This window comes from Camelina sativa, chromosome 1, assembly GCF_030686135.1.
Source record: "Camelina sativa cultivar CO46 ecotype springtype chromosome 1, ASM3068613v1".
In the NCBI taxonomy this organism is placed as follows: domain Eukaryota; kingdom Viridiplantae; phylum Streptophyta; class Magnoliopsida; order Brassicales; family Brassicaceae; genus Camelina; species Camelina sativa.
The window spans coordinates 1,348,660-1,791,966 of record NC_141880.1 but is presented as its reverse complement, the minus strand read 5'-3'; the positions used below and the strand labels follow the sequence as shown (position 1 = coordinate 1,791,966).

Here is a 443,307-nt window from a genome sequence, read left to right as displayed (position 1 = left end):
TAGATTTAATATATTACATATCTAAATTGAACAAGTCTTCTAACATTTAAGTCCTCGATAAAATTCTTTCGCGGTGTGTTCCAAGGTCACATGTGGATCACGTCTATATAGCCTCTTCTAAATCATTAGCTATTTAATGATCCATAAGAGGAGGCATTTCCTTTTTTAGCACATCACAGTTGTTTTTTTTTTTTAATTTCACGAATATAATAACGCTGATATGTTTTGGACTGACAGTACTCTATACAAATGATTCGCTTATGGCAAGTTTTCTATATATTTTTTTTAATAAGAATGAGTTTACATTGAAAGGTTTTTTTTACATTCATGGTTCTTATAATTGGTGCTGTGGACACATTCGTTATTAAAAATATATTTCTATTACTGTTTAGTGTAGTGATGCAATATCTAAAACGTAATCTCAATCTGCATATCACATATTTATGAGAGAGATTAAAGTGTAGCTGATCCAAATTTGTTAATTACAAATTATTAAAATATTACGTATTAGGATACTAATATGACAACTATTCAACGTGATAAACCCTGAATAATTATAATACGAAAATATACAGGCCCTAATAACACCTAGTACCGGTACTAATAAGTAAACGTAAGAATCAAATGTCAACGTAAGAATGGTGACCACCCGACCACGAAGAACTTTATTGGTACTAAAAGTAAACGTAAGAATCAAAATGTAAGACAAAAAAAATCAGTTGATCAAAAGAAGACAAAAAAAACAAATAAGAATAAAAATATGGCCACGAATTTGTCGCGGTGTTTGATCATGTCAATAGATTCAATACTTTAGCAGCTGCTTCACGCGTTTCTTTCTTATTTAAATTTAACTTAAGTGGATCCATGTTACATATTTGGCAGCTTAACGTTTTTTCTAATCATAATGTGTAAAGCGAAAGATTATATATTAATAGACAAAACCGTGATAACACATTAGTCGTTATACAATCAAACTACCTAAATTCCAAAAACATTCGAAATGGAGCCTGTTAGGTCCTGGTTCTTATCTTTTTAAAAATTTTAAGCATTGACTTTGAGGAAAACCTTTTACCAAAGAACGTAACATGCCCATTCCAATTGATCACTAATGAACTTGTTAAATTTATATATAGAGCCTCGTTTAACAAACAAGAAAGTTTAGTTATATTTAAAAATATACGGCATGTATTTGCAACTTTCAACTTTGCATGTAGATATTTGTTACTTATACAAAGAAAAAACATTGTACGTAGAATTACATCATCATTGCTTGAATCTCTTCCAAGGTTCTGCCTTTGGTTTCAGGAACAAGTTTTGCTATGAAGATAATAGCTAATACACATACCCCACCATACACATAGAATGCACCTGAAAACAATTAAATATATGGTCAACACTGTTAACTTGTTGTTCGTTTACCTTTGTTATGTAACTAAAAGAATTTTTTTTTTTTTTTTTTTAAATGTAATACCATGAAGGCTCCAAAGCATGAGAAAGTTGAACGTGAAGGAGACAAACCATGAACTTAGCCAATTTACCACAGTGACAAGTCCTCCAGCAGTTCCTTTGAGATTTATTGGAAATATCTGCATTTTTTTTTTATAAAGTATAAGGTTAATGACAAGAATATTTATCGAATGTGGAATGTGAACATTCTATATATTGTTTAAAAATTACCTCAGACATTATAACCCATGGGATTGCACCCATTCCAATCGAGAATGAACCGATATAAACCTGAAAATTGAATTTCTTAATCAAACAAGGACTAAACCGGATGTTAAAACCAATAATTGGGTTCATTGCTTACCAAGACACCGCTAACTGCAAGGGCCGGGATGAGATCAAGTGCTAAACCATGGGCCTGATTAATGAACATTAAAACCAAAATCAATCTGGTTATATAATCTATACGTCCTTATTTCCTAACCTCAAACGACTCTACATAAGCTTAATATTTTGATTGAACCGACGACCTTCAAAAGAAATGAATTTCCGATGAGCAAACATCCAATCAACATCCCAACAGCTGATGCCTGCAATGTACAACCGACATTGTCAGACCGGACAATCTAAACCGGTATTTTGCGGTTTATTGGAAACCCAAGCTAAGTAAGAACCATACCAAAAGAAGTGGCCTTCTTCCAAGCCTATCAATTAGCAGTGTTGCACCGAGTGCTGTTAAAACAACTTGTTCGATGGAGTACAAAATGCTTCCAAGAGTTGGGGATGCTCCTGGTATTGCCAAAACCGGAACATAACAAAGTAAATATAACACCACTTGGTCTAGAAATAAAGCTAGTGTTAGTGTTCAACTTTTTGCTAGATATTGTTCGAATTATAACCTGCTGATACGAATATTTGTTGTGCGTAAAATATAACACCATTTCTTCCGACGCACTGCTGGAAAACCATCAAACCAACTCCCACCTGATACAATACACAACCATTAGACTAAACCAAATATAACAGAGAAACATAATTACCGTCGGTTATTGGAATTAGAGATTCTTACAATCACAAATCGAATATTCTTTTTGTCAATAAGGTCCCATAGTGTGGTTTTTGGGAGGTGGGCAAGAGTCGCCAAGTACTCCTATAAACCGGAATCCAAAAATTAGATATGTCACGTGACGTACCAAAACCGGTTTCGTATTTCGGTTTTCTGGTTTAATTGAGTTGTACCTTGATATCCTCGGCTTCTCTTGTGATATTGGCGTGAGGACCCCTAAGTTTCTGCAACGCAATTTTAAAATCGTTGTGGCGGCCAACCATTTCCTTTAAACACGAAACGCGTCCGAGTTGCGTCGGGTTAGTTTCCAACCAGAGGTTCTAAAACCGAAATTGATATATGGAGCTTTAATCTTACCAGCCATCTAGGTGATTCAGGGATGAACCAAGTCCCACAGAATAGAACCACGCACGGTGCGACGCCTGAAATTGGTTAATTAAACCTGGTTTTGTTATAACCAATTGAAAATTTACTACCAACTTAGATACACAGTTACTAAACCAATACCAAATGTCTCCGGTTAAGCTACCGCACAGAAAAATTTACCGGTTAATGCAAGTGTTCTCCAGCTTACGACAGCGCCTATGAGGAACATAGAAGCCAATCCGATTACAAGAAAGAGCTGCAAAATTAACCATCTTAATCAAAAACATATATTTTCTAATATAGATCTGTTTTATTTATTAAAATAATCGAAACAGCTCTAGTACTATTATGATTTTCCACCACAAATAAACCTTTTTTTTTTCACAAGCTTGAAATTCTAATATACACCAAACATTTGCTATGACTATGTTGTAACCATCATACATTTCTATGGGATCATATAAAATCACCTGGTTAAGCGTCGCTAATGCTCCTCGTAAATTTCTCGGACTGATTTCGGCGATGAAAACCGGTACCTACACAAAAATAAGTGCAAATGTGAGTTTCATGACAAAAAGGCATAATAATATGGTTTTTTTTATCCATAAGGGGATATAGCTTTGTAACATGTCATATATACCACATAGGAAAGGGTACCACAACCATAACCCGTGAGAAATCTTCCAAAATCCAAAGGTACGTCACCCTAACACATCGAAATAATAAAACAACGATATCGAATCGTTAATTTTCAATATTATTTTAAGTTTTTCTTTTTAAGACAAACAGTGAAGAAAATTTTAGCACATAGAAACAAAAAAACCTTGGCGACGTAAATAATAAGCCAACCGATGGCAGAGATCACTGAAGCCAACCTCATGGCCTGTCTCGAAAAACCATGTGAACCAAAAGCTATATTAATATATTATGTTTTAGTTAGAAAATATGGTTGTGACTGAAATATTACAAAATGCAACATGTGACAAAATGATTATTGTATGCTTAAGGAGATAAGACAAATTTGTTTAGCCAAGTTATACCCCTTTGCGACCAATGAAATCGGAGATCTTCCCCGATGTAATGGCGCCGAGCACTGCTCCCACATTCAATATCGATCGAAAACTGAAAACTAGATTAGCCAAAACACACTAAACAAAAATTTGAGAAATATACATACTATATCGAAACACATCTATAAAATGTAGAAGACATAATTAATATACTTAGAAACCTGGGAATATGATAAATCAAGCTCTTCCATAATCCCAAACTGGGTCGGAGCGGAATACCCCACCTATTAAAACAAAAACACACACACACACACACAAAGATTGTCCCGTATCAACAAGAATTTAATCGATATTCATAATTTTCTTATTTTACTTTGTAAGGGGATTAATTGAAAAAAGGTTAAAAGTGAGAGATAGAGTAAAAAAAAATCTTACGCATGTTCCAAACTCGAAGGAACCACAGACGGCAATGAATGTGCTTAGATAAACCATCCACGACGCTTCTTCTGAGACGTCGGATTCTTTCTCCGGTAGCAGCAACGGCTCAGATTTTCCGTTCATTTTCTCCATGTCGTCGTCTTTTCTTCTCGTCATTTTCTTGGCAATTCCCCTTTTTCAAATCAACCGCAACGAATACTTATCAATTTTTATTTGTACGTAGATATCAGATGTGTGACAACTTTTTCGCTATGTGAATCTGTTCAAGAAAAAAAAAGGAAAAACAGAATTTGGATAACTTACCGGAGGAGATGGAGAAGGCACCGTGTTTTTAGATCTCAAAAACTCTTGATTTGTTTTGAGTTTATTGATATATGTCTATATATATATATCTCTGTAAACCAACAACGTATATGTATATATATGTTAGAGCATAAACGATAGCTAGGCTGGCTTAGTTAAAACTTAAAACCCATGCATGATGATTTTGGACGAATTAGACAATTTGAACTAATTTATTCTAGATACTACTATAAAAGTCCAATGCATTAGCAATTAGAAATTGTTGAGTGACTCAATTTGAAAGTATTAAGTAAGATAATTCCAAAGTAGTAATTACCAGCATCTATATAATCTACTGAATTTACATATTGCACGGTAATATATATTATTTTTACAATTGATATTCAATAATATTTTTTTTTCACAGGATATTCACAAATGATACAATGTACATCATGCAGTGTTTGACTAGGTTGGTAATATGCATGGTTTGTTATTATTGTTTTTTTCTTTTTTTTGGTGATGGTTTATGACACGCACAGTGACGTGTAATTGACTCAAAGATTTGATCCGGTACGACACGTCGACACTTGTTTTCCGCGGATCCGATGCTCGTTGGTTTCCCCCCCCCCCCCCCCCAACGCGAGATATATCTAAGCTGTGATGGATAGATATAGTATCCAGATAAGCTCTACAAATTAATTATCAATCACATAGATTTTAGTATCTTGTAAATGTTGGGATAAGCTTGAAAAAAAAAAGATAGCTTGAGTAATAAGTTGTTCTTACCCTTAAGCAAAAAGGATTAGGACTAGCATGTGTTAGAAGTTATCTAAACACATATTTTCTATTAAGATTAGGACTAGTCTTCTTATATATAGAGTTGCTAAAAGTGTGGTATACCTATAAGTTTGAGAGACTAAGTTTGAGAGATTGTGAGAGGTTAAAGGTTTTGAGTTATTTTCCTTTTGCTAATAAGAGAGTAATTCTTAAACACAATCTAGAGTTCTTAATCTTTCATACTAAGCTTTTATTTGGTATCAGAGCAATTAGGTTACTATGAGTGAATTAGCCGAAACCGTAAACAAATCGAAGGAGAACGTATGATCCTCCATACAATGCCCGATGCTAACCTCAATCAACTACACGGTGTGGGCAATGAGAATGAACGTTGCACTCCAAGTCCACAAAGTCTGGGAAGCTATTGTTCCTGGAACGCAAGAAACAGAGAAGAACGACTTGGCTAGAGCACTGCTATTCCAATCTATATCGGAGTCGATGATCCTGCAAGTCGGTGAGCAAGAAACTGCAAAAGGTGTATGGGATTCAATCAAAGCCAGAAACCATGGAGCTGAAAGAGTAAAAGAAGCTAAGCTACAAACTCTCATGGCTGAGTTTGATAGGTTGAAGATGAAGGAAACAGACACGATTGACAATTTTGTTGGCAAACTCTCGGAGATATCTACAAAGTCAGCATCTTTGGGTGAAATCATTGAAGAAACAAAGATTGTTAAGAAATTTTTGAAGAGCTTACCAAGAAAGAAGTACATACACATTATTGCAGCCCTTGAACAAGTACTTGACCTAAAGACAACAACGTTTGAAGACATTGTTGGGAGACTGAAGACCTACGAAGAGCGAATCACTGATGAGGAAGATGCACAAGACAACCAAAATAAGCTGATGTATGCTAATTCTAATTCTGATTCACAGTCCTATGAAGTCTCTTATGACGGTGGCAGAGGTAGAGGTTCAAATCGTGGCAGAGGTAGAGGACGAGGATGCTTTGGCTACCAACAGAGCTACCAACAGAGGGACAAGTCAAAGATTACCTGCTACCGATGTGACAAAGTTGGACACTACGCATCAAGCTGTCCGGATCGTCTACTCAAACTGATCAAGGCACAAGAAAACCTTGAGAAAGAAGATGATAACACTCAAGAGGCTGAATCCCTTATGATGCATGAAGTGGTGTATCTTAATGAAAAGAATGTAAAACCAAAAGAGCTTGAAGACAGTTCAGACAAAGTATGGTACCTAGACAATGGAGCTAGCAACCATATAAATGGAAATCACACTTGGTTTTGCAAACTCGACCCTATGGTTACAGGAAAAGTTCGCTTTGGTGATGACTCACGCATAGATATTAAAGGGAAGGGGTCGATTCTGTTCATTACAAAAGGTGGTGAACGTAAGGTGCTTGCAGATGTCTACTATATACCTGATCTTAAAAGCAATATTATCAGCTTAGGACAAGCCACTGAATCAGGCTGTGATGTTAGAATGAGAGAAGACTATCTTACTTTGCATGATCGAGATGGGAACTTACTGGTAAGAGCAAGTCGTTCAAGAAACAGACTATATAAGGTGAAACTGGAGGTTGACAACATAAGATGTTTGCAACTTACGGCTGCAAGTGATGCAGACCTATGGCATGCTCGATTGGGACATATTAGTCTTGAGACTATAAAAACAATGGTGACAAAAGACCTAGTTATTGGAATATCAAGTGTTCCTAAGGAGAAAGGAACATGTACGTCTTGTCTACTTGGAAAACAAACCAGGCAAGTTTTCCCAAAAGCAACTAGTTACCAAGCATCGCAAGTTCCAGAACTTATTCATGGCGATCTCTGTGGACCAATCACGTCATCCACTGCTGCATATAAAATATATATCTTTGTGTTGATCGATGATCACTCTCGCTACATGTGGTCGATTTTGTTAAAAGAAAAGAGTAAAGCGCTTGAGAAATTTAAAGGGTTTAAGGCAATAGTAGAACAAGAATCTAGAACTAAGATCAAGACATTCCGAACAGACAGAGGAGGGGAGTTCATGTCTCAGGAATTTCAAAATTTTTGTGAGAAAGAAGGCATAAAAAGGCATATGACAGCACCGTACACACCTCAACAGAACGGAGTTGTCGAGAGAAGGAACAGAACTCTATTAGAGATGACTCGAAGTTTTTTGAAGCATATGAGCATGCCTAATTATTTGTGGGGAGAGGCAGTAAGGCATGCGACTTATATTATAAACAGAGTGGGAACGAGAAGTCTGAACAATATGACACCATATGAAGGTTTTAAGAACAAGAAACCGAATGTGGATCATCTACGGGTGTTTGGATGTGTCGCCTATGCTAAAATCGAGTCACCACATTTGAAAAAACTTGATGATAGGTCGAAGATGCTCTTGTATCTAGGGACATAACCCGGTTCGAAGGCATATCAACTTCTTGATCCATCTAATCGAAAGGTGATAGTGAGCAGGGATGTGGTGTTCGACGAATACAAGAGTTGGAAGTGAAATTCTGAAGATCAGTCTACTGATTCAGGGACGTTTACTATTGTTTTTGGTGTGTTTGGAAATAATGGAGTTAGTAGAGATGAAGTTACTAACGAAACAGAGGAGAACAAAGAAAATAATGGAGAGTGTGACGTTAACGGAGAGGAGACCGATAACGAACCAGAACTTGAAGAAGAGAATAGTGATGGAGAGCAAGAACAAGTGCAGCAGCCACTCGTTGTGAGACAATCAGAAAGACAGGTTAAGAAACCTAGCTACTTAAATGATAATGTGTTGTTAGCTGATTTGGAAGGAGAAAATCTTTTGTTAGCAGCTAATAAAGAACCCTGGGATTTTAAAGAAGCAAGTGAGTTAAAAGCTTGGAGAGATGCTTGTGATGAAGAAATCAGTTCGATAATCAAAAACAAGACTTGGAGCTTGGTTGATCTACCTCTTGGAGCAAAGGCAATCAGTTTAAAATGGGTGTTTAAACTGAAACGCAATTTGGATGATAGAATCAACAAATATAAAGCAAGAATGGTTGCAAAAGGATATGTCCAGAGACATGGAATAGACTTTGATGAGGTTTTTGCTCCTGTAGCTTGGATTGAAACAATTCGTTTCATTATTTCTTTGGCAGCTTCGAGTGGTTGGGAATTGCATCACTTAGACGTAAAGACTGCATTTCTTCATGGAGATTTGAAAGAAGATGTTTATGTTACTCAGTCGGAGGGTTTTGTTGTCAAAGACAGTGAAGAGAAGGTTTACAAGCTGAATAAGGCGCTCTATGGACTTAAACAAGCACCTCGTGCTTGGAACATAAAGCTAAACAACATTCTTGGAGAGCTCAAATTCGAGAGGTGTACTAAAGAACCATTTGTGTACAAGAAACGAGATAAGGAGCATATTCTCATAGTGGCTATTTATGTTGATGATTTGCTTGTGACAGGTTCTAGTTTGGATTTGATACTAGACTTTAAGAGAGGGATGGCAAGGAGATTCGAGATGAGTGATTTGGGAAAACTCACTTATTATTTAGGGATTGAAGTGTGTCAAGGTGAGGATGGGATTGTTCTGAAACAAGAAAGATATGCAAAGAATATCTTAGAAGAAACTGGTATGAGTGAGTGTAACCCTATCATTGTACCAATGGAACATGGTCTGCAACTGTCCAAAACACAAGATCCAAGGCGGGTTGACGAACGTCTTTACAGGAGAAACATCGGTTGCCTCAGATACTTACTCCATACTCGACCAGACCTCTCTTATGATGTAGGAATTCTGAGTTGATATTTGCAAGAGCCTAGAGAATCACATGGAGCTGCACTAAAACAGATTCTAAGGTAACTTTGAGGAACAACTGATTACGGACTGCAATTTAAGCGAGGAGCTCAAACAGGTTTGGTCGGATACAGTGACAGCAGTCATAGTGTTGATATGGATGATGGTAGAAGTACGGCTGGCCACATTTTTTACTTCAATGAGTGTCCAATCACGTGGTGTTCACAGAAACAACAGGTGGTGGCGATGTCTTCGTGTGAAGCTGAATTTATGACTGCAACTGAGGCTGCTAAACAAGCTATTTGGCTCCAAGATCTATTTGCTGAACTTGTTGATAAGGCATGTGATAGAGTGACAATTCGAGTTGATAACAAATCCACAATAACACTCACTAAAAATCACGTTTTCGATGGCCGTAGCAAGCATATTCATCGGAAATATCACTTCATAAGGGAGTGTGTTGAGAACGGTCAAGTTGAAGTGTTACATGTTCCTGGGGTCGAAGAGAAGGCTGACATTTTAACCAAAGCACTAGACAAGAACAAGTTCAAAGGTATGAGGAGTCACATTGGAGTTCACAGTTTGTCTAAAAAGGATTTCAAGCTTAGAAGGGAGATTGTTGGGATAAGCTTGAAGAAAGAGAAGATAGCTTGAGTAATAAGACCCTTAAACAAAAGGGATTAGGACTAGCATGTGTTAGGAGTTATCTAAACACATATTTTCTATTAAGATTAGGACTAGTCTCCTTATATATAGAGTTGCCAAAGGTGTGGATAAGTTTGAAAGACTAAGTTTGAGAGATTGTGAAAGGGTAAAGGTTTTGAGTTATTTTTCTTTTGCGTAATTCTTAAACACAATCTAGAGTTCTTAATCTTTCATACTAAGCTTTTAGTGAAATGGTCAAAGAATGGGTCTATAAATTCAAACCTCCTCAAAACTGTAACCATCGTTATAGAAAGTTAACGTAGGGTATTTGATTTGATAGAACAGAACAGTACGTCAGTACCTAACAAGATATCCATAATGATCGATGTCCCCCATCTAACACATCAATTAAGTATTGAACAATCATTTCAATTATTCATTTCCATCATATAATTGTGATGACAACTTTAACAATCTAAAACTTAACTAAGATAATATACCCCTTGAAATACTAGGAATCAAGAAAAAAAAGAAACCTATCAATATCTCAGAAACAAATAAAAAAATCATATATTAATTGGGTTCAAAGCCATAAAGTCAATGCAGGTTTTAATGCAGGCTTTCTGCATCATATATATACACACACAAAAATTATTCATATTTACAAGAAAGAAACTACAAAACAAGTAATCTTTTGTTACTTGACAAAAACAGAATAGCTATTATTTCATCATCTTCACTTTTTTTTTTTTTTTTCACTAGAACATTTTCATCATCTTCACAATATATACTTTTTTTTATGGACTAAGTATCTTCACAATATATACAAGAATGTAAAATACTTAGATAGATTTACTTGGGTTTCCTTTAGTTTTACTTTTAGCTAATAACTATAAATATTTTACAAAATCCCTTGATCAACCAGAAAAGAAACTAAGAATCTTTTTCATCTTAAAAAACTCTAAATTCGGATATCACTTAGGAATTAGGATAACCAGACGACATACAAAGCGAGTTCTACGGACCCTTTTCGCAATAAATGAAGCTAAGAGATTCAATCCAGAGAGAGAAAATCAAAAGGTATTGCTATATATAGGATTTTAGTCATATTAGAGTCTAATTAATAGCTTAACAAACAAAAAAACTAGTAGATCTACCATTGGTCAACGAAAAAAAACAATTAAATTAGTAATCAAATTTTTAAACACAAAGACAAAACCTTTTCTTTCGGGTGTCTCGAGACGAACACCAAAATTCAAAACCTCTTTCTATTTTTCTTTTTGGAAACAAACTTCTTTCTATTTCTTTGCCATGTTCCTCTGTCTTTGCCTCTTTGGTTTTTTTAGGTTTATGAGAAAATCTTAAAAGTTTCAAAGAAAATAAAACTCTGTCATGGCGGTAGACCAAAGCAAAGAAGCTTCTCCCTTGTGTTGTGCTCTTCCAATGTAATCAATCAAAGCACTTACTGTATTTTCCTACGTTTTCTTTTTATGTTTGTTCTCATATTTGATTAAGTTCTCTCTGTAGACATGATATGAAGGTCTGAAAGTTTGGAATTTTATCTATTGTTCTGCTACTTTTTCAATGAAACTTCATAAATGTTAAAGCATATTAAAAAACTTTCCCAACTATTTTCTGTCACTTCCCTGGATAATTTACTTATTGTTCTTCTATTCTGAATCTTCGGAGGCAGGTACAACTCTAAATATTCAAGTTATGTCACTGAAGAAGATTACAACGACGTGAACCATACGACAAAACACAAAAGAACCAACGCTTTTCTCATGAATTCTGCTTCAGCTCACGGTAACATCCAGCTCCTCTGTTTCATACTCTGTTCTCCTTGTTCTCTATCTTCTTATACATTGCTTGTAGATCACGAAAACCCATCTTCTTCCAACGTTTGCTCTCTATTCCCCTCTCAGATCTAAGATGTCTAGAGGTAGAGAAAGAAAAGCAAGACCCTAAATCACCGAGAGGAGCCCTCGAAGCCTGCTTAACCCGATGCTCAATCTCTTCCTCCTCATCTTCCTCTGACGATCCTCCTCCTCAAAACAGAGAAGCTAGCGATAGCAACAACACAGACGCAGATGCAGATGCAGACGCAAACGTACGGTGCATTAATCACAGAGCATCTTCTAACTGGGGAAAGTTCTTCAAGCTATGGAAACGCAGATCCATGAAACGCCTCTCTTCCTTTCCTCCTTTGAGCGGCGCTGCCACATCTATCTCCAAGCGCAACAAAAGCGCAGATCCACATATCGATGGTTTGATCCTTCACGACATCTACGATTTCCAATCATCTCTTCACAACTTCTCAATCTCTGACATCGAAATCGCAACTGACTATTTCAATCCCGGTATCTGAGTTATATATACATACTCTCTTTTAATTTTTTACTTAAAAGGACTGTTTGGGTGCTTCTCTATGACAGCGATTAAAAAAAAGATACTTTTACTGTATGTTTACAGAAAACATTATCGGAAGAGGTGGTTACGCGGAGGTGTACCAAGGAATTTTACCGGAAGGGAAGCTAATCGCTGTGAAACGTTTGACCAAAGGCACACCGGAAGAGCAAACAGCCGAGTTTTTGTCGGAACTTGGGATAATAGCTCATGTTGATCATCCTAACACTGCCAAATTCATCGGTTGTTGCATCGAGGGTGGAATGCATCTCGTTTTCAGGCTATCTCCTCTTGGAAGCCTAGGCTCTCTCCTCCATGGTTCGTATGTTCACCCCTAAACTTAACGGATAGATTGGACTTTTAAACTTATCAGTTCTAAACGTATCTCAGGACCATCAAAAGATAAGCTGACTTGGAGCAGACGTTACAAGGTGGCGTTAGGAACAGCAGATGGACTAATGTATCTTCATGAGAGTTGTCAAAGACGAATCATTCATCGAGACATCAAAGCCGATAACATTCTTCTCACCGAAGATTTTCAACCGCAGATTTGTGATTTTGGGTTAGCCAAATGGCTTCCCAAGCAATTGACGCACCATAACGTTTCCAAATTCGAGGGAACATTCGGGTAACTATTTGAAACTTTTAGGTTTTAGCAAAACATTTATAGGTTTTGTTTTGTGGTTCAATGGTTTCGACAATGTTTTAGGTACTTTGCACCAGAATATTTCATGCATGGAATTGTGGACGAGAAGACTGATGTTTTTGCCTTTGGAGTTCTCCTCCTGGAGCTCATAACCGGTCATCCTGCTCTTGACGAGTCTCAGCAGAGCCTAGTCTTATGGGTGAGTATGAAGACCGGTTTGAAATTTGAGACTAAACCGGACCGGTTCACTGTCAATTGGACATTCCTTTTTATCAGTCTGGTACGAGTTATATATGTTTCATTTTCTCTTTATATGGTCACAGGCTAAGCCATTGCTAGACAAAAAAGCGATAAGAGAACTGGTGGATCCATCGCTTGGAGATGAGTATAACCGAGAAGAGCTAATCCGGTTAACTTCCACGGCTTCTTTATGCATCGAGCAGTCTTCTCTTTTACGACCCAGGATGAGCCAGGTACAATATAAATCCGTCCTCATTTAGGTTCTGAAGTTTACTTGTCCTTTTTGTGATTTACCATCTACCGGTTAAGTCCGGTTTAAACGTTATGTAGATGCTGGACAATTGAATCTGGTTTGATCGGTTATATTATTTTTGACATGTGTATTCAGGTTGTGGAGTTATTACTAGGTCAAGAAGGTGTCGTGATGACTCCAAGAGAAGCCAAGAGAAAGATGATGCAACGAACGTATTCTGAAGAATCGTTAGATAGTGTAGAATATAACTCAACAAAGCACTTGAGAGATCTTGATCGCATTCGTGAGATTGCTTTAGCTTCTTAAAATTCAACAAGAATACTTAATAATACTATTCTTGGTTTTTTTTTTAATCATTAGAGAATGTAAATTATGAAAAACTTACAAAAAAAAAAAAAAAAACTAGAAACGATTATTAAAAAACTAAAATCATATGGTTTTTTGATTACGATTGAACCGAAACGATTAATATCACGTGGGATTCACGTGCAAGTTTACGAAAAATATCTAGAATCAGAGGAGGAGACCGATGATGATTGATGTGATGATAAGATAACTTACCTTAAAATCTGGGCCATGAATTTTGAAATTTGCAAACTTACCCCCAAAAGAAAAGAAAAAAACGTTTCGTCTCTCTCGAAACGAGTCTGAGTCTGAGTCTGACCATCGAAATCCCCAAAACCCTAATCTCCGCCACCACTTTCGAGAATCCGCAAAAACCAATGGCTAGGAAGAAAGCGTCGCGTAACAGTAACGAAACCGCTACTAATGATAACCAGAAAGCACCCGAGACTGACAAGAAAGCCACGGCGCTCAGTCGTCAGTCTTCCATGGAAGAACACGATTCTTCCGAGGAGAGGTTCCAGAACTTGAAGTCTCTCAACGAGATGCTTCTCAAACAGGCTATGGAGAAGAGAAATCAGATCGATTCGCTTGTTCACGCCAAGGACGAGTTGGAGACCGAGTTGGCTCGTTTCGCGTCGGAGAAAACGGGTTTGCGTGGCGAGTTGGATCAGGTGAGTGATGAGAATATCGGGTTGAAGATTGAGTTGGGTTTGGTTGTTGATTTTGTTGAGAGCCGGTTTAGAGAGATGGGTATTGGAGTTGAGAGGTTGATGAGGGATGGAGAGAGCGAGATTAGGGTTTTGAAAGGGGAAAGAAATGAGCTTATGGGTAAGGTTGAGATGGAGAAGGAAGAGGTTAGGAAGGTCTGTGGTGAGAGGGACTTAATCAAGAACCGGTTTGATTCACAGCGCGAGGAAGCGAATCGGTTGAAGGAGTGTGTGGTTCGGTCTGAGGAGAAAGAATCTGATTTGGAGACTGTGATTGGGAAATTGAAATCTGAAAACGAGAAGTTGGTGAAGGAGAGGGAGATGAGAGAAGTGTTGATCGAAGTGGTAAACAAGGACAAGATTGGTTTGAAGAAGACAATTGAGGATGGGAAGAAGGAGATTGATGGATTGAAGAGTGAGATTAAAGCGCTATTGAGTGAAAAGAATGAGATGGAGAGTGTAAAGACTGAACAAAAGGGGAAAATTGAGGAGTTGGAGAAAAAGTTAGACAAGTTAAACGAGACTGTGCAGAGGTTCACAAAGGAAGAGAGGGTTTTGAAGGATCTAGTTATCAGGTTGGAGAAGAATCTTGATGAGTCTATGGAGAAAGAGAGAAGAATGATTGTGGAAATTGATGCATTAGGGAAAGAGAAGACTGTCAAGGAATCTGAGCTTGAGAGGTTAGTGCAGGAGAAGAATTCAGTAGAGAAACAGATGGAGATGGTCAATATGCAGTCATCTGATAAGGAGAAGTTGATTGATCAATTGTCTAGGGAGAAGATTGAGCTTGAGGAGCGTGTTTTTAGTCGGGAGGCAAAGCTTGATGAGCTGAATCAAAAGGCTGATGAGCTAACGCATGCTGTTGCTGTGCTGCAAAAGCTATGTGATGATCAAACCAAAATTAACGATAAGCTTACCTGCAAAGTTGGTCAGCTAAGCGATGCCATTGTGGAAGTTGAGCTCAAGAGAGAAGAAGCTGACAAGGCACTTGATGAGGAGAAGAGACATGGAGAGGATCTTAAGGCAGAGGTTTTAAAATCAGACAAGATGATTGAAACAACTTGTGAAGAGCTTGGGAAAATTAAGATTGAGCACGAGAGGTTGTGTACAGCTAAGAATGATTTGGAGAGTCAGTCTGAATCATTGAAAACCGAAAAGGCTATACTTGAAAAGGAGCTTGTACAGCTCAAAAAAGCTTTGGATGCTCTGAAAGCAAAACTAGAATCCGCTGGAATGGATGCAAAACGCAGCTTGGTGATGGTAAAGAGTGCTGCATCTATGCTGTCTCAATTAGAGAACCAAGAAGATAGATTGATTAGCGAGCAACAGAAGCGAGAAAATGGAACAGAGTCATATGCTGTGGAGCTAGAGTCGATAGAGAAAGCATTCAGAAACAAAGAGGACATAATTGAGGAAATGAAGAAAGAAGCTGAGATCATGAAGCAATCAACGGAAGAGGCACACAAGAAGCAGAACTTCTGGACTCTCGTTTCCTCAGTAACTACAGTTTTTGCTGCTGCATCTTTTGCCTATGCCGCTAGGACTCGTTAAACTCTCTCAGTATGGTTTTGCCACTTAACCACTATCATGACATTTATCTCGTTTTCGAGTTTAATCTGAGTATCATATGAGGTTTTTTACGCGTACCTTGCAAATAATGTTGTTTAGGTCTCAGCAACTATAATATGGAATATAATATTTTTCCCTCAGATATATATATTTGTGCATCTATTGATTTTATTTATATCTTTTTTTGGACTTGTTTCCTCAAGCTTTAGCTGTTTCTCATCATTGCACAAAAGATTCCTCACATGTAGAAAAAAGAATCCTTCTATAGTTTGTTGGCTTTTTGAAACACAGGATTATCTTTTGTTTTTTTCGTTGTTGAATGAACAATAACATTAGAGTTGAAATAAACGAAGGGTTAGTAAAACATTCACTCGTATTTAACAGCATTTTATACATGCAATGCTTCTTTTTGTAAAAACCATAGAGTACAACGATAAAGAGGAGCAACAAATACAATACAATACAAACCCTACATTTACCAAAATCACTACAATTTTTATATATAAACATTACATTCTTGAAGTATATATAGTTACTTACCAGTTACCACTCCCATGCTGAGAAATCAGCTTTTAGTTATAAGATAAAAAAAGGCTAAAGACTAAAAGCTAAAAAGCCAAACATTACAGACGAAAAGAAAAAGGAGAAAATATAGTACTTGTGCTCTGTTCCTTTTGAAGCCTTCAGAACGCTTCGCTGTTCTTCTACAAAGCTTCAACGTTTCATAATCCAGCGTTTTAAAACAGTCACAAACCTCCCACACACTTAGATACTAAACACTAAAACAAAACTAACCGAGCGAGCATCTCACCTGTTTGTTAGTTTGAAAGACTTCTTGGCTCTGTTAAAATAGCCCTCCTTTCTTTATCCCCGCGTTAACATCATTCTGCGTTTACAAACGCAGAAATCTCATCCATAACATTATGGAAATGATTGTTATTAGGTAAGAGGTAAAACCCAATAGTAGCGTTCTCTAAATGCATAAGCTGAACCTCTTGACCGGCTTTCCTAAGTCCTTCCGCGTAAGCCAACTGCCAATCTCGAATCAAATCCAAACCCGCGACAACCACAAGACTCTTTGGAAAACTCACTCCTTGTAAGCTTTTCCCTCTCGGGCTAAACGGGTTACACGCTGGATGCTCTCTATCTTCTCCCTCTGGTAGAAAAGCTTTCCAATACCAATCACGGTCTCTAACCGTCACAAAGTATTTCCCATCCAATCTTTTCTCAGACTCAGTTCTCTCATTCCCACCAAACATAGGATTCAAAAGAATGTTCCCCAAAACATCGATTCCAGACTCACCCGCTCTCAAAGCCACGTTATGAGCTATGTTACCTCCTGAGCTATCACCCGCCAAGAAAACATGAACCTTTGAGTCTTTCTTGGATTTAAGCCAAGATCTCGAGTTAACCCAATTAAGAGCAATCCAACCATCATCATAAGCACAAGGGTAAGGATTCTCCGGTGCACGTCGGTAATTCACAGATACAACAACACATTTGCATACACCAACAAGCCTGCGACAAAGAGTATCATAGATTGCACTGCTTGCAGAAGAATGAGCAAAGCTACCTCCATGAAAGAAGAGTATGACAGGGACAACTTCGCCATCAACGGGCCTCTCTAGATCAAGAACACTAGGAGGTCGCTCTTGATCTGCATAAGCTGGTCTGTAGACTCTGCTTAGAAGGTTGGTCCTGCGATCGATCAGGACATCGAATGAGAAAACACCATCAACTGGATAGGCGTTTGCAGTGACTTTACGGTCTAGATACTCAGCTAAGTGCCGGTTAAAAGTTCCATCGGGGCGACGCAGGATATTGTAAGCTACTTTAAAGTTGGATATTAGAACCCATGTATTGAGAGGAACCACTGTCTGCATCACACAAAATTTGGCAGATCATAAGAATCAGATTACTTAAGTCTTAAATCATAGAAATTCCAACCACAGAAAACACCAACAACAAGAGAGACCAATGAAAGGGCTTAATCTTATATCATACAGAAACCACAAAAGAGAGTGTTTTGTACTCGATTGAAGCATCAAAAGAGAGTCTTTATCAAACTATTTGATCTTAACCACTAGACAGTATAAACCAAATCGAACAAAGGGTCAGTTTGAAATTAAGGGTGAAATCGGATAACAGAGTCTTGAATAAACAAACACTAAGATTCAGAATCAAACAGAAGAAGACAGAAAAGGCAAAAAGCACAGAGATTATGTAAAGACCTCTTAAACAAAACAGACGACACGTTTGACGTTTCATCGAATTGAAGACCTAATAAAGCTTTCAAATTTTAGTTTCTTTTGAAAAGAACTGATTTAACCCAAATCAAAAAAACAAAAAGAAGGCAAAAGCCAGAGAGGCCATGGAAGAACCAAAATTAAACAAGGAAATCGAAAGAGACCCATGTCAAAATCAGCAACCCAAAAGACATATATAGAGACTTAAAAACAAAAGAAAGCCAAACTTACTCTGCTCTCAATAAGATTCACTTCATTGCTCGCAGCCATTGAAGGAAAGTTCCCTTTTTTTATTTCTTGTTGAAAACCTAAAACCCAGATCGAATCCGCAAAAGTAAGGACGAGAAGCGGAAAAGATCGTATCTTTTTTTGTGTGATTTGTGAATTTTGTTTTTAAGTTTCTGTAAATGGGGGAAAACAAACACTCCTGCTTCTAAGAAAAAAAATCATATTTATCATATTTATATTACGCCAACGCCAAGAGGTGGAGGATAAGGAATATCTCTGCGTATTTTAGCACAGAGAAGAGTGTGTAGCATGTAACGTGCGCGCAGACGCGCAGACGCGTCGACGCATGAGTAGGGGGAGGAGGGTGATTAATCCAAAACTATATACTATTTATCTCGAAGTGTCACTAACACAAAAGAGAGAATATGTTCTTAGGATAAGAATTGGTATATTCTTCATATCATATCATATATTACTACATCATCATCATTCATCAAAAGACAATGCGTTATTCCTCTTTTTTTAAGCATAGATCTCACAGCTTTTGTATAATGCATTAGTTCATGTTTAGTAGTAGTAGTTAATTGAGAACGAGTTGTACTGAATAGTGTAGGCTTACCCTTTTTCTTAATTAGATCATGTCATGTATACTTGTATAGTGTCAATTTTATTCGTGGAATAATTTTTTTTTTTTTTTTTTTTTTTTTACCTATGGCCCAGCCGGAAGAAAGCATTTAATAATTTTTGTAGAGTGTATGTCATTGTTGTTGATAAACTCTTGTCCAAATAACGACAAGAATATTAAGCTTAAATATCTAATTATGGCAACTAAAATTAAATCAGGACGTCGCCGTCCTGTAGTCATCACTGACTGATTCCGGTAATCTCTTCTCGGGTGAGCTATCTAGTCTCTCCTCTTTGACTTGATGGATTCTGTTGCCACTGATTCTCGTCAGAGCTCCGTCGCTTTGAACTCTCCTCTCGCGACGCAAGATGTAACTCAAACCTTGCATTACTCTTCTCCGCCTCTGACAGCTCCTGTCTCTACTCCTTTTGTTCCCACTATTGGAGCATGGGCAAAACCACCTAAGATCATCTCAGAAGTTGTGCCTTACCGTCACGAAACTCTAATTCCAATAGAAAGAGGCAAATCTGATCCAGCTTTAGACATCCTTCCTCCAGCGATTAAAGAGGATGGACAACTATGATTTCCATGGGCAGCAAAGATGGACCCTTCCATCCGAAATCTCCATCAAACAACAACGCCAACTTACATGGAAGATGGCACCCCCAAGGTACACATTCCAAATCATGTCTTGTTGAGAGGGCTTGAGAATCAACAAGAATATGTGATAGGTCAGTTTAATCGTTGCCTTACACCATCTGGAGGTCTCATCAATGTAGTGGCTAATAGAATTTGGGGGAAAAAGTGTAAAAGTTTTTCACGAAAACTTGGGGAATCCTCTTATTTGTTTCATATTCCAGATGCACCAACTAAAGCCTGGGTTTTACAGTGTGGTGTATGGCACATTGATGATTGCATCATGTTCGTTGCTCCATGGACTTCTGCTGACACATTAGCTCTGCCAGAGATCACATCTGTGCCGGTCTGGGTTACACTAAAAAAAATCCCTAGTCATCATTACTCGCACTGGGGAATCAGTTGGATAGCTTCAGGTTTAGGTGAACCTATGGCTACTGATAAACCAAGGTTGGATCCGTCTCTAATGTGAGTGGCTAAGCTCATGGTTGAAGTTGAGCTAGAAAAAGGATTTCCAGATAGAGTTGTTGTCGAGGACAAAAGAGGCAATGTCTCTATAGTGGATGTGGAGTATTCTCGGCTTCCATCAAAATGTAGTAAATGTGGGTTTGTAGGCCACAAAGAAACTAGATGTCTTCTCCTCTCTCAAGCAGCTGCTGCAGGTTATGTTTCTGCCTGCACTTATGTCTCCCCTACTCACTCAGTTGAAGCTGCACTTGGTGAGACTACAGTCCGCACACCCTCACCAGCCTTTGTGGCTGGGCATACTACTACTACAGTTGAAGCTACTACCATCACCACTGCCTTATGCAACCCCATTCCCATCAACACTGAAGTTGTATTGTCATCTTCTCCAATGGTACCTGTCCCATTTTCAACACCTTGTTCAAGTTCTTTGCAAAATGAGTTTGTGCAGGAAAATATCGTAGGAAGTAATCAACTTGCTGACTTCGATATTGGAGATTATGGTTATGAGATAGGTGATGAATCCTCTCAACGTACCCGAGGAGGAAAGACAATCAAACCTACCCAGAAACTCCAAGATCAATGGATTACGGTCAAAGGACGAGGCAAGCGTGGTCGTGGTGGCCGTGGTGGTCGAAGATGATCGATTCATAAAATAGCTAGAGGATTAACTTTCCAGTTCCCACTAGTTCTATCTTTCTCCTTTTAGAATATGCTTTATTGTATAATCTCCCATTGCTTTACTTTCAAAAACTATATGATCTACAAATCATATCTCTGTATTACTTTTTATGCATTTTAATTGAAAGCCTTTTAACAAAAAAAACTAAAATTAAATCAGCCTCTTTATTAAAAAGGGTAAGTCTTGTACTAACTGCCAAAAAAAAACATATGACTATTTTTAGTAATAATACCGATAGCTTTTACTTTTTTTTTTAAACTCAATTATTTATGTCCTATATGGGCTACATACACATAAAAATATCTTAATGGGAAATACTATTCATAGTTAAGAGTTACTATGTATGTTGATTCTGTAATTTCCGTTAATTATATTATTCCACTGAGAATCTGAATGGTAACTGCGGTCGAGGCAGTATACGGACTAGACCGCTATGTTTTAAGCGTGGACAGCGAACCGCTGCGGTCCAACTCTATTTTTAAAGAAAAATGGTCTATAGTTAGTCTGCTGCAGTTTTGTTTCTGTTTTCTGTAGACCACATTACTACGGATTATATATAATAAATGGATAAATAAAAAACGGTCTAATTTGTAGATAGATTTGTCCGCTATAACCATTCACACCCTCCAAGAAGTGTGTCGAGCTAATCAATAAGGTATATAATTATGCGAGAGTCCTTAATAAACATGTATATGAAACAAGTATATATGTTTTTTTTTTAAAAATATGAAGACTAAAGAACAATTTGACGATGATTGAATTGAAAAGTGGTTAATTAAGATTGGTTGCTGGAATGGCTACCAGGTGCTTTTCAACGTGTTTTTTTTTTTGGTGTGTATATCTTTAAAATTATGTTAATGAGTGTCACAATCTCGGTCGTGAAATTTCCTCTAGAAAGTATATATTGTCGGTAAAACGTTTATGGAAAATAAAAGTAATATGCATGTCGGTAAAACGTTTAGGAAAGTTTTAAAGCAGTGTCGGTAATCTTTTTATACAGTACCTAAGATTGATTATGTTGAGAATTACAAATATACTCAACTATAGGTAGAACGTAAATATATAATCAAATTTAATGCTGAAGAACATATATGGCGCGGATTCCATTGAACGTAGATTGATTCAAAAAAACTTTTTACTCAACTATACAATATGGGTACTTCGAGGAGACTTCTAAGTTCTAACATGCTTCTTGATCGATATTAATTTTACTTGGGAGATCTCTATGTAACATTTTTTTTTGGGGGGGTAAAATCTCTCTATATAACATATACTTGAAATTTTGTGTTTTAATTGCATGTAAGGGCGGGCATACACACGTTAAATATTAATTGTATATGCACTATAATCACAATTGTATAAAATTACGTAACGTACCAAGCAAACCTATACAAATAAGGTATGTATATGGAAAATGTTAACAAAATAAAAAAGATAGGGAAGAGGCGTGTGGTTTGTAAAAAGGTGCATAGCAAAAACAATATAAGAAAATAAGATTTGGAAGCATTAGAGTTTGGCGGTCAACATCTATGGAGAACAGCTTGGTTTGTTTTTTTTTTTTTTTGTTGTTGTTGTAAAGTTTAATATATGAAATAATAAATTTTAAAAAAATAGTGTTTGTTGTCCTATTAAGGGATTCAAAATGATCACACCTCAGCTGTCGCAATCTTTCTTTAATATTCTTTGTAATTTTGCTATAACCTTTTTTTATCTCTTCTTTCCCATCCCCTCAATTTTTGTTTTTATTCATTTAGCACAAAAACTATTAACTTCTTTAATAATTAATGAACTTTTGTTTTTTATAGCTCAAGTACATAACCCGAGTAGATGGATCATGGTCTGTTATTACACTTTTATTAATTACGTCGACGACTATCTTTCTTTCGTTCATCATGAACCATGTATTTATAATTATTCTCTTGTTTATATTTGTGCATAGCAGAGACTGCAATAACGCATATATATTGGAGTAAATTAAATTCACCAGAATAATCAATTAACCATACAATTTAATCCCAGCTGAAAACAAGAGTGACACTCTCTCATATGTATATTCTTGACCTAATAAAATATATTTCCAGATTTTTCAAATTTTAATATATAGTGGGCCTACTATATATGTTTAATGGGCTTATCTTTCTCGTCTGATAGACAGAGACACACATGTGAAAAAAGGAAATAATAGAGATTTGTTCAAAAGAAAATAATAGAGAAAAAAGTAATCAAACGGTTGAAAATAATTTGATCCAACGGGCTTTGACTCTTCTTTGTGTATGTATGTTTTTTACTCGAATCGTATATGCAAAACTTTTCTGAGTCTCCCTCCAATTTTTTCTATTTTTTCAGTCGAATCATCTCTCTCTCTCTCTCTCTCTCTCTCTCTCTCTCTCTCTCTCTCTCTCTCTCTCTTTGCCTTCTTTCTCAAATTTGATGTGTCTAACGGGTAATAAATAAAAATAAAGAAGCAAACTTTCTACAGTCTTCTACCTCCTATAGCCCAAAATCTCCAATCTTCACAGCATCTAAAAGGAGGCGAATTCGTAATGGAATCGGAAAAGTCACAACCTTTACCCAGAGACACTCCGGCGCCGGTACAAACTGCAGAACAATCTCGAGAAAGGTGTAATTTTTCGTTTTGTTCTGGAAGCTTCCCGGTTACATGGATCTCTCTCTGATCGGTTTAATTTTGGTTTTCATGACCAATTTTTTGGTTTTTGAAAAATTCTTAGGGTTTCTGCTTATGATCTTATGGTAGTGGATGGTGATTTAGAGGGCTTAGATCAAGAAAAGGAGGAAGCTTTATCACTAGCCATTGAAGTAGAGGTATCTGTAAGGGAACAGATTCTAGAGCTGGAGAAGAAGGAAGAGCAAGTGAATCTGGTTGAAGAAGATAGAGCGAGGAAGGTTGAGGCTTCCATCATTGAGCCAGCGAGTGCATTGGTGGAGAAAGAAAATGAATCTGATCTAACAGAGTGAAATCAGAAAAAGGTAATGGCAACACATAGAAAAGCTCTAAATTCTAACCTTTCAGGTTAATAAACTAGAACTATATTTTTTTTGAACACGAGATGATACTTTAACCACTAATTTTAGTATTTTACTAATGTATATGATATATATAATTTCTTTACAAGATGAATGTTTCCCACTTCTAGCGGTAATTTTTTCATTTACCAAAACAATCCCTTTCCATTGCAATCAATCAGCGGTCAAAGATTATTTAATGATTCTCATCTTCTGACAAACGAAATCGAACGGCTAAAAAAAATCATCAGAAACTCTGCTGATTTCAGTAATCCAACGGTCAAAAATTATTTAATCCAACGGTTAACAATTATATGAGTAATCTAACGGTTAAATAATTTAATCCAACGGCTGTAAACACAAAAGGAAGTACTTATTTGTCCGGAAACGTGTATGCAAAAACTTTTGTGATCCTCCCTCCATTTTCTTCTATTTTCACTCATCTTTCTCTCTTCTTTTCAAATTGTGTTTTCAAATTTGCTCTCTGTCTAACTGGAGAAAGGAAAAAAAAAGCAAACTTTCTCAGTATACTTCTTCCTAGAGCTCAAAAAGCTCCAATCTTTACAGCAACTAAAACGAGGCAAAATCATAATGGAACCGGAAAATTCACAACCTTTCGGAAGAGACACGCCGGAGCAGGATCCGGCGCCGGCACCAACTGAAGATGAACCTCGAAAAAGGTTTTTTTTTTTTCCCTTCTTTCTCTGAATGTCACAAATCGTTTGTTGTTCATGAAAGATTGTATTTTTATTTGTTCGTTTCTTTTGATTTTTGAATGCTTAGGGTTGCTGCATATGACCTAATGTCAGTGGAGGGTGATTTAGAGGGGGTTGATAAAAAAAAGGAGGAGATGCATAAAATCCTAGACCAGATTCGCGAGAAAGCTTCATCAGTTCTTGATTCATCGCTACGGTCGGAAGAAATCGACAAGCCGTTTGATTTGCTAAAGCAACGAGCCATGGAATTGGATTTGAAGGAGGAGTCTGTAAGGAAACAGATTCTGGATCTGGAGAGGATGAGAAAGGAAGCTGAGCTGATGGAAGCATCTCTTAAGGAACTTGAATCGAGGGAGAATGAGCTCAGGTTGCTTAATGATACCATCAGAGAGAAATCAGCTGAACTAGAGAAGAAAGAAGAGATTTTTGAACTGAGAAAGCAGGAAGAAGCCATAGAGGTTGATGTGAAGAGGAAGTTTCTTGAGTTAAAGGAAAAGGAACTTGAAGAAAGAGAGAAAGAGATTGAATTGAAACAGAGAGAAGTTGAAGAACTATCAATGCAAGCAGGGACTCGGAAGAGACGTAGGCTAGAATCTGGGCCTCCACTGTTGGCAACGAATGATAGAGATGCTGAGGCTCTTGGACAACACAAGCATAATGATGAAGACATGGAAAAAGATTCGGCTTCTACATTCTCTCCTGTACAAATAAGTGAAGGACATGAAAAAGATATTGAAGAAGTTGTTGTCTCCATTGATGACAGTGATGAGGAACATGAGCCATTATTGTGTGTTCATTCAGAGTTTGCAGATTTCAGCAAGACGATGAGATCTTTCAAGGCTGGTCAAGTATGGGCTCTATACGATGGTATAGATTCTATGCCTAGGTTGTATGGTCGAATCAAGAAAATTAATAAACGTGGGACGAGTCTTCAGTTGACATGGTTTGAACATAAAGATGAGGATTCTGTTCCTGCTGCTTGCGGGAGGTTCAAAGTAGGGATCACAGAAACTATAAGCCAGTTGACCTTTTCTCATGTGATGAATCCCATCATACATAGCAGACACTTCATCGCTGTGATTCCAAGGAAAGGAGAAACGTGGGCTCTTTTCAGAGACTGGAGCAAAAGCTGGAACAATAACCCGGAACAGCACAGGCCTCCTTATAAGTTCGACTTTGTGGAAGTTCTGGTCAACTTTGACGATTGTCTAGGCGTTGGAGTGGCCTATTTAGGAAAAGTTGAGGGATTTGTATCGGTCTATGAACAAGCTGGGCAGCATGGAGTCGTCTCACTCATGATCGCACCAGAGGAAATGCAAAGATTCTCCCACAGGGTGCCATCACTTAAGTTAAATGGAAAGGAGAGAGAGGGAGTTCCTGCTGGTTCTTTTGAGCTAGACCCTGCTGCTATCAAGAGTGTTCCACTCACGAGTGATTGCTCTAGCAGTGAGGAAGAAGAAGAGACAGAAAGTCAGAGCGAGGACGAGGATTGTGGTAAAACTGGTGAGGTTGAAGATCAAGATGGGTTAAGAAAAGATTTCCCCATTGTCTTAGATTGAGGGTGGTCTATATTTGTGAGTCTGATGGTCTTAGTTCTTCTAAGATGTAGTATTTTATTTCTCAGATGATGGCTTCTTGTTGCAGAATGGTACTGTAATCCTTTTGTGATCTGTTTGGACATGCCTTTGTCTCTTGAATGGTAATTTCAGGTTGTACCTTTTTTTTATTTGCAGTATTATTGTTAACATTTTTATATCAAACTACTGGCAAACAAAGTGGTAACAACTTTTAAAATATGAAAAAGAATTTGTCTTTGGTTACAAACAAAATAATTTCTCAAATCATTTGGCTACTATATAAACAATACGTGAATCTCTCTGACCATAGACACAAAAATAAAAGTAATTGATACAGAACAATCTTTCTAATTCACAACCTTTTGTAGAGACTCTTTGCTTTTGTTCACCAAAACAGTATCTAAACCTCCTTTAACTCTTGATCCAATCCTTAGAGAATGGAGAACAATGGCGTATCAAGAAAAGTGAAATACACTCAGCAAAAACTTCAACCGGCTTTATGTTTTGAACCGTCTAAACCCGAACCAGATCTCGTAGTGATTGAACAGCAAGCTATCATGTGTTTGTTTCCCAAGATACTCAAGTCCTAAACTTGCTAGCTTCTGGGCACACTTGTCTCCTCCTAACCGCGAACAAAACTTAACGTTATGTGAAACAAAGATTCTCCCATCGTAAGGCTTTAATTTCTCTACTAGTCTTTCGAGTCCAGTCCACACAAGTTTATCAGGCATGTGGAGAAAGACAGCACTTGCATATATCAGATCATAGGTTGTATCTGAACCAAACTTGCTGAATTCCATATCATCGCCTCTTACTATAAGAGGTCGTTTATGTAGAAGACCTTGAGATGGAAGCTCATATCTTAAAGCAGCCATTAGCGAAAGCTCATCCTTTTCAAGGCAGTGAAAATGTTGGGGACTAAGATAGCGGATAAAATGCAAACCCACACGCAACGTGCCACATCCGATTTCTAAAACACGGGAGTTTGGTTTAAGTTTAGCTGATTCAGCCAAGAACTCAAATACATCACGACCACCTGCCCATGGTTCACCGTAGTTGCTGTGATGCTGCTCAACTAGTAACTCACCAGGGCATGGAAGAGCTGTATGGTTGTTTGCTTCATCTCCTTCGTAATGAGATATACCCTTGTACCTGAATTTCAAAGAGAGTGAAATCAGAAAAAAGTAATGCCTCCTAGTTTTACAAAGACGGTGACTATTAAGAACCATCGAAGAGCATACATACACTCTGTTTAAACAAATCTATACATCACAAAATCCATAGCTAAATCTCTAAACAGCACTCAGATCCATTGGCTCTCACTAGAAGATGTCCAATGTAAGTTTTGTTCTTCAATTTCCAATATAGATATGGATTCAAAAACTAAAACTTTTTCACTTTCCAATTACTTAAAAGAGGAGGCAATGAAGACATAAAAGCTACTAAATTCACATACATAACATATATCAAATAAAAATTCCATCTTTTTATATACCGATTTGTACAGAAGGAATTGGCAAATAACCAAACTTGAACCACTTAGCTAAGCTAAGCTAAACTTTCGAACAAGAAAAGGAGCCTGTAGGGATGATTACTGATTCAGATCTGCGAGTTGTTGATCCCTAGTGCGAGGATTAATCCCTTTCCGAAGCTCATTCTTCTGCATATGCAAACCGTTGGATCTAATCAGATCTCCAACCCACTTAATATCATCTTGCGTCGGCGATATCCTCACATCAACGCCGACGGGAGCTTCAACGGCTTCGTTAAGAGGGGAATGTATAGAAGGAGGACAGGAGCAAGACGAGAGTGAAGAAGAGAGGAGGAAGAAGGCAATAGCTGCGAACGAAACGGAGAGTATAAGTACAGGCATGGAGACAAAGATTCCTTTCTGCATCGCCGGAGACGATGAAGAATAGGAGAGAAACGCCATTGAAGAAGAAGGAGAAGAAGAGAGGGATCCCCACAAACCGACTCTGCTTTAGGAAACTAGTAGTGGAAACGAGTTCGTTTAACCAATAATAGTAATGTCGTAAACTTAGTTTTTTTTTTTCTTTTTCTTATATATATTTTGTGATTCAGATCCTGATTATAATATAATACTAATTAGGTTTTACAGCTGTAAAGCTTTTTAGGATTTAATCCTAAATCAAGATGCTAATTGCAGGACACTTTTTTTTGTTGTTGTTTGGTAAGAATATATATATTAAGAAAATTTGTCAAATAAGTTTTCTTGTACAGTTTTGTTTATGTTTTACTTATGTTTTTAAAAAAACTGTCAATGTTTTACCCGTTTTAAAAGGTGTTGATCCCTCGAAGCCTTTGACTTATGTTTTTTAAGTGCGACAATACATGTCAAAGAAAAAAAAAACAAGTGAGACAATGGATTCCTAATGCATTGCATTTATTAGTATTTACTAATTTAATTACTTTTTTTTTTACATTGCATTTGAAAAAAAAAACAGTAAAGTGTATGTTTACTAATGCGTTTTTTTTTTGTTATTGCTTTAGAATCCATTGCATAATTTGTTTTTTTTTTCTTTTTTCTAGTTATGATTTCTAATAGGTAACATTTGTCGTAGAAGGAACAAGATTTGGGGTTTGGATATAGATGATTATGAGTAGTAGTATGAATTAGAAGAATATAAACACAAAACAAGGTGAATGAGCGAGCATGCGTTGTTTGTTTCAATTCAAAAGGATCTGAAAGTATAGATTTTTGAAGAGCATATAAGTGATATCTTTACGCATTGAATGCTTAGATTTGTTGTAAGCAATTAATGATTGTATTACTGTATACCAGTTTATATTGTGCCACACATACCATGTTATTGACCTCACTTGATCTTTTACAATTCGTAATGTAAAGATATTTTGATTGGACTTTACAAAACTTGTTATATTATGTTCGAGTGCTCTCTTTGGTGGTCGATCACTAGCGGTTTTATAAGATTACAAAATTACCCCAATATATATATATATTTTTTTTATTGTGGTCAAAAACTGAAATAAACTTTAGCAAGTCATCCAACCAATAAGAAAATAACATATATATTAATGTTTATCCATTCCCAAAAAAGTTAAATAAATAAATTTCGATATACTTAAACGCTATGGGCTGATTTTACCAAGTCTCGAGTTTGTGTTGTGTTTAAAAAAAAAAAAAAAGTTTTTATAATTTTCGTTCGTTCTTCACTTCTTCTTCTTCTTCCAATTCTCTCCAAAACGCAATCACGCCCTTCCTTCTTCTTCTTCCTTTTATTGACTCTTTTAATTAATTGTTTTTTTTTTTTCTAATACTTTTTCCAAATTTGTGCTAAAGTTTCTGAGATCAATCCGATTCCCAAATCTCTCGTTATATTCACTCCCCCCGCGCTAAAGATCGATTCTAGGGTTTGTATCTTCCTTTCCAAAAAACTCTGTGTCTGTGTGTTTTTGGGTTGCTTAATCACGTTGTTACAATCATCGTTTACATCTGAAGTTCGGATTAAGGTATGTTTATAATTTCGCTTACGACTGATTCCACCTTTTTTGTTGTCTCCCTCTTCTTTAGATATTTTTGTTCTCTCCTCTTAGAAATTGAGCAAATAGTTTTAGATCAAAAGTGGTGAGTCTTAGTAGTGATGATTTTGTAATCTGTCTCTTGTACATCGGAATTGTGTGTAGCCTCCTATTGATTTTGATCTCCTCCTTTGATGATGAGTCAATTGAGGATTTTTTGGGAGCTTAGATGAGGATAACTCTTCCCGATTCAGATTACTCACTCTACTACCAGCAATATATGTGTGTTGGTCTTGTTTCGTTTTGGATGATGATGATAACTAGTCTGTTCTATTTAGAGGAGGTTGTTTTGTCCCTTACTTTTTGTGGTTCTCCTTTCAGGATCATTTGAAATGCACCGGGTTGGAAGTGCCGGCAGTAATGGCGGTTCTGTTCGCACTCGCAAAGAGAAGAAGCTTACTTACGTATTAAATGATGCCAACGACACAAAGGTCAGGTTGTTTTACACCAATTTTGTTTGTTGTGTTACTCTTTCTTTGCTTTTTTTTTTATTATTATTATTTTTATTTTCTAGTTCCTTCATAATTCTTTTTAACCAGAAATTAGTTGAATTAGTTTGAAGTGAAATCTCCTTCTCAACTCAATCCTGATGATGTTCTTCTTATGTTTTGTGCATCCTGCAGCATTGTGCTGGCATTAATTGCTTGAATGTGTTGAAGTCGTCTGTTTCTCATGATCAAAGTTACCTCTTCACTGGAAGTCGTGATGGTACACTCAAGAGATGGGCATTTGATGACGATGCTACCTTTTGCTCTGCTACGTTTGAGTCTCATGTTGACTGGGTATATAGTTTTCCTGTCACTGAAATTTAACTGTATAGGGATGATCAGTAGTCATTAGGATCCTGTGTTTCCTGAGATGAATCCTGTTCCATTGTGCATCTAATTATGTTAAACCCCCCCCATGTTTACTGTTCAGGTGAACGACGCTGCTCTGGCTGGTGAAAGCACTCTTGTTTCTTGCTCTTCAGACACTACGGTCAAGGTTTGTGAATTTGTTTCTTGTTCTCGTTATACTTTGTTTTGTTTTTGTATTACCATATTGGTTTCTTAATGCGGCTTAATAATCTGTATCTAGACATGGGACGGCTTATCAGCAGGAGTCTGTACGAGGACTCTCCGACAGCATTCTGACTATGTCACTTGTTTGGCAGTTGCGGCAAAAAATGTAATTTGTCATTCTTCATGCTTGTTTTCTTTATAGTTCCACCTGAAAAAAAAAATTCTTGGTATGGTGGTGCAAGTTTTGTAGGATATATGTGCTTTCTCATTGTCACATTCTGATCCTATCTTGATGTCGCAACTTTTAGAGTAATGTTGTTGCATCTGGTGGCCTTGGTGGGGAAGTTTTTATATGGGATATCGAAGCTGCTTTGTCACCAGTTACGAAACCTAACGACGCTAATGAAGATAGTTCTTCTTCAAATGGTGCAAATGGTCCTGTTACAAGTTTAAGAACTGTTGGTTCAAGCAACAATATCTCTGTGCAGTCATCTCCATCTCATGGGTACACGCCAACAATTGCCAAAGGCCATAAGGAGTCCGTGTATGCTTTGGCGATGAATGATACCGGGATGGTGCTCGTCTCTGGTGGAACAGAGAAGGTATTCATACAATCCAGGTTGCATAGAATATACCTGGGAACAAGAACCGATAAATCTTTTTGGGTTTTTGATTTTTGAATACTACTCAGTTCTTTCTTTTTATTGCAGGTTTTACGTGTCTGGGACCCGAGAACCGGCTCAAAGAGTATGAAGCTGAGGGGGCATACAGATAATGTCAGAGCGCTGCTTCTGGACTCAACTGGCAGGTAAAGTTTTTTTGTTTTTGTTTTTGCCAGCAATGGTTTATTTTGTTCCTATTATTTTCTCTGACTGACTGAGTTTCCTCGTGTTTCTCACCTTGAGACTGCAGGTTTTGCTTGTCTGGATCCTCTGATTCTATGATAAGGTCTGTATTTCTTAATTAGTTCGTAACTATGATACCCAGTGGATGAGGTTATAGTGATTATTTCAGTTCTAACTGGTTCTAAATTTTTTTCTAGACTATGGGATCTTGGTCAGCAGAGATGTCTTCATACCTATGCCGTGCATACAGATTCAGTTTGGGCGCTTGCATGCACTCCATCATTTAGTCATGTTTATAGCGGTGGAAGAGACCAATGTGTGAGTAGAAACCGCACTTGCTTCTTTCTTTGGTTCCCTTCCATGTATAACTTCCCTTTTCAATTTCATTTATGTTTTATGTTTTATGTTTCCGTCAGTTATACTTGACAGACTTGGCAACAAGGGAGAGTGTTTTGCTGTGCACTAAGGACCATCCAATTCAGCAATTAGCTTTGCAAGATGATAGTATATGGGTTGCAACTACAGACTCCTCTGTAGAGAGATGGCCTGCCGAAGTACAGAGTCCTCAAAAGGTCTTTCAACGAGGTGGCTCTTTTTTGGCTGGGAATTTGTCTTTTAATAGGGCGAGGGTGTCTTTGGAAGGACTAAATCCAGTAAGCAAAAACAAATTCGTTCCTGTAAATTCTTCTGTTTACCCTTTGTTAATTCAGTGTGGTTAATTTTTCGCTTGTCTGCAGGCCCCTGCCTACAAGGAGCCGTCAATAACTGTTCCAGGAACTCACCCGATTGTGCAACATGAGATTTTGAATAATAAAAGGCAAATTGTAACCAAGGTAAATTAGATTTCTCTGAATGCTCTGGGAAGAGACCGCCATTGATAGTTTTGAAGAGGGGTCAATAATATGTATTTGGTTTTTCTTTTGCAGGACGCAGCTGGCTCAGTGAAACTATGGGATATCACTAGGGGTGTTGTGGTACAGGACTATGGAAAGGTAACTGCGGAAACTACACATCTTTTTCTAGTTCATGATATTTGATATATGTATCTGCTGCTGCAATTCTGATATATCATTTACATATAGCTCCAAATGCAAATGGAGATGTACTAAGTCAAAAAAAAATATATCTGTCTCCATCTTTGCAGATTTCATTTGAAGAGAAGAAAGAAGAACTGTTTGAGATGGTAAGTCTCTTGATTATTTTCAAAGGTTGTGTTTTTTATCGTTAGTGAGATTAGCATATTTGTTTACCTTAATGATGCTCATATTTCTTTTATAGGTAAGCATTCCATCATGGTTTACTGTGGATACACGACGTGGATGCTTATCTGTACATTTGGAGACTTCACAATGCTTCTCAGCTGAGATGTATTCAGCAGACCTTAAAGTTTCTGGGCGACCTGAAGATGATAAGGTCAATTAAATGCCTGCTTTTAGTTATGTTGAAGCTAATCAGTTTTGTTGCATATAATTAATGGATTCCTTTTACGAGAAGTGAATCTTTGGACTTTTGTTTGCTCTATCCTAGTCAATTTAAACCTATTATTGTCATTGGATTATGTGACTTGTAGATTAATCTAGCTCGTGAAACACTGAAAGGCCTGCTGGGTCACTGGCTGGCAAAGAAGAAGCACAAACCAAAACCCCAAGTTCTTGCTTCTGGAGATACTTTATCTGTAAAAGATACCAAAAAAAATATAAGTGCATCAAAAACTGAAGACAGTAGTGCTGCAAGTGATCCGGTGTATCCTCCGTTCGAGTTTTCTTCTGTCTCCCCTCCTTCCATCATAACCGAGGGTTCTCAAGGAGGACCATGGAGGAAGAAGATAACCGAGTTTACTGGAACTGAAGATGAGAAGGACTTCCCATTGTGGTGCTTGGACGCTGTCTTGAACAATCGTCTTCCACCTAGAGAAAATACAAAGTATTCGGCACTACCTTGTTCTCTAATCAAAAAAATAGTTGGACTTTTAGCATTTTCATCACATATATTTTTACATTTTTATATAAATAGATAAAACATCTTCCATAAAATCTCTGACTTTGAAAGTTCTTCAAATTTCCAGATTAAGCTTCTTCCTACATCCATGTGAAGGTTCAACTGTGCAAGTGGTTACACTAGGGAAACTTAGTGCACCCCGGATCTTAAGAGTTCACAAGGTACATTTATGCATTTATCTGTAAGTTGAAATTGTAGTTTTGCTTGCCATCTCTGTTATTCAGTGGCTTCGTACATGTCTATGTAGGTTACCAATTACGTTGTGGAAAAGATGGTCCTTGACAATCCGTTGGATAGTCTAGCTATAGATGCAGCAAGTGTTTCAGGAGGACAACCTCAGCCACTGTTTGCAGGAAATGGATTACTACAGTCTGGTTTAAAGCCGTGGCAGAAACTTAGACCTTCCATCGAAATCTTATGCAATAACCAGGTAAGTCAGACTTCAAGAGATTCAATTATTGCTCAACTTCTGATCATTTAGAGTGTTGTTCTTTTTCACGGGTCTCAATTAATTGTTTGGAGTATGAGGCTGAACAAGCTGCTTTTCTGTGACTATTTCAGGTCTTATCTCCAGATATGAGTTTAGCAACTGTACGGACATATATATGGAAAAAAAATGAAGATCTAATTCTCAACTACAGAGTGGCTATAGCTAGATAACTTTTGAGGTAAACTATTAGAAAAGGGTGAAAACTTATGAAAATGCTTGATGTTGGTGTGTTTGTTAAGATGAATTTGTGGAGCACTAATCTCAGGCTCCATCGGACTTGATGTTTTTTTACTTGGGAAGGTGATTTCATATTAGGTATTTCCATCAGAAAGAAAATTAGAGATACTGAGTTGGTAGATTTTTCATGTTGAGCTTTATACCCAACTCTCGATACCAAAGCCTTTGTAGATTGCTCTTTTCCATCTGAAACAATGATAGGACCATATAAGTTTATATTGATCGTAGCCTTGAAAATTGAATATCACGATATCCTTTATTGCTCTACAGATTTGGGATCTGTCTGGTGGTGCATTTAATCTCATGGAAGTCTATAGCTTTTCATTGCTTGTTCCTCGAAAAGCATAAATGTTGGTTTATCTTGGCCTAGTGTTTACTCAGCTTCATGCTGGAGAATAATACTGTTCTTTGGAGCTCGGATACATGAGAAGTGGGCACCAATAAAGGTCCAAGATTTTAGATGAGATGGTGTCGAAAGCTTTACTGAACTTGTACATTAGGTTTGAGCTTTGGAAAACAAAAACTATTTTTGATTGTTTCCTCAAATAATAAGAAACCAATGTTGTATACATTAGGAGCTCTCTCTGTTGTTATCTCTGCTGGCTACAACAGAGAGCGGACTAGCCTGAAATCAAAATGTAATTTGGTTCTAATTTTGGGGGAAAGACGTCCTATTTACCTCTCAAAACTAATATATCGTACCGAATGTCCCTGAAACTTTGACCTCCTAATAGAACCCCTTCCATCTTATATCCTCTTTCTATTTCCCCCTGAATTAATACTTCTATGTCTATTTCCCCAATTAAATTAACCTTCTCAGCTATTTCCCCATCGACGTCGATTAACACGGTTTACTGTTTTAGTTAACCGACAGACAATTTTTATTAACCAAAATAACCAAATTAAACCATTTTTCACCAATTGACAACCCGATTACAACCCGATTAGATCACTTAACCTAAAAAACCCAAAAATCCCCAAATCGTTTTTTCCCTTTCCATCGACGAACCCTAGATTCCTAAATTGATTCTTCTTTCTTCGAATCGTTTTGTTATCTCTTGCTCTTGGCTCTTGGGATGGCGTTAGTCCCCGTTGTTAATCCACCTATTGGAGTGGAGTTCGACGAGGAAGGCGAGGATCGAGATGAATTTCACATCGATAAGCTTGCGACAGATTTTACAGAAACGGAGGAATCGATTCGTCATAACGTGTATCCAGAGAGTGACGACGAGTCTGAGGGTAATGGTCGTGGTGGTGCCGCGCGTGGGGGGACACCGATCGTTCGTGGCGATGGTATAATGTATAAAGGGCAGAGATTCTACAATGGAATCGCGTTTAAGGAGTGTGTGACTGACTATGCACTGGCAACATGTTGTAATCTGAAGCAATACAGGTACGATAGAGATAGAATCGGGTTTAGGTGTGTTGGTGCTAAGGGAAAATGTCAATGGAAAGTTTATGTTGCGTCTCTTCATAATGAGTCGATGTGGAGGATTACGAAGTACACGAACACCCATGTTTGTGTGCCTAATGGAGAATGTGAGATGTTTAAGGTCCCAGTCATAGCTAGGTTATTTCTTGATAAGATTAGAGAAGAACCAGATTATTACATGCCTTTAAAGATGGAACAGACCATAATGGAGAAGTGGAAGATATCAGCTACGAGAGGTCAATGTCAAGCTGCTAGGAGAAAAGCATTGGCATGGATAGCGAGTGAATATGACACTCAATTTGAACGTCTTCGAGACTATGGAGCGGAGATATTGGAAGCAAATCAAGGGTCTGTGGTAGAGATTGATACGGTGAAGAATGACGCTGGTCATGATGTGTTTAAGCGATTCTATGTCTGCTTTGATGTTCTTAGGAAAACATGGAAAAAAACCTGCAGGCCACTAATTGGGGTTGATGGTTGCTTCTTAAAGGAAAAGATTAAGGGTCAGTTGTTGGTGGCTTTAGGAAGAGATGCAAACAATCCTATCTACCCAATAGCATGGAGTGTTGTTCAGGTTGAGAACACAGATAATTGGAGCTGGTTTGTGAATAGGCTGAAGATAGACTTGGAGTTAGGTGATGGAGATGGTTACATTATGGTTTCTGATCGCCAAAAGGTATTTTTTTTTGTTATGTTTTATGCTTTGTGTGATTTGGATCAGTTTCTAATGAATTTAACTTTGTTTCAGGGATTGATTAAGGCTGTTGAGTTAGAATTACCAAAGATTGAGCATCGTAAATGTGTTAGGCACATTTATGGTAACCTAAAGAAGACTCATCCAAACAAGAAGCAATTGAAGAAACTGCTTTGGGATCTAGCTTGGAGCTACAACACTAGAGATTACGAAGAGAGATTGGAGAGGATTCACGCATATGATAGCAAGGTCTATGAAGATGTCATGAAGACTAAACCAAAGACATGGTGTAGGGCATTCCACAAGATTGGCAGCTATTGTGAGGATGTTGAAAACAACTCAGTGGAGTCTTTCAACAATACAATCAACAAGGCGAGAGAGAAACCATTTGTGGCTATGTTGGAGACTGTTAGAAGGCTTGCCATGGTTCGAATTGCTAAACGGTCTGCTATTTCTTATTCACATGAAGGTTAGTAAGACTACACTCTTATTCTTATTCATTTATATGTTTTATTCTTATTCATTTATATGTACTCTATATGGTCGGATGTGGCAGGATTATGCACTCCTTATGTGACCCGTTTCCTTGCTGATGAGCATAAGGCAGCTTCTACATGCTTTGTATCTCCCAGCACAAATGGAGCGTATGAAGTTTACTTGGGATACGACAAACACCGAGTTTGTTTAAATGCCAGAACTTGTACCTGCATTAAGTTTCAGATTTGTGGAATCCCATGCGAACATGCTTACGGACTGATGATCAAGAAGACATTGGTAGCTGAAGACTATGTGTGTGAATGGTTCAGAACTGCTAAGTGGAGACAGAACTACACAGACGGGCTTGTTCCACAAAGAGGTCCACGCTTTTGGCCTTCCACTGGGGGCGAGAATGTGTATCCACCTCCAAAGCCGGACGATGAAAAGATCGACAAGAAGAGGAAGAAAGGTGTTAATGAGTCACCTACCAAGAAGCAACCAAAGCAAAATAAAAGAATCATGCATTGTGGGATTTGTGGTGCAGCTGATCATAACTGTAGGTACCACCAGAAGAAGAAGAATAAGAAGAATACAACACAAGTGGAATCTTCTCAAGGTTGTCTCACTCAAGAGAAGTAATGTGGGATGGAGGATTAGCATAAGTAGGACTGTTTTTTTTTTTGGTTTTATGACCTGTTTCAGAACATATCTTGTTCTGTCTTAGTGTGGTCAAGTCCAATCTTTTGAACCTTATTATTAACTATGGTCGGATGTACTCTTCCCTTTTGAACATGAATGTATTTTGAAACAAGATAACATCATCTCTTAAAAACATTTTGTCTAATACAAAACAAATATAGAAAACAACATACAATGTCATCATATTAGCTTAACTAGACCAAATATGATCATACAACCTAATACTAAAACAATTATCATCCTATTCATCCTAAATTTAAATTCAGCTTTTACATCTTCAATCCTCTCAAATATCTCTTTCTCAAGCTCCATTTGCATCTTCTTCTCAACTTTCATTGTCTCTGATATGAACTCTTTCATTGCCTCCACCTCATCCAACAAAGCCTCATCGACCCACTTGAAAACATGATTGTCATTCATAAGCTACACCATGGACAATTCATTTGGTTATCGTTTAGAACCTTATCAATATTCATAAGCCAAATAATAAGTTCTACTTCGTATTACCTTATTTCTAGTTGCATACACACAACGAAAGTATCGTCGATTTGGGTTATGGTCGGATTTTGACATTTTGGCCACAATTGCTTCTCCACACCAGCACCTCTTAGGTACACCAACAACTCTTCCTCTTTCGCGGACATTTGTCGACCTGCTCGAAGACCCAGAAATATTACTCATGATTTTGAGAGAAAGAGACAGAAATTTGGATCTTTTCAATTTAGATTTTTAGGGTTCTTAGTGGAGTAAGAATTTGGGGGTTTTCGTTTTAAAAGAAAGAAGAAGAAGTAGTCGGGTCGGGTTCTAAATGTTACCCGGTTATAAATTGCTTCCATACCGGTTTAAGATGGATTTCTATCGGGTTTACTAACAAAACCGTGTAAACCCAGGCGGATGGGGAAATAGACATAGAAGTATTAATTCGGGGAGAAATAGAAAGAGAATATAAGATGGAAGAGGTTCTATTAGGAGGTCAAAGTTCCAGGGACATTCGGTACGATATGGTAGTTTTGAGGGGTAAATAGGACGTTCTTTCCAATTTTGGGAGGCTTTTATTTTTAGCCTAGTTAACAGAACCAGAGTTGAACAAAAAACACAGTTCCATTAATGATCAATCTAGGGTAAAAGTAAAATCGATGTTGAACGGACCAAATCTTGGGAAAACACAAACCGCGTCATATTCTTACTCCGAAATAACATCACTTTTTTCTTGACACATGAACATAAACATACTCTCTGTCTATGCCTATGGCAGTAAGTTTTTTCACAAGAGGAGAAATCAAGTCCTATGGTCTAGTCACTTCGAATAGAAGCTTTAACGGTTATACAAAATTGAGTAGAATAATACTGTTCGGTGGCTTCTTTGATGATGTCTTCAGCTTTCAACTTTCTATGGTGTTACCATCAGCTTCCGTTATCTCACGTTCTTTCTCATGCTCCGCTGCAATTACAAGATGAAAATGCATATGTTAGTTCCATAATTAAAAACACAAACATATCACTCTATTTTGGAAGTGATAAACACAAACATAATCATGAACCGTAGACTAATGAAAGGTCTTATTAATCTATCCTTCATCAAAAACTTAAAATTGCTTAATCAAGCTTCCACAGATGATATCAAGAATATAGAAACAGTTGCCACTTACCCATGAGTTTATACATTGCTTTCTGAGTCCGCCTTTCGAGCTTATCAAGCTTCTTCTGCACATCTCTTCGAAGGTCCCAGTTAGGCTTCTTTGGAGCAATGTTGACAAATGGGTCCTGCAAAAGACAAATTCCGTTTTAAGCTTAGGAGGCACGAGTCAAGCAAAAAAAAAAAAAATCCAAACACAAGAGGCCTATTGTGGTCAGTCACACACCTCTTTCTTCTCCACAGCAGGTGGAAGTGCAACTATCGGATCTTCGAATTGAGGTAGCTCTGGTGGAGCAACTTTACCATCCTGAAGCTCCTTAGCTTGAGGAACATAATTTCTAAATTTCATGGCTGGACCACTGTCAAAATCAAGCGCAATATAAGCACAAAAAAAAGAAGTATTTTAGCACGAATAAATCAAGCAACAAAAACAATCACCAAGGCTAAGTATAAACAAGAATGCAATCTGTAATGGCAAAACTGTTTGGTAATGGATTAGGCATTAAACACCATTATCGACTAGAGAATCAAATCCAAAGTCCTAGGGAAAGCTCCTAATTTGCATTAGTCAACAACACACAACAAGAAACAGATTGATTCCTCCTCTAAAGGCAAATTGTTCTTCGAAATAAGACTGTCGATAGAAAACATATATATGCAAAGAACAAAAAGCATAAGCACACTTACTCTTCTTCGACTGCTTCATCTTCTCCGTCTTCCTTGGTATCAGACAGTTCCTGAGCTGCCCTTAGAGCTCTAAGTGCCTCTTTACGAGCAGCAGCTTTTTGTTCAATCGATTCATCTTCACTCGCCATAACTTCCTGCAAAATTAGGTTTCTCGATGTAAAACATCAAACATATTAAAAGAACTCAAACCCTGCGAGCCTTCTTAAAACACTAAATCACACAACTCACTGAGTTTAACCCTAAACAACACGCGACGAAATCGTGATTTTTTTTTTTTTTGAAAATCAGGATCTACGGAACCTAATCAGATGAAGTTTTAGCAAAATCAGAGCTACATAATGAAGTAAAATTAAAAAAAGCTCTCTATCCAGAAAAATCAACGAGAAAAATTGAAACCGTACCTTGAAGCTGCTTCGAGCTCTACAAAAATCTCCAGACAAAAAATCTAACACACAAAGAGAGAAGCTAAAGGGATTCAAAAACTAACAAGGAGAAAGAAAGAAAGAGAGAACAGTAAGACGGTGCGTTTCTTAAAATTAATATAAACGGGCCTGGTTAAATGATTCAGTCAGGCCCATTATCTGAAAACTATAAAACCATCGGTGGGCCGCCTAAAACTAAAACCCTAGGTTTTTGCAAGTTACCCCTTTTTATATAGCTCATAAAACGCGGCGTTCTGGGAAAGGCCCGAGTCTGTCTTTAACAGCTATAATAGTACCCTCTTAAAACCCTAAGTGACTGTCCCGTCTCCGTCTTCTTCTTCTTCTTCTTCTTCCTCTCTTTCACAGCAGCAGCTGCAGCTTTGAGTAACTCAGGTATTGATTGAATCTCTCTCTCTCTCTTTCCTTCACCATGAATGCTTCTTCAATATTCGACCTTTTTCCCTATTTGGTGAAGATTTTGGAGTTTTGAATACGTATACAGAGTTACTCTGGCTTTTATGGTTTTGTTTATCTCTGTCTCTTTTTCTGTATCTTCTTATGTGTAAACCAATATCAGGAATAGGGTTTATAGTGAATGGCGATTCTTGTTAGATTCTGATATCAAAACGTTAACTTTTTACATATCTTCTTCACTGTTCTGATTCAAGTGTTTGTCTTAATTTTTCTATTGGGATACAGACTTGAGAGTTTTGTGAAGATGATCATACTAGTTGAGACACCGGCGGGTTTTGCCCTCTTTAAAGTGAAAGATGAAGGAAAGCTCGCTAATATCGAGGTGAGTTGTCTTTGTTATTTTCTAGTCTCCTAGCTCAACCTTGGCTTCTCTATTTTAGTTGCTCTTTTTATGTCATCAATTTCAACTTTTTTTTTTTTACATTTTATCTGCAGGATTTAGCTAAAGAGTTTGAGACTCCAGACTCAGCACGAAAGGTGAATTTTTTTTTTTTTTTTCTTTATGCATTATTTACATGCCGAGTGTCTGGTATTTGTGTTTCTCATTAAATTTTGTTGATGTACCAGATTGTTAAGCTAAAGGCTTTCGACAAGTTCGACAACACATCTGAAGCTCTTGAAGCAGTTGTTAAATTGCATGAGGGAACTCCAAGCAAAGGTCTGCGCAAGTTTTTGAAAGCTAATTGTGAAGGTGAAACCTTGGCTGTGGCGGATTCAAAGCTTGGAAATGTCATCAAGGAGAAACTGGTGTGTAATTTTCACTAGAGTTTTCCCATTAGTACACTCTTATTCCTGTTTGGCCTGTGTTTGTTTCTTATGAAAGTTCTTTATTCAATACTAGAAAATCGACTGTGTTCACAACAATGCTGTGATGGAGCTTCTCCGGGGTGTTAGAAGTCAGTTTACAGAGCTCTTATCTGGTTTGGGTGATCAAGACATGGCTCCTATGAGATTGGGGTTGTCTCACAGCCTTGCTAGATACAAGCTGAAGTTTAGTTCTGACAAGGTATTTCTACTCCTCACAAATTATATTGGTGACATGTAAAATATATGAATTTGTAAATGGATTGAAGATAAAAATTATGTGTTTGTATTTGCTTCTCTTGCATCTCTTAACCGTTTAGTTTTTGTCAGGTGGACACCATGATTATCCAAGCTATCGGTTTGCTTGATGATCTTGACAAAGAACTAAACACGTATGCGATGAGGGTTAGAGAATGGTACGGATGGCATTTTCCCGAGCTTGCTAAGATCATATCAGACAATATCCTATACGCCAAATCTGTTAAATTGATGGGCAACCGGATTAATGCTGCTAAGCTTGACTTCTCTGAGGTAAGTTTCATATTGTATACTGTGTAATAGAATTCCATTAACCAAAAACGCCCTGATTAATGATACCATATTCTCCTGTTTCTGGTTTCATTGCAGATCCTATCTGAGGAAATTGAGGCAGATCTGAAGGAAGCAGCTGTGATATCCATGGGAACAGAAGTCAGTGACCTTGACTTGCTGCACATCCGGGAACTCTGTGACCAGGTTCTTTCTCTGTCTGAGTACAGAGCTCAGCTATACGATTACCTGAAGAGCAGAATGAACACTGTTGCTCCCAATCTGACTGCCCTGGTTGGAGAACTAGTTGGTGCTCGTCTAATTTCTCATGGAGGTAGTTTATTGAACCTTTCCAAGCAACCTGGAAGTACCGTTCAGATACTTGGAGCTGAAAAAGCTCTCTTTAGAGCTCTTAAGACAAAACATGCCACACCCAAGTACGGTTTGATCTACCACGCGTCAGTTGTTGGTCAAGCTGCACCAAAGCACAAGGGAAAGATCTCGCGGTCATTAGCTGCTAAAGCTGCTCTTGCTATTAGGTTTGATGCACTTGGTGATGGCCAAGATAACACTATGGGACTTGAAAACCGAGCTAAGGTAACAATCTTCAATGGCTTTCCTATAGTTGGCATCTCTCTGAACAATCTTTACTCGTAATTTTCTTCTTCATAACTGATGATGTTTCTGGTTCGTGTTTAATAGCTTGAAGCAAGGTTGAGAAATCTGGAAGGAAAAGATTTAGGTCGTCTGTCTGGTTCAGCTAAAGGCAAACCTAAGATTGAAGTGTATGACAAGGATAAGAAGAAGGGATCCGGTGGTCTTATCACTCCTGCTAAGGTCGAGATCATTGTCTCTTTGTTTGTTTCTACTTTTTCTAATTTTGGACTTGTGTTAGAGAGAGAGTTCTGTTGCAGTTGAGTTTCATATCTATTTGCTTGTTCTTGGGTTTAAATCTTAACTGTTTGTTATGTGCAGACTTACAACGCTGCTGCAGATTCTCTTCTTGGGCAAACACCAGCTAAATCTGAGGACGGTGAGGAGTCATCGAAGAAGAAAGATAAGAAAAAGAAGAAGAAGGTCGAAGAAGAAGAGGAAGCAGAGAAGGAGGAACCATCAAAGAAAAAGAAGAAGAAGAAGGTGGAAGAAGAAGAGGAAGCAGAAAAGGAGGAACCATCAAAGAAAAAGAAGAAGAAGAAAGCTGAAGCAGAAACTGAAGCCGTAGAGGTTGCAAAGGAGGAGAAGAAGAATAAGAAGAAGAGAAAGCATGAGGAAGAGGAAACAACTGAAACGCCAGCCAAGAAGAAAGATAAGAAAGAGAAGAAAAAGAAGAACAAGGACTGAGGGAGAGTAACAGATTTTGAGAGATCTGAGTGTAAGATTAGTGTTTTTTTTTTTGTGGAATTTGCATGCCTTATTATTATCTAGAGGAATAGCTGTTAAGGTGTTTACTTATTTGCCTGAAATTATCATTTTGAATGATGAATTCATATTTAAATCCTTTACCCTCAGACTTTATATTATGTTCTCTAATCTCCTTAGATGATTAATTTTGGAACTCTTTTTTTTTTTTAATTCATATGTACAATATTATTCTTCTTCCAGCATGTTTTTATCTATTAATTCATCATATCTGGAACAGGAAATAATGTATTCCGATAAAATCAACTAGTAGTATTTGCTACTAAACGTGTCTGTAGATCCGCCATATAAAATACTGAGATTTGATTTATAGATTTACAGCCGGAGTATCTCTTTTTCACGATCGTATTTTTCGTTGTTGACTATGATGTATAATGCATGTTTATCTTCGATATTGTCTGGCACAGTTTTTTAAAATAACCCAAAAATTGATGAGGTCATTAGAATTAGTAAAATTGTCTTGGCATAATGATGATTGTAGTTTACAATGCTTGGAATGAATAACATACAAAGCTTTTAGTCACAAAAAGAGAAAAGAAATAAAAAAGAAGAAGAGAGAAAATGGTTTATATTCTCATAAAGGACAGAAGTAATCACTAATACCTTAGCCTTTGTTCCTTGTTTGGTTTACAAACTGAGTCTTGATAAAGGAGCTTCTTTGATTGGAGAGATGAAGAAAACTCTCATTATGTATCATAATTGTTACATTTTTATTTTTATTTTCTTCCAATTTTCTATTCTAAGTTTCTAACAAAAAGAAATCATAGTGTTATATTTTTAATGATACAATTCCAAAATTAGGTGGATACATTACCAAATATTCTTCTTCTTCACTTAAGTTAGGAAATAATGTTTGACCAATAGATCAAAATTCTTCTTTGTGATCCTTGTCATTGACAAAAACCCACTTCTTTAGCACCACCACACACCATTAGACCTTCGTCAAAAAAATGAGTTTTCCTCTAATAGCCGTTTCATATCCGAAATTAACCGTTATTAGTGACAAAAAATCATTTTTAATAGTCACATATATTATAACGCAATTATGAAAGGAAATGATTTCGAAATATATGTATTAGTCATTAAATATATGATTAGATGACTAGTTTGAAATCTGAAAAGAGAATAAACAAAAAAAACTTGTAATAAGAAAATGTTGAAGTTTTGTGTTATAAGTTGGTGGGGGCAAAACCGCAGAAGAGTAGAGTAACTTTGAGCCTTTTTGACCTCTGTGTGTTGCGTCCAAACAAAAACAATTACACATCATTATAATAATAAACAGCCAACAGATTTTCGTCTGTTTCCATATTTATTCCTTTTTTTTGTCTGATTCAAAAAAAAAAAAAAGAGAGTTTTTTGAAGTAAATTTTAATTCGAAGCAGTTCAACCAATCCTTCTTCTTCTTCTAGAGGAATTTTTTACCCCAAAGTTGGTCTCTTTCTTTCATAATTAATGGTGGTAAGTAAAGTAATACTAGTATGTATTGGTCTACAAAACTCTGTAGCTATGTATGTATCCACCCTTGCCTTTTTTTTTTCCAAAGCCCTAATTGGTTTTTAAAAATCTTTTTCTTTTTAGCTTTAAAGGTTTCATTTTTAAATCTTCTGGACTCCATCCATTTTTCCCTTTTCCTTTTTGTCTTCTTTATTTTTTTTTTGTTTGCCTCTCTCTTTGTTGAATTTTTGAAATCCCTCATTTTCATTCCTATTTTTTTGTTCAATTTTGTTGTCTCTTCTCCTGAGTTTTGAGTCAGCTTTGGTGTGTCTGTGTATGTCTCTAAAATTTTAAACAAGTTTTTTTTTTTTTCTCAGATCTTTACCTTTCCTTTGACTTGTCTGACTCTCACAGCCTGACATCCCTCTTTCTCTCAGAACTAGGGTTTAATTTTGTTTCTCTGTTTCTTACTTTTTTGAGGTTCTCCCTGCAGCTGTTTCACTCTGTTCAAGTCTCAGATTTGACCAGCTGGGTCGAGAATTTCGCGTCTCCTCGATCTTAAAGTAAGTGAATTTTCACCAACCCCCCCCCCCCCCCCCCCCCCCCTTGTTTTTATTTCCTTTTTCAAAGTTTCCTGTTTTAGTCAAATCTGATCTTCGATGTGATACTTTTCCTGGGTTTCGAGTTGTAAACCAATTTTGAATTTTCCATCTATGTGTGTGTTTGTTGCAGTTAAAGTTGATTTCAAAGAGACAGACTTTTTTGATTGTGTCAAAGAGATCTCTTTTTGGAAACATGTTGAGCAGATGAAGGTTAGTTTGATGAGATGGGTTGTGTATTGGGTCGACCCGGATCATCAGGATCAGTTTCTGGGTCTAGAGACGAAGTTAGTACTAGGATTGAGTCCAAACGGCAACAAGTTAACAATGTGTCTGTGACCAAAACCGAGGCAACAGAGAGCACTAGTGCTGCTGTTGTTGTTGCTTCTGCTTCTAATGGTGAGAAGGTTAGGAATCATCACGAAGCTGTTGTGGATCAGAAGGAAGAGAATGGCTTTGTTGTGACAGAGGCCAAAGAGAGGAAATCTAAAGGGGAAAGGAAAAGGTCTAAGCCTGACCCGAGACGAAGCAACCCGCCAAAGAATTTGCTCGGTGAGCAAGTTGCAGCTGGATGGCCATCATGGTTGTCTGAAGTCTGTGGAGAAGCTCTAAGCGGATGGCTTCCACGAAAAGCGGATTCTTTTGAGAAGATTGAGAAGGTGAGAGAGCATAATCTGTTTTCGTTCTTGTTCCTTGCAATGACTTTGTGTAATTGAAGTTTGTTGTTTATGTATGTGTGTGTGTAGATTGGATCAGGAACGTATAGTAATGTGTACAAGGCGAAAGATTTGTTGACAGGAAACATTGTGGCGTTAAAGAAAGTGCGTTGTGATGTTAATGAACGCGAGAGCTTGAGATTTATGGCTAGGGAGATTCTGATTTTGAGGAGATTGGATCATCCCAATGTCATTAAACTGGAAGGTTTGGTTACTTCGAGGATGTCGAGTAGTTTATACTTGGTTTTCCGTTATATGCATCACGATTTAGCTGGTCTTGCTGCAAGTCCTGACATTAAATTCACCGAGCAACAGGTTATTATTTCCTTAGTGAAATAGATTTCAGTCACAACGCAGAGTTGAAGGCAAATCCTAACCGTGGTAATAATGTCTATGTTTTCAGGTTAAATGCTATATGAAGCAACTACTCTCGGGGCTCGAGCATTGCCATAGCCGAGGAGTTCTTCACCGTGATATTAAAGGATCAAACCTTCTCATAGATGACGGAGGAGTTCTTAGAATAGGCGATTTCGGGCTTGCAACGTTTTTTGATGCGAGTAAGAGGCAACAGATGACAAATCGGGTTGTTACTTTATGGTACAGAGCACCAGAGCTTCTTCATGGTGTTATTGAGTACAGTGTCGGTATTGATTTATGGAGCGCTGGTTGCATTTTAGCTGAGTTATTAGCTGGTAGACCGATTATGCCAGGTCGTAACGAGGTTAGCTCTCAAGTTATGATTTTATTTTCAAGGTTGAGAAAAATGTTTTGAGTTATTCATATGAAATGATGAATTGGGATAATGTTCACGCGGCAGGTTGAGCAGTTGCATAGGATATATAAGTTATGTGGATCGCCTTCGGAAGAGTACTGGAAGAAGATTAGGCTCCCTTCTACTCATAAGCATGCTCATCACAAGCCTTTACCACAATATAAGAGAAAATTAAGAGAGGTTTACAAAGATTTCTCTCCTGAGGCGCTTTCTCTACTTGATAAGCTTCTATCGCTCGATCCAGCTGAGCGCCAGACAGCTCCAGAAGCGTTGATGAGTGATGTAAGTTTTTTGCAAAGAAATGTTAGAAACTTTGAAATAGTAAGATTACAGAAATGAGAGTGGTGGAAGTAGTTTTAGGAATGAAAAATGCTTTTAACTTTTCAATCTTAGGCGTTTGACTTGATAGTAGGGGTTAAGGACTTCCATGGCTGATTTGTTCTTGTTGTACAGTTCTTCACGACGGAGCCATTGGCATGTCAACCTTCTGATCTCCCGAAATATCCTCCAACTAAAGAGATTGATGCCAAGAGACGAGATGAAGAGTATCGGAGGTAAAGTTTTATATTTCAGTTTGTGTATTCCGTTATTTGGGAATCCAGTATAGATAGGTTTGGTAAGGTCTCAGTTTTAATAGAATATGGCTTGGTTTGGTTATGGTTGCTTGAGAGGTGTATTCATGTCCGCAGACAAAGAGAAGCCCGTAAGGCTCAAGGAGAGAGCGGAAGAAGAATGAGACCCCGAGAACGAGCCCCAAGAGCAATGCCAGCTCCTGAAGCCAACGCTGAGAATCAATCTAACATTGATGTAAGAATTCAAACAAAAAGAAACTGAATCATTTTTTGAGTTCCATGTCTGAATTTTTTTTAACTTCTTCTCTTGACAACAGAGGATGCGTTTGATAACGCACGCGAATGCAAAGAGCAAAAGCGAGAAGTTTCCTCCACCACATCAAGACGGGTCGCTTGGTTTTCAGGTGGGATCTTCACGGCGGCTGGATCCATCAGAGATACCGTATAGCACAAACTCATTCACTTCATCTTACTCCAAAGAACCATTCCAGTCTTGGTCAGGCCCTTTGGCTCCCATTGGAGGAGCATCTGACTCAACGACACGGAGGAGAAACGATATCAACAAGGAGAGAAGAGTGGCTTCTAAGGTTAAAGGCAAAAGAATCGTTGTTTGAGAGATTTTTATTCGTCAGAAAATTTCAAAAGTTTCCTTTTTTTTTTTTTTTGATAGAGAGATACTTCCCAATTTTTCCTTTTTTGGTGGGTTATATGTTTTTTATTTGGTTGATTTTTGTATTGTACAAGAAAATTGACAAAAAAACAAAAAAAAAAACACCACTGAAATGAGGGAAATTATTATTACATTCTATGATATTTTATGTAAATTATGTAACTTTATGCTGTTTTGACTTCATCTTTATTTATTTTATATATATCATACAAAGAAAAATCGAAGTCCTTAGTTGGAATGTTGGATGATGAAGAAAGGAATCTTCAGAGACGTTTTTGCATAAAGTTTTGTTACAAAAGTAAAAATTCGGATCAGTGGAGATAATTTTAACACACCTAATAAGCATTGTTTTTGTATCTTTGCTTTTTAAATCACAAATATTTATATTTAGGATATACACTTACGTCATTATTGTAAGAGTTGACGTTATAGAATAATAGTCTTTGCAATTAAATAAAAATATAGATTTTGGTATAATAAAAACCTATAAATACAATAAAAATCGTAGGTTTCGTGTAAAAAACCCTCAAAACCAAAACCCCAAAATCAGACGTCTCTCTCTCTCTCTCTCTCTGATTCTGCAGAAAGAAAGTGTTGTTTGGAATCTCTCTCTCTCTCTCTCTCTCTCTCTCTCTACTTTTGGTTATATTCGTCGGAAGTAATAATAATGGAGGACGTCAGCTCCACGGCGAGTAATGTGGCCCGGGCGATCCTCGCCGTCCTCGATTATAGCTCCACGTCCGACACTCGCAAATCGGCTGTCAAATTCCTTGAATCTGTAATTCTTTCTTTTTTTTTTTTTTTTTTACTTCTTTTGATCGATTTGCGTATTTGTGTTTCGTTTATGAATATGATGTAGCTGCTGCGCTAGTGGAGTAATAATGGGGTTTACCAGTGAGTGATCGAGCTTTTTTTAAGGATTTATTACTTTGGGGGAAACATAAATATATAATAAAAATTCGAACTTTATTAAGAAGTTAGATGATTGGTTGGTCACCTCAGATTATGTTAATATATACTGCAAACGATTTTTGTTGGTGCGGATTTTGATATTTTGCAATTATATACATGTGAAAGGATTTGTTTTGATTTGATTAATCTCTGCGGTCTTTGGAAAATACATTTGCAGATAAAATCTGGAGATGTAAGGGTTTTGGCAAATACTTCTTTTCATCTTGTGAAGAAGGAGTGGTCTCCTGAAATTCGTCTGCATGCTTTTAAGATGCTTCAGGTTTGTTATGCAAAAGATGTCTTGCTTTCTGATTTTTATATATTTTTCTCTCATACTTAAAAAAACTGCCCTTGCTGAATGAAACTGGACGGGATTTTGAACTCATCGATTTTAGAGTCAAGTTGCTTTGTGGTACGGATCCAATTCCAAAAATTATTTTGTTTAGTTTCTAAATAGTTAGGGAGGTCAGTTGACAAGAACTAGAAAAGCTTGAGACTCCTGTCGAGAGAATTTGAATGGCTAGTCAAATTTGGAGACTTTCATACCCCAAATACATAACATATCCCTGTTCTGCTATTTTAATTGAACCTCAATTCGTTGCTATATCTCAGCGCAGTCTGTTGTGTTGTGTGCTATCTGATTGTCATAATTTAGCTTCTTTGGATAGCATAGAAACCTTATTGTGAAGCTATCTTTCCTTTTCAGCATCTGGTCAGACTACGATGGGACGAATTAAGTCCTCCGGAGTGCAGGGATCTTGTTAATGTTTCTGTTGAACTAATGTCAGAGGTTGCTAATGCATGCGAGAATTGGCCTCTTAAGAGTCAGTCAGCTGCCCTTGTAGCTGAGGTACGAGTTCAAATTGCTCTGCGTTTTCACTTGCTGTCATCATTAGTGCTTGTTTCCGTTCACTTTCTCAGATTAATATCTTTATCTTATTGCAGATAGTTAGAAGACAAGGACCTGATCTTTGGCAAGAGATATTTACATTATTGACTTCCTTGTCTGCTCAGGGCCCCGTGCAAGTAAAATGCTCTTCCATTTATTCACTTTAACGATTTTTTTTTTATAGAGCAATTAAGAAAAGCATACCCATTCTCAAACGATAGGCTGAATTGGTCTTGATGACGCTGAGATGGCTTCCTGAAGATATTACAATTCACAATGACGACTTGGAAGGTATTTATGAGTAAAATATACTTTCTTTTTGTATTAGTCTGTCCGCAGGGTGAAGCTTATTCTAATCTTGAAGTTTAGATTAAACGAAATATAATCGGTTATGGAAAGACACATATGCCAACATATGTTAGTTTTGTAATTCTGTATACCTTAAACTTTTCAGTCTAGTTATACTCAATCTGGTGAACTCTGGTTTCACCATTATGGTTTAGCTCAGACATTTTAAAGAAAGTACCTCTTGAATTATCATCCTTCTCATTTCTTTCCAGCTCCATCCTCCTTTCTAAGTTCTGTTTTGGACATCTCTTCAGGTGACAGGCGTAGGCTATTGTTGCGGGGACTTGCTCAATCTTTGCCTGAGATTTTGCCTTTATTGTATAATGTATGCCGCCGATTTATTCCTGCTCCTCTCAGTATAGTTATTTGCTGCCACGGTGATTTGCTGAATGTATTAAAATGCAGCTTCTTGAGAGACACTTTGGAGCTGCAATAAGTGAAGCTGGTAGGCAACACGTTGACCTGGCAAAACAGCATGCAAATGTGGTTATAGCTTGCTTGAATGCCATCGTTGCATATGCTGATTGGGCTCCTGTTCCAGACCTTGCCAAATATGGATTTCTTAGTGGGTACGGATTCATTAACACCCTTGCGGAGATTGTTATATTGATATCAGCCATGCATTTTTTCTTTACTGATGAAGTGCTCGCAAACTCATAATAGGTGCAGCTTCTTACTTTCTTCTCCCGACTTCCGTCTTCATGCTTGTGAGATTTTCAAACTAGTCTGCTCTAGGTATGCAACTGGGCTGTTTTATCTGATGTACTTACGTGAGCACACATAGACATCTTTGAAATTTTCTAGCTTTTCTTATCTGCAGAAAAAGACCCAGTGATGCTTCTACCGCAGAGTTCGATTCTGCAATTAGCAATTTGTTTCAGATCCTGACGAACGTCTCCAGAGAATTTTTATTCAGATCCTCTTCAAGTTCTAGCGATTTAGATGAAAATGATTATGATTTTGCAAAATGCATGTGTGAAAGTATGGCCTCTTCAGGCTCAACTAACTTGCAATGCATCTCTTCTGATGGTGGTGTAATGGCTGTTTACCTTGAGCAGGTATTGTTAATGTCTTATTTTTGTTACTTAACTGGATGTTTTCAGTGTAGAGGCTGAAGTTAGTAATTGCTGCAATGGCAAACTGAAAGAGGATAAGTTTGATTTTTGAACAGTCAAATTTTTACCGTTTTAAGCTGGCCATTTGAAAATTTGAGCTTAGATTCTCGTTCTTGAGTGAGCCGAGTCCAATTGTTTACTAACTGTAGAATCCTTGCTGGTATAGTTTGATTGTCTCGGCCATTTATAACTTAAAAAATCCTTCTATATATGTTAGCAAATAATATTTTGCATTATTAGATTTTATTTTCCACAAATAATCATGTTGTGAATATGTTGCCTTAATCGTTTTTCTTTTTGTATAGATGCTTGGCTTCTTCCAACACTTCAAGTTAGGCCTTCACTTCGAGGCACTTCTCTTTTGGCTGGTATGTCGTAAATCCAAGCTACTTCTTTGGGAAATTTCAGAGACAAACATATTTGTTGCTAACTTCAGCATCTTTTCCTTTTGAGTTTTTAGTCATTGATGCGGGATTTACTTCCAAAGCCCAAGGCTGCGACTTATCCAACTGGTGAGGGATCATCAACTGGCGGTGTGGTTAGTTCAAGCCAGGTTGATAGTGAAAAGAAAAAAGACTTTTTAGTCTTATTAATGATGATATCTCTAGCAGTCTACTGGATGTATCTTTCCAGCGGATGTCCAAGAAAGAAAATGTTCCTCCTGGTGTTACTGTTTCGATTGGGCCCCTGGAACTCTGGAGTGATGAATTTGAAGGGAAGGGAGGATTTGGCCCGTACCGATCAAAGCTGGTATATCCCTGAACCAAATGCATTGGGTCTTACTTTCCAGACAAACACTTACCTAAAAATTTCTTTTTTTCGTGCAGCTAGAATTGATCAAGCATACTGCTTCTCACAAGCCTCTCGTCGCCAGTACCAAAGTATCCGAAAGGGTGATTACATTCATTAAGCACCTATTGGCTTCTCCAGCACCCCTTCAGGTTTTCTCTCGACTCTCGAGTACTTTAAGCTGTTGACTTCCCTTGAAAAACATGCACCATTAGAATATCTACTATATGGAGGCTTCTTTGATGATCTAGTTCATATTTAAGCTAATGATACAAACATTCCCAGGATGTAGCAGTGGTGGACAGCCAGCAATTAGCACTTGATTGTATTGTGGCAACGATTTTTGATGGATCAAATGAGTTTGCTGGGGGAAGTTTTGAAGTTCATTATGCATTACGTGGAATATACGAGGGTATATTGCAGCATATTCAAATTTCCAAGGTTTTGGTTACTGCGAGGATTTGAAGTTCATTATACTTGGTTTTCCGTTATATGCATCATGATTTAGCTGGTCTTGCTGCAAGTCCTGACATCAAATTCACCGAGCAACAGGTCATATAACCCTTGGTGAAATAGATTTCAGTCACAACACAGAGTTGGAGGCAAATCCTAACCGTGGTAATAATGTCTATGTTTTCAGGTCAAATGCTATATGAAGCAACTACTCTCGGGGGCTCGAGCATTGCCATAGCCGAGGAGTTCTTCACCGTGATATTAAAGGATCAAACCTTCTTATAGATGATGGAGGAGTTCTTAGAATAGGCGATTTCGGGCTTGCAACGTTTTTTGATGCGAGTAAGAGGCAACAGATGACGAATCGGGTTGTTACTTTATGTTACAGAGCACCAGAGCTTCTTCTTCATGGTGTTATTGAGTACAGTGTTGGTATTGATTTATGGAGCGCCGGTTGCATTTTAGCTGAGTAATTAGCTGGTAGACCGATTATGCCAGGTCGTAATGAGGTTAGCTCTCAAGTTATGATTTTCTTTTCAAGGTTGAGAAATGTTTGAGTTATTCCTAAGAAATGATGAATCGGTATAATGTTCACGCGGCAGGTTGAGCAGTTGCATAGGATATATAAGTTATGTGGATCACCTTCGGAAGAGTACTGGAAGAAGATTAGGCTCCCATCTACTCATAAGCATGCTCATCACAAGCCTTTACCGCAGTATAAGAGAAAATTAAGAGAGGTTTACAAAGATTTTCTCTCCTGAGGCGCTTTCTCTACTCGATACGCTTATATCGCTCGATCCAGCTCCAGATGCGTTGATGAGTGATGTAAGTTTTTTGCAGTTAAATGTTTGAAGCTTTAAAATAGTAAGATTACAGAAATGAGAGTGGTGTAAGTAGTTGGGATTTATGAATGGAAAAATGCTTGAAACTTTTGAATCTTAGGCGTGTGACTTGAATCTTGATAGTGTTAAAAAACTTCCATGGCTGATTTATTTTTGTCGTGCAGTTCTTCACGACGGAGCCATTGGCATGTCAACCTTCTGATCTCCCGAAATATCCTCCAAGTAAAGAGATTGATGCCAAGAGACGAGACGAGGTAAAGCATTGTGTTTCAGTTTGTGTATTCCGTTATTTGGGATTCTAGTTTTAGACCCCAACTAGAATTGAATCTAGTATAGATATAGGGTTTGGTAACTTCTCAGTTTCAATAGAATATGTATTGGTTTTGGTTATGGTTGCTTGAGAGGTGTATTCATGTGCGCAGACAAAGAGAAGCCCGTAAGGCTCAAGGAGAGAGCGGAAGAAGAAATGAGACCCCGAAATAGTAGAAGAAATAAACGACAGGATTAATCGTATGACCGAAAAAAAGAATCAGGTACTATAGAGTATTTTGTTAGATTCCAAACTTTTTTAAAAAGATTTCTTCTTGAAGAGAGAACCAAAAAAAAAAAAAAGCAAACTCGATTTGTGCAGTGACAGCCCCTTTTTTTACACTCATAACTCCATTACATACCAACCAAACCGGCTCGGTCTTTTTAGTTTTTATAATTAAGCTGTGTCCCCTCTCTCTCATGTTTCAGATGCTTTGGCAAGCCTATGAAGGAACCCGCAAAGAAGGATGAACCCGCGACTGCTTCAAAGTGTTTGTGGCAAGTTTAGCTTGTTTTTATGCTTTTTTTTCTTTTCTTTCTCAATTGTTGTCAACCTGCTTACCTCTGATTCCCTCCCATGTGTTCCAAAATAACATAAGAAGATTTGTGTTTGCTATGTTTTATGAAAAGATCATCTAATGTTACAAGCCATATAATAAATTATTGTCCCGTTTGACGTTCAAAGTGTGGTTGGATACTCGGACCGTTTTGGCATAGTTGAACACCAAAGTATGTTTTTTTTTTACAATGATGATCCCAACATAAAATTTAAATGCTTTTCTTTTATCCTTTTTGGTATTTTTGAGAATTCACATCCTAAGCAATAATCTTCCATACATGTATTATACTCCCTGCAATACACATTGTTAATAAAACCAATGAGTTCCTAATCTTATTCCGTCACTCTAATAATCAGTGTAAGCAAAAAAAAAATCTCTACTTATAGTGCTTACCAGTTCAGAGACAAGAACTGTGAACAACGCACAAATCCTTCATCACATAAATAAATCCAATAGGCCTTATGAGTCTGGAGTTAGAGTGTATCACTCTTCCGTGTTCAATTTATAATCCTGCAAACCCCCCCCCCCCCCCCCCCCCCCCCCCCCCCCCCCCCCCCCCCAAAACCATGAAAAGCACTAAGATGGGCTTTTATTCATTCTAAAATGGTAAAGCCGAACACGTATTTTTCCGACAAGTCAAAACAATTTTTTTTTATTTACATCAAAGAGATCAGAGTCAGACAAATCTAAAACTCATTTGTTACCACCAGTATCATAAATAACATAGCCAAATTGTATATTTAGACTAACAGTCGTAAGTTTGACCTTTAATTCTGCTTAAAACCTGTGTATAGACCAAGTTTTTGAGGAAAAATTTCTGAAAAAAATAACTTTGGTAACAAAATCATGAATTCATGATTGTCATTTAAATGTGTGTGAAGTGTGAGTCACTAGTGAAGCTGATCAGAAATTCTGAGTGACAAGCACTAATAATCATTGTCTCTACCAAAGTACCAAGCGACCATAACCATCGCAAATAACATTTACATAAAACCTTCAATTACTAAAAAAAAAAAAAAAAAAAAAAGCCAATATTTTTGGGATTATATGTTTTAGTCTAAGTGGGATTATAAGTTTTAGTCTAAGTCAATAATATATCATTTCTTATGTGGGATTATATGTTTCGTTTCAATACCACGTTCCAAAGCACCTTGTATGACTCATAACATAGCTCCCCTGTCTTCACTAGTAAGGCCAAAGTAATTGGAATGCAAACTCTAGAGATGGCATAGGCTCCTCTCCGGCACCACTGTATGACTTTTTGTTACCGTAGGAGGATGCTTCCCCGATGCAACTCAAAGCAAAACTGGCAAACCTGTTCTGAGTTTTGGTAGCCACAGCTTCAAAAATGCCCTCTAACCTAAGGGATTGATAAATAGCATACTCCATATGCCGGAATAACCGCTGGCTACCCATGGTTAGAATCCCATCGTATATATAACCAAACGGGTTTTGTGGAGTCACCGAATTATATGACGGTTACAACCCCATCATACACATAGACAATCAATTTGGCTTAGACATCACTTTGCATCATAAGTTCATAACACATGATACGTATCAAAAACATAGTGAACTATTTATGTACCATAATTACTTATTTATGCCATGTCCATATCCAATGATAAGAAATGTGACATACATGTTAATATATTTAGTACACAGTCTATATGCTTGTTAGATATGTTTAGAAATTAATCATATCTCTTAACGAGTGCTTTGTATCGATATTACAAATTAAGTGCATTCAGTCATATGTGTGAGTTACATATGACTAATCGTTGCTCAACTTCGTTTCATAACTGATATGAGAGGAAGAAGGAAACGAGGTGGTCTTATCTGTATTTGTGGTTTTGTGTCTAAAAGTATTTTTCATGTATTGGTCTCGTTACGTTTTTCTTAATCTTGAATAAAATATACAAAGCCTTGAGGTTGTATTTGTGGTTTGCGTATGTATAGTATATACAAAAGGCGTTGACGAAATAAATGTATATATATATACTTTTAGATAACAAATGTTATTCTAGTGTAACTAGAGATCTTGTGATATTCATTATGATATCAATGCTAACAAATCGATATCTCAATCGTAAATCTTTAGATCTACTACTTTGACCCCTATGTATACCCCATATTTTCTATTAGTGGGCGGGGTGATGGATTGGATTGGAAACACAATTCTCAACCTCTCACTTGACACCATATAAAAATAATGAAAGTAAAAAAAGAAATTGTGTTTCCAATCATATATAGCTCTCCTCATTTCGATATTACTTCCATAGTAAATTAACATGTACAATACACATCATCCAATTGGTTGGATACTAATTGTCACACAATTTAGTCGATCACTTGAAAAGCGCAATCAAAAGCCAAACGCTAGCTTTCTACAAAGTCCTTCATCATATCAGAATAATAAAACATGCATGCCACTCAACGAAGTTAACATCATATCCTAATCCTCCCAAACAATCTTTGAGACCTATATTGTGAAACTATGATGAACAACTTATAACTATCTCACTTTGGGAAGCATTAGAATGCGCCTATAGCTTGAGAAGTTTGCCTAAGATATTAATTGGGAACTATGACGAACAACTTATAACCATCTCATACGTAGCTATTAATTGGGATAAAGTGACCTCTATACGTTTAGGAAAATGACCTCTACATAGATCGTTGAATAAAAAGAAATTTGCTAAATTGGACCCATTCCAAGTTCCAAAACCCGCGAAATTAAAAGGAAATCAAACCGGCGGTAATTATAAGAACCAGAAATCAAACCGGCGGTTATTAGAAATAAATTGAACCAGAAAACGAAAAGCGACGACATGGAGACCGGCTGTCAATAAAATCACATTAAGCTTGACCTTGGGCCTAAAAGCCCATCTATGCTAAAGTGAAACGACAGCGTTTTCCAAACTAGGCTACAGGTTTCTCTTTTTGCGGGAAAGAGCTCTAAAAAAATTCTCAGCAAATTTTTGTCATCGCCGTCGTCGGTAATAATCGCTGGTTACGTTGCCGGAGATGAAGGAACTCAAATTGGAGAAAGCTCGATTGATAAGCTTAGTTACACAGCTACCATAAACGTCGCAAATAACCTCTACATAAAACCTTCAATTACTAAAAACAAAAAGCCAATATTTTTGGTCCATAGAACAATTCTATGTGCAAAAGAGAGATGATGATGAATCTATCCCTTACACACGCTTGCTTTGGTTCCTACTAGTAGCCTTAAGACATATATATAGAAACATTAGGATCTAGTTCAAGTAGGGTTTAACCTCAGGTTTAGGAACCTGAAGATTCACACTTGAACTTTGAGCAGAAGCCGGATTAAGAGAACGTTGTGCAGAAACCGGATTAGGAGAAGCAGCTTGTGGATTTAATGAGGAGGTGGCATGCTCTACATAGCAACGAACTTGAGGAGCTGCATTTTCTCTTTCAATCATGAGCTTGGCGATGAGGTCTCCTGGGAGGTTGATTTCAAGCTTATAATCTGCCACAAGTTCTAGTATAGCTCTCAATCTTCCAGCATCTTTGTCTTTAGCCTAAAGGAAGAACCAAACATAGAGTGACTATCTCTAAATAAGTTAACTAATCAGTTACAAGATCAGGGAAGTGAACATAAGAGTTTTGAACCTGAGAGGATTCAGCTGGTCTACTCTCCAGGGCAGACCGTCTTAGATTGATGATCTCTTTCCTTAAGAGATGGGAGGGTGACAACTCTCCATTAAGCTTAAACAGACATATAAGCCGGACTGCAGGAATATATTGGTTTTTCTTGATGAGCTCTTTAACAAACTCTGCAAAAGAGAAAGAGTTAAATGTTAGTTTATAAGTCTTATGTATGAGATATCAAAAAATGGTTCTGAAGATCTGATGGCTACAAAACTAACTTCGGATTTCAGTATTGAGACTCAGAGACTTGAAGAGTCTTGGAGCCTGTTCGTAATGAGCAATAGACGAAGCAAGTAAAGCAGCTTCTTCTTCATTGATCAAATTCTTTAATCCATATGCCACAATGAACAGAAGAAAGGCCAGGACCTCGAGAGATGATTTTTGAGCTTCGATAGCTATCATCCCTTTCCACAGTGTTGCAACTTGTGTGGCTTTGTTCTGCAGTTGAGGATCATCTGGTCGTTGAATTTTTGTGAGCTCCTCAAACGAAAGAATCAAAATCCGAAGCACTGCATCTTGAAAACCCAATTCTACATTAAGATGGTCCTGCAATTCTACCAGAACAAATTCTGCTGGATTAGGTAAATCTCGAAGAACACTGGACACTTCATGGCGTGAAAGAGTAGCTGCTGGGATTTCATGATGTGTGAGAGCATACTCATTAACCGGTGCAGTTTCTGCTGCAGCTGCCTGCTTCTCTTTCTTAACAAGAACAGTGCTCATATTTCTCAGCCGTTTCTTACTCAACTCAAGTTCTCTTTGAATTTCCTCCAACTCTTTAGATTTCATGTCAAGCTGTTCGCCTGAGATCGTTATCAGACTGTTCAATGATTGGACCCTCTTTTCATTGACCTCAATCTCAAATTTGAAATGGTTGTTAGATTCTACAACACATTCCAACTCCATCTCTTTAGCAACAAACTCTTCAGATAGTCCCTGGATTAACTGCCAGATAGAATCACGCTGATTACGCAAGACAACAAGCTCATTAGTATGTTTCTCAATCAGCTTTATGATTTCCTCCAATTCTTCAGATTTCGAGTCAATAGCTGATAGCTTGTTGTTCAATGTATGTATCATCGTTTCTTTCCGCTCAAGGACAGAAATGGATTGCTTGATAGATTTTCTCACATATCCCAACTTCTTCTTGGCAGAAAACAACTCCACTGACCGAATCTTAAGCAGTTTCCGTCGTGACACTAGTTGCGCATCTACGGTTGCAAGCTGTTTTCCCGATCCTTCAATCTTGTCAAGAGTCAGTCCCAAAACTCTCTTCTTTCTATCCGTCTCCTCTTCCATTTCTCGCGTTAGTTGAATGTGTTTCTTTTTCTCGGACTCTATCTGATTCTTGAGCAGATCAAGTTCCTTTTCTTTACCTTTAACCTCCTTCCTAAACCTTTCAGATCTTACATTCAAATCAGTAGCTTCAGCCTCTGCTGCTTTAATCTCTTTAGCCCTTGCTTCCATTTCAGAGGAGCTTCTGCAGATAGTCTCCAAAATCTCCTTGTGTGTCTTCTCCTTGGCAACAAGCTCTTCAGATAGTACTTGGATAAGCTGCTTTACAGTATCATGTTGATTCTTGAGCAGATCAAGTTCCTTTTCTTTACCTGTAACCTCCTTCCTAAACCATTCAGATCTTACATTCAAATCAGTTGCTTCAGCCTCTGCTGCTCTAATCTTTTTAGCCCTTACTTCCATTTCAGAGGAGCTTCTGCAGATAGTCTCCAAAATCTCCTTGTGTGTCTTCTCCTTGGCAACAAGCTCTTCGGATAGTGCTTGGATAAGCTGCTTTATAGTATCATGCTGATTCTGCAACACAGCAAGCTCATCGGTCTGTTTCTCAATCAACTTTTGCCTTTCCTCCACTTCTTGGGATTTCGAGTCAATCCTTTTACTACAATCCGTTATGATATTGTTTAGCAACTGTATCTTGTTTTCTTTCAGCTGAAGGTCAGAATTGGAAAGCTCGATGGATTCCCTCAAACATCCCAACTTCTTCTCTGTAGAAACTAGCTCCATTGACCGAGTGGCAAGCCGTCTCTGTTGCGAATCTAGTTGCTCATCTACGCTCGCAAGCTGCTTGCTAGATTCTTCAATCTTGTCAAGAATCAAAGACAAATATTCTGCCTTTCTAGCTGTCTCTTCTTTCACTTCTCTCTTACGGTCTTCAATATTAAGAACCTCATTGCAAAGCCTCACATGCTCAGACTTGACCTGTTTCAACTGTTTACTCCTTACCTCAATCTCTCCCTGAATCCTTGCCGATGAGTTCTGTTTCTCACTCAGCTGATTCCTCTTTGACCTTAGTTCTTCAGTGCACTCTTCCACCAATTTCTTCAAATCACCAGCTTTAGACTTTTCTGCTTCAAAAGATTGACTCTTTTTGTCAAGGTCTAAGCTCGAAATCTGCAGCTGCTTCTCCTTAAACTCTAGTTCTCCAGACCTCCTGTTGATATTGTCTTCAACAGTCTCAAAATGCTTACGCAAACCCTTCAATCGACGGGAGTAGGCTATGATTTCAGAAGCATCAGCTTTAAGTTTCTCAACTGATTTGTGGAGATACTGTCTCTTTGACTCAGTGAGTTCTTCTTCATAACTAGACTTCTCCATAGCAACAAACCCAAACAAGTTTATGAAATTTCAGTCTTCAAAAATCTCCAAAACCTGAAAAAAAAAAAAAGGAGATGAGAGAATCTTAGATCTAAGCAAAAAAAGTATCCAGGAAATGCATACATTGTTGATAAATCGAACACAGGTGATAAAAAATGAAAGCTTTTGTTAGTAGCTCCGAGAGGACGAACAGAGGAAAAATTCCCAAAGCTAAGGTGAAGAGAAACCCTAACCCCTAATTAAGTAACGAACAAATCTTTGCCTATGTATAATAGAAAACAACAAGATCAAACTGAAGTCAGATTACAAAAACCCATGAAACGATCAAAGAACAACAACAACAACAAAAAAAACCCTAACTTTTCATTAAATCAAAGTGGAGCAAAAACTCAATTAGAGGGAAAAGAGAGTTTCTGAAGAGATAAACGCAGGCTTTAGCGAGAATCAAAGTGCTCACCTAAGCTCTCGATCTCTTGGTATCTGAATTTTTGTTTTAGGTTCTGCAGGAGGAGGGAGGAGGGAGGAGATGACGAGTTGACGACAGAGTTAAATGGCCTGACTGATGTTGTAGCCGTTGCGATTAGAAATCTCCTGACTGATCGTTCAGATTGAATGAAGAACAGCCGTTGGATTAAGACTTGATGGGCTTATTACTTTTTGGATCTAATATTTTTCATTTTATACATAGATAAGAAATCTCTTATAAATAAATTTCCATTTTTAATGCTAAACACTACAATATTTATTAAAAAGGAAAAAATACCATTAATATATTGTGGCATTTTTTGTATACTTTTTTATATACGATTCATGGTTTAATTGTTTAAAATCACTTGGTATATTATTATATTATATAGAATAGAGAAACTAATACTTGTTCAATATTAAGTATTATAAAATTGCATCCCTAATTGTAATCGGTATAATCAATTTTAAAGAAACTGGAACTATTTAAAACCAATTGCATTCCACGACCATGTAATATAAAGAATAAATATATTTTCATTTTTAATGCCAAATACACAACAATGTTCATTAAAAAAAGGTAAAAAAAAACCATTAACTATTGTGGCATTTTTGTACGATTCATGGTATAATTGTTCAAAACTCTTGGTATATTATAGAATATAAACTATTGTGGTCTTGAGCTATTTCTTTTTTTCTTCTGTTGCACAAAAAGAAACTTCAAACTTAAACCGGTAGCGTTGATTGAGGATAAACCGGTAGCTTCAAACTACATAATGTAAAGCAGAGCAAAAACGAAATAATAATAAAATGCAACTAGAAATTTTGCTCCTTGGAGAGTAATCAGAATCTTGAACTAGTAGTGGCGATTGACTTGTTGGCCTGGCGGATTTTCAATGACGTCGTCACTGATTTTCCTTTGTAGTTGTGCTGATTCACGCTTCTCGTAATCCAGTTCCGCTTTAATCCGGGCCAGGTCAAGTTTTCTTCTGTCATAGGTTTCTTTAACCTCCCTTTGCGTGGCCTCTTCGTCGAGGATTCTATCCTCTACCCATCTTACATTATTATTAACAGTGTTGAGTCTTTCTTGTTGCATGTCCATTTTTCGGTTTGTAGATGCTACCTGTTCCTTTATCGATTCCAACTTAATCTTTTGTTCCTCAACCTGCTTCCTTAAACCTATGAGATCAAGTAGACCAGAGGTTTTTGGCAGCTGCTTAGAGTCCTCCTCCTCTAATTTCATAGTGAGAGTTTCCTTGAGACGTTGCTGATGATGAAGTTCTGCAATCTTTGTCTGCAAGTTTTGAATTTCATGTATTCTTAGAACCATCGTTTCGAGCTCTTGCCTTCTCTGTTGCCGTTGCGTTTCCTTCGTCTCTAAATCTTGAAGTCTCTCAAGTAAGGCGTCTTGAACTGTCTTGAACTCATGTGGAAGATGTTTCTGTTTTTCAGAACCAGCTATGATTTCAGCCGCTTGCCTTCTAGCGGCCTCAATAGATTGACGGATCGTTTGGTTTCTCAAAACCGAGAGAAAGTCTTTGTTATCTGCCATGACCTTCATGATGTCACTGGACTCAGGCTTCACCACATGCGTTTTCTTTTTAATATCTGCATGCATAAATCCCTCGTGTTGCTTAAGCGTGTACTCATCTATACGCTTTTCCAATTCATCCTTCCTTTTTTGGAGCTGAGTGTAATCCTCCTCTGCCTTGTGCTTCATCCTCTTGTCTCCTTTAGTCCTCTCAGCAGCATCAAAGCCATCAACCTCAGAGACATTTTGACGAGTTCCTCCACGCTTCCTCTCTGCCTTTTGGTTGAACTACTAGGTTCGTCACCTTTGCTGCACGCAACGTAAGATTTCTGGCAAACGGTACAGTGCATAATTACTCTGTTCATACATTCTCTCGAGTATGTATGTCCATGGCCACAGTTCACGCAACGCGTCAATAACGTGCGTACAATATCACCAGCCCTCATTTTCGCCCTCGCAGCCTCTTCTCTGTTAAATACCATTGTCGCTCGCTCTTATCAGGACCTCCCTTTCCCGGATCAGCTAACTAAGTCTCCACAAAACAAACAAATAAGCCAAAGGAACCAATAGCTCATATATAGTCCCTACACAACGCAAAATCCAGAGTACTATTGTGATTAACCTAATTTTAAAACGTTAAGAGTAAGCAAAACTCTACCTATATAGCGCTGCTAATAAACATTAAAGAGACAAGAAATTGAAACTAAAGCAGAGAGCAATTAAACAAGACTCTCTGAACACTCAACCTAATTGTAAATTATAATTCTGATATCAGAACTCAAAATACCTTACACAGGGAGTCAGATTCGTAAGGAGATTAAAAAAAAAAACCTAAACTGAATGAAACGAAGAGGAGAGGAAATGAAAAGATTATGAATATCTATATATATAAAGTTAACTTTGCTCACTTCTCTTTCCTCCACATCAGCATCCACCTAATCAATTTTTTTGCATAAAAAATATTATTTTTAATATCCATTCATTGCATATTTATTATTTATAATTAATAATAGTAAAAAATAAATATAAAACGAATTAACTAAATTTAATTAAATTTTAAAATAGTATAAACAATAATATAATTTTTTAGTAAATAATAAAAATAATAACTATCTAAAATGAATTAAGTAAAATAAATGAAAATTTTAAAATAGTAAAAATAATACTACAAATTTGTTTTAGTAAAGATGTTATTATTAAAATTATAACCAAAAAATTAGTATATTCCAAAATTTAGAATGGATTAATGAGTTTTAGAATGTAAGTAAGATTTTAATGCATGGTGGAGTAAAAAAACAAGTTATGTATTTGTATTTATAAAAATATAAACATGAAAAGAAAATTGAAGTAAAATATTAGTTTCTAAAAAACATATATCATAAAGATTTATTATTAAATTTTACTTATATGACAGAAAAAATAATTACTTAATTTAACTTAACTTAAAAATTTTGATCTAAAACAAAGATATTGTAAAGGGCGCACTTTTTTTTTGGAAAAACTATGAAAAAAATATTTGAAAAAATAATCTATCTAAAAAAACAAAATCAATGGTGAGGAAATATAGAAAAAATGATATGTAAGCCGTCACAAAAAGTGGCATGTGATTTGTATAGCATATCCCATAAGGTATATTATCAACTAAAGCTACAGTTTTATAACATGATATAAAACATATATAACAAATATAACATATATATATTATCAAATGCTTTTAACCCAAAACATTGGTAAAAACAACGTACAATAACATATGAGATTATGTTTCTTTATATTATCATTTAAAGTACACTATGTTTCTTTTTTGAGAAGACGAAGATGGGGTTGCATCACAAAATTAACATATGCAAATAACATATGAGATTTTAGAAAAATATGTAACTTGGATTAGTGAATAGATATTCATTGTAGGGTTTAAACGTTTCATCATTTAAGCATTTTGACTTAGTCGAAAATTATATTATGGCAGATGATGCATTTGGACAACTTCATTGTAGCGACATAACACTAAAACTGTTCAAAACTTTGTATATTTGCATTTAATATAGAATATTGATATGTTTAAATGGTCTCTATAATAAAGTCACCGATCGACATTGACGTTAAAACTTTTAAAATTATGTTTTCATGAGATATGAATATGGAAGAACTCTTTAAAGATAAAAGGTAAGAAGATTGTCGACAAAATTATTGCGACACTAGACAATATATGTTATATATAGATTATCAAAATAAGTACGACATTTATATAGATTTATCTTTTAATCTTCAAATTATATTATATTTAATGATTTTTATTGATAAAAAATTTAACTATAATCCCAGTAAAATTGCAAATAGTCAAATAGATATAACCAATATAACAAAGAAATATTATCTTCAAAAATATATATATTGTATATCACTGGGTAAAGTAAGTTTAATATTTACATAGATTTATACTCAAAGTTGGAATGATTATATTTGAGCTCAACAATTTTTATTGATAAAAAATATTTTAAATTAAAATCTCGAGCATGCACGGGTACAAATTCTAGTAATATATAAATAAAACCTTTCTTCTTTTTCATAATCTGAATTAAATAGTTTTCCTAATTGTACACCTTTTGGTTAATTAAATAGTTTTCTGTATCTCGTTTATTTCTCCTTTTCACCGTGACCGCCGGATTAACCCGACGTATCTGCTGTTAATAAAGTTGGCTAGATGGGCTTATTAACGAGAGATATGCTTGTTGAGCTTTCATTTGATCATTACTTTAAAAAAATCCCGTTTTTCGTTTTTTTTTTTTTTGAGATCTCAATAAAAAAAAATTTACATTAAAAAGGAAAAAAAATGATAACCAACATGAAACCTTTAACACTGTTTCTTACCAAAAGGCCAATGTGTCTCAAAAAAACAAAAAACCGCAAAGGTTTCTTTAGTTACATCAGGTCCGAAGAATCTACCTTCCTTGAAAGTATAAAGCCGACGGACGAACTCCTGCTAGATGCAGAATCAAGCCTTGACCCGAATCACGAAAGAGCCTGTGAAAGCACATGAGAGAAGGTTACTTACCAACCCGTAGCAACTTAAAATGATGACAGGTAACACAGGTTTATGATATATATGACTCGACCTACATACCAAATTTTAAGCAAATATTTTTACCCACTTTTTAATCTTTCTTCCTCTCCGATGTGTGATTTTGAAAATACTGAAGACAGATCATTTGAAAGACGATAAAGGCAACCTTTATAGTATATACTACTTACATGTGGGAAGGCTTGATATGTCTGCAGAGACAGCACAAGGTATCCCCAAGTTGGAGAGGACACCTCTTATGATCCCGCATGGGAAATACAGGTACATGCTCACCGCTTGTGCTGCTTTGCTTTCCCCTGGAGTCGACGGATCTTCGGTTTCTTTCTCAGATGAAGAGTCAATTGAGACACGAGACAACCACCGGAACTTGTTGTCTTGCAATACAAAAGTACCCTGAAGTAACAAACATTTGTGATAAACACACACAAAAAAACATTGGTGAGAAATTCCAATTTTTTTAAAGGAAATCTTACCCGGTGATTTGTCTTTAAATTATCAATCTGCTTCTTGAAGACCTCAGACCAGAAGTCTTTGCAGATAAACTTGATTGCCTCTAAATGGTCACTGAACCTTGGTCTTTCCATAGTGTACCTAATGACATTAAAAAGGATGGAGTTATGCACAATACAATAATATGCAGTATCTATCTTCCACCATACAACATTGCAACAAAAGCTGCTTCCACAGGCTAAAATCATTCTTTTGATACATGTCAACGGAATACTATTTTCTTACTGATATAATCAAATCTTCTGAGAGTCATATTTCTTAGGTAACATAAATAGTTTTCTCACCAAAAACATTGCATTAGAGCAATGAGAAACTAAACTGAGTCTATTATTTCAATTCAGTAAAACATGCACTCCGAATTCATGACAGTTGATCTCAGATTCAAATTTGTTGAGCAATGGCAATACTCAGAGCCAACCATTGATAAGTATAACACCTAAAATCCAAGAAACAAGAAGAACCAGTTGAAGTTCCAAATTTTTCTTAATAATTCCTAGGTCAGTACTAAATTCATCTCCAAAAGATTTGACAATTGCTCAACACTAAAACCCAAATTAAATATAAAACTCAGATCAAACTCTCAAACATTCTTGGCTAATTAGACTCGAGATATATGACAAATCCAATATCAGAGAATCAACGCTAATGATATAAAACTTCGCCATCATCCCTCAGATCTACAGCTAATACTAACATTCCATACACCTCCCGAGAAAAAATCTCACTGATAGATGAAGAATCAGATCGAAAGAAGAAAACAAACCTCTCGGAGAGCTGGTGGCCGACTTGATAACCAATGGCTTCGATCCTCCTCGCGGCGAGTTCCGGCTTGTTAGCGTAGAATCTACCACTGTACATAGCCACCATCTCCATCAACATAGTGTCTACACAGCTCTCCGCTACTTCTCTCCCCATTCTCTCAAGACTCTTTCCGTCTCTCTCTCTCTCTCTCTCTCTCGACGACACGACCGGTTTTGGAATTGGGATGATGATGATACGATACGAAAGCTCCCCCCCCCCCCCCCCCCCCGATCTATTGACTTGTAGAATATCACATGTAAGTCCTTAACAGTTTCTGTTGTTTCCGATCTTGTGACTTAAGTTTTGAATGTGTTATATATAACCCTGAATCTCTCATTTTAAACCGAGATCATATTGGTTCATTTTTTCGTTCTCATATCCGGTTACACAATTATTCATGGTCATTCGAATTTAAATTCATTTGATTTTATTTATAATATGGTTATAAATCATTTTAAAAACTTTTTTAATGTATTAATTGAGTAATGTATGTCATTTTCTTGTAATTCGAATAAAAAATATGCATCAAAAAGTTAAATTTTTTATGAACTTTATTTATTATATAGTGATTCAAAATAATTAAAAACAAAATCAAACAGAAATGAAAGGAGAAACACATGATGATTAGCGTGCATTTATCTATATTTAACATTTTTAAGTACATTTTGTGTACTTTTGGTTATACTTATTTATAAAAAAATTTGTAAAATTAATCCCTAAAAATTGCAAAAAAACAACAACAAATAATTTAATGTTCTAACTACAATTACAATATTCTCATCAAATCTTCGACTTATCAATATATTAACTACACTTGCAGATCTTATAGGAAAAGAAAACATGATATACTTCAGTAACTACACTCACACTCATGATTAGTGGTGTATTATATTACTAGCATATATTATAACTACATCCAAAATTGTAATATTTTCAAGTTATTGTATACTTGATCACCAAGATTATCTCTGCACATTCACACAAAAAAACCCTACGATCTCTTTAATGTTTAGACACTATAAATACTTTTATAAATACTTACTTTCTTACTTTTTGTTTATATCACATATATTTCTTACTTTTTGTTTATATCACATATATTTCTTACTTTTTGTTTATACATTACTTATGTTTTGCTTATCTTCTTCTTAATAATTTTGTTTTTAAACTTAATTCATATATTAATAATTATAATGTATTGACAGAGTTGTAATCAAATATAAATTATCTAAAAATTAAATTCAGTCAAAAATAATCATTTTAAATCTGTTCTATTATTTTAACTAGTCAAAGATACAACAAGTTAATTTTTATAATAGAGGATTATATACAAAAAGATACAATTTAGGGTTCTACCTCAAATTATCTATACTAGTATTTTTGCTTTGAAGAAAGAAAAAGGAAACTAATGCTGTGCAACTAGCTCATCTAGCTCAGGGTATATAACAACAGAGAAGAACTTGTAGTACAAGTTCATGCAAAAGCCACTTTTACCATAATGGTAAAAGTGGATAACAGCACAACGTCTAATGAGGAATTACGCGTGAATTTGAATACTAATGTTGTGTAAACAAGAGAGCAGAAAAGAGTAATATAAGGAATTAGCGTGAAGCAGTTGTTTAGTTTATGTAAAGAAGACATTTCTAATGTAGATATCATCTACAATGACAAAATCTAAACAAGAGACCTTCTAGAATACTAATGTTGTTTAATAGAATACTAATGTTGTGTAGATTATGTAAAAAAAAAAAAATATATCCTAATGTAGATATCATCTACATTCTACAATGGCAAAATATCTAAACAGAGACCTTCAGTAGAATACTTACTGTGGTAGCCAAAATCGAAGCATCGTTTACTAGATTGCAGGGATAGGAATGATGACTAGATTGCAGGGCAGCCTCAGTAATCCTTGAGTTCCCGATGCTCAGCCTCCTTCTTCAACTCCTCCTTCCTTGAATGTAGAAGGGCAGCCCCAGTAAGAGCAAGAGATCCAACTGCCAGGCCTAGATTTTTTTTGGCTTGAGGAGCATTGTACACCTTGCTGGCCATGCCTAAAACCAGAGCCACACAGTTTTGTGCTCTGGTGACGGTATTTGCAACCGCGGGGTTGACCGAGGGATAGGCTTCCCGGCAGCATCCATGGCCTTGATAATCGGACCCGCTGAAGCTTTGACGCTCCTCTTGACGCACCCCTTTTTCAGGAGATCAAGGGGAGCATCAGGTAAGTCAGAAAAGCTTATCTGGCTTATCTGATCTTTACCTCCTTCGTCTCCTTCTCCTTTCATGATGTTTCAGAATACAACGATGATGTGTAGAAATTAGTTTTGCTTTGAAGAAAGATGCTGTGTAACTAGCTAGCTCATCTAGGGTATATAAAAGCAAAGAGAACTTGCAGTACAAGTTCATGCAAGTATGCAACAACCACTTTTACCATAATGGTAAAAGTGGGATAACAACACAACTCATTAGGTGTTGTTTGATGAGGAATTACGCGTGAATTTGAATACTAATGTTGTGTAAACGAGAGAGCAGAAAAGACTAATATGAGGAATTAGCGTGAAGCAGTTGTTTAGTTTATGTAAAGAAGACATTCCTAATGTAGATATCATCTACAATGACAAAATCTAAAAAGAGACCTTCGATAGAATACTAATGTTGTATAACATAACAGATCCATTCTTTACATCTCAATTGAATTATTAATGATTTTTTTTTAAGATTAAAAAAAAAGCTTAATAATATTCCGCCACATCTTAAGTATCTTAACCAAATTAAGTTTTTAATGAATTTAATTTATAGATAAATTATATTTGATTACGAATTCTGTCAATACATTATAATTATAAACATATGAATTAAGTTTAAAAACAAAACTATTAAGAAGAAGATAAGCAAAACATAAACAATATATAAACAAAAAGTAAGAAATAAATGTGAAAAAAATCATAAGTTTAATTTGAGACACTAATATCTTTTTATGAGTTCTCACATTTACCAATCCCATTCTCGCTTATTCCGTTGGATTTTGTTTTGTCTCGTTTCATATTTCTAGAAACCTGAGAGCGTTTTTTTTGAAAGAAATGAAAACTAAGTAAAGAAATGGAAAGAAATGTTGACAGAACTCGAGTCTTTAAGTTTGTAACATTTGGTACAGTATTAGAGGGTCTCATCCATCGGTTGTTACATACAACATTGTTCTTTTGGGAATTTGTAAAGCTCATAGGATCGAGGACGCCATCGATGTTTTGGAATCAATTGTGGGAAATGGATGTAGGCCTAACGAAAGTAATTATCTTGTGCTTAATGAAGGCACTGGATTTACTGGATAGAGAGCAGAAGCAATGGAGTTAGCAAACGATATGGTTCATGGAAATGGGGAAAATTAAGTTTTATTCTTGGTACTGTTGTGTGTAAAGAGGGGAAATGGGGAAAAGATAGGAACAAGGAGAGCACTAATCAGAAGGAAAGCTCAAGATGAGAAGGGTTGGATTCATGGTCAAGCCCTTTCCTTGATTTTTGCCAGAGCTGTGACTCTATGTTCAGCTTCCTCAGCTCCATTAGCCCTCTTTCAACTGCACCCGTTAAATTTACCCAAATTCATATTTATGTTTGCTTTTATTTGCATACATCTCAATGTCAGTGAGAGTGAGTAAAGAATACTGTACCATCAACAGCATCTTGTGACGTGGCAGATCGAGTCCCTTGGTTTATCCAATACTGGAGACGCTCCTCCGCTAGATCAGATTCAATATCATGGTTCTTAGCTCTTCTCCAGAAATATGAAAGCCATGCCTGTATCCAAAGCCACAATGAGATGGTCACACTTACACCTAACGTTACCTGATAATTGTGATGTGATTTTCTTTACCTGTTTAAAACTCACATCTTCAACTTCTTCGTCGCTTAACTCTGATTGGGACAACCAAAATGCATAAAGAACGTTCGAGGGAAAAAAATCAGGGTTTTATCATATAATGACATGACCTTGCTTAGGGTCTGATCACAATAGTGCTTCGTGTGATAATGATCAATAACAAAAACATCATGTTGTAGAAATTATTGACTTACCAAAGGCTTCAAATTGACCATCCATTGGCAGTTTCACTTCGTCTATGAATATTGGAAAATAAAATATGGATTAGGAAAAGGTTAATAGTATATGTTCAAGGAAACATCAAGCAGATGCATATACAAGTTAAGTATCGTTTCAACGTAGATCTTTGGTCATCATCACCTGAAACAAAAAACTTTGATGATGAGCTCCGTCTATTTTGAGCCATGACAAACGCAACGGCTTCCTGAACCTTTTAAGACAGAGCAACGGATGATACTTAAAACCCTCTTGAATAACCATCTAACTACAGACCTTTGCTTCTAAAAAATGGATAGAGGCGACAAGAAAAGTTCTCATGTTATGTTAAGTTTTCTCACCTTTAGTGAAGCCAGCTCCCGCAAACCTTTCTCAACCCAAATCATGCTTTCGACATTTCCTTCCCCAGAAGTTTCTTGCAGATTTTCTAATGATTTTTCTCTTTCGCCTTTAGTGTTGTTAGCTGCTTGGTGGGGAAATCAGAGGGTAAGAACGAGCGAGGTCAGAATAATACTAAACATCTACCGTTAAATTTCTGCACCAAGATGAAAGAATTACATTGTGAAACTCCATCCCTTGCTCTTTTTCCTGCCGACAGAACAATCTCTAAAGGAAGAGGTGCAAATGATGACCAGTATTCATGCTTTGCTCCTGCAATATCCGCTTGAATGCCTGCCACAACATTTCGCCCAACTTTAGCCCATTATGTACAATATTTAGAGAAATTTACAGTAATATCAGTGTAAAGATCTGTTTTATAGACTATAATATGTGTAAGAAGTCAAGGTAGTACCATGTCTAACGCATAAGCCCCAATAACGTGAAAGCCAACACCTCTTCAGAACAACCTCTTCCTAAGATAAAGAGCTATAGATGAGAAGATATCGACATGAAAAGACACTAAATGGAAACAAAATGTATAAACCTTAAACAGTAGCGTACCATTTCCTCCTGAGTCAATATCAATCTCTTGGTCACGGTCTTAAGAGAATTAAGCTCTGATACAACTTCATGAAGCTGCTCTAAAGAAGATGCTGCCTCATCCCTAGCGATCTAAATCCAAACCAAGATCTAAAACGTTAGTACAGATGCCAGTAAGAACAACAAAATACCTAAACTTGAAGTACCTCAGCTTCTGTGTGAAGAGCCGAAACATCTTCCCTCCTTCCTCCATGATTTTGTGATGCCACTCTCAAAGCAGCCTGAAAAGAAATGGTTTTGTGGATTATGTTACTTTTGATTGTCAAGATCTAAACTAATATCACAACGCATAATGAGTCAGCTGTCAAAACCATCTACACTGAAAAAATTCCTTTGCATATACAAAAATGGAGAAATAAGTTGTATTAAGAAATGCAGAAGCAAGTTACTGAATTCACGTTTGGACACTTCATTTGCTGATAATGATGGTAGGCAGACATAATTATTAGAACTTTATAATTTAAAAATAATGTATGGGATCATGTAGAAACTTGATCGGACACTAACCTCTCTCTGTTGTAGAGCTGCCTCCTTTCTGAAGTAAGAAACACATTCACAGAATTAGAAAATTTGCATATGTCAACTAAAAGTTGCACATAAACTGAAGCTTGCCTGCTTAAAAGACGTGCGTCCATAGTAACACCTTCTCCAAGGATTTCAACCTAATAAAAAGCAGCTTTGAGTTTACAGATGTAGTTAAAGTTCCAGAAAAGAAACACAGACTAATGATACAAACAGTTCGTAAGAAGGGACTTCTATGCTATTCTGAGGCATGAACCATCTGCTTACCTGTTTCTCAAGTTGCTTAGCTCTTGCATCTGCTTCGTCACACTTATCTTCTGCAAGTCGAAGCTGGGGATGCATAAATTAGGATGGGATGCAAACTATAGTAAAATGTACAGGTATTATCTAACTTCACAAAGAATCTGCTAGACTGATACACATAAGATATGGTTTTTCCCTGAGATTAGCAACATCCACGACAAAATTTAGATAGAGAATTCTCAAATTCGCCAATGTAATTTCAGGAGAGATGTCATCAAACGAAGTAACTAATGCCTACTGACACAAACTGTGAAAATTTACTGCCATCACCTTTTCTAACAAACTTTCATTTTCTTCTTGTAGCATATCAACCTGAAATGAAAACGAAAAATCTTGGAATCAAAAGCGTAAAGTGTAAGGAAAGCTCTAACCACAAAAATCTACAAAAGGAAAAGGCATGAGTTAGAGACAAAATAACCAGGAACTCAGAAATCGAAAATATAGACTGAACTAGTTAATGCGTTTCATGAAAATATATTATCAGCTCCTGAAGAAAGCAAACCTCATCTTGCAAAGCTGAAGTAGAACGTTGGCTGCCTAACTCTCTTAAGTTGCCAGAGCTTCCCAAATCCATGGAAAACCTGCTAATGGACAGAAACCACTGAACTAAGATCACACTTTAAATACATGAGTAGGTGAATGTGTATGAAGTGGGCAGATGTGAACAATGATGACTAAATGAGCATCCTCTAACATATCCAGCACTTAGTTTGAATATGCTAGTTACCTTTTGTCTTTTCGAAGATTGGTTGGCGTGTCGGATTGAAACGCAGGAGTCACTGGTTTAAGTGATATAGGCACCGAAGATGGCATTAAAGGAACTGTCCGTATTGGACGACCACTAAAAGATGAAAGAGCTGATGGAGGTTGATCCAGAGCACTGAGAGACTGGGATGATTTGTTAGAGACTACAGAACGAGCGGATGCAGATTGCTCCACTTGGTTGGTTGTCTGAGATGGATGACTCGTCAATGTTGAAATAGCTGAAGGTTCTGTAGAATCCTCGTATGATGTGGATCGGCTACTTGAAGTTGGAAGTCCGGTCTGAGGTTGTTCCTTAGTACGAATTGACTAATGGAAAATAGACAAAGTTTCAGAAGACGTAAAAGCAACAAAACAAAACTGATGCTAACAGTAAAGAATGAGTTACAAACTTTGAGGCATGAAACATCTAATGCTGATGCAGATAGTCCAAAACGGTTAACTACACACTCTTCTTTCCTGGTTAATGCCATAATGCTTATAAACACAAATGAAATGGTGATACTATTACAATCTTCAAAACACCAATAAACAGTGTTCTAGAGCTATCATGTCTTAAAATATCAAACTGGTTCTTGATTGACAAAATATCATTTTTTAGTGATAACTAGTTCATGATTCACTATTAGAGGTTACATTATCGAGACTAAATTTACCAAAGGAGTGCGAGGTCTCATTGAACGTCCACCTGCAAGTCCTATGCTTGGCATGCCACTAGTATACGACTCATCAAAATCAGCATCACCGTCTCCATTGGCTGGTGACTTAGCTAATGCTTGTGAATGCCTCAATGGAGGGGTTTTTGTCTGTAGTACACAGTGATAGGTCAAGTTTAACTAGCAAGAACACACTCGAAAAATAGTATGAAAAAAGCAAGAGATTTCAGAAATTTCCCTGCTAGCAACATGACTCACAAATTCTTTAAATCGATAATGTCTAACAAAGTAAATACCAGAGGAGAACGTGACCGTGCTGCCCTTCCACCAGCAAGTCCTACACTTGGAATGCCACTTGTATAAACATATGGAGTCTCATCATCTTCGTTATCGTCATCTGCTGGCTGATGAACTGGCATCACCGGACGCCCTTGTGGCTGGCTTTTGTTCTGTGCTTTCCAAATTATTTAATCTAGACGTTAAACTTATGTTGAAATTTTGAGAAACATGAACAAAACCTACAGTCAGCAAGTTTTCAAGAATCGGAACAATACCATAGAAGACTGTGGCCGCATTGCCCTCCCACTTCCAAGCCCAATACTTGGCCTACCAATTGTATAATCTACTGAAACAACATCATCATCATCATCGTCGTCATTCTTATTATCTTCATTAGCTGGTGGCGTCCGTCTCGGGGGTGCAATTTTAGTCTGCACGAAAAAAGGGTATTAGCATAATAAGGAAGTTGAAGCCAAGAAACATTTGGCAAGCAAAAAGAAGTTAAAACAACCATCACAGGAGACTGAGGTCTCATTGCTCTTCCACTAGAAAGTCCAATACTTGGTCTGGTGCTGGATACATCCACTGAAAAGTCATCATCATCATTATCATCATCAGCTAACTGTGGAGTTGCCCTCTGAGGACGCCTTGCAATAGGGTTCCTTACCTGTCATTCAAGAAAAACAGTATCACATAAAATCCCTAGAAAGAGACAAATTGAGAAATTAGCAAAGCTACCACATAGATGATTTGAAATTACCACTGGAGAGCGAGAAGGATGAGATCTTCCAGCAGCGAGTCCAATGCTGCCTGTACCGGAGGAGGAAGCATTATAGTCAAAGGAAAGATCGTCATCACTGTCTTCGTCGTCCCCTGTTTGATTTGACATGACAGCCGCAAGTCTCTGAGCAGCAGCTTTTGTCTGAGCTTTCTTAGCACTCGAAGCATTGGATCCAGAACGTGTATGAAGATGCATCAAAGGAGACGTCATCATAGGCGAAGATGGTGTTCCTGGTTCCGTACTCTTATTCCTAACGTGAACAGGTCTCGCGTTTCTCATCGTCGTCATCTACAAAAATTAACGAAATCAATCATCACATTCACATTCACATCGGTTGATTGAGAACTCAAAATTACACCAAAGTTACCAAATTTATCTCTGTTCCTAAAAACCCATCTCGAAATTTTGGAAATCACAGCAAAGTGAAATCCAGAAAAATCGAAAAGCAACACAAAAAAAAAGAAGCTCAAACGCGTGAACCAAACAGAAATTATTAGATTCAACGGAAATGTCTAAGAAAGTTTCAATCCAGAAATCGAAGAACAAATTCGCCATTTATGGCACCGAATTTTTCTCTCAAAAAAAAAAACGATCCGGTCGTTTAGCCAGAATTGGCGAGTGCCTTTCAACGGTCCGATTCACACAATGACACACAAAAAAAACAAAAAAAAGCTTTCGTCTTCTTCATTCTTATTCTTGTTTATTTATACTTTCCTCCCTAATATTTTAATATATTTCTCAATAGTACCTTAACTTCTTAATTTACACCTTCCACTCATATATTGTATTGTAATTACCCATAGTACCCTGAAACTTTTGTGTTTGCTTCCTCAGTGTTTTGATTTGGTCACCAGAGAGAAGAAATATACGAGATCATACGAATTCTGCTGTATCGTGAACATCAAATCTCAATTTTTCTGGAATTAGGGATTTAAATTCTACTCCTTTGAGGTGGCTCTACTTGGGTTTCTGATTCGTTCGATTTGAGGAAAATGCGAGTTCTCGGCGAGATTGCGGAGTCACCTTACCTGGTTTCACGGCTAAGCCCTAATTCGACGGCCACCGAGGGGTTTATCGGCGGATGGGTTGGGAAGTGTCATGGCTTTTTGCACAACACGGTTCTGATATTAGCATCTATTCTATTCGTGGCTTACTTAGCGTATGAGGCGAAGAAGAGCTTGTCGAAGTTGTCGAATCGGAGATCGTATATTATGATCGCCTATTACGGTTGTCTCTGGCTTGTTAGCTTGCTCAATCTTGCTTGGTGTTGCCTTCAGGTTTGTTAAGTTTTTTGGTTTTTTTTTTTTTTTTTTTTTATTGCGTGTAAAAAGATGAGAACTTAGATTGAAGAAGAAAAGCTTTTAGAGTGTTTTAGGCTTAGTAAAGGTATAAACTTTGCGATCCTTTCAACATTGTTGTTCCTCTACACTGGTTATTAGAAAGCTTCTGTGTTTGTGTAAGCTGCCTAAAACGAATTGTCTTACCTTCTTGATCATTTGCTTACTCCAGATTTTGTTTTTGTTTTACTTTTTTCATGTGTTTAGGCATGGGAATGCACTCCTGGGAAAGAAGTGATTTGGAATCTATTAACTTTGTTCACAACTTCTGGAATGTTGTTTCTGGAAGTAAGCTTGGTAGCCTTTCTCTTCCAAGGAAACTATGCAAGCGGTGCTGAAGCATTAACACGAACTTTCCTCATCTCAGGGCTTGTTATAGGTCTTGATTTGCTTCTCAAGGTATCATTGTGTTCATAACTGTTAGATATCTACTGATATACTTTCTGAAAGATAGATCGAAAAACCTTCATGGAGGTATATTGGTATTGATGTAGGCCTGAACTTAGCTCTGCAAAAATTTCATACTACAGCGCAAACTTATACTGTCTAGTTACAATATTACACCATCAGTTTAGTCATTAAGGGTTTTCATTCGTCATTTCAGGCAATTTATCTCTTTGGATTTGGGGTACCATTGTTTATCGACAACAATGAACGTATACAAAAGCTCAAATGGGGCTTATGGGTCATCCACAAGCTCTTGCTAGCAGGCATTTATGGGATGATATTCTTCATGTACAACTCGAAGTGGAGAGAGAGACTACCCGGTAAATACATCGACCCCTCCCATCTTCCTTATGGTTGCATAAGCCAATAGTTTTTCAACGGGTTCTGTTACTCATCCCATGTGTTTTTTATATTCTGTTTTGACAGCAAGACCTGCGTTCTACAAGTACATAAGTGTCATGCTCGCCTTAAATGGTCTCTCCCTATTTGCATGTGCTCTTACGGCAAACGGTGCTCATTTTGGATTATGGTAAACCCTTTAAACAAAATCCTCACAGTCAAAAGAGTAAAATCAGTTAGTCAGATTTCGCTTGTTTCTAACACTAGAAAACAAAAATTGAATGCTTGCACTTGCAGGTTGTATGGGATCACAAGTGTTTGTTACCACGCCTTCTATCTTCCTCTTTTGTATGTTACTTTTCTTGCAGACTTTTTCCAGGTAAATCCCTCATCTTAACATCTCTCTCTCTCTCTACATAATAAAATAAATATCTATGTACCCACAAACATTCAATAAATAACCACCTTCATCACTATAGCACCAGCACCTTCTTTATCACTTTATAGAACCATCACCATCACCTTCTTTATCACTATAGCACCATCACCTTCTTTATCATTATAGCATCATCATAATACCATGTCCATCACTATCACCAAAACACACCCCTTTAGGTAGGTGTGTTATAGCTGGATCAGGATTTGGTGCTGAATTTCAATTGGCTTTGCTGCAGGAGGAAGATCTGAATTTGGAGAATGTCTACTATTCAGAGATGAAAGATGCTGGATTCTTCGACGCCGATTGGGAATAATAAGTAAGACCCCTGCCTGAGGAGATCTTCTGAATCTGTAGATACAAGGTGAATAGGAAAACTAAAAAATCAAGCTACTGTCACTTCCTTGTTGGACCTACTCTTGACTTGTATGTTAATATACGAAGACTATGGAGACTCCCCTGTACATTGTGATATAAAATACTTCCGTCTCTCGTATATAGTCGTATGCATTTGCATCATGATTCGCATTGGGCATTTGGATTTTGGAAAGAGAGAAAGAAAGATTTATTGTAAATGATATTCGTTGGGATACCAAAAGTTTAAGGTGACATCAGTGGATACAGGGATTAACCCATTAGGACAAAGATAGACTCCATTGACACATTAATTAAAAATGACAGAAAGATAAAACATAATGAAAACAAACCCAAAGCCTTCTTTTTTTTGTCGTTTACTTTTTTTTTTTTTTGTTATGTAGCAGCTTGTAAAAATACTAAATTACTTCTTTTCTTGCATGAGCTCTTCAATGAGTTCAGCAGCTTGCTCCACTGTTGCAATCTTCTGTGCTTTCTCTTCCGCCATTTGGATGTTAAACTCTTCCTCTAAACCCATCACTATCTCAACCTGCAAAAAAAAAAAAAACACTCAGTTAATCAAGAATTAAGAGGTATTAATTACAAGCTCTGTCTGTTTAAAGATTGTTTAATACCGTGTCGAGAGAATCTGCTCCAAGCTCAGCAAATTTGGTAGCGGCAGTGACTTTTTGATCTGCTGCAAGTGATAGTTGCTTCTTGACAATCTCAGACACTTTGTCTATGGTCTCTTGTTTCGCCTACAAAAAACAAATAAGTAAGTTACCAAGTCTTGTATTTAAACAAACTCGAAAATGCAATCAAACATACTCGAAAATGCAATCAAACTCAAAAACCAAATTCTTTAACTGACTGAATGGTATGCACAAACAACCAAAACCAAAAAGCAGACATTCTTTTCCACAATCATAATTCCAATTCACTGTAGATCTAAGATTACCAAACCAAAATAAAATCTCACGACATCATTGATTTTTAAATTCCAAGTGGTCCACCAAGATCACAAACTATTCAGACGAAATAAATAATCAGACAATAATAATAATAAAGAATCATTCTTTACTATAACCAAGATCTTCCATGCTCCACATAATTAACATGCGTCAAGGGTTTTATACGATAACAACAACAAAAAACATATGAATCAGAGGCAAAAAAAAAAATGATCAAATTAAAGCGATCTCCAAGGCAAAGCATATCAAATTGTAAAATGGAGAAGAAGGGTTTGATTACCAGACAAGTAGTTTGCATGGAGACAGAAGCGCTGAATTGAGTCGCCATTGTTTCGTTAATCACGAGAGATCTGTCGAGAGAGAGATAGAGCGATGGGGGGGGAGAGAGGGCGGAGTGTACAAAGAGCGTGAACTCCTCTGGTAGTTGCTTTCATTTATAAGCTTCCTACACCCACCACGACGTCGTTCACAACAATCACATGGGCCTGCTTCTTTCTTTGACTCAGCCCATTTGGCATGTCCTCGTGCCCAATTAACCGGTTTATTACTACTTCGGTTCTCCAAATTTCGAAGACTAATTAAATCACTCTTACATTACATTCTAACGAAACCGGTCCTAACCAAAATATACCACTCGGCTTCCAACCCCATCGGTAAACGTCAACACATACGCAAACTATGTAGTTTGACCAACAAAACTGAACAAACCGAACTATGTAGTTTGACCAACAAAATTGAACCAAACCGTAACAAACCATCACATACGAATCGTGAGATTAAAGCAATCTCAATCAAGTTCCATCCAAGTTCTGACCAACAACAACAAACCCCAGGAGGCATCAGTCAAAAACTTAAACACAGAAAGTGAAGTTTTTTCGTTAAACAAAACAAAGACTAAAAGTAATATTCTACACGATCCCCACACGTCTCTCAAAATGTAAGAAGCTTCTTCAATTAATAAATTTACATAAGAAATATAAAGGAATTTAAAGAACCAAAAAATCCTTTACATCAACCACTACCAGTGAACATAAGGAGGCAGACGAAGAAGTTATTGGCTTTTTCTAATTAAGTTTATGTAATCTTTCCCCTCATGGTTTGCTGAGATCATGGGTGCTTCTCTCAGTCGGAGAACCAGGGACAAAGGGAACGAAACCGCGACCACCAAACACAGGACGCATGAAGGCATCATCAAACTGTCTCCAGTAGTGATGGACAGTGCGTGTGGGACGCATGAGGAACCCGCGAAGACTGTCTGGTCGTGGCACGTCATGGTGGCTCCCAGGTAACTCAAATGAATCTTGCTGTTCGCCATCGAGGAGTGGGATTTGGATTGACTTTGGAGTGTTATCGTCGGATAACATACTGGTGGTCGCTTTTTGATGTGGCATTAGGTATCTAATCAGCGGTTTGGTCAGCATACCAAACACCTGAAACCCGTGGAAACAAATATACATGTCAGATGTCCGGTAATCGTATCAGATAAACTAAAACAGGATTTGGTGCAAATGATCCCGAATATATATAAGGGAATTGGTTTTGGTTTTCTGTATACAGAAAGGCAAATTTTTTTTAGCCATATTAAGATTTGGTTCGGTTTCTGGACTGGTTTATCTTTAGAGAAACTGCATCCAGTATTCCAAACCTGAGTGGGAGATATCTTACCATGGTGCTAAAAAGACAAACGGTTATAGTACTGGTAATCATGATTGCATTCCCCCGCAGTTCCGTGTGCCCTGATCTTGTAAACTGCATTAGAGAGTACAGAGATATAAATGTAACGAGGTTACGATATCTGTTAGATATTCATCAATCACCATGTGGTGTTTGCTATCCATTAAGCTTTCAGTTTACCTTATTATAGGCAAGAGCCATAGATACAGCACCTCTCATTAGACCAGCCCACCAGATCACAACCTACACAATAGGTGAGAGAAGACAAATAAGCATCAACATTCCTCAGAAACTTTGAACACAATAGGCAAAGTAGATTATTCTTACTTGCTGCTTGATGTCAATTTTCTCACTCTGATTCTTCTTGGACAAGTTTGATAAGAAGGAAAGAGGAAAAACAAAAGCTGCTCTTCCAAGCATGACCAGACCCATTAGAATTGAGCTCACTGCAACTGATGTCCCCGGGCTGTCCAAAACCAAACAAGTAAACATTTGGTGATTATGCAAATATTCAATGAACAAAAAGAGAATTTATGTTTCTACTGCGTGTCCATACCTATCACTCACGAATCTCCATTTCTCTATGTCCAATGCATCCATTCCAACGTAAAGGAAAATAAAAGTCTCAGCAAGGAACGACAAAGTAGCAAAGGCATGCCTGTATCATCGTGTATATGCATAGAAGGTAAGTAAGTACTGAAGATGGAAAATGTTTGAAACCCTGTTTGTCTTCAAGCAAAGATGGAGAAAATGTAGATTATATTACTTGGTAGTTATTCTTGAGCTCTCGGTTACATTGTGCCAGGTGTAATGGGACATCACAATCCCACAGAAAAATACAGTGAGAATACCACTCAAGGTGAATAGCTGCAACCCAAACAAAATAACATCAATAACGTGTTGTCAAGATAAAACTAAGTGTCTCTATGCCTAAATTATGGAAGTGATATAAGGATTCCAGGAATCTAACCTCAGCAAGCATGTATGAAAGATATGCCATAAGCATCATGAGGGCAACTTCTCGATCAGTCGAATGCCTAAGATATATACCCAATTTAGACCACATCACAGAACAGGCTTATGCACATACAGTATGAAGCTAAAGCGAATTATCTACCTTCCAAAATATAGCTTCTTGATGACATAAGCACTTATCAGACCAGTCTGCACAACGATGAACAACAAAGAGTTTGTAGTTGTAGATGGTGTTAAGTGGTAGCCAGGAGAAAGAGCAGTAGAGAGAAGAAAATGGACTTACTGCAACACCAAGCAAGGTGCTCAAGATAAACAGATAGAAGAAGTTCCCAAGAAATTTAAAAGCCGCTTCATGGTTAAGGTGGGTGAGGTCAAAGCTCTGAATTGCATTGAAGAGCACAACAGATGTGGCATCGTTCACAACGCCCTCTCCAAATACAAGACTGTAAAGCAGAGGTGTCTCATCTTGATTGAGAACCTGTATCACAAAGGAACATGTTTAATACACTTTGATTCTGGGCCTCTAGGTACTTCTGAAATTTGGCTAATCACATTACCTGTAGTGTGCATACAGAGTCGGTTGCAGCAAATATGGCACCAATTGCTGATCAATAAACACAAAATAAATCGAGTCTTCAGGAACAGATATCAATAGAGTATAGCAATAAAATAAAAGGAAAACTAGTTAACGCATTACCGAGAAAATCACCCAAGTCAAAGGTCCCAATGTCTAACTTCTTAAAGAACTGAATTGCACCTGTTTCAAACACCACAAGAATATTAAGTATCCACAATTACTAATCCGAAATAAGCTTTTAACAGGGCCAAGTTACAGGGAGTGAGAAGAAAGATACCTAGAGATATTATGGTGCAGGAAACTACAGTCCCAATGGCGCCAAAAGCCATAATAGTTACAAAATTTCGGAAAAATTGCTTCTTTTTTACTTGAAACCTATATACAACGACAAAGAAATAATAACTGTGGGTCAGAGAAAGATCTGAAAACATAGTGCGAAAGAAAAAATCTCAACATGTCTGCAATTACGACAAGGACATGGCAGGACCCTTCTATTTACAGGTAGATAAAATCAAACTAAAATTGATGATAAACATTATAGCCACGTCCTATTCTGCAGTCACAATCACATACACTTCCAAAGCAGGTGTATGGAAGCATATTCATAGAATCAGCAATAATGCATATCTTTAAGAGAATGATTTAATGTAACGTTTCTCAGTAAGATTTCTGAACATAAACGGATATTTCTTTGTTTCTACTCTATTGTACAAAATACCCAACCAAAACTATTAGTACAAGAAAAGATCTGTCAAATGGAGAACTAAGACCAAAAACTATGAACCTGTCATCGAAAGCAAGAAACAAATGATCAGTCTAGGTGTAGAAACTTACCCTGCATTGAATATAATGGGTGGCAAAAGATATATAAAGAAAAGATCTTCACTGAAAACCAACAAATGTGAGTTTTTCCCTCTACTAATCAACAAAATGACGACACCAGTACAAAGCCCCTGCAGCCAAATTGTTTGAAAAAGTCAATAAAGATGAATCATTGATATGACAATATCGTAAGAAATTTATAATAATCAATAACATTCTACGCCTAAGGATGGGACGGATAAAGTGAACTTACAATCAATAAAGCAGTAATGGATTCGTTCATCCATCGATTCTCCTCCAAAAGATGCCCAATCACGATACAGGCACATAGAAGGGCGACAAAGAGATTAAGTGAAACAACGGAGGCGTGATCAGAGGTTGACACCGATAACAGTTTAGAAGATGTAACAGAATCGAAAAGAGAAACCAACATTGCCATCTTCCTGAACCACTTTCTTTTTAACTCTTTCAAAAATTTATATCTTGAGAAAGCAAATTATTAATAATCTCTCATCTTTCCGGACCCTCCATTTCAACAGTTCCCTGTATTACTAACTATTATTAAACACCAAACAAAATCTCAGAATCAGCAACCGCACAAGGATCTCACAATGAAAGCAAAATCTGAAACTGTTTAAGTAGAAGAAAAGCAACGAATCTAGAATCGCAAAACTTATGAATGAAAAACATCAGAAACCCTAACTTGTGAGAGCCATGCGAATCAAAAAAAAAAAAAAAAAAAAAAAAAAAAAATAGGTCTAATAACTTAATCACCACTATTGTTTTCTCAAGCAATCAAAAACACAACCTTAACCCATAAAAATATAAAAATACAAAGAGGGTGAAATCCGAATGGCAAACCTGAAGCGCTTCCAAGGAATTAGGATATTTGTGATTTGCAGCAGCGAAAGACACAAACAATACGAGAGAAGGACGATAGATAGATACAGAGGAAGATCAAAAACAAAAAATGCAAAGCTACGAAGCTAAACCCGAGATTCCGCTAAACGTTCGTTCCTGCAAAAAAGCACAAACGGAGATGCGATTGGAAAAGAAACGAATTAACACCCGAAGAGAAAGCTAAAAGGATTTTTGATTTCGCCCGGAGAAACAACAATTTCACAGCGAGACTGAGGGAACAGAAGAAGAAACACGTGTAGGGTGGGTGATTGCGTTGAGAGAGAGAGGTGAAAAGAGGATTCGTAACGCAAACGTAAAATAACTATAAAGAAAAAAAAAAAGAAGGAAATAAAAAATTAAACGATTTGGCGGCTTTATAGCCGTTATTTTGATTCGCTAGATCATTCTGGACGCTAGATTTTTATCTGAGTTACTGTGGACCTCGTCGTAGACAAGTAAATCTCCTGAATTTTTAATTTACAATAGATGATATTTTTGTTTTTTTTTCTCTCATATATTTTTAATAGCAACAAACACTTTAATAGCAACAAACACTTTTACTCTTTTTTCTTGTGTGTTTTTAGTTGGAAAACAATATTTTTTTGGATCCCATAGGAAGGAAGATGCTGCTATTTTAGCCTAAGCAGAACGTAGATGATAATCATTTTACTTATTGTAGTAATCAAAAAAAAATTATAGAAGAAAAAAAGATCAATATTTTAGCCTTTGTTTGTGGGGGTCTGAACCTAGAAGGTGACAAAAGTTCATGGATCTTGTGTTCAACGGAGATCTCATGAATTTTGTTATGATACCAATGCGTTGTCACCATTTCTTGTGTGATTCATTTCTTCTTTTTTTTTTTTTTTTCGTAGTTACCGGTTTCCATTGTTTCTCTAGATTTCTTTAATTTCGTCATTTTCAAAAGCACAGTATGATTTTCGATATTAGTCCACGATCGAAGAGGAAGACGTACTACTACACTACACAACATTCCTAAGAACCATGATAGTGACAATATGAAACTTGGCATTTTTATTAACTATACGTGTAGTTTGTTAATATGTACTAAAAAGGTCTCTAACTATATTATTATTCTGCCGACAACAGTTTTTTACAAAATTAAACATTTATTTCATTTTCAAAGCTAAAACATTTATACTGAAACCATGATTGATGATCCGATATCTCTTGAGACTAATATACAAATACAACGGTTTTACTTCAATACTACTATAATCGGCATATAAGATCTAATTAAGGCGCTCCCCGTCGTTAAACAAGTATTAATTGTAGAGAAAGCATACAAAGGTACAAAAATAGTCTGTGAACCTACTATTTTATTTGACAATAAACTTCCTTTACTCATATATGACGTATGAAAGCTCTTTTTGGAATAGTATATAGATTGTCCTCGTCCGCGTGTGTACTTAAGAACATAAGACAAAAGGCACCTAACGTTAGAGGAGTGGCAACATCCACAACAGATGAGGAGCCATTGGATTTGATTCAAATCATTTGAAGCTGCTATGATAGGTGTGTTAGTGTCTAATAATTTAAAGACTGTATGTCGTCTATCCGTTGTTTGTTGATAGATCCAACAAGTTGTATCAAGCAAACCGCAAATAAAGCTATCTCAAAGAAGAGTTTAGAGAGTCATCAAACATGAGATTGTCCCTGCTGTTTCGTTTTCAAATTTAACCGGATCTTACTTACGAGAGCATGCGAATAATCTAGAGTCACTAAACCGGAAATTCTAAAATCCGGTTTACTTGTTCACGCCTCGGATTTTATCAGGCCGGTTTCTTTCATTTTTCAATTACACCCACCAAACCGAACCGGATTTTAGAATTTCCGGTTTAGTAAAATTGCGTAAGCCGACACGCAGTTCAGCTCTATTACTTGGATTCGGCACGCAGTCCAACATATATATATATATATATATATATATATATATCTTAGTCCGTGTCTGGCCCTCATAGAGGAAACAGCGACTCGAAAAAATGTCAGGTATGGTCGCGACGTTGCCGTCGCCATCGTCAGCGCCGAGATCCGCCTCTGAATTCTTCTCGGATCCTTATGATTCCCATCCTCTATGGTTCAAACCTTCCCTCTTCCTTTCCCCTGGCTTCGACTCCGAGTCCTACATCTCAGAGCTCCGCACATTCGTTCCCTTTGACACTCTCCAATCCCAGCTCCGGTCACACCTAGCATCCCTTAACCGCGAACTTGTTGACCTAATCAATCGAGACTACGCAGATTTCGTTAATTTGAGCACTAAGCTCGTGGATATCGATGCCGCTGTTATCCGCATGCGCGCTCCTCTCCTTGAGCTCCGTGAGAAGATCACTAGGTTTCGTGGATCTGTGGAGGCCGCGCTTTTCGCTCTTAGGAATGCATTGCATCAACGTTCCGATGCTGCTGCTTCCAGGGAGGTTCTGGAATTGTTGCTCAATACTTTTCATGTGGTCTCCAAGGTATCTCATGATTTTTAGTTTCTGAATCTTCTAATTCTCCACTGGGCAAGTGATTGATCTATGCGTGATTGATCCTTAATTGTAAAATGTAGGTTGAAAAGCTTATGAAAGTTCTACCAACTACTCCTTGTGATTGGCAAAACGAGGATGCTAATTCCTTGGTAAGGGGTTCTATGAGTGATGAAATCCCCACGCAGCAAGATGGAACAACCATGAGAGAAACCCAGAGCATGCTTTTGGAAAGAATCGCTAGTGAAATGAATCGCCTCAAGTTCTATATGGCTCATGCACAGGTCTTCATCATGCATTTACTCTTTAATCGTTAGTGTAGTTGTTAGCCCTCAGAAGATAGTAGAAAGTCTTACAACTGATGCTTACTATCTTGTTCTGTTATGTCAGTACAGAACCTGCCTTTCGTTGAGAACATGGAGAAGAGTATTCAGAGCGCTAGTGTGTTATTGGATGCTAGCCTGGGTCATTGCTTCATTGATGGGCTAAACAACAGGGACACAAGCGTCCTTTACAACTGCCTACGTGCATATGCTGCCATTGATAACACCAAGAATGCAGAAGAAATTTTTCGTACAACCATTGTGGCTCCGTTAATACATAAAATTATTTCACATGAGACATCAGCGGATGCTACTGGAATTTCTGGAGATGAACTTGAAAACGATTACAAACAGATCAAGCAGTTTATTGCAAAGGACTGTAAAATGCTGCTAGAAATATCTTCAACGGGTAATACACTCAAATCTCTGTGTGATCATATTTTTTGTAGATTTTTTCGTTAATCATAATTGGACATTTGTTTCCTTCTGATTCTTGTCATTTTATATTTCACTCATTGTACTCTTTTCGTGGTTTCTTGCTGTTAAAACAGACAAATCGGGTTTGCATGTCTTTAACTTCTTGGCAAATTCAATCCTGAAAGAAGTTCTTTTGGCAATCCAGAAAGTCAAACCAGGAGCATTTTCTCCTGGAAGGCCTACCGAGTTCTTGAAGAATTACAAGGCAAGCTTGGATTTCTTGGCATATCTTGAAGGTGGAGTAACTGATCTACACTATTCTCTGAGCTTGGTGGTGAAATTTTTTTAAAGTTAATTTTCAGAGTAGTCATACCATATACTTTTCGTGAAGGTTATTGTCCGTCGAGGTCTGCTGTAACCAAGTTTCGAGCTGAATCTATATGTATTGAATTCATGAAGCAATGGAATGTGGGAGTGTACTTTTCACTGAGGTACTTGAGAATTATAATAACTGGCTGTTGGCTTACCATTATATTACGGGCTTCTCAGATCTCTAACTCGAAAATACATAATTTCAGGTTTCAGGAGATAGCTGGAGGCTTGGATTCTGCTCTTACTTCTTCTTCTCTTGTTTTCATTCAAGATTCTGACTCAGATAAACCGAGTTCGCCCAACTTAATGCTCAGACAGAGCGTTACTCTTTTGGAGAGCTTGCGATCATGCTGGAAAGAAGATGTTCTCGTTTTCTCTGCTGCTGATAAATTTCTTCGCTTGACCTTGCAGCTTCTCTCGAGGTTTGTGAAATTTATCTTTAATATTATCATCTCTCACTATTTTTGTTTCAGTGCTCATTTTGATTATGTGTTAATAACATGTAGATATTGTAATTGGGTGTCATCTGTGGTGAATACTTGAAAGAGTAATGCCAGCCCGAGTCCTGGAGGTGAATGGGCATTTTTAGCCACTGCAGAAGACTTTATATATGTAAGTCACTTTTTATGTGGATTGTTTCTCAGTTCCACTTACTTCGGACTTTTTTTGGGATTTCTGCAATTTTGTAAGGTGCTGTTATGTTCTGTAGGAGTTTAGTAACTGGTTTCAATTTTATTTTGTTGTGAACTTTTGTTTTTAAATAGAGTGAAAAAATTGCTGTGTTAACCAAGTAAACTCGAACTATCTGATTTTCACACACATACATGAACTCTGGTTATATAGATCATATGGTTGATCGTTTGATATTATCGGAATATTTACATGTTACCTCCCTTGTAGGTTTTACATGATGTACATTGTCTAGTCTCAGAAGTTCGTGGCAATTATGCTGGACATATATCACCACCAGTTATCTTCATGCTCATCTGAAGTTCTGGATGTGGTTAGGAGGAGCATGTTACAGGGTGGAGAATCATTAGAGAACGTCCTACCTTTAGTTACCAAGACAATAATTGAAGTCATTGTTGATAAATCTGTTGAGGTAAGGCCATGGAGAAAACAAAAAGGCCACTTGTTTAATTTATGCACTTCAAGATTTGTTTTGACTGCCTTAAGGAGCATCTGTAGAACAGTGTTGAGTACAATTTGCTTTATAGTTGAATAGGTTATAGTTATTATCCTACTATCTGTTCATATTCAAGTCCGTAGTGGTAAATGGTTTCTTCTTTCCTATAGAACCTAAGGCAGCTGCGGGGGATAACCGCAACATTTATGATGCCTAATAAACCACTGCCTGTCAGGCACTCACCGTACGTCATTGGACTATTGCGTCCACTAAAGGTATTCATTTAGCTTTGGGGTTGCGGTTTGAAGTTCAAAGTTGCTTGACTGATGAGTTCTGAAGTGTGGATTATTGCATTATTTTGTATTGATAGGCCTTTTTGGAGGGAGATAAGGCTAGAAATTACTTGACCCACGAAACAAGGGAGGAGTTATTGCTTGGCACTGTCACTGAAATTTCCAGGCGTTATTATGAATTAGCTGCTGAACTTGTTAGCGAGGTAAGTATTTTCGTTATAAACACTTTCTAAGTATAATAAACAAGTGAGTGAGACCCTAGCTTTTATAACTGAGATTTATCTCTATTATAAATCAAGATAGAAAACACATCTAATGTTCTCATCATTTTTCAATATGCAAGAAAAAAGAAGATTTGTTGATGAAAAAGTAAACAAATCTTATAGATTTTAACAACAGGAGTTGAATAGACAAATAACCCTAGTAGCTATAACCAAAACCAGAGTTTTTATTGCTGAAAATCGTATTCAAATTCTTATTATACTATAAAGATGTAGATTTGGTTGGATTATGTGTAGTAAAAGGTGGTAAAAATATGTTGCAGGCGAGAAAAAGAGAGACAGTGCTTCAGAAACACAGACAAAATGCACAGAAACGAGCAGGTGCAGCATCAAGTTTATCTGACCAGAATGTATCTGAAACAGACAAGATGTGTATGCAATTGTTCCTTGATCTTCAGGTAACCCTCCTCATGATGTTTCATTGCGTTCTCTGGAAATAGTAGTTTTAGAAAGAAGTACAATCATTAGTTAAAATATCTTACCAGGAGTATGGCCGAAACATTTCTGCACTGGGGTTAAATCCAGCAGATATCCCGCCTTATTGTTCCCTCTGGCAATGCGTCGCACCTGCGGATAGGCAAAACACAATTAGTGTTTGAGCGCGCACTGTATTTTCAGACAACATGGCGGTATCATAACTTATAATAAAAACTAGTGTATTTTCTTTCGCAATGCATAATTGGTGGCTAAAATTAGAGCAGTGAATGTCATTTGCACATGTAAATTGTCGGCAGCATGTACCCATGAGATCCTCTGATTTTAGAATCTGATTTCATTTTATGACAAAGACCGCGTTAAGAGGTTATAGTAGAGAGCTGACAAAAGTACCAAAGATATTTCGATGTTCTTTCAATTACTTTATTTGACAATAAAATCCTACTTTTCTTTTTTTTTTGAAATCACGAATTCACCGGTTGTAAGAATCGATATCACAAAATCTTTGAATCGTATTATATTATCTCTTCCGTGTTGTATCGTATTATCTCTTTTTACCTACGAATTTTATCAAGTAAAGGTAATATAACCTAAGGACATAAACCTGCTTCTCTAATCTCTATTGTTGTCACATCTCAAATAAACTCTATTTATATTCTCTACAACTCTCCAATCCATTGTAAGAACTCCTATGGCTTCATCTCACAGAACACTCGCTCCAATTGTTTCTGGAGCGCTTGCGGGTAGGCGCGATCTTGCTGAATGCAAAAAAAAACGAGGAAGAAAGTAAAGTTTTAAACTCTGTTGGAAAAGAGAGATCATAAATGTGAAGCGAACCTGGCTTACCCGTGACATTTGTTATAAGATTCAGATTCTTTTGAGCAGCAAGTGCTTTTAAGTTATTCCCAGTACCTAACAACAACAAGCTCCTCATAAGCTGCTTTTGTTCTTTGGGACTGGAAGTTTTGGCTGCAGCTTCTTCAAAAGCATGCAAGTCGTTTGGAGAGAGACAAGGGAGCGAAAGCAAAACCTGATAAATACCAGAATAAACATGATCAAAACTCAAAAGCCAAGGTAAATGAAGTATCATACAGCAGGCAAAAAGACTCAACCATGAATGCTTATGGTTTAGACTCACCTGGCGAGGAGCTGGGTCTCTGTCAGAGAGATAGATAAATATTTCACGGCATATATTAACTAAATCAGGGCTGTTAATGGCATTGGACTCCATGCTTAAGCCGCGGATGACTGCTGTGAACAAATCTTTTGAAACAAATTCTCGTAGCTCCACGTTATTTGTTAGTATAGCTAAAAGAAGAACAACACCACAAAAACAGCAGACTTTGGTGGTCGCTTCTCCATCTGTCCAGGTAAAGGCTTCTAAACAGATCTGCAGTGCTGGTAGAGCTACACTTTTGTGATTCAGGAGGAACCTACAATCCAATTCATTTTTTCCCGTTATTTTGTATTTTATCAAAACAACTTTTACTCTGAAGTATATAGAGGGTAGTATACTTACCCCACCATAGAGTTGGATCTGAACGCAAGCAAATCTGTGAGAGTAGACATATCCACACGACCAACACGGCCTGAATTTTCCAAAACCGGAAGTCTTTTGTTTAGTCCAGGAGATGCCATTGTTGAAAACAGAGTTGCAATTTCCCGAGTTAAATCTCTTAACAGTTTTTCTTCCATCACTTCAAGTTTCATGTCTGATCCACTTTGTACGCCAAACAAGTCCGGAACCTTTGCTCTCCCCTCGTGCAGAAGACCGGCCCAAGATGAGCTGAGAGCTTGCTGACAGTGGATAAACAATGGGTTCAGAAGCATTCCTAGCCATGAATCCCACATATCCGCGGGACAAGATTTGACTATATAGATTATAAAGGTATGAATAAACAGCCGAATGTGTCTGAATTCCATCGACTGCAAATTTTCCATGAGTGCCATCGCAACATAGTTAGCATCTAAGCATTTAAAGAATGTCTCTCCAATGGTTGTTGATAGGCCCAACACGTTGTATCTAAATGTGTAAACAAACACTGATGAGTTATAAATGAGAGAAATATCAATTGCTCTATGTAAGGCTTGCTCAAAGGAGGATACTACAAACTCACCCACTCTCTCGGATACCTTTCAACCAGTTTCGTATATCAGATTCACTTGCCTCGGCTTTTCCTTCTTTAGTTCCATCGAACGACCCATCAGCATAAACCGATACGCCTTTTGAAAATTTAGGAATTGCTTCACCAGGGAGACTGCATCGCTCAGCATCAGTCATTGTCATTGCTGCCCTAAGTTCTCCAGGTAATGTTTGAATTACAGAGGGTGACCAAAGGGAATGAAGAGCACGGAGTAGCTGTAGATATAAAGAGGAATGTTGTCATGTTATTCTTGCAAAAACAAAAAGCATACCAATATAGAGCTTCATGACTTATTAAACTAAGCAAGTCCACATTTTCAGGGCATACTTTTAAGAGGGGTGGCAACATCCAAGAAAGATGAGGAGCCATAGGATGTGAAGCTGGAGTTGTCTCAGAGGTCTTGTTCAAGTCCGTAGTGGTAAATGGTTTCTTCTTTCCTATAGAACCTAAGGCAGCTGCGGGGGATAACCGCAACATTTATGATGCCTAATAAACCACTGCCTGTCAGGCACTCACCGTACGTCATTGGACTATTGCGTCCACTAAAGGTATTCATTTAGCTTTGGGGTTGCGGTTTGAAGTTCAAAGTTGCTTGACTGATGAGTTCTGAAGTGTGGATTATTGCATTATTTTGTATTGATAGGCCTTTTTGGAGGGAGATAAGGCTAGAAATTACTTGACCCACGAAACAAGGGAGGAGTTATTGCTTGGCACTGTCACTGAAATTTCCAGGCGTTATTATGAATTAGCTGCTGAACTTGTTAGCGAGGTAAGTATTTTCGTTATAAACACTTTCTAAGTATAATAAACAAGTGAGTGAGACCCTAGCTTTTATAACTGAGATTTATCTCTATTATAAATCAAGATAGAAAACACATCTAATGTTCTCATCATTTTTCAATATGCAAGAAAAAAGAAGATTTGTTGATGAAAAAGTAAACAAATCTTATAGATTTTAACAACAGGAGTTGAATAGACAAATAACCCTAGTAGCTATAACCAAAACCAGAGTTTTTATTGCTGAAAATCGTATTCAAATTCTTATTATACTATAAAGATGTAGATTTGGTTGGATTATGTGTAGTAAAAGGTGGTAAAAATATGTTGCAGGCGAGAAAAAGAGAGACAGTGCTTCAGAAACACAGACAAAATGCACAGAAACGAGCAGGTGCAGCATCAAGTTTATCTGACCAGAATGTATCTGAAACAGACAAGATGTGTATGCAATTGTTCCTTGATCTTCAGGTAACCCTCCTCATGATGTTTCATTGCGTTCTCTGGAAATAGTAGTTTTAGAAAGAAGTACAATCATTAGTTAAAATATCTTACCAGGAGTATGGCCGAAACATTTCTGCACTGGGGTTAAATCCAGCAGATATCCCGCCTTATTGTTCCCTCTGGCAATGCGTCGCACCTGCGGATAGGCAAAACACAATTAGTGTTTGAGCGCGCACTGTATTTTCAGACAACATGGCGGTATCATAACTTATAATAAAAACTAGTGTATTTTCTTTCGCAATGCATAATTGGTGGCTAAAATTAGAGCAGTGAATGTCATTTGCACATGTAAATTGTCGGCAGCATGTACCCATGAGATCCTCTGATTTTAGAATCTGATTTCATTTTATGACAAAGACCGCGTTAAGAGGTTATAGTAGAGAGCTGACAAAAGTACCAAAGATATTTCGATGTTCTTTCAATTACTTTATTTGACAATAAAATCCTACTTTTCTTTTTTTTTTGAAATCACGAATTCACCGGTTGTAAGAATCGATATCACAAAATCTTTGAATCGTATTATATTATCTCTTCCGTGTTGTATCGTATTATCTCTTTTTACCTACGAATTTTATCAAGTAAAGGTAATATAACCTAAGGACATAAACCTGCTTCTCTAATCTCTATTGTTGTCACATCTCAAATAAACTCTATTTATATTCTCTACAACTCTCCAATCCATTGTAAGAACTCCTATGGCTTCATCTCACAGAACACTCGCTCCAATTGTTTCTGGAGCGCTTGCGGGTAGGCGCGATCTTGCTGAATGCAAAAAAAAACGAGGAAGAAAGTAAAGTTTTAAACTCTGTTGGAAAAGAGAGATCATAAATGTGAAGCGAACCTGGCTTACCCGTGACATTTGTTATAAGATTCAGATTCTTTTGAGCAGCAAGTGCTTTTAAGTTATTCCCAGTACCTAACAACAACAAGCTCCTCATAAGCTGCTTTTGTTCTTTGGGACTGGAAGTTTTGGCTGCAGCTTCTTCAAAAGCATGCAAGTCGTTTGGAGAGAGACAAGGGAGCGAAAGCAAAACCTGATAAATACCAGAATAAACATGATCAAAACTCAAAAGCCAAGGTAAATGAAGTATCATACAGCAGGCAAAAAGACTCAACCATGAATGCTTATGGTTTAGACTCACCTGGCGAGGAGCTGGGTCTCTGTCAGAGAGATAGATAAATATTTCACGGCATATATTAACTAAATCAGGGCTGTTAATGGCATTGGACTCCATGCTTAAGCCGCGGATGACTGCTGTGAACAAATCTTTTGAAACAAATTCTCGTAGCTCCACGTTATTTGTTAGTATAGCTAAAAGAAGAACAACACCACAAAAACAGCAGACTTTGGTGGTCGCTTCTCCATCTGTCCAGGTAAAGGCTTCTAAACAGATCTGCAGTGCTGGTAGAGCTACACTTTTGTGATTCAGGAGGAACCTACAATCCAATTCATTTTTTCCCGTTATTTTGTATTTTATCAAAACAACTTTTACTCTGAAGTATATAGAGGGTAGTATACTTACCCCACCATAGAGTTGGATCTGAACGCAAGCAAATCTGTGAGAGTAGACATATCCACACGACCAACACGGCCTGAATTTTCCAAAACCGGAAGTCTTTTGTTTAGTCCAGGAGATGCCATTGTTGAAAACAGAGTTGCAATTTCCCGAGTTAAATCTCTTAACAGTTTTTCTTCCATCACTTCAAGTTTCATGTCTGATCCACTTTGTACGCCAAACAAGTCCGGAACCTTTGCTCTCCCCTCGTGCAGAAGACCGGCCCAAGATGAGCTGAGAGCTTGCTGACAGTGGATAAACAATGGGTTCAGAAGCATTCCTAGCCATGAATCCCACATATCCGCGGGACAAGATTTGACTATATAGATTATAAAGGTATGAATAAACAGCCGAATGTGTCTGAATTCCATCGACTGCAAATTTTCCATGAGTGCCATCGCAACATAGTTAGCATCTAAGCATTTAAAGAATGTCTCTCCAATGGTTGTTGATAGGCCCAACACGTTGTATCTAAATGTGTAAACAAACACTGATGAGTTATAAATGAGAGAAATATCAATTGCTCTATGTAAGGCTTGCTCAAAGGAGGATACTACAAACTCACCCACTCTCTCGGATACCTTTCAACCAGTTTCGTATATCAGATTCACTTGCCTCGGCTTTTCCTTCTTTAGTTCCATCGAACGACCCATCAGCATAAACCGATACGCCTTTTGAAAATTTAGGAATTGCTTCACCAGGGAGACTGCATCGCTCAGCATCAGTCATTGTCATTGCTGCCCTAAGTTCTCCAGGTAATGTTTGAATTACAGAGGGTGACCAAAGGGAATGAAGAGCACGGAGTAGCTGTAGATATAAAGAGGAATGTTGTCATGTTATTCTTGCAAAAACAAAAAGCATACCAATATAGAGCTTCATGACTTATTAAACTAAGCAAGTCCACATTTTCAGGGCATACTTTTAAGAGGGGTGGCAACATCCAAGAAAGATGAGGAGCCATAGGATGTGAAGCTGGAGTTGTCTCAGAGGTCTTGTTCAAGTCCGTAGTGGTAAATGGTTTCTTCTTTCCTATAGAACCTAAGGCAGCTGCGGGGGATAACCGCAACATTTATGATGCCTAATAAACCACTGCCTGTCAGGCACTCACCGTACGTCATTGGACTATTGCGTCCACTAAAGGTATTCATTTAGCTTTGGGGTTGCGGTTTGAAGTTCAAAGTTGCTTGACTGATGAGTTCTGAAGTGTGGATTATTGCATTATTTTGTATTGATAGGCCTTTTTGGAGGGAGATAAGGCTAGAAATTACTTGACCCACGAAACAAGGGAGGAGTTATTGCTTGGCACTGTCACTGAAATTTCCAGGCGTTATTATGAATTAGCTGCTGAACTTGTTAGCGAGGTAAGTATTTTCGTTATAAACACTTTCTAAGTATAATAAACAAGTGAGTGAGACCCTAGCTTTTATAACTGAGATTTATCTCTATTATAAATCAAGATAGAAAACACATCTAATGTTCTCATCATTTTTCAATATGCAAGAAAAAAGAAGATTTGTTGATGAAAAAGTAAACAAATCTTATAGATTTTAACAACAGGAGTTGAATAGACAAATAACCCTAGTAGCTATAACCAAAACCAGAGTTTTTATTGCTGAAAATCGTATTCAAATTCTTATTATACTATAAAGATGTAGATTTGGTTGGATTATGTGTAGTAAAAGGTGGTAAAAATATGTTGCAGGCGAGAAAAAGAGAGACAGTGCTTCAGAAACACAGACAAAATGCACAGAAACGAGCAGGTGCAGCATCAAGTTTATCTGACCAGAATGTATCTGAAACAGACAAGATGTGTATGCAATTGTTCCTTGATCTTCAGGTAACCCTCCTCATGATGTTTCATTGCGTTCTCTGGAAATAGTAGTTTTAGAAAGAAGTACAATCATTAGTTAAAATATCTTACCAGGAGTATGGCCGAAACATTTCTGCACTGGGGTTAAATCCAGCAGATATCCCGCCTTATTGTTCCCTCTGGCAATGCGTCGCACCTGCGGATAGGCAAAACACAATTAGTGTTTGAGCGCGCACTGTATTTTCAGACAACATGGCGGTATCATAACTTATAATAAAAACTAGTGTATTTTCTTTCGCAATGCATAATTGGTGGCTAAAATTAGAGCAGTGAATGTCATTTGCACATGTAAATTGTCGGCAGCATGTACCCATGAGATCCTCTGATTTTAGAATCTGATTTCATTTTATGACAAAGACCGCGTTAAGAGGTTATAGTAGAGAGCTGACAAAAGTACCAAAGATATTTCGATGTTCTTTCAATTACTTTATTTGACAATAAAATCCTACTTTTCTTTTTTTTTTGAAATCACGAATTCACCGGTTGTAAGAATCGATATCACAAAATCTTTGAATCGTATTATATTATCTCTTCCGTGTTGTATCGTATTATCTCTTTTTACCTACGAATTTTATCAAGTAAAGGTAATATAACCTAAGGACATAAACCTGCTTCTCTAATCTCTATTGTTGTCACATCTCAAATAAACTCTATTTATATTCTCTACAACTCTCCAATCCATTGTAAGAACTCCTATGGCTTCATCTCACAGAACACTCGCTCCAATTGTTTCTGGAGCGCTTGCGGGTAGGCGCGATCTTGCTGAATGCAAAAAAAAAACGAGGAAGAAAGTAAAGTTTTAAACTCTGTTGGAAAAGAGAGATCATAAATGTGAAGCGAACCTGGCTTACCCGTGACATTTGTTATAAGATTCAGATTCTTTTGAGCAGCAAGTGCTTTTAAGTTATTCCCAGTACCTAACAACAACAAGCTCCTCATAAGCTGCTTTTGTTCTTTGGGACTGGAAGTTTTGGCTGCAGCTTCTTCAAAAGCATGCAAGTCGTTTGGAGAGAGACAAGGGAGCGAAAGCAAAACCTGATAAATACCAGAATAAACATGATCAAAACTCAAAAGCCAAGGTAAATGAAGTATCATACAGCAGGCAAAAAGACTCAACCATGAATGCTTATGGTTTAGACTCACCTGGCGAGGAGCTGGGTCTCTGTCAGAGAGATAGATAAATATTTCACGGCATATATTAACTAAATCAGGGCTGTTAATGGCATTGGACTCCATGCTTAAGCCGCGGATGACTGCTGTGAACAAATCTTTTGAAACAAATTCTCGTAGCTCCACGTTATTTGTTAGTATAGCTAAAAGAAGAACAACACCACAAAAACAGCAGACTTTGGTGGTCGCTTCTCCATCTGTCCAGGTAAAGGCTTCTAAACAGATCTGCAGTGCTGGTAGAGCTACACTTTTGTGATTCAGGAGGAACCTACAATCCAATTCATTTTTTCCCGTTATTTTGTATTTTATCAAAACAACTTTTACTCTGAAGTATATAGAGGGTAGTATACTTACCCCACCATAGAGTTGGATCTGAACGCAAGCAAATCTGTGAGAGTAGACATATCCACACGACCAACACGGCCTGAATTTTCCAAAACCGGAAGTCTTTTGTTTAGTCCAGGAGATGCCATTGTTGAAAACAGAGTTGCAATTTCCCGAGTTAAATCTCTTAACAGTTTTTCTTCCATCACTTCAAGTTTCATGTCTGATCCACTTTGTACGCCAAACAAGTCCGGAACCTTTGCTCTCCCCTCGTGCAGAAGACCGGCCCAAGATGAGCTGAGAGCTTGCTGACAGTGGATAAACAATGGGTTCAGAAGCATTCCTAGCCATGAATCCCACATATCCGCGGGACAAGATTTGACTATATAGATTATAAAGGTATGAATAAACAGCCGAATGTGTCTGAATTCCATCGACTGCAAATTTTCCATGAGTGCCATCGCAACATAGTTAGCATCTAAGCATTTAAAGAATGTCTCTCCAATGGTTGTTGATAGGCCCAACACGTTGTATCTAAATGTGTAAACAAACACTGATGAGTTATAAATGAGAGAAATATCAATTGCTCTATGTAAGGCTTGCTCAAAGGAGGATACTACAAACTCACCCACTCTCTCGGATACCTTTCAACCAGTTTCGTATATCAGATTCACTTGCCTCGGCTTTTCCTTCTTTAGTTCCATCGAACGACCCATCAGCATAAACCGATACGCCTTTTGAAAATTTAGGAATTGCTTCACCAGGGAGACTGCATCGCTCAGCATCAGTCATTGTCATTGCTGCCCTAAGTTCTCCAGGTAATGTTTGAATTACAGAGGGTGACCAAAGGGAATGAAGAGCACGGAGTAGCTGTAGATATAAAGAGGAATGTTGTCATGTTATTCTTGCAAAAACAAAAAGCATACCAATATAGAGCTTCATGACTTATTAAACTAAGCAAGTCCACATTTTCAGGGCATACTTTTAAGAGGGGTGGCAACATCCAAGAAAGATGAGGAGCCATAGGATGTGAAGCTGGAGTTGTCTCAGAGGTCTTGTTCAAATTGCTTTTTCTGTATCCACTTCTCTTGAGTGCTTTCTCAAAGAATGTAACAGTGTGGAATATAGACCACATGAATGATGTGTTGGAGCATAAGCGAACAAGACCCATTGGGTCTGATAGATAATTGTTCTGCCACTCTGGTTGGATCCACTGTTGACTCAATGGTTCCAATAACCAAGCAAGAACTTCTTGCTGCTGTTGAGCTCTGCGCCAGGTTTAGATTATATCTAAGAACATGACTAATCCGAAGCTGGATATATGCAATCAATTATACTTCAGTTTGAATCAAATATTACCCTGCTGAGGAAGCCATAATAAGAAATGCTTCACCCAGAATGTTATGCTCCCCACGGAGTAAAGTTCCTTCTTTTTCCAAATACCCCATTGTATCAGCAATACCCTGCGCAAAATTATGTCTGTAAAGATGACGACTTTTTTTGTGCTATAGAGGCACTCAAGTAAATGCAAAAGAAGAATTCTGCCACAAAAATGATACCCAAGGTTCACAGGAAAATGTTAATAAGTTTCTAGTTAACCAAAGATGTTCCAACAAGAAGGAAAATATAAACCAATGAAATAATGATGCAGACCAACCAATAGCTGGTGCCCTGTTGCTCTAGTTTTAACAAGATAAAGTAACCAGACACCTTTGATTAGACTATTAGAACCAATTTAAAGAATTTTGTCTTCGTGTACGACAATAAGAAAAAAGTGTGTGGTGGTATATATCCATGAATCACACCATCACCAGCTTAACAAATCATAAACTTATGCAAACAATTTTCCAGCGTTTACTTATCTGAATTCCTAACTGTAATTAGTGACAGATCAAAGCTACCTTCATGTGAGGCAAAACACTTTTTTCTGCGGCTTTGGCTATTCTAATGAAAGATGTACAAATCTGCAATCTTGCAGCTCGAGATATACTAGTAGCTGGATCCTGCCAAAGAAACAGGCGTCAGATAACTCATCCACACCTTGACTTCTGCACTGTCAAAATTTTGAAAAGGTTATTTATATGTATAAGCGCATGTATACAATAACAATAAACCTTCACAACGTGTGGAAGAGAGGTGAGAAGCTCAAACAGTTTATTGATGACACTTCCAACTGCATCTGGAAAATACTTGAGAAAAGGACCCATTGCATCCAGATAGTGCACGTGCACTATCATAAGCTCTGGTTCATTCCATTTTAAAGAGAGAAGCTGCTGAAGCAATCCTGGCCCATCAAACAGCACAATACCGAGTGTTAAAAAAGCCCAGACATAGTAAACAAAACCTTGGGAATTTGAATATGCTGCAGTATACCCTCATATATTCCACGTAATGCATAATGAACTTCAGAACTTCCCCCAGCAAACTCATTTGATCCATCAAAAATCGTTGCCACAATACAATCAAGTGCTAAGTCCTGGGTGTCCATCACTGCTACATCCTGGGAATGTTTGTATCATGAGCTTAAATATGAACTAGATCATCAAAGAGCCTCCATATAGTAGATATCTAATGGTGCATGTTTGTCAAGCGAAGTCAACAGCTTAAAGAACTCGAGAGTCGAGAGAAAACCTGAAGGGGTGCTGGAGAAGCCAATAGGTGCTTAATGAGTGTAATCACCCTTTCAGATATTTTGGTACTGGCGACGAGAGGCTTGTGAGAAGCAGTATGCTTGATCAATTCTAGCTGCACGAAAGAAAGAAGTTTCTAGGTAAGTGTTTGTCTGGAAAGTAAGACCCAATGCATTTGGTTCAGGAATATACCAGCTTTGATCGGTACGGGCCAAATTCTCCCTTCCCTTCAAATTCATCACTCCAGAGTTCCAGGGGCCCAATCGAAACAGTAACACCAGGAGGAACATTTTCTTTCTTGGACATCCGCTGGAAAGATACATCCAGTAGACTGCTAGAGATATCATCATTAATAAGACTTAAAGTCTTTTTCTTTTCACTATCAACCTGGCTTGAACTAACCACACCGCCAGTTGATGATCCCTCACCACTTGGATAAGTCGCAGCCTTGGGCTTTGGAAGTAAATCCCGCATCAATGACTAAAACTCAAAAGGAAAAGACGCTGAAATTAACAACAAGCCTTTGAAATTTCCCAAAGAAGAAGGTTGGATTTACGACATACCAGCCAAAAGAGAAGTGCCTCGAAGTGAAGGCCTAACTTGAAGTGTTGGAAGAAGCCAAGCATCTATACAAATAAAAACGAATAAGGCAACATATTCAAAATAAAATCTAATAATGCAAAATATTATTGCTAACATATATAGAAGGATTTTTAAGTTATTATTGGCCGAGATCAATCAAACTATATCAGCAAGGATACGACACTTATTAAACAATTGGACTCGGCTCACTCAAGAACGAGAATCTAATCTCAAATTTTCAAAATGACCAGCTCAACGATAAAAATTTGACTGTTCAAAATCAAACTTATCCTGTTTCAGTTTGCCATTGCAGCGATTACTAACTTCAGGATCTTCACTGAAAACATCCAGTTAAGTAACAAAAATAAGACATTAACAATACCTGCTGAAGGTAAAGAGCCATAACACCACCATCAGAAGAGATGCATTGCAAGTTCGTTGAGCCTAAAGAGGCCATACTTTCACACATGCATTTTGCAAAATCATAATCACTTTCATCTAAATCGCTAGAACTTGAAGAGGATCTGAATAAGAATTCTCTGGAAACGTTCGTCAGGATCTGAAACAAATTGCTAATTGCAGAATCGAACTCTGCGGTAGAAGCATCACTGGGTCTTTTTCTGCAGATAAGAAAAGCTAGAAAATTTCAAAGATGTCTATGTGTGCTCACGTAAGTACATCAGATAAAACAGCCCAGTTGCATACCTAGAGCAGACTAGTTTGAAAATCTCACAAGCATGAAGACGGAAGTCGGGAGAAGAAAGTAAGAAGCTGCACCTATTATGAGTTTGCGAGCACTTCATCAGTAAAGAAAAAATGCATGGCTGATATCAATATAACAATCTCCGCAAGGGTGTTAATGAATCCGTACCCACTAAGAAATCCATATTTGGCAAGGTCTGGAACAGGAGCCCAATCAGCATATGCAACGATGGCATTCAAGCAAGCTATAACCACATTTGCATGCTGTTTTGCCAGGTCAACGTGTTGCCTACCAGCTTCACTTATTGCAGCTCCAAAGTGTCTCTCAAGAAGCTGCATTTTAATACATTCAGCAAATCACCGTGGCAGCAAATAACTATACTGAGAGGAGCAGGAATAAATCGGCGGCATACATTATACAATAAAGGCAAAATCTCAGGCAAAGATTGAGCAAGTCCCCGCAACAATAGCCTACGCCTGTCACCTGAAGAGATGTCCAAAACAGAACTTAGAAAGGAGGATGGAGCTGGAAAGAAATGAGAAGGATGATAATTCAAGAGGTACTTTCTTTAAAATGTCTGAGCTAAACCATAATGGTGAAACCAGAGTTCACCAGATTGAGTATAACTAGACTGAAAAGTTTAAGGTATACAGAATTACAAAACTAACATATGTTGGCATATGTGTCTTTCCATAACCGATTATATTTCGTTTAATCTAAACTTCAAGATTAGAATAAGCTTCACCCTGCGGACAGACTAATACAAAAAGAAAGTATATTTTACTCATAAATACCTTCCAAGTCGTCATTGTGAATTGTAATATCTTCAGGAAGCCATCTCAGCGTCATCAAGACCAATTCAGCCTATCGTTTGAGAATGGGTATGCTTTTCTTAATTGCTCTATAAAAAAAAAATCGTTAAAGTGAATAAATGGAAGAGCATTTTACTTGCACGGGGCCCTGAGCAGACAAGGAAGTCAATAATGTAAATATCTCTTGCCAAAGATCAGGTCCTTGTCTTCTAACTATCTGCAATAAGATAAAGATATTAATCTGAGAAAGTGAACGGAAACAAGCACTAATGATGACAGCAAGTGAAAACGCAGAGCAATTTGAACTCGTACCTCAGCTACAAGGGCAGCTGACTGACTCTTAAGAGGCCAATTCTCGCATGCATTAGCAACCTCTGACATTAGTTCAACAGAAACATTAACAAGATCCCTGCACTCCGGAGGACTTAATTCGTCCCATCGTAGTCTGACCAGATGCTGAAAAGGAAAGATAGCTTCACAATAAGGTTTCTATGCTATCCAAAGAAGCTAAATTATGACAATCAGATAGCACACAACACAACAGACTGCGCTGAGATATAGCAACGAATTGAGGTTCAATTAAAATAGCAGAACAGGGATATGTTATGTATTTGGGGTATGAAAGTCTCCAAATTTGACTAGCCATTCAAATTCTCTCGACAGGAGTCTCAAGCTTTTCTAGTTCTTGTCAACTGACCTCCCTAACTATTTAGAAACTAAACAAAATAATTTTTGGAATTGGATCCGTACCACAAAGCAACTTGACTCTAAAATCGATGAGTTCAAAATCCCGTCCAGTTTCATTCAGCAAGGGCAGTTTTTTTAAGTATGAGAGAAAAATATATAAAAATCAGAAAGCAAGACATCTTTTGCATAACAAACCTGAAGCATCTTAAAAGCATGCAGACGAATTTCAGGAGACCACTCCTTCTTCACAAGATGAAAAGAAGTATTTGCCAAAACCCTTACATCTCCAGATTTTATCTGCAAATGTATTTTCCAAAGACCGCAGAGATTAATCAAATCAAAACAAATCCTTTCACATGTATATAATTGCAAAATATCAAAATCCGCACCAACAAAAATCGTTTGCAGTATATATTAACATAATCTGAGGTGACCAACCAATCATCTAACTTCTTAATAAAGTTCGAATTTTTATTATATATTTATGTTTCCCCCAAAGTAATAAATCCTTAAAAAAAGCTTGATCACTCACTGGTAAACCCCATTATTACTCCACTAGCGCAGCAGCTACATCATATTCATAAACGAAACACAAATACGCAAATCGAAAAAACACATAAAATATTACACATGACATCCTATGTCAGTCTGCCATGATAACGGTCTTGAGAAATAAAATCTTAAATTTCTCCTCCATCCTCCTTTCAAGATCATCAATGTAGAGCTGCTTCTGCTTCCATTCCTGCAAAACACCGCAGGCATGCATGGTCACAGTGATATAATCTATTAATAACTATATTCTTGTCGGATTTCAGACGAGAGGCAAGTGCTTGCTTACTCACCTGTTCCATTTTCTCACGCTCTCCTCCTGAATACCCAAATACAAGAGCAGCTGTGGAAGCGAGATGAGGGTGACTTTTCTTTGATAGAAGAATGAAAAGAAAAAAGAAATTGAAATGTTTCTTTGTAAAACTCTCAGCATACCAAGACCAGTTCCGCAAGTCGCTCCAACAACAATATCAAGAAGATGACCCCTCATAACCGCGGCAAATAGCTCCCTATTAGTATTCCCTACAAAACAAAGCCTCTCTCAGAATCTATATATCATTATATTGTTAATTTCATTCTATAGATTTGTGTGGAAAAGAAAAAAAAAAAAAAAAAAAAAGAGATACCAAGGGGATCACGAGTACGCAAGGAAGAAAAATCGCGGGACTGGCGATACCCAAGTGATTTCCCTCGGCGAAAATACTGCAAATTTTTTATTTATTTTTGAGTTAGGGGGAAGATCTTCTTAATCATGGATCGATCGAACAACAACAAAAACGAAATAAAGCACTCAATTTTCCATTTACCTGGGCTATGACGACGACGGGTCTCATCATGATCGCAACAGAAATAATTAGGGTTTCTTGCTGCTAATTTCCAATCCCTTAGTCCTCGATCTTCTTCTTCTTCGACCTCCTTTTTTTCTTTCTTCTTGTTAACAAAAAGGAATCTCATCATACTCGTCGGGTTCTCTCTGTCTCCGAGAGGATGAAAAAAACGGCAGAGTTTTGTCATATCGGTTTAACCACTCAGAGGGGGTGTTCTGACTCTGGGCCGTAATTTTGGGCCTTGCTCCGACTTGTCCCAATCATTTCCAACGGGGGTTCCAAGTTTAAAATGTCCAAAAAAAAAAATGCTAAATTACAATGGATTCGGGTCTAATTTTTGGATCTTTTTTAGAAATATTTTGAACCACAAGTTTGGTCCGCATTTCTCTCTCTTCTTTCATCGTCTCTCTCTCGGACGACGGCGATTGCGACTTGCGAGATAGCAAAACCCTAGCTGAACCGAACGCTTGTGTTGTACGGAACCACCAAAGAAGTTTTCTTTATCTCTCCCATTATTCTTCATATCATTATTCAGACTTCTCTCGCTCTTCATTTTCCTGCTACAGTAAGGTAATTTCTTTGCCTGTTCTAGGGTCTTTTTGTTCACCTTTGTGCTTTTCTTGGTCTTTTTATTTTGGGACTTGAACAATTAGTGCTTTTGTTTAACGTCTCTGTGGTGGATTTTGTTTAGAATGTTGTATGATGTATCTGGACACTAAGAGTTCTATCAAGTTCCTGCTATTTTTCGTTTTTTTTTTTTTTGAGTTCTGTTTCAATGTTGTGTTTGTTTTGTTTTGTTGTGACATTGATTGGTTTGCAGGAGGGAAACTATGGTTGAAGATGACTTGGGTTTTGGTGGTTTGGAGAGACAGAAACTCCGAAAATCTATGGAGAAAATCAAAGCTGATGCTTCCGAAGTAATAACATGCGTCCGTCAATTGAAAGGCTTACTCGACCATTTTGGCATGGTTGAAGGCAACATTGAGAAGAGGTCCCGGGAGCTAGATCTAAAGGAGAAGGAGCTGCAAAGTTTGAGCTCAGACCTTGAGAAAAAGATTCAAACTTTTGAAGAAGAAAAGTCCAAAGCTGGTGATTTGAAGAAACTAGCGGAAGAGTGTACTCAAGAACTGAGGTTGAAGAGGAATGACCTGACAGTAAAGCTGGATTCATTGACCAGGGTTCAGAGTGTGCTTGAGTTAAAGGATAAACAATTGGGACAGCTTATGGCTGAGCTTAAGAGGCGTTGCAATGAGGCTCGTAGTGTTCAAGAGCGTAAGAAAGAAATGGAAGCGGAAACAGAAAGAAAGAAGAAAGAGTTGACGCTGATTGTTAACCAGATTGAGGAATCTGGCAAACTGCTTGAGAAGAGGTCTAGGGAAGTAGAGTTGATGGAGAAAGACATTGAAGAGAAAGGAAAAGAACTTGATTTGGTCAAGAGTCAAGTCAACTCATGGGAAGAGAAACTCCTTCAGCTTAGGACAAATGATGATTGTACAACAGAAGTAAGTCCAAGGAAAGAGCAAGCGGATTCACCGGACAACACTCCTGTGGAAGTGGAGCTGAAGAAGAAACAGTTGGGACAGACGAAAACGGTGCTTGTGAAGCATACTGGTGTAGAGGAGGACAACAACAATCTTGGTAAGCGTTCTTGTATTTGCACTTGTTCGTTATTGATAAAAAAGTATACACTTATTAGTGGTATAATATGCTTATTATTGGAAGTTTCAGGCTTAACTCCGGGGGTCAATGTTGTTGTTATGTCATCATCTGATGTGAAGTCGTCCACCGATGAGACCAAGCATCCTCAAGTCTTGTACACATACCAGAGGAAAGAAGCAATGAAAGACGCCTGAGGAAACTGAAGAGAGAAGCTTTACACTCAAGAAGGAGAGATTATTAATTAAGTGAGCTTCTGTTTTGGCGGTTAACTCTAGAAAAAATAGTAAGTACGAGTGAGTAACCCGTAGTTAGAGTGTGAGAATTGAGAGAACTAAACAAATTTTGTATGTATCTATGAGGAGGCAATGGTATAACTCCTAATGTTATGGTCTCTTTCGGTTGTTCTCTATGGTTCGAACCTTTGATTGATTCCACCCAAATATGACGTTCCTATGTACACATTTCGTCAGTTTGATCATGTATGATGCACATACAGTATTTTGACATGAGGAACTAAATAAAAAAGCAAAGTTTCTGAGTATATTAAATAAATTCGTATGTAAGTCAGAAATTAAAAAAGGAAAGTAAAATTTAAACACGAAATTAGTCCGTTCTTAGCTATATCTTCATTACAGAAATGGAATAATTAGTCATTTTATAATAAAAGAATAGCTATATCTTCGTCGTGGATAAAAGCTTTTCTATTACCCAGAAAAATATTTTTTTAACAAAAAAGAGAAATAAAAATATTTTCCCCTCCTCCTAATATTTCACTTCCCTCTTGGTTTTTATTTTTAATAATTTGGTTCTCAATTATGCTCTCTGTGAGTCCATTCAAATTTTAGGGTTAAAAAATAATTTTGCTCTAATCGATTCTCGAAGTAGATTCGTCTCCTCCTACACTTGGTGCTTCTTCTGGTTATCTTGACAGGCTTCTGAGAAATTCTCCGTGATTCTCTCAGGTTTAGTTTCTTCTTCTTCTTCGCATGGTGTGTGTTTTCCTATATTCCCGTTGCTTGCCTCGTTCTGATCGGAACTTGCACATGCATTCACATTCGCTATCTGCTTTCGATTCCCTAAAGATGTATCCTATTGTCTCTAGCGATTTTACTGTTTGGATCATAAGAGTTTGATTTTTGTCTTTCTAATCGCCCGTTCGATTTCTCGGTTCTTTTTTTTTTTTGTAATTAGGTCTGAGCTCTTTCTATTAATTGCATTTCCCATGTAAACGATTTTTTTTAAGTATTAGATTTGATTTTCGATTACTGTGTGTGTGTGTGTGTGTGCTTTTTCACTGCTGCTAGGTTTTATGAAACTCATCTTAGTGCTTTTCATGGTTTTGGGGGGGTTTGCAGGATTATAAATTGAACACGGAAGAGGTGATATACTCTTAACTCCAGACTCATAAGGCCTATTGGATTTATTTATGTGATGAAGGATTTGTCCGTTGTTCACAGTTCTTGTCTCTGAACTGGTAAGCACTATAAATAGAGTTTTTTTTAGCTTACACTGATTTTTGTAGAGTGACGGAATAAGATTAGGAACTGATTGGTTTTATTAACAATGTGTATTGCAGGGAGTATTGAGTTATAGCTTCCCTGACTGTGCTGTGTTTCATAGACTTAGCTAAGCTGACTGGGGAGATTTGATTTTACGAGGTTTATTGTTGCAATGGAATGCAATAAAGAAGATGCTGCGGAAGCAAAACAAATTGCAGAGGAAAAGATGGAGGCTGGTGATTTTGTTGGAGCTCATAAATTTGTTACCAGGGCTCAAAGACTCTTCCCTAATCTCGAAAACTTACTGCAGATGATAACCATATGTGATGTGCATTCTGCTGCAATTAATAAAATCAAAGGGCTTGACAACTGGTATGGTATCCTTCAGGTTCAGCCTTTGGTGGCTGATGCCGATTCAATCAAGAAGCAATACAGAAAGCTTGTCCTGCTTCTCCATCCAGACAAAAACAAGTTTCCTGGTGCAGAGGCTGCTTTCAAGTTGGTTGGAGAAGCACACAGAGTGCTTTCTGATCAGAAGAAACGCTCTCAGTACGATGTCAGATACAGTTCCCATTCAAGTTTAGCTAACAAGCATGCAAATGCAAACTCGGGTCGCCACTGTGCTGCTACAAACAATGCTGCCGATAATATTGTAAGTGTTCACACATTCTGGACGAGTTGCAGGCACTGTGGCCGTTGGTATAAATACTTGAAAGAATATATGGACACAGTTATGCACTGTTCCAATTGCCGGAACGTTTTCGTTGCCCGCAGCATAAGGTGTGATGGAGTGTCACCTGGTAGTTCAACTGCTGGTAAAAAAGATTTTCAGTATCAAGGGATGTACAGTACATATCGGCAGAATGCTTCTACTGAAGCAGAATCAGCAAGTGCAGCAGCTGAGATGGATAAGAATGGAACAGTTGAAGGGAAGCTCAACAAGAAGAATCAAGTTAATCAGGAAAAAGGTGCTGATGACAGGGAACTCAAGAAAGATGAGGGTTGTACCGATAATAACACTGAAGGAAGAAGACCCCAGAATGGTGAGACAGGTAGTATGAAAGATTCTGCTGAAATACCTAAAGCTGATGTATTGAAGCCGCAACATCAAGTAAAAGAACCAGATACTACTGCAGGAAAGTCAATACCTGATAGATCAGCTCCGAAGAAGACTAGGGCATACAAAAGGAGTAGAAAAGCGGTTGAGGAATCCTCTAAGAGTTTTGAGGTGGATAGCTCTGATGCTGCTGAGGCTAAAACAGATACAAAGGGGGGAAGCGATGGTGATTTTGTCAACCCTCCAAGTAAAAAGACAAAACCAGGTTGTGAATTTGTGTCTGAGTTTAATATGAAGCAAACGGCTGAGGATAATAAGTCAACTGAACAGGCTGATTCTGGAGTCTCTTCCGCATCTTCACATGCTAATAAAGGAAATGAAGACATCTTGTCATCCAAAAATAAAGTTAGTGAACGCTGTAATGGTAATGGAGAAGATGCAGCCTTGTCGAGCAAGATTGATAGAGTTCAAAATGGATACAAAGCTAATGAAATCCCTAATACACGTGATATACCTGATCCGGAGTTAAATGTGTTTGATGTTGAACGGAATACAGAAAATTTTGCTGTCAATCAAGTGTGGTCTACAACTGATTCTAGAGATGGTATGCCTAGGAAATATGTTCGGGTAGAGAATGTGTTGAATGCCGAGTTCAAGCTGCGGATTACCTATCTTGAGCCTGTATGTGATGAGAATGATGATTGTATTCCAGTTGCTTGTGGTAAGTTTAAAAATGGGAAAACAGAGGAAGTTGAGAACCGCTCAATCTTTTCAGGTCAAATGCATCACTTGCTTTGCAACCAGACTGTTTCCATCTATCCTAGGAAAGGAGAAATATGGGCCATTTTCAGAGAATGGAACGAGGAATGGAACACTAGTCTAGAAAAGCATAAATTACCATACAAGTATGACTTTGTGGAAATTGTGAGTGATTTTCACAATGTTAACGGTGTTGGAGTGGCCTACCTGGGTAAACTAAAAAGTTCTCGTCCGCTGTTTCACAGGGAGACAAAGTATGGAATTCAACAGATTCAATTTTTTCCGGAAGCTGTGCTTAGATTTTCTCACAAAGTACCAGCAATCAAAATGACCAGAAAAGAGAAAGAGTGTGTTCCAGCTAACGCATATGAATTGGATCCTGCTGCATTACCAAAATATATACTTCAGGTTGATGCAGTTGATATGGAAATGGATAGTGAGATCCTGAAAGGTAAAGCTGACAGCCCTTATCCCGAAGCTCCCAAGGTTGGAGCGAAGGTCAAGCTAGTTCCAGAGACCGCACCATCCCCAAGGAAACGTCGAAAATCTGATTATGATAATTGCGTTTGCTGTGATCTTGGGGAAGTCAAACGCGGAACAAACAGAAGCCATGATATTTCTTCTTGTGAAGTTGATGAAAAGAACACACCAAACAAGTCCAGAAAGAATGGTGAGGCCACAGATGGCTTCAAACTTCGAAAGTCTACTCGTCTTCAAACGATTCCAAGCCAACAAGGAGATGGGAAGAAAAGTCATAAACAAGGCAACAAAATGAATAACTCAAAGAAAAGTGATAAGGATCTTGTGACAGATTCTTTGGGAGTTGATGGAAAGAACACACCAAACAAGTGCAGAAAGAATGGTGAGGCCACAGATGTCTTTAAACTGCGAAAATCTCCTCGTCTTCAAACAATTCCAAGCCAACAAGGAGATGAGAAGAAAAGTGCTAAACAAGGCAGGAAGAAAACTGATAAGGGTCTTGGGACAGATTCTTTGGGAGTTGATGAAAAGAACACACCAAACGAGTCCAGAAAGAATGGTGAGGCCACAGATCTTTTCGAACTTCGAAAATCTCCTCGTCTACAAACAAACTCAAACCAACAAGGAGATGAGAAGAAAAGTGCTAAACAGGGCAGGAAGATGAATAACCCAAAGAAAACTGATAGGGGTCTTATGACAGATTCTTTGGGAGTCAGAAAATCTCCCAATGGCATTCACCAATCAGCAGAAAGTCAGGAAGGAGAGAGCTCGAAGAAACAAGGACCCAATGGTGAAACACCGTCTCTGTCCAAGCTGAGTGATTTGCCATCTCAGGTGGATGGTTCTACTAATGAGTTCCCTAATAAAACTCCTGTGTCACCAAATTGCAAAACACCTCGAAGAAATGCCTTTGACTTCAAGAACCTGAGATCCGAAGACAGATTCGGAGTTAATCAGGTATGGGCTATTTATAGCAATGACAAGGGAATCCCCTCAGAGTATGTGAAGATAACGAAAGTTGAAACCAAGCCTAAGTTCGTATTACGTGGAACCCCGACGGAGCTGTATCAACCATCTACGGAACCCGTAACCCGCCCTGTCTCTTGTGGGGAATTTAAGTTGAAAAAGGGAAGACCTAAAATCTTTCCTTGTGCCAGCTTCTCACATCAGGTCAAACCCTTCGACAGTAGAAACAGGTGCATAGTCAAAGTATACCCAAGGAAAGGTGAGATATGGGCTCTATATAAGAACTCTGATAGCACTGAAGAACATGACATTGTAGAAGTGGTGGAAGATAACTGTGATGGGGAGATCGTAAAGGTGGTGGCTTTGACAGCTAAAGGCTCTAGTTCTCTATACACAACTCAGAGGAAAGAAGGGGCGGGTGCGGATTGTATAGACATTCCAAAGGCAGAAATGAGTAGATTTTCTCATCAGATTCCGGCTGTCAAAACAAGGCTAGTTAAAGGAGGATACTGGGAGCTTGACCCGATAGCAATTCCAACTCGCACCATGGTCTTCGACTGAGCACAGTTCCAAGCATGCCTTCGATTTCTATCTTCAGAGATTGTGTAGATATGGTTACTGCCAGATTAGTAGTATCTAATGGGTAGCTTTGAGTTTGGTATTTTGTCAAGAAAATTATCATATTATTTTCTTTGGCGATGGCTTATGGAGTTGTAAGTGAAGAACAGACAGTGTCTGTGTTATTTTTTCTGTGCGGCGGAGAATTATAAGTTTAAGGTTCAGTTCATCGCAAATGGCATCTAAAGTCTAAACGCAGCATTTAGAGACATCCGTTTAAATTCAACGTCTTGAGCTTTTAGCAGCTGCGGTTGGAAGTACATACAAGTCTGCAACATTAAACATAAAATCTTGGTACCTAACAAAATCCCTACCTTTCTTTCTCAACTCATGACTATATGTATTTGCTAAAACTGAGTAGCTTTTGAATTTCCACAATCAGATTTATTAGCCTTTTACCGTACGTGTCAAATCATGTATAAGAATGATAAGGGTAACATGTAAAAAAATTCTAAATTGCATTGAAGACCAAATCATCAAAACCAGTCAGTCAGTGAGTCACTAACTAAAAGAATTAAAAAACAAAACTAAAAAAACTACCAAAAGTATACAAAAAGACTTACTATTCCAGTTTCGGTTTTGATTTTATGGAAGAAGATGGTCTTGATGATAAAGGGAAAACGATCTCAGAAACGTTTTGGAAACTTCCTCTATCATACAAATTCCGTTTTGTTATAGCTTCGGCTTTGGCCTCTCCTGCTTCATGAGTAGAGGATCTCCCACAGAGCCCAAAGCATTTGCTTTCCGCTAATGGCTTCTTCGGTTCAAATGACACTCCTGCCTTTAGAGCAGCAGTGCTCGCCTTTGCTTCACTGAGCTTCTTCTTCAAGACTAAATATTCTCTCCACTTAAATGTCTATCAGAAAGCATACAAACCCCAAATAAATCTGTTAGTTAGCGGGAGAGACAAATATGAATATGATTTGCTTTGCAGATGCGGAAAAAGTTAAAACCTCATTAGTTGTTGTGTTGGTTAAGCAGAGTTTTGCGTGGTAAGCGAAGAAGCCAGCAAGGAGGAGAGAAACAATGCCGAGAAACACCATTAGGAGAATCTGGGTGTTGTATGTACCAACTAGCCACTGTTTCAAATACATTGGAAATTTTGATATGTTACAGTATTAAACACACATGAGCGAATTTGTTAGTTAGGTTTACTCACCTGTAAAACACGAGGAGCTAAGCTACGGAAAGATTTATCTACACCGTAATAGACTGCAGAAAAGAGAAAGAAAGACTAGATTAGGAATCCAAAGGGATAACAAGATCGAAACCAATTTAAGAAGATATGATTATTAACACAACAAGGGCATGTTTGATGTGTACCAGTTAAAATATGTACAACACGAAGATCTTTTACTCGCCCAGCAAGGATAAACCCAATGGCTACTGTTCCGTACAAGCAAAGAAGGAAATGCCTACAAAGCACTAAAGAACCATTTAACATGAAACAAAATAAATGATGAGGTCACAACACCGTCTGGGAATCATCCAAGTATAATGGCAAGATATCCTAGAATGAAAGCTCACCAAAAGAGGAAAGCCATGAAATATTTGGTATTCCTTTCGCCTATACAATTATTCTGAAACCGATACAAAAATGTTCACGTCAAACAATATCTTGGTATGAGATGTAAAAGATGAAACAGCGCGAAGAGGATAAGTACAAACCATCCACCCACAATGATGGTCAAACCGAGCCACACAGCGGTTGCAGATGCTGCAATGCTTGGATCTAGCAGGCCTAAATAAGGAAAATATAAGTATATCAGTTTTAACATAACGCAACTATGCTCTTTAGTAAGTTAACTACAGGATTTGAGTGCACTTACTTTGGGATTTTACAGGTGGAACAATCTTTCTCCGAGTAAATGATATCATCATAGGGGTAAGCAGAAATATACCGTGCAACATTCTCAGCGTTCACAGTACCTGGATCAGAAAAGCTTGTCAACAAGAAAAGTATGACACCAATTATAACAGCCAGAAAGCTCGTGTACCTACAAAAATCAAATACAAGGTTTTAAGGATATAGAGTGGGATTATGCATAATAAACTCAGGACTTGACATTATAAGAAACGCAGTCCTTACTTGTGAACATCGCCAACATAATATCCAGGTATATAGATGAATGAAGACTTTGCAGTTAAGAAGTATGTTGATCCGATAATGGCTATATATATCACCTACACATCGGAGTAGAAAAATGCTTTCTTGTGAATCTGATATTGCAGAAGATTATATAAAACAGTAAATCAAACTCAATATATTCACCACCAAACAAAGTAGTTCTCAGAGTCATGTGTTAATCTCACAAGTAAGCACTTAGATACCTCTAATGATAATAATATATCCTCCCATATCTTCATAACATGAAGTATCAATCATTAAAACGAATCTCCCAATCCCCAATTAGTCCGATCACTAACTCTAGAAACCAAAACCAAGAACAAGAAAGATGCAGAGCTTTGGTTGTTGTAATTGATCACAATACCGAATAAAGATTTCTCACCTGCAGTATAGGATTAGGACGCTCACAGCAGAAGTACTCCACAGACATAATCATATCCGTACCCTTGGAACCAAACACAAATCCGACGAATCTCCTGCAAAACCCAAACACAGAGCCAATGATCAGAGAGAGGAACCCTAATTGAGGCAAAGATAAAACGGCTAACACGCGATGCGATGGAAGAACTGATGAGATGCGAACAAGGAAGGAAGTAGAGGGAGTACAGGAAGTAATCGTAGGCGCCGAAAGTGATGAAGTAATGAATCCATTGAAAAGGTGTGCCTTTGAAGATTGGCCATTGACCACAGAGGAAGGAGATGACCACCGTTAGCGTCGCCATCCCATGACACACCAGAAGCCACTGTACCGCCATTCTCGTCGTCCTCCTCTCCGATCGTGGAATCGTGCAAAGTTCACTTTTTTTTTTTTTACTTCTTTTTTTTGTTTTCTTCTCCTTCTGCTTAAACCCAATTTTACTGTAGTTCCTTTCTCTGCCTCCTCGGGGGAAAAAAAAAACTATTTGGCCAACTCTATATGTAGCTTCAGAATTTAGGGGTTTGATTTGCAAATTTGGGAAAAGGGTTAATAAAAATATAAAATTAGGAAGGATATTATATGTTTTAATTTAATCATACAAGTTTACTAAACAAGTTGAGTCTTGAACCCCAATCAAAACAAAACAAGAAGTTAAAAGAACTTTGAAATGGTTTTCAAGTCTTCATCCACATCCCATCACAGCACAATTATACACAAGAACTCTCCAATGGAGTTGCATTCATTCCCTTCATACATTTATATGATATGATCATGTAATTTGCAGTAAGGATCAAAAGCTGCTTAAGAATCTGATACATTCATTAGCAATGAAACTGTGAAAACAGCCATGACAAAAGGAAGCATTCTACCTGATATTTATTTATATAGATGAAGTAGAGTGAACACATATCAGACTTATGATACCAAGACTATATCCTAATCTTTTCTTCTTCAACCTTAGTAGCTTTAAGATAAGCTCGGGGAATAGCAGCAGGGTCTAGCTCAAAATATCCAGCTGGGACTCCTTCTTCCTCATCTCCAATCAGTTTATAAGACGGGACTCTATGAGAAAATCTAAGCATTTCATCTGATCCTATCATGATTTGGACAATTCCATGTTGCGCAGCAAGTTTATAGACTGATGTGAATCCCTCCACTCTCCCTAGGTAAGCCACTCCAATGCCTTGTTCACTGTCAAATTCTGACAGGACTTCCACAAAGTCGTATTTGTAAGGAGGCTTGTGCTGCTCCCTGTGACTGTTCCAAGCCTTGGTCCAATCTGTGAAAAGAGCCCATGTCTCGCCTTCTCTCGGGATTATAGTGACGTTTTTGCCACGTGTGATGTGATTCATCTTATGAGAAAACATAAGGAGGCTTTTGTTCTCAGTTTTCCCATATTTGAATCTCCCACAAGCAACGGGAATCAGCTCCTCGTGTTCTGTGGTTTGCACTGACTCGAGCCATCTCACCCGTAAAGTCATATCTTTCAAAATTCTCCTGATCTGAGCATAGTATTGAGGCATATCATCTATAGGATCATAGAGAGCCCATATTTGATCCACGGCGAAAGAGCTCATCTCGTTGTTAAAATCGTTAAAGTCTGGATCAGGACAAGTGAATGGCTCAGGATCCTCATCATCAGTTTCATCTATGCAGACAATTTCATAAGCCTCTCTTCTCTTTGCTTCACTTGTATGCTCAGATTCAGGTGCAGATGCAGGAGCAGAACTTCTCTTTACATGTAGCACACTCTTCTTCTCTTCACTAGCATGGTAGAGTTCTGTAATGCTTTTATGTTTTTTGCCAGGGGGGATCAGAGACTCAGAATCTCTACCCTTGTTTGCTGATACAGATTCAACCCTAGATCTCTTACAAGTCTCAGCATTTGTTGATCTTTCTTCAACTTCTCTCTGTTTCAATTCCAGCTTTTTCTCCCTTTCTTCAAGTTTCTTCTCCTTTAACTCAAGAAACAGTTGAAAGTCAACTTCTTTCTTCTCCAGCGCATTCGATTTCTCGCTAATGGTTTCATCAAGAAACCTAAGCTCATTCTCCCTTGCGTCAAACTCTCTCATCAGCTCTCCATGTTTCTCCTTCAACTCTCTCATGACATTATCTCCCAGGAACTGTTTCATATCACATTCATTTTCTTTCTCCTCCAAAGCACTTGATCGCTCAGAGATTGAAGCCTCAGCCAGTTCAACCTGGATCTCTCTCTCTTCAACCAGCTTCACTCGCTCTTCCCTCCTCTTCAGCTCCACAAACCGCTCCGTAAACAATTTCTCCTTCAACTCCACTTCCTTTTCATATTCCTCCCGCTGAAGTGAAAACTCAGAAGTGGTCTCACGGATCTTACTGCTCAAACGTTTTGCTAAATCCAGAGCTGTAGCAACCTTTTTAAAATTTTCAACCCTAAGTTTTACTCCCATAAGGAAAACGAAGGAAAGAGAAATCAACAATCGATCAAACAAAAATAAAAACACAATGAAGAACATTTTCAGTTACAGAGAGTTAGAAGAAACGAACCAAGTCTCAGGTTCTCCATTTGGCGACGGAATTGAGTTCTGCTCCGACGTATCTCGTGGTGGTGGTGAAGAATCTGCAGGTTCCATGGATCGAAAGCTTTGTTTTTTTTTCTCAAAGCTTTTGTTTATTTTCTTAGAAAAGTGAAAGCTTTTGATCTCAAAGAAAAAGATTTGATTTTTTTGTTTGAGATTTGGTATTGAGAAAGCTTTTTGATTCTGTTTTTGTAAACAAAGGAGAGAAAAGAAGAGAAGAGAGAAAGAGACAAATCTTACCTGAATTGGGAGGGAAAAAGAAACCACGCACACACACTACTCAAAGCATTCTTATTTCGTGACTCAAACATTAAACTTTGTTTTCATCTCAGACCGTTAGATCAAATTCAATAGGTCTCAGCCGCTGAATTATGAATTTAAGATTGCTTTTCAAGTTTGACCGTCGACTTTATTATTCACTATGATAGTATTTACTTTAAGGTGCAACAAATCAATATTATTATTTTGGAACAAGACAATATTTGCCATGTTTGGATTATTGAATAATTTAGGAAAACTGATTATTGAAAACAACCTTACAAAGAAACCATTTCCACTATCCTTCTACTTCAATATCTCACCCAAAATTCATCTTTTTTCTCTCTCTGAAAGAAACATAAATAGCACATGAAGCCAAGAAAGAATGAAAAAGAAAGCTAGTAGATTTGTAGCTTAAAGGTAAAAAGAACTCCAACAGTGATCATCAAATTCGATCTTTGGATGTTTCGATCAACTTCTGTGTTCTTCAATCCTTTCCGCAACATCTTCAAGGAAGAAGAAGAAAAAAAAAGAAGATAAATAAATCAAAAGGAAAAACTAGATGATGAATTTACATAGAGGTGCAGATTTGATTAACAGTCTTGAGTGCATTTCACGAAAAAAAGGAAAGCTCTTCAAAGTTGTTTACCTTTTATATCTCTTCTTGGAACCACAGGGACAAAGTGCATTCCGGCTGATCTGCCCACTTTTGGCTAAGTTTGATCTCGCCAGATCCAGCGGTGTTGACCCCATCATTTTTTGCAGCTTCCAATAGACAAATATAACAATTTAGTGTCATCATAACTAGCTTAGTGGATGCAGCAGCACAAAGGAAAACAGTCAAACCAACAGGTAACAATCTATCTATATGTAAACAGAAATCTTAACAATGCAAACACTAGTGCAGGATGACTCCTGTTTCTAACCACCGAACATCAAATCAAACCAGTAATCCAAATCAACCAAGCTACAAAACCAGTTCTTGTTATAACAGAGGCCTGTTCCTGAGCCGAGAATCAGTTAGGTGTAGAAACTTAAAGTTTGTTTTGAAGATGGTCAAAACGATGAGAGCGTGAATGCCCAAATCCCATAAGCTCTAAATACTATTTTCTAAGTCTAAGAAATGAGAAACGTGACCAAACCAGCCATGCAACTTGCCCCATAGAAAGGAGCTTATAGAGCTAAGAAGCAGAAGAATAATACCTCTCCCATGTTCTTTGGTAATGGTTTGCCTCCTTCTTTCAACTCTGCCATCTTCTTGTGAGCTTGCCTGGCCCAAGTAAACTTGGCCAGCGTATTCTCCACATCCGTTATCGTGCACTTGCAATGTTTAGCAGCATCTTGTTTCTGACTCGCTTTGAGATTCTACACATCAAGAAACCTAGTGCTACAGTCAAGACATTAATCAACAGAGTTCTTCTTGTTCTCACTGATTTAGCAAACTACTAGCAAGTCATGTGAATATGATGGAAACGGATGGTTAATACATAGCTAACACTCTAGTAGTATGCTAAGAAAGAAACCAACCTCTCCTGTAGCATCAAGAGCTCCAAGATACCTAATAACAGCTTCTTGTTTCTCAAAAGCCTCTGCAAATGTGGCCTCGCTGCTTCTACCCACAATGTACTGTTTAAATTTTCCTAACCTTCTAGCATTCTTCAATTCATCAGCAAATCCTAAATTGCAACCAAAGATGAAACCTTTGATGAGTATAAACCATTCCATCCACCAAAAAAATTCTCATTTCTCAATCACACGCATCATACACAGACGCATCATCCCATGTAAGACTTACGGAGAAGAGTGAAAGCTTCAACGGGTAGATTTGATTCTTCCACAGGAGTGTCCTTGTTTCCGGTGAAAACGCCTTTGATAGAGTCCATCCATCCATGAAGCGGCGCCGTGGAGGTAATTGATCGGTGCTGCGACGGAATTAAAGAACCGCCGGTGAAGCGAGAGATCGAATGAGCAGAAGAGGATAAAGAAGAAATTGGTTCAGGTCTTAACCTGAGCATATAGGACTTGAAATTTCTTAAAGACCACATTTTTTTGGAAACCAATTTCTGAACAAATTAGGGTTTCTTTTCTCAGGTGTAGAAGAAGATGAAGTATAAGAATGGATCTCGCTGTTCTTCACTTCACCGTGTCGGAATGTAAAACCCTGAACCCGAAACGCAGCGTTTTAATGGTCGGAGATTAAAACTTTTAAAATCACCCAATATTATTCATTAAAATCTCACGAAATCAAAAAATTTTCCTTTTTAATTTTTTCTTTTAAAAAAAAACTCAACTAAAACAAATTATCAAAATCAAATATTTCCTGACTTCCGGTATTTTTTAACAAATCAAAATCAAATATTTGTAACAAAACTATCAAAGCCGAAGTAATAGTGTCTACGTCAATATAATTAACTAGTAGTATAATACTACTCTCTATACATCTTGTATTAATATTCACCGAAGCATAATATAGTAGTATTCCTTCAGAGTCAAAGTTTCCACCAACCAAAGAAAAACATGGAGATTGATCTCTCAGGAGTCAACCTCAGGCCGTTCGAACTAAAGGACGCTCATGATTTCCTTAGATGGGCCGGAGATGATCGAGTGACCGGAAATCTCCGTTGGCCGGCTTTCACATCGGAGGAGGAAGCTTTGGTCTTTTTTCGAGACGTATGTGTGCCACATCCATGGCGACGTTCCATATGTATCGATGACCGTTCGATCGGGTTCATCTCTATCTTCCCTGAGACCGGTGATGATAGGTACGTACTGTACATGACTATATTTTTAGCATATGTTGGTAATGTTAGGATGATGATTCATATAAAATATATGTTCAACAGTAAATATTTTATTTATGTTTTGTAAATTTTTTATTTTCAAGATTCAAAGCGCATATTGGGTATGGATTATGTCATGAGTATTGGGGAAAGGGGATAACAACAAGGGCAGTGTCAGTTGCGGTATCACAAGTGTTCAATGACTTGCCTCACGTTTTGAGGCTTCAAGCTTTTGTTCAAACTCAAAACAAAGCATCCCAAAGAGTTGTTGAGAAGATTGGTTTTCAAAGAGAGGGTCTGCTCAGGAGTTACACTTTTCTTCTTTTTTTTTTTTTTTTTTTTTTGAACAACTGGAGTTACACTTTTCTCAAAGGTAAAATATATGATGTGTTTGTCTATAGTCTCTTGTCCTCTGATCTTCTTCCTCTTCCACAATCCGCAAGCCAAATTGTCTAGCGTTAATATGGGTTTGTGAAATGATAATTGACAAGAAAAATAAAATACATGAATAACCATTGGTTTATAAGAATTTACTACAGTTATCATATAGACTTTTACACATTTAGATATGAGAAGAAAACACAGGAGAGAGTCCACTTGAGAGGCTAAGATTGAGAGGATCAGGCATCAACTGAAATCCTTCAACCCGAAACCTTGGTAATGTTTTAACAAACCGAACCGCGAGTGAGAGGTAGCATATAAGCCCTTAGTGAATTGGCAAATTCTCTGCTTCATGTCTGATCGATTCAAACAATGAAGTCGATAAGTAACGTTCCCCGCCGCTGGGAAGAACCACCTGAAAACCGGACAATAACCGATACATCTTCTTTTAACTTCCAGTCTGATTTCTTGTTAAGGAAAGCCGGTTTATGGCTAGCAAGTTATGACTGTTTTGTTTACTTACAACAATGAGTTTCCCAGCGTTTTCTGGCCGCTTTGCCACCTTTATCGCAGCTGCTGCAGCAGCTCCGGAAGATATTCCCACCTGCCAGACAATAACATTTATCAGAAATGTTCTTCTACTAGTAATCCTTCTTTCAGGGCAACACAAAGTTGTTGAACCGGTTGGATTGGAGATTCTACCAGTAATCCTTCTTTCAGGGCAAGAAGTTTGGCTGTTTCAATTGCTTCAACACTTGTCACCTGAAAAAATGAATTGGAGATCACAACATCTCAGTTTGATTTCTCTGACATCTCATCGCGTTTACAAAGACAAAACAGATAAAACCTCAGCTACATTACTTGAATGACTTCATCAAGAACGTTGAAATCCAAATTGTCTGGGATGAGTCCAGCCCCAATTCCTTGGATCAAATGTGGACCTAGAAACCGGGAACCAGTATCCGTGTTTTATGTTCATGCATGAAGACACTCCACGAATGATGTTTACTTAGGGTATTTTATGTTTATACTCAAGATCAAGATTTTAAAAGCTTAAATGAAAGCAAGAGATAAACAAACTCACCCGGTTTGCCTCCACTGATTACTGGACTTTCTGCAGGTTCCACCCCGTAAACCTGTTGATATATACGTGAAGTGCTTGAAAGTAAAAAACTATAACTAATATAAGTTTCTCCTGAGATATGGTTGGACTTTAAATATAACTTCTACCTTAAAGTCTTTATTCTTCTCCTTGAGGAATCTTCCTGATCCGGAAAGCGTTCCTCCAGTCCCAACACCAGCCACCAATATATCTACTTTCCCTGCAGAGTCTCTCCATATCTCTGGACCCGTGGTTCGATAATGAGTCTGCAGAAAAACCAAATTTTGATTGATAAATAAAGATAAAGAGAGGATAAAGCAAACATATAATGTGAAAGGAGAGTCCATACTTCCGGATTTGAAGGATTTTTGAATTGTTGCAGTATGAACCCATCTGGAGTTTTGCTTAATATCTCTTCAGCTTTGTCGATGATTCCTTGGACGCCTTTACTAGGATCTGTAAGGTGAACCTCTGCACCTAATGATAAAAGAATGATTTTTCTTTCAAGGCTCATGGTTGCAGGCATTGTGAGCACCACTTTGTAACCTTTAGCTGCCCCGATGAAGGCTAAGCCAATCCCGGTGTTACCAGAAGTTGCCTCAATCAATGTGCTCTGAGTTTACAAAAAAACACCACCAGGATTTCAGTTTCAGTTCCATTCTAATGTGGAAAAAGGAGAAGTATGATATATTTCAATCTATACCTTCCCGGGAGTAATCATTCCCTTGTCTTCTGCATCTTTAATCATACCATAAGCAATTCTAGCAAGCGGAAGAACATTGAAAAGAACCAAAGAGGTTTCTCAGAACAAAGATTTCTTGGAGCAAACAAGAGAGATAGAGAGAGAGAGAGAGAGATAGAGAGAGAGAGAGAGAGAGAGAGAGAGAGAGAGAGAGAAAGAGAGGGTTCTTGTAAGAATACCGTTCTTTGACACTAGAGCAAGGCTCCATCATCTCAAGCTTAGCTGCAATAGGAGCAACGCAACCATCTACAATGTTGTTCAGATATACCATTGGGGTGTCACCTATCAACTATTAAACAAAGAAAACACACACACTAAGAAAAACTTGAGCAAAGGAACTAAAACTTCTTTATTGCAGTACAGAAAGCAAAAAGATTATGAATTACTTGAGTCGCATCATCCTTGATCGAACACCGGTCCTCCTCCATGCTTAGGGTCTTTGAAAGTCCACCAAAATGAAATTTCTCAGTTTTGGTTGCTGAAGATGATGGATCACAAGAAAATGAAAAAATTCAAGACACAATCTGATGCACGCAATGCCCCTAGTTCTACTACATAGGCTCTATTACAATTTGACAAGCAACACATTGTTATCTTTTAGATATTATAAACCGAAGAGTGTTTTGAAAATGCGTATCCGTAGAGTGAAACTGAAACCAAGACCATGACTTAGAGAGAACAAACAAATTCGGAAAGAAGAAATCATGAGAGTACAAAACTACTAACTTCGAGTTTTCGACAGTGAGCGGAAGTTGAGTTGTTCTTGAGCTGAAATCGAACCTGCAGTATTCAATTATGAAAATTTTGGAGACGAAACAAAAGATCAGTGGAAAAGATACAAAGCCGGAAACTTTATCAGCTTACCAAGTACGAGACAAGATCCAATCGAAGAAGAAGAAGAAGAAGAAGAAGAAAGGGAGGGATTCGAAAAGAACTATTCACTGGGATAAGTCCCAATTTTGTAAGGTGCATATTACACAATACACACCATCGCCATAACACCACCCATATCATACGAGACCAAACTCGTGTGGATAATTCTTTTTTAATTTTTATTTTTTAATTGGTTGAGTAATCAAATCTAGAAAATTGCTTCTTAAATTCATAACAAACGACACCTAACATCCGCCTCTTCACTCTTCACGTGGAGAAGTTCCTGGGTTTTCTTCTTGAATCTCAATATTATTTCTACAATTTTATAACTTTAATCTTGAAATATTTTTCTGATCCACGACGCTAGCAACAGAAATCCACTTCTTGCCATAAACCGCTTTCATGTTTTGACAAAACACGTTGTCCTAAAGGATTTTTAGTCAGAACATAATACACTTAAAGAAAACAAAACAGCATCCGATCTAGAAATAAACCAAAGTGAAATAAACATGTCATGTTATTACACAAAGAGTAATACACAATTTATAAATTAAAATTATTACTTTTTTTTTTCTCCTTTAGAGAGGAAAATAGCTAGAAGTCTGTTTGTTATTGAACAAATGATTCTACGAAAAAAACTATAAATGTAATACAAAGGTTATACACAAACCCCTCCCCCCTATTATGATTCATCCCTATTGACAAATAATTTAAAGATAATTAAAAAAAAAAATGATGAAAAAAAAACCTAGAGAAAGAAGATCACAATAATAATACCTTAGCAATTTATAACTTAAGAAAAGATTCAAATCTCATACTATACTCACCCACACACCAGAAGGTTAACTAAGATATATCAACCTACTGGTTATTTCTTTGTCTTATTCTTCTCTTGCTCTTCTTCATCATCATACTCATACACCACTCGGCATCGTCTTTAACTCGTTCAATGTCGTTCTAATCTGCTCTTGAACCAACTCTAATCTCCTCGAATACACTTCAAGCTCCAGAATCTGTTGTTTCCTCCACCGCTCATCCGCCACAGCCTTGTTTCCTCCTCCTTCTACACCAAAACCGAAATTGAGCGGCCGTGTAAACATGGGACTTAACGAGCCAAAGCCACCACCACCACTACTCGGAAACCCTCCTCCCATTGCAGCCATCATCACACTAGTAGTCCCATTCATCAACTCCTTGATCACAGGAGAGACACAGTTCTTCACAGTCTCTTCGATCAAACCCCCGAGGTTTCCTCCCATACTAATAGCAGCTGCGGTTTCGTTGAGGTTAACATTGCTACCTGCGTTTGGTATTTGCCCGTCAAAAGGAGCGATGATGGGTTTGTTGTCTTCCTCAATCTTCCCGATTCTTGATCGTGATCGTTTTCTCGATCCACTACTACTACTCATCGTCAGTTTCTTCTCGACTCCGTTTTCAGAATCGAGCTCAGGATTAGAACTAGGGCTGTTAAAGGTCGAGTAGTTACCATTGGTGTTATGATGGTTACTGGTTTCATCAAAATCCATGACATTGTTGTCTTCAAACCCTATGATTTTCCCAGTTTGGTTCCAAATTTTCCTAGAAATCTCGAAAGTGGACTGATCATGAGGGCTCTTGAAGAATACCTCTTTACCAGAGCTGATCTTGCTCATCACATTCCTGTACTTCTTCTTCAGTCTACGAAGCTTCTCAACCAGCTGGTTCTTGTTGAATTCAAGCTGAAGTTTCGACTTTATCTGCTCGTAAAACGGCGCCGTGTCAGGCGGATGGGAGCTGCTGCCTCGGTGCGTCGTCATGTAATCGAGGAAACCACGGAGAAGCTCGATCTCGTCTTCGTCCGTCCAGAGCCTCTGGAAAAGGCGTCTGGAATCATCGATCGGAGGTCTCTGATGGACGATCTCAGTCATACGGTGCCATTTAGGATCGGAATCAACGGGAATTACGGAGACAGGAACGGCGGATCCAGCCGGAAGAGCAACGGTCACGGCGCCTGTAGAGGAATTCGTCGTCGGGGTCCCGGAAACAACAGCAGTAGCCGAGATCGTAGAAACCATGGCGAGTGACGACGTAGACGGAGAATTGAGTTCTTCCTCTTCGGGATCGTCGTCTTCGGCTTCGGCTTCGTTCGTTTCCGGGATAACCACGTCTACGTCGTCGTTTTCACGGAGATCCTCGTCAGTATCGGACTCTCCTCCATCTCCTACACCTCCTTCCTCCAGATCGGGTGATTCGAGAGAGAAAACAGCGTCGCGGTGATCCGATGTCATCTCCACCGGAACAATTCGAGGAAAACAGATCTGAGTGGTTCAGCTCCGATGAGAGTAAAGATCAAGTGCCCAGATCCAGATGGAGACCGAGATGAAGAGGTGTGTGTGTGTGTTCACGAGGATTGGTACGCTTGTGATTGGGTGGTAGGGGCATGAGATTCGTCGACCCAACCAGGGCTACTTTTGGTATTTCAAACAACCTAACGTTTAAGACGAGGCAAAGTGGTCACCCACTCCTTTCACGCACGCGCTTCCTTATTTGCGGATTGGTTGAGCCGTGACGTCTTTCTCGGTCCCAACCCGAGTCCTCATCCACTCGCTCGCACAAACTCAAAAATTGTAAGCTAAACAAATTAGCGTTTCCCAAACGCGGTTTTTTCGTAAAGCGTCGTCTTTGCTTTATTACTTTAACGAGGACGCTAAAGTAACAAACGTGAAATTTACGACAAGCCAGCTAATTTACCCTCTGAGCTGATCAAGTTTGTAACTTTTACATAAAAGAATGATTTCAGATTATACATGTGGTACATGTTCATATAGCGTGATGTAGAAAACTATAATTATTGTTCATATATCAGAAAAATAATGGAGTAAGGGATAACACTTTTGTTATTTTGAATAATGATATCCTTTATTGTGCTCTAAGTTGTATAAGATTATCATGTGAGCAAATCAAATTCAACAACGGCCAGAGACTCAAGATGGTGTAAACAGACCAGAGAGAGTTTGAATAAGATGTATTGAACAATCATATGTTTCACTAAAACTCAAAACAAAAGTTGACAGAAACAAAATAAACCGAAAGACGTCTAGTTGGAGAAACGATCTAACAGCAGACAAATACCATAAAAAGGTGACATTGCAGATCAACAACCCACAAGATAAAGATTCTGTCTTGAGGATCTCACTTCTTCTTGGGATCACCAGCCTTTGTCTGCAAGACATTGAACAAAAACGATTCTTAAGGCTTCAACCACAATTTTTGAAAAAGGGAAAGCAAGAGAGTAAACATTTAGAAACCAGTAGACTCACCTTCTTAACACCACGGATCTTCTTGGCCCTGTTCTTCCTTTCCTTCATTTGTTTCCTTGATCTCTCAATCTTAGTGTCAAGTCCATTCTGCCAAACACAACGGCCACCATTTTAAGTATATAAGAATGTAAAGAACCCAAGTGCAATACGATAGATTCCAAAACACAGCACATAGCTAACAATCTACAGACAAAACTCTAATGATGAAGACTGAAGAGTACTGATGGTAATCAATAATAGGGAGAGTTAGGACTTTTCTAAACACAGGTTATTGTAGGCAGCAGCAATATATCATGGAAACAAGAGTGGAGAAAGCATTTACCCTGATTAGTCTGTATTTGGGTTCGAACTTCTTGGCACTCTCAACAGAGTCATAGATCAAACCAAAGCCGGATGATTTACCACCTCCAAAGTGGGTTCTGAATTTGAAAACAAAGATTGCATTTGGGTCCTTGACCTCGTACATCCTTGCTAGCTTCTCCTTCAGCTCAGCCTTTAAAGTAGAATTAAAGCCAATTAACCCGTTGAAACCTCTCACAGACTAGCTAGTCTAATATACAAAGAACTCAAAATAAATGGAAGTAATAAGACAATTGAGATTAAAGAACAAACCTTTGAAACATTGGCTCTTCCGGGGTGAAGAACATCAATAACCTACAATCCACAAATCCACCATAATCTTAGTAATTCACCCAGATTCTATAATGCAATTATACAAAATGAACAGAGACTACATGAGTTACAAGGCCAATATACGAGAATTACACAAACTAGTTAATCAAATTCAAAAAAAAAAAACGTGTGCTTCACTCTCTTCCCACTTCCCCGTTATCAAATTTATATCAGGTTCGGCTTAAAATCTGAAAACCTGAACTAAAATGTCAAACCCACATCCTGAGAAGAACCTAACCAATCCCTATTCGGATCTAATTACATGTAGCCACCGCTAAAACCCCAAACGCATAAGAAATACATTGATGCTAATAGAGAAATAGATTAAGGAGTTAAAAGAAAAATGGAACTCACGAACTGCTTCCTGGAGAGAAGTCTGTTGGTCATGAACTTCCTTGTTCGGATGGTGACGGCCTTTTCCGACATTGTTGCGATTTCTCAAGGATCTCTAAGTGAGAAGATCTCAGGCAAGCTTTTGAGTGTTCGTCCGTCCGCTCGGGTGAAAAGAAAGAGACGCGCAGAGCAAGTCGGAGCTTTTTATATACTTCATGGTTCTTAGGGTTTCTTTCTCTCTTCTCTTTCTATGGGCCTGAATTCTTTTAGTTGGGCTTATTAAATAGAAAATGGCCTTTTTGAGTTTCAGGTTTGATTCATACACCTTTTTTTTTACACGTGAAAAATAGTAAGTAAACGGAGCCCACTGGGCCTGAATAACTATGTATCTTGTATATCCAAAAGTTTTGGACCAAAACTGATCTATAATCTATATATGTTGTTTAATTCAGCACGATATTTAAGGATTTAGCGATTTGAGTTAGAAACTAGCTAGTGATCTCAACTTATGTTTAGGTGGGTTCATCTAGTCACTTTTGACACTTCTTAAAGTTGTTTTTGTTTTGTTTGTTTTAAAATGTACAATTTATTTTATCATTTTTGTTTTTTTTGTTAACGGTGTTACTTGACTATCTAATAATGAGATGAGAGTCTGCTGGACTAATGCACAGAAAGGTTTTGAAACTATTGGGAAAAAAGAGTGATTATTTAAAGATTATAAGAAAGTAACAAATCATTTCGTTGATCTTGTTAGCCACACAGCCACGAGTGTGTGTTTAAATGAAATGAGGCTAGTTGGCTTCCACCGCAAAGGATCATTTCAAGGTTGTACACGATTTCACGTAGATATAAGATCGACAATAATATACTATATGATATATGAGGACAAATTAAATAAGACCATAAACGGAATTATTAGTTGCTGGTGGTGATCATGACCATCTTGCATTATATACATAATAATGGACCTTGTTTATATAAAAGTATAATATGAGAAAAGATTGAGGGGAATTAGGTTTAAGGACCGACAAGAAAATGAATGGAGGAAGATATATGAGAAGAATGGTTGGCACTGAATTGGAATTGAGTTGGGTACGAAAAGAGTACGTTGATCTGTACATTCAATGCCCACATGCATGTCTTCAATAAACGACCATTTTTAGGATTTTGCTTTGTAAGACTATTACATATATACTGTACTCCTGCATATGTATACAAAGATCAATTATTACCTTACTATTATCTTCCTTTTTAATGGGTCACCCTAATTCAATTCTTCATATGTATGTCCCTAGTCCCTACCATTTCTCATTATCTTTTTTATTCGTTTAGTTCCATTGAATTTTCTTGACGCGTATAACATAAATTTTCGAGTTTTGAATTTGTGACAAAGGTATATATCATCATCATTTTCATTTTTAAAATCGTTATTAATTTTATTGTCGTAAAGGTTTTTTTTTATTGTTCCAGCAAAACAATCACGTACAGTGAGATCAGATCACCGTACATTTCATAAAAGATTTGATCATCTTTACTTATCTAGATTTTCTATATATATATCTGGATCTGATCTGAGCTTCGGACTTTATAGGCTCACCACATCAAAAGTCACACGTGATTGTTATTTCTATTTTGCAGTTTTGTGTGTAATTTAGTATTTACAAAAAAATGGGTTGATAATTATATTTTATTTTGTCATAAAGCTTGAGATAACACTTAAAAAGTTTAAAAAAACAGGCGCAGCAGTACTTCTTAATATGGCGAATCGATTTTCTAGTGTGTAGGTATTGACAAAAGAAAAAAAAAAGTCCTATTGAAAAGGTCCAAGCATTTCTATAATAATCATATAGTAACGACAAACCAAACCATGTTATATAATATATATTTATTAAAGGAATTTGATGGGAAAATAAGTGAAATGAATACAAATGCATGTGGATGAACCCAAATTTCTAGTAGATTGGTCGGCAGTGGAACATGGGCGTTGTGCTGCTTGTGGGGTTTACACTTATTAATTTACTCTTTTGTCCTCTTTCCTTTTTTTTTCTTCCTCCTTTTAATTTCATTTTACAATTACATAAATCCAGTTTTATTTAGAAAATTCTTGACGGAAATCTTTTTTTATTTGTTGTTCTTTTTAAATGCAAATTGAGTAATTTTATTGTCCGGAGTTATATGCACAAAACTGATTTGCTTACTTTTCACATCGCTCAATAATTTGCTTTCATTATTGTTTCTCATCCCACAAGCATTTATTTGGGACCGTGGAGGCTCGGAAATGAAAACAAATGCATTCCAATAAAACTTGCTAGTACTTGCTAGCATAGTTTATGTTAATGCTGAAAAGATTTTAAAACAAGTTGCTAGAAACGAAACGAAATTTCCAAAGTAATTATTCTTTTATTGCACCTTGAAGTTTTCACATACGTAGTAGATTTCTGATCAGTAGATCGAAGGGTATTCATTATTGTACAAACAACCCCAAAAGAATTTGAAGTGGATGGATCTCTTTTAAGTGTATACTTGTGTGTTGTTACAATGTAAAAAGACTTATAATAGCAAACAATATATATGTATACATGAAGAAAACACTACGTAATAATCAAGAATCAATGGCATCAACAGGAAGTGAAGTTGTCCTTTTAAGACACTTTGGTACCAATCTTCCTCCATACATCTGTTGTTCTTTCACCTTATCTCCTTCCATCCGAACCCAAAGGAAAAATCTCCGATTCTTCTCCGGATTCCGGCCACCGGGTTTGTAATTGCTCATCTTGAATATCTCTGAGTTCAATCTGGCATTTGGCTTTAAGCCATCTCAAATCTTGTTGGACCTGATTTTCGGTTTTCTCGTATACCTCCTCGTCGCAGTATTTAGATGGTATAAACGAGAAGGATCCAGAATGGTTTATTATTCCGTTACCTGCCTCGCAAGAAAACGTGTTTTCAGGGTTTTCATATACCTCTTCTTCCTCTTCTTCTTCTTCTTCTTCAGAGTGGTTTTGCCCTGAGTCTATTGAGCTTAGCTCACGGCTTTCCTGCTGTTGCTGCAGCTTCCATAGCTCTCTAAGACGCACCTCGGTTTCTCTGATCGTGATCTCTTCAAACCGGCCATGAGTCTCTCCGCACCCATTTCTGCAACATTGTATCACATTCGCACCAGGATTGGTCCTCAAGAAATCCATCACCGACCCCATTGAGGTGCGGTTCGACACGCAGTTGTTGCAAATGCTTGCAGCATTTGCTGCCGCTGCAGCCGCAAGACATTCTTCGAATTCAGGGCCCGGTCTCCACCTGGGCACAAGAGAAGATATCTCACCATCAATCATATTGGCGATCTTTGTGACTCCGTGATCATCCATATCTAGTTCCGCTACCATCTCTGTTGCAACGCTCAATGCCGTGTCTGTCTCGATGTCAAATGGGAAGTAAATGTTTCGGACACGTCCTGCAACAAATAATGTATATTTAGACTTTGGAACTTACAAATATCACATTTCCACACTCTTGTTCATAGGTTATGAAACAAAGAAAGGACAAGAGAATATTTTACCTTCTTTGTCGGCGATCCTAAGACGCAAGAATAAGCCACCATCATCTCTTCTCTTCCCTTTGATGGTTATATCAACATTACCAGATGTCTTGTCATCTTCTTGATCATCATTGTTTCGACATTCAAAGAGTTCGATTCCGTGAGTCTCCTCTGCCTCAGCTGGATTATATGCCCACCCGTTCTGATACTCGTTGGGGCTACTATAACCATTTGAGTACTGACGATTCAAAGAGCTACTATTTGAAGGGTAGTTGTAGTAGTCAGGAAGATGATGCGGCTGCCTAACAAGTGGCCCGACCGAATCATCCATATCAACCGATCTCATATCAAATTCACCATCGTCTACTCGAAGAAAAGGGTCATCTAGTAATTCACGAGCAGAGACTCTGAGGGATACGGTGGCCAAGCATTTCTCGATAAAACATTTAACTTCAGGGTCTTTCACCTTGTATAATGCATCCGGTTTCTTGCCCTGAAACCGAACTTTTTAGCCATTTGAAACATAAAGAGATGAAGCTTTTTTTTTTTTTTTAATCTGTGTGTGTTTAGTAATCGGAGAGTCTCACCGACATAACTTTCTTGTAGATCTGAGCAGGGTGAGTACATTCGCTGTACGGGTAATCAAACGTGACCATTTCCAAAATGCACATACCGAACGAGTATATATCTACCAGTTCGTTATACGCTTCTTCGTAAACTTCAGGTGCCATGAACTCAGGAGTCCCTAACAAAAGATCAAAACTTTCCACAATTAGAGACCAAGAAACTCAGCAGAAACAGCATATTGGAATTGATTGGGAATTGCATGTACCAACGCAGTGAGCAGCATGGGACTTTCTTAAAATGGCAGCGAGGCCGAGATCTCCAATCTTGACCTCTCCTTGATTCCCGTTAACGAAAATGTTGTCACATTTGAGATCCCTGTGGATCACAGGAGGATCATGGCTGTGAAGATAATGTAAGCCTCTCAAGATCTGCCTACACCAATGCTTCATCGCTCTTATGTTTACTCTCTTATGCCTGAGTCTATACCTGGAATATCCATAATCATGTAAGATGCCAAAGATAAAAACTAATAATACCAAAGAGAAGGAACAAGTTTCTTCTTTGTTGTAAGAGAAATCTTACTGTCTCAAGGTGCCAGAAGTGAACAATTCAGTAACAAAATTGATGTTTCGATTGGCTGTATCCACCCAGGAAGTGTAGAATTTCATAATGTTCTTGTGTTTTAGAGTCTTGAGGAGATGAATCTCGCAGTAAAGCCTCTCAAGATCCTCAGGGCTCTGTAGGAAATCGTAAAGCTTCACTTGGTTCCATGCTACTTCTATCCCTTCGTATTCATCAAATGCTCTGTAACTACAAAATCAATAAGAAAGAAAGAAAGACAAAAGTTTAATGTTGTGTATGATCAAAGAATCTGAATTGGGTTTATAAGTCAAAGCAATAATAATAAAGAGATCCAAAAAAAAAGCAAAGTCGTTGTTGTTGGAAACTTTCTGTAGTGGGAAATTAATTTACCAAAGTAGAAGTGATTCAAGTAGACAGACCAAAAAAAAACTCAACCTTTATTTTTTCCTCTTTTAAAGGATTCATAAGATTCAATCATGAATCAAACACTCACAGAAAAATCTGAGATTTTCGATGGATCACAAATGAGTTTTGATTGTAAAAACAAAAAGTCTCAAACTTTATGAAGAAAGAACAACAGATTAGAGTTGAATCATCATTACCAGATCCAGGAAAAAAAAGCATTAGCAGAAAAGAAGAGAAGTAAGTGATATTTGTTAGATTCTTACACAGTCTTTGAAGCTCCTTTACCCAGAACTTCATTATACTGCAACAACCAAGAATGATTGAAGTCAATGAAAGATCAAACAAAATAATTGAGATTTTGATCATGAGAAGATTGATTAGATTGGGATAGGAAATATTACTCTTCCATATCTTCCAGTAGGATCAACTTCAACAAACTCAGAGTAATCTGGTTCAAGATAACTCAGATTGTTCATCTCTTTTTCTTTCTCTCTCAATTAGGAACAAAATAAAAATAAAATCCCCAAAAGGAAAATAAGAATAAATATATAATAGATCTACCAATAAAAAAAACTTCTCTCTTCTTTTTTTTTTTTTAAATATGGGTGGGTTTAGGTTTCTTCTTATAGCAATTTCTTCATAATCATCTCTTTAGTTTTCTCCTGACAAAAGGAGTTGAACAGAGAGATGTAATATACTCCATGAACAGTTTCTGTATTTACTCTCATTATTACATTACATATTTAATACTCTACAGAGAGAGAGAGAGAGAGAGAGAGAGAGCGATACGGATAGGAGAGAGAAGGAAGGAAGGATTTGAGCTTTAGAAAGTTAGAAGCTTTCTTGAACAGTTCAATGGAAGTTCTTTTTTTTTTTTGGGTTGGGTTATTATTACATTACAGGGGGGAGAGATACTGGCACCTCGTGAGAGAAGACAGAGACGGTGTGCGTTTCTTGAGGGAACGGTGGTCCAAAATTATTAAAGAAATCAAATTCTTGATTTTTTTTTCTTTTTTTTGTGTGTCAATTTTTATACAACTCTAAAAATATACGGATTTATATACTTTATACGGTAACTATATATAAATACATATTACACTTTTCTTTTTTTTTTTGTGTTTGTAACTGATAAATTAATGGGATTATGGTTACTACTTTATAGAACATTTTTAAAAACTAGTTCATTAAAGAAAATTAGGTAACAACCCGCACTAATGTGCGGAATAAATTAATTTAAATAAAATTATTATGAATAAAACTATAATAATTGAATTAATATCCGTTTGTGTCAAATGTAATATGTAATAAAAGTATTTTTAATTGAAATTTTTATTTCTTTCGTGTTAAAATACGTCTCACCAGTGGAATTTTTGAATATGAAAAAAAATTTATGTAGTCGAAATTTTTTTAATAAAATATTATTATTTATGACAACATGTCTTTTATGCAATTTATTGAAATAAGACAAATGGCTAAATAAAAAATATATTTATAAAATTTTGTAAATTTTAAGAAGTGTAATATGTCTTTATATAAAATGTAAAGATATGAGTACTATTAAGTTCAAATTTGTATTTTAATTTGCTGACTTTTTTGTTACATTCATTTTTTTTTTAGTGTTTAAGAAAAGATTTTGATATATTATTTGATGAATAACTATTTTTACTAATAAAATTAGATGTTACATTTTAAAAAAAAATTAAAATACACATTAACAAAATATAATACAAATGAAAAAAAAGAAAAATTTAACAAAATTTATTATTATTATTTTGGTTAAACATATAATAGCATGTATTGTAAATAATATTACCAATACAAAATTAATTAATTAAAGTACTTTCCTATTAATATATAAGGGATACAAAGTTATTTATTGGAAATTAATTAACAAAATTGTTCGGTGGAATAATAATAATACTAGTAAAGTTAATGATACATTCATTGATTGCTCATGGCGCTTATTGGAATATTTGAAATTATGGTTTTAACTAATTTTAATATTCACATGTGAGAGAACAGAACTTGCTAAATTGCTACTATTGCTTTACAGCTTTACCTTTTTTTTTGTGGGTTAATAGTATATATTTTTTGGTTAGTAGGAGTACAGAGACGCTTGCAATTTGCAAACAGTAATAAATCCATCAGCCGACGGAATTATTTTGTATAAAAATGTTTTCACCAAACGACGTGTCATTTTTTTTGTTCGCCACCAATTAAAGTGTAATTAAAATTACTGTTTAGAACCATAATGTTATAAAGATTTATGTCGCTATTATAACTTTAATCAAAAAAGCTAAATCTATAAAAAGAATTAGTGACGGCTTGGCGCATCTCTGGATATGAGACCGTCTCTCAGCCACCTTTAGGAAATAGAACGGTGGTCTCGTACGTATCTTGGGGGATGATCGACTGTTCCAAACGTTTATTCCATTGTGCGGATGGCAATTTTGTATATGCAAAAATATGGTTATATGTCAACATTTCAACTATTCTTATTTTAGTATTTTGAAATGATCTTTGTTTGTATGGTTACGTTACGTTCATTGGTGGGGAATGGTATCCCAAATGCACTACGCATTTGACCATATTTTAGATAAAGCGAATTTTGAATATTTATTTGAGCTGCCATGCTTTTTTGTTTGGTGTTGATTTTTGAACCTTTTTAATTTTAAATGAGAATACATAAATAAATGAACTCATGTTCTATGTATGTTATTTAGGTATTCACTCACTTTACATGATTTCTTATGTAATTTTTTCACATTTTAAATCTTTAATGAACAATTTTCTTTTAAGTGCATACAAAATAAATGACAAAAAAAAGTTTATTATAAGTTTTGTTTTATTGAACTTACCGCATTTCTTAGATTTCTAACATACATGCGTAAAAATTCGTAAAAAGTTACATTCAAAATATGATGAATTATTTTAACATATTATCTAGAAAATAATGTCATCCATTTATTCGGTTTCATGATGCGCTATTTTCTTGTAATTAACTTTAACCAAAACTTTTATTAGACTTTCATATAATAAACAAAAATTCATTACCTAATAGATAAACGCCCCAATTACAATAGCTATACCCCTATGCAACTAATATATCTTAACGACTAGTCTACTTCCACCATCAAACAACAATGCTATATAACTAACAAACGTTTTTTTTTTTTTTTTCTGGTTACAAATAACTAGCTAATGTTAAACCACATATATTGGAAATAAAAACACTCAAATCAAAATCTAAAAATGGATTGGAGACAGCGAGACCATACATTAGCATGTCGACTGGATGTTCCAACGGAGGCAACAAAGGCTAGTTTGGCCACGTGTTGAGCTGCTCGTGTTATCTTGACCATACATCATTTCATTTACACGACAATTCAACCAATTTTACAAATCATATATAGTACAACTGCAAAAGAATTCATCATGTGCAATGTGACTTTACTCGCGATTTCTTATTTTTTTTATTTTTTAAAATTAAATGATAAATTTTCTGAACTAACTACAAATTATATTTATAACTAAACATACAATAATTAATCAAAAACTTTTCACAAAGAAAAATATAGTCAATATTTTTTTTTCTACATAATTATGATGCATATAATTTGTAGTGAATCACAATCATATCACTCATCTGAACATAAATGATTTCTATGGATATCAGGTTGTGGAATATGAATGTATCCTCAGAACAATATTTCGTGCGTGTGTACTGTGATTAAACTATAAAATAGTATTGGATAATTACTCCTCGATATACCCTTCCACCATTAGACTACATAACCTTTGATGAATGTTTCCACCATTAGACTACTTATCGCTGCAAAAAAGGTCACTATATAAATATTTGATAAAAATCCTAATAATTTATGTGAAATAAAAAGATTGATGGGCCCCCAATCTAATATTAGATGAAGAACACACATGTGCATGTGGGTGAATACAAAGACATGCACGATCATCATAGTCTTTTAAATGAGGAAAAAAAAGCAAATAAGACTTGGTTGTGATAATGAATCAAACCAACCACAAATCTTATCCATTTGGCCTTTTCCTTGTACACACCATTAAACTTTATCATAAAGTTTTTGTTTGATTGGTATCAATATTCTTTCTATGCAAGTAACTGCGAATATCAAATTTTATTCAACAGTAAATTATCTGTTTAGACACCTAAAATAGTTAAACGTACCTAACTTTAGAAATATTGGTAATACACTGACACAATACGTAAAGGAATAACTAAATTAGGGATATATTTTAATTTAATTATTTAAATCGGACCTTGTTTGACTACTTTGCTGTAGATTCCGTGGTTACCCGTACGGATTCAGTAAGGTAATCCCAAAAGCAATCAGAAGTTCACAAACACCTAACCTCAATTAATTACTTACTAGTAAAACAAAATTTAGTTTTTTTTTTAATAGTACTAGTATTTGTGAAGATACTGACAATATTTGCATCGTTGTCACTTAACGAATATTATTAAACTAATTATGCATAATATGGATCCAACTATGTTTGTAATCTGTCAAAAATAATTAAAGATTAGCTGACAAAAACATAAATAATGGTGATTACTAGTATTATTGATTGGAAAGGCTTGGACATAATTAGTAGGTGGCGCGCGAGCGATATATTTATCGATTGATGATATAAAAGCACATCAATTCAATATTTATTAAAAATAATTAGCATTTGATTAATAATCAATACAAATTACGATCGATTTTATATTTTTATTGGTTGCGGATGTAATTTATTTATTTCTTGGATTTCTTATTAGTTTTGCCATTTTGCGTCGTTTCTTCCTCTGTAAACAAAAAAAGTAAAACTCAAAAACTTCACATACAAAATATATAAATGTCCAATCTAAATAGTCAAAGTCTCTCAAGTGTAGAAATATCCAATACATCTAGAAGCCTGGACTCAGTTTAAAGTTTGTCGATTTCATTGTCATTTAAAAATCTTGTAAATTATATGAAATAAACTGAGAAAGGAATACACTCAACTCAATCGGATCATTGGTCAAGAAAAGAAGTAAAGAACCTTGGAACAACGAAACTATAAAGTCAGAGAAGTATAAATAATAGATCGAATCCAAACATGATTAGTTAGTTTTACGTTTTATTCGGTTAGGCTTCAGGCAACGGTTTGATTTGTCCGGATAAATTGGGCCTAGTAAGCCCAGTTAAAATTACATACTTTTTTGGTAATTGGAAAATGTTTTTTTTTTTTTTGTCATTTGGGTATTGTGGTTACAGTATGTCATATTAGAAGAGGAAAATGCAAGAAAAGAAAAACATTGTGGATGCTAAAAGAAAGTTTAAGGACACTGATGGATACAGTAACAATCCTTTAAACTAGGGATAGAAGTGCACATGCCGGTAGCCATGAGCCAGCCATGCGTGTTATCCTTAATACATCGTTTAGCGCAATCTTCGTCGTTGCATGGTTTCATCGGCAATGAGTATCCACACCATTTTCCTGTTGGTTCTGGTACTACTGGTATCTTAAATCCATCCCCTCTTTTCATCTCTGCAAAAATTTTTTTTTTTTCATATTAAATCGAAAAAACCAACTTACCCATCAAATAAACTTATACAAGATAAAAATTATAACTTCTTGAATATTGATTTTTATAAGTGTGACATAAAAATATATACGAATTAATAATACATGTAAAATTGCATGTCGTCGACTATATACGTATATAGCGAGAGGATTATTTACCAGCGGAGAAGAAGACTAGCACAAGAAGAAACGCTACGAAAAATCTCTTCATTTTTTTTTTCTGTATGTTGTTTTTTCTCTGTAAATAATTTTTCACAATCTTTTTTTTTTGGGGGTTCTATTGATGATGTTGATTGAAAAACACAACGATGACTTTATATTACACATGATTTAACGTATGTTCGTTCTAACAATAGAAGGTTGAGTTGAGTTACCAAACCAAAAAGATTAAGGGGGTTATTGATTTAAGAGTTAAATAGACTCTTAAAATTTGGTGTTATTAGTTGTGGATTTGTAAAAGGTTATCTAAAATTTTCATAAATTTAGTGTTATTGGATTAAGAGTGTTATGAAGTCATTAAAAGTTTTATTTGTTCTCATCAAAACCGTCGAAAAAATCGGTCAAAGTCCACAACTTCTCGCCTACGAGCGTGATCCAACTACGGCTAAGACCCAATTCCGTCCACTGCTTAAGCGTTACGCAAAGAAAAAGGGCCAAGACAAACCAGCCTCTGCACCCGCACCCGCACCCGCCACTGCCACCAACCCAGCGGAAACTTGTCCAGCGGGAGGTGACACTTTTAGAGGTTTCGGGTATGCTGCACCACCGACGGCAATGCAGATGCCGGCCTTCACGTTGCCGCCAAGGATGGGACCGCCGGCATGGTTAGCACCAGGTGAGAAACCCAGGTTGATGGTAAAGTACGAGGAGCCGACGGTAGCGACCTGCTCCTTATCCCTATAATTACTACGAAAATATTGGTTTTCCACCATCCGACTCTCTTTGGAACATTTTGAGCGATGATAACCCTCAACCTTGCACCATCATGTGACTAGCTAGGGTTTAACCCCTGAACACTTTTAAGTTTTATATGGTTTTGACTGCTTTTTTTCTTAACTACTTACGTGCGGCAATGCCTTTTTTTCTTTGTTCGATTATCTTACTACGAACTCTTTACAAAGTTTTTTTCTGTGTGTTTTAACTGCAAAAAACCTAAAACATTATCATGGGAAATTTAATGCAAGTTTGGTGAGTTATATTGACTTATGTACTATAAGTATTGGTAGACATTATATGGACCATGGCCAATTCTTAGTGATTAGACTCTTCAACCACTGGAGGGAAAAGAGTTAATGGTGAATATTTGTCCAATCGCTTCAAGGGCAGAGACATTCCAGCTCTCGACATGCCTCACAATCTTGTACAAAAACCAGTGTCTGGATTAGTCCATATGTTTTCAACTGACGAACTACGAAAATAATCTTATAATCGAAAAGAGCGGAAAGTTTCTCTGTCTCTTCGTACTTTGAAGTCTCTATCCAGATCATAGACCGTTTTCCCGTTTATTGATATCAATGGTCTCCATGGAAGTTTCAGGTAAGTCCTGAACACAGTTCAAGATTAAAAAAGCAGTAAGATGGCAAACAAGTTTCCCCAATGTGTATAAAAAGTTCATCAGAATACCTTAGCTTCCATGTCGCTAGTATATAGTTTCTTTGAGACGACTCACTCTGTAATTAAAGGGAACAAATACACTCTTGAGTTCATAAAACATCTAGGACTAGGATCTAACAAAAGGTTATATACCTTCTCCATATGTTGCAGTTCAATGGACGCATCTTCGAGGAAGGGAACCAGTAATCTCAAGTTGCGTTCATACAACTCTGTACCTGCAAAAGATATTTACTTTATTCTCACATCACAAAATTTAAGATCTGATAGCTGATCTACAAGCTTGACAAACACAAAAAAAAAAAACTAGAGAGCATGAAGATCAGATTCTTAAACACTAACTGAAACTACAGAGACTGAAAATGTAATTCCTCACCCTGGAAGCTGATAGTGGGATCCTCGAAGATGCAATCATCAGAGTAAATAGCAGAAGTAAAGATACCTGTTTCCAGTTTGACAAATGTGCAACAAAGCTTAGTTTGTGAAATGGACAAGCTTCATGAGTTTAGCTTATGTTGAGATTATATACCCGTGACGAAATAGGCAGTTCCATAATCTGATCTCAAAATCCCCATCACATCGTCAACATCTCGAGCAACAATCTCAGACTTTGATCTGTAGCCATTAAATCAAACTTGAAGAGACCAATCATACGAACAGAGGGGGTGAAATAAGAAACCCTAATTGAAAGCTTCTGGGAGTTACATATCCTTATCTGCAAGGTTGGATGACGAAGAGGAAGCGACTGAGAATAGCCGGAGAAATTCAGAGACTCCACCAACGGCCCACTTCAAGACAGCCGGCGCTTTCTTCTCCGGCGAACCAGAGAAGCATCGTGATCGATGACGACCAATCCTCTGCATAAAACTCGATAATCCAAGAATTGATACAGAACAAACAACAAACATAACAATAAGCCAGGGATTCGCAAATCGCCATAGATTGACTCACTCTCAAGGTCGATGACGACGAGCTGATAGATATCTGGCAAGCTACTCCCGCCATATTTCACCTAGCCGAGTGAGAGAGAGTACAATTGTCGTCGCCGGCTATTCTCAACACCGCCGCATATTTTTTTTTATTAAAATATTTTGTGGATTTTAGAAATTGTACCCCAGAATTTATAAAATAAAAATAAATGTACCCTAAACTTTGATTATTGATTTAGAGTACCTCATCTGAGGGTCTTTTTCTATTAAAATAACTTATAAGGGTGAAATTATAACTTATGTCTCTTTTTTTTTTTGGTCAAAACTTATGTCTCTTTTTTTTTTTCGAATTTCCCGTTTGAAGGATAATCTTGAAAAAATCTTCTAGTCACTCTCTCTATCACACTCTGGTTATGGTTTCCAAGTTCTGCAAAGATGGCCGGAGCTACTATTGCTACTTCCATCGCCGCTTTACCGTTGAAAATCATCGCCGGAGCTGATGACTTTGGAGCGAGCCTCAAGGACGCGATGGTATCTCACCTCCGTTCTCTCGGCATAGACGTGGAGGATACCGGCGTTTCTTCGTACTACTCCGCCGGATCTGAAGTCGGTCGCCGCGTATCCGCTTCATCGTCCTCCGGAGTTCGCGGTTTGGTCTGCTGCGGCACCGGCGTCGGAGTCGCGATGTTCGCCAACAAGTTCCCGGGAGTTTATGCCGCCACGTGTCTCTCTGTCGAAGACGCCGTGAACGCTCGATCGATCAGCAATTGCAACGTCCTCGCACTCTCCGGCATTAAAACATCGCCGGAAACCGCCGTGGAAATCTTCGACGCTTGGATCAAAACACCGTTCAAATCCCCGTGTCCTGCATCAGGATCCGAGCCGTGGAGCTCAGAGATCTCTTCTTTCCTCGACAATTCTCTCTCCGAGATGGCTCACATCGGAAAACCAACCGTCGGTGACTCAACAATCAAAAAGGTCTATGAAACAACCGCGTCTTGCGCGATTTGTTGCTTGGCCAAGAACAGAGAGTTCACTCCAGTGGACATCATGCCTGGAGGCTCGATGAAGATCGTGAGGGAGACGCCTACGTCGGCGATTGTAAGGTTCAAAGCGGGGAGTGTAGAACCAGCGCATCACCACACATTCGGCCATGACCTTGTAGTCATCAAGGGGAAGAAGACTGTGTGGAATCTAACCAAGAAGGAGAGAGCTGATCTCGTTGACGGCGATTACTTATTCACTCCGGCAGGTGATGTTCACCGAGTCAAGTATCATGAAGACACCGAATTCTTCATCACTTGGGATGGCCATTGGGACATTTCCCTTGACGAAGACCTCGAAACTGCATAGAAAGCCATCGAAGAAGAACCTTAAAAGGTGAATCTTTGTCTCTGTTGTTGTGTTCTTCAATGTGTAACCTTTGTGTTCTCTCTTGTTTCGAATGTTGTAACTTTGTAAGAATGTTTGATTTCAAAAGATTTGAGTCATAATACAAATGCTTCTCTTATGAACACTATATAAAGAAGGGTTTCTACATATGCTTTCTTCTTCATGTACCCCCACAGTCTCTCAAGTCTTTCATCAATTAGCCATGGGAACTAGTTTCAAACGTTTTCCATCATTAGACGAAACTTAGCTCATCAGGAACAGCAGTTGCAGAAGAAGAAAGCTTCTTGTTTAGCTCTGCTAGTTCTTCACCTGCGTCACAGATGTATGACGAGGCTTGTCTTCCTGATAATGTCGCTCCTTCCATGCTATCTATGTAGTCCTGCAACAAGTTCAGTAGCAAAATTCTCATTGATACCTTTCTTTGCATTTGTGACTATAGTAGATCTGCCTGAACTATTACAGTACTTGTGAAGTGTAAAAGTTACCTGCTTTGTGTATGAACCAGCAAGGAAGAAATTCTTTATGGGCGTCTTCTGATCGGGTCTGAATGGATCTTTTCCGGGTGCTTCACGGTACAGAGACTGAGCGATTTTTACAACCGATGACCAAGTGACTTCTAGGCTCCGTGACGATGGAAATAACTCAGTGACCTGAACAAAAATTTGAGAATCACAGACACCAACCTGACAAAACATATCTCGAGTTTGGAGAATTTAACCATGTTCTTTACCTGCATCGCTACTTTCTCTATGATCTTGTCGTTCGACATTCGCATGTACGGATCTCCCGGTGTTAGAACGCACCTACGAAACAGAATTCAGTTTTCAAGACACTGAGAGATCTGCACAGGCTATTTTGTAGATAAAAAAAAAAGATAGAGGTTATTCTTTCTTACTGAAGCAAAGTGCCTTGTCCTTCGATGTAGTAATCTGCAGGTGAAGCAAGTGCAAGATCCGCAAAGCACGAGAAATCAGCATCAGGAGTGTAGAGAAGGTTATCTATACCAACAGCTCGTTTCAACTGCCTATAATTTTCAGAAACAACAGAACGAAGACTTAAAAATCCACACGAAAATCATCCATCATCATCATTAACTCACAACCTATGATTCTAGGAAGCAAACCTGGCAAGTTCAATGTCTTGTAGCTCTGTGACCCAACCATTGTATCTGAGCTGTACAGTAACAACAGGTACTCCCTCGAGTTCATATATATCGTTGAAAAACCGAGATTCCCTCCATTCTTTTGGAAGTAACCTTTTGATTCCCGGCACATCACATGCTGCAACATACACATCAGCTTTCACAACCTTCTTGTTCGTAGCCTAAAAGACAAACAAATCAAAGTTTTAAGCTTTTCCTCTACCCAAAAGCAACAAAATTTCAGAACGTATTATATGGCATTTTTGCAGTCCACTAAAATCCTATGCCTAGAGCTAAATTTTACCTTAGAAATTGCTAGTCCAGTGACATAAGTTTCTCCATCTGATGATTTATCATAAAGTATTTCCCTGCAACCCCACCGGAGATGGATTCTGTTTGAAGGCAAGGTTATAAATACCTGATCAGCCAATGAGATAAAAGAAAATACAATAATCAGTTATCGTTAGATAATAGGAGCCACGAACCTGCCACCTCTATCTGTGATATATTGTTTGATAGGACCACTCAAGTAAACATCAGGCGAGCCCTTGAGCATACGCAACAAAGAAGCTTCTGTTTTGGTGGCGAATAATGAGAATATGGTAAGCATGCATCGTGCACTCATGTTATCGCAGTCTATGAAACCGAGTGCGTAAGCAACAGGATCCCACATTCTTTGGATACTTGCCCGTGTCCCACCTTTTGACATGAACCAATCCGAGAAACTTATCTGCAAAAAGTATCTCAGAAAATTTCAGAGAGCACAAATAGTGGTAGAAATGAGAAGAAAGAGGTTTCCTATCATTTTACACTGTCAAGATTGCGAATGTCTCTCATTGCTCCATCAGGGTTAACAAGAGCTTTGACAACCGGGCTTAATGCAAGGGCCAGTGAATTCCTTAGTTTATCATAGGGCTGTTCAGTCAAAAGAAGAAGCGGTTGATAAGCTCTATATTGGTACATAAAAATAAGAAATTACTAATCTTTTGCTACAAGATTCGAGAAAACTGTTGCATTGACATGAATCCATGGATTCAGATGTCTACAGAGAAATCAGTTTAAAAGTTTAACTTATACCTTGAGTTGATTTGTGACCAAAAATGCGCGAATACCATGAATTGGAGCTCCAACAGGAAACCGGAAATCAAGCTCTACAAAATTTATATGCACATCTCAGTACGATAAAATCACAGAGTCAATCATAAGAAGAGAGTAGTGAACTGAACCGTACCTCCAATTGTGCCGTCTTTGTTTATAAATGTGTGAGTATGGTCTTTGACAAGAAGGTTTTTTTCAGCACCCACCTACATTACAAAAAAACCTTACATGAGAATGAGTTTAAACCATCAAGCAAACTCGAGGGGAAGCTTTGTTAAACCAAAACCTTTTTCATCAAGCGGAAGAGATTGTTGTAGCATCCAAAGAAAACATGAAGTCCCATTTCGATATGGTTCCCACGTCTATCTACAAAAGAACCAACTTTGCCACCAATGAATGTCCTAGAATCATATATATCCACCTGAAACAATAACAAAGATTACTCCTTTATGTAAACAAATCAAAGGTAAACAGCTAAAAGCAGCGGAGTAAACACCTCATGGCCCTGATCCAAAAGCTCTACAGCAGTTGACATGCCTGCAAGTCCAGCTCCTATGATAGCTACTTTCAGCTTTGGTCCCTTGTACTGTACAGGCTCTGGAGGAAATAGCCCTTTTGGAGCTGCATTTTATATCCAGTCCATTAAAACAGTAAAAGAAGATTAAAAATTACAACATGCCAGAACGTCATCATGAGAAGAAACTTTTCCTATCAACATGAAACATCAAATAAAAACTTGACTTTCAGTGAGTTTTCAGATGTCACTTGATTCCTCAACTAATACTACACTGATTATATCAACAGAGGAGGATCTTTGGACAGACTGTAAAAGTCTTGACCTAACCTTAAGAGTTCAGAGTTCAGAATTCAGAATTTAATCTTATATGCCGAGAATTGAGACCTCATCATCTTCAAAATTTGGGTTGTTCCTGGCATAAAGCTAAGCCCTCTAATCCCAAATACATGTCAATTTCTCAAAATTTCCCATAAGAAATCCGAAGGAATCAGCCTAGTGCAGAGGAGACAGTAAAGATTCAATTTTTTTTTTTTGTGTTTGTTTGTTTAGTTTGGATAATTACCGTTAACACTCATGTCGGAAACATCGGCGTCGAGTGAAGAACAAACATGAAGAAATCTCCGAGACTTCAAAGGAGGAACAGAGAGAAACCCAGTAACTGGAGTTGCAGCGAAAACGATAGAAGAAGCCATGGCCAATCAACTCAGATAAGAGCAAACTGATTTATCGCTCTGTTGTGTGTTTGTTTATTCACAAGAAGAACAAAAAAAGAAAAGAAAAAAAGGACAATTTTTGTTTATTATTTCCTTAAACGAAAAAGGAAGAACGAAGAAGTAACCTACCACTCATGAGTACTAATATGAGAGCGATGACGATACTTGAAACTTGTTTGTGATGATGTATGTTGCTTTCTCTCCGCATAAACTCTGTGGTGGTGTAACACTAACAACCACTGTGTTTTAGTGGGCTTAACTTTTTTTTTTTTTTTTTTATGTTATACTATGATCAAATTTATATCGAAATAAAAAGCCAATCCTAAAACTCAAAATCAAATATTTATTTGATTAAAAAGCTTTAGCGAGCCTAAATGCATTTAGAACAAAAAAAGACGATGATGATTATGTTTTAGTTTAAACTGAAACGAAAAATTTTATCAACAATCCCTATATCAACATGAGAGACATAGCCACATAGGGATTGTTTGGTTATTTTACTTATTAGCCGCCTAAAGAGGTTAGGTAGGACTTGGGAGTGTGTCTGCTAACTACAATCTCGGCTAACTTAATACATCATGGGCTAGTCTATTAAAAGGCTGAGGCCCAACAAAAAATTTTTGGGCAACATGTCAACTTAATTTCTTTTTGGGTTTGTTACAGATTTTTTACATTTTTGAAAGAACAAAATAAATACAACTTATATAAGTTATAACAGTGAAAGGTAGCCCTGGGCATTCGGGTTCGGATCGGATATTTCGGATTTTCGGGTATTTTGATAAAGGGGTTCCAGACCCATTCGGGTATTTTTAGTATACGGGTCGGGTTCGGGTAAACACCCATCGAGTTTGGATCGGGTTCGTGTACCCGAATTCAATCCGAAATTAAGTAAACCAAACTCAATTTCATTCAATAATCAGGAATTAGTGGGTTGATGAAAGTTGTACATATTAATATATAAATACTAGAGGTTTTAGAATTAATCAAAGATATTAAAGTGGCAAAATGGTTAGAATGCACGATTAAAATGCTTTAGGTCATAGGTTCAAATCTCACTAATTACTATTTTTGCACTATATTTATACATGTTTAGGTTAATTCGGGTACCCGGTCGGGTTCGGGTACCCGATCTCAATAAATCCTAGATCCATTGAAGTATTTTAAAATTTCGGATATGGATTCGGGTTGGGTTTTTTGGATCGAGTTCGGGTTCGGATATTTTGTCCAGACCTAGTGAAAGGAACACCAAAATGAAATATTATTGTTTGGCATATCAATCTATTTTGTAGTTTTTCGCTTCTTCTTCCATTTAGTTTTGTATCCTTTACCATAGTCCAAAACATAAAGATCTTAAGAAATATTGACCCCATAAAATATCCAAAAATTTGTCTAAGTAAACGATATCTCTTTCATGAGAAAAGAAACAAACAAATTCAAAGTAGGTAGAGAGACGGATAATTTAATTTTTAAAATCGATAAAAAAAAATAATAATAACAGCAAAAACGATAATATTAATAACGAAAATGAAACTACAATAATAATAAAAAAAAAAAAATCAGATGGCAAGAAAATAAATGTTAAACTGGGGCCTAGCTTATACAGGCTGGTCCAAATCTAAAATCGAAACGTAATGGAAGTTAATTAATTATTCGAAGACTTTTTCCGCAGCAGCAGCATTGCCACATAAACTAAAACAAAAGGAGCAAATCATATATCCGAAGACAAAAAAAACAATAATGAACAGTTAATGATTAAATTGGTAAATGCATGCCTATTATTTGGTAAGTACTCTCTTCTTTTAACCATTTACTAGATTTTAATCCGCGGTACACCACGTGCATATAATTTTTATTATTATTTATGTTTATATTGTATTTTTTTTATAAATATTTGATGTTTTGCAAATAGAAGAATAACTAATTTTTTAGACCGTTTGTTTAGCTAAATATTTATATTCATTTTTAACCCATAATATATTTCATGAATACTTGTTTGTTATATGTAGTTTGTTTTGTTTAGTGTGAGACTTTATTTTGATTTTTAATTCTTATAACAAAAAAAATAAGGGATCTAAATACATAATAAGTCATTTATACGCTATGATTAAGTCACATTATTCCTAATGATTTAATTATTTTACACAATCTTAGTTAAATTAACTTAATTTTATATGTCAAATATTCTATTATTAATATGTTGACAAATAATAAAATGAGGATTTAACCCGTGTTAGTACAAATTTAATGATAGCTTGTTAATTCCAACATGTTGTCTTTATAACCCATATATTATATAGTATTTAGAACTTTTTTAATTTTACATATTCATAATATTTTAAAATTTTATTAAGTCTATATATATTAATTATAATATTTAAATAAATGTGAATCGAAATTCTCCTTACGTTAAGAATCAAAATTCATAGGTTTTTTAAAACAAAATAGGAATCAAATTATTATTTTCTTGGTTTGCAAAAGATTCATATATAGAATATTTTTAATACACAATAAAAGTTGTAGTTAAATATATCATATTTTGTATTTCCATATTAATTTTGCTGTAATTTTTTAGTCAAAATAGAATGTAAAATATTTAGGAAATAAAATCTGAAATAATGTTATTTTTAGAAACTTTTAAAGGGTTAATGTTGTAAATAAAAATTTAAATAAACAAAACTAAAAGAGCATAACACAAAATGTCCTTAATATAGATTTCTTCATCACCCACCTATTTATTAGTTGACAATCGAATGAAAAAAAAGTCATATGGATTGATTGATTATCGTACTAAAAAATTCATATTCTCGAACCACCTACTACCCTAAAATTAAAAACCATCAGCGTGAAAAAGCCCAGGAGAGTAGATAACACAACAGTATGGGCTCAGTCCTGGCCATATTAAATGCATGCCTGCTTGGCATGGACTACCACACATGTTAACCATTTCTTCCAGGCTTGCACTTGCATCTATACCCCAAAATTTATTTATTATCTATCCCACTATAATAAGAATAATAACGAGACCAAATTTAAAACAATTCAAAAAATTTAAATTTAACTTCAAGCACAAAAAAAAAGAAAGAAAGAATTCTAAACCAAAGGTTGATGATGTTGTAATTAATAAATTGAGATAAGTGTTTGTTTCTGACCCAAAAAAAAAAAATGAGTAGATAAGTATATTTTTTTTTGTCTGAAATTTATTCTTTACTGTCGTTTTCAATGGAATTAAATTCGTATTTGGTACATTGCCACACAAAAATAATCGGGTAATTAATTTAACGTTTTGAAAAAAGGAAAAAAAATGTCGCAGACAGTGAAAACAAACAAAGTCTCCTTTTTGTCTGTATATGTCTTTGTTTTGACTACTAACTTACACATTCTCCTATTTTGGCGAATTCGCCTTCCTTCTCCTCCTCCTTCTTCTTCTTCTTCTTCTTCTTCTTCTTCTTCTTCTTCTTCTTCTTTCATTCATTTATTTTTCTGATTTTATCCCTCCCGAAGTCTTAGGCTTTTCTTTTTTAACTTCACTATTCTCTCCTTGGATTTGATGGAAACTGGATCGATTTGATAAAACCCAGATCAAATCTTAGCTGACATTTTCCAAATTTCAATGCTTTTTTTTTTTTTGGGAGATTGGGTTTCTCTTTCTTTTTGATGATGTAAAACTCATCACTTTCAGGTCAATTCTATAAGCACCTTAATTTTTTTTTTTTTTAATACTAATCTGAAGTTAAATTCGCTGCCTTTTAAATTGCTCATTGTTCCGTAGTTTAAGAACACAAAGTGTTTGTTGAAATTCCTGAGAGAGAGAGAGGATTGTGAATTCTGTAATAAAATGAGAGATTTTCCATCTTGCTCTGGTGAAAATGGCGTTCAGATTGCGGATTCTTCTTCCTCTTCAAGCGCCGGAAGAAACGCTCAGAATCTTGTCATTTGTATCTACCGTTGCCGCATCGGAGGTAGGACTTGCCTGATCACTGTCTCATGGACTAAGAATCTCATGGGTCAGTGTCTTACCGTGGGAGTTGATGATTCTTGCAACCGAAGTCTTTGTAAAGTTGAGATTAAGCCCTGGCTCTTCACCAAACGGAAAGGGTCCAAGAATCTAGAGGCCTATTCCTGTAATATTGATGTCTTTTGGGATCTCTCCTCCGCTAAATTCGGATCCAGCCCTGAACCTTTAGGTGGTTTCTATGTTGGCGTTGTTGTGGACAAAGAAATGGCTCTTCTTCTTGGTGATATGAGGAAAGAAGCTTTCAAGAAGACGAATGCTGCACCTTCTTCTTCTTCATCATTAGGTGCTGTGTTTATTGCTAAGAAAGAGCATGTTTTTGGCAAGAGGACGTTCGCAACGAAAGCTCAGTTTTCAGATGATGGCAAAACACATGATCTTGTGATCGAATGTGACACTAGTATGAGTGATCCTTGCCTCATTGTTCGTGTCGATGGGAAGATTTTGATGCAGGTGAATCGGCTTCATTGGAAGTTCCGTGGCAATGATACGATTATTGTCAATAGGATCTCTGTGGAGGTTCTTTGGGATGTCCACAGTTGGTTCTTTGGGTTGCCATCAATGGCAGGAAATGCTGTATTTATGTTCAGGACTACTCAACCAGTTGAAAAGTCATGGTCTTTCACACAGGTACCCGTGAGCTCGAAATCTCAAAGTTTTGGCTTTTCATTGATTCTGTACGCTTGGAAGAACGAGTAGTGGAGAAGAGTTTTGGGAGTTCTTTTCTTTCACTTGAGAGTGCTAACTAAAGGTTATAAAAGGAACTGTTGATTCTTGTCAATCTATGGGTTTCAATTATATATTCCTGTATAATGTTGGAACCGGATCAGTCAAGAAGAACTCTTATTCTTCGTATATATCAGTTTCATATGTCAAAGTTACTACATGAGACTTGTAAAGACACTTGTTCAAAGCCTATTGCTTTGGTCTTGTATCAAGAAAACAACTGTCTAGATACTCTGTTTTTGTTCTCCAGGTGCATACTGTTCAATTGTTCCTCACTAGAATGGATTATGGATATATAGTTTAACTACATTACGGGTTCCCTTGGCTTATGGTCTTTCTTCTATTATGATTTTCCGCTGCTCGTTTGTGGACAAAACAGATTACAATAGGCTGAGCTGAATTTAGTAGTTAGTTACCCTTAAGATGATTATCAAACATGTGCTTTGCATCCTTCTAGCAACATACAGTAGATTATTCATGCTTCAACATTTTAATAAGCATGTGCATCCTCTTTGGAGAGATATTTCATGTCTTTGTTTCTCCCCATACCTTCTCAGACTGGAACTTTGTTATTATCCAACAGCTCTTTGCAGGTACAAAGAGTAATTTATCAAGGAATCTAGAGAGACATGGGTTTGTACGTGAAGATTCTTGAATTGTGAATGAGTAAGTCATGGTTGTTTAAGTTTTCACGTTTCAATTATTTTCCTTGGTTTTGGCCTATTCTCTAGCCGTCTAGGACTGCCTGAAGTTTTCACATTAGAATGGCATTATTTTGTTATATATGGTGTTGTAACTTGTTAGAGTTTTCCACTTAAATTCAAACAAAAGTCGTGGTAGTTGCTCCTGTTCCTAAGAAAATTTGTCTGTAAACTGACTGTTTGGATAGGCCAATAATGTTTTTTTAAAAAACTTCTCCTTGAAGCCTGTTGTTGTAAGTAACATCAACCCGTGACATGAAGTGGTTTTGCAAAGTTTATTATGATTTCAAAAAGTGTACAACTTAGCACTCTTGCTTGAAAGAACATCAAAGTTCTCTTGGATTGTCAAGTCAGAGAAAAATCTTTTAGAGCAAGCCAAGGTAACTTTATACGTCAATTCAAACTTTTAGATTTGGATATCTCAATGGATGGTGGTGGGGGGACCTGAACACAAAACTGTGTGCAGTTTTATGAAGAATGTCTGAAACAGCTTGCGGTTTGTTTGATCTATCCTTCTACTTCTCTCCTTTTTTTGGCTGAGGGAATCTTGAAAAGGTAAATAAGAAAGGGGAAGGAAGACATACATATTAGATGGGACCTTTACAATGCTTCCTATGGCTACAACAAAAATTTATTTTGGGTCTATATGGAATCATCACATGTTTGCCTTTCTGTCTGGTTCTGTAAATAATAATGCCAATGACAATACAGTAGGCATCAGTCTCCTAGACCATGCCACCTCGACCCTACCTCCAACGTACCTTACCGGAACCCAGTTCGGACCAATCTTAAAATCAGGCCTACAAGGGCCCAATGGGCCCAATTATTTACGCTCCGTCTTCTCTATTTAGTTCGCCGCTGTTAAACTCTTCCAGATTTTCCATGAACCATCATGATTTTTCACAAGATTTTTATCAATGGAATCCCTTTTAAGGTTTGGATGCTCGTCACTGTTGAAAGACGTACATATATGTTGTTTTTAATCATTGTAGAGAGAGAGAGAGAGAGAGAGGTTATTTGATTCAAAGTGCTGGGCTTTTTGAATTGGTCTCAGGGTTGGCTGAACGCAGAAAGCCTTCACAATGCCTTCCTTCAACAAGAGCCGCATTGTTATGGTATCTGAAAAAATGATTCCCCTGCCTGCACACCAAGAAACAAGGTTCATTTTTCTTCTTCCACATATTCAACTTTGCGCTGTTTATGTGTTACTACTGGGTTCTTCATATTTTGAGGATCTAATGGGTTGCAGGTGCAAGAGGTTGTGAAAAATGATGGGGGTTGAGCTATGTGAGGATTGGATTCTTCACCAACATTGTAAGGTAAAATGACCCTGAATCCATCCACGTCTTCTTTACTGACATTTTCAATTTAAGTTCCATAGCTGATTTTTAGTATTTTGAGATGTCGACCAAATGGAGCCACCTATGATCTGATATTGGGAATACTTGCTTTACTTTTGCGCAAATTTATTGTGATTCTTCCCATGTCTGTGACTAGCACCGGGAACTAAACAAGAAATTTCTTTTTGAGAGATAGAAAAGAGTTTCTTCCTTTGATGATCTCATTCACAAGAAAGATGGTACATAGCCCAACTGTTTTCAGTAGCCTCCGATTACTCTTAGGTGTTTCAAGAACTACCTTGTTTATGTGTTAGGTTTATCTATTCGTTTCCTCTCAGAGGATCTCTGGATGTTTAGTTGCAGAACCAATTAAGGAAGCATTCAAGCTTATAGCTCCTCCTGATGATGAAAGACTGTTAAAGAAAGAGACCTCCTCCTCGCCTTCAACCTCCATTCAGTTTGGAAACATACAGAGAGGTATCAAAAAGATGTCGAGCTTCAGATGATAGATTAGACAATGGAGCAATTGTATGTGAAGAAGAAGCTAAACCAGCTATCTGTGGAATTAGAGCGATTTGGGTTCTCACCTTCTAACAGAAGAAAAGGCATAGCCACACAGTTACTTGATACCACGAGGTAAAGAACTCGAGCCAACCTCCTGAAAACTATTCTCATTTGTTAATATTCTTACATTATGGTGACATTTTTTGTTTGTTTTGTATGAAAAAACGCAGGGAAAGCTTTTGCAACAATGGGTGCACGCTGGAGAAATCCCAGTTTGCATTTTCACAACCAAGCTCCATGGGAAGATCTTTTGGGTTTAGTTATTTTGGAAATTCTTCATTCTTAGTTTATTACAAAGCTCCATAGGAAGATGATCTTCAGAGCCATACTTTTTTTGTGTCTGCCACCTAACCTTCTACGTATTATTAATATATTATCAAGTTGGTAAATTGGCTCATAACAAACAAGAAGAGCAACACATTCTTTTAGTTTTAGAGAAGGTTTAGAAAACCATATACCTGTGATCTGTTTAGAAGACCTCATACCTGTGATAAAAAGACTGAAGACTTAACAATAACTTTGTCCAATCAAACCAACGTGTTATGTTCCCGGTCTTAGTCACAGAGACTGATGATTATTTAAATCCGTGGGTAACTAGAGAACTAATCCAACCAAAGTGTTATGTTTCTCAGTCGTAGAGACTGGTGAATTTTTTTAAGCTGTGGGTAAAAGAGATTGTTTTTTTTTTCCCAATCTAAGTCACACAGACTGATGATTCTTTTAAGTTGTGGGTAAAAGGGATTGATTGAAGCCGTGCATGGGTACTAAAACCACTCCAAAGTGTTATGCATCTTTGTTAAAGACTGAAACAACAAACCAAACATGAGCCATGTCTAGAGAGTTCAAGTCGTGGGTACCATAAGGGATCAATGTTCGAATCGGTCTCAAACTAGTGTTTAAAGTCGTGGGTGCCATCTTCCTTCCACCAAAAAGAAACCTATCCTTTGTTTTTCCCAATCTAGTCTTTGTCTAAAGACAGAAACAACAAACCGACCAAGACCCATGTCTAAATATTTCAAGCCGTGGGTAACAGGGATCAATGTTCTAAAAGACTGAACATCCAACCAAAGTGTTAAGCCATGGGTACTAAAACCCAATCCATGTTATGTTTCTTAATCTCAGTCACAAAGACTGCTGATTTTTGTAAAGTTGTGGGTAAAAGTGTTATATTTTCTCCAGATCTCAACTCATAAAGACTTTTGGTTTTTATAAAGCTAAGGGTAAAGTGTTGCGTTTTCGAACATCCAACCAAAGTGTTCTGCTTTGTCTAACAGACTTTAACATCCAACCAAAAGTATTAGTCGTTGTATTAGAACAAATCCAACGGAAGTGTTATGTTTCCGAATCACAATCACAAAGACTGATAGATTTTTCAAAGCTGTGGGTAAAATCGAGTCACAAAGACTGATAGATTTTTCAAAGCTGTGGGTAAAATCAAGTCACAAAGACTGATGATCTTTTCAAAGTAGTGGTACTAAAACCAATCCAACCAAAGTGTTATGTTTCCCAATCACAATCACAAAGACTGATCATATTTTACCAATAACAGTCACAAAGACTGGTGATATTTATAAACTGTGGGTAAAAAGATTGTTTTCTCCCCTATTAGTCACAAAGACTGATGATTTTTTCAAGCCATGGGTAAAGGGATTGTTTTTCTCAATCTAAGTCACATAGACTGCTAAATTTTTCAAGCCATGGGTAAAGCACAGTCACAAAGACTGCTGATCTTTTAAGCTGTGGGTAAAGTGTTATGTTTTCTCCCAATCTCAAGTCACACAGACTTTTGATTTTTTTTTAACAAGCCTTCGATAAAAGTGTTTCAATCTCAGTCACAAAGACTGCTGATTTGTGAGCTGTGGGTAAAAGTTTTGTGTTTTCTCTCAATCTCAAGTCACAAAGACTTTTGATTTTGTTTAGAAGCCTTGGGTAAAAGTGTTTCAATCTCAGTCACGGAGACTGAAGATGATTTTTTAAGAAGCTTTGGGTAAAAGTGTTCCAATCTCAGTCACAGAGACTGATGATATTTTAAATCTATGGGTAAAGGGAAATGTTTTTTTCCAGTCACAGTCACAACGACCGGTGATTTTTATAAATTGTGGGTAAAAAGATAGTTTTCTCACCTATCAGTCACAAAGACATGATTTTTTCCAAGCCATGGATAAAATGATTGTTTTTCTCAATCTCAGTCACATAGACTGCTGAATTTTTCAGGCCATGGGTAAAGAGATCACAGTCACAAAGACAAATGATTTTTTAAAGTCATGGGTACCAAAACTAATCAACCCAACGCCTTTCTACGTCTTTGTCTAAAAGACTTAACATCCATCCAGCCAAATTATTAGTCGTTATGTTACAGTCACAAAGACTGATGATTTTTCAAAGCCTGGGTAAGTCGCAAAGACTGCTGATTTTCTCTTAAAAGCTGCGGGTAAGTGTTGTTTTTTCTCCCAAATCTCAAGTCACAAAGACTTTCGATTTTTTTATAAGCCTGAGGTAAAAGTGTTTCAATCTTAGTCACAGAGACTAATGATATTTGTTACGCTGTAGGTAAAAGAGAGTTCCAATCTCAGTCACAAATACCGCTAATGTGGGTAAAAGTGTTATGTTTTCTCTCATTCTCAAGTCACAAAGACTTTTGATTTTTTAGTAAGCCTTGGGTAAAAGTGTTTCAATCTCAGTCACAAAGACTGATGATTTTTTCAAGCCATGTGTAAAGGAATTGTTTTTATCAATCTCATTCACATAGACTTGCTGAATTTTTCAAGCCATGGGTAAAAAGAGATCACAGTCACAAAGACTGATGATCTTTTAAAGCCGTGGGTACCAAAACCAATCCAACCAAAGTGTAATGTTTCTGAATCACAATCACAAAGACTGCTGATTTTTGTAAAGATGTGGGTAAAAGTGTTTTGTTTTCTCCCAATCTCAAGTCACAAAGACTTTTGATTTTGTTTATAAGCCTTGGGTAAAAGTGTTTCAATCTCAGTCATAGAGACTGAAGGTGTTTTTTTTAGAATCCTTGGGTAAAAGTGTTACAATCGCAGTCATAGAGACTTATATGAAGTCGTGGGTACCAACACCAATCCAACCGAAGTGTTATGTTTCTCCCAGGCCGGCTCTGTGAAATTTGTGGTCCAATACAAAACAATTACTTTTTAATGGATTTTATAGATGAAAAAATAAAACTGAAACTAAATCTTAAAATTTTGGAAAATAGCCTATTTTTGCAATAAAAAAGTAGATAAATTTAAAATTTGAAGCCAAATCTATAACTTTCATAAAATTGAGACCTATTTTTGCAGTAAAAATATTTTTTAAGGCCTATTTTTGCAGTAAAAATATTTTTTGAGGCCTATTTTTGTTACTAAAAATCTCAAAAAATATGAAGGCCCAACACCCATGTGTCATAAGAATTGGTGAAAGACCGGGCCTGGTTTCCCCAATCACAGCCACAAAGACTAATGATTATGTTAAGCTGTGGGTAAAAGAGAGTCCCAATCAATCTCAGTCACAAAGACTGCTGATTTTTGTAAAGATATGGGTAAAAGTGTTGTGTTTTCTCCCGATCCCAAGTCACAAAGACTTTTGATTGTTTTATAAGTCTTGGGTAAAAGTAGTCACAAAGACTTATGATTGTTTGATAAACCCTTGGGTAAAAGTGTTTCCATCTCAAGTCACAAAGACTTTTGATTTTGTTTTTAAGCCTTAGGTAAAAATGTTTCAATCTCAGTCACATAGACTTGCGATTTTCCCAATCATAGTCACAAAGACTGATGATTTTTAAAAGCCAAAGCCGTGGGTAACTTGATCTTAAACCTGTAAACTGAAACCCAATCCCAAGTATAATAGTCTGTTGAGATAGTTCTATTAAGCCGTGGGTATAGAGATTGGTTTTGCAGCATAAGCCTTGGGTAAAAGTGTTTCAATCTCAAGTCACAAAGACCTATGATTGTTTTATAAGCCTTGGGTAAAAGTGATTCAATCTCAAGTCACAAAAACTTTTGATTGTTTTATAAGCCTTGGGTAAAAGTGATTCAATCTCAGTCACATAGACTTATGATTGTTTGATAAGCCCTTGGGTAAAAGTGTTTCAATCTCAAGTCACAAAGACTTTTGATTGTATTATAAGCCTGGGGTAAAAGTGATTCAATCTCAAGTCACATAGACTTAAGTGTTTCAATATCAAGTCACATAGACTTAAGTGTTTCAATCTCAAGTCACAAAGACTTTTGATTGTTTTATAAGTCTTGGGTAAAAGTGTTCCAATCAATCTCAGTCACAGAGACTTGCGATTTTCCCAATCATAGTCACAAAGACGTGGGTAACTTGATCTCAGACCTGTAAAGTGAAACCCAATCCCAAGTATAATAGTCTGTCGAGATAATTCTATTAAGCCGTGGGTATATGAGATTGGTTTTGCAGCCTCTGGTCTAAACTCGAAAGGACAATGTCCCCAAAAGAGAATCTGACAAAACATCATTAGTTTGAGTGTTTGCCTTGTGATCGCATCTCTCTTGGGTTTTAAACAAAAACAAAACAAAACAAAATTCACGAAAACCGAAACCAAATAAACAAAATCAAGAAACGAACTTTGATATTCACAGAAACCCAGATTCGTTTGGTAACGAAACGAAAACCCCAAAGAAAACAAAAACAAAAACGACTGGGTAATGAAATCAAGAAACCCTAAAAAAAAGAACTTTTGAATTTTAGGGTTTGCCTTATGATCGATCTCTCTCTTGGGTACTAAAGAAAAACAAAACCAATTAAAAAAAAAAAACGAAAACCAAAACCAAATAAACAAAATCAAGTAACGAACTTGATATTTACAGAAACCTTGAAACCCAGATTCGTTTGGGTTTCGCAAATATCAAATCCGATTGAAAACGAAACGAAAACCCAAAGAAAACAAAACAAAAACGACTGGTAATGAAATCAAGAAACCCTAAAAAAAAGTTGAAAAGAATTGGGGGTCATTGTAAGAAATCTCCCAATTTCTACAAACCCTAGCCTAAACAGAGAAAGAAGAAGGAAAACTAAAAATTCTAAGATCAAAATTATGACTCTCTCTCTCTGAGTCTCGCTTCCTCCCCCTATTTATAAACAAACAACACTTCTTTATGTCGGTGATAAGAGCCGATGCGCGTTTTCCTTTTCTGTTTTTCTAGTTTCCTTTTTTCTTTTTAAACATCAGCAACTTTACTTTTTCTTTTTGTTGTTGTTGTTTATCAAGTAGTTTCTTATCAGGCCTACGAAGGCCTAATGGGCCCAATCATTCACGAGTCTATTTTAATCAGACGGCTTTTCACATTACTGTTTCCCGCTTTCCCGCTCCTCCTCCACCATAGAAATCTCCACCGTCTTTCTTCTTCTTCTTCAGTAACCGATCCACTCTCTTCTATTAGGGCTTCGTTGCTTTGCGTAGAGGCGAAGCTGGAGTACGACCCAAAGAGAATAAACCTTCAACGCCGGAGATGGACACTCCTGATAAGAACCGCATCCCCGCCGTTTCCTTCCTCAACTTTGAGGTCTTCTCGAAATCCTTACTTTCTAATTATGATGTTCTGCTCCTACTTTTTTTTTTTTTCCCTCTGCGTTTATGAATGTTTCCCGAGAGAGAAATTAAAATTGCATCTAAATGTTTCTTTCTAATTTTGTGATCGTCTTCGTTGCCTTGTTTTTTTTTTCCAGCAGTTGGAATCGATTAGGGTTCTTTTGGGCTACTAGATTAGTATCTTTCCAATTCAATTTGGGGTCACTGGATTTAATTTTTCAATTGATTGTTTGGGTATATGAATCACACTTGTGGAATTTGAGATTCAATGAGCTAAGACTCTCTCTTTGATTAATCTGCAGGATTCTCCAGTTTTTCAATATATTAATGACCTCTCGCCCATAGAGCCATTAAAGCCAGCACGCCCAGAGAATATCTCGCACTCATTGGCATTCACATCTCCGTCTTCTCTATTTAGTTCGCCGCTGTTAAGCTCTTCCAGATTTTCCATGAAAAGGTAACTTGGATTGATTAGGAGAAAAGAAGATTTGTTGTTTTGTGTGTTTATTATGAATATGCTGACATTATTGGTACTTGCTTCTTTAGGCATAGTTCTCAAGATTTATCTAGTCCAGTAGTTCTCATTGGTGAGACTGTCAAAAACTCTCCAGATGCTCTGGAAGCTGTTAAGATAACTGGTCTGAGTGAGGAGCAGTTGCCAAATGTTTCTGAATCCAAGCCATTTCACGAGCAGATCTGCTTAGCAATTGAGTTGGCGAATTCATTGAAACACGGACGGGATGGAGTTGATGTTCAAATGGCTTCTTCTGATGACGAACCAATGGATGCTGATATTGAAATAGGAAGAAGTGGTGGATCGAGAGAGCTGTCTGATGAGTTATGTATACAGTCTAATGATCCAGCTGACTTTGATGCTGATTCAGAAGTGGTACTTCAAACTGAAGAAATGGAAGCCCACAGTGTGTTTGGTACAGAAAAAAGCATGTTTGATGTTGCTGGTATCCAGAACAGTGAGCAGCAGATTCCGAAGATCACTGCTCCTATATTTGATTCTTTTGCTTCTGAGCCCCAGCAGTTTTCTATCTGTTGTAATAACTCAGCAAATGTAGTTGATCCTGGATGTTCTTACAGTGTACAAGTTGCAGCTGGAGCTCCAGACATTACTCTCAGCAGTTCCCCCAAGGTAGCAACTATTGATTCAACTATTGTCCTCATGGTTACTCGATACTCATTAGTCATGTGTATGCATTGTGCTGATTCAGCTGTGGGCTTTAGACATGTGTTAAGTTGATATTTTATGTTCGTTGTACAAATTTAATCCTTACATCTACTTCAAACAAGACACTGAACTCTTGATGTGTTTTTGGAACTTAGACTTCAGGTGGTCTGTCAGTTATATAATTTGTTTCCCTATTGCAAGTAGAATTATCTACATCTGCTAGCTTATGAATGATTTAAACTTAAAAAAGAACTTAGCTAATAACTTTAAATTGACTCTTGCAGCAACGAAGTGTCCGCAGGCGCTGCTTGACTTTTGATGTGGGAGGATCTCACAAAAGGATACCTTTGCGTGATTCTACTAACGATCTATCTCTTGATTTGACCTCTATCAACAAAGCTCCTAGTCCACAAGAGTGTTCAGACACCAGCAAACAAGATACTGATGGGATTCTACCCCTAGCACTAACGATTGGCCTGCACTTGAATGGTCTCGTGAACCCCTCAGTCTCAGGTGACCGAAATAAAAAAAGTTTCAAAGATGGTCGGTTTTTCCCTCTTGGTCCTACAACATTTCATCATAATATTGAAGATGAATATTCAACCCCTGTCTCAACAAAAAGAGATTTAGTATACAGTGATATCAAATTCATGGAGAGTCCTGAGAGATCACTGGAAGGAAAATGTTTTGACCAACACATGGCAACAGAATATAGGTGGGAAAATATTCCGATGTTCCTAATCTTTTTCCAGCTATCAGGTAGGTATATCGCTATGAATACTAAACTTATACTTAAATTACTGATTAATGCAGGCAATTGTTTCAAGGACTTGACGAACTTGGCAGCTGTAAGCGCTGTAACTGTAGGAAATCCAAATGCTTGAAGCTGTAAGTGCTTTCCTTATCACCATTCCCTGGGCACATTTTCAGATGCCAAAATCGTGTGTTTTCATGTTTTTTTTTCTTTTCTTTAAATGAGATGATTAGGTCTGTATTCCTACTTTTTCTGAAAGCCATCGAGAGTCGCTTTCACTACATATTCAATTTTTAAGTGAATTAGATGATGTATGAAGTCTGTTGCAGATGTTGTTCTGTCTTGCTGAAACTGCAGCATTGGCAGCTTTTGTGTTCTAGAACCCTTATTCCATAGTTCATACCTTTTTCTTGTCCAAAAAGCCTCGGGCCTTTTCTGAAACCTAGCTTAAGTTGTTAAATACACTGAATCTCAAGTGCAGAACATAAACACCAATTCATTGTTAACTACATATTCATATTGCTATACAGGTACTGCGATTGTTTTTCTGCTGGTCTATACTGTGTTGAACCTTGTTCATGTCAAGATTGTTTCAATAAGCCCATTCACGAAGACCTAGTTATGAAAACTCGTGAAGTGATTGAAGCTCGCAATCCATTAGCTTTTGCTCCAAAAGTGGTCTCGACTTCTAATTCTGCTATAAATTTATGGGTAAGACATATCATCAGATCAACAATGAGTTCAAATACACATAATAAAGGAGAAACATAGACTCTACGGACTTGTCTTGATTTGCTTATTAAAGTATGGCTGCAACTAGATAGTACTGAGATTGTATTTTTGTATCTTGTAGGACGAGAACAGCAAGACTCCTGCTTCAGCAAGACATACCAGAGGATGCAATTGCAAGAAATCAGGCTGCTTAAAGAAATATTGTGAATGCTTTATGGTAACTTTGGTTTCACTTGTCTAGCTTTGTTGTTCACACTTATATTTCGAATTAATGTCATTCTTCTGAACCATTGGCTGTTACGATGACTTTATCAAGATGGGCGTTGGATGCTCCTCGAACTGCAGATGCATGGGATGCAAGAATAATTTTGATCACACAAACGGTAAGCTTATAATTATTTATTGCCCTTTCGTTCTAGTATAAGATATATCTTAGATTGTTTACATTATTCTCAGAGAAATGTGCGGGAGAATCTGATGCGGTTACAATCAATGATGAAGTTAAAGATAATGATTATCATGGCGGTGCTTCAAGGTATCTTTAGTACTCTACGTTGCAATGTTTTAATCCCATGGTGAAAGTTTATACTGACCTCTCAACATTAACAGTTCCGGGTTCTCATTCTCAGCCAAAACGAAGATACCTCAAAGAGAGAGAGAAGGAACCGCGTTTTGCTCCCAAGTTCTGTAGCATTCCGTTCCTTAGCATCACTGTAAAAACTCTCTGAATACTGACTTCTCAGAGTTCAGAAACACCAAGTGAAGAACCAGGAGACTGTACCGCCAACGAGTCAATCATTCAAAATCACTGTATGAAAGCTGTGTCGTGGGTTTCGTTTGGTCTCACTTTCATATGTTTTTTCCAAGTCTGGTAGGTATATATATAAATATAATCTGTATGGAAGATTTTTGCTTAGGATGTGAATGTGCGTGTGTCTGTTTTGATCTGTTCTTTAATTATGTAGTGCTTGTGTTTCACTGAAGAAAGTTTTGTAATCTCCTTCCTCTGTTCTTATTTTGTTCTCTCTCATGGTTGCTAATTCATTCTCTCAAACAAAATTCTGATGAAGATAGAAGAATATATTTTTTGTATGAAAATTGAAGTTCAAACTGTGTTAAAAGTATTTTTAAAACAATATACCACTGGGGGGTTGTAAATGAGACATATTTATCGAAGATTATGTAAAATTTTGTTTCATCGAAGGTTTCAAATTCAGAGAAAAAGGTGATTAATAAATTATCAAAAAGCTCGCAAGTTTACACAAAAGTCATCAAATACAGCAAAAAAAACTGAGGGAACAAAAGAGTGAACAAAGGCATTAAAAAGCTAAAGTTTAGAAGAAAAAGAGATCTCTCAATTTTAACATTTTCTCAAAAACCATTCTTAAGCTCCGATGATTTCAGTAGGTTCCTCAACAGCCATCTCTTCAGCAGGCCTATCTACCTTAACACCAACATCTTCTGCTGTGTAGTCTCCGTGAACCTATAAAACACAAGCATCCAATTAATATAAATAATTCTATGTAAATGAATCATAACATAGCAAATGCGAGTTCATCTACACTCACATCCATGAGCTTGCCAAGGTCGAATTTGGGTGCCTTGAGGATCTTGACTTTACGGATGTAAACGTTCTGAAGAGGGTAGATGCTCTGAGTTGCCTTCTCAATCTCCCTGCCAATAGCTTCGGGAATGAACTTAGCAACAAGATCCTTAAGGTCACATGAGGAAGCCTCCTTAACCATAATTTCACTCATCTTCCTGCGAATCTGAGGAATGCACAAAAAGACTCATCAATAAAAGGAAGTATCTTAGCTCAAAGATTGCAGAAATAAGATTCAGCAAAGAGACTTGACAACATTTAACATTCAATCCTTAGAGAAAGAGAGAGAGAGAACGACAGTTTTAGATAATAGCTGGATGAATACCTGACGGATTTGGCTGGATTGAGCATAGCAAGTCCTCTTGACCTGGTTAGCACGTCTCTTGGTGAAGGCGATGCAGAAAAGCCTGAGAGTGTAGCCATCGGTGGTTTTAACATCAACATGAGCCTCAATCAAAGTCTGCCACTTTTTAACCAATGACCTAAGTTTGTCAGTGGTGAAGTCCATGCCCTACAGGTGAAACAGCAAAAACTGTCAAGATCCCATCAAATAAGAGGAAATGAAACCAGAACAGCAAAATGTTGGGAAACAATGTTTGTCCTTACCCAGAACTGGCACAAAACGTTCCTGCCTTGGACATCTTCAGCTCTAAGACGGATCTTCCTGTAAGCATTATCTTCATCACCTTGAAGATCAGCTAGGGAAACCTCAAAAACTCTGTGCTTCAATCCTTCGGAGGCAATCTGGGAGGGTTTAGAACAAAAGTCGCATAACGAGGTTAGATAGATACAAGGATCATCAGTCACAAAGCCAGCACATACCATACAATACAACATAAAGCTATATAAGAAATGGTAAAATAAGCTATAACAATCAATCCAAAACACCATAAAGAATTGCCCTAGGTGATTCATATCGATTCAGTTGATTCTAAGAAGAGTCTTAACAGCCAAGTCATTCAAAGGAGATTTGAAAAGAGAGACCGAAACATTACTTTGGTACCCTGAGTTCTGGAAACAAGTGTCTTTCCAACATTTCTACTGGTGAACATTGAAGGAGCCTTAACATCATACCAATCCTTCTTGGAGAAAGGGTCAACACTGCATCATTCATTTTCACAACAAGAATGAAAACAACCCATCAATAAACAGATTCAACAGCTCAATACTTGAACATCGAGAGAGTCTATCAATACGTCCACATTGTAAAGAAGATAAAATTAAATTAAAGAATTTTAGAATACTTACAGCTTCTTCTTTCCTCCCTTCCTACCCTTGGAGATTCTCTTGTTTTTCCTACAAAGCAAGTACAGGAACACTCATAGTTAGGTGGTGCTGAGATTTACAGATCAGATAGTAGAAACGAGGAGTAATCTCAAGGGAAAATTACCCGACGGCCATGGCTGCGGAAGATAGGTCTCGACGACGAACTGAGAAGAATCAAAAAACACAGATAAAAAACCTAAAAATGCTTCTACGGCGCTTCTTCAATTTAAAGTCATCTTCTAGGGTTTGAGTTTGACACTCATATGTTTTGGGCCTTAAATTGACCCATTAATGGGCTACGCCTCACAAAGAATGGCCCAATCGGGTGTTTAATCTTTATCTTTAACTCGATCTGTGAATGAAAGAAAGCACATGCGGTGGTAAAAAAGTAAAAATCTTGAACTTACAAAGTGAAAGAAAAAAAAAACAATTCCATACATGAATTTAGGAGAGTGACGTTTCGTAATTCATGAATTTAATGATTAAAAATTATAGTTATTTTTCCCAACAGACATTTTGCATTACTGAAATCTCACGAAGTTATTTGCCAATCTTCTCTCGTTCGGATTGAATTTTGTTTAATTTATTATTGGCTATTTGATTAAACTCATTAGTAAACCTTATCAGTGATTCAGTAATAACCGAGAGCGAATATGAATAAAAATTATAAGCGGAAAAGAGAACGAGTGAACAAAGTCTTAAGCTTTAAAACCAAAACACCAAAAAATTGTCTCAACCCTTGTCGTTTAAACTAAGAGATTTTCAAGCTTCTCAAGGCAGAAGAGAGGAGGTTGAGCTTGGCCGGAGCTTTTTGCTTGTACTCTCTCTCCAATGCAGTTGCAGCTAGAGACTGAAGCTCTGGTGCAGCCATGTCCTTGTCCTCTTTGTTCCTTCCTTTTGAGACCTGTGCAATCGCTGATCCACACTGTTTTCAGAAAGATGTATCAGTCATTAGGTCACAGCAAACAAAGTGGATTAAACCGGTATGAGGAAGAAAGAAGGTCTTACCAAGCATATTCCGAGAAGGGCTCTTGTGCTTTTACCACCTGTCAAGTCTATGGTTGCTGCATAGTACTTTCTTGCTGCGATGAGGTTTTCTAGTCCACCAATTGTGTAGAGAACCTGATTTTGGGGATTGCACGCATAATGAGAATTACGTTAGTTAGACAAGTTCATACATGATCAAAGCTGTACTATAGAGTTCTGTAACAATAAAAACTTAGAAACTTTTGGATTGCAGTGCTAATAATGCTCAAAGTTCCACAAAATAGTTCGCTCTTCTATTGCTGTTACTAACTTCCAGTGTCAGATATAAGCGACGACAAATTGATTATAAGATGCATACTACATACAATGTCTTAATCAGAGCAGGTCATATATGACATTTTGAGGCTCTTTGGTGATAGCCATAAGAGTATAGACAAAGGAACAATTTGACTTCTTTTAACAAAGCAAAAAAAAAAAATGGGACTTACATCGGCATATGCTAGATGGTACAGTGGAAGAGTAGGCTGTGTTAGTATGAGCTCCTCGTAGCAGAAAGCTGCTTGTTTGTACCTGTTATAGATTATCAATTAGCTGGGTTAATTGTTGCATGGTGAATTATAAGTAAAAAAGTCTAGTACAGAGGATAGAGAAGCACACATTTGCAAGGAAACATAAATTTCTGCAAGTTCTCTCCAGGCATCATGATCAGCCATGAATCTACATAAAGAAAGACAAGCAGATACAGTTGATCAGCTGTAGTATGTTATTCCTGATATACTTATATTAGTCCAGCTAGGGGTTAGTAGTACTCACACTTCAAGATATTTGTTCAGATGTTCAATAGCTAAGGAAGGTTTGCCCTGTGCCTTGGCCATAGCCACCTTTCTTTTGTGTATTACCTAGACATCGAGTTTTACTTACAACAATTATCATTTGGACGTAGCTTGTAGGTGGTTCCATGAAAGCAAAAAAAGTTAAAAGCTTACTTGATCAAGTGGATTATCCTCCAAAAGGCTCGTATACGCTTTTTCAGCCTCCTCCCACATTCCCTTTGCTTCTAGCAACAATGCCTCCAGCTTGCCTGAAATATATTACCAAGATTGGGATATGAGCAAATGATGGAGTCCAACAAGATTGAAGACTTGCTCAGTTTGTCAAGGGTTGATATTGACTTACCAACACGTTTGCTATCCGGAAATTTCTTCTTCAGAACCTTGATGCAATTCTGCAAAAACACAAATTTAGACTTTTTTGAGAATTCTAAATTCTAAAAAAGAGGTTTAAACCTAAGAAATAGCATAACACATACAGCCTAAGATAACCGATGCAAGTTTGTCAACGAAGCCTGATCTCAAAATAGGTAATAGGATCATATAGTTCTCAAAGTACCAATGGAAAGCGTAAAGAAAATTCACCTGTGCAACATTAAGAGATTGACAGTCCATAGCTGCAATAGCTACCTGCTCATACAGGGTCCATTCTGTATAAATAAAAGAAGACACTTTGCCCTTTAGTTTTCTAAAACAAACAATTTACAAGCTGCTCTTTTATTGCGGTATCAACAATTTCTCTAAAGTTAAACACCTACTAGCCAAGTCAACAAAAACAAATTGAACCAGATTGGCAGAGATTCATCTAATGGCTTTTTCTGAAACTAAAGTCTTTGCTAAGTTTCTGAACCCGTATCAGCTACACAACATGTTTAACCTCACAAGTAAGGATGAAACAGTGAACAAACCAATCTAAGGACACCAGATTTCGAATTAAGCAGATATAAAAAAAGTAAATAAGGTAACCGTAGGAAACGGAAGCAGAACCATAAAGATCAACTAATGATTAAAATTGAATTATGAACTAATTTCGTTTAGCTGAAACTCATGATTTGCAGCAATTGGGTGTGAGCACGATTCATGAAATCAACAAACACACTCTAAACAAACTAGCAAAACCCAAGGAATTCAGAATCAAACAGACCATCTGGACCAAGAGCAGATCGCTTCCCCGAATCGTTCAAGATCGAGAGACCATGCTTGAGCACAATCTCTGATCGGCGAACCTTGAGCTTACGAACGAGTGACAGATACTCCCAAACACCTCCTCCTCCATTCTCAACTCGATTCTCGAGTTGGTTTAACTGCGTCTCCTCCGTTTTCGTCACCATCTTGCTCTGTGCCTTGTGAATTTTGTGGATCTGTAATCTGTTGTTTTTAGTGGGAAGCTCGCTCGATCAGGAAAGTCGCTTTTCTCTACAAAGACGACATTGACATGAACCGGTTCGGTTTAATAGACGTACCGATCTAATTTAGAGCATATTCGAATCCGAGTATCAGATTCATCGGTACCGGTTCTGGTTTAAACATTAACCGGCTCAAGTCAATGGAGAATGAAACGGTGCGTTTAGAAAGCATTCGATTTTCAATTGTCTTCTTTTGGTCCTTGCGGGGAACATAGGCATTGAAATTAAACAGAACTGTGTCGTCTTGTTTGCGTTTGCCGTCTCTGCTTAAACCCTACTCGAGCTTTCACTGGACAACGACAATGGCGACGACAGCTAAAAACGTTGAAGGTATGAAAACAGTAGATGAAGCTGACGTGGGCATCTCCTGTTTCATCTCCCAGCTCCCTGGCTTCCGCGGAATCCTCAAACAAAGGTCGTGATATCATTATTTGTTGTTTCTTACAGATTAACATTCTTCTTCCATATAGCTAGAGGATGAGATTAAGATTTTGTAAGCTTGTCAAATAGAGCTTAGTGATTCTATAATTTCTATGAACTGTGTGATTCTTGATTAGAAGAGTTTTAATGTTGATTAATGAATTATTTTTGATGTGGTTGGTACTTTATTTACATTACGGTTAACAAACGGATCCAAAGGAAGCTCCTTTTGTGATAAATGAAACTCTTTGGTATATGTTGGGTTTTGAATTTTGATGCATGTACTGATTGTTTCCTTTATTTTTGTGTGGGTGAAGTTCATAGATTTATTGGATACAAAAATGAATTATTTGTTTTGGATTTGTGTTTCGTAGATACGCAGACTTTATTGTTAATGAAGTGGATATCCATGGCAATGTGGTTCATTTGACATCCTTAGACTTGCCTCCTGAGATGGTTTGTCTCTTGACTCATTTCAATTCACCTGTTGTATGAATGCTATGTTTTTGTTTCGATTTTTATCTTTTAGTTTGTTTGTGCCAATTTCGTTGTTGTTTGTTGTTCAGGATGTGAAGGAGGAAGAAAAAACCAAAAGTTCTGATAGTGAACCCCAAAACTATACTTCTGCAATTGAGTCATTCAAATCGATTTCCAATGCCACTGATGCAGAGCGTTTGGAAACATTGATTAACCAAGTCACCTCAGGAAGTGAAGATGAAATCTCACCTGTTGTTCTGGATCCAAGTTCTGACAAATCCAAGAGAACGGTATTGGTTTTGATCACAGAGTTACATATCTTGTTATCAACATTATCTTTTGACTTCTTACTATATATTTTTTTTTCTTATACTACTAACCAGGCTATCCACAACTTTGTTAAAGAGCATTTCAAGTTCCTTGTGACTGACACTGTCGATGGTCCTGATTCTACTTCAAAATGCATCCGTGTGCGAGTGAATTCAGGAGCCCATAACAACAGAGGTAATAGATCAAAAAAACGGAAGGAAAGAGGCGATAAACCTTTTGATAGCAGAGGTTCAGAGCATTGGCCAGAGCATGTTGGCAAGTTTCTCAGGTAATAATTATAAATCAACTTCTATCTGACATAAAATTTACTATGTATTGGGACTAGTATATTAGTCTATCTTCCAAAATGTATAACCTGAATTGGATATCCTACTTGAGAGATGTAGCCTGGTGTCTTAAAGTTACTGATTCACTAACGAACTAGTGCATTTTATGCACCATATAGTCTCTGCAGTACCTTTATTTGATCGTTACGATTGAAACTGCAACACATGTTTCACTTGATTTATTATTGGTTTAAGTTTATAGGTTCCATCTTTACAAGGAGAACAAAGATACACAAGAGGCCTTGGGATTGATTGGAAAGATGCTAGGCGTTCAGGTGTTTCCCATCTTCTTCCGTATATAAAAGGGCTGTTTTATCTCAAGCCATTGTACTTTCCTTGCTAAGCTGTGTCGGTTTTGAATTTTACAGCCAAAGTCCTTTGGATTCTCTGGAACAAAAGATAAGCGGTCTGTTTCAACTCAGTGTGTAAGTTATTTCTACCATTTTTCTTGGTAAGATGAGTTTATTATTTACAATGCATAATAAGAGAATGTTTGGGCATCTAGGTAACTGTGTTCAAACAGCAAGCTAGTAAATTGGCTGCGCTGAACAAGAGATTGTTTGGGATCAAAGTTGGTGACTTCTGGTAAGCCAACATATTCTTGAATGTTATCATTTTGACTTTATTGTTGTGGTCATAAACTCATAATGTTAATGATGACTTTTCAGCCGTGTCAAAGAGGGCCTTCTCCTTGGACAGCTCATGGGAAACAGATTTACCATCACGTTAAGGTGAGAATGTAACTGGTCATTGTAAAAAGAAACTCTATGATCGTCGATTAACTTCCAAATTTTCTTATTCAAGAACATTTTGATTATATTTCGGTGAGAAGGGATGGAAAGATCTTCTTGTGCATGGAATATCTTTATAGTATAAATTTTCATATTTTTCAGAGGAGTGGTTGCTGATTCTGAAGAAACTATAAAAAAGTCTGCAGAGTCCTTGGGGAAAGATGGCTTTATCAACTATTTTGGCTTGCAGGTACCATTCTCCTGTCAAGTTGTAATCGACTTGCACTTTTGCATTGTAGTATCGAGTTCTGCTTCTCGAAAAAAGTCACTTAAGTCTTCTTCTTTTTTTATCAAAGTTAGTTAAATCTTATTAAAAATTAATATTTTCTTATCAATTTTGTATCTGTGTGACAGCGTTTTGGAAGTGGTTCAGTACCAACCCACCATGTTGGAGCTGCACTATTGAAAGGAGAATGGAAAGATGCCGTAGACATGATTCTTAATCCAAGAGAAACTGATATCCTTTAACATGACCTAGTCTCAGCTACAATTGCTAATCCCTCTCAAAATCATATTGTGACTCTACGAAATTAGGAACACAGCAATGCATGGTTTTCTTGACTTCAAGCTTTTTTCTACAAAGGCATGTAGTAAATGATGCCCGGGAATATTACAAAGAAACTGGCGACATTGACGGGACTTTAAGGCAACTACCTCGATACCTCGTTGCTGAAAGAGCCATAGTAAGTATCCAGCTACTCATGTATGGGTTTTTACGTTCATAGGTTTCCATGATAATCAGTTTTAATCTTGAGTGTTTTGAAACAGCTGCAGTGTCTGAAGAAATGTCCTGGTAACTACCTGCAGGCTCTGAAAGGCATTCCCAGAACTTTGAGAATGATGTAAGCGCTTGGTTCTTTATATAGCTTAAGTTCTTCCCGAACAGTTTGCCTCTTGCGACTGAGATATGACATATGCCAAGCAGTTTTTTTTATCTTACTGTATATGTGATTCTTATCATGCAGGTACGTACATAGTTACCAAAGCTACTTATGGAACAATGCAGCAAGTCTGCGCGTCAAAAAATATGGTACATCAGATTTTTTTTTCTTTACAAATCTTGGGCCGTTCTGTATGCAAATCGATGTCAGTTTACTGCTCACTCCTTGGCTTTTTTGTGGTCTGGCAGGGACTACCCAAGTTGTGTTGGGGGACTTGGTAAGTACAAAGGTAGATGCTGCAACAAAAATGGTTGATAGTTTGACATCTGAGCACAAGGAAAACAACGAAGAGACATTGGATTGTGACCAGGTAGATGATACTGCTATTGTAGATCTTCCAGCTGAAAGGAGTGACCTTGTTAAGGTTAGTTTCTATTTCGAACTTCTTCTTATTAGGCCGTTCGTAGTTGATATTTTTTGCTCTTCAGATTATGATGAGCTAATGGAACTTCGGGACTGAAATTTGATTCATGAGATTTCTGCATTGTCTTTTTCCATGTTATAGATACTTTGATGCATTTACATTCTCATTGGTATTTTGCTAGTGCTAGCATTATTCATGTATAATGCTTTCTTTTGTATCTTCAGGTTGTAAGTATTGAGGATTTGGAAGCTGGAACTTTCTCAACCAGTGACATTGTCCTCCCTCTACCTGGGTAAGTTGCTGGCAGAATTCTCCAATACAAGTAGTTTTAACATTGTACTATTGAAACCTAACTTTCTCTTTGCTTCAACAGTTCAAGAGTCATTTACCCTTCCAATGACATTGCGGAAATTTATCATGATTTGGCAAAGAAGGTTTGTTAAAACAATATTCAAGCATTCCCTGATTGTTCTCGAAGTATTGAACTCACTTATTCGCAGTGTATTCTTTCTAAAAATATCTCTCATGAATCTATAAATTTGCTTACAATTTTCAGGACGGTATCAGCCTAAGTGACAGCATTCACGGTGTAAAGTAAATTCCCTTATGCTCTTTTTCTTGTAGATCCTAATGCTGGTAACTCTGCAGCACCCCGAGCATCTACCTTATTCTACTAATAAAAGTATTGTTTCAGGGAATTCTCGATAACTAGCATGACTGGTGGATATAGACGTGTATTCCAGAAACCAATAGACTTTGAATGGTACGCAGTGTATAGTTAGAACGTTTTCCAGTTTTGATATCAGACACTCTATGAGACGAGACTAATTTTGCGGGTAATTGCTGCAGGGAGTTACTCAGTTACACTGACAGCAATAAACCATTGGCCGAGACAGATCTGGACAGGATAACCATGACAGTGGAGAAAGTTGGATCTGCTGAAGAAGTTGAAGATGAATCAATGAATTCTGATTCTAATCCTCCTGAAACCGATTTGAAAGACCAGACAGAGAGAAAAGAGGATGAAAAAGTAACTGGAAATCCAAATTCTGAGCAGACACAGATGGCGCTTAAAATGGCACTCACTCTTCCATCATCCTGTTATGCCACAATGGCAATCAGAGAACTGTTAAAGACGTCAACTTCTGTAAGTACTCAAACTGCTATATCTCGGAAATTGCTGAATTCACTTGAATTTGGTACTTTTAAGTTTACAAATTAAAGTTAAAACATATTTCTTAACATCTGAATACTGTTCTTTTGGGGGATTTAATGGCAGGTTGCATATCACAAGACACTTAACTAGTGATTAACATCCGCTCCTCGTGGCTTGCACACAATGCGTATAATAAAAGGCATTTGCTCTACAGTTTTACTGGTTATACTACTCTGTTTCAGTTGCTTTGAGGTCTTACTATTCAGGATTCTATATTGTCTGCTTTAAACATCTGTACATTCATGTATTTGTGCTGAAGTTCAGGAAATAATTTTAAGCATCAAGACGGAAGTTCTAATTTAGTAACCGGCCAAGTCTTTTCTTGAATTTCAATGTATCAGATACAAAGGGTCAGCTACTCATTTAAGAACACAGCCTAAGTAGTTAACTTTGAAACAATTTTCTTGACATCTGGTTGGAAAAACTGTTAAAAGTGGAAAATTTTCACATCACAACAGGTTAGAATTAGAAATCACCCGTTTTTCAATCTTCTAGCTTATTAGTAGTAGATTCCTTGAAGCTCTTGGACAACCAAATTGCTGTTTCTCTGGGTGAGACTTTGCCTGGACCAAAGGGCCTCAACAAGACATTGAGCTCATCGTACCTCTCATCTTGAAGCAACCTTGCACTGAATTCAAGCAATCCCTCCAATGCCTCAGCCCGTTGCTGATAAGAACTAGGATCAAATCGTTGTCTCCTTACACCTGACGAACCCCTGCTTGATGCTCCAGCAGTTGCATTCTGATCAGATGATTCACTCCTGTTTTCCAGATACGCATCTTCATACACTGCCTTCATAATCGCCCCTTCTCTGTTTTGGCCTGGTTCAAGTGTAAATTTGTCTTTTGTGATTGAGCAGTCTAGTGGTGGCTCTGGAGGTGGACTGTAGGAACCTTTAGACGATGCTTTCTTCTTCTTCCCACGCACAACCGGAACAAAAGGCTCTTCCTCATATGACGCTAGTGGAAACTCAATCTTGTCAATTCTTGGTGCATTCATTGACACGTCAGGAGAATTAATCTGGTGGAGAAAACTGGTTTTCGAAATGTACAGAGAGTCTTTGATTTCTTTTGCAGGTTTTCTTGAGTTAGGCATGGAGGCTCTGCGAATCAAAGCGGCTGGTTTTCGGTTTGTACGCTGTGATGAAACAGGAAGCTGCAACATATAGAGACCACCGTTCTTTTACTCTGATAAAACAATCAATAAAACCAGTAAAGAAAAGCATTTTGGATGGATCACTTACTTGACCACGGTCAGCCCTAGGCTGTCTCGATCTCACAGGTGAGGCTGAAGCTCTCACTGGAACACACCTAGAACTCTTAGAAACTTCTGAAGTTCTATGAACACCCGTTCCTTCACCACTTTCATCTGTAGACAAATCCACTTGCTTTGCACGGTTCAGATATGCGGGTACAGGTTTTTTTATGGACGACATAGAATCTTCCTGGTTACCCCTAAACCTGCTTGGACCAAAGCTATGGCTTTTTCCAGCAGGGCGCCTTCTCTGCTCGGGAAAACTGTTTCTCCTGGTGGATTCAGATTCTGGCCGTTGCGCAGGCACTACATTACTTGCTGGATCATTCACCTTCAAATGAATCTTCTGGATATACGGCTGAAGCAACGGTTGTCTGAGAAGCTCAGCAGCCTACACAGAAGAAGAGCAATGATGTTTACTGGTCAAGTTTGTTCAGTTTCAAGTTATGAACATATACCAAAGGACAGAATCAGATGACATACGCTTGGTCGGAGTTCTGGATTTTTCCGGAGCATACTCTTAACCAGACCTCGGCTGAAGAAAGCAGCACGCAAAATGAGTAAATTCTAATAGATCTCACATTTAGACAAATAAGATAGTAGACTTACAAGGCAGCAGAATATTGCGCCGGAAGTGGAGGAACGATTGATCTGTTTATCCTGTTTATTAGTCCTTGCATGTCCTGCAACCATTTGAAACGCCAGGAATCATTAGGAACTTCTCATGAACGAAACCCGGAGGAACATAAATCTAACTTTTAGAGCTTACAAAAGCTTTGAATGCAGGTTTCATAGCCGTCATCTCATACATACAACATCCTGAAGGAAAGAAGATAGAGGTTCAGAATATATTCTTTCATTATCTTAAGCTAAAGGTTAACAATCTCAGCCATGAATGAGAAACTTGCCAAGCGACCAAATATCAGACTTGGACCCATAGGGTATATCAGCTAGAAGCTCGGGGCACATGTAGCTTGGTGTTCCAACCACCTAGTTTTTCAAGAAGGGTAGCGATTAAACCTGAGTTCAAAGACATATGTGAAATACTGAAGGAAGCTATACTCACTGAAGACGCGAGGTCATCTGATGTTAAGACCTTAGCAAGTCCGAAATCGCCTGCAGAGATAGCCGATTTGTTACATTTTAGTCTGATTAGGAAAATGATATAATGTGACATTAATGTGTAGCAACTCACCAAGGCGTATGTCTTGATCCTTTGTCAAGAATATGTTCGAACACTGGATGGATCAAAATAAGTTAGTTCTGTATCAGTATGGAGATTTGTCAATATATTGTGTTGGTCTCCTGAGACAATCATAACCAACCTTGACATCGCGATGAAGAATGTGATTGGCATGCAAGTATTCAAGAGCCAATAAGAGCTGAACAAGCCATTTGCAGAGTTTCTGATAAAACAAGAAAAAAAAGTTTCAAGAGATTCAGAATTTTGAGTATCAAATCGTCAGAGTTTTATCAAACAAGTCTAGCACAAACCTCTTCGGAGAAGTGTACGCCGTTGGTTTTTTTTATCGCGTCCGCCCTGTAAGGAAGAAGAAACAAGAGCAGCAGAAAAGTCAGTTGGTATATCAGAGAGCCTCTTCTCTAGGCAAACAGGGGAACACTGCTGAGAAGGAATAAGCTTACATGTCTCCTCCTTTGCAATATCCTATGATAATGCACACATAGCACCCCTGATAGCACACATCCATAGACAATAGAACTGGTTATATTTTGAAATTCTTAGTTCACGAAATGAAAAGATATGTGATAAATGATACCTTTTCAACCCAAGAATCTTTATATTCCACGATAAAGGGGTTATGTATCTTTGAAATCAACTCCATCTACAAGGAGATCACAGGATATTGTTACTCTACAGAACAAAGGTCAACAGCCATAGCTCAAGAATACTGTATATTCGATTACAGCATATCTGAAAAGACTATCAACATCAAACAAAGGTCATTGTCATACAGAGATTCATCTAAATGTTTAGATAACAAGACAACCTCTTGATGAGCAGATCTTCTTGTCCTACCAGTCTGGCGAGCAAGCCGGATTTTCTTCAAAACATACCTTTAGACAGCAAAACAGATGACAAGGAAATTCAAATGCCGGAAACAATCATTACTCAGAGAATCCTGTTTAGAGGTGAAGGTACTCACAGTTTCTTCTCATTTTTATGTCTCACAAGAAGAGCTGACCCGAAGGAACCTTTTCCAATTTGCTCAAGAACCTCGTAATTCTCCATTGACAAACTCTGAGAATCACCTCCTATTGTCTTAATGTCGTCGACTCTAGAATCTGAAATCCAAACGAAGACACAAAACACATTGTATTGTTAATCTATCCTTTAACAATCATGGTACCTTTCTGGACATTATAACTAAACAATCAAATAGAATGAGCAAAAAAAAGTAGTCAATAAAACGGAAAAAAAGTTAAAACTTTATTTCTTCGATTCTTCTAAAAGTTTTGTCACTAACCAAAACCCAAAACCCACCAACCTTAAAATTCAATTAGCCACCATAAACGGATTACTATTTTCAGGAATTTTTGAAAATAAAAAGGTAATCCAGTTCGTAAAAAATCGAATCTTTCGTCTTAAAACATGCAAGATTTGAGTTTTTTTTTTACATGTACCGGTGTTGTGAAAGATGAAATCTTTTATGAGATAATCTGGGGAAAAAAAACTACAGATTTCATTAGCTCGCATTCACAGAAATGAACAGCCCATCAAAATTGAGCCAGTCGATAACCCAACATTTTTGCTAAATAAACAAGAAACCGTTACTTTGGGTTCGAAACTTAAACAAGGAAAGAGGTAAATAGAGAGAGAGAGAGAGAGAGAGAGAGAACAAACCTAAAATGGCGTCGTTGTGAGATTCAATCGGCAGATTTAAAAGATGAAAACGAAGAAGAAGAAGAAGAAGAAGTTGAGAGAGGAGGAGACAGTTTCCGCATTTCCTGAAGGAAACTACAGAACGGCACCGTTTCCGAAGAAGAAGCAACGGTAGTGAAGAAGAGGCATTGGAAGGAAACGAAGAAGAAGAAGATGAAGAAATTGGTTCGCCATTGTATGTATGTATGTATGAGAGACCTCTCTCTCTCTCAGCGGAAAACGACAGATTTTGCTCAATGGGAAATAAGACTTTGTATTTTTCCTTATATATATATATATATATATTAAAAAAAATTGAGACAACAATATACTTTATTATATATTTAATCTTATTCTAATTATTTAATATCTGATTTTTACCCTTTTGTCTGAATGATGTGACTTTACATTATTTTATAAAACTATTAAAACATAAAATCGAATTTTTTAGAAAGAAGCATAAAATGACAAATTCGTCTTGGGATAATTTATATTAATTTTTGTAGTTCGTGCACTACGAATTATTAAATACTATTTGAGCAATAACTGAATAGGTCGCGTTACCCAAAATTTTTGTTTTGAAAATCGTTTAAATCCGGCAACAATTTTTCATATAGCACCACATCCACCCAATTTTTAAATATCAATTTTTGTCATCCCAATTTATAAGTTTCAGTCTAGTACCTTCCAAATATAAAGTTCGAAACTTCTGTCCACACATTACGCTAAAATTATAGTTTATCATTGGTTTACGCGGTTTATAACACAAAACCAATTAGAAACCAAAAACCGAATACAGTAAACCGAATTGAGACCCGATTTCACAATCCGAAATATATATCCAGTGTGAAGAATCCCTAAATTAAAAAATTTAGAACCTTAGTTTTAATTTTACTCTCTTCATCGATATTTTAGATTTCTATTTTCAACAGCTAAGCTTGGATATGAGCAATTCATCTGAAGCTACGAGTGCAACATCCAATGTCCAACAGAGAAGAAGAGTTGTGGGTGTACCGAAGACGTGTTGGTGTGGAGCTAGTATCGTGGCTTTAATTTCAAAATCCGCTGCCAATCCATACCGTCGTTAATATCGGTGTGGTTATGCTGCATCACATAAGGTAATGTGTTTGATTTTTGGATTGTTTTGGACAAATTTCACTCTAATTCCCTGTGCTGTATAGCTCATTGATGATAACCACAATTTCAAGTGGGTTGACGAAGCATTGTCGGATGAGATTGAGAGATTGGCTGTCAGAACGGTTGTACTTGAACAAACGGTGTCCCAGATTACAACAGAGACTATGGATCACCAGAAGATTGTTTTTGAGAAGATGCAAATGAAGCTAGAGAAAGAGATTTTTGAGAAGGTAGAAGAAGAACTGTTGGAAACCAAATCAAGTATGAAGAAAATAATGATTGTTGTAATTGTAGGTTGTATGATCATGATTGGTTTGAGCAAACTGATAGTTTGATTGGCTTGTAGTTGTTGGGTTTGTTATGTATTGTGTTGTTGTTGTTAGTTTTATGTTGTTCTTGTTGTGTCCTCTTTGTTGTATAATGAGAAAGGAGATACCAAAATAACAAAAAACAGAGACATTGGCACAAATGGTTCAAAACCAATACATAAGCCGAATTAAACATCCTAAAAATGCATCCATGGTTCAAAACCAATACATAAGCCGAGTTACACATCCTAAAACAGAGACCATTACATTAATTATCCTAATCAGATGGGAAAACAAAAACCCGACCATCTAACACTTCCTAATCCTTCATCCTTGCTAGATCATCCTTGAGACGGTTCCACTTGAGTGCCTTGAGCAAGTTCAAATGTCTAAGACACAAGATGAAGCAAAATAAAGGTCAGTTTCACATACTATTTAACACAAGGTAGATTGAAAACTTCACTCACTAACCTGTTTAGAAGACTTCTTCTTCGAGTGAAACCTAGAATTGTGACCAGCTTCACCACACATACCACAATGCATTATCCTTTTCAACTTTTTAGGTGCTTTTTTCGAAAGAGACTCATTTGGTCCTTTTTTCCTCTTTTTGTCCTTCTTACTCTCCTTTTCTTTCTTCCTCCCAAGTTGCGGTGGTGATGGTGGTCTATGCACATTAGGGAGGTTGGTAGATGACGAATAAGCAGGTCCTCTTTGTGGAACAAGGCCTTTTGTGTAGTTCCTCCTCCACATAGGTGTCCGAAACCAAAAACACACATAGTCTTCAACCTCAAACTTCCTATCAATAATGACTCCATAAGCATGCTCACAAGGAATGCCACAGATTTATCATTTTTGACAAGTGCAAGTCCTCTCAGTCAAGTTTACCCTGATGAGAAATTCCACTAAGTGTAGCTTCGTAACCGTCGTTTGTTCTCCTTCTTATCTGACATTCAGAACCTTTTTCAAATTCTTTGGCAAGGAACTTAGACACAAATGGCGTGCATCTCCCATTGTGATCATGAGACTCGGCAGATCTCCTGGCAATCCTGACCATCGCAAGTCTCCTTATGGTCTCAAGCATTGGCACAAATGCTTTGTCCCTGGCTTTCAAAATGGAGTTGTTGAATGACTCGACTGAGTTATTCTCAACATCTTCACAGAAGTTTCCTTGCTTGTAGAACGCCCTGCACCAAGTTCTTGGTTTCGACTTTACAGCATCACGCCAGACAATCTCACTGTAGTTTTTAAGCTTGATCATGTTTGCTTCAGAATCCTTCTCATTGTAGCTCCATGCAATATCCCAGACATACGTCTTCATCTCTTTATCTTTCCCATGGTTTCTCTTCAAGTTGCCATAAATGTGTCGGACACACATTCTATGCTCAACTTTTAGTAGCTCTAACTCAACAGCTCGGATAAGTCCATGAAAAAAAAGCAAGGGGTTAATAACTGAATAAATACAACACATTACCAATGAACCCAAAATCAGAATGTTTATTACCTTTTGGCGATCAGAGACTATGATATAACCATCACCATCCATTAGTCCCAAATCAGCCTTAATCTTCCTCACAAACCACAACCAATTTACTATGTTTTCTACTTGTACACACCCCCATGTTATTGGGTAGATAGCATTGTCTGGTGATAGTACAAAGTCCCATCTACTTTTCTCATGTTGTTCCGCTTTCTCTCCCGACGAGCTTCATCATCTTCATCACTTGAACTGTCCGGATACTCATCATGAACGATCGATGGTTCGTCAATAAACTCTGTTACGGCTTTCTCAATCTTAAATGCGTCTCGCTCCCTTGGATCTTCATTGTCAGGTTCATCGTCTTGGATCGGCTCACCTTCTCCTCCTTCCTCTGGCGGAACAGACCCAGTAGCCTCGTCATGAACGACTATCGCATTCGTCTCCAGCTCATTCGAATCCATGGAAATTGAGATTTTCGTTTCTAGGGTTCTTTGATTTGGGGATTTGGGGATTTTTATGTTTTGGGGATTTTAGGATAAATGGGTATTGTTTAACGGGTTGAATCAGGTTGATTTGGGTTAATCAGGTTTAATTTTGTTGGCATGCGGTTAATGTATTTTCCGGAACAGTAAACCAATGATAAACCACGATTTTAGCATAATGTGTGGACAGAAGTTTCGAACTTTAAATTTGGGGGGATACTCGACTGAAACTTACAAATTGGGGGGACAGAGATCTACGTTTAAAAACTGGGTGGATGTGGTGCTATATGAAAGTTTCTGGGGGGATACAGATTGTTTTTCCATTCTTTTACTATATAGACTAATTTTACTCTATCTGTCTCATAAAGATTGATGTTTTTGGATATTTTTTTGTCCCACAAAAATTGATTTTTTATAAACTGTATGAAGTAATCATTAAAATATTTAAAATTTGAATTGTTATTGGTTTAAAATTAAATAATATATCTTTAGTCAAAGAAAAATATATATTTAATCTCAATAATCATTGTTTTCTTAAAATATGTAAAAACTTCTAAACATCAATTTTTGAGAGAGAGAGGGAGAGTAGCTTTTGGTTACCACAATAAGTTGGATTGTTTTGTTTGTCTTGAACTTTTTTTACATTAAATAAATTAAACTAGAATTAAAGATAAGTTATAGCATTTCTTTATGCAAAAAAAAAAAAAGTATATAAGCAACAATACGTCTTCATCGTTGAGCCTCTTTGTTTATGAGACCAAGTTTTCTTTAAATTTATAAAATAGAACTAATACACAATTTGTAATTCCTTGTTTCTTCTTGCTTGGTTTGAAGAAAAGAAAAACAGTGATTATATAGGTTAATGTATATCAACAACAACAACAAAAAAAAGGTATAATAGTTAATGCTTAAGATGATCTAAGTTAGATCCCACTCATCGACATCAAACACCGTAAGCATTGTGACTAAAACATGTATTCTTTATGGATCGTTTATGAATTTTCTAAACTGTCATACTCATGGACACATAATTTTTCGGCACTGTCCAACTCACGGTTAAGTCTTATCGATTTAAATAATTACGGAAAAAGAACAATACTTATCCATCTAATCCACTCATGTGTCATGAGTCATGTCATTTCATTGAGATTAAGTAGGTGTATATTAACAAATTACAGGCATGTAGTTTGTGTGAATAGCGTTGTCCAATATTTTTAAATACTAATTATAAGTTAATTCAGATCTTATGTATTTCATATCCTTCTTCATTTACAATGCAGAATAGTTCAACCAGATGAAATCTGAAATAGACATAACTTTCTTTCTTTTTTCGGTGTAAGTAATTAATAGACTGTGTTACTGTTGTAAGTAATAGACCATAGTCCATAGATACATCAACATTTAACATAGTGGAACCCAACAACGTATTGAAAGATTTAGGCTGAGAAAAATGATAAATAACAAATGTAATTGACTAATACATATCTTTGCATATTCATATGCACAATATAAAATCGCTAAACAAATACTATTTTTATTGTTATTTCTATCTATCTTTATTTCGTTATAATTTTGCGTCTTACTTCACACCCACTTATTATACCATCGCCTTCTCCATGAAACTATTTATTTTAGACCTTTAGTAGTTTAGGGCAAAGGCAAACCGCGTGAGCTTATTAAAAACCATAGTAACCACGTCAACGTGAAATCTATTTTGTTCTTGTTCTTTTTAAAAGGTCGGCCACCCAATTTACAGAGATGTTCAATCCTGTATATATATATATATGTAACTCAGAAATATGGAATCAAATTGCAGGGATGTTCATTGTTCGATCCAATCAATTGTAGCTATATCCTCGTCTTGTCTTTTCACCATGGAAAATATATATAGAATTATATGAATTGGACGATTTGAAAATACATACTTTTTTTTTTTTGGCAAACTTTGAAAAGACATACTTTAAGAACATATAAATAACAGTATTATAGTCGAGAGAGGACAATACAATCACTAAAAAATTTAAAAAACTATTGTTCCGGTTCAGCTGATTGATTCCAATTATTGGGATGAAATAAATGTATTTTATAATCCGGTTAAGCTGGCTAAAAATAGCTCTTCAAACAAAGTAATCTAGTCCACGTAAGATAAAGAGAGTCCATAAACTAAAAAGCCCAATATTAAAAATTTAAAACCCAAAAGCTTCGAAAAATATAAAAGTTTTGAACTCAAAATTTTTCGGATTGTCCCCAAAGTTATTTCCTTTTCCTGCTCTTGACGCGGAAGTTATAAACCCTCACGTTTCATCCTTAAACCCTAAGCCTAAGTCCAAGAAACGGAGAAGCTTTCTCTGGTTGGTAATGGCGGATCTGATGAACCCTAGCACCGGCGGGCAACAACAACAGAAGTACCGTCAGTACAATCCGTACCACGAACAAATCAATCTTCCGTACCGTCAGATCTACGAACTCCCAACTTCGCCTGAGTTTCTCTTCGAAGAAGAAGCTACAAAAAAACGCTTAACATGGGGTGAGAACCTCACGTTCTTCACCGGGTGTGGTTATGTCACCGGATCGGTTCTCGGAGCCGCCAAAGGTGCAATTGATGGGATCCGAGGCGCCGAAAGGGGCGAATCCCTAAAGATCCGAGCTAATCGTATTCTGAACTCCGGTGGACTCGTTGGAAGACGCGGCGGGAATTGCTTAGGATCTCTAGGGTTGATATTCGCAGCTATGGAGAGCGGTGTTACGCATCTGAGAGACGGAGACGACGGTTCGTTGACTACTGTGATCGCTGGTTTAGCCACTGGTGTCTTGTACAGAGCTGCCCGTGGGCCTAGATCCGCTGTGGTTGCCGGAGTTGTCGGCGGAGTAACGGCTTTTGCGGCGGTTGCTGGGAGAAGCACCGTCAAGCGATTCGTACCAATCTGATGATTTGCCTCAATCTCTCAAAGGTTAGGGTTTAAGAATTAGTTTAATGAAGAGGCTTTTTAGGCATTTATTAAGTGAGTGAATCATTGCTACTCTATTTAGGGTTTATGAATTATTATCCTCTGTATAAAAAAAAAGTTGACATTTTTATTTATTGATCTAATTGCCCAAATCCGATTCATTATTGATCTTGTTGAATGCAAATCGAAATTGAAATGATCTCACATAAACTCAATTGGTAATTTTACAAAGGAGAAAACTTTAAAGATTGAACTTTTTTGGAACCTCACTCACTTGTTCATAACTTCAACACCATTCTTACCGGCGATAATGACAGAAGTAGCCATACCAAGGAACAGACCATGCTCCACCACTCCTTGAAACTTGCCGATCTCTTTCGCCGCAGCGAATCCATCCTTTAAAGGATTCTTAAAATACAAATCAATAATGTAATTACTGTTATCAGTCACATAAGGCTTCCCATCTCCATCAACTCTAAGCTTAGCATCACATCCAAACTCCTTAAACAGTTCCTGCAACCTAATCAAGTTAAAGTTCCAGCAGAACTGAACCACTTCAACAGGCATGGCTAACCCACTTCCACCGAGTCCTTCAACGAGTTTTGTATCATCAGCCACAACGATAAACTTCTCAGCCACAGCTTCAACCATTTTCTCACGGAGTAAAGCACCTCCACGGCCTTTGACCAAATCAAGATTCGGATCTACCTCGTCAGCTCCGTCAATAGCGAGATCGATCCTCGGATGCGTATCTAACGCAACGAGTGGAATCCCTAACGCTCGTGCTTGTTCCTCTGTTCGTTTCGACGTTGGGATACCGACGATATCGTAGAGCTCACCGGAAGAGAGAAGTTTCCCGATCTGATCAACGGCGAATGCTGCGGTGGATCCAGTTCCAAGACCTAGAACCATCCCTGGTTTAATTGCTTCCACAGCTTTCTCCGCCGCGAGCTTTTTCAAATCGTCTTGTGAAAGCGCAACAGACTGAGCCTTGACGGAGAATGAAACAGAGGTTCTAGGAGAAGAGCCAGTGCGGAGGGCAATAGAAGGAGTGCGTAGCGTAAGGTGAGATGAGGAAACGAAGGATAAGGAAGCCATTGGAGTCAGAGAGGATTGAGAATGGTTGGAGAAAAAAAAACAAAGGTTGGGTTTTTGACTTTTGAGTGGAAGAGAAGGTTATAAAAAGTTTTGTACTAGTTGGTTTGAGGGTATAACTGGAATATTACTTTTAAGGTTGTTGTTGTTTTTGGGTTGGTGAACTGAAGATAATAACCTGCTGAACCAATCAGAGTGTTTATCATACGGCGTCGTTTTTGGGTTTCTTCGAGTACAGAGTTATATAAAAAGTCCTTTTTCTTGTGTTGCGTGGAGAGTCTAATTATTTTCTTCCACTTTCTCTCGATCTTGAGATTTCTTTGAAAAGAAGAAAAAAAAAAGAAGAACTCACGATGTCCGCCGAATCAGCTAGCCAAATTCCTAAGGGACAGGTGAGTATATACCAAGATTTCTTATGGGGTTTTCGAAAAAGGAATTCAATATTTGGGTAAAAAGAATATATTTAGGGTTCTTATCTGTGGTTTCTATGAATTTGGATTGTTTCGAATCTTGGCTCGAAGTTTTTAGATTTAATAATTCTTTCAAGTTTTGGTTGCTGTGTTTGTTTTTCAGGTTGATCTGCTAGATTTTATTGACTGGTCTGGTGTTGAATGTCTGAACCAAAGCTCTAGTCACTCTTTGCCCAATGCTCTCAAACAGGTTATTCTCCTTATGTTCTTATAGTTCTCCCCCTAGATGAATATAGTTCTCTGTCTGTATACAAGTTTGTGTTTTGTCTGAGTTCTTGTATCTGCTTGTGTTTATTATATCTACAGATACTTGTTTAATAGTTCATGTATTAATTGTTATCTAGTATTAATTTTATGAGATTAGGTATATAGATGATTGAGTTCAAACTTGGATTTTTATGAAGGGATATATTATTGCGTGCCAGCCTAATATAAATCTATAGCTTTTGAATTTATGAATAACTGATTCCTGTTGGTGTTTTAATGACCCGAGAATGAATGATTTTACATTGGTTGTTCGTGTAGGGATATAGAGAAGATGAAGGTTTGAACTTAGAGAGTGATGCTGATGAGCAGCTTTTGATCTATATTCCTTTTAATCAAGTTATCAAACTACATTCCTTTGCTATCAAAGGCCCTGAAGAGGAAGGTAAAATCGATGTTCTATATTCAAAGCATATGTAGATGTTCATTATTTTTAGTCTTGCCTGACAAGGGTACAACTACAAGTACTTCTGGTTGCTGAACTGGAGATGGGAATTAGATTTCTGGGGATGTTTCTTGCTAGTCGGTAAGGTTTAACTTTCTTTTACTCTAATTTTTCTTCAGGTCCTAAAACTGTAAAGTTCTTCTCAAACAAAGAGCACATGTGCTTCAGGTAATGTGAATCGTTTCTAATTCGTATCTAACGATATGATTATCTCCGTATAAGCTCAGACTCTCATGGGGTCTATTAAAACTATACAGCAATGTCAATGATTTTCCTCCAAGCGACACTGCTGAACTAACTGAAGAAAACCTTAAGGTAATATATTTCTGATATTTAAACTCTTTATTCATTTGGTGACATGTTCTGGTGATGTATCTGTTTTGACTGACACCTCTGTTCAAATCCATTTACAGGGAAAACCGGTTGTCCTTAAATATGTTAAGTTTCAGAATGTTCGTAGGTAAGGTTTTGACTTTTTACTGTGCTCTGTGTATATATAATAATGCTACTAAGCGAAATCACAGATTGTTTTAAACCTTATAATGTATTTGATTCAAGCTTGACGATCTTCATTGAAGACAACCAATCGGGTTCTGAGGTCACAAAGGTTCAGAAGATTGCTCTCTATGGTTCAACGTAAGTCTCTAAAATCTTTTTTTGTCCAAGTTTGTTTTAAATATTACCTGCCTCCAGAGTATATTGGTCTTAGCTGTTCATATTTCTGGTATTTTTTTAAGTTGCAAAGTATTGGTCATTTACATCATTATGTACAAATTAACAGGGTGGAGACGACTGATATGAAGGGATTGAAAAAGATTGAAGATCACTGAGCAAACAACAAAAGTGGTTTGATCATATGATCACATATCAATTTGATTTCTAGTGTTCTATTGTGGGGTTCTATCTTTTTCAATTGCTTTTTTCCTAAGTTTTTAAATTAAAATAGACCAGAACTTGCGATTGCCTATTTGCAGAGGAGTGCAAAACGAATGATAAGTTCAATAAACAATTTGAAAATTCCTCTTGCAAATTATAAACAGTTTCGTAGGATTCCTCCACAATAGTAAAATTCGATAGATGATATAACTGGGCATCAAATCTTAACAAATAGTGGATAGGGATAAAATCGTGCTACTAGTCCTATCTTTCCACTTTAATCTCTGCACGACCACCTTTTCGACCGTATAACCTCGTACGTGACCAAAAAAAAAAAAAAAAATCTCAGTCAATCTCCTCATGAACTTTCTCACACCTTGCCAAAATCTTTGTTTATTCTCATAAATGAAAAGATAGTACGTCTGTACTCCTTCCGTAACACATTCATCAGCATTCCACGTCTTTGAAATGATGTCGTATTGTCATCCAGCTCCCGTTTATCTTCGTACGGATAGTAAAAGAAACAATTCTTTGACGTCTCGATGTAGACCAAGAGCCGCTCCAATGTTTCTAGTTTTTCTTTTAAACAACAATTCGCCCAAAAAATAGTGCTTAACGATGTGAGGCCCAAATGACCCAATTCTTTTGTTTTAGCCTTTTGGGCTATATCGTTTTTACCCTTTTTTTTTGTTTTGGCCTTTTGGGCCTTCCAAACCCTAGCAATTTGACTTGAGTGAAACACACTATTTAGGGTCCTGCGGAGTAGAGAGAAAGAATGACAATACAAACGATGGCGGCGAACGGAGGAGCTACGGCGGCTGGTCAGCTCTCTGAGAAAGAAGCTGATATTCAGATGATGTTATCAGCCGATGTTCACCTTGGTACCAAAAACTGCAATTATCAGATGGATCGTTATGTCTTCAATAGACGCAACGACGGTAACACTCTCATCTTTCTCCCAAACTTCATTGTGCACATAATTGTATATATAGACGCAAAACGTTTCCACGTTCTTGTATTCTGTATTGATCTCGTAGCTTTCGACTTGATTGTTTCTCCCATTTTCCATAGTTTTTGGGTTTTTAAATTGAGAAACCAATCTCACCTACACCTTTGCTTGGATTAGACGTTAAGCTTCTGTATTCATCGAGTTTTGTTTATGAAGTTTTGATTTTTTTTTATTGCTTTAGGTATTTACATTATCAACCTAGGAAAGACACGGGATAAGCTTCAGATGGCTGCTAGGGTTATTGTAGCAATTGAAAACCCAAAAGACATCATTGTTCAATCAGCTAGGCCTTATGGGCAAAGAGCTGTCTTGAAGTTTGCTCAGTATACTGGTGCTACTGCTATTGCTGGAAGACACACTCCTGGTACCTTCACTAACCAGATGCAGACTTCTTTCAGTGAGCCAAGGTTTGTTGATTCTCACCGACCCAAGAACCGACCATCAGGTAAAATTGATTTGTTTATAACGTCTCTTTTTTTAACCAAGTTTGGAGGTTTAGGTTTTGCTAATGCTGTTTTGTTTTTGTTTTGCCAGCCAATTAAGGAAGGTGCTTTGGGAAACATTCCAACCATTGCCTTCTGTGACACGGATTCTCCAATGGGGTTCGTAGACATTGGTATTCCTGCTAACAACAAGGGAAAACACAGCATTGGTTGCTTGTTCTGGCTTTTGGCTCGTATGGTTCTCCAAATGCGTGGAACCATTCGTCCAGCTCAGAAATGGGATGTCATGGTAAAGTCGAGTATCCATATCTTTTTAGGATTCTCTTATTATGATTTAGCTCTACTCCAACAACACCTAACAAGATCTTGACTTGTTTATGTTGGTGTAGGTGGATCTGTTTTTCTACAGGGAGCCTGAAGAAGTAAAGGAAGAAGGGGATGAAGAAGCTGCACCACAGATTGATTTTGGGTTGCCTGCTCCAGAGTATGGAATGGTTGGTGGAGACCAATGGACCACTGCCCAAATCCCTGACGGCGCATGGCCTGGTGAAGCCCAACAGCCGATTTCAGCTGCGCCTGCAGTTGGTTGTTAGTTTCTTCAAACACATGTTGCTGGTTGGGAGTGGAAGTAATTCTTGACAGTTTAGCTCAAACTCGATATAGACATGATTTTTGGTTCTTAGTGAGATTTGGAGAGGATTAGGATTTAGGACCACATTGGCTTCTGTTTTACTTTTCTTGCTTCTTTGTCTCTTGAGAAATAGAGACCATTAGTATATTTGGTGCATTTTTGCCAAGTTATTTTACTTCAGTTATTTCATTGTATTGAACTATTGATGATGAATCTTCTATTTTAAAAGTTATTTTTTTCATCTCTCTCAAAAAAAAAAAAATGTGAATGTATTAATCTCCGGACTCCGAACAATGAATTAAAATGTAAAATCGTGTATTACTAAAAAACAAGATAGATTTCAGTACATTTATATTTTATAGTGAGGTCTAATGTCGTCACATTAAATTAGCCCCAATCAATGTAATGTGCTGTGTTTTCCAACAGTGGTTTTCTCCTTTTCTTACTGTTGTCAATGGTCGGCCGTTAACATTACCACCGATTGCGACATTTTAACTTATCAGTCAAAGCTTAAACCGGAAACCAATTTCACAATTATTTCCTTTTTTTCCGGTTTTACGCTTTAGTCTTTACAAAATGGCCTTCTTCCTATGATGATGCCAAAGTCGAAGGGATGGAATGAATCGAAGGTTCGTGACTGAGTCTTGTCTAAATTGTGATATGATCTAATCTTAATTTTGATATGTTTGTCTTTTATTATTTCTTATATATATATATATATGATAATTCACTAATATATTTTCTGTCGAAAAATATTTAGATTAGCTAGCTTTTTTTTTTTTTTTTTTTTTTTTTGGACAGAGAAAAAATATTTAGATTAGCTAGCTATTAACTATTTTCTCTTGAAAAAATTAAACAAATGATCTATAACAACGGTCACTGTTTCACAGCATTAAGTGTAACTCATTTAAAGACTTAAACATCAAGAATGTAACTAGACTTAAACATCAAGAATGTAACTCATTTAAAGAATGATAATCAGCTTTAACAAAAATAATACTATACCAGAAATCAAATATTCAGGCCATAAAAAGTTTCGATCAAATCCCATAATCAAAAAATAATGAGTATAGGTTAGTTAATCATTCACTTTTCTCGAAGATATCAAATTACTTAACATTGTTTAATGACTTGCATGTGATTGGGTAATAGAGGCTTGGTTGGCTAAGCAACCAACGACATAGATATATAACACTATAATAACCAAAAGGTGGAATATAATAAAAGATTTAACTTTGTTAGCCGAAAGTGAAACGGTATCTAAGTATGCGTGTATGAACTCATCCATTAATTACTTAACTGTGTTCCAAATTTTCTAACCAAAAAAAAATTAAATAAACTATGCTTTTCATCATCACACTTTTGCAGTCTTACAGTTCATGGTTCACATGCTAACACCATCCTTAAAGATTAAACTACTATAATTGTCGTATATGATGATGCGAAGTTGCGAACTATATAAATGACTGTACAAGTGAGCACTTTAGAGGGTTATTGCACTTTATAGAGAGTTATTATAAATAATTTTCTTCTGGAGAGACTAATTAAGATCAAAACACTTATGGCTATAAAGAAACCATAATGCAATATTTTTTTTGTCTTTTTTTTTTGTCTCTCTTCTCTAGTACAGAACGGTTGACAATTCGAACTATGTTGCGCACTGATGAATCTTTGACATATTTGGTTCAGAACATTCATGATAACTTCATTAAACGTTGTGACAATTTGCGAGTGATTAATTACTAATATCACTGACAGTTTGTGATATAGTACAATAGATCATCAACTTATGTTCATGTAATGCAAACAATGACGATCCTCTTGTTGCATACGCATTTAAAATAACAATGTTTGGTTCTTCGATGAGGTTTGCATGTGACTGGTAACTTAAGAGATCCGTGTTAGTTAGCTTGGTGCATGAATATAACCTTGGATGAAAAATAATAAATCTTGTGTCTAATATTATCACCTTCTAAGTATATAGTATTAGAGAATGGTGTTGTATCTGTCAGCATGCGTTGTCTTTAGGCGTGACAATATTCAATTTGCATCTTCTTTTATCCGTAATTAATAACGGGACCACAACAAGTTCATGTTCTCACTTTTGCAACTCCCCAAATGCTTTCTTTGTTTAAACATACAAAATACTTACTAAATCGTTATCAAAATGTAAATATTATTTGATCTTTTCACTTTTCAATTCAAAATTCAAACTAAAGTTCTCTATCTATTTTTACTAAATGCAATATTAATAAGATAGAAATTCTACAATGTTATTGGGATAAATCTATATAGTATATATTATTGGTATGTTAAATTTTTCCCCCATGGGTGAGATAGTGAAATTACATCTATAATGAAATGGGAAAAGATGAGTATAATACAAAAAGTAGATGAAAAATGGTTGTATTGGTTAATAACCTACCATATGTAATATGGAATCATGACCAATTAGGCTTTCTCTTTTTCCTTGATTCATATTTGTATATTTATATGGAAAATAAAATTATAGTCACCTGTATCTTAATAATTTTGCCTTACTATTGTGAGGAACTGAAAGTGTTAATGAAAGAGCTTAAAATTGACATAAATAATTAAGACCGACTAGTAAACATAACTACGGTTTAAGAAACGTATTATGTATAAGAATAATGTTCAAATAATGATTTGATCAGTCACAGATCACACTCATAGGCGTCTTTCTGCATACTACTATATATACCCTCCTTCTCTCTCTCTCTCTATCTCACTACTCACACGAGAAACAAGAAACTAACACAACACACACAAATCCAAGAATACTCACTCGTATCCAAGTATACTCACTCGTATACAGCACACACACAAATCCAAGTATACTCACTCGTATATATGTATGTATATATACCATGCACCAGTAGCAGTTAAGCTGCCAGCATGATCTTGTCTTCCTCTCTTAAGTTTCACATATCTAATTAAGTAGATTAGGATTTTCTATATTTCTTGTTCTTATATAAGATTATATGATCATAGCTTAGAGAGAGAGAGAGACTAGGTCATGCTGGTAGCTTCACCTGCTAATGATTGTAGCATGAAGAAGAAGAAGAAGAAGAAGAAGAAGAAGAAGAAGAAGAGGATATACATACTTATATATACTCCTTGACCTTGTAATCCGTCTGACTCAGAAAGAGGGTCTCATGAAAGCGGTATAGAGATTAATTTAGCAGGTAACCTTTATATCTAGAAATATATTTTCCTCAGAAATTTATATATGACGACATTAATTAGATACAAAATGGAGAGTCTCTCTAGTTCAAACGCCGCCGTATCTGCAAAAGTATCTTAAGCCCAAAGTCGAATGTCATCTTATTACAAACGCCGCCGTTTTGTGTCAACGTAATGTCTTTTGAGACATTGACAAATGTCACTGAAGTACGAAAGTACAAAATTGGATTTTGGGACTCTCTCTTATCCTCAGGAAAAAATATTTAAAAGGATTGCATTGGAGAGATTGCAAAAACGAGTGGTGGGTGTTCCTCCTCTCTGCTCTGTTTTTTTCCCCACTTCTCTCTTCAAAAAATCTTAACTTTTCGCATTATCTCTGCCGTTTTGCGTCTCGATTCTTTTTGTCTGAATTCCCCAATTCACTCTCTGTTTTTTGCCCACAACACAACAGTATCCATCTATCTTTCCATGAAAAATCGAGACTTTTATCTAGAAGATGACTCCATTCTCCTCTGAACTCGTTGGTTTCACCATCCCTTTCTACTCCAAAACTCAGAAACACTGTTCAAATTCTTCTCGCGGACTGCTACTACTATCTCACAATCGAACCTCCCTCTTAAGCTTCTCAAACTCTAACCCTAACCACGACAATGTTCATAAATCCTTTTCATCTTCAGGGGCGAGAAATCTTCAAGCCGCCACAACACAAGACGCAACAGTTCCCACAGAACGAAGACAACAACAACAACAAACCCATTCACATTCTCCCGGGTTTAGAGACACCCAGATGCTCAAAATCTTCCATCGATCATGCCGTTCAGGGAACTACATCGAGTCTCTGCACTTACTCGAGAGCATGGTACGTAAAGGTTACAATCCCGATGTGATACTCTGCACTAAGCTCATTAAAGGGTTCTTCACTCTAAGAAACATCCCAAAAGCTGTTAGGGTTATGGAGATTCTCGAGAAATTCGGACAGCCTGATGTTTTTGCTTACAACGCGTTGATTAATGGGTTTTGTAAGATGAATCGAATCGATGATGCTACCAGAGTTCTTGATAGGATGAGAAGCAAAGGTTTTTCGCCAGATACTGTCACTTACAACATAATGATTGGTAGTTTGTGTAGTAGAGGCAAACTTGTTCTTGCTCTGAAGGTTTTGGATCAGCTGTTAAGTGATAACTGTCAACCTACTGTGATTACTTACACGATATTGATCGAAGCAACGATGCTCGAAGGCGGAGTTGATGAAGCGTTGAAGCTTTTGGATGAGATGTTGTCTAGAGGGTTAAAACCGGATATGTTTACTTACAACACAATCATTAGAGGAATGTGTAAAGAAGGGATGGTGGATCGTGCGTTTGAGATGGTTCGGAATCTTGAATTGAGAGGTTGTGAGCCTGATGTGATCTCTTATAACATATTGCTTCGAGCTCTTCTGAATCAAGGGAAATGGGAAGAAGGAGAGAAGCTTATGACTAAGATGTTTTCGGAGAAGTGTGATCCTAATGTTGTGACTTATAGCATTTTGATTACTACTCTATGTCGCGATGGAAAGATCGAAGAAGCGTTGAATCTGCTTAAGCTTATGAAGGAGAAAGGGTTAAGCCCTGATGCTTATAGCTACGATCCTTTGATCGCTGCGTTTTGTAGAGAAGGTAGGTTAGATTTAGCTATTGAGTTCTTGGAAACTATGATCTCGGACGGGTGTTTACCGGACATAGTTAACTACAACACGGTTTTAGCTACATTGTGCAAGAACGGGAAAGCTGATCAAGCGTTGGAGATTTTCGGGAAGCTAGGAGAAGTCGGCTGCTCACCGAACTCGAGCTCTTACAACACCATGTTCAGCGCGTTATGGAGCAGCGGAGATAAGATCAGGGCGTTACATATGATATCAGAGATGGTAACTCACGGGATTGATCCCGATGAGATCACATACAACTCGATGATCTCGTGTCTATGCAGAGAAGGGATGGTGGATGAAGCTTATGATTTATTGGTTGATATGAGGAGCTGTGAGTTTCATCCATCGGTTGTTACATACAACATTGTGCTTTTGGGATTCTGTAAAGCTCATAGGATCGTGGACGCCATCGATGTTTTGGAATCAATGGTGGGAAATGGATGTAGGCCAAACGAAAGTACATATACTGTGCTCATTGAAGGCATTGGATTTGCTGGATATAGAGCAGAAGCAATGGAGTTAGCTAATGATCTTGTTCGTATCGATGCCATTTCTGACTACTCGTTCAAGAGATTGCATAGGACTTTCCCTTTACTTAATGTTTTACAGAGATCTTCTCAGTCATTTGGTCATTAATAAGTGAACATGTTATGTTATTGTTTTTGATAATGTCTGTGATGAATCAGAAGCAGACATAACCTATTAATTTAGTATTGTGTAACTTGTAAGCGATTTATTCTGTAAAAATAAAAAAAAATAAAACTACACTTGAAATGTTCGTTAGACCATATAAGCTGTAATGTGAAGTAGCTTTGTTTGTTCCCCAGCTCTACTATGTTGGGTCGTCGGGTAATTCGATTGTTTGCCACAGAGACTGGGAGCAAGAAGACATGGGATCCTGTTCAATGCCTTCAGTTCAATCACCCATCTCTTGTTCTGCTCGAGAATTGCAATTCCAGGAATCAGTTCAAGCAGGTTTTGGCACAGATCATGCGTTTCAATCTCATCGGCGATACGTTTCCAATGAGCCGTCTTATCTTGTTCTCGGCTATCACATATCCAGAGAACATCGACTTCGCGAAGCTTCTGTTTCTTAATTTCACTCCAAACCCCAATGTTTTTGTTTGCAACACAATGATCTCTGCTGTTTCGAGCTCCAAAAAGGAATGCTTTGGTCTGTATGGTTCTATGATTAGGCACCGTGTTTCTCCGGACAGGCAAACGTTTCTCTACCTCATGAAAGCTTCGAGCTTTCTGTCGGAAGTGAAGCAGATCCATTGCCATATCATTGTTTCTGGGTGTTTGTCTCTTGGGAATAATTACCTGTGGAATTATCTGGTTAAGTTATACATGGAGTTGGGGAGTTTTGGTTTTGCAGAGAAGGTGTTTGATATAATGCCTGAGCCAGATGTCTGCTCTTTTACCGTTATGATTGTTTGTTATGCCAAGAAGGGTTTTAGTTTAGAGGCTCTGGAACTTTATTATAAGATGGTTGGTGATGGTATTGAACCTGATGACCACGCAGTGTTGGGGCTTCTTGTTTGTTCTGGTCATTTATCAGATATTAGGCTTGGGAAGGGAGTTCATGGTTGGATTGAGAGGAGGAGACCATGTCATTCATCTAATTTGATTCTGAGCAATGCTCTTTTAGACATGTATTTCAAATGCAAAGAACCTGGTCTTGCAAAAAGAGCTTTTGATGCGATGATGAAGAAAGACATGCGTTCTTGGAACACCATGGTTGGTGGGTTTGTTAGGCTTGGAGACATGAAAGCTGCTCAGGCTGTTTTTGATCAGATGCCCAAAAGGGATCTTGTTTCTTGGAATACTCTGCTTTTTGGTTACTCGAAGAAGGGATACGACCAAAGAGCCGTTAGAGGATTGTTCTATGAAATGATGGTTGCAGAGAAGGTCAAACCAGACCGTGTCAGTATGGTTAGTTTGATAAGTGGTGCAGCAAACAATGGAGATCTGAGCCATGGAAGATGGGTGCATGGTTTATTGATCCGTCTGCAACTGAAAGGTGATGCCTTTCTGAGTTCTGCTCTGATAGATATGTACTGCAAATGTGGTATCATTAAGCGGGCTTTCATGGTTTTCAAGACAGCTACCGAAAAAGATGTCGCCCTATGGACATCAATGATTACTGGGTTAGCCTTCCATGGAAATGGCCAACAAGCTCTGCAATTATTCGAAAGAATGCAAGAAGAAGGCGTGATGCCAAACAAAGTCACTCTGCTCGCTGTCCTAACAGCTTGCAGTCATAGTGGACTCGTGGAGGAAGGGCTACACGTTTTCAACCACATGAAGGAGAAATTCGGCTTTGACCCTGAAACTGAACATTACGGAAGCCTTGTGGATCTGTTGTGTAGGGCAGGGAGAGTAGAGGAAGCTAAAGCCTTAATGCTACAGAAGATGCCAATGAAACCAACTCAGTCAATGTGGGGGTCAATCTTAAGCACTTGTCGGGGAGGTGAAGACATTGAAACCGCAGAGATGGCTTTAACAGAATTGCTTAAGTTGGAACCTGAAAAAGAAGGCGGATACGTTTTGTTGTCAAATTTATATGCAACCGTTGGACGATGGGGATATTCAGACAAGACAAGAGAAGCAATGGAGAGTCGCGGAGTAAAGAAGAGTGCAGGATATAGTAGTGTAGTTGGAGTAGGGGGAATTCATAGCTTTGTGGCTGCAGAGAAACAAAACCATCCAAGGTGGTTGGAGATAAAAGGAATATTGCAGCATCTGCATGATGAAATGAAGTCAAAAAATTGGATCTCTTGGACTTGTTGGTAAAGTAGATCAATTAGCCATCTAAGCATCTGAGAGAGCATGCATCATAGAGGATATTTCTGACTAAAGCGTGATTTCGCAGATGAAAGCTCCGACGAGAACAAACGCCGGTGCTGGTTGGCTTACTGTGGGTGGAAAAAAAAATCATCCTCCTTAAAAGAGATATCGCTTCATTTGGATCAGCCTTATCATCAGTCAATTCACAGACAGTGCTGACAACAATATCCATAAAAAAGTTCTGTATTTGAAGATGAAGTTAGCGAAGGAAAAGTGGTAAACTCAAGAAGCCGTATCTAATGTTACTATATTATCACATACTTAACTGTCAATGTGAAGTTTTCTGAACTTAAGATCGTTATTAATTGTGAACCTGGCTAATGTTTTGTTCTTTTGTAAATCAATAATTTCTCTCTTTTGTCTTTGATTGGTAACACATTGAGACAAAACCTCTTTATACTGGAAAATTCAAAGGCTACAACATGTTTCTAAGTTCCAATAGAAGAAAAAACCAAAAACAAGTCAGCATATTACGTATGTACAGATTAAGATATAAAAATTTCCCAAAACTGACAAGAATTTTACTCCTCTATATGGTAAATTCCTTTTGAAGAGTGTTGTTATTGTTACCATCTCTGAGAACTTGAAGACATAGATGCAATGTTCTCTGGACACTATCTGCAATCAACTTGAGTTTTCCTTGTGTCAAATCTCCTGCAGCTGAACCATTGACTTCCACTGTACGACTCACTCTCTGTTTACATTTCTCCCAGTCATCAACTCGTTGCCAACAAGCTCGCCCTCCATGACTTCCCTCCATTCCAAGAAGCGTCAAGCTAGAGTTTTCGCCAAATGTGTATCTTAACCTAACCGATACACAGTACGGTAACCACGCTGCTCCTCCAGCTGCGTTTATATGGGGTATCAGCGCAGGATCAAGAACGACGGTCAACGCAAAGTCAACCGTGTTGTGTGGCCGGTCATAATGGATATTGCTTTTAGCTGCACAATTGTTGTCTAAATCTGTACCGGAATGATTCTCTAGACATAGCTCGATTCGAGGCCTCTGTGCAGGTGCAATCTCTCCAGCTTGTTGTGATTGGGATAATCCTTTTTTCCAAGCTATAAGTTTCAGAAACTCTCTTAAGACCGATATGGGTAATGTGAGCAGTGTTATAAAAGAGGCAACTCTTGAAGCATCGTAAGGTTCTGATGCAACACGGCGACTGAAATAGTCACAGATTTCTCCAATCTCTGACTGGGTTAACTCCTCTTGAGCAGCAGCAGAAGAACCGTTTTGCTGCTGTTGTTGCTGCTGGTGATGGAATCGCCTTACGCTAAGGACTTGAAGAAGAAGCTGAACTCTATGGACACTCACAGCAAATACATACCCACTACAACAAAAAAAAGGACCATGGTTAAGCATAATCTGACTAATGTATAATAATCACACGTTTGATTTGCTCAAGTTTCTTGGTTTGGCTTACCCAACAAAAAAGCGCAAGGCTGGTTGTTCTTGGTCTAAATTCAAGAGAGCGCCTTCGTTATCCTTCAAGATTGAACCTAAGATCTCTCTTAAGAGATCTGGTAACTGAGCAAATAGCCACAGTACTCCAAGATATTTAAGGATACCACGCAAAACCTTTTTAAGAGCCACAAGAGGAACCCACCCTCCGCCATAGCCACCATCATCACCTAAACCAATAATCGCTGTGTTTAATTCGCCTCTTACATGTGCTGGCACAGCAGTGCCTGGTGTTCTACGCACAGGCAATCCTGAGCCAACCACTAAAGATCCTGAAGCAACACTAGCTACACGATTCATCGCCGCTCTTGACATTGCACTAGAGGGGGAAAAGTTAACTCTGTTCCCACCGTTAACAGTTGGGTTTGCACTGTTGGGATTTGCTGCTCCTTGGCTACTCGTCAAATTCGGTTCTAAACCGTTTAATTCTTGAGCAACATGTTCCATGATGAAAGGTCTGAATTGGGGACATGGCAAGGAGCCTCCAATAGATGCACCACCCTTGGGTGGAGTTGCTGGTTGCAACCAGACTTGATCTCCAGCAAAGCATCTCATGTCCACTGCAAAACGTTTGCGGTATATGATTCTTATCCAATAGGGTCCACGGAGGACTACAGAGACATCAATGGGCAAGAGTGAGCTTGGAACGATTCCAGGTCCACTTCTCCCTGCAGCTGCTAGCATTGCAACTCCATGGAAACTACCACCGAGTGGGCTTGCAGCAGAAGGCGCAACAGTATTTCCTGAAATTGTAGAGGCAGACTGGCCAACAGCATTAGGTGCTGCTAGAGTTGAAGGAGTTTGTTGTATCTGATTTGATTGTCTTGAAGACGCTGTAGCGGGTACAACAGGCATGCCAGTGGTAGTACTAGCTCTGGCAGGGCGAGTAGCGGCAGCTAATGCATGCAAAGGCCCAGCAGTAAGGCGAATGCAGTCCAATAGAGATTCTACCTCCGCTCCATTTATGAAATCCTCCAAGAACTGTACAAGAATAACTCATAATGAGAAAAGGTAAACCAGTCAGAATATATATATCCCCTGAAAAGAGTAACTTTTAAGTTAAACAACTCACCTTCGTATGCGGCCAGAGTTGGTCAGGGGATACATGCATGGTGCATCCATCTTTACCTGATTCCCACTCGACAACAAAGCGCGCCAAAACGCCTGAACCAAAGCTAAACCACAGGCTTGTTAATCCCACTGCCTCAATCTTGAAGGCTCTCCATCTATCAACTGGCTCACCACTGCCTTTCCCTCCAGCCGGCCCTTTAATAGCAGGAATACCAGCGCATTCTTCTGTTTTTTCATCTGCCTTTATACCAAGTAGTTTCCGCATACCAAGAGAAAACATTCTAGCATTTGAAAGCCTCTGTATGTCCGCCACAAGCTTCTTTATACTATCGGCTTCTACAGATTGATAGCTCAGAACAACACCTTCAGGGTCATAACGGATATGGGAATCAACATCAGATGAGTTCGCAATGTGAACTTCACCTCCCCACGGTGTGGTTTTACTTCCCTTCTGAAGTTCCCAGAGATCCCTGAAATGTTGGTCATTTATTTTCACATCCCAACACATGCTTCCAGGTCTACCAAGCTGCAAGCATATATGTTGCCAAGAATCATTTTTAGCAAATGGAAGACGGAACCATATATCTGAAAATGCATCTCTAAGTCCCACTTCCTCAACATATTGAATATCCAATGCGTCCATCTGACTTGTTAGTTTGGCATGCTTTAGGGATAGCGAAGAATGCCTGACAACATGAAGAAGAGCATAGACAAAAACGCTTGAAGGTGCATTCCCCTTGTTTGCTTCAGCTATAAGATTCCCATAGCTGCATCCAATAGTTTTTGTTGAAGTTGTCATGGCAGTGGATAAGGTCTGTGATGTAGGGCTCCAACTCTTCACTAATTCACTCTGTGATTCGGAGATTTTTATTCTCTTATTGGGAGTAGCTACACCTTGCACTCCCAGGAGTGATGGGATCAATCTTAGCAAATCTGAAACTGAACGTTTCCGGGACTTCTGGCCTTTTCTCGACAAAGGACTATCAGACGAAGTTGCAAGATCAGCAGTTTGAGCTGCAAATAACATAAATTAGGAATTCCGATATTATGAAAGTTCTATGAAAGGAAAAATAGGCTATGGAAAAGGTTCTTACATACGGGAAGAGGTGACAATGAAGATTCAGTGACCAGTCTAGAGCCTGAATCATAGACTCCATTCCCAGCAGATAGGGAAGGAGACTGTATCATGGATAACTCCTGCTCAGATTTGGAGATGGCTGTCTTCTTGATAGCTGAACCTTTCCCAGGGGGAGATGATAGCATATTAAAAGACCCAGATTGTAAGGGACCCTGCAGATTATACAAGGAATCTGAATGATAGCTAGTCAACATTGGATCTTTTCCAGGGCCGTTAACAACAGAGAAATTCTTGGGAACTGAGCCATGCCCATCACTTGAGACCAGAGACGTTGTCCCTTTCTGAAGTCCAAAGACGTCATCTACAATGCTAGAGAAACTCAACTGGCTTCCACTCATTTCTGTCAAAGCCTCGTCAACCAATCCAGGGTGACGGTGTCCAGATGCTTGATTTATAGCCTCAGTATCTGAGAATGAAGATACAAATTTAACCACATCGGATGTAATCAAGTTAAGATCATCTTCGAGAATCCGTATCTGCCCAATATCAATCTTCTTAACTCGCAATATATTGCTCGGATCATTGAAAGACTGAGGTTGTCCTGAACCAACCATCTGAGTTTCCACTAATTTGAACAATGGTGTGAAGTCCTTCTCGAGCTCCATGAGCAGGTGAGAGCTTTCACAGTCGGGGAATCCCAAAGTAAGAATGCTTGACCCATCCAAGAGGCTTTTAGGAACTTTGCTTGTACCAAAACCATGTTCATATACCTGCATTAAACAAGAAGGTCAATACTCACAATTCCAAAAGTGAACTTAAAACAACAAGCTGAGGCAAAAATATTACTACCTCAAGACCCAAAAATTTGCCAATGGCAGCAAAAAAATGCAAAATGCTTTTGCTTCTCATGTTGATGAAGGCGTCAACTGCACTTATACTTCCTTGATTTAACGCATCTTCAAATTCTTCCAAGATGGAGGGGGTCAATATACTCTTGGATGACTGAAGAAGAAACCGGCCAGACCTGCAATCATTAGTATATAATCAGGAAGGCCAGGCTAAAATAAGAGATTTCTCAATATAAAAATGTAAATAACATACCTTATATTTATCCCCAGTGTGAAAAATGATGATCCATAGGCTCGGACACGTAAGACCTCTGGCTCTACTTGTTCTTTAGAATCTACCACGGTACCTCCCTAAAAGGAGGAGAAAATTCAATAAAAATTTAAGATCGTCAATAGTAAGAGATATATGGCCTGAGCTAAAAGAAGCTAGGCCATAGAACATGTGCATTGTAGAAAATTCGCTACTTTTGACAACTGAAATTGTGCAAAAAGAATATAGCTTATCAAACCTAAGTTCCACCATCGCTGAATAAACTTGCAATTAAAGCTTAATGTCATGTTCTCTAGCATGAAACAATGGCAAACTTAGTAAGGGATTTGTCTGAACACAGTGGTAAGCGAACAAGGTATGCATCAGAAAACAGAAATCTGGCTATTGACATTCAAGAGAACTTAGTGTCCAACTAGTGTTAAAGTACCTCTAACCTGGGCTTAAACTGAATTTTCAAAAACCCAAATATCCAAAATTAAGCTAAACTCAACTCTTTTTTACCTCAATACCAGGCTCATCCAGGAGCGCCTGAAGAATGACATCACTAGGAGCTCGGCAAATTCTAGCATTCCTCAAAAGCTCTTTTTGAATTTCAAGAAGACGGGTATATCTATTACAGCATATCGCTTTAAGCAGAAGCATCTCCACGTCAATGCAACTCTGATCGAGGGAAAACTTGGCTTCCTTTCTAGTAAGTGGGTCAATTACAAATGTGTTGTGGGAACACTTAATCTGGAGATCTGACCCTGGTTCAATTTTAATGAATGAACCAGAATTTTTTTCAGAGTCGGACCAGTACATAAGTTTCACTCCTGGCGTTCGAAGACTAACAGAATCTGCCTCTCCTTCTTGGTTCGCTGGTGTGGTGCCGGTATCCGAAATTAAGTCGAATCGAATTGCATCTTTCCATCTCCCCTGAAGAAGAGCTCGGACCTGCCTTATGACTGTGTCCATGACAATGGCAACGCACAGCTCATGGAGCACCGTGTATAATATTGTGAATGGATTTTCTGCCACGGACATTCGACGCTCTAAATCATCTCCAAGTATATGCCGTCTTGTCACTTCGAGTTTAATGGGGCCACTTCTTTCACCAACAAGCAGATCCAAATGCAATATCCTCCACATGGATAGGTACCCACGGTAACCAAGAGTAACAAGAACCTTAAATTCCCCGTCGACGGATAAGGTAACTGTACCTTTAGAAATTTTCACCTCTGTTATTTCTTTTGGAAGTGTGATTTCAAGAAGTTTGGAACGGACAAGTACCTCCAGCTTTCTTAGAGCTGGTTTCTGTTGATGCTCATCCAAAGAGCTCTGCATTCCCACATCGTCTAGACACTTTGGCAAGCGCTGATACGAACCTGTCAGCAAAATCTCAGCAGCAGAGGGAACATCATAGACAGGGGCGCGAGCTTGCTGTAGACCTTCATGCATGAAAAACAGTGAATCCGCAGCTTGTGTGAAGCACATATCATGAGCGGATAATGTGCTCTCAAGGTCTTGAAAGTAATTTATAAGAGGAACCTGCAGCCAAGGAGGTGAAGCCAAAAGTGAATAAGCGGCTAAACAAAATTTCGAGTACTTACTTACTCTGTAACAATCGTAAGCACAAGCAAGCATCGATAATCAAGAAAATCTTAAAACTTAAAAAAATGTAACGTTGAACTTAAAGTAGCTGCCTTATAATTTCACGGAGCACTAGACCCCAAATTTTCTTATAATATGAACAATTAACAAAAACGCGTGATAAACCTACTTGGAATGTGAAGTTCCATGGAACTTTGTCTCTAACTAGCACAAAATCTACTAAACAGTAGAGACTACATAAATTTTTAAAGACTAGTCGACGATTTTCCAACCAGACGCACCAACCTAACAGTATGCCAAACAGTCTACTGATGGTGTATATGGAGAAAGTGAACTAAACCAAGGGTAAAGTTCTTAGCTTTTATGCACTCCGTAAGCAAGCAGCTAGAAAACTAAACTAACACTAGAAGTAAGAAACGCTGCAACTTTATGGAAAAACATTGGCTCAATCAATATGCCAGAGTTATTAAAAAGGATAAATTCAAACAATTTCAATGAGACACACAAACGCCAAAGAGTGGCATGAATGGGATTGCCCGTTCATTGCCAATCCATCACTTGTAGAGAAAAAAAATCCCAGTGAACTAATTTCAAAACTATACTAATGGGAAAAGGTGTTCAAAACTCTAAGATCTTAAACAATAACCCTAATCTTGCAACATATCAGATATGCCAATCCAAGAAAGGTTCCAACTTTTCACTTGGGGCAAAAAAAAGAAAAAGGATTGGGAGAAAGGGAAAGAAACCTGTTTACACCACTTGGCGAGAGCATTGAGGCGGAGCATACGTTGCTGAGTCTTAACGACATACTTGAGGAGGCTAAACTTCTTATCAGTATCAGAAAGCTCCGTCGTCTTAGACTTATCCACAAGTTCCTGAAGAGAAAGGTACGAGTCCCCCGCGGCTCCACTAAAAAGAGCGGAGAAATCCACCGTCTCTTGCCCTGACTCCGCCATCGCGGACATTGAAACAAAATCCCCACCGCCCGATTCAGAAACCTGGGAGATCCACAATTCGATTAAAAATTAGGGTTTTTTTTTTCTTTGGTTCTCTCCTCCGGCTTCCACCCCACCCACGACAACCCAATACGCGCACAAAGCTTCTCTCTTTCCAGCAATTCGGATTTGATTCGGACAAGAGAGAAAGAGAGAAAAGGGTTTAAAAATTGAAAAGGCGGAGGGTGGTCTCAGGGAAGAGATGAAGGCAACGTTGAACGGACGATGAAAGAATGAAAAATCTTTTTTTTTTTTTTGTGGTGGGTCTCTCTTTTATCCACGTAAGCAGTAAGTCACTATAATAACTGTACATAGTTATTTATTTTTTACCATCATAATCATTTGAAAAGTTAATTAAGTAGTACTAGTATAAGTTTATCATCAATGCATATTACTCTAGTACGATGATAAATGGTTGATGTAGTTGTTGATATTGGCCGTGATCGGTAAAAAGGCTAAACATTTTTTCGTAAACAAATCCCAAGAAGCACTTTTTATCTTATCTAACTCATGCTTAGGAAACTGTAAAAATGTACGAAAATCTCAATTTTGTTACACAAAATAAACATCCAATTTTTCAATTTGTAGAACCAACTTGAGACTTTGGTATGAGGCTTCTAATCGTTATTTTTTTCCCCACGAAACAATAGTAACAGACTATCTAGTAGAAGGGTTTTGTGAAGTTTGAATGGGTAGCAAGGCCTTCTCACTTGTCCAACTGATTTATATTATGTTGGGCAGCAACTAGAATGTTTTATGTATATTCTTCGATTCCAATGCCAAGAAAGGCCTAGCCATGTATTCTAAAAGTTGTCTATAAAAGATTTTGACAAACTTGTCTATAATTTTTTGTGTATTTTAAATTTTATTAGTTTATGAATTATGATGTTTAATTGCAAATTAATGGTGTTAGAAAATAACTTTAATAGAAAAATGTTTTTCACTTCCTAGTAGTATTGGAAAAATATGACACCTAATCTATTGCTATATTATACTTATCAAGTTCATATATGTAGAAGTAAAGTTTTAGTATTACACTATTACTCTGACCACATGCAATATGCATAACTAAAAAAGCTTTTGACTACTTTGTCCAAAAAAGGACTACTTATAAAAGAATTCTATAGGTCCATTTTCTACCAGTCAATTCAACATCCTATCGTAATCTCCTTTCAAGTAAATAAAAAAATAAAAATGAAGACAAAATCGTAGTTTTGAATAGACCAAATTATACATTCCTTTCATATTTATTTTAACAAATATACACACGTAGGTTTATGCTAATATTCGTAGCATGTGTGTTCCTAAGCAACATGAACATGAAGGTTGAAAAAATAATTGGGTTATTAGCTAGGTATCCAGGAATGGGACATGATATCCCTTGTGATCCTCATCGGATCATCCTACGCACGAACACCCGGTGAATCCTTACACACGGGGATGTATAATATCACACAGATGTCGTCGCGGTGGTGGCGGTCCACCTTCACCTGTTTCTAGGAAGATGTTAATATAATTAGGTCTATTTATATTAACCAGTTCCCATGAATAAATCCATGGTTTTGCTTGTGTTTCACTTTAAGCCGTGCATCAGTGCATGTTTATCCCATCGTGTATGTATTGCAGCATTACATATACTGATAATACAATATTATAGACAACCGATGAAATGTTTATCATTCAGTTTTATTCGATTAATTGCTTAGCTGAATTAAAACAAAAACTAACACCAGCATTTTGTTAGTATTAATTAAAAAATATATATATAAACTAATACTCAACCAAAAACCAGAGTGAATATATTAATTAAAGTTAAAGATAGTGAATCACAACTAATCTCTTGCACTATGGGTAAAGAATTAATATTCTCAATCTTTCGACAAGAAACAAAATTTTGGTAGTAGTATGTCCAAACCAAACCATCGTATCCATATGGATGAGGATGTGAGATGGTTATAATAACCAGATGCGATGCGAACGTTCAGGTACAACATGTCCGGGTTTAAGAAATCTTCTGAACTATTTTTGAAAAAATATTAGTAGTATTTAACAATTCTGATGTCAGAGATCAAACGGCGAATTATAAGTTTTGCAAAAGTTACTTTTGATGTATCTGACAGATATGAATGTTTGTAGTTAATACTCTTTCAGTTTTATTGGAAAAATAAATGTGAGAAAAATTGGAAGAGGTGTGTGTAGTTTGCAAGGACACGGTAAGGTTGGGGAAGACGTTGACATCGTTAAGACGATCAGAGGCACATTTGACTCTATCCATATATTCATGCATTTAATTTAATACTTTGTCGAAGGGTTGCACTGCGCACGTGTGAACCTGTGATGTTATTGGACAGTGAAACACAAGACATGGATTTTTCACTGGACCCAGCCCACACGAGGAGGGTGCATGTATACATCTCTCTATCGCTGCTTATATAGGGGTTGGTGTTTTCAGGCCCAGGTGGACCCATTTATCTCCTCGTCCTCACGTTGGCATGTGACTTTTTTATACGAGAAGGGGTATGTATTATAAACAGTTACGATTTTCGCGATGATCAATATAACAAAAACACCGTAATTAGCAATTTAAATTATAAACTTATTGGCATGTAGATTAAGATGAAGTCGTTGTCAATTTGGCCTTCATTATTTTTAGAATAGATTCTTCCATCGTAATCATGCATGGACACGATGATGATGTTTAGCAATAAATGATGTTGACGATCATTATGCTATATATGTTATTCTACTTTGTTATGTTTTAATAAATTTCCAATGAGCAATTTAATTATCTATTGACGCTAATATTATTATGCTCCTTCGCGAAAATGCTAGTAGCCTTGTAAATGGGGTTGACGACATGGGCATGACATGTCCCGCCATACCCGCATGGTTGACCATTTACGAGAAAAAAAAAAAATTGTGTAATACAGTATCATTAAAACTCGCCAGTCTTTTGCCTTCTATATGATTTTAAGGCTTTTTCTCATTTACGTAATCGCGTTTGATCGAAAAGAGGACTTTTTTTTCTTTCTTAACACCCTGATTGACATGTTGATATAATGAAACAGAAACTGAATTTTATATATATATATATATATATATATTTTCAATATGTAAAAACTTGTGTGCTCGAAATATTGTATATATAGATACCCCTCAATCCTCATATCATACCGCACTAACAGATCATTATCGAATAATGATCATGATTGCGCGTGACAAAATGATGAGAAAGTAATTAGACTGTTTAATAGCTAATCTTCAAAACTACGAAAAGTATTTAGATTATTTTACAGTGGTTATGACTTATGAGGATCTGATGTCTTTTATTTCTCTCAGCCAATAAGATTCCTTTAGTTCTATGATTTTCATTCAAAAAATTACCACGTCAACTGTACTTAACCACTGTTGAATAGTTTCATGTTTTGGCCTTTCCCACCGAAGATTTAATCCATTAATAGACATAATAGTATAATACTAAGAATTAGTTAGCATTAAATAAACCCTTTCTTTTTTTTTTCAATCAAGACATTTGCATTAGGTTAAGTGATTCCCAACGTTATACTATTTCCAGCCTAATCATATCGATCGGAAGGAATGTTTCCTAATCACATTTATAATAGAAATAACTAATCATGTTTAATTTAATTATTCATAATTTATTGAATAACATAACCCCTAATTTTATATTGACTTCAATAATCCATAAACTTAAGTAGAGCCGAGACAGATGCACATGGGAAGTAGAGTACGAAAACGCTATGGCAGACCAGGACTTTTAGTTTATCTAAAACTTCAAAAATTTGATTTATTTTCTATTATTATTGTTTTTTGTCGGCTCGGCAATTTATATAATTATGAGAAATTAAGAAAATAGTCTTATAGAAAGGAAAAAAAAAAAAGGGGGGGGGGGGGGGGGGGGGGTGAGCAATAGCATTGGCATTGTGAACGGCGGACCCTATAGGAAGAAGGACAACGAATCCATGGAATCAAAACACATGTTTGAAGCTGACAACTTTCGATTTCTTTCCCATCGATGGGTCCTTTATTGTCTTAGCTGTCATTTTTATTCCCGTTTTTATTATAGACCATATTATCACGTCCACGAGTAAATTAAAATATTTTCCGACAAAACACTCTTTTGTTAATATTGATATTAGTTTTCTTCTTCTTTTTTTTTTTTCTTTTTCTTTCTTTGGTATATCAATAAAATTTTCTGTTTTGTTGTAAGAATTCATATGTATATATACATTTCTACTAGTAATGGTTTATTAATTAAATGAAATTAAACATAATTGGTAATTTAAAATTGGAAACAGAAAGGAGAAAATGTGCCAAGTTGGCCTTTGCCCACTGGCTTGGTCGCAATTATTCCCAGGGAAACAAATGACGCCATTCATGACATCATCTCCTCCCGACAACACTCTTTACGGTCCAACCAATCCCAGCATCCACCTGGCACCATCACGTCCGTTCAAATAAACCATCCTCTCAATGATGAGTTTTGATGGAGTATAATTTTATTTTTATACCCACACACGATCCAATATTTAGCCCTTTGTTTCTAGTTTCTCTCTACACATCTCACACCCCCTCTTTCTCTCTCTCTCTTCTAACTTTTTTTTTTATATATCAAAAGAACCCTAGAAGCCGAAGAATCTCTTACTCGTTGTCGGATTACCAGATTTGTTACTCGTTTGATAATCATTATCAAAGAAATATGATTAATTTTGAGGCAACGGAGCTGAGGTTAGGGCTGCCGGGTGGTAGTCACGGAGGAGAAATGTCCGTAAAAAATAATGGGAAAAGAGGATTTTCTGAGACCGTTGATCTCAAACTTAATCTTTCATCGACTGTTTCTGAAGCTTATTTAGAGAATATGAAGGAGAAGGTCGTGAAACCACCAGCAAAGTAAGAAACTTATTATATTCCAATCTCTATTTCAATTTTCAACTGATATTTTTGCTTCTAGCTAGATTCGGAAAAATTAGATTATACACATACTAGAACGGTCATGATTTAGAGATGGATGCGCTTTAACACGATTAACTAGCTAGGTTAGGGGACCCTCGGAATATTTAGGCAAATGATTCTCGTAAGATCTTTGATTTATATCATTGCTTTATTTTGGTTTTGCTCCATGTTTTGAATAGTTTTACAAATAGTATTTTTTGCTGATTAACAAAATATCCTTGCATACAAGTTAGGTTGAGTGTTCTGTTTGATTTTTTTTCTTTGTTTTTGTTTGGTCGGGAAGAATTAAGAAAAATACAAAACATAAGGAATCTTACTTTATCTACCAAAAAGATTTAAATAGTTTTTTGGACAGCTACAGCCACCTAACATCCGACACGTGTGAAACAACTAGTATAGATCATATACAAACATTTTCACAAAGGAAACTTATTAATTATTGAGAATATAAAAATAATATTAAATAAATCATTACGGAATTTCAGGACACAAGTTGTGGGATGGCCACCGGTACGATCTTTCCGCAAGAACGTCATGTCCGGCCAAAAACCGATCACCGGAGATGCCGTTGAAGGAAACGATAAGACTTCCGGCAGCAGTGGAGCCACCTCATCCGCCTCCGCATGTGCTGCTGCGGCTTACGTGAAGGTTAGCATGGACGGCGCACCGTACCTGAGAAAAATCGACCTGAAACTCTACAAAACTTACCAAGATCTCTCCAACGCCTTGAGCAAGATGTTCAGCTCTTTTACCATAGGTAAACAAAAAAGAAGTCAATATATAATTATACATCTACTAATTCTTTTTATAATATATATGTCAATTAAATTTTATTTTAAAAAAATCTTCAGGCAACTATGGACCACAAGGAATGAAAGATTTTATGAACGAGAGTAAATTGATCGATCTTCTAAACGGATCAGATTATGTTCCAACTTATGAAGATAAAGATGGTGACTGGATGCTCGTAGGAGACGTACCATGGGAGTGAGTATTCTTTTATTTTTTATTTTTTATAATATCTTTCAATTACATTAGTTTTTACATCTTTAATTATACGTGAATTATATATAGTGCAAATGTTTATTTACGTTTCGTTTGGATTCTTTTTTAGGATGTTTGTTGATTCATGCAAACGTATACGAATAATGAAGGGATCAGAAGCAATCGGACTTGGTTAGTATTTTTTTTTAATCTAAAATTGATTTGTGTAGTACTATTATTACTATATAAGTTTTTATGGATTTAGTTTGTAATTATTTGCTCATACAAAAATTTCTACCAATATTATATTGCAGCTCCAAGGGCATTAGAAAAGTGCAAGAACAGAAGCTGAGAGTTCTTGACGACATTTCTTGTTCTTACTCAAAAAAAAAAAGGAAAGAAAGACCGGTTCGATCGGTTGGATATCTCAAACCGAGAAAAGCCAAACCGGCTCGAAACTACTGTTCCGAGCAGGGAGTTTGCGTATGATATTAATAAGTTATAATAATATTGATGTATTACATTTTTTTTTTAAATCGTTTTTGTTATATGTATTATATGTATGCATATAAATATGTATGTTTTGTTAGGTTGCATCCATTTTCGTTTAAAACAGTTTTTGTTTTTACGCATTAATCGTGTTGTCTATATGGTCAGTGTCCGTAAGGCATCTTTAATGTGTTACTTTGACGTGTCAAAATTACTATTCACGTTTACACTTCTCATAAATTACTTGTTTTGTTATGCATTTGTAAACTCATTTTTTCATTTACAACCATCTTAAAATTATACTATTGTTAATTTTTTATATTAGTAAATAGTAACATTTCAATAAGTTGACTAAAATGCCATGAAAGGTTAAGTAGTCGTAAGAACCAGCAACAAATTGAAGTTGAATAGTATTTTCGTATCAATAGAACTTGATCAGGACCAACAATGAACATTTGACAGATACACACAAAGAACCCAAAATTCAATTTACTTGTTTTACAAAATTAGTTACAATTAACGTTTTTTGGTTGAAACTGAAAACATATATGAGAAACTTCAATATAGATCAAGGTAATGTCTAATGTGGGTGGTGGAAAGGGCAAGAGCATGTGGATAGTGTAGAGTTGCTGGGGGACAATACTTTAATGTATTCTAAATAAATTAATAACGTCTTCTTTAATATGTATGCTCCATTATTGATGCTTTACGCTGTCATCGACATCCATCGCCTCAACAAACAATGGAACGATGATAGTGCTTTATTAATTACATCTTTATTTAACTAATTTTTTGATAAAATTTGATCAACTCACCAATTGGTTGTAAAAGATGTTAAAAAAATGGCTGCTTACGAACAAATACGCTGGTACGAATTAACAAAAGAAAGTGAAAGATTCAAGAAGTGTTCTAAGATGAAGATCCACTTAGCTAGTCAAATAGACGAAATCAAGTTTCTCAATAAAAGTGAGTTGTTGATTTTAGCGAGGAAATGCTGGCGAAGTTTGGGCAAACAAAAAATCATAAAATTTTGAGAGCTCATATGAATCAAGCACCGTCACTTGGCCTTGATTCGAAAGATAAAGTAGGCTATGTCAAATTATGAATTACATAGATATAGAAAAACAAAGTTGAATTGAATTATATTATAGGTCATATGTAATTGAAATTAATCTTTCATATATGGGCAGAATGATAGTTAGAATTTTAAATCATTGCGAGAAAAGGGGGATCGGCAAAGATGTGGGCTATATCTGATATGGCCTACGTACGTACGTAACGTACAAACTCTTCCACAGTTCCACTCGTCGTCTTTCTTATTCGCTGGTTTATCCTTGTCAGTTGTAACCAATTCGAAACGGACTTGATATGGGCTCAGTTTCGTCTAACCAGCCCGTCTGGCCCATTAAGCTCACAAACAAACAACTCAAGTTGACTGAAGTCAACATTCAGAGGCCTCTCGCTAGGTGTCAAAGTGGAAAATTCATCTGTTGTATTGTCACCAAAACAATTATTACTAGGAGTTGTATGGAACCATTGTTTCCTTACGCACCACCACCATAGAAGACATTTTACGCTGCTAAGCGAATTAAAAAAACTTAAAATAATCCAAAATTGACAAAATCAATGGATCTATCATGTAGACTTTGATTAGTCAAATGAACGAATCAATACGATATTTATTGTCAATGAGAGCGACTCTTATCTACCAAAGGTCCGTCCAAGGCTGCTATTTTCTTCTACAAACAAAAACATTCACAATTAGCCGCCTCTCTTCATTAGTCATCATCTGTTTCTTGATGCACGAGTATACACACAATGCTCCCTTGTTTTAAACCGTCCGATTAGATAACATTGACCAGTTAAGCTCCCGTTTAAAGAATATCGACGGTTCTTAGACACTCATATGATCATATCCATCACGCCATCTTAATTACTCGTAAAAGAGTACTATGCCATGGATTTTTTTCCAAATATTATTTCACTTCTTAGTTTAATTGTCTTTTCCAATGATTAAAAAAGTTTACGAATTTCCAAATTACTTTAATTTCAAAGGAGATTGAAACCACTTACAATTTTAAAACTTTAACAACATAGGTAATATATACAGAGTTTCCAACAAATTAAAAATTAAATATCCAAGTAGTATTATATAGTATATATTTAACGTCTGTAATTAAATCAATTGGGTAAAATCACAAGAAAAAACATTACTATTATATATATTCATATGTATATATATATATATATATAGACACATGCATTAGAATTAGACCACCAAGAATACAAAAACCTACCGATCATGAATATCAGACTTTGCATAACCATCATACTTTTATCATACACCGCGGCCACGGTGGCCGGACAACAATGCGGCCGTCAAGCTGGTGGTCGTACTTGTCCCGGTAACATCTGCTGCAGCCAGTACGGGTATTGCGGCACCACGCCAGAGTATTGTTCTCCGGCTAATAACTGCCAGAGCAATTGTGGGGGTAGCGGACCTAGCGGTTCAGGTGAGAGCGCGAAGAACGTACGCGCCACTTACCATATTTACAATCCGGCGCAGAACAATTGGGATCTGAGAGCCGTGAGTGCTTACTGCTCCACGTGGGATGCTGATAAGCCGTACTCGTGGCGGAGCAAGTATGGCTGGACTGCCTTCTGCGGACCGGCTGGACCTCGTGGTCAAGCTTCTTGCGGCAAGTGCTTAAGGGTAAGTTAATTATCTTTTTTTTCTAAATTTATCTTTATATATAACATGATCCAACCAAATCTGCTTTTAATCCAAGTTAACTGAAAATAGGCACCTAAAATATTATTTCCAAATCCTTTTTATACCTAAAATAAGTATGATTTTGACAGATTATTTTAATATTAGGATCAAAGTTAACAGATCAATTAGTATTTTTTTTTTTTTTTTTTTTACATTCAGATCTTGTTATTAGTATGTTTTTTTTACATGCAAATTCAGAAAAATCCAGTAAGAACCTGATGAAATATTATAGAGATTTTAAAAGATACTATTATAATGTACATCAACTTTAATATCGTACTTTAGCTTGCTATATATATATATATATATATATAGCCGATAAATATAGACTATATAGTGATTAACAGCGGTGTGTATAAATGAATACAGGTGAGAAACACAAGAACAAATGCTGCAGTAACGGTGAGAATAGTGGACCAATGTAGCAATGGAGGATTGGATTTGGATGTTGCAATGTTCAATCAAATAGACACCGATCGTAATGGCTATCAGCAAGGCCATCTCATTGTTGACTACCAGTTTGTTAACTGTGGGGATTAATGAACTCATTGGGCAGCCTGATTCTAATTAAAAACATCTGTATTCCGAGGTTATATCGGTCTATACATACAATAAAAGACTTGTGTGTTAAGGATATGTTTCGCATAAATAATTAAGGAACTTATTATATGAAGATCGATACTTCTTCGGCAGTACTTATTATTACATATTAATTAATTAAATCCAAAAACTATAGATAAAAGAATACTAATGGATAAAAAAAAAAGAATACTAATGGATAAGGTGACTACACATATCGAATTTCTAGGATCAAAATGACATGAGATCAGATATACAAGATGTAAATATGTAATGTCATAGACCGGGGAATAACGTTCTACGTACAATTATTAATATACGAACGGTGGTCTTGGCAAGACGTGCACGTTTTGATTAGAAAATGGCAAGTTGGTAACTTTGTCTTGTCTTTCTTCTGTCTCTAGGTATTTTTATTGATTAGATAACATAAATACTTGTGATAAAACTAATAACAAAAAGAAATGTCTATAACTGAAAAAGGTTGGCAAAAAAGTAATTTTTTTTTGAAAATACACATTTCTTCACTAGAATTAAGTATTTCCTTATACAAGTGTTAAAACTATATTACTTAATAAAAATTAATTAATAATGTCAAACATACGAATCAAAACGATGGAATAAACATCAAACTCGGTTATTTTCTATTATATTAAAATTTTTAACATTCAAATTTATTTTATTAATCCAATAATTTATAACCATTTTTTTTTGTCAACCACTGGGCTACAACAGACCCACCCATTAGCCTAATCCATACATCCATAGTGATCATGACTCGATATCTGGTGTGATGATGCCTTGTGCATTAAGAACTTACCATTGACCACTACATTAAAGTCACTTCACTTAATTATAACCCTATTTAATAAATAGTAATTTTTGTATTAATTTATTTATTAGAATATTATATATATATAGTAGTTGAGTTAAATTTTTCATTTTTTTTGTTGTCGAATTAAAATTAAAATATTTAAGTATTTAGATTAAATTACTTGAAAAAGATTAACCAAAAGCTATACATGGATGTCCAAAAAATTATTGTAGAAATTATAATGTCCTAGATATGATAGCGAGGAGAGAAAGCCTCTTATTGTAGACGGCCATATAGCCAATTAATGTCTAAGAAGAAGGCCAATTAAGCTACACTGTTGCAGATTTAGATTTTTATTTTCTTACTACGTCAAGCAAAATTATATTTTTCCATAACCCAAAATATAATGGTACTAGAAACGTCTACAAAGAATAGTAATAACATTGAATATTCAAATCAAAGCCAAAGAGTTATAAACAACGGTCAAAACTTTTTATTAGGCTAAACTAGTCAAATCATAGTATATATTGTCTATAAATAGAGTTTCATCATTTCTTTAATTAAAGAAACATTAAAATAACTGAGAAAAAGAATGTCAAGAATTAGCATATGTGTGTTTGTGTTGCTATGTGCCTTTGGGGCCAAAGCAGCCGCTCAATCCGCTCCTAGCGTAAGAGCAACTTACCATTTCTACAATCCTGCACAAAACAACTGGGATCTTTACCGAGTAAGTGCGTATTGCTCAACGTGGGATGGGAACCAACCGCTTGAGTGGCGTCAGAGGTACGGCTGGACTGCTTTCTGTGGTCCAGTTGGACCGACCGGTCGTGACTCTTGCGGTAAATGCTTAAGAGTAAGTCACTAATTTTATCTCTTTCAAAAATCACGTATTGAAGCAAACGTCGTTATCATGTATATAAAATAGTGGGCATGTGTCATACATATCCTATTCCGTTTAATGCTTCTTAGCGTCTTAAACGTAATATTATTAATAACCAAAAACAATACACAGGTAACGAATACTGCGACAAGAGCGCAAGCAACGGTGAGAATCGTTGATCAGTGTAGTAACGGCGGTTTGGACTTAGACGACGGCGTTTTCAAGCAGCTTGATACTGATGGTCAGGGATACGCTCGTGGGCACTTGATTGTCAGTTACGAGTTTGTCAACTGCTGAAGATCTTCATCTATTGATCTTCTGTTCATATATATAGCACATATATATCTCCTTATTATATATATGCTAATAAGATGAAAATAAATGCTACCATGTCTTATCTTTCATAACAAAAAGAAAATAATGTATGTGAAAATTATAGTTGTTAAGGAATAAAGTGATAATTGGGTTTTAATATAACGGTTAATCCATGCAAATATTTGCATCCGTATGCTACATACCGGCGACAGCAAGGAAGTAATCATTCACTGATCCAAAAATTCCAAATACTTAAAAATTGGGACCCCGTAGGCTCGTACGATGCCATAACCCCTAAAGACTAAAGAGACATAACATCTAAACATCTGTCCCCTCTAATAAATGATCAATCTTATTTCCTCTTAAAGCTTCCAATTTCCACCACAAAGCTTGAAAAGCAGCCATAGACATCCCAATGATCCCTTGCATCTTCCTCACACAAATAACTAAATATTTTCAAACCAAGAATATTTGAGCGAGCAAGAAATTAAAAATCCAAAAACCACAAATCTCAAGATAAAAAAAAAAGAAAAGCAAAATCCAACATATATACAACACAACTTTAGCAAGGTAACAAGGTTATGGAGAGGTGAAGAAAATGCTAAATTCGTATAGAACAAAAAGTTTAGCCCATCGGAACCTCATAACTTCACTGAGACTTTATATGATGGGGGCGGTCACAATCATAGGTAACTCATTGATGATGTTTGGCGTGAATGATTTGAAGAGTTTGCCTTTGAACGTTTGTCATATGCTTGATTTAAATACCATGAACTAGGATGAGAAACAAACCATGTAAGTCACCATCTGTCTGTCTTCTTTCATAGTTAATTGTTATGTCTAACTAACTGGTGTAAAAATTTTGCAGTGGTTCACCACCATCTCCAAGATCTTTTCATGTTGTTGCTTCTTACAAGGACATAAAGATTTTATATATATGGTGGCTTGTTTACCGTAGACATACTTGATGGCTATGGTGGACTTTGTCAGCAATACAATTGTTAATATACAACAAAGTAATGACAATTATATATAAAATGTAGATACAATTGTTAATATATTTATTGAGAAATTATTTAAATTATTCGTTTACATGATTGTGAGAAAGACTCTTGATAATTAAAAAATTTCAATGCACTTTAAATTTTGTAGTATATTTGTGAAGTAGTAATAAACTAATTTTATACTCCCTTCTTGAAACTAATGTTTTGCAATAAAAACAACTTAAATATATACATCTAGTTTCTAAAAAAAAAAGTGTACCAACTTGGTTCATTTTGTCTCAAAATGTATTTACTAATGTTTTTATCAAAAATAATAGATGATCGTTTATACTTCAGTGATAAAAATAGTTTGCACACTTCATTTTGTTTGATATAACTGTTGAAGAAAAAATTATATTAATTTTTTGAAGATTATATCAATAAGAAAAGATTCAAGTTAATGAAGATTATATTAAATGAATTAGTACTAAGAACAACTTATTTTATCATATATAAATTCATAATAATATTAGGATTCATAATATTATTTCGGAATTAATATGTTTTTAATTTCTTAAATTAATAGGATTTTGTTGTTGAGAAAAAAAAACCTGATAAAAAGGTTCCTTTTTGTAAAAGGGAAAAAAAATATCTTGTTTAATAATCTTTTTAGGTTGGGAGAAAAATAACTCATCTACTCGTAAAACTATTTAATATCTAAATTGTTGCTAATTTTAAACGTGCGGCTTAACTGTTCTTTACGTTCATCGCAGAACTATTAACGATGTTAAGATCTAACCACACGTGTTTGTATAGATATATACAACATCTTTTTGCTATAATTTCGATAAATTGACATGGTCTAGTGGTCTTATTTGAATTAATTAATAGCCCTCTGATGCCGGTTCGATCTCTCCCCCTTGCATTTTTTTTTTTTTAACTGCCAAATCCCATATATTAAGTTATCGGAGATGACTTTCTTCGTTAGAGAGCCAATTAGGTTCCGACGAGCTTACATGGAAAAAACAGAAACTTCGTGCTCTTGCACATTTTGCAAGTTTATCGGCACGTATATTATCTTCTCGAGGAATATATCTAATACTAAAGTTAGCAAATCTATCTCTGAAATAAATAAAATTCTGATGAAAAGGTCGACCAATCTTCAATATTAGACATCATCGTTAGGAGATCTAAGCAATCCGTAGCAAAGAGAGCTTTATCTAAGTTCAAGGCCAAAAGGCACTTCATAGCCCAAACAAGGGTGTCTAGCTCTGCATGTAAGGGAGATAGGCTTCTACGCGAACCTTTAAGCCCCATTTGCAAGAATCTAGCACCGAAAGAAGCAATCCAGCCGTGTCCACTCCTATCCACCTCTGCATGCCAAGATCCGTCTATAAAACATACAAGGCAATCTTATGGGATTTGGGTCGATATGCCTGCTTCTACTAACTCTGATGGTATGTCTCTATTGTTCGCTCTTCTCCATACTTCTTCTTCTTGGATGGCTTTCTCCAGAGTATCTTGCGGAGACTCGGATATACTTTCAAAAACTTTCTTGTTTCTTGCCTTCCAAATGTACCACATCATCCAAGGGAACGTCCTCAAGTTTTGATCAATTGCACCAAAGTCTCTACCGCGCCGATATAGAAAATCGAGGTTGCTATATAGGGAAGATGAAGGGAACACCATAGGATGGGAAGATATTGTCGATAAGGCCCATACTTGACGTGCTGGGGGGACATTCAAATAGTATATGATTTATAGTTTCCTCCTCCCCTCCACATCTAGGACAATCTTTAACTCTACCAATATGGCGATAATGCAGGCGTTGACATGTAGCCAAGCACCCAGTCACACATTGCCACACGAAATGTTTAAGCTTTTGTGATGTTTTTAACTTCCATGCTTGCGCCTTGAGTGTTGTAACACTTGGCTCCTGAAAAGGGAGGTCGCAAACAGGGCGAGAGATAGCTCTCGCGGCTTTGTACCCAGACTTAACGGTATAATTCCCAGACTTTGTCAAGGTCCAAGAATAACCATCCCTCGAGGCATTTAAGCTCGGTTTGATTCCCAAAATAAGGGTAATTTCTTTCGGGGGGAAAAGTTCCCGAAGACGTTCCAGCTTCCACTTTTTTGTATTGTAGTCGATAAAAGTGTTAACACATATCAAGGGATTTCTCTCAATATTTAATCCTTGTGGCGGCCGCACAGGAGTATCTGGGATCCACGGTTCAGTCCAGATGCACTTGTTGAACCCCGAACTTATGGTCTTGCGGATTCCGTACGAGAGAACATGTTTTGCCGCCAACATGCTTCTCCAACCATATGAGGGTCGATTGGATACTTGTATCTCTAATGGACTACAATATCGAAAGTATCTCCCTTTGAGAACTTTACTAAGGAGGGAATCTGGATATCTCAGCAACCTCCATAGCTGCTTTGCCAAAAGAGCAAGATTAAATTCTTCTAGTGTTCGGAAACCTAGCCCACCTTCAGAAAGTTGAGTACACATCTTCTCCCATGAGATCGAGTGTAGACCTCTATTATCTGCTCTATTGCTCCACCAAAAATCAGCAATCGCACTAGTTAGTTTTGAACAGATAGCTTTTGGTAAGAGAAAACACGACATTACATATGTCGGAATTGCTTGTGCCACTGATTTTATCAGGACTTCCTTGCCTCCCTTGGATAGGGATTTTGAGGTCCATAAGTTCACCCTCTTATGGAGTCTGTCCCTTACAAATGCAAAGATTTGTGCTTTTGACCCATGAATCTTCTCAGGGAGACCCAAGTATGTACCCATGCCTCCTTCTTGTGATATTCCAACAATAGATTTGATCTCTTGTCGTATATGGGACGAGACCTCGGTTCCAAACATGATGGAAGATTTAGAGAAGTTGATTTCTTGTCCGGACGCCTCGCCATAAAAGCGGATTATATCGATAATTTCTTTGCATGGCTGAGGATCAACTTTACAAAAGAATAAACTATCGTCTGCAAAAAGTAAGTGGGAAACCTGTGGGCTTGCGTTCGAGATACGTAAACCCTGAATGTTCTCCTCTCTTTCGGCATTCCTAATTTGAGCGATTAAGGCCTCTGTGGAAAGTATAAATAGATACGGGGAGATCGGGTCCCCTTGACGAATCCCACGTGTTGGCCTAATCCGACCCTTGGGCTCCCCATTGATCAAAATGCGGTAGGAGACGGAAGTAATGCATTGCATTATCCAACCCACCCATTTTTGATCAAATCCCATTTTTTTCATCAAAGCTCGTAGGAAATTCCACTCCACCCTATCATAAGCTTTACTCATGTCCGTCTTAATTGCCATGAATTTCTTACGGTTGGCCTTGTTAGAACGGAGAGCATGGAAGTTTTCTTGGGCGATGAGGATATTATCTGTGATTAATCTGCCTGCTACCAAGGCAGATTGGGTTTCGGATATAAGTTCCGGTAAAAACCTCTTGAAACATAAGCTCAAAATTTTTGAGATCACCTTATAGCTCACATTACACAAGCTAATAGGGCGGAATTTTGACATTTCACGGGGTCGTTTTCCTTTCGGGATTAAACATATATTTGTTTCATTTAGCTTGCCATCAAAGATTCCAGAGCTAAAGAAAATTTTCACCATTTTAGTGAGTTCACCTTTTATTGTTTCCTAAAATTTTTGAAAGAACAAAGCAGTCATCCCATTTGGACATGTAGCCTTTCCCGGGTTCAGGGAGAACAATGCTCATTTGACTTCCTCTTCTGATATTTCTTTTGTAAGATGCTCGTTCATAGCAGGTGTGACCAAAGTAGGAACATCCTTAATGGCCATTGTAGGATTGCTCGCATTCGAGGATGAAAAAAGCTTGTTGAAGTAATCCACCGTAACTTTTTCTATTCCTTCTTCTGTATCAACCCATACTCCAATCTGATTAAGAATGTCAATGATCTTGTTCCTTGCCCTCCTTTGTTTTGTGGAAGCGTGGAAGAATTTTGTATTTTTATCTCCTTCTGCAAGCCACAGTTCTCTGCTTTTTTGGTGACACTATACTTCCTCTTCCCTATAGGCCTCACAGAGCTGCCATTTTAGATTGAGCAGAGTTTCCTTCGATGCTTGATCATCTTCATAGGTCTCATCAATCTTTACTTGGAGCTCTTTAATCAATTTTTCTGAGTTTGTTTGATTATTGTTCTTCCAAATGGAGATAGCTCGTTTGCAATTGTGGATTTTTTTCATGATTGATCGTTCGACGGAAAAATCTTCATCTCCCCATCCATCTAACACTGCCTCTTTAAGGCCTGGCTTATCAATCCACCTCTTATCAAACATAAACCTTCTCAAAAACTTTTTTGGACGTGTTAGTATTGATGCGAGGAGAGGACGATGGTTTGAACCCCACATCTTCAAGTACTCCACATTAATGTGGGAAAAGATATTGTGCCACTCTTCGTTTCCCATGGCTCTATCCAAGCGACACCGAATCTTACCATTTGACTGTTGACCAATCCATGAAAATTGATTTCCTTGAAAAGGAAAGTCGATTAACCCACATGAATCAATCATAGCACGAAAAGGTAGAAATGAGGCTTCTGATCTTTTTTTCCCTCCCCTCTTCTCATGATTCCCTGTTATTTCATTGAAATCTCCTATAATAAACCATGCTTCGGGTCGAGTGACTCCAATACGCATTAATCGTTCCCACACATATTCACGATTTGCAGGGACAGGATAACCGTAGATAAAAGTCATAAAAACTCGGTTTCCATTAATGATGTCTATTAAACGATCATCTAACAACAAAAACTTAACCGGATAGTCTTTTGAATAGAGAAGAGCTAAACCTCCACTAGTGCCATCAGGCTCAACAGTTTGGAGATTGTCAAATCCTAAATCAACTTGCAAGGTTTGCAGAAATGTCTTTTCATTCTTGGTCTCAGATAAAAACATAAAACCTGGAGAGTACATGCGGCACATCTCTCACAGTCGACGAGAAGTCTTTTTAGCTCTCGCCCCTTAACAATTCCATGCCAAAGTTCTCATAAATTAGTTCCGGAAAGAGATTGATACCCCATTGTACTAATGTTGTGTTGAGTAATTTTTAATTCTGAGAGTATATAATTCTCGGAACGAGGGATGGAAACTGATATTCTATGATTTCTCAGTTTTAACAAATCGAATTTATTGTCTTCACAATTCAGTGAAAAATGTTTTCTCTCATGATATGAGGACATTGGTAACTTGCATAACACCATCAAAAAGAAGTGTGACACGTATGGTGGCATTGGTAAACATTCCATGTAGGAAGATTGTTTAAATGAACTCTCTTTAAAAGAGGAAATTAGAACAATTAGGTGCATAGCATTGGGCCTTGGGGACATGTTCTCTAATGGGCCATCAAAATTCCACGAAACAGCCTTTGCATCAAAGGCCCACCAAGAAGTCTCGTGTTGACCTAGATACGTCATAATCGGAGCACAGCGATGACGGCTACTAGCTTCCAGGGAGAAAGAGATTCTCGGTTAACAGCATAATCAGCCTGAAAAGGTACTCCGACCACCGGATCTTGAGAACCCACTGTCAGATCTTGAACGCCGACCACAGACAGCCACAGCCCAAGAGATTTCTTCAGAGACTTTGAACGTCGAGCTTTCTTCACAATTGTGGAAATGGTTATGTAAAAAAACACGCCAGAAAAAGCTAAGCCGGCGGAGGGGGAAAAGAAACTGAAGCTTCTGCCTTGATTGAGGTATCTTAGTGCTCATTGCAGGAAGAGGAGCTGGGAGTAAGGCTTGAGAAGAGTTAAACCAAGCTTGCAATGAACTTTGCATGAAGCTAGAAATTATAAGTGAGACTCTGCATTTTGCAGGAAAAATCTCCCAAGAGAAGTGAAACTTGGGAAAGAGAAACTGGGATAAAGAGAGGTGTTTGAAGATGATGAATATTCATCAGGCCTAGGAGAAGAAAAACTCAGCTTCGAGATCCAGATTCAAAAAATTGAACTGGGTAGAACTTCGGGAGACGTGCCTGAGAGCATCACGAGTTCAATCTTTCACAAGAAAGATAAATCTACAATTGTGTGTAAGTTACTAAGAATAAAATTATAAATGACTACAGTATATATAAACCGGGTAATTTGAAATGGTATACGAATGATGATGATGATGATATAAACTGTTGTCCAATAATTTATAGCTGATCTTTTCACTCCAATCAAATCGCGCATTAAGTTTCCGGTTAGGGTTCACAATAACAAAAAAAATCCGACCACAAACAAAACTTGGTTCCTAAAAAACATTTCAGTACATTAAGCAAGTGCATATGAGGGAGAACAAGATAAGAAGCAGATCAAAACTTCATACAGATACTAAATGGAGCCATCTCTAGAATAGATCTTATGATTTCGCCTTTACCTCATCCTTCCCATGAAACTTCCTTCCTGCATCTACAGCTTCTCTGTAGAAGAAAAGAGAGGTAACAAACATCATTTATCTTGAAACACGATAAGGAAACAAAAACATCATAAGGGTTTCTCACGAACCTGAAAGCATCAACGAGCTCCTTGCTTTCAGGGCTAAGCAATACTCCCTCGTAAAAAGCATTGGCTGCCTCCTCAAACCGCTGGGGATTCATGAGAAGATTGGTGAATCATACAGTTTCAATGATTAACGATCAAATCTATTTAGTGGAAATAGATGGATCTTACCTCTAGCAAACGCAGAGCAGCGCCTTCTCTGAAACAAGCTTTAGGCCAATCGGGTTTTAGTTCTCTGCAGGCTTTGGCATCGGATAAGGCATGCTCAGCTTGTCCTAACCGCAACCAGCAGAGGCTTCGGTTTGAGTATAAGGTATGATCCGTTGGGTCAAAATCAATTGCCTATGTTCAAACAAAAATGCAACAAAATCACATATATGCCTAAATTAAGAATCTTGTTCTGATTTTTAGAAGAAGTTTTAGAGTTGAATACTTGTGTGTAAGCGTCAATAGCCATCTGGAAATCTTTTCTGTGAAAGGCGTCTTGTCCTCTTGCTTTTGCTTCTGCAGCTTTCGCCTTTGCTTCTGGGGAGACCTGTGGAAGTTTATAAATGATAATCTTCTTCAAGTACTCAAAAAAACTCAATGTAAGAGAAATGCATATCAATCAAAGTATGAAGTACCTCAGGAAGATCTCTCTTGATCCCAGTCTCTCCGGATTTCGCCTTGTTTGCGTTTTCCTCTTGTTCCTGAATATGTTTTAAGTTGTTTCAGACAAGATGTATCAAAGTAGTTGAGAGTGAAAACCAGGAGAGATGTAATATCCATACTTTGTTTGCTTTCATGTGAGCGAGGATTCCATCTACTGTCCAGTCCGAAACAGATTCGAGTTTTGTTGTCAACGGGAAGAGGATCTCAACAACCTTTCTGTTGTCTCTAGCAGCCGCAACTTCTATTGGCTTGTTGCCTTCCTGAGAGTTTACGGTAAAATCAGCAAAGTTAGACAAGAATTGTTTCATATCGGATCAAATGAGCAATTTGCTAATGAACTGATTTCCAAGTTGGTTTTACCTCGTCTTTCTGATTTGGATCAGCCCCAGCTTTAAGTAAACAGTTGATTAGCTCAAGGTTTCCAATATCAGCCGCAATGTGCAATGGAGTTGCACCACCAGCAAAAACGTTAGCTTTGGCACCTGCCTGTAGAAACGAAAAGAACATTATTGTGTTAGCTCGGATTTAAGATGCTTGGAAACTGAACCAACGCAATACAAGAGATTAAGAAGATGTCATTCATACCTTGACCAACAACTCTAAGCATGCTAGAGAACCAGCAGCCACTGCAGATAACAACGGAGTGATATCATCTTCAGTCTCAGCATTAGGCTGCAGAATCACCAAACGAAGAAAATTTTTTTAAGGTTTATTGGAAAGTACGGTTCCAGATGGATCATTATATAGAGATAAGAAAAAAGTTTACATTGGCATTGTGTTGTAACAGGACTTCCACAGCATCTTTTTGGTCGTGGCCAGCAGCCCAGATTAATGGCGTGCCAGATTCACTTTCAGAATCAACAGGAACACCTCTGGAGAGCAATTCCTTTAGCAACTCGATTTCTCCTAATAAATGTATAGAGAAGACATAATAAGTAAAACAGAACACTGCATGACTGGAAAAATTTGAAATCAAATTAGTAACAGAGAAACTGATAACCAACCAGTCCCAGCCGCATGATGCAATGCTGTGGCTCCTAGTTCACTTGCTATATTAGGGTCAGCTCTGTGCTCTAAAAGATACTTTGCCGTTCCAATCTGTCCTTGTCTTGCAGCATGAACAAGCGCAGTATCCCCTGCAAAAACCATAACAATCTCACAGATCAAGTTTCAAATTAATGAGTTTGGGAATAAAAAGCAAAGTGTAAAAATACAAAGAAACACACAAACCAGCTTCATCTTTGGCATCAGCATTGAGTTTCAGCTCTTCTAAAAGATAGCTACATATATCAGTTTGCCCTTCTCTTGCAGCAAAGTGAAGCGCCCCACGTTTGTTTGCGTCTTTAATACTCTCCACAGTTTTTGTCAAGTCTTTTCCTTCATCAAGCTCCTTAGCAACCTCTGCTTGGAGAAGTGATATTAGTAGACAAAAACAAATATTGAGAAAAAAAAAAAAAAAAGGAACTCACTCTTGAGGAATTCAAGGTTCCCTGTACAAGCTGCATTCAGGAATTGCTGAACTTTCTCCCTCGCTGGAGTAAGAATTCAAAGAAGAAACAAATTAGAGATTCAAACTAGCTAGAAAACTTAGACTCTCCCAGCAAGTGTTCAACTTCAATTCTTATCTACTTTGATTGAAACTAATACAAAACGGAAGAAAAAAACAAACTTGTCCATCAGATCAATTCAACTAAAGAAAACTAAGAGAACCCATCAAGGAATCTAGAATTGAAACGCATTGAAAGACAGAGAGATCGATACATCGTTCATTCGAAACATATAGTATAGCAGGAAGAGAGCAAACCTGCAAGAGCAGTAGAAGCATCAGGAGCCATAGCAGATACTAAGCCCTAACTTATGTGTCTCGGATAAGTTAATGAAACTTGGAAGTAGGTTTTTGGATATCTCTCCAGTTAGTTTGGTTCGTCGATACCGGAGTTTGTGTCTGATTATCAGAAATCTGAAGAAAGCTCGGAGTCAGAGAGGCTTCTAGGTTTTAAGAAGATTCGAGAGAGGAGGTGCTTTTTTTTAATCATTTTATAGTTTTGAAATTTACACCCTCAGATATTTAACTATTACGAAACACACCCTATAATTTATTTACTTTAAACATACACCCGACTTCTCAATTCTTACATCATAGACGCAAATTTGCTCATCTAGGTCTTTAGAGTTAAGATCAACAAAACAAAAAAACAAAAGAGAAATTGTTAGACAAATCGACTATCTAAAAAAGTTACATTTTATTTATCCAATTCAAGATCATATTGTAATCTTTGACAAATAAAACAAGATCATATTGTAATCTTTGACAAATAAAACAAGATCATAGTGTAATCGTTTTTTTTTTGTATACAGCTTATGAACAAGAGGTTTTTTTCGTTCTCATCTTGTGTTCCCTTTACAGAGTATATACAAAGCCATAATCTTCTTTTTCTTTTTTTTTTGTTTTTCTTTCAAAATTTTCTATTTTGAGGATCCTAATTATAAAGGATTTATGTTTCCTATCTCTCAAAAGAAAATATTGAAGCTTACAATCACATATACACTCATCAATAAGACTGCATAACAGAGCATGCTACTGCTTGTGCCCAGTGTCTCAATCTCTGCTTCATTTGTTGAGGATCATCCCCTACCAAGAAATAAAAAACCCGACAAAACATCAAATTAAAACTCATGCTTTTAAGCATTGTAAGAGTGACATTAATTCTTTTAATCTTTAATTACCTGGGCATAAGATCTTTAATGAATCTGAATCAGTTTTTTTGGGACTACACGGTATACTGTTCGAAAAGGTTGATGCAGATACGCTGCTGCTACGGCTGCTGCTAGGTGAAGGGAGAGGTGAGACCTGACGATTCACTGCAAAGTAAAGATCAAGAGCTGGTAATGTATTGCATAGCTTTTGTCCTGCTTCTTCATTGAAACCGAAACCTAGCTCAATCGACCCCTTTAGCTCGTTTAAATCCTCATCCGTTAGTTTCATTTGTACACTAAGATTATCTGAAATGCCTTTATGAAGCAGCTTCTTTTCTTGAATCATTATCATCTGACGTCTTCTTCTTTCCCAAGCAACGTCTCTTGGTGTTTCACACATAGAGAGCTGCTTTGATAACCGTTGTTTTGGTTTCTGTGAGGCCACCGGTGTTGTTGTTGTTGTTGTTGTTGTTTTGACCTCTGGAGACGTTGATCGTAAGATTGGCAATGTAAGGCCTTCTCTTCTTCTCACCATTTCTTTTTTGGTTTTCACTCGTTGTGTATATAAAGCAGAATGATCGGAAGCTAATGTGTTACGAAGAGGTGGCTTGTAAATGAAGATTAAGGGTTCTTCTTTTTGGTTTTGTTACCTCTTTTAAGAAGAGTTTATCAAAGCTAAGGGCTTTCAATCTTGTAAATTTTTTATGTATGTCCTTTGTCTGATGGCCGCGTGCGAACATTACGCGGCCAACAAAGAGGTTATAATGGGTCGGGTTGATCAGATATGTTCTTTATGCTCTTCTCTAGTAGGATTTTGCCCAACCCGACCAGATAACAGTTTTGGAAGACTCGAGGTGCTTTAATGGAGTATAGCAAAATAATTTCAACCATTGATCTATGCAATGGATATAGAGGTCAAAAAAGCTATTTTCCTCCATTGTTTAAATTTGATCATTGACTCATCCAGATCTTTCGGGGACTTTCTTTGTTTACATCCTTGACCATTCTAAGAAAAGAGTTTCGAAATTTATCCTAGTATTAGCTCGATCAAATCAAAAAAATTCAAATGTTTGTAACAATATGGTTTGAGGAGAGTTTCTATATTTAGATTAGATAAATTCATGTTGTAGTAAAAGGAAAAAACACGTCTTTTATTTTCTTTTAACAACAATATGCTAAACATAGCTTGTTCGAGTAATCCTCTCTACCATGAATTTTTTCTAACTACTTCTGTTTCTCTTCCAGAAAAAACAACGGAGATTGAGAAGAAAGAAAAAAACAGTAACCTCATTGTAGAGAAAACAAACTAAACAAAATAGAAAGAAAAGAAAAGAAAAGCCTACCTCAAGATTCTTGTCTTGCCTACTTTTTTGCTTCTTGTTGATCCATCGCAAGTCTTATTTTGAGTTTCCATGGTTAGGTTATAGAGAAAATAAGATAAAGAGCTTCCAATTTGATTTCTAGGCATTAAAGTGATCACCCTCTTGATCTTCGTTCTTGCGATTTTTCCTTGAGCCAGAGAGTTTATACCCGTTGATGTGTCAGCCATGAACGGGAAAACTCGAGTTCTCTTTTTCCTCTTGCCTCTCACGCTTCTCCTGATATCTCCAACTAGATGTAACGGTCAGGATTTCGCGCTGGGCTGCGGGGCATCAGAAGCTTCGACTGACCCAGACAAGAAAAAATGGGAACCAGATACAAAGTTTCTAAAGACAGGAAACTCAGTTCACGCAACAGCTACATATCAAGACCCTTCACTTCTCTCAACAGTTCCTTATATGACAGCCAGAATCTTTACAGCTCCAGCAACTTATGAAATCCCGGTTAAAGGAGACCAAAGACATTTGCTCCGGTTACATTTCTACCCATCAACGTACACCGGTCTCAACATTTCAAACTCGTATTTTGCTGTGGCTGCTAACGATGTTGTCCTGTTGAGCAATTTCAGCGCTGAGATTACGTGTCAAGCTTTGACACAAGCTTATCTGGTTAAAGAATATTCTCTTGCACCCACCGCGAAAGATGTTTTGAGCATCACGTTTACCCCATCAGACAAGCATAAAGACACATTCGCCTTTATAAACGGTATCGAGGTGATTCAAATGCCAGAACTGTTTGATACGGCGGTTCTTGTTGGTTTCGCAGATCAGACAGTTGATGCCAAGACATCAAATCTTCAGTCAATGTTTAGGCTTAATGTTGGTGGTCAAGACATCCCTGGAAGCCAAGACTCTGGTGGGTTAACAAGAACTTGGTACAACGATGCACCTTACATCTTTAGTGCGGGTCTTGGTGTTACACTTCAAGCAAGCACCAATTTTAGGATCAATTACCAGAAAATGCCGGTGTCTGTAGCTCCAGCTGATGTATATAAAACAGCAAGATCTCAAGGCCCGAACGGAGATATCAACCTCAAATCCAATCTTACATGGATGTTCCAGATTGATAAAAACTTCACTTACATCTTTAGACTTCATTTCTGTGAATTCCAGCTTTCCAAGATCAACCAAAAAGCTTTCAACATTTACATCAATAACAGAACAGCGCAAGCAGATACCACTCCTGCAGATATAATAGGATGGACTGGAGAAAAAGGAGTCCCTACTTACAAAGACTATGCAATATATGTTGATGGTAACAACGGAGGTGAAGAGATTACACTTCAGATGACTCCATCAACGTTTGGTCAACCGGAATATTACGATTCACAGCTTAACGGGTTAGAGATTTTCAAGATGGACACCATGAAAAATCTTGCGGGTCCAAACCCACAGCCGTCGCCTATGCAAGCTGAGGCAGAGGTTAAAAAAGAATTCAAAAGCGGAAAGACAACTGCTTTCATCATTGGCTCGGCAGGAGGAGTTGCAGCGGTTTTACTTTGTGCTTTGTGTTTCACGGTATACCAAAAGAAACGGAGATATCAAGGAGGCGATTCTCACACATCAAGCTGGCTTCCTATATATGGAAACTCTACCACATCAGGAACCAAATCAACCATCTCAGGGAAGAGCAACAATGGAAGTCACTTATCCAATCTCGCAGCAGGTTTATGCCGTAGATTCTCCTTGCCTGAAATCAAACACGGAACTCAAAACTTTGATGATTCCAACGTCATTGGAGTTGGAGGTTTTGGTAAAGTCTACAAAGGAGTTATAGACGGCACAACAAAAGTGGCAATCAAAAGATCAAACCCAAACTCAGAACAAGGACTCAACGAGTTCGAGACAGAAATAGAACTTCTCTCAAGACTAAGACACAAACACTTAGTCTCCTTGATAGGATACTGCGACGATGGAGGAGAAATGTGTCTAATATATGATTACATGGCACTTGGAACACTTCGTGAACATCTATACAACACAAAGAAACCACAGTTAACTTGGAAACGAAGGCTAGAGATAGCAATTGGAGCAGCTAGAGGATTACATTACCTTCACACAGGAGCAAAGTACACGATCATACACAGAGACGTGAAAACAACTAACATCCTTGTAGATGAGAACTGGGTGGCTAAAGTTTCAGACTTTGGGTTATCAAAAACAGGACCTAACATGAACGGAGGACATGTAACAACCGTCGTCAAAGGGAGTTTTGGATATTTAGATCCTGAATATTTCAGAAGACAGCAACTGACCGAGAAGTCAGATGTTTACTCATTCGGAGTTGTTCTGTTTGAAGTCTTGTGCGCAAGACCAGCGCTGAACCCAAATCTGCCAAAGGAACAAGTGAGTCTCGGAGATTGGGCAATGAACTGCAAACGTAGAGGAACATTAGATGATATAATCGATCCGAATCTGAAAGGGAAGATCAATTCGGAGTGTTTGAAGAAATTTGCAGACACGGCGGAGAAGTGTCTCTCAGACAGTGGGTTAGAACGGCCGACGATGGGAGATGTTTTGTGGAATCTTGAATTCGCACTTCAGCTTCAAGAAACTGCCGACGGGACTCGTCGGACTCCGAATCGTGGAGGAAGCTCCGAGGATGTCGGCGGTGGAGGAGGCATGGCGGCGGTTAACGTTGCCGGCAGAGACGACGTGAGTGATGATCTTTCTTCGGAAGATAGCAGTGGAATCTTCTCTCAGATTGTAAATCCTAAAGGGCGATAAGGTAATTTTGCAATATTTACATTTTCATTCTCCTAATTTTTTTAGTGTTAAAAATCTTAATTTTTTTTTTCTCTCTAATTGGCAGGATTAAAGAAAAGAAAAGGAATTTGGATTAAAAACTTGGAGATGATTTTACTTTTGAGTGATATGTTTACAAATAATTAATCGAAACATGTTTTAAGATAATATCCCCTTTTGTGATATTACATGTAATCACAATTATATTTGTATTTACAATTCCTAGTTAGAATTCCTTATTTTTTTTGTCCAATGTGAACTGTTTTACAATTTTGCCCTTATCTAAAAAAGGAAATTAAAAATCCACAATAAAAAGCGATATTAACCCTAAACTAAAACTACGATTTCAGTTTTAAGTTTTTTACTCTGTTTCTCCCACAAACCACACCACACCTTTGCGAATCTCAAGTTCTCAACCTCCTTCCTCTCATCGCCGTCTTATAGCCGCCGGTCATATATAATATATTCGCCGCCGTAGGTCTTCTCTCCGTTGGCCATTGTGGGTAAGTTCATCTCTCTCTTGTTCGTTTCTGGGTATAGAAATCAGTGGCTCTCTCGATTTAGATATAATCTTTCTCTGTTACTACAGATCAAAGACTGTGTGTAAATCTAGCAAAGTCTGCATCTTTCGTCTTTGTTTCCTTTTTTTTTTTTTTAACTTGATTGTACTTTTTCATAGGTTGAAGAAGAAGAAGAAGAAGAAGAAGAGCAATCACAGGCAATTGTGTCTGAAGAGAGCGTTTAAGGTGAAGAGAGCTCCTATTACTCGGAGTGAAGGTCTAAGGTGAGGGAATTGTGTCCGAGTGAAAGCAATGGCTTACGGTGGTCCGTCAATGAATCCACCGGCTATGATGACTGGCGCTGTTCCCGGGTCTGGTAATCTGAAGCAAGTGAAATTGGAGAGAGAAAGCGAGCTCAGGATCGAAGTCTCTGAGGAGCCTCTCAGACTCCGCTTGGTCAACGGGACCGCTGAGATTTTCGGCTCTGAACTGCCTCCTGAAATCTGGCGTACGTTCCCTCCTCGCCTCAAATTTGCGGTATGTTTTTTTTTTTTTTTCCTACCTATAAATACAATCCCTTGGTTCTCTGAGCGTTTGCAAGGCATTATGCTTATGGCTAATAGATACAATGAGGCTTGTTGTTGGTAACATATTTGGTTTTGGGTTTTGGTTGTTAGAAAATAACGAGCCTTTCTTGATTTGGTTTAAGTTGTGGTTATCTTTCTTGAAAGGTACTTCCTTTGCCAGTGAACTTTGATTAATAAAAATTTAAGTGGGTTGTATAAAGATTGATGATAAATGTTCACTGGCAAAGGATGTACCTTTCTTTCTGTTTTATTTATTTTCTTGTGCTACTGATTTTATGTAAAGCTAAAGATCATAGCTCTGAAACACTGTGCTTACCGTTGTGCCTTTTGATTATTTTTAGGTTTTCACGTGGTATGGAGCGACAATTGAGATGGATGGTGTCACGGAAACTGACTATACAGCAGATGAGGTAGGCTTTACTTGTTCATTCCCACATTTCCTTTATAGATATTTTAGAGAGCAAAATATAACAACTAACAATGTCTTCGTTTCTAGACACCGATGGTCAGCTACATTAATGTGCACGCAGTACTAGATGCTAGGAGACGTTTTGCCAAAGCTTCCACATCCAATGAACCAGAATCTTCTCAGGTACTTTTCCTCGATAATCATGTGATTGTATTCCAATATTGGCAAAGTTTTAAACACTTGGTTTTAAGAATTCACTTAATGCAGGGACCTAGGGTTATTGTAGTAGGGCCTGTCGATTCTGGGAAGAGCACATTGACAAAGATGCTTCTTAGTTGGGCAGCTAAACAAGGATGGAAACCTACATTTGTTGACCTTGATGTTGGCCAAGGGTCAATTACAATACCGGGATCGATTGCTGCTACCCCTATTGAAATGCCACTGGATCCAGTTGAAGGGTTTACTCTTGATATGGCCCTCGTATACTACTACGGCCACATCACACCTAGGTAAGTGATTTTCAAATTTCTCTTCCCCATCATATCATATGTTCTTTCACTCAATGAGTAATTTTAAAACTTTATATGGTGGCTTCCTCAGTGTCAACATTGAATTGTACAAAACTCTGGTGAAAGAGCTTGCTCAAGTTCTGGAGAGACAGTTTGTTGGAAACCCTGAATCTCGAGCTGCTGGAATGGTGATCAACACAATGGGATGGATCGAAGGTCCGGGTTATGAGGTAAAAAATTAGCGTATTTTCTAGTAAAGTTAGCTCCTTTTTTAGTGGATTTTTCGTTGTGCTAACGTCTGTTAAAAATTTGTATTTTGCGTTGTTTTTGCAGCTGCTTCTACATGCAATAGACACATTCAACGCCTCGGTTGTACTAGTATTGGGTCAGGAAAAACTCTTCAGTAGGCTTAAAGACTTCCTTAGTAGAAGTAAGAGTAATGTTGACGTCGTGAAACTTCACAAGTCTGGTGGAGTTGTAGCTAGGGCCAGAGAATTCCGTCAAAGTTCTAGGACTTCTAGGATTCAGGTAAATATTTTCAGTCTCAAATCTTTTAATATCTAATTTTCATGTCTTTGGAAGTGAAACTCATAAACTAGAAAACTTAATTTTCCAGGAGTATTTTTACGGTCTATCGAAAGAACTCTCTCCGTATGCCAATACATCGAGTTTTAGTGATCTGCAAGTGTTCCGAATTGGTGGTGGACCACAAGCTCCAATGTCAGCTCTGCCAATAGGGTCTGACCGGGTTTCAAGTCCGTTGAGGGTGACGCCTATAAATATTGATAACCGGGATCTGCTGCATTCTGTTCTGGCTGTCTCATACGCTGAAGAACCAGACCAGATTGTCTCAAGGTAATCTCTCTAACCGTTCTTGCTGTTTCCAAAATCAAAAGCTTTTGTTTCTGTTTTTGGTCTTTGCGCTTTTGATGTTTCTTTCTCTCTTTGTATCTGATATGGTTTTGTGTTTGATGATGCAGCAATGTTTCTGGGTTTGTGTATGTGACGGAAGTTGATATACCGAGGAAGAAGATAACGTATTTAGCACCATCGCCAGGGACATTACCTAGCAAGTTCTTGATCGCTGGATCTTTGTCATGGCTTGAGTCAACGAAATGATTTAGTTAGGGAAGAGAGAGAGATGCATGTTTTGTGCCTGGAGAATGATGCAGCAGCTCAATTATGTAACTTAAAAATTACAAGTAGCCAGTCCGTTTTGTCCTATACAAACCGCACAAGGTTTTCTTACAGTTCTGAGTTTAAAAGATGATTGCTGTGGATTAGATTTGTTTGTCTTTTTGTAATTTGTTTCTTTTTTAAAATGATTGAAATAATGTTATTAATTCTCAACTGCGTTAGTTCTATTTTCCGGTTAAGCATAAGTAGTGGTGTTTTTATGGACTAGAAGAAGAAAAGAAAAAGAAAGTGTGTTGCTGCCATCAAGTCTTTATGTATATGCATGAATCCCTTTACAATTTACTCACTCGTAGTGGCAACATATTAATTTTAAAATTTATTTACAATTCATGGTATACAATACAAGTAGTAAAAAACTACACTACAACTTCATTGTGAGTTGCAAATTTGTGGATGATTGAAGTTTCCAATCCGACCTGGCCTGCTCAGACCCGTCCCCGACTCGCTCTGAGTCGACCGGATACTATATGCATGTTAGAGAGATTGTTGTACCCAAAAAAAATCTCCTAAAATCACATTTCTTCTTTTCGGTTCTCGTGCCTGAGAATTCCTCCACCTAGACGGCAGTAGCTGCAGTTGAAGGACGTGTACCTCTAACCAGCAAGGTATTGAGCTAGTTTGTTTTACCTCATTCATATTGTTTATAGAACATAAAATTTTATTGTCAATGAAGTGGTTTTGATCTTTTTTTCCTTACATAAAGGGATCAACTTTAGTGGTGCGTTCACCGTTTGGTGAAAACATACTTGTTGGGTATGGTGGAATTTGTCAGCATATACATGATTGTAAAAAAAACTCTTGATAATTTTTCAATGCACTTTAAATTTTGTAGTATATTTGTGAAGTAGTAATAAACTAATTTTATACTCCCTTATTGAAACTAATGTTTTGTAATAAAAACAACTTAAATATATACATATAGTTTTTTATATTTTGTACGAACTTTTTTCTTTTTGTCAAAGTGTATTTTATTACTGTTTTTCTCGAAATAATAGATGATCATTTATACTTCAGTGATAAAAATAGCCTGCACACTTTATTTTGTTTGATATAAGTGTTGATTTGAAGATTATATTAATAAGAAAAGATTCAGGTAAATGAAGATTATATTAAATGAATTCAAGTACTAAGAACAACTTATTTTTATCATATATAAATTAATAATAGTATTAGGATTCATAATATTATAATTTCAGAATTAATAGAAATTAATAGAATTTTGTTGTTGAGATAATGAAGATATTAATTAAGATAAATTAAAAATCCAAAAACCACAGATCTCAACATAAATTAGAAAAAAAAAGGTCGAAATCCAACATATATACAACAGAAATTTGAAATTAAAATTAAGCCGCCAAATCCATAATATAGTTTATAAAGATATACAATATAAGAAAAAGTTGGTTACCTCGAGACTCGAGTGAGAACGATAATTTCTTCGTAGAGGCCTAGAGCGAACAACATTAATACTCCATACTGTTTTAAAACGATTCACATGTATTTCATATATATATCGTATATAGTCTGTAATGATCATGCATGGTTTTGCTTCTAGCTAGCTAGTAATCTCCCATGTCAGTTTGTGAATTTTAAAATCCATACATTACAATAATTTTCCTTGCATGTTTAGGCATTAATATGAATTTGATGATAACTAGCTATATAAAATGTGACACGCTCGGGCGTTCAAAAAACTTATTTTTTTTGTTAGTAATCATGTGTATTCACCCTACTAGATTTTAAACCCCTAACCGTTATACGTTGACACGCAACTATATTTTTCCTGATCTAACCGAAAAAAAAAAAAAAAGAAGCTACGTATTTTTTTGTGTGCAAAATATAAGCTACGTATAAGAATAGTATATTGGATGAGTTGATCCAAGTAAGAATCGGATCCGAAGAATGTTAGATGTTTTTGTCTACCCAAGTGGCAGGCATTATTAAATATTTTTTTAACCTAAATTGTGCTTTTCCTTAAAGAGGTGAGATTATTAAATCTGTTTTATGATTCTCCTAGGAATACAAAAGGGTTTAAGATAGAAAAAAAAAAACAATGAATTTTAAAGGTTTAACATGTTACGTATTATGTTTCTCTTGATAGTAAAGTAAACTTATTTGTTTAAAAACCACGATAGGCGTTGAGTTGAAAATGTAAAAAGAAAACATAAAAATAGCTATATCGGTATTTAAACTGTAGATATGCTATAAGATGCTGTATTCTATAATAAGCACACTGTTGTGTTGTATTATAAACCTAAGACATTAAATACAGAAAATCCTAATCATTTGAGTGACTATTTATTAGCTACAGAAAGAAAAGATCCACTTATTATCATTGTCAATATGTAAAAAGATCATAAACTAAAACACAGAAAGGAAAATATCATACAACAACAACAACAACAACAACAACAACATACAAACCAAAAAAAAAACAGAGAAAAAAAAGTAGAGAGAGAGCTATTCTGGTCAACATACGTGAATTCGTGATGCAACATGCTAGAGAGAGAGACGACCAGAGGAAATAGAAATAGGTATACGTGTCGAGATCTGTACCGTTACCTTTTTCTAATTTACAATCTCGACGAGAGACACAATGGGTCCTACAATGGACGTTTTTCTCCATTTTATGGGAATCGAGAAATAGTTGAAAATAAATTAAATAATACTATAAAATACATATACACTTTTAAAAAATAAATACAAAATCAATTTTACCATATATACACATAGCACCTATGGAATATATACCTTTCTTTTTTGATTAAAAAAAAAAGAAAAGAAAAGAAATATACATGCATAGTCGAAGAATTTTTGTGGTCAATGTCAAAATTTTCATTAAAATGAAAAAAGCGCAGGTGTGAACTCTATTCCATTCTATCAGCAGCGATTACTTTTAAAAAAAAGTACTAGTTTAGTTATTTATTAATTACAGATCTTGCTTTCACATATGGGAATTTGGGTGAAAATATCATTTTGTACAAATTTTTTTTTATAAATGCCAATATTATAATTTTTTTTTGTAAAATGCCAATTTTAATGTTTAGATATAAAAAAATGACAAAAATATCCTTTTATTAAAAGAGATGAAGATCGAGGCGAAATCATAAGGACAATATTAATAATAATGAGACACACATTAATAGCATAGAGGGAAAACAACCATATTAGTAACATATTTAGTCCACGAACACTTCAGCAATGGGAATTGAAACGTCTTCCAAACTGTTCGACGGATAACAACCATGTTAGTAACATATTTAGTGTTTTTTTTACAATAATAGACGAATGCATATTATGTTGTAAGAAATGGTCTACCAAAGAGTGGACATCTGCCTAGGCTGATGGATCTGGTCAATCAAGGCCATATTATTGTCAGTGAGAATGCCATTAACATAACTGCAGTGACGAGATATTAAGTTGTTGGTTGTAAGTGATAGGCATAAAAATTTTGAATGACAATTGTCACAATAAAGAATGGATGACCAAACTGATATGAGCATGTGAATGACAGACATATATGGTAGTGGTGGACATGGTTTTGATGGACATGTACCATGCCTATTTAATTTGGTCCACTCACAAGACAGAAAGAAATAACATGGTGGACATACCTTGACTGTTGTAACTGGTCCACCTGATGTAGGACAGGTCTTGTGCATGTGTCGTCATAAGACCTGCAATAGGGACATACATGTCAATGGTGGACAACTATTGTATGTTGAATCTGGTCCACTAAAACGAACAAGTGACATAATTAGAGTGGACATACCTTGACTGTTGAAACTGGTCCGTCGGAGGCAGAACATTCTCAATTCCTGCGTCGTCATCAGACTTGCATTGGGGACATACCAATGGAGAAAATATACATTGCTTGTTGTATATGTTCCAATAAAATAATAAGTAACATAAAAAGGGTGGACAAACCTTGATGGGTGGAACATGTCCACTGTGGCTGGTGTAACCTCCCCAATGTGTACATCGTCATCACATGTAATTGAGAATAATTGTCTTATGTCACAAATGGACTAAACAACTCACAGAATAATGAATTTAGTCAACCGAAGACAGAACTGCATGAGTTAAAGGTGGACAATAACCTTAGATATGGGTTGTGGTCAATCGTATCAGAACACCTGCAAGGTGGACAACTTGATTTGTTAGAAAACAACAACAACACATAAAAGATAAAGGATATGTAAAAAAGGTAGACAAGATTCTATGTTTTGGGATCTGATCCATAGGACGAGCTTTGTTAGAAATGGGTATAAAGCAAATCATAACACCAAACAAAATCACAAAAAACGAACGAAAGAAGAAGATTCGGTGGACAAGTACGTGGTTTTTTTATATGGTCTATCTCCTGAGATGACATGCATGGTGGACAAGTAGATATGTTAGACATGAAAAGGAATTAGAAACATTGGTACAATATAGTCGATTTTATATGAGGAAACGAAAATAAAAAGTAGACGAGAACCTCTTGTGGTGGATCTGGTCCTCCGCCTCCTCTAACCTGTACAATGGCCAACAAATACAAAAGCGACAGCCAGAAGTGGTCTACCCTAATATAACAAAATGAAGCAAATTGGGTGGACAAGAAATTGGATCTACTAATTGGTCTATCAGATCTGTTTCCCTGTTTCGTGGAAAAACTTATTTTGTTAGAAACGTACAAAAATTTCAAACACAGAACAAGCTTCAATTTGTTAATAGACAGCTGTCAAACTACAAACAAACAAAGAAAACTGATTTACCTAGGAGAGGTGGTGGCGGCCATTTTCGATTGAAAAAGATGATAAGACGATAGAGAAGAAGAATTGAAGATTTTTGAGGAGAGAGATCAAACGAAATAGTTTTGCGGTTTACGAAGCCATTAATTGATATTTTTATTAATTTTTTAATTAATTTTTTTTTAAATTTTAGAAAGATAGATAAAGAGTACAATCGTCTTTTTGGAGAGGGTATGTGACAAACGGAAAAAGAAGATATTGAAAATATTAAGAGTGGTAAGATAGACAAATTCAAATATATCCGAATATCAGAAAAAAATATATTTTTTAATATTTATATAATCAGATTTTTATTGGTTTGCACGAAAATTAGTAGGTATAAAGTAGGTCCACTAGTATAGAGAGAGAGTCTCTCCTCTGAAACTGCGACGACCACAACATCTCTCTCTGTTCTGTAGTGTTCCATATTTTTTTTTTTTTTGTGTTTGGTTTTTTTTTTTAATTAACTATATTACTTTAGCTAGACATTTAAAATTGGAATTGGTCTCCTTGAGAATGTGAATAAAATTAAGAAGAAAAAGGAAATATTTTTTAAAAATTTGGTGGGGGAATTTTAAGTAAACAAAAAAAAAGCAAAAGTCTCAACTCTTCCCCACCCACAAAGTGGAGCAAAGCAAAAGTCATAACCTTTGACACTTTTTTTTTTTTTTTTTTTTTTTTGTGTGTTATCTCACCTCACCCCATCTCTCTATCTCTTTCTTGCAAATAAACAAACAGGACAAATCTTTCTTTCCCTTTAGTTTATCCTCAATAAAAATTCTCTCTTGCTTATGTTTGATCTCAACTGTATCTTCTTCAGAGCGTATTCAAAAAGATCTCATTTTTCTTTCTTACTAAAAAAAAAAAAAAATCTCTGCCCTTTTATTTGGTCATGTGAGCTAATATTATTTTCTGGGTGTTGAAAAAGATCTAATCTTTTCTGTGAGTTTCGTTTTTTTACTTATTAGCAACTCTTTTTTTGGAAGTAAATTGGAGAAGTAACTCATGGTGTTTGGTCTCTTTCTAGGTTTCTTTGGGATTGAGTTCTGGATTTTTCACGCTCCTTGGATTTGATCTAAGTTAGCTTTATTTAATGTGTCTGTAAACCCCTCTTTTTCTTGTCTTATTATTATATATCTGGTTTAGCTTTCCTGGAATTTAGATTTTGAGATCTTTCCTTTGTTATAGGTTGCAAGGGTTTTTTTCGTATGATTCCCTTGGTTTAGGAGAGATTTGGGTGTTTAAGTAAGTGATTGAGTTTGTGAATTAGGTTTTTTTTTGGTTGTTTCTCTGATCTGGAGTTTGAGTAGAAGAAACAAAAGATATGGAGGAAGTTGAAGCTGCTAACAAGTCAGCTATAGAAAGCTGTCATGGAGTGTTAAATCTCCTGTCTCAACAAGCCGGCAGTGATCCCAAATCCTTAGTGGCTGAAACAGGAGAAGCGGTTTCCAAGTTCAAGAGAGTAGCTTCTCTGTTAAGCAGAGGGTTAGGTCATGGCAAGTTCAGGAGTATCAACAAGTTTAGGTCATCTTTTCCTCAACACATCTTCTTGGAGAGCCCCATTTGCTGTGCTGCTAACGATGTTACTGGTGATTACACTCAAGTTCTTGCACCAGAGCCTCTTCAAATGGTTCCTGCTTCTGCTGTTTACGATGGAATTGACCCAAAACACCATATGGGTCATCCTCTTCCATTAATCCACAACATGTGTGTTGACAAGTCGTTTCTGGAGTTAAAGCAGCCGCCGCCTTTTCGTGCTCCTTATCAGTTAATCCACAACCACCAGCAGATAGCTTACTCTAGGAGCAATTGCGGTGTTAACCTCAAGTTTGATGGGTCTGGTAGTAGCTGCTACACTCCTAGCGTATCGAACGGATCAAGATCGTTTGTATCATCTCTTAGTATGGATGCTAGTGTAGCCGATTACGATAGGAAGTCGTTCCATTTGACTGGACTATCCCGCGGGTCTGACCATATATCGCAGCATTCCCGGAAGATGTGCTCTGGTAGTATGAAATGCGGAAGTCGAAGCAAATGTCATTGTTCCAAGAAAAGGTTTGTCATTTTCTCTGTGGACCTTTTCATATTGTTTTGGTATCTCTTTGTAAAATGTTTGATCTTTTTTACAGGAAAATGAGGGTAAAACGATCAATCAAGGTCCCTGCAATCAGTAACAAGATTGCTGATATACCTCCGGATGAGTATTCATGGAGGAAATATGGGCAGAAACCGATTAAGGGGTCACCGCATCCACGGTACATATACATCTTTTGGTGCAAACTTCCTTATAAATTTATGTCCGTTTTGTTATACACTCTTGCTTTTTTTTGTTCGGGTTGCAGAGGATACTATAAATGCAGCAGTGTGAGAGGTTGTCCAGCAAGGAAGCATGTGGAGCGATGTATCGATGAAACTTCAATGTTAATTGTAACTTACGAAGGTGAGCATAACCATTCCAGAATATTGTCTTCACAATCAGCTCACACCTGACGAAAACAGAGTCTATGCGTGTCCTTTTTGTTTTTGTTTTTGGCGTCTACTCTTGGATTTGAAGAAGAATGAATTAGATTCAAGAAACCGTTATTTGTAGCTCTGATTTGTAATTGTATATTCCACTTTGACATGAGTTATAAGAGCACTTGTGAACTCGGATTCTGTGGCAGTACCAAGAAACATGGACAATTCGGTTTCAACCGAGCTTTTTCCTAGATATATCATATATGTGTATGCATGCCACAATATATATATATAAGGTTTATAGCATCTTAGATCAATCGTGGTTAATACCCCACACCAACAAGAAAGTCTGAAGTAAGAGATTACTCCATCTTAAATAAAACTCCATCAAAATGAGATAACAACACTGGAAAACAGGAAAAGCATGCAGATGTTAAAGATCCAACTAGCCCAACAACACAAATAAGAAAATCAAAGCTTGTCAGGCAGCTCCACAAACACATAACAACTATTGTCTGAGATCTTAAATTAAATGAAAGGCGATACCAAATGATTTAACTCAGATTTAACAGAAGAGAAACATAGGACTCTCTACATAATCCAAATAAACTTTGAAAGAAGAAAAGTTATCTCCAAGTCCTTCAACCACAACTTTTTTGGCGAAGTTTCTTTTGGGATCAAAACTGATCAAATGGACCGGGTTAATGGGACTGAGGGGTGCAAATATAAGCTCGCCGGTACTAAGTGTACCCCTGAGCTCGAAGGAAACCTTCCCAGCTAATTCTAGCCAAGAAGGATAAAGAAACGCGACAAAAGATCTATACCATTTTGTTTCGCTGCAGGCATCTTTCAGAACCCACAGTGGAAGTAGTGTATTGTTAACCTCCCTGGCTGCTAAAGCTAGCTTTCCGTTGTAGTTCACTAGGTTTTGGAACCCACCGCCAGCTGGTGGCTTAATGACATTAAACTCTTCAGATATCAGATCAAAGGATATAAAAAATCTTTCACTTCTGATCCAAGCATGATAATAAACAACCCCATTTATGCATATCCCTCGAGTATCAGGAAAGGGAAGATGAGGATGCTACATTCGATACTTCTCCATTCTTGATTAGCTCCTAGAGTGAAAACTTGGTGCTCCTGGGACACATATCCTGACCAACGCCTTAGAGGACCACCTAGTCCTAGTACTACCGTCATGCACAACACTTTGTAAACATCATTCACGGGATCATATCCAAAAAAGGAGAATATATCTCTTCTCCTAGTCCTAGATTTGATTCTTGGTAAAGGTAAGAACTGTCCCGTGCTAGGATTCCCAATCATCACTTTATTACCATCATATTGACAGCAGATCAAGCCGCGGACGGGTGTTGAAAATTCATACGACAAAGGAGTCGGATGACGCATACTTATGTTTTTTACCTTGTGATGATCAGAAGATGGATCTTGCTGGGATAAGAATAGTTGCTGCATGTTCATGGACTGACAGAAGAGTGAGAAAAGAAGACGCGGGCGAGTCGGATCAGATCGTCGAGTCATCAGCAGCTGGTACGAATTGGTAAAATCTTGGCTGCGGACTATGGATGACCAGAGTTTTGAAACGCAGATGAACCTGGCTATTGATCTTGCTGGAACTCTCACGAGTATCTCTACTATCAGTTCACGAGGTATAAAAGGTAACGGATGGGTTTCATCTTGTTTCTGTGAACGTTTTCGATTCTTCTCCGCCGTCTCTTTCCTCGTCCTGACTCTTCCCATGGCGTGCGTTTCTCACTTCCTCTTCACCTTTTCCTTCTTTTTTTTTACTCCTAAACCCTTAATAATATATCTCGCCGCCGACGATATAAATTAAAGAAAAGAAGTAACAAAAGCGAAACCCTAATATCTTTACCGATTTGTTAAGAGGTTTGCAAATTAATAAATCCCTAACATTTTCAAGAAATTACTTTTCAAGGCCATTCCAATTTATCCCTTGGTGTTTAGTATTTTGAGATTTGCAAGGTGAACCTGATGGAACAGAGTACAACAATGCCTGTTCTTTTTGCGTCTACTCTTCAGATTATAATAACAATGACTATTAAGTTCAAGAAACCGCTCTTTTTAGCTCTGATTTATCATTTGTCTATTCCACTTTGACATGACTTAGGGATTCACATGGGATATGTTGAATAGGTAAAAAACTCTGTGGGCTTATCCGAATCAGAAAAGGTTAACATATACATTATACGTGACATTATTTATGAAGTCAAAGCTCCAAAAGAAAAAAAACAAATGATCATAAAGAATCCATGCTCTACTAGCCAACACAAAACTCTTATTCCTCTTTAAATTAATTTGAATGAAAAAAAATATAGAAAAAGAAATGTGAATCAAATAAGAAAATCAAACGTCCTTGTCAGTCAGCTCCACGCAAAACTACTATTGTCTTCCGAGATCTTAAATATGAAAGGCAACGTACCAAATGATTAACTTACATTCGATAGGACCATAGGGCTGTCTACATGATCCAAATAGACTTCGAGATTAGGAAATTTATCTCCAAGTCCTTCAACCAATACTTTCTTGGCATTGTTTTCCTTAAGATCGAGACTGATCAAATACAACGGGTTCCGGCAAGGCTGCGGTGAAAATATAAGCTCGCCGGTACTAAGTGTACCCCTGAAGTTTAAATAACGACCCCCAACAACTAAATCTGTCCAAGAAGGAACTACGAGTGAAACTTTTGGCCATTCTTGTTTGCTAGCATCTTCCAGAACCCACAGGTCAAATTTACCATTTGGGTACTGACACGACAAAGCTATCTTACCATTGTACTTCACTAGGGGTACTCGGATATCCACCTCAGGTAACTTAATGACATTAAACTCTTCAGATGTCAGATCAAAGCTTATCAAAGATCCTTCACTTCTGATCCAAGCAGAATAATAAACAACCCCATTTATGCATATCTCTCTAGTATTACGAGGAGGAAGATGAGGATGCTTACATACGATACTTCTCCATCGTTGTTTAGGTCCTAGAGTGAAAACTTGATGCTCCTCGGACACAACTTGCGATTCACGTATTTGGCTGCCTTGTAGTACCGTCATGCACAAGATTTTGTATACATCATTTACCGGATCATATCCGAAAAAGGAGAATAAACCCCTTCTCGTAGATCTGACCCTTGGTAAGAGGTTAAGAACTGTCCCGTGCTAGGGTTTCCAATCATCACTTTAGTATCAATTTGACGGCAGATCAAGCCGCGGACGGGTGGAGAAAAGCCATACAAATTACGCCGATCCGGAGTTATGTTTAACCTATGGTGATCAGAAGATGGATCTTCTTGGGAACAAGATTGTATGAACTGTTCATTCGTGTAGTAAGCGAAGACAATGAAAAGGAGACGCGGCCGAGTCGATGATCGATTCAGGTACGACTTGATAAAATCTTTGAAACGAAGATGAGCCTGGCTATGGATCTGGCCGGAAGTTTAAAGAGAATCTCTACAATCAGATCCAGAGGAAGAATCGTTAACGGATCTAATCTATCGCTTTCTTCCAATTCTCGTTTCTTTGAACATTTCCTCCTGACCCTTTTCATGGCGTTTCTCGCTTCCTGTCTCTCCCTTGTTTCCTTCTTTTCTACTCTCAATCTTAATCCTAATGTATTTTACCTATTTTAGGGATTTGCAAATATATATCCCTTGTATATATATACAAATGTGGTGATCTTAGTTTAAAATTTTGACTGAAAAATCATAATCATAATCATAATTAAGTTTTGTCACAAAGACATTTTTGCACTAAAGACTGTCGTGCAATGGAAAATACACTACTATTCCTATTGCATTTTGCAATATATTAACTTTAATAACTACGCAGATTAAGCTGGTTCTTGTTATATATTTCAACCAACAAAGAAGTTTGAAAATGTTGAAGTCCTGTAAGTGCATGGAAACTGAAATCGCTGTGTACCTTAGCTAAACGTCTCTGTATCAATATGATGTTTGCTTCTTTGTCAAGTAACAGTACATTAGTTTATTCACAGAAGTTGATATACATTTTAATCTTTCTCTCCCACCGATGTTAAACCACGGGACTGCTTGATATTATGGCCATGAATAGGACTTATAACCAACCAATCATGCAAACCGATTACACTCTTCCGGAGTAGCATCACCATTTCTGCAGGAGATCCCCATTATATAAGGTTATGGCATGTTAGATCGATCTCAGTCGTTTAAACCACCAACAAGTGGATAATGGATACTAATTAGGTGAAAGCCTGTGGGCTTATCTGAATCAATCGAAGAAAACATTACACACAACATTATTTAAGATCAAAGATCAAACTAGCAAACCCAAAAGACTTTGTCCTCTTCAAAGAAAAATCAAAATTTCTGAGCCCTCAACACAAAATGAAAGGCATGCATGATGCATCACCAAATGATTTATCTTACATGTGACAGAAACATAGGACTGTCTACATGATCCAAATGGACTTCGCGATAAGTAGAGTCATCTCCAACTCCTTCAACCACAACTTTTTTGGCGGTGTTATCGTTAAGATTGAAGCTGATCAAATAGACCAGGTTCATGGGATTGAACCTGAGCGGTGCAAATAAATTCGCCGGTACTAAGGACTAAGTGTACCCTTGAACACGAAATCATTATTCCCAACTAAATCTGTCCAAGAAGGAATCAGGAGAGAAACTTCTGACCATATTCCTTGGCTTGCATCTTCCAGAACCCATATGTCAAGTTTACTGCTAAACATAAACGGCTTCGTTAAAGCAATCTTTCCGTTGTGGTTCACTAGGCAGTCGGTATATTGAGGTAGCTTAATGAAACTAAAGTCTTCAGAACTCAGATCGAAGCGTACTAAATATATATTGCATATCCGATCCAAGCAACATAATGCACAACCCCGTTTATGCATATCCCTCTAGTATAAGGAGGAGGAAGATGGGACCGCTTACATTTGATCTTTCTCCATTTTTGTTTAGGTCCTAGAGTGAAGACTTGATGCTCCTGGGACACATATCGTGATCCACGGCTTTGACGACCACGTAGTACCGTCATGCACAAGACTTTGTATACATCATTCACCGGATCATATCCGAAAAAGGAGAATAGACCTCTTCTATGTGTTTTCACTCTAGGTAAATGTAAGAACTGGCCCGTGCTAGGATTTCCAATTATCACTTTAGTATCACATAGACGGCAAATCAAGCCGCGGACTGGTGGAGAAAAGCCATGCAAATGATTGTTATGGGAAGTTACGTAAACTCTCTGATGATGATCAGAAGATGGATCTTGCTGGGAGAAGGATTGTAAGAACTGCTCCCCCTGCATGTAGTGATGATTGTAGTAGACTGAGAATAGAAGACGCGGCCGAGTCGAAGATCGAATCAGGTACAACTTGGTAAAATCTTGGCTGCGGATTATCGAAAACCATTCTTTTGAAACGATGACGAACCTAGCTATTGATCTGGCCGGAATGTTCAGAAGTATCTGTACTATCAGATCCTGAGGTATAAAAGGAAACGAATGGGTTTCATCGTGTTTCTTTGAACGTTTTCGACTGTCCCCGACCGTCTCTTTCGTCCTGACCCTTTTCATCGCGCGTTTCTCAATTCGTCTTCCCTGTTTCGCTATTAAATCTTAAGCCCTAATTATATAATATCTTCGCCGACAATTAAAAACAAATACGAAACCCTAATTATGATAATATGTTTATCGATTTTTCAAGGATTTGCAAATAAAACCCTATCTTTTTACGGCCATTCTAATTTATCCCGTGTGCATTCGCTAGTCACTATTCAGGACTGTACATTTAAGGTTGTGTTTATGACAATAAAACTAAACTTGGATCGGCGTATCAATAATTAATTAAGTTTAGTACATAGCAATTGCATTCGCATAATCCGCAAGCATACAGAACCATTAACCAAAGACTAGAATATGTCTCTCAATTCGAGTAATAAGGAAGATTCTTAAACTACTACTATCCTAGAAATGAAAAGAGAAGTTGGGGCAACACCGAAAGAACTAGCTAGTTGTCAACAACTTAACGTACCTTTGGCAGAACCATATGACTTTCTACATGATCGAAAAAGACTCGGATAACAGCAGAGTCATCCCCAATTCCTTCAATCACAACTTTTCTGGCATCTTTTTCCTTGGGATCGTAACAGATAAAAAAGAACGGGTTAGGGGATGGGATCGGTGCAAGTATAGTCTCACCGGTAGCAAGTATACCGCAGAACATGACCTTTTGATCATTCCCATATATATCTTTAATAGAAGGGATCACGGCAGCAAATTTTGACCATTCTTCTTTGGTTGCATCTTCAAGAACCCATAGGTCCATTGGACCGCTGTATCCATGACACACTATAGCTATCTTTCCACTGTGGTTCACCAAATTACCAAACTGTTGTAGTATATAATCCTCAGGTAGCTTACTGACATTAAAGTCCTCAGATCTAAGATCGAAGCTTACTAGAGATTTTTCATCGTTGAGAGAAGCTAGATAATACACAACCCCATTCCTGCATATCCCTGGAGATCCAGAATGATGACGATGGATAAACTTACATTCGAGCATTCTCCATTTTTGTTTAGGTCCTACCGTTAAAACCTGATGCTCCTCTGTCATAGGCTCCTCATAGAAAGGATCTTCCCACTTGAAGCTTTGTGATCCACGTTTAGTGATCACCGTCATGCACAACACTTTGTATAGATCATTAACTGGTTCGTATCCAAAAACAGAGAATATGTTCTTTCTGTTCGTTTTAACCCTAGGCAAAGATACAAACTGACCAGTACTAGGGTTTCCAATGATCGCTTTAGTACCGTTTCGACCAAAGATGAAACCGCCGATGGGTGGATTAAAACAGTACCGTAGATCCGAATTGAGAGTGTAACTGACCCTACTATGATCAGAAGACGGGTCCTCCTGAGAGCAGGAGTGAAAGAAGTGCTTCTGCGTGTTGCGACGGTAGACAGCGAAAAGAAGACGCGGCTGTGACGAAGATCGAGTCTGGTACAAGTCGGTGAAGTCTTTGCCGCGGATGATCGATGACCAGTGGTTCGAAACGAAACCTAGCCTTGCTATGGATTCCGGCAGCAGTTTCATGAGAATCTCTACTTTAAGTTCCAGAGGAATGATGGAACACGGGTCGTGTTCTTCATCTCTTTGTTCTTCTGTATTCTTACACTTCCTTCCCCTTTTCTTCATGATGGCTCGCTTTTTTCAATTCCTCTCTCACTATTTCGTCTTTTCAAACTCTGAAAACCCTAGTCCCTAGGCCTACCTTACTCAGGGCGATACCAATTCCTGAGTAAACCGTTTTATGAATTTGCAAGTCAAACCTTCTATTTTACAAACTTAACAGAAAGGTACTCTTTTATTTTTCTGCTGTAATGGAAATCCTTATGACAACACCAAAGAGTAAAAAAAGACTGTCATACTGATACAATTGAATACACTTTCGCTATTTCCATTGATTGTAGAGCCTAAACAAAACTTTCAGCTGCTTCTTTTGATATTTTCATAGAGCATATCAAATCGGTCATGGTTTAGCCCACCAGAGAAGAAGGCTGAAGAATGCAAGTGGAATGCTAAAGACACTGTAAGCTTTTCCGAGACTTCTTTGCATCAATGTCTCTTGCTTCTTGGTTAAGTGAAAGTAGACTTATGTATTCACAGAAGTTGATATGCATTAGCTTCTTCTTTTTCTCCAACTGATGTTAGACCAGGAAACTGTCCAATATCATGACCAGCAAGAGGACTTAACCTATCATGTAAACCGATTGCAAATTCTTCAGGACTAGCATCACCATTCTGCAAGAATTCCGCAATCTGCAGGGGAAAGAAGAGGAGTAAAATAACAAAACATATTTGGTATCTTTTCTCTGGAATCCGCAAATTAAGACAAGAACACAGATTTTTGTTTTGTTTTAAGACGAGTCAAGGGAAGCTTCTTACATGGTTTCCTAAAGCTGCACCGCTTAAAGCCGCGGATTCTAAGTTAGAACCTAGAAGCCAGTCGCCGCATATACCAGCACGGCCTTGTGGATCAAATATACATGGAACTGCAGGAGTGTTCTTCGGCAGAGCTGCTCCCCTGTATATATAAAATATTGAATCACACCACAAATCTTCAAACATTTTAGCACTGTTAAGACAAGTTTCACTTACCATAGCTGGAGACGCGTATAAACCGGTTTAGGAAGGGAGCCTTCAGGCAAGCCCAATGCCATTTCAACACCTTGAAGCATACCAGTTCTAACTTTGTCTGCCGTGACCGTCGGGATGTTTTCCTATGAGGAAGAGAGGAAGGTAAACAATTTGATTGATTTCTGCAGTTTTGACAATTTTTTTATAGCTTTGAAGAAACTAACCTGAGGAACTTTATTCTGTTTCCCATATGCAGCAGTACTGAAAAAAGTCCAACAATGTGGAGATCGGCCATTCTCAAGCTTTGCAGAGTTATTTCCCATCCAAGACAAAGATTCTACTCCTTTCACAAACGCTCCCTCGAAGTTCACTGTAGGAAGAGGATCATCAAACGCTGCTAATAGTGCCCATATTGAACTGAGGTCCAGTTTCTAAAACAAAAGAAAAAAAAGAGGATTGTATCAAAAGAGGCCATATGACTTAAAAGTTTCTGTCCCGCTAGATATTTTCTACCTTCATCTGTTTTGCAACTAAGGGCAAGCCTGATGCTGAAAGCAAGCGATTCGCACATTTACCTGAACAAAAAAGGTGAACCATTTGTATAATAAGAAAACATAACAAAGCATCTGAAGCTATTAAGAGAGAAACTGATACGCTTTCTTACCATTATGAGCAATGACTATGACATCAAACTGACCACGAGGTGTTCCATTCTCACTTAAATGCCACATCCCATTAAGTGGTTCCAACTTACTTATCCAACAAGGCCTCACCAAATCCACCATTTGACTCTGCAACCAATCAACCATTATTACTTACTTTCATCTCATACAAATCTTAAAAAGACTCAATTTTTTTTCTGAAGAGAGATAACACATCTTACCTGTAAAAGCAACGAATCAGCAAGAGATCGCATACCATTAGCAGCAATATATCTCGGAGGTGATGATGAAGGAAACTGTGAGAAGCTACCTCCGATTTCAAGCTCTCCCACAGCACCTTTCCACTCTCGAACAAGTCCTTTCTCTAACCAACCATCAACCAATCGAACAAAACGAGAATCATTTGCAGTGAAGAATTGAGCAGCGTGATCGAAAACTAGTCCCTGTGGTTCAATAATCCTTGTTCCAAGCCTTCCTCCTAAACCATGTATCCCCTACATAAGTGACATAAACAAAACACACAATTTGAACTCCTAAAGCTTGGATTTTGAAGTGAAATTACAACAGCAAAAACACTTAAAAACCAAAATTTTCACAGTACCCATAATACCAAACGTCAATTCAGATTAGAAAGTATCCAAAAGGAACCAAATTGACGAACGAACCGTATCGAAAACAGTGGACTGGACGCCACGAGCTTCCAGGTTCAATGCGCAGACCAAACCCGCCATTCCACCGCCGATAATCGCCACGTGGGGATCATCGGAGATCCGTGCGGTGAAATTAACTTGTTCTTGTAAGAAGGATTTCTTGAGGATCGACCTTCTAGAAGTTCCATACTTGGAGGAGGATTGACGCCGTTTCTGAAAATTAGGGTTTCTGCTGCTTGGGTTCGATTTCCCAGTGTTCTTCTGGGAATCGCATGTTGTTGTGATCTTTCTTGTGGTGGTTGATAAGTCAGGGCTCCTGGGTTTAGCTAGGGTTTTGAGTCTCAGAGGTTGAAGAAACGAAGAAGACAGAGGAAATAAAGAAGTGGCCATGGTTTAATTTTGGAGGGAGGCTAAGATTTAATCCCTTGACTTATCTGTTGTGTTATCCATTTTTAAAATATTTCGGAGCCCTAAATTACTGTTTTACCCTCTCTTTGTACTTTATTTTAGATTTTAGATGTTCACTTATGATATGATTAATAAGAGTTTTAAGACCAAAAAAAGACACAAATGAGGGTCTAAACAAGTATTTTCTAATTAATCAGAAAAGGTAATACTAAAATATGCATTCAGATATTCAAATTAGAGTAAATTTAATTGATACTATTAATCACGCGGTTCTTTATAATTCGGTGAATAAATCAAGAATTCACATAGAGACAGAAACAGAAAGAAACACGAACGCCCAATAATGGATTTAAAGAAAGCATCTTTGGTTTTTTACTTTCTTATCTTTCTCCATCTGCAACGCCGCGTTGCTCATGCGATCTCTGCATCTTCAACAACTCTAGCCTCCGCTGATCCAAACCATGACAATCCCCCGGTTCAAGAAGTCGAATCGAAGCCGGAAGGTGATGTGATCTCCCGGAATTTAACGGAATTAGCCGTCGTTGTTAAGAAGGGAGGCGGAGGAGGAGGTGGAGGCGGAGGCAGAGGTGGAGGCGGCTTCAGCGGAGGAGGACGAGGTATTGGCGGAGGATCACGCGGAAATGGCGGTGGCGATCGAGTGATTCCTGGTAGAGGAGGAGGAATACGTCCGATTCCGATTTATGGCGCCGGATCGCACCACGGTGGTCATCGTTCAAGGGGCGGCCGGGAAACTGCTAGCGGTTGGTTAGGTTTATCGATTTTAGCCGGTTTGGTTTTGGTTTTCTAGAGTTTCTTTATTTGATTTTGCCGGTTTAGGTTAATTGTTTGATACCGGTTTTGCTTCCCACTGGTTTGCTACTTTGCTCTCTGGATATATCAGAAGAAGGTTGTTGTTAGGTTATGATTCTCTTCTTTACCAACTTCAATCTTACTAATCTAACAATTAATCAACAACTAGATAATACTTCGGTAAATAATCTTAGCTACTAAAATTTAAATCCAACAACACTAAAAAATATACAAATTTCAACATTAGGATTTAGGAGTTCCTTCAACAAAGTTAAAACTGAGAAAGACAAGTTACATTGTGAACCAAACATATACCGGAAATAACCGGAAAACAAAGAGTCTTTGTTTTGATTTTAAATTTTTTCTCCGGTAAGATCAAAGTTAGTTTGAGTAAAAAACACAGACCAACACAAAGCACCACCCGTTCATCATATCTTTTCAAGCCTCACAAGCTTCTTCAGCGCACTCGTTCACTGGTTTCAATCCAACTTTGCCTTTGCCAGATCTGAATCGAGGGCTTTCGTGGGCAGCATCGGCGTTCATGCTCTTGTGATCGTCTTTGTTCTGAACTGTTCCGGTGCTGTGTCGGTTCCGGTTAGAGACTGTCTTCAGAACCTCTTCACGGGAAGATGAGGTGATTGCGTCGCTGAAGCTTTTTCTCCGAGAAAGGATCAGTTTTGGCGACTTGGGACGCGTCAGAGGTTGCTAGAAAGAAACATAACATAAGTTATATACAAGAACAATGCTAGTGACTCTGAAGAAAAAGAGAGTTTTATTATAGTTCGAAACATACCTTCTTGAGCTCAGGTTTTGCAGGAGGCGCTTCGTAGTAGAAGTTGGGGACGGGTTTAGCCTTGAACTTTAGATTCTTTCTAAGCTGTTTCAGTGCCGCTTCTTGTTCTTCCTGCAAACCGTTAAGATCAGTGAAGCTTCACAACCAGTAAAAACAAAACTGCATCTACCAGAAATGTGTACATTACCTTTTGCCTTTGTTCAAGCTCATTCCTTGCGGCTTCAAGCGCTTGGTTTTTCTCCTCGAGCTTTTGGTAATACTAAACCACACAGACCAAACCAAAGAAATTCAATCAGTAAACAGAACAGAGTGGAAGGAATACTAATTGAGAGTGCCCATTTTAGGGCTTATTTGATCTAAAACTGAGTTGAGGGAGCAGAAAGGTTGAATATTTTTACTAACCTCCTTGCGCTTCTCAGCACGTTGAGCACTTCTAAACGTTGGAGCACTTCCATAAGTCACTGACTTACCCATCCTCATTGAAGTTGCCACACTTAGTAAATATCATTAAGGTAACGTTATCGTGGTTTTCTTAAGCATCGGATACATACATAAGTAATATTAAATGATATAAAAGTAGGTAAAGGATACGAAGAAGCGATGGAGCAATTGTCATCATCATCGATATGCTTCTTCATCTCGGGTTGCAATGGCTTCCTCACCGCGAGAAGAGAAGCATCCTGCTGCAAAAAACATAAAGAAATAGGAAATTTTTTCGCTTTAGGCCTCGATCATTTACACATCTCCTAGTCCTATCATCTACAATGCATTTATAATTCCAAGTTTTTTCAAAACCGATGTTATATATTACCTTTGAAACTTTTGCATTTCCAGTACGGGTTTTAGGCGATTTTTGAGCTACAATTCTCTCAGCAGATGCGACAATAGGTGAATTTTCAGAAAGAGACTTCTCCTCTGTGCATTCTTTGACTTCAAATTCCTCCTCAGGCTCTTCTGCAGCTATCTTAGGAGCAACATGAACTCTAGCGCTTAAAACGTCAGCGTTTCTGTCCATAAGCACCTCAACAACTTCTCTTCCCATTCCACTGCACATATCAACCACCAATGATTCAATTCAATTTGTAAGATCTCAGGTTTTTTCTACACCTTCAACTTTCTCTCTCTCTCTCTCTAGTCTCTACCCTAGCAACAACAAAATCTCATCTTTATTATGAAGTTTGCAACTTTTTTTTTTTTTAATATAATCTGACATTGCAAAGTTAGATTGTAATTAACAGAGATTGGTTCAAAGTTATGACATTGCGGAAACTGTAGAGAGAAAGTCATAGGAAGAAGAATTCAAAAGTAAAACCAACACGCATAGACAACAACCCAGATGAAGAAAGAGTCAAAATTTCAAAAAAATGTAAAATTTGAAAAACCTAGATGGGAAATAATGAGGGGAAAGCAACAGATAAAACAAGAATGTGAGGAAGAAGAGTGTACCCAAAAACAGAAGATAAAATTGATTCGAAAAAAAAATGCAAAAATAAAAGTGTTTGTATCAACTTACACAAATCTTGTAGGAGGAGGATTAGAGGAAGAAGGATTCTTGTGCACCACCACCTCTGTCTCCCTCTCTCCGATGGCCCGTGAGAATTCTTTGCAGACAAAATAGAAATGAATGTCTTTTTTATCCACAACAAAGTTCTCTCTCTCTCTCTCAAGAAAAAATAAATGGATTTTTTTTTTCCTTTTGTTTTTCTTTGAGGGCGGTGACTATTTTGGATTTGTGTTTGATTTGTTTAAGCTGTTGAGTATTTATTGGGACTTAATTATCATTTTTTCGAATATATTTTTGGGCAAACGTCATTTTTTTCAAATCTAATAATTTTTTTTTCTTCTTAAAAAAGAAACAGTTTACTTTAATTTTTGGAATTTCTTGGCGCTTTTACCGCATGCTTCTTCAAAAACAAAAATAGATACACCCTAAAGATGTAAACATTGAAAACGTACGACTTCGTAGGAAATGTAAATCTTGTTTGATTTTATAAAATGTGGCTATTAGTTTTTGAGTTAAATTTATTTTCTTAAAAAATAACGGTAATCATTTGTTAAGCAGTGGAAGTAGTAGTATCTTATAAGGAAATTAAAACTCATAAATAATCATGGCGGATTTTAAAGTCACAAGACGGATGCCAATGTGACCATTACCTTTTCATTTAATAAAAACCATAAATACCAATGTGACTTGTTGTTGTAGTAACTTATTTAATAACGCACCTCTCCACTAACGTGATACCAGTAATAGAAATGCTTCATACCTTTTTCGAGTTCAAACCTCAAGAGTAATATTTGTACTTTCCCTCGCTACTTTGTTTAAATTTTTTGCAGCTTTGTTAAGTTATAATTATATTATAAGCTTATGAACGCCTAGACTAGAGTCATAGTGATGTGACTCCGGACTACGGACGTGAACCACGGACGTACGGACGGAGCAAACCCAGCGGAACGATTCGGAAGTACGACTCGGTTGGGCCGTGAACGAATGGAATCGGCGGATGGAGCGATGTACGGAAGGAAACGGCACCAAGGAACGACAAGAACGGATGGAGAGAGATTCGCGAGGAGATGCTCGACTCGTTTGGCTCTCGGATAGATGGGGATAGACGTGGAATGAGGTAGCGACACACAAGGGATGGATCTCCTTGCGATACAGCCAAACTAGTAGCTAACGAACCCGGTTCGTGCAACTTCTAGGGTTTCGTTTCAATCACTGAAAACGAGAGAGAAAGATAACTTCTTGTTCTTTATTCTTGATAGTCTACCTTTACATGATAAGGTCTAGGCCCTTTATATAGGGTGGCTTATATAAGGGGACTCTCAAAACCCTAAACACGTGAGTAAAACTAAAACGCAGCGTCCAGGAAATAGTTTTAAAAGACAACGGTCATAAGCGAAATTAAACTAAGGATAGAATGGACATGTGGCCGAAGTGGTCCTTGGTCATGGCCATGCACTAGGGATCATAGCCTCATTAAAACCCCCTTGGTAAATCCATTGGGAAAAACCCAAGGTGGGAAAAAGAGTACTAATTCCCCTAATGACTTGGAGGTCTTCACCCTTGGGTGATGGTGAAGACCATTAGAAGAGCCTCGGTCGGCTGTCTGTTGGGTCCGTGATCAAGCGTCTCTTGTTCTTGAACGAAAGCTTGGGCAAAAGTGAGGCACTTCTTCCTTGCGGTCCTAGCTGCGGTCCGGCTCCTTGTTGTAGCTCCGGGCATCAGGTTCGATGCTTGGGTTGAGGGCCGTCTAGTTCCGGACGCAGTCGCATCCTTGGTTCCTTGCGCGCTCCAGTCCTCGTCCGTGTCCGTATGCTGGCCATTGTCCCGGGTTCCATCACATAGTCTCGTAGAAGACCCCATGTCGCAAACAAATTTACTAAGATAACATTCGTTTGTGTGCCTTTTTCATTGTTAAAACGTCAAAACTCTAATAATCACACACACATTGTTTTTTCAAACTAAATAACACAACAAACTTACAAAATACTATACAATTTTGTCAACACACAAGGAATTTAGTAATAGTTATTTCTAAAAAGTCAAAACATTCTTTAAATTCAAAAATTAATAAGTATTGGGATATGAAAAACCGGAGATCGACCGAGATCGACGGTCGAGATGACAAACCCAATAATATGTAAATTATGAAGATCGAGAAGAATCTAGAATATATAGTTTAGGAATATTTACATTTATTTAAATATATTATTTACATTTACATTATCTTAGTTTAGGAAATCTCTTATATATATAAGAGAACATAAGTTGTAATATTATAATTATAAGAGTCTAATACAATTCTTCCTTTAATATTTTATGTATCTATTATGATATCAGAGCAGTCGATCCTATAGATCTCTATTTCTTTAAGTTAGGATTTTGTTTGCTTCCGTTCCTATTTCTCTTTTATTTGATTTTTTATCAATAAAAAAAAAACTTTCAGTTTCGTCTCTCTAAAAGAGAGGCTCTCTTTTCTTGACCTACCTCCATCGTTTTACTTTAACGTTGTATACTTCTACTTGCAATTTCAGTATTTTTATTACTTTGAAAAAGAAAAAAAAAAAGAGGAAGCTAAACTAGAAATACATTAATGTAAAAAAAAATAAAAAAGTGAAAAATACATTAATTGCTAGGCTAGAAACATCCGATTCCGACAGAACACAATAAACACCTTTGATGTTTAATTTGAAATTTAGAACAAAACACATACAGATTTGAATAAAACGTACAAGGACGGACCCACGTCTGCAACTGGAACAAACATAGGACCCACGTCGCAACTCAAACATCAGAGCAAATCTTCGTTCTTCCTTTTGGCGGCAAAATTCTTTAACCAGGAAAAAGCCAAATCGGTCGGTTGGTCCAACAAATTTAACAATTGGTCCCCAGAATCAAAGATATTATTATTATTATTTGCCTACCAAAATCATTCAACGAAATGGGTTGATATTTGAAACTATTAATATACACAAGGGGAGAGATAACAAAATATTATAGTATATGATTTGAATTTGATGATAGCCCGTACCCGTATCTGTATTATAGTATCAAATTAAGAAACTGACCCTTTTGAAATAAAGTGAATCACCATTTAAAATAATAATAATAGACTTTATCGTCGCCCAAGGTCTATTCTTCAACATTGACATTATTATCTAATTAAAGCCGTTCATTTAAAAAAATCTCTCTATTTATTCGATTCATAACGCATATTAAATGATTACTATATCAACATTTATATTATCCATCAAATTGTAAAAGTCAGTATCTTTTATAGGTACATATTATGATTTCGCAAAAACACAATAAATTGAGGTCCCGAATATATTGATTAATAGTAAAATAGATATTAATTGAAACTAAGGCCCTATAAGCTACCTCAGGCCCAATTAGATTGATAAAAGACGCACAAACATCGGGGGTAATCTGGTCATTTACAATACTCGAAGCGAGGTGAACCAGTCCGTTATTCGCTCTCTTACTCGGTCAACAAACCGCTTGAAGACGAACACGTGTCGCGCTTTCGTTGGCTTTACGACTGCTATATAAATGCCGTTAAGCCTCACAACGGTTCTCTGATTTACCCGAGAACAAAACAACACCAATCCCAGAAACGATCACACAACGTTTCACGCGAGAGATCAGATAGAGAGAGAGAGAGAGATACAGAGAAGTTAGCGAAGAGGATTTTGAAAGAAGAGAGTGATCGATCGAAGATGGCGATGGAAGTAGCAACACCGGCTCCGGCACCTATCCCATCAGAGAGGAACATCGTTTTAACTCCGGCCACAACTGTTGAATCTCACAAGAAGAACAGGATCCAGGTCTCCAACACCAAGAAGCCTCTCTTCTTCTACGTTAACCTCGCCAAGGTAATCATCGTAACCCTAACTTCTCCATCAGATCTATACTTTTCAAGATCAGATCCGTATTGATCCTGAATCGATCTTTAACGATTGGATCTAGATCGCAGAATCCGCTATTTATGTGATTAGCATTGCGTTTGATTTTTTTTTTCTCCGTCGTATGTTACAGAGGTACATTCAGCAATACAACGAGGTTGAGCTTTCTGCACTTGGAATGGGTAAAAGACTCTTACTGTAACCTAATCTTTGTATATGATATGTGTGTTCAGATCGGTTGGATTATGATCTTATCTTTTCGTGTATATAGCAATCACCACTGTGGTAACAATTTCTGAGATTTTGAAGAACAATGGAATGGCTACAGAGAAGAGTGAGTTAAAACTCTCTTTCTTGCCATCAATCATTGTGTAAACCGTTATCTTTCGTTTTAATTCAAGAATCTGTTTTTGTATTCTGTTAAACAACAGAGGTGTTAACATCCACTGTGGAAATGAAAGATGAGACCAAAGGAAGGATGGTTCAGAAGGCCAAGGCAAGTGCTATTTTATAATGATATATGAGCTTTTATTAATTGCGATCCATATACTCACTTCTGTATATGTGTTGCAGATTGAGATAGTGTTGGGCAAATCAGACAAGTTTGACTCATTGGTGCCACCAGTGACCAACGGTAAAACCCCGGAGGAGATAGCTAATGCAGAGACGCAGGCGGATGAGAAAGCGCAAGAAGTTGCCGCCGCCACTGAGGTCTAATATGGAAGCGGTTGTGAGGGATACCACAGAAGAAGGAAACGATTTCTCTTATACACTATTTTTTGCTGCTTTTGTTTCTTGTGTGACATATCGAACATAATACTCTAGTTATGAATGATAGTAATTGTTTGTTTAGCAAGATATAGTAATCTTCACTCTCTGTTTCCGTTTAGCATCTTGAACAATATGCATATCAATATGTTACTATGATTTTTTTCCCAACTTCCGAAATTACATATTTTCCATACAATTTTTGCAGAAATAGCACAAAATGAAAAATTCAATTGAGGAAAACTAAATACATGCGAAGCAGTAAACACCAACACGTGTGGCAATAAAGAAATTAATTCTAGTTATTAACAGTTAAACTCTTAAATACGATTAAATTAAAATCTTCAATGAAGTGACCACCTCCTAATTAATAAATGTTACAGCTGGTTAAGGGGAGATTATATGTAAAGATTTATTAATAATTATCAAGCCAAATGAGGTTAGTTCAATTAAATGATGAAGGAAAAAAATTTCTTTATAACGAAAAAGGCGAAACAATGATATATTAAAAAAAAATTAAACCGATATAAATTGGACCAATACAAAATTTAAATACAGTACACTAATACAAAATTTAAATAAATAAAAACTTATTTATAAACATACGCAAGGCCCATACAAATTGGACTTACTACAATATAAATGCGGCCTAACTTGTGTCGCGAACCGTTTATAAAACGAGAAGCTGATAAAAATAGAAGGACTAAAGTGGAATTAATAAAAGTAAAGTGCAGTAGTTCTCGATCTCAACTTTAAGATAATATCCACCCGCCTCCATTGTTACCGGAATCTCTCTCTTTCTCCGCCGAACCCCCTTCGAATCGAGTGTTCGTTAATCTCTCTACTAGCGTTTGAAGGTTCCATCGGTACCACGTAAGTTCGCTATGTTTACTTTAAACCTAATTTCAAGCTTTTAGGCTATGCTTTTTAATTGCCAATTCTAGGGTTCCTCGCCGAGTTTGTATATATTTGCTCTGTTAATCTAGGGTTTCTATTAACTTGTTGTAGTCGGGCCATCAAAAATTTCGAGTTTCCGAAATACTCCGGTCGAAATTTAGAGGGTTCCGTTTGTATCTGTGCGTTGCTCTCGTTTGTGCTAAAAGTAATCTTGTTTAGTCCTATGAACTTTATTGGGTTTAGTTGTATCTTGTATTATGATATACTCACTCTAGTTTCTTCAACTCCTTGATTCTTGCTATTGCAAAATAAGCTTAGCTTAAGTTGACACCTTTTATATGAAGCTGATAGTAGATGTATTATACTTACTATGTTAACTTTTTGAATTAGCATGTTCTTGGCGAAGCTGGTGATGCATTGTTTTAAATTCTGGCCGTATTTTTCTTCCCAACACTTGCTTAGTAGTTTGTCTACGTTTAGGAGGAAGTGAAATCTCTCCAGTGAACTTTTATTGTTTGTATATGTCTACCATGACTTATGTGTATGTTTGTTTTTATTTCAGAGCTACAGTCATGGCTGAAGCTGAAGATCAGCAAAATTTTATTGCACATAATGGAGATCAGGTACCAGATGAAGGGTTAGACGAGGTGCATAATGGGATTCCTTACCAAGTTCATGATGAGACACTTGATCACCAACAATACCAGGTTCAAGATCCGACTCTTGATCCTCCACCGTACGTGGTACAAGATCAGACTCTTGAACCCCAGCAGTACGAGGTTCAAGATCAGTTAGAGTTTCAAGGATACCATGTGCAGGACCTGGCTCATGAAGAAGTCCAAGATCAGCCGCAAGATGACCTACAATACCAGCCACAAGATCAGCCGCAGGATGACCTACAATACCAGCCACAAGATCAGGAGCAGTATCAGTTGCAAGACGAGGCTCATGATCATGCCCAGTATCAGGTGGAAGGTGTGGCACAAGATCACGATGGTAATGATGTGCAAGATAAAGTAGAAGATGAAGAAGGAATCCCTGAGCATCTTGAGCCTCTACAGCAATCAGAGCCTGATGAAGGGGCAACAGTTGGAGGTGAGGAGAAGAGGTGGCCGGGATGGCCCGGAGAGACGGTGTTCCGCATGCTGGTTCCTGCACAGAAAGTGGGTAGCATCATTGGTCGCAAAGGTGATGTCATTAAGAAAATAGTTGAAGAGACAAGGGCTCGAATAAAGATTCTTGATGGTCCTCCAGGCACAACCGAAAGAGCTGTGAGTCTCTAATCCTTTACTCCTTGCCTTTACATTTCATGCTATATTGAGTTGCAGCTATTAGTCAAATAATGCTCTTGAACCAAAACTAAAATAAATCCTAATGACAAGAAAACTAATATAGTAGAATATCTACATTTTTTGGCTATATAAGTCACTGATCTAAAGTTTTCAGGCTCTAGCTTTTGTTAAAAATGTATAAGGCCATTAACTTTTAGGTTAAAGTCAACCCTTTTGCATATTCTCCCCTTGACCTCAATAAATATATAAGTAAACAGATAGGAAACTGCACAGCCCATCAACTCAAAGAAGTTATGACCAATTCATGTCGGAAAGTGTTCTAGTTTGAGCTGAGTGATATGATCCTGAGCTGCTAAAAAAGTGTTGAAGAATATAGTGCACCAAGCGAAACCACCTTAGTTAGTAAATTAAGCTTATGTCGCGTGTAGTAACCAGCAGGCCTGCTTATCTCCTTCAAGTGAAAGGAGGAAGTTAATCGTCGAAGTTGATAAGATGTGAGTAGGGTTCCCCTTTATTGCTGTGACCACCATGAATCTGTGCAGGTTTTATCTTGCAAGTTTTATGGCAACATTTCAATCATCGATAAGGTCTCAAATACGAAGAACCAAAGCCAGATGGCAAGGATTCAGCCTTGAGCACTACAAAGTGCTGATAAGTTTATCGAATAGGCAAGATTCTTCTTGTATAAACCTCAGTGCTATGAAGCTCTGCATTCTTTCTGGTAACTTCAGTACCTGGATGATTGATGTCTTGTTGCAGACTTTCTGCAGCATGCAAGGACCTGCTTAACCGGATGTAACAATATGTGGACGATGAGTTATGGTTTAGGCAACAATTAAGTAAAGAGAAATTTTAAGATTGCATGAAAAAGGGTCTAGGAAGAGCTTTTTTTTTAAGTCTAGTAGATTGGTAATGGCTGCTATTGCATCTTAAAAAGGCGATAACCTAATCACCATGGGTAAAAACTTTAAAAGTTCATAACAGGAAATAAACATCTAACTGGTCAAAGTGCATTTAAGTCGGTACATCTTTGGGATTTTTTTTAAGATTTGAGAATATGGCACCAAAATAATAATTGGTATAGAAACTAAGATCGCTGTTTGTGAAATGTTTTAGTTCTTTTGGTAATGTTGTCTACTTGTTTCCTCTTTGTCGGCAGGTTATGGTTTCTGGTAAAGAAGAGCCCGAATCATCTCTACCACCTTCGATGGATGGCCTTCTTAGAGTCCACATGCGGATAGTTGATGGTTTGGATGGTGAAGCTTCTCAGGCCCCTCCGGCTTCAAAGGTGTCAACAAGATTACTAGTCCCAGCATCTCAGGCTGGAAGTTTGATTGGAAAACAGGGAGCAACAGTTAAAGCTATTCAAGAAGCATCCGGTTGTATAGTCCGAGTTCTTGGATCAGGTTCCTTCTCTTCACGATTTACATGCTGAAAAAATTCTCTCTTGCTTTGTGTTTTTTGGTTTCGTTTACGCTATGGACTATTCCTTATTTTTCCCTTATATGTAGAGATAAAGGCAACTGGTAATTTTATATTGTATCTTCAGAATAATTTCAACTTTTTGTTTTGGTGTGTGTTTCATTTATTCCTCATCCATTGGTTTTCTAACTGAAATTTATTATGGCGGATTTGTGTAGAGGATTTGCCTGTTTTTGCTCTTCAAGACGATAGGGTTGTTGAAGTTGCTGGGGAACCAACCAGTGTTCATAAAGCCTTGGAACTGATTGCATCACATCTCAGAAAGTTCTTGGTTGATCGTAGCATCATCCCATTCTTTGAAAATCAGGTTATCTTTTGTTCCGTTGGATCATTGGCAATTTTTCTCATTTGTCTCTATAAACTCGTCTCTCAACTCTGCTTTTTTAAACAGATGCAAAAGCCAACTCGCCAAATGGATCATATGCCACCACCACACCAGGCATGGGGTCCTTCTCAAGGTCACCCCCCAAGTGGTGGCGGAGGAGGCTATGGTCACAACCCACCTCCATACATGCAACCACCTCCTAGACATGATAGTTACTATCCTCCTCCTGAGATGCGTCAACCTCCAATGGAGAAACAGCCGCACCAAGGTATATCTGCATATGGGAGAGAGCCTTCTATGAATGTGCACGTATCGTCGGCCCCACCTATGGTCGCTCAGGTATTCATCCAATCGCTGTAATTGGTGAAGTTGATTTCTTAGAAGTTAACTGTTCAATCTTCTGCAATGTATGTATGTAAGTAAATCATATGAAATCTGACGGGTGTGGGGATTTGTTTGTTTTTACAGCAAATTACACAGCAAATGCAGATTCCACTGTCTTACGCAGATGCTGTAATTGGGACATCAGGTTCAAACATAAGCTACACTAGGCGTCTTAGTGGAGCAACAGTAACCATTCAGGAAACCAGGGGAGTACCTGGTGAAATGACCGTTGAGGTTAGCGGAACTGGCTCACAAGTCCAAACTGCTATGCAGCTTATTCAGGTACCCATAGATTCTCACACCAGATTTCTTAACCATAGTCACCTTTAAAACCTCTTATCTTGCAAAAAGGAGACAGAAGCTGGTGTTTTTTGACGATGAAATCTGACTGTCGAATGTGGTTTATGACAGAACTTCATGGCTGAAGCTGGAGCGCCGGCACCAGCACAGCCTCAAACCGTAGCACCAGAGCAGCAAGGCTACAACCCATACGCAACACATGGCTCAGTCTACGCAGCGGCTCCAACAAACCCGCCTGGAGGATACGCTACGGATTACAGCTCAGGAGGCTACGGTTACTGATGAAAGATTTTTAAGTTTCTTTAGGATGTTTTTACTACTTGCAAGCAAAAGAGTGAGAACGCTAGATGCCTAATCGAGTATATGTTGTTATTAGCGAGCACTCGGGGTTCTTGAATCAATCAATCCATATTGTCTTTATAAATTTTAACTACTAAGCTGTCTTTGGTCAAACGTTTTCATTAATCACTACCTCATTCATAAATCTCTCTTTTTTTTTAAAGGAAATGTTTCTCTTAAAAGAGAGTTCTATCATCTTAATTGCATTTTCATATGATGTTAGAGGTAATATCATTTGATATGAAACGATATCAAGGATGAGAAAAATAAAAACTGAGGTTCACAAACGTGGACGTAGGGGCGAAGTCAACTAACCCAAACAGATATGAAACGACTTCTACTAAACCAAACAATACCAGAAGACTTGTGGATATGGCAGAAGTCTGAATCTGCTCCTCCTTTCTCTCCTAGAAATCCTCTTCACTTGTAGATTTTGGTAAGTTTATTTGAATCAAGATTCTACATAACTTTCGTGTAACATTCTATGGTCACTAGATAAGATATTCAGATATATATTCTTGATACTTTTACGTACTGTGTTTGGTTGCAGAAGCATGGACTGGATATTGATTAATGCTGCAGCGAAAGGGGACATCCATCTCCTTAATGCTGCAATATTTAACCAATCACAAGTCGAAAAGAGAACGCCACAGAACAACAACGTTCTTCATATTGCAGCTAAGCATCAGAGGTTGGCTTTCGCGGCAGCCATACTTAAACTCTTCCCATCACTCCTCCTTACAGAAAATAACAATGGAGACACACCTCTACACGTGGCAGCTAGTGTCGGTTCCTTTGAAGTTTCGAAACTTCTTGTCAACTCAGCCAATCAAGTAACTTCAGATGTCGAAAGCAATGGAGTAACCGACACACGGAAGCAGCTATTGAGGAGTACTAACAAGCAAAACGATACAGCCTTAAATGTTGCATTGAAGAAGGGACATATCGATGTTGCTAAGTTCTTTGTCGAAGAAGACACAAGATTTCTATGTATGGCCAATAGCAACATAGTATCTCCTTTGTACTTGGCTATTGAAAGAGGGCTTTTCGACTTTGCTGATCATATTTTGGAAGTATCTCATTTGGTCTCCTGTAAAGGTCCTAAAGGCATGAATGCCTTGCACGCTGCTGTGGACTCCGACAGTGTCAGAACTGGTAATATTCAACTTGGTAATGAGTGGATTGGTCATACTATATATATCTTAAGTTGCAACTCACTTTTCAATTTTGGATTCCTAAATTTTTAGTTTTGGTTAGGTTTCTTGAGAAAATTGATGGAGAAAAGACCAGAAATGATCAAAGCAGTTGATGTTATCGGATGGACATCTCTTCGTTATTCGGTATGGCTAGGAAAAACCGAAATAACTCGACTTTTGCTTCAACAAGATAGCTCAGCTGCTTATATATCTGATAAGGAAGGACAATGTCCGCTTCATCTTGCGGCGTCTACTGGTCAAATTGATGCATATAAAGAGCTTGTTCGCACCTGCCCTTACGTTTGGGAACTAGTTGATTGTAAAGGCAGAACATCTCTTCACTCTGCAGTCATATCAGGACAAAGAGGAATCGTTCACTGTATCCTAGAGAAGATGCCTGAGATTTCACTTCATCTGTTGAACGAAAGCGATGTAGATGGAAACACACCTCTCCATCTATCGGTTATTTACAGATGCTACTCCATATTGCTGCTTCTCTTACGTAACAAGCGGGTAGATAAATATGTTATGAACCGTAATCACTTCACAGCTGCAGAACTCTTTTTACTCTCACAAGCAAGAGGTACATAGATCAAGGTTTGGTTTGTTCATAGTCCATAAAAAAAGAATCCTCCTAATTGATGTATGAACATAGAGTCTAGTTACGTCTGTCTCTGTTAGGAGTTGCGCCCGAAACAAAGCTGAAATAGTAACTCACCGCAACACTAGCTGAATAATGAAGATGCTCACAGATTTTTAAGGATTGGTTTTTTCTACTCTTAACAGATGTGTCTTAATTATGGTGTTTCCAGATAAGTTTCACTGCAAAGATACTACAAACAACCGTCTCAGCAACAGAACATAGAGACAAAGAAGAAGCAAGAGAAGGCAGATCGTGAAGTAAGCAGTGCAGAAAATGATGGTGCAATGTATGAGGTTCATCTTCTAGTCGCAGTTCTTGTTGCAACCGTAGCGTTTGCTGCAGCATTCCAGTTACCTGGCGGTTACAAACATGATGGTACACCTGTACTGATGGACGAACCAGGTTTCAAATGTTTCTTGGTATTCGACACAATCGCCTTCTGCTTCTCTGTCACCACAGTCTATTTCTTGTTCTACGCTTCGAGAGACGGGTTTCGTGCCCGCTCTCGATTCCTCTACATGTCTGCTCTGTTAATGGTTGTGTCGCTAATCGCCATGGCGTCTGCCTTCGTATCAGGAATGTATCTGATTTTGTCCAAATCGAGAGGATTAGCCATCATACCTTTCTTAGTAGCTGGCTTCTTCATCTTGCATGGTTTCATTTACTGGTTTCTTGATCCACGAGGCAGCTACGTTCTTGGCCTCGAACGACCTCGCCGATTTTTTAGGAAGCTAGCCTATGGGAATTCAGTGTTTCATAGTTTGGTAAATAAATGAGTTTGTGTGTGTGTGTTGGGGGGGGGGGGGGGGGGGGGAAGGGGGATGACTACGTTTTTTTAGTATACTGAACAGATCGTTTATACCCTTGTGGTTTTTGCATCTTTTCCATTAACTCTCACTCGAGTTTGCGGTAATGTTCCTGTCAGAGAAGTCCACACAAATCAGATATACGAATTCATTTAGGATATTAACCTTATCCTAAAAAAAGCAACGACACTTACAAAGATACAGAGACCAAGCTGTCGTTGCAAATCAAATCGGTTGAGCACAAGTGGTTCTGAAATGTCAGGGATGTATCTAATTTTGTCCAAGTCGAGAGAATTAGCCATCGTACCTTTCTTGATGGCTGGACTCTTCATCTTGCACGGTTTCATCTACTGGTTCCTTGATCCACGCGGCAGCTACGTCCTTGGCCTCGGACGACCTCCCCAGTTTTCCAGGAAATTAGTCTTTGGGAACTCATTGTTTCATATTTTGGTAGAAGACTGATTTTTATTTGAATTGTAATGAAGAAAACACTAGAATTACATAACACTTCGTACCGTGTGATAATAATAATAATCGAGTTCTTTTTTGGTTCAACAAAGCTACATAGAGTACAAAGTAAATGAAAGTACAATCTGACCTCAGGAATTACAGGAAAATAAGAGAGTTTATGCGTAACATTATGCTCAAGCTAAGCATATTAAGTAAGTAAAAAAGGATTCAACAAACAGGCAATGCTCTTCATGTGTTTGTTTCCATCCATCGCCTGAAATCTTGAAATTTCAAAGATTGAAATTTTTACAGTACATAGAACAGAGTGACTCCTGCAGTTTTCGCCTCTGTTCCGATAACTTGCTCAGTCTGCAGTATAGTTCCTGTCCCAAGATAAATCAACAGACAAATCAGATCTGTGAATTCGATTCGGAGGACAGTAACATTATCCTAAAACAGCTAAGAAACTTACAGGTAAGAGATACAGAGTTCGTTGCATATCAAATGGGTGCAGCACAAGTGGTTCTGAAATGTCCGGTCTGGTTACACCGGCTACAATGCACAACCCGCTTCACTCGTCCTCTATCTTCAGCTCGAACACGTCTTTTCCTCGGCCTACCAGGCGGTCTCAGAGACTTTGGAGGATTTATAATAACCTCAAGAGCAGCTTTATTCACGCTTAGATCTCCTTCAGAAAGCTCTCTCCAAAGACTTTTATCTGGAATCGGATGAATCGTCTGAGAATAAGTCTTCCTATAAGTAGCCACAGTGAAACAGCTCTCAGTGAACCTATGAACATTCTGTCTACAAGAAAGAAGAGCCGCGACAGCGTGTGCACAAGGTAAACCGTATAACTGCCAACCCCGACACAGACAACACCGGTTCCTAATATCCACAATGTTGTTTCCTTCATGAGAAATAACTTCAAACTCAGCTTCATTGGCTCGAAGCACCTGATAGGTTCTTGCAAGCTCAAGAGCCTCAGCGACACGCCGCTCAGCTGTTGGGACGAGTATTGAAGTCCACTGCATACTGGTTTCACGCCTTTCGTTAAACCAAGTCATTAGTTGTCTCCTGATGCATTCCATCATCTGAATGATTGGAAGTCCAGATGCTTCAGCGATCCATGAGTTTAAGGATTCAACTATATTTGCGGTTAAATGTCCAAACCTTTGTCCTTCAAAATACGCAGTAGCCCATAACCGAGGAGGGATCCGACGGATCCAGTAAGCTGCATCTTGAGAAACCTCTTCAATTTCGAGTATTTTGGCTTCAAACTCGATCACCGTTAAAGCTTGAGCAGCTTCCCACAGATAATTCACTAACATAGTGTTGTTAAACTCCTTCCGGAAGCTTTCACTCAAATGGCGCATACAAAAACCGTGAAACGCAGTAGGAAAATTCTGTTCAACGCCTTCCACTATTCCCTTTTGTCTATCAGACAAAATCGTGAGTCTTGGCATATTCTCAGTATTGGTTTCAAGAAGATTATGAAGCTCACACAAAAACCACATCCAGTTCTCGTCATTCTCTTCATCTACAATCCCAAACGCCAACGGAAACAAAGCACCATCTCCATCAAATCCAGTAGCGAGAAGCAAAGTACCTAAATACTTGCTCTTCAAATATGTCCTGTCCAACCCAAGAAGTGGTCGACAAGCATTTAGAAACCCATAAATTGAAGCTTGAAACGATATGAAGAGACGCTGAAAGCAATTATCAGCTGGACTTCCATAGACCGAAGCAATGCTTCCCGGATTCGTTCTTTTAACCTGCTCGCAGTATTGAGGAAGTAAGCGATACCCTTCTTCAAAAGATCCACGCATAGTTGCCATGATTCTTTCTTTACCACGCCAAGCTTGTTTGTACGACAAAGTGATTCCGTGAACACGATGTATCTCTTCAAGAATCTCTTTAGGTTTACAATTCGGATTCTCACGAAGCCGTTGCTCAACCGAGGTAGCAACCCACTGAACTGAAGCTTGTTGGTGTCCCAAATGATTTATTCCTCCACAGCTATGGCTTTCATGTATCGTCCTGATAGTGAAAGTTGGAACCCCAGGGAGCTTTGCAGCGTGAACTCTCCATGGACATCCTTCACTCGAACACTTAGCTGTGAAACGAGTTTTGTCAGATTTTATTGTCTGCATTTCGAAATGAAGAGCGATCGCCATATCCCTCAACGCTCTACGGCAACTTTTCACATCTGGAAACTCTTGTCCAACAGTAAGTTGGTAAGTCATGTCAGCAGTAAGAGCTCGGGCTTGAACCGGAGTGCTAACCATAACCATATCACCATGATGATCAATTTCAAGTTCATGACTTGAGTCAACGGCTAGTTCAAGATTGTCATCTAGTTCATGGTTTTCCCCAACCACCAACTGGTTATTATTATCAGACAATGAAAAGTCATGATGGTTTTGCGTGGAAAGAACCAGGTCGGGATCAACATCGTCGTGTCCAGGCTTTTGATCAACCGAGATTTCATTCTCGTTCATATAGTCGTGATGATGTTGATGATGATGATGATCCTCTCCATCCTGATCTTCGCCATTTCCTAAGCCTAGCTCATGATCATCATGAGGGTGTCCTAAATCAATTTCATGATCATGATGACCATGTCCTAAATCCATATTGTGACCTTGCCCTAACTCCACATCATGGTTTTGACCAAGCCCTAGACTGTGGTTGTTGTGACCAAGCACCAAAGATTGACCTTGACCAATACCACCGATATTACGATTCTGTCCAAGCATTAAATCACGATTCGCCATTGCTGAAGCAAATCTCTTTTTTAAACAAACACACTGCTTCAAAACAACCCAACTCGTCTAAAAAAAGAAACTAATTCTCTCGCTCTATAAGTACCTGTATTAACAAAACGCTCTATCAGTACAATTAAACACGAGAACATATATATACCAACTCAAAAAGACGTAAGAAGAATGATGCAACCGAAGTAAAAACAAAAAAAAGGTCCAGAAAAGGCAAAAGATATTGAAAGCGACTAGTGACCGCAAGTTATGATTCAGATTTCCACGATAGAGACCAAAGTATCAATATGAAGTGAAATGTAACAAACATAAACATTTAAAGACTTACAGAGAGAAAACGGAAATGGTCATCATATAGCTTAATTGTCTGCATCCTCAACGAAAAAAGACAGTAACTTACTCTTCTTCAGACAGATCGGAAGATGGGAGCTACAAAAAGCAGAGTTAATAAAAAAAAAAAAAAAAACTAACGTGAGTGAACAAAATATTGACAGAGACGAGTAAAAGTAGGCAAAAAAAGACACGACTTTTACGTTGTCCAAATCTCAAAATCGACACTATTCAAATTCAATCTCTCTATAGTAAGCACAAATTCGAAATTCGACAAAGTTGTGTAAGTCAAAAACGAGATCTTTAATCAGCTAAAATGAATTTTACTCAAAGATCTGAGCTCATCAGAAGAAAAAGAAAAAAAAAAAAAAACACAACCAGGAAGAGAAAGAAATACAAAAATAAAAAAATCGAAACTTTAGCTACAAAACTAGAGAACTCACTTGAATCAGATTCTGGGTATCAACCAATAACAGCGAGAAAGACCTAAACCAAGGCCACGGATCCGAAATCTAGGGATACGAGGAAGAAACTGGAGGAAGGAGCCGTTAGAGAAGTGATTTTGGCGGGTAAAAAAAAAAGAGAATCGAGGGAAGAAATCGGGGAAGGAGGAGGGGCAAACACGGAGAAGAAGATTGAGAAAGGGTCGGATTGGGAATTTACAGAAGGGGCAGAAGCGGCAGAGACTTTTTAGGTTTCCTCCTCGACTCTGCTTGATGATGCCTTATTTACACGTTGCCTTCTTCTTCCTTCGAGGCCTTTTTTGTCTTTTTCGTTTTTTATCTGTCTCTCGTTGCCCTTCCCGTTTCCTACTATTTACGGACTTGCCCCCCTCCCCTCCTACATAGATTTTATAAGTCCAACACTTGTACACTACTTAGCAATTGGAGTTTTATAAGTTAAGCACAAAGAAGGCCCAACTCACTCAGAAAACCTATTTATTGATTTTGGATTTCACTATACCTCCAAAAATGACTATTTCTATTTAATTTTGTTAGATATGTTTATAAATAAATTAACATTTCTATTTAGATTTCTGATTTTAAATTTAATATTTTTTATTTTATTTTTAGTCTAATAGATCTTGTTATATGTAATAAAAGTATGCATATAAATCATTTTCGAATTTGTTTTTTTTTTATATAATAAATGTAAAAAGCTAAGAAAAATGCAAGTAGCAAAAGTATGGTTCAATTCATCCTTGGTTTCTGAGTGCTTCTATTCGAACATGCTTGGGAGAGGTCTCACGGCCATGAACGCATCCACCATCTGGTTAATACAAAATTGATGAGTCAGTACAAATGTTATTTGAATCTTGATGGTTGATGAGACCAACTAATTTTAGCACATCTTTTACCTCATCGGTAACAGCAGCTCGAGACCTGCGGTGTCTCTCCACCATTTCTGTCAACACTTCAGTAAGTCTCTTTTTCACTTCACCCGTTAGCATTCTTCCTTCTCCATACTCCTGTAACAGTACAATCAATGTGTTTTTACTTTTTTCAGAGAAATCCACAATACACACATTTTTCCTTCTCTCTAATGATCTGGATAACAAGCTATCCACAAGTGTAATAATGTAATTACCTTTTTTATGTGTTCTAGTTCGGAATCATCTTCGAGGAAGAAACTCAGATACTTGACGGGTATGTCTACCTGTAAAAGGAACAAGGGAGATTATACCCCAAAAAAGACAAGTATAGCAGAGTCGTTTCCTAGTCAATTAGTTTTTGGCAAGTCCTTCAATATTCCCGTCTGAGTTAGGGTTTAGTTTTTGTAGGGTTGATAGTACTCTTGAGGAACACAATCATAAACAAAGTGAAGCTTCATCCTTAATTTTTTTAACTGGATATGACCTTGTAAGGAACACATTTGAGAGGTGCCACTACCTAATACAGATAAGGGAAGAGGAGGAAACAAGAATTTGGTACCTCAAGATTTGCTCCAAGTTCTCTGTGCTTCTCGACGGAGTCTTGCCCACCACTAAACGCATATCTGTTTATCTGCATATGGAACCACACCAAGTTTAGATACTGGAAGCAATTATCTGATTTCATTATTAGGACTGGTATTTAATGTTCTGTAACGTCTCTAAGATGCCGTTACACCAGCAAAGTGGCTAGTTTTCTCAAAAGATAAAACGAGTGGAAGGACTTGAGTAGCAACCAATCTAGACAATGAATGAGGCTAAAAGATGGGAAGAAGAAAACAAATAATAGAATTTACCTTGTTTTTAATGTCTTTCGCGGTATCAGTCACATAGATAGCAGAATTTGGATCACTAGCAGACATTTTTCCATTCTCTCCCTGCGTAAAGTGATATAAGACATTTAGTTGTGGGAAGCAAGAAAGTGTAATGTGCTTAAGAAAGAACTTGCCTGTAGAGCAGGAAAAAATGACGACTCAATCAGGGCAGGCTTGCTATAGCCTAACCGGGGTGCAACATCACGAGTCATTCTAAAATAAGGATCCTGAACAAAACCAAACGCAAAGATTGGTTATATATACAAATGTGATACATGGAAAACATAGAAGAGACTGATAATGGATGGAAGTATGCTTAGGCTCGCAGTTACAGACATTTTTACACCATTTGAGAACTTATTTATCTTCAAACAAGCAATCCGGTTAATATAAAAAGTTAGACAGCACACCTGGTCAATAGCACAAGGAATCAAGCAGCGGAGATTGTCCTTGCCAGGGAACAGATGCGGGAAAGAGCTAGGGAAAGATGGCACTGCCTGTAAATAAATATGGAAAACAACTATCCAATTTAAATATGACAGTATATATGCATTGGAATACATTACATATACTCACACCAACAAAAAAATCATACCTGCACAGGAGGGAAACTCAGTTTCCCGATATGATCTTCACCAGAAAAGCCAAAGATTCCCATAGCCTAACAAAGAATGAGATATACAAATGAAAATCACGAACACAAAGCAGCTAGCCGCATTTTGAATTTTGAAATTCAAGGAGATCGAAAGTAAAGTCACCTTATTAAGTGTGACGCACTTGGAAACCTTCACCATATTTTTATAGAAAGCGCTACACACAAAGTTTTTGCAACTCATTAAAGCCAGAGAAAATGTGATATATAAATCAAAATCAAGACCTAGATAGGGCAAGAGCAATGCTAGTTTTTTTCCAGAGATTCGAATGTGACTTACCCACCAACATAGTCAAAGTCAGAGAAAATGAACGTCTTTGTTACGTCAAATCCACAAGCTATGATATCTTTCGCATTTTCTCTGGCAAGTCTTTGACTTTCCTCCACCGATAAGTTCTTCCACATGCATTTTTCATCATCCGTGAGTTGTATAACAAGGGGAACCTTGAAAGCTTCTTGCAAGTATCTGTAATGACAATCAAAATCATCAAAACCATCCTCTCATTGATCACACTACCATATAAATAGCTCCAAGATCTCTCACTTACTTGGTAAACATGAAAGGAATCAAATGCCCTAAATGCAAAGCTTCTGATGAAGGCCCTCTTCCAGTGTAGAGATAAAACTTGTCTCCTTTCTCATAGGCGTCCAAAATCTCATTGAAATCCCTATAAACCCTCACACAATGAAACCATCAATAACAAGACTTTCTACACAATTCATAAATAAATAAGTGAATTTCGAACCGATGGGCGAAGAAGACACCACGGCGGAGGAACACGTGTGGTTGACGAGAAGTAAGTCTCTGAACACGATCAATCAACGACTCGTCAAGCCTCTGGCAACCAAATTTGTCAATAAGCTTGTCGTAATCGATCTTTCCACCGTCTTTTGCGGATACTTCCCATGGATTCACCACCTGCTCCGAAGATTCAGACTCTCTCTCATCCTTCTTATCCACCTCCATCGCAACAAAAAAAACTAGAAGAGAGAAAGAAGTTCAGATTCGATGGATCCAAAATTCTTAATGCAACTCATCTTTTGATTAATAAACAAGAGCTGAAGGACATTGAAGTAGTACCTATGGATTATCCGGTGATAAGACGGCCGTGGAGATGCGGCGGCGGTTTTGCGACTGGGAGAGTTAGTAGTGGGCGAAGAAGGAAACGACTCAACGAGGTTTAAATCATATGTATATTACTGTTTAGGATCAGAGTCCTTTTGTTTTTGTCAATTGTGCTCTCAAGTTTTAGATATGACAAATACCCCCTAATCTCCAGGCCAAATTTTAATATTTTATTGTCAATTGCACCTTTATTTTGAAAAGTAATAAATAACCTCCTGTACAAAACAAAACTCAAAATATTTATAAAAAATTGACAACTATATCACTAATCAAAAACTCTAACGCCATGATTTCATTTTTTCATTACAAGTTCATTCATTGTTCTTGAATAATCTTTCCACATAGTCTATAAATAAGATGTTATCCTATCATAGATTTTTCAAGCATAAATCCAATAGCTGATTGAAGTAGCCAATAAGATAGGTGTTAGCATATTCGCATAAAGGGGTGCTTCTTCCTTAGTCAATACAAGACTTGAAGATGCATTTAAAAATCTGTAAAGGCCGAAGAGTATATATGAAGTCAACTAGTGTGGTAGCTACAGGAGTATTAAAGAGTAACATGTGTTGCTTTTATAATCTGTTTTCTTTTTTTCTTCTTTTATTTGGTTAGTTGCTTGTTGAGGAAGCCAGTGAATAGGTGTGTCGTATTTGTGGCCAAACCAGGATTGAGGAAGCCTAGTATTTGTGATTGAGAAATGTGGAATGGAACCGGTATTGATTAGTGAGATTAAAAAGCCATTGGTTGAATACGACTTTTTGACAAGGGGAAGTTGAAAAAGGAGTACAATCTCTTTTTTGCAACACCCTCATTGACTTTATCGTGCTTCTTCTTTGTTTATCATTCAAATCCTAAATTTGAAGATGATGAATCCTAAAATGTCACGCAGCATGCATACTAAAACAGTAAAACCAATACACACAGTACCAATAACCAAATTTATAATCTAGTAAAGGTATACATTTAAGAAATATTCTGACGTGTGCTAAATGACTAAAGAAAACTCAAAAGGTGATCGTTCGTTTACCTCTGAGAAAAATTAAAATTTTTCTGTTTCCTCGAAAGGCAAAAAAAAAAACAAATAAAAAAGGGAGAAAACGAAGAGATCCTTTTATTAATAATTAATAAGATATATATACAAGTCAAAAAAAAACACGGAAGTCAAATCTAAATCTAACGGTTGAGATTCTATCTCATCATCTTCCTTTTAAATAAAATAAAAACCCTAAAAGAAAAAGAAAAATTTGGAAAAAGGAAAAAAAGAAATAAAAAATCCCTAATTCTCTCTCTCTCTCTAAGAATTTTTATTTTGTTTGTTTTCTCTTTCTAAAAAGGAATGGAACCTAACGAAAGCCACCATCATCACCACCAACAACAACAACAGCAGCAGCAGCACCATCAACATCACCATCTCCATCAACAGCAACTGCAGCAACAACGACTCAGTTCTCCTTACTTCCACCACCAACTACAGCTCCACCACCATCCAACCACCGTAGCAACCACTGCTTCTACCGGAAACGCGGTTCCATCTTCCAACAATGGGCTTTTCCCGCCGCAGCCACAGCCGCTACATCCTAATGATGTTTCTTCCTCAATTTCGGTTTACCCTCATTCAGTTCCGTCCTCCGCTGTGACGGCACCGATGGAGCCGTTAAAGAGGAAGAGAGGTCGACCGAGGAAGTATGTGACGCCTGAACAAGCCCTAGCGGCTAAGAAAATGGCGTCTTCTGCGAGCAGTTCCTCTGCTAAAGAGAGGAGAGAGCGAGCTGCTCTTGCCGGAGGTACGGCATCGTCCAATTCCGGCTCATCCAAGAAACCTCTGCTTGGTTCTGTCGGTGGGTTCACTCAAAAGCCCTTTTCTTTGTTTTCAATCGAATTGAGATGAAAAGTGTCCAACTTTGTAGTCAATTTCTTAAATTTTTGATACTTTTAGCTTGCAAAATTCGTAGGTATGATTTGAGACGTAATTGCCTTGAATTAGTATTTACGTAACTCTGTAAAATTCATCTTTTAAAAGTTTACATCTTGAATTTCATATCAGAGCACAAACCTTTTTAACACTTCAGGTGAGGGTGTGGATTTGTATAGTTTTATCAATTTTGTTGAATTTGTTTATCTAGTCGATGGCCTTCTGTTTCTTTTCAGATAGCATTAAGTAATCTTATCAAGTGATCCTTCTGTGATATTCTGGAATTTGTGTTATACTCTGAGCTTCACAAGAAGTTACTTTGGTGCAGGGAAAACTGGGCAAAGCTTTACTCCGCATATCGTTAATATAGCTCCTGGTGAGGTATGTTATCTTCTTGTACACTCAAGATCCTTACATGTCTATGATTAAGAACTTGAAAATATAAGAACACCTTTCTTATTAGATTTAGAAAACTCTCTCAAAAACTAAATCTCTCTTTCTCTCAAGTCTTATGGAACACCTCTCCATAGGCTCCTTTATTTATAGGTTTTAACTTTTCCTAAACCTATTAGAATTAACATATTACAACTTATTGATAATAGGAACTTTTCCTTTTTCTTAATCTATCTCTTTTGGCAACTTCCTAGGAGATAGCTTCTTCCTCAAGTTGGAATTATCCAACAACATGTTATAGATTTTGTTGGTGTATATCTAGCCTTCATTCAAATCTAATGTTGAAGTGATTCTACTAGAAGCCCGTCTATGATAATATATACTATTTTCCTCATTGATTCTAATGCAAATTGGAGAGTAATCTTCACGCTTTTAAATTTTCTTTGGGTGAATTTGACAGGATGTGGCTCAGAAGATTATGCTTTTCGCAAACCAAAGCAAGCATGAACTATGCGTTCTTTCTGCATCAGGCACCATCTCTAATGTATCCTTGCGCCAACCGGCTACATCAGGAGGCAACGTATCATATGAGGTGATTTTCTCTTGCCGTAAATTTGAAGTACTCAGTCTCGCTTCTTTGTTGTTTCTTCACAGAGACGAGATGAAGTCGGCATGCTGATAAAGCTAAAATGATTTCAGTTCAGATACTTTCTTTTAAGCTTGCATTATCATTGTTAGTCTTGCTTCAGAATTCCCAACTACTTTTTTCAGGGTCAGTATGAGATTCTCTCACTATCCGGATCATATATCCGGACAGAACAAGGTGGTAAAACCGGTGGCCTTAGCGCTTCTTTATCTGGTTCAGATGGTCAGATCGTCGGTGGAGCGGTTGGGAACCAGTTCACAGCTGCTGGCCCGGTTCAGGTACAATTCCATGTATCATTATTGCAACTTTGCAGTCTCTATGTGTTAATGTTTCCAACCATCATTCAAAATTGACCATTGCCTAGTATAAGTAGGACTTCGATTGATCGCTTTAGATCTGTGCAAATGCAGGTGATTCTTGGTACGTTTCAGCTTGATAGACAGAAGGATGCTGTCGGGAGTGGTGGGAAAGGGGATGGCGGAAATCGGTTAACTTCTCCCGCTAGCACTGGACCGATGCTTGACATGGGTTTCCGTCCTGGTATGGAACCTACGGGAAGAAATCCAATGCGGGGACACGATGAGCATCATCATCATCATCAAACTGGTTTAGGTGGATCTCATCATTTGATGATGCAGGCGCCGCAGGGAATGCACATGACACACATCCGTTCTGAATGGGGCAGAGGAGGCCACAGCGGTCATGATGGTAGAGGCGGTGGCGGGTATGACTTATCAGGTAAAAAAAACTTAAAACTTTCTTAGAAGATGTTTGTCATCTCCATCAAAGGTCAAACCTTTAAATTGAAACAACAACAAATCACAATTGCAATGGAGATGGTTATAATACTAAAGTACTGCTAGAGTAGAGATCAAGCTTTTCTCCTTTGGGCTATGAGTATGACTTGAAACCCTTATGGATGTAATCTATTTGCAGGAAGGTTAGGACATGAGTCATCGGAGAATGGAGATTATGAGCAGCAAATACCTGATTAGCACTGAGCTTCCAGAGACTACGACTGTAGGGTTTAGATCCAAAGTAGAAACCGAAGGCAAAAGCAAAGAATCTGAACTGATAGAAGACTTATAAGACAGAAACTTGTCTTTAATGGTTTTCATCAGAGATAAGTTGAGAGATGGTGCTTTTGTTCTTCTTGGTTCGGTGTAATTTATAAACTCCACATCCCCATTTTTCTTTCAGTAACGATTCTGGTTCTCTTTTCACATCATTCCTTTTTCTTTTCCTATATATATATCTCTTTTTTTGGTTTTTTTTCTTCTTTTGTTAGTAAAAAAGGAAATGCTCTTTTATGAATACACATACATTTTGTTTCCACTTTTGTTTAATAATTCATAACCTATAAACGGTTCGTCCTAGATCTATTTGGACAATAACAATAACTAATTTGGTGTGTAACCTTACTTGGCAAATTAAATTTATTTTCTTTAATATTGATCAAACTGTTACCACTGTAAAGCTCTTTAGTACTTTTTTTTTTTTTTTTTCATGGCTCACACAAGTGTGATAATTACATTTGTCAACTTGTATTTTGTTTCTTTACGAGTCGATATATTGTTAAAGTCAAAAAATTTACTGTTAAAAATTATACTAGCTTTTATGGCCAATTTAATTGAAAAATTAAGCAACTCTGCGGAAATTGCTTAAGCTAAAAGTTTGCTGCTTTTGTCTTATAATAAAACTTTGAATAATGTTGACTCAAGTCTGAAATCTCCCGGAAAAGATCTGCCAACCCACCGGACCGCAACTTGGTTTCTTCTCTTTTTTTGTTTCCTCAATCGGTTCTGTTTTTCTCCTCTTCTGTACAAAACAAAAGATTTCAGATTGACTCGATTTCGTTGATCAAAATCATGTTTCATTAAGACGGGTCTTCCTTATTTCTCCTTCTAGATTCGAAAGGTGTGTTCTTTTCTTTTTAATTCTATTGGCTTCAATCTTGGTTTTATTTCTCTGATTACCCCTCCTCTGTAAATTTTAACGGAAAAGAAAAAAAAAAATCTCAAGTCGGTTTCTTTTGTCACTACGAGTATCGAGGAACATAGATCTTGATGCGTTTTCTTCTTCTGGGTATGCGTGTTTGGAGTTGTTTAATCCCATTGGTGTCTACACGTTGTGGAAATCTATGAATACGAAGTCGGTTATTATCAATTGGTTCATTTGGATCTCAACAACTTGTTTAGAGAGCATAAAGGCTGTGAGGGCTGGAGATTCGATTAGGGTTTAGTGAGAGATTGGATCAAAAGATGTTAAGATCTTTAGGTCTTGGATTGCTTTTGTTTGCTCTTCTTGCTCTTGTTTCTGGTGATAACGATTACGTGAGCTGTAACTGTGATGACGAAGGTTTCTTGAGTGTCCACACCATCCTAGAATGTCAAAGAGTGAGTGATCTCTTGATCGCCATTGCGTATTTCTCAATACCACTCGAGCTTCTCTACTTCATTAGCTTCTCCAACGTTCCTTTCAAATGGGTTCTTGTTCAGTTCATTGCCTTTATCGTCCTCTGTGGGATGACTCATTTGCTTAACGCTTGGACGTATTACGGACCGCATTCTTTCCAGCTCATGTTATGGCTCACCATCTTCAAATTCCTCACGGCGCTTGTCTCTTGCGCCACGGCCATCACGCTCTTGACTTTGATCCCGTTGTTGTTGAAATGGAAAGTGAGAGAGCTTTACTTGAAGCAGAATGTGTTGGAACTTAACGAAGAGGTTGGACTGATGAAGAAACAAAAGGAAATGAGTGTGCAGGTGAGAATGCTTACTCGTGAAATCAGGAAATCGCTAGATAAGCATATGATCCTGCGGACTACTCTCGTCGAGCTATCCAAGATTCTTGATCTACAGAACTCTGCTGTTTGGATGCCTAACGAGAACAGAACCGAGATGCATTTGACTCATGAGCTAAGGGCGAATCCCATGAGGAGTTTCAGGGTTATCCCGATTAATGATCCTGATGTTGTTCAGGTTAGGGAGACTAAAGTTGTGACCATTCTGAGGAAAAAATCTGTTCTTGCAGTTGAGAGTAGTGGTTGCGGGGGTTCGGAAGAGTTTGGTCCGGTTGCTGCAGTTCGTATGCCAATGCTTCACGGATTGAATTTTAAAGGAGGAACTCCCGAGTTTGTTGATACTCCTTATGCTATAATGGTTTTGGTACTTCCGAGTGCGAATTCACGGGTTTGGACTGATAAAGAGATTGAAATAGCTGAAGTTGTTGCTGATCAAGTAGCGGTTGCTATCTCTCATGCATCGGTTCTTGAAGAATCACAGTTAATGAGAGAAAAACTCGGTATTCAAAACCGAGCTTTGCTTCGAGCTAAACAGAACGCGATGATGGCTAGTCAAGCAAGGAACACTTGCCAGAAAGTGATGAGTCATGGAATGAGGAGACCAATGCACACTATCCTCGGTCTCCTCTCCATGTTTCAGTCAGAAAGTATGAGTCTTGACCAGAAGATCATTGTTGATGCGCTCATGAAAACAAGCACTGTTCTCTCGGCTCTTATCAATGACGTGATTGACATCTCGCCTAAAGATAACGGGAAATCTGCATTAGAGGTAAAACGGTTTCAGCTACATTCTTTGATAAGAGAAGCCGCTTGCGTCGCGAAATGCTTGAGCGTTTACAAAGGCTACGGTTTTGAGATGGATGTTCAAACGCGTTTGCCTAATTTAGTTGTGGGAGATGAGAAGAGAACATTTCAGCTTGTGATGTACATGCTTGGTTATATCTTGGATATGACTGATGGAGGCAAAACCGTTACATTCAGGGTTATCTCTGAAGGTACTGGTAGTAGTCAGGACAAGAGCAAAAGAGAGACTGGAATGTGGAAGTCGCATATGTCGGATGATTCGCTCGGTGTGAAATTTGAAGTTGAGATTAATGAGATTCAGAATCCTCCATTGGATGGTTCGGCTATGGCGATGAGGCATATTCCGAACAGAAGGTACCATAGCAATGGCATTAAGGAAGGCTTGAGCTTAGGCATGTGTAGAAAACTTGCACAGGTTAGTGATCTCATCAAATCTCTGTGTTCTGCTGTTCTTTTTGGTTTATCTCAATGAGAAAATTTGTATATTAGAGAGATTTTAATTACAGTCTGTGTATGTGATTTTTGAAATTTGTCTGCAGATGATGCAAGGAAACATATGGATATCACCTAAATCACATGGACAAACACAGAGTATGCAACTAGTTTTGCGGTTTCAGACAAGACCTTCGATTAGGAGATCAATCTTAGCAGGAAATGCTACTGAGCTTCAACATCCGAATTCAAATTCTATTCTTCGTGGTCTGAGAATCACTCTAGCAGACGATGACGATGTGAACAGAACTGTAACCAAGAGACTTCTTGAGAAACTCGGATGTGAAGTGACTGCTGTCTCGTCTGGTTTTGAGTGTTTGAGTGCCTTGTCAAATGTGGAAATGTCGTATAGAGTTATAATTTTGGATCTGCAGATGCCGGAGATGGATGGTTTCGAAGTAGCAATAAAGATAAGGAAGTTTTGTGGACATCATTGGCCATTGATTATAGCTTTGACTGCAAGTGCTGAAGATCATGTTAGGGAAAGATGTTTGCAAATGGGGATGAATGGTATGATTCAGAAGCCGGTTCTTTTGCATGTTATGGCTTCTGAGCTTAGACGAGCTTTGCAGAGCGCAAGCGAGTGAAGCCTAGCTCAGAGAAGAAAGCAGAAACCAAGAATCAAGAATCTTGAAATGAATCAAGAATTCGAGAATCAGAAATTTGATGAAATCAAGAAATGAAGAAGAAAGCAGAGTGAGGATTCGTTGAAGATCTGACGCGTAGGGGACCTCTTTGGGGAAGTGTTTTTTTTGTTGTTGTTGTCTCGTTTCTACGGTGATGAGAATTGAGTCAGTTCTCTTTTTAGCCTAGTATTGGAGATCGGTTGGTTCGAAACTATTTATGACTTCGCATTTTAAGCGGAAAAATAACATAGTTTTATTAGATTTAATAATAATTAATTTATAGTTTAGTCAGTAATTCTCTTCAAACAAAAAAACACTTTAGTCCTCAGTAATTCTTTATTTTTTAAAAAAAAAATTGTACAAGATCTTTTCCAGCTCGCTGTTAAATTGATAATATGTTGTCAAAATTCATCGTTTTTATTCCTCTACTGCTTTAACTTTTTAATCCTTGTTAATTGGAATGTTTCAAGCATTCCACACTACAAAGATACTGGACCTTATTTTATCAACGAAATATAAATAAATCTTTCATATATTAAATTGAATTTAATAACTCTTCAACTTTAGTCAATGTAAATTGATAGTAATTCTTTATTGACAAATTATTAGTTTGGAGTTTTAGACTCAGTTCTTGGACCAGACCACCACAACAAGCGTTTGATTATTAAATGTTAACTAAGTACCGTATATTTTGTATTTCTTTTTCTTATACGAATACCGAAGTTAGTGTTATTTAATGCTTTGTGTAGGCTTAAACACAAACATCACGTAACGCTATAAATTAGTATATTATTTCGACATATGTGATGTTCGATTTTTTTTTAAATGTATAATAAGGACTGGATGATATAAACAAATACGCAACTACAAAAAATTTCCACATTCCAACTTAGTTAAGAGTTAAGACATTCAGTTTTCGTTTCTTACAAATAATTGACCAAAAAAAAAATCGGAAAAAGAAAAATCTATGTTAGTTGATAAAACATCATTCATGTACGTTGTAATAAATTAATGTTAAAAGAAAAATAAAAAAACGGCATATGTTGTATATAGACAGTAAAAGACATAAGTTATCATTATTATTATTATCTTTTTTTTTTAACATCAGAGATAAGTTATTTATCTCTATTCTCGACCATGTTATTCTGTACTCGAATACAAAGAAAAGAAAAAATATAATTCTCATTTTCTGTTGGTATACTATAAGTATTAATATACTAAATGCATATATAAACGCATCATCAATGTGTTGTCCAAAAAAAAAAAACGCATCATCAATGAATGTTATTTTAAGTGAGGACCATCTCTACTATATATTTATGTTTGATGAGTACCTCGGCGTCCTAATTTTAAAAAATCTTTTTATTTTATAGTTTTTTAGGACCCCTAAGCAATGCTTTATCTTGTGGTCTTTGTTATGCTTTTAATAATGCTCGTTTATGGATTCCTTTTCAAAGTATTATTTGTTAATTGCTCTAGTTTTAGACTTTTTCTAATTAATTATTCTTGTCTTTTGAGTGCGGTTTAGGGCTTCCTTTTCAATAAAATATCACAAGGAACATATGATTTAATTTTTAGGGGCCGGGTCATTGTATATATCACAAGGAACACTTTTTCCGAATTTCTATAGAATTTTTAAATTACTAACAAATTAAACATTAGAATCAGGTTTGCTCATTTGATAAATATATAGATACTATGTAAATTAAGTTAACTTCATAATTTGGAACAAAGTGCTGACTTTGTTGTTGGATATGGCTCTATGCCTAAAAAACAACTTATATATGTACTTTTTGTCACACCTAATTGATATAAAAAAAAATAGTTAATTTTCGCATAGATAGAACATAATTAACGATCCCTATATACTACTTAATTATAAGAAATTAAATTCAGAAGGTGAGTATAGTATTTTGTGTTGTTTACTCTGCTTGACTAGTTGGGTATATATGATCTAAATTAAAAAAGTGATTTTTGAATTATATATTTACATTCATACAGGATACTAATATGAATAATGCAAAATTTAAAAGCACTTCTCTAATCATGTTTAGTATTATGCATATCTGCCCGAGAAAGTACGGATATGAATAAATAATTAACAAGTCCATTAGGGTTTGCGTTTTGCAAGAGGAACCCATGTGGTACCATGTGAATAGGTACTCCTCTATTCTCATACCTTTGTTTATGATTTTTGATTAAAAGATGGTCAAGAAAGCCTAGAAAATTGTTAAAATGACGACACTTATAAGCTGACAATTACAAGAGGTATCTTATTATATAGAACACTTGTATTAAGAAATAAATTTGGTATATTAATTGCATTAATGGACTCGCAGTACTATGCCATGAAAACATGTACATATATCTATATAACAAATAAGTTTTGCAGTCGATTGATTTAGTTATTTTAGTTGAAGCTGACTACCGCTTCTTTGTATATATTTGACCGTTGCAGAATGCAGATCATTCACAAAACCATTATAAATCCAATATTGTTAGGTTTCAGTCCAAACGATTTGATTTTCCAAAAGACACATGCATCTATAGGCAAAATATTTTATTTTCATTTCAAATAGATATATAACTTAAATAAATTAGGGTAACTTAATTACTAGTTATAGATATTTTTGTTGTATACACATCATCTCTTTCGACTAGTGCATATTCTAATGAAGATATATAGTGTCACTTAATAGTGTGTTAAAGGAATATATTAATCTGAAAGTTTGCATGCAATCCTATTCTCTAAGAAAATAGTGGAGCTGATGCTCTTCGTAAATGATATTTTATGTATGTTATGACAAATAAATCACTCCCATAATGTATTAGATAAATTGTTTGTATAAATGTGGATTCGAACCAACGTACGTATAACTTCCTGGAATCGGAGTGACTTCATCTTTCTTGTTCTTTCTAAAGGATATATATGTTAATGTACATTGCTTAAACAATGTTTCTCTTAATCGAGTTGGAATCCGATTGTCTTGTTCATATATGTATATATGGGGTTTGTTTACACGTATTAATTTATTGTATAATTTATAGCAAAATACAACCAATATATGATTAATGAGGCTAGGTGTGTGTGTGTCTGTGTGTGTGTGTGAGGCCTGTAATTCCCAATCCAATAAATGCATGCACACATACATATATGTATATTTATATTCTTAATATATTAGAAAAAATATCTTATAATTAATCAGGGAAATTAAAGAAGTTAGACCAAGCACTTAGAGTTTATCATTTACAAATTATATACTATATTAATGCTAATCATACATATCAAAAATTGGTCAACCCCAAGGTGCTCAATTAAATTTAATGAGGATCAATCATACACATATATCTATATATGCACACATAACTTCATTATATAAAATGGAGCATCAAACAAAGAGAAAACTTTTTAATAAGAGAACATAAAAACACAAGTAAGAAGTGAAATTTAGCAAATAAAAATCATAGTCAAGAGAGAACATAATATAATGTACGCACTCACACTATATAGCTCACTAGTAGCAACTGACTGGTTTTCATCATCATCATAAAAAAACATCGTTATAATTCTTATTGTAAACTTCTGTAAAATAAAAAGCCATTTCAACGTACGTTAAAATCCTGACCTAGCTTGAGCCCAACCATATGCTTCTTGGCCGCTCATCTGTCCACCTCCGCCACTGCCGCCACCATTAGAAACCAGATTTCCAGGCATATTATACACTGGAAGACCTTGGTTAGCGTCGCCTCCACCACCACCGCTGCTCAGCGGCGAACCTCCGCCTCCCAGCTGCCCTGGAACCACTCCTCCGCTGCCTCCACCGCCGCCTCTCTCTGCTGCCTCTTCCTCCTCCAAAGGCAATCTCTCGTAAGTAGCGTTAGAGAACGTGGCCGCGATCAGCATCACTGGACCAGCCGCCATCAATGGGCCAACCACGCTTCCTCCAACGACCTGACCTTGACCACCGGCTAAGTAAATTGTTAAACCGGTGGAACCAGGTGGAGCCGGTCCTGGCAAGAAAGAACCGGTCAAAGAAAGAATCTCAAACCTCCCTTGCAAAGCCAAAACCGCCGCACCACCAGGAGCTGCGGCAACCGTAGCCGTCGATGGTTGACGGAGGGTGACGTTAGCCACAGTGCCGTTTCCGCTTAAGATGCAGATACCACGTTGACGCCGCCTGGCGAAAGTAGCTAGGGTTTCGATGACGTCAGTCCCACTAGCGATCTCCATGACATGGCTCTTCAGAGCATTCGGGGAATCGCGCGTGACGAAGATCGGTGGCTTTGGTTTGTTCTTAGAACCAGCAGGGCGTCCACGTGGACGGCGCGTGGGGGCTTCTACGGCTCCTTCACGTGGCTCGTGGTCGTCTCCACTCAAGTTGTCTCTATCGTCGTCGTTGTTGTTGTCGACTTCTTGGTGATGATGATGGTTGTTATGACCTGAGTCCATGGCCATGTTCATGGAGATGTGGAGATCTGGTTTCTTTAACTGAGAGGAACCAGGCGGTGTCGTTTCGAGGCCGGAGAGGCTCACTTGTCCTGTCCACCATGGATTCGCCATTAAAGCCCTAGGGAGGTTAAATTCTGAGTATATATTTCAAGAAGTGGAAACCTAAGAAATAAGTGATTTTAGATCAGGAGAAGATGAAGAAAAAACGAGAAACCTACAAGAGGTGATAATATTTTTCAGATCTTGATTTCTTAACACTTTTACAAGTTTTTGTGTTGTGAGAAACACAAGACAAACTGACGAAAGGTTAATTAAAAGAACACGACAAAGAATGATACTAAGCAAGAAAAAGAAAATATGTAATGTAAGCTAACTTATAAAATAAGTAGAAGCATTGTAATAAGTATATCTTATACATATATAAATACGTATATACGAATAGGCGTCTATAAAAAAATAATATACAGTAAATAAAACAAATCCCACAACTCAAGGCTTGAGAGAGTGACATAAATATATTTAATTAAGAAAGAAAAAAAGTCGTATTATGCATTGTACGTTTTCTTGGGAAATTTTTAATGACATTGTTTTACAAGATGATTTTGTCATTTGAGATAAATTTTGTTAATTGGCATTTTAAACAGTATTTTAATAATTGGTTAAGATAATTTTCTTTAAACCTGTCATTTTGTATTTTGTCTTTTTTATGTTAGCGTTATAATTGATGTGTGGGGTCGAGCGCCGAGGTTGAAACTAATGGGGCGCATGATCGTTTTCCCATTACACTTATTTTATTTCGAAAGTTGAATCATAAGGTTTTATCGAATATAAAACTTCTGTATAAAATAATATCTATGTAGTGTTCATTGGATCGAAATATATTTAAATCGAATCTACAACAGCATATATAATTGGATACTTGAAGGAAATGACTTCTATTGAAAACTTCACACTGTGTATGTGGACGTTTCCAAGTATAAAACTTACCAACAAAAAATTATATACCTTAAAATTTGAAAATACATACAAAAACGTTATAACAAATGATTTTCGGTTTCCAGATCCTTTTCAAACTTCACGATTTAATACCATATATAGTTTTCCCTTTGAATATAAGAATTTGTTCTCCATATTTGATTATGTAAGTCTTCTAAAACTTCTTATAAAAACAAAAACACAATTTAAACTGAGTTTACACTGCTTACACAAATAGGTATGACTTTTTAATGTTAAAACTCATTTCAGGTTAAGAATAATATATTTGGTGGGAATAATGTAGACTATATGCATACACGCATGCATCGTAAGAAACTTAACTAGGAGATTATGTATTGATGGATCAAAGCATACTTATTAAAAGTTACGACTTACTAGTTGTAGCAAAAATATGTTTTTCTAATTAATGTATCTATATCTCAGTGACTCCTCTCAACATGGCAAAATTAACCAATACTATATATATATTTGCAGCCACCTCAGTAATCAGTATCATATTATTATTATCCATAATCCATTTGTCTAAGGGAAAGGCTAATCTATCGCCTTCTATTGGAACTTAGATATGCATACATACATGCACATATTGTTTTTTCTTTTACATATATTGTTGTATATATGTATATATTAATATATTCGAAATTTTATTATGTCCAAAGTAAAACTAAATTATCAAAATTTTACAAGTCGTTTAATTTAGTCTTTTCTAGTACTATTCTTTTTTTTCCAACTCAACAACTCTCAACTAAAACATTATTTATGTATAAATATAGCTAAAACATTATTTGTTAATTAATTAAATCGAGGTAGACAAAAAAGCCAAAGGGTGGTTGAACTCCTCGGGACTCCATAAAACACATACAATAATGAAACAAAAAGAATTAATAGTGTAAAACTAAATAAACTGTATTACTGTATACACTGATTGTATGATTTGTTTCGTGTTCTTTACTATTATTTCTTCTATCCCTAATAGTTTGATGTTTAAGATTTTTCACACATTAAGACAATAGAGTATATGATTAATTTATTATTTACTTTTTTCTTTATGCTTTTTATTTTTTATTTTTGGTTATCTCATACATATGTGATAATTTTTTTTTTTGACATTTTCTCTACTTTTCTTTCCACCTTTTTAGTATTACAAATATTTAAAATATCAATCTTTTAGAGACAAGAAAAATTATCTAAAACATCAATTTAGGAGGGATAGAGGGAATATTATAAACTTTAACAAGTCTTATCTCTGTTATCATTAATAAACTTGTAAAATTAGAGGTACTTTAGTTAACACTTGTGGCACTAGTTGATGATTTGAAAGCTAATATCATATGAGTCGTTGAAGGTATGGAATTCAATGGTAAGAGACTACAAAATAAATCTGAATATGGAACAAAAAATAAAACAAAAAAAATTACTTTCATCATCGCAATTCCCCCCACACATCACAGAGTCACAATATCGTTAATGGGTTACGTAAAACTAATTGGGCCGAGAATATTTCATAGAAGGCCCAAAAGGCGAACACAAGTCAGTTTAGGCTCCTCCTCCTGTCTTTGTCTCCGTCGACGAACCAGAGAGAGAGAGATGGCGGACAATTTATTCTCCGGGCTGCCACCTCCTTCTTCCGCTCAGCAGCAAGAGCTACCAATTTCTCCAAAACCAGATGAGTCGAAGAATGAAACTTCCTCTTCAGCTCCGACTCTGGTTCTCAAGAGTGCCCTGAAGCGATCGAAGCCACATGAATCTGCTGCACCCAATGTTTCAGGTTAGCTTTATTTAAACTGAATTTGATTCGTTTTTGCTCTTTGATTTTGGCGTCTCTTCTTGTTTCCTGCTTTGAACTCACTTCTTCAGCTTTCTTGAAATCTCTGTTTCACATTGATGATTAGGGGCTGTGAACCTTTTTTTTTTAAAACCCTAATTTAGTGCTCTATTTTTTTTAAGTCTATCTCTTACTGATCTGATTTAGTGCTCAAATGTCACAGCTCCTCCTGTTCTCAAAAGCGCACTTAAGCGATCAAAACCAGCAGTATCTACGCCGGAACCAGAACCGGAAGGTAGTGTTTTAGCTACTTGAACTTATACGCTTCACAAGTTAGAATAAGAATGTAACCATCAACTTGTAATAAATCTTTAATATACTTGGTGCAGCCCCTAAAAAGCGTCTACAGTTCAAGACATCAACTGATGCATCAGAGGAACAAGTGATAGAAGCGATGCAGAAGATAACATCTCACATCAAGAACCCTTCCAAATTCTCCAAAGCCTCAAAGCTTGCGATACGGCTGATCCAAGCTGGAAGTGTGAAGCCAGAAACAAGCAGCTACTTCATTGCCATACTTGAAGCTGCCATGTCGTCTAAAACTCCTTGTACAGATCGATTGGTTCGAGCAGACTTTCATGCATTGTTCACAGCAGCACAAGATGTTGTCGAGGTAAACAAATAAAATTCGTGGTTGAAGATATTGAACTAAATCGTTTTAGCATGTGTATAAGGGGCAGATTTTTATGAAAGTTCTTATCTTTTGTTTTCAATTAGTGCCTTGATAAAAGCCAGAAGAATCTGTTGACCGTATGGACATACAAAGCAGTTGTGGCTAATGACCTCTTCACTGATGACAGCTTTGTGGTAAGAACTTCGTGTACCTTAGTCTCTGACTTTTACCAATATTTTGGACTGTGTTTTGCTTCACTGATTGCCTCCGTCACTGTGTTATGACATGTGATACGGATATTATGGTCTTTATAGTTGTCCTCTGAGGTTGTCATAATGTCTCATTTTTGTTTTTTCGTTTAGTTTTCCAAGACTGCTACTCGAATAAAGGAGACTATATCTGATCTTCCAGTTGCAACTGAGGATGATGATGTGGAAGAAGCAGCTATTCTTGAAGATGCGGCGTTGAAGGACAACGGAGATGGCCAGACAACACAGGATGTGGCTGAAGCTGGAGATAATGAAAATGTCGAGTCTGATCCCTTTGGGCTCGATGCCTTGATTCCCAGTTCCGAAAAGAAAAATTGTAAAACAAAGATAAGGAAAACAAATGAAGATGCAGATGCCGACGAGAACAAGAGGTTTCTCAGGTCAAAAAGAGAAGCTTTGATTACATGCTTGGAGATTGCTGCACGCCGTTACAAAGTTCCATGGTAAGAACGCTTCCATGATTCACATGATCCATTAAATTGAATACATAGCATTGAACTTGTTCTATGTCAGAACTGCGAAATTGAGGAATGATTGGATTTATTTTCAGGTGCCAAACTGTTATAGACATATTGGTGAAACATGCCTCTGAGAACGTATCAAGGTTCACATCACATCAGAGACAAGCAGTGGAGAAACTCTGGGCTTCTGTTCGTGAGCAACATCTCCGTAGGAAGCAAGGCAAATCTGTCACAGGAAAACTCGACGTGACAGCTTTTGAAGCGCTTCAGGATAAATACGCCAATGAGAAAATGAGCATCCGGAGCTCAGTTGGAGCCAGCGGTGAACGCCGTGCACAGCAATGGCTCGGTTAATAAAAAATTTACCAAAACAAAAAGTCTGATTGGTAGGATCTTTTACACTACGACAGGAACTAGAAATAGAGAAAATCTTGCTCTGTTTTCTGATTGTGTCTTAGAACAAAAAGTTTCCAACTTTATCCAAAAATTTTACATGATTATATAACTCAGTAATCTATTACAGGATATATGGGTATTGATTCTGTATATCAGTCCCAGTTTTCATGACTCGTCTGCCAATCATCGTCATCTTCTCTTGGCGGCCTCACCACCAACAAAACCATCCCTAAACTCTTCTTCACATCTCTCGCCTTCAGCTCTGATCCTTTCTCTAGCTTCAGTCCGTTCTCAGCTACCACGAGGTAATACCCGTCATCAGCCTCCACCGTGTTCCTCTCCCTATCGGTGACAACCAGTAAAGGCTCCTCTTTTCCGTCCCAAGGCAAAACTTTTCTATCATCCCTGAAAGAAACCGCTACACCGCCTTTCCCAATGGCTGCCACTGGGTTCCAAGCAGGAAGCACAACCCATCTTCTCCATCCTTTCTCCGCCTCAACCACCTTGAAATCTCCTCCGGCTATGATCTCCATTGGAGCTTCAAGAATCTTCTTTTCCCCTTCCGATGCTTTACAAACGGGCAAAACTATCACCGAGCTCGCTCCTGCTACTTCTCCAAACTTGAGCCTCACCACCGGAACCCGAACAGCTATGACTTCCTCTTTCTTCTCCTTCTCCTTATCTTCATCCTTCTCTCCGTAAAGATCCTTGTTTAACTTGTTCTTGGCCTTTTCGGATTGTGCAACATCCAATGCTTGTAGAAGCATTGAGGTCCTCTGTTCCGATGGGTTCTTGTTCTCTCTGCTCTGCCTGTAATACAAGAAGGCGAGACAATCTCCTGGTAAATTGTAATCAAAATCCAACCATCCAACGTCTCCGCGTCGGCTAGGGTAATCCTTAATGGCTCGCGCCAAATCTTGCGCGCCTTTGGAATCAATATTGCGATCGATGATGAACGTGGCCGCCGCAACACGCTGCGTATTGCTGAGGAGACGGATCTCGTAGAGAAGCTCTGCACCGCCGGTGTCGAACGCGGCAATGAGCTCCGGCTCATGGAGAGATTGAAGAATCGAGTCACGAACTTTAGCGCCGACGATAAGACGGTTCTGTTCGATGCTTGTGATACCTGTGAGCTCTTCGATGTTGGGAGGAGTTAAGCCATCGGAGTAGAGGGAAGAGATGAGTGGTGCGTATTCGAACCAGAGAGCTAATCGACCGGAGAGGATTTCGATTTTACCGGCGGAATCGAGTGAACGGAATTGAGGTGGAATCGGAGATGACGGTGGTCGGAATGGTTGGTAAAGCTGTCGCTTTGCCGGAGGGTTTTTGGGAATCATGTTGGCTGAGCCTTTTCTGGGTATCATTGAAGCGGTTACGGTAAAGGAAACCGTACGTGGTAATGGAGTAACGGGTCGGGTATTCGAGTTAGTGAATAATCCATGAGTAGTGGATTGTGTGAAAGGCGAGGATGAGATTGAGGATTTGAGACAAAACATGGTAAGGTGAGTTGAGTTGAGTTGAGAGGTGTTGCAGAGTGTGAAGACGAAGATGGTGGTAACGTAGTCTTATCTCGAACGATTGTGACTAAACCAACCGGTTTGGAAACGGATCTAAACCGAATTGGGATAAATCGTATATTCCTTTTGAACCAAGAAAAAGATATTTCTCCTAGTCGAACCAAGATAAATATCTCTCTTTTCTATTTTTTTTATTTATAAAGATCTATCTTTTTTAATTACCAGTTTTTATTTTACTAGTTCAGAGAAATTGTTACACACATCTAATATTAATGATGCGACTCGATTAGCATGGTGACAGTCGGATATGGATGATGTAATGTATATTTGGTTCTTTTGATTAGAAAGAAATAGAATAAGATAATTATATTATGTTTTTTTTATTGTATTTGTGGTTCATCATGGCAAATCAAAAGAGAGAAAACAAAAAACATAAGATTGGTTTTTATGATCAGTGCAACAACATTTGTTTGCAAAAATATGAGAAGTAGCACATTGTCAGAATACAAACCATCCTTTTTACAATCTGCCCCATATTTATCATTTCGATACGTTGTTGAACAAACAGTTTTGCACATATCATCGATTCTTTGTGTTGATTTGATCTCACATCGATGGCTCATCTCTCCTTACTAGCTAACACTAATTAAAGTAAATATGTCATGAATCTTAACTACACCCTATGCATTCTTTTTTAAACGATTTCAAAACTTTTATATGAATGTGAAAGATATATAAAAGTACGCATCAGAGTTTGAGTGTTGATTAACCATAACCATAAGCCAATTGCTTCATATATTACAATATAAGCATATTCTCTTAATTATTTCCTCCATAACATTTACGAACAAGAAGAAACTTGTATAGATCAGTCACTCTATTAGAATCGAGCATACATAGATATACATTGTCTTACTCTTAATTTACTCTAATTAACCGTAATCATATTGAAACCACATAGCTGCAAATAATTAATTGCTTTTGTCGTCTCCTATTTAAGTTGATCATCATCCATGGATGACTTATTATTTTCATATGTGACAATGATTATTGTGTAATTGTGTTTAAGTCCCAATCCCACTATGGTTAGAGTATTTGTTCTTAAAATATGTATATCAAACACACAATATCTTTTCCATAACAGAGAGTAAGAATTTTTTTTGATTTCTTAAAAACCATCTTAGTAACTAGGAAAATAATTAGAAAATAAAATGAAGTTAAACCAAGAATATATCTAAATAAAGTTTATGATTTTTTTCTATATAATTTCTGTTAAAAAAAACTTGTGCATTTTGATAGATGGATAGACTGATATAGAGTGTATGCTTGGTATTTTTTATTAGAAAGACATAAGATAAGATGATTATATTATATTTTTATTGCATTTTTGGTTCATGGCAAATCAAAAAAAAAAACACATATCAATGCTAATTGCAAAGACATAGATCGGTTTTTTATCACTTGGTGCAACAACATTTGTTTACGAAAGGACCAGAAGTAGCACATTGTCCGGATGCAAACCCAGCCTTCCTACAGTCTGCCCCACATTTACCATTTCCGTACGTTGGTGAACAAGTAGTCTTGCACATATCATCGATTCTCTCTGTTGGTTTGATCTCTGCATATCCACAAATTCACCACAAATGCATGAATATCATTTACAATCATATATAGATTTATAGATATATCAATGTTCTTGCTTTCAAATGATGAAACCAATATTAGCAAACAATAACATATAGATAAAAATGTTACCAGAAGCCAAGACGTTGTAACTCGACAAAGAAGCTGCAAATACTATCAAGAGTAAAAAGATCAATGAAGTCTTTGTGATGCCCATTTCTTGCTTGTAGTTTACTGTATATATCAAGTTATCAACTATAATGTAGTATAATATTGGATAAATTTATTGTGGTTTTCTAGATTGTAAGTGCAAGCTCTATAAATAGAGTATTTAGGATTTTGTGGTTCAAAAAAAAGTTTACCATTCTTTTTAGTTACCATTGATGCATCTTTAATAGATGCTAATAATATATTTTTGACTAAAAATTATTTCTTAACATTGGTGGCTCTTCTACATATACTAAACAATATTTTTCGTGACTAAAAGATATTTTTGTTTTTATGACTATTCTTACATACATAACTTTTTTTTTTCATTTGTATAAAAACAAAGGTTGACCTCTAACCAAAAAAAAAAAAAGTTGACTGGATCCTAGAATAAAATCCTATATTAATTTTGTTGAATTATCTGAGAATCATCTACAAGTCTAGAGAATGTTTTGAGCTCCATTTTAAACCTTTACATTAAAATTAAGAATTTTCACCCTGTATGAATTTGTTCACCAAGTTTTATTAGACTGGTTTTTACTTTTTAAACCAACCTCCTAAAACTCCCTTTTGTTCAGAACGAACATTTAGGTTTTTGTGATTGTGAAAAAGAGGTTTACGATTTTGTGATTGTGAAAAAGAGGTTTAGGATTCTTTTTTCTTTTTTTTACTATTGATGGATCTTCTATATATATATATATATATATATATTAATATATATTTTTTAGTAAAAATAATAAAATACTTGACTTAACATTATTGGATCCTATACTATATTTGTGTTATTTTAGTTATTATTTATTATTTATTTTTTTGGCAACATATGTTGGTCATTTATATTAAACACTTTAATATAATTTAGAAAAATTATAATTATTTGTCATAATTAGATCAATTTATACAACATGATCTAACACAACTGTTACTAATTAAAAATTGTCGACAAAAAAAAAAGGTTACTAATTAACACAACCTTTCTCATTTATTTAGCTGAAAACGGGACGGAAGTTCGACACCAAGCCCAATCAATATAAAGTGTGTTCTAATATGCCCAACCAAAATATCTCTTTTACCATCTATCTTTTCGGATTCCGATTTCGACCCAACAACTGACACAAACCATAATCTCAAAATCATTTTTATTCCGAATCGTAATTACAAAATGCTTATTAACTGTATTAAGCAACTTTCTCTAGTGCCAAAACCGTAGGATTGTTATAAAAAAAAAAAAAAACTAGTCGATACGAATCGAGCATATACACACAAAACACTTCTCTATAGTACTACCACCACTCTACTAATCATAAATCGCGTAATGAGCTTTCAATTCAACTAATTGCTTTGGAGGTTTCCAACGTTCATCACCCATGGATGACCTGCATGCAATTTTCATTTAATACACAAAATGAAATCAATTTGAAATTTGAAAAAACAGAGCATGAAACAGAGAGAGAGAGACCAAACTTACGAAGAGCATCGTCGGCAGAAAATCTTCGGGAAACATCGCGACAGATCATCTTCCTCAACAGATCCTTCGCTTCGCCTGACACTGATCCAAATTTCTTCGGCGGAAACCTCAAATTCCTTCTCAGTATCGATTCAAAGATCTCCTCCGCCGTCTCGCCGTTGAACGGCGGTTCTCCAGCTAGCATTATGTAGATCACCACACCGGCGCTCCATATATCAACCTTCTCGTCATACTTCCTCCCCATCACAACCTCCGGCGCCACGTAATACGGTGTTCCCACGACTCCTTCCGCCGTCTCTCCGCCTAACCACACCGCTGATCCGAAATCGCAGAGCTTAACTCCGCCGGTTGCGAGATCGACCAAGACGTTGTCAGGTTTCACATCACGATGAACGACGCCGCACCGGTGACAATGAGCGAGCGCGCGGAGGATCTGTTTCGCGTACGAGGCGGATTCCGAGCCGATAACCTTCCCCCGGCGGAGATCAGCCGATCGTAGATCGTCATCGGCGGATCGACGAGTTCCATGACGATCGCAAGAGAATCGTCTGTTTCGAAGAGATCGAAGATCCTGACGACGTTCGGATGCGGCGGTAATATCGCCATGATCCTCGGCTCCGTTTCAATACACTCGCGATCTAGCGCGTCGACGAGGACGCGCTTGTCGATGGTTTTGCATGCGTAGAACTCTTTAGTCGCCGGTGAGAAACAGCGACTGATGGTTCCGAATCGACCTCGGCCGATCTCGTCGCAAAGCTGGTAGTTATTTTCAAATTCGAATTCTCCGGTCATCGGAATATTCTCCCTTTTTTTCTAGTTAGAGTATTCTCTCACAAGAATCAGAGAGGTTGCTTTATTTTATATAGAGGATTTTAGAATCAGAATACTAAAATAAAAAGAATGAGAGAGAATATTCCGTTTGAGGAAGTTAAATAGTATTCTGTTTCAAATAGTCAAGCTTCCTGAAGCAAAGCCACTCGATTATCTAACGGCGGCGTTAGATTTCTCCACGTGTTCTACTGCCGTTGAAGTTATTCGGTTTTAGCAAATTATTAGTACTAAATGTCTGTTTAATGTGCAATTACATATCACCTGCACTAAATGGTACTGTAATATGTAATCATATTATAAAAAAAATTATAGTTCAACGATTTCATGATAGCATATTTATAAGTACAAATGCAGAAAAAAAAAACATGCTCGACATGTCCTTATTGTAAAGATGCCTTATTATCCACCACAAACGATGTATATAATTAATTATAAACGTTGGTCGTAGTATGATTGATGTGAATATATATATATATATATTTATTATAAGAGACCTTAAGTAGTTTTCAAATGACATTTACGATAAACTCTACAATATTCACATGTCTGTCCATTAAAGTATGTGCATGTGGCATGCTTTATAAGTTTATACTATTATTTAATCCGCGGTATACCGCAGATAATATTTTTAGTTTTAAAAATTAAAAATTTATATTGTATTTATTTGTTATTTTATTATTATTTTATTGATTTAAAAAATACTCACTCTGTCTCTAAAAGATTGATGTTTAGAAATTTTTACGCATTTTAAGAAAATAATGATTACTGAGTTTAAATATATTTTTTCTTTCACTACAGAGATATTATTTAATTTTAAACCAATAACAATTCAAAATTTTAAATATTTTCAATGATTATTTCTTGAAGTTTACAAAACATCAATCTTTGTAGGACAAAAAAATATCCCAAAATATCAACCTTTATGAGACAGATGGAGTATAAAATTTTACAGGTATTTGATATTCAAAGTATAAGATTTTTGTGGTGTTTTCAAAGTTTTAATCTGTGTAGTATATGTATAGTCTAGTAATACATTTATCTCTTGGTACACATCTAAAAGTGTTTAAAAAAAACAATTCCACTTAACTCCCTATATAAGATTAATGCCAACCCGTCTCACCAAAATCAAAATAAATTTTTGCGTAGAAAAAAATAATCAAAATAAGTTTTTTATCAAGTTTAGTTATGTTAATTGTTTTACCAAATTAGCATACTTATATAGTTTATAATTTTTCCATGTCAATATATATAGTTTATAATAATTAATAGAATTTTAATTTTTTTGGTAATTCCTCAAAAAATAAAAAAATAAACCAAATTATATGGGGGTTTTCAACATATTTAATGTGACATTTTATAATTGGTTTAAGAAATTTATTAATGTTAATATAATTATGGATATTGTAAACTTTTGTTAAGGAAAATCTGTTGTATATCATTTAAATTTAAAAGATTTTAACATCCATAAAAATATTTTTGGAGATTTAATGGGTTAAAACTTTAATGGATAGAGTTATTTTTGGAAAAATTGGAATGTATAGATGTTGTTAAGATTTTATGGCAATAAATGTAACAAATGTTGGTCAATTTAAAAAAGTTTAGTATTGGAGTTTCTCTACAATGTTATTTATGGAATTGTTTTAGGGGTTAATGTTGTAAAAAAAAATTTAAAGGACATAAACCAAAATGTACTTCAAAAATGTTAATATAGATAACCTAACCCATCTCTAATAATTGTGTAATATGCCTGCTTTATATTGATAAATAATGAATCATCTAAAGGTTGTTAAGATGCCTGATTTTTTTTTTAATACTAAGTTGGCTTATAAACTGTCTTTGTGTAGGTCTTATTTGTGTCTTCTACAAATGATTTCTTTAAAGCTTATATCAAATGCTTATCCACCCGTATATCTATTTAATTAGAGACTGAATTTGTTAGACAAATTAAAGTATATAATAGTATTGGTAGAGATCATAGATACGAAAACGACATTATTGAGAATTTATCAAACAAAATCACTATTCGAAATTATATCATTTTCTTGATCAACGATTCGCCAAACAAATGAAACCATGTCCGGGCTAGTTATTAGGCAATATATATATATGTTTAAAGACCACTTTGGTTCACACAAAAAAAAATCGCATATTTACACTTTCAGTTTTCTGAAGATTATATCAGATGTTAGATCAATAGAGTGTTCTTACTGTTTAATTTTAACAAGTAGGAAATGATAATCATTCTACGTTTTTCATATAGAATACCCTTTATCCAAAACCAAAACCGAAAGCATCATAGATGATGATACATTAAAAGTTAATATACCATCGCCAATCAAGACATAATTGATTGATGTTTGATGACGTATATACAGTGTACACCCACTATACACGACTCTATCTCGTGTCGTTGTTGTTGTTGCATGTCTCGCGCTTATTAGTCAGTGTGGTTATGTTAATCATCTTCTTCATAGATTATGAGATGAATTTGGAGGATGTGAAGTTTTTATATACGAGCATAATTTAGTTGTAGACTTGTAGTATTGGGGAATTTTGGATGTGCTAATATGATTTTCCAAAATAGCCGACGCATACACATTCGTCGAGTAATAGTCACATATAAAATGTGTGTTTTGTAGTTGCTTTCTATTTCAGAAATACAGAGTAAATTGCTGAAAACAAAACCACGTTCGCGATGGGACTTATCCATTAGGCCACGCAAACACTAAATAATTCATTTAATTCTATATGATACAACAACTGGTCTCATATATATTTTTAACAGAACAGATTCTCTTACTTATAAATTGTAACTTTTTTTTATATATAGTTTACCATATTATACAGATTTTCTTACTTATAAATTATAACTTTTCTCATAGTTTACCATATAATACAGATTCTCTTACTTATAAATTAGTTTTTTTTCTTCTTCTAGTTTACTACATAATACAGATTTTCTTACTTATAATATTAAACTTTTTTATATAATTTACCATATGATACAGATCATCTTACTTATAAATTATAACCTTTATAGTTAACTAATACAGATTCTCATCAAAAAAAAAAAGATACAGATTCTCTTCTAATTAGTTATAACTTATTTCTATACAGTTTATATAATACAGAATTTCTTACTTACAAATTATAACTTTTCTATTATATTTTACCATATAATACTTTACTTTCACATAAAAAGTTAATAGAGATGTCAATAAAAAAATGTTAGATTATATATAAGAAGAGATCAGGCAGAAATGTTACGACAACTTTACCAATTTGTCATTATGCATTGAACGCTTATTTGGTTGGACTGATCTTCTTTCTCTGAGATTCCCTGTGTGAAGTCATTTCGTAATCGATTTGATCACTCAACTCTCTCTCTCTCTCTCTCTCTCTCTTTCTCTCTCTTTGCCCATTTTAAGTCACTCGAAACACATCACTTCACCAAGAAAACAAAAAAAAAGAATAGCCTAACTAACAGAAAAAAAATCTTGGTATGATTAATTGATAACTCAAGTGATTCGGTATTTATATTATTTATTCGAGTCTAATTCTAACAGGATCTTTTTATTTTGATATATTTTGGTTATAATCCGACGCAGTTAGCCAAATCAAGATGGTAACGCCAACTTCAGTTAGAACCGTTGATCTCCGGTCCGACACGGTGACCAAACCAACTGAGTCGATGCGTTCAGCGATGGCAATCGCGGAAGTAGACGACGACGTTTTGGGGAACGATCCAACCGCCATGCGTTTGGAGAAAGAGATGGCTGAGATCGCCGGAAAAGAGGCGGCGATGTTTGTTCCGTCGGGAACAATGGCGAATCTGATAAGCGTGTTGATCCATTGTGATGAGAGAGGCAGTGAAGTGATTCTTGGAGATGACTCTCACATTCATATTTACGAAAACGGTGGCGTTTCAAGCCTCGGTGGTGTGCATCCGAGGACGGTGAAGAACGAAGAAGACGGTACGATGAAGATTGGTTCTATTGAAGCTGCCGTGAGGGGTCCGAAAGGAGATCTTCATCATCCGGTTACTAAGCTTATATGTCTTGAGAACACTCAAGCAAAGTAAGTGTTTCTTATCCCTTCTTATTTAAATATGTCCATCTGGTTTCGTTGCACTTTTAGGTTACAACATTTAAAACCTAGCTTGCCAAAAGATTATAAATGATTCGGTTTAGTTCAAATCAATTTGAAACCGGTTTTGGCTGTCATGGTTAGACCGAGGAACAATATTTAATTAGAAATTCCGGTTATAAATATATGACTCTTTTTGCTATCTTGACATTGTGGTTTTGACAAAGCCGGTGTGTATTGATGTAGCCGTGGAGGTAGATGCCTGCCTGTAGAATATATAGACAAAGTGGGCGAATTAGCCAAGAAACATGGTTTAAAGCTTCACATCGATGGAGCTAGGATCTTCAACGCTTCTGTGGTTAGTATACAAACATTTCAATATGTAATTCGCATTCATAAATTCCATTAATTTGCTTATATACGTTTTGAGTTGATCTTTTTCGATCTTTATTTCACAGGCCCTTGGAGTTCCGGTGAAGAGGATTGTTCAAGCAGCAGATTCTGTCTCGGTATATGACTTATCAATAAAACCGTGCTATGTAACCTTTTTTGTATTGTTATAAAACTACGGTTGGAATCTAAACCGGTTACTTCGATGCTAGATTTGCTTGTCCAAAGGTATAGGTGCACCGGTTGGTTCGGTAATCGTGGGAAGCAAAAAGTTCATCACTAAAGTAAGTAGCTAAAATTCAAATCGAAACCATTTTATAGCATATTTTTATATAGTCCGGTTCAAGTAATTACATGTTGGAATGTAGGCAAGGTGGTTGAGGAAAACATTAGGCGGAGGAATGAGACAGATAGGCGTGCTCTGCGCCGCGGCACTGGTGGCTCTCAATGAAAATGTCCCCAAGCTTGGCGATGACCACAAGAAAGCCAAGATCTTGGCAGGTAATCGTTATGTTCCGGTATATTCATATATATCCGGGAACCTTGAACTTAACATAAGAACCAAGTCGCTTTGGTCCAGTCGTTATTAACAGGTGTTAATTTTGGTTTTTATTTCCTACGTTACCAGAAGGACTGAACCGGATTGAACGGTTAAGAGTAAACGTCGCAGCAGTGGAAACCAACATTGTAAGTGGATGAAATTAGTGATTGGTTACACCAGTAACCCGTAGCGTAGCTTATATCTAGGAGGATACTGAGAAATTATATGATTTATAACACACTCTTATCCAACGGCGGACCCACGTGAGGAGAAGGTGGATCAGAAATACTAGAAAAAGAAATTTTGTAAGCTACTTAATTTATGATTCTTTGGTAGAATTGGTTAAGTAGCTCTTAAATGACCTCCCTAACCTAAGTTGGATGCCGCTGTATTACATTTTTGCTAATCTATTAATATTTTGACCTCCCTAAAAATAATTCTTGGGTCCGCCACTGCTCTTATCGTATGGTGCAGATATACGTAGATATACCAGAGGATCCAAAATTTGGAGCAGAAGATGCATGTAAGAGTTTGGAAGATGTCGGTGTGCTTGTCTTACCCCAAGCTACATTCAGGTACATATACACTTTTTAAAAAATCTTCTACTCTTTTGTATACAACTAGATTTTAACCCGCGATATACCGCGGGTCAATATTTTTATAACAAAAAAAAAAAAAATTTAAAAATTTTATTTGTTTGTTAATTTTGCTTCTTTTGTTTAGTGTTTAAGATTGTATAATTGTATTTTAATTATTAATTATAAATTTGATCAGTTGTATACCGCAGACACGCGACAATTATTTAGTTTTATTTATACTAATGTTACGTTTGTACCGTATCGAATTTCTTATGGTTATAAAAATAGAACTTTTTACTGCTTTTTAGATTTAACCCGTGAAAGAATTATTCTTACATTATTATATTTTTAAATTTTTAGTGTTTTTAAATTTAATCAGAAAGTTTAAATTTATTTAGATTTAACCCGTGAAAGAATTATATCCATAAAAGTTATTTTGCAGTATACTGCATATTAATTTATATTATAAATACTCTAATTTACTAGATTTAACTCGTAAAATAATTATTTTTTGCATTTTTTATCAGCATATTAATAACCATTAAAGTTTTAATTGTTCATATGAAACAATATAGTTATTACTGAATATTAGAGTTTTTAAAAGAAGAAAATATTGTATAGATATTTTTGGCATATGTTATTAAGTGTAATAAATTTCTTAATATATAAATTGTTTTAGGAAATTATAAACCAAATATGTAGAGACATTTTAGGAATCTAATTGATTATGTTTGTATGTGCAATTTTTAAGGATTAACTTTGTAAATAAGTATAACTTAAAGGACACCAAATGTACTTCAATTTATAGAAACACCATGGGGTAATTATTTAGTTTTATTTATTATAATTTGAGAAATCTGAGGAATCAACCCCTAGGTACCTCAAATCAAGTAGTGTAGATGACTAAATCTACATTTTACAATCAAAATATGTAAAACAAAAATTTCTATAGAAAGTCTATGCAAACAAAATCTCTAAAGATAGTTTTAGTGATTTTATGGGATTAAAACTTTAATGGGTAGAGCTGTTTTTGGAAAAATCGAAATGTATAGATATTATTAAGATTTTATGGCAATAAATGTAACAAATGTTGGTCGATTTAAGAAAATTTAGTATTTGAATTTCTCTGCAATGTTATTTATGGAATTTTTTTAGGGGTTAATGTTATAAATAAAAATTTAAATAAACAAAACTCAAAGAACATACACAAATTATACTTCAAAAATGTTAATATAGATTTGGATGGTAAATCTTAATGGGCATAGGCCTCGACTAGATGAGTCGCCCCATTAGCGGTAGTAATAAATGTAATTAATAGTATAATTAACTATGGTCTCTCTAATAACAGAATTAGGATTGTTCTACACCACCAAATCTCAGATGTTGACGTGGAATATGTACTCTCTTGCTTTGAGGTATTTTGCTTTTCATCTAGTATGTATGTGCTTTGGGTTTTTTAAATTTATTTGCTACGCTATTTAACTCTATTTGATTCATTGCTTTTTGATATATTTTCAGAAAATGTTTTAAGCTCCATGCCACAAGAGAAGGCTTGGTTTTTAACTTTTTAAGTAATTTCATGTTGGACTGTGTAAGGGTTTTTCTTTTTTCCTGGACTGTGTAAGGGTTTTTCTTTTTTCCTGGACTGTGTAAGGTTGTACCTGATCTATTTCGTTGGTTCACAAATGAAAAACTTTCAGTGAAGAATTATAAATATCTTTAATTAACTGAATTCTCATACCTTGAAATGACTTAAACTTTTATCCTACGACGAAAATATTTGAACATGTCATAATTTTTAAATATCTTTCCCTTTAAGAAAGATACTAAAAAAGAGACTGAGAATGAAAAACAACGGAGTTATATCGTTTTTTTTGGTCTACGTCTCCACGAGATCAAAAGCAATCGATATGCAAGACAGGAAAATAAACGAACGAATTAAATAAGTTTTGAATTGAAAAGAGATAATGATAATGCTTTGTAGACAATAAACGTGATGCTGATATCAAATCATTGCCTTTACAGTAAGCTACCTCTAAGAATTTGTCTTTATATAAAAACCCTTTATCAAAAATATATAACCCATTTATGTTACCTATATGGCTATATCAAAAAACTATATGTAATAAACAGTTTGAACTTTGAGTCCGGAATCACGGATTATAAAAAGAAAAGTAAGAAAAATAGTGACATATCCAAAAAATATCATAAGTTTGTTTGTCTCTTTCTTCAGTCGACCCATTGGTCTATGTCTCTCTCTATAGAATTACCCTTTTACACACTGTGTAACACAAAGTCCCCTTCTCCTATTTCTCTATATTGTGTCTTAAATGGAAACTTTATGATTTCTGATGATCAGTCTCACGACTCTCATCTCTTTCTCTTTCTCTATAAATGACCTTGTGATGTTTTTGCAGCTATATATGGACATTTGTGTCTGTATTTTTCCACCCATCTTTTCTATCTATAGTATACAGTACTAAAGAAAAAAAGGGGAAAAATAAAAATTCCATTTTTATCTCTCATCTTGACAAAAGCAAGAGGTCTCTTCTTATAATTTTGCAGGTTGTTCCTCTTTGCCTCACCATTTTTGCACAACATCAACCACATCATCATCACTGAATATATCCTTTTTTGTAGCACCTACCTCATCACTTGGCAGTACAAAGAAGTATCCAAGTCCTCTTTCTATCTCTCTCTTTAATTCTATCTATCCCAAATAAAAGCCTAATCTTTGCCCTAAATCACTCAAAACCTAGCTAGAGAAATAACCCTATTTTAGAAACATCTGAAAAGCTATGGATTTGATCTCTCAAAACCACAACAACAAGAACCCTAATACCAGTCTCTTAACACAAACTCCTTCTTCTTCGTCTCCACCCTCCTCTAGCCGCTATGAAAACCAAAAACGCCGTGACTGGAATACTTTCTGCCAATACATCCGAAACCACCGTCCGCCGCTCTCTCTAGTGTCTTGCAGCGGCGCACACGTCCTAGATTTTCTGCGTTACCTTGACCAGTTCGGCAAAACCAAAGTCCATCACCAAAACTGCGCCTTCTTTGGCCTCCCGAATCCTCCCGCTCCTTGTCCTTGTCCTCTCCGACAAGCTTGGGGCTCACTCGACGCCCTCATCGGCCGTCTCCGTGCTGCATATGAGGAGAACGGTGGAGCTCCCGAGACTAGCCCTTTTGGCTCACGTTCCGTCAGGATTTTCCTCAGGGAGGTTAGAGATTTCCAGGCTAGATCACGTGGCGTTAGCTACGAAAAGAAGAGGAAAAGGAACAACAAACAAATAACTCAGTCTCAGCCGCAGTCGCAACAGCAGCAAGGTCCGTCTGTGATGGCTAATTACCACCAAGGTGCAACTCGATAATATCGTATTACTTCCAAATATGTATGCTTGTCGTATCTAGGTATTTTATACGTACCAATCTTTGTATTTGTGTAATGCAATCCCTATTTTCATTTATGTACCGCTATCTATTGTTTTGTCTTTTCCTACAACCAATGAGTGATTGAGTGGTATAATTAAACATAGATCGTATTTGGCTTATATATATACCTTAGAATATATATGATTACGTCAAAGCCTCTTCATATATAATATATTACAGTTGTCTATATGACACATCAAGGTCTTATAAAATTCGAATTCGAATTCGAACACAAAACGTTCGAATCTGAGCATTACGGGGGATTACGATGTGACGGACTTCGGTTAGTTTAATTACGTAATTTTCTCTAAGGTCAGTAGGTCACTATAATGAATAGAATAAATTAGCTATTCTTTTTGGGGTTTATATATATTATGCATGAACATATCGGTCCCTCAAAAAAAGAACATCTATATATTCAGTTGAATTTCTGATACACATTGGTCTTCATGCCTTTTATTATATCTTTGTTATATGTTACTCACATCGTGTGAGTTCGCTGTCAAATTCTCGTAATTCCGCGGCATAGTATGTGAATTTATCTTTTTATATTTTCTATCGACATGTACATTACAGTTACGTACGGGTTATCATGTGTAGAGATAACTGGCGCAATGTGTTAAATCATTTGTTCTTTAACAAAAAAAGACCCAAAAAAGATTTACATATATATCCCTAAACCCTAAACATACAATGTGTGTTTTACTGTGTTAATATATTTTCCACAATTGATGTTGACTAAACAAACATGAGTGGGTGGAGAGAATGTTGCACAAAATACAAAAAATTGAACGCTAAATCTAAAAACGCATCATATAATTACAAAAAGACAAAAATAAGAACATAAGTTTCAATTATTTATGACAGCTAATCTTGTGACACAAACTTCTTATCAGCCGAACGTCGATTTGACAATTTTCGAATAATATTGTACACAACACAAAATTTCGTGTTTAATATGTCACTCTCAAATATTCAAACTCATATATACAATCTAGAAGTTTAATTTTATCACGCATGGCATGAGTACCTTCTTTGCCTATATGTCAAATTCAGCAACTTTCCTTTTACTAACAGTGACATTTAACTTGGACCTTTGTTTGTATTAAACTGATGTACTTGAAAATTGGAAGTAATAACCAAATCACATATGGCACCTGATGTTTTCATCACTCTATCAATCAGATTCAGATCGAACGGTTAAGATCAAAACTCAAAAGGATAGTAGTAAAATGTTAGCGGTTTAACATCATGTGTGCCCATAACCATTGGCTCTGTTAAAGTAGTCCCCATCAATTAAAAGCTAACGTAGAGAGAAAAGAGCAGTGTTGGTGTCGTCTTTCGGGGGCACTCAAGAGTTAAAAAAATCGTATGGACGAGTTTCATCAGTATTGTGCTTTTGGCTACTATCTAACATGATTAACCCACGTGGACAAATGAAATCGATGTGTCCGTACGAGGTAGGCTTTGAGTGTAGCTGTAAAAAAATATTATACAAATAAAGATTTGTTTGCTTTATAATTTAGCACCTCATGTGTGGTTTTCCCTATTTGGGAGGGGTCCTGTTATACAGTTTTATAGATCCACTTGGGATTTTATTTCTGATTCTCTCGCACCATTTTGAACAGTGTCGTATATAAATGTTAGTACTTGCTAGTTGCTAGCTACAAATGCGACTACAAAATTTTGGATTGTTGACCAGACTTTTCTAGACATCACAAGAGTAATTTCAGAATTTGTCGTTCAGAGACAACAAGAAAAGTGGTTGGGAAAAACGGGTTCAATCCGGTTTAATAACTTTCTCCATTGGTCTTATATTGGTTTAATCTCGTCTGGTTTAAGAACCAATCATATTTGTGAAGAGACTATTGGGCCTAAGCCCATTAGTTAGAAAATTGTACTTAATTCTCGAATTGTCCAATTTTTTAAGTGGGGGAAAAAAATTAAAGAGAAAAATAAAAAATTGACGTTCGATTTTCTGAAACCTCCGATTGAGTGCGATTTCGGCGTTTTGCTTTCTCCGATGTCAATCCCGCCGTCTTCAGGTTCTTCTTCTTCATCTTCCTCGTCTCAATACACATACACAGCTAATTCTTACTATTCCGCGCCGTATCAGCCTCCACAGCCCTACGTGGCTCCTTCCCCTGCTGTTCCAGCGCCGGTAGCATCCATTCCCGGGGCCACGGTCTATCCGCAGCCTGCTGGACCGGTTCCTGCCGTCTACGCTTATCCTCAGTACCAACAGGTTAGTTTGGTTTTGAAAATCCCGAGTATTGATTCCTAGTTTTTTTTTTGTTTGGTGAATTTGAGATTCGTGGATCGAATTAGGGTTTTCAAGATTCCTCTGCTTTAATGTTAGGGTTTTTTTCTGGTTGTTGTTGGGATTGAAGTTTATCGTTATGATTGTGTAATGCTTGTCACGTAAAGCTTGGTTATTCAAGAAATCTATCAATTACGAATCTCACATGTTTCACATTTAAAGATTTGTACTTTGGATTTGGTTTTACTTGTTTATGTGTTTTCTAAGAAATTTATGCTTAAGGTAGAATGGAATCTTTCTGTTGTTTGATGTTGTTGCCTTTTTATTGGCAGGCTCATCAATTGTTCCAAAGAGATGCACAAACCATCACACCAGAAGCTCTTGAGAATGTGAAAGCTGCTTTGGCAAGTAGTGAAACCGAACACAAAGCAGAAACTAAAAAGAGAGCTATTCCTCGTAAGGCTGCTGGACAGTCTTGGGAGGATCCTACTCTTTCTGAGTGGCCAGAAAGTATGCACTGCTCTTCTTCTTCTTCTTTCTGCTTTTTTTTTTTTGTTAATGGTCTTTGCTCTGTTGTTATAATGCATTTCTTACAACATTTTGTTCCTCATTTGGCAGATGACTACCGCTTGTTCTGTGGTGATCTTGGGAATGAAGTGAATGATGATGTTCTGTCCAAGGCATTTGCTCGATTCCCCACCTTCAATATGGCCAAGGTAATTTTTCTGTGTATATCTCTCCTCCTTTTAGGGTTTAGTAATGATTTGTACCTGGTTTCCTATGAGCATATATGTGAGACATTAGTCATGTGATTGTCGTATTTTTTATTCCCTCTGGTTGGTTAGACTGCTAAAAATGTCAAACTCTGATGCGTTTGCAAACCCAAACATATAGTATGTATAGAAATGAACATGGTTGACCTTAGAAAATACGGATCATTTCTACTTGAATCAAAAGGAGAAGTATTCGGTGTTAGTTTTGTGGTCAAAGCTTTTACAGAGTTTTCTTCGAATCTTATCTATCATGACAGGTCATCAGAGATAAGCGGACTGGTAAAACCAAGGGCTATGGGTTTGTGAGTTTCTCAAATCCTGCGGATCTAGCTGGAGCTTTAAAAGAAATGAATGGTAAGCATCTCGATTTACAATCTATTTGATGTGTTGCTCCATCTTGATATCTTATCCTATTGATTTTGATTTTTGAATGAACGTGTTATCGCCTTGACTTAAGTCCCTTGATTTCATATGAATACACAGGTAAGTATGTTGGAAACCGTCCGATAAAACTAAGAAAGAGCAGCTGGAAAGAGAGAACAGACCAGGAGGCTGCTGAAAGACAAAAGGCAAGTATCTTGACTCAGACTTTTTGATGGATACATTTGCGTAGGAAATTTTTTATTATTATGAGCATCTAAGTCTTAATCATGATGGTTCTCGGTTTTGCAGCATCACAGCAATAAGAAGCAAAAAACAGTGAAGAAGAGCATACTTCACAAGTGATAGATGCATGGCATTCCCAAGGGCTTACATGAAAGTGAGGAAAACAAAAAGACATAGGCTCGAGCACAATACATCCCATATGCTTTTCTTTCTCAACAAGTTTTATAAGTTTGATGTTTTGGTTCAACAACAAAATACTCTTATCCTCATGAAAGTTGTAGCCTCACAACTTGGTAATTAGCAGAGTTCCTTTTTTTTCCTTCTCCATTTGCTTTTTTTTTTTTTTTTTTTTTCTCTCCAAGTATTAATTTATATATTGTTTGTCATTTTAAATTTAGGAACAGAAGCTCATTTGCCTAGATTACATGAGTTCTCTTTTGTGGTAAAAAGTAAAGCTGTAACTTTGTAAACCTGTTTTTTTTTTAAAAAAAAAAATTGTTTTGCATTAAATTAAACGTGGCAAAAGTGCTCTTACAAGTCAACTTTAATGGTTGGGTGTTAAGCCCATTAACATAAATAAAAAGAGCTGGAAACTGAAACCCATTAGAAAGAAACCTAAAATGTTAAGCCCAATAAGATGTTAGCCCTGCAACGCTCAAGTTTGTCTCTAACCAATAATTGCTGCGAGTAGCTACGATCGAACCAGAAAACCCTAGATCTCGTGGAGGATCAACTCAGCGAGAACCAGAGCTCTAAAAACTCACTGGCTGCTCTGTTGTTTGTGGCCGGAATGAGGATATGCGATTTCTGATAGTTCGATCAATTCGGCGAAGAAGAGTTTCGTGGCTAGTGAAAACGTTACAGTGAAGCCGTGAGTTTTGTAATGAGGATATGTTTTGTAAACCTGTTGTTACTCAAAGATATTATAAAATTAATAATTTTATTATTAGTTTTGTGAAATGATGTATTCATGTGTTGTTGGGCTGCTATGTTTAGCCCCAACCGGTGGTATTAACTTTATGAAATCGTGTTCCCACAATGGGTTCGATCTCAGCTTTTCTTCTATTTTAATTCTATTTATACAACAAAGTGGTCCAGTGCTGCACACATATTACACCAAAAAAAATTGAATGATTTAAGGATCGATTGTAAGAACGAAGATGTTACACGTATAATTTCATGTATATATTTTTCTTGAAGATTTATACATAATGAGAGAGAGAGAGAGAGTATTAAGAGAGAGAGAGAGAGAGAGAGAGAGAGAGAGAGAGAGAGAGAGAGAGAGAGAGAACAACAAGTGTGGTTCGAATTCGCAGATTTCTATATTTGGAAAATTCCAAAAAGAATTGATTGTGATTGTACACCTACCTCCTCTACCCAGTCTGTATCAGCAAGAACTGGAATCGAGTAAGAAGAAAGAAGAAAGAAGACGATTCAACTGACGAAAGAAGAGGTTGCTTCAAGAAAGAAGAAAGAAGAAAGAAGAAAGAAGAAAGAAGAAAGAAGAAAGAAGAGGTTGCTTCAAGGACTGACGTTATAGTAAGCTCCGATTTCTTCTGTGGTTATAGTGAACTGGAATCGCGTAAGCTCCGACTTCTTCTGTCAAAATCACAAGTGAATCGGATCAGAAGAAAGAAGAGGAAGAGGTTGCTTCAAGGACTGAAGTTATAGTGATCGATGAAGATGTCATCGTTCAGATCTTCTTCATGGTAAGAATCTTTAGAGTGTATGATTTACTTGGATATTTCGCCATGATCTTAAAAGAAAAAAAACTTCTCGTTAGGGTTTTTACTTGCAGTGTTTTGTTTTGCAGGGTTCTCTTCTTCTGTCTGCTGTCACTCACTCTCTTCGTCCCGGTGGGATCATTGACAACGACCATCAATGTAAGTAAACCGCACGTTCGTTCGTTCACAAGACAAACTTTATTTATTTTGTATAATTAATATAATTAATTTTTTTTGGGTGAAATCCAACAGAGCCCTGACGGGGATGTCATAGACTGCACAGATATATTAGCTCAGCCGGGGTTCAGTCATCCTCTTCTAAAGGATCATCACAAGCTACAGGTATTTTTTTGTGTTTCCATATTTATATAATTTTTTACGTACTCATTTACAAAATACTGTATGTGTTTTAATTCTTATTAATACAACGTTTCCCTTTCTCTGAAACAAAATATAATACAGGAAATACCAAAAAATCTGCCTAACACAGCCAAAAATGAAGATGGAGTTAGCGGGTGGCAAGTTTGGAACCGCAACGGGTCCAAATGTCTCGAGGGGACCATTCCGATACGGAGAACGGTCTCTCAGGAGAACGGGACTACTAGTTCTGGGGCTGGAGCTGAAGTCACCGAGGGATATGAGGTAAATGTTTTCCGTTTTTCTATAATATGAATTGAACCAGAAATTAATCATCATCCTGAACTTGGACTAAATTTTATTTAAACGGTACAGACTGAAATATTTGAATCAAAATCAGAACTAATTAATGGTCCCCTCCCGACAGAACTAAAAATCAGAACCTCCGGACAGAACTAATCATAACTAAATATTAATTTTATGTTAACCGCAATTAATTAATAATTTCTTTAGTTTATCGTAATATTTTATTGAAATCCAAACCAAAATTAAATTTGGATTTATTTGAAAATCTAATTTCACAAAACCTAAACATATACCAAGTCAAACTAAATTTAATAAGTAATAACCGAATCTGCATGCATGTGATGGTATATGTTAAACGACATTTAGTGAATATGCTAATTGTTATTTCCAACAATAATTGTAACTTTTTACTGTATATTCGTTTTGTATACACAGTATGCTATCGCACATTTGAACAGAACAAGGGAGGTTTATGGAACGAAAGTCACAATGAGTGTGGGGCATCCGAAAGTTGATCGAGTCGGCGAGTTCAGCCTAGGCCAGATTTGGCTCGTATCCGGTTCTTATGAAAAAGGTGATTTGAACTCCATCGAGGCTGGGTGGCAGGTCAGTTTTTAATGAGATTTCTGATAACTATTTGTTACATAAGTTTTATTTTAATAAAAACTTTTTTATTTATTATTATTTTCTATATAGGTTAATTCTTTTTTCTTTCTATATAGGTTTTTCCCGGGCTATATTCGGACTATCAGCCAAGGCTCTTCATCTTCTGGACGGTAAGTGTGTAATATAATTATTTTTCACTTCAATTTTTTGACAATAAAAATGTATGTTTCCCAACAAACTAATAATACTTTTGTTTTGTTTTGTTTTGCAGAGAGATGCATACACTCTTGAGAGATGCTACAACCTTCGGTGTCCTGGTTTTATACAAACCAGTGGCAATGTCCTCATCGAAGGCGCCATCTCTCCCCAAACCGAAGTCATCACAATCCAGATTTGGAAGGTTAGAAGATTACTTTTAATTAATTACTTTTTATTTTGTAACTATATTTCTAACATATATAATTATATATATATAAATAAAAATGTAGGATCCAAGCCTTGGACATTGGTGGTTATCTGTCGGCCCGAGCAGCGACACTGTACTTCTGCCAGTTGGTTATTGGCCAACAGAAATCTTCACTTGTCTCACTGACCATGCAGATAAAGTGGAGTGGGGCGGTGAGATAGTAAACAGAAACGTTTCCGGCCGCCACACGACTACCCAGATGGGATCTGGGTATCGTCCGAGTAGCACCAGAGCTGCATATATGCGTGATCTGGAAATTGTGATTAACAACCGCGATTTCCAGCCGACCGTTGATCTCGTAGTAGGAGCGACGGACCCCACCTACTACACCATCCAGAAGACTAGCAACACGAGCTTTTCTTACGGAGGACCTGAGCATGCAGGAGCGATTCACCTTAGACTTGATTTAGTTTTCCTTTGTTTTTGTTTCAGCTTTTTCTTACTCTTGTAGACTTTTTTTTTGTTTCTTTTTCTGATCTCGCTGTTGTATTTTGGAAAAACTCGACGATGTTTAGTTTGTTACTTGCTAGTGATTGCTTATATCCTGTCTCCACAATTCTCCCGAAACAGATAGCGTGAAAGCTCCTCTATTAAATGCAAGGGATGACACATGAACGTCTCTATATATTTTAGTCTTTCCTTGTCAAATAATATTTACTTACATACACCTGCATAAGTTACATACATTATATACCATGCGACTTCTTATCAGCATATGTCATCACATTCCAAGAATCTATCTATAAGTAACAATAGTACAAGTGAAAACAACTTCAGCTTCTATTTGGAAGCCAGATTATATATGAACACTAGCCCCCAAATGTGGCTTCCATTTGTTTAAAATGAGGCTGTAATCTTTCCGATACTTCTTAGAAACTTTCTTTGTATTTCCTGAGCCATTTTATGTTCGTCATCACAAGATACAAGTTCATATCAATTTATTCACTATGATATGTTGAGACTCTCGGTCCATCCTGCAAAATTAATAAACAAATATAAAAGGTTCTAAACTTGAGCTCCTTAACCATTCTGCAAAATTGTTTTGGTGTCATAGTTGAATTTGGTTACACCACAATTGTGAGCTGTACCATTGTCAATTAATTAAAACCACTAGCTCGTATAAACTTAAGCTCCTTAACCATTCTGCAAAATTGTTTTGGTGTCACTGTTGAATTTGGTTTCACAGTTGACAGTACCATTGTTACAAACCAGACAAGTAATTCTCCATTAATAATTGACAAATTTTGTAGAGAAAACGACAAAGCTGAAACTTGGATTGAAGAAAGTATCAGTTTCTCTCATGCTTTGAGGCCGAGAGAGACACTATATAATGTATAAGTATCTTCATTCAGCGATAAAATGTGTACAAGCGGAAGCTTAAATACAAGTAAATGAGTATAATGCAAAACCAGTTAGCTAGCACAACAGCTCCTGCCCTTATATCTGCAACACAAACCAGACACAAGAATAATTGTTATATAAATGAGTATGATGCAAAACCACTCACAAAAGTCAGAAGTTAATGGTTTTATTCGTGAAAATTTTGAACAAAGCAGACATTGAAATCAAACTCTAAACACTCTTTCTCATCTACTAAAACAAGATTGAAACTTTATGATCAAATGCAATCAAAAATCAAAACTTTTAACATAATCTCAATTCACAACAGAGAACTAGAACTGAGTATCAACAAATTAAACAGAGAGTACAGACCAATTTGCTTACCAATGAATGATCGATCTTAACGGGATATCCCTCGAGAAGTCGTGCATCAGCTGGGGCGATATCCCCAAGCTTTTTAAGCTGATAATATATATCAACTGGGAACAAAGAATCGCAGCATCCTGCTCAGCCCACCTTCCATCTCGAATAACTTTTACAATAATAGTATAGAGAAATACATTTTGTTAAACACTTGAAACCATAAAGATCAATTTCCAATTCCCAAACTTCTAACATCATAGAACCCTAATTTTACCTTAACATCAATTTTCAATTCGTTGAACCCTAATTTCTTCTCAAATCCCGATTGTGGTTTCTTCCTTCTACTTCTCCGGAATCGGCGACGAGAGAACCGACGAAAATGGACGAAGAAGGTGATCAATTCGAATGGAGAGAAGAAACCCTAAGATTTCAAATTTTCCTCCAACTCAAAACGAGGACATTTCATTTAATAGGAACTTAGATATTTGTTTGGTTTAAAAATATATATTTGTATGATATAATTGAGAATTGTCGTGGGATCAATTGGTCAACCTTAGGTTTGTATGAATAAGTTTGTATGACAGTATCGAGAAATGTTGTGGGGTCAACTGGTTATGTACTATGCTAAACATGTCTTGAGTTTGAACCACTAGGTTGTGGATTTTTGACATTTTTTAAGCTCAATTTTGTGTGTAGAAGTATGAAATATGAAATATAAATGTTTAAATTGGCACTCCTTGTTTGTATAGGTAGCAATTCACACTTTTGGGGTGTGTACGGGTATGAAATGACCCTTTTTCCCTTAGCAGAACTAGGTGTATAGATGAAGGTGAACCGACGCCATTTTGTCTAAGACGATGAAGAAATCGGTGAAAATGAGAAACTTCTTATAAATTTAGTTTTCGACTATGAATCCGTAAATCAGTGATAGATTTGTGTTATTTTTGGTTTTACTATGTGAGAAAAAGATTTAAAATCGGAAGAAAAGTGAAGGAAAGAAAAAAAAAAACCAGGCTGAATTACAGTTGTACCCCTCCTTGTCAGGTATCTTAAAATCGTTAAACGCGTGTGAAGAGAGCTTTGAACTCGCATACAATTATTAATACCTCAGTGCCACTGGGGCTGTCAGATCTTTGAGAGAATCAGCATTTATAATAATTCTATATAACCAAAATATTGATAAAAACATAGCTGTCCTGCAAAATACTTGTTGTTTTTCTTAACCATAGACATCTCTTTATTATAACACGCGATCACACTTGTAAGCATTAGCTAAGGAAGAGGATTACGTTTGTACAATTAAGGTTGACAACAACATCTCTTAGGTTCATTAGGGGAACGAGAAGCACATTTCCCTTCTCCGAAGCCAAAAACTGAACAGTCAGTTAAACACTGAAACCATCCGTAGGTAGGCGTACACAAAACTCTGCAGTGGGCAAATGAGATTTGTTCCACCTCTGCACCTACACAAACCCCACATAATTAACTAATTTTATCAGCGCGATAGAGACATGGTAATTATATATTCTACATGATTTTAGATAGATTTCTTTTAGAATGATCAAATATACTAATCTTAAACTAAATCAAAATTTAAACATACCTGAAGCTAAAACACTGATGCGGGACAACGAAATTGTAAATACTACTATAAGAAAACAAGTCACAACAGTTTTTGTAATACCCATGATTAATTGTTACTTTTTTTGTGTGTGAAACTTATTGTGCTATATATAATATCCTAATGATATGATCGATTTATACAGCTTTTGGTATTGGGATTTTTTTCTACTATTAATTGATTTCCATATTTGCCACAAATTAATATTTGACAGAAAATAATCAAATATTGACATTTATTTGAATTCTTGCTTGTATCATTTAGTAACACTTGTGAATTTGGTCAAAGAGGATTTATTGCATATATTATCAGTTATGGTCAATAATATATTAAGTAAATGCTAGATTTCATTGTTATAAAGTTTTTTTTTTTAATTATTTTTAGTATATTAAGCTGTACTCTTTAACAAAATGATATTCTTTCCGTTTTTTTTAAATGTCATTTTATTTGAATTTTTGCTTGTATCATTTAGTAACAACTATGTATTGACACTTGTGACTTTGGTCAAAGTTGATTTATTGCATATATTATCAGTTATGGTTAATAATATATTAAGTAAATGCTAGATTTCATTGTTATAAAGTTTATTTAATTAATTTTTAATTATGGTCAATAAATATTTTAAGCTGTGACTCATTAACAAAATGATATTCTTTCCATTTTACAAAAAAGTCATTTTGACTTATTTCACACATTTTTTTAATTATAAATGTAAAAAGAAACGGCCTTTTTATAAAGATAATCCAAGAACTATCAAAACTAAATGTGTTAGAAAACTCATAAAAATCCGACTCCCTAAGACCCTAACAAATGAAAGTTGATTTGATAACACCAAACCGAACCATCAATAAACATATTCGTTTGTCGAATTTAGTGAAGATTGTAATTGCAAGTCACAGAACACGTGAGCGTAAGACTTCATCATATCCAACGGCTATATCTATATTTTTGGACAGATTTTAAAAATGTCGCCGTTTTTGCTTTGGTTATGATCGAAATATTTTCAAAAACATTATACAGACATTTGATCGTAATGTCTATAACGGCATCCTATACAATTGAGAATTAATATATGAGTAACGGACCAGAAATTAAATGACTTAGTTTAGTTCTTTTTTTTTTGTTGTATAGAAAAGCGCAGTGTGTAAATTATCAATGCATATTCGTTTGTGGCTTTGACATTACGTATATGAGATATTTAAAGAAAAAACCAACAAAACTTGGCTAACAAAAACTCACAATAGAATCTCTTTAAGTACACATCTTATCAAGAAAAGCTCTGTCATGGGAATTGATGACCATAGGAACGTCTTGGTTATTCAAGTAACCTCCAAGCTATTCAATACTAATAATTAATGAATGTCCATAATTCCATATGATTTCGATGACTAAGAAATCAGTGGAAACAAAAAGCACTGATAAATTTACCAAAAAGTTGTAAGGAAAACGTAACACTTAAGAAAGCAGAAGAACACAAGTAAAAAAAAAAAAATTGGAATCTATGAAGCAAGATTCTTTCTAGTACACGACAGGAGACAAAACAAAACCAAGGCATTTTTTTAATCTCAATCTCTATTAACGGTTGATATGTACAGATGTACTTATTCGGTCTCATAAGTTCATATTCTGCTAGCTTTTATGTTGTATCCATGCCTCAGGCCTGAACAGTAACGAGATAAAGTAGATTGATATCAAAAAATTTGGTGACTTGAACAGTAACGAGTTATTAATTGTCGAATGAGAGGAGGAAACTATCACTATAGTATTATAGTCGATATCAAAAAAGAATTTTAATACGTATTATAAATTCATCAAAATATTTTATTTTATATTATGGCATTTATTGTTACACTCAAGTCACCAAGTATTTAAATGAAGGATTATGTTTCTATTACTTTTCCACCTCTTTTTGGCAACAACATTTCTCAGGCTCTTGAGGAGAACGAGAAGCACATCGCCCACTTATATAACCAGCTGTTGTACAGTCAGTTAAACATTCATGCCATGCATATGTACTCGAACACAAAGTATTGCAGTGGTCATACGAGAATTTTTCAATCTCTGCACCTACAAGAACCCACATATATATTTATTTGTTTTTTTGGTAGGGGACTGGAAGGAAACCTTCCAGTATATTATTCAAACTCAAAAATTATATAAGAACTTGGCGTGAATAGCGGAAACCCAGCTCATCCTCCCTAAAAATCGACTAACCTCAGATGGAACAGACTCCAAAAAAAAAACCCAAAGGTAATGAAAAAGCATGGTTAGCCAAACCATTGGCGAAACAATTAGCTTTCCGGTAAATATGAGTAACACGGACTAACCAGTCCTTCTGCATAAAGCCATGGCACAAGCGTACCAAGAATGACAAGGGGTGAGTGTCACCGACCCCCTTATTAAGAAAACCCACCACCAACTCTGAGTCTACCTCCACCTCAAGACAAGAAACCTGTTTGTCCCAGGCAATGTATAAGCCGTAATATACACCCCATAGCTCCGCCATAGGTGCCGAACATCGACCTATATTCAAAACAAAACCTCCACACCATTGACCACCACCATCTCTCAACACACCCCCAGTCGTGGCCAGACCAGGATTCCCTCTTGACGCACCATCCGTATTGAGCTTCATCCAGCCAGAACTCGGGCTTCTCCAGCCAATCATACGTTCTACTCGAGGCCGTGGAAAGACCATGTCCTCTCTGTTAGCATTCACAACTGTCAGTTCCGTAGCTAAGTCCTTGATGAACTTCACTTGATCCCTGCATTTACCACTCACCCCAAAGACGTTTCCACATCTCCATTTCCACGCCCACCAAACTGCAACTGCAAACAGTGTAGACCAAGGGACTCCATCAAGTATGACACCGTCTCAGAGATTAGCATAGACCTAATCCTGAAGATGCCCGTGAAAGAAAAATTGACGCATATGTACCGGGACCAACCTTTCCCATACACCCGACATTGCCGGACAATCGCGGAGAATGTGTAAACAAGTCTCCATCCCACCCTTACAAACAGTACAAACAGCTGACTCACACAAGTGTCTCCTATGCCTTTCCACATTCGTCATAATAGCTTGATTCCCAACAAGCCAGAGGAAAACTCTTATTCTTTTTGGCACTTTCACACCCCAAATCCTGCTAAAAAAACTCTGCCATATTCGGGCTTGGAGACATATCTCTGGTTAACAATATGCGGATTTAACCGAGAACTTCCCATCCATTGTTTCACCCCACGAAATCCAATCATCATTATTTGTATCATTAACAAGAACAAAAGCTGCCAACTCCAACCTCGTATCCGAAGAAACATAAGGTAATATCTTATCAAGGTCCCATCCTACACCAACTTTCCACAAGTCACAAGCTTTCTCATGAACCGCATCCGCGGGTACATCCCTTGTCGCCAACTCCACTAGCGGTGAATGTGACAACCATCTGTCAGTCCAGAACTTGACTCGTTGACCATCTCCCAACACCCAACTTTGACCCTTACACACCACTTCCCGTAGGCATGTACCAATGCTTCTCCATGTAGAGGACCAGTTTGACTTCACCTTCAGCCAGTCATGATTATTCACCTCCCCGACCTTATACTTACTTCTTAAGACTCTCGCCCAGAGACTCTGTTTATCATGTAGAAGCCTCCACCCTACTTTAGCGATTAGAGCTTTATTCATGTCTTTCGAAGCCCTAATACCTAAACCCCCATCCCCTTTAGGCATACAGACGTTCTTCCAAGAAACCAAATGTTGTTTCCTTCGTTCTCCCGTATCACCTCATAGGAAAGTGCAAGATATTTTATCCAGACTAGCCAAAGTGGCTTTAGGAAGCATAATCGTACTCATTGAATGAACCAGAACGGAAGAAAGCACCGCTTTAGTAAGTGTCAAACGCCCAGCCAAGCTTAGAGTATGGCTTTTCCACCCTGCCAACCTCGACAAGACCCTCTCTAAGACTTCTCCAAAGGTCTCCCTATTCAACCACTTATGCAGGACATACATTCCCAAATACTTCCCCAAGTCTTTAGTGCTCTTAATCCCACTCTCTTCACTAATCAGCTTCCCCAACTCTCTTGACACATTGTTAGAAAATAAAATTTTTGGCTTCTCCAAACTAACTTTTTGTCCAAAGGCACCACAAAACTGTTCCAAAACACTTCGTAGAACCCGGATTTGAGCTATTGACGCTTCAGCAAACAGAATCAAGTCGTCAGCGAAACATATGTGTGAAAGCTGAGGGCCTCCTCGTGAAAGAGAAATTGGTTTCCATCGTTTGTTCACCACCGCCCTATCAATCAGATGACATAATCTTTCCATGCATAGGACAAACAGAAAGGGTGACAGTGGGTCTCCCTGTCTCAGACCCCGTAGAGGTTTAAATGGTTCTGTCTTCTCTCCATTCCAGAGAAGATTCATTGTTGGACCCGAAACACAAGTCATGATCCAGCGAATCCAAACCTCAGACAAACCCGCAACGACAAGAGTATCCTCCAAGAAATCCCAATGGATCCTATCATAAGCTTTTTCCAGGTCTAGTTTTAGAAACATCCACTCCTTTCTCCCCTTCTTCCGCTTCATTGAGTGCACTGCTTCTTGAACCACAACAATATTATTCGTGCTTAGTCTCCTAGGAATAAAACTGGCCTGCGCAGGACCCACCAATTTTGACATAACCCCCTTCAACCGCTCCACCATTGTTTTAGTAATAGTCTTGAATAACACATTACACAAACTGATAGGTCGAAATTGCATGATCCTTTCAGGTTTGGCAACCTTTGCTATTAAAACCAGCAACGCATCATTTGTCTCCGGAGGAAGAGTCCCTGAAGCAAAAAAATCCAGCACAAATCTGACTACTGATTCACCCACCACATCCCAACCATGCTTATAAAAGATTGGCTGATAGTCATCTGATCCTGGAGCTTTAAACCTCCCCATACCCCGAATCGTCCCTTCGATGTCTGCAGGCAATAATGGCCTATTCAACAGAGCATGATCAGCTTCCGATAGCGACATGAAACCACTACTAGGAAGTTTCTCTACCACCACATCAACATCTTGCAGAGAATATAACCATGTATAATAGTTCACCGCCAAAGACTCCAACTCCTGAGTATTCGTAATCCATCCTCCTTTGTTTTTCAACATCTCTATTCGGTTCCTTCGTCTACGTATAACTGTAGAAGTGTGAAAATAGGAAGTATTTCTATCCCCAAAATTGATCCACTTCTCTCTTGATTTTTGAAACCAGAGCATCTCCTCTTGCTCCAGAACTAAGTCAAAATCCTTTAGCAGGCTATCCTCTCTCTCCAAAAGCTCATCTCTCGGAGATAGTTCAATAAAATTCTGAACCCTCTCAAGCTTTGTCAGCAACAGTTCCTTGCGTTTCTGAACCGCACCAAAGACTTCCTTATTCCATCTGCGGAGTGTAGACTGGAGTTGTTGCAAGGCTTCTGATGTACTCAGGTCTCGTCGCCAAGAAGCCAACAATAAATCCTTGAAACCCTCAAGTTTAGTCCACAGCCTCAAACCTAAATGGCCTCCGCTTAGGATCCCTGCTAATCTCAGGAGCAAACTGCACATATAAAGGGGCATGATCTGAAGATAAGAAAGGAAGGTGAGTCACCCTAGCATCTTGCCACTGTAACCTCATTTAAGCACAGCAAAGGACCCTATCCAAACGTTTCGTAACCAAAGTAATCTCAACTCGTCCTCTTCGCCAGGTAAATTTGTTACCCCAGAATCCCATATCAATTAAAGAGCAGTCATTTATCCAATCCCCGAAAGCAAGAGAATCAGAAGAGAGACGACCGTTACCTCCAACTCTCTCATCCAGACGGACAATGGTATTGAAGTCCCCACCCACAACAAGAGGACCAACCACACCCGACATAACCTCAGTCACCCGATCCCACAACCCGCTACGCCGACTAACTGTGGGTGCTGCATACACCACAATAAAGTTTAAGGACTCTCCCTCGTTCACTAGCTTCGCAAAAATGAATTGGTCAGAAGCTTCCACTACCTCCATCTCACCAATCCCAGCTCACCAAAGTAATCACAACCCTCCACTTTGACCAACCGCGTCCACCCAAAACGAGAACTCGAACCCCAGTCCTCGACAAATCTGCATCGCCCTATCACCGTCGGCATGTGTCTTAAAAATCGCCAGAACATCAGTGCTCCACTTCTTTACATTATATCTAATCGATCTCCGGAAATTGGGTTTGTTCGCTCCCGGCAATTCCATAGCAGTAGATTAATCATTGATCTTGATTTAACAAAAATCGGAACAACCGGGAGAGAACCTCAATGGGTCTCGTCAACCGGACACAAACTCTTACCTGAGTCATCAGCCACGACTCGCCGATCATCACATAAATATTTATTTGTAATAAAGACATGGTAATTACAAATTTTACATGTTTAGCTTTTGCTTTTATAATTATCAAAACTAAATCAAAATTTGAACATACCTGAACCCTTTGGCAAAAAAAAAATAAAAAGCATACCTGAACCCAAAATGTTGTGTGCGGACAAAGAACCTACAAATATTGCTACAAGAAAATAAGTTACAATAGTTTTTGTAATACCCATTATAATTTTGTTTGGTCTGTTTGTATGAAACCTATTGAAAGATATCGTTGAGAGAGGTTCTATATATAAAAAATTTGGTCAAAATATTTCCTACTATTAATTAGTTTTCCATACATGTGAATATCTTTTTTTTTTTTCTTTTTGACCAAAAAGATTGTTGACATTTATTAGTCTATATACTATATAGTCGCAAATCAAATGAAATTATAAAAAGTCTTGATAATTGTCAAAATGGTCAAAGAGGATTTATTGCATAGTCATTAATTATGGTCAACCAATTTATTTAGATAAATGCAAGAAGATTCACAAATTATTGTTGGAAAGTTTTGTAGTCAAATTTAAGTGGTGCTCTTTAACAAAATAATACTCACTCTGTTTCATAATATATCATATATTATTTTGGATTTTTCTTTGTTTCATAATATATAAGATGTTTTCAATTTTCTAAGTATTTTTTAGATTACTTTTATATTTTTTATTATTTATTTTATGCAGATTTGTTTATGATTGGTTGAACTTTTTAAAAGTGGTCATTTCTTAATCTACATGCTTTTATTCAAAACATCTTATATTTTAAAACGGAGGGAGTACTACTTAATAGCACCCTCTATTTTATAAAGAGTGTCATTCTATTTTTTTTTATTTATATAAAGAGTGTCATTTTACATTTAAATGTATTTTTACATTATTTTTTATTTTATTTTATCTTTAATTTAAAATTAATTAAACAATTGACTACTTATTAAATATGGTCATATACATATATAAGTTAATGTTTTTAATTTGTGTGAAAAATGTCTAAATAACACTCTTTATAAATGTAAAAAAAAAAAACACTCTTTGTAAAATAGAGGAAATATAAAATTTTGATCTTCTACAGTGTACACGAAGTATGCAAATTGTTGTTTGATGATGTGGCACAAATTGTTATGAATTATACAAATTGTTTAGTGTTGTTTAAGTGTGCGTATTAAAAATTGTATTTTCTTTTATAACTTGCAAGTTGCTCGATTCTCGACCGTATTATTTAGTTTTTGTAGGACTCCATTGCTCAATGCCTCAATCTCTAAAGGCCAATGAAGATGTCACCATGTTTGGACATATGGTGCAATGGATCATCAAATCTTCTTACAGGGTCAAGATTATGATTGCTATGAATTTGCCTGATGTTTTATTAGTGGACTTATGCTCATTAGAGTTTATGTTCTTGTGGCCAAATTCTGAAGTAAAGAGAGCCATTGTAAGTTTACACCATCGATTGTTCTTTTTGTTTTTTTGAAGTGAATGCATTAAACAAATTGATTATTTCTAATTTGGTTGTAATGAAACTTACAAAATATCAAAAATAAAAAACGTGAATCCGACATACATAGAAGACGCACAAATAGCTCTGGTCCCCTTCACTCTTCAGGCACAAATAGCTCTGGTCCCCAGAGACAACAATGTCATTTCTCCTCTCCAAAATTGCCTAGTTCTGTAAGTATGGCTGAAAATGCCTAAATTCAAAGATTTTATCCAACTAACTGATTTCAAAACTAAAAATCCTGAAGTATGCGAATCTTCGGTACATGATGTGGCGCATATAGAGTTATGGCTTTACAAAATTAAAAAATCAGGATTGACTAAGATTATTTGTTACATAATACATCGAATCAATTTGAATTCGTTTTTTTTAATGTATAGCACATAGTAAATAGTAATTGCAAAAAAAAAAACAAAAAAAAAACTGTGGAGATGATCCAAGAACTATCCCAATAAAATGTACTCAATTAAAAACTCATTGAAATTCGACTGCTTAACAATTTTCACAGTTGGTTTGATTATAACAAACCAAATTAAACATCGTTAAACATGTATTCATGGAATTTAACTAAGATTGTAAGTCAAGTGTACGTGTGCAATTGAGACTTGAGTGATATTTTTTTCGCCTTTTTAAAATAGCACACACGATTTTCAAAAGACAAAGTTAAGACTGTAAAATTGTTCAAACATTATCCAGATTACACGCCTACAAGGCAATGAATTGACGTAATATATCAATATATTACACCCACTTTTTATCTGAAACTTACTACGTTCTAATATAACAAGATAGTTTTGATTCTTCTCTGTCTTGTGAGCAAATCTATTTTAGAAAAAAAAAAAATAGCTTAAAAGACCATCACTTTTCTTTTATAAAGCATATTCATTTTTGTCTAATAATTATGGGTTTGCTTGCATTTAGTTCAAGTAAAATTGAATTGTTACAAACGGAAAAGCCACTTCTACCAAAAGTAAAAAAGTAAATAAGTTCTAAAATTCGGTCACCTAGTTTTCAGAAACCCACGAACTTCGACAAGGAAGTTGTTGAGGTTCTTTCTGAATCTTTGGTAGTTGAGACGGTCCAATGATGAGGATAGCTGATTTGACGTTGTGAGCACCTGAAGCGCGTTTGCTAGCCTAGTTTTAAAGTTCGGATTCGCCTGCTTCTCAATCAGTTCGTTTCCCAATCCCTAGAGGAGGTAGCACAGACTGTTAAGTCACTGTGGCTTAATACATAGAAACTCCGTTTACGTTTTTTTTTTTTTTTTAAGTGAGAACAATAAATACTGACCTGGTAAAGGTTTGGTTCACAGAGAATAAGAGGGAACAAGGCATCTGCTGCTGTGCTGACTAGGTCGGTACTGTAACAAGAAACCGGTAAAAAACACTTTAACCAACCCACTCGAGAGAGCGCTTTTGAGTGATATTGTTTAGTACCTGTAATCTTCAAAAAGAAGGAAGTGAAGCAAAGTACGAAGGAATCGACTCAGTATTCCTTCATGGAATACTCCATTTGGATCTGTGTGTCCAGCAGCGTGTGAACCCAAACCCAAGTTGCCAGCATTTTTCTCTTTGTAGTGATATGAAGCAAGAGCCTTTAGAGCTCTCAGGCACATTGTGACTATATCTACATCCTGGTAAGCATATCAATAAATAGATTTGCTTTAACTTTGTTGTAAAACAAGAGCAAAACGGATTGCTTACTTATCTCTGGGAGAAGGTTTTACTTCACCTGCTGATGAAGACCAAAGTCAACTGTTGTAAGTACATGGCTAAATGCGTCATTATTGAGTTGTGCGAGCGTCTCGGGGTAAACCTCAAGCATATGTGAAATGAGGGAGAAATACTGCAGAAATTGATTGTTAAGTGAAAATTATAACAGTAAAAGTACTACGAGAGGTTTGGTCAATGGTTAATGCAAAGCCTTACGTCGAAACAAAGCTTAGGGTATTTGAGGAGTTCCAAAGTTATAAGTGGAGTGATTATATGGAGACCAAAGTACACCACCTGTAAGTTCAAAGGATTAGACAAACCATTCTTGTCAAATTCATCTTAATTAACTTGATTTACCTGGGATATATTTGTGCTTTGTGTCTCAATACTGTCAGATGAAAAATCAACCTGCAAAAGGTAGTACCAGTTGTTAGAAGATAAGGAATACAGGTGAATGTGGTATATTTTGTACAGTACGTGCAAGCAAGAACGTTTACCATATCTTTTGAGCACAGATGGGAAAGTAGCTGAAGCAGAGCGCGTAAATCCTTGTACTTTTCGGTTTTCGCTTCATTAAGCAAGGTACTCGAGAGAGACAATGATATCTGAGGTCGAAGACAGCAAGTGCATGTGAGGATACACAAAAACTTATCTTCTCGGCTTTCAAGCAATGACACTCAACCTTAACAGAGAAGTATGGAAAAGACAGAAGAACAGATTTACCTTCCCAATATTGTGAGACGAATATATTTGTAGAAGACTCATGCAGAAATTAATAACCACGGCTGTTTCATGAGCCTCTAGGTAAGATAATTGCCCATCCACCCAATCCACGACAAATTTAAGAAGAAGATAAATTACTGCAGACTAAGCAATAACAAAAAATTAGTGGTTTTTCTAACCATAATGGCTCAAAAACCAATCACAAGGATTTTGAAGACAAGTAGAGTATAGTACACCATCATCCATCGGTATTGAAATGTAGAGTATAGTACCTCATGTTTGTAAACCTCGAGAAGACGAAGTACAGGATTCATGACAGATAATCCCATCTCATATATTGCTCTCTGTGTCCGGGGTTCAGTGGCACTTGCAGCTCCGCGAAGCCGCTCTAACACACAACTCACCTAAGACAATATACGAAAAAACTCATTCTGTTTATAAGGATTTACCAATAAACTAAATCTAAGTTTTCACTTTTCACATGTTTTTCTTCCTCACCAGCATAATAATATCAGGTTGTTGAGCCAAATTTTTGAGGTCACTGTTATTGGACAAGTCCACTAAAGATGATGTCATATGAGCCATGAGGTCCTTCACATATCTTTTCGAAAAAAGAAAGAAGGTTATTGGAAAGGCAAAATTTATGGTTAAGATGTGAGCGAGTGCACAGACTTTGGTAACTCACTGGTTTGATGCGTCTGAACTTTGCATTCCATAAGCAGAAAGAACAAGGGTTTGAGCCAATGAACGCTGAAAAGAAGTAACATCATTACAAGGAACAGAACATGCATGAATATAAATGAGCCAAAATGCACACTTTAGGAATATACCTGACTAACACTATTTAGCAAAAACAATGATTTGTCATTTGCGAAAGCATTTGCCAGGTTACGCCAGGAGTCCTGAACGTTTTGCATAAAGAATGTTAGATACTATAAATACAGAAATAAATTCATCTAGAAGAAGTCAAGGAAAAAGGCTTTTTCCAAATGATAAGAGAATAAAACAAGCTGAGTGATTCCCAGTAAAATAGCTTATCTAGCAGCCATTTTACGCAAATATAAATGATTGTGGATTCTGAAAAACAAGGGTGAAAAAAAGTAATAGAGGAGTAAATGACGAAATTAAAAATGTCACGTGTATTGGAATTTGGAAACAAAGCAAGTTACAGAAATTGGCCCCATTTACGCTTGACTATGGCGAGTTTCTGAACTCACCAGTGATAGAAGGTGAAAACAGATATTTCTTCGTCGAACAAGTGCATGCAGTAACTGAAAACATGTTAACTCCTGCAGAGGGCGAAAAAAAAAATGGATTAGGAGAATACCATTCTTGAAGAAATGGGAGTTAAGTAACATACAGTTATAACCATAGCTTATAAGAAATTCACATTAAACCCTAAAAGAATTCTCGCTGTAGCTAATTGGATTCCCTAGCCTAAAGTCTTTTAGTTATCAAAATTTGTAAAGGCAAACAACTAACTGAATGATATATTCATCCAACAGACCAAAATTAGTATTTATACACGGTAAAATACCATTGTATAAGTGCGACGGTTATCAAAACTAATAACATTTTTAGAAGAAGAGAAGATTACGACCTGCAAGTCCTTTTCACCAGGGAAAGACATGAGCGATGTCAAGGAGATTCGGACAATTATATCAAGGACAAATTTCCCCTGATTGTGTTCGTTGAAAAACGTGAATAAACATGCTCGGGAAGGGAGAGACTGAAGCTGGTTGCTACCCAAATTGCAATCTTCAACGAGCATCAGATATGTGAAAGACCATCTTGCAAGGAACCATATGACTGCCTACATATGTTTCCGCAGTCAGTATATAGAAAAAAGGTACCAAACTGCAATAATTTTCTTCTTTTAATGCTTAATGTCCATGAGATTTTTTATGCATCTGAATCTGTGGGCATTGTACCTCCATTAGCCGAGGACTAAAGATCGATGATCTCATTTCTGCATCCAAACATTGCTCGGCGAATTTTATTATCGAGCTACAATATATATATATATAAAAAAAAAGACAATCAGAAGTAACTACATGGATAATGAACAAGCCACCATTCAAAATAAATCTATGTACAACAATTTGTACATTAGTAGTATTCCTCTAGTATCTAAAGTAAAATTCAAGACTAACTTATAAATACTTAGAAACAGTACAACACTCAAAAAAAGATATATTGGTAATTTAGAATCACAAGAAAACTGAAGGCTTCTATTGTTGGTACTATCAAAATTATTCACGTTCACTCATCTGTTCAGTCGGGAAAGGCTTCTATATAAGCTTACCTTGAGAGTACCACGACAGGGTGGTTATTTGCCTCAACAACATCCACAAAATGAGATTGCACAGCATCAGGAACCTGCTTGTTGATAACATCATCTCATAATTAATATGGGGAAGAATTTACAAGTGAAAAAACAGAATTATAACAGGCCTCGTGAAATTACTAATGAGATTTATTCTACAAGAACTGATCACTTCCTTATAAAGAAAAAGGTTGGTTTCAAGAGCTATCCGGTTTAAACTGATAAACGTGGTCATAACATTTAGGAAAAGATGTGTGGCTAATGTTTGATAGTTAAAGGCATTCAGAATACCTGATACAGTAAATCATAAAACAAGAAGTAAAATATAAATTCAAAACCAAGACGTCATAATAGATAGATAATTAATGGAAGGAAAGCTTTTCAGTATCTTTCTTTCAGTGATTACATCAAAATATGCAGGAAAGGTAGAAAATTACCAGGGCAGTCTCCCCTTCCCCTTCATCTGCAAGTACATGACCGATTATTAGCAGCAAAGAGTAGACCTCTTCCAAAGTTTCAGTCGGATCAACAGTTCCCCTGCCCTAAAACAGGTAGACTAAGGTGAGCAAAAGCAACTCTAAGGACACATCAGTAAACAGGTGGACACTAGAAAGAAAGATAAAAACGACATAGAGCTAGATTTTCAATCGCAAAAAAAAAAAAGCTTTGATGTAGCTATATATTGATATGTTAGCTATAGAAGGCATAAATAGCTGAGAGCAAAAAGAAGAATGATTAGTAGATGCAAGAATGTTGCTTTCACTTATATTCTATAGGAAGGTCGATCAAGAGCACCTGGTGGAGGCGTGCAACACGATCAGAGAAAAGTTTTGCTAAAAATGGAATTGTAGCATCGACTGCTGCCCTTGCAATGAGAGCATAAGAGCCTAGTCTCTCGTCCATGGCTGCCAGAAACATGATATCAAACTTCTGAACAAAGAATAGTACAAAACCTGCCATCTAAGACTGGCTGCAAAAGACTAGATTAAGAGCCAGAAAATCATAGCATTTATTTTGCTCACCAGATACAGAAGCCAGGCAGTCAGCATCATCTTCAGTAGTAGCTGACGCAGATGCCACTAGAGAAACAAACTTTCAGCTTGTATATAAATTTGATAAAGAAAAGAGTTCCAAACCAATAAAAGTTGTAAAGCAGAGGCCAAAAGTCTGGAAACTATTACCTTTTAGTTCAGATTCCACAATCAATGAAAAGAGACTAGCTGCAGCATGCATCCCCTCAGGTGGTAGCCACGCATTACCCCCAGAACCATCCATTGACTAGCACGAGACATCACAACCCTTGGTCAAATAGTGCCCACTAGTATCTCATAAGACATAATTAACCTTAAATGTATCTAGACTCTCAAAGAAAATATTTGATGGCAAAGACGACGATCGGTCTTTATAAATACCCTGACGATCACAAAGCAAATGCCCAAGTACCCCCAGAGAGCCAGATATGGCCACAATTTCATAAACACTGTGATATATGATATTATCGACAAATGCAGCAGCGATAAAATAAATTGTAAATATACTCACAGCAAGGAGTGTGGTCCAGGTATCTAGCAAGATATCGCGTGCCTCATAGCTCCAGGTCTCTTCATCAGTACTATTTGCCATTAATACTTTGACAACTTCACCCATTAACATAGATAAGAGTGTAAGAGTGCCAAAGGGCCTGAAGAAACAGAAATAACAACTATTTTATAAATAAAGAAATACCAAAAGGCTTTCACTGCAAAAAAAAAGGTTATATGTCAAAGACCTTAATGATCGCAAGAGTTGGTCAAAGACAACAGGAGTAGTAACAGTCCCGATAGATAACAATGCGCGACAACCATCAATCATCTCACTGTAAACAAAATTCAACAACACAATGTCAGACTTGGAAATATAACACCATAGATACCAAACAGGACAAGAATCACCTTCCACTCTTTCCTTCTTCAATTTCCTTTGAAATGACATCAGGAGGATCAATCCAGGGCAACACCCCTGACAGCAGGAGGAGCAGATGCTGCTCTCGCATCTGCGCATTGTCTAAATTATTGAACAAGTCACTCACGGATAAATATATATACATATATATATATATATATATATATCTCAATAAGAAAGACATGATGAACATCCATCGTTCTTGAATTGGCGATGCAAACTAGATAACGGGCAAATTTGATGTTTCTGTAACGTATTCAACAGAAACTTCTATTAATTTAAAGAACATTCAATAGCATATAACACTCACTGGATGGAAATATTTCCCCTGCCAAGGAGCACAATTGTACAATAAGTTTCCGAGCAGAGACTGCAACAGGACAATCTAGCCAATAGCCTTCAAGATCAAACTTCTGCCTCACCGACGAATATAAATTTATCAGCCATCCAACATGTGAGCTTGAAAGCAAAACATCACACCACGAAGCTCCAGGCTGCAATCAGCACCACTGGAGGTGAGATAATGAAGAGTTCAAGTAACTGTCTTAACAGAAAACAAGTATAAATTCTGAAATACTAGCATCACCCTATGTGATCTCTCTGAATTTCAACAAGACAATGAAGTTCAAGCACATATCATAAATCTTAAAGATAACAATTGGCTACCTGAACTATTACACATTCTGTCTTTCTCGCTAATGCATTATCAACTCTAATTCCGTCAGAGAATACATTAATGCTGGCCCTTGTGCCACCACCTTTGCTGTAACGAAACTCCCAGTTCAGTATTTGATACATAAGTCGCAGTGTAGCATTGCAAACCTTAACCTCAGGGACACTAGAATGTGATGCGATAATCTTATTTGTAACACTCAAAGCAGCATCTTTTGCCCACTGATAGAAAGTCTGCAATTGAAAACATAGAAAGTAAACAACACTATTTTCGTAACAGAACCCTCCGTATAGGCTATCTTCTTCCGCAGACGAAAGACGATGGGTGCAACAATATCTGAAAGTAAATGCAATCCTAGGATCACCTTCAAAAAGTTTTGCTCTAGTGACTTGCGACAATTTTCATGAAATTCTCTAGGGAGACCCATGGCACTTGAAGTAGAGGGTGAGAATTCAGATACCTAAGATGAAGAAATTATGAGCATACATATGGTATATATAAAGACAGAAACAATAAAAACAGATCATTACCAATGATTCAAGAAAATTTATACCGATGAACTGCACATCTAAGCCACGAGAACCAAGAATAGCCTGGTTGATCTGTAAACAGCAGTTGTTCAAGGACAAAAGAAGATCAACCATGATCCTTTTAATAAACATAAGTTATAAGTATTAGACGATTCCACTGAATTTTTCAAAATAATTAGCAGCACTACCGCAATTTTCATTTCTATGAAGCCATGACTCATAAACCCCCATTTCTTTTTATTAAGGCATAGAGCATATCAATAAATATCTAGCTGAAATAATGGAGGCACATATTATAAGGACCCGTTACTACTCAATCACCCAAATTATTACTAGTTAACCTACTCAATCCCTCTAAATCCTTCCTTGTCCGTATATTTAAGGTTAGCACAGTTAAAAAGGATTCAAAGTACCAGGTAATTTTCTTAGATATAAAATCCCCTCAGTACACATGGCATCATCGTCACGGATTTATGCATGCACATTATATTCATTAAACTATTACGTTCACAATTGCCAATATCAGTTAACAACATATATGCACCTAATGCTAGACAAACTAAGGATACAAAAACCAAAAATGAAAGTCCGTAAAATTTCAAAGCAATGTAGATACCTGATAGAAAAAGACTTCCTTGTCGGCTGGAGTAAACTCAAGCCTGTAAGAGTAATTTATGCAGATTAGAAGTTCCCTCAGATGAACAAAGCAAGCAAGAAACAGAACTAGCTAATTTGTCTAGATTTCTTTGCACTACTCTATTTCCAGAAGCTACCGGTCATAAGCGTCTGTGAATAACAACATCCTTTTCATGAATCCTCACATATGCATATTGCATAGAATCAGAAGTGACAGCTAACGTCCAGCATCTAATGTCTATGGTTAAAAATTTTAAATACCAGAAGCAGCCCAACCCAGCTTACCAGCCTCTTTTCATCAGCTGTGCAGCCACAGAAGATACTTTTGAAAGCACATATCCCTCGGATGAATTAGCATGCTGCATGACATAGCCAAGGCAGAAGCTGCAGAAAGATATAGCCATATTTCTTAATTATAAAGTATTAATATAATCCAAAACCTCAAAATACAAACATGTAACTTCTTATATAGTTATGATAACCCCGGAAAAAGATGTAACCAACCATTAAATATTATACAGTCAAGAAGTGATAGGCTTCACAGTCAAGGAAAGGTGCAGTATTTTAAACTACTAAATTGTGAAGCATGAATGCTCTGAGTTGATTTGCAAAGCCAATAAATAAATTTACAAACTTGACACCAAGGGTTGCCTACTGACAGAGCAGAGGGTGGCCGCTCAACTAACTGGAAGCTTAAGCATATATCACCCAAATAACATAAAAGAAGAGAAATTACCTAATCAAACCCCCTTTATCATCAGTGGCAAGAAAACTCCATTCCCTGATAGCTGCTTCTCGAATAGCTGCAGCAGCTTGAAACCTAGCATTTGCTACCTGAGAATTTTCTGGAAGTATGAAACACTTTCAGTCAAACAGCTGTACCTTCCCAGTTCACTTGGCTAGCCAGGATCTGGATTCATCAGATAGACTTACCAAGAATATATCTACACGCCTTATAGGGCTGTGGGGACTGGTGAAGAGACAAAATGGTTGCCTCAGCAGCAACTGGATTACTATTAATCTGTAGAAAAGAAAAGTAAATGTCAAGTCAACGTGAATTGAACATCATCTGAAGTACTACTACTTGTCTCGGTTAAGCAAAAACAAAAACCATAAGAAAAAGGAAGCATAGAACCATTCCTGTTTCGAAAAAATCAGAAAGACGGAAACAGTAAACTAGTTCAGTGAGACATGTAGTCTCTAACAACTTAGTCAACAGAGACGCAGAGATAAACAAACTACCATAAAAAAATTTCAAAAGAAGAAAAACTCAAACAAAGCAACTTGATAATTTTCAATAGCCTACAGTGACTTCAATTTCAAGCTAAGCAAATTACAAGAAAACATAATAAACAATTGCATAAATGCAAGCACACGCACACATCTACAGGTTCTTCCAATATATTAGGAAACCAAAAAGATCAACCAGGAGAAAAGGGATGGTGCGAAGTATGTATAAAGAAGGAAGAAGCAAAAAGACCTGAATGTAAGAGCAAGCAAGTTCAATAGCGCGCATGGTAGATTGGAGTTGAGATAAATCCTCAGCTCCAACTCCATCGCCACCGCTTCCATTAGGAAACCCTAACATCTTCTCCCGGAAGCGCCGATTCCGGCAGACGGAAAAACCAACAGTCTCCTCGCTTTCCAAGTACAAAAATCTGGTCTAGTTTGATTGGAAACTGAGGCGAAGAAGAAGAAGATGAAGATTCGATTGAATAAGGAAAGTGGCGGCGTTGAGCAAAAGAGTAATATATGGCGGAGAAAGGGATCCGATGGTGAGAGAGAGAGCCGGAGAGATTGAAACGGTGTTTTTAGAAGGGCGTGTTCGCTGTTGTGGCTATTTTGGAGTTTTTCTTTAACTGACCATGTAGTTCCACATTATTTACGGGAATACCCCCTCCTCGCGTTATGCACAATGAGGTTAAAGACCTGAACCAATGGACCGGACCGTTCGGTTTAATCAGTTAAATCGGAGTTCGGAAAGTCAGATGGTTTTTGGTATATCATCGGTGATCTGGATTAAACCGTTAACATCGGAATCGAACAAATCTAATTTTGCCAGTTGAACCAGGATGACCTACGAATGTATCCGGTTCAACATTAAGGTTTATTTTTCTTTGTGTAATCTTATTTGATCTAAGATTAATGAATATAAAATTCAAAAATGGATCGAAATTAAAGGTTTCACACTCATATCAGTCCATATTATATATGACTTTTGTGGTAGTTAAAACTTAAAAGACAATCGGAAGAAGTAAGCCATAGTATAACATCAAGGTGAGAAATACAAGTCCGACCAACTACCTACTTGTTGCGTTATTGAAACGCATTTTTTTTTTTTAATATCTTTTGAAATATTATATGGCATCGAGTTTTCTATTAACGGAATCCCGTTGCTTATAGAACGGCCATACCCATGCCCATGCCCATGCGCATGTTGTATTGTTGTTTATACATATAACTTACATGAACAACGAGCATGGTCATGAGGTCGATCGATCGGTAATGTAATAATGTCGAATCATCTTTTTGTTGTTTTGGCAATCTTGAAGTTATGAGAGAGCTTCTCGATAGCGACATCAATATGGAGAAGTTGTTGGCGAGATCGGTAAAACTTTAAGTGGGGTTGATCTTTCAATGCATTTTAATTTGTATCACTCATCATTCTGATCATATATTGATATATGTACAATAATCAAAGCTTAGATCGTTCTCTAGCTGTCTGCGGATAACGCATAGGTTTAGGTTCATTCACATACCTTAAGTTAACAATACATTAAAGGTAGATAAGGGATATATATCCGTAACATATTCACATATTCGATCCTTGGTTACTAATATACGTGAATTAATAGTATTATAGAACATGGGATGGAATAACATGTGGAAAACATGCAGGTAAAAATATTGGCTACATACTCCCTTTTGTTTAATTATTCAGGATATATATATGCCGATTTGTTAAATTGAGTATTGATTATCTTGTTACGAATATTTAATATGCTTCTTTTTATACAAAAGGCACGTAATAAAGTATATTAAATATTAATATAGTAGTTGGATTTTTTTTTTTTTTGACGAACTTGGAACCATCTTGTCATAGAATTGATACAAATTTCCTAAGTATGCTCTATTTGATATTTCTTGATCAATTATCTTAATTCTAGTTTATCATCAAAATTTGTTAGTAGGCCATTCGACGAATGTGATTTTCCAGAAAACGTTATCATTTATTTCGAAATTAAGTACAGTTTTGTTTAGGAATGGCGAAATGCTTGTAGATATATATATATATATATATATATATATATATATTTAGCTAGTAACAAAGTTCTTGATCAAATCGAAAACCTCAAAACAAAAAGGGTCACATGCATACGTGTTACGTTTGAATTGCATATCTAAAGACTAAAAAAGTCTTCGAACCAGCAATGTTTGATTGAACTGTTGAACATTTCTAATTTGCTGACCGGATTGCTTCGGACGCTTGTTGGTGTATTTTTATAGACATACACACACATAACTATCATCATGTCGGATCGTATCATATGGATTAAGACATAAAAGCAATAGGAGCAAAGATTCCAAAATTTATTAGTAGCTGCTAAAAAAGGCGTCCACATCAAATATTAAATCTCTAATTGTGATTAGACACTTCACTAATTAACATTTTTAAAAATCTCTTGAATTTTAAACAACCAATCATGATTTGAGATGTCATTCATTAACATTTTTTAAATTTCCAGAATTTTTTAGAAAAAAAATAAAATTCTAAATTTATGAAAATAAAAGAACTATGCACAATATCCCACATCGGCTAGAAAATGTTTAGACAATGGTTCAGAACCAGTATAAATAAGATTAATATACTTTCAACAACGAATGAGCAGGAAAGCTTGATTTATTAGGCGTCCAAGTTTAAAAGTATATTCGGTTTGATCCGGTTTTTTATTTGATCAAATTAAAGCTTTAAAAAGTTTCAAAAAAATAAATTATAATATTTAAAATTTTTAAAAGTTTTAATATTATAAATATTGAAAATTTTAAAAGTTCTTAGCTTCTAAAAAGTTTTTAAATATTATAATTTTTAAATTTTAAAAGTTTAAAATATTATAAATATTGAAACTTTTAAAAGTTCTTAGCTTTTAAAAAGTTTTTAAATATTATAATTTTTAAATTTTAAAAGTTTAAAATATTATAAATATTGAAACTTTTTAAAATGTTCAAAATTTATATTTCGAAACCTTTTAAAAGTTTAAAATATTATAAATATTTATGTAAAACATAAATTATCTTATTTATCTACGTTTGGGCTTTTTATTTCTTATGAGCTGTAAAACATATTTTTGTGTATGATTTTATAGATAAGTTGATATTTTTCATTAATTTTTTATTTTTTTATTTTTATGAGAAAAGATTTGATTTTGTTCTTGGAGTTTGATGGATTAACAAGTTGTGTGGTAGTCTAAAAAAAGGTTTTTTAGTGGAAGAAAGTGAAGAAGTTGACGAAGATGAAGAAGAAAAAGATTATAACGAAGAACTAGACAGTAAAAGTAATGATAACGATTACCACAAAAATTGACAATAGAGATGACAAGAAAGAATATGAAGAATAAGAAAACATTGAATAAAAAACACGAAAACATAGGTGGTAGCGATCAATTAAATATGAAAACGAGTTAAATTCATGATGATAAAATTGTTTTGTTTTTCTGGTGGTTAAAGAAATGGTTTAGGATATGTGAGATCATCAGTTTAATTCGCCTCGTCTGGATGTCGAGTTAAATTCATGATTTTTTTCTTATCAGATTTGATTTTATAACACAACTGATTTTTATATTTCAGAAAATTGTGTATATAAAATTTAACTTTTTTCTTAATACTAATTTTATTTTTTTATAAGATAATATTTTACTACCATCATCAATTATATATAGTTTTTATCAAAATATATCAAATATATCCAAAACCTAGTTTAAAAAAAAATGGACAAATAAAAAATTAAAGGGGCCAATCGAATAACAAGTGGAAAAGTCATGCCAGATTCCTAAATTATACAAAATTCGTTTAGTTATTTATTTATAAAGTCGCCCCTCAAAACTCTATTTGACTTGGATTCTCTCGACTTCTTCGACGACATAAGAAGAAGAAGAACCTCACTGCAACTAAAGAGAGAAAGAAGAAAGAGAGAGAGAGAGAGAGAGAGATGAAGGTCGTGGCTTTAGTGAGTGGAGGCAAAGATAGCTGTTATGCTATGATGAAGTGTATTCAGTACGGCCACGAGGTTCGTATTCTTTCTCTCACCTCGCAGATTTTGCCTAGTTTCATAGTTTTGTTAGTTGTTAAGAGTTCCCCTGAAATTGCCTCTTAAAAGTTCGATTTTTTTTTAGCTATAAGAACTTAAATCTCACTCTGGGTTTGCCGATTTGTGTGTTCCACAGATCGTGGCATTGGCTAATTTGTTGCCGGTTGATGATTCGGTCGATGAATTGGACAGCTATATGTATCAAACTGTAAGATTCTGCTTCGTATCTTTTGGTTCCATGGATTTTTAATATGAACAAGGGCTTGAAGAAAGATTGGACCCTTTCTATCTCATTGGTGTTTCTGTGAATGTTTTCATGATTTGTAAATCTGGGTTGTTGTTCTTGAGAAGAATTAGATTAAGATATTTTCGACAGTGGATGTTTAAGAGTAAGAATGATACATAGGATTTTATGATATTGGAATCCTAATTTCTTTGATTGGATGCACCTTCTTCAGGTAGGCCACCAGATAATAGTGGGGTATGCAGAATGTATGAATGTGCCATTGTTCAGAAGAAGAATCAGAGGATCTTCAAGGTGAGGAGAACCGTTAGGCTTTCTGCTCGAGTTTCCAAGGCTTTGATTTAATGAATAATTTTCTGAGGAGTTTTATTTGCAGACATCAGAAACTTAGCTACCAAATGACTCTAGATGATGAAGTGGAAGATATGTTTGTCTTGTTAAGTGAAGTGAAGAGACAGATACCTTCCATCACTGCAGTCTCGTCTGGTGCGATTGCATCAGACTACCAACGGCTGCGGGTGGAGAGTATTTGTTCAAGGTTAGGTCTTGTTTCTTTGGCATTTTTGTGGAAACAAGATCAGACATTGCTTCTTCAGGAAATGGTAAACTGTTTCAGGAAAAGAGAATCTGAAGATTCAAGCCTATTTCAATCTCAGTTTATTAAATTCTTTTCTGAATTTGTTTATTTAACTCGCTTCTTGTTTTCCGTGCAGATAGCAAATGGGATAAAAGCTATCTTAGTCAAGGTAATAAGGATTGTTGCTGAATTTTCCGGCTTCTAGTAACATCAACATCTTCTTTTAATCATGGTTTGTTTCACGTTAACAGGTCGCGGCAGTAGGGTTAGATCCCTCAAAGCATCTAGGGAAAGACTTAGCCTTCATGGAACCATATCTTTTGAAGCTAAAAGTGTATGTCACAGTTCTCTTTTATGTCTTGATTTAGAGTATTATCTATTTGTGTTACGTTGGTTCTAAAGCTTCTGAATGCATCTCTACTTAGGAAATATGGAAGTAATGTTTGCGGTGAAGGAGGAGAATATGAAACTATGACTCTAGATTGCCCACTTTTCACTGTATGTCCTTTTAACAATATTAGCAACAATCTGTATTCATTGATTCCTCACATTTATTTGTAATTTGACAATTTACATTTTTGTAGAACGCGAGTATCGTGCTTGATGAATGTCAGGTTGTTCTACACTCTCCAGATTCCATTGCACCTGTTGGTGTTCTTCATCCATCCACGTTTCATCTTGAAAAGAAAGGGAATCTAGACTCCAATTCCCTTGAAGAGGAATCGAGTTTAGTGTCTGAAGTACTAGGAGATGGTCCTAACACATCAAATTCTACTCGCCAACGAGATAATGAAATTGTTGATCTAGTTAAACATACAAGTAACAGAGTTCACATATCGAGGACTGAGAAACACAACACATTCTCCATCTGCTGCTGGTTGGAAGATTCACAAAAATCTTCAACAGGTAACTAAAAAAAACAGACCAAATCTTCAAGATTTTTCCGCATACGTACTTGATATCTGTGTTATCCTCTTTAAACAGGTCTGAAAGAAGATCTCGAGACTGTTCTTACAGAACTTGAATTCCAGCTTTTAAAACACGGGTTTAACTGGCAGAATGTATTGTACATTCATCTTTATATCTCTGACATGAGTGAATTTGCTGTGGCGAATGAGACATATGTGAAATTTATCACACAAGAGAAGTGCCCTTTTGGTGTTCCTTCACGTAGTACAATAGAACTTCCTTTGGCACAAGCGGGTCTTGGAAAAGCTTACGTCGAGGTTTTAGTTGCGAATGACGAAAGCAAAAGAGTTCTCCATGTCCAAAGTATATCTTGCTGGGCGCCTAGCTGCATTGGACCGTACAGTCAGGTGAAATTAAATCTCCTCGTTGAGTTGTAAATAAGCTTGAAATTGATTAGCAAATTCAGTTACTTCAATATCATCTACTTCAGGCCACTTTGCACAAGAGTGTTCTTCACATGGCTGGACAATTAGGACTTGACCCTCCCACGATGAATCTTCGAAACGAAGGTGCAATTGCTGAGCTAAATCAAGCATTGACGAACAGCGAGGCAATAGCGGAGTCTTTTAACCGCTCAATCTCTTCATCAGCTATACTCTTTGTGGTTTTCTGTTCAGCACGCACAAACCAATCAGAGAGGAACCAACTCCACGAAAAGTTTGTTACTTTCTTGGATTTGGCAAAGTCTTCTCGGAGGGTATTGAATGTCATAGATCCTATGTTCCTTTACATCCTAGTCCCCGATCTTCCGAAAAGGTATATATACTGCATAGAATTTTCCTTTACATCCTTGTCCTTGATCTTCCCAACAGTTTCAGGTTTTTAACAGTAACTTGTATTCCCCCAGGGCTCTTGTTGAAGTGAAACCTGTTTTATACGTGGACGACGATACAGAAACCGAAGATGAAACCAAGCAAGATCATTCGGGTGAAGGAGATTACAGTTTTGGGGGATATAAGCCAGAGAATTGGCACCAAGGTTGTGTGCAGAAACGTGTTGTTGATGGGAAAATGTGTGTTACCGTTCTCTCCATCTCAGCCGAAGTAATGAGGAAACTTCAGGAAGCTTCCGGAGAAGAAGAACAGCAACTAGAGAGAGTATCAAGATTCTGTGTATATCTTCTCAACAAAACCTTGTCTGAAGATTCATTTTCTTGGCAAGATACAACGGTGAGAAAGAGACTCTTCTTTAACACAATGTTAGCGTCTCATCGAAAGCTTTACTTATATCTTGTTTTTGGTTGATGCAGAGCTTAAGAATACACTTATCAACTAGTCTTGGTGTGTCCGTAGAGAGATTATCAGACACTTTTGCGTCTGTATTCAGAGAGCTTAACGAGATGAGTGATGGAGTTAAAGTTGACAGCTCGAAAGAACCTATCTTCAACGTCGTCCCTGTCCTAGGTGCTGGAAACACTTCTGCTTCACTCGATAACATAATCACGTGTGAACTATTTGCTCTAAGGTCGTAACTATTTGCGCTAAGGTCGTAGCTTTCCTGTTTCACAAAGAACACAAAAGGTTAACTTTCTTGATCTTTGGAGATCTGTTCAATGGGTTTCTAATCATCCGCTCATCAAGTGCCTTACCCGCCGTTTTATTTGCAATAGGTAGCGAATAAAACGGCACGATGTTTTAGTCGGACAATTCCTTGCTGTTATTTTTGGAAGACCAAATTTCGCTTGCTAAAGACAACACGTAGTTGTTTTGTTACAAATGGAAACGGCACGATGTTTGTTTTTCTTTTTGTATCAATCGGAGGTGCAAAGACTGTTGTTTACTTTGCCAAAACGGAAAATCAATTGTTTTTATCGTATTGTACGGTATTATTGGTCATTATATTGTAACATTATGAATGAATACATTAGTTACCAGAAATATTTAACTTGGATACCAAATATGTAACTTTCATATCACACAGGTCAGTAAACGTCGTTTTATAAATCTAATGCAAAGAATGTGACATTGTTACACGACAATACATAGATAATAGATCTAAGAGAGATCTTTTCTTATTCTTGATAAAAGGTTATCAGGCAATGGGACAAATTAGTCTTGTTCACGAGGATATAAGATCCCAAATGTCAATACGCATTCAAGATCTTTAGCATGAAAATTTTAACTAGGAGTCTATGACTGGTCTATTCACAACCAAGATCGTACGTACTACACAATATACGACGTCTTACAAAACATAACACATTTGTATCATGAATCCTCTCATTTTTAAAAAATCGATGTGCTAGATCAGAAGAAACTTTTTGGCTGTGATGTTTATATGCTTTTGTATAAGACGACACTTTTGGATCTAGTTTATATAAATCTAAACATTTTTGAAGTAAAAGAGAGAGAACAAAACAAAGTATAAAAAATATCCAACAAGATGCCTTTGGGGGAAACATTGCATTGTGGTCTGTGGGGACAAATTTGCTGGCACAAAAATTCTGCAGAAGAAGAAAAATGAAAAATAATTTGATTCACTAGAAGAATAGGATGGTCCAAAAAAGTACTAACAAGTTTTAAAAATAAAGTACTAATTAGTAAAGAAAAAAAAAGATTTTTATTCACAACATCCTATTTACTTACACTCAGATGTCTTGAGCACCGCAAATTTGAGTCTTTATGCTAAACATAATAATTGAAAAACCAATTTATATTGGTAAACAAGAAGCATCCTATGGTTTGATTTGATATATATTATAGTATGAATCTTTTATGTCACACAACACTACTCTTGGTTGTATTTTCGACAGGTTTAGTGCTACTCACAGTCACACGTGTATGATAAGTTAAATGTAATGATAACATCCTTTAATGGGAGAGAATACAAATTTTTGCTTTGGTTCAGTAATTGCAAAACAAATTAATACTGTGTCGTTTTCAAGTGAAGGGCATTTACGTCATTAAAAAGAATCCAAAGTGGGAAAGAGTCCAAGCTGGAAATTCAGACGTAAAGCGAAACCAAAAGAAAAGGAAAAAAAATGGTAATATCGTAATTAGATGTAAAAGTGAAGGATAATTCCCAAATTCTCCTCTGCAGTACCACCAAATTGGTCGAGCAAGAGATCAGAAAAATTCGGGGAGAGAGAGAGAGATAGATCTGAGTATCTCTGTAGTAGAGGTGGTGGCATTAATAATGGCGTAAGTAGAAGAAGAAACCTAGCCGTTAGATCTTCTCAATCGCCAGAAAAAATATTCATTCTTCACCTTCCCCATTGCTCCTTCCTTCATTCCTTCGTTCCCCTCTCTCTCTCTCTCTCTCTCTCTCTCTGTGTGTGTCTTTTGAGGTTTCCGGGTTGGGGTTGGTGAGATAAATCCAGCGGCTTATCCGATCTTTCCACTGGTATGTTTGTGTTCGGAAATCGAAACATTGATAGAGAAATTAAAAGAGGGAAAAAGGCGTGTGCTTTTGTTTCGTAAAGGCTCCAGCTTTTTCTGATGAACAGCTTGTGAAGGTTGTTGCTTTCTTTTTTTTTTTTTTTTTGGTGTTTGTGTATTGGAATTTGGGTTTTCTCTTTAATGTTCAGAGGAGGAGAAAGGAGGAAGTTTTTTCTTGAAATTTTGATTCAAATTTGAGCTCATATGGTGAGTTTCTAGGGTTTTGTTGTGTTTTGTGATTCTTGGAAGAATCTGATTCCTTTTCTATTAGGGTTCGACAAGTAAAGTAGAAAGCTTTTTTGGAAGTGTTGTGGAAAAAATAATGGAAGATTACTCCAAGTATACTCATAGTCCTGCTCATTTAGCCGTTGTGCTTCGTGATCATGCTGCTCTTAGGCGAATTGTATCGGATCTTCCTCGGTTAGCTAAGGCTGGTGAAGTTTCTACAGAGGCTGAGTCTATGGAGTCTGAGTCTCGTGCTGATTCTGTTTCAGCTGTTATTGATAGGCGTGATGTTCCTGGTCGTGAAACTCCCTTGCATCTCGCTGTTCGTCTTAGAGACCCTGTCTCTGCTGAGGTTTTGATGTCTGCTGGTGCGGATTGGAGTCTACAGAACGAGAATGGTTGGAGTGCATTACAAGAAGCGGTTTGCACTAGAGAAGAGGCCATCGCCATGATCATTGCTCGCCATTACCAGCCTCTTGCTTGGGCTAAATGGTGTAGGAGACTTCCTCGGATCATTGCATCTGCATCTCGGATCCGTGATTTTTACATGGAGATCACTTTTCATTTTGAGAGCTCTGTCATTCCGTTTATTGGCCGCATTGCTCCTTCGGATACTTACAGGATATGGAAACGTGGTTCGAACCTCCGTGCTGATATGACTCTTGCCGGTTTTGATGGGTTTAAAATCCAGCGGTCAGATCAAACATTTCTCTTTCTAGGGGATGGTTACTCGTCTGAAGACGGTAAAATGTCCCTATCTCCTGGCTCGTTGATTGTTCTTTCTCATAAGGAAAAAGAAATGACAAATGCTTTGGAAGGAGCTGGAGCGCAACCGACAGATGCTGAGGTTGCTCATGAAGTGGCTTTGATGTCTCAGACTAATATGTATAGACCTGGAATCGATGTAACTCAAGCTGAGCTGGTTTCTCATCTGAATTGGAGACGGCAAGAGAGAACCGAGATGGTCGGGAATTGGAAAGCTAAAGTTTACGATATGCTTCATGTGATGGTGAGTGTGAAATCAAGACGGGTTCCTGGTGCAATGACTGATGAAGAGCTCTTTGCTGTTGATGAAGAGCGAACTGCTGCATCAAACGGTGCAGAGACCGATGGCTTTGATGATGTATTAACGCCTGAGGAAAGACTCCAATTGAATTCCGCGCTTCGGACTGGAAATTCTGATGCCATTGAAGATGAAGAGTCTGAAGTTACTGATCACCAGGAAAACGGATCCCTCAAGGATAAGAAGGGCTGGTTTGGTTGGAATAAGAAAGGTTTAAACACTGAAGATACTAAGCTCAAGAAAGGCTCAAAGTCTGCGCCAGAAGATGGGAATCAAAAAGGGAAAAGCCAGAGATCTTCAATGGTATCTGATCATACAAATGAGGATCTTGGAGACACGAAGAAAGGAAAGGAGAAGGAGAAGAAGAAGAAGAAGAAAGGTGTTGCCGGAGATGAGGTTAAGCGTGAGAGTGAATACAAGAAAGGACTAAGACCAGTCTTGTGGTTAACACCGGACTTTCCTCTTACGACAGACGAGCTTTTACCGCTCCTCGACATATTAGCTAACAAGGTTAAAGCCGTTAGGAGACTCAGAGAGCTTCTCACAACTAAACTTCCACTAGGCACATTCCCTGTAAAGGTATAATTTTCTTCTACTCGTAACTTGTGCGTCACTGATTAGAATAAATCACTCTCTGGGAATTTACTCTGATTGGTAATTGATCTGCAGCTTGCCATTCCCATTATTCCGACGGTTCGAGTTGTTGTTACTTTCACAAAATTTGAAGAGCTTCAGGCGGCTGAGGAGGAGTTCTCAACGCCTCCTTCTAGTCCGGTATTTCATGATGCGAAGTCTTCTTCTTCAGAGAATTCATCACCATCATGGATCTCATGGATGAGAAGTGGCAAATCAGGTGACAATGATAGTAACCGTTACAAAGACGAGGTTGACCCTTTCTTGATACCTTCAGATTACACATGGGTCGATTCAGCTGAGAAGAAACGTCGAATGAAAGCTAAGAAAGCTAAGAGCAAGAGGAAGAAACAGGCGGCAACAAAAGCCGCTGCTGCTAGTGACTCGAGTACCCGTTCAAATCAAGTAGCCGAAGAATGATGAGTCCTGAGTAACCGAATCAATGCATTCTTCAGGTTTTGCTTTGGCTGGACTCAAAGATGTTCACTTTCTGAGCCATCATTGTGGCCCTGAGAAAAAAAGGGTTTTGGTAGTGTTGTTTATTGCTCTTGTAATGTCATGTTATTTCTGAAATTCCCTTAACAAAACATCTTTGTTCTCTTTTAATGATTGATTAATCCTCTTTTTCTTTTTTCGGTTGGATTTTGGGTCTTCTTACTCCCAGCATTCCCAAACCGGGCATAATCCATTTCTGAATCGAATTTGAGCCTGACAAAACGACTTAAGTTTGAAAGTTTGGAGCCATGAAAGTTTGAACTCCAATCATTTCCTCCATTCTTTTTATTTTTAAATTGATCAGTATAAATTTAATTTATCCTTCCCCATAGTGCAACAATATACAACAATTTTGAAACTGAAACTAAGAAAAAACAACCATTTCTCTGCCTTCTTAGTCTTCACCAAATTCAGCTTTGATTAGAATTAACACAGCTTGTTTTCAATCCAACAAGCACTTGATCCCAGACTAGATGAGCTCTACATGAAAGCTTTCTCCATATATATATATATATGGCGGTCTTTGAACTCATCCGGTTAAAACTCTAAATTGCTGCAGAGAACGGTGACGTAACTCTCACAATTTGGCTTAAAACCATTAAATAGATGGGTCTTAAGTGTCATGAAACAGCCTCCTAATCTGATCCACGCTGGCCGGAATCAATGTAACCGGACATCGCTTGTACTGTGTGATTACCACAAAAGACGGATATAAGCTTATACCGAGGTTGGTTTTTGGGAATATAGAGAGATGATTTGGAGAACTAACCTTTGTAACATACTTAAATACGCATGAGTAGCAGAAAACAAATCCAGAGACCGTGACAACTGATGGGTTTGCACGTTTTTGCAAGCACAACGCGCAGAGGGATCTGTTGGGAGGTAGAGGGATTCCTTCTTTGGCCATCTATTAGAAAAATAACCAAAAAGCACTTAGTTGACTGAGTGAAAGAAGTCTACATTAGTTTCAGTAAAACCTACGAACTGACTGATTACCGTTGGGGCTGGAGGAGGTGGAGGTGGAGGGTACACTGTTGGAGCTGATAATCTCTCTTCAGCTGATTGATACCACCATTCCATCATCTAAAAAAACCAAAACACACGAATATGAATGAGAGGTTTAGGTTCAACTATTTTATGGATGCGATGAAATTTATACCGAGAGACAAAGACACCAAAAGTATAGCAATTAGCTCTATGGCTTAACGCTGTGGCTGTAGCATATAAAATCCAACTTATGTGATCTATGCTTAGGACTATTTCCAAAGGATTCTTCTTCAGAATGTGCTGGAAGCTTTCAAGACAGTATAATAAGAGAAGAACCATATAGTGGAAAAATTTGTGGCTACTTACTTTGAAGATAAAAACTGCTGCAATCAGACCGGTTTGGGCGTAGTCAAGCACTGCATATGAGCAGCTAAGAAGTGCCCGTTGCACTGTCTAATTCAATATTCAAAACAATACTATCAGACCTTGGATCACTAAAGTGTGAGCAGTAGTAAGAATCAGCCTATCTCATTCACTAAGTTACAGGAAGTTTAAGAAAACAGAAATCATACTTTTAACCAAGGAGGACCACGAAGCCTGTCACGCTCATGATTCCGTATCTTTGAAATTCTTGACGATGTGTCCATCTATCTTGGCATCAAAGAGGAAAAGAGCAACACAAGAACTGTGTTAAAACATAACACATGTAAATTTACCACTTTGAAGGTTTTATAGGTCTGTTAATGATGATATAACTTCCTGCAGCAAGATATATCAAGGAAACCAAACGGTGGAATTTCAAGTATATCGTCCAAAAAAGGCCAAGCGCCCTAATTCAATGTGGAGCATAGTAAGATAATGGTGACACGAAATTTCAATCAGGAAGGAGGAAGTTAATACCAGTTCTTGCCCTGTAGCTCGACAAACTTGAATCCCAAGAGCTTGTAGTCCAAGAGAATAAAATCCCGTAGCATCCAGTAGATATAAGAGCTGGTAAGTGAACGACAATCCTGCACAGATAATCTCAAATAAGCTAACTACATATAAATGCTAGAGATCAAATAATAATCCCTACGTCAACGAAACGCAGTGATAACGTCTATTATTCAGGATTACTAATGCTAATAGCATGGATTCAATTCATACTGGGAAACCAAAATTTCATAATTGATCAATGCACTATCCTCCACAGGGTAAACTAAGAAGTGCTCCTAATTATGCTTAAGAATCATCAGATACTAGGCAACCAGAAAAGCCCATGCTCTACATGAATCCACAATTACCTTCACTTGATGCATGTATCCAAGGATAACAGACAGCTATAAACTTTTTTATTTTGGTAGCTAATTGTACTCGAACAGAAAGCTCTTCATTCCCACTAGGCTCTCTTGTAACAATTGATTCTTCCCCTGTGAAGAAGTCAGTTTCATCAAATCCTTGATCCTCAGTTCCCCATAAACTTTCCCTGAGCCTCGCTTCCCTTTCTTTGTTATAGATTGCATGCAACTTAGACTTGAAGTACGGTAACACAACCTACAAAAAACACTTGTTAGAAGGAAAAGTACAAAGCTTTAAGGCAAAAGAAGCTTTCTGCCTTCAGCAGATACCTATTTACAAGGTTTTGGATTTAGGATAGAGTCAGTACCAGAAACACAACAGAAAGGATTCTTTGACGCTTCTCTAAACCGGAATGTTGAACTTCTTCGCTAGAATCCTTCCTGGCACTATCTTTCCTCAATCTCAATCTCGCTGATTTCCTCCTCAAACCATACAATGATTCAGCAAACGAAGCATCTGCAACAACTCACAAAAACTAAACTTTATAAGCAGAGATTCCAATACACACACTCCCCAACCCCAAAACAGTTTCGAGAAGCTAACCTGTGGTTCGTAAGCTGTGTCCTTCAAGAATAAGCATCAGAGCAGCAAAGAATTCATCCTCGTAGTCTAAAATCTTATGGAGGAACGATCGTCTCAAAGCAAAAACCTAAAAAAAAGAATCACACAAAAAAAAAAAATCTAAGAATCAAAACCGGTAAGTACCAAATCACAATCCTCAGAAGAAGAAGTAGAGAAAGGCATTATACGCCGAGGGAATAAGTGAGAGCGGCGCGAAGGCTAGCCGGAAGTTGCTGAGCTGCAGCCATCTCAAAGAAGGTGGGGCGTGTGCCTTCACCTCCCACCTGAAACAACATCTTCTTCCTCCAATCCTTTATCCCTCTCTTCCCTTTCTTTTTCTAGTTAGTGAGATAGTTTGATAAAGGCGAGACCTTTGTTTTTTTTTTTGACTGAGATTGAGACCTTTAGCTTCTTCAGAATTGCAGAAATTGGGAAAGAAGATAGAGAGAGAAGAGAACCATTGAGAACAAAAAAAAAAAAAAAAAAAAAAAACGCAATTCGAGAGAAGCGTATTAATTACGTCATAATTAGCAAAGTCTTTTGCCACGTCATCTTAAATAGCTGATTCATCAACCGACAACAGTCCAGCTCGACAGTGATTTGTCCACGTCATCTCTATTAAATACTCCCTCCGTTTCAAAAAAAATATAAGATGTTTTAGTAAAAACACGCATATTAAGATATATTTACTTTTAAAAAGTTTAATTAATCATAAACAAGTCTGCATAATATAAAATATAAATTTAATTTAAAAGTTGCATAGAAAGTCGAAAACAAAGAATCGAGGGTCCAGAAGAGAATTGGCCATTTAATCTTGTAAACTAATCGAGACCGAAATTGGAAAAAAAGATACGAACAGAGAGGAATAACCAATCGATGAAAGAACATGAAACCATTCTGTTTCAATAGAGGTACCAGAAACGGTTATTATGAAACAAAAATACTTCTCTAAATAAAAATACTTCTCTAAACATTTATCCTATATTATGAAAAACGGAAGGAGTATGTTCTTGTTTTGATTACAATTGGGAGAAATCATCAATGTTGTTCATTTTATTGCTGCTGTGAATTTCACATAAAGCACGAACAAAAAAAGAACATAATTACATCTGTAGCAACGTCTTTAGGTCAGTAAGTATCATAACTTCTTCAGTCATTAAGATGTCTAATCTTCTCTAACCCGTTTCCTATTACTCCCAGAAGCAGATTCAGTTTGAGACATTGTGTTAGAACCAATCTGCAGTTTCTGAGTTATTGTTGATGTTTCTGAATTGGTTGCTCTATTAGGGAGGAAAACTTGTGAAGGGTTTTGTGATGGAGCTGACCCTTTAGCTTCTGGCATTGATGATGACTCTTGCATCTTCTGTTGTTTCTCAATCATCATCTGAAGATACCGACCTTGTTCTTCGATTCGTAACTGCAGTGATCTTTGGATCTGCAATTGTATGACGACCAAGGTCAGATCAACATCACCAGATAAAACCAAAAACTAAGGAATCAAACAGATGAAGAGGAAAAGACACTGTTCTGTTCCATACAAGCTTCTTTTAGGCAGTTGTTATCATACCTCAAGTTGCTCGTGGAGTTGTTTTTGAACTTTCATCTGTAACCGTAGAGCTTCAGTGATTTCAATGCTCCTGGAAAAGAAGAAAAAAAAATGTATGTGAATAAAACACATTCCTCGGTGTACATAGTAATTCTGACAGAAGACTAAATTTTTTCTTACGTCTTCAAGTCAAGAGATTTGATATCTTCAATGGTTTTCAAATTCTTCATTGGAGGTTCTTCTGTTCATTAAGAAAAACAAATTTAGTGTCAAGAGGTGTTTCTTCACACAAAAATAATTTTAGATTCCATTGAAACTTTATAAGAAGTTTCCAAGTAATAATCAAAGGCTCTTGTGAAAAATTGAGAAGAAAGTTTGATCCTTAGATGGAAACAATTATATGAGTACCTTTATTTTCTGAAAGATCCGGTTTATACCTAGCAGTTCTGTATTTCTGGAGAAGTCAACAATATAAAGATGGTTAACATGAGCTTAAGCATACAAACTGGAAACAGATGGACAATAATAACAACCTGCAAATGGCTTTTGACATGATAAATGGTCAAACCGGGACTATTGATAAGCTTCAAAACAGCCTTAGGGGTGGCTCCTGTAGTTTTCAAGTGTAAGGCAAGAGAATGATAAGTTGTTGAGCTAAACTTTGGAGACATAAAAAGAGAGAAAAGGGCTTACGCACGTTCACTACCACCGAGCTGATTGACAGCTTCGACAAATGCTTCATGAAGTTCTGGTGTCCAACGCATTCGTTGCTTAGATGTCATCGAACTAGCTGGTGAGTTTTTGGCATTAAAAGGATCCATTGTCATCGAACTCGCTGGTGAGTTTTTGTTATTAAAAGGATCCATTGATGGATCCACCTCATGCTGATTATTAAGCACTATCTCTTGCCTTGCCATATCAGAAGACGGTGTTGGTATCTGCAGGACATAATTAGAGCCAGTCTTAATAGCAGAATCATGAAGACAATACATTGCTGACAGAGGAACGCTAATGAATGATTGGACAAAGGAATAAGCATAGAGATTCATATATAGTTGAGAAAACGAACCTTTGAATCTAGATTGAGGGCATTAGGATCACCTAGAAGCTCTGGCCAATCATCAGACATCAGCTGGTCCGCCCAGTCTGGCCATTCGCTTTTTGATTGGACTTCCTTGGATGAGACCATAGCTCTACTGCTCTCCGCTTGTGGAACCGGAACAGGAAAATCAAAGAAGCCCTGAAGCTGATCTGAAGACCAGGGCATATTTCTCTGCTCTTGAGGCTGATTGATCACTTGCAAAGATTGTGTATCCTGCCTCTGCCCTCCTTCAGAGACATGAGCAACAGTCGTTCTGCTTCTTAGCACTGTAGAAACGGGCGGCCGTGCCTGGGAGGAAGATGAAACATAGGCACCATTGCAGAATCCGGAAGAAGATGAAAACGAATTCCCACCAGAACTGCCACCAGAGACCAGCGGAAATGCCTGACAGGGGACGGGGTTGTTATTCATCAGTTCCTATCCTGATGAAACCCACAAAATGTTAGGAAAGTAACGGTTGTGTCTCTCATCTAGAGTTGCAAATGATGAAGACATAGCGGTTGGAAAACTATAATCTCTAGCAAGTGTCATTGAATAAGTGCAGTATTCAGAAGATAACTATAGATAACAGAATCCTAGCACAAAAGGGGCTATTTAGCTTAACAAGGAGCTTTACACAGAAACAAATATGAGACTCACTATCACCAACTTATATATACAGAAAAGGGCTATTTCCCTTTCAAAAATACTTCAAAGGAATATTCTTCACTTTATATGTTTTGCCTTGGATTTGGATCATAAAAATTCTTAGCTTTCCTTCACTTTTTTGCCCCTAAACTTCAGCAAATACCGCAAAAGGAAAGATAAAAAGGCACAAGAAGAAATTCTTTGATTATCTCTATCCAAAACTAAACATGTCTAAGCCATGAACCACACGAAGCTATCATGGAGATGACAGATGCATCAAAATCAAACAGAAACAAGATATGGAATCCAATGCAATGGGAGAATGAAATTAACGCGCAATTTGGCAAAGAAAAGCAAAGATGGCTTTTCATAAACCACAGGGACGTGCAAAGAAGAGAGTCACCATGAGGACATTATTATCATACAAATTCTAATAAACTCTTATCAAATCGAAACTTTGAAGGAACGAGAATCTAACTAACAGAGAACCAAATCGAAAAGACAGAAAAAGGTTTGTTCACAAAACGACCTTGACCATAGAAATAAGAAGGATTCGTAGATCATAACATGTCAACATCTCATGATTGAACGTTCTAAAAATCCCTTCATGAAAAAAAACAAACCTTTAGCTTAAAAAAAAAATATTCTAATCAAAAACAGAACATAATCTATAGTGAACCAATTCCAAATCAACACGAGACAACAATATCAACTGGACAGCATCAGCAAAGTTAATCACTTTCTTTTTTGTGTGCTTAAGAAAGTGAAAACAATTAATGATTGTTTATTTATTACTTCTTCCTATCACAGCAAAAGAACGCTTCACGCAAATTCACAAATCACAAAACTTGATTATTTCGAAACCTCGTAATTCATAAAATCAGCTAAGAGGTACTTACCAAAACTCAAACACGACGAAAGAGAATGCCGAGAGAGAGCGGATGGATTATGGAATAGCCAGGAAAACCAAAAAAGATGGAATCTTTACTCGACTCAGCAGCACTCATGAAACAACGCAGAATCCAATACCTAATGAATTAGACAAAAAAAAAAAAAAGGTCTTTAATTGAATGATTGGAACAAAACGAAAACAAAAAAATGTTTCCACAGAAGCTCATTGGTTTGTTACTAACCGTAGGATTGATATACACTTAAGTTATAGAAAGTTTAATGATAAATATCAACGGAAGATATTCATGCAGAGCACGGGAATTGAATGCTCTTTGCCGTAGAGGATTATGGCTGCTGTAACATTAAATTAATTATGGGAAAAATGTCATTAAAATCCCGAAGTCTATGTTTTCGTTGATTTTAATTACGAAGTCTATGTTTGGAGGAATAAAACACTAATTAGCTGTTGACTTCAAAATAAATCCCAAACTTTTGTTGACTCAGCCATTCGAGGCACCACGTTAAGTGGTCAAACAGAGCAATTAAACGGGGTTAATTATCCGTTAACGGTTTCCGTTTACAACAAGACGACGCCGGTTTATTTATCTCTAAACTCTGGTTCGAAGTCCTCGCAGAATTCTTCTTCTACACCAACACGGTTACCATCTTCCTCTACAATTACTTGGTTTCCATTTCCATTCCCCTCATTATCATCTTCCTCTTCGTTGAAGTCTTCTTCGACACCAGCTTCGTACCAATATCATCACAATCTTCGTCGCCACCAACCTCACAATCATCTCCACTAACGGCACCAAATTCTTCAAAGGGACAACAATCATGCTCTTCTAAAGGAATAGGCTCACTTAAGGGACTAGAATTATACGGAATAATTACAGTACTTACCCCGCCAGCCAATTCGGGAACAGTTGACTCGGGAGCGTTCAAACCAGAAGCAGTCGACTCGAGAGCAATTGAACCGTGGGCAGTAGACTCTTGAGCAGAGGATTCGCCAGCATTATCAGGCTTCTTCTGTTTAGGACGACGAGTAGCAATCTTCTTTCTCGGAGTCATTGATGAATCGATTAGGGTTTCTGATTTGGGATAATTGAAATCGATTAGGGTTTGTCAATTGGGGGAAATGAGAAATCGATTAGGGTTTGTCGGGTTTTAGAGATAAATAAACCGGCGTCGTTTTTGTTATAAACAAAAACTGTTAACGGATAATTAACCCCGTTTAATTGCTCCGTTTGACCACTTAATGTGGTGCCTCAAATGACTGAGTCAATGAAAGTTTGGGATTTATTTGAAATCAACAGGTAGTTAGTGTTTTATTCCTCTAAACATAGACTTCGTGATTAAAATTAACGAAAACATAGAATTGGAGATTTTAATGACATTTTTCCCAATTAATTATACATTTTAAAGTGTTTGACCTAGTTTATATGATTTTAATATGCGTCACTAATTTCCCTTCAATTTGTTATTCAACAAAGAGAAATTTACTATTTGGTTTGTATTTTCTGAGTAGTTAACAAAAAAATAAAAAAAAAGGATTAGAGTAGTAGACTTTGAATTTCCCAAACACTGGCGACTGAAGAATGAACAAAAAAAAAATTCATAGGTAAACGATAGGTTGAAATGCCAACGTGACTTGAAATGCTAATGTGACAAACTGGCACCAAAAACGAAGTTGTTATAGGAACTAGAATCAAGTTTAAGGCATAACACAAGACTAAGACAAAAACAAAACATCCTTCAAGAGATTAAGTGCAAAACGTTTAACACAAAATATAGATGCCGAGCTTGCTAGCTTAAACGATGGCGTTAGCAGCACTTGCGATTCTTGGCCATAGATCAGCACACTCTTTTCCGATTGGTCCAGTGATAGCAGATCCTAAAAGATACAAGAAAGACACACTTATGAGCTACAACTAAACATGATACTAATACTCACTTATCAATAAGAATTTGGGTTCAAGTTACTTCCTCTAGTAATTACTAACTCATCAGGAGATAAACAAGTAGAACCAACTGATCAGAAACAATGTACAAAGGTAAGAACTTTGTACCTTTCATTTCACCCTTGGGATTGACGATGACACCAGCATTATCTACAAAAATAAAAATCACAACTTTTCAATCAGACTTTCACAGTTCAAAGGTACAACAACAACGACTTTACACACAAAATCAAACACAAATGCTTACCCTCGAAATACATGAAGACACCATCCTTTCGGCGCCATGGCTTCCTCTGCCTAACGATGACAGCAGGGAGCACCTTCTTACGGAGATCAGGCTTACCTTTCTTGACAGTAGCCATAACCATATCACCAACACAAGCTGATGGCAAACGGTTAAGACGTCCCTTGATTCCTTTAACAGAAATGATGTAAAGGTTCTTAGCTCCGGTGTTGTCAGCACAGTTAACAGTAGCTGCCACTGGAAGACCTAGTGACATCCTGAACTTGTTACCAGAGGTTCCTCCTCTTCCTATATAATATCAAATCAATTTAAAAACAGTAAGCATCAACCAAAAGTAGTTACAGATCAAAATGATTTCTATATTGCTATATAGATGCATCAACAAAAACGTAGATCTCTTCTACATAGCTAAGATCTAAGAATAAAGATTCATATTCATCATAATCCAGGGCGTAGCTAATAGCAATTACATGTAAAATTCAAGGTGAATCGAAAAGCGTAAACATAGATTCCGTAACAGATGATGAAGATGAACGAGATAGAGAAGCGTGTTGTTACCTCGCTTCGACATGGTTGCAGACTTAGCAGCTCTCCTCAGAAGAAAATGTAGTGACAGCGCCGGGAGGGTTTATATATGCTTAAACTAGGGTTTTCTTCGTGTGTTGTTGTGAGCTGCTGACCTGGATTTTATTTTTATGGGCCGACGAATATTACCAATAAAGCCCAATTATGTTTTTTTTAACCCCCATATCTCAAGCTCAGAAAGTTAAAACGTCTAAAAAGTATATCTTTTGTCTCTAGAACAACTTGTTTTTTTTTTTTTTTTTTTTGGTCAGCTAGAACAACTTGTTTAACACTAGAAAATTTTGATACGATGGGGTCACTCTTTTCTCAGCTACGTACAGCTGAATCTGACTGAATATACCAATGATGGGGCACCTTTTTGATCCAGAGTCTTTACGCTCTATCTACTAGACGAGGACCCTTTTCCACAACCGTGTTGTTTGGTTTATTTAGTTTACAATTGCAGTGAAATCCCTAAAACGATTGAAAAAGAAGGGAACAGAACTAACAGTAAGTTATTTTGGTTGGGCAAACATATAACACTGTAACCTAAAGAAGAAAGAAGGGAATTGTGAAGAGAGTAAAATCTGCGACCATAAAAATTATATATCATCAAGTTGAATCCAGCATTGCTCAAGATGGATCCAAGTGTTTTGTTCGTGGGTCATGTTTCCTTCAATGTCTAGTAATGATCAGTCTCACTAGCGCTTAAACGCCACCACTTTGGAACCTACATTTTAGGAGAAACACTCAACGACTGAATTATTCACTTCAAAGAAACCATAATGAATCAAAAGTTTATGCAGTGGTTATTGATGCTATTCGTCTGAAGATTACTACATCATACTTAGACATTCTTTCTCACCTGATTGTTTTTTAGCAGGAACAATCTTTCTTCTTTCTAACTTGCCTTGAGATCCTGACATATCACCGGAATCGTATAATTAGCCAGCAATTCTAGTTTTTGTTGAAGCTTTTTCTTTTGTTGGAATCATTTCTATGAACCAATGTACTTTGCCAAATGATATTTTTTCGCTTGGATCTCATACAAAACCACATAAGTTCTAACGTAGAATGTGTAAGCAAGCCAGCAGTAAGTCACAAAGGTTTGAACAACAAAAACACTGTGTAAAGATAACTCACCTTTTGTTATTTTGTCTCTGCATGATTCGCTTCCGCAATAACATCGAAATGCCTTTATTGGATGACTTTTATCATTGAAGTCTATCATGTAATCCTGCAATTAAAAACACAGGTTATTTGAAGTGAGAATGTATGTGTACAACTCAAGAGTAAAAAACATTATGGTAAGGGTGGAAAGACGTGTTCCATCTCTGTTCATGGAGTCTGTTCATGGAGCCAACTAAAAACACCACAGATAACTAGGATGGCAAAATTATCAACATGCTCTAATGAAATGTATGGCTGTAGTGCAATATCCACAGTTAAGAGCGCAAATCTTCTTTAGCTATGTGAGTATTTGTAACTATGTGTTCAATACAGAGAAGTTGAAACGAAGGTTAGCTTAATCCTGGTGCTTACCCATGTCAACTCATCCATGGCCTTTACATCTCGTAGGGTAAAAAAGGCAATCTGCACGTTATCAAACCCAGAATTTCCTTAAACTCACTACAAAATACTTTCACAATCAGTACTTTCAAGAAGATCAGGTTAGAGTGGAGAAACCAGATACTTACATGATAATAATGTCTGTCAGGAGTCTCAATTTCTACCGGAATATCAATCATGTTTGCATCCTCGCATCTGCATCAACAATAAAGTTCATAAGAACCAGAAACTCTCAAGGGGAGCACCAAAAACCATAGCAAAACAAGCGTTGATTGATACCTGTGATTGATAAACCTTGCGACATTTCCACAGATTGTGGCATCCAGGCAGAGAGCTTCTTCATCTTTAAGTTCCTTTTCAGAACCCCAGTCTGCATCCAGAGTTACAGGATATGTATGCCGCTCACCACTAGATCTTATATTCCGGTCGTATAACTCCGTGTTGGTCAATATTTCACCAATGTATTCACAGACAAAGGTTCCTTTTGGCAAGTCTTGCAGTGTTCTAAGACCCCATCCTTTCCCTTCTTGCGTAAAGTAAACCTGAAATATATATATATATATTTTGCTTGTCACATGAGGAAGCCAGCCATCAAGACAAGAAGCCATATAGAAGACTAACTCAAAACAGTTATGGTCAACATGTAAAATCCAATGTAATTTAGCTTAAAAATGTTACCTGCAGTTTGGACCTTATCCCTCTCTGTACTACTCGATTTCCACAGTGCATAGCACATCCACACTTTCTCCAGCATTCCTTAATGAACTTCCGGATTAGGTGACCATCACATTTTCCGTGTGTGCCATTATCGTGGTCTCTCTCCAAAGGGCAGTCTTTGCAGTAAAACTTATGAAACCTATCTGGTTCCTTTTTCATCTTTAAACAGGTGTCCAGAAACTTCTCCTTTAGCAACCCTCCATTGGTATAAGCATATTCTCCACTGGTTTCACGAGCACAAGCACATGGAAGGTCAGCTGAAAGACAGTCGCCTTTGCAGTTCGCACAGCAATCTTCATCAGAAATACGAGCCAGAGACACGTGGACATAAGCACTTTGGTAAACAATGTTGTGAGGGATGTAAGTAAACTTTGGGGCATCCTCGCTTCCAACATCATCGACAAGAGATATTTCAACGCTCTCAGAACCTTTGGTGATGTCAGAAATTCTGTTTCTATATTTCCTCTTGCGATCACCATTATTGTTCTGAACGGAGGAACCTGAGGTTGCAGAACGGGTCTCGTAAGATTTTTTCAGAGAAACAGGAGAGTCAATGACCTTAGGATTCTTCCCTTTGTTATTGCCATTGGATGAACCTTCAGTTAGCTTGTTCTTGTCTTCTTCGTCAACAGAGAGAACAGCGTCGATGAGTGCAGAATAGTTATCCAATTTAACTAATGACCAACTGCCACCAGCCTCTTGTAGGAGCTTCAGAAGCACTGGCATTGTCTTTTCATCAGGAATAGACAATTCCCTTGTTTTCTCCAAAGCTTTGCGTACCTTGTCGTCTTTCTCAGTGAGCATCATTGGTTGTTCCATATCAAAATCACCTTCCTAAACGGAACCTGCAAAATTTACTCATCAATGCAGATCACCAAAACCTAATAAGACACATCAATGCAGCAGCTCTTAAGATAAAAAAAAGTAAACAGATCAAATTGATGCTCTGATATTATTATATAGCTATCCATTTAAAAACTGAATCATGACTACCAAAATCGAAGAAACCCATACCTTTATCAGCAAAATCACACCACTAGAAAGAAAGAAAGAAAGAAAGAAAAAAAAAAACCCTAAAAACTGGTTATAAAATGGCGAATTCAGAATCATAGAATCAACAAGGAGAACTGATTCCGACACTTTCAAAATTAACAAGCACTAAACAGTTACCAAAACTCACAAAAACAGAGATATCTAGAAAAAAAAAAAAAAAACCAAAATTCGCGAAGTAGAGAAACCCACATTGAACAATTAAGGGAAGAAGATAAAGAGTACAAGACGAGTGAAAACCTCAGTGTGGTGAGAGACTATAACGAAATCGGAGGAAGAATGCTTCTTCTGGAATTGAGCCGGCGGCGGCTAAAATACAAAACCAGAATTTGAGGAAGACGGCGAATGATTGGTTGGATGGTTGAGAGATTGTGCATGCAAAAAAAAAAAAAAGAGAGAGAGAGAAAGAGAGCTCCAGCTTTTAGGATTATAAAATTAAATTAATAACATCAATTTTCGAATTGATAAATGACCTAAACAGATCCATCCATCCATTTACAAACACCCACCCCCAGACAACTACTTTTCTACTCTGTATCTCACTGCTGCGTGAGGTGAGAGAGAGAGAGAGAGAGAGAGAGAGAGAGTATATCATTTGACAGATCCATTTCCAGATTTGAGTGATACTGTTTTCTATTTTTGTACTAGGTCCATTAAATAGGCCCATTCACTAAAATGGCATACATATATTTGTACATGAAGAAGAAAATCAAAAGTTAAAACTAAAAACAGAGACGCATATGTAAATTAAAATCGATAGTTGAGAATATCTTATCAAACTGAACCTTAAGTTATGCATAAGCTCTCTTGATCAAGTGGACCGCCACTGTATTTATGTAGTATATAACCATTATGCTTATCAACAATATGACTGAGAAGAAGACTCTCTCTCTCTCGCTCCCAGTCGCACTAGTAATTACAACACAAATCCCCCCGTTGGTCAAAAGCATAGGATACATTATTTAAAAAACCGACATTTCACAAAACCGGTGGAAATTGACGTATTATTATTATTATTATTATTATTATTATTATTATTATTATTCATGAGGTTTGTATATTATTATGAGAAATCTAACGAATCTCCAAAACCGGTGTTAACCCACTAAATTCCCTATTACTATCCCACAAAACCGGTATTAACCAGGACCAGGTTATAGAGAACCGGGGTCTGTTGAACCGAACCGTCAAAATTGATTTGTAACTCAAACCGTCGGATTGGACGTAAAAAGTCAAACCAACATTATTTGTTCTAGAGAACCGGATCTGTTCATTATTTCCTTTTCTCTCAAACAATCAAAGTAGGAATTCCCCTTTTCAATAATTACAACAAATAGGGTTTTTTTTTTTAAAAAATTTACAAATAGGAGTTTCCTTTTTCTCTTTCACAAGTTTCACAACAAACGTAAACACTTATCTGATTAGTTGTTTATAAATACGTACTGTCATCATCTCTTCTTGTTTCCTATTCCTTCCCTGCGAAATTTTGTTTTTATACGAGAGAGAGACTTAAGAGAGACACAATTAGGAGGGAGAGAGGTTATAATTGCGACGTACGGAAGAGCAAACATACATACCTGAACAAAGGTTAGAGAGAAGAGAGGTGCAAGAACAAAATTGGTAAAGCTTTTAAATTTAATCTTTCATTGATTTCTCTCTCTCTCTCTTCGTTGTTGTTCGTTCATAGCTAACCCTTGGTGATCTTTTGTTTTATACACAGATTACAGATAGCGACAACTCCAAAAACCCTAGATCCAGATCAAGGTCGACGAATCCGTATTCGTTACTTAGAGAGAGTACTCTGCTTCACTTCATCATCGCTAACTCTAACCCCTGCTCTGTTGTCGTTACCCTTAGGTCGTCAATGATGAAGAAGATTCGTTGTGGCTTCAAAGGACAGCGGTTCGGAAATTTTTGGAAATTGGGCTTTTGGTGTTAGTTGGCGGCCCATATTCTTCTTTAGGGTCCATTAATTGATACGTCGTCGTCTTGGAACATCGTCTCCTTCCTTCCTTCCCCTTTGTCTGAAATTAAATCGGAACTGAGGAGTGAGGACTGAGGACTGAGTTGATTAGAGGTACATCCTCCGTGTTCCTTCTTCTTCTTCTTCGAAATCTATGATTATTTTTTTCTTGTTACTGAGTTGTGATGTGTGATTTGGAATTCCATGTCTTCTTATTCTCAGAATCGTTGAAGCATTATAATGGCGACGAGAGAGCAAACAAGTCAGAGAGAGAGAGGTATGTATCTTATTTTTTTTTTTTGTGTTCTAATAAAATCTATGATTTTTACTGAGTTTGTGTGTGTATGAATATACTTTGACATATAGGTTTGTTTCTTTTTTTTTTTGATTATGTGAAACAGGTGCCGGTGATTATGTGAAACAGAATCGTCGCCAACGTGATTGCTTAAGGTAACAACAGAAACTGGCTCTACTAATTTGTTCGATGAATTTTTTTTTTTTTTTTTTAAGTTGTTGTTTTGTGAATCAGATCAAGGAGATCATCATTCAAGGTAGAGACCATGTACAAGTAATTCCATGAATGGCACCATGAGCCAACGTCCAAGAAGAAGAACACCTCCAAGTTTTGTTTCAATCATCTATCACTTATGTTTAAGTGCAAATATACTTTGTTTTAACCATTCATACTTTGGTTAAGGTTGGTTCTTGTCATTGTGGGAGACACTCTGGTTCGAGAAAGACTACACATTATCTCCATGAAGCTGCAGGTTGAAAGGTACGACCTACTACCTTCCCCAACTAGTAGCATGTAGTACTAAAACGCACATATTTGTTACAATTTGGTCTGTGTGTGTGTGTTATTCTTTAACCGAAAATGTTAGCTTGTTAAGAACATACTTTGCCGTTTCTGATTTTCCTGTGAAAGTTGTCCTTTGTTTCTTCAAAAGCGATATTTTACTAAAGGTGTACTTTCGTCCATGTAGGAAAGAGCGAAGAGCAAGTCGAGGCGCTGTGAAAAGAGTTGTCTCATCGTGCGGCTGGCTGTGCCAGGTTTGTAGTTCATCTCTCTGCTCTGTGTTTTTGTGACCTCTAGTTTCATGAATTAACATTGCAGGATGTACAAGGATGGTAGCATCATTCCATTAGATGAATCTTTGGGTTATCCTGCAAATTTTTCACTCATGCTGGGATATGATAGTCACCGTCCACAGGTTTCTTTTGACTCTCTCTGTTTCTACATGTCTCAAAACTTAATCAAAAAGCTAATTTTTTTTAATGGATATTATGATTTTTTTGGCTCTCTCAGGTTCCGAGCCAGCCAACACTACATCCAAGCAATGACCCCTATCTTGAAGGAGATTCTGCCACGATCCAAGGTTTGTTTGTTCGTTCTATTGTCCTTCTTTGTGTGTAGTTTACTCTAATCCCTTAATTATTTTTTTCTGTCAAGTCCTTGCATCGGTGCTTCTGTACAAGTAATCTATCTTATTATCTTAACTGAACAATTTCCTTTTTGATCAGTTTACTTGGAAGCAGCTGGATTAACAGATAATGATCCTGTTCGCACAAAGTTCGTGAGTTCTCCTCTTTATCTTCTTTTCTTTTCTCCATTTTTTTTCTTCTAGGCTTATTCATCTGTTGCTACATATAATTTCCCCCTGTTATTACAGCCACTTTCTCTGGAGCTTGGACCAGGAATTTTGGGAAATTATCTTCGATACCAGGTTAAGTTGGATTTATATTCTTGCCAGACATGAAGTTTTTTTATCTGTTTTACCATTACAAAACGGCAGACTCTGGCTTCTGACCATTCTTTTGTTTCATATCTCACAGGAAGCCTTTGAAAAACTATTGCCAGAATATTCGGTCCGGTGATGTGTACATCACTACATCCCTCGGGGTGTTTCTGTCCCAGTTCTTGACAAAGATTGACCTTGGGACTAATTCCCAGCCCAATCATATTTGGTAATCTGTTGTGTTTGACTGCATATGTCTCTCTATTGAAGTGTTAATTTGGTTTTAGTTTTGATGGTCAACTGAATTCAACTTAGTTGGTTCACTTATTAAATTGGTTTGGTTGATAATATGACAGAGCTGGCCTGTGCGTACCCCTAGGCCAGTTGCATCAAAGCTTGCTGCCGATACTCATCTACTTACTGGGCAAGTAATTACTCAATTGTTTTGTTTTAAACCAGTGATAGTCAATTGAAGATGTGTGGTCTTGATTGCTTTCTTTCCTGTTGGCAGTGTGTCCTCTACTCCTTTTCTCTTCTTGGTTCCATCCCTGGTGATTATGGCTGTGGGAAAAACTGTTATCGTCGCCAACATGCTTACTTAAGGTAACAAAACGTAAACTGTGTCTACTGATTTTATCGATGAATTTGCTTCGTTTTTTTTTAAGTTGTTGGTGTATTTGGTTTTCTTTTTCTTTTATTTTTGGTTACAGTTACAATTTTAAAGTTTAATTATTTTGTGAATCAGGTCAAGGAGATCATCGTTCATGGTAGAGACCATGTACGGCTAATTCCATAAATGACACCATTTCATGAGTCAGTGTCCAAGAAGAAGAAGAAGAAGAAGAACACCTCCAGGTTTTGTTTCATATCATCCTTCAATTATGTCTGATTTTGTGTTATTATTTGTTCCTTGTGTTCCTTTGAGATTTGTTAATGATCAGTGTTTCTCTTCATATCAAATTTTGAAAACAATTTGCAATTTGCTTAAATGTGAATTTTATTGTTGTAGGGACCTGAGACGAAGTGGAATTGATAATGGTGCTGGTTGTTCCATTATCGTACAGTTCAGACATTGGCTCTGATGGGAATAGAGAGAGAGGAAATGAAATGGTTGAGGTATATCTCTCTCATTCTGAATCTGCATATTGTCCGTACAGTTCAGACATTTGATCTAATGGGGTCTTCACTATTATTTGAGTTCAACTACTTTTTTAACTGTTCTTATCATTGCAGGATAGAGAGCTATTAGAACCAACACAAAGCAAGCACAGATGTCAACGACAAGTCAAAGAGGTATCTTATTGTCGTGTTCTTATAGATCTATGAAGGTACAATTATTTCCTCGGATTTGATTTAGTATATATATATATATATATATATATATATATATCTTGTTCCTTGTCTTACTTCTCCTTTTTTTTTTTTTCAGTTTATTGACTTGGCTAACATGCTTGCCGACAGTGGATATCCTGCCTATTCAGCAGCACGTTTAGCATCTTTCTATCAACATGCTGGTAAATTAAAATGTCTTGGTGGACCAGACCGTGATGGAAGTGTTACACTTGTTGGCGAGTTTCACGTCCTGGAGGAGACTTTTCAGATTCTGTGACTTCTGCAACCCTTAGTATCAAGCAGGTAATGGTCGATTCCCTATCTTTCATTGTAGATGTACATATTCATATATCTCGATTGAGGTAAACCAGATGGTGTTTGGTTTTAGAACTGCCGCAGACTCGTTTTAGCACTGTTTATGTTTTTTCTTTTCTTCTGCAGGTCTCTGGCATATGGACAAAAGCTTGCCTAGAGAAAACATTTTCCCTCTGTTAATTGGTTGATTTTCTACTCAAAGAATCTAACGGTATGATTACATATTCTCAGTTTAAAACCTGTCTTGGATTACTCTCTCGAATTCTTGTATAAAAAAAGTTGCTTTTTTTATTTCTTCAGGCATTGGAATCTTTCTATGAGAAGTTCGATCAAGATTTCATCTACATCAGGACAAAGGCCAGAGAGGTGTTGCAGAGGGAAGACGATTTTAATGAAACTGTTCAGGTACGTGTCACTTATCCTTGTATAAGTATCAATGTCGCGACTCGGGACTAATTACTTCTTGTCTCAGCGATATGCATTTTAAGGTTTTGAACGATAGTCTTGGCATCTAAACTTGACTTGAGTAATAGAAGAAATTCTTTCAGAAAGGAATTTATTTGACCCGCAAATTGTGTTTTGCATGCAGCTTGTAGGAAAAGATACGCTAGAAGAATGTGGAACAATCACCTTGGAAACAGCTAAGCTACTGAGGGAAGACTACCTTGCACAAAACGCGTTTACTCCGTAAGATTTCCTGGCTCCCTTCGTTTTGGTTTAGTTCTCTCTCTTTCTCTCTCAACGGGTTATTCACTCTTAAACCTTTGGGATGAATCTTTTTTGCAGATATGACAAATTTTGCCCTTTCTACAAGTCCGTGTTGAGGATGCGTGCCAACCAGGTAACTAATATGAGATGATATATAATGATCTATTATGCTAAGTGGGGATTTATGTCAATTGGTTTGTCTATAATTCCATTAAATGTTGTCATACACAGGCGGTTGAGAGAGCAGCTAGAATGGAAGGTCAAAGAGTACTTACACTCTCATCAAGCACCGCTTGGTAGAACTTTTCTACCGTTCAGTGTAAGCAAACTACTTGTTTTCCCTCAATTTATCTTTGGATTTGTTGCATAGCGCTCTAATAAATGATGTCATACACCATCCACCATCCACCATCATTGTTTCCATTAAATGTTGTCATACAACATCGTTGTGGCTTGTTTGCAAATAGATAGAAATCCTGGATTCGTCTAAATTCCTTTATCTGGTGTTTTAGGATACCCGGTTCCTTGTGTGGGTTTTACGGGATCTTTGGTAACTTCTTGTCTAAAGCGTGGGGATCGCAGGTTATGCAACTTTTGCATTTTAATATTTTTGTCCATCTGTGTAAGTAAAATTCCTTTTTAATAGCCTTCAAACGGGTTGTTAAGCTCTCTAAACCAGGTTTGTTTTTTACATTTGGTCACTTCACCATCGTTGTTGCTTGTTAGCAATATATAGAAATCCTGGTTTGGTCTAACTTCCTTTTTACTCATCACCAAGCATAATTGCGATGACTTATTCGAATTCGATTTTGGGGAAATATTTAGCAACAATTGTGTTCCTTTATCCATTTCAGCTACCTATGTTGGTGAACTAACAAGATTTTTTATAGACATGAATCATATTTATGCATGTGTTTAAAAGTCAATGCTTTCTAGTGCCAGAAGATGTAGAAAGAAGGATCTGTATAAAATAGAGATTAAAGTTTGATTTGTAGGGGTGTGGTTTAGTCGCCCATTGATTTGGTTTGACTGATTTTGTCAATAGTGGTCGGATGTCATATTTAGTTTAACTGAGGGAGAAGACTGATGAATACGGCAAGCAAAAGGAAAACAAGTTGTCTGATTTGGTCAGTGATGATTCTGTATCTCGTATCCGAATCACTAGATGTAATTAATACTTGTGTGGAGCTGTCCAAAATTAACTAAACCCTTACACATCTCTATGATGTAAACCTTCTCTTCAACAATCTGCAATAGGAATAGCAAAAATTGAATATTTCCTTTCAAATCAAGTTTTTGTTTAGTCAACTCATATTTCTATTGAAGTTAAACTAATGATAACGTACCATCTCCTTTTTTACGCAAGCTCTTTAGGAACATTAAAAAGATAGCAACAAGGACCAGTGCCGCTACTCCTCCTACAACTATCGCCAACGACTTCCCCGTGTTTACTTTTGAACCTTCTTCTTCTACCAAAAGTAAACAAAATAAAATTGGCAACTCAACTCAAGTACATCATCAACTGATTTTAAGTGGTGTTGGTTCAGTCGTACGTACCGTGGTATGAATTATCGGGAACTTCATGCGGGTGGTATGTATACCCGACGTAGCACCCTTCTAAGTATATTTGACCCGCGATGGACCACCGACACTGTTCTGCCGCTGCAGCAGCCGCGGCAGTGACGCACTCACCGCAATCACAAGCTTCAACGTGGCCATCACACTGAGCCACAACGTGGAGAAGCTTGAAACTATCCTCAAAGAACCCGTGCCCGTCAACTACTCCTGTTTCAGCTGCAGCGAGTGCCTCTCTCTTCAACTCTTCAAATCCGGCAAACGTCTCTGCCGTTGCTCCATCGCATATCTTGTGTATAAGACCGTGTTCGGGGGTTTCGAATAACTTGTGGTTGTTGTGATGATTCCTAGCTCCTTCTGAACACGAACAATAAGAAGATAATCGTGTTGGACACAAACGAAATTTTTACTTACGAGCTACATCAATATGGATACTTACGAGCACTAGGGGTCTCAACACGTTCAAATTCGTATATCAAGTGACATCCTCGGAGATGAACACGAGCTGACGTGGCATTTCCACACAGTCTAGAAGAAATGTCACGAAGAACACTAACACACCTATGGCATATCTCACTCGGATAATCTTCTCTGCACTGGAACCATCCAGAGACGGCGTGCTTTTCGTTACCAACTAGAGTCTTGTAGAACTTAGATCGAGAGGATTCGGATTCGAGTTTGCGTAAGAAAGAAGAAAGGGCTTGTGCACGAAGAATGAGATTCTGATTCGAGTAATTTGGAGTTTTTGTTGCTGTTTTTTGAAGGATGTTTGTGTCCAATGAATCGCATTGTTTGAAAACTAGAGTGTCGTAATCCAATTGGGAAGTGTTGATGAGAGAGGGAAGAGACAGAATTATGATTAGGGCTAGGATTGGTGTGAGAAGAGAGATCAAGTGGACAACCATGGTTGAGACTTGAGACAAAATCTACAGGGAAGAGAGATAGATTATTAATAATATAATTGGTGAATGGAGATGGAAGTTGTGGTAGATTAGATTTTATCTACGTATGTCTACATATGTTTATAATTTGGTTGTGACTTAGATGGTCAAGCGCACGTGCTAAGGTATCTCTCGATCTTTTCTTCTTTTGTTGGTGTGATCATAGCCATTAGATATAATGAGAATGTTTCCAATTTGTCTCGGGTTGTTTAACAAATTTTGTACTGATTTAAGCATTTTGGAACGGTCGTCATCCTATTAACAATATGTGGATTTGGCTGATCCAAAAAAATGTTTAAAATCACACACCAACAAGAAGAAAAGATCGTCACAACCATCTAATAATACGTTTTCTTTGTTCAGAACATAACATGTAAATACATATACTGAATATATTCATTTATTAGGAAATCCACGAACCATTTCCATGAACCTAAAGGCCTATAATTCATAATCTGATATTAAAAAGTTATAGCCTAACCGACTATATATGTTGAGTAAACTATATATTATATTTTCTTATCCGATCAACCTCCTCCTAACTTTAAAATATCCACCGGCGCTTTAGATTATCCTATCAACCCTCTCATTTTTCTAAACAACCCCTATTCGCATATCTATGGAAATTTCCAAATCAGGACACTTGTTTGTTTTGGGAGAGCGAAATAGTCTGAAAGTAGAGGAAGACCAAGCATTTATATTTCCCTATATTGTGGTTTATTTGAAAGGCCAATTACGAAATACATATATATACTGCACACCAAACGTATTTTATCAATTTTGAACGAAAAAATATGAAATTATACAAAAGAAAATATAAAGAAATTCCTACCCAAAAAAAAAAAATGAAAATATAAAGAACTTAAGAACCAAAACAAACTCTCCTATTCTTACGTAAATATCGTTACTTCGTTATAACAGAGTTTCATTCACTTTGACTAGATCTTTAATTTTTCTTTTTCTTTACACCAATATACAAAAAGTCAAATCTCTTGAAAAACAAATCAATCTTTAGATCAAAACAGACCAAAGAAAGAGCGAGTCAAAGAAATAATGTCTGTAACCTTAAAGTCTCCAACTTTTATAACCAATTTACCGTTTGGAAAAAAAGTCAATAAAACCAACGGTCTAGTTCTTATCACGTCTAAAAACCACAAGCTTCTTCCTCGTCTCACGCTCCTTCTTAACCTCTCCTTTTATTCTCCTTTGTCATTCTCATTCTCAACTGATCGTATAATCATTCTCACGGAGACGAGTGTGAACAGAGAAAGGTTTTAGCTTTCTTTAATCTCCCGCTTCTTGCGAAGATTAACGAATCCATAATAGATTCTAGAAAGAACAAAAAAAAAAAAAAAAAAAAACAAATTAATAAACATGGTTCGACTCAAGTTCGCATGTCCCGTTCTTGAAATCAATCTAATCTCAGCACAAGATTTAGCCCCTGTTTCAAGAAACATGAAAACCTATTCCGTCGCTTGGATCAACACCGATCCTATGAGGAAACTCACCACGCGTGTTGATCAATCCAACAGAGCTAACCCTATATGGAACGAGAAGTTCGTGTTTAGGGTTAACGACAAGATCCTTGACGCTGACGCTTCAGCTATTGTCATTGAGATTTACGCAGCGGCTTGGGCTAAAGACGCCCTTGTTGGTACTGTCAATGTTCTTCTTAGCGATCTTTTTGCTCCTTGGTCTGGTTTCGGCGACGGTGACGATGGTGGTGGTGGGAACAACAATATGAGGCTTGTGACGCTTCAGATCCGTCGTCCTTCCGGTAGGCTTCAAGGGTTTTTACGGCTCGGCGTTGCGCTTCTTGACGGTGGTCAACGGAGTATGCCGTTATCTATTGAGGTGTTTGATGGAAGTAGAAGAGGAGATACGAATAAAAGAGATCAAGAAGCTTCAAGGATGATGCATCGCCGTACGAATAGCGATCAAACGGATTTAACAACGTCGACGAATGATTACGGAGTTAAAACAGGGGTTGTTACCGGAGGAGGAGGCGGTGGTGGTCTTGTTATTGGTGCGGATAGTATGGTGAACGGTTCGCTTTGTAACTCTGATATTGGACCATCAGCGTCAGTGGTCGCGGCTGCTATTGCGCAAGGGCTTTACAACAGGCAGAAAACAGCGGTTGCGACGTCGACGAACAGTAATAACAAAGAGGACGCGAGTTCGATTCTTGAAGGGAAAACAGAGGGAATTGAGCACAGAGTCGAACGGTGGAGAGCTGAGAAAAAAGGCGCGGTTGAAGCGGCTGGATCGAGCGATGAATCTAGCGGGAAAGGAGGAGCAGGGAGGAGACGTAGGAGGAGGAGACGAAAGGAGAAACAACAACGAGGGAGGAACGGTGGAGGAGGAGAAGGTAAGAAAGGGTTGTTTTCATGTTTCGGAAACGTGTTTGGATGCGAGATTTCGATAACTTGTGGCGGTGGAAGCGGCGGAGAAGGAGACAGCACGAAGAAGAGATATAACAAGAATAAAGTAGTAAATCTTAGTGCTGTAGACGAAACGTTTAGTCATTCTGCGGCTTAAAGAAAAAGAGAGAAAAAGTGTTTATATTTTGTTTTTTTTTGAATGTGCGAAAACGTTTGATGATGATGGGTTTAAACTGTGAAATTTGAAAGTATTGAGGTGAAACGTATGAATAAACTTTCAGTTACTAATATGGGACTAATCTGAATGTTTGTATAAAACTGGGGCTATTACGAAAAGGTTGTAAAGATAGGGGGCAAATACAAGAGCTTTTAGAGAAACGCATAAAAGTATAAACTTTAGCTCTTAATCATCATCAACATCAAACCTTCTCCTCTTTGTTACGCAATTACACAACTTGCAACGCCTCTCTCTCTCTCTCTCTCTCTGTTCGCCGCGAATGTGTTGATAAGTCATAAGTTCTCTGTTAAATGTTGCTCCTTTCTCTAAATTTCTCACAAATTGAGGTATAGAGAGAGAGAGGAGCACAGAGATAGAGAGAGAGACGCATAGGAAACGGTGAATTTCCCAGTTCCCGGCGAAAAATCGGAAATTTCTCTTTAATCGGCGAATCTGAACTTCACGCACTCGAAATTAGCTAGTGGGTTTTGGTGGGTTCCTCTTAATTTTTCGAGATTCTGGAGAAGAAATCTTGAACTTTGTACAAATATGTTTGGGTGTGATTGTTTTTACTGGAGCAGAGGAGTCTCCGAGTTGGATTCGGAATCGGCCGAGCCAAAGCCCTTCTCGCTTCCGTCTCCTCTTCCTTGTTGGCCACAAGGTACAAAAAAAAAAACTTTCTTTTACTGGAAATTTGCAATTTGCAGTTTCTTGAACATTTTGAATCATTGGATTAATAATGTAAGTAGAAAAAATCAAGGCATATATAAGTAAAGCATTTTCAGCTAGGTTTGGTCTAATCTAACAATTGAGTTTGATTAGTTATTATTATAAGATAAGGTTAATATTACTCGTCGGTTCTCGTCCTTGGTTAATGAGGAATGTCTTAAATCTTATCGAGTTTTATGGATTTTTATATAGATTTTTCTTTTTGGAGAAGGAGAATTTATATTCTGATTTATTGAAAGGGGTAGACTGAGAAGATGCTTTGGAATATTCTGCATGGGTTCACTTCCCGTTGTCTTTATCAATCTTCTTTGTTTGACTCTTCTGATACAAGGACTTGATTTCAAGTTTACATATTATTCTCACATGCAACATTTAGATATACTTTTTCTTTTGCTGTAGTTAGAGATGATTAGTATTGGCTCGATAATGTTGTCTAATTATATAAAAGGGCTCTATCATTTAATGTCCTGAAAGCGTAGATGGATATGGTATCATGTCACTTAATAGAGAGTTTATCCAGTTTTGTTTCTTCAAACTAGTATCACTTGGATAAAATAAGAAACAAGGAATAACTCCAAACCAAGGAATAACTCACAGGCTTTCTCTAAAAGTCTTTGGTTGAAGTTACTTCTTTTGAGTATTATGTGAAAGAATTCTTCTTTCTAGTCCAATAACAGATCAAGCTAAGCATATACTCTTTCTACTGTTTCAATCAATGAATTGTTCTATTTCTAAAGTGAATCGTTACTTCTTGTTGCCAAAAGTGATGTACTTTTCTGTTATTTTCAGGTAATGGTTTTGCCACGGGAATAATAAACCTAGGAGAAATTGATGTGGTGAAAATCACTAAGCTCCATAGAGTTTGGAGCTCCGATTCATCGCACGGAAAATCAAAACGTGCAACATTTTACAGAGCTGTGGAAATTCCAGAAGGTTTCCACTGCCTTGGTCACTATTGCCAGCCAACCGATCATCCCTTGAGAGGTTATGTACTTGCAGCTCGGGCTAGTGAAACCATCAATGTTGATGATCTGCCGGCCCTGAAAAAGCCTGTGAGTTATTCCTTGGTTTGGAGTGCTGATTCAGAGAAAAATGGCGGTGGCTATTTCTGGCTACCTATTCCTCCGGTTGGTTACAGAGCAATGGGATTTGTTGTAACCCATCAACCAGGGAAACCTGAGACAGAGGAGGTTAGATGTGTAAGACAGGATCTTACTGAGAGTTGTGAAACCTCTGAGATGATACTTGAGGTGGGTTCTTCCAAGAAGTCGAACCGCTCTGGTTCTCCTTTTAGTGTATGGAGCACCCAACCTTGCGAGAGAGGAATGCTCTCAAAAGGTGTAGCTGTTGGGTCATTCTTTTGCTGCACATATGATCTAGCTTCTGATAGGACGGTCCCTGATATTGGATGCTTAAAGAATCTTGATTCGACTTTACACGCCATGCCAAATCTCAACCAGGTCCATGCTGTTATCGAACACTACGGACCAACGGTCTACTTCCACCCTGAAGAGGCTTACATGCCTTCATCCGTACAATGGTTCTTTAAAAACGGAGCTTTGTTGTACCGGTCAGGGAAATCACAAGGTGAGCCGATTAACTCCACAGGCTCGAACTTGCCTGCTGGAGGATGCAATGATATGGAATTCTGGATAGATCTTCCTGAAGACGAAGAAGCAAAGAGTCATCTCAAGAAAGGAAACCATGAAAGCTCCGAGCTTTACGTTCATGTGAAACCAGCACTTGGTGGAACCTTCACCGACATCGTGATGTGGATCTTCTGCCCCTTTAATGGCCCGGCCACGCTCAAAATCGGGATATTCACGTTACCTATGACCCGCATAGGAGAACATGTTGGTGACTGGGAACATTTCACTTTCCGTGTATGCAACTTCTCTGGTGAGCTTCGGCAAATGTTCTTCTCTCAGCACAGTGGTGGTGGTTGGGTTGATGCGTCAGAAATTGAGTTTGTGAAAGATAACAAACCGGCTGTGTACTCATCTAAACACGGACATGCGAGTTTCCCTCATCCAGGAATGTATCTCCAAGGCTCGTCAAAGTTCGGGATTGGAGTGAGGAATGACGTAGCGAAAAGTAAATACATGTTGGATTCTAGCCAAAGGTATGTGATTGTAGCAGCAGAGTATTTAGGTAATGGAGTTGTGATTGAGCCGCGCTGGTTACAATATATGAGAGAATGGGGTCCGAGCATTGCCTATGATTCAGGGTCTGAGATCAATAAGATCATGAATCTTCTTCCTCTGGTTGTTAGGTTCTCTTTTGAGAACATTGTTGATTTGTTTCCCATTGCTCTTTATGGAGAAGAAGGTCCTACGGGGCCAAAGGAGAAAGATAACTGGGAAGGAGATGAGATCTGTTGAGAGAAGAAAAACCTCTATGTGAACAAGAAGATTTAGTGGAAGATGAAGTGTTGTGAGTCACAACTTGTGACTAATATGTATGTATTTACAGTATACACTAGTTTAGGTTTGTTCTCGGTGGTTGTATAACTTGATGATTATGTAAGACCGGCGCATGAGCAATATGTATGTTTTGTTGTGTTTATTATGCTCTGTTCTGGTTCTTTAAGCATATAGCACAAACCAATCCGGTTTAGTGTGTTCCCGGTATGGGACGAAATCGGTTAATGAAAATTCGGTTTTTAATAATCGGTTTAATAGTGTGTGTACTAATTGAAAACTTGAACCGTTCTCTATTCTCTCTCTATCTCTTTCAATCTGATAAACCTCTCTACACTGCGCTCTAGTGCTTTCACTTCCGTCGTCAGTTGCAGTTTAAAAATCCGGCGACTTTCCGGCGGAAACTTCAATCATATAGCAATAGTAAGGAGCTGCAATGGAGGCTATCACAAAGATATGGTGTTGAGTTTCACTTCGGCGTTAGTGCTGCGATGGATTTCATCTCCGCTTCTTCCATATCTTCACCCTTTCTCACACAGTTGTCTCCGCTTTCTCTGGGCTCAGGTATAGTATCGTTAAAGCCTAGATATCGGGTCAAAAATCGAAAATTTGGGTATAGAGAGTCCAAGAAATCTAGGAAAATTGTGCCCATTAGAGGCTGTTTTGGTTTTTCCGGTGGTGTCAATGCGAGTTTTTTGAGGTCGAAACAGTCTGAATCCGGGAGTGAAGCTGTCTCGGAATCATTGAGATTATGTGGAGATGGAAACGAGCTTGTGCCATCGTCTGTGTATAAGGCAAAGACGATTGAGAGCGTTTTTCAGTTTGTGTCAAAGCCTTTAGTTTACGCCTTGTTTTGTATTGCGATTGGGTTTTCGCCAGTTCGCTCTTTTCAAGCTCCAGCTTTAGCTGTGCCTTTCGTCAGTGATGTGTTTTGGAAGAAAAAGAAAGAGGCAGTGAGAGAAAAAGAGGTGGTTTTGAGAACTGTTGATCATGAGTTCTCGGATTATACTCGGAGGCTGTTGGAGAGAGTCTCGGTTTTACTGAAGACTATTGACAAGGTTAGAAAGGAAAAGGGAGATGTTGTTGAAGTGGGAACGGTTTTGGATGCAGTCAAGGTGGAGAAGGAGAAACTGCAGAAAGAGATAATGAGTGGATTGTATCGTGATATGAGGCGGTTGAGGAAGGAGAGAGACGTGTTAATGAAAAGAGCTGATGGGATTGTAGATGAGGCCCTAAGATTGAAGAAAGAGAGTGAAAAACTGTTGATAAAAGGCGCTAGGGACAAAGTTGAGAAAATGGAAGAGAGTGTGGATATAATGGAGACCGAGTACAACAAGATATGGGAAAGAATAGATGAGATTGACGATATAATTTTAAAGAAAGAGACGACAACATTGAGTTTTGGGGTTAGAGAGCTTATTTTCATCGAAAGAGAGTGTGTAGAGTTGGTTAAGAGCTTCAACCGAGAAATGAATCGAGAAATTCCTGAAAGGTGATATCTTTAGCCTTGATTTAGCTGAGATTTTGGTTTCCCTTTAATGAGAGATATTTTAGCATTTGATTGTGATAAGCTCATCTATTTGCAAGAGTTCTCTTTGCATTCCTCTTATTTGCGTGCATTTCTAGCGGCCTTCTAAGATTACCAAGGATCCTGTTTGTACCCCTGCACTTAGTCTAAGTGTATCTTTTTGTTGGTTTTTTTACATGTTTTTGTCATGTATACGCTCTCTGTTTTCCTGTTGACATAAAGGTTGCATGTTTCACTTACAAGATCAATTGATTTTCTGGTTGTAGTGTTCCTGAAAGCTCCATTACAAAACTCTCGAGATCTGAGATTAAGCAGGAATTAGTGAACGCTCAAAGAAAGCACTTGGAACAAACGATACTGCCTAATGTTTTGGAACTAGAGGAGGTTGACCCCCTTTTCGATCGTGACTCAGTGGATTTTTCTATACGTATCAAAAAACGCCTGGAGGAATCAAAAAAGCTGCAGAGAGATCTCCAGAATCGTATCAGAAAACGAATGAAAAAGTTTGGTGAAGAAAAGCTTTTTGTTCAAAAGACTCCAGAAGGTGAAGCTGTCAAGGGATTTCCTGAGGCTGAGGTGAAATGGATGTTTGGAGAGAAGGAGGTGGTTGTTCCGAAAGCTATCCAGCTCCATCTACGGCATGGTTGGAAAAAGTGGCAGGAAGAAGCAAAAGCCGATTTGAAACAGAAACTTTTGGAAGATGTTGATTTTGGTAAACAATATATTGCGCAGAGACAGGTAACTTTATAATATGAAGTACTAGCCCACATATATGCGGTTTGTTTATTATTGGTGGATGTTTTTCCAGGGAAGGATGGAAAAAGGCATTATGTTTTTCATGGTAGATATATAATTAGCATGACTAACCTATAGATTTGTATTCATTGGTGATAAAACCTCAAGAATCACCTCGGTTTTGGTAGATTCTTAAGTTTAAGTTCATGTGTTATCTTGATCTCGAGCTATTAAGTAAATCAGATTACTTGGGCAAGCTAGAAGCACTCATTTTTTGGGCTTACACCATTGATTGGATCCTTTCACTGTTTGATATTCGTAGAATTGAGATGCTAGCTGTAATGCTTAAAATGAAACAGTCTTAGTTGCAACCTTGTTGAAAAGTTTATGCATATCCCTGTCTTTTGCAGAGCTTATTTTTACATTGTATTGACCATTCACCAATTAGTTAATGAATTTTTTTAATCTGAAGGAACAACTACTCCTGGATCGTGATAGAGTTGTTTCAAAGACGTGGTATAACGAGGACAAAAATAGGTGGGAGATGGACCCTATGGCAGTTCCATATGCAGTTTCCAGAAAGCTGATTGACAGTGCCAGGATTAGGCATGATTATGCTATAATGTATGTTGCATTAAAAGGAGATGACAAGGAGTATTACGTTGACATCAAGGTTACCCATGTCATGGATTTTTTAGTTAAAGTCCTAATCTATTTGATGAATTTTTAAGTTTAGGTTTTTAACTCTTGTCTGTGGTTGTAGGAATATGAGATGCTTTTTGAGAAATTCGGAGGGTTTGATGCTCTGTACCTCAAAATGCTTGCTTGTGGAATCCCAACTTCTGTTCATCTGATGTGGATACCCATGACAGAGCTAAGTCTTCAACAACAGTTTCTACTGGTTACAAGGGTGGTTTCTCGAGTCTTTAACGCACTGAGGAAGACTCAAGTTGTATCAAATGCGAAGGATAATGCATTAAGGAGAATAAGGAATCTTAACGATGACATTATGATGGCGGTAGTGTTTCCAGTTATCGAATTTATCATTCCTTACCAGGTATTACTTTATTCTCTCTCTGGATATATTCCTCCTGCTTCCATGTGTCTATTTTTTTTATTCCTGACTTTTTTTCTGACACAGTTAAGGCTGCGTCTGGGAATGGCTTGGCCAGAAGAAATAGAACAGACTGTTGGCTCAACATGGTACTTACAATGGCAGTCTGAAGCAGAATTGAACTTCAAGTCCCGCGATACAGAAGATTTTCAGTGGTTCCTCTGGTTTCTAATTCGAAGTTCTATATATGGGTTTGTTTTGTATCATGTTTTTCGTTTTCTGAAAAGAAAGGTTCCAAGACTTCTTGGCTATGGACCCTTCCGCCGAGATCCAAACGTGCGGAAATTCTTTAGAGTGGTATGTAACTTTTCTCTCCTCTTATGCTTCTCTTTCCAACACTCTCAATTTTTCATTGAGTTTGTTGATCTTTCAGATTTCTTACACTCACAGTTGATTACTGAAATTCGGTTTTTTTCTTCTTCTCTCAGAAATCATATTTTACTTATAGAAAAAGGAGAATCAAGCAAAAGAGAAAGGCTGGAATCGACCCCATAAAAACTGCATTCGACAGAATGAAGAGAGTGAAAAATCCACCAATCCCATTAAAAAACTTTGCTAGTATTGAGTCTATGAGAGAAGAAATCAACGAGGTTGTGGCATTTTTACAAAATCCAAAGGCATTTCAGGAGATGGGTGCCCGCGCACCTCGGGTATGTTGCTTTACGGTTCTGTGCTTATCCTGTGGGGGAGTGTCCAATTATAAGCATTTTTAATCACGTTGCAGGGAGTTCTTATTGTGGGTGAGAGAGGAACAGGGAAGACGTCACTGGCGCTCGCTATAGCAGCGGAAGCAAGAGTGCCTGTTGTCAATGTTGAAGCTCAAGAGTTGGAAGCTGGGCTATGGGTTGGTCAAAGTGCAGCGAATGTCAGGGAACTCTTTCAAACTGCAAGAGACTTGGTTAGCTGCTTTCCTCAGATTGTTTTGCAATTCATCATTTTCATAGATATTATATTGTCCTCATGATGTCATCTTATGCTCTGATGTATACTGTGATGACTAGGCACCCGTAATCATTTTTGTGGAGGATTTTGACCTCTTTGCTGGTGTACGCGGGAAGTTCGTACATACAAAACAGCAAGATCATGAATCGTTCATTAATCAGCTTCTTGTTGAACTTGATGGGTAATAGCTAATTTCTATGTTGGTTAACAATTAAGACTAAAATTGTAGCATTCACAGCGTTTTCTCAAAGTATCGCGTTTAATGCAGTAGGGACTGGTCCAGTAGAAACTCAAGTAGCTTCTCCCTTTTTCCAGTTGACTTTTCTGCTGTCATTCCAATAACTTCTACTTATGCAGCTTTGAGAAACAGGATGGTGTAGTTTTGATGGCGACGACACGAAATCATAAGCAAATTGATGAGGCGTTAAGAAGGCCAGGTCGTATGGATAGAGTATTCCATCTTCAAAGTCCAACTGAAATGGAAAGGGAAAGGATTTTACACAACGCTGCAGAAGAAACCATGGACAGAGAACTCATTGATCTAGTGGATTGGCGTAAGGTTGGTGATCTTAAGCTTTTCAAAGTTGTTTATTTTCTTTTGCATCTGATGGTTCATTTCTATTTTGCTTGTGAGTACTATATCAATTCATATATCTTCTTTCTTGCTCTCTCCTATCTCTCTCTGTAGTTCTGTTCCACTATGGTAGTTACCAATTCATGTTCTACAGGTTTCGGAGAAGACAACTTTATTACGACCGATAGAACTAAAACTTGTTCCAATGGCTCTCGAAAGTAGTGCCTTCAGAAGCAAATTTCTGGACACTGACGAACTTCTGAGTTACGTTAGCTGGTTTGCGGTAAGAAATTTGTCATCTTCTTCGCCTATGGTCAAGCCCATTTTTGTTAATTTCGAAGTATGGTTTCATCAGGTGATTTCTTTCTCTTTCTGACAGACGTTTAGCCATATAGTTCCCCCATGGTTGAGGAAAACTAAAATTGCAAAGACAATGGGAAAAGTGCTTGTAAATCATCTTGGACTCAACTTAACCAAAGAAGATTTGGAGAATGTGGTTGATCTGATGGAACCATATGGACAAATAAGCAACGGAATAGAACTTTTAAGTCCTTCTGTTGCTTGGACGAGGGAGACAAAGTACCCACATGCTGTCTGGGCGGCTGGTCGTGCTCTCATTGCACTTCTAATACCAAACTTCGATGTTGTGGAAAATCTTTGGCTTGAGCCTAGTTCCTGGGAAGGAATTGGGTGTACAAAAATCACCAAGGTCACAAGTGGAGGCTCTGCAATTGGGAATACGGAATCAAGATCATACCTTGAAAAGAAGCTCGTTTTCTGCTTTGGATCTCATATTGCATCCCAAATGCTTCTTCCTCCCGGAGATGAAAATTTTCTTTCTTCTTCAGAAATAACTAAAGCGCAGGAGGTAAACTCTTTCTACTCTTTTGCAGTATGCTGTCGTCTACATACTTAATGTTTCGTTTCTTTATGATTATTATTTGTGTCTTGCAACAGATTGCAACACGTATGGTGCTTCAATATGGCTGGGGACCCGATGACAGTCCTGCGGTATACTATGCTACTAACGCGGTAACCTTCTTTCTTAAATCTGAAATTGGCTCCATTCCAAGATTTAAATGTCTGATACCACTGAACCAACATGTTGAATACTGAACATGATGATTTCATCTTACATACAGTTCCCATTCATTCTGATGTCCCATCTGAGCAGTTGATTGACCCTGTACTTTTTCTGTTTGATTTATTTCATTCGATTGAGCAGGTTTCAGCTTTGAGTATGGGGAACAATCACGAGTATGAAATGGCGGATAAAGTTGAAAAGGTTCGTTTTGCTCTTCAGTTTTCCATACGTTCTTAATATCTGCTGTGTCTGTGGTGACTCTCTAGGTTTCCGCAATTTTCTATCTTCAGCTTCGCTTATCGGTAGTTTCAAGCATTGTCCAAGGCTAAATGACCTCTCTAATGCCATCTTTATTCCTCTACAGATTTATGACTTAGCGTATGAAAAGGCAAAGGGAATGCTTCTTAAAAATCGCCGTGTCCTTGAGAAAATCACAGAGGAGCTACTCGAGTTTGAAATCTTAACTCAGAAGGTTAAAAAAACTTTACGATGTTGGAATCAAATTAGAATGAAGGATTGTTCCAAACAACGTATGATCTTATCAATTTGGTTTCGTCGTATGGTTTGCAGGATCTGGAAAGAATTGTACATGAGAATGGGGGGATTCGGGAGAAGGAACCTTTCTTTCTCTCAGGAACTGATTACAATGAGGCAAGTATTACGACCATCAATCCATTTTTATTATAAGATGGCTTGTAGTAGTATACTTTTAGCCATTTTCTGTTAATACTGCTTAGTGCTTACAGTTATTTTTTCTCTTTTTTGTTCGTTTGCAGCCATTGTCAAGGAGTTTTCTTGATGTTGGAGATCCGCCAGAAACTGCACTTCTTAGTGCACCAACTTAAAAGCAATGGAGATGATTCCATATTTTGATGATAGAGTTTCTTAGCATACCTTATTTATATCTACTATGTATTAAAATGGAAATTGTTTTGACTTATTCTATTTAAAGTTAAATGAAAATTAAAAAGAGGCTGATTTTGTGAAGATTCTAATACTGAGGAATCGAACCGTTTACCTCAAGTCTATTTCACAAGTGTTTGAAACCAATGGACCAAATGAAATTTCACTGCCGGTCGAACCGGTTCAAATTTTATTGCAACGAGAGTCCGAAGCAAATGCATTGACTTGCTTCTTCTTCTCAACTCTCAAGGCTCTGGAGTCTGGACTACTACTGTCACGTGATCCCGAATCCATGATGAGACTCAACTCGAGTTTCTGGGTTCTCCTCTTCTCAATCACGCTTCTTTCAATCCAATTCAAGGCTTCGTTTGGATCCGCATCAACTAAGGAAGCTTACGTCACACTTTTGTATGGAGATGAGTTCTTATTGGGTGTTAGGGTATTGGGCAAATCGATCCGAGACACTGGATCCAACAAGGACATGGTCGTTTTGGTCTCTGATGGTGTTTCAGACTACTCTAAGAAGCTACTCAAGGTTTGGGTTATATAACCTTTCTATTCCTAGAAGCTTTAAAGATCTTTAAAAAAGAGAAGGCTTTCTATGTTTGAGTTATTAAAGGCTAGATTTTTGATTATATGTAGGCTGATGGATGGAAGATAGAGAAGATTAGTTTATTGGCAAATCCAAACCAAGTTCATCCCAAGAGATTCTGGGGTGTTTACACTAAGCTGAAAATATTTAACATGACTGATTACAAGAAAGGTAAGTGATTTGTGTCCTGCAATCTTAGAGCTTTTTTTTCCTTGTGTTTATGTTTATCTGTCACTGTTTTTGTTTTGTTACAGTTGTGTATCTAGATGCTGATACTATTGTGGTAAAGAACATTGATGATATGTTTAAGTGCTCCAAGTTTTGTGCTAATTTGAAGCACTCTGAGAGGCTGAACTCTGGGGTTATGGTTGTTGAGCCCTCTGAAGCTTTGTTCAATGATATGATGATGAAAGTCAAGACTTTGTCGTCTTATACTGGTGGAGATCAAGGGTTCTTGAATTCCTATTATCCAGACTTTCCGAATGCTCGTGTTTTTGATCCTAGTTTATCCCCTGAAGCCATGAAAACAAGACCAGTTCCTAAAATGGAAAGGCTATCTACGTTATACAATGCTGATGTTGGTCTTTATATGCTTGCTAACAAGGTATATTCAATTTGAAATTTGTATTTAAGCTAATCTTTATTTTGATTACATGTCTGTTGATGTTACTTTTACTTTTCTCTTCCCAAGCTAAGGGATGTGAGCTGGAATGTGTGTGGCCTAGTTTTGGTTATTTAGAAGCTTAAGATTCTCATTATTTATGTAGTGGATGGTCGATGACAGCAAGCTTCACATTATTCACTACACTCTCGGCCCTCTTAAGCCTTGGGATTGGTGGACAGCATGGCTCGTGAAACCTGTTGAAGCGTGGCATGTAGGTATTCCTGTTCGTGATTGTATATTTATTCTCATTATATCTTGAAAATTGAGTTCCTTGGAGTGATATTCTAAGTTATGTTTCATCTGGACAACTGCAGAGCATTAGGGTAAGGCTTGAGGAGACTCTTCCTGGGACTGGAGGTGGAAAAACCCCAAATGATGAATTCATGGTCAAGTTCCTTTTCTTGTTACCACTTTTTGGGCTTTCATTCTGCCTTTATCGTTCAATACAGGTTAGACTTCTTGTTCTTCCCAACGATTTCTGTCATCTCAGCTAAATTCATCTCTTTTGGATCTCAGTTACATTTTTATACTGCAGGGACGTGACTTCTTGGGTTCAGTGTGCAGGAGCTCATTGTGCATTCAGATTAGACATCTTTATTACAAAGTTAGATCTAACGGAACAGTTGGTTATAGTGGTGTGTCAACATTGTCTACCATGAATCCCAGTTATCAAGTTAGTTTTCATTTTCTAGATCATTTTTAGCCCATAATTGTTTACTTGCCTGCCTTTTTGCTTTTCTAATGTTCAATCTTTATCACTACAGCTGCACACTGGTTCACATTCTAAGGTTCCTCAATACTTACGGGCAGTTTCAGTTGCAGTCTGTTTTGTGGCTGCTTTGACATCCATTGGCGTTTCCTTCATGTTTGTGCCAAGGCAGATCATGCCATGGACTGGCTTGATTCTGATATATGAGTGGACATTTACAATCTTCTTCCTTTTCTATGGTAGCTTTCTACTTCTAGTGTATCAATATGGCAAGAATATCGCAGTTCAAACAGGATCTTTTTCATCACAAACAGAGTCGTCATTGGATGATTCGGGAAAAGGTATGGACATGTTGAAATCATAATATCAATATCAGTGGCATTCTCTGCAAAAAGAATGTATAAATACCATAATTTACTCTCTCTCTCTTTCGCCAAGTCTACTCATTATGTGGGACTATACCTCCCCAGAGACACAAATGTCTTTCTCAGTATATTTTTTTTGTTATCACTAACTTGTTTGACAAATCAACAGGTCATCAGCGGGGAGATGCGTCTTTTGACTTTACTACATGCTATTATGGATTAGGGATGGCATTTCTGGCTGTTGCTGCCATTTCTTTGCCCTACATTTTAGGGGTCACCGCTTTATTTTTGAGGTAACTTTCTTCACATTGGCTGTATCTTTAGCTTCAAGAACCAACCCATAACTTTAACATCATCCGCTGATAAGGAAATCTTAATTCATTTGCTTATGTTCCTCACCTGGGAATGTGTAGCTCATTCTCATAAATTGTTGTTGATTCATCATACTCTTGGTTCTTGGATTTGAGTGAATTGGGACCTGGCAGGAGGAAAATTTGTTTCACTTGTTTATATATACTAACTGGCTGGTATCTGTTACATATTGAGCAGGTTAGGTCTGATGATAGCCGTAGCCATGGTTCTAGTTTCGTTCATGACATATGCTTCAGAGCACCTCGCAATCAGATGGTTCCTCAAAGGTCTAGAAAACCGTGACACGACGAGAACAAAGTCAATCTGCTTCCTCTGCTGACACACACACACACACCACACAAACAAACAAAAAAAGCGTGTCACAATGTTGTTACTCACAACACAAATTGTGATCTCTTTATTCTGTATTAGGATAACTCCGAGTTTTGTTCCCTCTTGAGTTTTCTTCTTCAAATTATGTGACTACTTAAATTAGAGAAATAACATGAATACGCAACAAATTAATGAACCAACTTATGATCTATTGATTCTGTTAAGATATGACCTCCGAGTTCTGTTCTTTCTTGTGTTATTATATCATATACTATTGCGTATTCATGTTCTTACAACAAGTTTTATTTTGTTTTGGAAGTGAAAACATTACATCAAAAGGAAGAGTTGCCTTAACTTATAGTCGTCAGGTTCTTGTAAAAATAAATCTCCATCTCGCCAGACATCCTCTTCGATAGCAACCTATATATAGGATATTCGTTGCTCAAACTGATAGTGGTTTGATAGTCACGGTCACCGTCACGGAAAGTGAACTTGTAGTATTCGTTAGTCTGATGGATGGCGAATGTACTGTCATTGTTTGACGTAGATTCAGATCCGTTGAGGACTACTTCACCTTCTAAAGCGGTTCTCTGAACTACTCTCCAAAATCCGGATTCACCGCAGTGAGGGGGATCTACGAACTTGATCTTAAGTTTGGCTGATTCACGTACGACATCTGACTTGGATAGCAATACAAACATAACTTGTGTGGGTGCTGACATGTTTGGATTGGTGACCATTAACGGTTGTTGTGGGCATGAGTTGGGATCACTAGATCCCCGTTTCATTCGGCATATCCACAAGTTGTAGTCCGACGTCATGAAGCTGATGTAATACGGCACGTTGGGCTTAACCGGATCTCCTTCGCCATCGTAAACCACGTCGGTCCCTTCACCAGCAACACCAGATGTTTTTGTTATTGCAACGAGCAAGAAAGAGAGGAGCATCAACCGGAATGTTTTCATCTTTGTGTTGTTTTCTGTTTCTCTTGCTTTCGTGTTCTTGCGTTGATTAGTTTCTTTTATAGAGATTAACACCCATTGTTTTTAGTCTTCACATATTGAACTTTGCTTCTTAAAGCTTCTAAAACATTTCTTTTTTCCTTACTATCTGGATCTTGTTTACGAGGTGGATCTAAGTCAAAGCTACATACCAGTTAAGAAATTATTAAACACGCTCCACAAGAGCTTATTAGTGTTATAATTTGTTAACTTCCAATATAACGTGATATTATATGACCATTTGAGATGATGATATTAGCTCACGAAGAGATGGCGACTAAAAAATGTCATAAATAATGTGACGTATGTACAATATACAACCAACTGACAATGAATTGGCCACATAATGTATCATTCAATGTTTTTAACTTTTATCTCACGTCACTTCCTATATAAGACTCTTTTCACATATAGATGGTGAATGCATGCATGTACAAAATAGATGGTGAATGCATGCATGTACAAAATAGATGGTGAATGCATGCATGTACAAAGTGCAAACTTACATTTATAAAGACTTAGATAATAATGGCTTCGATACCAATCATAAACACTTCTTTTCCCCTAAAAATATGGAGATTACAAGTGTTTTTTTTTTCTTTTTTCAATGCCACTTGCTAATTGAGAAAGAATTTAAACACGTTTCATGGCGGTGATCGAGGGAGTAATTTTGAGTGGACTTTCTGATTGACCAAAGATAAATAAATTATTGATGATTCATCATATATACTCTTGTTCTTGGATTTGAGTGGATTTGGATCTGTCAGGATGAAATTTTGTTTCACTTGTTTATGTATACTAACCGGCTAGTTTCTGCTATATATTGAGCACGTTAGGTCTGATGATAGCCGTAGAACCAAGTCAATCTGCTTCCTCTGTTGACACACACAAACACACACACACACACACACAAAAGCGTGTCTCAATGTAACTCACAACACCGGTTATGAGTTATGATCTCTTAATAATTACGTTAGGATAACTCCGAGTTTTGTTCTTTTCTTGTGTTTTTTGTTCTAAATGATTTTGGTTCCTTAATTCATCACGTAGTTGTAGGCTTGTAGCCCATATGATAAATTATAACAAATTTTAATTTGCAAGAGTCGATTAACCTTTATGCAAATGGCATTTAGTAATATATTGGGAAGAAAAAGCAACTTAAAGTAGAGTAACAACATGAATACGCAACAAAAGAAACCAACTTATGATCTCTTCATTCTGTTAAGATCATATGACTCCAAGTTTTGTTCTTTCTTGTGTTATTATATAATTTATTATTGCGTATTCATGTTCTTACAACAAGTTTTATAATAATTTTGAAAAGAGAACATTACATCAAAAAGGCCAGCGAAAATTTGCCTTAACTTATAGTACTCATGTTCTTGTAAAAATAAATCTCCATCTCGCCAGACAACCTCTTCGATAGCAACCTATATACAGGATATTCGTTGGTCAAACTGATACTGGTTTGATAGTCACCGGTGTCGTCGTCACCGAAAGTGAACTTGTAGTATTCGTTAGTTTTATGGATGGCGAACGTACTGTCATTGTTTGACTTAGACTTAGATCCGTTGAGGACTACTTCACCTTCTAAAGAGCCTCTCTGGACAACTCTCCAAAACCCGGATTCACCGCAGTGACGGGGATTCACGAACTTGATCTTAAGTTTGGCTGATTCACGTACGACATCTGACTTGGATAGCAATACAAACATAACTTGTGTGGGTGCTGACATGTTTGGATTGGTGACCATTAACGGTTGTTGTGGGCATGAGTTGGGATCACTAGATCCCCATTTCATTCGGCATATCCACATGTTGTAGTCAGACGTCATGAAGCTGATGTAATATGGCACGTTGGGCTTAACCGGATCTCCTTCGCCATCATAAACCACGTCGGTCCCCTCACCAACCACACCGGATGTTGTTGTTATCGCAACGAGCATAAGAGAGATCATCATCATCCGGAATGTTTTCATCTTTGTATTGTTTTCTGTTTTTCTCTTGCTTTTTTGGTGTGTTCTCTCGTACTTGAGGTCCTTTTTATAGAGAATATGGAAATAGTGGGTCGGGTACAATACCCATTCTTTGCCGCCTTCACATGTTGAACTTGCTTCTTAAAGCTTCTAAACACTTTATTTTTTCCTAACTATATGGATCTTGTTTACGAGGTGCCGAGGTGGATCGATCTAAGTCAAAGCTAACGAACTAGTTAATTAAGAAACGATTAAGTTTGTAGTGTTAAGTTTCATTAACTTCCAATATAACGTGAATTGATCTGTATATATGACTATATAAACTTTATATATATGACCGTTTTCCTACAATCTTATACTATTATTTTCGAAGTTAATGGTGAATGCATATGTACAAAGTACAGACTTACATTTATAGAGATTGGAAAAATAACGGCTTCAATGCCACTCATAAACACTTATTTCCCCCTAAAAATACGGAGATTACAAGTGGATTATTCGTCAATGCCACGTACTAATTGAGAAACACACACTTTTGGTGGAGATCGAGCGAGTAAACTGGAGTGGACTTTCTTATTGACCAAAGATATATAAATAAATCAGCACAATATATATAATAATATATGTCAAGTGTAATTTTCCTTTAGACGTTATCCACGAATTAAAAGAGGTGAGAGAATAACACACTGCGAGTAAATTCTTACGTGTGCTCCGACCACGTAATTTAAGATTATCATACGATTTGAGAGACTTTTGATCGTTGAGATCGATATTGTATCTGAAAAATGGAATCAGTCATGTTCATCAAGAAAGTAAACCAAGAAATTTAAGTTCCGGTTTGGTTTAGGCTTTGATTTCGGTTAAGTGATAACCATTGATTCGATAGTTGAGGTTCGGTTTAGTTTGCCGTTTTCGTTTCAATCTCTATCACTGTTCTTTACTTACTTCTTTTAGGACCAAGGAGATTAAAAGCGAAGGAACAGAGTTTGTGGCGTGGAGGGGCAAGATTTGATTTTTTTTTTTTTTCGTTCTCAGTTTGGTTCTTCTGAATTGAGTTTATTAATGTAAACGGTAATAATCATCGATTGTATATGGCGAATCTGCTGTATCTTCAGCTTTCTTCTTGCGTTGTCAGAGGCAGATTCTGTTCTATGAACTGCGATTTTGATCTCTGCCCAAGTATCTTGAGCCGGGGCTCCTTTGATTGCCGCGCTTCTCGCAGACCTAGCTGGGAGGAGGAGCTATTCCGCGACGAAGGGTTTGCTCGATTCGAGTTTGGGAACCGTAAGAAGAAGAAGCCGTGGTGGGTCGATGATGATTGGATGGATGAAGAAGAAGATGACTGGACTATGGTTTTTGAGGTATTTGCTTCTTCTTCCTTTTGGGAAATTTTTCACTAATCGAATTTAATCAGTGAAGTTGCTCACTTTGAATTCATAAAGGTTTTGTTTTGTTGTTAGCTCTGTTTAGCCAATTTAGGAGGTTTTTGTTGTTGTTGTAATTGCAGTTATTTAGGACTTTGAGTTGGATGCTTGCACCCATTGGCATGTCATTGCTTCTTGGAACAGATTCAAACGCGGGTTTAATGGCATTAGCAGTTCCTTTAGTACAGTCTGTGTTGTCTCTTGTGGTTAGTAAGGTCTGGAGCAGCCCAAGCATTAGACCTATGAAAAGAAGCAGAAGAGATACCTTTTCAAGATCTGGGAGTGTAGGTAGTGCAAGAACAAGGAAAGGTAAGCAAGGAGAAAACATGAGGGGGGGTGTGGATAAGGGAGGATACAAGTCATGGATGGTAGGAGATGCTGATTCTAACAGCATGGGTACTGTCTATGGAGGATGGGATGATCTAGACACGCTAAGGGAGATTAGAAATGACTATCCGTCAAACGAGAATGTTCGTCCAAAGCAACAGTTTGAAAGAAATGCTAGTCGCCGGTGGAGAGTTAAGGAGAAGCCATTGCTCTTGAGGATGCTTATTGCTGCCTTCCCTTTTTTGGGTTCATGGACCAAATTGTTATTTTGACGAGGGGTTTATCTAAGTCCTTATAGCTCGGAGAAGTACTGTTTTCACGTGGGTTGTTAAAGGACAAGAGTTTCTCTCTTGATTGGTCATCAAAGAAATTCAATCGTCCTGAAATCCTAAAGGTTAGCTTTCAATTATCTTGGAACGTAGAAGTTAGAAAACACCCCCTTACTTGTGATAACTATGCATATTCTTTGTAAGTTGAGAATATATACCTGTCAGAGATTTGTGTTTCCATATGTGTAATAGTTCTGTTTTGTATAGCCGAATTAGTATCTTCCATTTTAATATAATCAGCACCAGTAATTGGTGATGGCGCACCAGATGCTACTGAGTACTGATACTATTCATTAGTATGTGAGATTTAAGATTACATAATCTTCTACTTTATCTAGTCAGGGAGCAATACTGCTAGAATATATGCTTTCACGTTTATTTGTTTTTTCTTAGTGATAGTAACCAATGGCCTCATGATAAGTATCTTTGATAAAGACCTTTTTAAGAATAAAGAACAATATCAATTTATTGGGAATCCTTAAGTTAGCAAGTTTCTTTAGAACGAAACAGGAATACATATCGAGGCTGAGAAAATAATATACAGTAAATAGTTAACCCACAATATATGCTTCACTAACCTTCACTATATTATGGAGATCGTAGTCTAAAGTGAGTTACATCTTTTGTTAACTCAAACTTATGAGTACATCTACTCCAATGATCAGCAACCCCTACCCTAGTCTATTTGAACTAGGTAGAGAGCTTTACATGTAATTTGATTTACTGTTGTGTGGATAAATAGAAGTTTCAAAGTGACAGGAATATTGGCATGTGCTAATTGTTTGCTCTGTGACAACAAAGAAGTTACATCTGAAAACATAATCTAGGTAGGGGTTTATATGTCATCTAAGCATTATCTTTTTGGTTTCTCTTCTATAATTTATTGTCTGGATATAGAGTCTTTTAGGCTTCATGGTGATAAAGACTAACCCAAAACTAGATTGTAATTAGGAAAAATTATGGAGAAGTAGGAGGATCGAACTTGTAGTGTTTGTCGATGAAAAGTGATACATCCCAAGTGCAGCTAAGTCCCTTGGGGATGGTCACAAGATCTCCTGCACCAAACTCTACAAACTCAGATGACCCTTTTGGATACACCTTCACCTTTCCCTTCACTAAATAGCATGTCTCTCTTTCTTCAAATACCAATGCATATTTCCCGGGCTGACAAGACCATCTATTTGTCAGAGAAATCCATCATGTTATTACCAATATTATAAGGAATGGAAAAAGGGAAAATCGTTGTGGTTAGTAGTGATAGGAGCAGAGCCTGTGCATGTTTGATACTTACTTAGGCCATGACATGACTCCAAGATCAGATAACTTTCTGCTTGAAGGGTTGCGTTCGATTGCAATATTCATTTTGAAAGAGGAATAAGGTGAGAATTCGACGATGTTTATATATTGTTAGATAGAACAGAAAGAAACAGTGAGAAAGAAGGATAGGAAGAAAGTAGGTATATGAGATGTATTTATATGGTGAAGGACAGAGTAGTTGGTCTGCATGTGTATGTATATATAAAAACAGGTATGAATAAAGTGGCTTCTTCTTTTTTCCATTCTAAATGAAAGGGATAAGAGGAGAGAGGAATCTTTAAAGGAACAGTTTGACCCAGGATGGATACAAAACAAAGTCAGTAAATACATTCATTAAGCTGCTTTTTTAAGACAGTCATTGTAGAAGTATATAATATTTCAAATTCTCTAGTTTTCTAGTTTTCTTGATTTCATTAACCTGATTAAGAAACTTTCTTCTCTAGAAGGCAAAATGCTATTTAGTCTCTCTACAAAGCTTTAATGATAAAATCCAGATCGAGTCTCCAACCACATGGACCCCTTCTGTTTTGTCCCTGCGCCCATTATGCTTTCCTTTTCACAGTCTTTAGGAGTAACAGGGTATTCTTAGCTGAAACTCAGACTATTCTCCGGACAACATAGCCTCCATGTGCATTCTGAGTGATCAAATGGGTACAGTCGAGAGGATAAAATAGGATCTGACTTTTTCAGCTGTTATGCACACTATTCACTCGGATTTGTGTAGCTTGAGATCAGTTATTACAGGTTATATATAAGTTATTCAGCTGTTGCGATTGCATTATTAATCTTGGTATCTGGATTTGTGTAGCTTTAAAATCAGTTTACACGGTAACTAATAGATGTTTGTGTATGTGTGTGTGTGAAGATTGTTCATATCGTCCGTATATTGATTATATGGTTTTGGTTTTTAGTTTCGAGAATGTTTGACTGATTCTTCAGAGGAAGATATGTGATAATTCCGGACATTGATTTGTGTAGCCCACCGCAAGTTTGGCTGCTTCCTCAACTGGCTCTGTTTGTTTTTCATACTAACATGTCATGGCATGTGAGAATTAGTGCTCTTAATATAATGAATCTCCTAATATATGCATGCAAAAATATCACATATCCTCAGTATTTTCAAATTTAAGTCTCTCTGACAACAGTAATATGAACAAGTGATAAGTAGCTGCAGCTAAGTTCAGATATAGAATGAAAACAAAAATGTTAATGTGAACACACACACACCTTATGAATTTGGAAACAGGGTCTTGCTTTGATTTTGGTCTAGTCATCATATTCACACATCGAAAGCCTTTGTTTTGTTTCTAGCTGTCTCTTTAACACTCAGATCTCCAAGAGAGTTTGTAGACAAAAGCTTGGTGTTTTTACTGGACAGTCAAGCTACAAAGCCTTACAACACAGCGCCATAACGACGTTGTTTTTTTGGTGACGTTAGTTGGGAAGGCAAGGACCTTTGAAACGTGACGTTTTGTGCAGTTACCTACGGGATGAAAACGTTGTCGTTTACGTATCTCGACTCGAATTGTTGTAAAGCCTGGTCCACGATTTAAATCAGACCCAAATTCGATCAGATCTGAACCGTAGTTGACCAAACCAACCCCCACAGTTCTTTGGGCCCATATCAATCCTTGATTTTTTTTTTCTTTTTGTTTTTTAAGACTTCTCTTTACAAAAACAACATTTGAAATTTCTGAGTTGGTCCATTTTTCGTTACTGATGGACATCATTTAATTTTTATCTTTCTTCGAAATGAAGAAATTGATATTTTTCACCTTTGGGGTAGCTAAGAATTAAATAGCTGGAAAAGGTTGGTATGAGGCCTATGAGTGACTTGGAGATGAGATATTTTACTGTATCTTTATATGTATTCTTCTTCAAAAACTCATCAATCATGATGCAGTGGGTTAGGGTAGCTTCATCATGTTAATTTATGAAATGAGCTGGTCAAGTTGGTAGATCTCTTAATTTCACTTCTATCTCTCTCTCTCTCTCTATTCAATAAATATATATATATATATATTTTTTTTTTTTTGATAGAAAACTACACAGAGAAAACAAGACATAAGAAAAGTCTAATCTTGATCCTTGATCTGATGAATTTATACTTAATTTTGCCATTATATATATGCATGGTGTTTTCTTAACACAATTATTTTAATGTTCCTGCCATTAATAAACGTAAGGTATAGTTATATGGATTATTTAACTAAAAGTACTAGTGCATATAATGTAATGTAAGCTTTGTTCTTTACCAAATTAAATGTAGACATCAAATGTTTTGTAATTTTTAATACTAGAAAGCAATAACCCGCATTTCAAGAAATAATAGTACTATAGAATAACACACAACATCTTCGAATAACACTAGAAAATGAATACTTTTATAAAGTAGCATGGTATCGAACACGACCCATTCCATTGACATTAATGACGCTAGTCTCTAATTGTTATGACACTTTGTTTGTGTTTTAATTTCTGAATGCTTTATTTATGTAATCTTCCAGCTTCCAAAATTCGTGGCTAGGTTGTACACTTTAAAAACGATAGCGTTTAGGGGAGGCATGTAATTAACCACACATCAGGTTGTTGTAAACGTTTACCTAAATTATATACAAAAAAACAAATTAACTTTCATAATTGAACTTTTAATTAGATGGAATATCGAGTTTGACATAAGCCAATACATAAGTGAAGTCTAATTTAGTTTTTTTCCTCATCCAATAGATAAGTGAAGTCTAATTAATATAGATGTTTCACGTACGTAACCAAGTAGTTTGACATATATATATGGTTGGTTATATACAAGTAATATAGTTTCGTTGGAGTCTAATTATATTGGAGACCGTCAAGTCACTGCATCTCGATTTGTGATATTGGGTAAGCACAACACTACACAGATGTGTCGACGAACGGTAAAAAAAAAAAAAAAAAAAAAAAAAAAAAACGAATCTAAGTGATTGTAACAGCAGTTTCTAACATATTTTCCCCAAATCGATTAGCTGAATATCATTGGATCGATCTACTACATACCTAATCACTTCAAAACTGACACCATTGATATCAGTATGATTAACATCCAATCAAAACACATTATACACACAAGATAATTCCATTTTAGGAGAAGAAGCAATAGTACAATTCCTAACATTTATTACATCCAAACAACAAACAAGACCAATTTTCATTGTGTATTAGTTGGCAGCCTCTATTAATGTCACTCTTCTTAAAGAAATTAAAAACTCACACCAACAAAAATAAAAATAAAAACGAGACATATACATTTATACACAACTAACCCTTGTCAGTGTATATATAACACACCCTGCCTCCATATGCTCTCATATCATACGTCAACTTTAAAAATAATTTCTTCTCATTCGTCCGCTAGTCCTAGTCTCTCTCTCCATAACTATGGATATCAAATTTTCTTCACTAGGGTTTATAATTTCACTATTCTTCATTGTTACTTTCCTTGCACCACAAGTCAAATCGAGGGCTTTCTTCGTCTTTGGTGACTCTCTGGTCGACAACGGAAACAATGATTACCTCGTTACCACTGCCCGCGCTGACAATTACCCGTATGGTATCGACTACCCGACCCGTAGACCCACCGGACGTTTCTCTAACGGTCTTAACATTCCCGATATTATCAGTAAGCATACATATATTTGTTTCAAGCATGGTTATATTAATAATTAATTAATATACGATAATGTTTCTCCAAATCAATAATCTTTAATGACTGTTTTTGATACGTATCTCTCTACAACTAGGTGAGGCTATTGGCATGCCGTCGACATTACCGTACCTTAGCCCGCAACTCACCGGAGAAAATCTTCTCGTCGGCGCTAATTTCGCCTCCGCCGGAATTGGAATCCTCAACGACACTGGAATTCAATTCGTAAGCAAACTTCGATAGTTTTTTTTTAAAATATTTCATTGAATAACGCATTTTAGGTGTTGGGATATAATTCTTAAAAGACATTTTTACCCTCTTATATTATCTCTCGTGTCGAGGGCACTATGTACCTGAGAATACGAATTTTAAAAGACTGAGGGTATATCCGTCTTTTATGAGTGACACCAGGAAAACCCAATAAACACGTGATTGTCTTTAAATACTCTAATAATACTTTTGACTATCCGTTTTTGAGTTTAAACGCTACCGTTTTCTCCCGTCGTAATTTAAAAAAAAAAGCTCATTGCTGATTTTATGTGTTTTGTTTGGCAGATAAACATAATTAGGATCTTTAAACAGTTCGAATACTTCGAACAGTACCAGCAACGAGTGAGTGCATTGATCGGACCAGAAGCTACACAACAGCTAGTTAACCAGGCTCTTGTCCTAATCACACTGGGTGGTAATGATTTCGTCAACAATTATTATCTAATCCCGTTTTCCGCTCGTTCTCGCCAATTCGCGTTACCGGACTACGTTGTGTATCTCATTTCCGAATACGCAAAGATTCTTAGAGTAAGAAAAATTTATATTCTACATTCTATATATTTTCACGTGTATGCCGATTTAATTGAGAGTCATGCAGATATAAATGGGGACTTACACGAAATTAGCTAAACTCATCGAATCTCTATTCTTGCATTACTATCATTTAGTAGCTTACTATATTGTTCTCTCACTATAGGACATTGCATTTAATAAGTGAGTGACCCCAAATAATTTATTTCTATATCACTATGTAGTTAATGCCATGATTCTCTTGGAAAGAGGGAACATAACGTACATAAACCATGATGGTCTATTTAGTCTAGAATGTAATAATAATTAGTAGTTTTAATGACTTTTTCCTTTACATTAGTAGTTTAGAATGTAATAATAATTAATGATGATCTATTTAGTCTTCCTTTCATAGTGCATGACTATAATATTTCTTCCTCTTTTGTTTTCATGGCAAAAGAGACTCTACGAACTGGGGGCAAGACGAGTTTTAGTAACTGGAACTGGTGCGATGGGATGTGCACCCGCGGAACTGGCTCAGCATAGCCGAAATGGCGAGTGCTATGGCGCTCTCCAAACAGCAGCCGCTTTGTTCAATCCTCGATTAGTTGATTTGATCGCATCAGTCAATGCTGAAATTGGTCAAGACGTTTTTGTGGCTGCCAATTCCTATCAAATGAACATGGATTATCTATCTAATCCGGAACAATTCGGTAACTATAACCCATCTCTTTTGCTAATAAATTATATCGTTAGAAATGTTTAATAATATATACTTTCGAAAATGTCTTGAAGGGTTTAGTTATGAATTTCAAATTAGAGAAAAATTATTAGCCCGTCAATCAAAGATTGGACTAATAAGATTCGATAAAGCATAAAAGGACCATCTTTTTGGAGTAATGATATATATATATGTAGTATATATGTTTTGTCGTATCACTGTATGGGTACGAAAACTTATAAATGAGCACGACCACTTTCTAGAACCATGTTATACATGACATTGATTTTTCACACTTTTTGAAATAAAATAAAAATTATTTAGATAAGTTATTAATACGTATGTGTCGATTTCTATACGTAAGCAGTATCATTCAACAGGAAATGTTTAACAAAAGGACTTGTCTGGTCTTTAATATATAGGGTACCTTTTGTTTTCCGTAATCTATCTCAATCGAAAATATTCGTATAAGATATATGTCTGGATTCGACGTATTAAAAAACTATAATTTGATAATCTCGTGTGTGTGTGTGTATTTGTAGGGTTTGTGACATCGAAGGTGGCATGTTGTGGACAAGGACCATACAATGGCATAGGACTATGCACGCCAGTCTCGAATTTGTGTCCTAACAGAGACTTATATGCGTTTTGGGATGCGTTTCACCCGACAGAGAAAGCCAATAGGATCATCGTTAATCAAATCCTGACCGGCTCCGCCAAGTATATGCACCCTATGAACCTTAGCACCGCCATGCTCTTGGATTCTTCAAGAATCTAGTTTAAGTGTGATTTCTTTCAAGCAAATGTCAAGGTCGTCCTTTCTTTTGTAGTTTGCATTGTTGTTGCTGTGTCGGTTAGTAAGTTTGATGGCAATAATTAGTTCAATTAAGAGAGTTTTATTTGTCGGGGATGTGGTCGGGGATGCCTTTGCTTGTTGTACTCTCTCCGTTAGCTTAGTTTTAGTGCTTTTTGGTGTGTGTCCCAATTATCATGTAATATTTTGAGTGATTGATATATGTTTTTCTTTCCTAGATGATTATATACTGATTCAGCTCTATATACATGAACTACAAGCGTTAGACTTGTATAAGTATCGATCGATCTAATTCGGTCGGAACAAAAAGAAAAAAAGGATTTGATAAAAAAAAGATCTTTTAAAAAATAAATCAGTACTAAAATAATTATTGATATTATGATGGTATGGCTAACTCACGTGCAAAAACTGAAGCTTTTAGATTCACAGAGTAGCTGATTTAAATTGAAAAGATTGAGACTCACTGAGTGACTATGTCGAGGAAAATTAAGAGTGGGCAGCACATGACTTAGTCCTCTTCAGTTCAAAGGCAACCGACTCTTTTGTTTCCTCTTTATCCTGGAGTAAAAAAAGAATAGTAAAATTTGCATAATCATCTTGATTTGTCTATTTTTCTCAACATGGGGGTGGGGAGACACAACTTAAGTCTTATTTATCTCTTTGCCGGAAGTAATTGTAAACTCTACACGAAATATCTATGTACACTGTTGCATGTTGTTACAGTGATATGTGTCTGCGTACTTTCCGAAAAAATTCTTGTCGCTATACATTACTGTCGATGTGGTAATGAATCATTTAATATGCCTAAGGAGGGAAGAAGAAAGAGTACACAGAAGAAGTTTGTTGAGGCATTATTCCGCAGACATTGAAATGTGAATAATGGAATTGAGTTCTAGTTGGTGGAGTGGGTGAAATCTTTATGTACCCCTCCCTTGTATTTAAAACTTACTAACAAATTTAATGTATAAGTTTTATATGCTTTCTTTCACCACTATTGACATTTATTGATCGACCCTATCAAACCCATATACATACAATGTAGAATCCAATTTTATTTTATTTTTATAAATAAAGTATAATATACTACTATTTAAAACATGAATGGACCATTGGTGTACTTCATATTAAAAGTTTAGGGCCTCATTCGTATTGGGCCCAATGGGCTATTAAAACAGTTTCACGGTTGTGTTTTTTTCTTTTTCTTTTCTTTCTTTGGTTAACTTGGACAATAGAGAGATTTTAAATTCAAATAAATTAACCCATTTGTTTAGTAAATGCATAATTAAGGCGATCATAGAGCTTCCAGCCAAAGGTGTGACTGCAATGGCCAATGAATGATCGTGGGTGTGTGTTTGGAAGCTGGATCCAACGAGTGTTTGGAAGCTGGATCCAACGAGTGTTTGGAAACTCAAATCTTATTTTTGTCCATCTACACTACAACATCCCCGTGATGTAACCAGAGTCTTGCCATAATGCAGCCAATAGAGTAGAAATTTTAAGCCTTCCATCGTTTCTTCAATATAAATGAAGAAACGAATGTTTGGAGAAGCTCTTTATAGTTTCTTCAACACTTAAGATAATTTCATTAAAATAATTTAATAAAGCATGCAGAATTCACTAAAGATAACCAATGTAATCAAATTATCAATGTCAAATTAAGGTAACCAAAGAGCCTCCGTCAATTTAATAAACGCGCCACCATAAAACAATAAACAATAACAAATACGCAATGCATAAATTTTTAAAAATCTTAAGTAAAGTATGATGTTTTTGTTTCTTTTCTTTTTTTACATATGTTTACTAGCCACTTTTTCCATAAGAAGCCATAAGGAACACGAAACTGCAAACTGACATTAAGTAGTAGATTTTGCTGGGTTTACAACTTGTATGCTTAATTTGCTTAAGCATTATCCTCTATGCTTTTTATAAAGTACTCTATGGGAATATTTCTCTTTATATATATATATGTTCGCGCATGGATTTTGTAGTGATCTTATTGATATTTACCGTTCAACGAAACCTTTAACCCAACAAACAGAAGGATGAAAGTATCTGAACTTGATTACATTTCTTTTGTCTAAAATAACATACTTTCTTTACGCTAAACAATATGGACGAAGTTAATAAAAAGAATATAGAATCTTAGTATGATCTAGAATTACTTAAAGATGTATTTTTTTCGTTTTCACTTGCATTTCTTACACATTCTTTAAATTTTGTTCATATAATTGTTCTCATATAATTAGTTAGTTAAACAACTCAGTTAGAATAATGTAGGATATATATTTCAGCAAAATTCATGTAAAAAGATGCTTTTCTTTGTCACGTTTAAGGATATGTTTTCTTTTCACCTTTTGTCTCGACTATAAAAAATCGATCATTGTCTACGTTCTTAAGACACAATTCACTGTCTTCTTTAGAATCCACAATCGTAAGCCACTTTTTCATTCTTCATATGTAATATCTATGTAATATAAAATATATATATATATATATACTTAAACACCTAGCTATATGTACAGACACGAAAGCATAAGCGCACACATAAACATGCATGCATTATAGTTCTATACTGTTTAATTTGGTTCTTTTTTTTTTGTGAAAATTTTCAAAAACAAAAAAAAATGTCGGAGGTGAGAGATATCGAGCAAATCAAGCCAACAAAGACGAAGAAGATCCTAAACGTGCTGATCGTCGATGATGATGCAATAAACCGTAGACTCCACGCGAGGATCATCAATCTGATAGGAGGAGTTTCTCAGACGGCAGAAAATGGTGAGGAGGCAGTGATTCTCCACCGCGACGGCAATGCATCCTTCGACCTTATCCTAATGGATAAGGAAATGCCCGAGACGGATGGTGCTTCGGTACAATATAATGATTTTAGCTTGCTTACGAATTAACAGACAATTTAAGTGGCTCGAATCATCACTACACTACTCAATCTCCTCTTTGATATATAGTTTTTCTTTTTCTTTTTGTGTTCTCTATTGGTTTTAATTAATTAGGCAACTAAGAAGCTAAGAGAAATGAAAGTGACGTCAATGATCATTGGGGTGACGACTCTAGCTGATAATGAAGAGAAGCGTGCGGCTTTTATGGAAGCTGGACTTAACCATTGCTTGGCAAAACCCTTATCCAAGGAAAATCTCCTCCCTCTCATTAACCACCTCTTGGATGCTTAATGGTTGACGTAGATCGTCTCATTATGTATCTATGTTTTCTATCCTGACAAAATAAACGTCTACACATACACGTGTATATGACATATATCTGCATGTGTTTCGTTTGAAATTTAATTAGGGTTATTCATATCTATGTTTGATATTTCTTCTATCGTCCGAGATGAATCATGTAACTCGTTTCGTTTCGCTTATATAAAAAAGGTTTACTGAATGAATTAATATACTCATATTACGGTATCATATCATATGTATACATACAGCACATGCAATATCCATATCAACTATTTATCAAAAAAACATCTACAGTACATATCAACTTTAAATAAAAACTCGTACATATTCTCAAGATCCACTTTAAATTTTAAATAACTACTAATAATGTGTGTATTGCCACTGATTTCAGTTGAATTATATGACTAGTTCTAGTGTTAACTGAAATACATATGTTGTTTGGTCTTAATTTTCTTAAAAATGATATATCGCAAATCTGACTATATTTATGTTCCGTATATATGTTATTTAGAAAACAAGGATATCTTTTTTTACAGATACTTTTAAATATAATGAGAAATATTTTCACTATTCATAAATACTTATCTCTATATATTTTTTTTCAAAAAGTAATTTACATTTCGTATTATTATAGTTCCAATAACATATACTAGCTAGAAATAGAAACAAAATTAAGATATATTTCTTTTTGTTATCTGCATACTTTCAAATGATTTCCTCCAATACTATATATAGGTCATAAAGAAGAAACAGCATATCTTTCTTTGGATTTGATAAGGTTGTGGAAATAAGAGTAAATTCTATTATCAACGGCTTATATCATCTTAGCTAAATTTGATGATTAAGCATTGTGTGGTATACATTCATAAGTACATATACTGATGTTGCACTATCTATAGTTGTGGAATTTGCTACTTTGTAATGGACAGGTTTTACAAAATCAAGGTTTAAACATTTATACGTTTCGAAATTCATAGCTATCATGATTTCCATATACTCGAAAAAAAATATGGGAAGCAGCTATCTATACAGGCGGCTGATCAATTAAGTCTAGACATTCTATTACACATATTTTCTACTATCAAGAAACTATGGGTCTTGGAACTACTCCTTAGGTTTGATCGAAGTCAGAACATATGCGTCAGAAATTTATTTTAAACAATAGAAGAATGAATTTAAAAGCTTTGAATGTAAGTGTCTAAAGTGGATTATATTCGACACATTTGAGTTGTTTTGAAGCATCTACTTTGTCTATCGAATGTTCAAAATTTTTAATATATAGACAAACCAATGTTTACTTGGCTTTTCAGGTGCATTGGTTTGTTTCGGAAATGCTTGAGAGCTCCAAAAAAAAAAAAGTTGAGTTTTCGAACTTTCCTCATACCTTAGGTTTTGATTAGAGTTCGAATATATCCTATATACCATCGCTTTTTTTGAGATCACGATTTGATTAGATAAACAAGAGATTAGTGTTTTGTCTCTGTTTCTTTATGTCCTTTTAGCTAAGATGCATTTGTTGTACGTGGCTCTGTTTCTTTTAAGCATTTGTCTCCACTTGCTCTGTTTTTGTCTTGGTTTTTTACAATCTGCCTATTCTTTGATTTCTTTATTTCTGTAAGACAATTAAAAAATAAAAGAAAAGAAAGAAAATTAAAGATTAAAAAGGGTGTAGCTCAAGTAGTTGTGTTTCAAGAATAAAAATATTGTTTTTTTTTTTTTTTTTAATTGCTTATATGTAGCATCATTTTGAAAAAGTTGTAAAAAACGTCATGAAATTTGAGACGATCTAGTAATCAATTATACTTTGAGTTTCATATATATACTTCTACCATGCTACCAAAATATATAATAATATATATACTTCTCTCAATTCTCTATATTGACATAATGCAAAAACCACAATTCACATCTCCATAACAATACTGCAAACTGCAAAGTAATATATGCGACTCTCACATTTTTTGTGTGTTTTTTTCGGCGCAAAAGTCTTCAAACACTAACTCATGTCGATGCTTTTTTCTCCAATACCGTACCCTAACTTAAATGAGAAGCTATACACATACTACGTACTAAAAGGATACTACTATTCTAAAACCTTGGTTTCCTTTTTTTTTTTTGTCTAAGTGTAAATTTTAATCGACAACTTCCTTTAATTTTATTTTACTTTTCTCACAAAAACTTCAACACGTACGTATTCCTAGTAACTTTCCTTTTTCCAAAAATCATGCTTCGACATGATTCGATAATATATATATACAATGTGGGTTCTTGTTGTGCCAAGTGTTTCTATAGAAAATTCGATGACAAAGAAAAAAGAATCAAGAGGAGATCAAATAATGAAGAAGAACATGTCGTTGATATATAAGAAGAAACTAACGGTGTTGATCGTTGACGAGGATCCATATCGCTGTGGAGATTACATGGGAATCATTCAAATGGCTGGAGGATTTGCTTACATGACGAGAAACGCCGAGGAGGCGGTGAAACTCCACCGTGATGGTGATTATTACAACCTTATAATCATGGATATGAATGATATGTCTCTCATCGATGGAGTTCCCGTAAGTTTCTTTCATGATAATCCTAATTAATTAACGCCCTAAGTTTATAATTTTAAAAACCCTAATTATTTAATGTCGACTGTTTTGATCGTTCACTAGTAGTATGATATCGATACTAATTTTTTTTTCCTTTTATTTGGTATTTTGGTTATTCATGCAGCTAATCAAGAAGCTAGGAGACATGAAGGTGACGTCAATGATCGTGGGGGTGACGTCGCATGAAGACGAGAATAAGGCATTCATGGAAGCTGGAGTTGACCACTGCTTGGTAAAACCCTTAACCTTTGGAAAAATGGATCCGATCATTAACCAGCTCAAAAGCCTATGATGACGCGGTTGACCACTAGATCAACTTTTTTTTCTTTTGTCTTTTGTATTTATTAATTAACCAATTATAATTTCTTCCGTAAGAAGATAATTTCTTAAATTAATGTCTATATGTTATTTTATTTTTTTAAGTAATGGTATCTCAGATTACAATTTATTTTCATGTATTTTTGCTTATGTTATGTCACGATTTACGAACATGCTCGGAAAGCATTTCGAATTAACGAAATTTCGCTTGGTTTAGTCCGGTTATGTGAGCAATCTGGTTCGATAAAACTAATAAAATTTGGAAGACAAATTTATTCACGTGATCTGCACATGATCATCGTCCCCGTTTAATTAAAAGATAAATTTCAAATTCCTTTATCCATTCATTCCCCAGTAACAAAAAAAAAAAATCTAAAGACTTTGGCCGAAACAAAAAAAAATGTCACTCTTCTTCCTCAATCCTCCATTTCCCTCAAACTCAATCCACCCAATTCCTCGTCGCACCGCCGGTTTATCTTCTATTCGTTGCTCAATTTCTGCGCCGGAGAAGAAGCCGAGGAGGAGGAGGAAGCAGAAACGCGGCGAAGGAGGAGATAATGACGACTCCTCCTCGTCTTTCGGAAGCGGTGAAGCTGTCTCAGCCCTGGAGAGGAGTCTCCGCCTCACTTTTATGGATGAGCTTATGGAAAGAGCTAGAAATCGAGACACTTCAGGTGTATCCGAGGTTATCTATGACATGATTGCTGCTGGGCTTACCCCTGGACCTCGTTCTTTCCATGGCTTGGTCGTTGCTCACGCTCTTAACGGCGACGAACAAGGCGCGGTAAATGAAAGATGTATACTTTATTTCGTTTAAGAAGTCACTCAATGCTAAAAGCCTAAAACTCTTATCGGAATTTGCATTGTTCTGCTTTATTGAACTTGAGCTATGGTTTAAGACTTTTAATCCAAATTGGAACTTTCCTCTTTCTCGTAGCTTTTTGGGTGTGTTTGAAGTGAAAGATGAACACTTTTCTTTGTTTGGTGTGTGTGATTGTAGATGCACTCGCTGAGAAAGGAGCTAGGTGCAGGCCAACGTCCGCTTCCTGAAACAATGATTGCTTTGGTTCGACTCTCTGGTTCAAAAGGAAACGCTACGAGAGGCTTAGAAATCCTTGCCGCTATGGAAAAGCTTAGCTATGACATTCGTCAGGCTTGGCTCATTCTTGTTGGTATTCTCTCTTACCAAGACTATTTGTTAGAATCAAATGCTTGTATTTCTTTTGTGTCTACCATGCTTGGGGTTATTGAGTAATCGTTTATAATTGGATTGTGGTTTTCTTAATAGAGGAGCTCATGAGAACCAATCACTTGGAAGATGCAAATAAAGTTTTCTTGAAGGGTGCTAGAGGTGGGATGAGAGCAACTGATGAGCTTTATGATTTGATGATTGAAGAAGATTGCAAAGCTGGAGATTATTCTAATGCCTTAGACATCTCGTACGAAATGGAGGCAGCTGGTAGAATGGCGACAACCTTTCATTTCAACTGTCTTCTTAGTGTGCAGGTTTGTCATGGTGTTTTGGAAAGTATACTCACGCTTCTTCTTTGTCTGGTTAAGATGGTTATGCCTTTTTTCTTTCTTTTTATCAAATATGATTTTTCTTTGCTTCCATTGTGTAGGCTACATGTGGGATTCCCGAGGTAGCTTATGCGACATTTGAAAATATGGAGTATGGCGAAGGTTTGTTTTCTTTTTCAGCTGATTCCTGCTTCAAATGTTTTGTTTAGTTGTTGTGTAATGGCTTCTGAAACAGGTTGATGTAATCTTAATTTGATAGTTTTTATGAAGCCCAACACTGAGACATATAACTGGGTGATTCAAGCCTATACAAGAGCCGAGTCATATGATAGGTAATTCATATGAGGTTTATTTGCACACATTCATCTTAAAAGTGGACAAAGTTTTAAGTAGCCTGTTGCATGAATCACAGGGTTCAAGATGTTGCTGAACTACTTGGAATGATGGTTGAGGACCACAAACGTGTGCAGCCAAACGTGAAGACTTACGCGTGAGAGAATCTTTATTTCATTCTGTCTTGCACTCATTTATACCCAGTTTGCATTTCAACCCGTTCTATTGTATAACCCCCTAATATGATCTGTATAATGATCCATTTCAGCCTCTTAGTTGAGTGCTTCACGAAATATTGTGTTGTGAAGGAAGCAATTAGACATTTTCGAGCGCTGAAAAAATTTGAAGGAGGAACGGTAGTTTTACACAATGCAGGGAACTTTGAGGATCCTCTCTCTTTGTATCTTCGGGCTTTGTGTCGAGAAGGTACGCATACACTTCTACCTGTGTAAATACTATTATGCAGAGGCATATGTTGAACACCTTCTGGGACATTGTGAGAATATATTATTAGAACTATTTATAATTATGGTTCTCTATTTTTATACTTTTATGTGTTACCTTCATTTGTTAATTTTTAGGACATGTGTTAGTGACAAGCTTTTTTTTCTTCGTTCCTTGTAAATTTACTGTCTTTAAACGATACTCTCTATCTTTGAACCAGGAAGAATTGTTGAGCTCATAGATGCTTTAGATGCAATGCGAAAAGATAACCAACCTATCCCTCCACGAGCCATGATTATGAGTAGAAAATATCGAACACTAGTCAGCTCATGGATTGAACCATTGCAAGAAGAAGCTGAACTTGGCTATGAGATTGATTATTTAGCAAGGTAAAAAACTGGAGTTCTGTGTCGTTTGACTCTAACTTTTTACAAGTTATATTCTAATGCTCTGTTCTAATTGTCTGAAAGAAAGTATGTGTTCTTTCACTTGTTGTTGTCTTGATATACTAAGATTCGCACTCTGTAAACATTTTTAGGTACATAGAGGAAGGGGGGCTTACTGGTGAGCGCAAGCGTTGGGTACCTCGAAAAGGGAAAACTCCTTTAGATCCCGATGCTTCTGGTTTTATATACTCAAATCCTATTGAAACATCTTTTAAACAGAGATGCTTTGAAGATTGGAAAATTCACCATAGGAAGCTCTATAGAACCTTACAGAGTGAAGGTCTTCCAGTTCTAGGAGATGTATCAGAATCTGATTACATGAGAGTGATGGAGAGATTACGAAACATAATAAGAGGTCCTGCACAGAATCTTTTGAAGCCGAAAGCAGCAAGCAAGATGGTTGTTTCAGAGTTAAAGGAAGAACTTGAAGCTCAGGGTTTGCCAATTGATGGAACAAGGAATGTTCTTTACCAGCGAGTCCAAAAAGCAAGGAGAATAAACAAATCTCGAGGTCGACCTCTTTGGGTTCCTCCAATTGAAGAAGAAGAGGAGGAGGTAAATTTGTGCTCCTTTCTTTCAGTTGGGAAAACATGTATCTTGACTCATAGTACTCACGCATGTAATAAATCTCATATTTATATATAGGTTGATGAAGAAGTAGACGAATTAATATGTCGAATCAAGCTACATGAAGGAGACACAGAGTTCTGGAAACGTCGGTTTCTTGGAGAAGGCTTCATTGAAACTTCAGTTGAATCCAAGGAAACAGCTGAAACAATAGCTACAGGTGAGTCGGAGAACACAAGTAAAGATGTTGCAAAAGAAGCTGATGATGATGAGGATGATGATGATGAGGAGGAAGGGGATGAGGATGATGATGAAAATGAAGAGGAAGAAGTGGTAGTTGCAGAAACTGAGAATCGAGCAGAAGGAGAGGATTTAGTTAAGAATAAGGCAGCTGAAGCTAAGAAGCATCTTCAAATGATTGGAGTCCAACTCTTGAAAGAATCTGATGAAGCAAACAGAACAAAGAAACGCGGGAAGAGGGCATCTCGTATGACACTTGAGGTGTGTTTATGTATATGTTTATGAATTGATTAGTCACATGTTCATGAATAGGATATTTTAAGCGTGTTTGTCAATGCTAACTACATTCATCAGGATGATGCGGATGAGGATTGGTTCCCTGAGGACCCATTCGAAGCATTCAAAGAAATGAGGGAAAGGAAAGTATTTGACGTGTCTGACATGTATACAATAGCAGATGTTTGGGGTTGGACATGGGAGAAGGATTTTAAGAACAAAACTCCAAGGAAATGGTCACAAGAGTGGGAAGTCGAGTTGGCAATTGTACTCATGACAAAGGCAAGAGTCCCTTCAAACCTCTAAATCATTATCATATAACTTTTTATGATCAATGCCAATAATATAACAATAATAAACGTATGAGTTTGTGTAGGTGATTGAATTGGGTGGAATTCCAACTATTGGCGATTGTGCGGTGATATTACGAGCTGCTTTAAGAGCTCCCATGCCTTCAGCCTTTTTGAAGATCTTGCAGACGACACACAGTCTTGGTTACGCTTTTGGCAGGTAACTCAGTTACAACCACTCTTTTGGGTTTAGTCATTTAGAGAGGCTAGCCTAAGGCGTTCAATATGACTAAACTTGACTATAAACAATGACATCTGAATACCGGGTCTATTATTGCAGCCCGTTGTACGATGAGATCATCACGTTGTGTTTGGACCTTGGAGAACTTGATGCAGCCATTGCCATAGTTGCAGATATGGAAACCACAGGGATCGCTGTCCCTGATCAAACCATTGACAAGGTCATATCTGCTAGACAATCCAATGAGAATCCCCGGTCTGAGCCTGAAGAACCACCATCAATAGTAAGCTCTTAGTTTATCATATCTTCTTCTGCTGCTTTCTGTGAAGCTCCCTATAACATACATAAATCAGAAGACGCAGCTGAATCTGTATTAGTTATCAAAGTTTTGTTCATTATCTGCAAAGAAAGGGAGAAAACCAAATAGAGAGTTTAATTTGAAGTACAAGTGTAATTCCCAGAGTAGAACAGTCTTTACCAGTGTTGAACCAGGTCCCTCCAGTCTGATGCTTAATTCTTTTACTAGTGTTGAATTTCTCTATATAAGAAACACAAATAGCTAGAAGCAGCTGAATACAAGAAAGCTTAATTTTACTAGAACTGTACAAACTGAGTATTTAGACCGAATCTGAACCACAATTATATTATTTTAATCGAAATCAAGACAATGAGATCTCTGTGTAGAGTAACTATAAAGACTCTTTTACGACTCCATAAGGATAAAGAGCCAGAAGGAAGCTGTTTGATCATCATGATTCTCAACATAGCTTTGGTGCTTATAGAGGAAAAAAAAGTATTACGACAAAGAGCAAACAGATTTTTCATTGCATAAGACAGGAAGAAACAAATTAATTAATGATAGTAATCTTATTCAATGAGAAGAAAAAGAGAGTAAACGAAAGACCTAAGCTAGGTTTTGAAAGACGCGTTTTCTCGATTTATAAGTTTCCTGCTTGGTTCGCTTTATAAAGGCGGCAAGTCTCAAATGTTTTGGTCATATCGACGCTTTTCTAGGATGGTTTTTCGTTTCCTTTTGCCTCCAATATGTTGTTTGATTTGCACTGAACTTGGAACATAAGGGCAAAAATGTTGACTAAATGTTCTTTCGGCGAGCTCTAGGAGATCCAATTTTTTAAAGTTCCCATCCTCTGCAATGATGTTAACTCTGTGGCCAAGACTGTGATCAAAACCCATGGAGACTTTCTTGTCCTCGTCGATGAAGAAATTAATATAAGAAATTAATAATTGAATAGTTGAATCTTCTAGGAAATATAATATGACAAAATTCTATAAAAATTCAAAGTTCTTTTTAGAAAAATAAAATTGTCAAAGTAGCATTTTTCTATGGTTTTTTTTTTTAATATATCTGAATAGTTTGACTCTTGGTATTTGACCCTGAATAGTTTGGATCCATAAAAGAGTAGAGTAATCTTTGTTCAAAGAGAAGAAGAGAAAATGCAACTATATCCCTCGTCCTTTTCCTTCCATCATCCTCTTGCTTGATTCGCTTTTTGCAAATGCGTCAAGTCTCAAACATATTTTGATCATATCTGACGCTTAATTTTCTAAAAGCTTTCTTGTTTCCTTTGGCCTCTTGCAGGTTGCTTGATTTGCACTGAACTTGGAACATAAGCGCATACATGTGGCCGACAGTTGCTACAGTCAGGTTCTCCGACATCTAATTCTCTAAAGTATCCACCAGCATCTCCAACGATGTCAAGTGTGTGGCGGTTCCAATGTCTTTTTTTATTTACACACATGACGACTTTCTTCTCCTCGTCGATGAAGAAACTGCCTTTTATACTCAGAACGTGAGGTTCCGTATCCACTGCCAAGAACTTGCTCCATGACACATTTTGGGGCTCAATCGTAGTTGTAATCCATATGTCATTCTCATAAGGATTTACGTCTTTGTGTGAAAGTAAAGCCGCAAGCTTCTCTTCTCTAACAGAAGATAAAGTCACATAGTCAGCGAACCCGGCACTAAACGGCAGATGTAGAAGCGGACCAAATCTCTCACTTGTATAATCAAAACAGATTATGTGATCGTTGATTCCATGGTTTCTTTCCACTCTTGAGTACCTTTCTGAATCACAAAAGTAAGTGTATCCCTCAAGGGAAACGCCACGGTTATGAAACAATATACGCCAATGCGGAGCCCTAACATCAAGATCCGTCCATAAATCAGAGTCAAAATCATAGATTTCATACCGTAAAAGGTGTTTATAGGCATAATCTATAAACCTCAACAATTTGTAGCTATGACAAGATTCCTTATTCTCGTATCCGAGAGCGTAACTGAAACTGTCGTATTCATCTAAGCGGTTGCGGTAAGTACATCTAGGTTCGATCCACCTTGTTTGCCCCAAATACGGATTCCAAACCACAAAACTAGTACCGTATTTGGAGATGCATAACACTAAACCTTCGTAGTGAAATACTTGAGATATTGCGACTTGATCTGAATCGTTTAAGCAAGTGAGTTTACCTATTTGCTCTGTAGATGGATCAATGTCAAATCCTTTAAAGACGACACGAATTAGAATGAGATTGCAATCCATCAACATGATCATTCGAGTCTCCCCTTCACTTGTTGCTGCTGCTTCTTTACCAATCTGCAACTTCGTAAAGCTCGAACTTTGGGATAAAGTGTTCAACGTTCTGCAAGTTAATCTCACAGCTCTCATAGACTTCATGGGAAGTCTAGAAACAATATCCGCTACCAAATCCATTGGAAGACTTAAGATCGTCATCTTCTTCTTCTTCATTCTTAACTATTAAAAATTCAAAACCCTTTTTCTTGAAGCAGAGGCTATGTGTATAATAAGATACTTGAAGACTAAACAAAACCCTAAATAGATTTAGGCCAATCGTGGGCTTCAAGAATTTATGTGGGATTTATTTACTGCATGATATCACATAAGAAGACCAATTTCATTTTATATTATACTAAAATTACTAATATTTTTGTTGGCCGATGTAGTATATGCATTATACTGTACTTATTTAAGGAAGATTTGCATTGAGAGAGTAAATATTTTGGGAGAGGTAATTTAGTTTGTGTTTTATTTCCTCTCAAATATTCACTATTAAGGTAATTAATCAATCAGAATAACGTGTTTTTATTGTTGGCACATTTAATGCGTTTTGATTCGGGATGTATATTTGGAAAAACACAGATTTGTTTTGATGGGATTGTAGATTACAACCTTTGAGAAGTAAACACTGTTGCGTCTTAGACACGTGTTTACTAAAAGACAAAAGGATTTGGTTTTGTGCCCATATTTTTGTTGACTCTTTGACCTGAACCGTAGATCAACGGCGTTGAAATATACACGTGTCAAACATTGAAGTCCAATTATATGTGTGCAATCTTGATTGGTTGGAAAAAAGGAAATAGAAAAAAAAAGCAAAATATAAGAGACAAAAAGCTAAAGAGGAAGAAGAAAGCTAAAACAAGCTTTTATTTTTTTTTTTTTCGGGGAAAAGGAATTTTGATTTAGGGTTTTTGCCCTTTTCTCATCATCTTCTTCTTCTCATCGTTTTGTTTTTTTGATTCTCCGGCCAAGTCCCGGAGACTTGTGATCTGTGGTGGAATTGGTGTTTAATTTAATCAAGACGCGATGATCTCGTCTAAGAACGGAGCTGCGATGATCTCTCGACCTGTGTTTCTTTCGGATCGAGTTGATGAACTCTTCTCTAGAAAGCTTGATTTATCTGCTTCTTCTTCCTCTTCTTCGAGTCTTCTCCAGCAGTTTAATAAGACTCATGAAGGTTCTGATTTGTCTCCCAACTTTAATTTTTGTTTGTTTGTGTGTGTGTGTGTGTATTTGCTTTGTTTATTCGCAGCTGAATTGATTCTGATCCTTGTGTGGTAGCTTCCATCTTTCTTTTTTTTACTATGAACATTAGGTTTTGCGATCTAATTTTCCAATTCTAGGTATGTGAATATTCAAAAGATCTTAGATTTGGTGAAACCAAACTTGCTACTAACTGCAATTTGTGATTTTCTTCTTTGACTTTTGGGTATTCTACTTTTGGCCGTGCAAAGTGTTTTAGCTTTGGTTATTTTGGTTTATTCTCGTTTTGGGATAAAAAAAAAAAACAAAAAAAAGCTTATTACTTTTTTGTTTAGTTATTATCTGAGCTTTTGTATCTGGTAACTGTAACTGTATTCGTACAGGTGATGATGACGTACGCCTGGGTCTTGCTCATCAGCTTTACAAAGCAGGCGATTTCAAACAAGCTTTAGAGCACAGCAACATGGTTTACCAGAGAAACCCATTACGTACTGATAATCTTCTTCTTATTGGTGCTATCTATTACCAGGTACTGTTTTTTCTCCTTATCACATTAGTCATCATTATTACTCTTTGTTTTCAATGAATTAGTTTGTTTACTCGTGTATTATATATATGTCCTGCAGCTCCAAGAGTATGATATGTGCATAGCTAGAAACGAAGAAGCTCTTCGTATTCAACCTCAGTTTGCTGAGTGTTATGGAAACATGGCAAACGCATGGAAGGTGAATGGCTTGGACTTTGGTTGATCATTTTTGGTTATTGCCAGTATATAACTTCTTATATCTGTGTTCTGACTTTTCCAGGAAAAAAGGGACACTGATCGAGCAATCCGCTACTACTTAATTGCAATTGAGGTTGTGCTATATGCAGTGCTTCTCGGTTTCTTCTGTTCACTTCTCAACCTATAATGCTTTTGTTACTTTTTCTTCATTTTCCTCTTGCTAATACTTTCTTTTTGATCTAATTCTCAGCTGAGGCCTAACTTTGCTGATGCTTGGTCGAACTTGGCAAGTGCATACATGCGTAAGGGAAGACTCAGCGAGGCAACACAATGCTGTCAGCAGGCCCTCTCCTTGAACCCACTTCTGGTAATATGATTTATGAGCCTTCTATTTAAGTTTTCACCGTTTCCTGTCTCGCTACTTCTGGGATATTCACTGTCTAGCTTCTTTGGTTCGTCTTCTCACCTGGTAATTTAAAATTTTCTCAGGTTGACGCACATAGTAATCTGGGGAATCTGATGAAGGCTCAAGGATTGATTCATGAAGTAAGTCTTGTGGATTGAACTATTTTAAGTTATTCTGTTCCTGTATTCCAGCACTAAAAAAATATTATCTGCAATTGTCTTGTGATTTAGTTATGGATTGGATGTGGCCTCAATGTTACAATTGATTGATTAGAAGTTTTTCATTGCAGAAGAATTTGTAATTGAATCAAAATAAATTATATCTAAATGGACGGTGACGTGATGCTCTAGTAATATAGCATCACATCTGTAGTCTATTTACGGGTTTATCAACTGCAAGTACTAATAGATGCATTCATTTTTCTGTGTTGTACTGTGTCATAATCCACAATCAATACAGACATCAAGTTGTTACTGAAAGGCAAGCAGGGATGATCGTCAGTCTTATAGTCAGTATCTTCTGCCAGAGTCCAAATAGTTAGAATGTAATATTTTGTGCAGGCATACAGTTGTTACCTTGAAGCTGTTCGCATACAACCAACATTTGCTATCGCATGGTCGAATCTTGCTGGTCTTTTCATGGAGTCAGGTGATCTCAATAGAGCCCTTCAATACTACAAGGTATGTTTCATTCTGTCCTAGAAAAATCCTATCGACATAGTGTAATCTGTGCGTTTTTTCCCCAGTTTATATTCTGTATGCTTTAACTATGTTGGCTGATTTTCTTAATTTACCAGGAAGCTGTGAAGTTGAAACCTGCATTCCCTGATGCATATTTAAATCTAGGAAACGTGTATAAGGTATGTTTACGTTTAATGTATTAAGATATGTTCAGGTTGAGTATCTGGACAATTTTAAAAACAAAATTTTATTTTTCTTTGTTTTTAAGGCTCTCGGAAGACCTACAGAAGCAATCATGTGTTACCAGCATGCCTTACAGATGCGGCCAAATTGTGCAATGGCATTTGGTGAGTGTTATTTGATCAACTAAATGCTTAGCTGAAATAAAATATACTTGCTCAAGTAAATGCGTGATGTCTTATTCATTATTGACCTATAACTATTAAAATGCAGGCAATATAGCCAGTATATACTATGAGCAAGGTCAACTAGATTTAGCAATTCGACACTACAAGCAGGCTATCTCCCGAGATCCCCTATTTTTAGAGGCTTACAACAACTTGGTTAGCATTAATCCTAAACATTATGTTGTGTTTTTATCTGAACTATATTTCTTGTATTCTAACATGATCTTTTTTGTATTTGCAACTTGAAGGGTAATGCATTGAAGGATATTGGGCGAGTTGATGAAGCTATCCGATGTTATAATGTATGTGTGGTTTCCATCTGTGACTTACTAGTGAATTTGCATATTACTCACAAACCTGTGGTTATACTGCAGCAATGTCTGGCTTTGCAACCAAATCATCCACAAGCGATGGCCAACCTTGGAAATATTTATATGGAGTGGTACGTGCTCCTTTCTTTCTTCTTGCTGGATAGAAAATATTATAAATTACCATAAACTCCATTTCACAACGTTGAACAGGAATATGATGGGTCCTGCTTCCTCATTATTCAAGGCCACTCTGGCTGTAACTACAGGGCTATCTGCTCCGTTCAATAACCTTGCAATAATTTACAAGCAACAGGTGGTTATGTGCTCCATTATCAATGTTTAATCATTTTTGTAGTCTTGTCATGTTTGACGAATTTAGCTTGTTTTGCTCCTTTACTGCAGGGAAATTACTCGGATGCTATATCCTGCTATAATGAGGTTCTTCGTATTGACCCATTGGCAGCTGATGCTCTGGTTAATAGAGGGAATACTTACAAAGAGATTGGGAGGGTAACCGAAGCAATTCAGGATTACATGCATGCTATTAATTTCCGGCCTACAATGGCTGAAGCTCATGCGAACCTGGCCTCAGCTTACAAGGATAGGTAACCATTGTCTGTATCTTGTATTTATTATGTATTTCAGGCACATGTTCAAATACCGTTTACTTAAACAATATAGCAAAAATATCTTTGCCCTGAAGGAAAATATCTTACTCAAGAAGAATTTTGTGTATTTCACCGTTCTTGAATAGCTTATGGTGTCATATTTCTTAAAATTATTGACAACTTTCCTACTTCACTAGAAGCCTTTGTACCACTACGTACAGTTTTTAAGGTGGTTACGTGTTAGGCTCTTGTTTTCTGGGATTTAGAACATTCAAGATGTGGCAGTATTACAATGAGTTAATGACCACCTTTTCACTGCGGAGATAGTATGTTCAACCAGAAAAATATTTGTTTTTCTATTTATTTATTTGTTGGACCTTCTTGCATAAGCAGTGGGCATGTGGAAGCTGCCATTACGAGCTATAAGCAGGCCTTGCTACTACGACCAGACTTCCCAGAAGCAACGTGCAATCTTCTGCACACCTTGCAGGTATTTCTTTTTCGTAGTTTGATATCACACGTTTGATATGATAGCTTCTGTCTCTATTTCCTAGCTCTTGTTTACTTAACCTTCGTCTTCCATTAATGTTTTCTTTTTTCGTGCTGCTGTACCAGTGTGTATGCTGTTGGGAAGACCGCAGCAAAATGTTCGCTGAAGTTGAAAGCATTATTAGGAGGCAAATAAATGTAAGTACTTACGGCACACAATTTTTTTAATATTTTGTATGCTATTACAGATTAAGGTGATGACATATCCTATTGATCCTATCTTCAGATGTCGGTCCTTCCAAGTGTCCAGCCCTTCCATGCGATAGCATATCCTATTGATCCTATTCTTGCCCTTGAAATCAGGTTTGAGACTGGTTTTCAATGCTCCCGATAGTACATGTTTATTTTATATTTGTGTATAAGCGTAATCCTTAGAAATCCCCTGTATTTTCAGTCGTAAATATGCTGCACACTGTTCCATAATCGCTTCTCGTTTTGGACTACCTCCTTTTACGCATCCATCTGGGCTCCCTGTAAAACGTGAGGGAGGATTTAAGAGATTAAGGATTGGATATGTGAGCAGCGACTTTGGTAATCATCCATTGTCACACCTCATGGGATCAGTGTTTGGGATGCACAACAGAGAAAACGTGGAGGTTTGTACCCTGCATTTGGATATTTAATCCATTTCTTAGGTCTGCTCTGATTTTATGGCGAGAGTTAGGTTTTACAGCCCAGTGTTTTGTAGTGAGGCTATAGAATTCGTGCATGCTAGGTTTAGTTCTTCTGATGGGAGAATTTATGGAACCGATCAGATACTCTGTGTGGAATATAGGAATATAGTAATTGATGGTATATCATTCTATATCTGCCTATCCTGTTTTGGGATTTCAGCAAAGCAAATCACATTTTTTTCAGGTTTTCTGCTATGCATTGAGTGCAAATGATAATACTGAGTGGAGACAGCGTATCCAGTCAGAAGCTGAGCATTTCCTGGACGTTTCTGCTATGTCATCTGATGCTATCGCCAAAATTATAAATGAAGACAAAATCCAGATCCTCATTAATCTAAACGGTTACACCAAGGCATGCTCTAAACATTTCAGAAACGTTTTACCCTGTAAAGGTACCCAATACCATTCCTATGGAATTGTTTTTGGTAACATTTGCGTGGTTTAATCTATGCAGGGGGCTAGAAATGAAATTTTTGCCATGCAACCTGCACCGATCCAGGTTTCATATATGGGCTTCCCGGGTACTACTGGGGCAACCTATATTGACTATCTAGTGACTGATGAGGTTTGCAACTGAATTAGAGTTTTCCAGATTTATTCAGAACATGTTCTTTCCTTCCAACCTTCTTTTGTCTATGTTATAACTGGTTACTCTCTTTTACTTTTCAGTTTGTGTCTCCTCTGCAATATGCACATATTTACTCAGAGAAGCTGGTCCATCTTCCCCATTGCTACTTTGTCAATGATTACAAGCAGGTAAGCTCTGAGAAAAGTTATCTCTACTATTTTATTTGTACATTTTCATCAGTTCCGCAGTCATTTATTACAAAAACTCATTGTATAAATGCTACTAGCAGAAAAATCAGGATGTCTTGGATCCAAATTCTAAGCCCAAGCGATCAGATTATGGACTTCCCGAAGACAAATTCATATTTGCATGCTTCAATCAATTGTACAAAATGGATCCTGAGATCGTTAATACTTGGTAAATGTTTTCCCTAAGCTTTTTGAGGTTTGTTTTGAAATTCACGTATGTCACTTGACACCATCATGATAGCGTAAATCACACTGTGTAGCTCGTAGAGACGTAAACTTATACATTCGCAAACTGATTTGTTTTTCTTTTTGTTTTTAAGGTGCAACATTCTTAAACGAGTACCCAACAGTGCTCTTTGGCTTCTCCGTTTTCCAGCAGCTGGAGAGATGAGGTTTCGCACATGTATGTGTGGTTCCATCATTAGCCTAGCCTTTTTTTTCTTTCTTCCTGCGTCTTTTATAACCTTATTTTCTGACATGGTATCCAGATGCTGCTGCCCAAGGTGTACAGTCTGATCAAATTATCTTCACTGATGTTGCCATGAAGAGTGAACATATCAGGCGAAGTGTCCTTGCTGATGTAATCCTCGACACGTGAGTTCTTTTGCCTCTCAAGTCGTTTTCATCTGTACTTAAAAAATATATTTTTAAAAACAACACAAAACTATTTTTGCACAAGTTTACCTTCCCCTACCCTGTCCCGTCATTAGGCCTCTGTGCAACGGACACACAACAGGAACAGATGTGCTGTGGGCTGGTGTACCGATGATAACATTACCACTTGAGAAAATGGCAACTCGAGTGGCTGGATCACTCTGCCTTGCAACTGGTCTGGGCCATGAGATGATAGTTAACAAGTACGTCTTAGCACAAACCAACTTGTAACTATGTTCAGTGTCCTCTGTTTTCATGTATGTTGATGAGATATTCATAAACAATTGTGAAACAGCTTGGAGGAGTACGAAGAGAAGGCTGTCGCTTTGGCACTGAACAAACCAAAGCTTGAGGCACTGACTAAGGAACTGAAGGCTACCCGCTTAACCTGTCCTTTATTCGACACCATGCGCTGGGTTAGTCGGGGAAACACTTTCTGTCTCTATTTCGTCTCTCCTTTGGTTTGTTCCTCTTAACCAAAGAGTTCTCTTGGTTGCAGGTGAAGAATTTAGAGAGGTCATACTTCAAAATGTGGAACCTCCATTGCTCTGGACAGCAGCCACAACACTTTAAGGTGTTAGAAAACGACCTAGAATTCCCATATGACAGATGAACAATGAGGGAAAGAAAATTAAAAAAAACACAGGAGAAACCGGCATTGTAAATAAAAAAAACCCGAAGAGAATTAGTAGCAGAAAGATTGATAAAATTATCAGAGGTAGAGAAGATTATTATTATTTGAGCTGTGTACTATATATAAAACAAGCTGGCTGTGTTATCCTATGTTTTCCATTAGCGGAACATGTGGAATATCTCAATGTAACATTACATAGAACATATATATATATATATCCATCATTTGAACCATCGTTTAGGTCCGCAAATCTGACAACTTCTTAACCAAATATGTACACCCATCTTGTAAATCTGAATCTGGTGGTTGACCACATTACCAGTGTCATAGTGAAAGCCAGCATCGGTTTGCCAATCTTCGAAATTGAACGAAACCCCCCGCCCGGTTAACCAGAAAATCCAGCCGATTTATCATATCCATATATAAGAGAGCCCATGGTATTATTACCCTACATTAATGGGCCTTACAATTAGGCCCATAACCACATGGACCTATAAAAGCCTGATGCTTCTTTTATACATGCTGAATTAGGGTTTTTTGTTCCTTCTTCTCTCATATATACGATTTTGCCGCAGGGAAGCACACAATCACGAAACCCTAGCTATGGCGACCCAACCGGCGAAAGAGTCCGTTCAATGCTTCGGAAGGAAGAAGACGGCCGTTGCCGTCACCCACTGCAAACGTGGTACTGGTCTGATCAAGCTCAATGGTTCTCCGATCGAGCTTCATCAGCCAGAGATCCTCCGATTCAAGATCTTCGAGCCAATCCTTCTCCTCGGAAAACACCGTTTCGCCGGAGTTGACATGAGGATCCGTGTCAACGGTGGTGGTAACACATCCCAGGTGTACGCAATCCGTCAGAGCATTGCAAAGGCCCTCGTTGCTTACTACCAGAAGTATGTGGATGAGCAGTCGAAGAAGGAGATTAAGGATATCTTGGTGAGGTACGACAGGACTCTACTTGTTGCGGATCCGAGGAGGTGCGAGCCGAAGAAGTTTGGTGGTCGTGGTGCTCGTGCTCGTTTCCAGAAGAGTTACCGTTAAAAAATACTACTGGTTTGCCTTTTTTTTTTTTTTTTGTTTCTCTATCAAACGTTTTGGGAGTATGAATGAATATGTTGAAATTGTGAGACTTTTAGATTCTATTTTGCGTTTATTTTAATGGGTTATTGGATAATGGTTACTCGATTATCTCTGGAATTGATAAATTATGTCTTGATCACTCTTCTTTTTACTCGTTACTGTTTGTGAAAAGTGTCTGGCTTGTCTCCTGCAACGTTGATTGATGATATTGACTTTAGAGTAGCTCTGCTCAAGTAATTTCCCCAGCTAGTTTTTGATGCAATTTGTCTTGCTAGAGAAATGAAAATAATTTTCTTGTATGAATATTTGATAATTGCTTTCGGATTTTTAAGTTTGTCATGTGTACTGTTGTTTAAGCCATATTTTTCGAGAAAGAGTTTGATGATGATTTGGTTTGGTAACTTCTGTACTTCTGTTTTTCATTCATGGAACGTAACCTTGTTGTTTTTCTTGGAATGAGAAACAACTGAAATTTGTAGAAAGCTAAGAATTTGTCGAGCCTCTGTGTTTATGGATTTGTTTACTTAGAATGCTATTGATTCTTCGTTTTCCCTGGCCCGTTTACTCTAATCTGATGCGTTGATTGCTGAATCAATTACTAATCGCCCAACCGCTTGAAACGAAAGCTAGTCTGAGCGTTCGACTTTGATTTTTAGATTCTAGAATATACGAACGACCGAATTACCCTTAAATTGTTAAGGTTACCCTCAACTTTGAAGCAATCCTCTTCGTTTCAAAAGGTCAATACCGTCATGCCGTCAACAATGTCGCTAGACCTCGACACTGCCTTCGGTCAAACGTTCCTTGGATTTAGGTCGAACATCTCTTATCTTGGTGTAAACGTTTAGATTGTATCTTAGAGATTGCTCAAGTCCACTCCCCTCCTCGTTCAGGAATGTCAGTTATCGCAAGAAATTTAAGTTTTATAAATGCTGAAGCCTTGTGGAGCTCCCCTCTTCTCTATTGGGAATCTTTACTACTATCACTAAAAATTTTCATATCTTTTGGTATAGTCAAGCTGGAAAGTCTTCTCATGGATTCTAGTCCTTGGCTTCGGTGTCTACAGTTTGTTCAACCTCTTCTCATGGCTTCTTCGTCTTAGCATGTCATGTGGTGTACGAATCTTAGAGATTGATCATGTTCGGGATGAAACTGAGACCTTCATCATAGACATCTCGAAACTCAACAGACAGAAGGAGCCTGCCTAGTACGTACGATTTAAAAACAGAGAGAACAGAGAACTCTGTTTGAAAGTAACTCAAGAAGATGATTTAGGTACAGTGGGGATGAAGTAGATGTTTATAATTACATTTGTTACCGAAATTTAATTACGATGAATACTGTGGTCATTGTTAATCAGTAGAGTTTGTGTGTGGTTTACGTTCATGATCGTAAATGTGCGGTGTTTTTAACTTCTAAAATTAAAAGAAATTTATGGCTAATGCTTGGTTACATGTTAAGTGTCTACTCTGATCATCAAAGCAAATCAGAATCACAATTACATCAAATATTCAATGTTACAGCTCAAACATTTAGATCATCAGTAGTAGATTGATGTAATTGACTTGTAACGAAAAAATAACATGAATATATATTCAATGAATTTATCTGTGCTATATAATTAGCCTATATGCTTCTCATCTAACACTCTTTGTACCCAATTTTTTTAATTAGAACAAAAGAAATCATGGAATTGCTTCTTCGCCTCCTTGTAGCTCACGTTATCTTATTGGCTTTATCATATTCATTTGTGTATTGTTACGATCCAAGTCCTCTTCAAGACTTTTGTGTTGCTGCCAACGAAACTAATGGAGGTATAATCTCTATTATAGTTTAGTGTTCGGTCTAGTATCTCTTTAGCTTCCGCTATAACAAGTCTTTTCTTGCAGTTTTCGTGAATGGAAAAGTGTGTAAAGATCCAAAATCAGTAACGGCAAATGATTTCTCTTATTCGGGATTAAACATCCCCGGAAACACAACCAGCTTCATCGGTTCTAATGTCACAACGGTGGATGTCAACAAAATCCCTGGCCTCAACACCCTCGGAGTCTCCCTCGCTCGCTTAGACTTTGCCCGGGGAGGTCAAAACCCACCGCACATACATCCACGCGCCTCTGAAATACTCATGGTCACCAAAGGAACACTCCTGGTTGGGTTTGTCTCTTCGAACCAAGACAACAACAGACTGTTCTCCAAGGTTCTTAGAACAGGAGACGTTTTTGTGTTTCCCATTGGTTTGATACATTTTCAAATGAACGTTGGGAGGACAAGGGCGGTTGCGTTTGCTGGGTTTGGGAGCCAGAATCCTGGCACGATTACGATCGCAGACGCGGTTTTTGGATCGAGCCCTTCGATTCCTCGAGAGGTTTTGGCAAAAGCTTTTCAGTTAGACGCTAACTTGGTTAGATTTCTCCAGATAGTGTATGGTCCTGCATTATGGTCGTAGAAATTTTTTAAGGTAATAAGGTTTTAGAGGATTGATGATAATATAAATAAGGAGGTACATCACATGTTTGGCTACAAATTATTGTATAACTTTGTAAGCGGGTAAATTAAAACAAGATATTATGTGTTAATAGATTTTTTTTTTCAACACCAACGTAAGGGTTTACTAACATTTTAAATCAATAAATAAGGCATAAAAAATGAATTTGATTATATTTGTGTTATTAATACACCGCAAGCTCCACTATAGTCTATAGAACAAAAAGACTATTATACAAACTCAAATGATAAACAGACAGGCTTTACAAAGTTAATAAATAAAACGCAAAGCATGCATGGAAGTCCCAAATTTTTTAATTTTCTTGTATTGGGGCCTTGGATTTAAGTCCATTGTATTACATTAAAACTCGATCAATCTATTATCTATATAGTAGATGCAATTTACTTGTAAACTAAAACCAACTGTTTTGGGACGACTTCTTGGCTATATATAACGCATGCATGTTCTCATGCAGCATGACTTAATTCACAAATGAAATCATACTAATCAACATTTCTATTTTAGAAAAAATTAAAACAAAAAAAATGGAAGGTCGTCTTCGATTTCTCTTAGCTAAAATCGTATTGTTGGCTTTAGCATCTTCGTTTGTATTTTGTTACGACCCATCTCCTCTTCAAGACTACTGTGTTGCAGTTGACGATATAAATGGAGGTAATCTCTATCTATATATTGCACATACTGTATATGACTCATTAATTTGATATTCTTTAAACCGGATTTTATATGTCAAAATCAGAGTAACCTAAATTATATTATTCAAACCTCAAACCCTTTAAATTTAACTACTTCGCTTCGCAGTTTTTGTAAATGGGAAGTTCTGTAAAGATCAAAAACGTGTAACGGCGAATGACTTTTATACTTCCGACCTAAACGTCCCCGGAAACACCAGCACCGGTCCCGGCTCCACAATTACTGCCGTTACTGTTGAAAGAATGCCTGGTCTCAACACTCTCGGGGTTGGTATTGCTCGCATTGACTTTGCCCCGGGAGGTCAAGTCCCACCTCACACGCACCCGCGTGCCAGCGAGATCTTGTTAGTCATCAAGGGCAAGCTTTTCGTTGGATTTGTATCGTTGAACGAATACAACTACACGCTCTTCACCAAAGTTCTTTATCCCGGAGATGTGTTTGTGTCTCCCAAAGGTTTGATACAATTTCATGCGAATATTGGGAAGACAAATGCGGTCGTGATTGCTGCGGCTGGGAGCCAGGAACCGGGCAGGATCGTGATAGGTGATGCGGTTTTCGGATCGAACCCTTTGATTGATCCGAATGTTTTGGCTAAAGCTTTTGCGCTGAACTTGAACAAAGTGAAATATCTTCAGGCAGTGTTTTCTTCTCAAGATGACATACGTGATTAGTCTAAAATAATAACGACAAATATAGTTTAGGCGGAATAAGCTGATGATTAGATATATATATATATATATATATATATATATATATATATATAACAGGAAATACAAACAACAAAAATGTGCGCAAAATAAAAATATGTAAGATTGTAATGTGCTAATTACTGTAAGAAATTAATAAAGCTAATGAATAAGTAAGCCATATGTTTTAGTTTAAGATTTAAGAGGATGTGAGTGAGATATGGGAATAAAAAAAGAGGTTTGTGGACCTCATAGTGGAATGTTAAAAGAAAAAGACACAAACCTGAAAATGTCCTACGAGATCTTAATAACGTGTTACAAAATCGCTTCAAGAACGTCCATGTAGAAAACGCATTGTGATATTTTTTAAAAAAAAAACCATCTCTATAACCAAAACAAACATAATTTAATCTTTATAACAGAGAAGGCATGGTTTATAGTTTTAAATTACTTTACATATTATAGACACAACACAGACTACACAGTATTCATGGAAGCAAAACACTCTTACAGAGGGGCTTAACACTAATTAAGGATTATGTTGTTCTCTGCATATTGGACTCCAAATTCATTTACAGTTTAGAGCTTGCGATGCACATGGTTTATGTTATTAAAATGTGTTTTATTATATCATATTGTAATTTAATAAAGAGTAATACTGGCCACGTCTGGATTTTTAGCTTGTATATAACAAAATATTCCAAGTTCATTTTCTTAACTCCAAAGACTTTATACTCGCATATGCAGTCATATTGATGATATAATCATTTACTTGAACAATAATCACACAAATTAATATAGTTACTTGATCATATTTCCTTAGGAGAGAGTTTGTGTGTAGCTTATGTTTATGATAAATTCGTTATTACATCTTCTCACGTTTGAAATTTCCAGGTAATTTAGGAAAACTTCGGATTCAACACTTCAATACTTTGAATTCTAACATATTTAAAATTTGTTATGAGGAAGCTAGCTAGCTAGTCTTCTTATAACGAGTTTGATTCATTATAAAAAGTAAACTATTTGTTTCAAACTTAACTATTCATACAAGAAACAAAAAGGAAGAGTAAGAAGAAGAAGAAGATAATAAAAAAACCATAAAGAAAACAATCAAACCTTAATTTGATAACCAGTCAGACTTCATTAATTAACATATAAACATATGTTAAAGAAAACAATCATACCTAGAAACAAAATGAATGCATGAATGTCCACATTTTATAATTTACTTTTATTAGGTCTTGATATTTATTCGTACGTACAAACAAAATCAATCTATAATTGTTAGATGTAATTTACTTGTAAACTAAAATAAGTTAGTTTTGGACGACTTTTTCTGACTATATAAGTGTATATATATAGCGCATCCATGTTTCTCATGCATTATCGCTTAATCCAACAAAGACAAGGAAATCAAAACCACAGGAGCAATTATATTTGAACCCAAAAAAAAAAAATGAAAGGTCGTCTTCAATTTCTCGTAGCTAAAATCATATTGCTGACTTTAGCATCTTCGTTTGTATCTGGTTATGACCCATCTCCTCTTCAAGACTACTGTGTTGCCGGCGTCCAGGATATAAATGGAGGTAGTCTCTAATAAATCATAATTAACGTAAAAAAAAGAAGTTATTAAAATTAGTAATCTCTACCTTGCCAAAAAATTAAGATAAAAACAAATTATTTAAATCTGTATAGAAGTTGCAAACTAGAATATATGGCATGAAAACATAGGCGAGCACACAGTTCGTTACTATATAACTTTCATTTTCAAATTTAATTACAAACCTTTAACTGATTTGTTCTTTATTAATTTTGAATCGTAGTTTTCGTAAATGGAAGGTTCTGCAAAGATCCAAAACTAGTAACATCCAATGATTTCTTTGCTTCTGGCCTTAACATCCCTGGAAACACCAGCAACCGCCTTGGGTCCTTTATCAACCCCGTTGATATCCCTGGTCTCAACACTCTTGGGGTCTCCATTGCCCGCATTGACTTTTCCCCGGGTGGTCAAATCCCACCGCACACTCATCCACGGGCCTCCGAGATACTTTTAGTCATCAAGGGAAAGCTCTCAGTCGGCTTTGTGTCGTCGAACGACTACAACTACACACTCTTCTCCAAAATTCTTTATCCAGGAGATGTGTTTGTTTTTCCCATCGGATTGGTACAGTTTCATGCAAATGTCGGGACGACAAATGCGGTTGCCATTGGGGCGGTTGGGAGCCAAGATCCTGGTTTGATCGCGGTAGGTGATGCAGTTTTCGGGTCGAACCCTTCGATTGATCCAAATATTTTGGCTAAAGCTTTTGCGTTGAACATCAACACAGTGAAATATCTTCGGACAGTGTTTGCTCCTGAAGATGATATCGTTAATGAATAAAATTAGTGAGAAATAATAATTGTGGATATATAATTTATATTTGATGGTTATATACTATTTAAAATATTTAGTAAAGTGTAACAAATACATATTAACAAATAAATAAAATACAGATTAATATTATAATCAAAGTTCACAAACGTTTTCTCTTACTCTCTGACTCTCATATTATGTACTTAACGTATAATATAAAATCAATTCAGACGAATAAGCTTAAGTTTAATCTATTTAAAGAAAAATAGAATATGGATATGGACCGGATAATGAGATTAATGGGCCTCGTTAAATGGGCTTTATATAGGAAATGTCTCGTTTCGAATCACACAATTCAATTCACAGCGTTTCAGTGAAGTTCGCCGTCGTCGGAACTCATGGATCGACCACCGTCGTTTCCGCACTATCAAAACCCTAATCTGAACTTCTTCCACCATCGTCCTCCTCCAAACCCTAATCCTAATTTCTTCTTTCGACCTCCTCCACCTCCACTTCAAAACCTTAACACTCACCCCATCGCTCCATCTCCGCCGCCGATTCGCGAGCTCTCCGGTACTATCTCATCGTTACAGTCTCTGTTGTCGGAATGTCAAAGAACCCTAGATTCTCTCTCTCAAAATCTAGCTTTAGACCACTCTCATCTTCTCCAGAAGGACGGAAATGGCGGTTTTGTTCGTTGCCCTTTTGATTCAAATCACTTAATGCCACCAGAAGCTCTCTTTCTCCATTCACTTGGTTGCCCAAATCCTCTTGACCTCACTCACCTTCTTGGATCCTTAAGTAGTTACCGGAACACACTCGAGTTACACTGTGAAGTACAGCTGAAGGACGATGGTGGTGATCTCTGTGTCTCCTTAGATGATGCGTTAGCTGATTTTGGAACTAGTTTCTTCTACAAAGATTGTCCTGGAGCTGTGAGCTTCTCTGAGCTCGATCGCAAAAAGCTAACTTTAACACTTCCTAATGTTCTATCTGTGGAATGTAGCGATTTGGTAGTTCTTGATGAGAAGGAGAAAAATAGTATGCTAGGGATATTACCGTCTGATCTCTGTTCAATAAAGAGTGAGATTGATCAGTGGAGGGATTACCCAAATTCGTATTCCTATAGTGTTCTTTCTGCTATTCTGGGTTTGAATGTGATTGAAACGAGCGAGTTGAGCTCATGGATTCTGGTTACTTCCACGAGATTTGGTGTAATAATTGATACTTACATGAGAGATCATATATTCTTGCTCTTTCGGTTGTGTTTGAAACCGGTTGTGAAAGAAGCTTGTGGATTTATGTTGGAGTCTGATGTTAATGCTGTTGGTGTGCAGAAGATTATGAGCTGCAAAAGTAGAGTATTTGAGTGTCCAGTCTTGGTTCGAGTGTTTTCTTGGTTAGCTTCTCAACTTGCTGTCTTGTATGGAGAAGGAAATGGCAAGTTTTTTGCTCTAGATATGTTAAAACAGTGCATACTAGAATCCGCCTCTCAAATAATGTTGTTTCGGTCAGAAAGAACCACACTGGATGATGCAAGGTTGAGTAATAAGGATGGGAAGATGGAGAAGCCCTTCGAGAGTAGTTCAGGTGGGGAAGGAGGCAAAACTTTGGACAGTGCTCAGGTGATATCTGTGTCCCGTGTTGCAGCAGCTGTTGCAGCATTGTATGAAAGATCCATGCTTGAAGGGAAAATAAGGGCGATACGATATGCGCAACCACTAACAAGATATCAGCGGTAGGTTTGAAATCTTTCAAAGGCTATTAATCATATCATGTTTGGATCTGAGTTTGATTCCTCATGAATGTCTCTGTCAATCTGTAGGTTGGCCGAGCTTGGTGTTATGACAGCTAAAGCTGAGGAAGAACGGAAAAGACGTTCTAGCTACCAGCCTATTATTGATCATGATGGTCTTCCGAGACAACGCTCATCAAATCAGGTTAATACTAAACTAACTGTTATATAACATGAAAGAAACAAATATTACTGTAGGGAACTTATATTGAACGAACTGAACTATATGTATATATATATATATATTGTTTATAATGGTGTAGGATATGAATAAAATGAAGACAAGAGAAGAGCTTTTAGCTGAAGAGAGAGATTACAAGCGTAGGAGAATGTCATACCGTGGTAAGAAGGTGAAACGAACGCCTCGACAGGTAAGAAGCGGTTTCCTTTTCAATGCCTATGGTCATCACAGTTTCTTGTGTTTTGAATGTTTTGATGCAAAATGATCAGTGAATATTTGGATAGAAATGGGATTGAGAAAACTGGCCCTTCTAAAATCATACTTTCATTATGATCATAGTTCAGTTAGCAATAAAAACTTACATTATCTGCTTCTTTCACTGATTTTTCTCAATCTTTTGTTTTGTAGGTGTTACGTGATATAATAGAAGGATATACAGAAGAAATTAAGCTAGCAGGAGGGATTGGATGTTTTGAGAAAGGAATGCCATTACAATCCCCGTCTTCTGTAGGCAACGATCAGAAAGAAAGTGACGTTGGCTACGAGACTGCACCATCAACATTAACAGATGCATCATCAAGAGTCTATAAGCAATGGAATGGAGAGAAACATGCAGATATTGAATATTCAAAGGATAGCAGAAACAATACAGATAAAGTAAACCGGCATAAGGAGTATGATTCAGGTAGTTCGCAGAGACAGAAGAGTCACAGATCATATAAACACAGTGATCGAAGAGATGACAAGCACAGTGATCGAAGAGATGATGAATTCACAAGGACCAAACGGCATAGCCTCGAAAAGAAGGCTTATCATCAAAGCCACAGATCATCTCGTGAGAAGAGTTCATCAGATTACAGGACCAGAAGGGATGATCCATATGACCGCCGCAGTCGGGAACCTAGGAATCAAAATTCGTTTGAAGATAGATACAATCCAACAGAAAAGGAGTTAACTTAAAAAGAAGGTAAGTCAATTTAAAACCACCTCTCTATCTCCTTATCACCGTGTGGGCTGGTCTGACTTTAAAATGGGTGCTAAATCCCGATGATCTTGCAGTAAAAGTTTACCTGGAGCATCAGAGCAATTATGTGTGAATCTGTATCCTCTTTTGTATCCTTCACCAAATTCTTACCTTGTTTGATGCATCTGAGTGTTATCTGTCTTTATCTCACTTGGTGATACTCATTTTCCAGCTCTCTTGGATTTATAGTTCCACTGTAGTTACCATAGATGCCTATATATTTCAGTTTCCTTTTTCTTCTCTGGTTGTGACAGATTGAAGTTAATTAAGTATGTTCTTGCTATGAACACGCCGTGAGCCATGAGATTGCTGGGAAGAAATGGTGAACTCCAGAAGTGATCGTAATTGTGATATACTCCTATGTTTTTTAAGTCTCGTTACTTTAGGAAATGCATGTAGATGACAAAACACCAGTTTAAGTGATGTAATCCCTACTGATTTTGCTTCTGTTCCTATTTCAGTTTTGCCTCAAACTTCTCTAATTCCTGTCATAATCATATAGTTTTACTTAAAACCAGAAAACAAAAACAAAACACTGTTATGAAACAAAAATGAACCAATAACATAACAGCTTGTGTCAGCTGAAGCAACTAAGGAACTAGGATTGAACAATCGGCCAAGGATTCCTTGAATGCTGAATGAAAGGTTGGCCATAAAGTAATTACACGAGACGTTTATGTAGGAGTCTCTACTAGATTTCTCCCTCCTCCTTAATCTCTTCCAGTTCCGGCCAATAATCCTCAATTGTTAAAAACAGACCAAGCTCTTCTTCAATCCTCCGAGTTCTTCTTGCCAGATAGGATCTACCACAGAGTTTCACCACCTCCTTCATAGTTTGCAAGTTATCTACAATATTGAATTTGGCTTCTTCTTCCAACTCCTCTAACGCAAGCCGTTCCCTGCATAGCACTTTCAACCTGGCAGCTCTAGGCTCACCTTCGATTCTAGCTTTCACTTCACGTTCCCTTCTTTCTAAAAGTTGCTTTTCTTTCTCCATTCTCATCATCACATCAGCTTTGTTACCACCACTCTCGTCGATAAGCTTTCTATATTTGGCCTTCACGATAGTATCTGCAAATCGAATCCTTATTGTTGCCGCACGAAGAGCCTTCGTAGGAGATAAGGGCATTAAACCTTGATCGAATTCGAATTTGCTCTCAGGCTTATCCTCTTTGCTCTGCTCTTTCACTGGATTTATCAAACGAGAAACCTTTTGGCCCAAGGTAACTCTCCCACAAGCTATCTTCGTCTTTACCGATTCCCACCTCAACTCAAAAAGCTTCTTAAGCTTCTTAGCGTTCTTGTGAAGCGAATTCTCAGGAGGATAATAGCGAATCGCATTCTCGAAGACTAATTGAACATCTCTGGGAAACTCTTCAGCAATATTGAGATAGAGATTCTTGGCGAGTTTGGACTTGATTGTGACGAAATCCATTGGCTTTGATATAACAGAGAAATAATTAGGGTTTTCAATGACAAGCTCCTCAAAACGCCAACCTAACCATTCGTCTCTCATCGATTCTAGTAAATTTAGACACAGATCATGCAAGGACAACAACTCGCGATCGCGATCCATCTTTTGCTTCTTCTTATTCGTATTTGCCTGATCAAGCTCTTCTACCTCTTCAGCTCCACGCTTCTTCCTCGATCGATTGGCTTCAGATCCAACGTTTATCCTAAGTTTGGATTCTGTAACCATTCTTACAAACACGATGACAACCCGACAGAGAACAGCACAAACCCCAGTTCAAACGGAGCGTCTTCGTTTGTTCGATTGAACTAGACACACGAAGAAAAGAACGATAGAGAGAAACTAGGGTTTTGAAGTTTATATGGAACTGTTTTGAAGTTTTTTAAAAGGAGTCACTCCTAATTACACATGAACTAGATAGGATAGGAGATAGAGAAAAGGAAATTAGTAATTTGATTATTAACAAAAAAAACTCCTAATCCAATATGGAGATGTATATAAATTACCAATTATCCCAATTTAAAAAAAAAAACCGAAAATAATACTTTCAAACTTCAGTTTTCCTTTTATTAAAACCAAGAATCTATTTTTATTTCCCTTTTCTTACAATTATATGAATTTAAATGTAACCCCTTGAGTTAAAGGGTAAAGATTACGTGTGACAAAAGAAAACTATGTGATTTCAAGAAGAAACCAAAGAGATGGCTCGTTTGAAACTCCGTGGACGGAGACGATGACCAGAGCCACTATTCATCTCAGAAGAACCATCAATGGCTAATCCTTTACCCCCAAAAGACAAGTATCTGTCCATAAAAGATCCCTTTTTCTTCATCGCTGGTGTTCTTCTCCCTAATTCCGAAGAAACCGTCTGAAACGGCGACGAGCAAGCCGACGACGGAGCTCCAGAGTAATCAGAAACCGCCGGAGGAGAGAACACGAATCTCGGAGATTCCTGAACCACGACACCTTTCATCAACCCTTGAGTAAATTTCAATCTCACTGATAAACTCGGGAGATCACCACTCTCTGTTCTCATCGGAAACGCTCTTTCTCCTCTGTTACAACCCGACGGCGAATACATCTCTCTGAGAGGAACACGACGGTTGTTGTTATCTCCTGAGAAACGTCGATTCTCCTCCGACTCTTCCTTCTTCGCCCACCGTAAAAGAAGCTTAAGACGCGCTCCTGTTCCCCCGCCGCCACCACCACCGCGGCGTTTGCGTTTAGAATGCGTGGAGATTTCAGTCGAACACTCACTGATCCCATCGAAACTCTCTCTGTCTGGACTTCTTAACTCAGCGGTGTGATCCGTTCTCGCCGCCGTGAATAGAAAAATCTCAGAATCAGATATCTCAAACGAAGTTCCTGGACTACCGCAGAATCCATAACGCTCTTCTCTAAACCTCGAAACGCTCTCACCGCAGTTTGTTCTCCCACCAGCGGCAACAAGCCGTTTGATCAACAACTCAGAAACGAGCGTTTTCGGCGTTTGCCGTTTAAGCAAATCAATGGCCGTCATCCCGTACGAATCAACGACGTTAAGATCAACGCCAGGGATTCTCAACAGACTCTCAACGACGTCAGGTCTAACGGCGTTAAGATTATCCATCACAGCTAGATGAACCACAGTTCTTCCGTTACAATTTCTAACGTTGACAATCTCAGAAAAGTCAACGGAACAGCTTCCTCCCCCTCCTGAGACTAACTTCTTCAGAAGCTCCATCTGCCGGTCCAACCGTTTAAACCCGGACGCAGCAAAACCAGAGACGACCGTGTGAAGAAACGTGTCACCATCTCCGTTAACAATGGAAATCAACGGTTGAGATTCGTTAATAAGAACCTCCACTACATCTAAATGACCCTTGTAAGCAGCTATATGTAACGCTGTGTTTCCATGGCTATCTTGAACCTCCATGATCGAATCATACTTGGATACAAGATACTTCACCACCTGAATTAATATCAATAAATAAGTCTATGCATTAAATTAATGTAAATAAAATGATTTGATTTGTGGTAGTTCTTACTTCGATTTGAGCTCTGCTAGAAGCAGAGTGTAACAGAGTAGAACCAAACGCATCTCTGAGTTTTGAAACGTCGTCGTATTTGCCAGAGGGTAAAAGTTCATCGAGGATTGTCACGTGTCCGCCTCTCGCGGCACTGTGGACTCCTCTTTTTACCATCTCCTCTTTTACTATTAACTGTTTCTCTGTTAACTTTTCGCCGTTGATTTCTTCGACGCCGGCGATATCAGCCGGTAACAAAGCGAAGTCGAGAACGAGACGGAACACGTCGTCGTTTCGACCTCGTGCGGCCGCGTAGAGGATATCAGTGACACCGTATTCTCCTTCACCGAACACGAGAAGTGGATCTCTCTCTAGAAGCTTCTTCACGAATTCTAAATCTCCGGCGGAAGCGGCGGTGTAAAGCAGCCAGCCGCCGTAGCCAGCTCTGATGAGGGAGTTATCTCCGTTCCCGATTTCGCACTCTTCTAGTAGTCTTTTAGCGACGCGGGAGCGGTTAAGAGCCACGTGGCAGTTGTTACCGTCTCCGTCGTCCCAGACGGTTTCGAGGCGGCGGATACGGCGGAGGGAAGTGAGTTTAACGAGGAGGTTTGTGTCTTGGTGAAGAAGCTCGATGACAACGTCGTATAGACCGTTCGCGGCAGCGCAATCGATCGGTGAAGCGTACCACCACTGGTCTCCGGTGCTTTCCCACCGGAGAGGAAATATCGGCGGTGGCATTTCCGGTTTAGATTTGGAACCGGGTCTTACTCGGTTTTTGTTAAACCAAAAATTAAAGACTCTCTCAAAGATTAGAAAAAACAGAGCATATGTGATAAGGGAAATAAATAAAGAGAAAACAGAGGAAGTAGAATACAAAGAAGAATATGAATAGTTTGAAATCAATGGAGATATATTTGTTTACGACGCACACAAAGTGATGAAGCAGAAGGCAACAAAAAAAAAGGAGAAGTCTTGAAGATCGTGTTGTTGTGGCGGAGACGGACGGAACTTGTGATTATGTGTTACCAGAAAAAAAGTATAAAAATAGTAATTTTGGGAGCATCGAAGATATACAAGATTCCTTCATTCCCCGTGAGTGGACCATATCTGACGGTATTTTATCATTTTATCATTTGTTAATCTCTTTTTTATGATCTTCAAAAGATTAAAAAGTTTAAATTTCGAGAAAAAAAAGAAAGAAGAATGTGTAAAGAATATTATTCTGCAGCAAGAATTTTTGTTTTGGTTTTTCGAGAGAAATACGTAGCAGGATCTTGTTATGGTTTGTATATTTCAGGAAAGTTCAAAAGTAATAATTGAATGGATGTTTCATCTAATTAGACGCGTCGCTCGTTTTGTTGAAACCAGACGTGGAGCCGTGGAGGTATTATTTAATCATAGTAGGTTTTGTACTCTGTGCTCAATAAATCTGCAATTTGATAGATGTAGACCAAATAAAAAGCGCCCCCCTTGTGGCAGCTAGCTAACCACTTGAGGGCCCTTAATAATATCTACTCAATAATTCACTAAAAATGCATAATGATTCGTAGTTAAAGCTTAACCATCATTACGTGGTTGAAGAAGACTACTCAATTAGAAAACAAAAAAATCCTAAAAAGATATTTTTTTTTTTGTTTTGTTTGGGCTTTTGGGGTTAGTAATATGGATCTACCTTTCTGTCGGTGTGGAGTGTGGACGCATCCAAACGCACATGTATCTGTTCCCTAAACTCAATGCTTATATATTAAAGAAATTGTTTTTCCTTATATCTCATGTGTATAGATCTTGTAAGACTGGATCTTCCCTTAAAAAGATTTGAGTCAGAGCAGACAGCTTGCCGAGCCAACCTCTTTACTTTCAAGATTGTGTCAGAATCAATCAACTCCAGAGTTACAAACCTTAACAGCTATTCTTGTATTTGAAATAGAAGTTTCTCTTACCAATGACCAAAGTACTTATGAAGCTACACTACAATGTGGTTGAATGAAGAACACAATGGACATTTTTACGCATGATCTGATCTTGTCTTCTTTCTATAAAGCCTGGAGTGCACAAATTATCACAATCTACAATCTCCCCCTATTCAACAGTACCACAAATTGTCTAGCCTCTCTCGTAACCATACCGCAATAAACAGGTAAGAAGATGCCGAAAGAAAACACAGGTCCAGCCATAGTAAAAAATATCTCACTTTAAAGGGGCACTGAGTTTCACAGTCTTCATGATGTGTTCGATTCTCTCAGCGGATTCATGCATATTCTTCTTCTTGACCTCTTCCAAGAGCAGCAAACAAGTCCGGTGCCGCGGCGTGATATCTTGGCTAATCATCTCTTCGAATAGACAATACGCCCACTCACATATATTGGCTCTGCATAACCTCTGTATCAGAAAAGTATAAGTCGATTCATCGAGGCTGAGATGATGTTTAGTCACCATTTCTTTCAATAATTTCCCAACCTCAACTACATCTCCTCTCTTAAAACAAGATCTCAGCAACGGGTGATACGTATGAACATCCGGATCACAAAGCTTGGAACTCTCCATTTCCTTGAGAAGCTCAACCGCCTTGTGTTCCTCGTCGTGATGGCAGTACATAGCGATCATGGAGTTATAGGTAGATGTATTCATGGAAACACCAAGTTCTGGCATCTCAACTCTGAAAACCCGCTCAGCTTCTTCTAACCGACCAGCTCTAGCGAGCGTGTGAATCAAGCAGTTGTAGAAAAGAGCATCAGGTTTACAACCGGATCTTTTCATCCTTGTAGCAACCCGTAATGCCTCCTCAAACTCTTTCTGTGCATTAAGAGAAGCCATAATAGTCGTGTAAGTAATAGAATTCGGAGGAGACCCATTAGCTTCCATTTCACTTAGCATCTCATAGACCTTAATAAACTCAGACTGCTGGCAGTAACACCTTATAATCGTCGTATAGCTAATAACACATGGTTGAAACCCATGGCCTTTCATCTCTTGGATCGTCCAAAGAGCCTCCTCGACTCTATTTGCCTTACACCAACCGTGAATGAAGATATTAAACGTATGAGCATTTGGTGTAATGTGTGACTTAAGCTCTAGCAAAACTACCCGAGCCTGCTCGACACTTTTCTCCTTGCAAAGCGTATCGAGCAGCAGATTCATCGATTCTGTGTTCTTCTCCAATCCAAACTCACCCAATTTATCAAATATTCCCACTGCTTCTTCCCATTCCCCTGCACCAGCAAATCTCCTCATGATCTTAGCAACAGTGTTCAAAGTGACAAGTTTATCACCTCTCATTCTCTCCACAAACTCCTTCATCCGATCCCATTTCTTCGCCTTCCCGAGAATATCCACCGCCATATCGTAAGAGTCATTAGAATGTTTGTGCCCTTTACAAGTCTCAGCCCATCTCAGAACACCAAGAGCAGATCTCCAGTCATCTCTAAACCTATGAAGTAGCTTATGAACCAAACCATCAGAGAGATTGATCCTGGTACAGAGTTCATCGTTAGATAGACGATTAAAAACCTCATCTTCACTGTCTCTATCACCTGCTCTACCTACAATTACATTCCATATCTCCTCAGACTGTGAAGATTCATCAAGTGTCTGCTCCGAAACTGTAGAGAGATTCTTGATGAACGTAGAGGTAAGAGCGGTAGCAACCGAAGGTTTAAGGCGTAACAAGGTGTTTCCAATGCGATTCTGAATAAGGCAAGACATCAGGAGAATTCTAAAACCCAGAATCGAGGGTTCTTCAACTGCAACCACATAAAAGTCCAATTTTTATCGCCATAAATGAAATTCGGATCTCAACGGTGACATATAACGAACATAATTGAGACATTAAAACTCAAAAGCTCGTACCTGAGAGCTGGAGGCAATGGGAAAATGTGAGGACGACGACGGCCGTCTCGCCGGGAAATTTGACGAGGACTAAATCGCAGAGTAGGGTTTTTGGGTCCATAGAACATGACATGGTGGCCCATTTAAAGCCCAAATACCGTTTTGGTTTGAACACCGGTTAGGTTCTGTTTTCTGATGAATTATGTTGTCATTGAGACAAGCTTAAGTCTTCAAATCCACCCATTTATTAACAAGCTTCTTGTGCCTACTTACATTGCTTCATAATTTTTATGGCAACACTTAGACATAAATCGTATTTCCGGTCAAGCTTCTTCTCCTGTTTCACAGCTTTTCTCTACTGCACATATCTCTCTTGTCGAACAGCTGTTTGATCAGAGATAAAAATGTATGGTGAGATGGTTCATAGTCAGCATCAAACATGCGCTTGCGACTGGTTCTAACGGCCCTTTATCCTGCAGTAACAAGAATGGTTAAAAGAAGTATGATGATTGAAACAATAGTGATGGGGATGATTAGTAATGGTTATTTGATCAAAAACTCATATATACACAAAAGCTCATTAAGTCTTGGAAATCAATTTATTCTTACCTTCTGGTGCAAGAGACTGAGATGGTGGTGGCAACCATGCAGAAGCAAAGCCAGATTTTGCGATGACGGGAACTTTTCCATCCAATTTTCTCCACCAATCATGTTTGTGAGATTCCCAGTTGTAAGCCTGATATAGAATTCCTAATTCCTCTTAGATTCAATCTAAGGTCAAACCAAGATTGTACGTAAGTGTTAGACTATATCATATAAAGATGAGCTTACCTGGAGAATGATTTTCCATCCATCGCGTAGCCAACCTGATATAGAGAAGCAAAAGACTTAATAATTGCAGCTTTGAAACTAAGAACATGAAAACTCATGAACATAAGGCTTAATCCTAAACTAATTCCTTTGTAATACCGATATTAGTTTGGTAATTGAATTCATCAAAGACCTGCAAAAGTATCATGCTTTAAAAACAAGAAAGATGGAGCAACAATTTTGAACATAAAGTGGTAGAGTTAATAAAGAAGACAACAGACACTTACATTGTTATAGTAGCCCATGTCGACACAAGGTTCTGTAAAACCGAAACCTTAAACACTAATTAGGTGGATTCAACAATAACCTGCATCCAGATAGATAGCATTTAAGATAGATCAACCAATAAGTGATATGCGTACTGAGACACAACTCAGTAAGTTCTGAAGCAGCAAACTAATCAAAACGAACTTTTTATAAATGTGACAATGAAGAGGAAAAAGCAAAAAAACTGATATTAAGAAAATAGAGGCATATCGATCAGATGGAATGAAATCAAGTGTTTTATGCATACAAATAAATTTTCTAGGGGTGAAAAGAAGCTTCATACCTGATTAGAGAATTATATATTGAAGCTATTGAAGATGTCTACGCATGCTGGTTAGCCCTTTCCATTGTTTGAAGACGGAGTCCTGCAACGGTAAGAAATGAGATCCTTGCAGGGTTAACTAAACAGTTTAATTAAGCTATAAATATGCTATTAAGTGATGATACTTTCTGATACAGAGCGCATTTACCTGAAAATTCTAGCAGATGTGGTGTGCTTCTTTTTGATGCAGGCAAATCTGGAGCTGTTGAGATCGGCATCAAATCACAGAACGCATTGGTTTAGTTTAGTTTTCTATTTATGAAGTACAAATATAACTACGTGAAACTAGATGCATTGCCTTCTTGTTCTCTGCTTTTTCACAGGTCAAGCTTAAAACTTGCGTGTGAGCAAGACCTCGTTTTGTCCAGTGGAGTAGCAGCGTTGCAGTTTCTGGTTCTGGCTTGACTTTCCATATTCAGTTTGGTATTGCTAGCTATGTTTTCAACACTCGTTTCCCTGCAATGCAGAAATCAACACACCCAAAGAAAACCGCAATTATAAGAGGAACGTAATACCATAGTTGGAGTGAATCAATCTGATTTTGAAACAATTTGGCGCACCTGTGTTGATTACTCACACGTGAGAAACCTGAAGTGGTGGTTGTTTTATATCTGTTCCGACGTCAACATCCCCGAGATTACTGTTGAATGAACAAGAAGAAAAAGCATTATAATGGTTTCTTATCTCACATAATTACAGTAAGATCTCACAAAGAATGATATAGATACCTAGCATATGCGGTCTTGTTGTTGATCTCTGCATCCTTGGTTGGCTTGATACTCGTGAATCAGATTGGTAGAGAGATAGCCAGCTATGATCATCAACTTGTCTCCATGAGAAAACTGCCAGTGGTGGTTTGGGAAAGGAATGTTCTCCTTGTTTTATACCTCTAACGTTTGTATCCCGGAAATTACTGTTAAATGAACAAGAAGAGAAAAAAAAAGGAATCAGAATGGCCTCTCATGATCTCATTTAATTAAATACCATATGATCTCACAAAGAATGATATAGAACCTGGATTTAATGTTGATCTCTGTGCTAGCTAGTAACACTCGATTCCCTGCAGTCAGAGAAAAATGGTTATTTGAAATAAAAGCTTGAAAGAAGAGTGAATATGATTTGAAACAGAACCTGGAAGGGGTCTTTTTATTCTTGGACGTTGCTTATGGTCTCATTCATGGATTTTAGTAGAGCTAGCTGTGTTCGTAACACTCGTTTCCCTGCAGTCAATGAGACAATCAATCAACACAAGAAATTAAAGAAAACCATCAATTACTAGAATATCAATCAAAAGATGAGATAAAAGAGAGTTACGCCATGGAAACAACAAGGTCCTCCCATCCTCAGCTGAATTGCCTAGCTAATCTTTCAGATGCCCGCATCCCGGAGAGATAACTGTTGAATGAACAAGAAGAAGAAAAAAACGAATTAGAACCTGGCCTTGTTGTTGATCTCTGCTTGCTTTGGTTAATTAGGGTAAGTTGATATTTCCTGAGGCTTGCTCTGTGTGTTGTAGCAACAGGTTCTGACACGGCTCTTTATCCTGCAACAACAAGAATGGTTAAAAAAAAAAAAAAAGTAGGATGAACGAAACAAAACCTTGAAGAATAGAGATGGATGATTTGAAACAAAACCTGGAGGGGCTCTTCTTCTTCTTGGACGTTGCTCGCTCATGGTCTCCTTCATGGATTTTGGTAGAGCTAGCTAGCTGTGTTCGTAACACAACACTCGTTTCCCTACAGTCAATGAGACAATCAAACACCACACGAAACCATCAATCACAAGAATATTAGACAAATTAAATAATAAGATGAGAGAGTACAAGCGAATTACGCCATGGAAACAACAAGGTCCCCCCCCCCAAACCTCACCCGTACCATATCTGAAATCATCAAAAGATTCAGAGAGTTCAATATTAGAAGATTCTGAGACCAAATTCTTATAACAATAACGAAATAATTAAAACTAACAAGGAATTATACATACTTTACACAGACGGATTAGAAGGTTTTTGTTTCCACTGCAGGCTCGTCAAACCCTAACTCACCCATAATCACATTAAATCCATCATCATCGAACAAAATCAATCTAAAAAAGAAAACATAAAAAACCAAAAAAATAATACGTACGACTCACACAATTTATGAGTCGCCAAGTCCATCAATCGATAGGTCAAATAAATCGATCAACGAGCACCTGTTTCACATAATCGAAAATAAAAAACCCAGTCAGAGATACAAAAAAAAAAAAAAACTACACGAAATCAAGTCAATTTATCATAAATTTACTAAGAACACATAACAAGAGGAGATACCTCTCTTCTCTGACTTGTTTGGGTACGTTTGTTGCCTGCTCTCTCTCTCTCTCGTCGACATACTCCTCGAATCTATCTCTCTCTCGCAACTTTTGTTTCTCATAGTTGTGCCTTTTTTTTTTTTCTCTTCTCCTAGTGAAGAAGAGTCTCTCTGATGATAATTTGATTTCTCAGTCTCATCAGTCTCTCAGGGAAGAGTGTATTATTTTATAAAGGGTTGAGAAAAGAAGAAAAGGAAATTCCTATTCCTATTTCTTTTTTATGTTTTGGTCATCTAATTCCTATTCCTATTTCCTTTATTCCAATATTAAATTTTCTTTTATTATATAATAATAAAACCAACACACATGGGACAACATTAATTTAAAGTTAATATAAGCCCAAAAGCAAACTCTATAAATTTTAAAGCAACGATTTTTTTGGGACATACAGTCATATATACTGTCCTTATTTTTAAAAATCCCTGTATTAAAATACTTGCCAACCAATTCGATGTGATTAATAATCGTATTCAACCAAGAATATGAGTTTTATGCAAGGATGTGTATGAAACAATTGCATGGTTGAGATGCATTATATAGATAAGCGAAACTTCTTATGCTTCTGTGGGTAGAGAGTAGTATAAGACAAAAGGCAAACGAAAAAAGGCTTCATTAAAACACCGGTCTACAAATTCCCATCACCTCACATGAATGAGAATAGCAAAAACCATAACACAAAAAAAAAAACCAAGGTTTAAGTTCGAAGAAATTTTATTAGAAAAAACGACAAATTCAGACCAATCTAGGGATGAACATATGACTTTCCACTCCCCATCATTCGACATCTGCTTCTTAGATTTAGGCCTTTGACATGTGGACGATCAAATCGACCACACGGGAACTGTAACCCCATTCGTTGTCGTACCATGACACCAATTTCACAAACTTGTCGCTCAATGCAATTCCGGCCTTGGCGTCAAAGATGCTCGACCTGTTGTCACCAACGAAGTCAGTTGAGACAACATCATCTTCGGTGTATCCAAGGATTCCCTTTAGCTTGCCTTCAGATTCCTCCCTAAAAATTGGTAGTAAAAACACTGTTTTAGTTACTTCGATGATCGTTACTGGAACACAAGGAAATTGAATTATTATTCTGTGCCCAAAAAGCTTACTTGATAGCCTTTTTGATTTCATCGTAGGTAGCAGCCTTCTCGAGTCTGACGGTGAGGTCAACAACTGAGACATCCACAGTTGGAACACGGAAAGACATTCCAGTCAACTTTCCGTTAAGGGCTGGAAGCACCTTTCCGACAGCCTTAGCAGCTCCAGTGCTGCTGGGAATAATGTTGAATGAGGCAGCTCTTCCACCTCTCCAGTCCTTCATTGATGGACCATCAACAGTCTTCTGGGTAGCTGATGGTGGGAATAATGTTAAAAAGCATATCCATTAGGTCACAAAATTTTCACATGTTGCCCCGAATAGTCTGTAATAAATTCCTTGATGATGGAGAAATTTACCAGTGATTGAGTGGACAGTTGTCATAAGACCCTCAACAATTCCAAACCTGTCGTTGATAACCTACACAAAGAAACCAAAGATTGCTAATGAAAACTATTCACTTGAAGTTTGAAAAACAGTCAAATTTGATCTAACTTATCAGATAATATATACCTTGGCAAGGGGAGCAAGGCAGTTAGTGGTGCAGCTAGCGTTGGAGACAATGTCAAGGTCAGACTTGTATTCGTGCTCATTGACACCAACAACAAACATAGGAGCGTCTTTGCTGGGGGCAGAGATGACAACCTTCTTGGCACCACCCTGAACAAACAACAAGTCACTCATTTAGTTGAATGGATAATAAAGAAAATACAAGCAGGAAACGATTACCATCCATACCAAACATAGTATAATCAAATCAAACAAGACAAACCTTCAAGTGAGCAGCAGCCTTGTCCTTGTCAGTGAAGACACCGGTAGACTCAACAACGTAGTCTGCACCAGCCTCGGCCCATGGGATGTCCTCAGGGTTCCTTCACAAAAACCAAAAAAACTAATGAGACTGAAACTCCCAACTGATATAAAATATGCATAAAGACAGATAAAGGACCATAGATGTACCTAATGCCGAAAACAGTGACTGGCTTCTCACCGAAGAGAAGGGTCTTGTCATCCTTGATCTTGAGTTCATTGTGCTTCCATTGGCCGTGAACACTGTCGTACTTGAACATGTAGGTCTGCAGCAATCAAACACAGAGCAATCATTAGTTTCACACATGATCCAACCAGCTAATCAAGATGAAAAGAGAAAACTGAACTATTTTCAAATCTGAGCTCTTAAACGAATCATAAAACACATGCATAAACGTGGATAAAAATATATACGATTAATCAAAATCAAGAAGACGAAATAAGGAGATCTGAATGACTAATTGAATCCTATAATCAACAGCTAATATTAATCAAAATCAAAATCCAATAATCGAATCAGCGTTAAAACCAAGGAAGAAAACACTAACCATGTACTCAGTAGTGATGAAGGGGTCGTTGACGGCAACGAGCTCAACATCGTCCCTCTGAAGAACAACCCTAGCGACCAAACGACCGATTCTTCCGAATCCTAGCGATTACACAAACCCCAAGAGTCAGATTTTAGATCTAGATATACGAGAGAAACAACAAAACCTAACAAAAATATAAAATCAATCCGAAACTCACCGTTGATTCCGATCTTAATCTTCTTGTCAGCTACAAGGGAAAACAACAAAGAAAAAAAAATTCCAAAAACGATCAGATCAGAAGACACAACATCGTAAATATCAGTGACGAGCTAAGAGATTTAGGAAAAAAGAGACTCACCCATTGTTTGAATCGAAAACGAGAGAGAGAGGTTGAAGATGAGATTCACAGAGAGGAAGAGAGAGATTTTACAATGTGATGAGATGGTGAGTGAGAAGGCTCCGTGAAGGGCTATTTAAAAGAGTGAAGAACGTGAAGAAGGGGTTGGGAAAGATCTAGTGGCTGAGAATTTTTCTTGGGAAAAAAGTCAGATCTGATTCAATATTTTTCTTAACTAAATGACCTAATTACCCATGGACACTTTGCCTTATTTACAGTTGTATCCATGTTATTTTGGCAAGTGTCGTCATTCCTGAGGCGATACGTGGCGTATGCATCTCACGCGCTGATCTAGAATATTCTTTAAATCTTCGAATGGTTCGGGGTCGGCATGAAACTTAGCGTATTTTGGACATGCTGCTCTGCGCCGGCCAGTGTTTGACTGCCACGAGTTCACGAGATGCCCATGTTAGTAGACGATTTCCATTTTTCTAGAACGTAACGCCCAAATAATATATTCCAAGAAAAATATAAGTCAATTATCTTGTGATACTTTTCCTTATAAAAACTAAGAAAATATTGATGTGTAGTGGACTTATATAAATTTGGAAAGTTTGATATGATTTCCAATATTTTCAACAACAAAAAAAGATGTATATTTTGTTTTGTGTAAAAATTATTCAAAACCAAAAATTGTGATGGGTGATCTAATGAAAATAACAAAACCAACAAAACATAAATTCTAGATCTAGATATACGAGAGAACCAACAAAACCTAACAAATAAATAAAATCAAGTATATTATCTAAAGGCCTAAATTTATACATGCGAGTATGTGACATTCATTTCAAAACTTACAACTGTACATTGTTGTTCTTGTAATGTAGGAAACCCTCTCCCAATAGAAAGCTAAACCTATACTAGAGCTTATGATATGACGGATCTTGTTTTACTTATAGAAGCTTCAAAATTTGGTGAATACGGAATAGTCATGATATCTCTTGCGCAACGCAAATGAAAGAGATGCAAGGATCGGCCGGTCTCCTTGGGAGTCTCTGGACGGCAAGAGTAGTGATTCTCGTTCTACATATCCCTTATTAATGCCATAGATATATGAAAGCGCTAAGGAAAAGATTATAGAACTCACGTCCATCAGCCCATCACTGATCCAACTCTAACCTCTTTGAAAACGTTGTTGTTTGGACCAGCCAGACGAGCAGTCACTACTCCTGGAAAGAAAAGAGTAAAAATGATAATATATAGACACCAGATTCTCCATTAACGTTCGCTGTTATTAAAAGAAAAATACTTAGTTTCACTTTTTTTTTCACCTCCTCTCTTCTCAACCAATTAGAATCTTCTATTTAATATTTTATTTAAAAAAAAACTAAAATTAACTTAAAAAACAAAATAAATTAAGTAAACAAATTTTGTATCTTTGTAATTAAAGAAATTTAAATATTTGCTTGGTTTAGATTTTTAAAATTAGAACAAAATTATGTGTCGATTTGGGTTTACAAATAAGGTTATTAGAGTTTAGATTTTACAATGAAAACGAAATTATATGTCGGTTTGGGTTTACAAATGAAGTGGTTAGGGTTTAGATTTACAATTAAAACAAAATTATATGTCGGTTTGGGTTTACAAATAAGGTGGTTAGGGTTTAGATTTTACAATATAACAAAATTATATGTTGGTTTGGGTTTACAAATGAAATGGTTATGGTTTAGATTTTACAATTAGAATGAAATTATTTGTCGGTTTGGATTTAAAAATGAGATGGTTAGGATTTAGATTTTACAATTAAAATGAAATTATATATCGGTTTGGGTTTATAAAAGAGCGGTTTAAGTTTTTAATTTTATAATAAATGTTACATAATTTATTTCCTTATTTTATAAGGGGTGAATGAAGAGATTCACCTCTATAGAACGTAAGTGTTGTTCTAAAACTAACTACAGTTAAACCTCTATAAATTAATACTATATAAATTAATAAACACTATAAATTAATAAATTTTGTTAGTCCCAAGTCGGGACAGTGTAAAAATTAACAAAATTCGATAAGATAATAAGATAATAATTTTTTTTGAAATCCCCATGTAAAATATGGTCCCAATAATATCATAAATTAATAATCATGTAAATTTACATATATATGTATATATATATACATATAGTAAAGTATGTTTTTCTTAAACCTCATATCTATAAAAAAATTGTTATGTTGTATCTTCAAACTATAATGATATAAAATATTCTATAACATTTCATAAAACAGCTAAAACTTTGGGTTAAAGTTTTCAATTTCTAAATATGTATAATTTACATTTTCATAGTTTGATATACTATTAAAATATGATAATTGATATTCTTATTCATAAATTTGAATATTTATGTCATGTGTGTAAGTGAATTTGTCTATAATATTTGTAATTCATTGTCAATAATATTTTTTAATTATTTCAAATTCCAATACCTTAAAATTTACAACATCCAAAATTCTAATCTTATTTTACAAAAATTGTCTCAAATCATAATTTAAAAAAAAAAATAAACAATTAAAATATATCTATAAATTAATAATTATTAATTTACACTATAAAATAATTATTATTAATTTATAGATAAATTAATATCACTATAAATTAATAAAATGTCTTGGTCCCAACATTATTAATTTATAGAGGTTTTACTGTAGTTAAGCTATTATGGTATTTGGTTGGAAGATATTATGAATTTAATGGTTCATTTATATAATTTCTTAGCACCAATAAAAACACTAAAAACATAATTTAATGCATTTAAAAGAACATTTAGAATACAACGACGACCAATAGATATAGAGAAGTTGATGAATATTTTCATCTGTTAAACATATTAATAATCATCGAACTAAACCTTTATTTTCAGCCATTAACAATAGAAGAAAAAAAATGATCATGACACATGCAGTCACGCACCACCAGACTGTCCACGTCCCGCACAACCAGCAAATGAATCATCACCATCTTTTTCAATCGAGAGAGCCATGCATGCTAAATTATTAGTTTAATCAGATGCGCTACCACCAGAATGGTCACATCCCAAACTACCAGAAGATGAACTACCACCGTCTTTCACCATTAGTGGGAAAAACATTTCATGTAACTCGACAAGCGCTTGGTGCCTTCGCTGCATATCCTTCATGCTCAAGCCTTCCTCAGGAATGTTCCACCACATTTTGTCTAACTTTTTTTCCTTCCTTGATTTCTTTACCTCTTTCAGCTTATCTAGATCTAGTGCAAGCTCCTCCTCAAGTGCTTCCATTTTAACTATGTCGTCATGGATCCTTTGTTTCTTATAAGCTTCCACTAGCAGTCCCGTATGGCCTTTGGCAAAAAGTTCTTGTCCCGAAGGGTTCTTCAACCGGGCAGCCACTTCGTTTATGGACGGAAATGCGAACGTGTACGGCTTTCCAGCTTGAGAGAAAACCAAGATAGCAACTTCGACGTCACACATTGATACGAGCTCGTTCAATTTCTTGAAAATTCCGCCTTTACGTTTTGAGAACGCAATCATCCTATCACCATAGTTGTCAACCTTCTTCATCTCGATCTTTTGCTTCCCCTTTGTTTTTCTTCCCATTCTTTGATTCAGAAACCGAATTGCTTGATATCTAGTAGGTGTTTTAGTTTTATGTCATGATAAAGCCGGACATTGGGTACAATCTATTTATAAGAAATGAAAGAGATACATATATGTTATGAAGTTAATAAACACTTAATGTAAATCTAATGAAGATATTGACTAATTAAGAAATTTGACTAACCATTTTGGCAACCACTTTAACATATACAAAAATCTTTCACATCTTTAATTAATGAGTCAACAAACTATTGTATATATCAGTATTCGAAAACGAGTTCTAGGCGTCCGCCTCCACTCCGTCTAGGCACTAGGCGTTGTAGCACCGCCTAAAATTATAGTATCATTATTTTAGTGTATCTTTAAAATTTTAATTACACAAAATTAAAATTTATAAGGTTTATTTCTATAAACATAATTACAAATGTTTGATATGTTATTTTAATTGAATT

At 37.1% G+C, this 443,307-nt stretch overlaps 100 protein-coding genes, 6 long non-coding RNA genes and 21 pseudogenes across 243 annotated transcripts; 64 read left to right on the top strand and 63 right to left on the bottom strand.

Moving 5' to 3' along the window:
* Window positions 1-1,140: 1,140 nt before the first annotated feature.
* LOC104708936 (sugar transporter ERD6-like 8) lies at window positions 1,141-4,925 on the bottom strand. Of its 5 annotated transcripts, none has more exons than XM_019244455.2 (18): window positions 4,630-4,925; window positions 4,324-4,498; window positions 4,102-4,172; window positions 3,919-4,000; window positions 3,702-3,761; window positions 3,519-3,584; window positions 3,349-3,414; window positions 3,059-3,134; window positions 2,870-2,934; window positions 2,686-2,778; window positions 2,516-2,596; window positions 2,346-2,430; window positions 2,126-2,235; window positions 1,977-2,036; window positions 1,811-1,864; window positions 1,678-1,737; window positions 1,472-1,586; window positions 1,141-1,368 (listed from the first exon to the last, which is right to left on the bottom strand). In XM_019244455.2, exons 2-18 carry the CDS (start codon window positions 4,480-4,482, stop codon window positions 1,256-1,258), a joined length of 1,416 nt encoding a protein of 471 aa, XP_019100000.2. In that variant the 5' UTR covers window positions 4,483-4,498; window positions 4,630-4,925; the 3' UTR covers window positions 1,141-1,255. The 5 variants fall into 5 exon arrangements, with proteins under 5 accessions (XP_019100000.2, XP_087317645.1, XP_087317586.1 ...); XM_087461519.1 differs by having other exon boundaries at window positions 1,519-1,586; window positions 4,110-4,172; window positions 4,630-4,759; XM_087461460.1 differs by having other exon boundaries at window positions 4,110-4,172; window positions 4,630-4,681.
* Window positions 4,926-10,882: 5,957 nt separating this feature from the next.
* On the top strand, window positions 10,883-13,714 carry LOC104708854 (receptor-like cytosolic serine/threonine-protein kinase RBK2). Of its 2 annotated transcripts, none has more exons than XM_010425536.2 (8): window positions 10,883-11,261; window positions 11,510-11,622; window positions 11,742-12,176; window positions 12,289-12,540; window positions 12,613-12,850; window positions 12,932-13,067; window positions 13,192-13,341; window positions 13,497-13,714. In XM_010425536.2, exons 1-8 carry the CDS (start codon window positions 11,209-11,211, stop codon window positions 13,665-13,667), a joined length of 1,548 nt encoding a protein of 515 aa, XP_010423838.1. In that variant the 5' UTR covers window positions 10,883-11,208; the 3' UTR covers window positions 13,668-13,714. The 2 variants fall into 2 exon arrangements, with proteins under 2 accessions (XP_010423838.1, XP_087317461.1); XM_087461335.1 differs by having other exon boundaries at window positions 10,966-11,261; window positions 11,692-12,176.
* Window positions 13,709-16,124, top strand: LOC104708780 (paramyosin-like protein). The gene has a single exon (XM_010425433.3). It carries the CDS (start codon window positions 14,084-14,086, stop codon window positions 15,962-15,964), a length of 1,881 nt encoding a protein of 626 aa, XP_010423735.2. The 5' UTR covers window positions 13,709-14,083; the 3' UTR covers window positions 15,965-16,124.
* A 213-nt stretch (window positions 16,125-16,337) lies between these two features.
* On the bottom strand, window positions 16,338-18,808 carry LOC104708692 (gibberellin receptor GID1A). Its single transcript, XM_010425336.3, has 2 exons — window positions 18,460-18,808; window positions 16,338-17,859 (listed from the first exon to the last, which is right to left on the bottom strand). The coding sequence occupies exons 1-2, from the start codon at window positions 18,496-18,498 to the stop codon at window positions 16,864-16,866; spliced, it is 1,035 nt and encodes a 344-aa protein (XP_010423638.1). The 5' UTR covers window positions 18,499-18,808; the 3' UTR covers window positions 16,338-16,863.
* A 4,359-nt stretch (window positions 18,809-23,167) lies between these two features.
* On the top strand, window positions 23,168-26,364 carry LOC104708539 (uncharacterized). 2 transcript variants are annotated; one of them, XM_010425166.3, is made up of 4 exons: window positions 23,168-23,484; window positions 23,594-23,852; window positions 24,456-24,568; window positions 24,672-26,364. In XM_010425166.3, exons 3-4 carry the CDS (start codon window positions 24,480-24,482, stop codon window positions 26,161-26,163), a joined length of 1,581 nt encoding a protein of 526 aa, XP_010423468.1. In that variant the 5' UTR covers window positions 23,168-23,484; window positions 23,594-23,852; window positions 24,456-24,479; the 3' UTR covers window positions 26,164-26,364. The 2 variants fall into 2 exon arrangements, with proteins under 2 accessions (XP_010423468.1, XP_019099988.1); XM_019244443.2 differs by having other exon boundaries at window positions 23,594-24,568.
* Window positions 26,365-26,380: 16 nt separating this feature from the next.
* Window positions 26,381-28,247, bottom strand: LOC104708362 (uncharacterized). Its single transcript, XM_010424952.3, has 2 exons — window positions 27,777-28,247; window positions 26,381-27,333 (listed from the first exon to the last, which is right to left on the bottom strand). The coding sequence occupies exons 1-2, from the start codon at window positions 28,112-28,114 to the stop codon at window positions 26,679-26,681; spliced, it is 993 nt and encodes a 330-aa protein (XP_010423254.2). The 5' UTR covers window positions 28,115-28,247; the 3' UTR covers window positions 26,381-26,678.
* Window positions 28,248-29,104: 857 nt separating this feature from the next.
* LOC104708267 (uncharacterized) lies at window positions 29,105-35,001 on the top strand. 2 transcript variants are annotated; one of them, XM_087461065.1, is made up of 19 exons: window positions 29,105-29,673; window positions 30,064-30,173; window positions 30,366-30,524; window positions 30,661-30,726; window positions 30,820-30,909; window positions 31,052-31,345; window positions 31,454-31,551; window positions 31,656-31,691; window positions 31,786-31,906; window positions 32,005-32,241; window positions 32,326-32,421; window positions 32,515-32,580; window positions 32,733-32,771; window positions 32,867-33,001; window positions 33,159-33,511; window positions 33,654-33,747; window positions 33,834-34,016; window positions 34,148-34,254; window positions 34,584-35,001. In XM_087461065.1, exons 2-18 carry the CDS (start codon window positions 30,075-30,077, stop codon window positions 34,244-34,246), a joined length of 2,265 nt encoding a protein of 754 aa, XP_087317191.1. In that variant the 5' UTR covers window positions 29,105-29,673; window positions 30,064-30,074; the 3' UTR covers window positions 34,247-34,254; window positions 34,584-35,001. The 2 variants fall into 2 exon arrangements, with proteins under 2 accessions (XP_087317191.1, XP_087317215.1); XM_087461089.1 differs by lacking the exon at window positions 34,584-35,001 and having other exon boundaries at window positions 29,264-29,673; window positions 34,148-34,550.
* On the bottom strand, window positions 34,565-34,810 carry LOC147949457 (uncharacterized). Its single transcript, XM_087461156.1, is given in 2 exon segments — window positions 34,565-34,768; window positions 34,771-34,810. Coding segments are annotated over 2 exon segments (129 nt in total). The 3' UTR covers window positions 34,565-34,679.
* Window positions 35,002-35,061: 60 nt separating the features above from the next.
* Window positions 35,062-37,748, top strand: LOC104708183 (uncharacterized). Its single transcript, XM_010424738.3, has 3 exons — window positions 35,062-36,421; window positions 36,494-36,908; window positions 36,996-37,748. The coding sequence occupies exons 1-3, from the start codon at window positions 35,390-35,392 to the stop codon at window positions 37,553-37,555; spliced, it is 2,007 nt and encodes a 668-aa protein (XP_010423040.2). The 5' UTR covers window positions 35,062-35,389; the 3' UTR covers window positions 37,556-37,748.
* A 1,022-nt stretch (window positions 37,749-38,770) lies between these two features.
* On the bottom strand, window positions 38,771-40,463 carry LOC104708098 (Cwf18 pre-mRNA splicing factor). Its single transcript, XM_010424628.3, has 5 exons — window positions 40,340-40,463; window positions 39,939-40,072; window positions 39,478-39,610; window positions 39,265-39,379; window positions 38,771-39,056 (listed from the first exon to the last, which is right to left on the bottom strand). Exons 2-5 carry the CDS (start codon window positions 40,064-40,066, stop codon window positions 38,998-39,000), a joined length of 435 nt encoding a protein of 144 aa, XP_010422930.1. The 5' UTR covers window positions 40,067-40,072; window positions 40,340-40,463; the 3' UTR covers window positions 38,771-38,997.
* A 151-nt stretch (window positions 40,464-40,614) lies between these two features.
* On the top strand, window positions 40,615-43,674 carry LOC104708008 (putative nucleolar protein 5-2). The gene is made up of 9 exons (XM_010424522.3): window positions 40,615-40,753; window positions 41,060-41,156; window positions 41,270-41,311; window positions 41,402-41,581; window positions 41,676-41,840; window positions 41,969-42,169; window positions 42,266-42,763; window positions 42,869-43,003; window positions 43,142-43,674. Exons 2-9 carry the CDS (start codon window positions 41,079-41,081, stop codon window positions 43,505-43,507), a joined length of 1,665 nt encoding a protein of 554 aa, XP_010422824.2. The 5' UTR covers window positions 40,615-40,753; window positions 41,060-41,078; the 3' UTR covers window positions 43,508-43,674.
* Window positions 43,675-44,758: 1,084 nt separating this feature from the next.
* LOC104707816 (putative serine/threonine-protein kinase At1g54610) lies at window positions 44,759-48,519 on the top strand. 3 transcript variants are annotated; one of them, XM_087460970.1, is made up of 9 exons: window positions 44,759-45,043; window positions 45,513-45,582; window positions 45,752-46,277; window positions 46,365-46,649; window positions 46,738-47,055; window positions 47,152-47,388; window positions 47,560-47,660; window positions 47,796-47,913; window positions 47,996-48,519. In XM_087460970.1, exons 3-9 carry the CDS (start codon window positions 45,846-45,848, stop codon window positions 48,290-48,292), a joined length of 1,788 nt encoding a protein of 595 aa, XP_087317096.1. In that variant the 5' UTR covers window positions 44,759-45,043; window positions 45,513-45,582; window positions 45,752-45,845; the 3' UTR covers window positions 48,293-48,519. The 3 variants fall into 3 exon arrangements, with proteins under 3 accessions (XP_087317096.1, XP_087317032.1, XP_087317070.1); XM_087460944.1 differs by lacking the exon at window positions 44,759-45,043 and adding an exon at window positions 45,162-45,353; XM_087460906.1 differs by lacking the exon at window positions 44,759-45,043 and having other exon boundaries at window positions 45,061-45,582.
* A 350-nt stretch (window positions 48,520-48,869) lies between these two features.
* Window positions 48,870-54,728, top strand: LOC104744614 (protein HASTY 1-like; annotated as a pseudogene). Its single transcript, XR_015563498.1, has 18 exons — window positions 48,870-49,126; window positions 49,478-49,579; window positions 50,006-50,149; window positions 50,245-50,325; window positions 50,410-50,479; window positions 50,791-50,861; window positions 50,942-51,105; window positions 51,200-51,271; window positions 51,357-51,594; window positions 51,957-52,019; window positions 52,112-52,401; window positions 52,479-52,592; window positions 52,726-52,992; window positions 53,081-53,402; window positions 53,496-53,718; window positions 53,900-53,989; window positions 54,158-54,268; window positions 54,474-54,728. The product of XR_015563498.1 is annotated as a protein HASTY 1-like (transcript).
* Window positions 54,729-57,701: 2,973 nt separating this feature from the next.
* On the bottom strand, window positions 57,702-61,585 carry LOC104706904 (uncharacterized). The gene is made up of 4 exons (XM_010423173.3): window positions 61,353-61,585; window positions 58,504-60,949; window positions 58,247-58,410; window positions 57,702-58,155 (listed from the first exon to the last, which is right to left on the bottom strand). The coding sequence occupies exons 2-4, from the start codon at window positions 60,893-60,895 to the stop codon at window positions 57,868-57,870; spliced, it is 2,844 nt and encodes a 947-aa protein (XP_010421475.1). The 5' UTR covers window positions 60,896-60,949; window positions 61,353-61,585; the 3' UTR covers window positions 57,702-57,867.
* Window positions 61,586-62,104: 519 nt separating this feature from the next.
* On the bottom strand, window positions 62,105-63,719 carry LOC147949456 (uncharacterized; annotated as a pseudogene). Its single transcript, XR_015563466.1, has 3 exons — window positions 63,679-63,719; window positions 63,143-63,475; window positions 62,105-63,101 (listed from the first exon to the last, which is right to left on the bottom strand). The product of XR_015563466.1 is annotated as an uncharacterized LOC147949456 (transcript).
* A 1,898-nt stretch (window positions 63,720-65,617) lies between these two features.
* LOC104706992 (uncharacterized) lies at window positions 65,618-67,593 on the bottom strand. Of its 2 annotated transcripts, none has more exons than XM_010423270.3 (4): window positions 67,247-67,593; window positions 66,447-66,564; window positions 66,144-66,366; window positions 65,618-65,915 (listed from the first exon to the last, which is right to left on the bottom strand). In XM_010423270.3, the coding sequence occupies exons 1-4, from the start codon at window positions 67,396-67,398 to the stop codon at window positions 65,887-65,889; spliced, it is 522 nt and encodes a 173-aa protein (XP_010421572.1). In that variant the 5' UTR covers window positions 67,399-67,593; the 3' UTR covers window positions 65,618-65,886. The 2 variants fall into 2 exon arrangements, with proteins under 2 accessions (XP_010421572.1, XP_087316840.1); XM_087460714.1 differs by having other exon boundaries at window positions 66,447-66,648; window positions 66,775-67,384.
* Window positions 67,594-70,397: 2,804 nt separating this feature from the next.
* On the bottom strand, window positions 70,398-76,338 carry LOC104707067 (uncharacterized). Of its 14 annotated transcripts, none has more exons than XR_015562826.1 (22): window positions 76,029-76,338; window positions 75,641-75,949; window positions 75,392-75,547; window positions 75,156-75,311; window positions 74,898-75,050; window positions 74,602-74,751; window positions 73,911-74,254; window positions 73,686-73,767; window positions 73,454-73,495; window positions 73,148-73,197; window positions 72,971-73,020; window positions 72,866-72,893; window positions 72,505-72,579; window positions 72,320-72,430; window positions 72,171-72,231; window positions 71,936-72,049; window positions 71,719-71,840; window positions 71,522-71,591; window positions 71,356-71,397; window positions 71,156-71,196; window positions 70,953-71,079; window positions 70,398-70,859 (listed from the first exon to the last, which is right to left on the bottom strand). XR_015562826.1 is itself a non-coding variant. In XM_010423373.3 (22 exons), the coding sequence occupies exons 2-22, from the start codon at window positions 75,947-75,949 to the stop codon at window positions 70,744-70,746; spliced, it is 2,412 nt and encodes an 803-aa protein (XP_010421675.1). In that variant the 5' UTR covers window positions 76,029-76,332; the 3' UTR covers window positions 70,398-70,743. The 14 variants fall into 14 exon arrangements, 4 of the variants coding, with proteins under 4 accessions (XP_010421675.1, XP_087316233.1, XP_010421737.1 ...); XR_015562784.1 differs by having other exon boundaries at window positions 73,148-73,319; window positions 76,029-76,332; XR_015562750.1 differs by having other exon boundaries at window positions 72,171-72,227; window positions 73,148-73,210; window positions 76,029-76,332.
* A 112-nt stretch (window positions 76,339-76,450) lies between these two features.
* LOC104707201 (protein CANDIDATE G PROTEIN-COUPLED RECEPTOR 2) lies at window positions 76,451-78,795 on the top strand. The gene is made up of 6 exons (XM_010423533.3): window positions 76,451-76,938; window positions 77,206-77,397; window positions 77,603-77,765; window positions 77,872-77,974; window positions 78,082-78,163; window positions 78,459-78,795. Exons 1-6 carry the CDS (start codon window positions 76,654-76,656, stop codon window positions 78,534-78,536), a joined length of 903 nt encoding a protein of 300 aa, XP_010421835.1. The 5' UTR covers window positions 76,451-76,653; the 3' UTR covers window positions 78,537-78,795.
* On the bottom strand, window positions 78,771-79,873 carry LOC104707282 (acyl carrier protein 1, chloroplastic). Its single transcript, XM_019244423.2, has 3 exons — window positions 79,826-79,873; window positions 79,210-79,332; window positions 78,771-79,124 (listed from the first exon to the last, which is right to left on the bottom strand). Exons 1-3 carry the CDS (start codon window positions 79,871-79,873, stop codon window positions 78,999-79,001), a joined length of 297 nt encoding a protein of 98 aa, XP_019099968.1. The 3' UTR covers window positions 78,771-78,998.
* Window positions 79,874-80,279: 406 nt separating this feature from the next.
* On the bottom strand, window positions 80,280-85,134 carry LOC104707369 (sodium/hydrogen exchanger 2). 3 transcript variants are annotated; one of them, XM_087460347.1, is made up of 15 exons: window positions 84,455-85,134; window positions 83,847-84,148; window positions 83,606-83,724; window positions 83,049-83,146; window positions 82,892-82,951; window positions 82,752-82,798; window positions 82,478-82,672; window positions 82,337-82,383; window positions 82,190-82,256; window positions 81,986-82,086; window positions 81,776-81,877; window positions 81,547-81,685; window positions 81,400-81,462; window positions 81,211-81,294; window positions 80,280-80,975 (listed from the first exon to the last, which is right to left on the bottom strand). In XM_087460347.1, the coding sequence occupies exons 2-15, from the start codon at window positions 84,030-84,032 to the stop codon at window positions 80,637-80,639; spliced, it is 1,647 nt and encodes a 548-aa protein (XP_087316473.1). In that variant the 5' UTR covers window positions 84,033-84,148; window positions 84,455-85,134; the 3' UTR covers window positions 80,280-80,636. The 3 variants fall into 3 exon arrangements, with proteins under 3 accessions (XP_087316473.1, XP_087316475.1, XP_087316478.1); XM_087460349.1 differs by having other exon boundaries at window positions 83,847-84,136; window positions 84,455-84,883; XM_087460352.1 differs by lacking the exon at window positions 84,455-85,134 and having other exon boundaries at window positions 83,847-84,346.
* A 1,326-nt stretch (window positions 85,135-86,460) lies between these two features.
* LOC104707565 (conserved oligomeric Golgi complex subunit 2-like) lies at window positions 86,461-90,676 on the top strand (annotated as a pseudogene). Its single transcript, XR_015562891.1, has 12 exons — window positions 86,461-86,967; window positions 87,060-87,260; window positions 87,372-87,708; window positions 87,851-88,012; window positions 88,108-88,207; window positions 88,295-88,510; window positions 88,595-88,700; window positions 88,989-89,190; window positions 89,385-89,489; window positions 89,585-89,710; window positions 90,052-90,186; window positions 90,274-90,676. The product of XR_015562891.1 is annotated as a conserved oligomeric Golgi complex subunit 2-like (transcript).
* A 41-nt stretch (window positions 90,677-90,717) lies between these two features.
* LOC147949455 (protein HASTY 1-like) lies at window positions 90,718-92,859 on the bottom strand. Its single transcript, XM_087460442.1, has 6 exons — window positions 92,695-92,859; window positions 92,341-92,582; window positions 91,743-92,246; window positions 91,362-91,656; window positions 91,070-91,253; window positions 90,718-90,981 (listed from the first exon to the last, which is right to left on the bottom strand). Exons 1-6 carry the CDS (start codon window positions 92,842-92,844, stop codon window positions 90,926-90,928), a joined length of 1,431 nt encoding a protein of 476 aa, XP_087316568.1. The 5' UTR covers window positions 92,845-92,859; the 3' UTR covers window positions 90,718-90,925.
* On the top strand, window positions 92,785-94,050 carry LOC147949454 (conserved oligomeric Golgi complex subunit 2-like). The gene is made up of 4 exons (XM_087460733.1): window positions 92,785-92,915; window positions 93,011-93,136; window positions 93,478-93,612; window positions 93,700-94,050. The coding sequence occupies exons 1-4, from the start codon at window positions 92,847-92,849 to the stop codon at window positions 93,811-93,813; spliced, it is 444 nt and encodes a 147-aa protein (XP_087316859.1). The 5' UTR covers window positions 92,785-92,846; the 3' UTR covers window positions 93,814-94,050.
* Window positions 94,051-94,143: 93 nt separating this feature from the next.
* On the bottom strand, window positions 94,144-96,285 carry LOC147949453 (protein HASTY 1-like). The gene is made up of 6 exons (XM_087460413.1): window positions 96,121-96,285; window positions 95,767-96,008; window positions 95,169-95,672; window positions 94,788-95,082; window positions 94,496-94,679; window positions 94,144-94,407 (listed from the first exon to the last, which is right to left on the bottom strand). The coding sequence occupies exons 1-6, from the start codon at window positions 96,268-96,270 to the stop codon at window positions 94,352-94,354; spliced, it is 1,431 nt and encodes a 476-aa protein (XP_087316539.1). The 5' UTR covers window positions 96,271-96,285; the 3' UTR covers window positions 94,144-94,351.
* LOC147949452 (conserved oligomeric Golgi complex subunit 2-like) lies at window positions 96,211-97,476 on the top strand. Its single transcript, XM_087460766.1, has 4 exons — window positions 96,211-96,341; window positions 96,437-96,562; window positions 96,904-97,038; window positions 97,126-97,476. The coding sequence occupies exons 1-4, from the start codon at window positions 96,273-96,275 to the stop codon at window positions 97,237-97,239; spliced, it is 444 nt and encodes a 147-aa protein (XP_087316892.1). The 5' UTR covers window positions 96,211-96,272; the 3' UTR covers window positions 97,240-97,476.
* Window positions 97,477-97,569: 93 nt separating this feature from the next.
* On the bottom strand, window positions 97,570-105,474 carry LOC104706319 (protein HASTY 1). 4 transcript variants are annotated; one of them, XM_010422675.3, is made up of 26 exons: window positions 105,335-105,398; window positions 105,155-105,230; window positions 104,964-105,050; window positions 104,822-104,871; window positions 104,512-104,721; window positions 104,175-104,276; window positions 103,605-103,748; window positions 103,429-103,509; window positions 103,275-103,344; window positions 102,893-102,963; window positions 102,649-102,812; window positions 102,483-102,554; window positions 102,160-102,397; window positions 101,759-101,821; window positions 101,388-101,675; window positions 101,197-101,310; window positions 100,939-101,065; window positions 100,680-100,849; window positions 100,467-100,568; window positions 99,925-100,028; window positions 99,548-99,833; window positions 99,194-99,435; window positions 98,596-99,099; window positions 98,215-98,509; window positions 97,923-98,106; window positions 97,570-97,833 (listed from the first exon to the last, which is right to left on the bottom strand). In XM_010422675.3, the coding sequence occupies exons 6-26, from the start codon at window positions 104,181-104,183 to the stop codon at window positions 97,778-97,780; spliced, it is 3,384 nt and encodes a 1,127-aa protein (XP_010420977.2). In that variant the 5' UTR covers window positions 104,184-104,276; window positions 104,512-104,721; window positions 104,822-104,871; window positions 104,964-105,050; window positions 105,155-105,230; window positions 105,335-105,398; the 3' UTR covers window positions 97,570-97,777. The 4 variants fall into 4 exon arrangements, with proteins under 4 accessions (XP_010420977.2, XP_010420907.2, XP_087316076.1 ...); XM_010422605.3 differs by having other exon boundaries at window positions 104,608-104,721; XM_087459950.1 differs by lacking the exon at window positions 105,155-105,230 and having other exon boundaries at window positions 105,335-105,474.
* Window positions 105,475-105,604: 130 nt separating this feature from the next.
* LOC104706542 (uncharacterized) lies at window positions 105,605-107,555 on the top strand. 2 transcript variants are annotated; one of them, XM_010422836.3, is made up of 3 exons: window positions 105,605-105,925; window positions 106,176-106,993; window positions 107,084-107,555. In XM_010422836.3, exons 2-3 carry the CDS (start codon window positions 106,186-106,188, stop codon window positions 107,206-107,208), a joined length of 933 nt encoding a protein of 310 aa, XP_010421138.2. In that variant the 5' UTR covers window positions 105,605-105,925; window positions 106,176-106,185; the 3' UTR covers window positions 107,209-107,555. The 2 variants fall into 2 exon arrangements, with proteins under 2 accessions (XP_010421138.2, XP_010421074.2); XM_010422772.2 differs by having other exon boundaries at window positions 107,078-107,555.
* Window positions 107,556-107,642: 87 nt separating this feature from the next.
* LOC104706702 (uncharacterized) lies at window positions 107,643-112,569 on the top strand. Its single transcript, XM_010422945.3, has 3 exons — window positions 107,643-107,976; window positions 108,370-108,488; window positions 108,591-112,569. Exon 3 carries the CDS (start codon window positions 108,686-108,688, stop codon window positions 112,334-112,336), a length of 3,651 nt encoding a protein of 1,216 aa, XP_010421247.2. The 5' UTR covers window positions 107,643-107,976; window positions 108,370-108,488; window positions 108,591-108,685; the 3' UTR covers window positions 112,337-112,569.
* A 265-nt stretch (window positions 112,570-112,834) lies between these two features.
* LOC104706224 (putative protein S-acyltransferase 17) lies at window positions 112,835-115,405 on the bottom strand. Of its 2 annotated transcripts, none has more exons than XR_015563296.1 (10): window positions 115,128-115,403; window positions 114,904-114,997; window positions 114,483-114,577; window positions 114,223-114,390; window positions 114,062-114,134; window positions 113,921-113,973; window positions 113,717-113,818; window positions 113,553-113,605; window positions 113,347-113,472; window positions 112,835-113,249 (listed from the first exon to the last, which is right to left on the bottom strand). XR_015563296.1 is itself a non-coding variant. In XM_010422429.3 (10 exons), exons 1-10 carry the CDS (start codon window positions 115,274-115,276, stop codon window positions 112,956-112,958), a joined length of 1,197 nt encoding a protein of 398 aa, XP_010420731.1. In that variant the 5' UTR covers window positions 115,277-115,405; the 3' UTR covers window positions 112,835-112,955. The 2 variants fall into 2 exon arrangements, 1 of the variants encoding a protein (XP_010420731.1); XM_010422429.3 differs by having other exon boundaries at window positions 113,717-113,808; window positions 115,128-115,405.
* Window positions 115,406-115,646: 241 nt separating this feature from the next.
* LOC104706140 (uncharacterized) lies at window positions 115,647-117,781 on the bottom strand. Its single transcript, XM_010422320.3, has 2 exons — window positions 117,463-117,781; window positions 115,647-117,348 (listed from the first exon to the last, which is right to left on the bottom strand). The coding sequence occupies exons 1-2, from the start codon at window positions 117,546-117,548 to the stop codon at window positions 115,869-115,871; spliced, it is 1,566 nt and encodes a 521-aa protein (XP_010420622.1). The 5' UTR covers window positions 117,549-117,781; the 3' UTR covers window positions 115,647-115,868.
* A 217-nt stretch (window positions 117,782-117,998) lies between these two features.
* On the bottom strand, window positions 117,999-119,943 carry LOC104706048 (uncharacterized). 3 transcript variants are annotated; one of them, XR_015557104.1, is made up of 5 exons: window positions 119,548-119,943; window positions 119,280-119,428; window positions 118,956-119,139; window positions 118,402-118,517; window positions 117,999-118,258 (listed from the first exon to the last, which is right to left on the bottom strand). XR_015557104.1 is itself a non-coding variant. In XM_010422211.2 (5 exons), exons 1-5 carry the CDS (start codon window positions 119,795-119,797, stop codon window positions 118,240-118,242), a joined length of 696 nt encoding a protein of 231 aa, XP_010420513.1. In that variant the 5' UTR covers window positions 119,798-119,943; the 3' UTR covers window positions 117,999-118,239. The 3 variants fall into 3 exon arrangements, 1 of the variants encoding a protein (XP_010420513.1); XR_015557102.1 differs by having other exon boundaries at window positions 118,956-119,133; window positions 119,548-119,921; XM_010422211.2 differs by having other exon boundaries at window positions 118,956-119,117.
* A 284-nt stretch (window positions 119,944-120,227) lies between these two features.
* LOC104703403 (uncharacterized) lies at window positions 120,228-121,328 on the top strand. Its single transcript, XM_087459671.1, has 2 exons — window positions 120,228-120,514; window positions 120,637-121,328. Exons 1-2 carry the CDS (start codon window positions 120,270-120,272, stop codon window positions 120,986-120,988), a joined length of 597 nt encoding a protein of 198 aa, XP_087315797.1. The 5' UTR covers window positions 120,228-120,269; the 3' UTR covers window positions 120,989-121,328.
* On the bottom strand, window positions 121,016-124,451 carry LOC104705896 (bifunctional L-3-cyanoalanine synthase/cysteine synthase D1). Of its 4 annotated transcripts, none has more exons than XM_010422027.3 (12): window positions 123,622-124,451; window positions 123,484-123,537; window positions 123,144-123,235; window positions 122,937-123,046; window positions 122,719-122,776; window positions 122,365-122,628; window positions 122,144-122,281; window positions 121,998-122,049; window positions 121,775-121,854; window positions 121,616-121,675; window positions 121,437-121,517; window positions 121,016-121,328 (listed from the first exon to the last, which is right to left on the bottom strand). In XM_010422027.3, the coding sequence occupies exons 3-12, from the start codon at window positions 123,183-123,185 to the stop codon at window positions 121,239-121,241; spliced, it is 975 nt and encodes a 324-aa protein (XP_010420329.1). In that variant the 5' UTR covers window positions 123,186-123,235; window positions 123,484-123,537; window positions 123,622-124,451; the 3' UTR covers window positions 121,016-121,238. The 4 variants fall into 4 exon arrangements, 2 of the variants coding, with proteins under 2 accessions (XP_010420329.1, XP_010420402.2); XM_010422100.3 differs by having other exon boundaries at window positions 123,144-123,194; window positions 123,622-124,057; XR_002037626.2 differs by lacking the exon at window positions 121,775-121,854 and having other exon boundaries at window positions 123,622-123,992.
* Window positions 124,130-126,421, bottom strand: LOC104705810 (putative transcription factor At3g04930). Its single transcript, XM_010421926.3, has one exon. It carries the CDS (start codon window positions 125,895-125,897, stop codon window positions 124,545-124,547), a length of 1,353 nt encoding a protein of 450 aa, XP_010420228.2. The 5' UTR covers window positions 125,898-126,421; the 3' UTR covers window positions 124,130-124,544.
* A 178-nt stretch (window positions 126,422-126,599) lies between these two features.
* LOC104705715 (small ribosomal subunit protein eS24z) lies at window positions 126,600-128,156 on the bottom strand. The gene is made up of 5 exons (XM_010421816.3): window positions 127,956-128,156; window positions 127,542-127,583; window positions 127,252-127,422; window positions 126,930-127,016; window positions 126,600-126,831 (listed from the first exon to the last, which is right to left on the bottom strand). Exons 1-5 carry the CDS (start codon window positions 128,025-128,027, stop codon window positions 126,802-126,804), a joined length of 402 nt encoding a protein of 133 aa, XP_010420118.1. The 5' UTR covers window positions 128,028-128,156; the 3' UTR covers window positions 126,600-126,801.
* Window positions 128,157-130,424: 2,268 nt separating this feature from the next.
* On the bottom strand, window positions 130,425-134,056 carry LOC104705626 (serine/threonine-protein kinase WNK1). The gene is given in 8 exon segments (XM_087459391.1): window positions 130,425-130,642; window positions 130,644-131,382; window positions 131,488-131,959; window positions 132,054-132,211; window positions 132,299-132,519; window positions 132,616-132,843; window positions 133,284-133,321; window positions 133,422-134,056. Coding segments are annotated over 8 exon segments (2,037 nt in total). The 5' UTR covers window positions 133,497-134,056; the 3' UTR covers window positions 130,425-130,536.
* A 5,057-nt stretch (window positions 134,057-139,113) lies between these two features.
* Window positions 139,114-139,597, top strand: LOC104703393 (heavy metal-associated isoprenylated plant protein 42 pseudogene; annotated as a pseudogene).
* Window positions 139,598-139,779: 182 nt separating this feature from the next.
* Window positions 139,780-141,304, bottom strand: LOC104705542 (uncharacterized). Its single transcript, XM_010421594.3, has 8 exons — window positions 141,169-141,304; window positions 140,923-141,074; window positions 140,747-140,832; window positions 140,594-140,659; window positions 140,353-140,435; window positions 140,230-140,276; window positions 140,071-140,149; window positions 139,780-139,963 (listed from the first exon to the last, which is right to left on the bottom strand). Exons 1-8 carry the CDS (start codon window positions 141,220-141,222, stop codon window positions 139,874-139,876), a joined length of 657 nt encoding a protein of 218 aa, XP_010419896.1. The 5' UTR covers window positions 141,223-141,304; the 3' UTR covers window positions 139,780-139,873.
* A 277-nt stretch (window positions 141,305-141,581) lies between these two features.
* Window positions 141,582-142,685, top strand: LOC104705307 (DNA damage-repair/toleration protein DRT102 pseudogene; annotated as a pseudogene). Its single transcript, XR_015562346.1, has one exon. The product of XR_015562346.1 is annotated as a DNA damage-repair/toleration protein DRT102 pseudogene (transcript).
* Window positions 142,592-146,501, bottom strand: LOC104705395 (zeta-carotene desaturase, chloroplastic/chromoplastic). The gene is made up of 14 exons (XM_010421490.3): window positions 146,137-146,501; window positions 145,857-146,025; window positions 145,274-145,398; window positions 145,064-145,198; window positions 144,911-144,983; window positions 144,757-144,830; window positions 144,490-144,594; window positions 144,165-144,409; window positions 143,984-144,071; window positions 143,662-143,861; window positions 143,434-143,562; window positions 143,269-143,341; window positions 143,024-143,188; window positions 142,592-142,917 (listed from the first exon to the last, which is right to left on the bottom strand). Exons 2-14 carry the CDS (start codon window positions 145,984-145,986, stop codon window positions 142,771-142,773), a joined length of 1,689 nt encoding a protein of 562 aa, XP_010419792.1. The 5' UTR covers window positions 145,987-146,025; window positions 146,137-146,501; the 3' UTR covers window positions 142,592-142,770.
* A 2,775-nt stretch (window positions 146,502-149,276) lies between these two features.
* LOC104705248 (uncharacterized) lies at window positions 149,277-151,052 on the top strand. Its single transcript, XM_010421217.3, has one exon. It carries the CDS (start codon window positions 149,843-149,845, stop codon window positions 150,716-150,718), a length of 876 nt encoding a protein of 291 aa, XP_010419519.1. The 5' UTR covers window positions 149,277-149,842; the 3' UTR covers window positions 150,719-151,052.
* Window positions 151,053-152,396: 1,344 nt separating this feature from the next.
* On the top strand, window positions 152,397-153,739 carry LOC104705173 (protein CHROMOSOME TRANSMISSION FIDELITY 7-like; annotated as a pseudogene). The gene is made up of 4 exons (XR_015557090.1): window positions 152,397-152,605; window positions 152,696-152,765; window positions 153,101-153,422; window positions 153,521-153,739. The product of XR_015557090.1 is annotated as a protein CHROMOSOME TRANSMISSION FIDELITY 7-like (transcript).
* A 4,929-nt stretch (window positions 153,740-158,668) lies between these two features.
* Window positions 158,669-162,613, top strand: LOC104704950 (protein tesmin/TSO1-like CXC 4). Of its 2 annotated transcripts, none has more exons than XM_010420971.3 (10): window positions 158,669-158,881; window positions 159,210-159,364; window positions 159,454-160,051; window positions 160,372-160,802; window positions 160,901-160,975; window positions 161,372-161,552; window positions 161,695-161,790; window positions 161,890-161,956; window positions 162,030-162,108; window positions 162,203-162,613. In XM_010420971.3, the coding sequence occupies exons 1-10, from the start codon at window positions 158,828-158,830 to the stop codon at window positions 162,288-162,290; spliced, it is 1,824 nt and encodes a 607-aa protein (XP_010419273.2). In that variant the 5' UTR covers window positions 158,669-158,827; the 3' UTR covers window positions 162,291-162,613. The 2 variants fall into 2 exon arrangements, with proteins under 2 accessions (XP_010419273.2, XP_010419332.2); XM_010421030.3 differs by having other exon boundaries at window positions 162,183-162,613.
* A 172-nt stretch (window positions 162,614-162,785) lies between these two features.
* LOC104704859 (small ribosomal subunit protein eS1z) lies at window positions 162,786-164,695 on the bottom strand. Its single transcript, XM_010420903.3, has 7 exons — window positions 164,567-164,695; window positions 164,425-164,472; window positions 164,172-164,277; window positions 163,783-163,920; window positions 163,502-163,687; window positions 163,142-163,342; window positions 162,786-163,056 (listed from the first exon to the last, which is right to left on the bottom strand). The coding sequence occupies exons 1-7, from the start codon at window positions 164,575-164,577 to the stop codon at window positions 162,958-162,960; spliced, it is 789 nt and encodes a 262-aa protein (XP_010419205.1). The 5' UTR covers window positions 164,578-164,695; the 3' UTR covers window positions 162,786-162,957.
* Window positions 164,696-165,014: 319 nt separating this feature from the next.
* On the bottom strand, window positions 165,015-167,683 carry LOC104704784 (uncharacterized). The gene is made up of 9 exons (XM_010420839.3): window positions 167,404-167,683; window positions 166,845-166,909; window positions 166,606-166,654; window positions 166,416-166,510; window positions 166,243-166,328; window positions 166,087-166,146; window positions 165,918-165,999; window positions 165,451-165,564; window positions 165,015-165,367 (listed from the first exon to the last, which is right to left on the bottom strand). Exons 1-9 carry the CDS (start codon window positions 167,588-167,590, stop codon window positions 165,194-165,196), a joined length of 912 nt encoding a protein of 303 aa, XP_010419141.1. The 5' UTR covers window positions 167,591-167,683; the 3' UTR covers window positions 165,015-165,193.
* Window positions 167,684-167,829: 146 nt separating this feature from the next.
* Window positions 167,830-172,830, top strand: LOC104703382 (uncharacterized). Of its 2 annotated transcripts, none has more exons than XM_010419393.3 (20): window positions 167,830-168,080; window positions 168,460-168,541; window positions 168,652-168,852; window positions 168,946-169,160; window positions 169,421-169,493; window positions 169,587-169,643; window positions 169,724-169,803; window positions 169,887-169,949; window positions 170,112-170,199; window positions 170,364-170,466; window positions 170,589-170,692; window positions 170,778-170,851; window positions 170,975-171,039; window positions 171,139-171,314; window positions 171,539-171,606; window positions 171,688-171,748; window positions 171,871-171,908; window positions 172,009-172,077; window positions 172,164-172,461; window positions 172,594-172,830. In XM_010419393.3, the coding sequence occupies exons 1-20, from the start codon at window positions 167,968-167,970 to the stop codon at window positions 172,618-172,620; spliced, it is 2,055 nt and encodes a 684-aa protein (XP_010417695.2). In that variant the 5' UTR covers window positions 167,830-167,967; the 3' UTR covers window positions 172,621-172,830. The 2 variants fall into 2 exon arrangements, with proteins under 2 accessions (XP_010417695.2, XP_087306347.1); XM_087450221.1 differs by having other exon boundaries at window positions 167,879-168,080; window positions 169,414-169,493; window positions 170,364-170,467; window positions 170,590-170,692.
* On the bottom strand, window positions 172,829-177,124 carry LOC104704707 (serine/threonine-protein kinase Nek2-like). The gene is made up of 15 exons (XM_010420768.3): window positions 176,648-177,124; window positions 175,950-176,088; window positions 175,794-175,860; window positions 175,563-175,628; window positions 175,429-175,475; window positions 175,279-175,324; window positions 175,110-175,190; window positions 174,980-175,022; window positions 174,851-174,900; window positions 174,693-174,774; window positions 174,554-174,603; window positions 174,394-174,467; window positions 174,268-174,319; window positions 173,774-174,175; window positions 172,829-173,685 (listed from the first exon to the last, which is right to left on the bottom strand). Exons 2-15 carry the CDS (start codon window positions 176,033-176,035, stop codon window positions 173,014-173,016), a joined length of 1,818 nt encoding a protein of 605 aa, XP_010419070.2. The 5' UTR covers window positions 176,036-176,088; window positions 176,648-177,124; the 3' UTR covers window positions 172,829-173,013.
* A 1,327-nt stretch (window positions 177,125-178,451) lies between these two features.
* On the bottom strand, window positions 178,452-180,048 carry LOC147949451 (uncharacterized; annotated as a pseudogene).
* A 2,243-nt stretch (window positions 180,049-182,291) lies between these two features.
* LOC104704631 (mitochondrial import inner membrane translocase subunit TIM23-3 pseudogene) lies at window positions 182,292-183,169 on the top strand (annotated as a pseudogene). Its single transcript, XR_015562035.1, has one exon. The product of XR_015562035.1 is annotated as a mitochondrial import inner membrane translocase subunit TIM23-3 pseudogene (transcript).
* A 36-nt stretch (window positions 183,170-183,205) lies between these two features.
* Window positions 183,206-184,206, bottom strand: LOC104704563 (putative ribose-5-phosphate isomerase 3, chloroplastic). Its single transcript, XM_010420647.3, has one exon. The coding sequence runs from the start codon at window positions 184,113-184,115 to the stop codon at window positions 183,288-183,290; it is 828 nt and encodes a 275-aa protein (XP_010418949.1). The 5' UTR covers window positions 184,116-184,206; the 3' UTR covers window positions 183,206-183,287.
* A 59-nt stretch (window positions 184,207-184,265) lies between these two features.
* Window positions 184,266-186,308, top strand: LOC104704400 (PITH domain-containing protein At3g04780). Of its 2 annotated transcripts, XM_010420520.3 has the most exons (8): window positions 184,266-184,504; window positions 184,686-184,772; window positions 185,108-185,231; window positions 185,411-185,459; window positions 185,549-185,606; window positions 185,705-185,751; window positions 185,850-185,927; window positions 186,073-186,308. In XM_010420520.3, exons 1-8 carry the CDS (start codon window positions 184,466-184,468, stop codon window positions 186,119-186,121), a joined length of 531 nt encoding a protein of 176 aa, XP_010418822.1. In that variant the 5' UTR covers window positions 184,266-184,465; the 3' UTR covers window positions 186,122-186,308. The 2 variants fall into 2 exon arrangements, 1 of the variants encoding a protein (XP_010418822.1); XR_015562104.1 differs by lacking the exon at window positions 185,411-185,459 and having other exon boundaries at window positions 184,358-184,504; window positions 185,108-185,372; window positions 185,460-185,606.
* Window positions 186,309-186,946: 638 nt separating this feature from the next.
* LOC104704483 (small ribosomal subunit protein uS2y-like) lies at window positions 186,947-188,478 on the top strand (annotated as a pseudogene). Its single transcript, XR_015562015.1, has 4 exons — window positions 186,947-187,105; window positions 187,358-187,621; window positions 187,711-187,908; window positions 188,009-188,478. The product of XR_015562015.1 is annotated as a small ribosomal subunit protein uS2y-like (transcript).
* Window positions 188,479-191,633: 3,155 nt separating this feature from the next.
* Window positions 191,634-193,929, top strand: LOC104704320 (uncharacterized). Its single transcript, XM_010420455.3, has one exon. It carries the CDS (start codon window positions 191,951-191,953, stop codon window positions 193,775-193,777), a length of 1,827 nt encoding a protein of 608 aa, XP_010418757.2. The 5' UTR covers window positions 191,634-191,950; the 3' UTR covers window positions 193,778-193,929.
* A 27-nt stretch (window positions 193,930-193,956) lies between these two features.
* Window positions 193,957-196,135, top strand: LOC104704116 (pentatricopeptide repeat-containing protein At3g04750, mitochondrial pseudogene; annotated as a pseudogene). Its single transcript, XR_015561982.1, has one exon. The product of XR_015561982.1 is annotated as a pentatricopeptide repeat-containing protein At3g04750, mitochondrial pseudogene (transcript).
* A 234-nt stretch (window positions 196,136-196,369) lies between these two features.
* LOC104704026 (mediator of RNA polymerase II transcription subunit 14) lies at window positions 196,370-203,578 on the bottom strand. The gene is made up of 8 exons (XM_087458429.1): window positions 203,061-203,578; window positions 201,226-202,251; window positions 200,707-200,804; window positions 200,455-200,629; window positions 199,622-200,375; window positions 198,529-199,541; window positions 197,419-198,437; window positions 196,370-197,325 (listed from the first exon to the last, which is right to left on the bottom strand). Exons 1-8 carry the CDS (start codon window positions 203,277-203,279, stop codon window positions 196,521-196,523), a joined length of 5,109 nt encoding a protein of 1,702 aa, XP_087314555.1. The 5' UTR covers window positions 203,280-203,578; the 3' UTR covers window positions 196,370-196,520.
* Window positions 203,579-207,211: 3,633 nt separating this feature from the next.
* LOC104703936 (auxin-responsive protein IAA16) lies at window positions 207,212-210,015 on the top strand. Of its 3 annotated transcripts, none has more exons than XM_087458559.1 (6): window positions 207,212-207,253; window positions 207,812-208,220; window positions 208,769-209,040; window positions 209,135-209,270; window positions 209,398-209,459; window positions 209,582-210,015. In XM_087458559.1, the coding sequence occupies exons 2-6, from the start codon at window positions 207,817-207,819 to the stop codon at window positions 209,617-209,619; spliced, it is 912 nt and encodes a 303-aa protein (XP_087314685.1). In that variant the 5' UTR covers window positions 207,212-207,253; window positions 207,812-207,816; the 3' UTR covers window positions 209,620-210,015. The 3 variants fall into 3 exon arrangements, with proteins under 3 accessions (XP_087314685.1, XP_087314708.1, XP_010418365.2); XM_087458582.1 differs by having other exon boundaries at window positions 207,217-207,253; window positions 207,823-208,220; XM_010420063.2 differs by lacking the exon at window positions 207,212-207,253 and having other exon boundaries at window positions 207,819-208,220.
* A 1,706-nt stretch (window positions 210,016-211,721) lies between these two features.
* Window positions 211,722-213,202, top strand: LOC104703838 (hevein-like preproprotein). The gene is made up of 2 exons (XM_010419957.3): window positions 211,722-212,469; window positions 212,899-213,202. Exons 1-2 carry the CDS (start codon window positions 212,059-212,061, stop codon window positions 213,067-213,069), a joined length of 582 nt encoding a protein of 193 aa, XP_010418259.2. The 5' UTR covers window positions 211,722-212,058; the 3' UTR covers window positions 213,070-213,202.
* A 1,238-nt stretch (window positions 213,203-214,440) lies between these two features.
* Window positions 214,441-215,276, top strand: LOC104703742 (pathogenesis-related protein PR-4). The gene is made up of 2 exons (XM_019237487.2): window positions 214,441-214,772; window positions 214,932-215,276. The coding sequence occupies exons 1-2, from the start codon at window positions 214,512-214,514 to the stop codon at window positions 215,094-215,096; spliced, it is 426 nt and encodes a 141-aa protein (XP_019093032.1). The 5' UTR covers window positions 214,441-214,511; the 3' UTR covers window positions 215,097-215,276.
* Window positions 215,277-215,506: 230 nt separating this feature from the next.
* Window positions 215,507-216,293, top strand: LOC147949450 (uncharacterized). Its single transcript, XR_015562151.1, has 2 exons — window positions 215,507-215,909; window positions 215,983-216,293. It is a non-coding gene; the product is annotated as an uncharacterized LOC147949450 (long non-coding RNA).
* Window positions 216,294-217,059: 766 nt separating this feature from the next.
* Window positions 217,060-221,129, bottom strand: LOC147949449 (uncharacterized; annotated as a pseudogene).
* Window positions 221,130-221,622: 493 nt separating this feature from the next.
* LOC147949448 (uncharacterized) lies at window positions 221,623-222,299 on the top strand. The gene is made up of 2 exons (XR_015561974.1): window positions 221,623-221,835; window positions 221,956-222,299. It is a non-coding gene; the product is annotated as an uncharacterized LOC147949448 (long non-coding RNA).
* Window positions 222,288-225,334, bottom strand: LOC104703659 (uncharacterized). Its single transcript, XM_010419749.3, has 13 exons — window positions 225,077-225,334; window positions 224,742-224,804; window positions 224,503-224,673; window positions 224,277-224,408; window positions 224,039-224,178; window positions 223,858-223,944; window positions 223,633-223,758; window positions 223,392-223,532; window positions 223,245-223,310; window positions 223,055-223,156; window positions 222,793-222,963; window positions 222,628-222,707; window positions 222,288-222,542 (listed from the first exon to the last, which is right to left on the bottom strand). Exons 1-13 carry the CDS (start codon window positions 225,105-225,107, stop codon window positions 222,482-222,484), a joined length of 1,371 nt encoding a protein of 456 aa, XP_010418051.1. The 5' UTR covers window positions 225,108-225,334; the 3' UTR covers window positions 222,288-222,481.
* Window positions 225,335-225,496: 162 nt separating this feature from the next.
* On the bottom strand, window positions 225,497-227,051 carry LOC104703569 (uncharacterized). Its single transcript, XM_010419635.3, has 2 exons — window positions 226,000-227,051; window positions 225,497-225,904 (listed from the first exon to the last, which is right to left on the bottom strand). The coding sequence occupies exons 1-2, from the start codon at window positions 226,502-226,504 to the stop codon at window positions 225,825-225,827; spliced, it is 585 nt and encodes a 194-aa protein (XP_010417937.1). The 5' UTR covers window positions 226,505-227,051; the 3' UTR covers window positions 225,497-225,824.
* Window positions 227,052-227,221: 170 nt separating this feature from the next.
* LOC104703470 (receptor-like protein kinase ANXUR1) lies at window positions 227,222-230,363 on the top strand. The gene is made up of 2 exons (XM_010419528.3): window positions 227,222-230,076; window positions 230,161-230,363. The coding sequence occupies exon 1, from the start codon at window positions 227,517-227,519 to the stop codon at window positions 230,073-230,075; it is 2,559 nt and encodes an 852-aa protein (XP_010417830.1). The 5' UTR covers window positions 227,222-227,516; the 3' UTR covers window position 230,076; window positions 230,161-230,363.
* A 70-nt stretch (window positions 230,364-230,433) lies between these two features.
* On the top strand, window positions 230,434-233,448 carry LOC104703375 (protein CLP1 homolog). The gene is made up of 9 exons (XM_010419416.3): window positions 230,434-230,596; window positions 230,773-231,130; window positions 231,522-231,590; window positions 231,677-231,772; window positions 231,857-232,098; window positions 232,190-232,328; window positions 232,432-232,626; window positions 232,715-232,953; window positions 233,079-233,448. The coding sequence occupies exons 2-9, from the start codon at window positions 230,906-230,908 to the stop codon at window positions 233,215-233,217; spliced, it is 1,344 nt and encodes a 447-aa protein (XP_010417718.2). The 5' UTR covers window positions 230,434-230,596; window positions 230,773-230,905; the 3' UTR covers window positions 233,218-233,448.
* A 5,179-nt stretch (window positions 233,449-238,627) lies between these two features.
* Window positions 238,628-240,779, top strand: LOC104703287 (putative WRKY transcription factor 39). The gene is made up of 4 exons (XM_087458232.1): window positions 238,628-239,009; window positions 239,095-240,122; window positions 240,197-240,322; window positions 240,410-240,779. Exons 2-4 carry the CDS (start codon window positions 239,392-239,394, stop codon window positions 240,555-240,557), a joined length of 1,005 nt encoding a protein of 334 aa, XP_087314358.1. The 5' UTR covers window positions 238,628-239,009; window positions 239,095-239,391; the 3' UTR covers window positions 240,558-240,779.
* A 235-nt stretch (window positions 240,780-241,014) lies between these two features.
* LOC104703371 (F-box/kelch-repeat protein At3g04660 pseudogene) lies at window positions 241,015-242,308 on the bottom strand (annotated as a pseudogene).
* A 409-nt stretch (window positions 242,309-242,717) lies between these two features.
* Window positions 242,718-244,121, bottom strand: LOC104703363 (F-box/kelch-repeat protein At3g04660 pseudogene; annotated as a pseudogene).
* Window positions 244,122-244,959: 838 nt separating this feature from the next.
* On the bottom strand, window positions 244,960-246,130 carry LOC147949447 (F-box/kelch-repeat protein At3g04660 pseudogene; annotated as a pseudogene).
* A 246-nt stretch (window positions 246,131-246,376) lies between these two features.
* Window positions 246,377-247,795, bottom strand: LOC104703209 (F-box/kelch-repeat protein At3g04660-like). Its single transcript, XM_019244325.2, has one exon. The coding sequence runs from the start codon at window positions 247,749-247,751 to the stop codon at window positions 246,579-246,581; it is 1,173 nt and encodes a 390-aa protein (XP_019099870.2). The 5' UTR covers window positions 247,752-247,795; the 3' UTR covers window positions 246,377-246,578.
* Window positions 247,796-247,901: 106 nt separating this feature from the next.
* LOC104703120 (uncharacterized) lies at window positions 247,902-250,477 on the bottom strand. Its single transcript, XM_010419103.3, has 8 exons — window positions 250,021-250,477; window positions 249,577-249,849; window positions 249,358-249,484; window positions 249,207-249,268; window positions 248,918-249,124; window positions 248,715-248,836; window positions 248,502-248,640; window positions 247,902-248,375 (listed from the first exon to the last, which is right to left on the bottom strand). Exons 1-8 carry the CDS (start codon window positions 250,393-250,395, stop codon window positions 248,217-248,219), a joined length of 1,464 nt encoding a protein of 487 aa, XP_010417405.1. The 5' UTR covers window positions 250,396-250,477; the 3' UTR covers window positions 247,902-248,216.
* Window positions 250,478-250,657: 180 nt separating this feature from the next.
* LOC104703032 (uncharacterized) lies at window positions 250,658-251,335 on the top strand. The gene has a single exon (XM_010418997.3). The coding sequence runs from the start codon at window positions 250,757-250,759 to the stop codon at window positions 251,219-251,221; it is 465 nt and encodes a 154-aa protein (XP_010417299.1). The 5' UTR covers window positions 250,658-250,756; the 3' UTR covers window positions 251,222-251,335.
* Window positions 251,336-251,450: 115 nt separating this feature from the next.
* LOC104702935 (protein WVD2-like 1) lies at window positions 251,451-254,782 on the bottom strand. Of its 3 annotated transcripts, none has more exons than XM_010418900.3 (7): window positions 253,530-254,782; window positions 252,828-253,062; window positions 252,608-252,699; window positions 252,419-252,509; window positions 252,204-252,275; window positions 252,017-252,127; window positions 251,451-251,928 (listed from the first exon to the last, which is right to left on the bottom strand). In XM_010418900.3, exons 2-7 carry the CDS (start codon window positions 253,056-253,058, stop codon window positions 251,662-251,664), a joined length of 864 nt encoding a protein of 287 aa, XP_010417202.1. In that variant the 5' UTR covers window positions 253,059-253,062; window positions 253,530-254,782; the 3' UTR covers window positions 251,451-251,661. The 3 variants fall into 3 exon arrangements, with proteins under 3 accessions (XP_010417202.1, XP_019099863.1, XP_019099861.1); XM_019244318.2 differs by having other exon boundaries at window positions 252,608-252,696; XM_019244316.2 differs by lacking the exon at window positions 253,530-254,782 and having other exon boundaries at window positions 252,828-253,070.
* Window positions 254,783-257,030: 2,248 nt separating this feature from the next.
* On the top strand, window positions 257,031-258,361 carry LOC104702836 (uncharacterized protein At2g34160-like). Its single transcript, XM_010418790.3, has 5 exons — window positions 257,031-257,392; window positions 257,556-257,604; window positions 257,694-257,756; window positions 257,854-257,918; window positions 257,996-258,361. Exons 1-5 carry the CDS (start codon window positions 257,237-257,239, stop codon window positions 258,137-258,139), a joined length of 477 nt encoding a protein of 158 aa, XP_010417092.1. The 5' UTR covers window positions 257,031-257,236; the 3' UTR covers window positions 258,140-258,361.
* A 494-nt stretch (window positions 258,362-258,855) lies between these two features.
* LOC104702507 (flowering locus K homology domain) lies at window positions 258,856-263,354 on the top strand. 3 transcript variants are annotated; one of them, XM_010418400.3, is made up of 7 exons: window positions 258,856-259,063; window positions 259,650-260,358; window positions 261,539-261,785; window positions 262,020-262,168; window positions 262,253-262,525; window positions 262,655-262,852; window positions 262,982-263,354. In XM_010418400.3, the coding sequence occupies exons 2-7, from the start codon at window positions 259,660-259,662 to the stop codon at window positions 263,150-263,152; spliced, it is 1,737 nt and encodes a 578-aa protein (XP_010416702.1). In that variant the 5' UTR covers window positions 258,856-259,063; window positions 259,650-259,659; the 3' UTR covers window positions 263,153-263,354. The 3 variants fall into 3 exon arrangements, with proteins under 3 accessions (XP_010416702.1, XP_087313883.1, XP_087313848.1); XM_087457757.1 differs by lacking the exons at window positions 258,856-259,063; window positions 259,650-260,358 and adding an exon at window positions 260,922-261,047; XM_087457722.1 differs by lacking the exons at window positions 258,856-259,063; window positions 259,650-260,358 and adding an exon at window positions 260,922-261,100.
* A 159-nt stretch (window positions 263,355-263,513) lies between these two features.
* On the top strand, window positions 263,514-265,911 carry LOC104702743 (protein ACCELERATED CELL DEATH 6-like; annotated as a pseudogene). Its single transcript, XR_015561607.1, has 4 exons — window positions 263,514-263,645; window positions 263,760-264,364; window positions 264,467-265,018; window positions 265,223-265,911. The product of XR_015561607.1 is annotated as a protein ACCELERATED CELL DEATH 6-like (transcript).
* Window positions 265,912-266,299: 388 nt separating this feature from the next.
* On the bottom strand, window positions 266,300-270,316 carry LOC104702417 (uncharacterized). Its single transcript, XM_010418303.3, has 4 exons — window positions 269,852-270,316; window positions 269,407-269,507; window positions 266,777-269,172; window positions 266,300-266,687 (listed from the first exon to the last, which is right to left on the bottom strand). Exon 3 carries the CDS (start codon window positions 269,076-269,078, stop codon window positions 266,805-266,807), a length of 2,274 nt encoding a protein of 757 aa, XP_010416605.1. The 5' UTR covers window positions 269,079-269,172; window positions 269,407-269,507; window positions 269,852-270,316; the 3' UTR covers window positions 266,300-266,687; window positions 266,777-266,804.
* Window positions 270,317-270,498: 182 nt separating this feature from the next.
* On the bottom strand, window positions 270,499-273,756 carry LOC104702319 (tryptophan--tRNA ligase, cytoplasmic). Of its 2 annotated transcripts, none has more exons than XM_087457189.1 (13): window positions 273,386-273,756; window positions 273,051-273,285; window positions 272,853-272,972; window positions 272,585-272,770; window positions 272,411-272,462; window positions 272,248-272,313; window positions 272,063-272,149; window positions 271,783-271,879; window positions 271,635-271,711; window positions 271,340-271,411; window positions 270,996-271,064; window positions 270,766-270,876; window positions 270,499-270,677 (listed from the first exon to the last, which is right to left on the bottom strand). In XM_087457189.1, the coding sequence occupies exons 2-13, from the start codon at window positions 273,269-273,271 to the stop codon at window positions 270,627-270,629; spliced, it is 1,209 nt and encodes a 402-aa protein (XP_087313315.1). In that variant the 5' UTR covers window positions 273,272-273,285; window positions 273,386-273,756; the 3' UTR covers window positions 270,499-270,626. The 2 variants fall into 2 exon arrangements, with proteins under 2 accessions (XP_087313315.1, XP_010416503.1); XM_010418201.2 differs by having other exon boundaries at window positions 271,635-271,715; window positions 271,787-271,879.
* Window positions 273,757-274,669: 913 nt separating this feature from the next.
* On the top strand, window positions 274,670-277,757 carry LOC104702233 (AT-hook motif nuclear-localized protein 14). The gene is made up of 6 exons (XM_010418093.3): window positions 274,670-275,268; window positions 275,671-275,723; window positions 276,196-276,327; window positions 276,507-276,659; window positions 276,792-277,119; window positions 277,318-277,757. The coding sequence occupies exons 1-6, from the start codon at window positions 274,767-274,769 to the stop codon at window positions 277,374-277,376; spliced, it is 1,227 nt and encodes a 408-aa protein (XP_010416395.1). The 5' UTR covers window positions 274,670-274,766; the 3' UTR covers window positions 277,377-277,757.
* Window positions 277,758-278,021: 264 nt separating this feature from the next.
* LOC104702135 (protein EIN4-like) lies at window positions 278,022-281,397 on the top strand. Its single transcript, XM_010417992.3, has 2 exons — window positions 278,022-280,403; window positions 280,528-281,397. The coding sequence occupies exons 1-2, from the start codon at window positions 278,643-278,645 to the stop codon at window positions 281,065-281,067; spliced, it is 2,301 nt and encodes a 766-aa protein (XP_010416294.1). The 5' UTR covers window positions 278,022-278,642; the 3' UTR covers window positions 281,068-281,397.
* A 3,100-nt stretch (window positions 281,398-284,497) lies between these two features.
* On the bottom strand, window positions 284,498-286,444 carry LOC104702044 (AT-hook motif nuclear-localized protein 19 pseudogene; annotated as a pseudogene). Its single transcript, XR_015561298.1, has one exon. The product of XR_015561298.1 is annotated as an AT-hook motif nuclear-localized protein 19 pseudogene (transcript).
* Window positions 286,445-288,064: 1,620 nt separating this feature from the next.
* LOC104701881 (uncharacterized) lies at window positions 288,065-290,245 on the top strand. The gene is made up of 6 exons (XM_010417667.3): window positions 288,065-288,320; window positions 288,541-288,612; window positions 288,707-288,990; window positions 289,095-289,184; window positions 289,353-289,702; window positions 289,810-290,245. Exons 1-6 carry the CDS (start codon window positions 288,140-288,142, stop codon window positions 290,072-290,074), a joined length of 1,242 nt encoding a protein of 413 aa, XP_010415969.2. The 5' UTR covers window positions 288,065-288,139; the 3' UTR covers window positions 290,075-290,245.
* LOC104701962 (rubisco accumulation factor 1.2, chloroplastic) lies at window positions 290,141-291,612 on the bottom strand. The gene has a single exon (XM_010417780.3). It carries the CDS (start codon window positions 291,610-291,612, stop codon window positions 290,269-290,271), a length of 1,344 nt encoding a protein of 447 aa, XP_010416082.1. The 3' UTR covers window positions 290,141-290,268.
* A 1,371-nt stretch (window positions 291,613-292,983) lies between these two features.
* LOC109132233 (defensin-like protein 43) lies at window positions 292,984-294,120 on the bottom strand. 3 transcript variants are annotated; one of them, XM_087457602.1, is made up of 3 exons: window positions 294,018-294,120; window positions 293,389-293,490; window positions 292,984-293,251 (listed from the first exon to the last, which is right to left on the bottom strand). In XM_087457602.1, exons 2-3 carry the CDS (start codon window positions 293,471-293,473, stop codon window positions 293,091-293,093), a joined length of 246 nt encoding a protein of 81 aa, XP_087313728.1. In that variant the 5' UTR covers window positions 293,474-293,490; window positions 294,018-294,120; the 3' UTR covers window positions 292,984-293,090. The 3 variants fall into 3 exon arrangements, with proteins under 3 accessions (XP_087313728.1, XP_087313700.1, XP_019099104.1); XM_087457574.1 differs by having other exon boundaries at window positions 293,961-294,098; XM_019243559.2 differs by lacking the exon at window positions 294,018-294,120 and having other exon boundaries at window positions 293,389-293,619.
* Window positions 294,121-294,585: 465 nt separating this feature from the next.
* On the bottom strand, window positions 294,586-296,082 carry LOC104701784 (phosphoenolpyruvate carboxylase kinase 2-like; annotated as a pseudogene). Its single transcript, XR_015561347.1, has 2 exons — window positions 294,932-296,082; window positions 294,586-294,839 (listed from the first exon to the last, which is right to left on the bottom strand). The product of XR_015561347.1 is annotated as a phosphoenolpyruvate carboxylase kinase 2-like (transcript).
* Window positions 296,083-298,914: 2,832 nt separating this feature from the next.
* On the top strand, window positions 298,915-303,064 carry LOC104701688 (putative low-specificity L-threonine aldolase 2). The gene is made up of 10 exons (XM_010417457.3): window positions 298,915-299,262; window positions 299,371-299,839; window positions 300,095-300,206; window positions 300,307-300,357; window positions 300,451-300,522; window positions 300,607-300,739; window positions 300,867-300,925; window positions 301,254-301,354; window positions 302,706-302,772; window positions 302,876-303,064. Exons 2-10 carry the CDS (start codon window positions 299,385-299,387, stop codon window positions 302,885-302,887), a joined length of 1,062 nt encoding a protein of 353 aa, XP_010415759.1. The 5' UTR covers window positions 298,915-299,262; window positions 299,371-299,384; the 3' UTR covers window positions 302,888-303,064.
* Window positions 303,065-304,012: 948 nt separating this feature from the next.
* LOC104701605 (protein LIGHT-DEPENDENT SHORT HYPOCOTYLS 2 pseudogene) lies at window positions 304,013-304,911 on the top strand (annotated as a pseudogene).
* Window positions 304,912-306,713: 1,802 nt separating this feature from the next.
* LOC104701514 (uncharacterized) lies at window positions 306,714-308,750 on the top strand. The gene is made up of 6 exons (XM_087457454.1): window positions 306,714-307,037; window positions 307,385-307,562; window positions 307,671-307,768; window positions 308,083-308,179; window positions 308,309-308,394; window positions 308,498-308,750. The coding sequence occupies exons 1-6, from the start codon at window positions 306,816-306,818 to the stop codon at window positions 308,549-308,551; spliced, it is 735 nt and encodes a 244-aa protein (XP_087313580.1). The 5' UTR covers window positions 306,714-306,815; the 3' UTR covers window positions 308,552-308,750.
* Window positions 308,751-310,108: 1,358 nt separating this feature from the next.
* Window positions 310,109-312,341, top strand: LOC104703353 (protein neprosin-like). Its single transcript, XM_010419363.2, has 8 exons — window positions 310,109-310,140; window positions 310,245-310,314; window positions 310,408-310,497; window positions 310,618-310,797; window positions 311,254-311,424; window positions 311,541-311,594; window positions 311,696-311,824; window positions 311,913-312,341. The coding sequence occupies exons 1-8, from the start codon at window positions 310,109-310,111 to the stop codon at window positions 312,339-312,341; spliced, it is 1,155 nt and encodes a 384-aa protein (XP_010417665.2).
* Window positions 312,342-312,988: 647 nt separating this feature from the next.
* LOC147949446 (uncharacterized) lies at window positions 312,989-314,073 on the bottom strand. The gene is made up of 3 exons (XR_015595128.1): window positions 313,869-314,073; window positions 313,616-313,763; window positions 312,989-313,333 (listed from the first exon to the last, which is right to left on the bottom strand). It is a non-coding gene; the product is annotated as an uncharacterized LOC147949446 (long non-coding RNA).
* Window positions 314,074-314,807: 734 nt separating this feature from the next.
* On the bottom strand, window positions 314,808-315,356 carry LOC147949445 (uncharacterized). The gene is made up of 2 exons (XR_015561135.1): window positions 315,198-315,356; window positions 314,808-315,057 (listed from the first exon to the last, which is right to left on the bottom strand). It is a non-coding gene; the product is annotated as an uncharacterized LOC147949445 (long non-coding RNA).
* A 1,644-nt stretch (window positions 315,357-317,000) lies between these two features.
* On the bottom strand, window positions 317,001-321,859 carry LOC147949444 (uncharacterized). Its single transcript, XR_015557071.1, has 2 exons — window positions 321,735-321,859; window positions 317,001-317,282 (listed from the first exon to the last, which is right to left on the bottom strand). It is a non-coding gene; the product is annotated as an uncharacterized LOC147949444 (long non-coding RNA).
* Window positions 321,860-323,984: 2,125 nt separating this feature from the next.
* Window positions 323,985-333,561, bottom strand: LOC104703332 (uncharacterized). 9 transcript variants are annotated; one of them, XR_015561081.1, is made up of 32 exons: window positions 333,144-333,547; window positions 332,597-332,684; window positions 332,400-332,508; window positions 331,949-332,047; window positions 331,644-331,686; window positions 331,051-331,099; window positions 330,862-330,957; window positions 330,491-330,730; window positions 330,135-330,318; window positions 329,815-329,926; window positions 329,652-329,738; window positions 329,426-329,564; window positions 329,065-329,161; window positions 328,906-328,962; window positions 328,679-328,788; window positions 328,321-328,425; window positions 327,863-327,936; window positions 327,489-327,564; window positions 327,158-327,370; window positions 326,775-326,846; window positions 326,388-326,459; window positions 326,243-326,307; window positions 326,056-326,158; window positions 325,830-325,961; window positions 325,558-325,694; window positions 325,332-325,439; window positions 325,192-325,242; window positions 325,051-325,128; window positions 324,854-324,967; window positions 324,559-324,755; window positions 324,413-324,482; window positions 323,985-324,311 (listed from the first exon to the last, which is right to left on the bottom strand). XR_015561081.1 is itself a non-coding variant. In XM_087456814.1 (32 exons), the coding sequence occupies exons 1-32, from the start codon at window positions 333,249-333,251 to the stop codon at window positions 324,123-324,125; spliced, it is 3,504 nt and encodes a 1,167-aa protein (XP_087312940.1). In that variant the 5' UTR covers window positions 333,252-333,561; the 3' UTR covers window positions 323,985-324,122. The 9 variants fall into 9 exon arrangements, 4 of the variants coding, with proteins under 4 accessions (XP_087312940.1, XP_087313004.1, XP_087313059.1 ...); XR_015561002.1 differs by having other exon boundaries at window positions 324,826-324,967; window positions 325,558-325,701; window positions 331,028-331,099; window positions 333,144-333,524; XR_015561036.1 differs by having other exon boundaries at window positions 331,028-331,099; window positions 333,144-333,498.
* A 3,191-nt stretch (window positions 333,562-336,752) lies between these two features.
* Window positions 336,753-340,635, top strand: LOC104701366 (diphthine--ammonia ligase). 2 transcript variants are annotated; one of them, XM_010417149.3, is made up of 13 exons: window positions 336,753-336,947; window positions 337,105-337,176; window positions 337,427-337,506; window positions 337,589-337,814; window positions 337,926-337,958; window positions 338,041-338,123; window positions 338,215-338,287; window positions 338,374-338,695; window positions 338,774-339,105; window positions 339,189-339,514; window positions 339,606-339,927; window positions 340,008-340,278; window positions 340,368-340,635. In XM_010417149.3, the coding sequence occupies exons 1-12, from the start codon at window positions 336,870-336,872 to the stop codon at window positions 340,227-340,229; spliced, it is 2,169 nt and encodes a 722-aa protein (XP_010415451.1). In that variant the 5' UTR covers window positions 336,753-336,869; the 3' UTR covers window positions 340,230-340,278; window positions 340,368-340,635. The 2 variants fall into 2 exon arrangements, with proteins under 2 accessions (XP_010415451.1, XP_010415376.1); XM_010417074.3 differs by having other exon boundaries at window positions 340,008-340,635.
* Window positions 340,636-341,703: 1,068 nt separating this feature from the next.
* LOC104701220 (uncharacterized) lies at window positions 341,704-344,687 on the top strand. Its single transcript, XM_010416963.3, has 3 exons — window positions 341,704-342,212; window positions 342,407-344,002; window positions 344,093-344,687. The coding sequence occupies exons 2-3, from the start codon at window positions 342,458-342,460 to the stop codon at window positions 344,474-344,476; spliced, it is 1,929 nt and encodes a 642-aa protein (XP_010415265.2). The 5' UTR covers window positions 341,704-342,212; window positions 342,407-342,457; the 3' UTR covers window positions 344,477-344,687.
* A 119-nt stretch (window positions 344,688-344,806) lies between these two features.
* On the bottom strand, window positions 344,807-347,962 carry LOC104701135 (peroxisome biogenesis protein 12). 5 transcript variants are annotated; one of them, XR_015560917.1, is made up of 10 exons: window positions 347,626-347,929; window positions 347,420-347,525; window positions 347,184-347,332; window positions 346,822-347,071; window positions 346,439-346,548; window positions 346,111-346,368; window positions 345,905-345,991; window positions 345,548-345,634; window positions 345,321-345,458; window positions 344,807-345,236 (listed from the first exon to the last, which is right to left on the bottom strand). XR_015560917.1 is itself a non-coding variant. In XM_010416808.3 (10 exons), exons 1-10 carry the CDS (start codon window positions 347,731-347,733, stop codon window positions 345,165-345,167), a joined length of 1,182 nt encoding a protein of 393 aa, XP_010415110.1. In that variant the 5' UTR covers window positions 347,734-347,962; the 3' UTR covers window positions 344,807-345,164. The 5 variants fall into 5 exon arrangements, 3 of the variants coding, with proteins under 3 accessions (XP_010415110.1, XP_019099842.1, XP_087312815.1); XR_015560880.1 differs by having other exon boundaries at window positions 346,111-346,189; XM_010416808.3 differs by having other exon boundaries at window positions 346,111-346,185; window positions 347,626-347,962.
* A 437-nt stretch (window positions 347,963-348,399) lies between these two features.
* LOC104700996 (myb family transcription factor PHL13-like) lies at window positions 348,400-351,842 on the bottom strand. 2 transcript variants are annotated; one of them, XM_010416650.3, is made up of 8 exons: window positions 351,612-351,842; window positions 350,053-350,507; window positions 349,681-349,921; window positions 349,517-349,593; window positions 349,392-349,437; window positions 349,164-349,224; window positions 349,005-349,074; window positions 348,400-348,872 (listed from the first exon to the last, which is right to left on the bottom strand). In XM_010416650.3, exons 2-8 carry the CDS (start codon window positions 350,494-350,496, stop codon window positions 348,603-348,605), a joined length of 1,209 nt encoding a protein of 402 aa, XP_010414952.1. In that variant the 5' UTR covers window positions 350,497-350,507; window positions 351,612-351,842; the 3' UTR covers window positions 348,400-348,602. The 2 variants fall into 2 exon arrangements, with proteins under 2 accessions (XP_010414952.1, XP_010415014.1); XM_010416712.3 differs by having other exon boundaries at window positions 350,053-350,502; window positions 351,612-351,828.
* A 1,434-nt stretch (window positions 351,843-353,276) lies between these two features.
* On the bottom strand, window positions 353,277-354,404 carry LOC104700906 (large ribosomal subunit protein uL14x/uL14z/uL14y). Its single transcript, XM_010416545.3, has 4 exons — window positions 354,367-354,404; window positions 353,812-354,096; window positions 353,673-353,714; window positions 353,277-353,497 (listed from the first exon to the last, which is right to left on the bottom strand). The coding sequence occupies exons 1-4, from the start codon at window positions 354,377-354,379 to the stop codon at window positions 353,415-353,417; spliced, it is 423 nt and encodes a 140-aa protein (XP_010414847.1). The 5' UTR covers window positions 354,380-354,404; the 3' UTR covers window positions 353,277-353,414.
* Window positions 354,405-354,793: 389 nt separating this feature from the next.
* Window positions 354,794-358,592, bottom strand: LOC104700814 (histone-lysine N-methyltransferase SUVR4). Its single transcript, XM_010416440.3, has 8 exons — window positions 357,949-358,592; window positions 356,620-357,503; window positions 356,221-356,483; window positions 356,070-356,136; window positions 355,915-355,965; window positions 355,516-355,609; window positions 355,238-355,291; window positions 354,794-355,102 (listed from the first exon to the last, which is right to left on the bottom strand). The coding sequence occupies exons 2-8, from the start codon at window positions 357,475-357,477 to the stop codon at window positions 355,074-355,076; spliced, it is 1,416 nt and encodes a 471-aa protein (XP_010414742.2). The 5' UTR covers window positions 357,478-357,503; window positions 357,949-358,592; the 3' UTR covers window positions 354,794-355,073.
* A 270-nt stretch (window positions 358,593-358,862) lies between these two features.
* On the bottom strand, window positions 358,863-359,571 carry LOC147949443 (uncharacterized). Its single transcript, XR_015560688.1, has 2 exons — window positions 359,286-359,571; window positions 358,863-359,184 (listed from the first exon to the last, which is right to left on the bottom strand). It is a non-coding gene; the product is annotated as an uncharacterized LOC147949443 (long non-coding RNA).
* Window positions 359,098-364,517, top strand: LOC104703322 (uncharacterized). 50 transcript variants are annotated; one of them, XM_087456128.1, is made up of 25 exons: window positions 359,098-359,328; window positions 359,429-359,472; window positions 359,566-359,785; window positions 359,894-359,948; window positions 360,073-360,121; window positions 360,201-360,293; window positions 360,369-360,446; window positions 360,655-360,721; window positions 360,786-360,882; window positions 360,978-361,047; window positions 361,193-361,245; window positions 361,342-361,395; window positions 361,505-361,636; window positions 361,764-361,831; window positions 361,919-362,010; window positions 362,153-362,262; window positions 362,417-362,523; window positions 362,641-362,735; window positions 362,837-363,042; window positions 363,181-363,265; window positions 363,355-363,459; window positions 363,644-363,741; window positions 363,841-363,895; window positions 363,994-364,081; window positions 364,275-364,517. In XM_087456128.1, the coding sequence occupies exons 9-13, from the start codon at window positions 360,787-360,789 to the stop codon at window positions 361,544-361,546; spliced, it is 315 nt and encodes a 104-aa protein (XP_087312254.1). In that variant the 5' UTR covers window positions 359,098-359,328; window positions 359,429-359,472; window positions 359,566-359,785; window positions 359,894-359,948; window positions 360,073-360,121; window positions 360,201-360,293; window positions 360,369-360,446; window positions 360,655-360,721; window position 360,786; the 3' UTR covers window positions 361,547-361,636; window positions 361,764-361,831; window positions 361,919-362,010; window positions 362,153-362,262; window positions 362,417-362,523; window positions 362,641-362,735; window positions 362,837-363,042; window positions 363,181-363,265; window positions 363,355-363,459; window positions 363,644-363,741; window positions 363,841-363,895; window positions 363,994-364,081; window positions 364,275-364,517. The 50 variants fall into 50 exon arrangements, with proteins under 50 accessions (XP_087312254.1, XP_087312335.1, XP_087312270.1 ...); XM_087456209.1 differs by having other exon boundaries at window positions 359,130-359,328; window positions 360,201-360,222; window positions 361,764-361,835; window positions 362,641-362,700; XM_087456144.1 differs by having other exon boundaries at window positions 359,130-359,328; window positions 360,201-360,222; window positions 361,764-361,835.
* On the top strand, window positions 363,046-364,062 carry LOC147949442 (V-type proton ATPase catalytic subunit A-like). Its single transcript, XM_087463437.1, has 6 exons — window positions 363,046-363,101; window positions 363,181-363,187; window positions 363,355-363,459; window positions 363,644-363,741; window positions 363,841-363,895; window positions 363,994-364,062. The coding sequence occupies exons 1-6, from the start codon at window positions 363,046-363,048 to the stop codon at window positions 364,060-364,062; spliced, it is 390 nt and encodes a 129-aa protein (XP_087319563.1).
* Window positions 364,518-364,691: 174 nt separating the features above from the next.
* On the bottom strand, window positions 364,692-366,489 carry LOC104700404 (plasmodesmata-located protein 4). 2 transcript variants are annotated; one of them, XM_010416020.3, is made up of 4 exons: window positions 365,777-366,489; window positions 365,320-365,694; window positions 365,109-365,231; window positions 364,692-365,010 (listed from the first exon to the last, which is right to left on the bottom strand). In XM_010416020.3, the coding sequence occupies exons 1-4, from the start codon at window positions 366,240-366,242 to the stop codon at window positions 365,003-365,005; spliced, it is 972 nt and encodes a 323-aa protein (XP_010414322.2). In that variant the 5' UTR covers window positions 366,243-366,489; the 3' UTR covers window positions 364,692-365,002. The 2 variants fall into 2 exon arrangements, with proteins under 2 accessions (XP_010414322.2, XP_087310906.1); XM_087454780.1 differs by having other exon boundaries at window positions 364,867-365,010; window positions 365,109-365,228.
* Window positions 366,490-367,115: 626 nt separating this feature from the next.
* LOC104703311 (uncharacterized) lies at window positions 367,116-368,947 on the top strand. Its single transcript, XM_010419321.3, has one exon. It carries the CDS (start codon window positions 367,653-367,655, stop codon window positions 368,814-368,816), a length of 1,164 nt encoding a protein of 387 aa, XP_010417623.3. The 5' UTR covers window positions 367,116-367,652; the 3' UTR covers window positions 368,817-368,947.
* Window positions 368,948-369,030: 83 nt separating this feature from the next.
* Window positions 369,031-372,170, top strand: LOC104700315 (hypothetical protein At1g04090). Its single transcript, XM_010415853.3, has 2 exons — window positions 369,031-369,537; window positions 370,395-372,170. The coding sequence occupies exons 1-2, from the start codon at window positions 369,426-369,428 to the stop codon at window positions 371,984-371,986; spliced, it is 1,704 nt and encodes a 567-aa protein (XP_010414155.2). The 5' UTR covers window positions 369,031-369,425; the 3' UTR covers window positions 371,987-372,170.
* Window positions 372,171-372,198: 28 nt separating this feature from the next.
* On the top strand, window positions 372,199-378,989 carry LOC104700228 (putative inactive ATP-dependent zinc metalloprotease FTSHI 5, chloroplastic). The gene is made up of 16 exons (XM_087454517.1): window positions 372,199-373,517; window positions 373,820-374,291; window positions 374,761-374,961; window positions 375,052-375,345; window positions 375,430-375,699; window positions 375,831-376,052; window positions 376,127-376,300; window positions 376,404-376,525; window positions 376,702-376,903; window positions 377,073-377,201; window positions 377,298-377,786; window positions 377,876-377,950; window positions 378,144-378,203; window positions 378,367-378,474; window positions 378,573-378,653; window positions 378,779-378,989. Exons 1-16 carry the CDS (start codon window positions 372,517-372,519, stop codon window positions 378,845-378,847), a joined length of 3,969 nt encoding a protein of 1,322 aa, XP_087310643.1. The 5' UTR covers window positions 372,199-372,516; the 3' UTR covers window positions 378,848-378,989.
* A 113-nt stretch (window positions 378,990-379,102) lies between these two features.
* LOC104700138 (inositol phosphorylceramide glucuronosyltransferase 1) lies at window positions 379,103-382,147 on the top strand. Of its 2 annotated transcripts, XM_010415636.3 has the most exons (9): window positions 379,103-379,440; window positions 379,548-379,668; window positions 379,752-380,101; window positions 380,265-380,372; window positions 380,476-380,610; window positions 380,697-380,834; window positions 380,926-381,211; window positions 381,405-381,528; window positions 381,785-382,147. In XM_010415636.3, exons 1-9 carry the CDS (start codon window positions 379,198-379,200, stop codon window positions 381,924-381,926), a joined length of 1,647 nt encoding a protein of 548 aa, XP_010413938.2. In that variant the 5' UTR covers window positions 379,103-379,197; the 3' UTR covers window positions 381,927-382,147. The 2 variants fall into 2 exon arrangements, with proteins under 2 accessions (XP_010413938.2, XP_087310759.1); XM_087454633.1 differs by lacking the exons at window positions 379,103-379,440; window positions 379,548-379,668 and having other exon boundaries at window positions 379,968-380,101; window positions 380,189-380,372.
* A 19-nt stretch (window positions 382,148-382,166) lies between these two features.
* Window positions 382,167-382,962, bottom strand: LOC104700047 (kunitz trypsin inhibitor 6 pseudogene; annotated as a pseudogene). Its single transcript, XR_015559977.1, has one exon. The product of XR_015559977.1 is annotated as a kunitz trypsin inhibitor 6 pseudogene (transcript).
* Window positions 382,963-384,162: 1,200 nt separating this feature from the next.
* Window positions 384,163-384,987, bottom strand: LOC104699969 (kunitz trypsin inhibitor 6 pseudogene; annotated as a pseudogene). Its single transcript, XR_015595126.1, has one exon. The product of XR_015595126.1 is annotated as a kunitz trypsin inhibitor 6 pseudogene (transcript).
* A 599-nt stretch (window positions 384,988-385,586) lies between these two features.
* LOC104699886 (uncharacterized) lies at window positions 385,587-387,241 on the top strand. Its single transcript, XM_010415315.3, has 2 exons — window positions 385,587-386,256; window positions 386,403-387,241. Exons 1-2 carry the CDS (start codon window positions 385,987-385,989, stop codon window positions 386,916-386,918), a joined length of 786 nt encoding a protein of 261 aa, XP_010413617.1. The 5' UTR covers window positions 385,587-385,986; the 3' UTR covers window positions 386,919-387,241.
* Window positions 387,242-387,413: 172 nt separating this feature from the next.
* Window positions 387,414-388,485, bottom strand: LOC109132567 (uncharacterized). Its single transcript, XM_019244267.2, has 2 exons — window positions 388,267-388,485; window positions 387,414-388,152 (listed from the first exon to the last, which is right to left on the bottom strand). Exons 1-2 carry the CDS (start codon window positions 388,335-388,337, stop codon window positions 387,933-387,935), a joined length of 291 nt encoding a protein of 96 aa, XP_019099812.1. The 5' UTR covers window positions 388,338-388,485; the 3' UTR covers window positions 387,414-387,932.
* Window positions 388,486-391,537: 3,052 nt separating this feature from the next.
* Window positions 391,538-394,503, top strand: LOC104699797 (GDSL esterase/lipase LTL1). The gene is made up of 5 exons (XM_010415218.3): window positions 391,538-391,947; window positions 392,069-392,196; window positions 392,527-392,769; window positions 393,212-393,464; window positions 394,015-394,503. Exons 1-5 carry the CDS (start codon window positions 391,707-391,709, stop codon window positions 394,248-394,250), a joined length of 1,101 nt encoding a protein of 366 aa, XP_010413520.1. The 5' UTR covers window positions 391,538-391,706; the 3' UTR covers window positions 394,251-394,503.
* Window positions 394,504-396,677: 2,174 nt separating this feature from the next.
* On the top strand, window positions 396,678-397,686 carry LOC104699653 (two-component response regulator ARR22-like). Its single transcript, XM_010415027.3, has 2 exons — window positions 396,678-397,153; window positions 397,295-397,686. The coding sequence occupies exons 1-2, from the start codon at window positions 396,911-396,913 to the stop codon at window positions 397,469-397,471; spliced, it is 420 nt and encodes a 139-aa protein (XP_010413329.1). The 5' UTR covers window positions 396,678-396,910; the 3' UTR covers window positions 397,472-397,686.
* Window positions 397,687-399,771: 2,085 nt separating this feature from the next.
* On the top strand, window positions 399,772-400,525 carry LOC104703303 (two-component response regulator ARR22-like). The gene is made up of 2 exons (XM_010419314.3): window positions 399,772-400,044; window positions 400,205-400,525. Exons 1-2 carry the CDS (start codon window positions 399,784-399,786, stop codon window positions 400,370-400,372), a joined length of 429 nt encoding a protein of 142 aa, XP_010417616.2. The 5' UTR covers window positions 399,772-399,783; the 3' UTR covers window positions 400,373-400,525.
* Window positions 400,526-400,680: 155 nt separating this feature from the next.
* Window positions 400,681-405,297, top strand: LOC104703294 (uncharacterized). Of its 2 annotated transcripts, XM_087450178.1 has the most exons (13): window positions 400,681-401,182; window positions 401,399-401,570; window positions 401,687-401,904; window positions 402,021-402,081; window positions 402,179-402,251; window positions 402,332-402,409; window positions 402,521-402,678; window positions 402,917-403,085; window positions 403,235-403,697; window positions 403,788-404,210; window positions 404,304-404,507; window positions 404,602-404,735; window positions 404,856-405,297. In XM_087450178.1, exons 1-13 carry the CDS (start codon window positions 400,799-400,801, stop codon window positions 405,049-405,051), a joined length of 2,733 nt encoding a protein of 910 aa, XP_087306304.1. In that variant the 5' UTR covers window positions 400,681-400,798; the 3' UTR covers window positions 405,052-405,297. The 2 variants fall into 2 exon arrangements, with proteins under 2 accessions (XP_087306304.1, XP_087306307.1); XM_087450181.1 differs by lacking the exons at window positions 400,681-401,182; window positions 401,399-401,570 and having other exon boundaries at window positions 401,845-401,904; window positions 402,155-402,251.
* Window positions 405,298-406,207: 910 nt separating this feature from the next.
* Window positions 406,208-407,520, bottom strand: LOC104699510 (F-box/kelch-repeat protein At4g33290 pseudogene; annotated as a pseudogene).
* Window positions 407,521-407,993: 473 nt separating this feature from the next.
* LOC104699567 (putative UDP-N-acetylglucosamine--peptide N-acetylglucosaminyltransferase SEC) lies at window positions 407,994-415,252 on the top strand. Its single transcript, XM_010414931.2, has 27 exons — window positions 407,994-408,530; window positions 408,940-409,085; window positions 409,183-409,281; window positions 409,363-409,413; window positions 409,531-409,647; window positions 409,770-409,826; window positions 410,247-410,366; window positions 410,483-410,545; window positions 410,635-410,713; window positions 410,820-410,929; window positions 411,022-411,075; window positions 411,148-411,215; window positions 411,295-411,397; window positions 411,487-411,689; window positions 412,086-412,182; window positions 412,308-412,379; window positions 412,468-412,544; window positions 412,636-412,837; window positions 413,100-413,267; window positions 413,370-413,480; window positions 413,585-413,671; window positions 413,773-413,900; window positions 414,052-414,134; window positions 414,220-414,325; window positions 414,442-414,588; window positions 414,681-414,801; window positions 414,885-415,252. Exons 1-27 carry the CDS (start codon window positions 408,380-408,382, stop codon window positions 414,996-414,998), a joined length of 2,934 nt encoding a protein of 977 aa, XP_010413233.1. The 5' UTR covers window positions 407,994-408,379; the 3' UTR covers window positions 414,999-415,252.
* A 134-nt stretch (window positions 415,253-415,386) lies between these two features.
* Window positions 415,387-416,241, top strand: LOC104699359 (small ribosomal subunit protein uS9z). Its single transcript, XM_019244255.2, has one exon. It carries the CDS (start codon window positions 415,623-415,625, stop codon window positions 416,061-416,063), a length of 441 nt encoding a protein of 146 aa, XP_019099800.1. The 5' UTR covers window positions 415,387-415,622; the 3' UTR covers window positions 416,064-416,241.
* A 1,337-nt stretch (window positions 416,242-417,578) lies between these two features.
* LOC104699265 (germin-like protein subfamily 1 member 6) lies at window positions 417,579-418,701 on the top strand. Its single transcript, XM_010414621.3, has 2 exons — window positions 417,579-417,916; window positions 417,992-418,701. The coding sequence occupies exons 1-2, from the start codon at window positions 417,790-417,792 to the stop codon at window positions 418,546-418,548; spliced, it is 684 nt and encodes a 227-aa protein (XP_010412923.1). The 5' UTR covers window positions 417,579-417,789; the 3' UTR covers window positions 418,549-418,701.
* Window positions 418,702-419,065: 364 nt separating this feature from the next.
* LOC104703283 (germin-like protein subfamily 1 member 5) lies at window positions 419,066-420,167 on the top strand. The gene is made up of 2 exons (XM_019237380.2): window positions 419,066-419,259; window positions 419,407-420,167. Exons 1-2 carry the CDS (start codon window positions 419,133-419,135, stop codon window positions 419,967-419,969), a joined length of 690 nt encoding a protein of 229 aa, XP_019092925.1. The 5' UTR covers window positions 419,066-419,132; the 3' UTR covers window positions 419,970-420,167.
* Window positions 420,168-421,369: 1,202 nt separating this feature from the next.
* On the top strand, window positions 421,370-422,487 carry LOC109129332 (germin-like protein subfamily 1 member 3). Its single transcript, XM_019237368.2, has 2 exons — window positions 421,370-421,570; window positions 421,808-422,487. The coding sequence occupies exons 1-2, from the start codon at window positions 421,441-421,443 to the stop codon at window positions 422,362-422,364; spliced, it is 687 nt and encodes a 228-aa protein (XP_019092913.1). The 5' UTR covers window positions 421,370-421,440; the 3' UTR covers window positions 422,365-422,487.
* Window positions 422,488-422,680: 193 nt separating this feature from the next.
* Window positions 422,681-425,810, top strand: LOC104699106 (U11/U12 small nuclear ribonucleoprotein 48 kDa protein). Its single transcript, XM_010414480.3, has 5 exons — window positions 422,681-424,075; window positions 424,163-424,277; window positions 424,396-424,503; window positions 424,722-425,280; window positions 425,373-425,810. Exons 1-4 carry the CDS (start codon window positions 422,736-422,738, stop codon window positions 425,271-425,273), a joined length of 2,115 nt encoding a protein of 704 aa, XP_010412782.1. The 5' UTR covers window positions 422,681-422,735; the 3' UTR covers window positions 425,274-425,280; window positions 425,373-425,810.
* A 218-nt stretch (window positions 425,811-426,028) lies between these two features.
* On the bottom strand, window positions 426,029-427,036 carry LOC104703275 (transcription factor GTE12-like). Its single transcript, XM_010419283.2, has one exon. The coding sequence runs from the start codon at window positions 427,034-427,036 to the stop codon at window positions 426,029-426,031; it is 1,008 nt and encodes a 335-aa protein (XP_010417585.1).
* A 314-nt stretch (window positions 427,037-427,350) lies between these two features.
* Window positions 427,351-430,266, bottom strand: LOC104699018 (uncharacterized). The gene is made up of 2 exons (XM_010414401.3): window positions 428,836-430,266; window positions 427,351-428,759 (listed from the first exon to the last, which is right to left on the bottom strand). The coding sequence occupies exons 1-2, from the start codon at window positions 429,550-429,552 to the stop codon at window positions 427,491-427,493; spliced, it is 1,986 nt and encodes a 661-aa protein (XP_010412703.1). The 5' UTR covers window positions 429,553-430,266; the 3' UTR covers window positions 427,351-427,490.
* A 382-nt stretch (window positions 430,267-430,648) lies between these two features.
* On the bottom strand, window positions 430,649-436,680 carry LOC109124878 (pentatricopeptide repeat-containing protein At3g04130, mitochondrial). 12 transcript variants are annotated; one of them, XM_087453835.1, is made up of 19 exons: window positions 436,413-436,680; window positions 436,228-436,294; window positions 436,085-436,136; window positions 435,921-435,980; window positions 435,733-435,834; window positions 435,413-435,641; window positions 435,230-435,318; window positions 435,113-435,158; window positions 434,827-435,011; window positions 434,659-434,738; window positions 434,397-434,554; window positions 434,247-434,300; window positions 434,060-434,141; window positions 433,737-433,816; window positions 433,609-433,642; window positions 433,471-433,505; window positions 433,249-433,375; window positions 432,661-433,112; window positions 430,649-432,554 (listed from the first exon to the last, which is right to left on the bottom strand). In XM_087453835.1, exons 18-19 carry the CDS (start codon window positions 432,770-432,772, stop codon window positions 431,002-431,004), a joined length of 1,665 nt encoding a protein of 554 aa, XP_087309961.1. In that variant the 5' UTR covers window positions 432,773-433,112; window positions 433,249-433,375; window positions 433,471-433,505; window positions 433,609-433,642; window positions 433,737-433,816; window positions 434,060-434,141; window positions 434,247-434,300; window positions 434,397-434,554; window positions 434,659-434,738; window positions 434,827-435,011; window positions 435,113-435,158; window positions 435,230-435,318; window positions 435,413-435,641; window positions 435,733-435,834; window positions 435,921-435,980; window positions 436,085-436,136; window positions 436,228-436,294; window positions 436,413-436,680; the 3' UTR covers window positions 430,649-431,001. The 12 variants fall into 12 exon arrangements, with proteins under 12 accessions (XP_087309961.1, XP_087309892.1, XP_087309923.1 ...); XM_087453766.1 differs by having other exon boundaries at window positions 435,932-435,980; XM_087453797.1 differs by having other exon boundaries at window positions 436,235-436,294.
* Window positions 436,681-437,043: 363 nt separating this feature from the next.
* Window positions 437,044-439,475, bottom strand: LOC104793704 (glyceraldehyde-3-phosphate dehydrogenase GAPC1, cytosolic). The gene is made up of 9 exons (XM_010520142.2): window positions 439,251-439,475; window positions 439,110-439,139; window positions 438,911-439,011; window positions 438,513-438,628; window positions 438,325-438,424; window positions 438,066-438,212; window positions 437,912-437,972; window positions 437,566-437,806; window positions 437,044-437,468 (listed from the first exon to the last, which is right to left on the bottom strand). The coding sequence occupies exons 1-9, from the start codon at window positions 439,252-439,254 to the stop codon at window positions 437,252-437,254; spliced, it is 1,017 nt and encodes a 338-aa protein (XP_010518444.1). The 5' UTR covers window positions 439,255-439,475; the 3' UTR covers window positions 437,044-437,251.
* A 2,531-nt stretch (window positions 439,476-442,006) lies between these two features.
* On the bottom strand, window positions 442,007-442,884 carry LOC104703274 (agamous-like MADS-box protein AGL62). The gene has a single exon (XM_010419268.2). The coding sequence runs from the start codon at window positions 442,853-442,855 to the stop codon at window positions 442,280-442,282; it is 576 nt and encodes a 191-aa protein (XP_010417570.1). The 5' UTR covers window positions 442,856-442,884; the 3' UTR covers window positions 442,007-442,279.
* Window positions 442,885-443,307: the final 423 nt, after the last annotated feature.

Coding starts and splice junctions, on each gene's coding strand:
- LOC104708936 (XM_019244455.2), bottom strand. CDS start 4,482: ATGACGAGAAGAAAAGACGACGACATGGAGAAAATGAACGGAAAATCT. Junction 2,431..2,515: donor AGAATATTCGATTTGTGATT/GTAAGAATCTCT, acceptor GTATTGTATCAG/GTGGGAGTTGGTTTGATGGT. Junction 2,236..2,345: donor ACAAATATTCGTATCAGCAG/GTTATAATTCGA, acceptor TGGCAATACCAG/GAGCATCCCCAACTCTTGGA.
- LOC104708854 (XM_010425536.2), top strand. CDS start 11,209: ATGGCGGTAGACCAAAGCAAAGAAGCTTCTCCCTTGTGTTGTGCTCTT. Junction 11,623..11,741: donor GAATTCTGCTTCAGCTCACG/GTAACATCCAGC, acceptor TTCCCCTCTCAG/ATCTAAGATGTCTAGAGGTA. Junction 13,068..13,191: donor AGCAGAGCCTAGTCTTATGG/GTGAGTATGAAG, acceptor ATATGGTCACAG/GCTAAGCCATTGCTAGACAA.
- LOC104708780 (XM_010425433.3), top strand. CDS start 14,084: ATGGCTAGGAAGAAAGCGTCGCGTAACAGTAACGAAACCGCTACTAAT.
- LOC104708692 (XM_010425336.3), bottom strand. CDS start 18,498: ATGGCTGCGAGCAATGAAGTGAATCTTATTGAGAGCAGA. Junction 17,860..18,459: donor TGAATCTTATTGAGAGCAGA/GTAAGTTTGGCT, acceptor TGTGTGATGCAG/ACAGTGGTTCCTCTCAATAC.
- LOC104708539 (XM_010425166.3), top strand. CDS start 24,480: ATGGAACCGGAAAATTCACAACCTTTCGGAAGAGACACGCCGGAGCAG. Junction 24,569..24,671: donor GAAGATGAACCTCGAAAAAG/GTTTTTTTTTTT, acceptor TTGAATGCTTAG/GGTTGCTGCATATGACCTAA.
- LOC104708362 (XM_010424952.3), bottom strand. CDS start 28,114: ATGGCGTTTCTCTCCTATTCTTCATCGTCTCCGGCGATGCAGAAAGGA. Junction 27,334..27,776: donor CAACTCGCAGATCTGAATCA/GTAATCATCCCT, acceptor TTTGAAATTCAG/GTACAAGGGTATATCTCATT.
- LOC104708267 (XM_087461065.1), top strand. CDS start 30,075: ATGCACCGGGTTGGAAGTGCCGGCAGTAATGGCGGTTCTGTTCGCACT. Junction 32,242..32,325: donor CTTTGGAAGGACTAAATCCA/GTAAGCAAAAAC, acceptor GCTTGTCTGCAG/GCCCCTGCCTACAAGGAGCC. Junction 33,002..33,158: donor GGCGACCTGAAGATGATAAG/GTCAATTAAATG, acceptor TGTGACTTGTAG/ATTAATCTAGCTCGTGAAAC.
- LOC104708183 (XM_010424738.3), top strand. CDS start 35,390: ATGGCGTTAGTCCCCGTTGTTAATCCACCTATTGGAGTGGAGTTCGAC. Junction 36,422..36,493: donor TGGTTTCTGATCGCCAAAAG/GTATTTTTTTTT, acceptor ACTTTGTTTCAG/GGATTGATTAAGGCTGTTGA. Junction 36,909..36,995: donor TATTTCTTATTCACATGAAG/GTTAGTAAGACT, acceptor CGGATGTGGCAG/GATTATGCACTCCTTATGTG.
- LOC104708098 (XM_010424628.3), bottom strand. CDS start 40,066: ATGGCGAGTGAAGATGAATCGATTGAACAAAAAGCTGCTGCTCGTAAA. Junction 39,611..39,938: donor GATGAAGCAGTCGAAGAAGA/GTAAGTGTGCTT, acceptor TGATTTTGACAG/TGGTCCAGCCATGAAATTTA. Junction 39,057..39,264: donor AGCAATGTATAAACTCATGG/GTAAGTGGCAAC, acceptor TTGTAATTGCAG/CGGAGCATGAGAAAGAACGT.
- LOC104708008 (XM_010424522.3), top strand. CDS start 41,079: ATGATCATACTAGTTGAGACACCGGCGGGTTTTGCCCTCTTTAAAGTG. Junction 41,582..41,675: donor ATGTCATCAAGGAGAAACTG/GTGTGTAATTTT, acceptor ATTCAATACTAG/AAAATCGACTGTGTTCACAA. Junction 41,841..41,968: donor TGAAGTTTAGTTCTGACAAG/GTATTTCTACTC, acceptor AGTTTTTGTCAG/GTGGACACCATGATTATCCA.
- LOC104707816 (XM_087460970.1), top strand. CDS start 45,846: ATGGGTTGTGTATTGGGTCGACCCGGATCATCAGGATCAGTTTCTGGG. Junction 47,661..47,795: donor CGAGATGAAGAGTATCGGAG/GTAAAGTTTTAT, acceptor TCATGTCCGCAG/ACAAAGAGAAGCCCGTAAGG. Junction 47,914..47,995: donor AGAATCAATCTAACATTGAT/GTAAGAATTCAA, acceptor TCTTGACAACAG/AGGATGCGTTTGATAACGCA.
- LOC104706904 (XM_010423173.3), bottom strand. CDS start 60,895: ATGGAGAAGTCTAGTTATGAAGAAGAACTCACTGAGTCAAAGAGACAG. Junction 58,411..58,503: donor TCTCAATACTGAAATCCGAA/GTTAGTTTTGTA, acceptor TCTCTTTTGCAG/AGTTTGTTAAAGAGCTCATC. Junction 58,156..58,246: donor GACCAGCTGAATCCTCTCAG/GTTCAAAACTCT, acceptor TTCTTCCTTTAG/GCTAAAGACAAAGATGCTGG.
- LOC104706992 (XM_010423270.3), bottom strand. CDS start 67,398: ATGGGGAGAGAAGTAGCGGAGAGCTGTGTAGACACTATGTTGATGGAG. Junction 66,565..67,246: donor GGCCACCAGCTCTCCGAGAG/GTTTGTTTTCTT, acceptor TAATGTCATTAG/GTACACTATGGAAAGACCAA. Junction 66,367..66,446: donor ATTTAAAGACAAATCACCGG/GTAAGATTTCCT, acceptor TTGTTACTTCAG/GGTACTTTTGTATTGCAAGA.
- LOC104707067 (XM_010423373.3), bottom strand. CDS start 75,949: ATGACGACGATGAGAAACGCGAGACCTGTTCACGTTAGGAATAAGAGT. Junction 73,768..73,910: donor AATCTTCGAAAAGACAAAAG/GTAACTAGCATA, acceptor TCTGTCCATTAG/CAGGTTTTCCATGGATTTGG. Junction 72,050..72,170: donor GGGCTTATGCGTTAGACATG/GTACTACCTTGA, acceptor ATGTTGTGGCAG/GCATTCAAGCGGATATTGCA.
- LOC104707201 (XM_010423533.3), top strand. CDS start 76,654: ATGCGAGTTCTCGGCGAGATTGCGGAGTCACCTTACCTGGTTTCACGG. Junction 76,939..77,205: donor TTGCTTGGTGTTGCCTTCAG/GTTTGTTAAGTT, acceptor TCATGTGTTTAG/GCATGGGAATGCACTCCTGG. Junction 78,164..78,458: donor TTCTTGCAGACTTTTTCCAG/GTAAATCCCTCA, acceptor GCTTTGCTGCAG/GAGGAAGATCTGAATTTGGA.
- LOC104707282 (XM_019244423.2), bottom strand. CDS start 79,873: ATGGCGACTCAATTCAGCGCTTCTGTCTCCATGCAAACTACTTGTCTG. Junction 79,333..79,825: donor CCATGCAAACTACTTGTCTG/GTAATCAAACCC, acceptor TGTTTTTTGTAG/GCGAAACAAGAGACCATAGA. Junction 79,125..79,209: donor GAGCAGATTCTCTCGACACG/GTATTAAACAAT, acceptor TTTTTTTTGCAG/GTTGAGATAGTGATGGGTTT.
- LOC104707369 (XM_087460347.1), bottom strand. CDS start 84,032: ATGGCAATGTTGGTTTCTCTTTTCGATTCTGTTACATCTTCTAAACTG. Junction 83,725..83,846: donor CCATTACTGCTTTATTGATT/GTAAGTTCACTT, acceptor ATTTGGCTGCAG/GGGCTTTGTACTGGTGTCGT. Junction 81,463..81,546: donor AAATTGACATCAAGCAGCAA/GTAAGAATAATC, acceptor CCTATTGTGTAG/GTTGTGATCTGGTGGGCTGG.
- LOC147949455 (XM_087460442.1), bottom strand. CDS start 92,844: ATGTTGCGGTTATCCCCCGCAGCTGCCTTAGGTTCTATAGGAAAGAAG. Junction 92,583..92,694: donor TGTTGCCACCCCTCTTAAAA/GTATGCCCTGAA, acceptor TTATATCTACAG/CTACTCCGTGCTCTTCATTC. Junction 90,982..91,069: donor TCTTATAACAAATGTCACGG/GTAAGCCAGGTT, acceptor TTTTGCATTCAG/CAAGATCGCGCCTACCCGCA.
- LOC147949454 (XM_087460733.1), top strand. CDS start 92,847: ATGATGCCTAATAAACCACTGCCTGTCAGGCACTCACCGTACGTCATT. Junction 92,916..93,010: donor GACTATTGCGTCCACTAAAG/GTATTCATTTAG, acceptor TTGTATTGATAG/GCCTTTTTGGAGGGAGATAA. Junction 93,613..93,699: donor AATTGTTCCTTGATCTTCAG/GTAACCCTCCTC, acceptor ATATCTTACCAG/GAGTATGGCCGAAACATTTC.
- LOC147949453 (XM_087460413.1), bottom strand. CDS start 96,270: ATGTTGCGGTTATCCCCCGCAGCTGCCTTAGGTTCTATAGGAAAGAAG. Junction 95,673..95,766: donor AAAGGTATCCGAGAGAGTGG/GTGAGTTTGTAG, acceptor TTACACATTTAG/ATACAACGTGTTGGGCCTAT. Junction 94,408..94,495: donor TCTTATAACAAATGTCACGG/GTAAGCCAGGTT, acceptor TTTTGCATTCAG/CAAGATCGCGCCTACCCGCA.
- LOC147949452 (XM_087460766.1), top strand. CDS start 96,273: ATGATGCCTAATAAACCACTGCCTGTCAGGCACTCACCGTACGTCATT. Junction 96,342..96,436: donor GACTATTGCGTCCACTAAAG/GTATTCATTTAG, acceptor TTGTATTGATAG/GCCTTTTTGGAGGGAGATAA. Junction 97,039..97,125: donor AATTGTTCCTTGATCTTCAG/GTAACCCTCCTC, acceptor ATATCTTACCAG/GAGTATGGCCGAAACATTTC.
- LOC104706319 (XM_087459843.1), bottom strand. CDS start 104,693: ATGATCTTGAAAGGAGGATGGAGGAGAAATTTAAGATTTTATTTCTCA. Junction 101,676..101,758: donor AGGCACTTCTCTTTTGGCTG/GTATGTCGTAAA, acceptor TTTGAGTTTTAG/TCATTGATGCGGGATTTACT. Junction 100,029..100,466: donor GTGTTTTGCCTCACATGAAG/GTAGCTTTGATC, acceptor AATTTTGCGCAG/GGTATTGCTGATACAATGGG.
- LOC104706542 (XM_010422772.2), top strand. CDS start 106,186: ATGGTTGAAGATGACTTGGGTTTTGGTGGTTTGGAGAGACAGAAACTC. Junction 106,994..107,077: donor GGAGGACAACAACAATCTTG/GTAAGCGTTCTT, acceptor TATTATTGGAAG/TTTCAGGCTTAACTCCGGGG.
- LOC104706702 (XM_010422945.3), top strand. CDS start 108,686: ATGGAATGCAATAAAGAAGATGCTGCGGAAGCAAAACAAATTGCAGAG.
- LOC104706224 (XM_010422429.3), bottom strand. CDS start 115,276: ATGGCGGTACAGTGGCTTCTGGTGTGTCATGGGATGGCGACGCTAACG. Junction 114,391..114,482: donor TATGTTGGCGATGTTCACAA/GTAAGGACTGCG, acceptor TGATTTTTGTAG/GTACACGAGCTTTCTGGCTG. Junction 113,473..113,552: donor TAGCTCCTCGTGTTTTACAG/GTGAGTAAACCT, acceptor TATTTGAAACAG/TGGCTAGTTGGTACATACAA.
- LOC104706140 (XM_010422320.3), bottom strand. CDS start 117,548: ATGGAACCTGCAGATTCTTCACCACCACCACGAGATACGTCGGAGCAG. Junction 117,349..117,462: donor AATGGAGAACCTGAGACTTG/GTTCGTTTCTTC, acceptor AGTAAAACTTAG/GGTTGAAAATTTTAAAAAGG.
- LOC104706048 (XM_010422211.2), bottom strand. CDS start 119,797: ATGTGGTCTTTAAGAAATTTCAAGTCCTATATGCTCAGGTTAAGACCT. Junction 119,429..119,547: donor TGAAGCTTTCACTCTTCTCC/GTAAGTCTTACA, acceptor GTTGCAATTTAG/GATTTGCTGATGAATTGAAG. Junction 119,118..119,279: donor CTCTTGATGCTACAGGAGAG/GTTGGTTTCTTT, acceptor CTTGATGTGTAG/AATCTCAAAGCGAGTCAGAA.
- LOC104703403 (XM_087459671.1), top strand. CDS start 120,270: ATGGAGATTGATCTCTCAGGAGTCAACCTCAGGCCGTTCGAACTAAAG. Junction 120,515..120,636: donor CCTGAGACCGGTGATGATAG/GTACGTACTGTA, acceptor TTTATTTTCAAG/ATTCAAAGCGCATATTGGGT.
- LOC104705896 (XM_010422100.3), bottom strand. CDS start 123,771: ATGATATGGGTGGTGTTATGGCGATGGTGTGTATTGTGTAATATGCAC. Junction 122,282..122,364: donor AAAATCCTTCAAATCCGGAA/GTATGGACTCTC, acceptor GTTTTTCTGCAG/ACTCATTATCGAACCACGGG. Junction 121,518..121,615: donor CCCTGAAAGAAGGATTACTG/GTAGAATCTCCA, acceptor ATTGTCTGGCAG/GTGGGAATATCTTCCGGAGC.
- LOC104705810 (XM_010421926.3), bottom strand. CDS start 125,897: ATGACATCGGATCACCGCGACGCTGTTTTCTCTCTCGAATCACCCGAT.
- LOC104705715 (XM_010421816.3), bottom strand. CDS start 128,027: ATGTCGGAAAAGGCCGTCACCATCCGAACAAGGAAGTTCATGACCAAC. Junction 127,584..127,955: donor TTCTCTCCAGGAAGCAGTTC/GTGAGTTCCATT, acceptor TGTGGATTGTAG/GTTATTGATGTTCTTCACCC. Junction 127,017..127,251: donor CCAAATACAGACTAATCAGG/GTAAATGCTTTC, acceptor TGTGTTTGGCAG/AATGGACTTGACACTAAGAT.
- LOC104705542 (XM_010421594.3), bottom strand. CDS start 141,222: ATGGCGGGAGTAGCTTGCCAGATATCTATCAGCTCGTCGTCATCGACC. Junction 140,833..140,922: donor AACCTTGCAGATAAGGATAT/GTAACTCCCAGA, acceptor TAATGGCTACAG/ATCAAAGTCTGAGATTGTTG. Junction 139,964..140,070: donor ATCTGGATAGAGACTTCAAA/GTACGAAGAGAC, acceptor TTTTTGTACAAG/ATTGTGAGGCATGTCGAGAG.
- LOC104705395 (XM_010421490.3), bottom strand. CDS start 145,986: ATGGCTTCTTCTATCGTTTTCGCTGCAACTCCAGTTACTGGGTTTCTC. Junction 144,984..145,063: donor TCTTCCGCTTGATGAAAAAG/GTTTTGGTTTAA, acceptor TTTGTAATGTAG/GTGGGTGCTGAAAAAAACCT. Junction 144,831..144,910: donor CAAAGACGGCACAATTGGAG/GTACGGTTCAGT, acceptor TAAATTTTGTAG/AGCTTGATTTCCGGTTTCCT.
- LOC104705248 (XM_010421217.3), top strand. CDS start 149,843: ATGAGAGATTTTCCATCTTGCTCTGGTGAAAATGGCGTTCAGATTGCG.
- LOC104704950 (XM_010420971.3), top strand. CDS start 158,828: ATGGACACTCCTGATAAGAACCGCATCCCCGCCGTTTCCTTCCTCAAC. Junction 160,052..160,371: donor CTCTCAGCAGTTCCCCCAAG/GTAGCAACTATT, acceptor TGACTCTTGCAG/CAACGAAGTGTCCGCAGGCG. Junction 160,976..161,371: donor AAATCCAAATGCTTGAAGCT/GTAAGTGCTTTC, acceptor ATTGCTATACAG/GTACTGCGATTGTTTTTCTG.
- LOC104704859 (XM_010420903.3), bottom strand. Junction 163,921..164,171: donor CCAGAACTCAGGGTACCAAA/GTAATGTTTCGG, acceptor AAACCCTCCCAG/ATTGCCTCCGAAGGATTGAA. Junction 163,343..163,501: donor AATCCAGCCAAATCCGTCAG/GTATTCATCCAG, acceptor TGCATTCCTCAG/ATTCGCAGGAAGATGAGTGA.
- LOC104704784 (XM_010420839.3), bottom strand. CDS start 167,590: ATGGTGACGAAAACGGAGGAGACGCAGTTAAACCAACTCGAGAATCGA. Junction 166,000..166,086: donor ATTTATGTTTCCTTGCAAAT/GTGTGCTTCTCT, acceptor AATCTATAACAG/GTACAAACAAGCAGCTTTCT. Junction 165,565..165,917: donor ACCATCTAGCATATGCCGAT/GTAAGTCCCATT, acceptor CCCCAAAATCAG/GTTCTCTACACAATTGGTGG.
- LOC104703382 (XM_010419393.3), top strand. CDS start 167,968: ATGGCGACGACAGCTAAAAACGTTGAAGGTATGAAAACAGTAGATGAA. Junction 170,693..170,777: donor TCGTTGCTGAAAGAGCCATA/GTAAGTATCCAG, acceptor GTTTTGAAACAG/CTGCAGTGTCTGAAGAAATG. Junction 171,909..172,008: donor GACAGCATTCACGGTGTAAA/GTAAATTCCCTT, acceptor GTATTGTTTCAG/GGAATTCTCGATAACTAGCA.
- LOC104704707 (XM_010420768.3), bottom strand. CDS start 176,035: ATGGAGAATTACGAGGTTCTTGAGCAAATTGGAAAAGGTTCCTTCGGG. Junction 175,861..175,949: donor CATAAAAATGAGAAGAAACT/GTGAGTACCTTC, acceptor TGCTGTCTAAAG/GTATGTTTTGAAGAAAATCC. Junction 175,325..175,428: donor TATTGCAAAGGAGGAGACAT/GTAAGCTTATTC, acceptor TCTTCCTTACAG/GGCGGACGCGATAAAAAAAA.
- LOC104704563 (XM_010420647.3), bottom strand. CDS start 184,115: ATGGCTTCCTTATCCTTCGTTTCCTCATCTCACCTTACGCTACGCACT.
- LOC104704400 (XM_010420520.3), top strand. CDS start 184,466: ATGTCCGCCGAATCAGCTAGCCAAATTCCTAAGGGACAG. Junction 185,460..185,548: donor AAAGAGCACATGTGCTTCAG/GTAATGTGAATC, acceptor AAAACTATACAG/CAATGTCAATGATTTTCCTC. Junction 185,752..185,849: donor AAGTTTCAGAATGTTCGTAG/GTAAGGTTTTGA, acceptor ATTTGATTCAAG/CTTGACGATCTTCATTGAAG.
- LOC104704320 (XM_010420455.3), top strand. CDS start 191,951: ATGACTCCATTCTCCTCTGAACTCGTTGGTTTCACCATCCCTTTCTAC.
- LOC104704026 (XM_087458429.1), bottom strand. CDS start 203,279: ATGTCCGCGATGGCGGAGTCAGGGCAAGAGACGGTGGATTTCTCCGCT. Junction 202,252..203,060: donor TCGCCAAGTGGTGTAAACAG/GTTTCTTTCCCT, acceptor CCTTGGCTGCAG/GTTCCTCTTATAAATTACTT. Junction 200,376..200,454: donor GCAAATTTTTGGGTCTTGAG/GTAGTAATATTT, acceptor TGTTTAATGCAG/GTATATGAACATGGTTTTGG.
- LOC104703936 (XM_087458559.1), top strand. CDS start 207,817: ATGGAGTATAATTTTATTTTTATACCCACACACGATCCAATATTTAGC. Junction 208,221..208,768: donor GTCGTGAAACCACCAGCAAA/GTAAGAAACTTA, acceptor ACGGAATTTCAG/GACACAAGTTGTGGGATGGC. Junction 209,041..209,134: donor GTTCAGCTCTTTTACCATAG/GTAAACAAAAAA, acceptor AAAAATCTTCAG/GCAACTATGGACCACAAGGA.
- LOC104703838 (XM_010419957.3), top strand. CDS start 212,059: ATGAATATCAGACTTTGCATAACCATCATACTTTTATCATACACCGCG. Junction 212,470..212,898: donor CTTGCGGCAAGTGCTTAAGG/GTAAGTTAATTA, acceptor AAATGAATACAG/GTGAGAAACACAAGAACAAA.
- LOC104703742 (XM_019237487.2), top strand. CDS start 214,512: ATGTCAAGAATTAGCATATGTGTGTTTGTGTTGCTATGTGCCTTTGGG. Junction 214,773..214,931: donor CTTGCGGTAAATGCTTAAGA/GTAAGTCACTAA, acceptor AACAATACACAG/GTAACGAATACTGCGACAAG.
- LOC104703659 (XM_010419749.3), bottom strand. CDS start 225,107: ATGGCTCCTGATGCTTCTACTGCTCTTGCAG. Junction 224,805..225,076: donor TGCTTCTACTGCTCTTGCAG/GTTTGCTCTCTT, acceptor TTCTTACTCCAG/CGAGGGAGAAAGTTCAGCAA. Junction 224,674..224,741: donor GAACCTTGAATTCCTCAAGA/GTGAGTTCCTTT, acceptor TTCTCCAAGCAG/AGGTTGCTAAGGAGCTTGAT.
- LOC104703569 (XM_010419635.3), bottom strand. CDS start 226,504: ATGGTGAGAAGAAGAGAAGGCCTTACATTGCCAATCTTACGATCAACG. Junction 225,905..225,999: donor ATTAAAGATCTTATGCCCAG/GTAATTAAAGAT, acceptor ATTTCTTGGTAG/GGGATGATCCTCAACAAATG.
- LOC104703470 (XM_010419528.3), top strand. CDS start 227,517: ATGAACGGGAAAACTCGAGTTCTCTTTTTCCTCTTGCCTCTCACGCTT.
- LOC104703375 (XM_010419416.3), top strand. CDS start 230,906: ATGGCTTACGGTGGTCCGTCAATGAATCCACCGGCTATGATGACTGGC. Junction 232,099..232,189: donor TACGGCCACATCACACCTAG/GTAAGTGATTTT, acceptor TGGCTTCCTCAG/TGTCAACATTGAATTGTACA. Junction 232,954..233,078: donor CCAGACCAGATTGTCTCAAG/GTAATCTCTCTA, acceptor TTGATGATGCAG/CAATGTTTCTGGGTTTGTGT.
- LOC104703287 (XM_087458232.1), top strand. CDS start 239,392: ATGGAGGAAGTTGAAGCTGCTAACAAGTCAGCTATAGAAAGCTGTCAT. Junction 240,123..240,196: donor TGTCATTGTTCCAAGAAAAG/GTTTGTCATTTT, acceptor TCTTTTTTACAG/GAAAATGAGGGTAAAACGAT. Junction 240,323..240,409: donor AAGGGGTCACCGCATCCACG/GTACATATACAT, acceptor TTCGGGTTGCAG/AGGATACTATAAATGCAGCA.
- LOC104703209 (XM_019244325.2), bottom strand. CDS start 247,751: ATGAAGAAAAGGGGAAGGAAGTGTAAGAATACAGAAGAACAAAGAGAT.
- LOC104703120 (XM_010419103.3), bottom strand. CDS start 250,395: ATGGCCACTTCTTTATTTCCTCTGTCTTCTTCGTTTCTTCAACCTCTG. Junction 249,485..249,576: donor CTGATTCGTTGCTTTTACAG/GTAAGATGTGTT, acceptor GATTGGTTGCAG/AGTCAAATGGTGGATTTGGT. Junction 248,641..248,714: donor TATACGCGTCTCCAGCTATG/GTAAGTGAAACT, acceptor TTATATATACAG/GGGAGCAGCTCTGCCGAAGA.
- LOC104703032 (XM_010418997.3), top strand. CDS start 250,757: ATGGATTTAAAGAAAGCATCTTTGGTTTTTTACTTTCTTATCTTTCTC.
- LOC104702935 (XM_019244316.2), bottom strand. CDS start 253,070: ATGTGCAGTGGAATGGGAAGAGAAGTTGTTGAGGTGCTTATGGACAGA. Junction 252,700..252,827: donor GAAATGCAAAAGTTTCAAAG/GTAATATATAAC, acceptor TGTTTTTTGCAG/CAGGATGCTTCTCTTCTCGC. Junction 252,128..252,203: donor AGCTTGAACAAAGGCAAAAG/GTAATGTACACA, acceptor AACGGTTTGCAG/GAAGAACAAGAAGCGGCACT.
- LOC104702836 (XM_010418790.3), top strand. CDS start 257,237: ATGGCGATGGAAGTAGCAACACCGGCTCCGGCACCTATCCCATCAGAG. Junction 257,605..257,693: donor GCTTTCTGCACTTGGAATGG/GTAAAAGACTCT, acceptor TCGTGTATATAG/CAATCACCACTGTGGTAACA. Junction 257,757..257,853: donor TGGAATGGCTACAGAGAAGA/GTGAGTTAAAAC, acceptor GTTAAACAACAG/AGGTGTTAACATCCACTGTG.
- LOC104702507 (XM_010418400.3), top strand. CDS start 259,660: ATGGCTGAAGCTGAAGATCAGCAAAATTTTATTGCACATAATGGAGAT. Junction 262,169..262,252: donor TCCCATTCTTTGAAAATCAG/GTTATCTTTTGT, acceptor TTTTTTAAACAG/ATGCAAAAGCCAACTCGCCA. Junction 262,526..262,654: donor CCCCACCTATGGTCGCTCAG/GTATTCATCCAA, acceptor TTGTTTTTACAG/CAAATTACACAGCAAATGCA.
- LOC104702417 (XM_010418303.3), bottom strand. CDS start 269,078: ATGGCGAATCGTGATTTAATGCTTGGACAGAATCGTAATATCGGTGGT.
- LOC104702319 (XM_087457189.1), bottom strand. CDS start 273,271: ATGGAGGTGGATAAGAAGGATGAGAGAGAGTCTGAATCTTCGGAGCAG. Junction 272,314..272,410: donor AGTGCGTCACACTTAATAAG/GTGACTTTACTT, acceptor ATTCTTTGTTAG/GCTATGGGAATCTTTGGCTT. Junction 271,412..271,634: donor CGAAAGACATTAAAAACAAG/GTAAATTCTATT, acceptor TTCCATATGCAG/ATAAACAGATATGCGTTTAG.
- LOC104702233 (XM_010418093.3), top strand. CDS start 274,767: ATGGAACCTAACGAAAGCCACCATCATCACCACCAACAACAACAACAG. Junction 275,724..276,195: donor TTAATATAGCTCCTGGTGAG/GTATGTTATCTT, acceptor TGAATTTGACAG/GATGTGGCTCAGAAGATTAT. Junction 276,328..276,506: donor GAGGCAACGTATCATATGAG/GTGATTTTCTCT, acceptor TACTTTTTTCAG/GGTCAGTATGAGATTCTCTC.
- LOC104702135 (XM_010417992.3), top strand. CDS start 278,643: ATGTTAAGATCTTTAGGTCTTGGATTGCTTTTGTTTGCTCTTCTTGCT. Junction 280,404..280,527: donor TGTGTAGAAAACTTGCACAG/GTTAGTGATCTC, acceptor ATTTGTCTGCAG/ATGATGCAAGGAAACATATG.
- LOC104701881 (XM_010417667.3), top strand. CDS start 288,140: ATGGCGGACAATTTATTCTCCGGGCTGCCACCTCCTTCTTCCGCTCAG. Junction 289,185..289,352: donor TCACTGATGACAGCTTTGTG/GTAAGAACTTCG, acceptor TTTTTCGTTTAG/TTTTCCAAGACTGCTACTCG. Junction 289,703..289,809: donor CGCCGTTACAAAGTTCCATG/GTAAGAACGCTT, acceptor ATTTATTTTCAG/GTGCCAAACTGTTATAGACA.
- LOC104701962 (XM_010417780.3), bottom strand. CDS start 291,612: ATGTTTTGTCTCAAATCCTCAATCTCATCCTCGCCTTTCACACAATCC.
- LOC109132233 (XM_087457602.1), bottom strand. CDS start 293,473: ATGGGCATCACAAAGACTTCATTGATCTTTTTACTCTTGATAGTATTT. Junction 293,252..293,388: donor TTACAACGTCTTGGCTTCTG/GTAACATTTTTA, acceptor GTGGATATGCAG/AGATCAAACCAACAGAGAGA.
- LOC104701688 (XM_010417457.3), top strand. CDS start 299,385: ATGGTAACGCCAACTTCAGTTAGAACCGTTGATCTCCGGTCCGACACG. Junction 300,207..300,306: donor GGATCTTCAACGCTTCTGTG/GTTAGTATACAA, acceptor TTTATTTCACAG/GCCCTTGGAGTTCCGGTGAA. Junction 300,926..301,253: donor CAGCAGTGGAAACCAACATT/GTAAGTGGATGA, acceptor CGTATGGTGCAG/ATATACGTAGATATACCAGA.
- LOC104701514 (XM_087457454.1), top strand. CDS start 306,816: ATGTCAATCCCGCCGTCTTCAGGTTCTTCTTCTTCATCTTCCTCGTCT. Junction 308,180..308,308: donor AGCTTTAAAAGAAATGAATG/GTAAGCATCTCG, acceptor ATGAATACACAG/GTAAGTATGTTGGAAACCGT. Junction 308,395..308,497: donor AGGCTGCTGAAAGACAAAAG/GCAAGTATCTTG, acceptor TCGGTTTTGCAG/CATCACAGCAATAAGAAGCA.
- LOC104703353 (XM_010419363.2), top strand. CDS start 310,109: ATGAAGATGTCATCGTTCAGATCTTCTTCATG. Junction 310,141..310,244: donor TCGTTCAGATCTTCTTCATG/GTAAGAATCTTT, acceptor TTTGTTTTGCAG/GGTTCTCTTCTTCTGTCTGC. Junction 310,498..310,617: donor AGGATCATCACAAGCTACAG/GTATTTTTTTGT, acceptor AATATAATACAG/GAAATACCAAAAAATCTGCC.
- LOC104703332 (XM_087456814.1), bottom strand. CDS start 333,251: ATGTTAGGGTTTCCTAATGGAAGCGGTGGCGATGGAGTTGGAGCTGAG. Junction 332,509..332,596: donor GGCGTGTAGATATATTCTTG/GTAAGTCTATCT, acceptor TCATACTTCCAG/AAAATTCTCAGGTAGCAAAT. Junction 326,159..326,242: donor AGTTCAGACGCATCAAACCA/GTGAGTTACCAA, acceptor TTTTTCGAAAAG/ATATGTGAAGGACCTCATGG.
- LOC104701366 (XM_010417149.3), top strand. CDS start 336,870: ATGAAGGTCGTGGCTTTAGTGAGTGGAGGCAAAGATAGCTGTTATGCT. Junction 338,288..338,373: donor TAGATTGCCCACTTTTCACT/GTATGTCCTTTT, acceptor ACATTTTTGTAG/AACGCGAGTATCGTGCTTGA. Junction 339,928..340,007: donor TTTCTTGGCAAGATACAACG/GTGAGAAAGAGA, acceptor TGGTTGATGCAG/AGCTTAAGAATACACTTATC.
- LOC104701220 (XM_010416963.3), top strand. CDS start 342,458: ATGGAAGATTACTCCAAGTATACTCATAGTCCTGCTCATTTAGCCGTT. Junction 344,003..344,092: donor TAGGCACATTCCCTGTAAAG/GTATAATTTTCT, acceptor ATTGATCTGCAG/CTTGCCATTCCCATTATTCC.
- LOC104701135 (XM_010416808.3), bottom strand. CDS start 347,733: ATGTTGTTTCAGGTGGGAGGTGAAGGCACACGCCCCACCTTCTTTGAG. Junction 347,526..347,625: donor CTCTCACTTATTCCCTCGGC/GTATAATGCCTT, acceptor TCTTTTTTTTAG/GTTTTTGCTTTGAGACGATC. Junction 345,237..345,320: donor TATTTAAGTATGTTACAAAG/GTTAGTTCTCCA, acceptor GTAATCACACAG/TACAAGCGATGTCCGGTTAC.
- LOC104700996 (XM_010416650.3), bottom strand. CDS start 350,496: ATGAATAACAACCCCGTCCCCTGTCAGGCATTTCCGCTGGTCTCTGGT. Junction 349,922..350,052: donor CCCTCAATCTAGATTCAAAG/GTTCGTTTTCTC, acceptor TATGTCCTGCAG/ATACCAACACCGTCTTCTGA. Junction 349,594..349,680: donor TCAGCTCGGTGGTAGTGAAC/GTGCGTAAGCCC, acceptor TGAAAACTACAG/GAGCCACCCCTAAGGCTGTT.
- LOC104700906 (XM_010416545.3), bottom strand. Junction 353,715..353,811: donor TGTCTTCATGTATTTCGAGG/GTAAGCATTTGT, acceptor TTATTTTTGTAG/ATAATGCTGGTGTCATCGTC. Junction 353,498..353,672: donor TCCCAAGGGTGAAATGAAAG/GTACAAAGTTCT, acceptor TGTATCTTTTAG/GATCTGCTATCACTGGACCA.
- LOC104700814 (XM_010416440.3), bottom strand. CDS start 357,477: ATGGAACAACCAATGATGCTCACTGAGAAAGACGACAAGGTACGCAAA. Junction 356,484..356,619: donor GGATAAGGTCCAAACTGCAG/GTAACATTTTTA, acceptor TATATATTTCAG/GTTTACTTTACGCAAGAAGG. Junction 355,103..355,237: donor TCCTGCTAAAAAACAATCAG/GTGAGAAAGAAT, acceptor CCTAAAATGTAG/GTTCCAAAGTGGTGGCGTTT.
- LOC104703322 (XM_087455031.1), top strand. CDS start 360,427: ATGAAGCTGCAGGTTGAAAG. Junction 360,722..360,795: donor CGTGCGGCTGGCTGTGCCAG/GTTTGTAGTTCA, acceptor AGGATGTACAAG/GATGGTAGCATCATTCCATT. Junction 360,883..360,977: donor ATGATAGTCACCGTCCACAG/GTTTCTTTTGAC, acceptor TGGCTCTCTCAG/GTTCCGAGCCAGCCAACACT.
- LOC147949442 (XM_087463437.1), top strand. CDS start 363,046: ATGGTCGATTCCCTATCTTTCATTGTAGATGTACATATTCATATATCT. Junction 363,460..363,643: donor ATTTTAATGAAACTGTTCAG/GTACGTGTCACT, acceptor TTTTGCATGCAG/CTTGTAGGAAAAGATACGCT. Junction 363,742..363,840: donor GCACAAAACGCGTTTACTCC/GTAAGATTTCCT, acceptor TCTTTTTTGCAG/ATATGACAAATTTTGCCCTT.
- LOC104700404 (XM_010416020.3), bottom strand. CDS start 366,242: ATGGTTGTCCACTTGATCTCTCTTCTCACACCAATCCTAGCCCTAATC. Junction 365,695..365,776: donor TGTTGAGACCCCTAGTGCTC/GTAAGTATCCAT, acceptor GTTCGTGTTCAG/AAGGAGCTAGGAATCATCAC. Junction 365,232..365,319: donor TCCCGATAATTCATACCACG/GTACGTACGACT, acceptor TACTTTTGGTAG/AAGAAGAAGGTTCAAAAGTA.
- LOC104703311 (XM_010419321.3), top strand. CDS start 367,653: ATGGTTCGACTCAAGTTCGCATGTCCCGTTCTTGAAATCAATCTAATC.
- LOC104700315 (XM_010415853.3), top strand. CDS start 369,426: ATGTTTGGGTGTGATTGTTTTTACTGGAGCAGAGGAGTCTCCGAGTTG. Junction 369,538..370,394: donor TCTTCCTTGTTGGCCACAAG/GTACAAAAAAAA, acceptor TGTTATTTTCAG/GTAATGGTTTTGCCACGGGA.
- LOC104700228 (XM_087454517.1), top strand. CDS start 372,517: ATGGATTTCATCTCCGCTTCTTCCATATCTTCACCCTTTCTCACACAG. Junction 375,700..375,830: donor TGCGGAAATTCTTTAGAGTG/GTATGTAACTTT, acceptor TTCTTCTCTCAG/AAATCATATTTTACTTATAG. Junction 376,053..376,126: donor TGGGTGCCCGCGCACCTCGG/GTATGTTGCTTT, acceptor ATCACGTTGCAG/GGAGTTCTTATTGTGGGTGA.
- LOC104700138 (XM_010415636.3), top strand. CDS start 379,198: ATGATGAGACTCAACTCGAGTTTCTGGGTTCTCCTCTTCTCAATCACG. Junction 379,441..379,547: donor ACTCTAAGAAGCTACTCAAG/GTTTGGGTTATA, acceptor GATTATATGTAG/GCTGATGGATGGAAGATAGA. Junction 380,835..380,925: donor CCATGAATCCCAGTTATCAA/GTTAGTTTTCAT, acceptor TTATCACTACAG/CTGCACACTGGTTCACATTC.
- LOC104699886 (XM_010415315.3), top strand. CDS start 385,987: ATGGCGAATCTGCTGTATCTTCAGCTTTCTTCTTGCGTTGTCAGAGGC. Junction 386,257..386,402: donor ACTGGACTATGGTTTTTGAG/GTATTTGCTTCT, acceptor TTGTAATTGCAG/TTATTTAGGACTTTGAGTTG.
- LOC109132567 (XM_019244267.2), bottom strand. CDS start 388,337: ATGAATATTGCAATCGAACGCAACCCTTCAAGCAGAAAGTTATCTGAT. Junction 388,153..388,266: donor GGAGTCATGTCATGGCCTAA/GTAAGTATCAAA, acceptor TCTGACAAATAG/ATGGTCTTGTCAGCCCGGGA.
- LOC104699797 (XM_010415218.3), top strand. CDS start 391,707: ATGGATATCAAATTTTCTTCACTAGGGTTTATAATTTCACTATTCTTC. Junction 391,948..392,068: donor TAACATTCCCGATATTATCA/GTAAGCATACAT, acceptor CTCTACAACTAG/GTGAGGCTATTGGCATGCCG. Junction 393,465..394,014: donor ATCTAATCCGGAACAATTCG/GTAACTATAACC, acceptor GTGTATTTGTAG/GGTTTGTGACATCGAAGGTG.
- LOC104699653 (XM_010415027.3), top strand. CDS start 396,911: ATGTCGGAGGTGAGAGATATCGAGCAAATCAAGCCAACAAAGACGAAG. Junction 397,154..397,294: donor CCGAGACGGATGGTGCTTCG/GTACAATATAAT, acceptor TTAATTAATTAG/GCAACTAAGAAGCTAAGAGA.
- LOC104703303 (XM_010419314.3), top strand. CDS start 399,784: ATGACAAAGAAAAAAGAATCAAGAGGAGATCAAATAATGAAGAAGAAC. Junction 400,045..400,204: donor CTCTCATCGATGGAGTTCCC/GTAAGTTTCTTT, acceptor TTATTCATGCAG/CTAATCAAGAAGCTAGGAGA.
- LOC104703294 (XM_087450178.1), top strand. CDS start 400,799: ATGTCACTCTTCTTCCTCAATCCTCCATTTCCCTCAAACTCAATCCAC. Junction 402,252..402,331: donor AGAGCCGAGTCATATGATAG/GTAATTCATATG, acceptor CATGAATCACAG/GGTTCAAGATGTTGCTGAAC. Junction 404,211..404,303: donor CATCTCGTATGACACTTGAG/GTGTGTTTATGT, acceptor TACATTCATCAG/GATGATGCGGATGAGGATTG.
- LOC104699567 (XM_010414931.2), top strand. CDS start 408,380: ATGATCTCGTCTAAGAACGGAGCTGCGATGATCTCTCGACCTGTGTTT. Junction 410,714..410,819: donor AAATTGTGCAATGGCATTTG/GTGAGTGTTATT, acceptor ATTAAAATGCAG/GCAATATAGCCAGTATATAC. Junction 411,690..412,085: donor GCCTCAGCTTACAAGGATAG/GTAACCATTGTC, acceptor TTGCATAAGCAG/TGGGCATGTGGAAGCTGCCA.
- LOC104699359 (XM_019244255.2), top strand. CDS start 415,623: ATGGCGACCCAACCGGCGAAAGAGTCCGTTCAATGCTTCGGAAGGAAG.
- LOC104699265 (XM_010414621.3), top strand. CDS start 417,790: ATGGAATTGCTTCTTCGCCTCCTTGTAGCTCACGTTATCTTATTGGCT. Junction 417,917..417,991: donor TGCCAACGAAACTAATGGAG/GTATAATCTCTA, acceptor CTTTTCTTGCAG/TTTTCGTGAATGGAAAAGTG.
- LOC104703283 (XM_019237380.2), top strand. CDS start 419,133: ATGGAAGGTCGTCTTCGATTTCTCTTAGCTAAAATCGTATTGTTGGCT. Junction 419,260..419,406: donor AGTTGACGATATAAATGGAG/GTAATCTCTATC, acceptor TTCGCTTCGCAG/TTTTTGTAAATGGGAAGTTC.
- LOC109129332 (XM_019237368.2), top strand. CDS start 421,441: ATGAAAGGTCGTCTTCAATTTCTCGTAGCTAAAATCATATTGCTGACT. Junction 421,571..421,807: donor CGTCCAGGATATAAATGGAG/GTAGTCTCTAAT, acceptor TTTGAATCGTAG/TTTTCGTAAATGGAAGGTTC.
- LOC104699106 (XM_010414480.3), top strand. CDS start 422,736: ATGGATCGACCACCGTCGTTTCCGCACTATCAAAACCCTAATCTGAAC. Junction 424,278..424,395: donor GACAACGCTCATCAAATCAG/GTTAATACTAAA, acceptor ATAATGGTGTAG/GATATGAATAAAATGAAGAC. Junction 424,504..424,721: donor TGAAACGAACGCCTCGACAG/GTAAGAAGCGGT, acceptor TTTGTTTTGTAG/GTGTTACGTGATATAATAGA.
- LOC104703275 (XM_010419283.2), bottom strand. CDS start 427,036: ATGGTTACAGAATCCAAACTTAGGATAAACGTTGGATCTGAAGCCAAT.
- LOC104699018 (XM_010414401.3), bottom strand. CDS start 429,552: ATGCCACCGCCGATATTTCCTCTCCGGTGGGAAAGCACCGGAGACCAG. Junction 428,760..428,835: donor CTAGCAGAGCTCAAATCGAA/GTAAGAACTACC, acceptor ATATTAATTCAG/GTGGTGAAGTATCTTGTATC.
- LOC109124878 (XM_019244219.2), bottom strand. CDS start 432,772: ATGTCATGTTCTATGGACCCAAAAACCCTACTCTGCGATTTAGTCCTC. Junction 432,555..432,660: donor CCATTGCCTCCAGCTCTCAG/GTACGAGCTTTT, acceptor ATGTGGTTGCAG/TTGAAGAACCCTCGATTCTG.
- LOC104793704 (XM_010520142.2), bottom strand. Junction 437,807..437,911: donor AACTGTCCACTCAATCACTG/GTAAATTTCTCC, acceptor TCCCACCATCAG/CTACCCAGAAGACTGTTGAT. Junction 437,469..437,565: donor GAAATCAAAAAGGCTATCAA/GTAAGCTTTTTG, acceptor ACCAATTTTTAG/GGAGGAATCTGAAGGCAAGC.
- LOC104703274 (XM_010419268.2), bottom strand. CDS start 442,855: ATGGGAAGAAAAACAAAGGGGAAGCAAAAGATCGAGATGAAGAAGGTT.